Source organism: Pristis pectinata, chromosome 22 (genome assembly GCF_009764475.1).
Source record: "Pristis pectinata isolate sPriPec2 chromosome 22, sPriPec2.1.pri, whole genome shotgun sequence".
NCBI lineage: Eukaryota > Metazoa > Chordata > Chondrichthyes > Rhinopristiformes > Pristidae > Pristis > Pristis pectinata.
Genome location: NC_067426.1, coordinates 4,731,089 through 5,307,804, shown reverse-complemented (window position 1 = coordinate 5,307,804; position 576,716 = coordinate 4,731,089).

The following is a 576,716-nucleotide window of genomic DNA, read 5'->3' as shown; positions in this document are numbered from 1 at the left end:
TGGAAAGAAGTTTGTATATGACAAATTATTTCCTGGTGCTGCTCAGATCAGTGAGACGTTTGTGCGTTTGGTACAAGAAAATAGCTTGCAGCATTAGAACCCATGGTACAAAAGGTTCAAAGCTTAAAGAACCTCAGCACTCAAAAATAAAATGCCAAGCTAACAAACTAACCAGGGCAGGATATTGGCTGCAATCATCAACTCTGAAAAGAATTCTTATAAGGAAGAGACACTTGCAAACTTAAGGGCCAATTGACACGATAAAAGATTTACTGTACATGGGGGAAAAAGTACATTTTGCACAGAAGAAGGAACAGGAGTTTCAGTTACAGTGTGTTCAGTTATTTATTATATGTCTGCTAGGACTCTGTGTACTGTTTTGTCAGGTGTCAAGATAGCCTGTGTTAAACTGCTGGGAGCCTGTTCTGGGACTATACATAAACTTGAATGGAGGTGCCTTAAGGCTAAAAATCATTTTGTTCTGCCAATGATATCTGCACAAAAGCATAAATTTGAATTATTTAAACTGACTGAGGCAAAAGTGCTCAGCTTTTTAAAAGTATGGCATTTAAAAAAAAAATTCCCATATTTGGACAGTAAAATAAGCCCAGGCACTTCACTATCTGACAAATATTTGTCATTAAGGCACTTAAGAAGCACTTTAAAGAGGGGGGGGGGGGGGGCTGAGAGCAGAGGTGTGAAGAAGTTTGTGGGTGGAGTTTCAGAACTTGGGGGGGCCTTGGCAGCTGAAAGCTCAGCCATCAGTGGTGGGGTGATTAAACCCGATGGAACGAATGGAAATGAGGTTCGAAGGAGCATCTTAAAGGATGAAGGAGAGTCGGGGAGTTGAAGTGGCTGAGGGGGACGTTGGATTATCGGTCCTTTTCTCAGGGTAGGAGAGTCTAAATCCAGAGGACATGGGTGTAAAGTGAGAGAGGAAAGATTTTAAAAAGGGACCTGAGGCAAAACCTTTCAAACAGAGGGTGGTGAGTATATGGGAGGAGCTACCACAGGAAGCTGTAGAGGTGGGTACAATTACAACATTTAAAGGACATTTCGACAGTACATAGATAGAAAAGGTTTGGAGGGATATAGGCCAAACGCGGGTAAATGGGACTAGCTTGGATTGACATCTTGGTCGGCATGGATGTGTTGGGCTGAAGGGCCTGTTTCCATGCTGTATGACTCTTATGAATCTATGACGTGGCCAGACTAGAGAAACACTGTTATCTAAGAGGACTGTGGGAGATTACAATGATAGAGATGGGTAAGGAGGCAGACCTATCTGAAAACATAATTGCACAGAAGTGAAAATGTAATAGAACATGAGAAAATAATCTCCTCAGCCCTTGTTTTGGTCCTTGTACATTGAACTGTGTTGGTATTGGTTATTATTGTCACATACTGAGGTAGTGAAAAGCTTATGTTTGCATGCCTTTCAAACAGATCATGCCATACATAATTATACTGAGGTAGTAAAAAGCAAACAGAATGCAGAATATGGTGTTGCAGTTCCAGAGGGTGCAGTGCAGGTAGACAAAGTGCAAGGGCCACAACGAAGTAGATTGGGAGATCATGAGTTTATCCTTTAGTGTACGAGAGGTTCGTTCAAGAGTCTGATAACAGCAGGATAGACGCTGTCCTTGAGCCTGGTGGTGCGTGTTCTCAGGCTTTTGTATCTTCTGCCCGATGGGAGAGGGGAGAAGAGAGATTGACATTAATCAATGCCACCAGGAAGAGGTAAGGCCAGGAGAGGGGATTAGGAGTGGTGAAGTGGTGTTGCTATAGGTATTGGTTTATTATTGTTGCATTACAAAGGTACAGTGAAAAACTTTTGTAAGCAAAACGTCAACAATTTTCCTCTCCACCCCCCCTCCCCCAGCAGATGCTGCTCGACCTGCTGAGTTCCTCCAGCAGATTGTTTGTTGCTCCAGGTTCCAGCGTCTGCAGTCTCTCGTGTCTCCAAATCAGTTAGTGCCCCTGGCAGGAAAATGGAAAAATCAGCCTGAATTCTCACTCCTGATTATTTCCAGGAATGTTTCATTGGAAATGGTGTGTCTGGTGAGGTGGCAGGGGTCCAGGAATGTGATGGGATGTGGGCAGGTTTCAGGAAGTGGGCTTGGGAGTAGTGTTGTAGGACAGGGTGAGGGTGCAGTGGATTTAACCCCTCCCTGCTTCAATCTGAGGTTCCCACCTATTTTAAGAAGACCACTATCATCCTGGTACCTAAGAAAATCAAGGTAACATGCCTTAATGACTATCAACTGGTGGCTCTGACGTCCACCATCATGAAGTGCTTTGAGAGGCCGATCATGGCATGCATCAACTCCAGCCTCCCAGAAAACCTCAACCCACTGCAATTTACCTACTGCCGAAACAGGTCTACAGTAGGTACCATCTCCCTGGCCCTACACTCAGCTCTGGAGCATCTGGACAGTAAAGACACCTACGTTAGACTATTGTTTATTGACTACAGCTCTGCCTTCAATACTATAATTCCAAGCAAACCCATCACCAAACTCCAAGACCTGGAACTCAACATCTCCCTCTGCAACTGGATCCTTGACTTTCTGACCAACAGACCACAATCAGTGACCTCCAGCACAATTATTCTCAACATCATGCCCCAAAAGGCTGTGTCCTCAGCCCTCTACTCTACTCCCTATATACTCATGACTGCATGGCCAGATTCTGCTCTAACTCCAGCTACAAGTTTGGAGAGGATACCACTGTGGTAGGCTGTATCTAAAATAATGATGCCAGAACACAGGAAGAAGAGAGAGAGCTTCGTGACATGGTATCATGACAACAACCTTTCCCTTAATGTCAGCAAAACAAAAGAACTGGTCATTGACTTCAGGAAAGGAGGTGGTGTACATGGATCTGTCTACATCAATGGTGCTGAGGTTGAGAGCTTCAAATTCGAAGGAGTGAACATCACCAATAGTCTGTCCTGGTCCAACCACGCAGATGCCACTGCCAAGAAAGCTCACCAGTGTCTCTACTTGCTCAGGAGGCTCAAGAAATTTTGGTATGGCCCCTTTGTTACCAATTTTTATCAGTGCACCATAGAAAGCATCCTATCTGGATGCATCACGGCCTGGTATGGCAACTGCTCTACCTGGGACCGCAAGAAACTGCAGAGAGTTGTGGACACAGCCCAGCACATCATAGAAACCAGCCTCCCCTCCATGGACTCTGTCTATATCTCTCCTGCCTTGGTGAAGCAGCCAGCATAATCAAAGACCCCACCCACCCGGGTCATTCTCTCTTCTCCCCTCTCCCATCAGGCAGAAGATACAAGAGCCTGAGGGCACATACCACCAGGCTCAAGGACAGCTTCTATCCCACTGTTATAAGACTATTGAACTGTTTCCTTGTAAGATGAGATGGACTCTTGCCCTCACAATCTACCTTGTTATGACCTTGCACCTTATTGTCTACCTGCAATGCACTTCCTTGTAGCTGTGACACTTTACTCTGTATTCCGTTACTGTTTTTACCCTGTGCTACCTCAATGCACTGTGTAATGAATTGATCTGTACGAATGGTATGCAAGACAAGTTTTTCATTGTCCATCTGTACAAGTGACAATAATAAACTTATCCCAATACCATTGAAGGTATGGGGGGTGTATGATGGAGAGGAAGGGTGTAACTTTGAGTTCAGTTGAGACCATAGTGAGTGACAACAATTGGGGGCCTATTTTTGCATTCCTCCCCAGTTTCATTTCCATGGAAGTCTGTGGAAAGTCAAATGGAGGGAGTTTAATTGTGATTTGTCTCCTCTGGACTTGGCCACTCTAATGGAGTCAAAGCAGATTTTTCTCCATTCTATTCTCCATAAACCCTCAGTAATCAGAACATAAGTTATACATAAATTATACAAGACAGTGAAGAAAAAAAGTGTGCAAAGGAAGACATTTGTGTTGTTTTAAAAAAAAAGACACAATCAGAGACAAGACCATTGCAGTGCAAGAGGTGGTTAGTAGTGTTCCGTTGCTGAGGTAGGGTTAGGGTTGTGTAGGTCGGTTCAAGAACCTGATGGTTGTAGGAAAGTAGCTGTTCCTGAACCTGGTGGTGTGGGACTTCAGGCTTCTGTACCTCCTGCCTGATGGTAGCAGCGAGAAGAGGGCATGAACCACGATCGTGGCGATCCTTGATGGTAGACGCTACCTTGAGGCAGAACCTCCTGTAGATGCTGTCAGTGGTGGGAAGGGCTGTGCTCGTGATGGACAGGGCTGCAGCTAATACTCTCTGCCGCATATTGCGTTCCTGCGTGTTAGAATTGCTGTACCAGGCCATGATGCAACACCGTTCTCCATGACCCTCCAACTATTACAGTGCTGTAGTGTTCAGGTAACTCTCAAATCACTACCAAAAAATTTGAGATAAGGAATGTGAGGAAACAAAATAACTAAATAAACACAAAGTTAGAAAGAAGCAAGAAGTTTTCTCAACTTTTTGTCAAGGGTTGGCATTATGGAAAATCACAATACAGACGGTTTTCTTGGAATACAACCCCTTTCTAACATGGGTGTGGACTGTACTAATTCAGAGATGTAAACAGATTGAGTAACTCAAACCTGTATTCTCTGGAGTTTAGAAAATCTCATTGAAACTCTCAAAATTCTTATAGGGCTCAACAGGTTGGATGTAAGAAGGATGTTTCTCATGAGTGAAGGGAGGCTGCTTTGGACTGAGAAGAGGAGAAATTTCTTTGCTCAGAGAATGTTGAACCTTTGGAATTTGCTAGCCTGGAAGACTGTGATCACTCTGTCATTGAGTTCATTCAGAATCAGATTTATTATCACTGACTTATGATGTGAAATTTGTTGTTTTGTGGCAGCAGTACAGTGTAAAGACATAAAATGACTAAGTTACAAAAATAAATAAATAGTGTGGCGGGGAGAAAAAGGAACAATGAGATCTTGTTCATGGAGCGTTCAGAAATCTGATGGCTGAGGGGAAAGAAGTTGTTCCTAAACCATTGAGTGTGGGTCTTCAGGCTCCCTGTACCTCCTCCCCCACGGCAGTAATGAGAAGAGGGCATGTCCCGGATGGTGAGGGTCCTTAGTGATGGATGCTGCCTTCTTGAGGTACCGCCTCTTGAAGATGTCCTTGATGGTCGGTTCATTCAAAGCAAAGATCTACAGACTTCAGGATATCGAGGAAAATGGAAATCAGAAAATATTCCAGAAGCTGCAAATTTGGAACAAATAAAGAAAAATGTTTTTGTTTCTTTCTGTTGCGAGGGATATGGAGACAGCAGGAAGGTGGAGCTATGATCGGATGTCAGCCATGGTTTTGATGAATGGCTGATCTCAGAGTCTACACCTGTTCCTAATTCTTATGTCATGTCAAAAATTACCCCCTATTCGTAAAGGTATAAAGTGAAACATTTTTCACTTTAATGTCATCCCATCATGTTGGAATAACTGGCCTACACATCACTGTAAAGTCATTGTGCAGTTTACAGAAGCTCTCCACTGTGATCTATCTTTTTCTTTCCTCTTCAGTTTCCTCACTATAACAGTTGAAAGCATCACGTACTTATTGCAAAACAGAAGGATGCCATTTATCCCATCACATCCATGCCAGTTCCCAGAAGAGCAATCCCAGTCCTATCTCCTAATTTCCCCACATCCATTTTCTTTCAGATTTCCATCGACATTCCTTTACCATTTACCAACACTAAAGGGTAACTTATAGGAGGCAGATGTCTGATTATGTTTGACAGAAATTGATTAGAGGGAGTCACAGAGCACAGAAACGGGCCCTTTGGCCCAAATCTTCCATGTTGACCAAGGTGCCTCCCTGAGCTAGTCCCAATTGCCTGCATTACGCCTGTATCCCATCTTTCCTATCTATCTACCTGTCCAAATGTCTTTTAAATGTTGTAATTGTACCAGCCTTTATCCGTCCTCTGGCAGATTCGTTTCATATATCCACCAACTCTGTACGAAAAACTTGCCCCTCAGGTCCCCTTTAAATCTTTCCCCTCTCACCTTAAACCTACACCCTCTTTAGACTCCCCTATCCTGGGAAAAAGACCTATCTATGCCCCTCATGATTTTATAAACCTCTATAAGGTCACCCCTCAGCTCCTTTGCTCCAGGGAAAACAGAACCAGTCTCTCCTTGATTGGCCTGTCAATAATAACAATTAATAATTCACAAGCGCAATGTGACTGCACTCTTGTTTTACACCATTCGTATTCTGCTCTTTAACCCTCCTGGACTTCTCACTTTATAGGTTTCACTGAGACATTCATGCTATGAAATGCGGGGAGAGTAGATCATCCACTTTCTCTTGTCAAAGTCAAAGTCGAGTTTATTGTCATATGCACAAGTACGTGTGTGCACAGGTGCAATGAAAAACTTAATTGCAGCAGCATCACAGGCACCTAACATCAGAAGCTGCATTTACAAGAAAAACAAATTATACACAATTTTTACAAGAAAACACAATTAGAACAAAAAAATCCATTTTAGTGCAAAGTGGTCATAGTGTTGCTAAACTGTGGTGATTAGGGTTTTGCCGGTTGGTTCGAATGGTTGAAGGGAAGTAACTGTTCCTGAACCTGGTGGTGTGGGACTTGAGGCTTTTGTACCTCCTGGCCGATGGTAGCTGCAAGAAGATGGCATGGCCTGGATGGTGGGGATTTTTGATGATGGATGGTGCCTCCTGTAGATACTACTGATGGTGGGGAGGGATGTGCCCGTGATGTATTGGGCTGAGTCCACCACACTCTGCAGCTTCTTGCGTTCCTGCGCATTTGAATTGCTGTACCAGACCATGATGCAACCAGTCAGGATGTTTTCAACAGTGCACCTGTAGAAGTTTGTTAGAGGGTTCGATGATAAGATAAGATCTTTACTAGTCACATGTACATCAAAACACACAGTGAAATACATCTTCTGGCGCAGTGTTTTGGGGGCAGCCCACAAGTGACGCCACGTTTCCGAACCCACGCAGACACGGGGAGAACGTACAAACTACTTACAGACAGTGGCTGGATTTGAACCCGGGTCGCTGGCGCTGTAAAGTGTTCACAAGATCACAAGACAAGGGAGCAGAGGCAGGCCATTCGGCCCATCGAGTCTGCTCCAAGGAAAGGGAAATAGAAATGGGGAATGGGGGAAGAAGAGAAAAAACCTATTCTAATCCCAATTTCCAGCCTTATCTCCATATCCATTGATATATTTAGATATCTATCTGTCTCCTCCTTGAACGCCCCCACTGATCTGGCCTCCACTGCTGTACGTGGCAAGGAGTTCCACAAATTCACCACCCTCTGGCTAAAGAAATTTCTCCTCATCTCTGTTTTGAAACTGTACCCTCTAATTCTAAGATTATGCCCTCTGGTCCTGGACTCACCCACCAAGGGAAACAGCCTAGCCACATCTACTCTGTCCTTTCCTATCAATATTTTAAAAGTCGCTATGAAGTCCCCTCTCATTCTTCTGTACTCCAGTGAGTACAGTCCAAGAGCCGACAAACGCTCCTCATACGTAAGCCCGTTCATTCCTGGAATCATCCTCGTAAATCTCCTCTGAACCCTCTCCAACGTCAGCACATCCTTCCTAAGATGTGGGGCCCAAAACTGCGCACAATATTCCAAATGAGGCCTCACTAGTGCCCCGTAGAGCCTCATCAACACTTCCTTACTTTTATACACTATACCTCTCGAAATGAATGCCAACATAGCATTCGCTTTCTTTACCGCCGATCCAACCTGGTGGTTAACCTTTAAGGTATCTTGCACGAGTACCCCCAAGTCCCTTTGTACTTCCGTGCTTTGGATTTTCTCTCCTCCTAGATAATAATCTGCCCGCTTATTTCTGCTTCCAAAGTGTACAACTGCACATTTCTCAACATTGAATCTCATCTGCCATTTCCTTGCCCATTCTCCTAAACTGTCTAGGTCCCTCTGCAACCTTCCTATCTCTTCAATACTCCCTACTCCTCCCCCTATCTTGGTGTCATCCGCAAACTTAGCCACAAAACCATTTACTCCATCATCCAAATCGTTAATGCACAAGGTAAAAAAGAGCAGTCCCAACACCGACCCCTGCGGCACACCACTAGTAACCGGTAACCAACCAGAACGAGATCCTTTTATTTCCACTCTTTGCTTCCTGTCAACCAGCCAATGCTCCACCCATTCTGTTATCCTACCCGTAATTCCATCACCTCTCATCTTATTAATCAGTCTCTTGTGAGGCACCTTATCAAAGGCCTTTTGAAAGTCTAAATACACAACACAACATATGCTATCCGGTACACTACCATGCCTCCTTAAGTTCCTAAGAAAGTAAAGATGCAAACGTGCTTTTCTTATGATTGCATCTATGTGCTGGGCCAGGACAGGTCATCTGATATGTTAATGCCCAGGAATTTAAAGCTGCTGAGCAAGTTATGTTGATGATCTGTGACCCATTTGTATAACTGTATAAAGTGTGATATTAACAAATAATAAATCAATGGGGATATAGAGATTGGCATTATTTGACATCATTCAGACGTTGTTATGGGTAAGATGGTTAACTTACCGGACTAGGCCTGGGTTATTGATCCATTGATGTGAATTTGAATCCTACCATGGCTACTGTGGGATTCTAAATTGAGAAATTTAATCAAATCCAGTTAAAAAAAACTCTGACCGTGAAACTGCTGTATTTATGTAAAAGTACATCTGGTTCACTAACGTCCTTAAGCAAGAGAAATCTGTCATCCTCACTTGGTGTGGCTTATGTGTAACTCCAGAGCCACCAATGTGGTTGACTCTTAAATGGACTGTGAAATTGTCCATTGAGTTACTTTGTTCGGGAGCCAATTAGGGATGGACAATAAATGCCAGTGGTAATCACATCCTGTGAGTAAATCATTTTAAAATAAAAATCAGAACATCAGGTTTGAGCCTTTAACTTAAGGCTGTGGAAGTTAAATCTCATACAAAGAGAAGACTGAATAACTTTCAGCTGCCAGTCCTGATGCGGGATTTCAACCTGAAACATCGGCAATTCCTTTCCCCCCATGGTAGTGTAGCGGTTAGCGTAACGCTTTACAGCGCCAGCGAACCAGGTTCAATTCCAGCCACTGTCTATAAGGAGTTTGTACATTCTCCCCGTGTCTGCATGGGTTTCCTCCGGGTGCTCCGGTTTCCTCCCGTGTTCCAAAGACGTACGGGTTAGGAAGTTGTGGACATGCTATGTTGGCACCAGAAGTGTGGCGACACTTGCGGGCTGCCCCCAGAACACTCTACGCAAAAGGTGCATTTCACTGTGTGTTTCGATGTGCATGTGACTAATAAAGATCTTATCTTATCTTATCCACTGAGTTCCTCCAGCAGGTTGTGTGTTGCTCCAGATTCCAGCATCTGCAGTCTCTTGTGTCTGAATAACTTTCATCTTCATCCGTCGTGGACAGTCCTGGGTGTAACCTGGCACCAATGGGTAACCATGGGGGCAATCCTCAAACCCACTTGCCTCTAGTCAATGCAGCCGATCCTGAATGCTTGTAAACTTCATTGAAATTGATTGGGACACGAAGAGTCAGTGCCTATATCAAAGGCTGTGACCTACCTGTGACTAAAGCACTGGTTCACAGCGTAAGCCATAAAGTCATTGAGCACAGAAGTAGGTCCCTACAGCCCAAATAGTCCACACCGACCAAGATTCCCATCCAAGCTAGTCCCATTTCCCCACATTTGGCCCATATCCTTCTAAACCTTTCTTGTCCAAGTATCCTTTTAAATGTTGTTAATGTACCTGCCTCAACCACTTCCTCTGGCAGCTCATTCCATATACTGACCACCCTTTGTGTAAAAAAAAGAGTTGCCCCTCAAGTTCCCTCTCACCCTAAACCCTTGCCCTCTAGTTCTTGATTCCCAAACCCTGGGGAAAAAAGACTGAGTGCATTCACCTGATCTATACCCCTCATGATTTTATACACCTCAATCACCCCTCATTCTCCTACGCTCCAAGGAGAAAAGTCCTATCCTGTCCAACCTCTCCCTATAACTCAGTCCAGCGAATCCTGGCAACATCCTCATAATTTTTTTTTCTGCACTCTTTCCAGTTTAATAACTGGAAGTAAGGAGAAGCTTCACTTCACCAACAAGGTGAAACGAAGCTCAGTGTGTTCAACATGCACCAGGCATCATTTATTCCACCCATGAATTAGTCCATGAGCAAAGCTGAGAGCCACCACATCTGAGTTTTACAGACAAGCTACGAAACAGCCCTCCCCTTCCTTGTCCTGGTGAATGGACATTGATTCCCTGTAGGGATGGATACCTGTCATCCTCAGAGTGACCCTGTCTCTTCTGCCAGAGTCTGTCAACCTGTGAGACTTCTGTCACACACCCATCATCTGGCAAGACTCAGATATTGATTTCACTTCTACTGTGGTGTTGGTTACTCCCCAGCATTTGGTTCCTCTTCATGCACTGTAAAAATATGCTAAAAGAGTTAGATGTTATAGAGCACCCACTACTCTGAAGAGCTCATAGCAATGGAAAGGTTATAAATTTTCTGTAAAGCCACTTTTACAGCAGCAGATGTTAAGACCAGCTTCTAGTTGACTGTCATTCATGAAACAGCTTGTTGGCACTGACAATCCCAGACCTGCTCCTATTATCTGGAGGCCAAAGTTCCATGAAAAATTGTCCTATCATTCTGCCTGTCACTGGAACAAGGGAGCTAGATTTAGGAGTGCAAATTCTCAGAGACTCAGGAATCTGATCCGTATGAGAGGCAAAATGAAAGTGGTTCTCAACAGCATATAGCCCAAGTTAAAGCCACCAGCTTAGTTTAGCTTAATGCAAAACATGGACATGCAATATAACTTATTCTCATTCCAGGAATCTGGTTTGGCTAAAATTAACCTTGACTTCCTAAACCCAGTTTAATCGAGGATCCAGTGGAACAAAAGTACAAATGCAGCTGTGGAGCAGTTTTATGTATTAAACAATCACTGTGATTTTAACATTCTGTTTTGCCAGTCATCCTGTTGACGTACATTCACACTTATCCACAGTACGAGTCGGTATGTGCTGCAGAGAATGATCCATGTGATGTCAATGATATTTTTGTCATGAAATACTGATTATATTGTGCAATGATGGATGCTCTTTTCCTGCAGGTCAGTTGCTGATGTGTTGAGAATCCTCGGGGGGTCTTCAGACTGGTTTTCTTTTCTGTCACTTAAACCCCTTTGATCGACTGACTATTGAGCACTTGAGTAGGGAACTCAAAAAAGCCAGTGCTCTCTGGAGACCTGGATGAACTAGAGAGAGTGAATAGCAAGGCACGCCTGTCTGCCACATCCCATTGTGTGGGAGCTAAATAGACTGCTACCCAACAATGGCGCGAGTCATCAGCCAGTGGGACATATGCCAGTTTATTGCTCCACTAAAGGAAAGTGAAGAGAGACCTTTCTTTCTAATGTGATGACTTTGACATTTTGTTTTTATGATAGGAATGATTTTGTCATTGCCTCTTTGAAAAGGACTTACTTCAAGGATGAATTCCCCTTCAGTCCCTGTACGCACCTAAGCTAAAACAAAAAAATTATTGATGTACTTTTCTAACCTATATTATTTTTCCAGAACAAATGGAACTGCCAGCATTTTGAAATAATTAATCTAAATATTAGAGAACAGGTAAAACTACATGATTATAACTAAAGAGCGTAAAGCACTTACATCAAAATAATAATTTTTAAAAAATAATAGCTTTGGTTTTAGTATCGGCAGTTCGGAAGAGCAGATGTTGTGGGTTACAAGATCACAACATTGTGCTTCAGAAGGTTAAGAGGCGATTTCATGGAAACTAGTGTAATAAAGAGATACTATTTCTTTCTGCAAGATAAAAGCAGGAAATGCTGGAAATGGTGTCAATTGCTTTGTTTAATAGCACTCTTGTGAAGTGCCTTGTGATGTCTCTGCTATGCTAAATGCGGTACATAAATGAAACTTGCTGGAAATACTCAGCTGGTCAGACAGCAGCAGCAGAGAGAAGGACAGAGTTAATGTTTCAGGTTCATGATCAGAATGAAGTTTGTTGGTTGGGGAGTCTAGATCTAGGGAGCAAGATTACAGCCAAGATTTTCAGAGGTAAAATTAGGAAACACTTCTACATGCAGAGGATAGCAGAAATTTGGAGCTCCCTGCCAAAAATGGAAACTGATACCAATTTTACTTGTTAATTTTAAAACTGAAATTGATAAGCTTTTGTTAACGAAAGGTATTAAAGACTATAGGGTAAAGATGAGTATCTGGATCAGCCATGGCAGAACAGACTCAGTGGGCTGAATGGCCTTCCGTTCCTACATTCGTATTTTGGTCATTTGTTACAATTGGATCCAAAAGCAGTCAGCGTCTTAGAATACAATCCTGAATATCCCATTGCTGCACAATTATTGCTTGTGTTCCTTTGTTTAGCAACACCTCCTGAGACAAGGTTAGGAGGATGACAGCTCATCAGTTTTTTGACCAGGATGAGAGAGATTGTTCTGGAGTTGGAATAGTTTTCCTCAATCCTCAACTGGGAGGCAAAATCTGACAGATTCTACCTCAAAGCTGCTCAGTGCACGTTGTTGAAGTGACCATATAGAACATTACAGCACAGTACAGGCCCTTCGGCCCACAATGTTGTGCCGACATTTTATCCTGCTCTAAGATCTATCTAACCCATCCCTCCCACGTAGCCCCTCATTTCTCTATCATTCATGTGTCTATCTAAGAGTTTCTTAAATGTCCCTAATGTATCTGCCCCTACAACCTCTGCCAGCAGTGCATTGCATGCACCCACCACTCTCTATGTAAAAAAACTTACCCCTGACATCCCCCTTATATCTTCCTCGCATCACCTTAAAATTATGCCCCCTCATGTTAGCCATTGTCGCCCTGGGAAAAAGTCTCTGACTGTCCACTCGATCTATGCCTCTTATCATCTTGTATGTTGAAAGGAAGACTACAAATCAGTTGGAGGCTAAATGGTTTGGTAATTGGTTTATTATTGTCACATGTCATGAGATACAGTGAAGAGCTTTGTCTGCATGCCATCCAGACAGATCATTCCATACATAGGTACATCGAGACAGGAAAAATAATAACAGAATGCAGAATATAGTGTTACAGTTACAGAGAAAGTGCAGTGCAGGTAGTCAAATAAGGTGCAAGGGCCATGACGAGGTAGATTGAGAGATCAAGAATTCTTTATTGTACAAGAGGTCCATTCGAGAGTCTGATAACAGCAGGATAGAACGTGTCCTTGAGCCTGGTAGTAGGTGTTCTCGAGCATTTGTATCTTCTGCCTGATGGAAGGGGGGAGAAGAGGGAATGGTAACGTGATTGTATTGGATAAATCCTATGCACTTTGTTATGATTTTCGGCACCTGCTGTTACACAACAATCAGGAGCTTAAGCCATTCCATTTCTACTCATTTCCTTATCTAACTAATGTCATGAGCTGTTGTGCACCCAGCTAGTTGCCAGGAGATCTTAATTTACCATGAATCATGGTTCAAACCTGGAAACTTTCCAATTACTTGAAGCATGCAGCATTCTCACCCATCGAGCTGCGAGGCAGCTCCAAGATGTTATATTTAACAATGACCTTTTCTTTAGCTTTCTAATCTCCCAGGTGCTTACATGACATTCTGCTTCACATGAAGGTGCAAGACAACTGCTGCTAAACAGGATGAAAAGGAAATGTGCTGGTATTTAGATTTAGAATCAGTGTAGCGCAGATTCAGTAGAGTGATTCCGGGGTTTTCTTGTGAGGAGGATTGAAGGAAGTTCAGATTTCAGTTAAGACTTTAGAAATTTGTAACATTTACAAGGCATTTGGAAAGGTACTTGGATAGGAAAAGGTTAGGGGGATACAGGTAAATGTGGGCAGATGGGATTAACATCTGGTTGGCATGGACAATTTGGGCCTTTTTCTGTGCTGTATGACTTCATGACTCTAAACATGAAACACACGTTGGAAATGCTTCGCTCACTCAATGTTCCTCAATGTTTGCACAAAGTCCAGCTCTGTAAAATGGAGATGGTAAACAGGGATTAGCTATTAAGAAGACATAGCTTCTAAAGGCAGCACTGTGCCACAGCCATTAGACACGCTGCCTCGTAGCTCCAGCGACCTGGGTTCAATACTGATCTCGGGTGCTGTCTGTGTGGAATTGGTACACTCTCCCTGTGACTGTGTAGGTTTCCTCCGGGTGCTCTGGTTTCCTCCCACATCCCAAAGACGTGCGGGTTGGTAAGTTACTTAGCCGCTGTAAATTGCCCCTGGTATGTAGGGGGAAGCTGATGGGAATGTGGTGAAAATAAAATGGGATTTGTGTAGGATTAGTGTAAATGGGTGCTTGATGGTCAGGGACTGAGGGCTGCTTCTGTGTGTATCTCTCTGTGACTCCATAACAATTTTAATAGGTTGAAGGGTGTAGGACCAGGGGCAAATGCAAATGGAACATGTTGGAACTATTCAGCGGATTAGGCAGGATCTTTGGAGTTTTCCTTCCCTGCCTCGGGAAATAGAGACAAATTGTGATGGGCTGTGTGGCTTTGGCTCACGTCAATCAGCCCAGCTCCATTGCAATGGAAAGTCATTGACCTAAAACATTATTCCTGTCTCTCTCTTTCTCTTTCCACAAATGCTGCCTGACCTGTTGAGTGTTACCAGCATTTCTGCTGGAATGAAGATGGGAAATGTACCCCAAGAAAAGGGTGGTAAAAATTTGGATCTCTTCTTCCTCAAACAGCTGTTGATTGTCAGATAATTGTTTATCTTAAGTCTGATCTTTATACATTTCATTTCAGGGTTATGGGGAAGGTGTGAGTATAGGGAATTAGTTCAGTTAGGATTCATAACATTCAATAGGTAGCCCCTTTGGATCAAGGTTGATTTGCTTCCACTCCAGTTCTGATAAGATATCTTTATCAGTCACATGTACATCGAAACACACGGTGAAATACATCTTTTGCATAGAATGTTCTGAGGGCAGCCCGCAAGTTTCGCCATGTTTCCGGCGCCAACATAGCACACCCACAACTTCCTAACCCGTACGCCTTTGGAATGTGGGAGGAAACCGGAGCACCCGGAGGAAACTCACGCAGTTACGGGGAGAACATACAAACTCCTTACAGACGGCGACCGGAATTGAATCCGGTTCTCTGGCGCTGTAATAGCGTTACCCTAACCGCTACACTACCACGCTTGTCTGAATATTCTGCGGTGACTCTAAAAACCACATGGGCCCTGCACACTCTGCAACAGATTTGGGGGGGAGGGGGGTTGCGCAGAAGGTGCCTGATGGAGCAGGTGGGTGGATGGTTTGTAAGGTGATAAATTCTTTCTGCCATTTACATTAGGATTCTGCGTGCTCCCAGCGAAGAGACTGGAGACACGAGACTGCAGATGCTGGAATCTGGAGCAACACACAAAACGCTGGAGAAACTCAGTGGGTGGAGCAGCATCTGTGGGGGGGGGGGGACGGCGGGAGGGGAATTGTCGACATTTTGGGTCAAAACCTTGGATCAGGACTGAAAGTGGAGAGGGAAGAGACAGGAGGTTCTCAGCGCTACCTTGATGCTCATTTCCATTTTCAGCTGATGTGGGCCGGAGATCCCGAGGAGTCAGTAGGGCTATCATACTTTTTAAGGAGGATTTATGGCACGCTTGAATTTCTTCCTCTGGGACAGAGCTCTCAATCACCTCAGGCCTCTGTCTCACCGCTCCCGTCCTCCTCTTTATACCTGCCTATCTCTCCTCTCCACTCTCAGTGCTGATGCAGAGATTTGACTCGAAACGTTGAGAGTTCCTTTTCCCCTACAGATGCTGCTTGACCCGCTGAGTTCCTCCAGCAATTGTGCGTTGCTTGGAATAGAATGGCTGTTCTAAGAGTCTAGTGTTCCTATGTTCCTACTGGGTTACTAATAGTGATCAGGAGGGACATCATTGGCTGATTTCCTTTTCTCTGTCTTGGGTACTTAAGACAAATTGCAGTGGTCTATCAACCAGCTTAGTTCTGATGAAAGGTCATTAACCTGAACCTTTAAATCTAGGGCTTCCTCTCCCTTCAAATGCTGCCTGATCTGAGCATTTCTAGTAACAACCTCCACATAGAGAGAGCACTCGGCACAGCAGAAACATCGCAGGGCACTTCGCAGGAGTGTTATCAAACAGAATACTGAAAAATTGATTCCGTTTCCAGCACTTTGTGTTTTCATTTCAGCACAACTGAGAGTGGGAATCGAACCTGGGAAACCTAAATATATTTGGTTCTGTTACATCCAGACTTTGCTAAGTAAGCCTTTGGGAGAGTTCTACACACTGAAAAAATTCCCAGCAGTATTGTTAAAACAGGACATGCTTTATTTTAAGTGCTATAGTACTATTAAATACTTATAAATAAATAACAAACTCATTGCAAAGCAATCAATGTGTAATGGAATACTATTCTAGACATTGGCTAACAATATTGCTGTTTTATTATAATATTAAACTATACTTCTCTCTGGATCTATTTGCAATGTAATCAATCAATTATTCCCTTCCAGTACACTGTGAGGAATTGCAGCAAAATGTTACATTATAATAATGCCGTGCTATTGATTAATATGATAATCACCCTATAATTGTGTAGCCTCCTGATAATGCACGTATGGGACATATAATCTTTCTTCAATTAAAAGCCGAGTATTTCTTTATTACGCAAGTAACCTCGCAAACACCTTTCTTCAAATTTCCTTGCTTTTGTCTTCTCCTGAAGGCACACGTGTCTAAAGTCAGTGCCCAAAAGAGTTTCAGTTACTTTGGTACTTGGATGGGGAGGTTTGAGTCCTTGAGTCCTCCAATCAGGCACCCTGACATCCCCTATTGTTTGTGCCTAACTGATGTAAGAACATAAGTAATAGAAGCAGAAATTGGCTCCTTGCTCCACCGTTCCATAAAAGGGCTGACCTTTTATCTCAACACCACTGCCCTGCAACAACAAAGGATTCCTTTAATATCATTGACAAGAATGGTGCACATGAGCATTTCAGAGACTACAGATTTTGTGGGGTTTGGGGAGGAAATCTTGTTCCTTTCAACTACAAGAAGAGCATTATCTGTGAAATTGTGGGGAGTTTGGGGTTGTTTTGAGAACCACTGGTCAGGCTCCAGATATAGAACATAGAACAGTACAACACAGGAACAGGTCCTTCAGCCCATGACGTTGTGTTGAACTAATCAAGCTACTGACACCTCATCCCTTCTGCTTGCACATGGCTTATATCCTTCCATTCTCTGCACAGTCATGAGTCTATCTAAGAGCCTCTTAAACGCCTCTATCATATCTGCCTCCACCACCACCCCTGGCAGTGCATTCCAGGCATCCGGTGTAAGAAACTTGCCCAGCACATCTCCTTTGAATTTACCCCCTTTCACCTTAAATGCATGCCCTCTCGTATTAGACATTTCAACCCTGGGGTAAAGGTACTGGCTGCCTACTCTATCTATGCCTCTCATGATCTTATGAACGTCTATCAGGTCTCCCCCAGCCTGCGCTGCTCCAGAGAGAACAACCCTAGTTTGTCCAACCTCTCCTTGTAGCACATGCCCTCTAATCCAGGCAGCATCCTGGTGAACCTCTTCTGCAACTTCTCCAAAGTTCCTATATCCTTCTGGTAATTGGGCAACCAGAATTGAATGCAATACTCCAGATGCGGCCTAACCAAAGTGTTATAACTTCCGGACTCTTAAGCTCAATGCCTAGACTAATAAAGGCAAGCATGCTATACGCCTTCTTTATCACCATATCGACTTATGTGGCCACTTTCAGGGAGCAATGGACTAATTAGAATTGAACACAAAAGTATAAAAATCTGCCAGAAATTCAACAGCTGTTCAATAGAAAATGTGTGTACATTGAACTATACTTCTACAACTCGGTTTAGTTGATGCCAATGAAACCCAATTTCAGAAACAACTTTCTAAGTATGCATGTTACTACATCATGGGATTACAAGAGAAGATGCATCTCTAACAATGTGGCCTTGATGGCCAGATAAAAAGAAAGCTCACACACAATGGAATGAGTGCCAGAGGAGGTGGTAGAGGCAGGAACAGTAACGATATTTAAGGGGTTTCTTGATAAGTACTTGATTGTACAGGGTATAGAGGAATATGGAGTTAATGCAGGCGAATAGGATTAATAACAATAGGCAGGATGGTTGGCATAGATGCGGTGGTCTGAAGGGCCTGTTTCTGCACTGTACAACTCTACGACTCTTAAACAAGTTCCTGTGCAGGTCAAGTAAATGTCTCTTCTTTGCTAACTTGTTACCCTGGGGCTCATTTTGCACACTATAAGAAACGTGGCTGCTTGCACAGTAGTGCAGCGCCAGCGACCCGGGTTCAATTCTGGCCACTGTCTGTAAGGAGTTTGTACGTTCTCCCCGTGTCTGTGTGGGTTTCCTCCGGCTGCTCCGGTTTCCTCCCACATTCCAAAGACGTACGGGTTAGGACGTTGTGGGCATGCTATGTTGGCGCTGGAAGCGTGGCGACACTTGTGGGCTGCTCCCAGAACTGCAAAAGATGCATTTCACTGTGTGTTTTGATGTACATGTGACTAATAAAGATATCTCATTTTATCTTATCTCACATGTTGTGATTTTAGAAAAGTATTAGCTATATTGAGAAGTTAGATAAACTTGGATTTTTTTCTTTGGTGCGTTGGAGGTTGAGGTGCAACCTGATAGAAGTTTATAAAATTATGAGAGGAATGGATATGGTGAATAGTCTGTCTTTTTCCTAGGGTGGAACTGTCAAATAGCTTTAAGGTGAGAGGGGAAAAGTTTAAAGGAGATTTATGAGGCAAGTAGGTGCTTGGAACACGCTGCCAGGGAAAGTGGTGGTAGCAGATCTGATAGCAACATTAAGAGACATTGAGACGACCTGTGAACAGGCAGGGAATGGAGGGGTACAGACCATGTTGGGCATCATAGTTGGCACAGACATATTGGATTGAAGGACCTGTTCCTGTGCTGTACCATTCTATGTTCAATGTTCTATGTAACTTGTAGGGAGTTGCCAGTAATTCTGTTCCAAAGGGCTGGTGTTTACACTGTGCACAGATGTCGACAAGGTTTAGGGAATCATGTAAAAACAGGAAACTCCCAAACATGCTTGGTGAGTTCTGCCAATGAAATCCTGCTTTGATATTGACTAGTGACTGAGTAAGAAGTTTTTGAATTCCTAGCATTTACAGTGGGGAACCTGCTTGATTAACCTGTTCTAGAGTAGACCTGGTGCAGGAATTCTCAGTCAATTCAATGAAATGAATAGGAATGACTGTGAGGGTTCATGTTTTTTAATCAATTAACTTTCATTTTTCTTAAATAAATAGATGTTCATAATTTTACTTTTTAAAAATTGTTTTTAATTGCTTTTGATTTCTTGAAATTTTCAATACATTTGCTTAATTGATGTTTTGTAATGTCAAGGATTTTCATAAATATTCCAAGTCAAGACATCTTTGACAGTCAGCTAAGCCTGGGGATTTGTTTCTTTAAATTATTAATCACTTTACAACCATTTTGTGGGCAAGTCTTGTTCTGCCCTATACATATGAAGGTATTTTATTGCACAAAGCCCAGGAACTGTGCAGATCTTCACCATCTTGTGTCAGATTGATACTTCTCAGCAAGTCAACATCAGCAAATGTATGGAGCGCAGGTCTATACTTCTTCTCTGTCTCAGTGGCAATAGCAAACTTTCACCACTGGTCCATGATTTGTTCAATTTTTAATGGCTTTTTTATTTGGACTAAGTGCTTCATTTCACTCTGCCTGTGTGTTTCAGTCCAAACACACCTTGTGTTGGCAGATTCTAACATAAATAGTGGTGACAGTGCTATTCCTCCTCACATTGTTTATAGAAAAGGACAGGATATTTTCCATTGTTATTGGACATATTGGTCACGTTGCAACACTGGAAGCTATTTCAATTTGGTTTAGTTTGTAACATCCCTATTGTTGACCCAGAAGCAAGCACTTCTGAGTCAGAAGATTGTGACTTCAAATCCTATTCCAGAGACTTGAACACAAAAACCTAGTCAAAATTTCAGTGCAGTACTGAGGAAATGCTACACTGTCACAGGTGACAGCTTTGTCCAATTTGTCTTCTTTATCAAATGTTAACAAGGAAACATAAATTTTAAAACTCTTAGATTGGGGAATGGTTGGAGGGAGAGATTAGATCAATTGATGAAAATTCATTCAGTTAGAAGCTTACTTACATTTGTTCTAAATAAGGGTGATGGTTTTGATTGGGATCCTGCAATATGTCCCCCCTTACCTGGACTCACCTATCACCTGGACTCGTCTATCACCTGGACTCACCTATCCCCTGCCTGCATGTGCTTCTTCCTCTCTCCCCCCCCACCTTCTTAGTCTGGCTTCTGCCCTCTTCCTTTCCAGTCCTGATGAAGGGTCTCAGCCCGAAACGTCGACTTTTTATTTCCCTCCATGGATGCTGCCTGACCCGCTGAGTTCCTCCAGCATTTTATGTGTATGGCTCCAGATTCCAGCATCGGCAGTATTTCTTGCATCTCTGTCATATGTTACAGATGGCCTAATTAGGTGGCAGAATTTCACCTCAGAAGATAGTTTTCCCTTGAGATTTTGAAGTCACAGTGCGTCTGCACGGAAAATATCCACTGAACACGTTAATTTTGTTCGATCCCACACAATGATTGGAGCAAGCATTTCAGGCTAATTCTACAGTGGGCTGCATTCAGAGATGAGGAGAAACATGCTCCCCAGTTTCCTGTCCAAAACTCAATTCCCAGCCAAAAGAGGAAACACACTAAACACATGATCCCATTGCTGATTTGCCATGAAAAAGTTGGTTTCACTTTTCCTACATCCAACCAGTGACTGTAACACTTATAAACACTGCACTTCCAAAGCACTTTTGTGGCCGGAAAGTACTTGAGAATCTTGAGGTCACATTAGACACTATGGAAAGGTAAATCTTACTTTTTCTGGGGAAGTGCTGTATTATCGGAGATGGTACTCTTCGAGAATTATGTTAAACCTAGGATGTTTTACAGTCAAGAAGATCTTTTGTCAGGATCACATATATTACATATCTATATCATGAGTCGTTTATTCTCAATTAACCATCTTAACATAGAATAAAGAACAGTACAGAGCAGGAACAGACCCTTCGGCCCATGATTTCTGTGCCAAACATTATGCCAAATTAAACTATTCCCATCTACCTGCACATTGTCTATATCCCTCCATCCCCTGCTTGTGCTATAAACAAAAAGCAGGAGGAACTCAGTGGGTCAGGTAGCATCTAAGGGCAATGGATAGTTGACGTATCAGGTTGAGATCCTTCAGTCCAGATGAAGGGTTTCAACCTGAAACATTAACTGTCCCTTTTGCTCCATAGATGCTGCCTGACATGCTGAGTTCCTCCAGCTTTTTGTGTGTTGCTCCAGATTCCAGCATCTGCAGTCTCTGTCGTGTCTCCAGAAGATGAGGAGCTGTTCTTCAAACTTGTGTTGGGCCTCATTGTAACAGTGCAGGAGGCCACAGATCAATAGGACAGAGTGGGGGTGGGAGGAGATATTAAAGCAGATGACTAAAAGCTCGATCAACGAGCTAGGTTTTAAGGGGCGCCTTAAAGGAGGAGAGAGGCAGTGGGGATCAGGGAGGAAACTCCAGCGCTTAGGGCCTAGGTTACTGAAGGCACAGCTGCTGATTGTGGAACGATCTAATCAAGGATAAACAAGATGCCAGAATCAGAGTAGAATGTAGATCTCTGAGGTTTGCTGGGCTGGAGGAGATTATAGAGAAAGGGATGGAGATAATGTACTTCAATTATGTAGGAGTAAAGCTTTCTAAGATGTTTTGGGAGATGTAATGAGCTGCTGTATAAATGTGAACATTCTTTAGGTTTTTCAGATATTAACAGGCATGTCTGGTGGTACAGATTCCCCTGGGTTACTACTTGGCTGCCTTTCTTGGTTTTCGCTTCGCTAGTCAATTGGATCCTTCCCAGACATTAGTAATGGTTGGGAGCCAGAAAATTAATGTTGCAGTTGTGACTTTTTTTCAGCACTGTGCATGAAGAATTGTTTCATGTTGCTGGGCACTACTTTGCAGTTGGCATCACAAGTTAAAAATGAGGGACCAAGAGATTTACTATGGATAGCAATTCGACAATCAAAGTGAGTTATATAGTTCTGAATGAGTTACTGTTTTGCATTGAAAGAACTATCAAAATAACAATGAAGGCCTTGTATTTTCTGAGATACAAGCATTGCGAAACCTGTGATATTTTTGAGTTGTAAGTGTGTTTCCAATTGTAAATTACTTTACGCTATGCTGAGGTGGTTAATCAAGAAGAGTGCATAATTGTAACTTCCTCACTGGATGGGCAAGTTATGAGGTTTAAGATGAGCATTGTCAGTGTTGAAAAACCCTCCAGTGACTCCTTCCAATTCAATGAGCTGGACCTCTTAAAAGTCAGTGTTGTATTCTTTATTTTCCCAGCTCCCCGCTAATCTACTTGGCTCAATTGCCTTGCCAACATGACAACCGGCCCCTGGAGTAAAACAAAACACACCCCATGGTTTGATCCCGCACACACTGGGACCGGGTTAATGGTAACCAGGCAACAAACCACACGCTTGCTGCATTGGAGGCCGTGTGTTTCTTTTGTCGAGACTGTTGATTCAGACACAGGCCCTGTTATTTGAGGCCTGTGTCTTTGCTACACAAAGTAATGTGTTTCTTGCTGCTTGGGAATGCTTTGAACAAATAAAAGATGGATGGCGCAATGTATTCTGCTTCTGTTAGCTTGTGCTTACTAACTGAACCCTGGTATTGTTTTACAAGCCTATCGGATGAATTCAAGCATTTTTCTGCTGATGCATTTTACATTGTTAATTTTGTTTGATCTCTTCATGGGATTTAGGTATTGGAGGCAAGGCCAGCATTTAATGTGTATCCCTAACTGCCCTTTAGAAGGTGGTGAGCTGTCTGTTGGTGAAGATACACCCATTGTGCTGTTGGTCCCAGAGTTCCAGGATTTAGACCAAGTGACAGTGAAGGAATGGGGATAGATTGTGAAGTCAAGATTGTATGAGATTTGGAGAAAACCATGCAGGTGTTGGTGTAACTATGCATCTGCTGCCCTTGTCTTTCTTGATGGTAGAGGTACTTTGGGAAGTGCCATCAGTGAAGCCTACATGAGTAACCACACTGCATTTTGTAGATGATATACACTGCATCCACTGCACACCAGAGATGGACGGAGTGAATGTTTAGTGTGGTGGATGTAGAGTGAGCAGTTTTGTCGTGGATGGTTGAATGTTGTTGGAACTGCACTCATCCAGGCAAGCAGAGCGTGTTCCATCACACTCTTTTAGGAGGTGGATCCCTTACCACAGGCTATGTAGCCATTGATCCATTCTTGCAGGAACAGTATACCTGTGGCCAATCCTGTTGTCCGACATCGATGGTAACCCCTTGATGTTGATATACCGCTTAGTGTTAAAGACTTTCTGCTCAGTGGCAGTGTACTCTGTGCAGATAATGCAGAACTCTTCTACAGTCAAAGTCAAAGTTGAGTTTATTGTCATATGCACAAGTACATGTATGCACAGGTGCAATGAAAAACTTACAGCAGCATCACAGGCACATAGCATCACATAAGCAGCATTCACAAGAAAAACATAAGCTAAACATGAACAATACACAAGTTTTGTAAGAAAAAACACAATTAGAGGGAAAAAAAACAAAGTGATCAAAGTGGTCATAGTGTTGCTAAACTGTAGAGATTAGGGTTGTGCCGGTTGGTTCAAGAGCCAAATGGTTGAAGGGAAGTAGCTGCTCCTGAACCTGGTGGTGTGGGACTTCAGGCTTCTGTGCCTTCTGCCTGATGGTAGCTGCAAGAAGATGGCATGGCCCAGATGGTGGGGATCTTTGATGATGGACGTTGCCTTCATAAGGCAGCGCTTCTTGTAGATAGTACTGATGGTAGGGAGGGGTGTGCCTGTGATGTATTAGGCTGAGTCCACTACTCTCTGCAGCTTCTTACGTTCCTGTGCATTCGAATTGCCGTCCCAGAGCACGATGCAGCCAGTCAGGATACTTCCAACAGTGCATCTGTAGATGTTTGTTAGAGAGCTCACTGACGAGCTGAACCTTCTTAACCTCCCAAGAAAGTAAAGACGCTGGCACGCCTTCCTTATTATTGCATCTATGTGCTGGGCCCAGGACAGGTCATCTGATGCGTTAACACGCAGAAATTTAAAGCTGTCGACTCTCTCCACTGCCGATCCCCCAACGTGGACAGGGACATGTTCGCCTTCCTTCCCCTTCTTGAAGTCAACAATCAGTTCTTTAGTTTCACTGATGTTGAACAAGAGGTTGTTGTTGTGGCTCCACTCAACAAGGTGACCTAGCTTGCTCTGGTAAGCTGACTCAACACCACCTGTGATTCATCCAACAACAGTTAACATTTTAGTAATAGTGCATTTGTCCCTGCTGGCTAAGGTACTTAGCAACAGAAGCACTGTGATTCCTATTTGATAAGCGGACGCTGGCACACTCCAATTGTGCTAGCATTTCAAGTGCTTTAACTAACATCGGCGCCCCTGCCCGGAAACTCGACCACGTTAAGGAGTGGTAAATCATCTTGGGTTGTCACTGCTGGTCTGTGGTTGGAGATCCTTATTGGAGGTCTGTGTGCCATGCTTGGTGGTGCAGAATGGATTGTCTTTGTCTTCTATAGGCATTATGGGCAACTTTTACCGATGCACCATAGAAAGCATCCTATCAGGATGTACCACGGCTTGGTATGGCAACTGCTCTGCCCAAGACCGCAAGAAGCTGCAGAGAGTTGTGGACACAGCTCAGTGCATCACGGACACCAGCCTCCCCTCCTTGGACTCTGTCTTTACCTCTTGTTGTCTTGGTGTAGCAGCCAGCATAATCAAAGACCCCACCCACCCGGGACATTCTCTCTTCTCTACTCTTCCATCGGATAGAAGATACAGGAGCCTGAGACTTAAGGACAGCTTCTACCCCACAGTGATAAGACTATTGAATAGTTCCCTTATACAATGAGATGGACTATGACCTATGACCTCATGACCTTACGATCTACCTTGTTGTGTCCTTGCACCTTATTGCACTGCACTCTGTCTGTAGCTGTGACACTTTACTCTGTACTGTTATTGTTTTTTTACCTGTACTACATCAATGCACTCTGTACTAACTTGATGTAACTGCACTGTGTAATGAATTGACCTGTAAGATCAGTTTGTAAGACAAGTTTTTCACTGTACCTCAGTACAAGTGACAATAATAAACCAATACCAATACCAATATCAATATCATTAACTCTCTGCTGAACAAATGAAGGTTGGCCCTCGAGTGGGGACCCGAGAAAGCAGAAATGAAAACAGAACATGCTGGAGATACTCAGCTGGTCAGGCGACATCTATGGAAAGAGAATCAGAGTTACTTTCCAGATCAAAGGTCCTTCAACAGGTCAAAGGCGCCTTATTAGGTCGAAGATCCTGCGCTGTTTCTCTTCCCACAGATGCTGCCTGACCTGCTGAGTGTTTTCAGCACTTTGTTTCTGAATCAGATTTCTAGAATCTACAGTTTTTTGACTTTCAATTCCTGAGAGACCAAATCCTAGTGAAGAGCTCACGCCACCAAATATAGCACAGGCAGACAATTATCAGAATGAGTATAAACAAGACTTGCATTCCTTTAGCACCTTTCACATCCCTTTTACGATGTTCAAGTGTGCCTAACAGCCAATGATGTACATTCAAACTGTATTTCCTGCTGTAAGGTAGGGAACATAGCAGCCATGTGCACAGCAAGCTCCCACAAACGTGATGATTGATAGACCAGTTTCAGCTGATTGAGGAATGAATGGCAGCAGGACCTTAACAAAAATTCTCCTTGACTTTTTGAAAATAGTACTATGGTTCTTTTATGTCCACCAGACCACAACACCTGGGGCCTTGGTTAAGGGCGTATCAGGTAGTCGGATGATCCCTTAGCACTGCTTTGAAGCATCAGCCTGGATTGTGCGTTCAGGGCTCTGGAGTGGGACCAGAGTCCACAAGCTTCTGGAATGAGTTCATATAAATGGGCCACAGCAAGCACAAGGAGAATGCAGAAAAGTGTATCAATTCTGCTTTGAAATATTATGGAAAATCCATAAATTGTTGATGGCATGTAAAACTGCCTTGCTTACATATTGAAGTCAGTACATCTTGTTCTTAGGAGTGTAACAAAATGAAATTTTCCATTTTTTCTTAAAATAAACTGAAAGATAAAAGCCAATAGCAACAATACCAAATCTGTTTTTATAATTCAGAGAAGTCACACAGCGCTTTCAGTGCAGCATTGAATTAAAGTAAATGAAGATTACAGAGATCAAACCAGAAATAAGCATTGGCCTACAAAGTATATCAGGGCTCAGTGCTGCTCAAGTGGGGCAGAGTGTCTGTAATCATCTCACTGCAGGTATGTTTGAAGCCTGCTGCCAGTTTCTTGGGAGCCAATTGTAAGCTGTATAGCCATGGTACTACTGGAACCTCTAGGCAGACTAGAAACCTGTGAAGAGGGATTGATCCAAGCAAACAAAGTAATTTACCTCTGGAAGATTTTGAGCAGTGCTAAATAGTGTTCCCGTATGTGACAGAATAGGCATTGTGCTCAATATTTGGTTTACGGGATGCTTTTTATGAAGAATATACTTTGAGCATGTTAAGGAAGAAATAGCTCCATGAATTTTGGCTAGTTTGTCTCAGATCCGACCTAAGATATAGATGTGACCTAGTGTTAGTATTAGTTTATTATTGTCACATGTACCGAGATACAGTGAAAAGCTTTGGTTGCAGATCATTCCATACATAATGGGGGTGGAGGGGAACTGGTTGGGTCTGTTATGGAGAAAGAAACAGAGAGCCTTAAGGCCTTCCTGATAATGGGAGATGGAAGTGTACAGAGACTCGACGTCCATGGTGAAAATGATGCGGTCAGGGCCCGGGAACTGGAAGCTGTTGAAGTGATGGAGAGCATGCGAAGTGTCACGGTCATAGGTAGGAAGGCACTGAACCAAGGGGGACAAAATGGAGTCAAGATATGAGGACACAAGTTCAGTGGGGCAGGAGCAGGCAGAAACAATGGGTCTACCAGGGCAGTTGCATTTGTGAATCTTGGGCGGAATATGGTATCACAGTTACAGAGAAAGTGCAGTGCAGGTAGACAAATAAAGTGCAAGGGCCACGACGAAGTAGATTGGGAGATCAAGAGATCAACAGTTCACCCTCTAGCATATGAGAGGTCCGTTCAAGAGTCTGACAACAGTGGGATAGAAGCTGTCCTTGAGTCTGGTGGTTTGTCAAATATCAAAGTTGAGTTCATTGTCATATGCACAAGTACATGTACGCACTGATAAACTTACTTGCAGCAGCATCACAGGCACATAGCATCAGATAAGCAGCATTCACAAGAAAAACAAATTATACAAAATTTTTACAAGAAAGAACACAAATAGAACAAAAAAACAAAGCCCATTTTGGTGCAAAGTGATCAAAGTGGTCACAGTCTTGCTAAACTGTTGTGACTGGGGTTGTGCCGGTTGGTTCAGGAACCAAATGGTTGAAGGGAAGTAGCTGTTCCTGAACCTGGTGGTGTGGGACTTCAGGCTTCTGTACCTCCTGCCCGATGGTAGCTGTGAGAAGTTGGCATGGCCCAGATGGTGAGGATGGTGGGAATCCAAAGACATATGGGTTAGGAAGTTGTGGGCATGCTATGTTGGCGCCAGAAATGTGGCGACACTTGCGGGCTGCCCCCGGAACATTCTATGCAAAAGATGCATTTCACTGTGTGTTTTGATGTACATGTGACTAATAAAGATATCTTATCTTATCTGATTTTTCATGATGGATGCTGCCTATCATCTCTCAGGCATTTGTATCTTCTGGCTGTCTAAACTACTGCTTGTAAATGAGTCTTCACACTGAAAGTTCACAGGCCATTCTACCATAAGGGACATAATAAAGACATAAGCAAGAGCTGGAGAAGGCTATTCAGCCCCTCAATCCTGCTTCACCACTCAGTAAGATCTTGGCTGATCTGACTTTCACCTCAGCTCCACTTTCCTGCCTGTTCTCAGCATATCACGTGAATTGAACTGGTCGGAGGGAATTGCAGGAGGAAGCAGAGGTAGATCATTCACTCGCTACTTCTGGCTGAACGAGGTTCCAAATGCTTCAGCCTCTATAAGTACTGGAGTGCTTGGCCCTGCCATTGAAGAGGGCAGGTTTGTCCTTGGAGCCCCCTCTTCCCACGGCCATATAAAGATCCATCACCATTTATGACTTGTGCGGAGCTTTAGTCTGATCCATTGGTTGTGAAGTTGCACAGCTCTCTTTATTACATACTGTTTTCTTTCTGTTTACCACACAGTGTACAGGAGTCCTGTACTGCTGGCACCTCATCACTTCTAGGTTTGTCTGTGACTGCCTCTCTCATGTCCTTCTGGAGACCTCTTTGAACCAGGGATGATACAGTCTGTCATTATCACCTTCCTTACTTATAGAGTCACACAGCACGGAAACAGGCCCTTCGGCCCAACTGGTCCATCCTGACCAAGATACCCATCTAAGCTCGTCCCATTTGCCCATGCTTGGCCCATATCCCTCTAAATATTTCCTATCCACATACCTGTCCAAGTGTCTTTTAAATGTTGTTAATAAATATTAATATAAATAAACATATTCCAGCACTGGTAGCCTTTGTGTTTCCGCTGATCACCTTCCACTGTCATTCTCCCCTCCCCTCACGTGGCTTCATCTGCCCATCATCCTTTGCCCCTCATTGGTCCACCAATCACCTCTGCCCCCTGTCTCACCCTTCCCCCTCACGTCTTTACACCGGCCGTCTCCCCTCTCCGCTCTCAGTCCTGATGCAGGGTCTCGATCTGAAACATAACCAGTTCCTTTCCCCTCCCAGATGCTGCTCGACTCGTGGAGTTCCTCCAGCAGCTTGTTTTCTGCTCTAGTTTTCAGCAATCTGCAGTCTCTTGTGTCTCCATGATACATTTCTGCTGCTGCTAATAGTCCACAGGGCTTCATGAATGCCCAGTTTTTCAGCAGTCACCCGACCTGCGGAATTCCTCCAGCACTTTTTGTGAATTGCTCCAGGATACATCCAGCATCTGCAGAATTTCTTGTGTCTCTCTTTTGAGTAGTCAGATCTGCTTTTGGTCTATCCCATGTAGTTCCTCACAATATAATAGAGGGAGTCCGTGATGTGATGACGGGACGACTTCTATCAATGCCACCTGCCATGGCTATACTAATCAGGACAAAGTAAAATTGGTTTAACCCCCATGTTGATTCACATGCTACCTGATGCAAACCCTGTTGCTACTTTACGATTTGAACTCATGTCTCTGCATTGTTAGACCAGGTCTCTGGCTTACTATTCTGACTGTTTAACTGCTCTGCTACCAGTGTGCAGTTGCCAATGTGGTTACCACATTGCCTACTTTATAATTGTCACTTAACTTCAAGTATACCTGACTGGTTGGAAAGAGTCTTGTGGTTGAGAAAGGCACCAAAGAAGTGCAAATCTGGAGGCAAAGAAGATAGCCACCACAATCAGAATGAGAAAACACAATACAATTTGTCAGAGATTTAGACTACAGCAAGAGGTCAACTGGGATAAAGCAAAGAACTGTCCTCTACGTCTTAGGTACTGAACGTTAATGTAAAAACTTGTCCAATACATTTATACTTAATGATTAAGTTTTTTTGAAAAGAAAAGCAATTAAAGCAAAATTCCTACTAATTGCTGCTATAAAAAATTGGCATTTAAAATTTGGCTTGTTTAATAACTCATTGCATTCAGTGAAGTTCGTAGGAAGAGTCCAGGATAGGATGGGGTCAGTAGCTTTAAATTCCTGGGGTCTTTAACATATCGAATGATCTGTCCTGGGCCCAGCACATAGATGCAATCACAAGAAAGGCACACCAGTGTCTCTACTCTCTTAGAAGGCTAAGGAGGTTTGTCATGTCACCGAACACTAACAAACTTCTACAGTTGAAAGTAAAGGATAGTAACACTTTGCACTGCAATTAGCTCTGTTTATTTTGTGCTTTTAATTGTGTTCTTTCTTGCACAATTCTTGTATAATTTATGTATAACATATGTGTAATATATATTTTGCTTCTGAACGTTGTTCCTCTAATGCTATGTGCCTGTGTGATGTGATGTGCATACATGGCTCCTGTGCATACATGTACTTGTGCATCTGACAATAAACTCGACTCGAGTCAGTCCTTGGCTTCTGGTGGGGAGTTAGTCTCAGCTGGGTGGTTAGGGAGCTGTCTTGCCTGCATGTGGTGTGGTGGCATTAGATGAGGGCTGATTTTTTAAAAATATTATTCATTTATGGGATGTGGTAATGCTAACATTTATAGTCCACCTTAAGCTAAAGAGGCAGTTAAGGTTCCAGCATTTCAGTGAATCTGCAGTAGCAATTAAATAAAGATGACAGATTTTCTTCCCTTTAGTGAGGCGAGAGGGTTTATAAGATAACCATGGCTGCTGTAACAGACTATCTAAAAAAAATCTACACTTTATTTAATTATTTAAATACCATAGCTGGCACAGTTGATGTCATGTCTCTGTGTCAGTGATCCAGAACTCTGACTAATAGTCCATTAACCTAACCACTGCTTTCAGTGTTTGAGGAGCCCTAGGAATGGTGTTCACTGCAATATATCTCAGCTGGCTGAAACTGACAGGATTGGCTGGAACACTGATCTAACAGTTCCTGTCCAATGCTGCTCTCCACCAATTTAACCCTGACACAAACGTGGGTTATCCTAACGGTTCCCCTTCCCCTTGCATACATCCATCTGCACCAAGAGAACAGCCCAGACCCAAGCAAAAGAATCCAAGACTGAGTAAATCCAAAAGAAGCAATAAAACTATTATTTCTAGCCTCAACGTTCCTCATCTGGCCTATGTGTGACTCCAGACCTACCAGATTGATTCAACCTTAACTGGTCCAGCAAACCACTCATGACCTTCTCTTGGGACAAGTAGGTTGGTAATAAATTCTGGGTTTGCTCGTGATTCATGGACCCTGCAAAGAAATTAACAAAGTATCCAGCAGGCCATGCTTTGCCTTCCTTCAAAACAGAATAATGGGATCTTTTATTCTCACTTGTAAGGAAGACTACTTGATCTCGTGTCAAAGTCAAAACTGAGTTTATGCACAAGTCCGTGTGTGCACAGGTGCAATGAAAATCTTACTTGCAGCAACATCACAGGCACATAGCATCAGATAAGCAGCATTCACAAGAAGAACATAAATTAAACATAAATTATACACAACTTTTACAAGAAAAAAGCCACAATTAGAACAAAAAAATAACAAAGTCCATTCTAGTGCAAGGTGATCAGAGTGGTCATTGCTAAACTGTAGTGATTAGGGCTGTGCCGGTTGGTTCAAGAACCGAATGGTTGAAGGCGAATAGCTGTTCTTGAACCTGGTGGTGTGGGACTTCAGGCTTCTGTATCTCTTGCCCTACGGTAATTGTGAAAAGGTAGCATGGCCCGGATGGTGGGGAACTTTGATGATAGATGTTGCCTTCTCGAGGCAGTGCCTCCTGTAGATACACAATTCCATCACTGTGTACTCCCTCAGTACAGCACTTATGCACAACCTAAATTTTAATGCTAAAGCCCTGTAATTCTAGAATCATAGATCTGTTTTGACACAGAAGGAGGCCATTTGGCCCCATCAACTCTGTACTAGCTTCTAAAGGAGCAAAAACCCATTACACATGCTTTTCCTGTAGCCCTGTAAATTAGTCTCCAATTTTCATCCATCACTCTTACAGGCAGTGACTTTCAAATCATAGCCATTCTCTGCATAGAAATGGCCTTTCCTCACATACCTGCTTGTACCTTTTGTCTAAAGCTTTAAATCTGTATCCCCTGGTTATCGAACTCTCTGCTGATTGGAGCAACTTCCCTCTGACTTTGTCTAAATCAGTCAAGGTTTTGTCCACCTTGATCAAAACCCTCTCAAATCTTCTTGACTCCAAGAAGGACAATTCTTTAGTGTTCAATTCTTCAAATTCTGAGATTTGCAAACAACACTGCTCTTCTGTACTCCATCCTGAGATCTGTCATGGGAAAAGATTACCAGGTGAACAGAGGAAAAGATTCACTGATGTGCTCAAACTCTCCATGAAGGAATGCAACATTCCCATTAACTCCTGGGAACCTCTGGCCCAAGACTACTCGAAGTGGAGAAGGAGCATTTGGAATGGTTTAGAGAAACTCGAGCTCATGTGTTGGGAGCACAGGGGAGCCCCGTGTAAGCAGCAGAAGAAACACAGCACATTATCTGTGGAAAAATTTGCCGTTCTCACAATGGCTTCACCTGCCACCTCAGAATCCACAACACTGGAGCGGAAGCAAGTCATCCTCGATCCTGAGGGACTGCTTAAAAAGAAATCACCTGAACACCAGAGGTATTGGTATTGGTTTATTATTGTCACTTGTACCAAGGTACAGTGAAAAACTTCTCTTGCATACCGATCGTACAGGTCAATTCATTACACAGTGCAGTTACATTGAGTTAGTACAGAGTGCATTGAGGTAGTACAGGTAAAAACAAAAACAGTACAGGGTAAGGTGTCACAGCTACAGAGAAAGTGCAGTGCAATAAGGTGCAAGGTCACAACAAGATAGATCGTGAAGTCATAGTCCATCTCATTGTATAAAGGAACCGTTCAATGGTCTTATCACAGTGGGGTAGAAGCTGTCCTTAAGCCTAGTGGTACGTGCCCTCAGGCTCCTGTATCTTCTACCTGATGGAAGAGGAGAGAAGAGAGGGTCGGTCCAGTTGAAACCCTTGGAGCCTCAAAGTGACTTAAATACATTGAGTGAGTAAGCACAAGCATGACAAATGTAGTAAAATGTGGATAAATGTGAAGTAATCTACTTTGGTAGGCAAAAGTGAAAGGTGACATGTTATTTAAAAAACATTGGTAAATTCACTTACTACCGTCACAAGTACCAAGTTACAATGAAAATCTTTGTTTTGCATGCCATCCAGACAGATCGTTTCATCACATCAGTACATCGAGGTAGTACAGGGAAAAGCAATAACAGAATGCAGAATAAAGCGTTCCAGTTACAGAGAAAGTGCAGTGTAGGCAGACAATAAGGTGCAAGGCCATGATGACATAGATTGTGAGGTCAAGAGTCCATCTGATCATACAAGAAGTCTGTTCAATAGTCTTCTAATAGTGGGATAGAAGCAGTCATTGAGCCTGGTGGTACGTGCTTTCAGGCTTTTGTATCTTCTGCCTGATGGGGTTCAGTGGGGGGAGAAGAGAGAACGTCCGGGGTGGGTAAGATCTATGATTGTGCTGGCCGCTTTACCGAGGCAGCGAGAAGTATAGACAGAGTCCATAGAGGGGAGGCTGGTTTTCATGACGTGATGAGCTATGACCGCAAATCTGCAGTTTCTTGCAGTCTTGGGGAGAGCCATACTGCAACACATCCGGATAGGATGCTCTCTATTGTGCATTGTTGAGTGTCAATGGGGACAAAATAGTGTTAGTTTGGGAAGTGTCGGTGTCCAAGGTGACTTAAGCATTTTTGTACACCAATCACTGAATGCAAACTTGAGAGTGCAGCAAACAGATAAATCTTCATAGCAAGACGAACTGAGAACAGGAGCAAGGATGGCTTGCTATAGGTATTAAGATAATTGAAGTATTGTGCGCAGTTTTGCTCTCCTTACCTCAAGAATGATATACTTGCTGTGGGGAAATGCATTGTGAGGCTTCATTAGACTGACTCCTGGCATGGTGGGACTGCCACATAAGAAGAGATCGGGTTGACGAGGCCTTGTGTTCACTCGAGTATGGAAGAATGGGAGAGGTTTTAATTGAAAATTACAAAATTTTGCCAGGGCCAAGCAGACTGGATGTGGGGAGGATGGTTCCCCTGGTGCTGGGCTGTCTAGAACCATGGTTACAGTCTTAGATCACAGGCAAGACACTTAGAACTGAGATGAGGAGGACATTTCTTTGTGCAGAGGAATTCTCTACCAATGAGGACTGTAGAACCCAAGTAACTGAATATGGTTAAAATAAAGATGGATACATTTCTGGATGCACAAACCATCAAAAGGAGAGAGCAGAAATATAATATTCAGGTGGAGTACCTACCATGTTTGTGTTGAATGGTGAGGCAGTGCTGATTGGCATACTCTTGTACTTCTGTGCAAGGTTATTTGTTCTGTGCAACTTTTCTGCACACAGTGATTTTTAATCACTCCGTCTTTCCTGATAAAGTTTTCCCCAGCAGTTTACACAGAACATAATGCTCTTTACACATCTTTCCTCACTTGCCAATTGCCTTTTTGACTTTCACACATTCCAGCTAATGATCCAGTGGGCAGTTAACTGGCCCGCCATCCCCTACAGAATAATGAGTGGTGTGCATCTATTCCAGAAATACACTAAGGGGATACATTTATTACTGTTCATTAAACAGTATTGGAATATGAAAAGCATCAGTGGTTCTCTCACAGATAAAAATGTTATTTTGGCGTTTTGACTAAAATAGTATGAAGTGGATCAAATGAATGTGCAGATCCATCCCATAAACTCTGAGATGATAAAAGTTAAGAGGCATGAAGAGTGTTTCTGCCGGTTAGCTGCTAACTGTGGCAAAAAACGCTTTCAATTATTATGAGCCAACATTATCATAATTAAGTTTTTATAGAGCACACTTTTTCTTGGTTGTGTTAAGCAGCTGGAACCCGAGAGACTCCACCAGAGAGAACAAGGCTTACTCTGGTTTGCTTTATCTTTTTACAAATAAACTTTGGGCAGATTTGCATAATAATAGTGAGGAAGAACAGTTGGACGCCTAGCACATGTGGAAGGGCTTTGTGTGAAGTTAGTACTCTTCCCGTGTGGTCCCTGGTACCCCTGGACTGCCATTCTTGGAATGACAGAGTTGTTTGTATTCACTGACTAGCCATTGCTTCAACAAGCGCATAAGTGAAAGGGAGTTAAGCAGGAAATATAAATTCATTGTAATAATACAGAAATCATTGGAAACACACGACAAGTCAGTTAGTGTCTGTGGACGGAGAAACAGTTATTAGAACATAGAATACAAAACATAGAACATAGAAGAGTACCGCACAAGAATAGGCCCTTCAGCCCATGATGTCTGTACCAAGCATGATGCTAAATTAAACGAAATCCATATCCCTCCATTTCCTGCATAATCACATGCCTATCTAAAAGCCTCTTAAACACCACTACCCCTGGCAGCGCATTCCAGGCACCCACCGCTCTCTTAGTAAAAAAACTTGCCCCACACATTTCCTTTAAACTTTCCCCCTCTCACCTTAAATGTATGTCCTCTAGTATTTGACATTTCTACCCTGGGAAGGAGATTCTGACAGTCTACCCTATCTATGCCTCCCATAATCTTAGAAACTTCCATCAGGTCTCCCCTCGGCCTCCGACGCTCCAGAGAGAACAACCCAAGTCTGTCCAACCTCTCCTTACGGCTCATACTCCCTCATCCAGGCAGCATCCTGGTGAACCCTTTCTGCACCCTTTTCAAACCCTCTACATCCTTCCTGTCATGGGATGACCAGAACGGCACACAATACTCCAAGTGCAGCTGAACCAAAGTTCTACACAGCTGCAATCTGACCTCCTGACTGTTATACTCGATGTTGATGACCTTCACCAAAAAATTACAGTAAGTATTGACGGGCTGAATATTCTTCCATCAGACCTGATGTCAGGATATCCTGGAAATATTTTGGATTATTTCAAAAATAGATTACTTGTGCTGAGTGCAAGATTAGGTGGGTTTGGGGGAGGTGAGGGCGGGGGATGTGACTTGATGGTCACGGTAGTTGATCTAATGACACTAATACTCAACAATGACTTTATTATACGGTGGTCTGCTTCTACTTCAGCATGTGAAATCGATGGGACAACCGGCCTTTCATGGATCGAGCAGCAATAGTGATTCCTTCTGTTACATTGAAAGTGGATTAAAGAACCACTGAAGGAGGTCCATGTGGAATATGCCTCTTGTTAAAGCTTGAAAACACTCAAGAGCACTGGTTGCCCACAAAAAACAATCAAGGGGAATAAAACCTGGGTTTGATCTGGCCTCTTGAACATCTCTGAATTTACTCACTCCACCAACGGCAGCTGGGCCTTCAGGGGCCAAAGCATCCAGGCTTTGGAATCCCCTCACTAACTCTCTCTGCCTCTATTCCCTACTTTAAGATGCTCCTCGAGTTGTTGGTACCTGTTCTAACATCTCTATGTGTCTGAGGGATTATTTAGTCTGATAACTTTGCTCCATCTCAGCTCATATGAGACTCTAACCATAAATTTGTTGTCTCTATTCCTGATTGTTCTAATACATCCTTAGCCAGACTCCAAGATTTTGCTTTCTGTTATCTTGATGTGACCCAGAACTGTGCCTCCTGTGTCCTAATTCGCATTGTCCCATTTACCCATTCCCCCCTGTGTTCACTAGTTAAGTAACACCTCAGTTTTAAAACTGTCATCCTCCAAATTCCCCCTTCATGTTACTTAATGCCCCTCAACTTCTCAACCTTCTGTGATATCTGTGCAATGGGGAGGAGGGCTGAGATTTCCATGCCAAGATACCAGTAAGTTCTGTCCTATCAACGGATGCCGGAGTCTTTATTTCTTGCTGTTGGTGGGAGCTTGTTGTGTGCAAGCTGCTGCCCGTGTTTTGTGGTTTAAAACCTCTTCAATGACTATAAAGACATCCAGGGCGCCTTGTGAAGAGTGCAATAGAAATGCAAGTCAGTCTTTCTTCTTTTCTTTGCTTTTCTTTCCCTTTTCTTTCTTTCTTGTTAGCAGCTGCGGTACTTCAGAATGTAAGAGCTGCGCATTGACACCTCTGTCAGTAGGGAAATGCCTCAGGAAGTGAAGCCAGAGTTACAGTTGTCAGTTAGAACTTCTGAAACCCATTGTTAATGAATCAGCAAAGCTTGACAGAACAGTTTGGCTATTGATACGGAACCTTTAAACTGTTTGCACCTCTGCCCAAAGGAGCAAAGGGATATCAATGCTGTACAGTGTGCCTTGCCATTGATGCATGACTCTGCAAATCCAAGAACACAATGCCACTTATGCTTTTTTCATGTAATATCCCCTGACAACACTTTATTTTTTAAGCAGTCCAGAACTTATTTATTTTGAAACTTTCCTTTATTGATTCATGGTTGTGGGTATTGCTAGTCAGCATTTAATACCTATCCTTAATTGTACTTGAGAAGGTGTGGTGGCAAATCACTGTCATGAATGTATGCAGGTCCTCCTTGCAGACGGGGGAAGGAACACGGTATTTGGGGTTAGTGCAGGAAATGGTGCTGAGGTAAAAAGTCAGCCATAGTCTTATCTGATGGTAGAGCAAGTGTGAGGGCCCAAATGGCTTCTGCTTCTGTTCTGATGTTCTGATGAAGGTGCTCCCACAGTGCTGCTTGGAACGGAGTTCCAGGATTTAGACCCACTGATGACAAAGGATTGGTGATATACTTCCAAGTGTGATCGGAAGGGGAACTGGCAGGGGGTAGTGTTTCCATGTACCCTCTACCCTAGACATTAATAGACATCACAGGTTTGTGAGGTGCTATTGAAGTAGCCTCGATGAGTAGCCTCAGTGCATTCTGCAGATGGTATACACTGTGTGCTAGTGCTAGAGGGAATTAATGTTTAGCGTGGTGGATGGAGTGCCAAAAAACAAAATGCTTTGTTCTGGATGGTGTGGATCCTCTTGAGAGTTGTTGGTGGTGCACTCAACCAAATGAGTGGTGAGTATTCCATGCTGCAGACTTGCCTTGTAGCTGTGGGTAAGCTTTGGGGAATCTCAAGGAAAGTCACTGATTGGAGGATACCCAGCCTCTGACTTGTTCTTTTAATCACAGTATTTGGTTGGCTGTTCTAGTTGAGTTTCTGGCCAATGGTGGCCCACATGATGTCACTATTGTAGAGACTTGACAAAATCTCCATCAGTTTTTATTTCGTTCCTAACTTCCCCATTTGGAAGAAATCAGGGCAGGTTTTTGATATTATCTTTTCCATGGTGTGCGACATAAGCTGAAATAACTCAGTCTGGCTGCGATTTGTTAGATTTCCATTGAACTGAAGAAATAATAAAAATTCTTGGTTAATATTATATGGAAACTTTTTTCATCTCCAGTGGTTTAAACTTGAATCTTCCATCCTTGCCTGTGAGAAAATGGTATTTTATAACGCCGCTGCGCTGTTCCATAAAAGGAAGCAAGTTGGTGATAGTTGGTTGGGAAGACACAACAATATGAGAATTTTTACTCAAAACTTTGTGTCAAAAGTTAGATGGCACAATATTAGAGTAATTTACAAGATGTTCAACCTCATGGGGAAGACCCAATGTTAATTTAGAATGCTCTGTAGCATTGTGGTTCCAGAATGAAAAATCTGTTATAGTTTTAGTTTCAAAATGAATTCAAGTTTCAAGATCACCTCGTGAGAGACCCCGTAAACAGCAGTTTGTGATGCTGAACATCAAGTTTATCTTGGCTGTTTTTTCCTGTGGTTCCAAAGTTATCAGATGTGGCATGGAACTAGCGTTACTGCAATGATAGTTTACTTTGCATCTGCCTAATTCAACGGAATGTACACCTCTGAGTTGGAAGTTTGTGGATTCAAATCCTGTTGCCTTTTGAATGCACTTTTACTGAGGTGCTATCTGCTCTCTCAGGAGGTTGTAAAAATTAGTATATTGGTTTATTATTGTCACAGGTACCGAGGTACAGTGAAAAACTTTGTTTTGCATGCCATCCAGACAGATCATTTCACCACATCAGTACTTTGTGGTAGTACAAGGGAAAAGCAAAAACAGAATGCAGAATATAGTGTACAGTTACAGAGAAAGTGCAGTGCAAACTGACAATAACGTGCAAGGCCTTAACGAGGTAGATTGTGAGGTCAAGAATCAATCATCTCGTACTAATCGAACAGGGACATAACAGGATAGAAGCTGTCCTTGAGCCTGGTGGTACGTGCTTTCAGGCTTTTGTAACTTCTGCCTGATGGGAGAGGGGAGGAGAGAGAATGTCCGGGGTGGGTGGCATCTTTGATTATGTTGGCTGCTTTTACTGAGGCAGTGAGAAGTGCAGACAGAGTCCATTGAGGGGAGACTGGTTTCCGTGATCTGCTGGGCAACTCTCTGCAGTTTCTTGAAGTCCCACGAAAAAAAAAGAAAAACAAGTCCAATAGGTTGTTTTGGAAGGAGAACAGAGGAGTTGCTCTCACCATTATAGTCCACTATTTAAAAGAAGAGGGAGGGAGAAAACAGCTGCCAACCTGTTAGTCTAATGTAGGGAAAGTGCAGGAATCTATAATGAAGGATGTAGTGACAGAACACCGAGAAAAGAATAATAGGAATGAACAGAGTCAAAAGAGATTCATGTTTGACTTTGAGTTCTTTAAGAATGTGATGATGGGGAATGAGTGAATAGGATGCATTTGAATTTATTAAAGGCTTTCAATGCCCTGCACAAGAGGTTGACTAATAATGTTAGAGCACAAGGAATTGTGAGCGCCAGTGCCAGCGACCCGGGTTCAATTCCCACCGCTGTCTGTAAGGGGTTTGTACGTTCTCCCCGTGTGTCTGCGTGGGTTTCCTCTGGGTGCTCCGCTTTCCTCCCACATTCCAAAGACGTACGGGTTAGGAAATCGTGGGCATGCTATGTTGGCACCAGAAGAGTGGCGACGCTTGCGGGCTGCCCCCAGCACATTCTCAGTAACTCAAAAAGACGCATTTCACTGTGTGTTTTGATGTACATGTGACTAAGAAATAAATATCTTATCTTATCTTACTGATACATATTGAAAATAGTTTTTTGGATAGAAAGCAAGAAGTGGCAATCAACAAGTCATTCACAGGCTGGTAGGCTGTGACTGGTGGGATAACACAGGGATTAATGTTTAGGTTCCAGGTGTCCATGATCTATGTTGACAATCTGGGGACAAAATATCATATTTCCAAGTTTTCCAATGACATCAAACTAACTGGGATTGTGAGCACCATGAAGCATAGAAAGAGGTTTCAAGGGGATATGGACAAACTGAGTAAATGGGCAATAAAATGGAATCTAGAATATAATGTGGGAAAATGAGAGGCCATCTACTCTGTTGCATATAACAGAAGTGCAAAGCTTTTGTTAAGCGATGAGAAATTAGGTAGTGTTGATACTTAAAGGGACCTAGGTGTGCTCGTACACAAGCCACTCATAGAGGCAGCACAGGCTGGTTCCAAGGATGGTGGCTTTTCTGTAGGAGGAGAGATTGAATTAGACTGGGTCTGTATACTTTTGCGTTTTGAAGAATGAGAGAAGATCTCAACGAGACAGAAAATTCTTACAGGGCTCGGCAGGCTGGATGCAGTGAAGATGTTTCTTCTGACTGAGGAGTCAAAGACCGGAGGGTGTAGATGTAGCCAAGGACTCTCGCATGGCCCCTAGCTATGCTTGCCTTTCCATTGGCTATGTGGAGCAGTCTTTGTTCCAAACCTACTCTGGGACCACTCGATGACTACATTGGTGCTGCCTCTGCACCCACGCAGAACTCAGCAATTTCATCAACTTCGTTACTAACTTCCACCCTGCCCTCAAATTCAATAAAGCAGTCCAGATGAAGGGTCTTGACCCGAAATGTCGACTGTCCATTTCCCTTCACGGGTGCTGCCCGACCCAGTGCAAACTGGAGGAACAGCACCTCACTTTCCATCTTGGAACCTTGCAGCCTAATGGCATGAATATTGAACTCTCCCACTTTAGGTAATCCCCACCCCCCTTCCCCACAACACCCCCCCCCCCCCACCATGCTTCTCTTCTTCCCTCTCCTAGCATCTTTTTTCCACCTTTTTTCCTCTCTCTCCTTACCTTTGATCCATCCCCCGGTGGATCTGCTCTCCCCTCCTCCCCTGCGCCTGCCAATCACTACCTCTTACCTGCATCTACCTATCACCACCCTGTGCCCACCCCGCCTCCCCTCTTTTGTCCACCTACCACTGCTCTGTTTTCCCCCCTATATATCGGGCTTCCCCTTTTCCTATCTTCAGTACTGAAGAAGGGTCCTGACCCGAAACGTTGACTGCCTGCTTTTCTCCACGGACGCTGCCTGGCCTGCTGAGTTCCTCCAGCATCCTCGTGTTTTTCATCTGAGTTCATCCAGTGGTTTACTTTTTTGTACCAGGGGATATAATTTGGGAATAAGGTAGGCCATTTACAACTGAGGTGCAAAGAAAGTTCTTCACTTGGAGTGTGGTGAACCTTGAGGACTCAGTTGTTGTATTCATTCAAAATGGAGATCGATAGATTTCTGGGCATTGAGGGAATTGGAGGGATGTGGAGATAGTGCTGGAAAAAGATGCTGAGGCAGAAGGTCAGCCATAAGAAATGGGAGCAGGAGGAGGCCATCCGGCCCGTTGAGTCTGCTCCGCCATTCAATGAGATCATGGCTGATCTGGCCGTAGACTAAGCTTCACCTCCCTGCCTTTTCCCCATAAGCCTTAATCCCTTAATGATCTTGACAATTGGAGGAGCAGGCATGAAGGGACAGATGACCTATTCCTGCTCTTATTTCTTACGTTCTTATGTTTACTTTAATCCCTCAATCAACAGTGCTAAATGGTACAAATTTTCTGATCATCATTGCCTTGCTGTTTGTGGGAGCTTGCTGTGCGCACATCACAGCAGTGACTACGCTTCGAAATTCATCCGTTGACTATAAAGTGCTTTGGGACATCTTGGAAGGGATGTGACAGGTGCTATACTAATGTGTCTTTTTGTTTTTAATGTGTTTGTTCATCATGGAGTAAAAGCGTCATGATGAACAAGCACATTAACAGCATGGAAACAGGCCCTTCAGCCCATCGCTGGCCATCAAGCATCCACCTATACTGACCCTGTACTAATTCCCTTTTTAATTTCCCCACATTCCCATCAACTCCCCCCCAATTCTACCCCTGACCCTCACACTAGGGGCAACTTTCACTGGCCAATTAACCTACCAACCCACACATCTTGGAGACGTGGGAGGAAACCAGAGCACCAGGAGGAAACACAGGCAACCACAGACAGAATGTGCAACCTCCACACAGACAGCACCAGAGGTCTGTGGTCTGTGTGTGTGTGTGCGTGTGCGCGTGCGCGCGCGTCTGTATCAGTGTGTGTGTCTGTCTTTATGTGTGTGTGTGTGTGCACATGTGTGTGTGTGCGCATCTGTATCAATGTGTGTGTGTCTTTGTGTGTGTCTGTGTGCGTGCACATGCGAGCGTGTGTTGGCATGTGTGTGCGTCTGTGTCAGTGTGTGTGTGTCTTTATCTATGTCTGTGTTTGTGTGCATGTCTGCGTGTGTGTGTGTGCATGCATGCATGAGTGTGTGTCTGTGTGCGTGCATGCATGTCTGTGTGTGCATGTGTATTTGTGTGCATGCGCATGCGTGTCTGTGTGCGTGCGTGCATGTGTGTGTGCGTGTGTGCGTACGCATGTGTGTGTGTGCGCGCGTGTGTGTGCGTGTGTGTGCGTGTGTGCGTGCGTGCGTGTGCGTGTGCGTGTGTGTGTGCGGGAGACAGGCACCTTGTAGGTTTAGGGTTACTGAATGTGCTGAGCTTTAATGCTGGCCAAGTGAAGTCTCCTATTGTTGATGGGATGCTCCACCTCCATCGGCACAGAGCCTGCATGCTGGGACTCGGCAGCATCGGGTGGGCAGCTTACACTCCTTCCAAGGTTTCTGGGAGAGGTCTCAGGGCTTCAGGTTAGAGGCTGTGGACAGTGCTGTAGCCGGCACTGGGACATGGCGAGGGAATGACTGGTTATCAACGAGCTGCCCTGAAGAAACGAATGGTCGGAGGGCAGCTCACTCTGAGAGAGACCACACAGGAGACCTGGGGCATGATAGCTGGGGTGGGGATAGTGGGAGAACAAGGGAATGAGCAGCGAAAGAAACAGGGAAGGAAGCAAGTGTGAAAGGCAACTGTGTTTCTTCTTATTATTCCCAAGGTTTATAACAGCAGATTTTTGCGTCAGTCCTGGTTCAGGGGGAAACAGATGCACCTCTCAGTCAGAACATTGTATGTTGTGATAAGTAACGAGGTCGTCACTCCAATGCAGTACTGATGGAGTGCTGCACTGTTTGGTATTGGTGTTGGTTTATTATTGTCACCTGTACCGAGGTACAGTGAAAAACTTGTCTTGCATACCGATCGTACGGGTCAATTCATTACACAGTGCAGTTACATTGAGTTAGTACAGAGTGCATTGAGGTAGTACAGGTAAAGACAATAACAGTGAAGTGTCACAGCTACAGAGAAAGTGCAGTGCAATAAGGTGCAAGGTCACAACAAGGCAGATCGTGAGGTCAGAGTCCATCTCATTATACAAGGCAACTGTTCAATAGTTTTATCACAGTGGGGTAGAAGCTGTCCTTGAGCCTGGTGGTACGTGCCCTCAGGCTCCTGTATCTTCTACCTGACAGAGGAGGAGAGAGAATGACCTAGTTTGGTGTGATATTCAATTAAGGTCCATCGACCATCTCAGATGAATGTAAATGATTCCATGGCATTAATTTTAGCAAGTGGGATTTTCCTGGAGCTCTGACAAATATTTTTTCCATAATCAACATTTTCAAGATAAATTATCTACATTTTTTTTGCTCTTCCTGTTTGTCAGAGTTTGCTGTGTGCAAATTGGCAGCCACATAGAGCTGCTACTTCACAACTCCAGCCTCCTAGGTTCAATCCTGACCTCAGGCGCTGCCTGTGTAGAGTTTGCACGTTCTCCCTGTGATTGTGTGGGTTTCCTCCGGGTGCTCCATTTTTGTCCACATCCCAGAAACATGCGGATTATTGGGTTAATATGCCATTGTACATTGCTCATTGTGTGTAGGTGGGGGGTAGAGTCTGGGGGAGTTGATGGGATTTTAATAATTTTCATGCTAATTTTCATGGTGTTTATATCATGTGTGTATATATGCCTTTGACGATGAACTTGAACTTGAATTTGAATGTGGGTTGAATAAAAGGGGATCATTGTGGGATTACTGTAATTAGATAGTTAATGGTCAGCACAGACTTAGTGGGCCAAAAGGTCTGTTTCTATGTTGTATGACTCTATATGATTGTTGATTAAGATCAAGATCTTTATTAGTCACATGTACATTGAAACACACAGTGAAATGCATCTTTTACGTAGAGTGTTCTGGGGGTAGCCCACAAGTGTCGCCACGCTTCCGGCGCCAACATAGCATACCCACAACTTCCTAACTCATACGTCTTTGGAATGTGGGAGGAAACCGGAGCACCCGGAGGAAACCCACGCAGACACGGGGAGAATGTACAAACTCCTTACAGACAGTGGCCAGAATTGAATCCGGGTTGCTGGCACTGTGATAGCGTTACGCTAACAGCTACATTACCATGCCTGCCATTGGGTTGTCGTTGAATCTGCTGTCATTGGGTTGAAATGTTAAACCTGAGGCTCCATACACCTTCTCAAGTGAACTTAAAAGATGCCAAGGCATTGTTCTGAAGAAATTATTCCTCATGTCCTGATTTACGTTTAAAACTAAACCATCAGATTAATTATTCACGCATCACATTGTTCTTGGCAGGACATTTCTTTCCTCAGTGTTCTGTACTAATCTAATTCGTGGCGTTTACTATCTTCTGCATCTGAAAGACCTTACAATATCCAAAAGCACCTTTTCACCTGTGCATACCTTTGAGGTGTTATAGAGTTGTACAGCACTGAAACAGGCCCTTCGGCCCAACTTGTTCATGCCAACCAAAATGTCCCTCCAATCTAGTCCCATTTGCCAGCATTTGGTCCATATCCCTCCAAATGTTTTCTATCCTTGTACCTGTCTAAATGTCTTTTAACTGTATCCACCTCTATAGCTTCCTCTGGCAGCTCGTTCCATATACCCACCACCCTCTGTGTGAAAATGTTGCCCCTCAGCTCCCTTTTAAATCTTTCCCCCTCTCACCTTAAATCTATGCTTTCTAGTTTTAGACTCCCCTACCCTGAGGAAAAGACTGTGACCATTCATCTTATCTATACTCCTCATGATTTTATAATCATCTATAACGTCACCCCTCAGCCTCCTTCGCTCCAGGGTAAACAGTCCCAGCCTATCCAGTCTCTCCTTATAACTCAAGCCCTCCAGTCGTGGTATCATCCTCATGAACCTTCTCTGCACCCTTTCCAGATTAGTGCCATCTTCCCTATAGCTGGGCGGCCAGAACTGCACACGATACGCCAAGTGTCATGACAATCAGCCTGGATCAGCCTGTGAGCAGCACGTCTTTGGGGTGTGGGGTGAAACCAGAGTACCCAGGAGAAACTCACGCAGTCACAGGATGAACATGCAAGCTCCCCGCAGACAGGAGTGGAGGTCAGAATTAAACCCAGTACACTAGACGTGTGAGCCAGCAGTACTACCTGCACTACCAATCGACCACCCCATAAACTCACCGGCAAGTGATGCAAGTTATACTCTTGGAGTGTGGTAATCTCCAGTGCTCAGACAAGTTAACAATCTGGACTATGACAACTACTTTCTCTCCCTGGTAATAAAAAATGGACTGGTCTGCTTTTTAAGATTAATAGATGCAAAGAGTCCATAATAATGTTCTAAGATGGGTCTTCCACGCTATTACTTAAACTTGCATGTTTTTTTTTTATGAGGACATGTTATGTAATTTCTTGCAGCAACAGAGCAAATTATGCAAGCCAAACCATATTTCAATGGTCTGTGCTGCTGTGGTCAAGTAAGAATAACGGTTTCTTGCATAACATTATTATCTGCAAGGTTTTTAATCATATTTTTGCATCAGCGCTGTTAGAATTTATAGAGTACAGTGTAGACCTCCTGAAACACAAATCCTATTATGTTTTCTTATTATCCATATGAATCATAATTTAATTTGTGATCTCTGCCATGTGTAGGGAACAATTTTGATTTTGGATGACGCTCCAAAATGCACGATAATAAATCAGCTGTCCATTTTATCAATTTTTCAGTTGTTGATTATAGTTAATACAATGATCAAAGAACCTTTGGGCATATGGGAATTAAGGGACACAGGGATTCAACAAGAGAGTGGATATGAGATCAAGAATCAGCCACGGACAATCAAACTTGAGAGCATTTATGGCTTATTCCTACTTCTGTTTTGTTCCTAGGTTCATATCCTGTCACCCAGTTTGAAGTTAAAAGGAATTCAGGAGGGCAATTCAATAGGTCCCTAATTTGCCATCAGGCATTTTTAAGCAGGCCAGAATAATCTCTGTTTAAGTAATGCCTTGCCCCATCACTGCTAAAGGCACTGTGTCCTTACTGGAATAAACAACTGCGGACCATTCTCTGAATCTTTGTTTGAGCAAGCTGTAGTCCTGTGGCAGATTTTGTAGATTTTTGACTGCCTGGCACATCATTACAGAGCTTGGTCCAGCTCTCAGCCGATTACCACATGTGCATCCACCTGGAGCCTCTGGAAAAGCTGTTGGGAATTACAAACCGAGACTGTTCCTCCCTTTTTAAATTTTGGGATACTGAGCCAGCTAACTCAGTACACACTGCTGTATGGGTGATGGAAACCCTAACCCTAACACCTTCAAAAGAACGTAGGTTTATTGTGAGAGGGCAAAGATTTTGAAAGGGACCCGAGGGGCAACTTTTTCCATACAGAGGGTGGTGTGTATATGGAACAAGCTGCCAGAAAAAGTGGTTGAGGCAGGTACAATTACAACGTTTTAAAGACATTTGGGCAGCTATATGGATAGGAAACGTTTTGAAGGATACGGGCCAAATACAGGCAAATGGGACTAGATTGGATATGGTAACTTGGTTGGCATGGAGCAGTTGGGCTGAAGGGCCTGTATTCATTTTCTATGGCTCGATGATTCTGAGAATATAAGACAAAGAAGCAGGAATAAGATTTCAGCCTCTCACAGTAAAATAAGGTCCATCTCAGTACCACTTTCCTATGCTAACACAAATCCCTCAATTCCCTTCACACCTAAAGGTCTATTAATCTCTGTCTTGAATAATCTCAGCCACTGAACCTTCATGAGTCCCTTGAGTAGAGAATTTAAATGATTCATCACCCTCTGGATAACGAAGCTTCTCCTAATAAACTCATGGAGTCATAGACTTATACAGAACAGATACAGGCCCTTCGGCCCAACTTGTCCTTGCCAACCAAGATGCGTCTAAGCTCGTCCCATTTGCCTGCATTTGGCCAATATCAGCGACTGAAAAGCCTGGATAGAGTGGACGTGGAGAGGATGTTTCCATTAGTAGGACAGTCTAGGATCTGAGGGCACGGCCTCAGAATAAAGGGACGTCCCTTTAGAACAGAGGTGAAGAGGAATTTCTTCAGCCAGAGGGTGGTGAATCTGTGGAAATCGATGCCACAGAGGGCTGTGAAAGCCAAGTGATTGGGTTCATTTAAGGCAGAGATTGATAGGTTCTTGATTGGTAAGGGGGTTACGGGGACAAGGTGGGAGAATGGGGGTTAAAAATTCAGCCACGATTGAATGGCAGAGCAGACTCGATGGGCTGAATGGCCTCATTCTGCTCCTATATCTTATGGCCTTGTTAGGGCTATGTCAGCTCCAAACAGAGCAGTCCCATAAACCCATAACCCTTCTCCTTACTTCTCTGTAGCTGTACAGTTTTTTCTCTTCCACACATCCATCCATTCCTCTTTGATTTTGGTTTGCCCTTAACTCACACTAATGGTAAGTTACAGTAACCAATTAATCATCTAGCACATCTTTAGGATATGGGAGGAAACCAGAGCACCCGGAGGTAGCCCACACAGTCAAACTCCACACAGACAGCACCAGAGGTCAGGATCAAACCTACGTCCCCAGAGTTGTGAGGTAGCAGAGCTAACTACTGTGCCCCCAGTCCTAGACTTACTGGATGAGGGGGTACATGTTAAGGGGAGCCCTGCATGATGTATGGTAGTGTGTTTTAACAAAGATGTAAGAAACTAGCAACAAAATAATCACTGTTTATAGAAGAACACCTCTGCTTGCCAAACTCGTAACTGCCTTTAAATCCCTTAACATTCAATTAGCTGTGTTCAACATATTGAAGCAATCAGTATTCAATGTTTCTGATCCAGAAGAAAAGGATTTAATGCTCTTTTCCCTTAAATATTTGCTGTCCTTTTTTTTAATTGTAACTAAAAATGTTGTTAATTTTTCCAATCGGAAAGGACCGTTTGGAGTCCATAAAATTGCAGGGTTTACGACTGGCCTGATATTTAAAGCATATGTTTAAATTATTGAAAACTCCTTTAGCCTGAGAAGTTGTATCTCAAAGCGCTTTTCAATAGCCAGTCCTTGTCAATGATCCCCTTTTAAATATCGGACGCTTACAGCTGCCTGTGCAAACAGAACTGAGACAAGCTCTTTGTTTGCAAGAGTCTGGACACCATCCTCCATCACCCAATGCAGCCTCTCCAGAACAGATGGTAAACGTTTCAGGAGGACATGCCAGATACCTTGGATTCAAAGTCCTAGAAATGGGACTGATGGGGGGTTGGGTGCGGGTGAGGGCGGTGCTAACAATCAATGCTCATTGCTTCTTTGAATAGATCACTTGCAGATGAGCTTCTGTTTAAAATGTCTGCTGCTTTCATCTCACAGGCAATACCACAAAGTTCCAGAAACATATCCATTGTGCAGCCAGTGTAGATTGCCATTACTGTCTAGTCTTCCTTCTCTCTGTTCTCAAGATAAAGGCAGCAGGCAACAACAGCCTTGCCACCTGACTGTTTATCTTTCAGTGACCCAGCTGGGTAGAGCTGGCTGCAGTTGACAGTTTTATTTGGCAATACAGCAGTATTTTTCCTCTACTCACTGTTGCAATCTTCATTCAACAGACTTAGTAAAAGACTGGCCTCTGTATTGCCAAATTAAACTGTCAAATGGCAAGGATTTTACAAAGTACTAACTGGCTCAGTGAGAGCAGTAGACTGGCTGGTCTGAAGGAGCTGTTCTGTGATCAGTGGAAAGAGAATCAATGCTAATACCCTCACAGTGTTTCTGGTCTGTTGTCTGACTGAAGTGCTGATCTGCTCGCCATTCAAAGCTATGAATTTAAGAACAAGGGAAGAATAAGTTGTGCATTTCTTCCTTGTTGTTAAAATATTTGCTGTATATTTACAATATAAATGATGGTATTAGAATCTACGCTGTGTACGCCATCAGACACAGTTATTTAACTCCCTCATTGAATGACCAACACAACATCAAGTTACATCTGTTTCTTAGATTAGATGTTAGGGTGTGCCCTGGTCTGCTTCGTCGTGTGGAAATAAAAGATCCTGTAGTGCAGTTTTGAGGACAAGCCGGAAAATTATCCCTGGTGTCCTAGCGCCAGTATTTATCCCTCCACCAACACTGATGATCCAGGCTTTGTTACAATAGTTTTCTGGGAGCTAGTGGGGTGCAAATCTGTGGCTGCATTTCCTGCTACATAACACAACTTCGCTTCTGAAGGTACTACAGTAACTTGCTCTGGCTATTGGAATATGGGAGGTGATGCATAAATCCATCTTTGTTTTGTTACACAGACAAGGTGCGAGGAGTGATCCACAGGGGAAGACATTTGTCCAAAATTCAGTTCAATCGAGCAAAAAAAATCAACGGACAGTTGATGTTTCGGGTCGATATCTTTTATTGGGACTGAAGGGTCTCGCCCCAAAACCTTGACTATCCATTTCGCTCTACAGGTGCAGCCTGACCTGCTGAAATCCTCCAACAGTTTGTTTTTTTTTGCTCCAGATTCCAGCATCTGCAGTTTCTTTAAGTTGTTGAGTTTATTGTCATGTGCACAAGTTCGGTGAGGTACAGGTACAACAAAACCTTGCTTGCTGCAGCATCACAGGCATGCAGATTCAGACAATACACAGAACATAAATTATACAAGTGAGTGAAGAAAAAGGCTGTGCAAAACAAGACATTAGTGCAAAAAAACACAATTAGGAACAAGTCCACGGCAGTGCAAGAGGTGGTCCATAGTATTCTGTTGCTGAGGTAGGGTTAAGGTTGTGCAGATCAATTCAAGAAGCTGATGTTTGTAGGAAAGTAACTGTATTCGTGACTTTTTTTTAAATACCAGCTTATTTCCTGAATTTCTACAGTGGCTCTAGTGAACTCAGGATTACAAATCCAGAAACTCAAATGCTATGCCATGACTCTGCATTGTTATTCCACACTGAAGTGTGCTAAAGCAACTGTTCAATGAAACATGTCGACTAGCAATTTAGTTAAAGCCAATTTTATTTATTTATCCTCTGAGCTTTCCTCTCTTTAAAGCAACATCTCTGTTTGGGATCTTCCATTGGGGTTTGGAGCATCACTCCTTCGATAACCACTGAAATGGCCAGTGTCTGTGTGAAGGTTAGGGTGTGGATCTCAGAACAACTCAGCCTTGTCTCACCCACATCTAACACTCACTAGAGCAACTTCCAGCAGTGAACAGTGAGGTGTTTAGAATGGAGGATGAACATGAGTCTCTGGAGATGGATTTGTTCAATACAAGTAATGTTACACTTAATCTCGGTATGATGACAGCATTGGCAAGACTTGTTTGCTGGTTGTTCGAAGAACTCAGTGGTTGCCCTTCTCCATGAAAGGGTGTAAGAGTAATGGAAACAGAAGGAAATTGGATAGGCACCTGAGTAACAGGTAATAAGATTTCTTTATTAGTCACATGTACATCAAAACACACAGTGAAATACATCTTTTTGCGTAGAATGTTCTGGGGGCAGCCCGCAAGTGTTGCCACACTTTCGGCGCCAACATAGAATGCCCACAACTTCCTAACCCATACTTCTTTGGAATGTGGGAGGAAACCAGAGCACCCGGAGAAAACCCACGCAGACACGGGGAGAACGTACAAACTCCTTACGGACTCCTTAATTGGCAATTGGTTTATTATTGCCACGTGTACTGAGATACAGTGAAAATAATTTGTCTGCGTGCCATCCATACAGATCATTCCTTTCATAAGTACATCGAGGTAGTACAAAAGGGAAACAAAAACAGAATGCAGAATCAAGAAACCATCTGCTGGAGGAACTCAACGGGTCAAGCAACGGCTGTGGGAGGAAAGGATTTGTCGATGTTTCGGATTGAAACCCTGCGTCAGGACTGAATGCAGAATATAACGTTACCGAGAAAGTGCAATGCAGGCAGACAAATTAAGTGCAAGGGCCATGATGAGGTATTGGTTTATTATTGCCACTGGATTGGAGAGCGTGTCTTATGAGGATAGGTTGAGCAAGCTAGGGCTTTTCCCTAGGATGAGAGGTGACTTGATAGAGGTGTACAAGATGATAAGAGGCAAAGATCGAGTGGACAGTCATAGACTTTTTCCCAGGGCAACAACGGCTAACATGAGGGGATATAATTTTAAGGTGATTGGAGGAAGGTATAAGGGTGATGTCAGGGGTAAGTTTTTTACACAGAAAGTGGTGGGTGCGTGGAACACACTGCCCGCAGGGTTGTGGGGGCAGATACGTTAGGGACATTTAAGAGACTCCTAGTCACACATGAATGATAGAAAAATAAGGGGCTATGTGGGAGGGAAGTGTTAGATAGATCTTAGAGCAGGATAAAATGTTGGCACAACATTGTGGGCTGAAGGCCCTGTACTGTGCTGTAGTGTGCTATGTTCTATGTACCGTGGTATAGTGAAAAACTTGTCTTGCATGCGGTTTGTACAGATCAATTCATTACACAGTGCATCTAGTATAGAATATAGAGTAAAGTGTCAGGTAGATTATGAGATCGTGAGTTCACCCTTATCATGCAGGAGGTCCGTTCAAGAGTCTTATCACAGCGGGATATAAGCTGTACTTGAGCCCAGCGGTACGTGTTCTCAAGCTTTTGCATCATCTGCCTGGTGGAAGGGAGTAAAAATAATTTTTGGGGTTAGGAGGGAAGAGCAGGGAAATGGGACTGTTAGCATTGCTCTAGAAGTCTACAGCACAGAGCCAATGAATGGACCGAATGGCATCCTGTATGATTGGATGATTCTGTTTTAATTGCAACATTTCTTGTGGGGCTGGTATTGAGCAGTGGATTCCAGGACATTGACATGGGCAACAATGGAGCAGTGACCCTAACAGAGTAGCCTGTGACCAGCAGGTGAGCCACTGATTGTAGACCACTCACCTTCTGCCCCCCTGCAGTGGCCGTTGTATTGATTAGACTGGTCCAGCTACACCTCTGGTCATGGTAACTACTGAGTGGATATCATGAGATTTAATGATGGCACCATTGAGAAAGATGCCTGGGATTTCTCCGTACTGGCTGTTACGTGCCATGTGCCAGTACTAGCCATTAGCCACTGAACTAGTGGACAAGTTCAACTTCAGCACTTTCCCAGCAAAATTTTTAACACCAACAACTTCCAGTTTTAACTCTCACTGCCCTTCAGAGATAGGATCTGTTATGAGCTGTTCTCTGTCATTCCCAACAATTAGGAGCGGGACTAATGCTGATAAGCCATGTAGAGCAAATGATAACTTGGCTGGGTTGTTATCCGATGAGTCGGAAAGTGGTATTCCCAGTGATGTCATCGGCAGAATCTCATTATCCTTCTTTTCACCTTCACTCCAGCTATCTCTGTCATGTGTTGTTAGCTGGAATGATAACAGTGTAGGAAAGTGCAACAAATGGGAATATAATATAAAAAAAGAAAGGCATGCATTTAAAAATCTCATTTGATCGCCTTATGACATTCCAAAACATTTCAAGTCAATCTAATCTATAATGAAGTGTAATCACCGTTGTAATTTAATTCATCTGATTTTATTCCTTATCAGATTCAACTTCCTGATTTGGATTTGATCCCTTTGGAAGTTTAAAAGTTGGGACCAAGAGTAATCTTTCTTTGTTGCAAAAACTCACCTGACCAGATTAGAATTCAGCTATTCGTGGTCTCAACCTGTACACAACTTCCAAGGGACTTTGCAAATGATAGAGCCCGTGTGCACTGCTCACCTGACCAAAGGTTTGGTCCTGACCTCTCTGAAGCATGGCACGACATGACAGGGAATGATAGGGAAATGAAACACTGTAAATTCTGGAAATCGGAAACAAAATAGAAAGTGCTGGAAACACAGTGGATCAGGCAGCGTCTGAGGAAAGAGAAACAATGATAAATTTCGGGTTGAAGATCCTTCTTGGAATCTTGATGAAGGGTCTTTCACTTGAAGTGCCAGCTTTGATCATCAAGGTTCAATGTTCAAGTTACTTTATCGTCATTCACCCACATTCTATAAAAACACACGGAGGAACGAAATGTTGTTTCCCCCAGACTCACACAACGAAGGATATAAATAAAACAGAAGACATACAGTAAATGCAGACAAAAAAATCCTGCAAGTACAAATAGTGCAAAAAACAGTATATACAGAATACAGATTTAGTGCAGAGTTAGTGCAAAACTGAGTTGGACGAAGAAAATACAGAACTCATTGTGTTGCATATTGGAAGACTTGTGGATGGATGTAGCTGGTGTTACTATGGTGCATGCTTGACTTACCCGGGAATCTAGGCTGCGGGCGATAACATGCACCCTCATAAGGTTATCGCAGATGACAAATGTCCACGAAATCTGCCCGGATAAGCAGAATGAGTGTGCAGAAATGTCTTCATTCAGAGTGTTCTGAATCTTGGAATCTTCCATCTCAGATGAGTCAGGAGGCTCCACAGGTCAGGCAGCATCTGTGGAGAGAGAAACAGAGTTAAAGGTTCAGTTCAATGACTTCTCATCAGAACAATGAAAAGTTACAAGTGAAACCTGGTTTAAGTTGCACAGAAGAGGAGGGGTGTAAAGTGCAATAAGAATGCCTGTGATGGGGAGACTAAGAAAGACTGAAAGAGGGTGCTCAAAAATGTCAATATTTTCTTTTATTTATTCATAGGATGTGGACATCACTGGGAATGCCATTGTTTACCGTCCATCCCGAATTGCATTTGAACCATAGAGGCAGCTAAGAGTTAACCACATAGGCCAGACCAGGTGAGAATGGCATATTTCCTTCCTTGCAGATAGGCAAACCAGATCGGTGATTAGTACAATCCAGTAATTTCATGGTCACCATTACTGATACTAACTTTTTATTGTAGATTTACTTAATTGCTTGAATTTAAATTCCTCAGCTGCCGATGTAGGATTTTAACTTCTATCTCTGACTGAATGGTTCAATTAAGACCAATGTTCCTTGCCTTATGAATATAATGCCCTGGACTTGAGCCCAATGGCCATAATTGGAAAGTTTGTGATGAAAGAAAAATTTGGAAATATATTTAAGACTGAGGAGGGCAACAGCAGACTTTAGGACAGAGACAGACTGTCTCAATGGACGGGCACTTGGAGGTGGACATTTAATGCCATGAAGGTTAAGAGATGGTGAGAACCGATGTCAGCAAAATGGTGCAATTTTACCGAGGTACTGAAATAGACCGACCTGGAGGAACATGTACCCAATTCTCTGAAGGGGACAGGATGTTGATAAAGTTGTTAAAAAAAGAATATGTTTGCTTGGTTTTTTGAACCAGAGGGTGAGAATATGGAATCAAAGAATTTTTACTGAACATTTATACATCTGTGGATTACCCAGAGCTGGAGTATTGGGTAGTATTTTAGAAAGACTGTAGAAAAACTAGAGAAACAAAGGACTGCAGATGCTGGAATCTAGATGAAAGATCAATAAGATGCTGCAGGAACTCAGCAGGCCAGGCAGCATCTGCGGAGAAAAGCAGACCGTCATTGCTTCGCCTACCTCCATACCTCTGACCCATCCCCTGGTGGATCTGCTCTCCCTTCCTCCCCTGCACCTGCCAATCACTATCTCTTAACTGCACCCGCATCCAGGCACGGTGGTGTAGCAGTTAGTGTAACGCTATTAAAGTGCCAGAGACCCGGGTTAAATTCCGGCCACTATCTGTAGGGAGTTTATACGTTCTCCCTGTGTCTGTGTGGGTTTCCTCTGGGTGCTCCAGTTTCCTCCCACATTCCAAAGGTGTGTGGGTTAGGAAGTTGTGGGCATGCTATGTTGGCGCCGGAAGCGTGGCAACATTTGTGGGCTGCCCTCAGAACACACTACGCAAAAGATGCGTTTCAGTGTGTTTCGATGTACGTGACTAATAAAGGTCTTATTCACCTATCACCACCTTGTGCCCACCCCGCCTCCCCTCTTTTGTCCACCTATCACTGCTCTGCTTTTCTCTCCTATATACTGGGCTTCCCCGTTTCCTACCCTCAGTCCTGAAGATGGGTCCTTAGCTGGAACATTGACCGCCTGTTTTTCTCCACGGATGCTGCCTGGCCTGCTGACTGCCTCCTGCATCTTGTTCTAAAGGTTGTGGTGGTCTTAAAGAGGGCGCAGAGGAGATTGAACAAAATGGATGTGTATGATATTGTACATAGTTTCATGAATAAGTCAATGAGGATTGGAAAAGTTAAAAAAGGGAGAACACATTGGGAAGGAAATCAGTGCCATGCCTTTTTAACTTTTAAAAACAGCCTAGCTGCAAGGAAAATTGACAACAGAAAGAGCAACCTTGGAGGTTCAGACTCCTGACTGACGGCTTCGTGATTGCTCATTGTGCTCTGGTCACGTGCATCCGATTAGAGGGGAGGGGATTGCCGCAGGCAGGTGCTTTTCACTGTCCATCTGCAGCTCTCGGTCTTAAACTCGCTCCACTGATTTTCCAGGGGCAAAATATAAGCAAATTGTGGAACAAGCTGAGGGTAAAAGTCAAAGTCAGAGGTCAAAGTCGAGTTTATTGTCCTCTGCACAAGTACATGTGTGCACAGGTGCAAGGAAAAACTTACTTGCAGCAGCATCACAGGTACATAAAGCAGCATTCACAAGAAAAACATAAATTAAGCATAAATTATACACAATTTTTATAAGAAGGAACACGATTAGAACAAATAGAAACAAATCCATTTTAGTACAAAGTGATCAGAGTGGTCATAGTGTTGTTAATCTGTAGTGATTAGGATTGTGCCGGTTGGTTCAAGAACCGAATGGTTGAAGGGAAGTAGCTGTTCTTGAACCTGGTGGTGTGGGACTTCCTCCTGCCCGATGGTAGTCTGCATTTAGTCCATATCCCTCTGAACCTTCCCTATCCATTTACCTGTCCAAATGTCTTTTAAATGTTGTATTTGTACCGGCCTTTACTACTTCCTCTAGCAGTTCATTCCATATACCCACCACCCTCTGTGTGAAAAACCTGCCCCTCAGATCCCGTATAAATCTTTCCCCTCTCACCTTAAACCTATGCTCTCTTTAGACTCCCCCACCCTGGGAAAAAAAACTGTGACCGTCCACATTATCTGTGCCCCTCATGATTTTATAAACCTCTATAAGGTCACCCCTCAGCTCCTTCGCTCCAGGGAAAACAGAACCAGTCTCTCCTTGATTGGCCTGTCAATAATAACAATTAATAATTCACGAGTGCAATGTGACTGCACTCTTGTACCATTCATATTCTGCTCTTTAACCCTCATGGACTTCTCACTTTATAGGCTTCACTGGGACACTCATGCTATGAAATGCAGGGAGAATAGATCATCCACTTTCTCTTGTCAAAGTCGAGTTTATTTGTCTATGCACAAGTGCATGTATGCACAGGTGCAAGGAAAAACTTACTTGCAGCAGCATCACAGGCACATAGCATCAGATAAGCTGCATTCACAAGAAAAACATAAATTAAACATAAATTATACATGATTTTTGTGAGAAAACTACACAATTAGAATGAAGCAAACAACAAAATCCATTTTAGTACAAAGTGATCAGAGTGGTCATAGTGCTGCTAAACTGTACTGGTGATTAAAGTTTTGCCGGTTGGTTAAAGAACCGAATGGATGAAGGGAAGTGGTTATTCATGAACCTGGTGGTGTGGGACTTCAGGCTTCTGTACCTCCTGCCCAATGGTAGCTGCGAGAAGATGGCACGGCCCGGATGGTGAGGATCTTTGAAGATGGATGTTGCCTTCTTGAGGCGTTGCCTTCTTGAGGCAGCGCCTCCTGTAGATACTCCCGATGGTGGGGAGGGATGTGCCCGTGATGTATTGGGCTGAGTCCACTACTCTCTGCAGCTTCTTACGTTCCTGCCCATTCGAATTGCCGTCCCAGACCATGATGGAAACGGTCAGGATACTTTCAACAGTACATGAGTCCTGAGTGTCGATATCATTGCCCTCAAAGACCTATTGCAGTTTTGTAGAGCTTTTCAATAGTCAACTCAGAAGCATGTGTGATCTAAGAGACAAAACTATTAATTTGAAGCTTTTAGGCATGAAAAAAGACCTTATGTTTGATTTGGTATGTAGGATTGTGACTTCCATGGAGGTGGCAGCCAAGAATGCCTGCCATATATGTAGTGGTAGCCTGCAGTCAAATATCAGCTTTCATACCTTTGCTCCAGATACAAGAACAGCATCATATGACTGTAAGTGGCATTGGTTACTGAAATAGATGTAGCAGCAATCATTCCCCAGACAATCATGTCCAAGTGACACTCATGTGACAAGAAATGATGCATTACTATAGCTCGTAAAACAAAACACACAATGACAATCAGAAGTGTCGTGTCAAATGCAACATCAGCACAGAGAGAATGCCTTTCTCATAAGAAGTCACAGAAAGGGATTTTACACAATCTTTCAACCACTGGAGATAACATAGGATTTGCTTTGTAGAGCATCAATGCTTCAAGCAACTGCAGTGTGAGTAAACAAGGCTTTAATCTTGGACAGCATGGAAACAGGCCCTTCAGCTCACCTGACCCATGCTGACCAAGATGCCGCATTCAAGCTAATCCCATTTGCCAGCATTTAGCCCATAAGCTAAACCTTTCCAATCTATGTACCTATCCAACAGTCTTTTAGATGTTGTTATTGTACCTATCTCAACCACTTCCTCTGGCAGCTCATTCCACATACATACCACCCTTTGTGTAAAAAGGTTGCTCCTCAAATTCCAATTAAGTCTTTCTCCTCTCACCTTAAACCTGTGCCCTCTAGTTCTTGGTTCCTCGACCCTGGGAAAAGGACTTGAGTGCATTCACCCTGTCTACGCCCCTCATGATTTTATTTAGGGATGGAGATGAACGCAGCTGACAACTATTCCATTATGGCGAAGGATGCATGTGTCAAACGGTTTGGTCGTCAAAGTCAATGTCGAGTTTATTGTCATCTGCACAAGTACATGTATGCACAGGTGCAATGAAAAACTTACTTGCAGCAGCATCATGGGCACATAGCATCAGATACAACATTCACAAGAAAAACATAAATTATACATAAACTAAACACTATTTTTACAAGAAAGAACACAATTAGAACAAAAACAAAAGTCCAATTTAGTGCAAAGTGATCATTAATAAGGAACAAAGTTAATCTTAAGGCTTATTCAGGAAAGTTTTGAAAGTTCTGGCACAGATATAATGCATGGTACGTTATGATAGCCAGCATTGCCAGTTACACCATATAGGAGATACAGGAGCCTGAGGGCACATACCACCAGGCTCAAGGACAGTTTCTATCCCACTGTGATAAGACTATTGAATGGTTCCCTTATACGATGAGATGACTCTTGACCTTACAATCTATCTTGTTATGACCTTGCACCTTATTGTCTACCTGCACTGCACTTACTTGTAGCTGTGACTTTACTCTGTATTCTGTTATTGTTTTTACCCTGTACTACCTCAATGCACTGTGTAATGAATTGATCTGTACGAACGGCATGCAAGACAAGTTTTTCACTGTACCTCGGTACAAGTGACAATAATAAACCAATACCAATAACTGTAGCAGAACTCACTGGGTGACTGTGAAAATAGGTAAAGAATAGTTAATGAGACCAGAAAATGATAGCTCAGAAGTATTTAATTCCAACTGATGTTCAGATCACCACATGCATCATCTGATATTGGTAGTTAAAGTTCAATTTTCACACTGCAACTTGTAGATAAATGTTTCTCAGTAACAAGCAATGACATTGTTCAGGTGACTCAGCAAGATACGTTATCAGAGCAGGTTTACAAGCACACTTTGAGAGGATATACCCAAATGAAACCTTGCAGTCATTCTATATTCACAAATTTAATTCTCAACCAGTCATGGATGTTTAAAACAGAAATATTGAGAAGTCAGTTGAAGTGTGCTCAGAGCAAGGATTGTAAGTGCACAATATACTAAGCACAGTGGAATTTTCAACATGAAAGCCTTTACCAGGAGTTGTGAATATTGGTCAAATATTGATAAAAATTTGGAGGAAGTTGTATCCATGTGCAACGTTTGTCAGCAAGGCAGAGCCATATCACTTGAGACACCATTATAACTATTCCAATGAGACCAAAAGGGGAATGATAGTTTCCTTGTCCTCATCTACATTCACTCAAAATGGATTGAACTCAGGCAGGCAAGGATGTGTCCCGCAGCAGAATGCACTGTTGAACAGCTGAGATGGATCTTTGCGACACATGAATGCATGAGACAGTGGACAACAATTCACTTCAGAATCAGAATCAGGTTTATTATCACTGACTTATAGGTTGTGAAGCAGTACAGTACAAGACATAAAAATTATTATAAATTACAAAATAATTTAAATAGTTCAAAAAATAGAATAACGAGGTAGAGTTCATGGGTTCATGGACCATTCAGAAATCTGATGGCGGAGGGGAAGAAGCCGCTCCTAGATCATTGAGTGCGGGTCTTCAGGCTCCTGTACCTCCTTCCTGATGGTAGTAACGAGAAGAGGGCATGTCCCAGATGGTGAGGGTCCTTCGTGATGGATGTCACCTTCTTGAGGCACTGCCGCTTGAAGATGAGAGTTTTATGCAATGTGACAGCATCAAAGCATCCATTGCCTTTTCTGTAACATCCTGCTTACAATGGAGCAAGGGAGAGATCAGTGTGTGGATTAACAGAAGACCCAAAGAAGCAAGCATTCCAAGGTTTCGTAATGAATCAACTTGTTTAAGTATGACTCCACATGCTATGACTGGTTTTACTCTGACAGAACTGTTAATGCATCATCACCTATGCATGTGGTTGGGCTTGGGCCTTGCTTAGAGGGGAGAGCTGACAAGCAGCAGTTGAAATGGAAGGAAATGTTTTGAGCAAACAAAAAGCAACTTTGACTAAGTGAGAAAATTAGAGTCATCAGAACAGTGAGTCAGGATAAGACTCAGACTCAGTAATGGGACTTTTGAGAAGTAATCCAAGACTATAGTTCAACAAGTAATTGTTTGTATTAGAAAACATATCAGAAACAGGGTCATTGAGTTACGCAGCACAGAAAAAGACCCTTTCCATCTACACCAACTATCAAGCAGCCATTTACTCTTACGTTAAATGCTTTATCTTCTCCATATTCCCATCGACTCCCCTGGACCCACCTACACACTAGGGGCAATTTAGGCATTTTTTTGAGGCAAATTAATTTGCCAATCATTTTAGGATGTGGGAGGAAACTGGAGCACCTGGAGGACAGAGCATATGGTCCCAGGGAAAGTGTGCACACCGACAACACTTGAAGTCAGGCAGACAGCAGTTCTACTCGTTGTACCACTGTGCCACAACCTTTAAGACGGAAAGGTTCATGTAGATCAGGTGGTCACAAGAAGAGACGTACCTGTGGACACCGCAGTCATTAAGATTACAAATCTTTTCCTGGCTTTAATACAAGAGTCACAAAGCAGCAGTGAGTCAAGGTGTTGCAAATACCAGGAATGAGTACCATGTCAGGGAGGAGTACAATGAGGTTAACTGGAAACTTCAGACAATATGCTCTTTGTAGTGAATGTGTATCACCATGAAAAGTGTTTGCACACATTTTCTTCAAAGAAGGGAAAACTGTGATACATTTGAATATGGTTATGTAAATAAAACATGTGGTCTCAGAGCACAATGGATATCATCAGATGTATCTATGCAAGCACCACATGTAGTGATATTCCTGCTGTTTAGAGTAGATTTAACACCATTGTTGAAAGTTTTTGTGTCCAGTAACTGTTATTGTAAATAGAACTCAGCTGCACTCCAGTAGTATCCATTACAGGATACATTACAGGATACATTACAAGATGGACAATAATTGCAGATCATGTTAATGACATCCTCATCCCTGAACTGAATAAATAATTACGAAATAGTGCCAGGGAGGAGAGCTTCTGGTTATGTAGAGACACTGGAGAAAATGGGAAGTAAAAGACGTTGGAGATACTCAACAGATTGGACATGTACGATAAGCTGACCAGACTCCTCCTGTGTTGAATGATTCTATGATTTATTTGTGGCTTATGACCAAGTTCAAACTGGGAAATTTCCTTGCTTAACAACCACATGTTCCTGCTCAATGTCCAAAACTCATGTCTTCCTCAATGTTGAGTCAGTTTGCTCATAGATTCTATCTCTAAAGAACTTTGGTTTCTTTCTGCTGTTGTCTGATAAAGGAGTGGCAAACTTATCTGAGCTATGAATGGCTTCAAACACAAAATTACCAAATTACTTTGTCCTAATCAGTAGAATCCAGGAGTAGTTTTTCCTTGAGTCATGGCAGTTTGCATTGAGCATGTGCAATTGCCTTTATGTGTTGAATTAGAATAAAGCATGACATTTTATATGCACATGATACTTCTAATTGCTGACTTTGGAATGGAGAAATAAACTACATGTGTGCCAACGATAAGGTCTTCCAACTGAAAACATACAGCTCTTAAAGGATCTCCCTGGATACACAGCAAAAGCACTGCCAGGAAAATTTCAGGAAAGCTACAGAAAACGTCAGCTGAGAATGTTATCTTTGCTTATGTAAAGAATCTGAAGCTTTATTCCTCATTATCACCCCTTGTTATTGTAAACAATAAAGGATGTAGAGTAATATTCTCTTTAAAGTTAACCTTTTGAATATTGTTCATTCAAGTACTTCAGATTCAGAATCCAATAACTGTTCCTTTTGATACCAATTGCATAGCTGGTGGACCTTACACAAGGCATAGAAAGGTCATGGTGATTTTGTACTGGGACGCCAATATATCCCATAGTCTAAAATATACTTCAGCAGATTGGGAGCACCAAATGTTAACTCACTCTGTGTTTTGAAGGATGAGAGGTTTCGGTAACAATATCATTTGAGAAGTGGTGTTTGAAGCAATGCTGCTGGCACTCTTTGGGAAAGTTTTGGATCAATACAGATGTGTCCTTGCTTTAGTTATTAATGCACCAATGGTTGAAGAAAACAACTTGTTTTTCTTACATTAACCTTGAGGGGAGAATTTACTCCAGAGTGTTCAATACTCTGTCAGAGATGAGATGTTAAACTAAGGCACAATTTCCTATAAATCCATCTGAATAAGGACACAGATTTCTCCTGGTGATCCAGTCAACATGTTTCCCCATCATCAAAAACAGGCCAACAAGTCAATCACCCTATTTTTCTGTTTGTATAACTTGGCTGTGTGCCATTAGCTTGTGATGTTTACCTAAGTAACAGGCCATACTTTAAAAGGAATTCAAGTGCTGACTGCAAAGCACATCTGGATGGCCAAAGGTGTTAAAAGTGGGCATTATAACTGTGAGACTTTTTTTCATCTTTCAGTAACCTAGAGTTGTGAGTCAATGACAGTCTGCTTTGATGTGATGTCTTGTAGCACTATACATGAACCTCCTTGAAACAAGCTTGATTGACATTTCAGTTTCTGGATCTGGTGGATGTAATAACAATCTAAAAGCCAATCAAATGGATCAATTACTTGCTACCGAAGCAGAGGGACTGTAGCTAATGAATGGATGTAATCATGACAAACCCGGGAAAGGCATAAGCCCATTGTGCCAGCTTCCAAACATGTGACATCACTGAAGGGTCTGCGGTGGAAAGGGTGAGCAGCTTCAAGTTCCTGGGTGTCAACGTCTCGGAGGATCTATCCTTGGCCCAGCACATGCAGAAGGCACGCCAGTGAGTCTACTTTACTAGAAGTATAAAGAGATTCAGCATGTCATTGAAGACTCTGATAAACTTCTAAAGACATACAGTGGAAAGCATTCTGACTGGTTGCATCACAGCCTGGGATGGAAACTCCAATGCACAGGACTGTGAAATGCTGCAGAGAGCAGTGGGACTCAGCCAGTTCCATCAGGGGTACAGCTCTCCCCACCGTCGAGGACATCTACAAGAGGCGGAGTCTCAGGAAGGCGACATCCCTGATCAGGGACCCCCCCCCCCCCCCCCCCCCCACCATCAGGCCGTGCCCTCTTCTCGATGCTGCCATCAGGCAGGAGGTACAGGAGCCTGTCGACCCACAACTCAAGGTTCAACAACAGCTTCTTGCCCACTGCCGCCAGGTTCTTGAACCACCTGAAAAATCCTCAAACTACCTTGGATGATATTTTCTCCCTCTCTCTCAACTTGCCACTTGAGCTGTATGTTTATTCTGTTGTGTAAGTTATGTATAACTTATGTTAATCTAACTTTATGTTAACTTATGTTTGTGACATACTGCACTGCTGCTGCAAAAAGCTAATTTTCATGGCATTTATGCCCTGGATATGTATGGCCATGACCAAGTTTATGACCAACTTGAACTCTATGATGGCAAAAGTTAAAAGTGAGGTGCAAGTACTTAAACTTATTTTAGCTTTTATTAGCTTTAATGTTCTGCATTATACAAAATTAAGGCAAAGACTTTTGCTTGGCACCATTCTAAACTACAGCTATAGTAATTTAAGATGGATATGGCACATGGCTGGGAATAATAAACAGTAATTGCATAATTTATCAAAGAAAGATTCAATTGCAACATATCAGTTTGCACAATTTCCATCACAGAGCTAAACCGCAGTGGATATTTCAGTTCTGGTTTTAAGTGCTTGCTGCAGCATCACGGTTCACAAATTATTAGGTAAGTACATTTAAAATAAAGTAGACTAACTGCATAATAAAAACTTTGCATCACATATGTTCTGTTATTTCACATTGTCCTCCATGCAGTGAATCAATTTCTAAGCCTTCGAGTTTGTCGATATATGATTTCACATCCCATTAAGTGTGAGATGTTTGTCACAGGTGTACTCCGCACATTAACACGTGTCGATAATTTGGGGCCAGTTTTGCCACTGTTTTTGGCTGTAAATTGGGCGGTACGACGTTGAACTTCTCACTGAAAAACAAGCTCAGAACAGAGGTGTTTTGGTGGGACTTCCATATCTGTGGCTGGCGAAAAGAGGCTTCATTGTGAATCAACACACACAAAATGCTGGTGGAACTCAGCAGGTCAGGCAGCATCTATGGAGGGAAGTAATTTCTATGGAGAAAATTATTTCCCTCCTTAGATGCTGCCTGACCTGCTGAGTTCCTCCAGCATTTTGTGTGTGTTACTCCAGATCCCAGCATCTGCAGAATCTCTTGTGTCTTCATGGTGAATCAGGCTCTTGTAAAACCCAATCGAATCTGTTGAGAGGATATTTGCAACTAACATAGAAGGAAATAAACTGGAGAAGGCCTTTTAGCCTGATAGGCCTGTACAACCATTCAATCAAGTCACATCTGGTCTGTATCTTACTCCATCTTTCCAGCTTCATTCCATAACTCTTAATGTCTTTGTTTAGCAAAAAATTTTCATTTTTAGTTTTGATAGCCTTTTTAATGGGATGAGAAGTGGTTTGGAAGTGGCTGCTCTGTCTCTTCTGGACTGGTTCTAATTTTAAGGTTATGACCCTGGGAGGAAATATGGATTGTGTTAAACAACTAAAATAATAGTTGTGCATTCTAATCTGAAATTTTGTTCTGTTGAAGCATATCAAATCATGAGGGACAAAGAGAGGGTGAATGCACTCAGTCTTTTTCCCAGGGTTGGGGAATCAAGAGCTAGAGGGTAAAGGTTTAAGGTGAGAGATTTAATAGGAACTTGAGGGGCAACTTTTTTGCACAAAGGGTGGTATCCATGTGGAACGAGCTGCCAGAGGAAGTGGTTGAGGCAGGTACAGTAACTTTTAAAAGACAGTTGTACGGGTACACGGATAGGAAAGGTTTAGAAGGTTATGGGCCAAACACTGGCAAATGGGACTAGCTTGGATGGGGCATCTTGGTCAGCATGGATTTTGGGCTGAAGGGCCTGTTTCTGTGCTGTTTGACTCTATGAGTCTATAAGTCAACGGAACAAACTTTTGGAAGCAGAGTACCATGTGAAGGTACCTTTATGTAGCACATTTATCAATCTAAATGGGATGAATTTCTTGCTATTTGTTTCTCTCTATCTGCCCTCTGAACTGCGCTAATGTAACATTGATTAATACTCTTCAGTATTCAAGAGAACACAAGTAGTTTGACTGTTTTAGCCTAGGAGTTAACTATCAGGGTATTACTTCCTTTTGAAACCAGGTCCCTAGAAGGAACAGTCACTCTTTTTGTATGGCCAGTGACATTAACGGTTAGCTTCCCTCAAGCTCTGTGATAAAATGGTGGCCCTCTGTGTTTGCTGAACTTTTCCCACTGATATTGCTGCAAGGAACCTTGGCTAATAAAATGACTGCTGAAAATTGTGAGCACCTCTGGCCAATTTTGGGTTTGTGCTTTAATCTGGGATCTGAAATCTGAGGCCAATGTGACTATGGCAGTGCTATTGGAAAATGACCAGCAGCTCATGTTTCCTAGCCCAGCTCAGAAGCCTGGGAATTAATAGCAGCAGTCCATGTGCCTCACATGCAGGGAGTAGGAGTTGATTTTGGAACTTAACATTTGCATAGATTAGTGATATATTGTGCCATGTCTCTATTTGCTAGGCAATAAGTGGAGCCATTGTGTGCAGAAATTACCACAGAAGTAGAAATAGTCGAAAATTTCCTTAATTCCTAACTTTTCTGGAAGGATTGAACCTCTTTTGTTTTCTTGTGAGATCTGGGCATTGTTGTCAAGGACAGCATTGATTGTCCATCCCTAATTACCCTTGTTAAAGTGGTGTTCAGCCATCTCCTTGAATGCAGTCCTTCTGGTGAAGGTGCTCCCACACAACTGTGGACGGGGAGTACCTGGATTTAGACCTAATGGCAATAAAGGAAATGGCAACACATTTCCAAATCAGGGCGGGGGAGCCTCAGGTAATGGTGTTCCAATGGACCTATTCCTTCCTTACCCATCTTTCTGATAGAGGTCATGGGTAGATGCCCACAATTAGATGCTAAGTTTGGAAGCAGCGTTGGGGGAAATAGTTCTGCATTCAGAAAAGTTGTGTGTCTTACATATAGATCCTTCCTTGTGCTGCTGCTTTTGTGGGCGGAGTGGTGGGGCAGCTTCAAGTTCCTGGGTGTCAACGTCTCAGAGGATCTATCCCGGCCCCAACACATATACGGTGGAGAGCATTCTGACTAGTTGCTATACCGCCTGGTGTGGAGGCTCCAATGCACAGGATCACAAGAGGCTTCAGAGAGTTGTAGACTCAGCCAGCTCCATCACGGGCACAACCCTTCCCATCATCGAGACATCTTCAAGAGGTGGTGCCTCAAGAAGGCGGCATCCATCACTAAGGACCTTCACCATCCGGGACATGCCTTCTTCTCGTTACTGCCATCAGGGAGGAGGTACAGGAGCCTGAAGACCCACACTCAATGATTCAGGAACAGCTTCTTCCCCTCCGCCATCAGATTTCTGAATGGTCCATGAACCCATGAACACTACCTTGTTATTCCTTTTTTGTGGACTATTTAGTTGTTTTGTAATTCATAATAATTTTTGTCTTTGCACTGTACTGCTGCTGCAAAACAACAAGTTTCACTTCATATAAGTCAATGATAATAAATCTGATTCTGATTCTGTGCTTTTTGAAGGACTCAGAACAGTACTAGAGAGGAGGATGGACTTGGTGATGTTGGGGCTGGGGTGGGACTAGGGGTGGAGAAGGAGAAGATGCCAACGGGGTGGGCTTGACAAGATGAGCGGCCCTTTCTCATTTCAGACTTCCTTACCGTTGAACTGTTATATTTAAATTATGTTGTATAATGCCCATTGTGAATAAAGATTTATTTGACCTTTACTAATAATCAATACTTCTATTAATACAGCATATGACAGTGGCACCCCACTTATTCTTGATTGCCAGTGACGAACATGTGTGTGTCCATCGCTCACCAATTGTACTCATCTCCAGACATTCAGTCCTGTTAGCGTACAATAGACAACTGACACTCTCACATTTAGCACTGATAACAAGAGATGAGCTTCTTCCCCTACTCCTCAGCAAGCATCTGTTATACATTAGTTGCGTGGTTTGGTGTGTCTCAGTTAACCAGCACCTGGAATTTTATCCATATAATGCATGCATCATCAATAACATATGTTTTTTCCAAGGTTGGTCAGAAGGTAAACACACTTGCTGAAAAACGTTTGTGTTGGTTGGTATAATGGCAGGGAAATACCTTAATTGTTCTTACTTTAATTGGAGAAATCGAGTAGTTCGGTGCAAATTTGATTTATTTCTAATGCACCAAAGAACACAACAGAATAAACAACAGATTTACTTCTCACGTTTCCCGAGGGGATCCAGTGTGAGCAGGTTAGGGTGAATTGCAACCAGAAAGCAAGCCCAGTTCCTGGGTGTTTGTCACAATTGATATAAGGAAATAAAATGAAGTAAGTGGAAACACAATGGATCTCTTGTTGGAGGCAAATGCTCTGATGAATGTGTCATTACACTCTCTCACAATGCTATACTTTTGGCACCTGATCCTCAATAGCAATCCCCCAGCTAACCTCGGGGCTAGTCACAACTAGAGCACGATGGGGTTGTGGCTGGGCAAATCAGCAGCTGTAGGAATGCTGTGGCCAGAAGAGGGTTAAAGGTCAAACAGCTGAGTGAGGTGAAAGTGCACATGAGTGGAGTGAGATTGTTCTCTGGGACAGTTACCCATGTAGGGTTGGGCAGGGCAGGAGGAATGTGGGTCGACAGTGAGAGAAGTGATCAGAGATGGACCTACCAGTAACTGAGATTAGCAAGGTTACAGGCAACAGCAAGGTCACATGGTGACAATAACTATGAGCTGGCAAATTTACATGGAGGGAAAGGCAAAGGAAGGAAGGGAGAGTATTGAACTCGAGAGAGAGAGGGAGAGTGTGGGAGAGAGAGAGGGAGAGAGAGAGGAACTGAGAGAGAGAAGTGAAATGAGATGGGGAGGATCTTTATTAGATGTCACCCTCTCTCTGGGAACATTCTGTCTGAGAAATTGCAGACATCCTTTGCCCATTAAACTCTGGGTGTTACATGGAAAACCACCCACTTAATATTGGGGAAAACAAATTGATCTGGGTCCTGGTGCCCAGGTAAACCCACTGAACTCTCCAGGGCTGGTGGCTCCTTGGCAAATGTGCAGCCACTCACCGTCAGTAAAAGAGTCTGGTCATTAATGTAGGAAGTTGTGCAGAGCAAGCTCCCACAAATAACAATGTGATAACAGCAAGATAATCGGATATAATGAAGTTGGTTGGATAAAGATTTCCTTCAGCAATGACCAAAACTGGAAGTGCCGGAGACCGTTTGCCCAGAAAGTTATCCAAGGTCAGAGAAATGTGCGATGGTGACGACACTCTGGTATTGGGGGAGGAGGGCAGTCCTGGTGAGATATTATTATGGTACTTGGTGGATGGTTGGAAATGGAAGGAGTGGAACATGGTGAAATGTAGAAGGAGGAGGAAGTGCCAGGAAAAGTAAGTGGTCAGGTTGTGTGATTTGGTGATGAGGCTGCAGTCTCTCTGTCTGCAGTCCGGATATGGTAAGTAGTGGAGTGTCTAGCCCGGTGGAGAGGTTTCAGTTAGGCAGGATGTTTTCCAGTAAGGTTGTGATGCAATTGCAATCATTCTCAGTAAGCTTATGAATAGAAAGGGTCCTACCCACAACTGAGGTAAAATTCTGAAAGTGGGCGTATGGAAGGTCTTGCACCCGGGCTGATACTCTGGCAGAGTTGGACAGAGTAGCCCCAGTCCACACACTGGCAGGAGACTAGAATGGAGCAGCAACAAGCAAGGGGACCTTGAGCTTGATAGTGTGGTTGCTGAGGAGTCTTAGAGTCGTGGAGTAATAGAGCAATACAGCACGGAAACTTGTCCATGCCGACCAAGATTCCCATCTAGTCCCATTTGCCTGTGTTTGGCCCATATCCCTCTGAACCTTTCCTATCCATGTACCTGTCCAAGTGTCTTTTTAAATGTTGTTATTGTACCTGCCTCAACCACTTCCTCTGGCATCTCGTTCCATATATGCACCACCCTCTGGATGAAAAAGTTGTCCCTCAGGTCCCTTTTAAATCTTCCCCTTCTCACCTTAAACCTAAGTCACCCAAACTGAGGTGAAAATGTTTTACTCACATGGTTGAAAATCTTAGGAGTTCTCTACTCCAGGAGCTGTGACTGGTCAGTTCTTGCATGTATCCAAGGCTGGGGTGGATAGATTTTGGTATCTAAGAGATTAAGTAATCGAAGGTGAAAGAAGACTTGATCATCAGCCATGATCATCTGGGGTAATGAATCAGGTTCGAGGGGCTGAATGGCTTACTCTTTCTCCCACTTCCTATGCTCCTTCAAACATCCATGGTGAGGTTGGTTAATACTTAATGCAACAAGAGCCAATCTCACCTTCAGAAAGAACCAGAAACACACCCATTATCACTGGTGGGTGAGGACCCCTGTATTCAGCACTATAAACAGGAAGAACTTAATTGAAACAACACTTCATTAAAGCCATTCTACTTAAAATTAACTCCACAAGATCCCATTTCAGTCGGACAATTTAGTTGGGCATGGTGAATCCTAGGAAGAATTCCTGAATTGAGTTTTTGAAAATTCCAACAAATACATTCCCAGAAACCACTGAATAACCAGGAAAAGAATAAAAGGTCAATGCTTATACCTGTTTCAATGCCTTTAATTTCAAAAGCTCTCCAGACAGAAAATTTCCATATTCAACAACAGTCAGCTCTGTGAGCAGCTTATTATTTATTCTGTTGTGACACTTTTCCTTGTATCTTCTTGCTTCTTCACAGAAATAGAAAGCACAACAGGAAATCTGAAGGACAGAATTAGAAAACAGAACACAGACCATGAGATCAGACAAAGATAAAGCTGTTGAGGTTCTTTAACACTCAGTATGTATTTTTTTATCATTACATCAATTGAAGCCCCAAAGCATACGGTTTTCAGAAGTCATCTTTCTTTGGTTCAATCATCCAAATAAAAAAAAACAGGACATTTGTAAAGTGGGAGGTCCCAAAGAACGCCAGGGACATCAAAGTACTTTTGCAGTGCAGTCACTGTGGTGATGTAAGAAACTGGACAGCCAATTTCTGCACTGCAAAATCCCAACAGTAATATAGACAATTAGTCTGTTTTTTATTCAGCAATGCTGGGAGAAAGATTCAACATCTCAAACAATATTTATTTGTTCAGCATCCCTAAAAATAATTATCATCAACATTGCCTTTTGTGGGATCTTGCTGCGCTCAAGCTTGTAATTCCTACATCACAGTGATGGTCACACATCACAAATACTTAGAGTCATAGAGGAATGCAGCACAGAAACAGGCCCTACGGACCAAACTGTCCATGCCAACCAAGATGCCCATCTGAACTAACACAGCAAGACCAAGGAGTTGATTGTGGACTTCAGGAAGGGGAAGTTGGGAGAACACACACCAGTCCTCATTGAGGGGTCAGTGGTGGAAAGGGTGAGCAGCTTCAAGTTCCTGGGTGTCAACATCTCAGAAGATCTCTCTTGGGCCCAACACATTGATGCAATCATGAAGAAGGCACGCCAGCAGCTCTACTTCATTAGGAGGTTGAGGAGATTTGGTATGTCACCAAAGACTCTTGCAAATTTCTATAGATGTACGGTGGAGAGCATTCTGACTGGTTGCATCGCCACCTGGTATGGAGGCTCCAGTGTGCAGGATAGCAAGAGGCTGCAGAGGGTTGTAGACTCAGCCAGCTCCATCACGGGCACAACCCTCCCTGCCGTCGAGGACATCTTCAAGAGGTGGTACCTCAAGAAGGCAGCATCCATCATTAAGGATCTTCACCACCCAGGACATGCCCTCTTGTCATTACTACCGTCAGGAAGGAGGTACAGGAACCTGAAGACCCACACTCAACATTTTAGGAACAGCTTCTTCCCCTCTGCCATCAGATTTCTGAATGGTCCATGAACCCATGAACATTACCTCGTAATTCCTCTTTCACACTATTTATTTATTTTGTAATTTATAACAATTTTTATGTCTTGCACTGTACTGCTGCTGCAAAATAACAAATTTCATGACATATGTCAGTGATAATAAACCTGATTCTGATTCTCAACTAGTCTCATTTGCCCACATTTCACCCATATCCCTCCAAATCTTTCCTATCCATGTATCTGTCCAAGTGTAATTTAAATGTTATCATTGTACCTGCCTTAACAATGGGCCAAACATTGGCAGATGGGACTAACTTGCCGCAACACTGTCGGCATGAACAAGTTGGGCCCAATGGCCTGTTTCCATGCTGTATATCTCTATGACTCCATGACCCTACTCCCTCCGACAGCTCGTTCCATATATGCAATTTGAAGAGGTGTGAAGCTGTGTGAAGAAGTTGCCCCTCAGGTTCCTTTTAAATCTTTCCCCCCTCACCTTAAACCTATGCCCTCCAATTTTTGATTCCTTTTCCCTGAGAAAAAGACTTCTTTGGCTGGAAAACACTTCAGGGCTTCCTGAAGTTGCAAAAGGCACTATAGAAATGCAGGTCTTTTTTTCATTGCTTGGACCTATGTAATAGATGGAGGCTTTTTTAAGGTGATGTGAAATAATTCACACTGGCCTGTGCAATCCCCTTATCTTTGTATCTGCCTCAAAAATTCTTCCCAGATGTAATTGGAAGTAAGGTTAGTGTCAAAAAGAAATGAAAACCAATTCTAGCTGAAAAGCTGGGAATTTATTAGATGCAACCTTATTTCTGGGAATATTCTTTCTGGGACATTGCAGACAGCCCTTTTCCCATGAATCCCTGTGTGCTGCATAGAAAACCATCCACTCAGTGTTGGGAACAACAACGTTGACCTGAGTCTTGGTGACCAGGTAAACCCACTGAACTCTCCAGGGCTGGTGGTCCTTGGCAAATGCAAACGTTCAGTCACTCACCATTGATGGAAGTGTCTGGTTATTAATGTAGGAAGTTGTGCACAGCAAGCTGACACAAACAGCAATGTGATAATAGCAAGATAATCTGATTTAGTGAGGTTGGCCTGGTAAAGATTTCCTTCATCAATGACCAACCTTACATCAGAACTGGAAGGCTGCAGAGAATGTTTGCCCAGAAAGTTATCCAAGGTCAGAGAAATGCTCGATGGTCACCGCACTGTGTTGTATTTTGGTGCCTCCGAAATTCAGTTCCATTGACTTCAACAGCAGCAACATTCAGAGGCTGAGTTCAACATGTTGAGTGCCTTTGTAGTCCCAATACTATCTGGGGATAACGTTCTAGGCAGGACTGGTAATAAGTGCGGAGCCAGAGAAAAGTTTTGAGAAGAGGAGGAACCCCTATAGCAGAGATGCGTAAGTGCATGAAGGGCAGGTGCTATCAGAGGAACAAAGTGATGATGGTGCAAGACACAAGGATATGACAGACACACAAAGGAAGGAAGATCACCAGTACGAACACCAATGTCTGGAAGCTCCTTCCATTTCATAAATTATCTTGACTTTGATACAAAGATATAGGAGCCTGAGGGCACATACCACCAGGCTCAATGATAGCTTCTATCCCACTGTGATAAGACTATTGAACGGTTCCCTTATACGATGAGATGGACTCTTGACCTCACAATCTATCGTTTGACCTTGCACCTTGTTGTCTACCTGCAATGCACTTCCCTGTAGCTGTGATACTTTACTCCGTATTCTGTTGTTGTTTTTACCCTGTACTACCTCAACGCACTCTGCACTACCTCAATGCAGTGTGTAATGAATTGACCTGTACGAACGGTATGCAAGACAAGTTTTTCACTGTACCTCGGTACAAGTGACAATAATAAACCAATGCCAATACCAATTTCATCATTCCTTTATCATAGGTGGGTCCAAATCCTGGAAAACCCTCCCAACAGCACTGTGGATGTACTTTCACGCGAAGGACTGCTGAGGTTCAAAAAAGTTGCACACTATCCCCTTCTCAAAGGAAATTAAGGATGAGGAAGTAAATGCTAGCCTTGCCAGTGATAAATAAATGAATTAAAAAAAACTCAATGGAGACAGAAAATGCTTGGAATGCTTAGCACTGAATTGATGTTTCATTCCATTGATCTGCTTTTATTGAATCAGGGACAATGTTGAGGCATCTGCATCTTCTGGCTGGTTGCTTCCAATATAGAAGTTACATCTCATCCACAATATCGTTAGTTTTTTATGGAGAGAATTACAGATCCTTTTCTGCTGAACTTTTATCCTCACACTATAAAGGCAACCATGTTCTGAGACAGTTATATTAATATGTAGTCTATCCCCAAGCTGCCTTTTACAGTAATATTAAAGTAGGTTTAAAAAAACATAATGCAATAATTAGAATTTCTAAAATGGAAGTGTAAATCTATGCTGTGTTAATATATTTACTGTTTCAAGCCTTTCAGACATCTATGTAAGTTTTATGATCTAAATTATACATTGTGACATGAGTAAGTTCAACTGTCAATTAAATGCCATTGAGTACCATTATAATATGTACAGTTAGAAAATATTTAATAAGTTATAATCTATTTTACTGAACAGTATTCAATAAATAATGGATTATTGCAATAATCATTACCCCCTGAAGTATAAACCAAACTGATTTAACTGAGAGCTGTTAAATACATGATTAATCTCTGTCCAGATGCCCCGGTATTGAACAGTAGAGGATCACAGTGCTTAGTAAAAATCAATCCCAATTTAGATAGGTGCTAATTAATGTAAGTTTAATTTGTGTAAGTTTTGGTGTTTGAATAAAATTTATAATTAGGAGAGTATAATAAAAAGCCAGTGCTGTTACTAATAGCAGGATCATGGATTACTGCTCACTTATGCAAATTTTTAAACATGACGGATCCGTATACAACTTTCAGAGTCAGAGGTTCAAGTCCCACTTCAGGATTGTAAGCACTGAAACCAAGGCTCGTGCACTTTGCAGTGCTGAGGGATTTCTGCTTGGCCGGAGAGCTTCCTTTCAGCTGAGACCTTAAATTAAGGATCAGTCTGATCTCTCAGGTGAACATAAGATAATCCCATGACAATATTTTGAAGAAACGCAAGGGAGTTCTTTCCAATGTCTCGGCCAATATTTGCTCCTCAAGCAACGTAATTAAAAACAGATAATCTGTTGATAAACACGTTGCTGTTGGTGAGAGCTTGCAGCTGAATTTTCTACATCCCACATTGGCCTGTTCAGCCACCTCATATCCCTCAAGAAGACTTCCTCAGTAAGCCATCCTCAGTCTTGAAGGACCATCTGAGAAGAAGACAACAGTATTTCATTGGTTGTAGAATTCTTTTTGGAGGTTTGAAAGGAATATGGAGAAATGCAGGTTTGTTTCTTTTTATAGCCCAGCTTTCGAGTATCCAAGGAGTTCAGAGTGGTCTCTGTCACTTCAATAGGAGAAACCAGAGGACCAGATAAGGTCACAGAAGAAGTTTAGCCAAATTCTGTTCTCCAAATTCTTAAGTGAAGCAACAGAACTACTTGTACCGATCAAAGTCAAGATAATTGTCATATACACGAGTACACGTTATGTATGTACAGGTTATATACCTTGTCAATGCCTTTGGTATCTGGATCACCACTGGGCTTAACAGCAGCACATGTGTCAGGTTAGCCCACGAAAACCTACATCCATCCTCCAAACTACAGGGAAGGTCAGCCGGATTAGCTCCTCAGAGGAGAGGTTGGTTCATTGAGGAGATATTGAAAAGGATTAATCTGCAAATGAAAGCTGATATGATGAGATGATAACCTGACTTGATGAAAGGTGAGAACTATTCATTTTCTTACAGGGTCTGCCCAGGATTTGGAGGGACAATTTCGTTCGGGGGGGGGGGGGGGGGGAGAATCCGGAATTAGGGGGATGTGAATCTTTGGAACTCAAAATGGCTGTATAGATATTATTGAAGGCTAAGATCAATGGAATTTATACACTAAAGTTAGACATCTGGAGGGATAGATAGTCAAAGTCAAAGTCAGTTTATTGTCATACGCACAAATACATGTGTGCACAGGTGCAATGAAAAACTTACTTGCATCAGCATCACAGGCACACAGCATCAGATAAGCAGCATTCACAAGAAAAAACATAAATTAAACATAAACACAATTTTTACAAGAACGAACACAATTATAACAAAAAAATGTCCATTTTAGTGCAAAGTGATCAAAGCGGTCACCATGTTGCTGAACTGTAGTGATTGGGGTTGTGCCGGTTGGTTCAAGAACCGAATGGTTGAAGGGAAGTAGCTGTTCCTGAACCTGGTGGTGTGGGACTTCAGGCTTCTGTACCTCCTGCCCGATGGGAGCTGTGAGAAGATGGCACGGCCCGGATGGTGGGGATCTTTGATGATGGATGTCGTCTTCCTGAGGCAGCACCTCCTGTCGATGCTTCCGATGGTGGGGAGGGATGTGCACGTGATGTATTGGCCAGTCATGTATAGAGAGAAGCAGCGTGGAAGCAGGCCCTTCGGCCCATTGAGACCATACCAACCACCAACTATCCATTTTACACCTTGTCAATGCATGTCAATCTCATTTTTTATAATTCTCCCCACATTCTCTTCAACTTTCCCCAGATTCTACCACTAACCTACATACTACATTACACACCAGGGGCCTTACAGTGGCTAATTAACCTACCAACCTGCATGTCTTTGGATGTGGAAGGAAACTAGAAGGCTCAGAGGAATCCCACACAGTCACAGGGAGAACGTACAAACTCCACGCAGACAGCACCTCTGGTGAGGATTGAACCTGGTCTCTGGCGCTGTGTGGTAATTGCTCTACGAGCTGTGTCACTGTGTATATTGGGCTTGGGCATGAATCGGATCAGCCCCAATCTTAATGAACGGAGGAGCTAATTGACAGACATGGTCACTTCCTGTTCTCGTCAAAGTCAAAGTCGAGTTTATTATCACATGCACAAGCACATGTGTGCACAGGTGCAATGAAAAACTTACTTGCAGCAGCATCACAGGCACACAGCTTCAGATAAGCAGCATTCACAAGAAAAACATAAATTAAGCATGAATTATAAACAATATTTACAAGGAAGAACACAACTAGAACAAAGTCCATTTTAGTGCAAAGTGATTGTTAGTTATGTTGTTGTGTTCCTAAACCTTAGCAAAACCTTGAACAATTTTAAATAATATTAGCTAACTTTCCTTATTTTGTTTAATACCCCTACTATTCAAACTATTAGAGACAGTGGGAACCTATTATTGAGTATAAGTAGCAAAGCCATTCAGCTCAATCTGAAGCAGATTACTGGGGGCCGATGCTTTAGTTTACCAATTATCTCCAGCCACAGACTCCTCCGTCAGGAATTTGATGTCATATTTTTAATTTTGTTTTTAGGACTATGCTAATATTGTTATGGTTATGTTAATACTAAGAAGAAACATTTGCACAGTAATTGGCTGCTTGTATTTTGGGAAATGTTCCAAAAAAGCTTCTTCCTTAGCAGCCAGCACTTGATAATGAGTGGAAGAACAGAGGATATTTTAGCAAGTGTTTCTTGCTTTAATTCCTCAGAGAATGCACAATTACAAAGCAGCCACTTCAGACTGCATCTAAGAACATTAATGTAAGATTTCCCGAGCAGACACTTTGCAAACCAACATTAAAGTTGGCGAAAATAAACTTTATACTTTTGAATTATGGTTTGTTCAAGCAATTGTATGCCGAATCCATGGGTAACCTGTTCAGTCAAATATTTATTCTAAGTCACTAAAGTTTCAAGCAAATGAAAAGTACTGGTGAACATTCTTTTTTCATGAGTTTTCATGCACGGAACATGTTTACTTTGTATTTTTCATGTCCTCGCATCCTGAACTTTTGGCACTGAAGGGATGGTTAAGGGATTATGACCACTTCCTTGCTTCCTGCCAGCATTGTGCAGAGGTCACCAACTGATGAGGTTAGAAAGGACCTGAGTTACTACCCATGCAATATACAACCATTCAGCACTGTGTTGTATTGTTTATGGGAATAACCCAGATCATATTGGACTGAAGCTATCATTGTCACTGAGCTCCAGTTCATTGAAGCAATGCCCAGTGTGGTCACACACAGGAGATGTCCATAGCTTTGACCTTGGGTTTCAGTTTTCACACCAGTAGAGGTTCTAAAACAAACCCCTGTATCTCTGGAGGGCCAATGTTGAAATTGTCCCTGCTTGAGGCTGTTTCTGTGGGATCCTGAGGATGGGAACGTGCTGGATTCTGGTGTACCCATGTCTTTACTGTCCAGGTTCACACTGTGAGAAAGGATGTTATAGTCGGATAGTAGAAGGTCATAGGGTCATAGAGTAATACAGCATGGAAACAGGCCCTTCGGTCTACCTCGTCCATACTGACCAAAGTGTCAGACAAAGCACAGTAAGGAGAGGCATGGATTGAAAAACACGATGATGCTGGAGGAACTCAGCAGACCAGGCAGCATCCGTGGAGAAAAGCAGGCAGTCAACATTTCGGGTCGGTCCTGAAGAAAGGTCCTGACCCGAACCATTGACCACCTGCTTTTCTCCATGGATGATGCCTGGCCTGCTGACTTCCTCCAGCATCATCGTGTTTTTCATCTAGATTCCAGTGTCTGCAGTCCTTTGTTTCTCAAAGGCATGGATTTACCGGGAAACCTTCATGACTTCAGGATGTCCTAAAGCTAACCACAGACAAAGAAATACAGTGGGGAGAATAAAGTGTGTTAGCATGGGAATAATGTAAAAATGGCTGGTTGATGATCAGTACAAACTTGGTGGGCCAAATGGCCTGTTTCCAGGCTGCATCTCTCTCTGACTCTATGACTTTCTGAGGTGTAGACACTCTTATAATGTCAGAAAAGCAGCGGCCGATTTGTGCACAGCAAGCCTCCGCAAGCATAATTCCACTGAAGTGATAATAACCAGATTACATGTTTTTGTGAGGGATGCACATTGGCTAAGGTCTCCACTTCACCTCTTCAAAATCGTGCTATGGGATCATTTATGCCTGCTTGGGTAATTGACTCAAAGTCATGAGTTCAGATCTCTCCGATATTATTTCAGGAGTGAATCAGTTGTCTTCTGACAGTCTGTGGTCACATTTTGCATTCTTATTGACTTTTTTTCTCTTTTCAATAAAAACACCAAAGCAGAGTATCATAGTGATGTTTGTGGGAGCTTGCTGTGCACAAACTGGCCTCCTTTTTTCCTACACTTGATCCGTGACAGCACGTAAATAATCTGCTGGAGAAACTCAGCAGGCCAAGCAGAATCTGTGGGAGGAAAGGAATTGTCGAAGTTTCGGGTCGAAACCCTGCATCGGGACCTTCCCCTCACAGACGCTGCTTGACCCGCTGAGTTCCTCCCGCAGATTGATTGTTCCTCCAGATTCCAGCATCTGCAGTCTCCTGTGTCTCCAGTGACAGCTCGCCTCACTGGAAAGCACATCCTGAGGTTGTGAAAAACACTTTTGAAATGCAAGACTTTATTTTTCTTTCCGCTCTTCTGTCTCAGTTTGCTTCAGAAAGGGAGGGGTTAATAATCTGGCTGTCAGTAATTTTAATGTCCCCTGATGTGCTTGCTGCCTGATGCGGAATAACAATGCTGCTAGGCAGCTATAATGATGGTTTTTGTATTTCCTCACAGGGCTTTAACTATGCTGTAAAATTTTAACAGTGGCTCAACAACAGCAATTATTCCAGTGATCCGGAATAGCTCCAATATAAATATAGCCAGGCAGCGCTTCCCAACTTGTTTCGTATGGGTTCATCAGGGCTTTTTATTCAAACTTAGTTCAAGGTTTAATAAACCCAGGCAGAATTGGTGCCTATCACTGAGGTGCATCACCGATGTGTATTACTCCTGCACACCCATTCTGGAGTGGGAAGATCATATTTGATGTTACTTGAAGACACAATAGCACAGTGGTTTTCTACAGAATGAACAAACCACAGGCCTGCTTTAATGATCCAGAGATGTGAGTTCATAGATTATAGCTGCAGCTGGGGATCTTAAATTCAGTTTTTATGTTCTGTGTGTTGTCTGAATCTACGTGCCCATTATGCTGTTGCAAGTAAGTTTTTCATTGTACCTGTACCTCACCATACTTGTGCACATGACAATAAACTCGACTTGACTTGAAGTTAAATAAAGTTACTGTTGGTAAGAGAGACTGTGAAACCACTGGATTGTCAGAAGACAGGGTCGCTAGTGTCCTTTAAGGAAGGAAATCTGCCACCCTAATGCAACTTCAGTCTCACAGTAATGTGGTTGACTCTTAATTGTCCTTTGAAATGGCTCAGCAAGGCACTCAGTTCAAGGGCAATTAGACATGGGTAATAAATGCCAGCCTCAGCAGTGATGCTGGCTTCCTGTGACTGAATAATAAAAATAAAATAAGTTCACCCAGAGCAGACTTGCTTTGGATTTTGCTACTGTAGTGTATTATTCTGAACATTACTGACTTGGACACACGGACATGGCAGATATGGCACCTTCTTTAGAACTGCGCAGGAGCCACTGGAATAATAAAGTGTAGTCAAGAACTTCAGGAGAGGTAGAAAGGGCTCCACGTCCTCGAATGTATTCCAGTGCTGCCCTTGATAGTGAGCAGTCACTCAACTGGGAGGCTAAACCTAGGAAGGAAGAAAATAAAATACAAGAAGAGTAGATGTATTTACATCAGAAAGGAGAATGGTTTGGGAGTAAAAGCAGAAAATGCTGGAAAATACTCAGCATGTCAGGCAGCATCACTTTCAGCACCCATTGATTTTGTGGTCAGCTGGATGCTGGAAAAATAAACAAGGATTATATCTGACAATGTGCATTGTATCAAAAGGATGGGATCAGAACAGAAAGATTTATATGGAGGTTTATATGATTATGAGAGGCATTGACAGAGTAGACAGCCAGTATCTTTTCCCCAGGGTTGAAATGTCAAATACCAGAGGGCATGCATTTAAGGTGATAGGGAATAAGTTCAAAGGAGATGTGCAGGGCAAGTTTTTTACACAGTGAGTGGTGGGTGCCTGGAATGCACTGCCTGGGGTGGTGGTGGAGGCAGATACAATTAGGGTGCTCAAGGAGCTCTCAGATAGGCACATGAATGTGAGGGAAATGTTAGGATATTGACATTGTGTAGGCAGAAGGGATCAGTTTAGTTGGGCATTTTATTACTAATGTAGTTGGTTTGGCACAACATTGGGGGCCGAAGGGCCTGTTCCTGTGCTGTACAGTTCTATGTTGTATGTTCTATTTTCCCATGTCAGTTAAGGTTGTACTTTCCCATTCTGAAATGAAGTGCTAATCTCTCTCTCTATCTCTCTCTCTCTCTCTCTCTCTCTCCTCCCCCCCCCCCCCCCCCCCCCCCCCCCCCCCCCCCTTTCTCTTCACTGATATTGCCTGTTCTGCTGACTCTTCCCACCATTTTGATGTATCCATGGTGATTTGTTTTTGCAAGAACCTTGAAGTCAGTTGGGACCAATTGGCCAACACTCCTGTTCCTTCCAGCTTCCATTGGCTCAGCAGGAGTATGTGCGTTACTGGCTCCTTTTGCAAGTTTAGATACCGATATGTATTCACTAGATCTCATTTATAGGATATAGTTAACATGAATGTTTCTGTTAGAACCATTGGAAACCATAATAGCAGATAAAATGGTTTCACCCCCTACCAAAATAATAACTTCAAAGCACATGCACTTACTTCAGTCAGTGGACCATTTAGATTTTTAGATACTAAAGGAATCAAGGGATGTGAGTTTAGTGTAGGAAACTGCCTCTGATGTGATCTTATCAAATGGAACAGCACGGACAAGGATCAGAAGGCTTTTCTCGTTCTTCGGACATTAACGTCAAAGTGTCAAATTCGGTTGTGGGCTCTTTGCTGTTTGTCATCCATATCAATGAGTTGGATGAGAATGTACAAGGTTAGTAAGTTTGCAGATGACACTAAAATAGGTGGTGCCATTGACAATGAAGATGGTTTTCAGGATTTACAGAGGGATGTTGATCAGTTGGGTAAGTGGGCTGAGTTTAATTTGAATTTGCAAGGTGTTGCATTTTGTGAAGACAAATGAGGGTAGGACTTTTACAGTGAATGGTAGGGTAGGACTTTCATGGTAAAACTACCTCCAGCAGTTTGTTTGTGGCTCCAGATTCCAGCATCTGCTGTCTCTTGTGTCTACCTCACGCTTCATTAGTTGCAAAAGATATCTCAAAAGGTACCAGAGAGACACGAGCGGTTCTTTCCTTCCCAGAGAGCTGGGAAGGTTGGAAAGGTGAAGGAGAAAAGAAATCTAGTCCAATTCAATCTTCCACAAACATGAGAGTAAGTTTATGTGGTGATTTTCTGAAAAGCTCAACTTAAAAACATAAATTTGTAACGATAAACCTAGTACAATGTTGTTATGAAAACTGATTAACTTTAGTTCAGTATTAGTTTATTGATTTGATTTCTCAAAACAAAAAAGGGATTAAAATTATCATCATTGTTGATGTTGCTCATCAATTATGATTGCTCATCAGTGACGGATAATTAATTCTGAGTGAAGCAGTTCGTGGCATTAAAACTCCAAATGATGCTCGCACAAGGACTACAAATTAAATCACAGTCATAGGCTTCCTGATGGCTCAGAGTGTAAATGCAGAGTGTAATGCTTAGTAAGACTGATTGCAAGCTCTGGTCTCTATTGAATTGGCTGATGTCAGTATCTGCTTTGCAACAATTAGTTTCAGTGCCGTTAAATACAACAACAAGGAGAGCAATGAGTCAGACCTTCTGCTTCTGATAGAACAAAAGGTTTGCGGTTATATAACATGTCTCACAGTCACTGAAAAGTAAATTGCAGCCAAACAAGTATTTTGAAGTGTAGCCAACACTGAATGCAAGAAACATGGCAGGCAAGTTGTGCACAGCAAGCTCCCGCAAAAAAACAAAGTGATAATCTGATGCTTTAACAACCATTGAATCATAGAAAGATGGAAAATTGGAGGCCATTTGACCCTTTTGGGCTACTTATTGGTTTATTATTGTCACTTGTACCAAGGTACAGTAAAAAAGTTGTCTTGGATACTGTTCATACAGATCAATTCATTACACAGTGCATTGAGGTAGTACAGGGTAAAAACAATAACAGAATGCAGAATAAAGTGTAACAGCTACAGAGGAAGATTGCACAGGAGTGTGGCGACTCATTGCAAGGTGCTCTCTGCAGATCCACTCATTACTTCTTCCACCATCCAACACTTCAGTACCCTGTCCCTTCCTTCTCCCAATATCCCTTGATCTCTTTCATATTAAGAAATATATCTATCTTCTGGAAATAATTGACTTCCACTGCCTGCTGTGGTAGAGAATTCCAGAGATCCACACCCTCTGGATGAATAAGTTTCTCCTGATCGTCGCTCGAAATAGCATAACCCATATCCTGCCATGTCTGTCCCTGGACTCTCCAACCAACGGGAATGTCCTTCCAACCCAATCTCTCCTCGTATGTCAACCCTGCCATCTCAGAGATTGGTCAGGGAAACCTTCATTGCACTCTCTGCATGACAAGAACATCGAGATAAGGAGACGAAAACTACATACAAAACTCCAGGTGGACTTGAACCCTAGATCCCTCTGTATATCAATGCTCCCCAGGGTCCTGTCACTTACTGTATACTTTCCTCTTGCATTTGACCTCACAAACAGCAACACCTTACACTTGTCCAGATTAAACACCCTCTGCCATTTCTCTGCTCACATTTCCAACTGGTCTGTATCCCACTGATTCCTTTGACAACCTTTCGCACTCTCCACAACTTTACCAAGATTTGTGTTATCTGCAAACTTGCTAATCAGCTCGCCTACGTTTTCACCCAGATCACTTAAATATATCACAAACAACAGCGGCCACAGCACCGATCCCTGTGGAACGCCACTGGTCATAAACCTCCAGCCAGAATAACAGCCGTCCATCGCTACCCTCCATCTTTTACGGTCAAGCCAATATTGAATCCAATTTACCAACTCTCCATGGACCCCATGTGTCCTAATCTTCTGGATCAGCCACCATGAGGGACCTTGTCAAAAACTTTACTAATGTCAATGAATACAATAAACACTTTCCTCCCCTCATAAATCATCTTCATCACTTCCTCAAAATACTCAATTAAGTATATAACAACAACCTTTCCCTCAACATCAGCAAAACAAAAGAGCTGGTCATTGACTTCAGGAAGGGGGGTAGTGTACATTCTCCTGTTTACCTCAATGGTGCTGAGGTCAAGAGGGTTGAGAGCTTCAAGTTCCTAGGAGTGAACGTCACCAATAGCCTGTCCTGGCCCAACCACATAGGCACCACGGTCAAGAAAGCTCACCAGTGCCTCTACTTCCTCAGGAGGCTGAAGAAATTTGACACATCCCCTTTTGAACCTCAACAATTTTTATTGATGAACCCTAGAAGGCATCCTATCCGGATGCATCACAGCAACTGCTCTGCTCGTGACCGTAAGAAACTGTAGAGAGTTGTGGACACAGCTCAGCACATCATGGAAACCAGCCTCCTCTCCATGGACTCTATCTACACCTCGCTGCCTCGGTAAAGCAGCCAATATAATCAATAGCCTCACCCACCCCACATTCTCTCTTCTCCCCTCTCCCGTCGGGCAGAAGATACAAAAGCCAGAAAGCACGTACCAGCTTTCTGAATGGTCCCCAGTATGATAAAATGGACTCTTGACCTCATAATCTACCTCGTTATGACCTTGCACCTTATTGTCTGCCTGCACTGCACTTTCTGTGTGACTGTAACACTTTATTCTGCATTCTGTTATTGTTTTCCCTTGTACTGCCTCAATGCATTGTTGTAATGAAATGATCCGTATGGACAACATGCAAGACACATTTTTCACTGTACCTCAGTACATGCAACAATAATAAACCAGTTTACCAATTTACTGGATAAAAAATGACCTCCCACACACAAAACTATGCTGACTATTCCTGATAAGTCTATGCTTTTCTAAACACATGAAGATAGATAAGATTTCTTTATTAGTTGTATGTACATCCTCAAAGTGCTGCAAACTTTACTAAGCCAATGCCTTCAGGATGGGGGAATGTAACCTTTTTTAGGAGGGGAAATCCTTTGTTTAATTCCAATCCCATCATCTTGAAAACATGGGGAATATCAGGTAGAATTTTCACATTTGTTTTTCCAGTGCTGAGTCCCATGGAGGCTAGAATTTGCTTACAAAATTTTAAACTAATTCTTTATGCTTCAACTGAGAAATTCAAGCACAGTTTTGCATATATTTTGCCTAATCCCTTATGCCTTTCAAAAACCTGACTTACTTGGTGAAGAATTTGAAATGTCAGTCCAGTTAACACTAATAAGAAATCACAACACCCTGATCTTCCTGTCAAGTGCATGATCAATAAACTTTAAAAGGAAAACTAATTTCCTCCACATTCCTGCCAGGGCTGAAGTGTAGTAATTAACACTGCTCGTTATAATGTTCTATATGTGGCTTGAAGCTGCTAAATGAACTGATAGGGATTTTTTCCACCACATATGTTTGATGATAAATTCCTCAGGGAGCCAGAGACAGAGGAGGAACAAGAGAACCACTGATTTCTCTTTAGCAAAAGAGCTGCTTGCTGCAAAAGAATATTTGCTTTACTGAGAAGATTGATGCACCATGTTTACATTGGAATGACTGAAAACACTTGTGACTATGAAAGATGAGGATGGCATGGTGTTGCAGCTGGTAGAGCCGCTGCCTCACAGTGGCAGAGACCCAGGTTCAATCCTCACCATGGGCGCTGTCCGTGTGGAGCTTGCGCATGTTCAACCTGTGACTGAATGGGTTTCCTCAACCACATCCCAAAGATGTGCTTGTTGGCAGGTTAATTAGCTGCTGTAAATTCTTCCCAGTACAAAGGCAGGGGGTAGAATCTGGTGGGGGGGGGGGGAGAAGCCGATGAGAATGTGAGAAAAATAGAATGGGATAGGATTTGTAAATGGGTGGTTGATGGTTGGCATGGACTCAATGGGCTGAAGGGCCTGTTGTGACTCCATGATGAAACCTACCTCTGTCTGAGAACAGATCATTAGTCTGCTATGGATTGTGACGTGATTTGGATCTTTTTCAAATGGTGTGCTCAAAGATTTCTAAAATTAAATTCTTTTAAAATGAAACTCAGCATACTAAATCTAACTTAAGGAAAGAAGATTCTTTTATCCTTCTGCTTCAAGGCAGGTTCGGCTGATGAACTCAGAGATTGGACGAGCACATGGGATTGCGATACTTCAGCTATTATGGAGACATGGTTGAGGGATGGGCAGGACTGGCATCTCAATGTCCCAGGGTATTGATGCTTCCGGTGTGACGTGGGGGTAAGAGAGGTGGAGCAGTTGCATCATTGACTAGGGAGATCATCATGACAGTACCGAGCTCTCTGAAAGTGGCAACACAGGTAGACAGAGTGGTGAAGAAGGTATAGGGCATGTTTGCCCTCATTGGCCAAGGAACTGAGTACAAGAGTCGGGGTGTGATGTTACAGTGGTACAAAATGTTGGTTAGGCTGCACTTGGAGTATTGTGCACAGTTCTGGCCACTAGAAGACAGGAAAGATGTGACAAAACTGGAGGGGGTGCAGAAAAGATTCACAAGGATGTTGCCTGGATGGGAGGGCTGGAGTTATAAGGAGAGACTGGCGGGGTCTATTTTCCCTGGAGCAAAGGAAACTGAGAGGTGACATGACAGGGGTGTGTAAAATTATGAGAGGCATAGATAGGGTAGATATCTGTATCACATGGGTGGTGTCTAGAACTAGACGGTGTTAGTTTAAGGTGGGAGGGAGGAAGAGAGGAGGTTTAAAGGGCATCTGAGGGGTAAATTTTTCCACACAAAGTTGGTATCTGGAATCAGCTGTCAGAGGCAGTGGAACAGTCACAACATTTAAGAGGAGTCTGGACAGGTACTTGAATGAGCAGGGCAGAGAGGGATATGGAGTTAATGCAGGCAGGTGGGATGAGAATAGACGGGCATGCTGGCCAGCACAGACATGGTGGGCTGAAGGGCCTGTTTCTATGCTGTACAAATCGATGACTAAAGACGTGGAGCCATCGCAATAGTTAATTTCCATAATTGGCCAATCTGTTGTGGGGAAGAAGTGAAAAAGTGGAAATGTCTGAATCATTCTTTGAAAGACCCAGAGGAGACTCAAAGGGCCAAATATCTCTCCTCTCCTGTGTCCTTTAGTGACTTTCTACAGCAAGTCCATATACGGGCTCAGATCTTACCCTTCACTCTGCCTTTGTTACACCACCTGACCGGTTTCTGCCTTCAGTGTTTAGAATGGTAAGGTTTGTACAATGAATTCAGCATATTAACGTTATAGCCTAAAATGGTAAGAAGATATATACACAGTCAGGTGCAGACAGGTGTCCCTGATCCAAGTAAAGAGTTCTAATGCACCAAATCTCCATCTGTTCAGTCCTAATTTAGAATCGCTGATACAAGCAGGTGTTCCAGCCAATGTTTATCCCTCAATTAATATTTCCAAAAGAAAGGATTAACTGGTCATCAACACATTGCTGTGTCCAAACTAGTTTTTCTGTTTCCTGCCTCACAACAAATACCTTATAAAGTCCTATGGGTCGTACAGAGGTTGTGAAAGGTGATAGGGAAAGATTGTCTTTTTCGAAAATGTCCCTGAATTTCCTGGTCTTTTTGGAAGAGTTCAGTACACTGCAGCTAATTTTCCAAGAACAGTGACAGGGATACACTTAAGTTGCGTGTTTAACACGTTTTACTTAGGTTCTGCTGCCAAATGAGCAACCGAGTATCTTTTATATTGATTTTCAGACACTAGCTCCTGTATCATGGGTCTTCTGGCTCCTGTATCATGGGACACTAGCGCCTGTATCATGGGTAACTAGGTGAGGAAAAACTTGTGGCTTTTGTTAAATTATGGATCCAGAAAATCTTGTTTTTACTGGAACTAACTGTGAGGTGTTGATTGACATCAATATGATGGCAACACAAGAGACTGCATATTCTTTAATCTGGAGCAAAAAACAAATTACTGTAGGAACTCAACGGGTCAAGCAGCATCTGTGGGGGGAAAAGAATTGTCGATGTTTCAGGTCGAGACCCTGCATCAGGATCAATATGATGGTGTCATACACATTATAAGGTCATCTTTTGGCATGCAATGGACACCTTTTGCACCTGCTCTGTACACCTACACAACACATGTGGCTGTCTGTAAATGCGATGTGTAAATTCAGGACAGTAATGGCGTGGCTCATGGGAATGAAAAATGTGGAATTATATAATGTTTCTCCAATTGTCAGACTATCCCAACATTCCCTCCAACTATACAATGGGAAGAATGAAGCCTGATGTTTATTCCTGACACCATTCTACTCTTGGCAGCTCTCTCTGACTGACCCTGGTGCCATTGTTGACTTTGAGTTGAGGTCAAAAGAAAAGATTAACTGGTCATCATATCATTGCTACGTCCAAACTATTTCCTCAAAGGTAAATTGGTTTATTGGTAAACTGGTTTATTTTTGTCATGTGTACCAAGGTACAGTGAAAAACTTTGTTTTACATGCTATCCACACAGATCATTTGATCATATCAGCATATTGATGTAGTACAAGGGAAAAGCAATAACAGAATGCAGAATATAGTGTTAGAGTTACAAAGAAAGAGCTGTGCAGGCAGACAATAAGGTGCAAGGGCCATGATGAGGTAGACTGTGAGGTCAAGAGTCCATCCTAAGAGGTCCGTTCAATAGTCTTATAACAGTGGGATAGAAGCTGTCCTTGAACCTGGTGGTACGTGCTTTCAAGCTTTTGTATCTTCTGCCCGATGGGAAAGGGGAGAAGAGAGAACGTCTGGGGTGGGAAGGGTCTTTGGTTATGTTGGCTGCTTTACCAAGGCAGCGAGAATCCTACATCTATTTCCTACATCACAACGGTGACTACTCTTTAAAATACACACCACCACTAAGAGCACTTATTTCCACCTCTATAACCCCACCTGTCCACCAACACCTCAGCTGATGACACCTCTACCCATCCCTTTAGCTTTGACTATTCCAATGCTCTTTTGGGTAACCTCCATCATTCTTCTCTCTGTAAACTGAGGTCATCCAAAACCCTACATCCCAATCACTCATTATCTCTCATCCGGTTTTCAATTGCTCCCATGGTCTCACCCTTCCCTACCTCTGTAATCTCCTCCAGCTGTTCTATCCATTCTAAATTGTTACTTTACTAAGCATAGTATCGAATTAGTTTCTCCATCACTGCTGGCAGTGTCTTCAACTGTCAAGGTCCAAAGCTTTCGATTTCAACCCCCCAGCACCTCTCCCTGTCTTTCTACATTAACGAACTCCTTACAGTCTCACTCTTTGTACAAGCTTTAAGCTATTTAAGGTAAGATTAAGATATCTTTATTAGTCACGTGTACATTGAAACACACAATGAAATGCATCTTTTTGCGTAGAGTGTTCTGGGGGCAGCCCACAAGTGTCGCTACATTTCCAGTGCCAACATAGCATGCCCACAACTTCCTAACCCGTACATCTTTGGAATGTGGGAGGAAACCGGAGCACCTGGAGAAAACCCATGCAGACGCGGGGAGAACGTACAAACTCCTTACAGGCAGTGGCCGGATTTGAACCCGGGTCGCTGGCGCTGTAAAGCATTACGCTAACCGCTGCACTACCGTGCCTGCCCATTTGCTTTAATTTGCATATTTGCCTTAATATTCTCTTAAAGGCTTGGAACCAATTACCTTTTGTTTGTTAACTCTCCTGTGAAGCACTTTGAGATATTTATGATCAAGTAAAAGCATTATATGGATCAAAAATATTTGATGCTATTGTTTACCTATTGCAACCCCTAAAACCTGTAGAAGCTGACGTCATCACTGCTATTGTGTAGATTTGCACAGAGTATAATCCCTTAAAAAAGCTATGAATTACTCGACATATTGATCTCTATCAGTGATGCCAGAGATGAACCAACCCCTTAGTTCTTCTTTGAATAGTGCCAGAATATGCTTCCTATCCACTGGAACTCAGCTCGAGACTAAAATTTCCTCCAAAAGATGGTTTCCCTGACAATGCAGGAAATCCTCCATGCTATACTGATGTTATAACCCCTGATTAAGAAGTAATTGAGCGCTGGGTTAAACTTGGGCCAAGACAATCTCAATCCAACAATCCAAACTTGTGTTCTTTTACTGGAAAGCTTGACTGAGTTGAAGGTTTTTTAGAAAATGAGCTCAGGACTTGGCAGGGTTTGTAAATCAGATAAATACTGCTGTTAATCTTGCAGTTTGCTTTGGCATTGTTGTCCTTTTACTAGTAACTTGTTTGTCCCACTTGCTTGTATGATATCAGATTCTGCGATTATGTGATCCTAAGTTACCTGGTCAATGGAAGTGAGTCAACAACAAAAGCATCTGCATTTGTATAGCCCCTTTAGTTAGCAATACACCTCCAAGGTTTTTCCCACATGACCATTATCAAGCAGATTTTGACATGGTATCCTAAATGGAAATGTTAGGGCAGAGTACAAAAAGCTTGGTGAAAGAGGTAGATTTTAACGAAAGTCTTAATAGTAGAAAGTTGGAAAGACTGAGGTGGGAATTAGGACCCTGGCAGCTGCTGGCACAACTACTAATCGTGGTGCGATTAAATTCATTGATGATCAAGAGGTCAGAATTGGAAAGGCACAGGTACGTTGGGCTGGAAAAAGTGGTTAAGTTAAGATGGAGGGTGAGGGCATTAGGAATCTGAGGGGCAATGTTTTCCACACGGAGGGTGGTCAGTATATGGAACGAGCTGCCAGAGGAAGTGGTTGAGGCAGGTACATTAACAACGCTTAAAAGATACTTGGACAGGTACATAGATAGGAAAGGTTTAGAGGCAATATATGGGCAAATGGGATTAGCTTAGATGGGAAGCTAGTCCGATTTGGCATGGACCAGTTGAGCTGAAGGGCCTGTTTCCATGCTGTATGATTCTAATACTCAATTAAGGAGTTTGAAAACAATCATGGGAATAAAATGGAGGTGTAACTGAATGTGTTTGAACCTGCTTCTATATGAGCAGCCTATGGGGCTCATGGAGTTGCTAAAGTAGTTGGGAAATGGTGCTCAGATATATGTTGTGGGACAGAGAACACCACGGCATTTACCTGGTGCCTCCATTTGTTTTGGTGTCAGATACATCGAGGACCTGGGTGGAAAATTGTGAACTTAATCTGCCATGTAGTATACTTCAGTTGTCACTGTTTTTTCCAAAGCTGAATTTCCAGGCCAGTGTATCTCCCCCTTTAGAGTCCAACCATAATACCAGCTCAACCTCCGCCCACAATATTAGAATTTATTCAATTTCCCAAACTAACTGAAGTAACTTCGATACTATGGAAATGCATTTTGAGAATTATTCAATTAGGTTTAAGAAAAAAGTATAGAAAACATTTCCAAACACTTTCCTTCAAAATGCCTGGTTTTGATAAGTGAATAAATACAAATAGCAAACAGATTATTCATTGGGCTCGTGTAAAAATAGCCTCCAACTACAAGAATAGAAAAGAAAACAAAGATTTTTATGGAGTGTAGATATGCATTGGACAGATAACTGAAGCTATTTCTGGTGCAGTTTAAAGATAGCTCAGAATGTGCAATACAAGCTGTTTTCCTGTGTACTTCTTGCCTTATTGCAGGAGGCTGCAGGTTCTTCAGGGGCGTTATGTATCATCATTACATACACTTGTATTGAGGTCATAGTCTTGTTGTAGTGTGTGAACGCTACATGGTCCATCAAGCTGCCAAGAATGGGGGTGGTTACGGAGTGTTAGGTCTGGCATCACTGATTTATCTGACATGAGTGGTATGTTTTGCAGGTATGAACTGCAAAGACTTTCCACAGCTGTGCGACAAGACAACTGCCAGGTCTTTGTGGCATGTAACTTGTGACCGAATTTTGAAGAGTTTAACACCAAGATGTAAGCGGAGAACATGCAGAGTGCTTGGTTTCAGACCTCATGTAAGTGAGGAATATATTTACTTTCCACATACATCTAATGCACATTCTCACGCAGTGGGTTACAGCTGTTCAGCATTGCACTCATTACAGAGTCTGATCTCAGGCAGTGCCTCCCGTTACAGGCTTTGGGAGAATCACCTTTTAAGGTTTACTGTATCTATTTATTATTTTGAGTAGGTTTTACTCAAACTGCAGAAGAAAATTGCAAATTTTAATTTAATAAATAACAATTAAAGATCCAGAAACCATCTGTTTATTCCATTATGTTTATTAACGTCAATACAATGCTTTTATCTGCTTTGCCACGTAGGCTACACCGTGCATTCAGATTGGCTGCAATTTTTAGTTATACGTTTGAGCAAAATGACATGAAATTAAAAACAGTTTCAACATTGTTTGGGTTTTGCAAATGATCTCTGACAATTAAAGATATTTGCATAATAGCCTTGTACAACTCCCTGATTAAATCCCATTACTGCGTCTTTTCTGATGAAGTAAAATGTCACTTTAATTCTCCATCCCGCTCCCACTCCCAACCTCTCTGCCCTTGGCCTCTGACAACTGTTCCAACAAATAGCAATGTAAACAAAAGAAACAGCATCTCTTCATCTTCCAGCCTTCTAGGCATAATGCTAAGTTCAACAGTTTCAGGGAATGGTTCTGCTGTTGCAATTGCACTGCCCCTAGACCCAATCTTCCTTCCTTCTCCCATTAGGATCCCGATTTGCCTTGCGCTGTTGTTCCTTTCACCATTTAATCTTTCCTACCTTCCATCCTGTCACAAATCTTCTTTTTGTCTGTCCTCCCATCCTGCCTTTCCCTCCGTCTTTTCTCTAACTCTTCGATTTCTGTTGAAGTTTTATGAACCTGAGACATTCACTCTGTTTTTCTCTCTCCACAGATGCTGCCTGACCTGCTGAGTATTTCCTGCATTTAGCTGCTGTTATATATTTTTTATTATTGATGTTGATTGAACAACAAATATTGGCTAGTGCTGTGAATCTCCCATTCTTCTTTGGAACTTTTATGTACATCTGAGTGAGCAGACTGGGTGTTATCCTCGTTTGAAAGGTGGTGCTTAATTAGGGAGCCTAGGTGGTGATGAGTCAGTGTACAGGAGCGAGGTAGCACACCTGGTTGAGTGGAGCCACAACAACAACCCCTCGCACAGCATCAGTAAAAATAAAGAGCTGATTATTGACTTCATGAAGGGGAAGGAGGGTGAACATGTGCCAGTCTACATTGGGGGATCGGCGGTGGAGTGAGTCAGCAGCTTTAAATTCCTGGGCGTTAACACATCAGATGACCTGTCCTGGCCCCAGCACATTGATGCAATCACAAGGAAGGTATGCCTGCATCTTTACTTAGGAGGTTAAGGAGGTTTGACTTGTCACGGAACACTCTAACAAACTTCTACAGGTGGTCTATTGAAAGTATCCTGACTGCTTGACTCATGGTCTGGTATGGCAATTTGAATTTACAGGAACATAAAAAGCTGGAGAGAGTTGTGAACTCAGCCCAATACATCACAGGCACGTCCCTCCCCACCATTGGTGGTATCTACAGGAGGTGCTGCCTCAAGAAGGCACCATCCATCATCAAAGATCCCCACCATCTGGGCCATGCCATCTTCTCGCAGCTACCATTGGGCAGGAGGTCCAGAATCCTGAAGTCCCACACCACCAGGTTCAGGGACAGCTATTTCCCTTCAACCATTCGGTTCTTGAACCAACCTGCACAACCCTAATCACTACCTCAGTATAGCCACACTTTGTTGCTGACCTGAAACGTTGACCGCCTGCTTTTCTCCACGGATGCTGCCTGGCCTGCTGAGTTCCTCCAGCATCATCGTGTTTTTCATCTAGATTCCAGCATCTGCAGTCCTTTGTTTCTCTATTATGACCACTTTGATCACATTACACTAAAACAGACTTTTTTTTGTTGTAATTTTTCTTGTTAAAATTGTGTACGTTATCTTTAATTTATGTGTTTCTTGTGAATGCTGCTTAACTGATGCTCTGTGCCTGTGATGCTGCTGCAGGGAAGTTTTTCATTACACTTGTGCATACATGTACTTGTGCAGATGACAATAAACTCGATGTTGACTTGACTTCAGATCATGTGGTTAGGTATTGAGAAGATTTGAACCTGTGATTCAGGAGCATGTGTGCCATGCAATTAGCGGAGATTGTCTAATCCAGCATCCTTCAGGAAAGGCCTTCAGCACCTTCCTGGTAGGCGTGGTTCTTTATTGAATAAGCAATTAGGGACCAACAAAACATGTTAATGCATATTTTACATTGAACTCCTAATAAATTGAAAGTCCAATAAGTGAATTAAATGTTGTGGCTAGAGGTCTCTTTAAACAGAATTGATCTGAGTTGCTATTTCCAAAGGAACAACTCTACTGTATGAATGTTATTTTCACTAATGAATGAGAGTGTGAATTTTCGGTAAGTCATTGCAATGTACAACCCAATAATGCTCAACATATCTTCAAATTCTGTGTCACAAATCCAATTCCCTTTCTAGTCAAGATCAAAAAATCAATACATCCTCAGTTCAGTCACATCAGCACTGAACCCTAACAAGAATGAAACATTGACTATAAGAAGCAGATTTCAAAAGAATGCAGAATTGAGGTTACACTCAATAACTATTGCTGCTCATCCAGCTGGGGTTTAGATGGTGAATATAAATTGTTTTAGTGATGCTGTAATGGTTCCTGATGTTGTTCCTAGACCCCACACTGGATTGGATTATTGCTTTATAATTCACTGAAATCTGTTTGTAATATTTCCATTTTGCATAAATGATCTGAAAGCATTGGTGTGCTCTACAATTAAGAAATTATGATTGAAAATGTAAGACGTTCCTAATAGTTCAGTGGCTATTACCAGTTTCGCGCTGCAACTTGTTGTTCAAAGAAGTAGCGGGAGCAGAGATGTGGGACCTATCTTCTACCTGTAAACTACCCAGTTCTAGAACAGACGTGGAAGCTGTCATTCATCTGCCCAGTTCTGGAACAAATGTAGAAGCTACCATTTGCCCACTGAGCTCTAGAACAAATGTGAGAGTTGTCCACTTCCATCTGCCAAGTTCTAGAACAGGTTTGGAAGCTGCCCAGTTCTACCTGCCCAGATATAGAATAGGTGTTGGAGCTGTCCTCCACCTGCCCGGGTAAACTTGTATCACCTTAAGGATTTCCATCTGTTGTCCTTTCAGTCACCTGCCGATTAGTTCCAATGCCCTTTGGAATGGGATGTATTGGGATTGTAAGGGTCACAACAAGAAAGTTACTTTACAATTGTAAAAATATGACGTCTCCATTAAGCTTGTGGTATTGCCAAACAGTGATTTAACATGAGCATTAATTTGATCATAAACCTGTGTTCAAAAGTACCGGTGATAACTCCACCAAACTTATTTGGAACTATGTTCATACACCTGATTGTCGTAATGCACGCAGTGTAAAATTAAGCTACCTTCTACTGGCAGGGAAGGTTGAAAGAGAGTTTCTCCATAACCCTGGACTCCATTATAGTCCAAAGCTCTACCTATGTTAACCTTGCATTTAATCAGTGACTCAGCTGCTACAGGTCGCTAAATTAGATAATCTCAAAGATTTGCACTCTGTCAGAGGAAGGAGAAGATTGCACCCCCTAAGGAGGAAGAAATTCTTCCTTGTCTCCACTTTAACTGGGTGACCTCTTTGAAAATAAGCCTCCTAGTTCCAGGTTAGCCCCTGTGGGGCAGTACACTCTTAACATTACTTCTGTCAAGCTTGGAGAAGGAATATGTGTAGTCTGCTGGTACACTTGAGGCTTTCCATGACCAGTGGGTGCTAGAGCAGCAGGAATAATTAGTTGATACAGCTAACTGTTATTTATTTTAATGCCATAGAGTTTCCATTAGTCAAGTTGCTGTTTTTAGATTGCCAAACCTGAGGCAAGCCAACCTCTATTTACGAGTGGATTGAAGATGCACAATAAATAGTAGAATACAAACAGGTGTAAAGGAACAGGGGGATCTTGGAATGCATATACACAGTTCCCTGGAGTTAGTAAGGCGGATAGATAAGAAGGCTCATAGGATCATAGATATTTGTATCATAGAAAGAGGCCATTCAGCCCATTGTGTTCAAATTGGCTAAAATGGAATCAGAATCAGATTTACTATCACTGACTTATACGACGTGAAATTTGTTGTTTTGCAGCAGCAGTACAGTGCAAAGACATAAAATTACTACGAATTACAAAAAATCAATAGAGCAAATAAAAATGAATAATGAGGTAGTGTTCATGGACTGTTCAGAGATCTGATGGAGGAGGGGAAGAAGCTGCTTCTGAATCATTGAGTGTGGATCTTCAGGCTCCTGTACCTCCTCCCTGACGGTTGTAACAAGAAGAGGGCATGTCTTGGATGTTGAGGGTCCTTTGTGATGGATGCTGCCTTCTTGAGGCACCGCCTCTTGACAATACCTCGATGGCGGAGAGGGTTGTGCCCGTGATGGAGCTGGCTGAGCCTACAACCCTCTGCAGCCTCTTGCGATCGTGTGCATTGGAGCCTCCGTACCAGGCTGTGATGCAACCAGTTAAAAAGCTCTCCACTGTACATCTATGGAAATTTTGCGAGAATCTTTGGTGACATTCCAAATCTCCTCAAACTCCCAACAAAGTAGAGCCGCAGGTGTGCCTCATTTTATATTAAAACCATTTTCCGAGTCTTCACCCCATGAGTTATGGCACCTCAAGTTTTCATCAAGGTTCTTTTTAGATGTGGCGAAGAGTTTCTGTCTCCATGCACCTTTATTGGTTGAGCAGTAGAGTTCAAGTTCAGGGAGGTGCTAAAACACAAGTTAAGCCACAGCTGGCTACAGTGGTGGTCACTTTTTTACAGCAAGGATGTGGTAGCACTGGTGAGATGCATCAGAAATTTGAGGATGTTGCCAGGATTGGAGAATTATAGTTATGAGGAGAAACTGTCCAGGCTGGGGTTCTTTTCATTGGATCAAGGGAGACGGAGGGGATCTTTAGCAGAACTGTGTACAATTATGAGGAAAGACCCATCTCCCTTGCCAGATAGGTCAATAACTAGAGGGCATGGATTTAAGTTAATGGATAAAAGATCAGAGGGAGAGGGATCAGAAGTTGTAATTTTCACCCAAAGAGTGGCATAATGGGTGGTGGAGCAGAAAGATTCCTCGACTGGAAATTACGTAGATGAACACTTCAAGGCAAGCTACAGGACAACAGAGCGAGAGTTGGGAAATGCGATTAACTTAAATCACTCCATTTCGGGCTGGTTTGGACATGATGGGCCCAATGGCTTTTCCCCGAATCATAAATTTCCATGATCCTGTAAACTTTGCCCATTCTTTGTGAGTTCAGTCGCAAAGTGCACGCAAATCCCCTTAAACGTTGCTCCCGATCCACATCGGTTTCATTAACATGCCACTAAGGAATGCTCTTTGTTCCTGATGCTGGTAATACTGTGCTCAGTATCTGCATACGAGCCTTTGGAATTAACAATTTCAGCCAAATAAACAGCTCTTCCACATGCACCCAATTTATTAAATTGCTTTGAGACAAAAAACAAAGCCAGGTGCTATAGCTTGGCCACATTAACACAAGAATAGTCAATGGTTTGAGCCCAGGAAGTCACCACAGAGCATATGCAGAGCAGTATATCCTGTTAGCAATCTAGCCATGAGACAATGAAAAAGCTTGTGAATTATTTCATATATTTGACTATAAAGTGACAACTGTCACCGACCTTGAGGCAGGTAGGAACTGAATTCAACAAGGGGTGTGCAATAGCTGAATTTGCATTCACCGCTGTCTCTTTGATCAGGTGGTGTATAATGTATCAATAGCTTCTAAATATGTAATCTTCCAAAAGCTGCAACTTCTAGTTCATTGCATTTGTCAGTGTGCTGCAAAGTTAGATCCTTGATGCACCCTAGAAAGGAAGTTGGTCTGACTTTATAGTACAAGGAAATGTTGTTCTGAAACTGTCGACAGTTTTGTGGATGGAGAGGGTGCATTTCTGTGGACTTGTGGTTAGCACTCTCACCTCTGAGTCTGACAACCCAGAGTTCAAATCCTAGTTAGACACTCGAGCACAAACACTTAAAGCCAATACTTGATGGAGTGCGGCATTGTTAAGAGTGGGGCTTTCAGATAAGATGTTGACTGAAGCCTGACTATTCTCCCAGCTCCTTGTAAAAGGATCAGAATCAGATTATTATCACTGACTTAAATGACGTGAAATTTGTTGTTTTGCGGTAGCAATACGGTGCAAAGACATAAAGATTACTTTAAGTTATAAAAATAAATCAATAGTGCAGAAAGAAGGAATGATGAAGTAATGTTCATGGGTTCATGGACCGTTCAGAAATCTGATGGCGGAGGGGAAGAAGCTGTTCCTGAAACGTTGAGTGTGGGTCTTCAGGCTCCCGTACCTCCTCCCTGATGGTAGTAACACAAAGAGGGCATGTCTCAGATGGCAAGGGTCCTTTATGATGGATGCCAACAACCCTCTGAGGCCTCTTTCGATCCTGCACATTGGAGCCTCCATACCAGGCAGTGATACAACCAGTCAGAGTGCTCTCCACTGTATATCTATAGAAATTTGTAAGAGTCTTTGGTGATATACTGAATCTCCTCAAACTCCTAATGAAGTAGAGTTGCTGGCATGCCTTCCTCATGATTGTAACAACGTGTTGGGCCCAGGATAGATCCCCTGAGATGTTGATGCCCAGGAACTTGTAGCTGCTCACCCTTTCCACCGCTGACCCCTCAATGAGGACTGGTGTGTGTTCTCCTGACTTCCCCTTCCTGAAGTCCACAATCAATTACCCTAATTTCAAAGAAGGGCAGGGATGGTATTCCTGGTGACCTGATCAATAATTACACATCATGCATCATCACTGAAACAAGCTATTTGGCCACTACCACAATGTTGTTTGTGGAATCAGGGAATTGTTATGAAACAGAAGAAGGCCTTTCAGCCTATTGACCTAATACTGGCTCTTAAGTTGCATTAGTTCCATTCCCCCAGTAGTTCCCCCACTGTAAGAAAATTATTTCCCCTCAAATGACTATCTGGTCCTGACTGACTCTGAATTCACAACATTTGCATGCTGTGGGTTCCAGATTATAATTAGTTTCCACAAACACAAAAAAATGTTTTGTCTCACATCCCCAGAACTTTAAAGCTGTTTTAATAAGAACAGCTTCCGGGTATATACCCAGTCTTGTGCATCTTGATCAATTCTCCTCTCAATCCTTGCTCCAAGGTGGAAGAACCCCAACTCTGCTGCTCTGTATCTGAAATGGTGGGAGCTTTCTCTGCACAAGCTGCCCAGCAAGCTTCCTGCATTAAAGTAGCAAAAACACTTCAATGGTTTCAAAAGTGTTTTGGGATAAATGTGACAGAAGTGCAAGAAGCAAACTGCTGGAGAACTCAGCAGGTCAGGCAGCACTTGTGGAGCCAAAGGAATGGTCAACATTTCAGGTCAAGACCTTACATCAAGACTATAGAAATGCAAGTGTGTCTTTCACATCAACTGAGGTGACCCATTTTTCTGGACAATTGTGCTTTCTGCAGGAGTTATGTAATGCTGGCCTTTTGCTATTGTTATTTGTCATTGTTTTGTTCCAAGATGGTCTCTATAAATAGGTTAACCCTTCCCCATCCTGTCCAATTTGAAAAAGCCCTACTTGTAATGGGAACACCTAAGCTATTCACCCAGGGGTGATATTGATCTGAGTAAACTGATCGCAGTTGGAGCAGAGATCAGGATCCTCAGATGGATATAACCCATGACTGTTGACACTCCTGCTCCTTGTCAGTCATGTGGAAACCAGGCAAGCACAAAAATCCAACACTGATGAGAGAAGATAAAATATTTTTATTAGTCACATGTACATCGAAACACACAGTGAAATGCATCCTTTGCGCAGAGTGCTCTGGGGGCAGCCCTCAAGTGTCGCCACGCTTCCGGCACCAACATAGCATTCCCACAACTCCTAACCCGTATGTCTTTGGAATGTGGGAGGAAACCGGAGCACTCGGAGGAAACTCACGCAGACACGGGGAGAACGTACAAACTTCTTACAGACAGTTGCCGGAATTGAACCCGGGTTGCTGGTGCTGTAATAGCGTTACGCTAACCGCTACACTACCATGGTACCACCTGCAGGAGAAAAGCCCACTGATACTTCTCATGCCTAAGCATCATAATGACCAGAAGATAATGCTGATTATTATCTGGTGGTCTATAGTAGGATTCAGCAAGAACACTTCCATGAAAATTGGGACAATCTGCAAGAGCAAATCCCAAATGGAATATTCCTTATTAAGCAGAAGGCAAAGAGTGACTATGAAAAGCTGCTTCTGGTTTAGACCGTTCACAGATACCACTCCTAAATAACCCTCCTATTTGCTCATGGGTCAGATTACACAGGCCTGACACTGACAACAATAACCTTTGCCAAGTCCACACATTGGCCCATCACACAGCTGCTGATGTCTGCACCTGTGACGAACAATTATTTGCCTATTTAGTTTTATCCTCACTATGTGTACAGTGTTCTTTTACCTTACTTCACTCCCCTTAGCAGAAACCATCAGCTCCCTTGGCAAGCAGAGTGCCACATTGTTGAATCATGAAAGGCACCACGCTCGGCTTGATCCTGCCCTTGCCCTGTTGTTGTGCATGCCCACTATTTTCCCAATGCAAATTCATTGGGGGCATTTAAGAGGGGCTTAGATGGGCACATGAATGAGAGGAAAATAGAGGGAGATGTGCATTCTGTAGGTAGGAGGGATTAGCTATGTCGGCACAACATTGTGGGCCGAAGGGCCTGTTCTGTGCTGTACTGTTCTATGTTCTATGTTCTGTTTTAAACCATGTTTTGATACTTCGTTTGGTCAGCACTATTGTTATCGTGTCAATTCCCCCATCCCACCAGAGGCATTAAGTCCATGAGAAGTAAAACTTCCATTGCTGGTGGCACCTTGGACATTGCAGGCTAAATCATGGCAGGAAGAAAGGAAGCCTTTCCCTATCCAACATCAACAGCTGGAGACACTATTTATTCCTTTGCAGTTCATGTAATACATAATTAATTCCTTAATTCTCCTTGGACTGAGTGTCTGGTTGGGTCATTTCAGAAGACAGTTGAGATTCAAACACATTGTTATGGATCAGGAGTCACTAACAAGCTACACTGGATATGGAAGGCAAATTTCCTTCCCTGGTGGACGTGAGTAGAATTTAACAGCAGTCCAGTGGCCTCATGCCACCAATACTGATTCTATTTCTTCATTTGATTTTAACTTCTCTCGGTTGGTGGGATTGAACTCTGGACCATTAATCCAGGCTGGTAGATTACTAGTCTATAAATATTGCATATTTTCATATTTCCATATGATACAGGAGGCAATGTCAGACCATCGAGTCTATACAACAATTTTCCCTGCAAACTATTATCCCTACATTCCCATCAACTCCCACCAGATTACCTTCTAGGGACAAGTTACAGTGGCCAATTAATCTAATCATATTTTATTCTCCACACATTCTCAGCTCCCCCCAGATTCTACCACTCACCCACAAAGTGGCCAGTTAATCTACCAACCGCACAGCTTTTGGGGTGTGGGAGGAAACCAGAGCACCCCGAGGGGAAACCCACTTGTCACAGGGAGGACATGCAAACTCCACACAGGCAGCACCAGAGAGCAGGGCTGAATCTGGGTCACTGGAACTGTGTGGCAGAGGCTCCATTAGCTGTATCACTGTGCTGCTCTTATCCACTATGCCATCGTCTTCCTGTCATTGTGGCTACATACAGTCCCATCACAGCACTGCCTTCTCCTGGCTTTGCAGCCAAGCAAGTTGCTTAATATTACCAAGGCAAACTGCTGAAGGCGAAGCTTTCATTTCAGGTTTGCAGAGAAAGCAGACACCAGTTAGGCAACATCTTCACAGAGAGAGAAACAACACCTGAGGTCAATGATATTACATCAGCACTTTTCATCAGGTTTGAAGAAAGCTCATTGATCTACAAGTTTAACCTTTTATCCCTCTTCCCAGTTATTGACTGGCAGTCTCCATGTAACCTAGACCCAACCCTTGAAACAGGTGGGGATCTTCAGGAAACTGATTCAGTCTGCTCCCCAAACATCTGTTGGGAGAGAGTTGAATAGGTCAAGAGTGTTGGAATCCATCCTGTGGGGCTGCCTTGCTGCTCCAATTCTCAGTTACCTAAGCAAGCAGTTTATTACAACTACAATTTCCTCAAGCCATCGTATTTAGTAAAAGTAATAAATGAAGGGGAAAGGTTTTCCCTTCAGGACACCCCAAGGAGGTTCACAGCCAATGACATGCTCCTGAAGTGTACTCTCTGCTGTAATGTGAGAAAATCTGATTGCAGTGGAAGGAGATACAATAGTTTTGGGAGCAGATATGATTGTGGCATTTAAGAGGCTTTTAGACAGAATCAGAATCAGAACCAGATTTTTATTATCACTGATTTATATGATGTGAAATTTGTTGTTTTGTGGTAGCAAAAGATATAAAATTACTATAAATTACAAAAATAAATAGTGCAAGATAAGAAAGGAATAACAAGGGTTCATGGGCAGGGATGGAGGGATATGGATCACATGCAGGCAGAAGAGATTTAGTTTAATTTGCCATCATGTTCGGCACAGACATTGTGGGCCGAAGAGCCTGTTCCTGTGCTGTACTGTTCTATGTTAATGGCAGTTGAAGGAAATGTATCCACTCCAGGTTAATCTGTGCACAGTAAGATCCCACAAACTTTAAAAAGCTTACAATCAGTTAATCATTTTTTTTTGGTGTGTGTTATTAGGCAAAGGATTAATATGAGCCCCAGGAAATCCGCGATGAGTCATTAGGTCTTCCTTGAAATGTTGTCAAGGGATCTTTCCCATCACCTGACACAGGGCCCCAGGGCTCATCATTCAAAGGGCTTATGTCAGTCAGTTGCAGTCTGCCTCGGAAATGCATTCCATTGATTTTAACAGAGGTATCATACAATGCACTGGCACAAATATATAGTGTAAAAAACAAACTGCTGGAGGAACTCAGCGGGTCAAGCAGCATCTGTAGAGGCAAAGGGACCATCCCTCTCCCTCCACGGATGCTGCTCGACCCGTTGAGTTCCTCCAGCAGTTTGTTTTTTGCTCCAGATTCCAGCATTGTGTCTACAAATGTATTGCGCACTGATCCAGAATCCACTGAGTTTGAAACAAGAGTAATGCTACCAAACAAGCTATAGCTGACAGCAAATGCAGTGAGTGAATAAAAAGCAAGTGCTATTGAACGACAGGTTTTATTTGCTGTGAGAGCCACAACGATCTCCTAGAAAAATAATTGCAGCAGTGTTTTTGCTGGTTTTCTTTTCCTGTTAATCTGCTTTTATTTTGCTATTTATGAACAGATTTAATATACTTTCACTGAAGGTGAATCAAAAGCCTGCAAATACTGGGTATTCTTGCTAATTTGAATTACTTATTAATCCTGATTACATTTTGTTATTACTTTATAGTAGCTATTTTCTGTCACATGGAGCAGTGCTGTCCTGAAGGGGTTCCCTTTAATTGATTGATGTTCATCCTTTTAATCAATCTGCTTGTTATCTTGAATAATGTAGAAACAAATAACTAGCTAAAGAAGATGTTGTTAGTTTGTTTGATTAGTCTGGCTTGTAGAAATAGGAATTGGCAAAGATGCTAAACTTTTATTTCAGTGCCAACAATGGTTCTGTTGATACTGTTCTCCACTCTGAGGAAGAAAGCTGTGTGTTCAAATCTCACGTCAGGGATCTGAGGCCACAATCCAGGTAGGTGTTCCAGTGAAGCACAGAGAGAGAGCTACACTGCTGGTGGTGCTGTCTTTCTGATGAGAGGATAAACTGAGGCCCTGTTTGCATTGATGTAAAAGATTCCTAGATCCTAAGGGGATTTAGAGGGTTATGGATCAAATGTGGTCAGGTGGGACCAACTCGCTGAGCAACACAGTTAGCATGGACAAGATGGGCCGAAGGGCCTGTTTCCATGCTGTGTGACTCTATGACTCTATTATCCACAAAACAGTTGCTAAAAGTTAATTCCTGGTTTGTGGTGCTTTGTATATTCTGCCTCTGAATTTCATTCCATTGATGTGAACAGAAATGTTTAATCGTCAATCAAAATCATTACAAAAAGCTTGACTCAGTGTTCAATTGGATAAGGCTGTTTTCTTTCCAGCATTGTACAATTGAAAATATTCTTCCATGATGAAACAAGATAGTGACCTTTCCTGTATCATTTTACTCCAATTACAAAACTTGAAGAGGCACAGCTTTCTGTAAATAACCCATCACTGGGCACTCCATCTGTGGACAAGTACCATTGGGCACAACCCTCATTGGACATTCTCGACATTGGACACTTCAGTCATTGGACGCCCTTATCATCGGGCCCTCTTGTCATTGGACACTTCAGTCATTGGAAACCCTTATCATCGGGCCCTCTTGTCATTGGACACTTCAGTCATTGGAAACCCTTATCATCGGGCCCTCTTGTCATTGGACACTTCAGTCATTGGAAACCCTTATCATCGGGCCCTCTTGTCATTGGACACTTCAGTCACTGGACACCCTTATCATTGGGCCCATTTGTCACTGGACACTTCAGTCATTGGGCGCTCTTATCCCTGGGCCTTCTTGTCATTGGACACTCCAATCTGTTGACAATGTCATTTGGCAGTTTTGTTTTGGGTACCCTGGTCACCGAACACCGCTGTCATTAAATGGTCCTGTCACTGGGCCCAGTCATCAGTGGGCACACTCATCCTTGGGACACTCTTATCATTGGACACTTTTGTCATTGAACATCCCTCTCAGTGGGGACTCCCATCGTTGGGCATTTATATCATTGGGCACTCAAGTCATTGAGTTCACCCATCACATGTCACTCCTGTAAATGGGAGCATGTACTGTTGAACATTCCAGTCACTGGCACTCTCGACATTGGGCACACTTGTCATTGGTCATTTTTGTCATTGGCTGTTCATGTCATTGGACACACTCACCATTGGGTACACTTGTCACTGGGCACACTTGTCATTGGGCACTCTCATTTTTGGGCACACTCATCATTGGTCACTCCCTTCAGTAGGCACACCCACTACTTGACACTTCTGTTGTTGGTTACTCCCATAAGTAGGTGCTCTTATCACTGGAGATCCCTGTTATTGGGCACAATCATCACTGGACATTTCCATCACTGTGTTCCCATCACTGAGCACTGACCTGTGAGACTGACATATAAGTGAATTGCTTATCTGCATCCTGCTCCCCTCTCTTTACATTATCCCTCTATTAAACATCCCCAGTCACCAGAAAGACCTGTACCTCCTTTTTGCATTACCCTATCTCCCCAACGCCATGACTTTCCCTCAGCTAACCTCTTGCCCACCAATCCCTCCCACGCCCACCTGTGTGAGAGTAAGAGACTTCCCCCACTAGAGCTATTGGACCAACCAGGTCTGGAGTTGGTGGCAGTGGACTTTGGGCCTGGTTGTGCCTTTGCATCCCTTCTCAAGGCTGCCATTGCCACTCCTTGGAAACTCTGGGCAACCACTGGTCCATCATCATATTCTTTTTTTGGGAGCTTGCTGTGCATTTTGACTGCTGTGTTTCCTACATTACACCAGCGACTATGCTTCAGAAGGTTTTCATTATCTCTGAGGTGCTTTGGGATGATCTGAGGTTGTGAAGAGTGGAAATAAAATAAAACTCATTCTATTATCATAATCTTATAAATATTAAACGACTTTGTTTCAATAATATGCTGATTTTGTATTGAATCATCATGATGTTGGGAGGGAGTGCTGTTCCCTGACAATGGCGACTTCTGTGACTGAGTGAATTCATTTCTTTGAATGCTGACATATCCAAATAAAGGATTTAAGTAATTAATGACTGTGCAATATTTTGACGAGTCAAATTATATTACATAAACATTAAACAATCTGCCTGAATTTCCATTCTTTCAATGATTCACAATCCTGCTCCCATTCCTCTTATCAGTTCATTTTTCCAGACTCTTTAATTAAACTTCCCCATCACTGAGACATGGTTGAAAGGCAGACAAGGCTGGCCTAGGGTAGATTTCAGTAAGGCCTTTGACAAAGTCCCACATAGGAGATTGGTCCAAAAGGTTATGGCCCATGGGATCCAGGGAAGTTGGTAAATTGGATTCAAAATTGGCTTGGCAATCAGAGATTCTAGTGCAAAGCTATTTATGGGATTGGATGCCTGTGGCTAGCTGTGCTCCACAGGGATCAATGCTGGACCCTTGCTGATTTTAAAATATGTGAATGATTTGAATGTGGATGTAGGAGACATGATCAGTAAGTTCACAGAAGATACGACGATTGGTGGAGTTGTTGACAGTGTGGAGGGTGGTCTTAGGTTACTGGGTGATAGCGACGTGTTGGTGAAATGGGCTGGGAAATGGCAGAAGGAGTTTAATCCTGATAAATGTGTGGTGATATACTTTGGGAGTACTAATGAGACTAGGGCATACACCATGAATGGTGGGGACCTAGGGGTTATTGAAGAAGAGAGGGATCTTCAGCCCACAATGTTGTGCTGACATTTTATCCTGCTCTAATATCTACCTAAACCTTCCTTCCCATTTTTTAATCATTCATGTGTCTATCTAAGAGTCTCTTAAATGTCCCTAATGTATCTGCCCCCACAACCCTGCAGGCAGTGTGTTCAACACACCCACCACTCTGTGTAAAAAAAACCTACCCCTGACATTCCCTTATATCTTCCTCCAATCACCTCAAAATTATGCCCCCTCGTGTTAGCCATTTTCACCCTGGGAAAAAGTCTCTGACTCTCCACTTGATCTATGCCTCTTATTATCTTGTAGACCTCTATCAAGTCACCTCTCATCCTTCTTCTATGCAAAGAGAAAAGCCCGAGCTCACTTAACCTATCCTCATAAGACATGCTGTCGAATCCAGGCAGCATCCTGGAAAATCTCCTCTGCACCCTCTCTAAAGCTTCCACATCTTTCCTATAATGAGCGGACCAGAACTGAACACAATACTCCAAGTGTAGTAATACTGAAGTACAGTGAAAAACTTTGTTTTGCATGCCATCCATACAGGTCATTTCATTACAACAGTGCATTAGCGTAGTACAAGGGAAAACAATAACAGAATGCAGGATAAAGTGTTACAGCTACAGAGAAAGAGCAGAGCAGGCAGACAATAAAAGTGCAAGGCTATAACAAGGTAGATTGTGAGATCAAGAGTCCATCTTACCATACTAGGAGACCATTTAATAGTCTAATATCAGCGAGATAGAAGCTGTCCTTGAGCCTTTCAGAATTTTGTATCTTCTGTCCGATGGGAGGGGTGAGAAGAGAGAACTCCATGCACCCTGGACATAGATTTAGGGTAAGGGGGGGGGGGGGAAGAGATTTAGAGGGAATCTGAGGGGGACCTTTTTTCACCCAGAGAGTGGTAAGTAACTGGAATACACTGCCAGAGAGAGTGGTGGAAGCAGAGTCATTGACAGTATTTAAGAGGTGTCTAGATGATCATTTGAATTGCCCAGGCATTGAATGTTATGGGGCAAGTGTTGGAAGATGGGATTATTATGGATGGGTCCTCATTGGTTAGCTTGGACATGGTGGGCTGAATGGCCTGTTTCTATGTTGTATATCTCTCTGTCTCTATGACTGTGATTATCTCACTAATCTTGCATGTGGCCACAACTGCGATGCTTTGCCATCCTCTATGTTGCCTTGAACATTGTTCACCACAAAACCCAAATTTGAAGATTTCCTCTCAAGCTCCACATTTTCACTGGGGTCAAGGATGAAAGAAAATGCAGGTGTTGAAAAACTGAAATTAAAAAAAATAAGAAAATTCTGCAAACACTCAGCATGTCAGGCAGCATCTGTGGAGAAACAGAATTAATGTTTCAGGTCGATGATCTTTCATCAAAACCATTGACCTGAAATGTTGGCTCTGTTTCTCTCTCCACTGAAGTTGTCTGACCTAATGAGGATTTTATGCACTTATTGAGCATTTTGGTCAAGTGTCTCACATTCATCTTGTTAACATTAAATAAGCATTAGAATACACATTCAGGCCCATTATTTCAACAGAGCAACAGAATTGAGTGTACCAATGCTCAGGTTTGAGCATAAACAAGACTATAGAACCATAGAACCACAGAAAACTACAGCACAGAAAACAGGCCATTTGACCCTTCTAGTCTGTGCCGAAACATTATTCTGCTAGTCCCATTTACCTGCCCCCAGCCCATGCCCCTCCAGACCTCCCTCGCCCATGTATCTATCCAATTTACTCTTAAAAGTTAAGATTAAGCCTGCATTTACCACATCAGATGGCAGCCCATTCCACACTCCCACCTCTCTTTGAGTGAAGAAGTTCCCTCTAATGTTCCCCCTAAACCTTTCCCCTTTCACCCTAAGGCCATGTCCTCTCGTACTTATTCTTTCAAACTCTTCAAAGAAAGACAAACTCTTTCTTTCTAAATTGACATTAAAGCGTTAACTTCTGATGATTTGTCTGCCATGATCAATATACGACACTGTGAAAAATTCTGTCCAGGAATACTCCACTTGTTGGTCCACTTATTTGAGCCTTTGTTTTTTTAAATGTTCCTTGGCCCTATCCCAAGTTTGACCATTAGTAGGCCTTGATAGAATACTCCCTCAGATTTAGTACGGGAGGCTGGGTTTAAGCTTCAATTTCCTCTTAGATTGAAGAGAAGCAAGTAAAAGATACCTCAGATCTTCTTCCTGTTGAAGTTCAAGGGTCCTACAATCACTGATGGTATACTAGTCAGTTAAAAAGGACATATCAATGCACTATACAAAGCATCCTATCTGGATGCATCACGGCTTGGTATGGCAACTGCTTTGCCCAGGACCACAAGAAACTGCAGAGAGTTGTGGACACAGCCCAGCACATCACGGAAACCAGCTTCCCCTCCATGGACTCTGTCTATACCTTTCACTGCCTTAGTGAAGCAGCCAGCATCATCAAAGACCCCACCCACCCAGGACATTCTCTCTTCTCTCCTCTTCCATCAGGCAGAAGATACAGGAGCCTGAGGGCACGTACCACCAGGCTCAAGGATAGCTTCTATCCCATGGTGACAAGACTATTGAATGGTTCCCTTGTACAATGAGATGGAACCTTGACCTCACAATCTACCTTGTTTGACCTGGCACCTTATTGTCTACCTGCAATGCACTTTCCTGCAGCTGTGACACTTTACTCTGTATGCTGTTATTGTTTTTATCCTGTACTACCTCAATGCACTCTGGACTACTTCAATGCACTACATAATGAATTGATCTGTATGAATGGTATGCAAGACAAGTTTTTCACTGTACCTTTGTACAAGTGACAATAATAAACTAATACCAATACCAATACCAATACATAGTGATATTCAGATTGCAGGATTTCAGAGCTTGTTTTGGGCAGGTTGAACATGGACTAGAAACCACAGCGTCTTGTGTCTCATGTCCCATTATAAAGATCTTTCATAGCCCTCAGTAGCACAAAGTATTTGGCAGTCAATGAAGTAGTTCTGAAGAGTAGTCATTGCAGTAATGTTGGAAACAAGACAGCCAATCGGCATTCAGTAACAGCAACGCGATAAGGACCAGGTAATCTGTTTCAATGCTACTCAGGGAGGGAGAAGTACTAGCCTGAATATCATAGATAACTTCTCTCGCCTTGGGACAAAAAAATCACCCTGTGTTGTGTGCACTGAATTGAACTCTGCTTCTGAAATGCAAATCCATTGAAATAGATTGAAGTGAATTTCAGGGATAGAATCAGAATCAGAATCAAAATCAGATTATTATCACTGACATATGACGTGAACTTTGTTGTTTTGTGGCAGCAGTACAGTGCAAAGACATAATAATTACTATAAATTACAAAAATATACAAATAGTGCAAACAAAAGAAATAACGAGGTGGTGTTTATGGGTTCATGGACTGTTCAGGAATCTGATGTTGGAGTGGAAGAAGCTGTTCCTTAAACACTGAGTGTGGATCTTCAGGCTCCTGTACCTCCTCCCCGATAGCAGTAACAAGAAGAGGGCATGTCCCAGTTGGTGAGGGTCCTTAATGATGGATGCTGCCTTCTTGAGCCACCACCTCTTGACAATGTCCTCGACGGTGGGGAGGGTTGTGCCCGTTATGGAGCTGGCTGAGTCTACAACCCTCTGCAGCCTCTTGCGATCCTCTGCTTTGGAGCCTCCTTATCAGGCTGTGATGTAACCAGTCAGAATGCTCTCCACCGTACATTTGTAGAAATTTGTAAGTCTTTAGTGACATACCAAATCTCCTCAAACCTCCTGTGAAATAGGGCCGCTGCTGTGCCTTCTTCATGATTGCATCAGCGTGTTGGGCCCAGGATAGATCCTCTGAGATGTTGACGCCCAGGAACTTGAAACCCGAAGCTTGAAGCTTAGAAAGACCCACCTGTCTTCCTATGGTGTGCATTTAATGTACAATAAATAAAACAAATTTCTACTGGTGTTTCTTCTCTTTTCAAACACCTAATGCAAAATAACTTGCAGCTTTCTAACACAGAGTGTGGTTGTGATAATATGTGGAACAGTTTGCCAAGTTCTACTTTATCATGAGCTCTGTTGCTAAAATTATAAATGTTCTAAGAAACTATTTAGTGAACGATACAAAGATTCCTTTTAGTTTGCAGAAGTTTCACATTTGGTAAAGGAAACATCTGTAAATAGATGTTTAAACCTCTCAAGTATTACTTTGACTACCACTTTAGTCAGAATTAATTGATATTTGAACTGCTTGATTTTACTAATCATGTAAGTCCACAGAATAATTGCCCATGTGGGCGAGACTTTCAATTTCAATTAGATTCAGTCCAGAGATGAATGATATATCCCAACAGCCGAAACAAAACTGGACAGGACACCTATTGTCACTCAAGTGTTTGCTGAATATTTTCTGGGTCAACTCAACCTTCGCGTGTGTGAATGATTTGAGTTATAAATGATTTAAAGTTATTTGGATCCAGTGGTTCATATTTCCTTAACTTCCTTAACAAACTAAGGTTTGGCAACTGTCATCGCAACTGAAGTGTCTGACAACCAAGTATTTATTATCTCTTTGTCAGTTTTAAACTGAATTTGGGACTCAGAGCCTGAAACTGCAATGACTACAGTACTTGGCACCATGCATACTTCTTTTTATCTTCCATAGCTGTTAACTTAATAAGCCAATGCCTTATGATATTGAAACCATTATGAAGAGAGTTACTCCATGTTTCTTTGACAATTTTGACATTTTTACAATTTAATTTAACAACATTGGTGGCTTGAATGGTTTTCAAATCTGTCTCATTCAATAATAAACACATTTTGAATCTAAATCTAAGTCTTTTTTTGCCAAAATTTAGCAGGTAGATGTTTATTTTCATTAACCATGTCGAAAAGAGGTTAAACGATATTTTGTTCACTCACTGAAGTTATAATTTGGCTCAATCTGAGACAGAGATTTTACTGACTCCCATCAACTGGCTGATACCTGATGTCAGGGACAGATGGTTAAGTCATTCAGTGAAACTGCAAGTATTTAGGAAGATTTATGCCAATATAAGTTTGATGGTTCTTTTGGAATTTGGTCCCAGAGAGTTATTCTTTGAAGGAATTTATCAACCTGTTTTGTTTGATCTGAAATGTATCCCTGGTGTGTTGGAAAATAATCAGTCAGGCTAACTATCTTCCATAATGAGGCAAAGAATAGTTAAATTAGAATGTTTATTACACAATTGTTCAATTCAGCAACCACAAAATGTTATGACCCATTCCTTGAGGAACTGGCTATTTATTATAGAATTACATGTTATCTGCTGTTACTTCTTCCTACCACACCATAACTTGCCAACCAATATCACCGGAACTTGGAGTATTGTGTACACTTCTGGTTTCCCTGTTTCAGGAAGAACACCATTAAACTGGGAAGAGCGCAGAGAACATTTACGAGGTTGCTGCCATGATTCGAGGGCTTAATTTATAGGGAGAGGTTGGACAGGCTATGGACCTTATTCCTCAGAATGTAGGAGATTGAGGGGTGACCTTATGGAGGTAGATAAAATCATGAGGAGTACTAGGGGGCATATAGATAAGATAAGATATCTTTATTAGTCACATGCACATCGAAACACACAGTGAAATGCATCTTTTGCGTAGGGTGTTCTGGGGGCAGCCCGCAAGTATCGCCACGCTTCTGGTGCCAACATAGTATGCCCACAACTTCCTAACCCATACGTCTTTGGAATGTGGGAGGAAACCGGAGCACCCGGAGGAAACCCACGTAGCCGGAATTGAACCCGGGTCATTGGCGCTGTAAAGCGTTACGCTAACCGCTACACTACTACCCCTTTAAAGTGAGAGGTGAAAGATTTAAAAGGAATCTGAAGGGCAACTTTTTCACGTAGATGGTGGTGTGTATATGGAACACGCTGCCAAAGAAAATGGTTGAGGCAGGTACAATAGCAGCATTTAAAAGACATTTGGATAAGTACATGGATAGGAGGGGTTTAGAGGGATATGGGCAAAACACAGGCAAATGGGACTAGCTTGTTGGGAACCATTGTTAGCATGGATGAGTTGGGCCGAAGGGCCTGCTCCTCTGCTGTATTACTCTATGATTCTACGTCTAAAGGAGACTACCTGGTCAAATTATCATTGAGTTTTGTGGGACATTGGGATATTGCTTAAGGGGCATCCAAGCTTTCTCAATGACTATAATACTAAACAAACAGAAAGTGCTCGTAATATTTGGAATAAAGAACAAGGGGGAATTTTATTGAAAGAGAACAGATCCTAAGGGGGTTTGACAAGGTGGATGGTGAGAGGAGATTTCCCCTGATGTGTGGGAGCCAAGAATTAGGAGGCACAGTCTTAAGATAAAGATAAGATAAGATAAGGTAAGATAAGATATCTTAATTAGTCACATGTACATCAAAACACACAGTGAAATGCATCTTTTGCGTAGAGTGTTCTGGGGGCAGCCCACAAGTGTCACCATGCTTCCGGTGCCAACATAACATGCCCACAACTTCCTAACCCGTATGCCTTTGGAATGTGGGAGGAAACCGGAGCACCCGGAGGAAACCCACGCAGACACAGAGAGAATGTATAAATTCCTTACAGACAGTAGCCGGAATTAAACCTGGGAAGAGGAGGAATTTCTTCTTAGAGGATTATGAGTCTCAAAAATTCTTTATTCCAGAGAATGGTGGATATATATCCATGGCTGAGAGAGATGGATTTTACACTGTAGGGGAATCAAGGGTTGAGGGGATTTAGGCAGGAAAATAAGCTTGAGGTCAAAGATCAAGTCAAGTTTATTGTCATCTGCACAAGTACATGTGTGCACAGGTGCAATGAAAAACTTACTTGCAGCAGCATCACAGGCACAGAGCATCAGATAAGCTGCATTCATAAGAAAAACATAAACTAATAATTTTTACAAGAAAGAATACAATTAAAACAAAAAAAAGTCCATTTTAGTGCAAAGTGATCATAGTGTTGCTAAACTGAAATGATTAGGGCTTTGCTGGTGGATCAAATCACCATGATATTGACTTGTGGAACAGGCTGATACGGGCATTTGCTCTACTTTTGCTTCTGTTTCTTAAGTTCTTTTCTTCTTATGTCAGCGTATTTCCTGAGAAAAATGTTGACACAAGAAAATAAGAACTATGCAGTGAAAAATCTTCATTATCAGTAAAGGGCTTTGGGACATCCTGGCATTGCAAAAGTAAAGGGAGTTGTCCCTTTCCTTTCAAACCTTGTTTCAAAGTTCAAGATAAGCCAAACACTATTGTTCTTCCAGAGAGTGGGAAAGGTATAAACTAAAAGATGTCCTAGAAAATGGATTGATTAATGCCCCACTTTAAGGCAGTAATCAAAGAAAAGAATTATTTTACCCAGAGTAGAATATGTTAATGGTTATTTCCAGATGAAACTGCACCCAAACAAAAGCTTTTCACTGCATCTCAGTATAAGTGACAGCAATAAACCAATTACCCATCATGAAATTGGGACAACCAATTCCAGTCACAGTACACAGTTGTGTCTGACCTGAGGTGCTTTATGCAAATAGTGACATCACCATTTGCGCAACACCCATTTCCTTACATAGACTGAAGCTGCCACATGGGACTGTTCTGAATCTGTCACAGTAGAATTAGGATCACATTGTATTAGTTTGTTGTATTGATGTTCATTTAAAGACGTATATTGCTGACATTTGGAGAACTGACTGGGCAACATAGGAACTCATTGCAAGCTGATTAAACATAACTACAACAGTGATACAACTAATTGTGAGCACTTTTTTCTCCAGCATTTAGCTGATGAGATACTCATTGAATTAGGGTGCAGGAGTGGCATTGCTGGCAGGATTCCAGTACTGGAGGTGTTGCCCATCAGTGAAGAACTTACTCTCAGAGACCCTTCAGAAGTATCACATCCTACAGGTTGTAACCAACATGGCACGGTCCATCATGGGCACAGCCCTCCCCACCATTGACAGCATCTAAAGGAGGTGCTGCCTCAAGAAGGCAACATCTATCATCAAGAATCCCCCATATGCAGAAAAGATCTACAAGGATGTTGCCAGGACTAGAGAGCCTGAATTATAGGGAGAGGTTAATCAGGCCAGGTCTTTATTCCTTGGAATGTAGGAAAATGAGGGGCGACCTTATAGAAATGTTTAAAATTATGAGAGGCATAGATAAGGTGGATGATCACAGTCTTTTCCCCAGGGTAGGGGAGTACAAAGCTAGGGGGCATAAGTATAGGATGATAAGGGAAAGATTTAAAAGGGACCTGAGGGACAACGTTTTCACACAGAGGGTTGGTCAGGATATGGAACGAGCTGCCAGAGGAAGTGGGTGATGCAGGTACAATAGTGTCATTTAAAAGCACTTGGATAGGTACATGGAGGGGTGGGGCTTGGATGGATATGGGCTGAAAGCAGGAAATTGGGACTCACTGGGTGGACACTGTGGTTGGCCTGAACTGGTTGGGCTGAAGGTCCTGGATCTGTGCTGTAGTGTAGTGCAGCGGTTAGCGTAACGCTATTACGGTGCCAGTGACCCGGGTTCAATTCTGGCCACTGTCTGTAAGGAGTTTTTACGTTCTCCCCGTGTCCCTGCGTGGGTTTCCTCCGGGTGCTCCGGTTTCATCCCACATTCCATAGACGTACAGGTTAGGAAGTTGTGAGCATGCTATGTTGGTGCCGGAAGCGTGGCGACACTTGCGGGCTGCCCCCAGAACACTCTACGCAAAAGATGCATTTCACTGTGTGTTTCGATGTACATGACTAATAAAGAAATCTTATCTTATCTTATCTTATCTTATCTTATCTTATCTTATCTTATCTTATCTTATCTTATCTTATCTTATCTTATCTTATCTGTATTGCTCTATGACTATATCCGGGCCATGCCCTCTTCTCACAGCTACTGTCGGGCAGGAGGTACAGAAGCCTGAAGTGCCACACCACCAGGTTCAGGAACAGCTACTTTCCTACAACCAACAGGTTCTTGAACCGACCTACACAACCCTAACCCTACCTCAGCAATGAAACACTACAAGCCACCTCTTGCACTACCATGGACTTGTCTCTGATTGTGTGTTTTTGCACTAAGGTCTTGTTTTTGTAGCTTTTGTTCTCTCTCTCTTCACTGTCTTGTATAATTTATGTATAATTTATATCCTGTGTGTTGCCTGTACCTCCATACCTGTGATGCTGCTGCAAGCAAGATTTTAATTGTACTGTACCTCACCGTTCTTGTGCACATGACAATAAACTCAACTTGACTTGATCTCTGCTAAATCTCCACTTTGGATCAGAGAGGTCACTATATTCGCAGATAAATTATTTCAACTGCTTTTTTTTCAGTGAGGAACAAATAGTATCCAAGGACTAAGATCTGCCAGTGTTGCAGAACTTCCATGAGTACAGTCAGTCACTGGAGGTGTAGGTGTGCCCATGACAGAGAGCGAGTTGTGAATCCTAGAGCAGGAAGCACAGACAAAGCCATCAACATAGAATCTACTCTCAGAGGGTCAATGACTGCACCTAGGTATCCACAGGGGTTCCCATTGATAAGCCGGATCTTCTCATCAGCAGGAAAGTACCCTTTGTTTACCCTGCTCTAAACGCACCCAGGAATTATTCCGTGATCCAATAACAAACCCATTTCTATAGACTCTCTGCATTTCCGGATGAGTCACGTTGACTGCCTTTCAAAGTTTCTTCTCCAGATCAGCTGCACTTTGCAGTTACAAATCTTGTTCATGACCTTGACCTCTTTGCACTGCAGCTCAATATCAATGCTGGCTAATCAGCATTGCGGCCACAAAAGCCGAGGAGTATTACACTATGATATATTGATTAAATTGGCCTTCATTGTGCATGGAAACATATCTGAGGGATGAAGATTTCAAGTCAATGAAGTCCAAGTTATTCAAAAATGAGAAATGTTTCATGAAACTCTAACTGGGGTTCATTTTAAACTGTTGCATCATTTTTGAGGTAGACAGTGGGACACAACTAAAGAGGGGTCAGTGGAATGAGCACCATATTTTATTCAGCTTGTAACAATTGGATCTGTGATTGTGTCCCCATGTTGCCCTGTGCAAGCAATCACTTTCACTAACATTCTCTCGTCACTACTTTCTGGAGGGGGTTGGGGTTCCCAGAGGATAAGTAGGGTCGAGAGGACACCTCATCTCACTACGCGGCTTCCCTCATATCTCTCTGCTTCTGACAGGAGTGTCTGCCTCACAAGACGGCACAATAAGTATTGCAAGAGTGGAGCGAGTAGAGTTCCCATTCCCACTGACTTGTATATCCTTGGCCTCCTCCACCGCCAGGGTGAGGCCAAGTGCAAACTAGAACAGCACCTCATATCCCGATGGCGTGAACACTGAATTTTCCAATTTCACGTAACCTGTTCCTCCTCTGTCCAATTCTGTCCCTTTCTGATCTACCCAGGTCCTTCCCAGCCCTCCCCCTTTCCAAAAATCTTCCCTACCCCCCCCGTCCCCCTATAACCCACTTTCTTTCACCCTCCCACAACTAACCCATCTGTCCATCACCCACACACCCCTCCCATTGGGTCCCCTTTACCGTCCCCTCACTGTTCCTACCTGCCCACCTTCCCTCCCTTATTTGGTTCCACCCTTCATCTTCCTTTCTTATACGATTCCATGATCTGCAGCCTTTGTCGTTGCTGTTAACCACCATCCAGCCCCTGTCCATATCTTCATCCCTCTATCTGCCACCTTCTCCATGTGCCAATCAACCCTCCTCGCCTGGATCTACCTATCAATTTCCAGCTCTTGCTCCACCCCTTCCCCCCACCTCTTCATACCGGCTACCTCTCCTCTACTCTTTCAGTCTAGATGAAGCGTCTCAACTTGAAACGTCGACTGTCCATTTCCCTCCACAGATGCTGCCTGACCCGTTGAGTTCCTCCAGCTGTTTGTTTTTCGCAACAAGTGGAGTTAAGTCAGTGAGGCAGTAAACAACATTGAAGGTCACATACGATCATTGCAAGAGTAACGTGCCAGCTGTACAAGTTTATGGTCTGCCGCATTGAGGCTACTATTTTTAAGGGAAAACATCACTCAATGAAAAGCATCAACCAAGGTTTTGCTCAAGCACATGGTCTGGACATGCATGACATTGGAAACTTTTCCAGATGAGGTATGGCAATGTCAACAACAATGCCAGCAACTGCCACACCAGAGTCACTTACACTTGGTAAACTGGTAAATTAGTACATTGGTTTATTATTGTCACATCGTACTGAAGTACGGTGAAAAACTTGTCTTGCATACCGTTCATACAGATCAATTCATTACAACAGTGTATTGGGGAAGTACAGGGTAAAACAATAACAGAATATAGAATAAAGTGTTACAGCTACAGAGAAAATGCAGTGCAGGCAGACAATAAGGTGCAAGGTCAGGATGAGGTAGATTGTGAGGTCAAGAGTACTAGGGTAGCATTCAATAGTCTTATAACAGCGGGATATGAGCTGTCCTTAAGCCTGGTGGTAAGTGCTTTCAGGCTTTTGTATCTTCTGCCCACTTGGGGGGGGGGGTGGAAGAGAGAATGTCTGGGGTGCGTGGGCCCTTGATTATGCTGGCTGCTTTACCGAGGCAGTGAGAGGTACAGACAGAGTCCATGGAGGGGAGGCTGGTTTCCGTGATGTGCTGAGCTGTGTCCACAACACTCTGCAGTTTCTTCTGGTCACGAGCTGAGCAGTTGCCATTCCAAGCCGTGATGCATCTGGATAGGTGCATCGATAAAAATTAGTGAGGGCCAAAGGGGACATGGCAAATTTCTTTAGCCTCCTGCTGAATGAAAGATGTCACTTGCTCTAAATGAGGACAGATGTGAACACTGATAATGTCTTGAGAGGCGGCTATAACAAAGCAATGTCCTAATAATGCAAAAGTCGCCAAGTCACGTCTCTGTTGCTTTATACTGTGGTGCCTTCCCATGTGGCAATCCTATCCAATGGCAATGCCCTAGCACAGCATCACTTTGTCCCTGCAGTTGGCTGCCTTAAGGCTGCTCCCATTCCTTTTGAGTTTACATAGATGCTCTTGATGATCCACAAGAATTTCTTGAGCCAGACTGCCAAGGAGGTCCAGTTGAAAGGGGAGAACTGGTTTGGCTGCGGGTAGGGCATGGGTGAGCGTGGTGGGGAAGGTGTCTTAGTTCTGTCATGAAGGGGAGCATCATGTTGTGAACCTGGACACCAGGAACACCAGGGGATTGGAGACACAACAGTGCAATGATCTGCTGGCACCAGACTGGTCCACTGTTGTATCAAGCTGGAGCTGACCTGGTTGAAAGGTCCCAAATCACTGGTGGTTTCACTCTGATCCTCAGAGTCAGCTCTCTTTGCAACCTGTACCAGCCACTGCTCGCCACAGGCTGCAGATGTGAGAGGGGAGGGGTAATGGAGAGACTATTTCCTGCATGCCATATCTCAGCTCCTGCAGAAGAGCAATCTGTTGACGGACAGTGTCTCTCTGTTCGTGCAGAACAGCTGGCTATTGACACATTGCACCTCTTTGCTCCAGCAGAACCTCGAGCTGTTCATGGATCACATCCATTGAGTGCAACAATTTTCCCTTGGTGAGGACAACAGACTTTCTTCTGGTGCTGTGCTACTACTGATCCTTTAGAGCTTCAAGCTGCTCTTGTGTGGCGGCGACCAGGGGCTTTCTATGGGCTCTGTCTGTACCTCCTCAGGGTTTTGACCCGAAACATTGACAGTTCCTTTCCCCCCCACAGATGCTGCTCGACCCACTGAGTTCCTCCAGCAGATTGTTTGTTGCTCAGTATCTACCCTATCTCAGCATCTCAAACATGGCCCTCATGTGGGGTAGTATGGAAGTGTGGACCGCTCCTTCATCTGATGAGCCCCTGCATCAGACCCCTGCATCTGGTGTCAGGCTGCTGTCCATTTTTGTTCTGTGTGTCTCCTTGTGACCCACATCCTTGAACCTACTCTTTTATAGTTCCTGACTCTCAAATAGTACCGCGTGATGTCATTAGGACTGGACTGCATTCACAACTCTCTGCATTTTCTTGCGGATAGTTATGAACGCAGCCCAGTCCATCACGCAAACCAGCCTCCCCTCCATTGACTCTGTCTGCACTTCCCACTGCCTCGGGAAAGCAGCCAACATAATGAAGGACTCCTCCCACCCTAGCCATTCTCTCTTCTCCCCCCTCCAATCAGGCAGAAGATACAAAAGCTTGTAAGCATGTACTACAATCTCAAGGACAGCTTCTATCCCGCTGTTATCAGACTCTCAAACGGATCTCATACTCCAAAAGATGGACTCTTGATCTCCCAATTTACCTCATCGTGGCCCTTGCACTTTATTTGTCTACTTGCACTGCACTTTTTCTGTAACTGTAACACTATGTTCTGTATCTTGTTTTCCTTTTTACTACCTCGATGTACTTATGAATGACATGATCTGTCTGGAAGGCATGCAAAACAGAAGTCTTTCGCTGCATCTCGGTACATGTGAGAATAATAAACCAATTCCAATACCTCCTCCTCGTCCTTCTGTCATCCCTCCCGCTCCTCCTGTTCACTTTCCCTGTGTTCTGGTGATGAGGATACAGGCCATACAATACCATAATTCCAAGAAAACTCATCACCAAACTCCAAGACCTGGGACTCAACACTTCCCTCTGCAACTGGATCCTGACCAACAGACCCCAATCACTGAGGATTGGCAGCAACACCCCCGGCATGATTATTCTCAACATTGGTACACTACAGGCTATGTCCTCAGCCCTCTACTCCCTATACACTCATGACTGTGTGGCCAGATTCTGCTCTAACTCCATCTACAAGTTTGTAGATGATGCCACCATAGTGGGCTGCATCTCAAATAATGATGAGTTGGAGTACAGGAAAGCGATAGAGAGCTTAGTGACATTGTGTTATGATAACAACCTTTCCCTCAATCTCAACAAAACAAAAGAACTGGTCATTGACTTCAGGAAAGGGGGTGGTGTACATGCACCTATCTACATCAATAGTGCTGAGGTTGAGAGGGTTGAGTGCTTCAAGTTCCTAGGAGTGAATATCACCAATAGCCTGTCCTGGTCGAACCACGTAGATGCCACAGCCAAGAAAGCTCACCGGTGCCTCTACTTCCTCAGGTGGCTAAAGAAATTTGGCATGTCCTCTTTGACACTCACCAACTTTCATTGATGCACCATAGAAAGCATCCTATCTGGATGCATCATGGCTTGGTATGGCATTTGCTCTGCCCGGGACCGCAAGAAACTGCAGAGTGTTGTTGACACAGCCCAGCACATCATGGAAACCAGCCTCCCCTCCATGGACTCTGTTTATACGTCTTGCTACCTTGGTGAAGCAGCCAGCATAATCAAAGACCCCACCCACCAGGGTCATTCTCTCTTCTCTCCTCTCCCATCAGGTAGAAGATACAGGAGCCTGACAGCATGTACCACCAGTCTCAAGGACAGCTTCTATCCCACTGTGATAAGACTATTGAACGTTTCCCTTATACGATGAGATGGACTCTTGGCCTCACAATTTACCTTGTTGTGACCTTGCACCTTAATGCACTGCACTTCCTCTGTAGCTGTGACACTTTACTCTGTATTCTTTACCCTGTTTTTAACCTGTACTACTTCAATGCACTTTGTAATGAATTGATCTGTAGGAATGGTATACAAGACAAGTTTTTCTCTGTACCTCGGTACAAGTGACAGTAATAAACTAATACCAATACCAATACCTTTCCTCACACCCTACAAAGACAAAACAAAAGGTGGCTGCCCTTGTAAACTGTGACCAAAACATGGTTATGTTGGGCCATTGCACGAATGGTAATTGGATTCAAATCAAAGGAGCAGCATACTGCTGCCAGCGACGTGGGTTCGATCCTGACCTGTGGTGCTGCCTGTATAGACTTTGTACGTTCCCCCTGTGACCACGTGGGTTTACCTCGGACTCTCCAGTTTCCTCCCACATCCCAAAGGTGTGCAGGTCAGTAGGTTAGTTGGCCTTAGTAAATTGCCCCTAAAGTGGCTGGGTGGTAGAATCAATGGGAATGTGGGAGAATGGGTAAAATTAGTAGGGGAACAGAGACTGGATGGACCAAATGGCCTCCTTCTATGTTGGAAGGAAGTATGAAAATATGAATTTAGTAATGAGAATGAAACCTTACTGAGCTTACCTGGCCAATTCCATTTGGCCTCTGGCGGTGAGATGGTTGAAGTGACTTCTCTGTGTCTGAGAAGGAGGAGGGTCTTCTCCATCTTAGTGAGTAAAGTCCTCCTTTGTCGGGGCCTCAGCTCCCATTCCTTGCTGCCTTAGCCTAAATGGGGGAGATGAGATGCACTGGGTAAACGTTTGCTCATTTCACAGAGGCAAAAGCTGTTGATCCTTCGGAGACTTGAGATCTGGGTGGGGTGGAGACGGTTGTCCAAAAATGGTGAGGTAGTGTAGGGGAGAGGATGGATGTGTGAGCAGGGAGGGGGTCACAGACTGCATGAATGCACTATTTACAGCACTGTGCCACTCACCTTGACATGTGTTGTGAGACTGACATTCCTTCCAACAGTGTCACAAGGACTGGGGATTCTCACTCCAGCAGCAGTATATCAGGACCCTAGGAAGTGAGAAACGTTTCCCCTCAGCAAAGGCGTCCATAACGAAAATGCACAGAGATTTAATGGGAATTTGAGGAAGAACTTATTTTTACCCAGGGGGTTATAGGAATCTGGAACACACTGCCTGAAGGACTGTTAGAAGCAGGGACCCTCACAACATTTATTGGTATTGGTATTGGTTTATTATTGTCACTTGTACTGAGGTATAGTGAAAAACTTGTCTTGCGTACCGATTGTACAGGTCAATTCATTACACAGTGCAGTTACATTGAGTTAGTACAGAGTGCTTTGAGGTAGTACAGGTAAAAACAATAACAGGACAGAGTGAAGTGTCACAGCTACAGAGAAAGTGCAGTGCAATAAGGTGCAAGGTCACAACAAGGTAGATCGTAAGGTCAGAGTCCATCTCATCGTATAAGGGAACCATTCAATAGCCTTACCACAGTGGGATAGAAGCTGTCCTTAAGCCTGGTGGTACATGCCTTCAGGCTCCTGTATCTTCTACCCGATGGAAGAGGAGAGAAGAGAGAATGGCCTGGGTGGGTGGGTTCTTTGATCATGCTGGCTGTTTTGCAACGGCAGCGAGACGTAAAGACAGAGTCCATGGAGGGGAGGTTCGTTTCCGTGACACGCTGGGCTGTGTCCACAACTCTCTGCAGTTTCTTGTGGTTCTGGGCAGAGCAGTTGCCATACCAAGCCATGATGCATCCAGATAGGATGCTTCCAATGGTGCATCGATAAAAGTTGGTGAATGTCAAAGGAGACTTACCGAATTTCTTTAGCCTCCTGAGGAAGTAGAGGCGTTGGTGAGCTTTCTTGGTTGTGGCATCTATGTGATTTGACCAGGACAGGCTATTGGTGACGTTCACTCCTCTGAACTTGAAACTCTCAACCCTCTCGACCTCAGCATCATTGATGTAGACAGGTGCATGTACACTTCCCCCTTTCCTGAAGACAATGACCAGCTCTGTTGTTTTGTTGACATTGAGGGAAAGGTTGCTGTCATATGAGGTAGTTAGATGAGCAATTGATATGCCTTGGGCTAAGTGCTGGAAAATGGGTTCAGTATACATAGGAACTTGATAGCCAACAGAGAAATAATGGGCCAAAGAGTCTGTTTCCCTGCTTTATGACCTCAAGCTGCCAGTTTCTTCCAATGGTGGCCCTGATGGATCCCCGTCTTCACCCCCACATATCCCTTTGGCATTCAAGATCTTCCTTATGGAAAAATCTTTCATTAATCAGGATTTCTGAGCCCCTATCAGAATCAGAATCAGGTTTATTATCACTGACATATGGGGTGAAATTTGTTGTTTTGCGGCAGCGGTACAGTACAAAGACAGAAAAATCTATAAATTACAAAGATAAATAAATAGTGCAAAAAAAAGGAATAACCAGGTAGTGTACATAGGTTCATGGACCGTTCAGAAAACTGATGGCAGTGGGGAAGAAGCTTATCCTGAATCGTTGAGTGTGGATCTTCGGGCTCTTGTACCTCCTCCCCGATGGTAGTAATGAGAAGAGGGCATGTCCTGGAAATGTCAGTAATTGTGGGTGGTTGCTCTCTCTCCTCCAGTCTCTGTCTCCTAAACCACAGCCATATGGTGTGATACCACACACAAGCTCTCCAACTCTACCACTCACCAATTTTTACTGATGCACCATAGAAAGCATCCTATCTGGATGTATCACGGCTTGGTACGGCAACTGGTCTGCCCAAGACCACAAGAAGCTGCAGAGAGTTGTGGACACAGCCCAGCGCATCACGGACACCAGCATCCCCTCCTTGGATTCTGTCTTTACCTCTCGTTGTCTTGGTGTAGCAGCCAGAATAATCAAAGACCACACCCACCCAGGACATTCTCTCTTCTCTCCTCTTCCATCGGGTAGGAGATACAGGAGCCTGAGGGCACGTACCACCAGGCTCAAGGACAGCTTCTACCCCACTGTGATAAGACTATTGAACGGTTCCCTTATGCAATGAGATGGACTATGACCTCACAATCTACCTTGTTGTGACCTTGCACCTTATTGCACTGCACTTTCTCTGTAGCTGTGACACTTTACTCTGTACTGTTATTGTTTTTACCTGTACTACATCAATGCACTCTGTACTAACTCAATGTAACTGCACTGTGTAATGAATTGACCTATACGATCGGTTTGTAAGACAAGCTTTACATTGTACCTCGGTACAAGTGACTATAATAAACCAATACCAATACCAAAAAGTCAGAGGGACTCAGCAGTTCAGGCAGCTTCAATGGAGGGAAATGGATAGTCGACGTTTCGGGTCAAGACCCTTCAGCTGGGCTGAAAGATAGAGGGGAGACGGCCGGTATAAAAAGGTGAGGGGAAGGGGTGGAGCAAGAGCTGGCAGGCGATAGGTGGATCCAGGTGAGGAGGGGAGAGCGGAGATGGTGACAGAGGCTGGGTGGTGATAGGCAGAGGTAACAACGGGCTACAGATGGTGGAATCCGATAGGAGAGGAAGGAGCAGCATGGAACCAAGTGAGGGAGGTGGGGGAGGGCAGATGGGAACTGTGAGGGGAGGGGAATCAGTGGAAGGAGTATGTGAGTGATTGGCAGATGAAGTTGGTGGTAGAGGGGAAAGAAGCAGGTTAATGGGGGGCTGGAGTGGGCATAAGAAGAACCGGGTGGGTCAGGAGGAGAGAGGGGCAGAAGGGGGAACAGTTTACCAGAAGCTGGAGAATTCAGTGTTCATGCCGTGTGATGTTGTTGGCTGGGGGCCATGGGCAGTGTGCCTTTAAGGACTGACACCTTTCTGTGAGTGCTGAACAACAACGTCTTGGCAGCTGCACTGGAGCAGGTGTGGTCCTGTCAGGAATTGTGCAGCTCCCGTGTTAGGGCAACGATTCAAGTGTAAACCACCTGAACATCTTCTTGGCCAATTTTATTATTTCTTTGCGTGGGTTCTGCAATGGAATTAGGCCACCAAGAATAAGTGAAGCTTAATTTCTCGGCTGTCTTAGTGTTCATTATGGCAGAAGTCATTAAATTGCTGGATTATTGTCAAGAATCACGAACTATTGATCATAAGTTCAAGTTGGAATAGAGCAGATGGGGAATTTAAATTAATCTGGAATTGAAAAGTTAGTGACGGTGAGAATGAGAACACTGACTTCTTGTAAAAACCCCTCTGATTCACTAACATTGAGTATAAAAGTTGGGAGGTTACGATGAAATTGCATAGGGCGCTGGTGAGGCCGAACTTGGTGTATTGTGTTCAGTTTTGGTCACCCTGCTATAGGAAAAATGTTATTAAGTTGGAAAGCGTGCAGAAAGGATTTACGAGGATGTTGCCAGGACTTGAGGGACTGAGTTATAGGGAGAGGTTGGACAGGCTGGGACTTTATTCCTTGGCGTGTAGGAGACTGAGAGGTGATCTTATAGAGGTGGATAAAACCAAAAGGGGCATAGACAGGGTGAATGCACTCAGTCTTTTACCTAGAGTTGGAGTATCAAGGACTAGGGGGCATAGGTTTAAGGTGAGAGGCGAAAGATTTAAGAGAAACTTGAGGGGCAATTGTTTTATACACAAAGGGTGGTATCTATGTGGAATCAGCTGCCAGAAGAAGTGGTTGAGGCAGGTACAATAACAACTTTTAAAAGCCAGTTGGACATGTACATGGACAGGAAAGGTTTAGAAGGTTATGGGCCAAATGCTAGCAAATGGGACTAGCTTGGATGGGGCATCTTGGTTGGTATGGACCAGTTGGGCCGAAGAGCCTGTTTCTGTGCTGTATGACTCTATGACTCTATAACATCCTTTAAAGGAGGAAATCTCTTATCCTTATCCAGTCTGGACTATATGTGACACTAACTCAGGGTGATGTAGTTGATTCCTAATGAAATGACCAGCAAATCTGTCAGTTCGAGGCCATTTATGGTTAAGCAACAACACTGGTCTTGCCTGTGTTCAAACCTAAACAGCAAGGAGGAGTGCTGTGGTTTGTACTTAACCTGAAACAAGGATGCTGAAAATATCATGTTTCTTTTTTTAAGAACCCCCAGTGACATGACATCAGAACTTTTTCATCATTGAACGTTATTTGATTGATAAAATATTCATACAGCAATGAATAATCTTTGATTCCCAATGAACCTGGGCTTTCTCAGTTACAGACTGAATGTGTAAGAGAGAAGGCTAGGCTAGCATGGTGGACAAATACAGCCAGAAGGGGTTTTTGTGGGGCATAAACATCGGTATGGTCCGGCTGGGTAGAATGGTCTACTACTGTGTTGTTAAGTTCTACGTTAATTCCATATGAGTCTCATCAAGTTTGCAATGTGTGTTGAATGTGCTCAATAGCTTTCAGGATGACGCAAGCGAACCCATTGGCTGGGGCAAGCTATTGTCTCTTTTATCCACTGGAAAGAAAATAATTGGTAAATTGGTTTGTTATTGTCACATGTACCAAAGTACAGTGAATAAGTTTATTTGCATGATGTCCATACAGATCAATTCATTACATCAGTGCATTGAGGTAGTACAAGGGGAAACAATAACAGAATGCAGAATAAAGTGTTGCAGTTACAGAGAAAGTGCAGTGCAGGCAGATAATAAGGTGCAAGGTCATAACAAGGTAGATTGTGAGGTCAAGAGTCCATCTTATCGTACCAGGGAACTGTTCAATAGTCTTATAACAGCGGGATAGAAACTGTCCTTGAGCCTGGTGGTATGTGATTTCGGGCTTCTGTACCTTCTGCCTGTTGAGAGAGCAGAGAAAAGAGAATGTCCCAGGTGGGTGGGGTCTTTGATTATGTTGGCTGCTTTACCGAGGCAGCGAGAGGTATTATCAGAGTCCATGGAGGGAAGGCTGGTTTCTGTGATGCTGAACTGTGTCCACAACTCTTTGCAGTTTCTTGCTGTCATGGGAAGAGCAGTTGCCATACTAAGCCATGATGCTTTCAGATAGGATGCTTTCTGTGGTGCATCAATAAAAGTTGGTGAGTGTCAAAGGGGATATGCCAAATTTCTTTAGCCTCCTGAGGAAGTAGAGGCGCTGGTGAGCTTTCTTGGCCTTGGACCAGGACAGGCTACTGGGGTTATTGGTGATGTTCACTCCTAGGAACATGAAGCTCTCAACCCTCTCAACCTCAGCACCATTGATGTAGATGGGTGCATGCGTACCACTTCCCCCCAGCCTTCCTGAAGTCACTGACCAGCTCTTTTGTTTTGCTGACATTGAGGGGAAGGTTGTGTCATGATACCATGTCATTAAGCTTTCTATCTCCTTCCTGTGCTCCGACTCATCATTGTTTGAGATACGGCCCACTACAGTGGTATCATCTGCAAACTGGTAGATGGAGTTAGAGCAGAGTCTGGCCACACAGTCAAGAGTGTATAGGGAGTAGAGTAGGGGGTTGAGGACGCAGCCTTGTGGGGCACCAGTGTTGAGAATAATCGTGCTGGAGGTGTTGCTGCCTGTCCTCAGTGATTGCGGTCTGTTGGTCAGGAAGTCAAGTTGCAGAAGGAAGTGTTGAGTCCCAGGTCTTGGAGTTTGGTGATGATTTGCCTGGAATTATAGTATTGAACATGGAGCTGAAGTCAATAAACAATAGTCTTAACGTAGGTGTTTTTAATGTCCAGATGCTCCAGAGATGAGTGTAGGGTCAGGGAGATGGCGTCCACTGTAGACCTGTTTTGGTGGTAGGCGAATTGCAGTGGGTTGAGGTTGTCTGGGAGCCCGGAGTTAATGCGTGCCATGCCCAGTGTCTCGAAGCACTTCATGATGGTGGATGTCAGAGCCATCGGGCAGCAGTCATTAAGGCATGTTACTATGTTTTTCTTAGGTACTGAGATGATAGTGGTCTTCTTAAAGCAGGTGGGAACCTCAGATTGAAGCAGGGAGAGGTTAAAAATATTCTTAATACAGAAAATATATGAAATTAGCAGTGTAAAGGCTAGAATTTAGTAAGTTGTAGTTGACCTGGTCTCCAAATTCTGCACTGCACTCATATCAAGAAACGGAACTTTCACAACTGTGGTGTCTCACACTTTCCGAATTCAGTTATGTTTGGAGATTTATAAATATCACATTAAGAAGTAGAGAAAAAAAATTCTTTCTCTCTTAAGCCAACACTTTTTTCCCTCTCTTTGTCCCAGTTTCTGTGCCTGATTTGATTTGAATTCAGTAATCTAACAGGCACATTAATGATTTTTCTATCCCTAAAGCTTCAAATTGTCCCAAAACACTTAAACAAACACTTTAAAAGTGTTGTCACAGTTGAAGGCCAGAAAACGAGGCAATCACTTTAACTGGGGCCTAAAGTGTGATAATGACCAATTGATCTCCTTTTAGTAATGTAGAATAATAGATAAGTACTAGTTAGAACAGCAGCACAAGTTCCTAGTCACCTAATCGAACAAAGAGAGCCTCAGTTTAGCATCACAAGCAAAGAGGAACAGCAGTTACTGCTTTCAACTGTCCCCAGAGAGTGTTGTGGGGCTTGAACCCTAAACTGTCTGAGTGATCTAATTGTACTTTCCCACTGAGCAATAGTTTTACACTGGCCTTTTATGACAGTTATTTAGTTGCATTATTTAATACGGGCTATACCTGAGAAATTCCACAAACTCAAAAGATAAATCAAAATGTTGTGCAGAGTTTATTTAAAGATTTACTGAGCAACTTGGGACAAATACCACAGGTTGCTTTTGGAGCATTTATGTTGGATTTCTGTAGCATGTTTACAGGACATAGAAGTCAGTGGGAAAAACATTCTTTGTATAATGACCACTACAGTTTGATCATTAGGAACACTTTATGGGGACACCATGGTTGGATTAGGAATCCCATGCAACCTTGTAAATGATAAATAGCTTGGTACAATTTGAATTCTGTGCTTGAGTCAGGTAGACACTTTTTTGGACTTGATAACTCCAAGATGGCAAATTTTAGTACAATTTTTTGATCGGTATGTGGTCTGCATGTGAATGTTCTATAAAACAAAATTGCTGAAATCTATGATGTTCATCAAGATGTTGGATTGGCTCCCAACCTGGGCTTGGGTCCAGGCATTGTTGGCTAACAAACCAGAAACTCATAACAACATTGCATATTTGCCTTAGTGGAGCCATATGGTGTAATGTGGCCTGAACAAAGATTTTCTTTTCATTAAAAAGGGGTATTGCTTACTTGTTGAATTTTCCAGCCATGGGTTCTGTTGTGGCAGCAACTTTCGGAATACTGCTTTTCAAATTAGGATAAATAAATGTGTCTCCTGTGGTTTAGCTCATGGATTAAAAAAATTAACATAGATTAGTTTTCTCTTCACCCACTGCAGGTAAATAAATAATTGTGTGTCCTTCTGGTGTTGCAGTTGTGGGAGTGCTATTTACAAAGTGACAAAGGCCTTAATTTTATATTTTGCCTTCTCCCTGGGAACCCCAGAGAGTTTCCCATACTTTGCAATGTTTGACATGCAGACACTGTTGCTATAGGATCACTGTGGTAATTTAGTCCCTGACACCAGGTGGGTTTGGATCAAATGAGTTTATAATTTCAATCCCCTGGATATAACTTGCTCCAAACCTTGCCATTTCTGGTGGGAAAGGTGGTGGGGGGTTAGTGGGGAGGGGAGGGGTGACCAACCTGAACGAGAAACATAGGAACAGGAAGAGGCCAACCAGCCTTGTTCTACCATTGGCTGAATGGTAACTGAGTTCTGCATCCACCTTTTCCCCACATTGCCCAATGATTTAGAAGTTAATCCCACAGCTCGCTGAGGCTGGTTCAGTCAAAACCAGCTTTTAAGCAACTTGCTTGTTTTGATTTTTATAAACTGTTTGTTTTCCAGTAATGTTGCCTGAGCTCTGGATCTCAGCAGACGAATGTGTGAGGGGCCCAGTCCAATATGTACAGAACTGCCTGTTGGCCTGGACGTGCTCCCACTGCCTTACACCTGCCCCAGCTCTCCCACTTGCTTCTCTCTCTACCATTGATTGTATGGCACAGGTTTAAGGTGAGAGGGGAAAGATTTTAAACAGCCCTGAGGGGCAAATTCTTCACGCAGAGGGTGGTACGTGTATTGAACGAGCTGCCAGAGGAAGCAGTTGAGGCAAGTACAATAACAACATATAAAAGATACTTGGACAGGTAAATGGTTACGAAAGGTTTGGGGGGATATGGGCCAAACGCAGGCAAATGGGACTAGCTTGGATGGGCAACTTGGTCAGCATGGACCAGTTGGGCCAAAGGGCCTGTTTCCGTGCTGTATTCCTCTATAACTATGATCACTCACTCACTTTGTACCACCCAATTCTGGCCCCTGACCTCCGTCCAGATATCCAGTCCCATATTATCCACCATCCTTGCTTTGAATGCATAACCTGATACACGGTGGGGTCATAGAATCATGAGGCAGAATAGGAGAAGGCCATTCAGCCCTTCATACTTGAGCCAGCTTCTTGAAAAAAACTCGTTAATTTGTCTCGCTTACCTAATTTTTCCCTAAGTCCTGCAAACATTTCTCCATAAGAACAAAATGGAAAATGCTGGAACTACTCAGCAGGTCAGTTGGCATCTTCGACCTGAAACTTTAACTCTGTTTCTTATTCCACAGATGCTGCCTGACCTATTGAGTGTTTCCAGCATGTTCTGGTTTTGTTACAGATTTCTAGCATCTGTACTTTTTTAGATTTACAATTCTCCATAAAATTTGCTCTGTGGTAGCCAGTATAAACTTACATGTAATACACAGGCCAACTAGTCTAAATCACTTAAGCATCCTCCTACATTTCCTCCTGCATAATTCTTCTATTCCTTTCTCTCTCAAAACCTACAACAACGCCACTGCTGAGAGTTTTTAACTTTAGAATTTTCTTCTAAATTTTCTGTTTGGTTTTTCAGGAGACTATGGTATCTTCACACTTTGCTCTTCTACAGAAGCAGAAACATTCTCACTCTCTCTTTAGTTTTCTCTTTTTCTGTCTGTCTGTCTGTCTCTCTCTATCCACTCATTCAAAACCTGAGTCCTCAGCCTTCTTTGCACAGGAAATAAAAGACACCTTGCCCGTCAATAGGTGCAACCTCTCATTTCTAGGATCTTCCTTGTAAATTCTTTTTGCACATCTGTACAATAGTGCACAATTATAGAATGTGGATCAGCCATTGTTCAGACATATTTAGAAGCATTGTGCGATTTTCTATAAGTCTTAGAATTAAACATTAGAGCTTGGCTTGCTTATTTTTAATGGTGTTATTAGCCTGCATCACAACTTTTAGTTCAAAAGTGAAATACTACAGATGCTGGAAATCAGAAGTAAAAACAGAAAATGCTGAAACACTCAGCAGGTCAGGCAGCATCTGTGGAGAGAGAAACAGGGTTATCGCTCAACAGTGATGACCTTTCATCTGAACTGGAAGAGTTAAGGTCAAAAAGAGGTTTGATTTGCAGAGAAAGTCGGGAGCAGCAAAGTGAGTAACAGGAAAACTCTTTGATGGTTTGGAGAACAGGAGAGATTCAGTGTTGAGACTGATGGGGCTGCCATTTGATGAAGGTGGGGAAGGATCGTACAGGTAGATCAGAGTGCGATCTAACTTAAAATCTATGAATTTTACTCGTTCTGATGAAAGGCGATTAACCTGAAACGTCAACTCTGTTTCTCTCTCCACAGATACTGCCTGACCTGTTGAGTATTTCCACCACTTTCCTCCTGCAATATCTCCTCATTCCAAAATTCTGTTTAGACCCTTATTTTCCAAATTATTATTTCCTCACCATTAGCTTCATTAGGCCGGGTATCTGTCTGTTTAGTAATGTTGATAAACTGCATGCTTATTAATGTCTTCAGGAAATTTGTTGCAATTGTCCTCACTATTCACTGATAAAACTCATACCCTCAATATGCTGTTTTCTACAGATTTAAAGTCAAAGTTGAGTTTATTGTCATAAGCACAAGTACATGTGTGCACAGGTGCAATGAAAAACTTACTTGCATCAGCATCACAGGCACATAGCATTAGAGACACAACATTCGCAAGAAAAACATAAATTAAACATAAATTATACAAAATTATATAAGAAAGAACACAATTAGAACAAAAAAAAGTCCATGGTAGTGCAAAGCGGTCACAGTGTTGATGTACTGAGGTAGTGATTAGGGTTGTGCCGGTTGGTTCAAGAACCGAATGGTTGAAGGAAAGTAGCTGTTCCTGAACCTGGTGGTGTGGGACTTCAGGCTTCTGTACCTCCTGCCCGATGGTAGCTGTGAGAAGACAGCATGGCCCGGATGGTGGGGGTTTAGAAACTGTGATCTTGATAAATCTAAATCAATTATGCATTGTTCAGGAGTTATGGCCCTCTTGTTTCTGTCAAACTGAACTCCAGAAATCCTGATAAATCTCCCTTCAGATACAACCCATTTAACACAATCATTATTCAGCTGAGCATCTGATGTGACCCCTGATCTTATGCTATGAAATGGTTGGAAACAGCTGCCTGAAAATTACAGAAATAATAGAAGGGAGAGTAGGCCATTCAGCCCCTCACATATACTATGCCATTTGGTAGGAGCTTCACTTTCTAGCACTAAACCCACATCCCTTGATTCTACACTAGATCAAATAAACAAGGGTGGAAACAAATGAACTTTAATCAATTCAGTAGTTAACATATTTTAGTAATCCTTTGATTTTAATTTAGATCACAGCTTCTGGATAGGTCAAAGGTTATGAATACAATTCCTTTAATCTAGTTGATCCTTTGTATATTTTCTTCATTATGTATATTTCTGATTGCATATTGAAATCAGTTGGAGGAGAAGCCACGCGTACTTCGGAAAATTAATTACCTCTTTTTTACGATTTTTCAGGACTGGAGATGGAGGCTGAGTTTGACTCTTGATGTGAGGAACCTCAGTGGATGGAAGGGTGTGTACTTCTCATCAGATCCCTACATCACCCTCTGCCTTGACAGGCACGAGCGATAAAGCTCCCTCCATTCTCCGTCATCTCTTCAGAAAATCCCTTCTAATTCCATTCCACCATTGGCTGTAAAGTGCTCTGCGACATCCTGTGGTGCTATATAGATGCAAACTTTTCTTTCTTTTGCCGACAGTTGATGCTACTTTCAAATTTGGGTTGTCTTGCGCCGTTGAGTCAAACTTTCAGTGCACATTCAATTAGTAAGGTAGAAACTGTTTTGACAACAGATCCTGGTAGCAGGTCATTTTATCTGGGACATTGAAAACTGCTTAAAAAGTGAGAAGTACAGGATAACATTTAAGCTATAAACACTCCAGGCAAGAAGGATTTCCCACAGGGAGCATAGCGTAAGTCTATTATTTTTCCATCTGTCATTGGATGAAATAATCACAGCTGTGATTTCCTGACATCCGTTTCTGGAAACCAGGTGGTAAGTTACCCTAGCAATCCTTCAGCCAGAACATATTTGATCCCAGCATTTGGCTGTGAAAAGCTGATACCCACGAATTTACTCCTCAGCAGTTTCGAAATGTTGAGTATACTTTTTGATTACTCCCCTTTAAAATCGTAGTGAATTGTATCATGAACAGCACATTCCCATCACTCAGAACCACTGACTTATTTTTGATGTTTGGGCACAGCAAGGTCACTGAAGTAGCAAGAGGATAACTCAGCTGATCTGGGGCAACGATTGAGTGGGGAACCTTTGTCATCAAACTACGTGAAGTTAGGTCTCTTCTGCTCTTTACAGCCAGTGATTGGTTGGAAGACTTTATGTGGAGATTACGGAAAATGGAGGGAGCTTCATCATTCAAGACAGGGTGAGATGCAAGGATTTGGTGAAGAGTGTACAGCTTCCAATCACTGAGATTCCTCAAATGAAGATCAAACTCAGCCTCACCTCCAACCCTGAAAAGGTATTCAATTTTGACCACATTAAAGAGGGATAGTTAATGATGATCAATTTTCCAAATTCTGCCTGGGTTCCCTTCTAACTGATTTACAATGGTTGTTCATCTCCACTGGTTGTCTGACCTTTATGCCATGGATCAAGGTGGGGAAATGCCATTGGTTTTGGGGAAGGAGGTGGTGTGTCTGAAATCTCTCAACACAGGATGGACACTGGTGGAAAAGACACGTGTCCAAAGACAAACTGGTGCTTTTCTATCTAGCTGCCAGTGCCTTGTTGGAGAATAGTCTTGTTAAAACTTGCATGGTCATTCCAACAATGTATTGAAAGCAGGCGTCCACAGTGAAAACATAAGTCAGCAAGTACCAGGAAAAGAAGAGAAATAAATTCAAAATTACAGCAAGTAAGTAAAAACGGAACTGATGATTTATACGCCTGAGGGTTGCACTCGATCATGTATGTCTTGTGCATTCTTCTGTGTAGAAGATTTATCCCCTTACTGGTTTCAGAAATAAACCAGAAATAGGAAATTATGACAGATGTAAGTTTAGACAGTGATATATTTGCTTTTCATAGTTTCTGATATTGCTTCAACATAAGGGGAGGTTGGGCGGGGGAATGAAAACTTAACACCAGGGAAATTGTGCACTTGTTTTAGATTCAGATTTCAATAGAATTGAGATGGTTAGTCTTAAAATATACATATCATTACCGGGGTTCAGGTAGAGGTCAGGCAATCCATGCCGTTTCACTCCTAACAAGTCATGACTGAAATGTGCTGCCCTCTCCGAAAATGACCTGTTCTGAGCAAAAGCTGAAGGCCACATCGAGAAGGAAGGTTAGAATCCGATCCTGTTCTTTCATGGCTTGGGAAACTGTCAAACTGATTGAAAATGTTGTTTTAAAATTAATTTTCAAGCAGCAAACTTCAGGTAAATGCAATCTTAGTTGAAGGCAAGAAGCAACACTTGATTTTGAGCTTGCAAATAATTTTCTACATCACAATTGTCTCTAGACAGAAAATAGTTCATTAGCTGGAATATAAACATAATTTTATGCTTCTATGATGGTTACTTCTGTGGTACAGGAACTGCAGTACAACCTCCTATTCTGCATTCTGTTATTGCTGTTTGCAGCGTGGTCTGGTATGGCAATTTGAATGGGCAGGAATGTAAGAAGCTGCAGAGAGAAGTGGACTCAGCCCAATACATCACGGGCACATCTCTCCCCACTATTGGTAGTATACACAGGAGGCGCTGCCTCAAGAAGGCAGCATCCATCATCAAAGGTCCCCACCATCCGGGCTATGCCATCTTCTCACAGCTACCATCGGGCAGGAGGTACAGAAGCTTGAAGTCCCAGACAACCAGGTGCAAAACAGTTACTTCCCTTCAACCATTCAGTTCTTGAACCAACCGGCACAACCCTAATCACTACAGTTTTGCAACGCTAAGACCACTTTGATCATTTGCATTTTGTCTTTTTTTGTTCTGTGTTCCTTCTTGTAAAATTGTCATTAATCTATATTTAATTTATGTTTATCTTGTGAATCCTGCTTATCTGATGTTATGTGCCTGTGATGCTGCTGCAAGTAAGTTTTTCATTGCACCTGTGCACACATGTACTTGTGCATCTGACAATAAACTCGACTCTTGACTCTGACTTTTGGCTTTTCCCTTGTACTGCCTCGATGTACCGATGTGATGAAATGATCTCTGTGGATGGTATACAAAACAAAGTCTTTCACTGTACCTCAGTACATGTGACAATAATAAACCAACCAACCAATTTAACCATGAAGAATATGACAACAATGACCAGATCATTTTTTAGGGATAAAAACATAAAAGATTGGAAACACTCAGCAGGTCAGGTGGAGAGACAAACAGAATTATTTTTTCATGTTGATAATCTTTCAGCAGAACTGGGGAAAGTTAGGTTTTAAAAGGCAGGGAAGAGAACAAAAAAAAAAGATGTGAAAAATGAGCCAAGGGTTGATAGTGCAAGGTGAAAGCTGGTGGTAATAGACCAGAGAAGGAAAACAAGAGGTTGGTTCGTCTGGAGGAAGTGTGATTGGAAGAGGCAGAATCATTATCCAGAATGAAGAATTTATTGGCATCATTGCATTGGCCAATGAACTGGAGGTAGGGCAAGTAAGTGGACTCTGGAATAACAAATAACGTCAACTTACTCAAAGTTTATTTAAAGAGTGAAGTAAAGAAACTGCAGCAAGTCTTCCCAACAAAAGCATGGCCATCTCCCCACACAAACGCAGTGAGTGGGATGTAGGAACATGCAAATTATATGCATAAAATCAGCCATTTAGAGCAGAGCTGCCCATCTTAATTGAACAGGAAGTGGCTTAATCACCTTCACCGTGCCCGGCTATAGAATTGTCACTATCTGAAATTACCAGACAAAAGTACTGTGAATATTGGAAATCTGGAATAAAAATATGAAAAATGCTGATCATCTGCAAATTGTCAAACTCAGTGTTGCGATAATGAAAGGCAACTTATAAATGCAAGCAGTTCTTTTCTTCAGTGTGTTAGGATTGAACCCACCTCACTCAATAAGAGAATAATAGGACATTTTCCTTTCCGTTTCTATCTCTGCCATAAGTATAAAGAGCTGCTAGAGTAGGGCATTAAAAGAACTGGGAGCACTTGTCTCTCTTCCTATGGTTGTTACTCATGCAAGCTTGCTGGTGAATGCCTTTTGACCACACGCTCACTAGTTGCCCAGAACTCGGAATTATTATCAAGGCGTCAGGGAATGAGAGCTTTAGAGATTACTTACTTCTTCCCATTCCACCCATAGATGCCATTAAGCTGGAAAGAGCGTGGAGGAGATTTACGAGGATGTTGCCGGGACTCGAGGGACTGAGTTATGGAGAGAGGTTGAGCAGGTTGGGTCTTTTTTCACTGGAGTGTAGGAGAATGACGGGTGATCTTATAGAGGTGTATAAAATTATGAGGGGCATAGACAGGGTGAATGCACACAGTTGGGGAATCAAGAACTAGAGGGCACAGGTTTAAAATGAGAGGGAAGAAATTTAATAGGAACCTGAGGGGCAACTTTTTCACCCAAAGAGTGGTCAGTATGTGGAATGAGCTGCCAGAGGAAGTGGTTGAGGCAGGTACATTAACAATGTTTAAAAGGTACTTGGACAGGTACATGGATAGGAAGGGTTTAGAGGGAAAAGGGGCAAAAGTGGGTTAATGGGACTAGCTTAGATAGGAATCTTGGTTGGCATGGACCAGTTGGGCTGAAGGGCCTGTTTCCGAACTGTATGACTCTCTGACTCTATAGACCAGACCAGGTCAGAGTGTCTTTGAAGCTTTCTAGATTTTGTGCTTTAGGGGTAAACTGAACTCTTCCTTTCCCCATCAGGGCAACAGAGAAAGTGCTACACTCCTCTCCCAATCTCTTCCTCAAATTCGCTTTTCATATTCAAACCTTCCAATAGAAATTAATGCTCCCATCTGGATTTTGTTTCTGGTAAGAAGACGAAAAGGGTTTTGTGCCTTGAGAAAATTTGCATTTCCAGAATCCAAACTCAACATATGTTTATTTTTATATAAATCTGATCCATGAATGAGGGACAGCTTCCAAGGCATTTTCTAACCATAAGCTGACCATGTCCAACATACTCATTAAAGTGATCTTCAACTCTGGATTCATGAGATGTACATAGAACTGGATGCATTAGACTCCAGGGAATACAGTTCTCATGCATTTAGTAGATTGATGAGGAATTAAGATGTAGTTGACCCATCAGACACGCTGAGTGTTTTAAGATCTACATTTGGATAGCAAACACTCCCTAATTATTCTCTTGACAGCCCAACATGGAAGTTAACACTTAATGATAAACTTCTTGCCCTCCCTGCTTATACATTCCATCTACAGAGCAGAGTTCTGCAGAGCCTGCACCACATAGTAAAGCTTTTTCTCTAATTGTTGTTGCAGGCGTTGTTAGCAAGGCCGGCAGTTGTTGGCCATCCACAACTGAGAAAATGGCAGTGAGTTACTTTTTTGAATTGCTGCAGTCCTTCTGGTGAAGGTGATCCCACAGTGCCTTTTGGGCAGGGTGTTCCAGGACATAGGCAAAACAATGGTGAAGGAAGGGGGAGATATTTCCAAATCAGGATGGAATGTGATTTGGACAGAAACTTAAGAGGTGTCTAGACAGGTACTCAAATCACCTTGGCATTGAAGGCTACGCATCAAATGCTGGAAGATGGGATTAATAGGGATATGTGTCCACGGTCAGCATGGGAGAGTTGGGCCGAATGCCCTGTTTCCATGCTGTATGACTCTATGATTCTATGACACTATGAGAAACACACAAGTGGTGGTGTGCCTGTGCATTGGCTGCCCTTGACTTGGTAGAGGTCACCAGTCGGTGAGGTGCCTCTGGTGTTGCCTAAGTGAATAACAGCAAAGCAGTAATGCATTGGTACATAGAGGGTATGCATAGGTGATAGGGGGTCCAGCTCTTTGTCACTCCCCCACCCTCCCCTGAACGACCACCAGTCAAGACCACAATTTAATCCAAATCAGTTGTTTTTTTTGTTGTACTTGAGAATCAGATCTGGTGTGTCCCTGATGGTGTCCAATGTGTACAAAATCATATCAAAATTCACAATGAAAATGCCATAGGGGAGTTATTAACTAATCCAAAAAATGTTTTGCAGTGGAAGGGATAACGTACAATACCTTCTCCATCAGTGAGTGGGATTTTATAAATGTAGTGAATGATTAATGAATTGTATTAAGATTTTAATTTATGATCAGGATACTTGAGAATTGGAGCTCAAATCAGATCGTGTTTTGTTTATCTGAGGAGAGTGGAATAACCCAGTGCAGAAACTAAGTTCAATGTTTAATGTGGAAACATTAGGAATAATATTCTGTAAATCGGTGATCTGAGTCTCATTGGAGACACAAGAGACTACAGATGGTGGAATTTGGAGCAAAAACACAAGGTGCTGGAGGAACTCAATGGGTTAGGCAGCATCTGTAGAGGGAAATGGACAGCCGACCCTTCATCTGGTCTGAGTCTCAATGTGTTCCTGTCCAATTTGTTCATTCCTTTTTTGATTCTTTTTTTTCCCTCCTTCTTTCTCTTTTCTCTCATTTGTCTTTCTTCCCTGTTCATTTTCTCACTCTTCTATTTTTTCTTTCTTTCCCCTTTTGTCATGGTTCCGAATGCTGGTTCTCGATTCTGCCCCTTATCCCCATTGATGGGGCCTTGTTGTGCAGCACATGGCTTCCATGCACTGCTATTTGCCTAATGATACACACCTGAGTTCCATCAGGAGACTAGTATAAGAACCCTGGTTTCACAAACACTGGTTGCCAGATTATTGGTCTATCTCTGGTTATACTTTGTTTCCAGGCTGCTTAGAGCTGCTGACTCTAGAGCAGTCCTGGTTTCTCCTAGAAAACCCTATTTCTGTATTGGGACTCTGTCTCAGAATCCTGAGGCAAGATTCCTTCTGTTTGCTGTTCTGTGTTTGGTACTGAGAAAGCATCCCGACTCCAGTCTTTTTCTGGTGTTCTGCAATTTGGGCTCTCTGTGATCTTGCTCTTTGTGTGACATTGTGACATTCTTTCCTTCTGTCTCTATTTCTCCTTCTTCCCTCACTCATTTGCACTTTCAGGGCACCATAAACCTCAATGTTCACCTGTTGTTTACAGTGGTCATTCTGTGGCATTGCTGGACAACTTTCAGTGAGACCAGCCAAAGGATCAATAGTCACCAAACTGTGATAGAAAGTGAATGTGTAGGAAGGTGGAGAACCTCTTATGAGCTTTTCAACAGCTCCAGGTCACAGGTGCATAAAAACTTATTCTGCAGATACTTGACTAACCTGGAATTAGAACTGGAATTGGTTTATTATTGTCACATGTACTGTGATACAGTGAAAAGCTTTGTGTTTGTGTGCAATCCAGACAGATTGCTCTCTACATAACTACATTAAGGTAGTACAAAAGGAAAGCAATGCAGAATATAGTGTTACGGAGAAAGTGTAGTGCAGAAGACAAATAAATTGCAAGGGCTATGATATGGTAAATGGGAGGTCAAGAGTTTATCTTGTAGCGTATGAGAGGTCTGTTCAAGAGTCTGATAACAGGATTGAAGCTGTCCTTGAGCCTGGTGGTACGTACTCTCAAGCTTTTGTATCTTCTGCCTGATGGGAGAAGAGAGAATGTCTGGGGTGGGAGGGGTCCTTGTTTATGTTGCTGCTTTACTGAGGCAGCAGGAAGTGTAGACAGAGCTTAGACAGAAGTGACTTTTCAAATTGATTTTCAACTGTACCAACCTTGTGGAATGGATGAACTTCCCACATTTAGCTGTGATGTTTCTCATGATATAGAAAGACTCTTCTGCCTTTTGAGTTTATGCTGGCACTCAGGCCATTCCCTTCTCATCCTACACTTATTTCCCTGTAACCTATTCTCTCTTACATGCCCATCAATTTTCTCCCGTGTCTTACTGCCATGAGGGCTAATTTACAATGGCCAATTAACCTAGCAGCACATCTTTGGGATGTGGGAGGAAAGTGGAGCACTTGGAGGAAACCCACGCAGTCACAGGAAATGTGCAAGCTCCACACAGACACCACCTGAGGTCAGGATCGAACCCAGGCTGATGGTACTGTGCAGCTGCAACACCACATTGCACTGCCACAGTTCCATGTTTCGAAACACTAATACCTCACTTTCACATTTATTTTTCATAAGGTCCCAGCAAAAAATGAGCATAAAAGTTAACGTTGGGGCTTGCCTTCAAACTTGAAATCTCTGCAAAGCTCAGCTCATAAAAATTCTGAGACACAAGATCCTGTGGAATCTGGAACAACATACACAAAATGCTGGAGGAATTCAGCAGGTCAGGCAGCACCTACGGAGGGAAATAAACAGTCGACGTTTCAGGTCGAGACCCTTCATAAGGACCTCATAAAAATTCTCTTGCTCATCTCCTAACTTGCACCAAGTTCTATTTACTCCTGACCCTCCTGTGCCTTCAGAGCTCTGTTGGTTCTTGCTGTGACAATGCTTCAATTTTAAAATGTGGTCCTTGTTTTATAATCCCTCCATAGCTTTGCTTCTCGCTGTCTCTATAATCTTCTCCTGCCCTGTGAATATCCTCCACTCATTCAGTTCTGGCCCTGGTTATGTCCTCAGTTTTAATAACTTCACCACTGGCTACTGTGGCTTCTGGTCCCAAGGCCTTGACCTCTAGGATTCCTCACAGAAGCATCTCCATCTTCTACCCTGCACATCAGAATCAGGTTTATTATCACTGACTTATACAACATGAAATTTGCTGTTTTGGAGCAGCAGTACAGTGCAAAGACATAAAATTACCATACATTGCAAAGATAAATAAATAGTGCAAAAATAAAAGGCATAACGAGGTAGGGTTCATGGAATGTTCAGAAATCTTATGGCAGAGGGGAAGAAGCTGTTCCTGAATCGTTGAATGGGGGTCTTCAGGCTCCTGTACCTCCTCCCCGATGGTAGTAACGAGAAGAGGGCATATCCCAGGTGGTGAGGGTCCTTAGTGATGGATGACGCCTTCTTGAGGCACCGCCTCTTCAAGGTCTCCTGGATGGTGGGGAGGGTTGTGCCTGTGATGGAGCTGGCTGAGTCTACAACCCTCTGCAGCCTCTTGTGATCTTGTGCATTAGAGCCTCCGTACCAGACTGTGATGCAACCAGTCAGACTACTCTCCACTGTACATCTATAGAAATTTTCCAGAGTCTTTGGTGACAGACCAAATCTCCTCAAACTCCTAATGAAGTAGAGCCATTTTTTAACCTCGTAACCCCTCTATTTCTGCTTTCTGAAACACCTTGAAACTCTCTTCAACATTAAGGTAACTATCAAATACTTAAAGTTCAATATTTTAACACATGTTGCTATCAGTCAAATTAATTTAACAACAAAGCTTCCTGAGATAACAGTCTCTCAGTAGGCACTCATATTACCACAGAGACAGTCCAGGCCAAAACTTTATATACAGTGATGATGAGTGGCTGCAATTAGTTAAAACACTGAAACAAGCTGAAACGTTAATTCTATTTCTCTCTGCACAGATGCTGCCTGGTCTGCCAAGTATTTCCAGAGCCTTTTGGATTTTGTTTCGGATTTCCAGTACCTGCAGTCCTTTTTGCTTTCTGTGCCTGAAATTGTCGTAAAATGTTAAACCTTAAATATTTCCAACAGTACTGAGACGTTAAAAAGTTGTTGCAGTTCTCTCTTTCTCTCTTTTTCATCTCTCATTTTTTCATTGCGCTGGTCTTTTCCCAGGGTTGGGAAATCAAGAACTAGAGGACATAGGTTTAAGGTGAGAGGGGAGAGATTTAGTAGGAACCTGAGGGGCAACCTTTTCATCCAGAGAGTGGTCAGTGTATGGAATGAACTGCCAGAGATAGTATTTGAGGCAGGTACATTGATAACATTTCAAAGGTATTTGGACAGGTACATGGATAGGAAAAGTTGAGAGGGATTTGGGCCAAATGCAGGCAAATGGGATTGGTTTAGATGGGAATTTTGGTTCACATAGACCATTTGGGCTGAAGTGCCCACTTCTGTACTGGATCTCTCTCTGAATCTGTGACTCTGTGTTGTATCCTCATTTATTATCCTCAATATACACCACCTTCACACAGATCAGCTGTGATTAACAGGCCTTCGCCACCCTCTCCCAAAGAGCACCATCATCCCCTGTATCGTTCAGTCCCTCCTGGTCCTAGTACCACAGACAATCCCTTTGTCCCTCCAACCCTTCTCCTTCCTCAAACATGCTTGAGTTTTATCACAGTACTGTTGAAAGGCTATCATGCTGAAACATTGATTCTGTTTCTCTCTGCACAGATGCTGCTTGGTCTCTCAGTATTTCCAGCGCCTTTTAGATTTTGTTTCAGTTTTTCAGCATCTACAGCTATTCTGCTTTCCATTAAAAATTTGTTCTTGGAGATGGTTAACCACAGGCGCAGCCTGTGTTACCTAAAAAGTAGTCCTTCAGAAGGGCACAAAACCACGCAGTATGCGAAAGGTAGAAATAGTTTGGCAGAATCCTGGCTTGCCTCTTGGAAAAGGAGTTCATTACATCACAGTAATTTATAGTGCAGAACAAGGCTCCGGTCATTGGCCCATGTATGTACAGGTTACAGCACACTACTTGCACATCCAAGAACTTTCCATCACCCACTTAGGTAGTGAATTCCATCATCCTTCCACTCTCTGGATGAAGAAACTTCTCCTAACTCCCTTCTGACCTTCAACATTTTACTTTAAATCTCTGCTCCTATGTTGCTGACCTCTCTGATAATGGAAGCAGGTCCTTCAAAGGAACACCTGCTCCAGGCTCCCCATTAGTTTGCACACAATTAAACCTCCCATTCAGTTTCCCCTGTTCTACAACCTTTTTGACCTGGCATGTCGGAACCCAACTATAGTTGCATCTTGATCAGATGGCTTGTAGGTAAATGATGGAGAATTATGAGGGGTCCTGAGTTCTCTTTGTTTCTTCTTCTGCATTATTCAGGTTTGTTCAACATCATGTCAACAGGATGGACTTGGGAGGTTGCTGCGCAACCATGTTACACCCATCGTCAGGGACGCCCACCATCCAGGCCATGCCCTCTTCTCGATGCTGCCATTAGGCGGGAGCCTGAAGACCCAAACCTCAAGGTTCAACAACAGTTTCATCCCCACTGCCATTAGGTTCTTGAACGCACCTGAACAATCCTAACACTATCTCGGACAATGTTTCAGTTTCTCTCTCTCTCAACTTGCACTAATGTCATTATGTTTAGTTTGTCATGTAAATCAGGTATAACTTATGCTAATTTAAGTTTATGTTAGCATACATTTGTCATGTTTGTAATATACTGCGTTGCTGCTGCAAAATGCTAATTTTCATGGCATTTATGCCCTGGGTATGTATGCCTATGACAATAAACTGGAACTGGAACTTGAACTTGAACTTCCATCAGGAGACTCAGCTAAAAGATATTGAACACAACAGTGAAAATTTTGGGCTTTCTTTTGCTTTAGGGATATTGTAACTTGAACATAGTGGAAGCAAAGCATTATTTTTGAAACTATTATGTGGCACAGATTTTTACTTAGTATTTTCAGTGTTAAGTGAGATGGATGGACTGATCACTTACTTAAGTCATAAGAGAATTGTTGGCTCAAGAGTGACAGGGTCATAGAGAGACGCAGCATGGAAACAGACCCTTCAGCCCATGGAGTCTGCACTCACCACCGAGCACCCATGTTAACACTAATCCTACATTAACCCGTTCTATAGTCCTACCCCACCCACCCCCCTCAATCCCACCCCTCATCTACACAATAGAGACAATTTACAGTGGCCAATTAACCTACCACGCACACCATTATGGATATGGGAGGAAACTAGAGCACCCAGAAGAAGCCCACATGGTCATGGGAAGAACATGCAAACTCAATGGATTTGGAGTAATCTTGGTCAGCATGGGGCCCATTTCAGTGGTGTATGACTCTGTGACTCCATACAAACAGTGCCAGAGCTTCAGTTCAAAGCTCCGCTGCCTCTGTCCTGCCTCATGTCAAATCATTCATTCGCCATGACTTTGTTCCCTGACCTATATTGGTTCCTTGTTAAGCAATGGCTCAGTTTTAACATTCTCAGATTTGTCTTGAAATTGCTCTTTGACCCACCTCCCTAGCTCTGATTCCTTCTGACCCCGTCACCTTCCGAGATCTCCCCCCTCCCTCAATACCGGCTTCTAGATCATCCATGAATAGCTACGCCTTCAGCTGCCAATGCAATGCAAGTTCTGGAACTCCCACCCTAAAGCTCTCTACCTCTCTACCAAGCTCTTTCCTCTGTAAAGAATGCTTCTTAAAACCAACTCCTTTCAGAACGTCAATACCATTGAAAGCAAGAATAAATGTGTGTTGTTTTATAAGCAGCAATAAGGGATTATTGGCCTTTTTCTTTGAACGTCAAACACATCAGAATCCTGGTTGGATGTCCTCCATGGGCAAGCATCCCTGCTGAGATTTTCAGTTGATTTCATAGGTTTGCTCATATCAGATTTTGAAGTATGTTTGAAATCTGTGGCTGCATCTCACCGCCTCTCTGTAGCAGTCGTGAAGCATCAGCTGCCTGCAATCTGCTTGAACCTGGCACCATTCCAGTTTTTGCTCTCTTGTCAGATGCTTTCTGACTTACATTGGATGTTTTTGTTGCAATCTGGTGCAAGCTGTTTTGTGTTTCCTGGTAAATGAAGATGTGTTTGCTGCTTTGCCAAAGTGTATTTGCAAACATGGAGTGATTTTTGCAAAAAAATTGGTGACAGGTCATACAATGTCTTGGTCTGTCCTTGGCCTGGCTCCCACTGAGAAATGGCTATTGATTTGATAAATAATCACTTTGTATTAGTATCAGATCACATGGAAGGAAACCCACCTCTGCTGTTCTGTGCTATCTACTGAAATGCCTTATTTTTAACTTGAGGAGCAGAGGAAGCATTGAGTTTTAGGATAATACAGCGAGAGAAACAGGCCCTTTTGTCCAACTGGTCCATGCTGACCAAGATTCCCATCTAAGCTAGTCCTGTTTGCTCACGTTTGACCCATATCCCTCTAAACCTTTCTTATCCATGTACCTGTCCAAGTGTCTCTTAAATATTGTTATTGTACCTGCCTCAACCACTTCCTCTGGCAGCTTGTTCCATATACGTACCAACCTCCGCGTGAAGAAGTTGCCCCTCTGGTCCCTTTTAAACCTTTCCCCTTTCACCTTAAACGTATGCCCTCTGGTTTCTGACTCCTTTTCCCTGGGAAAAGCACAGTGTTGGATTCACCCTATCTAAGGCCCTCATGGTTTTCTGCACCTCTATAAGGTCACCTCTCAGTTTCCTACACTCCAAGGAATAAAGTCCTAGCCTGACCAACCTCCCCCTATAACTCAGGCCCTTGAGTCCTGGCAACACTCTCAGGAATCTTCTTTGAGCTCTTTCCAGCTAATGACATCATTGCATCAGATCGCAAAGTCTTCTGCCTGGAGAGAGGAGTTCCTGTTTCTGGTTCAAATCCTCCAGCACTCGTTGCAAATTACATTTGAGAAGATACGATAATGTTTGGCTTGCTGACATTTCTCCATTGGTTTAATTGCCTGTTAGTGGGAGCTTGTTGTTTGCAGTTCTGCATTATGGTAATGACTAGAGCGAGTTTTTAATTGCTGTAAAAAAACTTTGGGAAATCTAATAGGGATGTGAAAGGTGCTATAAAAATGTAAGACTTTCTTTTCCTTCCTCAGTTAATGTTGGCGAATAAGAATTTGTCTCCTGGATCTGTCATCTGAAACGTGATGACCAGGATCCCAGTTCCCATTAACCATCACACCTTGTGCATGGTTGATTTGCTTCAGCTCTGCAATCTTAATTGCCATAATTTTAAAGAATCTTACACTCATGACTAAACCATTCCTTCATCTCGCTGTTGCCTACCTCTAACCTGAATAAGCATGACATCTCTCTGAGATCAGAATCAGTCTTATTATCACTGACTTATATGTTGTGAAATTTGTTGCTTTGCAGCAGTAGTACAGCGCAAAGCAAAAATCACTATTAATTACAAAATAAATAAATAGTGCAAAAAAAAGGAATAACGAGGTAGTGTTCATGAACTGTTCAGAAATCTGATGGCGGAGGGGAAGAAGCTGTTCCTGAATCTTTGAGTGTGGGTCTTCAGGCTCCTGTACCTCCTCCCTAATGGTAGTAACGAGAAGAGGGCATGTCCCAGATGGTGAGGGTCCTTAGTGATGGATGCCGCCTTCTTGAGGCACCGCCTCTTGAAGGTGTCCTGGATGATGGGGAGGGTTGTGCCCGTGATGGAGCTGGCTGAGTCTACAACCGTTTGCAGCCTCTTGAGATCCTGTGCATTGGACCCTCCATACCAGGTGGTGATGCAACCAGTCAGAATGCTCTCCACCGTACATCTATAGAAACATAACGATCTTTGCATTGCTCTGATTTTGGACTTTATTATGCCCCGATTTCCCTCGTCCACACTTGGTAGATGTGCTTTCTGCTTAACTTTTGCAGTTCCCTCCCTAAACCTCTCTACCCCTTCTCTCTCTTCCATTCCAGACTCTCCTTGAGATAAAAATGAGAAAACAACAGAAATATTGGTAATAGTCAATGGGTCAGGCAGCATCCATAGAGAGAGAACTAAGCCAACTGATTATTGTAAATCAAAGATCTTTCATCAGAACTTCACAGAGCTTTATCTCTGTGACCAGCAGAGCAGTGATAGTTGGACAAAAGAGGGGAGGCGGGGTGGGCTCAAGGTGGTGATAGGTAGATGCAGGTAAGAGAGAGTGATAGGCCGGTGTGGGGGAGGAGGGGAGAGCAGATCCACTGGGCGATGGGTCGAAAGTAAGGAGGGAAAAAGGTAGGTAGAAAAAAGAGAGAGGCTAGGAAAAGGAAGAAAAGAAGAGTCATGGTTGGGGGTGGGTGGGTGGGGGGGATTATTTAAGTGGGAGAATTCAATGTTCATGCCGTTAGGCTGCAAGGTTCCAAGACGGAAAATGAGGTGCTGTTCCTCCAGTTTGCGTTTGAATTGTCCTGGCAGTGGAGGAGGCTGAGGGCTGATATATCTGTGAGGGAGGTGGTGGGGGGGGGGAGTTGAACGGGGAGTTGAAGTTCTCCCACTCCATCACACCCATTGCCAGTCACTTCATGTTCCCCTCCCCCCCTCTCCACCACAGATACGCCAGTCCTCGTCCTCCTCCACTGCCAGGAGAATTCCAAGCACAAACTGGAGGAACAGCACCTCATTTTCCGTCTTGGAACCTTGCAGCCTTACGGCATGAACATTGAATTCTATCACTGCTCTGCTTTTCCCTCCTGTATATCGGGCTTCCCCTTTTCCTATCTTAAGTCCTGAAGAAGGGTCCTGACCTGAAACGTTGACAGCCTGCTTTTCTCCACGGATGCTGCCTGGCCTGCTGAGTTCCTCTAGCATCATCGTGTTTTTCATCCTGCAAATGATGGAAATAGTTTCCTCTCTCTCCTCACTTTTATTAATTGTTCTTTCTTGTTAGTCTTACGTGCTTTTGATGCCGTTCATTACAATGCTGTGGAGGTATGGTTACCATATCGAGTGATTTTTGTGAATTTTCCAATGTAATCATCATACGGTCATCTGTAAATACTGAACCTGTTCATTACCCAGAGACAACTTTCAGTAATTTTCAAATATTTCAGAGATATTCAGAAACATTTAAAATTTAGATAGTTTCGACAGTCACCTCAAGCTGTGGTTTTACAGGCAACAGAGGCTGGGACGTGATGGGTGGAGGCAACAAAGGACTTCAGATGAGAGAGTCTGATAGGAAAGGGTGTTTTTTAGGATCAAGCTGGCTTTTTGATCAAAGGATCGGTTCATATTTACCACCTAGTTCAGAAGGGGGCAGATGTGGTTCACTATTGGCAAGAAATTTAGGGTGATTATTTAAAATGCAACAGATGGTGGGTATTATTGCCCTTGTTGGGTAATATCAGCTGAGAAGCAGCCTAGATGTAAAATGGGATTTGAGCTTGCAATATTGGTATAACTGATGGCTCAGTGGGAAGCGCTCTTGTCTCTGCAAAGGTTTCAGGAGTTTCAATGTTCAAGTTCCACCCCAGGGACTTTGCCAGAAAAGCTTTGGGTCACAGAGTACAGTTACTGTACAGTTGGGATGTGGTCTTGTGAATGAGAAGTTAAATAAAGTCACCATCTGTTCTGTCAGGTGGATGTAAACAATCCCACTACAATGCATCAGGGGAATTATATCTGGTGTCTTGGCAAATATTTATCTATCTCTTAATGTCATATTAAAGAATATTACTTGTCCATTTCGCATTCCTGTCCACGAAAGCTTCCTGAGTACAAATTATCTTCTGCACCTCCGACATAACAAGAAATAATACTGCAGAACAGATATATTTAATTGGCTGTGAAACAACTCGGGACATCCTGAAAAGAACAAGAAGGGTGTGTTAGAAAGGTAAGTTCTTCTTTCCTAACATTGGTAACCAATGGAAAGCAAACCTTACACATGGAAACTTGCTCCACTCCGACATTCGGTGCATTTGACTGTTGAGTGGCAGATGCACAAACAAAAACATCAGGTCCAAAAGGTCTCTTGTACAGAGTACATCACACAAATATGAAACAAGTCATGCTGGTAGGATTCATTACTTTGAACAACAGCAGAGAAAAGACAACTGACTCATCAAAACAGACTTGGGTTATTCTGGTGTACTTGAGAGATGTACATTTGATTGGAACAATATGACAAAAACAAACACATGAGACCAAATCTCCAATGGACCTGTTTACATCCTGAGCTATCCTGAGCTTCTCGTTGCATGTCATTTCAACTCCCCTTCCCATTCCAACACTCACCTGTCTGTCCTCAGCCTTGTCCACTGTTTTGGTGAGGCCAACTGCAAACTAGAAGAACAACACCTCATATTCCACTTGGGTAGTCTCGTCATTGTCGTGGCTATCCCTTGAGGTCGAGGATGATGGTCTTTGTTTCGTTGATCTACTTATGGGCTCTCAAGTGGCTTATGAGTCCAATCTTGGCTCTGAAAATTCAAAGCCCACAGAGCAAAGACGCCTGTACGTGTATTTGTTTAACGCGTACTTGATGTTGCACTACAAAAAGCACACGATACTTCACAAATCAACCAACTGATTCCAATGGCATGGAAACCATGACGATTGGAGCTGATGGATTTGTTGCAGCCTTCATCCGCCTTCACAGCCGTTGAGTTTGAAGTAACTTCGTCCGCCTGTTCCACTGTTGAGGTCTTGGTTGGATTGTTCTTTGTCAGGGACCTCACCATCGACCTTACCGCCATGGGTGACCCTACCAGGAGCATAGCTCCAGACGGCATCGTTCTCTGGATCTCAGGACCGCACAAGCTTCTCCATCACGACAAGGTGACAATCCACGGAGAAGTGGGTAGTCTACAGCCCAATGGTAATAGCATTGAACTTACCAATATCAGGTAACCCACTCCCCTGTGTCTTCCATTCCACCCAGATTCTTTCACCCTTCATTCACCTTTTCTGTCCCCTTTCCCCCTTGGTACCAAGACTCATCTCCCTTCCGTACCTGGTTCCATCTGCCTTTGACCGATGCACCTATCTACCTGGGTTTCTTCTCCCCGGTTCACCTTTCCTATCCCCTTCCTCCACCTGATTCCCTCTGTCCATCATAACTCCTTTACCTGATTCCACCTATCACCTACCTGTCTCTGTCTCTACTCCTCCCCCTCCTCCCCCACCTGACTTCATCTGCCTGAATTAATTTTTTATTTCCTTATGTTTCCACCTTTCACCTACCAGCCTCCATCTCCCTACTCCCCCCTTGCTTTTCTGCTGGCCATCCTCCTTCTGCGCCCTCAGTCCTGATGTAGGTTCTCGACCTGAAACATCAACAGATGCTGTTTGACCTGCTGAGTTCTTCCAGTTTATTTTCTGAGCCACTGATAATGTTGCATTGTCCTGACCAGCTTAAACTCGGTTGCAATATATGACAAAACTAGTTATCATTGATAATTAAAAAAAACAGAAAATACTGGAATTAGCACCTCATACAGCATCTGTGGAGTTTGGTTATTAGTCATTAGTTTGAAACCTCTGATTATATCCCCGCTGCTGCTGCCTTACCAGCTGAATATTTCCGATTTCAGATTTCCAGCATCTTCCGTTTTACTACTTTTTAATTATTGTCAACGTTTTGTCAAAAGGTTTTGTAGGAAAGAAAAGTTTGCATTTCTGTAGGAACTAATTCAAACCTCCAGTCGGTGTATAGTGAATGAAATATTCTTGAAACATAGTTGTGGCTGTAATGTCAGAAAAATGACAATCTAGTTGCACACAGCAAGCTCCCATAAACAGCAATGTGATAAGACAAAATAAGATATCTTTATTAGTCGCATGTACATCGAAACACACAGTGAAATCCATCTTTTGCGTAGTGTTCTGGGGGCAGCCCGCAAGTGTCACCGTATTTCTGGCGCCAACGTAGCGTGCCCACAGCTTCCTAACCCGTACGTCTTTGGAATGTGGGAGGAAACCGGAGCACCCGGAGGAAACCCACGCAGACACGGGGAGAACGTACAAACTCCTTACAGACAGAAGCTGGAATTGATCCCGGGTCGCTGGCGCTGTAACAGCGTTACGCTAACCGCTACACTGCCGTGCCTGCCCATAACTATCAGATAATCGGTCCCAATGACATGGAGTGGGGAATAAGTAACAGTAACGTCACCCTATTCTTCTATGATGTAATGCCATTAGATTATCTGCATCTCCCTAAGATGGCACATTGTGCTTCAGTTTAATGCCTCAACTGATAACAGACTCCACCAACATTGCACTCCAGGTAATCCGCTCCCCCTCTGTCCTTTTTTTCTCTGCCCCCCTCCCCGATCTACCTTGTTCCTCTTATACCCATCCCAGCCCCCATCACCCAGTTTCTTTCCCCTCCTCCAATGTCTCCATCTGCCCATCAGCCACACACTCCTTCCACTGGGTCCCCTCCTCCTACTGTTTCCAGTCCACCTCTCTTATTTGGTTCCATGCTTCACCTTCTTTTCCTTTCAGACTCCACTATCTGCAAACCTTCGCTGCCTCCACCTCTCACCTCCCAGCCTCTAATTTCCACCCTTCCCTCCTCAATCTGCCTCTCACCCCTCCTCACCTGGATCCACCTATCACCTGCCAGCTCTTGCTCCACCCCTTCCCCTCACCTCTTTATACCGGCTGACTCCCCTCTATCGTTCAGTCCAGATGAAGACTCTGGACCCAAAACGTCGTCTGTCAATTTCCCTCCACAGATGCCGCCTGACCTGCTGAGTTCCTCCATCATCTTAGGGAAACAAAGGACTGCAGATGCTGGAATCTAGATGAAAAACATTGTGATGCTGGAGGAACTCAGCGGGCCAGGCAGCATCCGTGGAGAAAGGCTGCAAGGTTCCAAGATGGAAAATGAGGTGCTGTTCCTCCAGTTTGCGCTTGGAATTCTCCTTCATCACCTTGTTTTTTGTTGCATTTTCCTCCCTCGTTATTGAACTGTGGCATAAACCCACACCACAGCAGTTTCCTGTTCTCAGATCGTCTTCCTCACACGTTCCTGGGTTTACGTACACTGCGAGTGAAGGAAAGTGCGGGCATTTTAGTGCGATAAGCAAACCTCTCTCACATCTATCTCGCCTTCTCCTCGATAAAGTGAGAAGACTTCCCAAAATTTCCCATGGTTTACTCTGACTGGAGCAAAAACCACTGCAAAATCATTCAAAGATACGGCGACGAGCTTTAATCAAAAGTCTAGCCTTCATTTCCTACGTTATTTGAGCGAGATGAGATTCCAAATAAGAATATCAAAAAGTTCGCACAGACCCTACTTCAATCTGACTTCCTGTTGAAATAAACATGGACCAGTGTATTAGACCCTGGAAAGGTCAACATTTCCTATTTCACAACAACTCATGAATAACATCTGCATTCGTTTTTCCACAGCCTTATTCCTGTGAAGACTTTTGCTGATTCTGCACCCAGTACCAACTTCCCTTAACTAGTTGTTTGAAATGCTTTATTCATTATTTAGTCATTATAATTGGTGGTAGACCAACACTGGGACAACCAATAATTATAGCTGTTTACGTTAACCTCTAGTGAAAAAGTACTAGTCACTATTCTAATCACAGGAAAGGATTTATGGTAATATAGCAGCTTCAAAATTCAGGATGTTCTAAGATGCGTTATGGGTGATGCTGATTATAGATTCCCTTTGAAATGCTGTGCTTGTCAATGGTATAAATGAATAATTTTTTTTTAAAAAAAGAAAATGAAAGAATAAAAGAAAATTTTAAAAATTAAAAAGATAAAAGAATAAAAGAAAATAAAAAGAATTTCTTTCTGAGTAAAGAAATTCCTCAAATCTCAGTCCAAAATGACTAATTCCTTATCCTGAAACTATGCCCCTGGCTTTAGAACTTAAGAAAAAGGAATAGGAGCACAGCATGTGGTTGGTTGTGTCAGATTTGGATTGTTTTCTCTGGAGCGTCGGAGGCTGAGGGGAGAACCGAAAGTAGTACACAAAGTTATGACAGGCATACGCAGGATGGATAGAGTCTTTTTCCCTTGGTGGGACTGTCAAATACTAGAGGGCATAGCTTTAAGACGAGAGGGGGAAAGTTTAATGGAGATGTGCAGGGCAAGTTTTTTTTCCACAGAGAGCGGTGGGTGCCTGGAACGGGCTGCCAGGGGAGGAGGTGGAAGCCAATACAACAGCAATGTTTAAGAGGCATCTAGACAGACACACGAACAGGCAGGGAATGGAGGGATACAGACCATGTGCAGGCAGATGGGATTATTTTATGGTCAGCACAGACATGGTGAGCCAAAGGAGCTGTTGCTCTGCTGTTCTATGTTCTATGATCTATGTTCTATGTTCTATTTGCCAGGTTCCCCAGCGTGAGAGCCTCTCAGCATCTAAAGCTCAAATGCAGACGCTGGAATTCTGAAATAGAAACAGAAAATGCTGCAAACACAACTTCAACATGAAATGTTAACTCTGATTCTTTTTCCACAGATGCTGCCTGACCTGCTGTGTGTTTACAGCATTTTCTATTTTTACGTTGTGTTTCTATGGTGGCTACTTCTGTAGCAACAGGGATTCCTGTAATCAAATTAGTGAGTTAAAGGGCCTTGTTCTGTGTTGTATGACTCCATCCTTTAATTAACCCCAGTATTCTGGCAGATATTTATCACAGAATCGCCATCCCATAATTGACAGCAACGCTTAGGAGGCATTTAGACAGATATGTAATAATCAAAGACCCCACCCACCTGGGTCATTCTCGCTTCTCTCTTCTTCCATCAGGTAGAAGATACAGGAGCCTGAGGGCACGTACCATCAGACTTAAGGACAGTTTCTACCCCACTGTGATAAGACTATTGAACAGTTCCCTTATACAAAGAGATGGACTATGACCTCACGACCTACCTTGTTGTGACCTTGCACCTTATTGCACTGCACTTTCTCGGTAGCTGTGACACTTTGTACTGTTATTGTTTTTACCTGTACTACATCAATGCACTCTGTACTAACTCAATGTAACTGCGCTGTGTAATGAATTGACCTGTATGATCGGTATGCAAGACAAGTTTTTCACTGTACCTTGGTACAAGTCACAGTAATAACCAATACCAATACCAATATGGCTGCAGAGCATCCTCCCGTAAAGAATTTTACACTAATGACCAGATCATTTCTTACAGGCATAAAAACAGAAAATACTGAAAACACTCAGGAGGTCAGGCAGCATCTGTGGAAAGAGAATAAGAATTAATGTTTCCATTCTGACAAAGAGTCTTTGAGCTGAAACATTAACTCTTTTTCTCTTTCCACAGATGCTGCCTGACCTGATGAGTGTTTCCAGCATTTTCTGTTCTTATTTCACATTTCCAGCGTCTGCGGGTCTTTGATTTTTCATTTATTTTGGAGATAGAACATAGAACAGTACAGCACAGGGACAGGCCCTTCAGCCCATTGTGTCTGTGCCAGCCACAATGCTAATCTAAATAATCCCAATTGCCTGCACATGGTCCGTATCCCTCTATTCCCTGCCTATTCACGTGTCTGTCTAAATGCCTCTTAAACATTGCTGTCAATTATGGGATGGTGATTCTGTGATAAATATCTGCCAGAATACTGGGGTTAATTAAAGGATGGAGTCATACAACACAGAACAAGGCCCTTTAACCCACTAATTTCATGTTGACCATCAAGTACCCACTTACACTAATCCTACTATGTTTTCCCTGCATTTCTGTCAACTGCCCCCTGATTCTACCACCCACCTTCACACTAAGGGCAATTTCCAGTGGCCAATTAAACTACTAACCCGCACGTCTTTGGGATGTGGGAGAATGGGCAGGTTGTCCATTAATTGGCCATGAGCTCACCGGGAAAATGTTGAAAGTGGACAATGTGGACAGCCTTGAGGTCAAGATTGAACTCAGGAGGCAGGAGCTGTGAGACAGCTTCTCCACCAGCTGTGTCACTGTGTCACCAACTTCCCTTCAAAACAGTACCATGGAAGATTTTACAGCCACCAGGGAGGGTTTATCATCCCATGGAAAGACAATAGTGTAGCACTCACTCAATGTGAGTTAAATAAAATGCGACTGAATTGATTGCCCCCCAAAGTCACGAACATTTCTGCCTAGTGGATTTTTAATCTCAATGCTTCTCTTTGGTGGCAGTACATGGTTTTACAGAACCTAATCTAGGACTAATTCTAGGCATTTTGCCTGTGTGAGGAAGGTGTGAGCTGATTGTCTGATTAGTGACCTTTGGTATCAAAGTGACCCACTGCCTACCCCTGATAATCGGGGTATGGCGGAAGTTGGCGTTGACGCCAAGCGCCAGTATGTCTTTTACATCACTAGTCTAGCAGGCTCGAAGTGCTTTATATCTTTGCCTGGCCATCGCCCACAGGAACAGTAAGCAGAAGATCAATAAAGGACAGCTGAAGCAGTGTGAACCATGGAAGCAATCATTGCAGGATGAAAGAATGAAGCAAGGCGTGAATGGTACTTGATGGTTTCACCTCAGATCCTCCCTCCATGTATCAGACAGGAACAAGAGAAGGTCATTCAGCTCCTCAAACCTGTTCTTCCATTTAATGAAATCACAGTTGACCTGTACCCTCACTCCACCATGGGACTAGCTCAGTATGGGCAGTATGGACAAGTTGGGCTGAAGGGCCTGTTTCCATACTGTGTAACTATGACTCTATGAGTCCATACTCTATGACTTTATGACACACCCACCTTCTCCTCATATCCCTTCAGTAAAGAAAGATCTTTCATTCTTGGATTTAAAATTAATGATCAATTGTCACTTGTGCAAGAAAATTCCCAATTTTCCCAGGGCGACAATAGCTAACACGAGGGGGCATAATTTTAAGGTGATTGGAGGAATGTATAAGGGGGATGTCAGGGGTAAGTTTTTTTACACAGAGTGGTGGGTGCGTGGAACGCACTGCCAGCAGAGGTTGTGAGGGCAGATACATTAGGGACATTTAAGAGACTCTTGGATAGACACATGAATGATAGAGAAATGGAGGGCTATGTGGGAGGGAAGGGTTAGATAGATCTTAGAGCAGGATAAAATGCCAGCACAACATTGTGGGTCAAAGGGCCTGTACAGTGCTGTAGTGTTCTATGTTCTATTTCTTCTAACTTTGTGTCTGGAAGTGTTTCACTTGTGAAAGGCCTGGCTCTAATTTTTGGCCTCCACCTCCTTCCAGTCCTAAATTCCCCACCAGTGGAAAAGCCAACTGCAATTCAAGAATCGTCAGCGTGGTCCATCAAAAGTTCAAAGGGAAAACCTTTGTGGATTTCTGCTTCCATACAGTCTCGCTCCCCCGCTTTTGTCCTTCATTTGATGAACACTTTCTGCTTTGTAATCACATTTAAGCTTCTGTTGTTTTAACTGCCGCATTTGTATGTTAAATGGGCGTTGGTTGAGATAATATTCAGAGGAATGCCTTACAAACCTGATTGTGTCCTAATAATACCAGACAGTCCCAGCCATGTTTATGCACACTTACATAATTTATTTCCAATACATCAGTCAGTCACACATGCTTTGGGCTCCCTCTAAACAGCCATTGTGCAGCAATCTCCACAGAAATTGCAACTGCAGTCTGCAAAACAAGATTGATTTATTTCAGAATCATTGAATTACAAAACGCCTCATTCTCGAGTACTTCCCTGAGGAAAATGATATGGTGTTGGAGTGACGCCCTTGCTGTTCACTTTACTGCTGATATTAACATTGGCAAGGCACCAGGAATCCACTGCAGGAAGGTGATACAAGTAATCACTTTGTGAAGAAGAAAAAAAAATTGCATTTATATAGCTCATTATCAGCTCTCAAAAACATCTCCAAATGCTTCACACACAATTCTATTTTGAATCATTGAATGTTGTTCTAGAGAATGAATGCAGAAGCCATTCTGCACCCAATGCTATTGGTTCCAGGGTTTGGAGATTGCAGGAGAGAATAATACTTAGTATTACATGAGATATATAATGCAGAAACAGGCCATTCGGCCCAGGCAGTCCATACTGGCATGTATCCTCCCAGTTTTGTCCCCTTTCCCACCAGCCTCCCATCACCCATCTTTGTCCCCCTCTCCTGGTTCCATCCATCCATTACACACATACTGTAGGTCATCCACAAGCTCCCCCTCACCCATCCTATCTGGTTCTGGCTCTGTCTGCCGTACACCTTTCCCCTAATGGTTCCCATTCTCACCTGCTTTACTTATCAGAATCCAGCAATGGGAGTCCTGCTTATCCCCCTCCAGCAGCTGTCTCCACCCTTCCCTGCCCAACTCTTTGTCTTTTTCTCTTTGTCTGCCCTTCCATCTACCACCCACCTGCCACCGTCTCCCAACTCCACCCTACCTCCCCTCCCCTCCCCTGCCTGGTGCAACCTGTCCAATCATCCTTCTTCTCTGTCCACCAATCACCTCGGGCCCCTATCTCACCATTCCCCCTCTGCTCTTTATACCGGCTGTCTCCCCTCTGCACCTCTGCGGGGTTTCAACGCGAAATGCCGAAAATTCTTTACCGCCGACGGATGCTGCTAGACCCGCTGAGTTCCTCCAGCAGATGATTTGTTGCTTCATACTGGCACTTATGCTCCATTCAAGCCTCCTCTTGTCTTTACTCATCTAAATCTATCACCATAATCCTCTGTTCCCTTCTCTCTCACAGGATTGACTAGTCTCCCTTGAAGTATTTTGATGTTATTTGCTTCATCTGCTCCCTGTGGGCACAAGTTGCACTTTCTCAGCACACTTTAGGGAAAGAAGTTCCTTTTGAATGTCTTATTGGATTTCTTGGTGACTGGTTTATATTGCTGACTTCTGGCTATACTTAAGTGGAAACATTCTCTCTGTACCTGCTCGATCTATCTTTCATCATTTGTAACAGGAGGATATCATTCAGCCTCTCGAGGAAAACTGGCCGCAAGATCTTGCAATCCGTCTTCTGACAGTTGTAGTAAAATGGAGACACAAGAGACTGCTGATGCTGAAATCTGGAGAAAAACTGAGCTGCTGGAGGAACTCAGCGGGTCAGGCAGCATCTGTGGAGGGAAATGGATTGTTGATGTTTCATGTTGAGACCCTTCACCTGGACTGGAGATTCTGACAGATATTGAGAGGTATCAATATTAGGGGGATCGCCATCATCCAAGAACTGTGATGTCACCATGTTGTCTGAACACCCAATCACATGTCCTCCAGTACTTTAATTATGAGCCCAAACTCTTTTTTGGTGCTTGAATCCTCAACTTTATGACCTAAGATTGAAAATCCTATCAAGCTGATAAGAGAGTATGAAATATTGAAAGGATGTGGTTGCTGAAAGCATCTAAAGATTGATATTGACACAAGGGACTGCAGATACTGGAATCTGGAGCAACACACAAGATGCTGGAGGGACTCAGTGGGTCAGGCAGTGTCTGGGGAGGGAAATGGACTGTTGCTGTTTCGGTCAACTCCAGAAACGTTGACTGTCCATTTCCCTCCACAGATGCTGCCTGACCCGCTGAGTTCCTCAAGCTCTTTGTTAAAGATTGATGTCTGATGGTGTTCAATACTTTCCCCCTTACAGATGCAAACTATCCGAAAGCAAATTATTTCAGATGATGGAAATTTGAAGTAAAACCCAGGCTCAGCAGACTAGATAGCATCTGAGGAGAGAAACTGAGTTAATGCTTTAGGTCAATGACAATTTTTCAGGGTATCACTAACTTTCTGATGGACTTGGAGAGTTGGCTTTATTTCTACACAGTTGCAGCTTGGCCTGCTGACTATTCCCAGCACTGTTTTTAGCACAGTTTCTGTTGTGTTAATGACCCAAAAGCATTTCTTTTTTCCCTTTAAGTGCACAGCCTTTGCCTTACATATGAATTGTGAGTCAGTCTCCTTGCTTGTCAGCTGGGTGTCATCATTGTGCCTCCCATAACAAATACTTAACATACCAACCCATGAGGTGCACATCATAATGTAATAAATCCAACCTAACGATTGCATCATGTAAACAGAATTAAGTTGTATATAACTCAAAACATGGAACTATTTATACAGCAGCTGGATCTGTCTGATAAGGACACTGAACAACTCACTGTGAACAGCAAGAATTTTGTTGCACTGTTTACAGCATTGGAACAGGCTGATTGGAAAAAGCAGTTACAAATTTGTTGGTTATTTGACTGTGAAAGTTTTACGTCTGAAACTGGCTACATCCACCTATTAGGCAGTTACTCGAAAATTTTGGTTCATGGAATCAAAGAACTGGAGGAACAGTCAGGGGCTGTATTGTTGCATTGAAAGATTCATCTTGATGTTGCAGCTTTGGTGAATTCTTTGTTCTGCTGGGTAGATTTGTGTATAACTTAAAGGATGGATGAATTATTCCATCATAAGTAGGGATACCTCCAGCAAGAAATTCAGCCATTTATCTTTGATTAAAAAGCAGTCTCAAGATTTACTAGTATGACGTATTTGAAAATACCAGGTCAAATATGATGCATTGTGTGTTATGGTATGCTATGGTGGCCTACACAGACCAATAAACTTTAGCAGGCAAGGATTGGCCAAGGTTAAAAACCAATTAAAAAGATATGTTTCGTGTCCATGCAGGTACTACAGGAACCGCATATGTGAAGAAATCTCTGAGGTTTCTTAATCTGGAATTATTGGCTATAAGGTACAGAAACACATTAAGCTTTATACCAAAACAATACACCCCCGTGTTACAGCGGTAATGCGTTCCGATAAAACGCCATTTTCTGCAATGTGAACCCTTGACAAAAATCGACAAAATGTGCTGTTTCTCTCTCATTTTATATTTATTTAGTTACTTTTTCTCATATAAATTCTATAAGAATAATTTTTTTAATTCCGTATCTCAAATCTTTTGATAGTGATTTGTAAATTCCGTTAGGGTGAATGTCCATTTCCCAAACTGCTGTAACGCAGGGCTACACTGTATGTTATAAATAAAACCAAGAAATGTTGGGAGCACTCAGCAATCAGACAGCATCAAATGAGAAATAGAGTCAAAGTTTCCAGTGAAGGGCTCTTCATCAGAACTAGAAAATGAGAAAACAGACATGACGTACAGTATAAGGAAGTGTGGGGTTGTGCACTTTGGTGGGAAGAATAACGGTGTAGACTATTTTCTAAATGGGGAGAAAATTCAGAAATCAGAGGTGCAAAGGGACCTGGGAGTCCTAGTTCAGGATTCCCTCAAGGTTAACTTGCAGGTTGAGTTGGTAGTAAAGAAGGCAAATGCAATGTTAGCATTCATTTTGAGAGGACTAGAATATGAAAGCAAGGATATACTGCTGAGGCTTTATAAGAATGATCCCGGAAATGAAAGGCTTAACATATGAGAAGCATTTGATGTCTCTGGGCCTGTACACAATGGAGTTCAGAAGGATGAGGGAGGATCTCATTGAAACCTACTGGATACTGAAAGGCCTGGATAGAGTGGATGAGGAGAGGATTTTTCCATCAGTAGGAGTTTCTAGGATCTGAGGGCACAGCTTCAGAATAAAGTGATGTCCCTTTAGAACTGAGATGAGGAGGAATTTCCTCAGCCAGCAGGTGGTGGATCTGTGGAATTCATTGCGTTAGAGGGCTGTGGAGGCCAAGTCACTGGGTGCACTTAAGGTAGAGATTGCTAGGTAAGGGGGTAAGGGTAAGGGTGGGTAAGATTGATTGGTAAGGGGGTAAAGGGTTACAGGGAGAAGGCAGGAGAATGGGGTTGAAAATAAAATCAGCCATGAGTGAATGGCGGAGCAGACTCGATGGGCCAAATGGCCTAATTCTGCTCCTATATCTTATGGTCTTATGGTTTTAAACCGCAGAATGAGAGGACTGGAGAGAACAGAAGTAATGTCTGTGGTACAGATAACAGTTGTCAACATAACAATTACCTTAAAAACAGGCAGTTCAGGACAGAAGAGGCAAAAAGTTGAAACAGAAATGTACAACCATGTCTGTGGAGACAGGAAAAAATGAAGGGCAAGGGTGGCTACTTGTTGTTGTTGAAGTCATTGTTCAGTTCTGGGGTGTGTCCGGATGAAAGGTGAGGTACTATGCCTTCAGCTCAGTTTTACTCCAGTGGATTATAAACTTTGACCTGTGGTACATTCATTGAAAAGTCAAGTAGAAGGAGAACTAGAAAAACTAGTAAAAGAATGGAACTCTTGCAAAAACAACTCAAAACAAATGGGCAACCCCCAATCATGGTGGCACCAAAGCTGATTATGGAATGATCGGGGATCGACGATGAAGAGTGCCCATAAACAACATAGAACCGAGAACAGTATAGCACAGGAACAGGCCCTTCGGCCCACAATGTCTGTGCCAACCATGCTGTCAATTAAACTAATCCCTTTTGCCTGAACATGATCCATATCCCTCCATCCCTGCATATTCATTGTGCCTGTCTAAATGCCTCTTAAATGCTGCTATCATATCTGCTTCCGCCACCACCCCTGGCAGAGCACTCCAGGCACCCAGCACTCTCTTGTGTAAAAAAACTAGCTCCACACATCTCCTTTTAACTTCCCCCCTCCCACCTGGAAGATATGTGCTCCAGTATTTGACATTTCTACCCTGGGAGAAAGATTCTGACTGCCTACCCTATCAATACCTCTCATAATTTCAAAAACTTCTATCAGGATTTTATATAATTCCAAAACATCCCAAGATCTTTATGCAGATTTCGTGGCAAACAGGTTTATCACAAAGTGAGAATTGTCATCAGTAAATTCAATCCAATGTAGAGGGCAGGCACAGTAGTGTAGCGGTTAACATAAGGCTATTACAGCACCGGTGACCCGGGTTCAATTCCGGCCACTGTCTGTAAGGAGTTTGTACGTTCTCCCCGTGTCTGCGTGGATTTCCTCCGGGTGCTCTGGTTTCCTCCCACGTTCCAAAGACCTATGGGTTAGGAAGTTGTGGGCATGCTATGTTGGTGCCGGAAGCGTGGCGACACTTGCGGGCTGCCCCCAGAACACTCTACGCAAAAAGATGTATTGCACTGTGTGTTTCAATGTACATGTGACTAATAAATAAAGAAGTCTCTCTCTCATGAACAGAGTCAATGTAACTTTTCCATAACACAAAGCTCAGACTGCTTTAGGAGATGACTCAATGTTACTCCAGATCATCCCTAAATTTAGCTACACCACTGTAGTTGCTGTTTAAATAAAATGGAAATTGGAGATGGGATGAGGACAAACAGAGAGCATATGACTTGTGCAAAGTTAATTTAAGCAGTGTGTCCTTATTGATAGAGAGGACGTTGAAGACTGTGGATTAGAGAAACAAAGGAGCAGTAATACTACAGAAACAAAGGCTGTGAATTGGCTACTATTATCAGTCACATAAGGGAGAAGGTGACAGTATCTGCCTCTCACACTTCAAATAAAAGTTAACAGAGTTTTGTGCAGATAGCTATCAGTTTTGGAGTGGGAAAGTTTAATCAGTTTCCATTAGGAAGATCCTTCATCTTGGTTAGATCATAAACTAATAGTCATTCTGGATCCAAATTGAACAATTACCACTTGGCAGTCTCTAGAATGCAAAAGTGTAATATTTTGGTGTCCCAAATCCACTGCACCATTGAGTAACGCACAAAGTCACTGGAGGAACTCAAAGGGACAGGCAGCATCTTTGGAGGGAAATGGACAGTTGACGTTTTGGGTTGAGACCCTTCATCTGGACTCTTCATCTGCACCATTGAGTATGGGTCCTCCCCACAAAACACAATGGCTGATGGTTCTTCCAGACTGCCACACGAAGTTCCTGATGAAAGCTGTGAAAGCCCCTTGCAATCTGTGGATGGTGACTTTCCAACCACAGCTGCAGAAAGATTCTCCTGAGAAACAAGTCTGTGAGAACATTCTGACAACACCTCCTCAGATACGGATAGGAAATCATTTTACAACAGATGATTTGTTCGCTGATCAAGGATGTCTGAAACTGGTTGCAGCGTTCCCAGACAAAAAATGTGCTGTTTTTCTTCGAGCCTACGCTGGACTTTGTAGTAATAGTGTAGGAGCCACAGATAGAGCGGTCAGAGTGGGAGTGATGTGAATTAAAATGGCAGGCAACTGAAAACTCAGGGTCACCCCTGCGGGTTGAGCTCTGCAAAATCCAAAATCTGTGGGGGGGAGAAGGAATTTTTGATGTTTCGTGTCAAAACCCTGCATCAGTGCCGACCTAATCCTGACACGGTTTTAACCCGAAATGTCAACAATTCCTTCCCCCCCCCCCCCCACAGATGCTGCTCGACCCGCTGAGTTCCTCCAACACATTGGTTGTTGCTCCAGATTCCAGCATCTGTCGTCTCTTGAGTATCCCTCTCTGCAAAGTGATGACCCAACCTGCATTTGATTTCTCCAGTGGAGAGAAAGCCACATTGTGAACACTGAACACAGGACATGAAACTGGAAGGTGTCTGAGTGAATTGCAATTTCACCTTGAAAGACTGTTTGGGTCCCGGGCTGGTGGGAACGGAAGAGGTGAAAGGGCAGGTATCGCACGTCCTGTGGTTCCATGGAGAAGTGGACTCTGCCCAATATGTCACGCGCACATCCCTCCCCACCATCGGGAGTATCTACAGGAGGCGCTGCCTCAAGAAGACAACATCCATCATCAAAGATCCCCATCATCCGAGCCATGCCATCTTCTCACAGCTACCATTGGGCAAGAGGTACAGAAGCGTGAAGTCCCACACCACCAGGTTCAGGAACAGCTACTTCCCTTCAACCATTCGGTTCTTGAACCAACCGGCACAACCCCAATCACTACAGTTTATCAACACTATGACAACTTTTGACCATTTTGCACTAAAATGGACTTTGTTTTTTTGTTTTCTTGTAAAACTTGTGTATAATTTAAGATTAATTTATGCTTTTCTTGTGAATGCTGCTTATCTGATGCTACGTGCCTGTAATGCTGCTGCAAGTAAGTTTATCATTGCACCTGTGCACACATGCACTTGTGTGTACATGCACTTGTGACTACGACAATAAACTCGACTTTGACTTTGACTTTACAGTGGGGAGTAGTAGGTGGGGATGGGAGAGAGGGCCACAGAGTGGCCAAGGGTGTGATTCCCTTGAAACGGTGCAAGGGGAGGGATAGGGAATTAGTGTCTGGTGGTGGAATCTTGTTGAAGTCGGCAGAAATTGCAAAAGGTGACCCGTTGAATGACTCCCCAGGTCTCCACTTTTTTCCCTCCTTCACCTCACTCAGTGAAGCCTGCTTCCTCGACCAACCTCGTCACCACCTGACCTGATATCTTGTAACATAGTTCAGTATCAGTTTCTGTTTAGCTCCTGTGAAACAGCCTGGGATATTTGGGTGTATTAAAGAGGCAGGATAAATGTAAGTCGGTGTTGTTGATGAAATTCTAGTCATCCGCTAGGCATCAAGCAGAATCTCCAAGTGCTTTAAGATGCACAGTCACGGCACTGTTACTGAAGGGCCTTCTGCTTTTATACTTTGACCAGGCCCCTCCTGTGTGTGTGGGGGGGTGTATATGTGTGTGTGTGTGTGTGTGTGTGTGTGTGTGTGTGTGTGTGTGTGTGTGTGTGTATGTGTGTGTATGTATGTGTGGGTGTGCGTGGGAGGGAGTATGTATGTATGTGTGTGTGTGTGTGTGTGTGTGTGGGTATGTGTATGTATGTGTGTGTATATATGTGTGTGTGTGTATGTGTGGGTATGTATGTGTGGGTGTGCGTGGGAGGGAGTATGTACGTATGTGTGTGTGTGTGTGGGTATGTGTGTGTGTATATATGTGTGTGTGGGTGTGCATGTCTGTGTGTGTATGTGTGTGGGTGTGTATGTGTGTGTGAGTGTGTGTATGTGTATGTGTGGAAGAGTATATGTGTGTGTATGTTGGGGTGTATATGTGTGTGTGGGTGTGTGTGTGGGGTGTGTGTGTATGTTGGAGTGTATGAGTGTGTGTGGGTGTGTGTGTGGGTGTGTGTGTGGGGGGTGCGCGTGTGTGTGTATGTTGGGGTGTATGAGTGTGTGTGTGTGTGTTGGAGTGTATGAGTGTGTGTGGGTGTGTGTGTGGGTGTGTGTGTGGGGTGTGTGGGTGTATTTTAATGCATCTCTCTCTCTCTCTCTCTCTGTCCTTCACTTATACACTGAAATCTGCAGAATGCACAACCTGTCAGGCTGATTTCTTTGTTCTGACTGTGCTGGCAACAGAATCCTGGAGCCGCACTTAGGTACCCTGGGCTTGCTGAGTGCAGCTGAGGGGGACCACCCTATTCACCACAGGGTCAACGGGCTGAATGGCCTCTTTCTGTGTCATATTGTTCTATGATCCAAGCCTTCAAACACAATCATTATTAAAGCAGTATGATTCATGGAAAATTGGATTAGACAAGGTTTCTGCTTACAGAACAAAGGAAACAGCTTTCTCAGCACATCAGATCTGTAGATAATTTACTGTTTCCAAAGGATTTACTCATGATAGGCGCATTCCATTCACTGAACAAAACTGGGTGTTTTGCCATTTGTGAGTGATCCTGCACGTCTGTAATTCCCACAGGCACTCTTCCTTAATGTTGTCACCAAAATCAGTGTGCTCTCTCTCCCTCTCTCTCTCCATCTCTCTCTCTCCCACTCTCTCTTCCTCCCACACTCTCCCCCTCCCTCCCTCTCTCTCTGTTTCTAACTTGTGCCAGTATCAAACAGACCAGCTATTGTTCTACACGTCCAATGTTTCACTTTTCAACTCTCGTTTTTAGAAGCAAACGAGTTTCCAGAGTGTGTGATTGGCACTGGGAAAATTTATTTTAATGCTTTCAGAAATCCCAAATCTTCAGAGTGTAAAATCACTCCCATATAGAGAAAAGACAGTGAAAATTTAGGTTATGCATTTACTATGTAAGGAAGTGCCTGAACATATAGGATCTCAAAGTCAATTATTGACCCTCAGGGGTTAAAGTGAACTTCTTTGCCTAATAAATATAATTGACCACTATGTAGCTTATGAATTTTCACAGCAAAAGGTGACAGAAAGCAGATTGTTCAGGGGACTTTATTTGGTGTTTTTTGGTGACTGATTGATGTGAGTGAATCTGAAGCCCTTCCCTCTAGCCAACAGGTATACAGAATTAGATGGGGCATAGATAGGTGGATACTGAAAACCTTTCTCCATTAGCGCAAGTGTCCGTAACCTGAAGGTATCGATTTAAGGTCAGGGGTAACCAAAGACACACAGGTTAGGAGCTGTGGGCATGCTATGTTGGCGCCGGAACGCTTGCCGGCTGCCCCCCAGCACATTCTTAGCAATGCAAAAAGACGTATTTCACTGTGTGTTTTGATGTACATGTGACAAATAAATAAATATCTTATCTTATGAGGAATAATTTTTCCACTCAGAGGGTGGGTTGGAATCTGGAATGCACTGGGAGATGGCAGAAGCTCTCACAGCATTAGAAGAAGTATCTAGATGAGCACTTGAAACACAATGGCTTAGGGTATGGGCTGAGTGCTGGAGAATGGGATTAGTATAGATAGGTGCTTGATGACTGACATGGATTTTATGGACTGAAACAACACACACAAAATGCTGGAGGAACTCAGCAGGCCAGGCAGTATCTATAGAGGGAAATAAACAGTCAACGTTATGGGTTGACACCCTTCATCAGGACCGATGAAGGATGAGGATTGTGGACTGAAGGGCCTGTTTCAATGTTGGATGACTCTGTGGATCTATAATGGGTTGATTGACTGGTAGGGCCTAGAATATTTTCCTGTTTCTCATTTGCAGTCCATACAAAGCAGACACAGTTTACCCCTGGGCTTTCTGTCATTTCTGTTTTCAAATTTTATGCAATAAAAACAGGCTGGAAGTGGGACATATGTGAACTCTTGTCACAGTTGCATACTTAAAGTTGATCGCTGTGTTAAGTCCACTCCTTTCACACATAAATCATCGCTTTATCACAAAGGAATTTGAATTGAAAAGATTATGTAGACTGTTAAACACGTTAGCGTAACGCTATTACAGCGCCAGCGGCCCAGGTTCAATTCCCGCCGCCGTCTATAAGGAGTTTGTACGTTCTCCCCGTGTCTGCGTGGGTTTCCTCCGGGTGCTCTGGTTTCCTCCCACATTCCAAAGACGTACAGGAGCTGTGGGCATGCTATGTTGGTGCCGAAAGAGTGGCGACACTTGTGGGTTGCCCCCAGCACATTCTCAGTAATGCAAAGAGACACATTTCACTGTGTGTTTCGATGTACATGTGACTAATAAGTAAATATCTAAATATCTAAATTAACCTTCTTAAACTATGCTAAGGAAATACTCAATGGAATGCAAAACATTGAGGGTGATAGGGCTATTGAAATGGATCCCAATGTGGAGGCATCCAAACAGGTTAAAGCTAAGCCAAATATTTTTGTAATGATGACCTTTTGATTATTCTGCTGCTGAAGGAAAATATACTCCGCTGAATGCTTTAATTACACAATTGTAAAAGAATGCCATAATTTGTTTTAAGTTTCAAAGTCGAATTCATTGACATATGCACAAGTACATGTATGCACAGGTGCAATGAAAAACTTACTTGCAGCAGCATCACAGGCACATAGCATCAGATAAGCACCTTTCAGAAGAAAAACATGAATTAAACATAAATTATACACAAGTTTTACAAGAAAGAACACAATTAGAACAAAAAGAAACAAAGACCATTTTACTGCAAAGTGATCAAAGTGGTCATAGTGTTGCTAAACTGTAGTGATTAGGGTTTTGGCAGTTGGTTCAAGAACTGAATGGTTGAAGGGAAGTAGCTCTTCTTGAACCTGGTGGTGTGGGACTTCAGGATTCTGTACCTCCTGCCCGATGGTAGATGCAAGAAGATGGCATGGCCCGGATGGTGGGAATCTTTGATGATGGATGTTGCTTCTTGAGGTAGTGCCTCCTGTAGATACTCCCGATGGTGGGGAGGGATGTGCCTGTGATGTATTGGGTTGAGTCCACTACTCTCTGCAGCTTCTTACGTTCCTGTGCATTTGAATACTGTACCAGACTGTGATGCAACCAGTCAGGATACTTTCAACAGTACGTCTGTAGAAGCTTGTTGGAGTGTTCGGCGACAAGCCAAACCACTTTAACCTCCTAAGAAAATAAAGACGCATAATGCTATCATATTCAAGAATATTCAAGTCATGAAATTAGCCAAACTATAGTGTTTACTATATATAAGGATAAGTGTACCTTTAAGACCTGACTGTACCACGTGGTCAGGCTTTTGATGAATTGTTGTAACAGACACCGCTGTTAATTGAAAGCTTACTGCCTTCAATAAAGATGTTTCTTTGGTATCTCTACCCCTGTTGTCTTTGTAAGCCACTACACTGAAGAGCCTGCTGACGTAAAGCAGTGCTTGTTATCAGATTCCTTTTTGTGGGAGCTTGGTGTTGTCGTACAGGGTGCTACATTCCCTACATAACAACAATGATTACAGTGGTCATTGTGCATGGCTGGACATCGGGTGCACGGTTGTGGAATCTGCCCTTTGCATTCAGGATCAGCAAAGGGTCTTTAAGGGCAATTTATACAGTACTTTTATCACAGTAAAACATTCAAAGGTCCTTCACAGGATGGTCAGCAAATAAAATTTGACACCGAGAAAATATCAGGCAGATGGCCAAAAGCTGAGTCAAAATGACTGGCTTTAAGGAGTGTATTAAAAGAAGGCAGAGAGGAGGAGAGGTTGAGGTCAGGCATTTCTCTGAATCAGGAGTGTGCAGTAGTCCAGACTCTTCATCAAAGGTTTCACTCCTGCAATGAACTGTTCCCGCAAAAGTTTTCCAAAGATTTCTCATTGGCTTCATTCTCTTTCATTTGCTTCCATTGGCAACATCATGGAACAAAGAACACAGACCAGTAGAGTACAGCAGAGGAACAGGACCTTTGGCCCACGATGTCTGCACCTAACACGATGCCAAATTAAACTAAATCTCTTCTGCCTGCACATGATCCATATCCCTCCATCCCCTGCATATTCATCTGTCTATCTAAAAGCATCTTAAATGCAACTATTGTATCTGCTTCCACCACTACCCAGCATCTGAAGATATCAGGCATAAGCAAGACCTGGGCAACATCCAGGTTTGACCTGGTAAGTGGCAAGTAACACGTGTCAGTCAGTGACCATCTCTTTCCTTTCCACCATTCACAGGTCAGGAGTGTGAGGAAGTATTTGCAACTTGCCCAGTGGAGTGCAGGTCCAACACTCAAGAAGCTCAACAACATTCAGGACAAAGAAACCCACTTGATTAACATCTTGTCCATCACTCACTTGGTCAACCACTGGGACACCATGGCTGGTGTGTGTATCATCTACAAGATGCTGTGCAGAAACTCTTCAAGGCTTTTTCAACAGACCTCTCAAACCTGGGACCTCTTCCACCTTGGTAGGAAAGGGTAGAAGTGCAGGGCAATGTTACCACCTTCAAGTGCCACTCCAAGTTGCACATCATTTGACTTGGAAACTTAATGCCAATTTTTCATGGTCACTGGGTCGAAATGCTGGAACTCATCTTGTACCTTCAACACACAGGCAGCTGTGATTTCAGAAGGTATTTCACCACAACCTTTTCCCACAAATAAATAAATAGAAGTTTAACATTCATTCATGAGTGCAGCTTGATTTTATTGGCTGCCTATTCAGGACATTACTTATATCCCAAATCTGTCCCCATTCCATGCCCACACATAAGCGCTTTCCAATGTAGGTTAGTGGATAGTCAATCAGTGGTGGCATTCTCTTCTGTTTCACTGTTGAAGGCTCAAGGTAAGTGGGTAAATTGAGGGAAATCCTCACTGCTTCCTTATTTGGCTATGGCCAGTAATATTCACAACCTTCAGTCTTCAGTATTTGTTTTACTGAGGGCACAGAAAATAGTGTGAAATAGTTGACTACAATACCAACCACAAGGACAATAATAAATGATAATTGGTTTATTATTATCATATGTACTGAGATACAGTGAAAAACTTTGTTTTGTGTGCCATCCAGACAGATCATTCTGAGCTTAAGTACATCAAGGTAGTACAAAGGGAAAAGCAATAACAGAATGCAGAATAGTGTTGCAGTTACAGAGAAAGTGCAGTGCAGGCAGACAATAAGGTGCAAAGGCCACGACAAGCTACTATCCTGCTGTTATAAGACTCATGAACGGACCTCTTGTACAATAAAGGTGAACTCTTGACTTCACAATCTACCTCATCATGGCCCTTGCACATTATTGTCTACCTGCACGACACTTTCTCTGTAACTGTAACACTACATTCTGCATTCTGTTATAACATAAGACAAGATATCTTTATTAGTCACATGTACATCGAAACACACAGCGAAATGCATCTTTTGTATTGAGTGTTCTGGGGGCAGCCCGCAAGTGTCACCACGCTTCTGGTGCCAACATAGCACACCCACAACTTTCTAACCCGTACGTCTTTGGAATGTGGGAGGAAACCAGAGCACCCGAAGGAAACCCACGCAGACACGGGGAGAACGTACAAACTCCTTACAGACAGTGGCCGGAAATGAACCCAGGTCGCTGGCGCTGTAATAGCGTTACGCTAACCACTACACTACCGCGCCTGCCCTTTGTACTACCTATAAATTGAACATGAAATGACCTCCAATTCTTATGAATCCCCACAGTAGGAGTCCTTCTAACTAAAGATTCTGGGAGTAATTTTCCAAATTCATTCAATGTTTGGGAATCTTGACTTCATGGTCTGTGGTTTGGGAAATCTGGGAGTGCAGATTTCAGAAAATAGAGCTCGACCTTTTTATTTACTTCCAAGAATGGGCAGGGAGGCGAGGATGTGTTTATAACACAATCAGTTGTTATGCATTTCCAAAAGAGAATCTGCTGCATTTCAAAAGTGAGTCATTTCCAAAAGTGACTTCCTCGACTGGTACCTGGAATGGGTGGGTTTTCTTGTGCGGGAAGGTTGGATAAGCTAGGCCTGTTCATGTCGGAGTTGGAAATGTGAGAGGCAACTTGATTGAAATGTATGACAGGGTGGATGTGGAGACGATGTTTGCTTTTGTGGGATAATTTAGAGCTAGGGGTCACATTTGAACATAAATGGTTGCTCATTTGAGACAGAGGCAGTGAATGATTTTTCTTTAGAGAGTCAAGAATCTTGGAACTCACTTCCTCAAAGGGCAGTGGAAGCAGTCTTTGAGTATGCTCAGGGTAGAGATCGATTGTTTCTGGATAAGCAAGGGGGTGAAGGGTTACTAGGGTGGGTGAGAATATGGACTTCAAGATCTTATTGACTGGTGGAGCAGACTCAAACGCTGTTTGCCGTCCTCTTGCTCCAGATTTGTATTTTCACAGGTAAAAATTTCGGCTCTGGGGAAGGAGTGCCCTATCAGAACCAGCAGATCAATCTTTCTAAGAGCTGAAACAGGCTCAATAAACTCACAGGCCTTCAAACAGAATCTATGAATACAAGTTGATTCCTTCCCTGGAAACGCTGACTTACGAGACACCCTGATGTTGTTTGCTCCCTAGCGCCTTCTCTGAGTTACTAATCTTGAGAATAAATGTTAGTCAACCGTGTGACTGAGTCTGCTCCCGTTCCCACCGATCTCCACCCTTAATGCACTCAATTATTTAACATCATTACCCAGAGTGGGAATCGGATCCACAATCACCTTGTTTGTCTGGCTCATATCTAGGCTGGATAAACCTGTTCAGGAGCAGGAACAAGAATTAGAACATGATCTTGCTGCTTGAAGCTACTTTTCAGTTGAATGTTATTCCACAAAATCCTGACGGTCCAAAAAACATCATTCCGTATGCCTGCTTTTGATAAGTCTGACGCTAAATAGGAAGTTGTGGGCATGCTATGTTGGCGCCGGAAACGTGGCGACGCTTGCAGGCTGCCCCCAGAACACTCTACGCAAAGATGCATTTCACTGTGTGCTTTGCTGTGTGACTAATAAAGATATCTTATCTAAATCCAGAGCAGAGCAAAACACAGACCCAATTTGGTCAGGATGACAAGCCCATTGTCAGATTGCTTTCCCAGATTTGGAATTGAAGAGTGGCTTTGGCAGGAAGGTATGAATGGCTTGTATTGCTGGTGGAATATTATAGGAGATGTTCTATTTCAGAATTTCAGTGTATTGATACATTACATAACCTCATCTCCTCATGGAAAAGATAGGATTAGAGTACAGTGTTTCCTAACTCAGCTTGTAGTGTTGAATGAGATTCTCCTCCAAATTTCAGTAGATTTCAGGAACACAGGAGGAAGAATCCAGGATCATGAATATCTGGGAGTCGGGCATTAGGGCTGAGATGCAGGGTAATGTCTTCACTTAGATGGTAATGAATCTTTGGAATTCTTTACCTTACGAGACAATAGATGTTAAGTCCTTGAGAATATTCACAACTAAGAATGGCAAATATTTGGACTCAATTTTGTAACTCAGGGAAAAGGGGATCAAGCAAGAAAGTGGATTTGAGAAGGAGGATCAGCTGCGATCTTACACGATGGTGGAGCAGGCTTGAGGGGCCGAATGGTCTACTCTCTTATTCCTCAGATTCTTTTGTTGTTGATGTTAACATCTGCTGATCAAACGGAACTGAATCAGGAAGCGTCTTGAGTGAGATGATTAAGGGGCGGGGAAAGGAGCAAACAACACCTGTGATAAATACATTAACTGTGGAAATAGTTGAACTCAGAGGGTAAACAGCACAAATGCACCACTTTTCAAACTCTGGAAGTGACACTCTGCCACAGTTAGAGGGATTTTCTTACTTTTTATAGTATGTTTTCTTTTGGCCTCTCTGATGCTATTGCTCTGTTTGTTGTTAAGGATTGTTTCTCCACTGCCGTACAAATGTTTGCCAAATGTCTCTGGTCTTTGTTGCTGCCAGTACAGGACTGGATGATTTGTGTGAAAGCAGCAAATCAAACTGTAAAGTGGCCAGTGTGTCACTCACATGTAGCATCGTCATGGAGACCATGTGCCTCAGTCCTTCTAGACAAACCAATCTCTTACTCAAGTGTTGATGTCATAGCAAGAGAGGTGCTGCCTTGTCAGGATTTCTTGCCTGGGTGTATGTATGCTGTTAACAACTCCAGACAACAGGCTATAACAAGTTTAGTTCACTTACCAAGGATTTATAATTACTGTCACAAATGTTGCTTCCCTGGAAATTGCAATCCACACCCAAGAAGAATCAAAATTGTTAAGGTACTCGGGTGCATATTTATGTGATGTGTTGTGCTGTGATCATCACAAACTCTTTGCAAGCTCCCACTCCCACGAGGCAGGCATGTTTTCTAGATTTTCCTTTCGGTAGATGGTGACATGTTCAGATTTGCTGCCTGGGCTGTGCTGACTCACCTGGTCTCACTGTGGCAGTCTTTCAAATGAGCTGTTGCTGGATCATAGGATGTTAAAAAACAAGCAAGCACTCTGGTCTAGGCACCAGGAGACAGGCGGTCTCTTTCTGTGCTGACACATTTAATGATTCAATAGTCAGCAGTACTAAACAAGTCTGTCATATATCTCAAGCTAAAGCAGTCTCCAAATTTACTAGCAGAAGAGAATTGGATATCGTGCAAACGCAAGCACAATGGCTGAACGATCTTGCTCTTTGCTGCATCTTTTTTGACACTGCAACTCATTGCCCTGATACACCCAGGAAACCAGGCTATTGAGTACATTCCAGAATGACGGTGCAACCATCCCTGGACACGGTACCCCGTTTGATAAAAGAATGATCACTGACAGCTCTCTATCTACTTTTTTGTTTGATACCTTGTATTTTAGTGAGAGTGTAGTTAACCGAAGGGCTATTGAAATATGAGGCATCCAAGACTAATGCCTGATCACTGCTGTTAATTTTACTGATTCCACAGACCCTGTCATCACCTGGATCCCGTATCAGTGCCTTTTGTGCAGTGCTAGCTGGATATTGATCGGGAGAAAAAATTCATTCAAAAGCACCAACTACTTTTTGTGCATGAACATTAATTGGTATTGGTTTATTATTGTCACATGTACCAGGATACAGCCATCCAGACAACTAATTTTCATGGCATTTATACCCTATGTATGTATGCCCATGACAATAAACTTGAACTAGACCGATTTTCAAGGGTTGGATTAACAGCTGGTGCATTGATGTGCAAGTTGATATCCCCGCAGACAGCCAGGTATCAATGATGAAGTGTACTATCACATTTAAAAGCTACTCTGTCAGGTTCTACTGATGTGAAGATAAATGGAGCAAGGCAATGAACAACAAGTACAACACCCAGCGTTGTAACAAATAATGAAAGCAGGTCAGCTTTGCAGGCAGTAAACTGAAGATGAATTTGGGCTTTGGTATATAGATATATGATAGAACATATAGTTCATGAAGCTGGATGATATGAAGTCACTTGGTATACTGTTTCATAGTTTGGGGCCTTTAAACCAGGGCATACTACATCTCATAGCTAAAGTTCAGTAAACTATAGAATATAGTAAACCCATAAAGCTGAATATTCAACCAGAAATACCTTACCCCAAAAGCCATTCTTCAATTCCAAATCTGGATGAAACAACTGAAGCTGAATTGAAAGAATATTTTCAGCACTGACAATTCAAAGATTGACATATTGTTTGGCAAGTATGATGATAACTAGCACGACAGGGCACAATACATATCGGTCAGGTCAGGTACACAGCTGGTCCTGCCTGATCTTAAAGAGTTAAGTTGAAATGGAACTGAATGGCCTAGAACTAAAGAAAACTGATCAGAGTGGGATACGTCAATAGTGGTTGAGTCCAAGGCAGTCAAACTATGGTGGATGTTTGGAGACTACAGTGCCACATTAAATCAAACCATGGATATCCATTATGAACTTTGCAAGGCCTTTAGCAGGACCATAGGTATGCATGGAATTAGACCTCTGCCTTCCCTATACACAATTGAATATTGACAGAGATAGTCAGTGGTATCTAACCATTAATGCATAAGGTTTCCTATGGAGTCAAATCTTCACCCAAGGACACAAGAAGACAGGAGCAGGAGTAGGCCACTCGGCCCCTCAAGCGTGCCCTCCCATTCAATATGATCATGGCTGATCAATGCTGGCCTCAACTCCTCTCTGTGCTAGTTCACCATAATCCTCAAACTCCTGATCTTTCAAATATTGATGAAGGGGTTAGCCTGTGAGGAGAGATTGAGTCGCCTGGGACTATACTCGCTGGAATTCAGAAGAATGAGAGGGGAACTTATAGAAACATATAAAATTATGAAAGGGATAGATAAGATAGAGGCAGGGAGGTTGTTTCCACTGGTAGGTGAGACTAGAACTAGGGGACATAGCCTCAAGATTCAGGGGAATGGATTTAGGATGGAGATGAGGAGAAACTGCTTTTCCCAGAGAATAGTGAATCTGTGGAATTCTCTGCCCAGGGAAGCAGTAGAGGCTACCTCATTGAATATATTTAAGACACAGTTAGATAGATTTTTGCATAGTAGAGGAATTAAGGGTTATGGGGAAAAGGCAGGTAGGTGGAGATGAGTCCACGGCCAGATTCACCATAATCTTATTGAATGGTGGAGCAGGCTCGACGGGCCAGACGGCCGACTCCTGCTCCTATTTCTTATGTCCTTATCCATCTACACCTTAAGCATATGTAATGATCTGTCCTCCACCACACTTGGGGGAAGAGAATCCCAGAGATTAACTCCGAGAGAAGAAACTCCTACATACCTCAGTTTTAAATGACTGGCCCCTTATTGATGGCTCTCCCGCTAGTGAAAAAAATCTTACCATCTGCCTCATCAATGCCCCTTAGGACCTTACATGTTTGAATAACGTCACCCCTCATTCTTGAAAAAGCTCCAAGGAATATAGAAACTCCAAGGACACAGCGAAAGAAGTCTTGAAAGGAGTGGATCACCGCTTGTGTAACAAAGATGATCCATTGATTGCCATGAATACAGAAGAAAAAAAATCTTCTGACTTTGGAGGAAATGTCAGGAGCTTACATGAGCAGAAAGTGAAGTGAAAAGCGAAGAAGTGCATGTTTTAGCAATGAGATGTAGCATGCCCTGGTTTAAAGGACCCAGACCATGAAACAGTATAGTATATGAATTCATATCATCCAGCTTCAAATGGAGCAGCCAAGAACTAGATCAAAATAGGTGAACAAGTTCTCAAGAAGCAAATGTTGCAGGGATTTTCAAAACCCAATACCAAACTTCACTTGGCCAATTTCTAACTGAGATACAGAACTGCTCCATACTCTGCCTTGGGGTACACAGCTGCAGAACTCCTAATGAAGAGAAGGTTGAGAGTAGGCTTCAGCTTAGTTCAAGCTTCTGGATTTTACAAAGCAGTTGAGATAAAAAACATTACTAATCAGAAGGAACACAGGAACACGGTTTCAAGCAGAACGAGGGTCCAGCAAACTGAATTCACATATGGAACGCAGGAACTACAGAACCTCATCATCAGCGACATGTCCTCTTCTCGTTACTACCATTGGGAGGAGATACAGGAGCCTGAAGACCCACACTCAATGATTCAGGAACAGCTTCTTCCCCTCCGCCCTCAGATTTCTGAACGGTCCATGAACCCACAAACACTACTTTGTTATTCCTTTTCTTTTGCACTATTTATTTATTTTTTAAATTTTTGTAATTTTATGTCCTTGCACTGTACTGCTGCCACAAAACAACAAATTTCAGGTCACATAAGTCAATGATACAGAGTCAACCAATGTCACTCTCAGGAACCAGTCCAATTAAGAAACAGAATGTTCTTTGAGTTCAGATCCAGAACCAGACAGTCTGAAACTTGATTCAACAGCAAAACTTTTATGGAAGTGAGAAAGCCTTGAGAAGCCAATTAGTTACTGTTTATTAAAGTCCTCATTGATAATCTAATTGTTTTTCGTTGTTGCTTTAACACAAAAAGGGGACAAGAGCTTAATGACTTAACACGAAAATAGTTTTAAGTATCCTAATGCGTTTGTGAAGGAATTGTAAATGTGAAATTAAAACCTGGTCTAGTCTGCAAACTCAGGTGGGCATCAAAGACCTCCAGGCACCATTCCAAAGAAGAGGAAAGGAATTCTATCCAGTTTTTGCCGCTCATTCAATGTCCTAATGCTGTTTTGGGGAGTTCACTAAGTGCAAACAGGCTGCTGCCTTTCCCACAGCAATGATTACAATTCAAAAGTACTTAATTGAGATCAAATTGCTTTGAGATGTCTTGAGGCAGTGAAGGCAAAAATCAATATACAGAGTTATTTTTACCTTTTCCATAAATTCAACTTGGATGGGGATAATGAACAAGACAAAAAAAAATCCAAGATTTCTTTTCCTGATTGTTATACCGGCCAATTATAGATGGGGAGCAAGTTCAGAATATTATTTTTCCTGCTTTCAGAAGGCTCCAGGCCAACTGTGAGAATTAGTAATTCTGTCTGAAGCTTGTGGGTGGGAGGTTGTTGGTTGTCCTGATATTTGGGATGGAGACTCATGAAGAGAATGTCATCGTCAATCACATCTTGTGCTAAACACTTCATCCGGAAGAGCAAACAAGAACATATCAACATGAGATAACACTCCCCAAAAAGGATTTGCAGATGACCTTTGGTATGTGGATGCTTGGCATAAGACCCATTATTTCATGTGATTCAAAGAACAAGTCAATGATGACCTGAAGCTTGGAAATGGAATTGGAATTGGTTTATTATTGTCACGTGTACCGAGGTACAGTGAAAAACTTAGTTTTGCATGCCATCCATACAGATCATTTCAAAACATAAGTACATCAGGGTAGTACAAGGGAAAAGCAATAATGCAGAATATAGTGGTACAGTTACAGTCACAGAGAAAGTGTAGGTAGACAACAAGGTGCAAGGGCCATGATGAGGTAAATTCTGAGGTCAACAGTTCATTTTTAATATACAAGAGGTCCTTTCAAGAGTCTATAACAGTGGGTTAGAAGCTGTCCTTGAGCCTGGTGGTGCATGATTTCAAGCTTTTGTATCTTTCTCCTGATGGAAGGGGGGGGGGGGGAGAAGAGAGAATGTCCAGGGTGGGAAGGGTCTTTGATTATACTTTGGGCAAGTGGACATGTATATAAGAGTTGTCTGTGTACTGCATTCATTCCAATGACTGGGATGGAGTGACCTTTGTTTTGGTGTGGAGGCTTTGTAGGTTGAACAAGTGCTCATACATCCTGGAGGAGAGCTCTATTGCTGCAGGAGATTTGTTGGCCATGAGGTGCTATGTTGCTGTGAGAAAGATTGAGTCTGCATTGGGACATAGTCCCTGGTGGAGCTGTTAGTTACTATTGCGGCTTGCACTCATTGGTTAAAACCCGACACCTTCTGCACAGCACAAACAAAGATCTATAATAAGGCTCTGGTAAATGTGGATCTCGTTCTATATCTTGGGAACCACTTCTCAGCAAAGGTTGATATTGACGCTGAACTTCACCATCGCCCCCATTGCACCAGTGCAGCCTTTCAATATCTGAGAAAAGAGTTTTCGATGATCAAAACTTCAAACCTGGCAACAAGCTTATAGTTTGCAGAAGTCATTCCTGACTTCTTGTATTCTTCGGTCATGGACGAACAGCAGTAGGCATCTCAAGGCACTGGAGAAGTCGTACCAACGCTGTCACTGCAAAACCCATCAAATCCATTGGCAGGGTATACAGACCAGTGTTAATGTCTTCTCCCAGGTCAATCCCAGTACTGGGGCTCTGATTCCACTCAGCCAGTTCTGATACACTGGGCTTGCTGCATGCACAACATCAGACTCCCCAAACAGGCGCTCTACTCAAGCTCTGTCACAGCAACAGATTACGAGGAGGACAGAGTTTCAAAGATATTACCATAGAGATACACAGCACAGAAACAAGCCCTTCAGCCCACCGGATCTGTGCTGACCATCAAGCATTCCAAGCCCATATTATTTTCCCTACGTTCCCATGAACTCCCCCCAGATTCCACCACTCACGCACACACTAGGGCCAATAAACCTACCAACTCGCATGTTTTTGGGATGTTGGGGGAAACCCGAGGATCCGGGGGAAACCCAGACGGTCACAGGGAGAACATACAAACTCCACACAGACCGAGGTCAGAATTGAACTCTGGTTGCTGGAGCTGTAAGACCGCAGCTTTACCAGCTGCGCCACTGAGCCTGCCCTCTTATCCTCGTTTGGTCTGTTGGAACTTAAGATCGGAAAATATTTGCAAAGTTTTTTATGTGAATGCATTGCCTGAGCTAAGGGCTATTTCTCATCAGAATGAGAGTCCTCAGAGGAAAACTAACAGCTTTAGACTAACTGTCATTTCCTTCTGAATCCATAGTAACCAGTCTGTGTTTTTCCTTAGTTGTCTGAGTTTACCCCTCTCAGTACAAGAATAAGGGGTAATTGCACTGAAACAGTTGAGGTCCTAACATTTAATAAGGTGTATGGCATTCTTGCCTTTATTAGATGAGGCACTGAGTTCAAGAGTCAGGAAGTTATGTTGCAGCTTTATAAAACTCTGGTTAGGCTGCATCAGGAGTACTTCATTCAATTCTGGTCACCCCATTATAGGAAGGATGTGGAGGTTTTGGAGAGGGTGCAGAAGAGGTTCACCAGGATGCTGCTTGGATTAGAGAGTACGTGCTGTAAGGAGAGGTTGGACAAACTTGGAAGGGCAGAGGCTGAGGGGAGACCTGATAGAAGTTTATACGATTATGAGAGGCATAGATAGAGTAGACAGCCAGTATCTTTTCCTCAGGGTCAAAATGTCTGATATTAAAGGGCATGCATTTAAGGTGAAAGGGGGTAAGTTCAAAGGAGATGTGAGGGGCAGGTTTTTTACACAGAGAGTGGTGGGTGCCTGGAATGCACTGCCAGGGGTGGTGGTGGAGGAGGCTATTCGATAGAGGGATTTAAGAGGCTCTTATATAAGCACATGAATGTGCAGAGAATGGAGGGATATGGACCTTGTGTAGGCAGAAGGGATTAGTTTATTAAAACGTTTAATTACTAGTAATTAGTTCAGCACAACATTATGGGCCGAAGGGCCTGTCCTGAGCTGTACTGTTACAAAATAAATTCTAAATCCTAAGTGGGGAATGACAGAATAGATGTTAAGACGTTGAATGAACCGGCACAACCCTAAACACTACGATTCAGCAACACTAAGACCACTTTTATCACTTTGCACTAAAACGGACTTTTTTTTGTTCTAATTGTGTTTTCTTGTAAAAATTGTGTATAATTTATGTTTACTTTATGTTTTTCTTGTGAATGCTGCTTACATGATACTATATGCCTGTGATGCTGCTGCAAGTAAGTTTTTCATTACACCTGTGCACACGTGTACTTGTGCAGATGACAATAAACTTGACTTTGACTTTGAGATGTTTACACTAATAGGATAATCTTGAATGAGGGTACATAGTTACAAGATTAGCGGGTGGTCATTTAAAACTGAGGTGGAAAGAAACTTCTTGTAGAAGGTCAACAAAACCTCTTTGATAAATGTAACATCCTCAGCAACTGATGGGTATCCCTGGCCCAACACCGATCAACATCGGGCATCAGGAAGGCCATGAACATACAAGTATCAAAGATCTGAAAGGTTGTGTCAGTGTTTGAACTGTATTTCATTTGAGCGTTTTGCAACCACAAAAGGGATTATAAATCAGGTCTATGATAAAACACAAGCTTCAAACGTGCGGCTGCTCATCTGTAATTGTCCCTGCATTATTCAAATCCTTTAGGCATGTAACGTGAAATTATCATTTGTGTTGCCAGCTGATGCATACCTTTAATGTGAGGATATGGTTTAGAGATCAGGCATGATCTTACTGAATAGAAGAGCAAGTTTATGTGGCTTGATGGTTTCTATTGATCGTGTTCTCAGGAACTGTGTTGTGGGTGGGCTGTGCTCCACAGCAGCAGCCCCCCAACTATCAGGGTCCTCACCAAGACCCTAGAAAATGGGGATCACTTTCCAGACATAGGAAGGTATCTCTCATCACAGGTAGATGACGAAATTCACAACACAACCTTCGATCAACTGAGGGTAAGAATGTTTGAGGATCAAGACCTCAATTCCAGCATACAGCTCATGAAGACATGGACTATCTATAGCAAAGCACTGGAAAAATACCACTGAGTTGTCTCTCTGCCAACATTGTCTCTACAACACCCTCCACATTCACTGGCAGCGTAAGCAAACCAGTGTCAGCATCCTCTGCCAGGCCAACATCCCCAGCATCAAGGCTCTGATCTTCAAACAGCCTTTTCCTCACATTGGGGGCAGTGGTGAATTTTATCACCAATGTCAATGGACTCTGTATTTTTTAAATCTAATTGTGTCTACAATGGATTTTGCTTTTTTTGTTCTAATTATGTTCTTTTGCATATACTTTTGTATAATTTATGATGTTAATTGATGTTTTGTTTTGTGAATGTTGTGTATCTGATGCTCTGTGCCTGTGATGCTACTGTAAGTAAATTTTTCATTGCACCTGTGCACACATGGACTTGTGCATATGTCAATAAACTCAACTTTGACTTTGACTTCCTTTGTTGAAAGGTGGTTCCTAAGATTTGGGAAGTGGTCCATGTTTCCTCGGATCTCACTGTGAACTTTTATTATGGATGGCAGTGTGGTGCAGTGGTTCAAGGACCTTTGTTTTGTGGATGTTGAGTATAAGGTCCTTCTCTGATCTGCTTAGTGATGGCTTGGAGCTTGGCCTCTGAGCTTGTGCTGTTTGCATACTGCAGCTCAACTATCGACACAGGGCTACTGAACTCCTCCAAGATGGCAACGCAGGTAGACAGGGTGGTGACAAAGCTGTATAGCATGCTACCCTTCATCAACAATGGCAATGAGTGTAAGTGTTGGGATGCCATGTTACAATTGTACAAGATGTTAGTTAAACCACATCGGGAACATTCTGTGCCGTTCTGGTTGCCATGCTATAGGAAGGCTGTGATTAAGCTAGGGATGGTGCAGAAAAGTTTCACAAGGATATTGCTGGGACTGGAGGGCTTGAGTTATAAGGAGAGACTGGACAGGCTTGGACTGTTTTCCCTGGAGCAAAGGAGGCTGCAGGGTCACCTTATCAAGGTTTATAAAATAATGAGGTGGAGGAATCTAAAACTAAAAGGCATAGGTTTAAGGTGAGAGGGGAAAATTTAATTGGGACCTGAGAGGCAAGTTTTTCACACAGAGGGTGGTGGGTTATGTGGAATGAGCTGCCAGAGCACGTGGTAGATGTGGGTACATTTAAAATGTTTAAAAGACATTTGGACAGGTACATGGAAGGAAAAAGTTGAGAGGGATGTGGGCCAAACGCAGGCAGATGAGATTAACTTAGACAGACATCTTGGTCGGTATGGATGAGTTGGACTGAAGGGCCTGTTTCCATGCTGTATAACTTTATGACTCTATTAATTCTGTTACAGAAAGATACTGCCAGCAGGAAATATAACATGCTTAAAGGATGTTCTCAAAGGTCTCTGGGAATCTCTGCCCGTGACCTCTCAATAGGGAAAAGAGATATTCAGGCTGGCACTGAACCAGTGTGAGTGTAATAGGAGCCTGTGGAGCACAAGTGCAATCAACAGAAGAAGGCAAGGCACCCTTCACTCTGCCCTTCACACCCTCCCACCCTTGTCGAGCTCCCACCTGCAGGTCTCGCATTGACCTCCTCAGCCACCCACAGAAAACAAGTCACCCTCAACCCCGAGAGGCTGCTGAAAGAGGGCCTCCAACAGGCCCCAGTCTAATGTGGTGTATGTAATTGCTGAGATTTTAATCTCAATTCAGATGTTTCATTTTAAAAGAATTTTAATGAAAGTACTGACATGGAAATTCGCCCAGTACTAAGGTAAAAAGTGACTCCGGAGTTCTTCAGGGATTCAGGACTAAAACAGGGGCGGACTAACACTTATCCACGTATACACCTTGCTCCGATAATATTCCAAACAATGAAACTTAAGTACTTTGTAACCACTGTCTCATTACATTCCAGACCTGAGATTTTAATTAAAGCTTAGGTAGCTGGTATATTGAAGGTAATTTCATAGCTGAAATAAAAAGGCCACTCAAATATCAAGAATAAGATAAGGTAAGATATTTATTTATTAGTCATGTGTATCGAAACACACAGTGAAGTGCGTCTTTTGGCGTTACTGAGAGTGTGCTGGGGGCAGCCCGCAAGTGTCGCCACGCTTCCGGCGCTAACATAGCCTGCCCGCAGCTCCTAACCTGTACATCTTTGGAATGTGGGAGGAAACCGGAGTTCCCAGAGGAAACCCACGCAGACACGGGGAGAACATACAAACTCCTTACAGACAGTGGCCAGAATTGAACCCGGGTCGTTGGCAGCAAGCTACATAATAGCGTTACGCTAACCACTACACTGTATGACCTTAGCCTTTTGAATGAAGTAATTTGTGTCTACTTTAAGGGGAGATGATGTCTCTTGGATAGCACCATTTGTGATGAATTTAATAAAATCCTGTGGCACCAGTCCAAGGAAGATCAGGGCAGTTCTCCCTTGACCTACTGGGCATGTCTTCCTGCTCTGCATTATGTACTCACTGCCTCGGTAAAGCAGCCAGCGTAATCAAAGACCCTACCCACCCCAGACATTTTCTCCTCCCCCCTCCCATTGGGCAGAAGATACAAAAGCCTGAAAGCACGTACCACCAGGAGAAAGGACAGCTTCTATCCCGCTGTTATAAGACTATTGAACGGTCCCCTAGTACGATAAGATGGACTCTTGATCTCACAGTCTACCTCATTATGACCTTGCACTTTATTGTCTGCCTGCACTGCACTTTCTCTGTAACTGTTACACTTTATTCTACATTCTGTATTGTTTTATCTTATACTACCTCAATGCGCTGTGTAATGAATTGATCTCTATGAATGGTTTGCAAGGCAAGTTTTTCACTATTCCTCGGTACATGTGACAATAATAAACCAATTCCAATTCCAATTCCTACATTCTTTTGTCTCTGTTCTCCCTCCCTAACTGCTCCCATTCAACCATTCACCAGATAACCATATTTATAGCTTATATCCCCATGGTCACCCTGGTTTTACCCTAGCAGTGACACCCCCTCTCTCCCACCCTCCCTGCAGCTTAATGAGCTTCCTTTGTCTCCGTCCCAATTCAGATGAAGGGTCTTCGACCTGAAACATTAACACTGTTCCTCTCCCCACAGATGTGTCCTGACCTGCTGAATATTTCCAGCATTTTCTGTTTTTACTTCAGTTCTCCTAGGAGACTTTCCCGATGTTTGTTGCTCAGTTAGCAATCATTAGGAACAGATAATCTGCTCATAATCAGGTTGTTGTTTATGGGATCTTGCTATGTGAGAATTGGTCGGGTTTCCTTCACCATAAGAGTGACGATACTTCAGGAGTATTTTATTGGCTCTAAAACCCTTTGAATTGTTCTGAGATTGTGGAAGGTGCTAAATATATTCAACTTTCTCCTTTGCTTTTGATGTTCAACTAGTTCAGTGGGGTGGTACTGCAGTGCTATTAGTAGACCTCACAACCCCAGCAATCGGAGTACAACTCTCCGGTGCTGTCTGTGTGGAGTTTGCATGTCTTCCCTGTGACAGCGTGGGGGTGCTCCAGTTTTCCCCCGACATCCCAAAGACATGCAGATTGGTAGTTTAATTTCCCCTAGTGTGTAGGTGAATAGCAGAATCCAGGGAAGTCATGGGAGCGAGGGGAGAATGGGTTTGGTGTAGGATTGATATAAAAGAGTGCTTGATGGTTGGTGCAGACTCGATGGGCTGAAGGGCCTGTTTCCCTGCTGCATGACTTTATGGCTCAGCATCTACAACCCACAGCTAGCATGAGTTCTGGTTCCTTGACGCTAATTCCGTCAACTCCTCTAATTGGTTATTGGTGATATGTACCAAGATACAATGGAAAGCTTTGTTTGCATGCCATACATACAGATCATTCCAAACATAAATACATCAAGGTATACAAAAGGAAAACAATAAAAGAATGCACAATATAGTGTTACAGAGAAAGTGTAGTGCAGGTAGACAAGTCAGGTAAGGTACAATCTCTGGTTAAACACATAATTTGCAATGTTGAAACCAAGCTGAACTTTCTGCTCTATAACCTCCCTGTCTCAAAGACTGTGCACTCCCTCTTCATCCCTCTGCTACTGACATGGATGGCATCGCCGGACTGGGCAACTCCCATCCTCCACACTCTCTGAACCTCAGCTCCTCTGAAACTCTGCTGCCCACTCTCACTGAAACCCTCTCCCTCACCAGTCACTCCTATTTCTGCTGACCATGCTGCTGCTGGCTTTGGTCTGCCCCATTTCTGACTGTTTGGATAGTCCTCGATATTTGCAACAGATGTCATTTAAGATATCACAATGAGGCACAGATACGACATTGACACATCCAATCAGCGGCAGAGGTCATTGAAATAAGACTGCTCCTGACTTTGGCTTGTAGTAATGGTAATTCGTAGAGATGATGCATGAAATTCAGTACGTGTGATTACATTAATGGTTGTGGAATTTATAGGTAACTATATTTTTTATGTTTCTTTGCACCTTTCAAGTGTGGCTGTCAGAGTGATCCTGATGCCAACACGGTGACTCCAATGAGTCGGGACACAAGAGACTGCAGATGCGGAACAAGTAATCTGCTGGAGGAACTCACCAGGTCAGGTAGCATCTGTGGAGGGAAATGGACAGTTCCCGGGGACACACACACAGACGGACATCAACTGCTGCTGAAGGTCATCAACTTGGTGAAAGACGCCCTTTGGGCTGCCAGAACCTTGTTGGTCTCCCAGCGCTGCGAGGTGTCCGTGAAGGAACACTGCCGACTGGCACATTCCAGGCTGCAGGAGCACGTGCTGAGGGACGCACTGAAGCTGGGCGCAGCCAACGCAAGGGTTCGGTGGGGAAGGACTACAGTTTAAGGTTCTTCTGCCACTGGAGAGGGAGGGGCGGGGTCAGGCGAGGAAGCCCCTTAAATATTGTAAATATGGGATTGGGGTAGCCCCCCAGGGATCCACACGAGTGGTATCGGTGCTGTGGTTTTTATATAAAAAGGTAACACAAATGATTGATCCGTACGTGAATGTAACGTTTTGCACCGTTTTATTGTTGTATATAGTTTGTCTTTTATGATGAATTTTGTTTATTTTGGAGTAAAAAGAAATGGACAGTTGATGTTTGGGGTCGAGACCCTTCATCTGTGATGTGTCCATCCATTGTTGATTATTGAGGAAGGAATAAGGTCAAAAATATGAAATATCAGTAATAGAGTCAACATATATTCCATCTGTTAATAGGATCAATGTACCTGATCACTTGGTAATATTTCCAAACAGTTTTTTTGTTCCAGAGCGAAATTCCACATATCAATAAATTCATTGGATGAGGTTATCAGAAGGTGGATTACCTTTGCCATAGTGAACCTACTGCTGTTTTAATGCAAAGGGTGAAATTTACATAAGGCTTCTTCCAACCCTTATCTCAGCCCTAGATCAACAACACCTCATTCTAAGAGGAAACAGGAAGGACTTCTAGTCTGCAATCTTACTTCAGGCCTCAGAACGGAGTTTGGTTTCCCTTGGTTTATTGTAATGTGTCATCCGAACTTCTCAGTGACATTATTGCTTCGTAATCACTCTTTGAATTCATTATCCTGTACTTAAAAGCATGTTCCATCAAGTTTAAATATGTTTGTTTTCTGATATTGCATAATAGGAATGCAATGCTTTGGATCAAAGGCTGTGTTTAGCAGATTGTCAGAAAATTATTCTATTGTATATATTCACATCCAATGCAGACTCTGTTGCAGAATGTCTATGCCAGTGTAAGCTTCTCTCTCACCTCACTGGCATGAAAAGTCACCCACCTGAGAAAGGATATGATTCAAAAATCAGCCAGCACAGAGTGGTGGAGAGGTGAGAAACTGCTCAGCCAGCTCCATCACGGGCACAACCCTCCCCACCATCGAGGACATCTTCAAGAGGTGGTGCCTTAAGAAGGCGGCATCCATCACTAAGGACCCTCACCATCACATACATGCCTTCTTCTCGTTACTACCATCAGGGAGGAGGTACAGAAGCCTGAAGACCCATACAATGATTTAGGAATGGCTTCTTCCCCTCCGCCATCAGATTTCTGAACGGTCCATGAACCCATGAACACTGCCTCGTTATTCCTTTTTTTGCATTATTTATATATTTTTTTAATTTATAGATTTTTATGTCTTGCACTGTACTGCTGCCGCAGAACAACAAATTTCACTACATATGTCAATGATAATAAATCTGATTCTGATTCTGGTTTTTGCCAAGTCAGTACAGCTGCAGGATATTCCAACGCCCAATTAGTGTTGATAATCAATGGTGAATTTCATCACCCCTCCCTCCCCGTCAGTGTCTTTCCAGGTCTCCCTTCCTACAGTCACTTCAAAAATATGTCATTAGCTATTAAAATGCTTCAGTATAGCCAGAGGATGTGAAAGATGCTTATGTCAATAGACATTCTGTTTACTGGAGGTGACATGCTTACAGGGAGTGCTACTTACTTCAGCGAAGGAGGCCATTCAGCCCATACAGTCCATGCCTGCTCTTGGAAAAGCAAGCCCATTCATCCCATTTCCCCTCTCCTTCTGCCCCTCTAGCCCTGCGGCTTCCTCTCACTCAACAAGCCCATCAATGCCTCTTTAATTTTTTTTTGCCACTTATCCACATAAGAAGTAACTTACAGTGGCTAACCAACCCACCAACATATCTTTGGGATGTGGAAGGAAACCAGAGTGCCTGGTGGAAACCCACACAGTCACAGGGAGAATGTGCAGTCTCCACACAGGCAGCACCGGAGGTCGGGATTGAACCCATATCGCTGGAGATGTGAGGCAGCAGTGCTTGGCATTGTGCCATCATGCAGCCAGAACAGCTGACTCAGTATCAAACAGCAACCCTACAATGGAGACACAGGAGCTGGAATCTGGAGAAGCAAACAAGATGCTGGAGGAACTCAATAGGTCAGGCAGCATCTGTGGAGGGAAACGGACAGTCGATGTTTCGGGTCTGGATGAAGGGCTGAGTTCAATCAGAATCGGAATCGGAATCAGAATCAGGTTTATTATCACTGACTTATACGACTTGAAAGTTGTTTTGTAGTACAGTGTAAAGGCATAAAATTACTATAAATTACAAAATAAATAAATAGTGCAAAAAAAAGGAATAACAAGGTAGTGTTCATGGGTTCATGGACCGTTCAGAAATCTGATGGGAAATCTGAGGGGAAGAAGCTGTTTCTTAATCATTGAGTGTGGGACTTCAGGCTCTTGTACCTCATCCCGATGGTAGTAACGAGAAGAGGACATGTCCCCGATGGTGGGAGTCCTTAGTGATGGATGCTACCTTTTTGAGTCACCTCTTCTTGAAGACATCCTCGATGGTGGGGAGCGTTGTGCTCGTGATGGAGCTGACTGAGTCTACAACCCTCTGCAGCCTCTTGCGATCCTGTGCATTGGAGCCTCCATACCCGGCAGTGATGCAACCAGTCAGAATGCTCTCCACCGTACTTCTATAGAAATTTGTAAGAGTCTTTGGTGAAATGCTGAATCTCCTCAAACTCCTAAAGAAGTAGAGCCGCTGACATGCCTTCCTCATGATTGTATCAATGTGTTGGGCCCAGGATAGATCCTCTGAGATGTTGACACCCAGGAACTTGTAGCGGCTCACCCTTTCCACCGCTGACCCCTCAATGAGGACTGGTGTGTGTTCTACCGACTTCCCCTTCCTGAAGTCCACAATCAATTCCTTGGTCTTGCTGACACTGAGTGTGAGGTGGTTGCTGTTGTTGTTGTTGTTGTCACTACTGCAAGATGAAGATCACAAACAGCAACCTGCTCTGTGTCCAAGCAACCAAAGACACAATCGTAGCTGCAGTAGATTTCCAATGCTTGTTTCAATAGCTGGAAAACAGGATTTTTGGCACCTTGAATGAGTCTGCACAGTTGTCAGCCTGGTCAAATATTCTGAGTAGTTTCACAGCATATTGGAATAGTATAAAGGAGTTCATGTTTTGCTGATTGGAACGTTATGTCTCTCTGGGCAATGCCTCACTCCACGGACTCAATTCTATTTAATGGGACTGGTGACAGAATTGCAGTGGCTGCAGATTTTCACAACACAATTAATTGTGTCTTGGTCTGCATTTATAGGAATAGCTACCTATACTTTTCCTGCAACCAATCCAATTTGTGCTCTAAAAGGAGAAAGGGAAGATTTCACTTCTATAGCTCCTTACACATCTCTTTTGTCACAGTGCAAAGCACTGTATAGCTGATGGAGTGTTTTGGAGTGCCATTACTGTTGTAATGCAGGGAAAAATTGTGGGGATGAGCCAAAAGCTGGAAGTGCCGGAAACTCAATAGGTCAGGCAGTGTCCGCGGAAGGAGGAACTCTCGACATTTTGGGTCTTCTGTTTTTGTTTCAGATTTTCAGCGTCTGCGGCTTCTCTCATTTTTCATTGTAAGGATGAGCCCAGAACCTGCAGCAACTTAACACAACACCCTTTTCCTTTGATTTTTAGGTGTGGCATACATTATCAACATATTGTAGAATACTTTGTGCGTCAAAATGTAAATTACAATAAATATATTTCTTTAAGTACGTGGGTGCTAAAGTTTACATTGTTGCCTGCACTGCTCTCCTCCTTTCCAATATTCCAGGCTGCTGTAGTTAGAGATCTCCAACTAACGTCTCCACCACCAATCACTGTCCAACTATGGAAACCCATTGGAGATACAAGAGACTGCAGATGCCTGAATCTGGAGCATCAGTCAAGATACAGGAGGAACTCAGCAGGTCAGGCAGCATCTGTGGAGGGAAACGGACAGTCGACATTTCGGGTCAAGACCCTTCATCTGGACTGAAATAGAGGGGAGGTAGCTGGTATAAAGAGAAGGGTGGAGCAAGGGCTGGCAGATGATAGGTGGATCCAGGTGAGGGGGGTGGGTGATAGGCAGGTGAGGGAGGGGGGAGGGTGGAAATAGTGACAGAGGCTTGGAGGTGACAGGTGGAGGCAACAAAGGGTTGACGATGATGGAATCTAATAGGAGAGCTTGGAATCAAGGGAGGGAGTTGGGGGGGGCGCAGATAGAAACAGTGGGGAGCGGGAACCTAGTGTGGGTGATGGGCAGATAGAGTGGGTGGAGGGGGGGAAAGAAACGGGGTGATGGGGGGCTGGGGTGGGTGTACGGAGAACTGGGGAGATCAGGAGGAGAGAGGAAAGGGACAAAGGGGGAGCAGCGTACCGGAAGTTGGAAAATTCGATGTCCATTCCGTCAGGTTGTAGGCGACCCAGGCGGGATATGAGGTGCTGTCCCTATAGTTTGTGTTTAGCCTCACCCTGGCAGTGGAGGAGGCCGAGGACAGGCAGGTCGGTGTGGGGATGGTGGGGGGGGATTTAAAATGGCTGGAAATTGGGAGCTCCAGATCACCGTGGCAGACGGAGCGCAGTGCTCGGCAAGGAGGTCGCCTAGTCTGCGCCTGGCCTCACCGATGTAGAGGAGGATGCATCAGGAGCAATAAATAAGGCTGAAGGATTTGCACGTGATGTCTGCCTCACCTGGACGGGCTGTTTACGGCCATGGATGGAGGTGAGGGAGGCGGTTTAGGGACAGGTGTTTATACCTTCTGCGGTCACAGAGGAAAGTACCTGGGGAGGGGGAGGGACGGGTGGGGAGGGATGAGCGGACCAGGGAGTCACAGAGAGAGCGATCCCTGTGGAAAGCAGAATGGGGTGGGGAGGGGAAACCCAATCACTGCCTGCTCCCCTCAGTCACCAAACACAGACCTCACAGGCTTCATCAGTGTTAGTTTGGCAGTGTGATCTGAATTTTTTGGGATCTCTGAGTAGTAGAATAATACTTACAAGAGGGGGCCATTCCTCCAGCCTAAGATATATCAAAAATATAGATTTAAACTCATATATGATTATTCGAGAGCAGCTAAAAAAGTAATAAGTTGGTGTGATGTAATATTCCATTTGTAACCCCTCAGATAATGAAGCAGCTACCCAGGCAGCAAGAGGTGGATAATATCTAGCTGTGGGCTGATATGTGGTATGAAACATTTAAGCCATTCAAAGACCAGGCAATTTCTATCTCCAAAAAGAGAGTCTAACCAGTTCCCCTTGACATTCAACTGTATTACCATCGCTGAACCCTCCAGCATCAGCCTGCGGAGGACCAGAAACTGAACCCAACTAGCTGTAGGAACACTGGGAATCCTACTGTGAATGGCTCACCTCGTCGAAGGACGGGAGTGTGATGGAATACCTCTCTGCCTGCCTGGATGGGTGCTACTCTCAGAACACTCAGGAGATCTAACACCATCCAGGGGAAATCAGCTCAGCTGATTGGTATCCCATCCAGTACCTGAAGTACTCACTCTCTCTTAAGCACCGTACAGTATGGCTGTAATACGTAACATCGACAAAATGCACTGATATGAGAACATAGAACATAGAACATAGAACAGTGCAGCACAGGAACAGGTCCTGTGGCGTACGATTTTGTGCTGAACTAATTAAACTAGTACTTAAACGCCTAACTAAACCAATCCCTTATGCCTACTTAATGTCCATATCCCTCTATTCTCTACAATATTCATGTGCCTAAGAGCCTCTTAAACACCTCTATTGTATTTGCCTCCATTACCAGCCCTGGCAGCGTATTCCAGGCACCCACCCCTCTCTGTGTAAAAAATTTGTCCCGCACATCTCCTTTGAACTGACCCCCTCTCACCTTAAATGCTTACCTTCTAGTGTTAGACATTTCCATCCTGGGAAATTACTCGCTTATTATAATATTCTAATATTACTTGCTCATTTTAACTTGTTTGCTTATAACTTGTAAACCTACTTGTTTATTGCTTGTTATTGACACCCTATATATGTCTACATGACCACAGATTAGTCCGCTAGTATCTTTGTGTTTATGATCTGTTGAATAGGTAGGCAGCAGTTCAATGAAGTTCAATGGTTCAATGAAGTACTGATGGTCCATTTAGTCCTGGGGCCACTGAGGAACCTGACAAATCTGTGTCTATCATTAGTGCACCAAGGGGCTAAAGGTGAAAGGAAAAAGATTTTAAAGGGATCTGAGAGGCAACCTTTTCACACAGAGGGTGGTAGGTGCAATGAACGAGCTGCCAGAGGAAGTGGTAGAGATAGGTACAATTATGTTTAAGGGATATTTAGACAGGTACATGGATAGGAAAGGTTCAGAGGGATGTGGGCCAAACGTGGGGAAATGGGACTCACTCAAGTAGACAACTTGGTCGACATGGATGAATTGGGCCAAAGGGCCTGTTTCAATGCTGTACAACTCTATGACTCTATAAGCAGTGACATACTGTCATCAACAATTAATTATGATTTACCAATAAAATTTTCAACTCATTGAGGTTAATTTATTTTAATGTTGGTGAATGATACAATTTCTTAGATATTGATATTTGGTATCACACAAAAGCAGAGTAAAGCTCTTTTTATTTCTTTTTCCCAGGATTGAAATGCCTAATACTTGAGGGCATATATTTAAAGTGAGAGGGGGAAAGTTCAAAGGAGATATGCAGGGAAGGTTTATTACACAGAGAGTGGTGGGTGCCTGGAACGTGCTGCTGGGGGTGGTGGTGTAGGCAGATATAATAGAGGCGTTTAAAAGACTGTTGGATAGGCACATGAATATGCAGAAGAAGGGAGGGATATGGTCAATGTGCAGGCAAAGAGGGATTAAATTAATTAGGAGTCATTGTGGGCAGAAGGGCCTGTCCTGTGCTGTTCTATGTTCTGTGTTCTATTCTGTCACAATTTTATCCTCTAGCTCGGAATTACAACCTCTGAATCAGCATCAATTTCCCATTCCTCTCACCAGCCAATCTTCTCATCTGTCTCTTTGAGATTGCCAATTAGTGATGACGTATGGACAGTTTGTGCCAGGGATGCATAATGCGTGGATGTTGACTAGCCACATTCATTTCATTTGGTCGCTTGTCATTTTAATTCACTGCCACTTTGACTTCTTTATCCTTCGTCTCTTTCATCTTCCAGTGAAGCTAAAAAGAAGTTTAAAGAACGACATCTCATTCTTGACAACCTTCCAGCCTCAACATTGAGTTCAACAGTTGTAGATCACAGCCTTTGTTGTTGTTATCTCAGCCAGTAGGTGAAGGCATGAGTTTCCTTGTTATCACTGATTGGTCCTTTAGGTATAACTTCAAATTCAAGTCTATTGTTGTCATAGGCACACATACACCGGATATAAATATCATGAAATTTAGCTTTTTGCAGCAGCAGCACAGTACATTACAAGACAAGGACAAACATAAGTTAACATAAACTTAAATTAACATCAATTATACATAACTTGCACAATGACAATGACATCAGTGCAAGAATGAGAGAGGGAGAGAAAAGTATAGTCTGCGGTAGTGTCAAGGTTTTTCAGGTCGACTCAAGACCTGTTAGCAGCAGGGGGGAAAAGCTGTCATTGAACCTTGAGGTGTGGGTCTTCAGGCTCCTGTACCTCCTGCTTAATGGCAGCAATGAGAAGAGGGCATGGCCCGAATGGTAGGGGTCCCTGCTGATGGATGTCACCTTCCTGGGACATCGCCTCTTGTAGATGTCCTCGATGGTGGGGAGAGCTGTACCCGTGACGGAACTGGCTGAGTTCCACTGCTCTCTGCAGCCTCTTGCGTTCCTGTGGATTGGAGTTTCCATACCAGGCCGTGTTGCAACCAGTAGGAATGTTTTCCACTCTACATCTGGAGAAGTTTATCGGTCTTCAATGACATGCCAAATCTCCTTAAACTTCTAAGTAGAGAAGCTGACGGGCCTTCTTCGTGGTTTAGTCATTCCTTCTGTTTTTTCTCCCATTCCAAGCACCGCTTGCCTTGTGCCACCATCCCCTTCTCACACTAATCCCTGCCATCCACAGGAGCACCAACTTTCCTCTCTGTCCTTTCCTTCCATTTACCTCCTTTTCCTGCTTGCTGTTCTGGTAACAGGCCGCGACTTGAAACGTTCATGCTGCTTCTCTCTCCGCAGATGCTGCCTGAATTGTTGAGCATTTGCATTATTTTCTGATCTTATTTCATTACATTTAGGCTTATTATGGATCTTTGGCTTAACACTTTGTGTTGGGTTCAAAGGCAGATCCAGATTAAAAGAAAAATCAGCTAGCCTGATGTGTTATTTAGCCCTCTGCCCAATAAAATTATTTACATTTGCGTAATAACCTATGGGAGTGAGTGTTGAATTCAAAGTGAATATCTTGTACTAATCTTGCTTGCCTAGATAGGTTTTGTTTGTTCTATAGAGTTTTATCATGGCAATTTGCCATGTCTAAATCTTATTGCCAAGGCTGACTTATTTTCAGGTCCTGTTTCTATGGTTTCAGAATTCTGATTAGGAGATTGCAATTTCCAAAGTTCAAACTTAGCCAGGCAATCATCAATGCAAATTCATCAAGGCCAAAGCATCTACAGTGTGCCAAAAGCCTCACATCAATAAACATTTACATTGTACCATATGTTAGGTTAGAGTTGCCTTTACCCACTTGACTGTTGATGGAAGCTACACTTGATAAATGACAATGGGACAATGGTGTTCTTGGGTGGGGATGATAGGCAGACATCCAAAACAAAACCACAGTCCTTTACATTGTGTCAGTTATGAGCTCAAACCAGAATTCGGTTTCCCAGTAACTAGAAAGAATATACTAAGATAAGAGATGCCAGTGAGTCAGATGGAACCTCCCTACTGCAAAACAACCCTTTCCCCTACTATATTGTGTTATCTGAATGAAAGGAAAACTAGTAACCCAGGAATAACTTTGGATTATGGATTTACTTCAGGATGTTGCTGATAGCTTTTGCCCATCCTTCCATATTGGTTATGCAATTCACATTTCACCATTCTGTCAAGTGAGATATAGGAGTTTTAAAATATACATTTTGGCTGTACAGATTTCGCACTTACAAAATATTGGTAATGCTTTCTGAATAGTCAGCAGGACCTGGAAGTGTTTGCAAGACTAAATTCTCTTTAAGAAATCGTTGTAATGATCATAGTAAGATTTACTGCCACAAAGCTCAGGTAGGTGCAGTAGAATGTCAAGCACTGCATTGCTTTCATGAACATAAACGGTAATGTCAATGTTTACTTTTCAGTGGGGAGTTAAATGACTGAGTTGGCAAGGCCTTTAAAACCAATAATGTACAACATCCTGCCCTGACTCCAAAGAATGTAATAATATGAGCAGCCAATGATGTCAGCAGATCAGCTGCAGTTTAAATGCTGTACAGATGGATAGGAATAGGAAACCCAACTGCCTGTGTGGTGTCAAGAGGCTGGGTTTTCCTGTTACCATGTTTAATTCATTCACAACCTGGACTCATGTATCCACAGGGTAGATAGTTTGATTCAGAAAGGTTGAAGGCCGTTCCAATATTTACTCTAGTTGTTACCTCCAAGATTAAAATCCTCTAGCTTTTTAGTGAAACTTAAAATTGGAAGCTAATAAACTTTTATGTGTTGAGAACATCCCAATGTACTTTACAGTCAGTTTTGAAATGCAGTCATTTCTGTCTTTAATATACACATAAATAGGCTGTGGAATTGGTTTGGTAATTTTGGTAATAAATGTTGACCATGACAATTCTACACTTCAGGTAATGAAAGCTTTCAAATCTACATGACCAAGCAGATAGCTTAATGTCTCATCAAAAGAAATGTATCCTTGACCGTGTGAGCTAAATTGGCATTGACTCTGTTTCCAAAATACAGTTTTGTTGATTTGCTACTATCTTATGAATTTAGGACCTGTAACCAAAGCCACATTTCTACTCTATCATCTCATACAATGACAAACTCCTCAGTCAGCACCTTCCAAACCCATGACCTCTACCAGCTAGAAGGACAAGGGCAGCCAAAGCATGGGGAACGTCACCTCCCAGAAGTTGCCCTCCAAGCCACACACCATCCTGACCTGGAACTATATCACCGTTCCTTCATCGTCACTGGGTCAAAATCCTGGTACTCTCTCCCTGACAGCACTGTGGGTGTCCCCACACCTCAAGGACTGCAGCGGTTCAAGAAGGCAGCTCACCACCACCTTCTCAAGGGCAGCTAGAGAAGGGCAATGGCCTGCAAAGCCCACATCCTATGAGTGAAGCTAAACAAAACTCCTTCAACATTGAATCAGTAGTAATTTTGGTGCTGGATTAGTCCTGGAGAGGATTTGAGCCCACCATCTTTACTCCACTGGAACAGAACCAAGCCAGTTCACCTCTGTACCCACTGTGTAGAAGTCAACCTGTGGTAGCACTTGAAGCTCCCTGACACTGGGAGACCATATTCCAGCACACCTGTGGTAGAACAGGAGGCTAATGAAAAAAATGAACTAAAACTGAAATCATATCTAAAGCCATGTTTATGTATTTACTTACTTTGATGTGACATAGAAATACTACCATTTTACCTCGAGTGAACAGCCTAAAGTCATCGATGGATATATTTTTACATGACACTTCAGTAACTCGCTCGACAGTGCTGCCTTTTTTGGCCTGAGCCCACACCAACTGATAGGCCACCATTTAAAAGAAGGGTTGCAATTAGAGTGCCTTGATATTAATAAAGGTTCCTTTCGATGGCTTGCAACAGAAATTTGCTGAGGACTCACCGTGAGGAAATTTGGAACCAAATGGGGCCCAATGCACGCTACACTATGAAACAGGCCTTACATGACAAAAGGCCTTTCCTACTGCACCTTTGCCAATGTGAGGCATACAATCAAGTCAAGGGAAGAGTCTGATACCAAGATTGTTGGGCACAGCCTCAAAATAAAGAGATGTCTCTTTAAAACTGAGATGAGGAGGAATTCCTTCAGCCAGAGGGTGGTGAATCTGTGGAATTCGTTGCCACAGAGGGCTGTGTGGCCAAGTCATTGGGTGTATTTAAGGCAGAGATTGATAGGTTCTTGATTGGTAAGGGGGTTAAGAGTTTGGGGTTGAGAGGAAAAAGTCAGCTGTGATTGAATGGCAGAGCAGACTCGATGGGCTGAATGGCCTAACTCTGCTCCTATATCTTATGGTCTTATGGTTGGAGAGGGAGATGAGAGACATAGTAGGGTTGGAGGGAGGTCAGTAGATTAGAGCATGTGCAGCTCACAAAAATTGTGTCACTTTCCAGTCAGCCACGGACAACATTAGGAACAGGTTAACATCATGAGCAAATCATAGACTTTCCTGCTGTGGTTTTCTGCAATTCCATCCCTGAGACTGTGGATTCCACTGGGAGTGAGGGATTACGAAATTAGCCACGTTATCGTACTAAGGACTCTGAGCCCCCATGTTTCTGGAATGAGTTTGGTGGATGGATTTTTCTGTAATGTTGTGTCGACATATGCAGTGCAATGAATTATTGCTTGTAATCTCACTACACTGAATGGTCACATCAGGAGGCAGTAATATGATCAGCAAAAACTCACAGAGCAAAATACAAGTCTTTCCAGTAGGAAGATGCTAATTATAAACCACTGGAATAAAACCAGCTGCAAAACTAAAGGTGGATGTTAGCAGATAGAAGGCAAGTACACGTCATTGCAGATTTGGAAGCCGTGATATTTTCCCTGATTAATGCACTATTTCAGAAATCTAGCTGTTACTTGCAATTACTGACTGACTTTCATTATGAACACAATGGGGAAATATTGCAACCAGCTGAGGTCTCAGGCTCTCAGAAGCAGAGACCAGCAATCAGCTTGATGTGACTCTGGGGTGATGTGGAGTCTCTTGATACGCTGAGCCTCACAGTTGTCAGAAGTTTTAACTTGTGAAGTTACTGCCTGCCAAAATCCTGGTGAAACCATGAAATAAAGCTATTTCCAGCTTCATTTGGGGTGGTAATCTTGGCCTTCACCATAATCTGTCTTGCAATTGCACATTAAAGGCAGAATCTTGAGATTAATAGTGGGTTACAAAACCAAACATTTCATAACCAATTAACTTTGATAGAAGCTATAACTCACCCTTTTAAAAAGTAGTATTTCACTTTATACGGTAACATTAATAGCATGCTTTGTGAATATTTTGTTAAGTATTTCTATCCTGATGTCAGAATCAGAATCAGATTTATTATCACTGACTTATATGACATGAAATTTGTTGTTCTGCGGCAGCAGTACAGTGCAAAGACATAAAATTACCATAAATTACAAAAATAAATAAGTAAGATATCTTAATTAGTCACATGTATATCAAAACACACAGTGAAATGCGTCCTTTGCGTAGAGTGTTCTGGGGGCAACCCGCAAGTGTCGCCACGCTTCCGGCGCCAACATAGCATGACCACAACCAAGTAAAACAAATAAAACAAAATAAAAATAGTGCAAAAAACTAAGGAATAACAAGATGGTGTTCATGGGTTCATGGACCATTCAGAAATCTGATGACGGTGGGGAAGAAGCTGTTTCTGAATCATTGAGTGTGGGTCTTCAGGCTCCTGTACCTCCTCCCTGATGGTAGTCACAAGAAGAGGGCATGTCCCAGATGGTGAGGCTTCCTCACCATCTATGTCATTCAGCTACCACTGTTAATCAACTACTATGTCATTCAGGGTATGATGACATAGTAGTTCAGTAGTAATTTCTTTAATGTATTCATTTCTTTTGGTTGTGACATAAAACCAGCCTTTATTGCCCATCCCTGGAGTAAGTCATGATGAGCTCCCTCCTTGAATCTCTGCAGTCTCTGTGGTTAAGGAACTTCCAGAATTCCTATTGCTTGGTATCCCCAAGGGTACTGAGCCATGCCTAATATGTCCTCATTCGACTAAGACAACTGGGAAAATAAAATAATTTTTTTTAAAAATTGCAGATGCTGGAAATCTGAGGGAAAAAATGTTCGAAACACTTAACAGGTCAGGAAGCATCGGTGGAAAGAGAAACTGGGTCATCTCTCTTTCCCAGTTTTGATGAAGGGTCTTCGACCAGAAATTTTAACTCTGTTTTTCTTTCCACAGATGCTGCCTGACCTGTTGGGTGTTTCCAGAATTTTCCAGTTTTACTAGAAAAGGAAAACGTAAATTGAAAAGATAGCATCATTAACAATGACAGCAATATCTAATCTTCCCATAGTATTCTACAGCATGTCACTGTGATATGTTCCAAATCACTGATAGTCTGAACTACCTGGGTGTTATTACTGACCAACAAGTATATTACCTTCACAAGAGCAGAGTAGAGGCTGGTTTTCCAGTGGTGAATCACCATCTAGCCCCATGCCAACTGTTCCCACCACCAAAGCTTTGCCGCCTTCCACCTATAGCAAGTCAGGAGGGAGACAGATTACCTTCAACTTGTCTGAACAAATGCAGCTCCAACAGTGCTCTCAGAAAGAAGGTGCACATCACCACTACAAGTTCCTCTTCAAGTTGTATATTGGCCTGACTTAGAAATATATTACAGTTGCTTGCTAGTCACGGAGTCAAGATTCTGAAACTCCCACTGTGAGTCAAAAAGGCAAATCACCAACTTTGCAAATTAAACTAGGGATAGGCAATATCTGCATAAACAAGACAATAATTACCCAAACAAAATGTACTGACAGAGGAGTTGGGGATGATGAACATTACCAATTACAGATGACTGGATTAAAAACTATTCTGAATTGGAAAATGTTCACGTTTGGTCAGGAGAGTATTTGTGATATTTTGTGATATGGGTTTATCCCCTTAAACCAACTTTCTTCCTGCACAAGAATGCTACAATTAGAGAAAGTTAGACATCAATATTTCCCTACCAATCTGCTTGGTGAATCAGAATCAGAATCAGAATCAGATTTATTATCACTGACTTAGATGACGAGAAATTTGTTGTTTTGTGGCAGCAGTACAGTGCAAAGACATAAAATTACTATAAATTACAAAAATAAATAAATAGTGCAGAAAAAGGAATAACAAGGTAGTGTTCATGGGTTCATGGGCCATTCAGAAATTGGATGCTGGGGGGGGGGGGATAGAAACTGTTCCTGAAACACTGAGCGTGGGTCTTCAGGCTCCTGTACCTCCTCCCCGATGGTAGTAATGAAAAAAAGGCAAGCTCTAAGCTCCCATTCAGCAAAACCCAATGCTTTCTCTCTTTATTTTAGAATTGTTTCACTTTTGTGATTTCAGGGACAAGAAAGCAGACAACCAAAGGGAGACTATGAATTAACATGGAGGTCTGATCCAACAAGTGTAAATTTAATGTAACTATTGGCTTGAATCTCAACTGAAGAGAAAATGCTCAAGATTTACACTACAGCTTGGGCATTATCTGAGGGAATTCCTGGATTCTAAGGATACCATTCATTTGACCATCATTGGCTTTATCTTGAGATCAGATAAATCAATATGCAACGAAAGACTGAAAAAGATTGCAATCGCTGGAAAGTTGAAATAAAACAGAAAGTGTTAGGGAGACTGAGCAGGTCAGGCAGCCTCTGTGGAGAAAGAAACAGATGACACTTCACTTCAACTGGAAATATGAGATAACTTGTGTGGTTTTGGTATTGGAATTGGTTTATTATTGTCACTTGTACTGAGGTACAGTGAAAAACTGGTCTTGCATACTGTTCATACAGATCAATTTATTACACAGTGCATTGAGGCAGTACAGGGTAAAAGCAATAACAGAATACAGAGTAAAATATCACAGCTACAGGGAAATGCAGTGTAGGTAGACAATAAGGTGCAAGGTCATAACAAGGTAGATTGTGACGTCAAGAGTCCATCTCATGGTATAAGGGAACCGTTCAATAGTCTTATCACAGTGTCCTTGAACCTGGTGGTATGTACCCTCAGGCTCCTGTATCTTCTGCCTGATGGGAGGGAGCAGAAGAGAGAATGACCCGGGCGGGTGGGGTCTTTGATTACACTGGCTGCTTCACCAAGGCAGCGAGACGTATAGACAGAGTCCGTGGAGGGGAGGCTGGTTTCAGTGATGTGCTTTTAAATTGCAGAGAGGGGATAAGGATGGTGAAAACAGAGGGAATGCCTGTGATAGGGCGGAGATCACAGTTGTCTGAGTAACACACTTGTTTTCGGTGCCATTGAGGAGAAGGAGCTGATCTGTCTGGACAAACATAAACTAAGGTAGAAGAATGAGGGGAGTGGAGAGAGAAAAAAGTCATGTTGCAACTGGAAATATGAGATAACTTGTGCGGTTTTGGTATTGGAATTGGTTTATTATTGTCACTTTGTACCGAGGTACAGTGAAAACTTGTCTTGCATGCTGATCGTACAGGTCAATTTATTACACAGTGCATTGAGGCAGTACAGGGTAAAAGCAATAACAGAATACAGAGTAAAATATCCCAGCTACAGGGAAATGCAGAGCAGTTGCTGGAAATCTGAAATAAAAGAGAATGCTGGATATACTTCAGGGAGACAAGAAGAGACTGCAGGTGCTGGAAAATCTGGAGCAACAAACAAGATGCTGGAGGAGCTCAGCGGGTCAGGCAGCATCTGCGGAAGGGGAGGGGGACAGTCGACGTTCCTCCTACACCCACCCCAGCTCCCCGTCACCCTGTTTCTTTCCCCTCCTTCACCCACTCCAACTGCCCATCACCCCCCACACTCCCACACTGCTTCCCTTACCCCTACTCTTCCCATCTGCCCAACCTACCTCCCTCATTTGATTTCATGCCCCTTCTTTTCCAATCAGACTCCAACAGCTGCTGCCCTTTGTCACCTCCACCCATCACCTCCCAGCTTCTGTCACTTTCCCCTCCTCCATCTGCCTCTCACCCCTCCTCACCTGGATCCACCCATCACCTGCCGGCTCTTGCTCCCCTCCGTCCCTCGCCTCTTTCTACTGGCTATCTCCCCTCCATCTCTCAGTCTAGGTGAAGGGTCTCGACCTGAAACGTCAACTGTCCATTTCCCTCCACGGATGGTGCTCAACCTGTTGAGTTCCTCCAGCATTTTGTTTGTTGCTTAGCTGATCAGGAAGCATCTGTGGAGAAAGAAGCAAAAACCTGAACTGATGTTACACCTGGGTGGCCTGATATCACAACCCAGTGGTTCTAACATAAACAGGAAAGGCTGGTTATCACAAATGATTGAATCCAGTATTGAGTCCCAAAGTAGTTGCCAATATTGGCATCTAGTGGATGTGTTTGTGTCCAAGAAATTGGATGTGTCTTCAGATCAGATAAATCAATAAACATTGAAACACAAACAACTGCAGAAGCTGGAATACTAACATAAAAATTTCTATATGGACTTTGTTTGTTCTAATTGTGTTTTATCTTGTAAAAATTGTGTATAATTTATGTTTAATTTATGTTTTTCTTGTGACTGCTGCTTATCTGATGCTATGTGCCTGTGATGCTGCTGCAAGTTTTTCATTGTACCTGTGCGCACATGGATGTGCAGATGACAATAAACTCGACTTTGACTTTGACCTTGGCTACCCAAGAAATTCTGGTGAGGGAAGTGTCAGGCTGAGCAGGAGATAGGGGACAGCATGTGAAATGGAGTGGGGTAGTGGAATCATAGCATTAATTAGCTTAAATGATTTTAATTCATAGAATTGGAAGCTTAGCACAGCACTAAACCCACAATTAATACTGGCCAATCGTAAGATTACATATTTTGTTGAGATGCAACTCCTGATCAAGTAACAAAAAGTTCCTTTCTCCTCGAGACTTTTCTTTAGCTCTTGACCATCCCCTTTGCAAATCTGTGAACTGCTAAGACTTTGCTTTTATTCCTGGAGGCTATTCCCTCAGGACAAGGCAATGTTGGGGTTGACGGTGACGCATATCATTCTGATAGATTTCTGGCAGAAGGGTATGCAGAGAAATATTAAAATGACCCGGCTTCAGGCAAAAACAGCTTCTAGATCTCTCCAATCAGGTCCTTGACCACATCCTCGATTTTAATCACTCATCATTGGCTTCTATCCTTTCAACTGCAGAGTCCCTAAAATCTGGAAATCTCTCCCTAACCTACCTATCTCTGCTTTTCTTCTATATTTTAACATGCTCTTGAGTCATCTATCCCAACATCCAGTTACTTGACTTGACATTGAATTTCTTTTATGTGAAGCGCCTCAGGATGTTCACTCTGTTAAAGATCGTATATAAATTCAACCACTGTTGTTTTTCCCCTGGCCTCAGTCCCAGCATAGAGTGCCTCACCAAATTTAAATAGGGGCTAATGTTTGTTTTTAGAATTATAATGGTGATTACTTTCATTACTGACAACCAATGTGTTATGGCTGTTTGGATTACAGAATTATGTCCTTACAGAATTCACAGATCACTACCCAAAATTTTGAGATCCAGAATAAAATTTGCTCTCAAAGAATTTATGGAAAAAAAATAAAGGTAAGATTAATTTTTTCCAACTCGCATTTCTGGTGCATGGCAGACGACATGTCTTCGCATTACGGGAAATCACAATATGAACCGTTTTCTAGGAACACAGCCCCCCCTGTAACATTGGGACACCTGTACGTTATCCATTGTGGTTCATTTCTATTAGCGGCTTAAGAAAACTTCTACCTTAAGGACAGTGGTTTGCTACCACCTTAAAAAATGATGTCATGTGGTTATTCCTTGCAACATCACTGTCTAATGCTTATGGTTCAGTTGGAAATTGCCTCTCACTATAAACTGTTGAGTTAACTCAATGTCCAGGTGAGTGGCTGTATGACAGTGATACTTTAGATCATCGTGGGAGAAGCCACAAAACACTATGGTCTTTGTTTCTCATTTTCCTACCTGTGTGGCTAATCTCCAACAGAAGAGGAGCTGCCCTTTGAGATTTCAATTCTCTGCAGTCTTGACTTCAAATTGCTGATATAAAGTGGCAAATATGTGGCAGAGCTATTGTGCTGGAGAACGGCCAAGCTTCACTGTTCAAGCCCAAGCTCATTCTTACTTCTGATTTAACAGCATCAAAGAGGTAATGCTGCTCCTATCTATCTGGGCTTCAGTTGGACTAACTTTCCATAACTCTGATGTTAGTTAGACAATGAATGAGAAGATGCATTTATAATCAGGTTTAGCACCCCACAGAACAATACTATTTAAGTGGGAAGGTTCAATACTGAAGTAACATACATCAACAATTTTAAAAGAGTTATTGAAAATTAAAAAGTTGCAGATGCTGGAAGTCTGAAATTAAAACAGAAAATGCCAGTCAGACCATTTCTATGGAAAGCAAAATGGAGTTAATATTTCAGGTAGAAGACCCTTCATCAGGACTAGAAAAATGAGAAAACAAGTTAGGTTTAAGTTGCAGAGAGTGTAGGGAATGATTAGCTGGGTCACAGAGAATATCTCTAACAGAGTGAGGTCAGGATTGCCCACATGATTCAAATGTTTAAGGAGCATTTCACTCCGAAGGTGGTACACGTACAGAATGAGCTGCCAGAGGAAGTGGTTGAGGCAGGTACATTAACAACATTTAAAAGATATTTGGACAGGTTCACGGATAGGAAAGGTTTAAGGGGATTTGGGTCAAATGCAGGCAAATGGGACTAGCTTAGATGGGCATTTTGGTTGGCATGGACCAGTTGGACCGAAAGGCCTGCTTGACTATCCAACTAATAAGGAGGTTAGAGAGAGAAAGAGAGAGAGAGAGAGAGAGAGAGAGAGACAAATAAACAAAGGGACAGATCAATACTGTGAAAAAACCCAAAACCAAGGGCAGACTGCCAGAGATGCCAAAAAGATCAGGCAGTGTCTTGGAGAGAGAAAAAACTGAGTTGGATAACCTATAGCAGAACTGGCCAGCGATGTTTGCCTAATATGCTAACCTGGTTTAACTAAGGTGATGAGATGGTAATAGAATTCATGATGCTTTAGAGAAGAATAGTGCACGGAAGGTCTTCTCCAGTCAATGAATGTACATTGGAGGCAGAGTACAATGCATGCTGCAGCTATACTATACACCACACTACGATGAATCTTGAGTTATTAACCTTCAAAGTATTCGCATTTCTGCAATGATAGGTCTCCCTGTCTCTCTCTCTCTCCTCATCTTTATCTGAATCTGAATCTTTATCTGTCTCTCTCACTCTCTCTCTCCCTTTCTCTTTTCCTCTCTCTCTTTCTCTTTCTTTCTCTCTCTCTTTTTCTCTCTCTCTCTTTATACCAATCGACTTTTGTACAAAAATGTGTTCTTAACAGCTGATAACCCTGATGGGCCACATTGAGTTGGTTCCACAGGGAAACCATTCTTCTTGTAGCTTGCATTGACTCCTTCCAAATAAAGAGTTCAGCCTAATAACAATTGCGTAACTTGAATTCTCTGTTGAGGCAGATATCCCTATTGACATTGAAACTTATAGCATATTTTTTTTATTTGTTCATGAATGTTGTTTGTCATGCCAGAGTTTATTATCCATCCCTAACTGCCCCTGAAATGGTGCAGATAACAATCAAACATTTCGGTGGGTGTGGAGTAACTTATAGCCAGGTATCAACAATAAAATTTTCCTACCTGAAAGTCATCAGTGAACTGGATAGTTTTTGTAACAATTGGTTATTTCATGGATACTATTACTGGTAATAGCTTATTTGAACTCATGTTCTCTGGATTCAGGCTCACTGGGTAACTGGACAGTATTTTGGCCACCAAGCCACTTGCCCTGATGAAGACCCATTGTCTTGCTCCACATTGCAAACAACATGCCCCAGACACACACATCTGACTGACTTGGAATATTGCCACAGCGCGCCCACTGTCGAATTCTTCTTCCCATCTCTCCTCCCATTTGTGGCACTGAGTTAGGTTACTGAGATAATTTATTGATATAAGGCCAGGCTGTCAATATTGGCAGGGTGCCCCTTGGATTCCTGACTCATACACTCTGCTCCCTACTTAAAATCAGTCCTTTTTGTGGTGAGACTATCCAGTCTCTGTACTGCTCTTGTGGCCACGTTATTGATCTAATTGATTCAGTTAATCCTCTGACTAGTGATGACCTCAGGATTGTGGTGAAGGGATGTGGTGATGATACATTTAAAGAGCAGAAGAGAGGGGTCAGGCTATTAAAGTAGTCTTCCTCTCGCTGGGCAAAAATAATTCTCAAAGTTCATTGTTTTATTTTTCTAATTTTAATTTTTATTTTTTTGCTGTGAAGGCTCTACACTTTGGAATTACCTCCATAAACCTCTCCATCCCTCAGCCAATCCCTTTCCTTGTCAAAACCCACCCTTTTATCCAAGATTTTGATTCAGCCCTCATGTGGACTGGTGTCAGATTTTGTTCGATGCCTCTCTGGAGCTTTTGCTATGTTAAAGTTCTTGTATAAATACAAGTTATTATTAATGAGCTGCACTCAATAGAATTATAGCTTCAATTTACTCCTGATTGCAAGTGGCGAAGGTAGCGACTACCTTGCATGTGCATGAGATTGTTTATCATGTATATTTATTTTACTAACATTGGCAGCTAGTATTGGTATTGGTTTGTTATTGTCACATGAACAAAGATGCAGAAAAAAGCTTTTGTTTGCATGCTATCCAGACAGATCATTCCCTACGTTATAAGATCAAGGTAGTAAAAGGAAAACAGAGTGCAGAAAGTGAACTTAGACTCAAGTATTTCAACAAACATGGATTGCTCAGTGTTTGTGACCATGAAACTCCTGGACTGCCAACAACACCATCTGGTGCACTCATATCCTTCATAGAATCATAGAGTCATAGATCAATACAGCACAGATACAGGCCCTTCGGCCCAACCAGTCCATGCCGACCCTGTGACCACCCAGCTAGTCCAAATTTCCTGCATTCAGCCCATATCCCTCCAAGCCCCGTCCCTCCATGTACCTATCCAAGTGCTTCTTAAATGATACTATTGTACCTGCCTCACCCACTTCCTTTGGCAGCTCGTTCCATATACTCACCACCCTCTGCGTGAAAATGTTGCCCCTCAGGTCCCTTTTAAATCTTTCCCCTCTCACCCTAAACCTATGCCCCCTGGTTTTGGACTCCCCTACCCTGGGGAAAAGACTGTTACCATCCACCTTATCTATGCCTCTCATAATTTTAAACATTTCTATAAGGTTGCCCCTCATTCTAGATAGATAGATATCTCTATTAGTCACATGTACATCGAAACACACTGTGAAATGCATCCTTTGCGTAGAGTGTTCTGGGGGCAGCCCACAAGTGTCGCCACGCTTCCGGCGCCAACATAGCATGCCCACAACTTCCTAACTCATGCATCTTTGGAATATGGGAGGAAACCGGAGCACCCAGAGGAAACCCACGCAGACACGGGGAGAACATACAAACTCCTAACAGACTGTGGCCGGGTCACTGGCACTGTAATAACGTTACACTAACTGCTACACTACCGTGCATTCTCCTACATTCCAAGGAATAAAGACCTAACCTGGCCAACCTCTCCCTTTAGCTCAGGCCCTCTGGTCCTGGCAACAAACTCATAAACCTTCTCTGCAACCTTTCCAATTTAACCACATCTTTCCTATAACCTTTGACCCATCCCCTGGTGAATCTGCTCTCCCCTCCTACACCGCACCTGCCTATCACGATCTCTTACCTGCATTTACCTATCGCCACCTTGAGCCCACCCTGCCTCCCCTCTATTGTCCACCTATCACTGCTCTGCTTTTCCCACCTATATATTGGGCTTCCCCTTTTCTTATCTTCAGTCCTGAAGAAGGGTCCTAACCTGAAACGTTGACCACCTGCTTTTCTCCATGGATGCTGCCTGGCCTGCTGAGTTCCTCCAGCATCATTGTGGTTTTCATTTAGATTCCAGCATCTGCAGTCCTTTGTTTCTCTGGTAATAATGCAGGATCAGCCTGTAGCAGCAAGCAAGGCAAGTAAAGAGAAGTAACAAAGAACTTGACCACACACTCTCCCTTTATACTGCAAACCTGTCTAAACTGGTTAGATAAGGAAGCCTGTGAACAGGTATTGTCTGAGTCACACTTCAGCTTTGCAGACAGAGAAACATGAGAAGTATAGAACCAAATATACTAAAGTTATTAAAAGTTTACGGACAAACAGGTAATTATACAAATATATAAGCAAGTGTAAAGAAAGCTAAAACTACAAGGTAAAACACACTAAAAACAACAACCTGGACCCTAATCCAACATAAAGTAGGAAATATGGCATCCATCCTGCATATGTCAGTGATAAACCCTGGTTAATTCTCTTAGCTGACTGAAGGATAAATATTGGCCAGAACACTGGGCATAACTACTGCTCATCTTTGGAATGGTGTCAAGGGATATTTAATAACATCCTGAAAAATGACACCTCCAACAGTGCAGCACTCCCATATGTCAACCTAGATTTTTGCTTTCCAATCTCTGAATTGGGACTTGAACCTATAATCATCTGAATCAGAGAAGATGGAGCAACACGAGGAGCTTGCTTATGTGTTTGGCATCAGGTTCATGTACCTCAATTAATATCACTAGTGATCCTTACAATTTATTGTCATCCTGTGGCTAGATTTAAGAGATACAATTCAGTGAGTTGAAATTTGTTCTAAGTATGCCATTTAAGCACAGAGGAGAATTAAATCAAACAACTTGGAGTATAGAAGCTAATAGAAGAAACTATTGATCGGAAAAGCATCAAGATCTAAGTATGCTGATCTGCAAAATGCCTGTAACTGTTCTCAGTCACTATCTCAGAGAGCCAAGTTCGCAGTGAATTTTTAACATGTATAAAGTGTGATGGTTTGTCTTTCTATCTCACAATGCCCTTGAACTGTAAAGCTTGTTCCTGCGTGAGTGCTTGAAGTGATGCTTATAGCAGAAAGAAGCCAAGCAATGATTTGTGACTGAAATAGCACTGCTTCATGCTTTGTCTTTAATCTTTGATCTCACTAATTGAATGAATTAATACTGCTTTACAATCTTGTATTAATCCTGGAGAGGTACTAAAGAAAGGCTTATATTTCTATGGCTCTGTTTGATGATATCCCAGACTCCGACACATGTTTGAGTTTATACATTGTTGTTATGTTGGAAATGTAGCAGCCAAATTTGTGCACAGCAAGCTCCCACAGGCAGCAATATGGTAATAACTAAATATTCTGTTTCATTGATTAGTGGATAATACCCCTGGTCTTCTTTGAAATATTGCCAAGAATTTTTTGAGTGCAGACAAATGCTTAGTTTAACATCTTGTCCCAAAGGTAAGAGGCATCAACAGGGTAGATGATCAGTGTCTTTTACTCAGGGTGGAAATATCAAGAGACCATAGGTTTAAGGTAAGAGGGGGGATGTTTAAAGGATGCAAGTTTTTTTTTACACAGAGAGTGGTAGGTGCCTGGAATGTGCTGCTGTGGGAATTGGGTGAAGTAGGTATGATGATAATGTTTAAGAGGCACATGAACAGGCAGGGGTTGGAGGAATAAAGAACATGAGTAGGCAGTGAGATTAATTTAAATTGGCATCATGGTTGGCACGGAACTCATGGGTCGGCCTTTTCTCGTGTTGTACTGTTCTGTGTTCTGTGTGACACCTCTATCAGTTCAGCAGTTCATCAGTGCTGCATTGGAACACCAGCCTGTTCCATTGTGCTAATGTCCCTGGAGCAACACACACAAAAAGTGCTGGAGGAACTCAGCAGGTCAGGCAACATCCATGGAGAGAAGTAGACTGTCGACGATTTGGGTCGAGAGCCTTCATCAGGACTGGAAAGGAAGAGGGCAGAAGCCAGCATCTGCAGAATCCCTTGTGTCTAAAGTCCCTGGAGTGTGGATTGAGTCCACAACTTCTGATTCGGAGGAATGAGGCATACCCATCAGCTGAACACAGCGAACATACAAACTGATTTCATTGTGAATTGAATGGAGATACTGCAATTCATTCATATAAAACAAACAAACAAAATTGATGAATAAAGGAGAAGCATTTGCAATTTTCAAGAATACTTTTCTGCTAAAGATATAATTGATGTGGCTTGGCACCAATGTATTTGTTTGATAATTGTTCTTGTGAAGTATCTTGGGACATTTTTGTTATGTTAATAATCCTCTATAAATGGAAAAAATATGTGAAAAAATTGAGGTTATCCACTTTGGTAGAAAAATTTTTAAAAAGGAATATTTTTTTAAATGGTGAAAGATTGAGAAGTGTCAGCATTTAGAGGGACCTGGGTGAGCTTGTGCCTGCTTCACTGGAAGATCACTTGCACGTACAGCAAGCAATGCAGAAGGCAACCTCGGTGTTGGCTTTTATTGAAAGAGGATTTGAGTCCATCTTGCTGCAATTATTTGGACCTTGGGGAGACCACATTTGGAATATTGTACACAAGTCTCATCTTGTCTTCCAACTTAAGGAAAGATATACTGGTGGGAGAGGGAAGGTTTCATAGAATCATAGAACAATACAGCACAATACAGGCCCTTTGGCACACAATGTTGTGCTGACCTTTAAACCTCATCTAAGACTAGCTAACCCCTTCCTCCCACATATCCCTCTATTTAGTAGAACTTTTCACGTCCCTCTCCAAGCATACTGCACAGCTTTACAGACTGGGAAGAACCGCTGCGGTGTGGCGGTGGTTGTTTCATTACAAAATGCAGTGGCAATGCTACACAGCAGGATCCCACCCATTGCACAGTGAAGGAATAACTCCTGCTTCTTCTCTGTTATAGGATCCTTACCAATCCCCATTGAAGAGATGCCAGGGTTTCAGTTTAACCTTCCTCTGGCAGTGCAGTGATTCCTGGGGTTGTAAAGCACTATTCTGACAGGGAATAATCCTGACTGGTTGCATCATGATCTGGTATGGTAATTCCAAGGCACAGGAACGTGAGAGGCACGGACACAGCCCAGTCCATCACGGGCACAGCCCTCCCCACCACCGACAGCATCTACAAGAGGCACTGCCTCAAGAAGGCAGCATCTATCAGCAAGGATCCCTCACCATCCAGGTCATGCTCTCTTCTCGCTGCTACCATTCATGGGATTGTTTCCTGGAGGCTGGATTTGCTGATAGATTAAGCAGACTTGAGGAGCATGAGAAGTGATCTCATTATACAGATTTCTTGAAGGCTGGGGTGGGGTGGGGTGTCCACTAATGTTCCCTGCACTTATATTCTGTGCTATGGCTAATGAATGTAAGCGCCCATATGCCATCTTCATCACCTTTTTTACTTGTGCTACCACCGACAGTGATCTATGGACTTGTACATCAATGTCCCCTGTTCCTCAGTACTCCCTTGGACCATATCGTTCCTTGTGCATTGCCTTATGCTTATTAGTCTGCACAAAGTACATCACCTCTCATCACCTCCCAACAGCCATTGCCCTGCTCATCTTACTAACTGCTCGATACCATCCTGTAGCCTATGACTATCTTCCTGACTAACAACAGCACTATTGATCTTTGCAAACTGACTAACCATACCTCCTATGTTCAAATCCAAATTGATAGTATATGTACAAGTAGTAAGGGTCCCGGCACTGATCCCTGTAGTACGCCCCTGGTCACAGGTTTCCAATTACAAAAACAATCCTTCACCTCTGTTTCCTATCACCAAGCCAATTTTGGATCCAATTTGCCAACTTGCCCCATATCCCACTGGCTCTATCCTTTTGGACCAGTCTCCCATTTGGGACCCAGTGGAAGGTCTCACTGAAGTCCACGTAAACTACATCAACTGCCCTCTTTAAATTCTCTACTCAAGAGGGCTGTGGAGGACGTTGCTGGGTAGAGTCATGACAGATATCAATAGGTTTTAGGGTATTAGTGGAATCAAGGGACGTGATTAGAGCAGGGATGACAGAACAGGCAGAGTGGACCGAGTGGTCCATGCCTGCTTTTACTTCTTACATTCTTATGAAAGAAGCTGTTTGTAGCTTAGGCGAACAGTTTGGAGCACATAATTTAACAGGGTTTTACATCTCTTGTATTTATTTTGTGGGTCTCACTTTTAAAAGGATAACCTTGGAGGACTTTAATAATGGATAGAATATGAGTGTTGATTGAGTAATGAGGCAAGCTGGATAGAGAAAAGAAACTGAAAGAAAAGTTTTAGACATGTTTTAAGGGAGCTTTTGGGAGCAAATGAGAGGGGAAAGGAAAAAGTGGAATGGTTTGGGAAGGAACTTGCAAAGGCATGGACATAATGGCTGCTGTTTGATCATCGGAAGGGAAGAGGAAGGAGTCAAGCAATATTCCACGTCAAGAAAATGAGGACATGAGAGCATCTGATGAAGGATGGTTCTATGCAGTGGCACTGGGGGGATTTGTTATTGAGGACAAGGTTCTTGAAGGTGATTTTCTGGACTGCATGTATCAGTAATGGTCAGAGATAAAGGACCTTGTGCAGCAGAGAGCTCAGAGTGTTCTTGATTAGCTGCAGTTTTTGAGGTAGCTGGAATGCCAGACAAAATCTGCCAAGATATATCACAGTCAGATCAAAATTTCTAAATTGCAAACCTTTGCAATGCACTCCGTTTAATTAAGTCATCAATCTAGACTACACAAAACAGCAGAGAAACGGAAGGGCGTAAATTTGTTCTCTAAAATGTCTTCAAGGCAAAGTTAGCAGCACATAAACTAAATGGGCCATGTTGATTAATAAAAAAAAGTAGCATAATTGGGAAATATATTTTGCTTGGATCAGGATTTTGTGTTAAAAGTTCTGGGGTCATATTTTCCCATCTGTGCTAATTTTTATGGAGAAATCAAATACTGGTAAAAAGCAGAAGTGGAGTCTTCAAAGAACTTTCCTACCCTCCCCCTCAAGTTTTTGTTTATTACGGAGAGCAATGTTCGATCTATGCTTCAAGCTTTACTTGCAACATATGGCTCGACTGACTCAATGTGTCCCATATGTTTTCAACTTCACCTGGAAATAGTTCTTTTGACTGGATTTGTACAGTTTGTGAGTTCTACTTATCTGGAACCCACCCAAAATAAGACAGAGCATTGGGATTAGAATGTTCATGCCATTTATATTCTTAGTGTACACACTAAATCCTTCAGTTTTCCTCTTTCTTTCATGACAAAGAGATCAGAGTTGACAAATCAGCTGGAGAAATATCACTTGTTGCGCTTTAGAGTGGGATTTTACACTTCAGCTACAGTGCTTCTGCTTTTTAATGACTTTGAAGTCTTGCTATGTGTGTTCTGGTCCTGATCTAATACAGGAGGAGATCAGAGGGAGAAGCAACATATGTAAGAGGCCAACGATTGTTTCAACTAGCCCCTGAAAAAAAGAATTGCACGATGTCTTTCAGACATCATTAGGGAATAGTCTTCAGGAGCTGAAGCTATTTTTGCCCATTTTCCAGCCAGTAAATAGGAGCAATTTCTCTTCCACAGCCTCATTCTTGCATGGGGAAGGGGCCTTGTAGTGCCTTTGGAACCAACACCCAGTATGGGTCAGTGCCATCCAGTGAGAGGGAGGGAATAAGTATGGATATGTGGTGCTGAAGATCTTCGACTAGTGCAGGCTTCATTCTGACAATGTCCCATCTGTTGCCTTCCAACAGTTACAACCCACTGTGCTCTTGGCTTTTCAGTTACCTGTTATGTTTTTGATTGTTTTTACGATGCGCTCAACAAGCCATGAATTGCACCATGCTTGTAACGTACTCAGTTAATTGAACAAGTTAAACAAATGTTAATTTTTAAGTCACTTATTAAGAATGCAAGATCGAATTGATGAAGGCAGTGACTTTAATTTCACCGCAAGATGTTGCCACAGCGGAAACTTTCATGCTGGCATTTCCATCCAGAAGATTCACCGCTATCCCTGAACAATTACATCCCTGATTTGTTCATCAGGATGCAGAGTGTGAAGTGGCTACAGCTGCCTCATTCATGTGGAGACACAAGAGACTGCAGGTCCTGGAATCTGGAGCAAGGAACAAACTGCTGGAGAAACTCAGCAGGTCGAGCAGCGTCTGTCGGGGGAAAGGGATGGTCGACGTTTTGGGTCGAGACCCTGCTTCAGGGTGGGGACTGTAGAAGGAAGAGAGCCAGTACAAAGAAGTGAGGGGAAAGATTCCTGTTCACCTTTCCCATTACCTTGATCTGTTACCCTCCCCCACCTGCTTCCACCCGCCCATCATCCCCTCCTCACCTGGTTCCACCTATCACCTCTCAGCCCCTGTCTCACCCCTCCCTCTCACCTCATTACACTGGCCATCTCCCCTCTCCACTCTCAGTCCTGAAGCAAGGTCTCGACCTGAAACCTTTGCCTCCACAGATGCTGCCTGCCGTAGATGAAGTGCAGACATTTACCAGCCTGATTCCCGTGATGGCGGGAATGTTGCGTGAGGAGAGATTGTGTCGATTAGGCCAGTATTCACCGGGGTTTAGAAGAATGAAAGGGAATCCTCATTGAAATGTGCAAAGTTCTGACAGATCTTGGCAGGCAGGAGGCAGGGTGGATGTCACCACAGGCTTGGTGGAATGAGGGTTGGGTTGTGAAGGGGTCTAGAACCAGGAGTCACAGTCTTAGTTATTTTAGATTAAGATGAGCGGAAGTTTCTTCACCCAGAGGTTGGTGAACCTGTGGAGTTCTCTACCACAGAGGGCTGTGGGGGGCCAAGTCACTGAGTATATAGAACATTGAACAGTACAGCACAGGAACAGGCCCTTCAGCCCACAATGTCTGTGCTGAACACGATGCCAAATTAAACTAAATCTCTTCTGCTTGCACATGATCCATATCCCTCCATCCCTGCATATTCATGTGTCTGACAGCTTCGTAAACACCACTATCATACCTGCTTCCACCACCACCCCTTATTTAAGAAGGAAACAGCTTTCTAGGCACACAAAGCATCAAGGGTATGGGGTCAACATGGGAATATGCGGTTGAGACAGAGCATCAACAACGGCCATGTTGAGTGACAGAGCAGGCCAAATGACCTGTCTTTCAATGTTTCCCTGTCAGTGGGAGGTTAAGGGAGAGAATTCCAGAGCTCAGTGTTTCAGCAGCCGAAGGCAGAGCTGTTACGTTCGGGAGTGGTCAAGAAGAAGGAATCTGGGAGGAGAGCAGAGATCTGGGAGCATTGTAGTGCAGGAATGGGTGAGGCCAAGGATGGATTTGAAGAAGTGTGCCCACTGTCCTCCATTCACATTCACAGAAGAGTATTCCACTGCAACACAGAGCCCGATGCAGACACAGGCACCCAGCAGTTGGGGCAATGGAAGATTCGCCTCGTTGATTCAGATCATTGACCTTTCATCAGGAACAGTTACTTTCCTACACCCAGCAGGTTCTTGAACCGACCTGCACAACCCTAACCCTACCTCAGCAACGGAACACTACAGACCACCTCTTGCACTGCCAACGATTTGTCTCTGTGATGTTTTTTGCATCAATATCTTGTTTTGCAGTCTTTTTATCTTCACTGTCTCGTGTAATCTATGTATAATTTATGTTCTGTGTGTTGTCTGAATCTATGTACCTGCTGCAAGCAAATTTTTCATTGTATCTGTACCTCGCTGTACATGACAATAAATTTGACTCGACTGAACTTGAAACGCTTGGTTACTAATGCCTAATTCTCTGTTACATTCTTACTTTGCCACCACTTCCTGAACCCACCCTGTCCCCATCCCTGCTCTACCGACTACATCCCCTCCCACAACTAATCTGGCCAAAAGAAACACTCAAAGAAGATCCAAACAAGTAAGATAGAAAGGCTGAATGTGAACCAAACTGGGCCAGCCCACAAAAGCAGCACAAGTATATTCCTCACTTTGTATGTGTGCATGCATCAGTGCCTGTATATGTGTGCGTGTGTATGTATGTGTGCATGTGAGTGTGTGTGTGTGTGAGTGCATATGTGTGTGTGTGTGTGTGTGTGTGTGTGTGTGTGTGGCAATGTGTGTGTGTGTGTGTGTGTGTGTGTGTTTAATTCCATGCCAAGACAAACAACCATCCAGCCACTTCATGTTAATCATTGATTGGAAGTGTAAACTCATTTTTACCAGTGTGTCGTGAGGTGGTTGGAAGATGGCAATTGGGATTTTGAACATAATGATAGCCTCGGCAAGGAAAATAACATCAAGTATATCTTGAAATTAAACAGCCCCCACTGAGGAAGTGATTGCATTGTTTCAGATTTGAATCAAAGAAATTTGTAATTTTTTAAAAGAGTATTATGGGATGGTTACAGCCTGGACAAAAGCCCTTCAGCCCATCATATATATACTGGCTTTATGTTAGAGCAATGCAGCTCATCACACTCCCCTGCCCCTAATATCACTGCAACTTATTTCCTTTCAGTTCTCTTTCAAAACCACGAGTGAATCTGCCTCCAATACTCCCCCAGCAATGCATTTCAAACCCCAATCATTTGCTGTGTAACTTTCTCCTCTTTACACTTCTGGTTGTTTTGCCAATCACTTTTATTCCATGTCCCCTAGTTCTTGATCCCTTCACCAACGGGAATATTTCTCACTACTTACTCTGTCTATACCCTTCATGGTTTTAGTAACTTCTGTCAGAACCTCTCACAACCTTCCCTACTCTAAGGAGAACAAACTCAGCTTCTCCACTTTGTCCACATAACTGAAATCTTCCATCCATGGAATCTTTTGAGTAATTCTCTCCTGTACCATCTCCAAAACCTTCACATCTTGTCTAAAGTGTGGCACCCGGTACTGGGCAGAATACTCCAGTTTTGGCCGAACCAGTGTTATATAAAGGTTTATTCATCATGACCTCTATGCCACTATTTACCCAGAATTTGGGATGCTTTTTTTAACCGTTTTCTCAACCTGCCACTTTGAATGAAGAAGCACCTACAGCACCAGATCTCTCTGTTCCTGTACCTCCTTTAGAATTGTGCCTCTAGTTTATGCTGCTCCTTCTCAAGTCCTCACCACAATGTAACACCTCATATTTTTCATCATTGAGTTTCACCTGCTACCTATCTGCTTATTCCACTGGGTCATCCGTATTTCTTGAGAACAAAAACATAGAACATAGAATAGTACAGCGCAGGAACAGGCCTCTTCAGCCTATAATGTCTGCATCGACCATAATGCCAATCTAACTCAATCCACCTGCCTGCACATGGTCTATATGCCTCCATTCCCTGCCTGTTCATATGTCTTTCTAAATACCTCTTAAGCGCTGCTGTTGCATCTGCTTCCACCACCTCCCCTGGCAGCGTGTTCCAGGCACCTACCACTCTCTGTGTAAAAAACACCTTGCAAATCTCCTTTAAACTTGCCCCCTTTCATCTTAAACCTACGCCCTCTAGTATTTGACATTTTCATGCCGGGAGAAAGAATCTGACTATCTACTCCGTCTATGCCTCTCATAGTTTTATAAACTTCCATCAGGTCTCCCAACATTCCAGAGAAAACAGTCCAAGTTTGTCCAACCTCTCATTACAGCTAATACACTCTAATCCAGGCTATCTCCAGGTGAACCTCTTTTGCACCCTCTCCAAAGCCTCCACATCTTTCCTAAGGTGTGGTGACCGGACTACACATAATACTCCAAATGTGGCCAAATCAAAGTTTTACACAGCTGCAACACGACCTTCCTAACTTTTATACTCAATGCCATGTCCGATGAAGGCAACTATGCCATATGCCTTCTTTACCACCCTATCCACTTGTGTTGCCACTTTCAGGGAGCTATGGACTTATACCCCAATATCCCTCTGTACATCAATGTTCCTAAGGGTCCTGCCATTTTCCATACACTTTCCCCTTGCATTTGACCTCCCAAAGTGCATCACCTCACACTTGACCAGATTAAACTCCATCTGTCATTTCTCCACCCAAATTTCCAACTGATCCTGCTACATCCTTCCTCGCTATCCACACCTCCACCAATTTTGATGTAATCTACAAATTTTCTAATCAGATGACCTACCTTTTCATCCAAATTATTAATATATATTAGGAACAGCAGAGGTCCCAGCACTGATCCTTGAGGAACACCACTGGTCACAGACCTTCAGTCAGAAAACACTCTCTCTACCACGACCTTGGTCTTCTATGGCCAAGTTGATTTTGGATCCAGTTTACCAACTCACTGTGGATCATATGTGATTTAATCTTCTGGACCAGTCTACCAAGAGGGACCTTGTTAAATGCATTACTAAAGCTCATGCAGACAATATCCACTGCCCAACCCTTATCAATCACCTTCATCACTTCCTCAAGAAACTCAGTCAAATTTGTGAGACAGGACCTCCCCCACACAAAGCCATGCTGACTATCCCTAATAAGTCCATGCTTTTCCAAATGTGAGTAAATCCTGTCCCTAAGAATTTTCTCCAATAATTTCCATACCACTTTTTTTTATCTTCCCATTTGAACTTTAACCTCAAAGAAAAGTAATAAAAAGGGAAGCATCAAAATGACAAAGTGAACCCAAACCCATTTATGCAACGCACATCCCACTGAGGTAACTCACACTGAATGCAGAAAGGTCCAAAGTCACATCTCATGGTGTACGCTTAATGAAAAGTCTTTACTGAAAAGTCAACAATCCTGTAAAATCATTGAAGATTTTTCAGTTTGTGTTGTGGAGTGAACTTTAATTCCAGGGCAAACTGATTGAGATATTCACAAATCTAAGATTAGGGGGCAAGACCGAAATATTAATGCCAGGCTATCGAGGAATGAAGTTAGGAAACCAGTTACTCTCAAAGTGTGGTAGAGGTTTGCAACGATTTATTAATGTTTGCAATGATTTATATATCCTTATGACGTAGAAAAGTGCCTCAAAGCCCATGGGATCTATGTGGCTCTCAGAGCAATCCTATCAGTCCCATTTGCCCACTTATTTTGCTGCAAACTATTCTCTCTTGCTGGTCCATCAACTCCCTGCCCACATGTACTATGGGTGCTTTGCAGCAGCCAATCAACCTCCCAACCAATCAGCACTTATTTTTAAATTTGGGACCCATAAATTCTTGTTACCCAAAGATATTAAGATCTGTGTACATGAATCCTTGGAAGTAGAAGGGCTTCCTGAGAGAGTGGTTAGGAAAACAAATGGGATCTAGGGATTTTTACATGGGGGTTAGACTATAAGGGCAGGAACGATATCTTGAACTTCCATAAGGCCCTTATGCATCCAACGCTGGTCATTACACTTTAGGAAAGATATGAAGGTCCAAGAGAGGGTGTGGAAAAGATCAACAGGAGGATCTGGGGTTGTTCCTCTTGGAGCAAAGAAAGTCCAGAGGAGATTTGATTTGCTCAGATAGGGGAGATACATGGGACCTGTTCCCATTAGAAGATGGTTTAAGGACTGGGGATTAAGATTCTGCAGAAAAAGATATGTCAGATGCGAGGAAAACCCATTTGTGCCTTTACGATCTGGAAGTCACAGTCTGCAGGGGTGGTGGAAGCTGAACCAGCCAGGGCTTTCAAATGGGAATTGGAAGGGCATTCGAGAGACAATAATTTGAATGGCATAGGAGAAAGAAAATGATTGGGGCTGGCTGGATTAATCTATTAGCAGCCAGTATAAACTCAATGGGCCAAATGTTCTCCTTGATTATTATTCTATAAATGTATATAGTTAATATTTTTATGTATATGTATTTATATCAAGAAGTGCGTGGAGATGAATAGAGCCATAGAGTAATACAGCATGGAAACAGGCCCTTCAGCCCAACTCGCCCATGCCGACCCTGGTGCCCAGCAAACTGGTCCCATTTACCCACGTTTGGCCCATATCCCTCTAAACCTTTCCTCTCTTTGTACCTGTCCAGATGTCTTTTAAATGTAATTATTGTATCTGCTTCACCCACTTTCTCTGGCAGCTCATTCCATATATGCACCACCCTCATCAAGCCTTGATCCAAACAGGGAGAAATAATTGAGTTATAGAGGTGGGTTCAGAGTGACTGCCCTTGACATCAAGGGAGCATTTGACCTTGTGAAGCATCAAAGTGCCCTGGTAACGCTGAAGTCAATGGACATCAAGGGATAAACTCAAATGTGCAGGAACGTAAGAAGCTGCAGAGTAGTGGACTCAGCCCAATACATCACAGGCACATCCCTCCCCACCATCGGTAGTATCTACAGGAGGTGCTGCCTCAAGAAGGGAACATCCATCATCAAATATCCACCACCACCCGGGCCATGCCATCTTCTCGCAGCTACCATCGGGCCTGGTACAGAAGCCTGAAGTCCTACACCACCAGGTTCAAGAACAGCTACTTTGTTCCGTCTGCGTGTACATGTACTTGCGCGTATGACAATAAACTCGACTTTGACTTTGACACCAAAGGTTGGAGATGTACCCCGTATGAAGGAAGATGGTTGAGGATGTTGTAGATCAATCATCTGGGGGCATCAGGTGGAATATGAGGTGCTGTTCTTCTAATTTGCATTGGGCCTCACCCTGGCAGTGGAGAAGGCTGAGGACAGACAGGTCGGTGTGGGAATGGGAAGGGGGGTTGAAGGGGAGCTCAAGATGGTCATTGTGGACAGAGCGCAGGTGCTCAGCAAAGAAGTCGCTTAGCCTACGCTTGGTCTTGCCGATGTAGAGGAGGCCACATCGTGAGCACTGAGTGCAGTAGACAAGGTTGGAAGAGGTTGGAACACTGTGGGAGCACCTTCAACAGGACTCCAGCAATGTCCAAATCCTGAAAAACAGTAAAGAAAAAATATTTCGAGGTCACCATTACAGCTCAGTGACCTTTTATGAGAACAGTCCTCAAAGTATACAGCCGCAGTGTTACGAACAGGATTTCCAGGATCAAGAGCGTTTGTCGGCTCTTGGACTGTACTCACTGGAGTACAGAAGAATGAGAAGGGACCTCATAGAAACATTTTGAATGTTGAAAGGACTGGACAGATAGAAACACCAAGGCTGTTTCCCTTGGTGGGTGAGTCCAGGACTAGAGGGCACAGTCTTAGAATTAAAGGGTACCAGTTTAAAACAAAAATGAGGAGAAAGTTTTTTAGCCAGAGGGAAGTGAAATTATGGAATTCTTTGCCACATACAGCTGTGGAGGCCCGATCACTGGGGGTATTTAAGGAGGAGATTGATAGGTATCTAATTAGTGAAGGTATCAAGGGATATGGGGATAAGGCCGGAAATTGGGGCTAGATAGGAATAGTTTTAGTCTAGCACATGGAGCAGACTCAGTGAGCCGAATGGCCTACTTCTGCTCCTTTGTCTTGTGATCTTGTGACTCAATGTCAATGGCAGACAGGCAATAATGGCCATAGGGACTAAATATGCTGAGCAAAAGGAAAGTTGATAGGTATCGAGAGCAAACAAGTATTGTCTCAGTGGCTCCATAGAAAAATACATTGCTAATTGTTCAAATGTCAACAAAACAAAAGAGCTGGTCATTGACTTCAGGAAAGGGGGTGGTGTACATGCACCTGTCTACATCAATGGTGCTGAGGTCGAGAGGGTTGAGAGCTTCAAGTTCCTGGGAGTGAATGTCACCAATAACCTGTCCTGGTCAAATAACGTTGATGCCATGGCCAAGAAAGCTCACCAGTCCCTCAGCTTCCTCAGGAGGCTAAAGAAATTTGGTTTGTCCCCTTTGACTCTCACCAACTTTTATCAATACACCATAGAAAACATCCTATCTGGGTGCATCACGGCTTGGTACGGCAACTGCTCTGCCCAGGACCACAAGAAACTGCAGAGAGTTGTGGACATAGCCCAGTGCATCACGGACACCAGCCTCCCCTCCTTGGACTCTTGTCTTTACCTTTCACTGTCTTGGTGAAGCAGCCAGCATAATCAAAGACCCCACCCACCCGGATCATTCTCTCTTCTCTCCTCTTCCATCAGGTAGAAGATACAGGAGCCTGAGGGCACGTACCACCAGACTTAAGGACAGCTTCTACCCCACTGTGATAAGAATATTGAATGGTTCCCTTATACAATGAGATGGACTCTGACCTCACGATCTACCTTGTTGTGACCTTGCACCTTATTGCACTGCACTTTCTCTGTAGCTGTGACACTTTACTCTGTACTGTTATTGTTTTTACCTGTACTACATCAATGCGCTCTGTGCTTCCTCAATGCACTCTGTACTACTCAGTGTAACTGCACTGTGTAATGAATTGACCTGTACAATTGGTATGCAAGACAAGTTATTCACTGTACCTTGGTACAAGTGACAATAATAAACCAATACCAATACCAATGGGTTGGTTGGCTAACGCCAGAATGTTTTGTCATCGAGTAACACAGCACGGAAACAGGCCCTTCGGCCCAACTGGTCCATGCCAACAAAGATTCCCATCTGAGCTCGTCGCATTTGCCCGCATTTGGCCCATATCCCTTGAAACCTTTCCTATCCATGTACCTGTGCAAGCACCTTTTAAATGTTGTTATTTAAGATTCCTCTGGCAGCTCATTCCATATACTGACCACTCTCTGGGTGAAAAAGTTACCCTTCAGATTCCTATTAAATCCCTCACTTCTCACGCTAAACCTATGTCTTCTAGTTTTTGATTCCCCAATGCTGGGAAAAAGATTGTATGCATTCACTCTATCTATGCCCCTCATGATTTTATATACCTCTAGAGGTTTGTAATAAAAAGCAATGAAAGAAGTGGAGAGATTATTGTGGGGTGTGGGACAAGCAGTGGATTCAAATAGTTCCAGGAATTCACCCAAAAGAACTAAGGTCCAGACAGTAATGGATATTGGTTTTAGAATGCTAATTGTGTCCTAACACCATAATCTTCTGTGGCGCTATATCTCTCCACATCAGCTCTCCTCTAATCCTGGCCTTTTACTTGTCATTGAAACTAATCACTGCACTATCAGCATGGTCTAAGCTCTGGGATTCATCCCCTACCTCTCCCCTTACATGAAACCTACTTCAGGGACATGTCTTCTTCTTGTTGCTACCATCGGGGAGGAGGTACAGGAGCCTGAAGACCCACACTCAATGATTCAGGAACAGCTTCTTCCCCTCCGCCATCAGATTTCTGAAAGGTCCATGAACCCACGAACACTGCCTTGTTATTCCTTTTTTGCACTATTTATTTATTTTTGTAATTTATAGTAATTTTATGTCTTTGCACTGTACTGCTGCCACAGAACCACAAATTTCATGTCATAAAGCAGTGATAATAAATCTGATTCTAATTCGAATTCTGATTCTGACCAAAGTCTGGCCATCTGCCCTAATATCTCCTTATGTGGCCGGGTGCGAAGATTTTTTTCCTGTGTTCATACCTCTGTGGAGCATTTTAGAATGCCTTTGCTACATTAACAATGCTACATAAATGGATGTTGATGTTCTACAATAAAAGAGGTCACATTGAAGTTTACTGCAGTTTAAAATGGACAGCATCGAGGTTAAAGCTGATGCCTGCTCGCATGACAACACATGGGAATGAATTTAGTGATTTAAAAACTAACGGTGGATGCATTTATTGTCCCCGACAGCAGTCAGTAAGGTGAAATACAATGCCCACTGCTCCTGCTTGTGTTTAGTTCATGAGTTTCTGCAGATGAAATCAATACAGTGACTAACTAGCTGTGAACCGGAGCCAGATCCACTCTACAATGTTTGCTTTCTCAGCTAGCTGACTAACCTTGAAAGCTCTCGGTGCCAATAACATATAACAATGCACATTTCAAATGATTCCTTGACAGAGTACAGTTTACTGTTTGTTCTGTGTGATACATTTTAGAAATATTCGATTATCAATCTCCTTCTTGACTTTTCTTGCAGTAGCAATTTCCTCTGGTCTTTTTGTTAATAATTTAATGTGTGTCAACTGAAGAGGTAAGGAGAAAAGCAGAGAACCTAATTGAACTTTAGCACCGAGATGTGTTCAGTTGGTAACCTGCTCACCACTGATGTATGTAGAAAGTACAAACTTACCTTTTTCAGACCCACCCTTGTTGACTTGCTGACAGAAACTGCCTCCATCCTAATTGGTGAGGACCTGCACAGTAACATGTCTTGCAAAAAGTTATGCCAATAGGCCCATGGAACAGTGGGGAAATCTATGACAGCTGGCTAATCCACATCCTCTGATTTGGCAGATTCTCACATCTGTTAAGGAGTTTGAATGCTTCCCCATATATTTTAAGAAAAGCAGATATATGAAATTAGGACACAACTCAGCCATTATCTCATAGACTGATGGAAAAATGTGAGTTCCTGAAATTCCCAGGAATTTACTTTGGGAAATCTGCCCATTCAACCAGCACCAGGTTAGACTTGATGCAGGAACAAAAGTGCATTCAGTTCAATGGAGAGGAATGGCTGTGAGAGAGAAGGGTAAATAATGGATAACTTACTGTTTTTGGATGAATTGAGTCTGTTTTTAAATCTTTTAATTTTCCAATTCCTAAAATACATTTCAGTTATTATAAAAGAATTCTTTTATTGATTTTTAACTGCTCCAGTACAACTTTAAATATGCTAATTTACAAAATTGGCTCACATTTATATAGAACTTTTAATATGGTAATCTGCAGCGAGGCACTTAATTCTGGTAAATGTAATAATTTTACAAGCACACAGCAGTAACTGTGGTTAAGTCATTAAAAAAAAAACAAAAATACTCAATGCAATCCAGTTCTGTGCATTTTATGTGAGGGTTACTACATGTATCATTGAACGTGAAGTCAGATTCTTTTCATAATGTATTTTTAATGCAACTGTTTTCAAAGAACAGCCGACCCATCTGACTTTTTAAAAAAATTTTATTTACAGCATGGTAACAGGCCCTTCTGGCCCAAGGAGTCTGCGTCACCCATTTTTTAAACCCAAATTAACCTACCTGTACGTCTTTGCAATGTGGCAGGAAATCGGAGCACCCGGAGGAAACCCACGCAGACACGGGAGGACATACAAACTTCTTACAGACAGCGACGGGAATCGAACCCCGATCGCTGGCGCTGTAATAGCGTTGCGCTAACCGCCACGCTACCGTGCCGCCCCAAGTGCCGACTTGATGAAGATTAAAGAAGACGTTAATACTTTCTAATGGTTTACTGTTCATATCTGTGCCTAAATCCACACACACTTTTATGGTGTACAGTTTTGGTCACCCTGCTATAGGAAAAATGTTATTAAATTGGAAAGAGTGCAGAAAAGATTTCCAAGGATGCTGCCAGGACTCGAGGGCTTGAGTTATAGGGAGAGGTTGGGTGGGCTAGGACTTTATTTCTCGGAGGGTAGGAGATGGAGGGGTGACCTTATTGAGGCGTATAAAATCATGAAGGGCATAGATTGGGTGAAGGCACACAGGGAAGGAGAACTAAAAACTGGAGGGCACAGGTTCAAGGTGAGAGGTGAAAGGGACTTGAGGGCATAAGTGTGCAGATTATCAATAAATTAGTGCCACTTGATAACTCTGTCAACAGTGCCTTTCATTACTTAGACCTAAAAAAAGACACAAAAAGATTGGGTGACCGCTTCGTCGAGCACCTTCGCTCCGTCTGCCGCAACAGCCAGGACCTCCTGGTGGCCACCCACTTCAATTCCCCATCCCACTCCCGCACTGACATGTCTATCCATGGCCTCCTCTACTGCCACGTTGAGGCCAGACGCAGGTTGGGGGAACAACACCTCATATTCCGCCTTGGGAGTCTCCAACCTGACGGCCTCAACATCGATTTCTCCAACTTCTGGTAACCCCTCCCCTTCTTTTTCTACCCCCCCCCCCCAACTCCTTTGTCTTCCCTTATTCCTGTGGCTCCCTTCCCCCACCTTGATGACCTGCCCATCTCCTCCCCTCCCCTCCCCTCCCCCATCCTTTATTCCATGGTCCACTGCTCTCTCCTACCAGATTCCTTCTCCTTTAGCCCTTTGCCTCCTCTACCTATCACCTCTCAGCTTATTACATCTTCCCCCCCCCACCCACCCACCATCCCCCCCCTCACCTGGACTCACCTATCACCTGAACTCACCTGTCCCCTGCCTGCGTGTGGTCCTCCCCCTCCCCCCACCTTCTTATTCTGGCTTCTGCCCTCTTCCTTTCCAGTCCTGATGAAGAGTCTCGGCCCCAAATGTCAACTGTTTATTTCCCTCCATGGATGCTGCCTGACCCACTGAGTTCCTCCAGCACTTTGTGTGTATTGATCCTTTCATTACTTTGCTGATGATTGAGAGCCCTGATTGGGTGGTAATTAACAGGATTGGATTTGTCCTGCTTTTTGTAAACAGGACATACCTGGACAGTTTTCTACACTGTTGGGCAGGTGCCAGTGTGTTGAAGCTCCTGGAGTTGCTTAGTCCAAGGCACGGCTAGTTCTACATTTTTTTTCTGGTGTTTGGACTTCCTGATCACTCTAATGCAGCTTGTGATCATAGCAATTTGATCAAGGACTTTATTGGGAATGTCGATGTTAGTGCTGGATTCTCCATTGATGGAGTCATAGAAAGATACAGCACAGAAACAGGCCCTTCGGCCCACCGAGTACCTGCCGGCAATCAACCGCCCATTTACACCAATCCTAGTTTTTCATTCTCCCCACATTCTCTTCAGCTCCCCCCTGATTCCATGACTCACCTGTACACTCGGGGCAAATTACAGTGGCCAACTAACCCACCAACCTGCTCGGATTTGAGATGTCCCTGAAGGAAGCCCATGCAGACACAGGGAGGATGCAGAAACTCCATGCGGACAGTGCCCAGGTTCAGGATTGAACCTGGGTCTCTGGCGCTGTGAGGCAATGGCTCTAACTGCTGCTCCAGGCTGCCCTGCAGAGGAACCACAGGTTCTCACAGTGCTCATCATGGAGCCAAAGAAGGTCAATCTCTGAAGCAAGGATTCAAAGGCACAAGTTGAGAAGGGGAAGGCAATAGACAATAGACAATAGGAGCAGAAGTAGACCATTCGGCCTTTCGAGTCTGCACCGCCATTTTGAGATCATGGCTGATCCTCAACAATCAATATCCTGTTCCTGCCTTGTCCCCATATCCCTTGATTCCCCTATCTATAAGAAACCTATCTAGCTTCTTCTTGAAAGTGTCCAGAGGATTGGCCTCCACTGCCTTCTGAGGCAGTGCATTCCACAAATTCACAACCCTCTGGGAGAAGAAGTTTTTCCTCACCTATGTCCTAAATGGCCTAGCCCTTATTCTTAAATCATGCCCCCTGGTCCTGGACTTCCCCAACATCTGGAACATATTTCCTGTCTCTATCTTGTCCAATCCCTTAATAATCCTATATGTTTCAATCAGATCCCCTCTCAATCTTCTCAATTCCAGCGCGTACAATCCCAGTCTCTCCAACCTCTCGGCATAAGACAGTCCAGACATCCCCGGAATTAACCTCGTAAACCTACGCTGCACGCCCTCTATAGCCAGGATATCCTTCCTTAATCCTGGAGACCAAAACTGTACACAATACTCCAGGAGTGGTCTCACCAGGGCCCTGTACAAATGCAAAAGAATCTCTTTGCTTTTGTACTCAATTCCCCTTGTAATACAGGCCAACATTCCATTAGCCTTCATCACTGCCTGCTGCACTTGCTCATTCACTTTCAGTGACTGATGAACAAGGAGTCCTAGATCCCTTTGTATTTCCCCCTTACCTAACTCCACACCATTCAGATAATAATCCGCCCTCCTGTTCCTGCTCCCAAAGTGGATAACCTCACACTTATCCACATTAAACTTCATCTGCCAAGTATCTGCCCACTTACCCAACCTATCCAAATCACCTTGAATTCTCCTAACTTCCTCTACACATGTCGCACTGCCACCCAACTTTGTATCATCAGCAAACTTGCTAATGTTATTCACAATGCCTTCATCTAAATCATCAACATAGATCGTAAACAGCTGCGGTTCCAGCACCGAGCCCTGTGGCACCCCACTAGTCACGGCCTGCCGTCCTGAGAAACATCCATTCACCCCTACCCTTTGTTTCCTATCTGCCAACCAGTTTTCTATCCATGTTAATACCCTCCCCCCAATTCCATGAGCCCTAATTTTACCCACCAATCTCCTGTGCGGCACTTTATCAAATGCCTTCTGAAAGTCGAGGTATACAACATCCACTGAATCTCCCTCGTCTATTTTCCTGGTTACATCCTCAAAAAAACTCCAGTAGATTAGTCAAGCATGATTTGCCCTTGGTAAATCCATGTTGACTCGACCCAATCCTATCATTGCTATCCAAATATGCCGCTATTTCATCCTTAATAATGGACTCTAGCATCTTCCCCACCACAGATGTTAGGCTAACTGGACGATAGTTCCCCGTTTTCTCCCTCCCTCCTTTCTTAAAAAGTGGGATAACATTCGCCATTCTCCAATCCTCAGGAACTGACCCCGAATCTAAGGAACATCGGAAAATGATCACCAATGCATCCACAATGGGTGGAACAAGAGGAATTTCTCTGATAGGGTGAAATAAGAGGGCAATTAAAGGTCAGTTAAGATCCTCTGTCTCTGTAATGTGGTGCTAATATTGTAAATGACAGTATAACATGCCCAGCAGATCATATTATACAAACGAAAGAAACGGCAAAGGGAGGATGACAGGTATAAACAGCCAGTCCTAATACAAACAGAAGAGTGAGTTATCTAAGAGTCTGGTTGAAGGGTCTCAACCTGAAACGTCCACTGTCCATTTCCCTCCACAGATGCTGCCTGACCTGTTGAGTTCCTCCAGCATTTTGTGCGTTGCTCCAGATTCCAGCATCTTCAGTCTTGTGTGTTCTCCAAGTTATCTAAAGGTGGGTAATTTGATATTGAGTCTTGCAGGCTGCAATGTGCCCAGAGTAAGGTTGAGGTGCTGTTTCTTGAGCTTGCATTGGGCCTCATTGTAACCATGCAGGAGGCCGCAGACAGGTAGGTCAGAGAGGGAGTGAGTTGGTGAGTTAAAGTGGCAGCAAACAGAAAGCTCAGGGTTGGAGGTTGGATGGTCTGCTCAGTATTACATCAAGGTGTTGGCAGTTTACCCCAGCGAAATGGAGACACAAGAGACTGCAGATGCTGGAATCTGAAGCAACACACAAAACGCTGGAGGAATTCAGCAGGTCAGGCAGCATCTATGGAAGGAAATGGACAGTCAATGCTTCAGGTCGAGATCCTTCCCCTGGACCTTCTGGACATCCAGATGAAGGGTCTCGACGTGAAGTATCGACTGTCCATTTCCCTCCATTGATGCTGCCTGGCCTGCTATTTCTCCAGCTTTTTGTGTGTTACCCCAAGCAATTGCCCACAGACCACTCTCCTTCCGTATGTACAGAGGCCACCAGGTAGGTGAGTCTGTTTGCAGTACTGACCAGATAATCTACTCCAACTGCAAGTTTGCTATGATCTTGTAGAGAAGTGATATTCACCTGAACGCCTTGCTAGGGTGGACCCTAGCATCTCTCCAGTCCTTTATCATGCATGTGTCTCAATAGAAAGTGTGCTCTCAACTCCCTACTCCTTTGCCCTTTGGACCCTGGTCAATCTTGTGCTTACACGTGTGGGCACTGAGGTTCACAGGATTACACCTGGTCAAGATGCAAATTACCCCACCCACCAATGTGCTTCACAAATCAAATGCATTCAGGGCTGCAAATGAAGAAGGATGAGTCATCCAAAATATTTTTGATGCTATGGCCTCTCCTCATGAAAAATGGGATCTTATTTTAACGATGGGTTACTTCAACTCAGGCACCTGTGAGTTGGTGCGTGAGTCATATCACTTACTGGCCTTTGTGCCATTTGGAGGGATGGATGGAAGGATTGTTAAGCTCTTCAGGAGGATACAAAGGTTTAGTAAATAAAAGAGAAACGCAAACAAGTGCTGTTTATTTGAGAGAAAGAACACAAAGGCAATGGTGCAGGGAGTTGGTTACATATCTTTGGTTTTACCTTCAGGAAATAACAATTTTACAGTTAAAACAGCATGAAGTAAATGGTTCATTTCCTTTTAAAGTGAAGTTTCCAGCAGTTTTAAAAAATAATTTGATTACCTTGCATAATCGGTGAGAAAGGTGCACTGATCCAACATCCTGGATACATATTTGATAGTAAAGTGTATCTTTTCAGAACTAATTTCTATTTAAAAAAACAGAAAGAAATATTAATAAAGACAAAAGTATAACAATCTGAAAAACTGTTGTGTGGAAGTAGGCCATTTCACAGCATTGAGAATAAATTATGTATCAGATCAGTTTGGAGAGATGGAGTAGAGTGTCATATTTTATTTAACTCACAAACGGGACGTGCAAGTAGCTGGCAAAACAATGTTTATTGCCCACCCCTAATCACCCTTGAGAAAATAGTGGAGCATCACTTCATTGGAGCTCTTCAGTCCTCCTGGTGAAGGGGCTCCCATAATTCAATTGGGTAGCGAGTTACTGGATCTAGTGTTGACGATGGACTGACGATATACTTTCAAGTCAGGATTGTGTGCGTCGTGGACGGGAATCTGCAGGTCTTGATTTCCCCATGGACTTGAAACTGTTGTCCTTCATGGTGGTAGAGTTCATGGGTTTGGGCGAGTAATTGGCAAACATCTGTAGACAGTATGCATTGGAACCAGGGGTTCCCAGTGATTGAGGGAGTGAACGTTTAGGGTGGAAAATTGAGTGTCATTTCTTCTGGGTGATGTGTTGGGGCTAAAATCATCCTTGGTGGAAGAGCTCTAGAATTATACGAGGCGAGTCATTCACCACAGGGTACCCTGCCTCTAATTTGCTCTTGCGACTGCAGTATTTATGTGGGCAGCTCATTTGAGTTTCTGGTCAATGGTGACCACAGGATCTAAATGATAGGTGACACAGCAACAATGCAATGGAAAGTCAAGGAAAAGTGGTTATAATCTTTATGTCTGCTTCATCTCTGTGTTTGTTTCTCTTCAGAACCCTGGCATTCCGGTAAAAGTTTATAAAGGCATAGATAGGGTAGACAGCTGGTATCATTTCCCAGGGTCGAAATGTCCAATACCAGAATGCATGCATTTAAGGTGGAGGGGGGAAAGTTCAAAGGAGACGTGCAAGGCAAGTTCTTTACATAGAGAGTGGTGGGTGCCTGGAATTGCTGCCAGGGTTGGTGATGGAGGTAGGAATGACAAGAGGCATTTAAGAGGCTCTTAGATAGGCACATGAATGTGCAGAGAATGGAGGGAAATGCACCTTGTGCAGGATGAAGGGATTAGGAGTCATTGGTTTAATTAGTTCGGCACAACACCGTGGGCCAAAGGGCTTGTTCCTGTGCTGTACAGTTCTGTGTTCTGTTCCACTTTACTCAGTTAATCACCAACATTATACCAGATCAACTCATTCAAAAGCACCAACGCCTCTTTCCCAGGGCACCAGTGCTCAATACAAGAGGGTATGGCTTTAAGGTAATGGGTGGGAAGTTCAAGGGAGATATCAGAGGAAGGTTTTTTACCCAGAGGGTGGTTGGGGAATGGAATGCACTGCCTGGGGCGTTGGTGGAGGCAGGTACATTGGTCATATTCAAGAGATCACTAGATAAGCATATGCAGGAATTTAAACTAGAGGGATATGTGGGAGGAAGGGGTTAGATAGTCTCAGGAGAGGTTTAAAGGTCGGCACAACATTGTGGGCCGAAAGGGCCTGTATTGTGCTGTACTGTTCTATGTTCTCTGTGTTCTATGTTCTCAAATGCTTTAAACTAAATATCAAGCCATATTCTGCATTCCTAGCGAGTTGTACAAAGGTGAGAATCACAGGGTTGGTCTGTGTTGCTCCAACAGGGGAGTTGTTAAGAGATACAGCAGTGAAACAGGCCCTTCCACCCACTGAATCCGTGTTGACAATCACCCACCCATTTACAGTAATTCTACACAAACTCCATCTTCCATTCCCCTCACATTCCCTTCAACTCTCACCAGATTCTACCACTCACCTGCACACGAGTGACAACTTACAGAAGCCAATGAACCGCCTTTGGGACCTGGGAGGTAAACAAAGCGCCCAGGGGAAACCCACGTGGTTGCTGGGAGAACGTGCAAGCACCAGAGGTTGGGACTGAACCTGAGTCACTGGTGCTGTGAGGCAGCTAGCTGCACCACTGTGCTGCCCACAAAACACACGCACTCCAGCATGACACATGAAAAATGGCCACAATGATGCCGTCAAAGAGAACAGAGAATGCTGTGAGAGCAAATGTCCTTGAAAACTCAACTGGTCAGAGAAGAATCTGTTATCCTTACACAGCCTAATCTAATTGTGACTTCAGAACCACTGCAATATTGTTGACTGAACATCAAACCACTCCGTTCAAGGGCAATTAAGGATGTCCACATTCCATGAATGAAAAGAAAGAACTGTATCTAATATTTTAAATGGTCCTTGAGAAATCTGAAGGTGTTGGGTGGGGGAAGGACTATTTCCATATTTTTGTATATTCTTACATTAGAAACTATTTCGTTCATCGAGTCAATGTCAGCTCTCAAAGCAATCCCATTCTTCACTAATTTTCCCTGTAACCTATCTTCCCCGTCGTGTTATCAAATCTCCCCAGATTCTACCATTCATCTACACACTGGGAGCAATTTACAGTAGCCAATTAACCTACCACGGTGGCAAGCACGGTGGCGTAGCAGTTAGTAGCACCAGCGACCCAGGTTCAATTCCGGCTGCTGTCTGTAAGGAGCTTGTACATTCTCTCCGTGTCTGCATGGATTTCCTCCGGGTGCTCTGGTTTGCTCCCACATTCCAAAGACGTACGGGTTAGGAGTTGTGGGCATGCTATGTTGGAGCCGGAAGCGTGGCAACACTTGCGGGCTGCCCCCTGAACACTCTAAGGAAAAGATGGATTTCACTGTGTGTTTCGATGTACATGTGACTAATAAAGATACCTTACCTTACCTGACCAACCCACACATCTTTGGGAGGTGGGAGGAAACTGGAGCACCCAGATGAAGCTCACACAGTCACAGGGGAAACTTGCAAACTCCATACAGACAGTACTGGAGATCAGGTTTGAACCTTGCCTACTAGTTGCATCTTTATATCATTCTGGAGGAGCAACTTCCCTCAAAGTTCTGTTTAATATTGAAGAACAGTAACCATTTAACCTTATAGAGATGGATAAAATCATGAGGGGCATAGACAGAGTGAATGCACACAGTCTTTTTCCAAGGGAAGGGGAATCAAAAACTAGAAGACACAGGTTTGAGGCGAGAGGGGAAAGATTTAAAAGGGACCTGAGGGGCAACCTCTTCACACAGAGCGTCGTCCGTATATGGAATGAGCTGCCAGAGGAAGTGGTTGAAGCAGGTAGAATAACAACATTTAAAAGACACTTGGCCAGGTACGTGGATAGGAAAGGTTTAGCAGAATATGGGCCAAATGCAGGCAAATGGGACTAGCTTAGATGGACATCTTGGTCAGCATGGACAAGTTGGGCCGAAGGGCCTGTTTCCATGCTGTATTACTCTGCTGAATGTAGGATCCACTGATAAGAGAAAAAAGCCTCTGTCAAACCTTTGGATTAGAAAGAGAAAAATTGGCTCAAGATCCCTAGACAGTGATGCCCTACAGGAAGAGGATCCGTATGCTCACGGGAGTGGAGGGATTGCTCTTAATGCTGCTATATTCTCCAGCTGGCTCGTGGCAGCCGAAATATTCTTAAAACAGGCCTGTATTGGTACTTCATGATTCCTTGATTATTAATGGACCCATTTGTACAGCTGACACAATAGCCTAGGCAGAACAAAGGTGAATCCTTAATGTGGAAAATTTGATTAAGAGTAAGGATTTTATTGAAATATTTCTACTCTGAGGAGGAAATGGTTATAATAAAACTCGGAAAGGTAACAAATTACTAACAGCAAGCCCAAAGTGTGATAAACAAATGCGGAGGGGCCATGCAATTTATATAGAATGTCCTTTTTATATTCTTGTTTGTGTGTGCGTGTAATAGAATGTTGATAACCTTCACAAAACAATTGTAAAACTGCTTCCCATGGAGACTGCTGACAAAGAGTAATGATCTGGAGTCTGCTACAGATTATGTGGTTTTAGCTCAAGGTTATGCCTGCAGCAGTAACCCATCGGAGCATCGAGCTGTATTCTGCAAGTAGTTCATGGCTAAAAATATTCCAAACACTTGATTTTTCCTTTGCCTATCATTGACCAGCTGTTGCCATGACTACATCATTTGCTCACTGACTGTCAGTGCAGAAGACAGCAATGTATGGATCTATTCTAGGGTTTGCTGAAATGTACCACATCATAATAGGTGACTCCATAATTACTGGATGTTACACTGGGCTGGAATGCACTGGTGATGAGCCAGTGGGTCTGCAGAGAATCACAGGCTGGTTGCAATGACCACGTCTTTTGAGCCCACACACTGCAACACGTAAATTGGGAATGCACTGGAGCTCAGATCGACGTGCATCTCTGTCTCACTCCCTGCCTTGATTCACCATTGAGTCTGGGGGCATTCCATAAGTTACCAAGCTGGGGAACTGGATGCACTTCGCATCTGGCCCTGCAGGTTTACACCGATCACAGTGAGGCACCTAGCCCCACCTCTTTCTATTGAAAGAGTTCCCTGACTAGCATTTTAAAAGTAAATTGAGGTAAGTTTTTTCCTTTCTTTAATTACAATATATTTTAATTTTTTTTGTGAATTAACAGCTGTTTTGTGTGTTTTTAAATAAAAGCATCTTAAAAAAATTTTAAAATCAATTTTAAATTTTATGTTTTTTTTTCAAATACTTCCAAATATGTCTGATCACAGAGGCCACAATCAGCAAAATTCACCCCATTATTGTAGTGGTAAAGAGGGATCTGTATCGTTAATGGTGCAAGTACACTACTTGTACTTAATGTCCTGGTTCGCTCACTATTCAATGCAGAAAGCCAAAATGGTGTCTCCTGGGAGAGCATGGCCTGTAGTCTGAAACTAAACAAAACTTAAGCCATAGATTTGACCTTTAAAGTGCAATTAAAAAAGAGAGCTCTGGGAATAAAAATTGTAGAAGCAATCTTTGTGTAATATTCCATTCCTTTTGAATGATGTGAATACTAAATTTGACTCAAAAAATAATCAGTACTGACCTGATTCACGGGGAGGAGCTCACTGTAGGAAGGGCTTTAGATCGTGGCAGAGCTCAGGAAGCCACATGCAGGCAGATGTAAACACTGCCACCATCCAACCTTCAGATCAGTCCTGGGAGAGGAAGAAGCATTGATGCAGTTAGAAACAAAAAAAAAAATGAAAAGCTGTCTGGATGAAGAATGTGCAGGCGTTGTGGACAATGTACAGACATCAAACAGCTCCTGAATTTGCATCAAACTGCAGATCAACCATTGGCGGCACGGTAGTGTAACACCATTACAGCGCCAGCGACCTGGGTTCACTTCCGTCCGCTGTTTGTAAGGAGTTTGTACGTTCTCCTCGTGTCTGCGTGGGTTTCCTCTGGGTGCTCCGGTTTCCTCCCACATTCCAAAGATGTACGGGTTAGGAAGTTGTGGGCATGCTAAGTTGGCGCCGGAAGCATGGCGACACTTGCGGGCTGCCCCCAGAACACTCTACGCAAAGGTACATTTCACTGTGTGTTTCAATGTACATATGACTAATAAAGATATCTTATAATCTTGGAAGAAGGTGTGCAAATGAGAATTGGGAATATTTAGAGGAAATGCAAGAAGATAAGTGAAAGGAAAAAATTGAAAAGTAACAAAATCAGAACATCCATACCATGGAAAATGACAGAGAGTTTGTGGATGTCATGGTCCCAAGTGCTGGTTCTCGGTTCTGCCCCTTCACCCCCTTGTTGTGCAGCACATGGTTTCCATGCACTGCTATTTGCCTAATGACACACATCTGAGTTCCATCAGGAGACTAGTATAAGAACCCTGGTTGCACAAACACTGGTTGCCAGGTTATTGGTCTATCTTTGTGTATACTCTGTCTGTAGGCTGCTTAGAGCTGTTAACTCTAAAGCAGTCCTGATTTCTCCTAGAAAACCCTGTTTCCATGTTGGTACTCTGTCCCAGAGTCCCAAGGCAAGATTCCTTTGGTTTGTTGTTCTGCGTTCAGTACTGAGGAAGCATCCTGACTCCAGTCTCGTTCTGGTGTTCTGTATTTGGGTTCTCTGTGATCTCGCTCTATGTGGTATTGTGACAGAATAATCTGGCTGAACATGAACCCAGTGTACACCGTCTGGTGGTTACTGGATGTGTGGGGTAGGGGTCTGCAATACTTGGTTGACTGGGAGGGATACAGTCTGGAGGAATGTTCCTGGGTTCCTCGCTCCTTCATTTTGGACTCTTCCCTCATTCAGGAATTCCATCTGGAAAAGCCTGGTGGGTTGCCTGGAGGATCTTGTTGTGGGGGTGGTGGTGGTGTACTGTCATGGTTCTGAGTGCTGGTTCTCAGTTCTGCCCTTTCACCCCATTGATGGTGCCTTGTGCAGCACATGGTTTCCATGCACTGCTATTTGCCTAATGATACACACCTGAGTTCCATCAGGAGATTAGTATAAGAACCCTGGTTTCACAAACACTGGCTGCCAGATTATTGGTCTATCTCTGGGTATACCTCATCTCCAGGCTGCTTAGAGCTGCTAGCTCTAAAGCAGTCCTGGTTTTATGGTTTCTCCCAGAAAACCCTGTTTCTGTGTCGAGTCCTGAGGCAAGATTCCTTTGGTATGTTGTTCTGCATTCAGTACTGAAGAAGCATCCTGACTCCAGACTTGTTCTAGTGTTCCACATTTGGGTTCTCTGTGATCTCGCTCTTCGTGTGACAGTGGACATGCCACGTATTGAAACCAGGCATCTGCAGGGAGTCACTGGATGTAGCAGTCCATAGAGAAACTAAATTTGCAACAGCTTTAAGATTTGAAAAAGTAAGAAATAAGCCCACTGCCATCATCCACAGCTAAAACTGGAATGGAAGTGCAAATTAACATTGTTCCAGAAAATTATTGTCACATCACAAGAATCAGTCTGCCCTCCATGGACTGTTTACACTTCTCGCTGCCTTGGGGAAAAGCAGCCAACACTATCAAGGACCCCACCCACCCTGGACATTCTCTCTCCTCCCCTTTCCCATTGGGCAGAAGATACAAAAGCCTGAAAGCACGTACCAACCAGCTCAAGGACAGCTTCTATCCTGCTGTTATAAGACTATTGAACTGTCCCCTAGTATTATAAAATGGCCTCTTGACCTCACAATCTACCTCGTTATTACTTTGCACCTTATTGTCTGCCTGCACTGCACTTACTCTGTAACTGTAACACTTTATTCTGCATTCTGTTATTGTTTTCCCTTATACTGCCTCAATGCACTGATGTGATGAAATAATCTATCTGGACGGCATGCAAATCAAAGTTTTTTTTTACACTGTACCTTGGTACATGTGAGAATATTAAACCAATTTACCAAATCTGTCCTGAAACTCTGAAAGAAGATGGTGATCTAAGGGAAAGGAACAATACAACATGCTGATTGTGTGGAAGAGGAGAAATTCCGTAACTTGGAACAACCCAAATTAGAGGGCTATAGAAAGTGAACAATGTTACCTACAAGTTTTATGTCGCAGAAATGGTAAAACACTAACCATCCAGGCAGAGGGATGTCATGAAGAACCACAGCTGATCAATAAACAAGATTCAAGATGTTTCTAACCCAAATGTACCCATGCTCAGAAGTACATTGAGGATTTTGAATATCACAGCAAGCTATCCAACTCCAACTTTCAAAGTCATTGGCAGGGGCCAATTTTTTAAGCAAACGTGCTGCCAGAAATGGGCAGAGAACTGGCTTGATGAGGAATCTTCATTGTTGACACCATTTGTATAGTACAGCTTCCAACATCTACCTTTTGGCTTTGGACTGAGCCAGCACAAAGCAGGCAACACTAACACAGGACACAAGGGAGCAGTAAGCATAGAAGAAGATATCTGGATCTATAGAATAGATGAAAAAGCACATAACTAGCACATCTGCAAGATGATGGAAGGAACCAGAAGTGCTGGGCCCCAACTAAATGCATGAAACGTAAGCCCAGAGTATTTCCCACCAATCACTCAGCTGGAACTGATAAAAGACAGTAACTGAGAAGCTGTCCAAGGCAAATCATTCACTCTAGGTCAGTACATCTAGCAAACTGAGAGAACTAATGGAAGAAGATGCTGAATGCCAGTGATCACAATCCCATGAGACAATTTTTAACAAACTTAAGGAGGTTGTGTGGTCCAAGACAATCCAGTCCTGTCACAATAGGAATAAAACCTGTCACTTTTCAGGTAAATGCTTCTACCAAAGGCTGAGAGAGTGGTGTCAGTAAAAGATGGCAAGCTGGTAGTGTTTGCATCTGAAGCACTGACATTGGCTGAAATAAGGTACATCAATTTAGAAACAGAGGTATTGGTATACTCGTGAAGATGTGAGACATTTCAGTTATCTTTATGGGGAAAAATTACAGTGGAAGGTGATCACTGACTCCCTGAACAGATCCACAAGAGGAATCTTGCAGAGCACCAGCAAGGCTGCATAGCTCACTCTTGAGGGTTACGAGTTGTGATTTCACTGAAATACAAACCAGAAGAAGAAACATTGCCGGAAGATGAACTTGATGCACTGTCACCACAGGAAAAAGCACAAGATGAGTGATCAGTCTGAGTGATACGCAGCCAGAAAAACTGGCAGCAACAAAGCTGAGTGAAATCAAAGAGACCTAAAAAGACAGCCAGTTACAGACCCTCTCCCGCAAGAATTCAGGTGGCCCAGGAAGATGAAATAAACTTAGCCAGCAGGAAAACCAGAGATGACATCTCGTGGGAAGAATATATTACACTGGCTAGATCCAGAGTCATCAAAGGTGCAAGGAGAATTACACAGAATTGGGATGGCACAGTGGCACAGCTGGTAGGGGTGCAGTCTCACAGCTCCAGCGACCAACGTTCGAACCAACGTCTGGTGCTGCCTGTGTGGAGTATGTGTGTTTTCTCCTCGTGACTGCATGGGTGCTCTGGTTTCCCTCTGCATCCCAGAGAGGTGCGGATCAGTAGGTTAATTGACCGCTGTAAATTTCCCCTTAGTGTGTAGGTGAGTGGTAGAATCTGGGGAGAATTGGTGAGATTGTGGGGAAAGTAAAACTGGGATTACTGTAGGATTACTTAAGCGGATTGTTTTCTCTGGAGAGGCAGAGGCTGAGGGGAGACCTGAGAGAAGTTTATAAGATTATGAGGGGCATAGATAGAGTCAACAGCCAGTATCTTTACCCCAGAGTCGAAATGTCTAATACTAGAGGACATGTATTTCAGGTGGGAGGGGGTAAGTTCAAAGGAGATCTGCCGGGCAAGTTTATTACATAGAGCATGGTGAGTGCCTGAAATGTGCTGCTAGGGGTGGTAGTGGAGGTATATATGATTGAGGCATTTAAGAGGCTGTTAGACAGGCACATGAATATGCAGAAAATGAAGAGATATGGACACTGTAGGCAAAAGGGACTAGTTTAGTTAGGCATTCAATTACTAGTTTAATTAGTTTAGCTCAACATTGTGGACTGAAGGGCCTGTTCCTGTTCTGTGTTCTATGTCAGTATGGACTTGTTGGGCCAAAGGGCCTGTTTCTATGACTATGACTGTGTGACATTACAAAGATATGGAGAGAAAGGTGTCAACATATAAAAGCAGAGAAATACAAAGCAAAAAGAGTTGATGATGGCTCCTGAGAACCGACCTGGGCCATGGCATTCTGTGGGAGCAGGTTTGTTCATACAGAACCAAGAAGAATGCCTCAATGTTACTACTCCAAATTCCCACCCATCAAAAGGATGAAAGTCTTGAGAGTCAAAACTACCAACTCTTGTTCCAATCCTGCTTGCAGACTAAGGGATTTCAGAGGAGCCGGTATGTGACAACAGAAGCCAATTCACCTCTGGAGAGAGTTAGCAAAGTGGTAATGGTTTCACCATAGTGACCTTATTACCACCCACTATACTTCCCACTGCCTCGGTAAAGCAGCCAACATAATCAAAGACCCCACACACCCCGGACATTCTCTCTTCTCCCCCCTCCCATCAGGCAGAAGATACAAAAGCCTGAAAGCACGTACCACCAGGCTCAAGGACAGCTTCTATCCCGCTGTTATAAGCCTATTGAACGGTCCCCTAGTAAAATAAGATGGACTCTTGACCTCACAATCTACTTCATTATGGCCTTGCACCATATTGTCCGCCTGCACTGCGCTTTCTAACTGTAATAGTTTATTCTGCATTCTGTTATTGTTTCACCTTGTACTACCTCAATGTACTGTTGTAATGAAATGTTCTGTATGGATGGCATACAAAACAAAGTTTTACACTGTACCTCAGTACATGTGACAATAATAATAAATCAATAAACCTTTATGAGAGGATATAGCTTCAAAGGAGACATGGAACAACACACAAAATGCTGGAGGAACATCAATGGGTCAGGCAGCATCTATAGAGGGAAATGGATAGCGAAGTTTTGGGTCGACGTCCATTTCCCTCCACAGATGCTGCCTGACCCACTGAGTTCCTCCAGCATCTTGTGTGTTGCTCCAGATTTCTGGCATCTACAGTCTCTTTTGTGTCTTCAAAGGAGGTACGTCCAGTTAAGAGGAGCTGTCAAAAACAGAGAAGGAAAGGAAGATTCAAATTCAAAGCTTGTCATTTATCATTCTGAGCTGCACTTTCTGCTGTCTCAACTATTGTAAGCTAGAAACCACATGACAGCTTTGCCAAGTGAAGTCCACAAGACAAAGAAAAGGTTGTAAGGAAGCAATGACTGATTGTAAGAAAGCCGACCACTACAACAATTGTGCCAGATCATTCCCCGATTTGTGGAGAGGACAAACAGTGCACGTACAGGATCCAGCTTTGAAATGTTGGGAATCAAGAGACTGCAGATGCTGGGAATCTGAAGTAAATCCAGACAATGCCGGAAACACTCAGCAGGTCAGGCAGCATCTGTGAAAGGAGAAACAAGGTTTAAGTTTTGGGTCAAAGATGCTTCATCCAGTTCTAATTGTAATGAACTTACTGCAAGCAAGTTTTTCGTTATACCTGCACCTTACATACTTGTACACATGACAATAAAGCTGACTTGACTTAATGAAGTCAGAGACATTTAAAAACTAATAAAATTGATGTAATTTTTTAAAATTGCAATGATTAAAAGTTTAATTAAAAATAAAAAGGAATGAAGTTCGTTAAAATACATAAAATACAGAAATTAATAAAAACCCAGAGTAAAATAATTATAAAAATCATTTATCTTTTCCTATATACTCATGCAAGGGATGTGGACTACGTGGGCTGAGCCAGCATTTAATTGCCCATCCCTAGATGCCCCTGAGAAGGTGGTGGTGAGCTGTCTTCTCGAACCACTGGAGTCCCTGAGATGTGGGGACACCCACAATGCTGTTCGGGAGGGAGTTCCAGGATTTTGACCCAGCGACGGTGAAGGAACGGGGAGATATTTCCAAGTCAGCTGTGTGGCTCAGAGGGCAACTTCCAGGGGGTGGCATTCGCTGTGTTTTTGCTCCCCTTGTCCTTCTCGCTGGTAGAGGTGGTGGGTTTGGAAGGTGCTGTCTAAGGTGTCTTGGAGAGATGTTGCAGTGCATCCTATATAATGAATTGACCTGTACGATCAGTTTGTAAGACAAGTTTTTCACTGTACCTCGGTACAAGTGACAATAATAAACCAATTCCAATACCAATGCTTCAATGGTACAAACTGCTGCTACTGTGCGTCAGTGGTGGAGCGAGTGACTGGTCGTGATTGCAGAATATCAAGTCAGCTGCTATGTCCTGTCTGATGTCAAGCTTATTGAGTGTTGTTGAAGCTGCAATCTTCAATCATTCCAGGCAATCTTCCCTATTCCGCTTGCTTGGAATTCCAATTCAATGAATGGGATATCCAGTCCTATTTCCAGTCTAAGTTGGCATTGGCTCTGAGTGGTGACTATCCAGTGTAAGGTTGGGGAATCTCAGCAGCACCAAGCTCTGCCATGGAGCTTCAGGAGGTCTCCAGTGGTGGAGTGTAACGGCATTTCCCCACTCGGTGAGTCCCGGACCTGCAGGGAATCCACATGCCAAAGTGTGACAGACTGAACACCAGAGGCCCTCTCCAGAGCCACAGGAACGATTCTGCTGATCTTCCACCATAGTCTCCCATTTGCCCCTGATGCATGGATCCCTTAGATGAACCAATAAGAGGTTGATATTCAGATAACCAGGGTCAGCTGAGTCCTTGGAGTAGCTGGGGTTTAGGAAGAAAAGTTACAACAACAATGACTTGCATTTGTGTAGTGCATTTCACATTCCAAAGTGCTTCAGAGGATGTTGTCAGGAAACATTTAATTCTGAGCCACATAATGAGATGTGGTCTGGATCTTGCTGTGCAGTGTTGGGAATTCAGTGCCCAGCCACCGGCCTTCCCAGAGGAAGTGCCAAAGTGTTTGGGATTTCTGCGCATTTGCTTGCAATCCCAGAACTCCTGAACTTGCTGACAACTATGTTCAGGCCAATGGACTCCCCGTGGACTTCTCATTGAAGTAGACCAGGAGGAGAGAGAAAAGAGACAGAGGAGGAGCAGGTTACCTGAAAATGGAGAATTCAGTATTGATACGATTGAGTAGTAAACTACCCAGGCGGAACATGAGGTGCGAGGGGTTATATTCTGTGCCAGTAACCAGACAGCAAGAAAATGGATTTGGTAACCTCTATACCTTGGAGTAGAAGTTCAAAACTACACCAACAATGCATGTATATGTGTGGGGCAAATCACCATGAACACCAGAGTGTCATTTTTAGATGCTCGTCTTGGAATTTAACCACTCTGAGTATCACACCGCAACTAGGTTAACACTGCTGATGAGCTATGAAATCAATGGTTTCATATAATCTCTTGGGCTTTGGGCCTTGAGGCCAAAAAGAAAGTTTTAAAGATGAGAAATGTATCATTGCATCTCAGATGCTTTGTTGGTGCCAAAGGTTTCTTTCAAGTTTATACAGAGGAATGTTTGTTCTGAACATTCTTGTGGAGTCCGACAGTAATAAAACACACTAAAATAGAGCTTGTTTTTTTTTCCAGTTCACCTGCAATATCATTGGCTTTCTATAGTTATGTGGGGTATGTTCTGAATGAGGGCTTTGAACCTGAGCCAAGTAGAGAAATGTAAAAAAACAAGCCGTGTCTGTGTGGAAAATCAGAATCCTTCAACTGTCCTTCTGCCTTTGCTCAAAGTAAATTACAGGTTGTTCAGGAGGGAGGTAACTCACTTGGAATGTCAAGTAATTGCTTGGGATCCTGTGTGCAATGAGAACTCAGCTTAATTAAATTACTATTTAAAATCAGAGTATGCATGAACATATTTTGCTTGTCAGCATTACAAGATCTTGACCAGAAACTTAACTGGGACAACCACATTAATACTGTGGTCACAAGAGTAGGTCAGAGGCTGGATATCCTGCAGAGAGTGACTTACCTCCTAACATCACCAAAGCCTCCTCATCATCTGCAGAGGATAAAACAGGAATATGATGGAGTATGTTCCACTGCTCTGGATGAGTGCTCCACAAAGCTTATAAAGCTCAGCGTCACCTTGGACAAACCAACTCAGGTTCTGGCTCTCACTTCTCCATCCTAAACATTCCCTTCATCGACCAAATATTGTGGCTACAGCATGTACCAGCCACTAGAGGCAATGAAGCAATTCATCAAGACTTCTTCGGTGCCTTGCAAACATAGGGCCACCATCAAATGGGAGGGGAGGGAAGAGGTGGATGGGGGACAAGACCCTCTGTGGGTCCCCCTTCCAGTTACACACCACCCTGACTTGGAAAATACATTGCCTGCCCTTCATCGTTGCTGGGTCCCAAATGCACTGTGGGAAAGCCTTACCATATTGGACTGCAGTGGTTCAAGAAGGTAGCTCACTGACCTGTTCTCAAGGGCATTTAGACATGCCATGAAAGAATAAAAAAATTGTTTGGCCTAGAAATTGATTGGTTCATTGACACTTTACTCTGTACTGTTATTGTTTTTACCTGTACTACCTCAATGAACTCTGTACTAACTCAATGTAACTGCACTGTGTGATGAATTGACCTGTACGATCGGTATGCAAGACAAGTTTTTCCACTATACTTCGGTACAAGTGACAATAATAGACCAATACCAATACCTAACCCCTAGTGAGATGTCAAGAAGCACATTTTCATAATGTGCTGAGACTCCTCTCCCTACTTCATTGGTTTAATACCAAATTAGGCAGGTACACGGATAGAAAAGGTCTAGAGGGATACAGGCCAAACGCAGACAAATGGAACTAGCTTGGATAGACACATTGGTCACCATGGATGAGTTGGGCTTTCAGGTCTGTTTCCGTACTGTATAACTCTATGACTCGATAACGATATCCAAGATAAAACCAGAAAATGCTGGAAATGCTCAGTAAGTCAGACTGCACCTGTGGGAAAAAAACAAAGTCAACATTTCCAATTAAGGAACCTTCATCAGAATAACCTGACCTGCTGATTATTTCAGGCATTTTCTGATTTTGTTCCAGATTTCCAGCATCAGTAGGTTTTTTTTTTGACTTTCAAAGGTATCCAAGGTTACAGGTCCTTTACATCTTCAAACAACTTATTGAAACCTCCTCTGTGAAACTGGTCAGTGGGCCAAATGCGCTCAGGAAAATCGGGTCTATGAGTGGCCTAACATGAACTTCTTAAAGGGCCCAGTGCATAGCAACTAATGAGGCTGGTGTTAGAAATGTAGTTACCCACTTGAGGAGCTGGGAAACTAGAAAAATGAAGGTAGAGGGGTGACGGGAGGAGGAGCTTTTGGCTAATCTGTTGGCTGACTATATTATCCAAGAGTGGGTCTCATATCAGTTCCTCAATCAATACAGAAGGTATATAGAATGGGGCTGATCCCATTGGTGGGCCGTTCAGGGAATAGGCAACACAGACTAAAATTTTGAGCAAAAGATACAAAAGGGAAGGGAGGAAAAATTCCTTCATGCAGAGAGAGATTCTGATTTGGAGCTCACTGCCTGCGGGAGCGGTCAGGGCCTTCATGGGGAAAGAGCAGGGGAATGGGAGAGGTGATTACAACCATGAAGAAACAGCACAGACTTGATAGGGTGAATGGTCTCTGTGCAACAATTCCAAGGCTCTACAGATTCTACCTGCTGGCTGTGGGCACTCATCTGGTGTCCTCTACAGCTCCACTTCACAAAAGTGACTCATGCATATCAGTGGGATTGCAATAACCTCCACTCCTTCCATCTTCGACTGTCAATGAACATTAAACAACTTTGCTGATTCCAGCCTCAACTATTTGTTTTTTTGCCATTTTCCCACTAACATATTGAAAGCCAGTATTTGCCTTGCTGTATCACAGGGGCAATATATCAAAGGTCCCCATGAGACCACTGAAAGACTCTGGTAGTCCTCTTCTGCAAGTTGTGAGATGCTTGGGTGGAGAATGAAAGTGTGTGGGGCCATCAGCAATGAAAAGAAAGCCTTAGCAAGCCTTTTCCACCACCACTGTCAGTGTCATTCAGTGGTTCTTGCTCTCTACCCTACCACAGATCTTTCCTTTGTTATCTCCACCTCTCCCTCTTCTCTACAACCTGGAACATGCCTGAATTCTAACTTTTCTTCATTTTGATGAAAAGTCAAGCTGAAACATTCTTTCTTTCTCTCCCCACGGTTGCTATCTGACCTGCTGAGTACTTCCAGCATTTTCAGCTTTTATTATGAATAAAAAAACATTGTATTTCTATCGTACGTCTCACAAACACAGTGAACCCCAAAGTACTTTACAGTCAAGGAAGTACTATTTGAAGTTTTGCACTGTTATGTATGAAACACAGCAACCAGCTTGCACACAACAAGTTCCCACAAACAGCAGTGTGGTAACAACCGGATAATTTCTTTAATGTTGTAAAGGGGTAAACTTTAGCTTTGGGATACCAGGAAGAACTCCAACTTTCTGCAAAGTAATGTCCTGGGTTCTTTTATATCTACCTGATCGGGTGGCCAAAATTTCAGAGCAGCTTCTCTGCTAAAGTATCACCCCTCTGATGGACTAGCACTCTTCATGTCCTGCACTAGAGTGTCAGCTGATATTTATGCACTCAAGTTGGACTTGAACCCATAACCTTCTGACTCTGAGGCATGAGAATTTCCAATTGAATCAAAGTTGACAGCACATTCTACTTACAACTCATTCTGCACTCCCAATTTTTGTCTCCAAATCCCTCCACATCTTAATCACAAGGTCTTCACCAGCCCAGTATTTTCCCTCTGAACTTTCTCCTCGGCAGCGACTGGTGTCAAATACTTCAGGTGGTTTCACCATATTTTTATGAGCTCACACTGAACCTGTTTTCTTTGTTGTGGAGGTCATTTAAAACAACCTCCACAGAAACTTTTGGCCAAGGGCCATCCTAATTCCTCCATTCTCAAATCATATTTCTCATATTTCCTAATGGTACAGAAGGAGGCAACTTCACACCGATGTGTTTCTGTGGCTCAACGGGCAATCCCATTCCCCACCAAGCTACTCTTCCCGCATTCCCATCGACTCTCCCCAGATTTGACTACTCACCTACACACTAGGTACAATTTACAATGACCCCTTAACCTACTGACCTTCACATCTTTGGAATGTGGCAGGAAACCTCAAAGGAAACCCACCTGGTCATGGGAAGATTGTCCAAACTTCACCTAGACAGCACCGCAGCTCAGGATCGAACCTAGGTCACTGGAAGTATGAGATGGTAGGGCTGTCAGCTAGACAATTGTGCCACCCTGTTCAGAATCTGTTCTCCCTGTTCCCAGGTGTGTAGTGTCTTGGGAGGTTTCATGAAGGGTGGTGTGCAGAATAAATCATCGGGCAAGATTTCCATCAATTCCCACTGCTTCTGTGAGATGGTGTAATCTTCCACATCAGCCTCCACTGTTGTTAAGCAGAAGGAGATAAAAGAAAACTTATGGGAAATCAGAAACATAGAAAAAACTACAGCACAATTTAGGCCCTTCGGCCCACAAAGCTGTGCCGAACATGTCCCTACCCTAGAAATTACTAGGCTTACCCATAGCCCTCTATTTTACTCAGCTCCATGTACCTATCTAACAGTCTTTTGAAAGACCCTATCGTATCCGCCTCCACCACCGTTGCCGGCAGCCCATTCCACACACTCACCACTCTCTGAGTAAAAAACTTACCCCTGACATCTCCTCTATATCTACTCCCCAGCACCTTAAACCTATGTCCTCTTGTGGCCACCAATTCAGCCCTGGGGAAAAGTCTCTGACTATCTACCCTATCAATACCTCTCGTCATCTTATACACCTCTATCAGGTCACCCCTCATCCTGCGTCCCACCTCAATTTTCACAATCAATTAAGTTCCAGGTGGATGTGGTTACAGTTATTGAACTAATTCTGTGGCTGCATTCCTGGCATATTTCTCCTGCAGATGAGAGGAAGCCTCACATTCTCTAGTCATGTTGTACCTATTGTGATGTGTTTAGTGTCAATATCAGATGTAAAATTCTTCCCTTCAGCTGTGCTTCAGCTTCATGAGCAAACAGGTAGCAATTGCAAGTCTCCAATATTCCCTTCCTGGTCTAACATCTGAACTGATAGACAGTCAGAACATAATTTCTGCAATGCAGAATGGGAAGGGTATAAAATATACCCTGTTGTGAAATACCCTTAATTCCTACATGACAGGAATTTTTCACTCTTGGAAGAGCCTTCAGAGATTTTAACTACATTCCCTCAATTAAAGTGCCTGCAACAAGACCAGGATAATGTGTAGGCTCAGGCCAGGATTGTAGGAAATAACATTCATCCCAAAGGTTACCATCTTATCCTGCATGATATTCAACCTACTTGCCATTCACAACATTCCCACAGCTGAATAAGCTACTATCAATACCAAGGGCATCACCATTGACCAGATACGCAACTACACCAGCAATTTCAGTACAATAAAAACAGAAAATGCTGGAAATACTCAGCAGGTCAGACAGCATCTGCGGGAAGGGAAATAGTGTTAGTATTGGTATTGGTTTATTATTGTCACTTGTACTGAGGTACAGTGAAAAACTTGTCTTGCATACCGTTCGTACAGATCAATTCATTACACAGTGCAGTTACATTGAGTTAGTACAGAGTGCATTGAGGTAGTACAGGTAAAAACAATAACAGTACAGAGGAAAGTATCACAGCTACAGAGAAAGTGCAGTGCAATAAGGTGCAAGGTCACAACAAGGTAGATCGTGAGGTGAGTCCATCTCATCGTTTAATGTCAACATCATTAACGTTTTAATGATGTTTTAAGAAACATCTTATGTTTTACCCGAAACATTATCAGAGACCCAGAGCAAAACCTCCCCCATCCTCTCTTCAGCTCAATTAACTTCTTTTGTCTCCTTCTCAGTTCTGACAGTGGGTCTTCAACCTGAAACACTAACTCTGTTTCTCTACCCACAGATGCCACCTGAACTGCTGAGTGTTTCCAGTATCTCCTGTTTTTACTTCAGATTTCCAGCCTCTGATATAAGTATTGTGGATACAAAAGCAGAACAAAGGTTAGGCTTTCTGTTTTCATTTTCCACCCTTGGTTCTCCATATCCTTCCACCATCCAAAAGGCGAAAGTCAGGAGTGTGGTGCAATACATTCCACTTGTTACGTTGAGTATGTCCCCAATAACATCAGGAAGCATCATGTGATCAGATAGTTAGGGTGGTGAAGAGGGCATATGGCATGTTTTCCTTCATGGGCTGAGGCACTTAGTACAAGAGTTGGGGTGTCATGTTACAGTTATACATAATGTTACATATATACATAATACATAATGGGCAGGCACAGTAGTGTAGCAGTTAGCGTAACGCTACTACAGCGCCGCGGTTCAATTCCCGCCGCTGTCTGTAAGGAGTTTGTACGTTCTCCCCGTGTCTGCGTGGGTTTCCTCCAGGTGCTCCGGCTTCCTCCCACATTCCAAAGACGTATGGGTTAGGAAGTTGCGGGCGTGCTATGTTGGCACCGGAAGCGTGGCGACACTTGCGGGCTGTCCCCAGAACACTCTACGCAAAAGACGGATTTCACTGTGTGTTTCGATGTACATGTGACTAATAAAGATACCTTGCCTTATCTTATGTTGGTTAGGCCACTCCTGGAGTACCACGTGCAGTTTGTGTCACCACACTACAGGAAGGATGTGACTTAAGAAGAGGGGGTGCAGAAAAGTTTCACAAGGATGTTGCCTGGATTGGAGGGCTTGAGTTATAAGGAGAGATTGGATAGGCTGAGTCTGTTTTCCCTGGTGACATGATAGAAATTATGAAAATTATAGGAGGCATAGATAGGGTAGATACATAGCCAGAGTCTGTTTCCCATGGTAGGGGTGTCTAAAACTAGAGGGCATAGGCTTAAGGTGAGAGGGAGGAGGTTTAAAGGGAATCTGAGGGGTAAATTTTTCACACAAAGAGTAGTTGGTACCTGGAATGAGCTGCCAGGGGAGGTGGTGGAGGCAGGAATAGGAACAACATTTAAGAGGCATCTGGACAGGTACTTCAATGACCAGGGCATAGAGAGATATGGAATTAATGCAGGCAAGTGGGGTTAGTATAGATGGTCGGCATAGACGTGGTAGGGTGAAGGGCCTGTTTCTGTGCTGTACAACTCTATGACTATGACCATCCAGGACGGGGAGCCAATCCTTTACCATTAAGGTTGCCGTCCTCCACTACGAATGTATCATGACTAGAATGTATGCAATTTATAAAACCCTTTCTAGCCTTCTTCAACAGCACCTCCTAAATCCACACTGTCTGCTAACTAGACAACAGTTGTATGGAACACTGCTATCAGCAGGCTTCCCTCTAAGTCACATCCCTGGCCTAGAAATATATCACCACCGTCTCAGTGCCATTGGGTCAAAATAAAGTCATAGAGCAACACAGCACAGATGCAGGCCCTTCGGCCCAACAAGTCCATGCTGTCCATGGTGACCACCCAACTTCCTGCATTCGGCCCATATCGCTCTAAGCCTCGCCCCTCCATGTACCTGTCCAAGTGTTTCTTAAATGACACTATTGAACCTGCCTCAACCACTTCATCTGGCAGCTTATTCCATATACTCGCCACCCTCTGCATGAAAAAGTTGCCCCTCAGGTCCCTTTTAAATCTTTCCCCTCTCACCCTATACCTATGCCCCTAGTTTTGGACTCCCTACCCTGGGGAAAAGATCTTATCTATGCCTCTCGTAATTTTAAACACTTCTGTAAGGTTGCCCCCTTATTCTCCTACGTTCCAAGGAATAAAAACCTAGCCTGGCCAATGTCTCCCTATACCTCAGGCCCTCTAGTCCCAGAGATCCCTCCCCAACAACACTGTGGGAGTATATTTATTAGCTGGACCTCAGCAGTTCAAAAAGGCCTATCAGCACCATCTTCCTAAGTGCTATAAAAGCTGTCCCTGCCACTGATGCCCACAAAAAATAAAGAAATATTCTCTTTATTAGTTCAGTCCAGTTTTGGTGTTACACAACTTTCCTTGCCGCTGTTTTTTATCGCAAAGATCAAAAGGAATAGAGCAAATCTGGCTACAATAAAGCTTATTATGTTCACTTGAAACTTTAAAAATAAAAAGTCTATTCAACCTGGCTAAGTTTAGATTCTAGCAATGAGTTCTACATTTATTTTGGCCTTGTATGGGCTTTAGATGCATACCACAGCAAACAATGGATGAATCATCAACTGGGGCTGTTTATGTGCACAGTCTGAGTAGAGTTCATGGGTGCTGTTTTGTTTCCTTGAACATTTTTCAGATTCTGTACATGCATTTCTCAGAGCTGCTGAGGCATAAGTAGATGCTGGAGATCTATCACAATACAATGTGCATGCCCTGCATTGTGTGAAGTGAGAGGACTATATTAAACTAGCACCTCCTGTTAAACAGATACCTCTGTCACATTTAAGTAAGTAGTACTTTACTTATCACAGAGGATGAAGTAGAATCTCATTATTCTGAGGGATGATATGAAATAATTGCTGCTGCCTATGGTTTTCATTCATACATTACTGAAAAACCAGGTCACTTTTCTCTGCTGATGATTTTGCTGGTGTCTGTAGTGCTGTCAGTCCCACTGCTTACAGTAGAAATTATAATTGGCTGTTAGATGGACAGGCTACGTATCAAGAAATCACTAAGAAATAAAATCCACTGGTGATTCTAATTGCGAGTGTCTCTTTATAACATTTCTCATTAATCAGTTTCTAGTTCCTCATCAAGCTCGGAGGCAGAAGCTCCAAAGTGTTCTCTGCAAGGTGGAGTTAATTGGCACTGGAATTTTGGTAGAGAGAATAATAAATCCAAGTTATTTTCACACTAAATAGGTAGCCCCAGGATACTGGCATCTTTGCTGAAGCTCTCCTTTACAAAGTAGGAAAGCCAGTTATTTATCATATTTTCAAACCTTGAAAATTATTTCTGGGGCATCAACTAAGCTTAAAAGTGCACCAACATACATTGGTCCTTGCCCACCGAGCTGTAATGGGCTCCGTAATGTAAATTCCCTCCTCCCTGAGGTCAATGACTGTCAGAGTCCATCCACTGGGAGCTCAGCTATTGAGCAGCAGTGACGTCATCAAACCGGCCCAGCAGCCAATCAGAGTGTGGCATTCTGACAGAGAGCAAACCAGGAAATAAAAAGCTCTAATATTTTTAACCTATTAAGCATTTTACAGGGAGTGAGATAATGTTTGAGACTTAGAGATGGATTTAAGAGTAAAATTTGAAATACTGTAAACAAATTTCTAAAAAAATATACTATTCTTGTTTTGAAAAGCATGTAGTCTTGAAATAATTATTCTGAGGGAATATATATCATATAACATATAAAATCAGCTTTTGAAGATCAGAGATGTTGCTCAGCCATTTGGACTCTCATTACTGGTTCAACAGTCAATAAGACAATGGGTGGTCTTTTATTACATACCCACTTTCCTGCATTGACCCCATATCTCCAGATTCCTTTAATATCTAGGAATCTATTGATCTCTCTTGATTGCACCCAATGATTGAGTTTCCACAGCCCTCTTGGGTAGTGAACTTCAAAGATTCACCACTGAAGAAATTACTTCTCGCCTCTGTCCTGAATGGCTGACTCCTTATGACCTCTGGTTTGTGACATTATAGCCAGGGGAGACATCTACTTAGCATTGATGCTGACAAGGGTGTGACGATGGTGTTAAGAACTCAATTACACTCACTCAACAGGAATTATGCTTTCAGTAGATATTACTATGTGAATAGTGCATAAAAAGTGAAGTTCATACCAATGCAATGATGTTACATCAGTCCACTTGGCAAAGCCTCCAACAACTCGCCCCATGGAGCCACAGGAAATCACTGACAGCAACTTATGGATTACTGCAGGCAGCTGAATTTGCTGTCGGTTTGACAGAGTGCTGACAGTTTTGCCATCATTGCAACCACAAATTCAGGGTTATAGCATGCTCACCACATGGGAATCAGTACATAAATCATTATGTAGAGATTATGTGCATGTGATGAGGACAATCACGTTTACCAAAAGATGAATGCTTTATGCAAGCTATTCTTGTAACAAACGTATGTGAGTGAGCAAATGATTGAGTGACTGAATAAAATGGAATTGTTCCTGCTTCCAAGGACTAAAAGCACTTTCAGGAAGGCTACCAGATTTGATGAAAAGTCCAGCTACCTGATGACAAAGTAAATTGGTAAACTGGTAAATTGGTTTATTATTGTCACATGTACAAAACTTGTCTTGCATGCCGTTCATACAGATCAATTCATTACAACAGTGCATTGAGTTGGAACAAAGTAAAACAATAACAGAATGCAGAATAAAGTGTTACAGTTACAGAGAAAGTGCCGTGCAGGCAGACAATAAGGTGCAAAGTAATAACGAGGTAGATTGTGAGGTCAAGAGTCCATTTTATCGTACTAGGAGACAGTTCAATAGTCTTATAACAGCAGGATAGAAGCTGTCCATGATCCAGGTGGTACGTGCTTTCAGGCTTTTGTATCTTCTGCCCAACAAAGTCCACAGAGGGGAGGCTGGTTTCTGTGATGCTCTGGGCTGTGTCCACAACTCTCTGCAGTTTCTCGCAGTCACAGGCAGAGCAGTTGCCGTACCAAGCTGTGATGCATCCGGATAAGATGCTTTCTACAGTGCATCGATAAAAATTGGTGAGGGTTGGATAATATAGGCTCTTAAAATGCAAAGGGCATGCGAGATGGCTTGATACTAATATCTTTCAAACATTTTTATAACAAACTATTAATAAATACTAGCCAAAATAATGGATGGATGCTGTGGTGCATTGCTTAGGTACAAGTGCTCTGAGCAAGCACGAATAAAGATGCAAGTCTGGAACCAATAAACAATTCCTTTATCCTGTAATCTGCGTCTCAAGGATCTTTTTCAATTGCAGAAGGAATGAAACATGATTATTTTTAGATCTTGTACAATAGCTCTGACCTATTGCAAACAAGCCATCTACGCAGAAGGTATATTAACAAAGACAAAGGCAATGGAATATCTTCTGTCGAGTTCATACAATTTCATAAGCTATATAGCACAATCGGTCTGCAGACTCTAAGTAAACATTTATTGAACATCTTTCCACCCTAAGGAATATGCTTGATAATGTACATTTTGTACTACAGATGTTGCAAATACAAAACAATTCCAGTGGGATTTTTCAGCCAGTTCCACTGGAATTCATCCACTTCAGTAGTAAAGAGATCCACAAGTTTATTTGAGAGTTATGTGAAGTTTTAGCTTGCACTAGCTCAGCTTCTTTAAGTTTTGTTTAGATGTGATGTGCGGTGACTCCTGCCTTTAACACAGGTTGGGATTCAGGTTTTAAGCCTGAGACTTGAACACAAAAACCCAGGATAACATCCAGTGTGCTTCTGAAAGGGATTTGCGCAGTTGGTAGTGCCATTTTCCAGATGAGAAGTAAATAATGGACAGAAGTGGTAGACAAGTAGGAAAATAAGGGGTTTTATCATGGTTTGTTTATTGAAAACACATAGAGAGTCAAAGAATGCTCTTCTATTTTGATTGATTACATGCCAGGGATTCCTGTGAGTCAGTGAGGATGTAATTGTAAGTGTGATTGTAATTGGTTTATTATTGTCACATGTGCTGAGATGCAGGGAAAAACTTTGTTTTGCATGTCATCCAGACAGATCATTCCACTGATGTAGTACAAAAGATAACACAATAACAGAATGCAGAATATAGTGTTACAGGTACAGAGAAAGTGCAGTGCAAGTAAAAAAATAAGGTCCAAGGGCCTTGAGAAGAAATTGAGAGATCGAGTTCTTTACTGTACAAGAGGTCCATTCAAGAGTCTTAGAACAGTGGGCTAAAAGCTGTCCTTGAGCCTGGTGGTACAAGTTCTCAAGCTTTTGTACCTTCTGCCTGAAGGAAGGATGGAGAAGAGAGAATGACGGGGGATGGGAGGGGTCTTTAATTATGTTGGCTGCTTTCCCAAGGCAGGGGGAAGTGTAAACAGAGTCAATGGAGGGGAGGCTGGTTTTTGTGATAGATTTTTCAAGGAGACCTTGAGAACATCCTTCAGGTGACCAAGCTCATGTCTACCAGGCAGCATTGCTCCCCACCCACTTTTATGGGTCTCAGGCCCATGACAATCTAGGGTTGACACTTGAAAGTGCTGGAGAAAGAGCAACAATATTGTTTTTGCAAAATCTGACAAATCTATTGGCAGGGTAAGTAAACATACCGCAGCACTGAAACTCTGGTTACATTCAACCAGTCCTGGTGGGCATGGAAGGAGGTCATCTGGACCATCGAGTCAATGTCACCTCTCAAACCAATCCCATTCTCCACTTATCTTCCTGTAATCCACTTTCTCACACATGCTTGTCATCTCCACCTTGATTTTCAAACCCTACGTCCACCAGGTGTAGTTTTACAGTAACTTATTAACCATGTTTGGAATGTGGAGGAAACTGGAGCACCCAGGAGAAACCCATACAGTCGCGGGGGAACATGTAAGCGCTACACAGACAGCACCAGAGGTCAGGATTTAACTGGGTCGCTGAGAGACAGCAACACTAATTGCTGTGTCACTGAGGGAGTATCCTCTTCAGATAATATTTTAAACTTAGCCCAAAAAATAGTCAGGATACTTCAAATGATCAAAATATTACTGGTTTACTTTGAGAGGTTGATCCAGGTCACTGTGGTTTACAATTACAGATATATTCTTGCATCAGACTATGAAATAAAACAGTTTCAGCAAAATTAAAAACAGGAAATACTGTAAACACGCAGCAAGTCAGGCAGCATCTGTGGAGTGAGGAACAAGGTCAATGTGTCAGGTCAAAGATCTGTTTGATGAAATAATCCTCTTCAATCTGAAATAATAACTTTACTTCTCTTTCAGTAGTTGCTGTCTGTCCTGCTGAGTGATTCCAGCATTTATTTTTTATTAACCCTCTAAAATCTCTTCATTCCACTTATGGTCTTTTGATTGTCCCTGATTTTAACCATTCTGTCACTGGCAGACAGGCCTAGAGCTGCCAAGGTCCTGAGCTCTGGAATTCATTTCCTAAACCTTTCCCCGTTTATCCACTTCCCAATCCTCTTTTAAGATTGTCCTTAAAACCAACCCCTTTAACTAAACACTTTGTCACCTTCCCTGATATTTCCTTATGTGGTACAATATCTCTATAGAACTCTGGTTAGGCCGCATTTAGAGTATTGTGTGCATTTCTGGTCACCTCACTATAGGAAGGATGTCGAGGCTTTAGAGAGGGTGCAGAGGAGGTTTACTAGGATGCTGCCTGGATTAGAGGGCATGTGCTATCAGGAGAAGCTGGACAAACTTGGCCTCTTTTCTCTAGAGCGGCGGAGGCTGAGGGGTGATCTGTTGGAAGTGTATAAAATTATGAGGGGCATAGATAGGGTGGACAAGCAATATCTTTTTCCCATTATTGAGCGATCCAATACCAGAGGGCATGCATTTAAGGTGAGAGGGGGTAGGATCAGAACAGATGTGAGGGGTACGTTTTTTACTCAAAGAGTGGTGGGTGCCGGGAATGTGTTGCCTGATAGGGTGGTGGAGGCAAATTCATTGGGGGCTTTTAAGAGAGGCTTTGATGGGCACATGAATGAGAGGAAAATGGAGGGATATGGGCCTTCTGTAGGGAGGAGGGAATAGCTATGTCGGCACAACATTGTGGGCCAAAGGGCCTGTTCTGTTCTATGTTCTATGTAATATTAAACATTGACAGTAAGCAAACAGGCCCTTCAGCCCAACTTGTCCATGCTGACCACGGTGTCCATCCAAGCTAGTCCCATTTGCCTGCATTTGGCTTATATTCCTCTAAACCTTTCCTATCCGTGTACCTCTCCAAGTGTCTTCTAAATGTTGTTATTGTACCTGCCTCAACCACTTCCTCTGGCAGCTCGTTCCATATACCCACCACCCTCTGCGTGAAAAAGTTGTCCCTCAGAACCCTTTTAAATCTTTCCCCTCTCACAAACCCATGCCCTCCATCTTTTCCTCCACATAATACAGAAAGGACAATGACAATTAATGGATGCTGAGGTATCATCAATAGCTGACTCTGTGCTCATGGGTAAGGCCATCTTTGGTTGGATCCCAATCCATAGAACCGCACAGAAAACAGGCCATTCGGCCCTTCTAGTCTGTGCCAAAATTTTATTCCGCTAGTCCCATTGACCTGCACCCAGTCCATAACCCTCCAGACCTCTCCCATCCATGTATCTATCCAATTTATTCTTAAAACTTAAGAGTGAGCCCGCATTCACCACGTCAGATGGCAGCTCGTTCCACACTCCCACCACTCTCTGAGTGAAGAAGTTCCCCCTAATGTTCCCCCTAAACCTTTCCCCTTTCACCCTAAAGCCATGTCCTCTCGTACTTATCTCTCCTAATCCAGGTGGAAAGAGCCTACTTGCATTAACTCTGTCTATACCCCTCATAATTTTGTAAACCTCTATCAAATCTCCCCTCATTCTTCTGCACTCCAAGGAATAAAGTCCTAACCTGTTCAATCTTTCCCTGTAACTCAACTCCTGAAGACCCGGCAACATTCTAGTAAATCTCCTCTGCACTTTCAATCTTACTGATATCCTTCCTATAGTTAAGTGACCAGAACTGTGCACAATACTCCAAATTTGGCCTCACCAATGTCTCATACAACCTTACCATAACATCCCAACTCTTATACTCAATGCTTTGATTTATGAATGCCAGGATGCCAAAAGCCTTCCTTACAACCCTATCTCCCTGTGATGCCACTTTCAGGCAATTATATATCTGAACTCCCAGATCCCTTTGTTCCTCCGCACTGCTCAGTGCCCTTTCACTCAACCTCACCTGAAAGTCCCTTCAGACTCTCCTTTCTCCATACCTCTGGAACTTGCTCCCTTAAAATGTTTCTGTTTGCACTGTCATTTTTCCAACCCTGTCCTTCTGCCAGTGGTGTCAAACGTTCTGTCTCAGATCTCCACTCTCTAAACCTTTTCCTTAACCCCGATCCCTACCATCTCTCGCCATGATGCTTTTGGCTCTGTCTTCAGCCACCCAATTCCTTCCAGTTCCTGGTCTCAGTGACACCATGCACTATGCTCTGCCTCACCCTCAAATGCTGTCCCAGAGAACAGTGGTTAAGGTCCTGTCAAAGTCAAAGTCCAGTTTATTGTCATCTGCACAAGTACGTGTGTGCACAGGTGCAATGAAAAACTTACTTGCAGCAGCATCACAGGCACAGAGCATCAGAGACACAACATTCACAAGAAAAAACATAAATTAAACACAAATTATACACACTTTTTACAAGAAAGGACACAATTAAAAAAAAGCACAAAGTTTTTTTTAGTGCAAAGTGATGAAAGTGGTCATAGTGCTGCTAAATGTAGTGATTAGGGTTGTGCCGGTTGGTTCAAGAACCAAATGGTTGAAGGGAAGTAGCTGTTCCTGAACCTGGTGGTGTGGGACTTCAGGCTTCTGTACCTCCTGCCTGATGGCAGCTGCGAGAAGATGGCATGGCCCAGATGGTGGGTTATTGAACTTGAGTTATGAGTTCAAATCCTAACACAGCAGCTGAAGTTTTAGCTTCAAATAATTGAGTAAATCTGATATTCAAACACTAGTGTCAGAAATGGGGAATAAGAAACTAGTGTGTTATTGTTCAGCACTTGAAAGGAAGATGCAGGGCCATGAGGAGAGCATGGGTCACTGGGATTAGCTGGATAAGATGAGATAAGATGTCTTTATTAGCCACACATACATCGAAACACACAGTGAAATACATCTTTTGCGTAGAGTGTTCTGGGGGCAGCCCACAAGTATCGCCACACTTCCGGCACCAACGTAGCATGCCCACAACTTCCTAACCTGTACATCTTTGGAATGTGAGAGGAAACCGGAGCACCCAGAGGAAACCCGTGCAGACACAGGGAGAACGTACAAACTCCTTACAGACAGCGGCCGGAATTGAACCCGGGTCGCTAGCGCTGCAATAGCATTACGCTAACCTTGTCAAAAGACTTCCTTCAATGTTGCATCCATTCAGTAGTGCATAGGATGTGGAACTCAGTGGCAAGACCAGCATTTACAGTCCTATTCCTTGAATGAAATGCCTTGAAGTGAGTAGCTATGATTCATTCAGTCGCATAGCACTACATATACTGGTATAGTACGCAGAGACCTGATCTTTGATCCAAGGACAAGAGTTCGGATCCCACACTAACAAATGGAAAACTTAAATTTGGTTAGTTACATAAATCTGGAACTAGAACAAAAAATTAACAACAGTCACGGTAACAATAACCATTGGATTGGTGTAAGAATTAATGTTCTTCAGAGATCATAATCTGCCATCTTTATGTGATGATGCATGACTTTGACACCCATCAATGTGCTTGCAATTAACAGCCTTCTAAATGGCTCTGCAAACCAATTGGTTCAGGGACCATTAGGGATGGTCAATAAATACTGGCTAAGTCAGTGATGTCCTCATCCTGTGAATGAATAAATGTTAAAACAGCATGTGGGCCATACTTGGCAATGAGAGTAGATTTATATCACTGAAGGATGTTAATAAACCAGATGGGTTTTTAACCACAATCAGATAGTTTCATGTTCACCTTTACTAAGAATGGATTTTAGTTCCAGATGTATATTTAGTTAATTAACTGAATTTAAATTCCCCCGGGGAATTTGAATTTATATCATTAGTCCAACTGTTGGGTTATTAGCCTTGCAATAACCACAACAATACCGTACCCTTGAGCCTTTCTGCTGTACTAAGGACACTGTACACATTGTTATAGAATATACAAACGAAGCTTTAAACTCATCTTCAGGAGGCATTCCAGAAATTAGGCATGTTTCAAACAAAAACTGGTTAGTTTATGTGAGGTGGCTCAACTTCAGAAAGGTGAGACCAATTTTTACAACAAACATTTCATTGCAAATTCTGCTCAGTGATTGTAGGACCCAGTACTCCAAGAAAAGGGGATATATTTTAGGGCCATCTGGTCGTTTACTTAAGAGAAACTGGATGCATAGACTTTTTCTGTAATAAGAAAATAAATCAGCAACTCGAGAATTCCTGATAGTGTCCGAGTTTGCAGATAATTCACATTGTTTAAAGGAAGAGCTGCTTTCGTTCAAAGGACTGTTAGCAGTCAGTTGCTCAGACTCTTAGGAATCTTGAGGAGACTTTCAGACATGTTTCATTAAGTCAGGAATTTGTGCAGAATTCTTGGTATCCATGTACCTCTGACAAACATTATGCAATTGATAAATTGAGTGCTGTAGTCAGAAAACATTCAGATGTAACCAGAAGATTTATTTGGGAACTCTGCAGAACATAAGAAAGGATTTCAACAAACCCACAGAAAGCTACCTTCTGATAGTTGTATTTACACATCACTTTAGGAATGGAAGTGAAAATGCCAATATATATTTATATACTGTGATGCCAAACATTTTTGTACTTTCTAATTGCAGGACTTCAGATCTTGCTCATCCATTCCTGGGTCAACTGTAGAGCTAGATTCAAGTTCCGAAGACCATTACAATTCATTCTCATCAGGGAAAATGAGCAAGTTATTCCTCATGTCTGTCTTGTTGATTTTCCAAGACATGTAATTAATAATGACAACAAGCCATTTCTTGAAGCATTCCTTTTAATTACTTTGCAAAGAACAGTGGTGGTGGAGAAGTTACAAATAACTTGAAACCTTCAACAGTCCACCATGACATATCAAGGAAGCAACTTTGGAATTGACTCAGTGGACGAATCTTCCTAGCCATGAAGGGAATCATTCATACTGAAGTAGGTTTCAGATTTATGCAGAACCTTAAGTCTGGGATGTACTGAGTGCAAGATACTACTCCCTTGTGTTGTTGGAGACAGTCGAATTAGATGAACTCTTGAACTCTTGATCTCCCAATCTCAGTGTGGCCCTTGCACTTTATTTGTCCACCTGCACTGCACTTTCTCTGAAACTGCAATACTATATACTGCATTCTGTTTTCTTTTTTACTGCCTTGATGTAATTACATATGGCATAATCTGTGTGGATGGCACGCAAAACAAAAGCTTTTCATAGTATTTCACATCCTGTGCCCTGTAAAATCAAGCTGAGGATCAGCAACCTTTTTGTATTCTCAGCCCTTGGAGGGGGGAAGATAAGTAATCTTTAAAAATTACTTTGTTTCAGTTTATTTTATGGGTATTTAGTGAACCTTATTATGTCCACTTTTAAATTTCATTTCAGTAAACTTAATTTTTTAATTAATTACATTGACATCAGTGGTTTTTAAATGACTAGAATGTCAAAACATTTAAAAGTCATTAAATGCTTTCACAGCTGACAAGAGCAAAGCCTTTTAGAAGTCAAGAGTGGTAGTGTTTCTGGTCTTTGGCCTCTTTATACTTTAGTCAAGTTTATTGTCACGTGCACAAGTACGGCGAGGTGCAGGTACAACGAAAAACGTGCTTGCAGCAGCATCATAGGCACGTAGATTCAGACAACTCACAGAACATAAATTCCTTCCAGAATCCAGAGGTCCAGTGAGGGTCTACCTACACGTCCAGAGAAAAGATCAAGTGCTTGGGTAGAGTGTGGGTGGTGACTCTTCCTGGTGCCATCTGTGCACCGACGTTTGACCTCACAGCCTCAAGGAAGGAATGTTGTGACAGAAACAAAGTCCCCATCATTCAACAGATCTCACTAAAAGCCCACTGGCTCAAACCTACCACAGAGGCTACCTTTGGATCTGAACTTACGAGAGGAGAAGTGACCACCTCCTCCACATCTGGAAAATCAAATCCATGCCCCCATGCGGCTGCAGGTTCGGAAACTGGAGGGTCACAGACTCATGAAATCACAGAGTGATACAGGCCCTTTGGCCCTTCGAGACCATGCCAACCATCGAGAACCCATTTACACTAATACTGCACCAGTTGTGTTTTACCATTGGACCATTTTGTTAATCACTCCTCCAGACAGAAGCTGGCCATTTCTTAAATATCCACCAGTAATCCCTGAATCCAAAATTTGCTTTAAAACCACTGTCTTCATGCAAATCTCATTCATTTACAACAGAAGGAAGTCACTGGGTTGGTTGCATGAACTATGTGTGAGTGGGATTAATTTCCATTGTGAATATGCTTGTAGAAATCTTTATGAAAGGTAAAAACATCAGCATCCAGAAGGAATAAACTTACAAAAGATACCAATATAAGACCTCACCCACCCTGGACATTCTCTCTTCTCCCCCCTCCCATCAGGAAGAAGATACAAAAGCCTGAAAGCACGTACCACCAGGCTCAAGGACAGCTTCTATCCCACTGTTATAAGACTACTGAACAGTCCCCTAGTACAATAAGATGGACTCTAGTTCGTCATGCCCTTGCACTTTATTGTCTGTCTGCACTGCACTTTCTCTGTAACTGTAACACTTTATTCTGCATTCTGTTATTGTTTTCCCTTGTACTACCTCAATGCATTGTTGTAATGAAATGTTCTGTATGGATGGCATGCAAAACAAAGTTTTTCACTGTACCTCAGTGAAAAACCAATTTACCAATATGGGTTAATGAAAGAGAGGTCTTACCAATCTCATTTTTGGTATCTTTTTAGTGTAAACTAAGAGCTTGGTGGGGATAAGTGGTGTGGTTAACTTGCAAAAGACCTCGTTTGGCTCCTCTGGAAAGACTGGCACTGAATATAAAGTATGAGCCAGTGGGAATATTTAATATAATATGGGTAATGTTTAGATCAGCGGGAACAAGTGTAGGGTGATATGAAGAAGTGACTTTATACTGCAGGTATGGTCTGAATATTGCTGGTAAATGTTGACTGTTATGTGAAAAGTTCAGGACTTTGGTGAAGGAACATTTGAACATGGAAATCTTAAATGTCCGGAGGAATTGCAACTGATGATTGTCCTTGCCATAACTTATTCCACCCCTTTAAACATCAGACATATAAGGTCATGCAAAGTTCTGATGTCCTCATCTTAATTCAGACCAAGTCCTGCTCACCCAACCCCACCACCCCTCACCCTCCCGACCCCCTGTTGTTTCTGTGTTCTCTGTTATGCAACACCTGACTTTTAAAAGACTCACGCTTCTTGTCAAATCCTTTCTATCCCTGTGAGTTTCTACATCTCTGCTACCTCTCCAAGATCTCTTGACCTCCTTTAATTCTTTTTCTTCATCACCTTCAGTTGAATTGCTCTTCCTCTAGTGCTTTGCCAGAATCCTCTCCCCAAACCTGCCTGCCTCTGTTATTCCGTCCTCTTCAAGATGCTCCTTAAAGCAAACCTTTTCCCTTCTTGAAGATAATTCTTAAAATGTCCAACTGCCTTGATATCTCTCTGCATTTCTTGCATTCCAACTTCAAAAGTAAAATACTTTGGGCCTTTCTAAAAGGGATGTAAAATAAAATCTAGAAATATGATATGGCTTGGTATACCACTTGTTGATGCTCCTGTGAAGCAGGCTGGGACACTTTACAGCAGATGCCATATAAAGACACATTGCTTTTCTTGGAACTGAAGCCACTTTCCTCAATGAAGATTAAAGACAAAGAATTTTTTGTTCAATGGGGCTATGTGGAGATAAAATGGTCCTTTTAATCTGTGGTATTTGCAAATTCCTTATTCAAAGTCAAAGTCAAGTTTATTGTCATTTATTGTCAAGCTTTTAGTTACTCCCTGGAGAGCAATGGATTACAATTTCTGCTGCATCATGTGCTGTAAGCTGACTCTGGCCTGGTCAGAACTTGGGTGGGAGACATCGAACGTACGACATACAACAGCACAGGAACAGGCCTTTTGGCCCATGATATCTCAAAGGCAAAGTCAAAGTCGAGTTTATTGTCATCTGCACAAGTACATCCATGCACAGGTGCAATGAAAAACTTACCTGCAGCAGCATCACAGGCACATAGCATCAGATAAGCACCTGTCACAAGAAAAACAGAAATTAAACATAAATTATACACAATTTTTACAAGAAAGAGCAGAATTAGAACACATTGTCTATCTGCAATTATAAAACTTATGAAATGGACCATCTTTAAGTTTGAGAAGTTAGCCTGTTTCAAAGCAAAGCGTTTTGAAGCAGGACAATGGGTTTTGAGAATATGTAGCAAGAGTGTATCATAATCATACAGTTCATGAGTGTCGTCTGAAGCACTATTGTGTTTTACACTGATAAGTCTTTTCTGCGTAATTTTCTTTCCAGTTTCTTCCACCAGTTTCCTGCCTCCCTCTGTCTCTGAGCTTTATCACACGTTGCAGGTTGTACTGACTGCTAATGAGACATGGTGCCAGAAGTTGAGTGTTACTGTGCTTGGCACACATCTGTAAGGTGACTTGAATACAAAACTCAAGTTATTATCACTAACCCAGAGTGGCTGGCTTAAGGTACTGTATAATTTCACGTACAGTATGAGTGTTACCTTTGGGACCATTTGAAGGTGGGATGAAGACTCTTCCAAAATCCAAGACAAGGTGAAAGAAAACCCCATTTTCGAGGCTAGAAATGGATTCTGTGTGCAAACCCTGCTGTAGAATCACACCTGCGTCCTGAATAACATTCCCGTCTAGAGCTACTTAATTTTAACTGCACGTATCCCAAAAACTTTGATCTGCCGGCCAGATTTTTCTTATCATTCATCACCATCATCAGCAAGTCCCTTCGTACGACCTGCTCTCAGTGCAAAGGCAAAGCACAGCAAGGAGCAATGAATAATTATTGCAATGAGCTGACCTTGCAAAATAGTCAGCAGTCACCTCATTGTGCCAGTTATTAGTTGTGTAGCAAGTTAGGAAGGAAGAATTGCCGGTCTTCATTTCTAACTTGCAATTCCAAATCAATATTTGTGACCACTGGACTCACTAACGCACTTTACAATGAAGTGCTATTGAAGTCTCGTTGCTGTAATGCAGGAAACACAGCGAGAAGCTTAGACTCAGCTTAGATTGCAAGATCAATCCTGTCAGTTCCTAGAAGTTTTGTCTTTCTGCTGCACATCTACAAATGGATCCTTCTTTCACAAACTTCTTCAATTTGTGAAGAAAATTACTTTCAAGTCCTCAAGGGTAATGTTTCCCATCAGTCTCAGCTGTGCCTCTGAGTTAAAAGTTTAAGATTCAAGTCCTACTCCAGAAAATTGAGTGAAATATCAAGGTTGAGAATGAGTTGTAGAGTCACGCGGCATGAAAACAGGCCTTTCGGCCCGCCAGGTCTATGCCGACACTGGGCACCTTTCCAAATGAATCCCATCTTCCAGTACTTGGCCCTTAGCCTTCTATGCTGAGGCAATTCAATTGTTCATCTAGACACTTCTTAAATGCTGTCAGTAACTCTGTTTCCAGTACTATCTTAGGTAGGGTACTGGGTAAGATAGTGTCAGATCTGGTTATTTTCGAATCCTCAGTTTCTTTCAGGAGTCCAGGAATGAGTTGAAAACAACTTGGTGCTTCTCAAAGTTTTATTGGAAAAGTTTAAAACAAAGAAACAGTCACAGAGCACATGGCACTAGCTTTACTACTGGGAGATGAGCCAAGACAAAAGGAACTAAAGATGAACTAGGGCTGAGGGTGGAGGAGAGCAAGAGAGAGGTTAACAAAACAACGACACCTTTTATACCTGGGATAAGAGAGACTCCTTAGCTAACAATAGTCCAATCAGGAAACCTATTAGATACCTGTGGCCAAACCAACCAATGAAAAAAAACACACATTCACCTGATGGACAAACCAATAAGCTAGTAAGCGGCCATTCCTTGTGCAGCCACTTGAGGTGATTTAAATACTATACATGTTAAAAAAACTAATTAAAACTGTGGAATCCAACAATAAATCCCACCTTCCAATATTGGCCCCTAGCCTTCTATGCTGAGGCAATTCAAGTGTTCATCTAGACACTTCTTAAGTGCTGTCAGTAGCTCTGTTTCTAGTACTATCTTAGGTGGGGTACTGGGTAAGATAGTACTGGAAAAAGGGATCTGAATGGGACCTTTTTCACCCACTCTTTGGGTGAAAAATGTCCCATTCAGATCCTCTCTAAAACTTTTACCCCTTACCCTAAATCTATGCCCCCCATAATTTATTTTTCCCTGATATGGGGAAAAGACTCCTGCAGCTTAATTCCCCTCTGAATTTTATATGCCTCGATCATGTCTCTTCCTAACTTCCTCCGCTCCAGGGAGAACAGACCCAGCCTTTCCAGTCTCTCCTCATAACACATGAAGAGGGCACGCAAGCGGCTCCACTTCATTAGGAGTTTGAGGAGATTTGGTATGTCACTAGAGACTTGCAAATTGCGACAGATGTACAGTGGAGAGCATTCTGACTGGTTGCATCACAGCCTGGTACGGAGGATCCAATGCACAGGATCACAAGAGGCTGCAGAGGGTTGTAGACACAGCCAGCTCTCACAACACACGTATATCAGTGATAATAAACCTGTTTCTGATGCTGATTCCATCCCAGACAACATCGTCTGCACCCTCTCCAGTGCTGTCACATTCTTAGTGCAGGGCTGAGGAAATGCCACATTGCCACTGATACTGTTTACTGACGCTATGTTAAACAGAGGTCCCCATTGCTTCACTTGGTGTTACTTTGAAGAAAAGCAGGAGAGTTCTCTCCAAAGTCCTGGTCAACATTTATCCCTTATGAAACATATTAAAGAGGGATACTAACTGTATCCATCGACTAACATACAAACTGTGGGAGCTTGCTGTGTGTAAATTACCTCTCAGGTTTCTGACTTTACAACAGTGCTTCAAACACCGCATTAGGCTGCATAGTGCCTTGGAATATTGCAAGGTTATAAAAGCTGCTAAAAATATGCAACCTCTTTACTTGGAGAACAAGTACAAGCTTTCACTCTGCTTAACTCTGGTCTGTTCCCTGCACATGATGCTCTCTGCAATTGTCCAGTTCCAATTCCCACAGGAATTTGGCGGAATTTTATCTGCAACTCTTAAGACAATTCCAACTAATTGCGAGCCGGTACCAATCTTTGCAGAAAGGTGGGTTTTGCCTGCAAATTGCATCACACAATGTTGTTTTCTTTCAGTACTTTGTGATTTAACCTGGAGTAAATTGCGTTAGCAATCATTTCCTAGTGAAATCGCACCAACTGCAAAATTAGACCAACTTCATCTGGCTGGTCAGAACTCTTCTATCATCAGATGTTCATCTCACTGAATTGACTGTCGTGCAACACACATTTCTTTGCCTCCTGATACAAAATGGAGCTTCAAGCTGCAGACAGTGACTGCTGTTTAACAGTAACTTTATTTTCTTCATTCAGGCACTACTTAATGGACATCAAGAGGTTTTACAAGATAGCTACAGAACTCACATGCGGACTGCTCAAATGATCCAGAATTTTCCAGGGTGTGCTCAAACCAGCAAGGAGTACTTGTTGCAACCTCTCCCCACGGACTCAGTCCATGCTTCCCACTGCCTCGGGAAAGTAGCCAAAATAATCATCGACCCCCTCCCATCCCGGACATTATCTCTTCTCCCCTCTCCCATAGGGCAGAAGATACAAGATCATGAGAGCACGTACCACCAGGCTCAAGGACAGCTTCTATCCCACTGTTATAAGACTCTTGAACAGACCTCTTATACACTAAAAGATGAATTGTTGGTCTTCCAATCTTCCTCATTGTGGTCCTTGCACTTTATTTGTCTACCTGCACTGCACTTTCTCTGTAACTGTAACACTATATTCTGCATTCGGTTTTCTTTTTACTACCTCAATGTACTTATGTATGGCATGATCTGCCTAGAGGGCACGCAAACAAAAGTTTTTCACTGTATTTTGGTACATGTGACAATAATAAACCAATATCAATTACTATATATTGGCTGCCTGATTAGCTATATCACTGGCAACACTCCATGCCTGGAATCCTGGATACCACAGGACATAAGAAAACAGAAATAGGACTAGGAATATGCCATTCAGCTTCTCAAGACTATCCCGCCATTCAACAAGATCATGGCTAACCTTTTTCCTGCTCTATACCCATCTCCCTTGAGACAAGCAAATGAGCTGAGCCAATACCACAGATGGCACAGATGGACAACTCATACAGACAGAGAAATCAAGTTACCTGAAGTCAGAGAATTCAATATTGACAAGGTCAATACTGAATTCACACGAAAGTGATGGGTGCCTAGAACATGCTGCCAGGGGAGGTGGTGGAAGCAGAATGTTTAACAGGCATTTAGACAGATCCATGAGCATCCAGCGAATGGAGGGATATAGACCATGTGCAGACAGATGTGTAGTCTAAATTGGCATCATTGTCGGCACAGACATTGTGGGTTAAAGGGCCTGTTCCTGTGCTGTAGTGTTCTTTGTTCTATGTTCTATAACACTGAGTCTACAAGGCTGCAACTTACAATATTCAAAACTCTAAATTGGTAAATTGGTTTAGTATTGTCACATGTACCAAGGTGTAGTGAAAAACTTTGTTTTGCATGCCATCCATACAGATCAGTTATTCATATCAGTACATTGAGGTAGTACAAGGGAAAACAATAACAGAATGCAGAATAAAGTGTTACAGTTGCAGAGAAAGTGCAGTGCAGGCAGACAGTAAGAAGCAAGGTCATGACAAGGTAGATTGTGAGGTCAAGAGTCTATCTTATTATACAAGAGGTCCATTCAATAGTCTTATAACAGTGGGATAGAACCTGTCCTTGAGCCTGGTGGTACGTGCTATCAGGCTTTTGAATCTTCTGCCCGATGGGAGGGGAGAGAAGAGACATTGTCCTGTAGGGTGGGTGGGGTCTTTGATTATGTTGGCTGCTTTACCAAATGTAGACAGAGTCTATGGAGGGGAGGCTGGTTCTATCAATCCCAGTTTTGAATGTAATCAATAACTTGGCATCCACAGCTTTCCCAGGTGGAGAATTCCAAAGGTACACCACTCTCTGGGTGAAGAAATTTCTCCCATCTGGGTCTTTTAAGGTCTTACTTTGAGTCTGTGACTCTTCAGACAGATAAGATAAGATAAGATTTCTTTATTAGTCACATGTACATCGAAACACACAGTGAAATGCATCTTTTGCGTAGAGTGTTCTGGGGGCAGCCCGCAAGTGTCGCCACACTTCCGGCGCCAACATAGCACACCCACAACTTCCAAACCTGCACGCCTTTGGAATGTGGGAGGAAACCGGAGCACCCAGAGGAAACCCACGCAGACACGGGGAGAACATGCAAACTCCTTACAGATATGGACTGGAATTGAACCCGGGTCGCTGGCGCTGTAATAGCGTTATGATAACCGCTACACTACTGTGGGGGAAACATCCTCCCCATATGTCCCCTGTCAAGCCCTTGGAAAGCAGGCACAGAAAGGCACAAATACACAGACTTCATGCACAGAGTTTTCAGAGACATTAGTCCCTACTTGGACCTCACCACTTACATTAGCTCAGGTCTTCGAAGATTGCCACTGCTGGGACATGTGACCTTCTCCGAGAAAACCTTTGGACACACTTGAGACTGGGCTGTTCTATGGTGAAAATCATAGACTCATATAATACGGAACCAAGACCTTCACCCCAGCAAGTCTGCACCGAACAACAAGCACCCATTGACAGTAAGCCTGGACAAATCCCATTTAATTCTGTATTTAATTCAAACAAGGTGTTGGCAGCTGTGTTGAATGTAGGGAAAAATCCAAATGCAGATTGGGTGACCGCGTGCAGAAAAACCACCCAAAAAACACTCAGGAACTGAGGGATTCCCACCGGGAATTGCATGAGAAGCACCTGTATGGCCACGCCCACGTGGTCACCTGCCCTGATCAAACCTCATGCCCGGAATGATTGATGAGGCAGGGATATAACAACGTGAGGCTTCAATGTGCATCAGCGATCGGGTAACCAAGTGACAAGGTCTCAGTTATCAGAGTCATAGAGTCATACAGCACACCGCATCCATCACATACCAATCTACGCTAATCTCATTTACCAGCAGTTTGACTGAGCCTTCTGTGCCTCAGCACTTAAATCCGAGGCCTGTAGATACTATAGGAAAGACATCTATGTCAGTGGAGAGACACTTTAATTATCATATCATTGCCGATCACAGTGTAATATGCTTCCAGATTTTCTGTGAGCATTCAGTGAAGTTTGTACATCGCAATTTATGTTGGTGAGTATAGAAATGTGCGGTATGCAGCTTGTGATGTCCTTGGGTGTGTGACAGACATCGAGAATACATCAGCTGTGTTAAATTGTCCATGGAAGTGGCCAGGCCAATTTCCTGATGACATGATGGTGAGCTCATTCTAACCTGGATCAAATCAATCCTGTGTGTGATAAGCACATAAAAAGTGGGCACTAAGGAGCCAAAAAACAAACTGCTGGACGAACCCAGCAGGACAGACAGCATCTGTAGAGGGAAATGGACAATTGACATTTCAAGTTGAGACCCTTCATGTGGACTGAAAGATCAGAAGGGGGATAGCCAAAATATCGACAGTCCACTTACCTCCACAGATGCTGCCTTACTTGCTGAGTTCCTCCAGCTGTTTGCTGTTTGCTCCAGATTCCAGCATCTGCAGTCCCTGTATCTCCTGGGCACAAATGGATTCAGCTCATATGCCTTGCGATCCTCTAGGCCTCCCATTCACAGCCGTAAAGAGGAAAGGCAGCAGGGGAAAGGGAGGGAAATAAACACAAAAGTCCTGAAGACACTCGGGTAGTCAAGAAGCAACTGGTAAGAGAGAAGCAGAATTAATGTTTCAGGTCACTGACCTTTCATTGGAACCTTACAATGCAAAGTTTTGACATTGTTGAACAATTTTGGCATGACAAAAATGAGTGGAAGTTTCCATTCCATCTCTGAGGTATTGTTTCAAATACAGAGCATAGTTCTTTCTCATTTGCACACACCCTGTCATTGTACCAAATCATGGGAGTATACTTCACTTGCAGGTGGAGGTAGATACAATAAGCAGAAGCTCTGGCATCAAGCCCAGAATACTTTCTTATCACTGCAAGGATTCTCAATGGAATCAGGAGCCACAGATACGGATGCTATTTTTAGTCTCCTCATCCTATCAGTTTTTCTTCTTCCAACAATGGACAGGCCACATGCTTTGTGCATTATGAATTCTCATGGACAAGCTTCTTAGGTCAGGTATAGCCTTAGTTGTAACAGTGTAAAACAACAACAGTTTCTGGGATTGATATATCAATCCCTTTCCATTTTGATAAGCTTGCAATTTGGCAAGTTCCTGTTGATCCTCACCAATTTTTATAGATGCACCATGGGAAACATCCTATCTGGACACATCACGGCTTGGTACGGCAACTGCTCTGCCCGAGACTGCAAGGAACTGCAGCGAGTTGTGGACACAGCTCAGCACATCGCGGAAACCAGCCTCCCCTCCGTGGACTCTGTCTACACTTCTTGCTGCCTCGGTAAAGCAGCCAACATAATCATCGACCCCTCCCACCCCGGACATTATTTCTTCTCCCCCCTCCCATAAGGGCAGAAGATACAAAAGCCTGAAAACATGTATCACCAGACTCAAGGACAGCTTTACCCTGCTGTTGTAAGACTATTGAATGGACCTCTTGAGCGATAAGATGGACTCTTGACCTCACAATCTACCTCATTGTGACCTTGCACCTTATTGTCTGCCTGCACTGCACTTTCTCTGTATCTGTAACACTTTATTCCACATTCTGTTACCGCTTTTACTTTTGTACTACCTTGATCTACTTACATATGGAATGATCTGTCTGGATGGCATGCAAAACAAAGTTTTTCACTGTTCCTCGGTACATGTGACAATAATAAACCAATTTACCAATGTCACTAAATCCACCTTCTTCCACAACCGGTGCCACCATTTGGCTCCATCTTGTCTCCTCCACACCATTGTTTGCTGAAGACTTGAATATTCCAAAGTACTCCTGGCGGGCCACCAACATTCCATCTTCCTTAAACATTTACTCATCAGTGCTGGCCATGTCCTAGGCCACGTCCTAACCCATGCATAGTCCCATGTACTTGTCATCCCAGTTCTCACTGACCTACATCGGCTCTTTGTTAAGCAACACGTGGATATTAACGTTCTCACCCTTGTTTTGAAATCCATCTATGATCTGACCTTTTCCTTATCTCTGTAACCTCCTCCAGCCCCATAATCCTTCAAGATTCAGCCAATACGGGCACTTTACTCGGAGCCAAGTGTAATCGCTCCATCAGTTGCAGCCATGTCTTCAGCTGTCAAGGTCTTTAAACCCGGGGATTCCTAACCTCAACTATCTGCCCATCTTTCCTCCTTTAAGATGTAGTGCAAGTCCATGGTTTAGGGTACAAGTCCATGGTCCCTGAGGGTGGCAATGCCAGTGAATAAGGTGATGGGGAGAGCATGTGTCATGCTTCCCTTCATTGGTGAGAGCATTGAGTGTCCAAGTTGGGAGGCCATGTTACAGCCGTATAAAACTTTGTAGTACTATGTGCTGTTTGGTTGTCGTATTACAGGAAGGGTGTGGAGGCTTTGGAAAGGGTGCTGAAGATGTTCACCAGGATGTTGCCTGGACTGGAGAGAATTAGCTATTTGGACAAACTTGGACTGATTTCTCTGGGGTGTTGGGGGCCAAGGGGCAACCTCACAGAGGTGTGTAAGATTGCGAGAGGCATGTGGATACGGTGGATGATCAGGGTCTTTTTCCCAGGGTGGGGATGTCAAGTACCAGAAGGCACAGGTTTGGGGTGGGAGGGGAAGGATTTGAAAGGGATTTACAAGGCAGGTTTTTTACACAGAGAGTGGTAGGTGCCCGGAACATGCTGCTAGAGGAGGTGATGGAAGCAGATATAATAGCAAAGTTGAAGAGGCATTTAGACAGACACGTGAATAGAGAATTGGGATTAGTTAGATTTGGCAACATGATCAGCACAGACCTCCTGTGCTGTACTCTTCAATGTTCAATGTTGTAAGATGTTCCTTTAAGACCCACCTCTTTGACCAAAGTTTTGATCATTTCTCCTCATGTCCCCATACACGGCTCAGTCAAACTTTACTTGATCCATGCCCTTGAGCAGAATCTTCGGAGCTGTAAATATTTCTGTTACTAATTAGCAGGATTCTGTAGCATTGTAGCCCTGCGATGTTTGTGAGAATATCTCCAGCTATTGTATGACAACAGTCAGCTGAGAACAGTTTGTAGCCCCTTCCATACTTCCAAGTGAGCAAGGAGAGGTGAAGACCTCTGTAAAGGTGTGACCAGGTATTGTGAAGGTTATGTATAAGAAGCCTAGTCTGCCATAGTATTTGGATGCATTTCCTTATCATAGACTCCTCCTCTGCATGAGTAAAGTGCTATGCTATGGAATTCCCCTGAAGGAATATCTGACCTCACTATTTTCCCTTGTGAAATGTTTATGCTTTCATGAAATATTGCAGGAAATTCTTGGTTATGTAAAACCCATTACTGGTGAGCACCTGTAAAAATCAAATAATTGGAGCAAAATACAATTTAAAACTTAACCAAAAAAGTTTTCTTTTGAAAAATTCATCTCGAGTCAGGATTGCTAAATGAGTTATTGAATTTCTAGGCCAGAGTCTTCTCTTCCTCAAGTCTGTATTCCCAAAGATGATTGCTAAACCCTAACCCTACCTCAGCAATGGAACACGACGAACCACCTCTTGCACTTCCATGGACTTGCCTCTGATTGTGTCTTCTTTTTTGCATTGTCTTGTTTCTGAAGAGTCTTTTTTCCCCCTCTCTTCACTGTCTTGCATAATTTATGTATAATTTATTTTTTGTCTGTGCTTCGTGCTCGCAAGCAAGTTTTCACTGTACCTGCACCTCACCATGCTTGTGAACGTGACAATAAACTCGACTTGACTTTCCAAGAGTGTCATTAAACAGGGGCAAGGTACATGCTGTGGGTGGAGCCTCAACTTCAGAAGTAAACACTTTAGCCCAGATTTTGCAGTTTTTAAGATTTCACTGAGACTAACACTAACTCTCTGAACTTCCGGACTCTGTATGTGTGCAGTTAAATGTGGAAATCCATAAACCGCTTTTGGTGGTTTCCTGCTCCTGTACCTTTTTGCTGCTGCAACCTGCTCCCAACTGTTCAGCACAGAAGCACAAACCTGACAAGAATTTCAATTTTTTCATGTGCAGTTCTTGCTCGGAAAGATAGTGAAAATGATATGCCTTGCTGAATCAACAGAGATGGAGTTCGTAACCAATGTATTAAGTCATAATTTCTACTCATCTACATCTCTGGTCTTGAAAACCTAATTTCGTTTCAATGGATTTGAGATGCGGGGAAATTTCTTTAGCCAGAGGTTGGTGAATCTGTGGAATTTGTTGCCACGGGCGGCTGTGGAGGCAAATTCATTGGGTGTATTTAAGGCAGAGATTGATAGGTATCTGAGTAGCCAGGGCATCAAAGGTTATGGTGAGAAGGTGGGGGAGTGGGGCTAAATGGGAGAATGGATCAGCTCATGATAGAATGGCAGAGCAGACTCGATGGGCCGAATGGCCAACTTCTGCTCCTTTGTCTTATGGTCTTATGGTCTATGATTCTAATTCCCACAGAAGAATTATTGCAAAATGTCTCAGTTTTGTGTGACATTTCAGCTTCTATCGAACCTTATGTACTTCATAATCTTTATTTTGTTCCCTGTAAAACGTTCAATAATTTAGTTTAAAAAATAGTGCTTCCTGATTTGCTGCTAGGAAAAATTCTTCAAATTGGCTTGGTTTGCAGCCAGCTTGATGCCACCTAAGTTTCTGAGTAATGTAACTTCTTGTAGACTTCTGTTCAACACCTCTCAGCCAAACAAAAACCTCTCAGCAGATTAAATAATTTTCAGTCTACTCTGTGTGATCTAAAGAGGGTTTTCCATTTTTCTTTGCAAGAGGTTTTGGAGAATTGCTTTGTGCAGATGGTAAGAGCCAAGTAGAGACTGTGCAGACATTAACACCAAGTCCCTGACAATGAGCTGAAATTAAATATAATGGCAGTGTTAAACTGTGTTTCCTTTGCAGTTCATTGCTTGGAAGTGAGTTCACTTTATCAGGCACAGTTTCTTCCAGTGGAAGGCAAAGTGAACTGACTTTTATTTGTACAGTTAATGGGGCAACAACTCTCTTGATTAATGCAAATTCCTTCCCTTAAAAATGAAAATGTTGTTTAAATAACAGAATCCTGAAGCAGGATGCCATAAATGTAAAGCAATCCGTTTGGCCAATTTTGTCTCTTCTCTGGGGAAATACAATATTAATCTTACTGTTCTGCTCTCTCCCAATCTTTCTCTGCTTCAGATATGCATTCAATTTCCATGTTAAGGATTCAATGACATCTACCTCAGTCATCTCATGCACAATAAATCCATGTTTTGGTGATCTTGTCTAAAACAAAACAACCTCTCCAGTGGTAATATTTTCAGTTAGTTAAAACTCTCCTCACAACCAGTTTCCAACTCTGAAACAGGAGTAAAAGATTTTAAAGATAACAAATGCCTTACAGGTATTGTATGATGTTTGCCAAATAATTAGCACTTTGATAACTGGAGGTTTGCTTTGAAAGGAAAGCAGCATTAAGGCATGAGAGCTCAATGCATCTTTCTGTATTTTTTAGGGAAGAATTATCTGGGCATTTGCCATGTCCATAGTTTGCAGTCCTTCCTTTTCCCCTCTCCTCTTCTCCCCTTTTCTCTACAGGATTTTTTCTTCCTTTTTACTCCTTGCTTTCTCTTTCCCCTCCTCTCCAGATTGGATGAACTCTTCCAGGAGGGAGCACCATCTGTATTAATATCATTCTTGGCCATGGCATCTATGTGATTTGACCAGGACAGGCTGTTGGTGATGTTCACTTCCAGGAACTTGAAGCTCTCAACTCTCTCAACCTCAGCACCATTGATGTAGACAGGTACATGTACACCGCCCCCATTCCTGAAGTCAATGACCAGCACTTTTGTTTTGTTGACATTGAGGGAAAGGTTGTTGTCAGGACACCATTCCACTAAGCTCTCTATCTCCTTCCTGTACTCCGACTCATCGCTGTTTGAGATACAGCCTACAATGGTGGTATCATCTGCAAACTTGTAGCTGGAGTTAGAGCAGAATCTGGCCACACAGTCGTGAGTGTATAGGGAGTAGAGTAGAGGGCTGAGGACGCAGCCTTGTGGGGCACCAGTGTTGAGAATAATCGTGCCGGAAGTATTGCTGCTTATCCTCACTGATTGTGGTCTGTTTGTTAGAAAGTCAAAGATCCAGTTACAGAGGGAGGTGTTGAGTCTTAGGTCTTGGAGTTTGGTGACAAGCTTGCTTGGGATTATTGTATTGAAGGCAGAGCTGTAGTCAATAAACAATAGTCTGACATAGGTGTCTTTACTGTCCAGATGCTAATATTTTCTTGGCAATAACCTCCTCCCAGTTACAAGCAATTGCCAACTCCAATAAGAGAAGTTAACCATCTTGCCCCGAATTTCAATGGAATTGTCATCATGTATCAACATCTTGGAGTTCATCGTTGATCAGACCAGCCACATAATTGTGGCTACAACAGCAGCTTGGAGGTTGCGCATCCTGTTGGGAATCCAGACTCCTCAAAGCTTATTCATGAGCTACATAAACCAAGTGTGTGATGGGACAATCACCATTTGCTGAGGTTAATGCAGTTCCCAAAAGCACTCAAGAAGTTCAACATCATTCAGGTCAAACCAGCTGCTTGATTGACACCCTATTGAATACTTTATATCTTCAGCTCCTCCACCATCCAATGCAGATGCAAACTATCCTGGAGAAGCACTGCAGCACCTGACTGAACCACCTTCATCAGCATCTCCCAAACCTGTGGCCTTCAGGAAATACATGGGCCAGATCATGCTGCTTGCCCGCTGACAATTGGACAGAGAACCCTCAGCTAGCTCCAGGTGTTGTGATTTACACCCATGCATTGCAAAGCCCAGGGATAGAATTCAAAGACCCTGAGATGAGAGTCGCATCCACTTTGTGTCCAGCCTCTACACTTCATGCTGGGGACGCTGGTACACCTAGTGTGGCTTCTTCCATTTGTATGGTGGTGGAGTGGGACGGGAAGGGGTCACTGCCCTTGATTGAGAAGATAAGTCCAGATAAGTGGTTGGTTTTCTCTCTTTTTTTTTACTTAATCTTAAAGCTTTTAGTTACTCCCTGGAGAGCAATGGATCAGAGTTCTGACTGCATCATGTATTGTAAGCAGACTCTGGCCTGGTCAGTACTTGCGTGGGCGTAGCGGTTAGCGCAACGCTATTACAGCGCCAGTGATCGGGGTTCGATTCCCTTCGCTGTCTATAAGGAGTTTGTACGTTCTCCCGTGTCTGCGTGAGTTTCCTCCGGGTGCTCCGGTTTCCTCCCACATTGCAAAGACATACGGGTAGGTTAATTTGGGTATAAAATGGGTGGCGTGGACTCGTTGGGCTGGAAGGGCCTGTTACCACGCTGTAAATAAAATCTAAAATTTAAAACATACAACATTGAACAGTGCAGCACAGCACAGGAACAGGCACTTTGGCCCATGATATCTCAAAGGCAAAGTCAAAATCATGTTTATTGTCATATGCACAGGTGCATTGAAAAACTTACTTGCAGCAACATCACAGGCACATAGCATCAGGGACACAACATTCATAAGAAAAACATAAATTAAACATGAATTATATAAAATTATACAAGAGAGAACACAATTAGAACAAAAGAAAACAAAGTCCATTTTAGTGCAATGTGGTCAAAGTGGTCACAGTGTTGCTGAACTGAGGTAGTGATTAGGGTTGTGCAGGTTGGTTCAAGAACCGAATATTTGAAAGGAAGTAGCTGTTCTTGAACCTGGTGGTGTGGGACTTCAGGCTTCTGTACCTCTTGCCCGATGGGAGCTGTGAGAAGATGGCATGGCCCGAGTGGTGGGAATCTTTGATGATAGATGTCTTCTTGAGGCAGCACCTCCTGTAGATACCACCAATGGTGGGGAGGGATGTGCCCATGAAGTATTGGGCAGAGTTCACTACTCTCTGCAGCTTCTTACATTCCTGCGCATTTGAATTTCCATACCAGACCGTAGTGTAGCAGTTAGCATAATGCTATTACAGAGCTAGAGACCCGGGTTCAATTCTGGCCACTGTCTGTAAGGAGGTTGTACGTTCTCCCTGTGTCTGCATGGGTTTCCTCCGGGTGCTCTGGTTTCCTCCCACATTCCAAAGACGTACGGGTTAGGAAGTTGTGGGCATGCTATGTTGGCGCCGGAAGCGTGGCGACACTTGCGGGCTGCCCCCAGAACACTCTACGCAAAAGGTGCATTTCACTGTGTGTTTCGATGTACATGTGATTAATAAAGAAATCTTATCTTACTTTATTACAACCAATCAGGATACTTTCAACAGTACATCTGTATAAGTTTGTTAGAGTGTTCGGTGACATGCCAAACTTCCTTAACCTTCTAAGAAAGTAAATACGCCAGCGCACCTTCCTTGTGGTTACATCTATGTGTTCCAACCATGATGCCAATCCAAATTAATCCCATCTGTTTACGCATGGTCTATATTCCTCCATTCCCTACTCTTCATGTGCCTGTCCAAATGCCTTTTAAACATTGCAGTCATACCTGCTTCTACCACTTCCCCTAGCAACACATTCCAGGCACCTACCGCTCTCTGTGTAAAAAAATTTGCCTTGTAAATCTCCTTTAAACTTTCCCCCTGAGGTCAGCCCTCAGCCTCCAATGGTCTCGAAAATTGCAAATGGGACTAGCTCAATTTGGTAACTTGATTGGCATGGATGAGCTGGGCCAAAGGGCCTGTTTTTCATGCTGTATAGCTCTATGACTCTAATCCAAGTTTCTCCAACCTCTCCTTACAGCTAATACTCTCTAATCTGGTCAATAACCTGGTTAAATTCTTCTGTACCCTCTCCACATCCTTCTTGTAATGTGGTGGCCAGAACTGCACACAGTGCTCCAAATGTGGCCTAATGAAAGTTTTATACAGCTGCAACGTGACTTCCCAACCTTTATACTCAGCATCTCAAACACTGAAGGCAAGTATGACATGCCCCTGATTTACCACCCTATCTACTTGTGTTGGCACTTTCAAGGAAGTATCCCAGGATGTCTAGAGTGCCTGGGAATACTGGGCACTGTTGGCTTGCTGCTTGACTTCACTAAGGTTTGCAGACAGATTCCATTGCTAAAAAAGGACTTCTATCACTCAAATGTGTTCTTAAGTAAATTTATTAATTTTAAGTCATTTTTATTGTTTTCAGTTTCTTAAATTGCTTTAAATAGTTTTTAAATATCTGATTATCTGCAGCATTTGAAGGTAGTTCAAAGGCCTGTGACAGCAGGGAGCTGTCAAAAGGCCATCAGGATGATCAAGGGGGCAGGGCCACATTTTCTGCACCCAAGGCCTTGTGGCTGCCTGCTGCTCACTGTCCCTTGTGGCACGGCTGTGTGAGTGAGTTTTTGAGTTCAGTTGGACCCTCAGGGCTGCAGCTGTAAAGGCAGCCAGGGGACTAGCACAGGCAATGTGTGTGGACAACAGACTGATTAAGAACAAATCATCACATTAAACCCCCTTTCTTCTCTGCTCCAGAAGTAACAGTTCCAATATCTTAATCCTATCCTGGTAACTATTAGGTTAGGAAGTTGTGGGGATGCTATGTTGGCATCGGAAGCGTGGCGACACTTGAGGGCTGCCCCAGAACATTCTACGCAAAGATGCATTTCACTGTGTGTTTCGATGTACATGTGACTAATAAAGATATCTTATCATTTCCAACCTGGAAACAGGAATAAAATCATTAGCATATAACTGTCTTCTGCATATTATATAGCACCTGTCTCATAAGTGGCTCTCTGTTAACTGGAGAACGCAGAACAGTACAGCACAGGAACAGGCCCTTCAGCCCACAATGTCTGTGCTGAACATGATGCCAAATTAAACTAAATATCTTCTGCCTGCACATGATCCACATCCCTCCATCCCTGTGTATTCATGTGTCTAACAGTCTCTTAAATGCCACTATCATACCTGCTTCTACCACCACCTCTGGCAGCCCATTTCAGACACCAACTACTCTGTGTGTAAAAAAAAACTTGCCCCTCTAATTTCCTTTAAACTTTCCCTCCCCTGATCCCCCCCCCCCCCCCACCACTCACCTTAAATGCATGTCCTCTAGTAATTGACATTTCTACCCTGGGAAAAAGAATCTGTCTACCCTATCTACTTCTCTTGTAATTTTACAACAACCTTTGAAGCTCCAGAGAAAACAACACAAGTTTGTCCAACCTCATCCAGGTAGCATCCTGGTAAACCTCCCGCGTACCTTTCCCAAATCCTCCACATCCTTCCTGTAATGGGGCGGCCAGAACTGTACACAATAGAATTGTCTTTAAAGAAAGCAATTGAGCCTTAATGCATCTAACGGTGTTTTGTGTTTTTGATCAAGGGAATGCCACTGTCTCCCAAGTTCGGGCAGGCACGGTAGCGTAGCGGTTAGCATAACACTATTACAGCTCCAGCAACATGGGTTCAATTCCGGCCACTGTCTGTAAGGAGTTTGTACATTCTTCCCGTGTCTGCATGGGTTTCCTCCGGGTGCTCCGGTTTCCTCCCACATTGCAAAGACATACGGGTTAGGAAGTTGTGGGCATGCTACGTTGGCGCTGGAAGCGTGGCGACACTAGTGGGCTGCCCCCAGAACACTCTACGCAAAGATGCATTTCACTGTGTGTTTCAATGTACACGTGACTAATAAAGATAGTCTTATAAAGTCACGTGGCATTGCGGCGTTCCCTGCCTGTGGGCCACTGCATTAACTCAATTATCCAGAGAAAGACTCTGAACAAAAATTGTGCAAGCAGCACAGTAGCACAGTGGGTAGAGCCACTGATCCAGGGTGCCAGCAACCAGGGTTCAATCCTGGCCTCGGGTGCTGCTTGTGTGGAGTTTGCAAGTCCTCCCTGTGGCCATGTGGGACCATCCTACAGGTGCTGTGGTTACCTCCCACAGCCCAAAGATTTGTGGGTTCGTACGTTCATTGGACGCTACAATTTACCCCCACTGTGTTGGCTGGGGCTGATTGAATGGGAATGTGGGGAGAACAAAATGGGATCAGTGTGAATGGATGCTTGAAAGCTAGTGTAGACCTGATGGGCTGAAGGGCCTGTTTCCATCCTATATGGCGACGATTTTCTTCTCCCCCAGTGAGCCTGGAGGAATTGTTGCACCTCAGCCAAGATCAGATCAAGTACAGACCCTGGAATATTTTGATTTGTAGTTTGGGGTTCCACCATAAAATAAGTTGGCTAGACCCAGCTTCAAGAAACTTCAGGTTAATTCAGTAATAACTCTTGGCCATGCAGTCTGTGAACTTTTGCAAATTGATTTTGTGTGGTATTACTGTAAGTTGCCATTAATTTTTCTTTGATTGGTAATTCTATTTCACTGCACTCTATTGCCTGTTTATATTTTGCATTACCTTTCAACACCAGCATTAAATATTGCCCCGACTGGTGAGCATTCATTTTCACATGGCAAAGATGTGTATAACTGGGATAATTAAGTAAGCTGCTCCATTTCCCAGTTCTGTGAAGGGTGGTTTGTGGTTGGCAGCAATGCAGGCTAAGCGCACCTGGCCTATAAAAGCCAGGATCATTTTTCCTTTGGAACCAGCAACAGTGGCTCCGAGCAACGAGAATCCAAATTTGCCTGGGTAGCTCTGAGTATTTCCGTTCTTTTTGACTTATGATTTCTTCTAGGTCACATCCCTTTGGGTCTGCTCTCCCTTTGACCTCAATGCCACTTTTCTTCCTGATCTCTGTAGTTTGAACGTAAAGTCAAAGTCAAAGTCGAATTTATTGTCATCTGCACAAGTATAGGTGCAATGAAAAACTTACTTGCAGCAGCATCACAGGCACATAGCATCAGATAAGCAGCATTCACAAGAAAAACGTAAATTAAACACAATTTTTACAAGAAAGAACACAATTAGAACAAAAAAATGAAGTCCATTTTAGTGCAAAGTGATCAAAGTGGTCATAATGTTGCTAAACTCGAGGGTTTAGGGTTGTGCAGGTTGGTTCAAGAACCGAATGGTTGAAGGGAAGTAGCTGCTCCTGAACCTGAGGGTGTGGGACTTCAGGCTTCTGTACCTTCTGCTCGATGGGAGCTGTGAGAAGGTGGCATGGCCCAGATGGTAAAATAAGATAAGATAGATTTATCAGTCCATGTACATCGAAACACACAGTGAAATGCAACATTTTTGCTTAGTATTCTGGGGGTAGCCTGCAAGTGTTGCCACGCTTCCAGCACCAACATAGCATGCCCACAACTTCCTAACCCGTACGTCTTTGGAATGTGGGGATCTTTGATAATGGATATTGCCTTTTGGAGGCAGCGCCTCCTGTAGATACTACCGATGGTGGGGAGGGATGTGCCCGTGATGAATTGGGCAGAGTCCACTACTCTCTGCAGCTTCTTAAGTTCCTGTGCTTTTGAATTGCCGTACCAGAGCAAGATGCAACCAGTCAAGACACTTTCAACAGTACATCTGTAAAAGTTTCTTGGGGTTTGTAATCTTTTTTGTTCAAAAGCTTGGCTGAGTTGATTAGCTCTTGCATTTTGGAGTTAGAAGATCAAAGATCTGAATCCCAAGCAACAAATCTAGGCTGAAGAATAGTGTGGTACAGAGGGAGTGATGTGCCATTGGAAATGCTGTCCTTTGCACTGTAACTTCACCTGCTCTCTCAGGTGGATATAAAGCACTGCCTGGCAAAAGAGCAGGGCAGGCCTCTGCTCTGAGGACCGTGTGATGTCTCTGGGCCTGTACTCGATGGAGTTCAGAAGGATGAGGGAGGATCTCATTGAAACCTCCTGAATACTGAAAGACCTGGATAGAGTGGATGTGGAGAGGATGTTTCCATCAGTGGGAGAGTCCAGGATTTGAGGGCACAGCCTCAGAATAGAAGGACATCTCTTTAGAACTGAGATGAGGAGGAATTCCTTCAGCCAGAGGGTGGTGAATCTGTGGAATTTGCTGCCACAGAGGGCTGTGGAGGCCAAGTCATTGGGTGTATTTAAGACAGAAATTGATAGGTTTGTAGCGGCTGCTACCGCAATGTGAAAACAAGACACTAATCGAAGGGTTTCAGAACAAGAACTGGTTTATTTTCCCACCTTGCACGGGCCTTTTAAGAGAGACTGTTCCCGCCCACTTCAAACGGCAATGACGTATATGCTACGTCATCAAACCTTTCCCGCGTGCGGGTTCTCCCTGTCGCTCGGGGAAGACGAAGGCCCAACGTCATCTTGGACCTCGCCGCTCCGATGAGGTGCGACCCGACCGTTGAGCCGGTTCGCTTGCTCGGAAGGTGAGTCGCTACAGGTTCTTGATTGGTAGGGGGGTTAAGGGTTACGCGGAGAAGGCAGGAGAATGGGGTTGAAAAAAATCAGCCATGATTGAGTGGCGGAGCAGACTCAATGGGTTGAATGGTCTAATTCTGCTCCTATGTCTTATGGTCTATGGCCTCCCTGGTGCCTTTGCCTCAACCGATACGTAAATCACATTTATTATCACCGTCTTGTATGATGTGCAATTTGCTGTTTTGTGGCTGCAGTACAGTGCAAAGATGTAAAAAACTATAAATTACAGAATAAATAAATAAAAGAACAATGAGGTAGTGTTCATGGACCATTCAGAAATATGATGGCGGAGGGGAAGAAGCTGTTTCTGAATCGTTGAGTGTGGGTCTTCAGGCTCCTGTACCTCCTCCCTGATGGTAGTAACGAGAAGAGGGCATGTCCCGGATGGTGAGAGTCCTTACTAATGGATGCTGCCATCTTGAGGCACCGCCTCCTGAAGATGTCCTCGATGTTGGGGAAGGTTGTGCCTGTGATGGAGTTGGCTGAATCTGAATCTGGGCTGTGAGGTCTTTGGGATATCCTGAATCTGTGAATGGTGCTACAGAAATGCAAGCTTCTTTTCCAGTCCCACCTTTCAGTTCCTGGGACTGGGGGAGAGTTGAATTCCAGAGCAACGAGTCATTGGCCTATACACTTCATAATATCAGCCTTGACATTAGCTCCCAGTCCTCTCAGATCAACAGAGCATCAGCAGAGTTGGATTCAGTCTAAAGCTGTCTGCTGTACATTATTGGAAAATCTGGCAAACGTTCCAGTTATTTGCACGAGGTGATAAAATAATAACATTATTTTTCTGCACCTTTTTTCTTCTCAAAGGCAAACTTTCACTGTCTCTCTATGTGACCAAATTTTACTCACTACTCTGTCCTGTTGACACTGGCTGTGTACTTACCTATGGGAGCCGTTACATCTTATCCCTTCCTCACTGAACATGCACACAGTCACTCCTTTCCTGCAGGAATCGCTAGGAAGTGACCAGGGACTGTGACCGTGACCGTGAGTCTCCACCACTCTTTGTTGAAGACAGCCAGATTATCATAAGTTCACCTGCAGTGTCCTGACCAATATTTTCCCTCGTCCAAATGCAATAAAACAGATGATCTGATCGTTAATGCGTTGCTATTTGTGGGAGCTTGCTGTGTGCAATTTGACTCCTGCTGCCTATTTTGCCAAAGTAACACTTAAAAGAAAAATCACTGGATGTAAAACATTTTATTATGTTCTGAGATCCTGAAGAATGATTGAACAATACAAGCTTTCTCTTTCTTTGAAGCTTTTAACTGGAACTAACACGACTATTTGACAGAGCTGTTAACCCATTTAATTAAAACAGATTTACTGCCTCCAACTAAAGCAGTGGAGAGGGAATTTTAGATGAACGTGTTAAATGATTGCCACCAGAATCCCACGGCAAGGCTGGAATGTTGGGGGATGCACGCCCCTTCATGTTTTTGCTCTGTGACTTCAGTGAATCTCAGCATTTTAGGGTCGTCATTGCTTGCAGCCGCATACTTGCTGCATGGAAGAAATTGGTAGCTCGTAGCAAAGTATGCAGCTCACACATGATGCCATTTATGGAAAAGCTGGTAAGGATTGAGCCTGGCTCTTAGAATAAAATGCTAAGATTGGTACCAGGTGCCTAATGGAACTGACATTTGGCATGATGTTTGGCAACTGCAACTGTTGACTGTTGAGAGAGTTATTAAAGTGGAACATGTGAGCAGCATGGTATATAAAACAACTTGCTTTGTGCAGGGGTCCAGAAAAAACTGTTTTTGCCTTAGTTCCTATGGTGAGAGCGCTGTTCATAAAGCAGTTAATCAGCCCAGGTATCACAATGAGGTCTCAACTCCCACTGAAATATTTATTTATTTATTTACCCCACGCATCTCTGACCAGCCTTCTTCTGTTGTTCAATTTTGTTTAAAAAAAAAGACTTTGGTTATAAATTGTGCTGGAATGCTTTAATGAATGCCTTGTTCACACAATAAAACCTTTTCAGTAAAACACATCATCGAATTTCCAACTCACTCCAGATGTTTGGGTGGTGTATAGCAAACATTAATAATGTTGCACTGCATCATTACAACATCTGGAACACCTGGTCCGTTGGAAGAAGCAACCTTTCTCGATCCTGTTTAAGCACCCATATCAAGTCTTTAATGGATTCTTAGATGGGGTCCAAAGTTGTTACGGATGACACAGCGATGCAGCTAATAGAGCTACTGCCTCACAGCTCCAGCGACCTGGGTTTGATCCTGACCTCCGGTGCTGTCTGTGTGGAGTTTGCACATTTTCCCTGTGACTTTGTGGGTTCCCTCCGGGTGCTCTGGTTTCATTAGTCGGGGCATTGAGTTCAAGAGCCGCGAGGTGGTGTTGCAGCTCTATAGAACTCTGGTTAGACCACACTTGGAGTAGTGTGTGCAGTTCTGGTCACCTCATTACAGGAAGGATGTGGAAGCTTTAGAGAGGGTGCAGAGGAGATTTACCAGGGCTGAAGCCCTCGGAATGATATTTTAGTCTGATCTAAATTCTATCTATGTGATTCTTCATGTGAAAGTGAAACACGGTTTGTGTATTCTTCCCCACGTGACAAAACTGAATACATTTCTGTGACATTGGCTCCCTAAGAAATCTATAGCCAGGGTTTTGAGATTAGCAGTGACTGAGCTCATTATTGACCATAAAAGAACTTATCCACTTACTCTGACAAACCCTCTTGCATTCAGGAAAAATGAAGTCATCAAATTAGCTGGGAAGATAATAATCCTGCAAACCAGGATGTAAAGACCTGTAATTATAGGTCAGAATTATAAGACTGTGGAATGTTGAAGATGTAGGGGGGGTGAGACAATGGAAAGGTTTGAAAACAAGGATGAGAATCTTGAAATCGAGGCTTCACAGAAGAGGTTGTCAGTGTGAGCCAACAAAGACAGGGCCAATGGATCTTGATGTGAGTTTCAACATAGGCAGTAAAGATTTTGATGATCTTAAATTTACAGAAAGGAGGACAGGTGATTTTGGGAAGGATGCACAGGATAATCAAGAGATAACTCTTGGTGAGCATCAAGATTATCTGTCAGAGATCTGTTTGAACGCCTCTAATTCCTTTGATTGTTTATTCCAACAGCATGTCACTGATTAAATAAAATACAATAAATATATATACTTAAAACAGATATGTTACCAATGTCATTAACAGTAGAATCTCACACAAACATGTGAAGGATGTCACGCAGCTCAGTTCCTCCAAGGTTTTGCGTGTACTGCTCAATATAACCCTACATGTTTTCAGTTCTTGTTCCTTAAAGCTTAAATTCTTTGACATGTGACCACCTTGTATGGTTTTGTTTCACTGCAGCATAAGCATGGAAGAAGACTTCTCAGCCCCAAGAGTAAAGCTTAAATAAAAACAGAAAATGCTGGAAACACTCTGCATATCGGGCAGCATCTGTGTGAAGAGAAACATGTTAATATTTCAGGTCAAAAGCCCTTTCTGAGAACAATATTCTGCAGGGATCTGTTCTGGGACCCCTGCTCTTTGTGATTTTTGTAAATGACTTGGATGAGGATGTGGAAGGGTGGGTTAGTAAGTTTGCTGATGATACAAAGGTTGGTGGTGTTGTGGATAGTGTAGAAAGTTGCTGTAGATTACAACAGGATATTGATAGAATGCAGAGCTGGGCTGAGAAGTGGCAGATGGAGTTCAACCCGGATAAGTGTGAAATGATACACTTTGGGAGATTGAATTCAAAGGCAGAATACAAGGTTAATGGCAGGACTCTTAGCAGTGTGGAAGAACAGAGGGATCTTGGAGCTCACGTCTATAGATCCCTCAAGGTTGCCGTGCAGGTCGATAGGGTTGTTAAGAAGGCATATGCAGTATTGGCCTTCATTAGTCGGAGTATTGAGTTCAAGAGCCACGAGGTGATGTTGCAGCTCTATAGAACTCTGGTTAGACCACACAGAGTATTGGGTTCAGTTCTGGTCACCTCGTAAAAGGAAGGATGCTGAAGCTTTAGAAAGGGTGCAGAGGAGATTAACCAGGATGTTGCCTGGATTGGAGAGCATGTCTTATGAGGATAGGTTGAGTGAGCTAGGGCTTTTCTGCTTGGAGAGGAGGATGAGAGGTGACTTGATAGAGGTGTACAAGATAAGAGGCATAGATCAAGTGGACAGTCAGAGACTTTTCCCCAGGGCGAAAATGGCTCACATGAGGGGATATAATTTTAAGGTGATTGGAGGAAGGTATAAGGGGGATATCAAGGGTAAGTTTTTTACACAGAGAGTGGTGGGTGCGTGGAACGCACTGCCGGCAGAGGTTGTGGAGGCAGATACATTAGGGACATTTAAGAAACTCTTAGATAGACATATGAATGATAGAGAAATGGGGGGGCTATGTGGGAGGGAAGGGTTAGATAGATCTTAGAGCAGGATAAAATGTCGACAAAACATTGTGGGCCGAAGGGCCTGTACTGTGCTGTAGTGTGCTATGTTCTATGTTCTAATGATTGATTGCCTGGTCAATTATTTGAGAATATTAGTTATGATCTGATAGTTCAGAAGTGTGTGATCTTGAATATAAAACAGAAGTATCGTCCCATTATTTACATTGCACAAGACGTTACTGTATAATTAGGGCTAATGAAAATCCGACAAACATATTAAAATAGAAAGAGCAGGAATTTCTTTGCCTCCCAGGTTGTAACTCGTGGACACCACAAGGATCAATGATTGGGCTTCAGTTACAGGTGACCCTGGTATTAGAGCGGGTTGCACTCCTAGAAAACAGCCTGTATCACAAATTTCCATAACGCAAAGCCGCATCATCCACATGTGCATCAAGAAATGTGAGCTGAAAAAATACCTTTTGTGTCTTTTTTTCACAGAATTTCTATGAGAGTGAATTTTATTCTATACCTCAAGTTTTTGGGTATGATTTGTGAGTTGCAAATTTCAGTAACACAAGTGGCTGTAACGTGGGGGTCGCCTGTATTCATAAATGTTTAAGTGTCTTTGACAACAGTTCAAAGAATAATGTATCCAAGGTTGCTGACAAAACAATGCTCAGTGTGTAAGTGAATTCTGAGATCACAAAGAGACATCAAAGGTATGTAGACAGGTTAAATCGGTGTGGAATATCATGCAGAAAAATGAAATTGTCCAGATTGTTAGAAAAGATAAAAAGAGAAATGTTTTTTATCAGGTGATAGTCTTGGTAGCGTTGATGATTGGAGGAATTTCAACATATAACAATGCAGTTACAGCAAGAATTAGGAAAACAAATGACATGTTGGTCTCTATTACAAAGGGACTGCTGAGAAGTCTCTGAATTTTATAAGACTTTTGTGAGACCACAATAGTATTGGTCTTTTTCCCTAATGAAGGATGTAATTGCTTTACAAGGATACAGGCAAGGTTCACACCAATTCCTGGAATTATTTTATGAGAAAGGATTGATTAGATATAGTCCATATGGCATGGAGTTTAGAAGATTGAGAGGTGAAATATACAAACATATAAAGTAATTAAGGGCTTGACAAACCAGAGGGTGTAAATTGGTAAATTGGTTTATTACTGTCACGTGTACCAAAGTACAATGAAAAACTTTGTTTTGCATGCCATCCGTACAGATCATTTCATCACATCAGTGCATTGAAGTAGTACAAGGGAAAAGCAATAACTGAATACAGAATATAGTGTTACAGTAAGAGAAAGTGCAGTGCAGGCAGACAAACAAGGTGCAAGGGCCATAATGAGGTAGATTGTGAGATTGCAAGAGTCCATCTTATCATACAAGAGGTCCATTCAATACACGTACAACTACGGGATAGAAGCTGTCCTTGAGCCTGGTGGTACGTGCTTTCAGGCTTTTGTATCTTTGTGTTTCCCTAGCTGGTGAGTCTAAGACCAGGTAACAGTCTCAGAGGAAGTAGTTGTCTATTTAAGACTGGGATTAGGAGAAATGTCTACTCAAAGGGTTATGAATCTCTGCCTCAGTAAAGTGCGGATGCTCAGTCAATAAGTATATTTAATGCAGAGATCAGTACATTTGTGAAATGATTGAATTAGTGGATAACTTGGAATGGAGTTGAACCAAGTCCTCATTGCACTGTAGAGCAGTTTTAGTGGTGTGAAGACCATTTGCTGTCCTTATTTTCTATGTTGTTATCTGTATTAATGCCTGTCCTGTTTAGATACTAAGATTTAGGCCACTATTGCAGTGCCATCTTATCCAGGATTCTGTAGATTATTCATAATCACTAAATCACTTGTTAAACTATGGAAATAATTAAGAATATAAGAATTATGAACAGGAGGAGACCATGCAACCCCTAAAGCCATTCTAAACTATCATGGTTCTTCTGATCACTGACCTTGACCTCAGTTTCCTGCCTGATCCTCACTACCTCTTATAGTACAAAAATCTATCGATCTCCACCCCAAGTATACTACTTGAACATACTGTCAAGCACCATTAGGATTGTACATGTTTCAATGAGGTCCATTCCGAATTATCCATTTGAGTCGAAGGGTCTCAACCTGAAACATAGACTGTCCATTTCCCTCTACAGATGCTGCCTGACCCGCTGAGTTCCTCCAGCAGTTTGTTCTTCGCTTCTAATTTTCCTTGTTTCTTTACAATTGAATGACCTACAAATCAGAAATACAGTATGTGAGCTTTTATCTCTTTACCTTACATTGCTTATTCCAAAGCGACAAGACTGATTAAATTTAACTCTCAAAAGTGGAGCAATGTTCTTAAATGGCCAATGAGAGAACCATTTAATATACCTTAGTTAAGAAAAACATTGGAATTGGAATTGGTTTATTATTGTCACATGTACCGAGGTACAGTGAAAAGCCTGTCTTGCATGCCGTTCATACAGATCAATTCATTACACAGTGCATTGAGGTAGTACAAGGTAAAGCAATAACAGAATGCAGAATAAAGTGTAACAGCTACAGAGAAAGTGTTGTGCAGGTAGACAATAAGGTATAAAGTCATAATGAGGTAGATTGTGAAGTCAAGTGTCCATTGATAAAGTAGATTAGTTATTGCACTAATAAATTACTACATAAATAAGTATGGCTCCTTATTATGCTTAATTATCCATTGTGCCTGGATAAAAGAACCCATGGTCTCTACCTTGTCCACGCTAACTGTGTCGACTCACATATAAAGTGCATTGTGGTGAAATCTGGACACTTGAAAAGTAGTCATGAAAGTTGAATTGTATTGAAACTCGTCGAAGTTATTAACAGCTTTGAGTCCCAGTCCAGAGAATAGGACGCAATTTCAATTTATTTATTTATTCATTTTCCTGCAACTGGGCGTTGCCAGCAAGGCTGGTATTCATTGACCTACCAGAACTAGCATTGAACGAACTGCAACTGACTGACTTGAATGGTCAACTATATGGGGTGTGTCGGGAGCCACATGTAAATCAGACCAGGTTAGGGAGGCAGATTTTCTCTTCTGAAGGACATCAGCGTTTTTACAACAATCCAACAGCCTTTTCTGGTCATCATTACGAAGACTAGTTGCTACTGTTATTTTTTCCAGATTTCAGATGATTAAATGTATTTAAATTCCACAAGTGCCATGTCTGGATTATTGATCTAACCCTCTAGTAATTTAACCACTATGCCCCTACCCCATACACTAATCCAGTGTTCGGCTGAGGGAGTGCTGCACTATTGGAGGAGCTGTCTTTGTACAGTCTTAGAGTCATAGAATTATCCAGCACGGAAACAGGCCCTTCATGCCAACCAGTCCATGCCAACCAAGATGCCCATCTAAGCTAGTCCTATTTGCCCATGTTTGACCCATATCCCTCCGAACCTTTCCTATCCATGTAATTGTCCAAGAGTCTTTTAAATGTTGTTATTGTACTTGCCTCAACCACTTCCTCTGGCAGCTTGTCCCACATACGCACCACCCTCTGCTTGAAGAATTTGCCCCTCAGATCCCCTTTAAATCTTTCCCCTCTCTCCTTAAACCTACACCCTTTAGTTTTTGATTCTCTTTTCCTGGCAAAAAGACAGTGTGCATTCACCCTATCTATGCCCCTCATGATTTTACACACCTCTATAAAGTCACCCCTCAGTCTCCTATGCCCCAAGGAGCAAAGTCCTAGCCTGTGCAACCTCTCCCACTAACTCAGGCACTCAAGCCCAAGCAGCAGCCTCATAAATCTTCTTTACAGTCTTTCCAGCTTAATGATGTAGTTCCTATAACAGGGTAACCAAAACTGAACACAATACTCCAGGTGTGGCCTCACCAACGTCTTGTAATATAACATACCAACATCTATACTCATTGTCCTGACTGATGAAGGCCAGTGTGCTAAACACTACCTTCACCACTCTGTCTACCTGTGATGCCACTTTCAGGGAACTTATGTACTTGAACTCCTAGGTCCCTCCGTTCTACAACATTCCCCAGGGTCCTACAGTTCGCTGTTGAAGTCCTACCATGGTTTGACTTTCCAAAGTGCAACACTTCACACCTTTCTGAGTCGAATGCCATTTGCCATTCCTCAGCACACTTACCCAGCTGATCAAGATCCCCGTGTAATTTTTGATAACCTCCTTCACTGTCTGGGATACCACCTGTTGCAGTGTCATCTGCAAACTTACTGCCTCGCATATTCTCATCCAAATCATTTATATATTTTGGAAAAGATGTAAACCAAAGTCCCTCCTGCTCTCTCAGATCAGTGGAAAAGATTTCGTGCGACTATTTTGAAGACAAGTGGGGAGTTTTCTGTGGGGTCCTGAAGCTACTGTTTATTCCCCATTCTGAAACACTAAAGCAGATTATCAGGTCATAATCATGTGGTTATGTGCAGGATTTTGCTGTGCACAGACTGTTTTTTGTGTTTCTTGCACTACAACAGTTTTGATACTTCAAAAGTACTGAAGTCATGCAAAGTTCTATCGAAATCCCAGTCAGTCTTACACCTAAACAACATGATTGACTTTAACTGTTCCAGTGACCTAGTAAAATCTGATTAATTATTGGCATCATCTTGCCTTGTCTATGCCTCCAACATTTTGAGACTAAATTCTAAAAAGAACCACAATGAATCAGGCCGAAGATGAGGATATTTCTGACTAATATAAACATGTGACTTCACACATTGGGACCCACCGATAATTAGACACTTGAGGTCATGGTTAACTCCGCAGTAGTGAGTGCTCTCCCTGGGAGGAATAACTGCACTCACTACACATGGAAGAATGCTTCTACTTAGTCAAGCGTGAGCTGATATTGGCCAAAATTGCAGAGAAATCTGGCATGTTGACTTTTCCACTCCTCAGCTGAATAAGCAAGTGCAGCAGTGGAGTTTTACAAAAGGGTAAGGCTGTAAACTTATGATCTCACTGGTAAAAAGTTAAGGCAAAAATACAAGCAACATTTTGAATAGATATTGCATTGTCCAACTCCAACCAGTTATACTGGGGATCTGCCAGTATTCTTACAGGAATCACAACCAGCTTTCAGAGCCTGGTAGGTAAAGCCATTCCTTGACATGCTCCCTCTCGATGGCGATGTGGATGGACATGTGCCTCTCCCCACCCCCTTCCACATTGGAAACTCCTTCCTCATCACACAGGCTGACATAACGTTTCCTCAACAACAGCTGCCCACCGTATAAATCCTATATGTGACAGATGTAAATCAAAAGCGGCTTCTTTGACACATATGTTTTGGTCCTGTCCTCTTTTGGAAAAATATTGGAAAGACATTTCTAACATTATTTCAAATGTATTGAAGATTGATTTACAACCTCACCCTATCACTGCAATTTTTGGATTACCAAGGATAGAGTCTGGCCATTTATCTGCTTCCGCTAACCGTACGATTGCCTTTGTTACATTGATGGCCAAACGATCCATTTTGCTAAAATGGAAGGATCCAATGCCCCCTACTACTTTTCAATGGTTCTCTCAAACTATATCATGTTTAAACTTGGAAAAAATTAGGAGTGGTACTGTTGATCCTTTGCTTAAATTTGAAGATATTTGGAGTCCATTTATTCAATATTTTCACATGATATAGATCCCCTTTCAGTAACTTTCCAACTTAGAGGAATGGAGTTGACGACATAATATTGCTCTGTTTCTACTGAGAAATTTTAGTCCAGTCTTTTTTTTTTGTTTGTTTTTTTTAATTTTTCTGTTTAGCTTAGTTCGGTTTGATATATTGTTTATAATTTTTCTTATTGATTTGGTTTTTTTTCTCTCTCTTTTTTATGTACATAATAAATCTTTTTCTTTCCTTTCTTTTATATTATATTCATTCACTAAGAGATCGTTGGATCTACAGATTTTTTTATATTTTATTGTTCTTTATGATTATCTATGTCATGATTGTTCTCCTGATCTCTTTGTATTACATGTACAAACATTGATGTTATATATTAATCTGTATTAATTTGAAAACTAATAAAAAATATTGAAAAAGAAAGAGCTGCCTTGCAGTATAGGAGAATGAGGGCCGACCTTATAGAAATGTTCAAAATTATGGGAGGCATAGACAAGGTGGGCGGTAACAGTCTTTTCCCCAGGGTGGGGGAGTCCAAAACTGGGGGGCATAGGTTTAGGGTGAGAGGGGAAAGGTTTAAAAGAGACCTTGAGGTGCAACTTCTTCACACAGAGGGTGGAGAGCATATGAAACGAGCTGCCAGAGGAAGTGGTTGAGAGAGATACTATAGTATCATTTAAGAAACACTTGGATAGGTACATGGATATGGGCTGAACGCAGGAAATTGGGACTAGCTGGGTGGGCACTGTGGTTGGCATGGACTGGTTGGGCCAAAGGGTCTGTATCCGTGCTGTATTGCTCTATGACTCTACGTAGATTTGGCATGCTATGATTTTGATAATGCATGTACAAGTCTCCACGCAGCAGCTGAACAGTTAATGCCGACTCCACAATTCCCTGTGAAGCAAACTGCAGGACCTATTCCATTGGCCCCCTGATTGGCTAAAAGAGGTATGATGCTGATCTAAATCCCTTGACACCTTTGATGCAGTTCAGTTGAACTGCCAACTCGATGGCTGGTACCCTGAATTAATTCCTATTCAGTTCTTTAGCACTTCTCTGGTGCATCCACCGAAATATAATGGAGTTCATTTGGGGACGATGGGGGACTGTGAAATAAAATCAGGATGCAGAGAAATATAAGAATGCAAACACTTCCTATGCTGCCAAAGGTATAGATAAGGTAGTTAAGAGGGCATATGCAACACTTGTTCATTAGCTGAGGCATTGAAGTTAAGAGCAGGGAGGTGATGTTGGAATTGTGAAAAGCAAACTAGGTCAAGACTAGAGTGTAGTTCTGGTCAACATATTACATGAAAGATAAGATAAAACCAGAGAGAGATTGATGAAGACATAGACAGGACTGATGAATCATAGGCACGAGGTGAAATAGAATCACCTTACTGAATCTTCAACCACTGGAAACATTTTCCCTTTGTTCAGTCTAAGAAAAACAACCCAGTATTCCTCTTTAAACAGTGTTCAAGTTCAAGGTTATTGTCTTGGACATACATACCCAGGGTATAAATGCCATGAAAGTTAGCTCTTTGCAGCAGCAGCGCAGTATGTTACAAACATTGCAAACATAAATTATATAAACTTAAGTTAACATAAGCATAAAATTAACATACATGAGAGTTCAGGATGAGGGAATTGGCAGAAGTGATTGTGAAAGTAGCACCAGAAAGTTTTATGAGCATGTTGTCAGGACTGGAGAATTAGAGTTTTGAGGAGAGACTGTCCAGGTTGGATTTCCTTTCATTGGAACGCGGGAACAACACACAAACTGCTGGAGGAACTCAGCGGGGTCAGGCAGCATCTATGGAGGGAAATGGACAGTCGACGTTTCAGGTCGAGACCCTTCATCTGGTCTGCGGGAAAGAGAGGACATGTGGGTGAGGGCACCTCCGTCATCGTCGTGGCTATCCCTCGAGGTCGAGGATGACGGTCTTCATTCCGTTGATCTATTTATGGGCTCTCAAGTGGCTTATGAGTCCAATCTTGGCTCTGAAAATTAAGCCCACAGAGCGAAGACGCCTGTGGGTGTATTTGTTTAACGTGTACTTGATGTTGCACTACAAAAAGCACACGATACTTCACAAATCAACCAACTGATTCCAATGGCATGGAAACCACGACGATTAGAGCTGATGGATTTGTTGCAGCCTTCATCCGCCTTCACAGCCGTTGAGTTCGAAATAACTTCGTCCGCCTGTTCCACCGTTGAGATCTTGGTTGGATTGTTCTTTGTCAGGGACCTCACCATCGACCTTACCGCCATGGGTGACCCTACCAGGAGCATAGCTCCAGACGACATCGCTCCCGGGATCTCAGGACCACACAAACTTCTCCACCACGACAAGGTGACAATCCACGGAGAAGAGGGCCCCCTCAATGGCAGTGGGGTGGGGGGGGGGCAGCCCCTGTTTTCTGAAAAAGGAAGACATCTCGGATGTCCTGGAGTGGAAGGCCTCATCACGAGAACAGATGCAGTGGGCATGGAGGAACTGAAGAAAGGGAATGGTGTCCTTGCAAGTGACAGGGTGGGAGGAAGTGTAGTCAAGGAAGCTGTGGGAGCTGCTCTGTTTGTAGTGGATGACGGTGAATAGACTGAGGGGAGATTTAATTGATGTGCATAAGATTATGAAATGCCGGGACAGAGTAAACAGAGAGGACATATTAGAGAAGTCCATAACAAAGGGGCAGAGATTTAATTGAACTGAAAAGGGAGAAGTGATGGAAACATTTTTCTTCCAGAGGGCAGTGAAACTCATCATCTAAAAAGATAATGGAGCAGAAATCTTGTCACATTTTATACAGGACTTGAAGTATTGTAATCTACAGCTGGAAAGTGGGGTTTAGCTGGATAGTGGAGACACAAGAGACGGCAGATGCTAGAATCTGGAGCAACAAACAATCTGCTGCAGGAACTCAATGGGTCAAAATGAGGGTAAAGGAATTAGAATGTATTGTAAATGTCAATGGTTAGTTTATCTCCTGAGATGGAGACAGAGAGATCCAGAAAAAGGAAAGAGGTATCAAAAATGACCCAAGTGAATTTGAGAGTGGGGGTGGAAGTTAGTAGCAAAGGTACTAACTTGACGAATTCCGCATGGGTGCAGGAAGCGGCACCAATGCAGTTGTCAATGTAACAGAGAAAGAGTTGGGGAGTGGTACTAGAGAAGGTTTTGGTCAAGGACTATTCCACGCAGGCAGGCAACATGAAACAGCCCTAATGCAGGGTTTCGCCCTGAAACATCGACAATTCTTTCCCCCCCCCCCCACAAATGGTGCTCAGCTTGTTGAATTCCTCCAGTAAATTGTTTGTGGTTTAACCTAGATAATTCTTCTTTGACCAGCTTGGGACACAGGGGGCAGAATCTGCTCCTTCTGAATCTGCCAGTTGGATGAAAACTTGGCACTACAGTGTAGTTGGAGGGAAATTGAGAGTCAACCACATTGCTTTGGGTGTGGAGTAGCACATGGACCAAAATAGGTGGGGACAGCATGAAGTCTTATGACAATTTTGTCCTTGCATGGTGACCTTTACAGAAATTAGCTTCCTTAAAATATTTTTAAAAATGAGTATTTATTTAATTACCTGGATTTAAATCCTCAGTTCTGTCGTGGGATTCAAATAATGTCTTGAGTACAATGATGCACCATGCCGGCTGTTAGTCTGAGAGGCCATGGCATGTTTAACACAAGCAGATGAGGTTTATTTCCTGATGGTCATAACTGTATTAAGCTCATGTCAAGGTAAAATGAAGAACATCTGCCTCCATTTTCCACGTATTTTGTCCTTGAAAGCAGGTAGGAAAATAATTGTCCGCCCCTGAACCAGTTACTTGTTGGTACACTCTGCAGTGGATTTGCCAACTGTTCTTGGTTGTGTTCCTGGAGCTTTCATCACAGGACCTCCTGCCTTCTCTAATCCCACCCCCCTCACTCACACCATTGGTGGATCAACCCAAAGCTCTGCCTTCCCTCAGCCAATAGAAAAGCAGACAGTGTCCTTGTTTTCTGGTTGGAAGGTGCTTGATTCTCAGGGTTTTTATGCTACTTCTGATATTTTTTTCCAACTGAAGCTTTCACAGGAAATTAAAAAAAATATTTTTAATGCCCCAATGATTTGTTTTGTTCTCCTGGGTCACTCACAGCTGATTCCTGAAGATTAATCTTTCATCTCTGCCAACTCCAGGACAATACTGGAGTATTGACAATCCCGCTGCAGCCTCCTGTGTGATTCCTGTATGTTCTGTTTCTGTTTCAGATTTCCCTCAGTCAAGATATTTAACTTTTTATAGGCAACAGAGAATTTTATTTGAAACTGGGAACGTCTCCTTTTTTTTGCACCAAATCGTGCTTCAGACACAGCAGAGAGTCATAGAGCAATTCAGCACGGAAACAGGCCCTTCGGCCCAACTTGTCCATGCTGGCCAATGTGGCCACCTAAGCTAGTCCTCTTTGCCTCCATTTGGCCCATAATCCCTCTAAATCATCTTCTCCATGTACTCATCCAGATGTCCTTTGAATGTTGTTATTGTACCTGCCTCAACCATTTCCTCTGGCAGTTCATTCAACATACACACCGCCCTCTTCATAAAGAAGCTGCCCCTCAGGTCCCTTTTAAATCTTTCACCATTCACCTTAAACTTATCCCCTCTAGTTTTTAGTTCCCCTTCCTTGGGAAAAAGACCACGTGCTTTCACCCTATCTCTCCCCCTCATAATTTTATACGCCACTATAAGGTCACCCCTCAGTCTCGTGCGCTCAGATGACTAAAATCCTAGCCTGCCCAACCTCTCCCTATTACTCAGGCCCTCGAGTCCTGGCAACATTCTCGTAAACCTTCTCTGTGCTCTTTTCAAATTAATGATGTCTTTCCTATAACAGGGCGACCAAAACCGTACACCATACTCCAAGTGTGGTCTTGCCAACGTCTTGCACAAGTGGAGATGAAGACAATCAAACCGAATCTGATACCCAACTTCCTCAAGCTCATGGAGATTTACTGTTAGGGGAGATGGTAATGACAACGTGGGAGAGAATAGCTCGGATGGAAATAAATGTGGAATTAGATTGATGGATAGCTCTGAGAGTTGGCATAGACTTGATGGGCTGAATGGGCTCCTTTTATGTCTAGGGACACATGAAATCTCTCATTGGAGACAACAGCCAATCTCTGGGGGAATCTATGGGGATATTAAAAGGAAAGTAAGGAACCGCATAGAAAATGTGCCCTAATTGGGTTGTCATTTTAGCAGTGAACTTTGGCATACTTGATTATGTTCTAAACAGCCTTAAAACAGGAAAAAAAGACTATCACATGATCCCAAAGTGTTTCGCAGTCAGTGAAGCATTATTGAGTCATTGTCACTGTCGTAATATAAGAAACAGTACAGCAAGCTTCCACGAACAGCAAAACCACCAGATATTTGCCTGGAAATTAGGCTGCACGGCACCATTTTTGGTGCACTATATAGTTCATGTTGTTGAGAAATAGGGGCCTTGCTACATGGATTGCAAATTCCATTATTTCCTCTTCCATCTCTCCATGTTTCTGCCCCACTGCTGCAGAGTTCTCTGGACTTACACAGTGAGTTCCTGCATCAGAAGGTCCACACCTGGATGCCACCTCTGCAATTTTCACATGTTTCTATGCTCCCAAGTCACCTTTAAATCTCCATTCCTGGGAGATTTATAGGTGACCTTCCTGAGCAGATCCCTGCCCAGCTCTGTACAAATGCCTCAGGTAGGTTTGCTTTCAGAAATTTTCTTCTCCGTCTCTCTGTTGGATTCCCCCTTACCACCACCCACCCATAATTCAATGGAAATGATCTGCATAGTTCCCCACCATTGCGACTCTCACCTGATTCCACTTGGGTATTGGTGCATTATTGTCACATGTACCGAGACACAGTTAAAAGCTTTTGTTTGCGTGCTATCTACACAGACCATTCCACACATAAATAGTTAAAAGGAAAACAGAGTGCCAAATATACTGTTGCAGCTACAGAGAAAGTGCAGTGCAGGTAGACAAATAAAGTGCAAGGTCCACGATGAGGTAGATTGAGAGATCAAGAGTTTATCTTTAGCATTTGAGAGATCTGTTCATGATCACAACAGGATAGAAGCTGTCCTTGAGTCTGGCGGTACGTGCTTTCAGGCTTTTGTATCTCCTGCCTGACGGGAGAGGGGAGAACAGAGTATGACTGAGGTGGGAGGGGTCTTTGGTTATGTTGACTGCTTTCCCAAGGCAGTGGGTAGTGTAAACAGAGTCACTCCACCCAACTTCCTTCATTTTGCAGACATTGAGGGAGAGGTTGTTCATTTCACCTACACAGCAATATGGTGCCTGATCTGAACCTTCAACAATCCTCACCTCACACCCGACAACCCCCCAACTGCAAAACTCTCATACCCAGTCCCCCTATTACACCAGCAAAGGGCAACCCCCACCCAAGTGCCCGTTGCACCCTACAAACTCAATGACCCTTCCTCCAACTGCCATTCCCCCCTCCCAGCAGACGCTAGCCATAAATCCACTACCACCTTACCACCTGATCTCTGACCACCCGCCACCTCCAAAGACCTGTGACACCCAAGTGTGGAACTCAACCTCAGAATTACCTGATTTCCAGTGTGGTATGCACAAATGAAAATCTTTACCTAATGTAAACACCGTTTGGTGACCCTAAGGCCTTAAGGCCTTGTAAGGTACTGACTTTCCTAACTTGAGAGCAGTCCATAGGGAGACAAGCCATTCAACAATGGAATGTCCCTTCTTCATGGTTTACTTACGCAGTGAATTTGACAGCAGATACAAATAGAGTCAAAGAGTTATACGGCACATAAGCAGGTCCTTTGGCCCAACTTGTCCATGCTGACCAAGATGTCTGTCTGAGCTTGTCTCATTTGCCTGCGTTTGGCCCATATCCCTCTAGGCCTTTTCTATCCTTGTGTCTGTCCAGATGGCTTTTAAACGTTGTAATTGTACCCGCCTTTACATGTTCTTCTGTTAGCACGTTCCATATGTGCACCGCCCTCTGTGTGAAAAAGTTTCCCCTGAGGTCTCTTTTAAATATTTCCCCTCTCACCTTAAATCTATGCCCTTTAGTTTTAGACTCCCCTACCTTGGGAAAAATGAAATAAGTGAGGTATACTTAAGACATCAATAATCCTTGAAAATTTGGCACATTTTGGAAAATAGTATATGGAATATCAAGTTCAATTGCAAGATAGTTTGATGTTTACAGTACAACCCATCATTATTCTGGACTAAATCTTTGAATGATTTTGGGAAAAATTAACTATGTTATTACTGAACCTGGTGTATTGTCAAATAATAGAGCAGCTTTTGTATGCAAATTTTCATCCATGTTATGCACAGCTGCTGAGCAGCAAATTGGTTGCACTAAGCCTAAGTTTAAATATAATACACTGTTTGCGTTACTCATTTAACAAATTCTAAGTAGTGCTACCATGGCAACCAACACTTAAAATCCCAATACTTCTTGCAGACAAATTGAAAGAAGATGTTTTCATATCTTGATTCAAACTGTAGCTGCTTTTGTCCACTGCAACCCTTCTTTTGAAATATAAATTTTTGCTAGCCTTTTCCTCATTCTCCTTTCTTTCAACTTACTCACATTGTTGCTAAATTGGTGGTTAAATATCTAATGATTTCAACTCCAAATCTAATTGGAGTCATAGAGTCCTACAGCACAGAAATAGGCCCTTCTGCCCAACTCATCCATGCTGACCGAGATGCCTGATGGACTCTTGACCTCACAATCTACCTCATTATGACCCTGCACTGCACTTTCTCTGTAGATCTGTGACACTTTACTCTGCATTCTGTATTTTTGGTATTGGAATTGGTTTATTATTGTCACTTGTACTGAGGTACAGTGAAAAACTTGTCTTGCATACCGTTCATACAGGTCAATTCATTACACAGTGCAGATACATTGAGTTAGTACAGAGTGCATTGATGTGGTACAGGGATTTGTTTCACCTTGTACTACCTCAATGCACTGTTGTAGTGAATTGATCTGTATGACCAGTATGCAAGACTAGTTTTTCACTGAACCTCGGTACAAGTGACAATAATATTCCAATTCCAATATCTACATTAATCCCATTTGTCTGCATTAGGCCTGTATCCATCTCCTCTTATCCTATCTAAGTATCTGTCCAAATGCCTCTTAAACATTGTAACTATACCCACTTCTACCATCTCTTCTTGCAACTCATTGCAGAGAACCTTCACCCCGTGTGAAAAACCTGCCCTTCTCTAATCTTTAATTTTCTCCCTTCTCACTTTAAGAGAGAGATGAGAGATATCTTTATTGGTCACGCGTACATCAAAACATGCATCTTTTGCGTAGAGTGTTCTGGGGGCAGCCCGCAAGTGTCGCCACACTTCCGGCACCAACATAGCGTGCCCACAACTTCCTAACCCGTACGTCTTTGGAATGTGGGAGGAAACCGGAGCACCCAGAGGAAACCCAAGCAGACACAGGGAGAATGTACAAACTCCTTACAGACAGCGGCTGGAATTGAACCCGGGTAGCTGGGGCTGTAATAGCGTTACGCTAACCGTTACACTACTGTGCCTGCCCACTGTCCTCTAGACTCCTCTACCCTAGGAAAAAGACTAAGATTATCTACCCTAGGAAAAAGACTAAGATTATCTACCCTATCTATGCCCCTATAATGTTATAATCCTCTATAAGGTCAAACCTCAGCTTTCTACGTTCCAGTAAGAACGAACCTAGTCTATCCAATCTCTGCTTATTAAGTAAAGCCCTCCACATCAGGCAAGATTTTGGCGAATCTCTTCTGCACTCTTTCTGATGCTGCCACATCCTTTATTCTGGAATTTAATCTTTGTTTGTGTAACGTGAACATATCATAAGTCTAAAGTCAGTGAAATGATTAAGAATGTTTTAATGCACTAGGTACACAGGTCTTCACTTTTCACAAGAGGCCCTTTTGTTTTCTTTGTTGCAATGAATACTCTTTTGGAATACAAGAGCCGAGTGGTTATGGTAGTAACCAGTAATCCCGAGGTCCAAACTAAATATCTGGAGACGTTAGCCTAAAAATCTCCATGGCAGCTAAAGGATTTTTTCAGTTGATGAAATGGTCTCAAATAAAAAAAGATAATAACAAGAAGAGGGGTCATGAAACTAATGAATTATCATAAAAAAACTCTGCCAGTTCACTCACATAAATCTGTCATCTTTGCTGATCTGGTTTATTTGTAACTGCAAAGTCACAGCATGTGGTGATCCTTAACCTGCCTCTGAAACTCTGAAGTGGTCTCCCTTAGGAACTCAGGTTAGTCACAGGGATAACCTGTAGATGTTGGCCTGGCCAGTGAAGTCCAGATCCAATGAATGGATGAATTGCAGATTCTGTCACTGAAGCCTTTTACGTTCTAACTTCTTGAGAAGGGGCGAGGGAGAGGAGAGGTGTATGAAATTCTCAAGCTCAGGAAATCTTTTCCAAAAACCTTTCTTCTTTAACATAAAACCAACCTCTTTGATCAAATTATTGGTCACTTATCCCGATAACCACCCCCCCACTGCACCTCGCTATCAAAGTTTGACCAGTTTTTGGTTGATAAAGCTCCTGAATGGTCTGGGGATATTTCTAATATGTTAGAGGTGCTAAATAAATGTAAATTGCTATTGTTATTGTTTATCACTGTGTGACACAATTATCCTCAGTGAAGGCCAACTTTTACTATTTTAAATCTTGTCTTCAAAAACAGGTTTTGTTGAGTGTATAAGTTTCAATGAAACAGTGCAAAAAATAGAAGAGAGAGTCTGCAACCTGGAGACTTCAAAGCCATGACTCATAATAGCATCTTCTAGCATTAAGCTGTTAAGCATTATTATCACAGCAAAATCTGCAATAAGAACCACATTTTGCTCTCTTCAACTTTACAAGATATTTTATTTATACTGCACAAAGCACAACAAACAGGATGTGATTCATCTGTATACTAACATTTTTGTGTAGTGTACTAAAATCAGCAAGATGAAATTCTTTAGGAAGTTCCAACTAACTTAATTAGTTTAAAAACTCCAGGACCTGATATTAGACTATGATACACACAAAAAAAGACAAAGGCTGCACTGTCTCAAACATCTGGACTCTTTAACGGGGACTTTCAAATCATTGTTTGTGATGCAGTGGAACTTTTTTTGGCATGCGACCAATTACAACAGCAAGAAAGATAAAAAAAAGACTCTTGATATGGATTTCTGTTTGTCAGAAAAAAACAGTTACACATATGGCAGTGAAATGGCCATATAAAAGAATCACAATGTGCGAAGACTTGTTTTCAATGATTCTGCTGAGTATTCAGTTTTATTGTTATTTGAGTTTCATTCGTTGCATGTTAAAAACTGTTTTCCATGTATGCCTGGGTAAGAATAAATTATTCCCTTTATCCATGGCTTAAGCCAGAATTCTATCTTTTCAAAGATAAAAGAGATGAGCTAATCCAATTGTGAACTGTTTTACTTTTCTCTATTCAAGATCTAAACTGATGAGCAGATTATGATGGATACACAGTATATTTTGCTCCAGTGAAAATCTTGCACAACTTCAAGTCATAGAGTCATACAGCACGGAAACAGGCCCTTCAGCCCAACTTGTCCATGTCGAGTAAGATGCCCATCTAAGCTAGTCCCATTTGCCTGTGTTTGGCCCATATCCCTCTAAACCATTCCTATCCATAGATCCAAGTCTCTTTTAGAGGTTGTTATTGTATCTGCCTCAACTACTTCCTCTGGCAGCTCGATCCATATACACATCACCCTCTGGGTTGAAAAGTTCCATTAAATCTCTTCCCTCTCACCTTAAACCTATGCCCCCTAGTTCTTGATTTTCACAACCCTAGGAAAATCCATTCATTGGGTGGCCAGACAGATTGCACTGGCAATATTAAATTTGGAGTTTCCTCTGAGGAGGTGGGGGAAGGGGGAGATCCAGGTGTGGGGGGGGGGGGGGTATGGTCCTCTCCTATTCCTGCTTTTTAAGTTCCTGTATGGAGCAGGGATGTGTTGCTTGGTTACCTTGACTCAGAGCCTCCCTTGTTAGAGTCGCAATGCATGTCGGCAAGGATCTGAGGGACCAGTTTACTTGAGGTGCCGCATTCTTTTGCAGGTTAACAAGTGAAGTATAATTCATTTTTAGCCTTACACCTGATCCAGGTTTCCCTCATACTGATTTTTAGCTGTTGAATTTTCCACATCCCTTCTCAACTCCACACCAATACATCATTCACAGAGTGGGGATCAGCCTCCTGAAACTTATTCCAGTTGGGCAGTGAGGCTCAGTAGGCCATTGCATGCATGCAAAAAGTTGTAGATCAACCTGTTCTGTCATCACTTCAGTTGTGAAACCCTGTATCGGGATGGATAGGGCAAAGGGGCCCGTATATTGGAGCCTGGGGTCCCATTATCATTGAGACAGTAAACTATGGCCAGATCCAATTATACACATTTGCCTATATCCATGATTACCATTGCTTAACAAAATCTATCGACCTTAGCTAACAATTGACCCAGTACTATTTGCCATTTGTGGAAGAGTTTCAAACTCCTCATGCCCTTTGTGTTGATAAGTGGTCCTGATTTCATTGCTGAATATCCTTTTCAGACTATGAACTCGAGACTTGGGTTAGTTCTCTGTCAGTCACAAGCACAAAATGTAGTAATACATGTCCATTTTTTGCTGCTTCCACATTCAGTTCTCATGAAGGAAGCTGAATCTCAGATTGGTGTACAATGTGGAAATGTTATTTTTTTTGGATTTAGCATGTATTGGTATTGGCAATTGGTTTATTATTGTCACATGTACCAAGATACAGTGAAAAACTTTTGTTTACGTGTCATCCAGACAGATCATGCCATACATCATTACACTGAGGTAAGATAAGATATTTATTTATGAGTCACATGTACATCGAAACACACAGTGAAATGTGTCTTTTTGCATTACTGAGAATGTGCTGGGGGCAGCCCACAAGTGGCGCCACTCTTCCGGCGCCAACATAGCATGCCCACAGCTCCTAACCTGTATGTCTTTTCGTAGTAAAAAGAAAAACAGAATGCAGAATATTGTGTCACAGTTACAGAGAGAGTGCAGTGCAGGTAGACAAATAAAGTGCAAGGAGATAGATTGAGAGATCAAGAGATCAAGAGTTCATCTCTTAGCGTATGGGAGGTCCGTGCAAGTGTCTGATAACAGCGAATTAGAAGCTGTCCTTGAGTCTGGACATACACGTTCTCAAGCTTTTGTATCTTCTGCCTGACGGGAGAGGGGAGAAGAGGGAATAACTGGGCCACAGGGGTCCTTGGTTACGTTGGCTGCTTTCCTCAGGCAATGGAAATCTCTCATTAGCAATCTCGGACACATTCCCACTCCCTTTAATCAATTCCTCAAGCTGTAGAATGGTTTCTCTCCATGTACATGAAAAGGGGTGGGTAGTGCAGATTGCGAAGTCCTGATATTGGGTTAGAATGGGGACAGTGGAGGCCAATGAGGGGAAGTTGAGGTCAAGCCCAAGATCATTTGAGGTGCGAGTGATAGTTGGCCGTGGTGGCAAAGGAAGCTCTGACTAAATACTAAATTACAATTGGAAAACTATAGTCAAGACTGTCACAGTATGGACTTGGACACCTCAGTACAGAAGAAATGAAGAGTGGCTCTGAAAGGGGATTTTGAAATCATGAAAAATTTGTACAGAGTGGATAGAAAAAAAACTGTTCCCATTGCCAGAAGGGTCAAGAATCAGAGGACATGGAATGATTGGCAAAAGGGTGAAGGAAACACAGGGAAAAGCTTTTTTACGCGAATGGTTGATGAGAAAATTTTGAGAAGATATTTGTTTATTAGTCACATGTACATCGAAACACAGTGAAATGAATCTTTTTGCGTTACTGAGAATGTTCTGGGGACAGCCCGCAAGTGTCGCCGCTCTTCCTGCGCCGACATAGCATGCCCACAACGCCTAACTTGTACGTCTTTGGAATGTGGGAGGAAACCCACGCAGACACGGGGAGAATGTACAAACTCCTTACAGACAGCGGCGGGAATTGAATCCAGGTCGCTGGCGCTGTAATAGCGTTACGCTAACTGCTACACTACTGTGCCACCTGGTCAAATGAACTGCCACGGTACTAGTGGAGGCAGATGTGATCATAGTGTTCAAAACAGAGCTGAATAATTATTTAAAAAGGAAAGAATTGCAGGGGTATGTCAAGGGACGGGCGAGTAGAATTAGCATGAATGCTCTTGCTATAGCTAGTACAGACTTAATGAACGGAATAGCCTTCCTCTGTGCTGTAATATTTCTGTGATTCTGGTGTAGAAACCCAGGGCTCCATCTCTTTCAGCTTGAACTGATTTTTTTGAGCTTAAAGGGGAAAAGTAAGTGGTTTCAAATCTAATTATAGTCCCTCTAACAGATCTTGGCCTGGGTCAGAAAACACAGTACTACACCCACATCCTTTTCCATTATCTCCTGCCGTATTTCAGTGTATCCTCAGTTCTTCCTGATAGTGATGTGGCGTTTCAGAAGAGCACAGCTTCCTGTCCGTGCAACACAATAGGACCCTTGAGTGATTGGCAACAATTCTGGAGCCTGCTGTTTCTGAAGTAGTTCAGACAAGATCTCAATCTTGTTTGGGCACTTTGGAGTTGACTCAGGGGGAAAGCAAAAGAGCAACAATAACATCCATTGACCTTTTCCAAAACAACAATAGTTTGAAGGCATCATCGAAAAATTGACACAAACCACACGAGGAGATATTGGTGCAGGTAAGCAAACACTGAGACAAAAAGGGAAGTTTTAAAGAGCTTCTTAAAGGTAAAGGGGTGGAAAGGTTTAGGGAAGGCTAGGACTTTCCTTGGAGTGTAGGAGACGGAGAGGTGATCTGATAGAGGTGTGCAAAACCATGAGGGACATAGATAGGGTGAATGCACTCAATCCTTTTCCCAGGGTTGGGGAATCAAGAACTAGAGGTGACAGGTCAAAGTTGAGTTTATTTTCATATTCACAAGTACATGTATGTACAGGTGCAACGAAAATGAAAACTGTGAATGGGGAAAGATTTAATAGGAACTGAGGGGCAACTTTTTTACACAGAGGGTGGTATGAGTGTGGAATGAGCTGCCAGAAGAAGTGATTGAGACAGGTACAATAAAAACTTTTAAAAGACAGTTGGACAGGTACATGGATTGGAAAGGTTTAGAAGGTTATGGGCTAAACACTGGCAAATGGGACTAGCTTGGATGGGCATCTTGGTCAGCACGGACTAGTTGGGCCAAAGGGCCTGTTTCCGTGCTGTATGACTCTAAGACGATGAGGAAATAACTGAGGTTGTGGCCCAGTCATATGAAGGCACAGCCACCTATGATGAAGAGGTTAAATGAAAGGAAGATGTAGAGGCCAGAATCGAAAGTGTGCAGATACCTCTGAGGGTTACAGGGCTGGAGGACGTGACTGAGGTTAGGAGGGATTTGAAAGAAAGAATGAGATATTGCTTGACCACAAGCCAGATCTTAACCACATCCATCATTAAGGACCCCCACCATCCGGGCCATGCCCTCTTCTCGATGCTGCCATCAGGCAGGAGGTACAGGAGCCTGAAGACCCACACCTCAAGGTTCAACAACAGCTTCTTCCCCACTGCCATCAGGTTCTTGAACTGACCCGAAAAACCTCAGACTATATTCCCCTCAAATTGCACTGATGTCATTATGTTTCGTTTCGTTTATTCTGTTGTGTAAGTTATGTATAATTTATGTTAATTTAAGTTTATGTAATTCAGGTTTGTCGTGTATGTAACGTACTGCGCTGCTGCTGCAAAAAGCTAATTTTCATGGCATTTATACCCTGGGTATGTGTGCCCATGACAATCAACTTGAAACTTGAACTTGAGTGGGTTAGTGAGCACAAGGGTTTGGATTTTTGATGACCAAGTTTTTGGAGTGTCTAACACTAAACAAAGCAATCCTTTGGACCAGGATGAAAGTAATTTAAATTTCTTACTGATATGGTTGTATTGGAAACATTGCATTGGCCTCTTTCTTAACGGTACACAGTACTGCCCTATAATGGCTTACTTTCACCTCTGGCTTGGATTGTGGAGTTGGACAGAAAAGATATTGCCTCTTTAAGCAGCAAGAGAGTTGGAAATAACTAAATTTGATCAGATACTCACTTCTGTGCATTTGCCATACGATATTAAGTCAGGGAAGCATTGCATTACGATACTCACTTCTGTGCATTTGCCATACAATATTAAATCAGGGAAGCATTGCATTACACTGAAGGGCTCAACAAGCTTCTGGCTTCCACTGTGATGCTTTAACAGGAGAGAGTTCCACTTGACTTCATTCATATTTTGGATAGGAAAACTGATACAGCAACATTAATAAATAAACAGTAGATCTGTTATTGAACTCAATTGACTTTCAAGCACACGCTTCTCTGGATTCTTTTAAGCTGCAACGCAAAATCCACCTACATTATTTATTAACTGGGCTTTCACATGTCATTTTATTTATGTTACCTTTAGGACCTCTTACAAACACTCCGGCAAGAGGAGAGAAATGGAGGTATTTTCATTGCTTGTCCAGTATTCCAGTGACCCTGTACGGACAATGGCCTTGTTACAAATTTTAACCCTTTTGTAAAAGATTGGTGAAATAATTGGATTGCTTACAGTGAATTTAAATTAGGAACAGGAATCATCCATGCAGCTCCTCAAAGCTGCTGTTCCATTCACTTAGAACAAGGCTGATATGGTCTAGGCCTCAGCCCCACTTCCCTGCCTGTTCCCCATGACCCTCGATTCTCCTAAATCTTTCTATCTCGGCCTTTTATATGTTCAATAACTTCACAGTTCCCTGCAGTAGAGAATTCCAACAAATTCATAACCCTTTGGGAGAAGCAATTCCTTCTATTCTCCGTTTTAAATGGATGACTCCTTATTCTGAAACTGTGGCTCCTAGTTCTAGATTCCACCACGAGGGCTCCTGTGTCTGTGCAGTGTCCCTGTGACACTTGTAGTTCACTTATGCAGTTTGCTAGCAGGAACTGAACAGAAACTTGAAGTCCCACATCAACAGGTTCAAGAACGGCTACTTCCCTTCAACCAATCAGTTCTTGAACCAATCAGCACGACCCTAATCACTACTTCAGTATAGCAACACCATGGCCACTTTGACCACTTTGCACTATAATAGACTTGTGTATTTTTTGTTCTAATTGTGTTCTTTCTTGAATAATTTCGTTTAATATATGGTTTCCTTGTGAACGTTGTGTCTCTAATGCTACATACATGTGATGCTGCTGAAAATAAGTTTTCATTGCACCTGTGCATACGTGTGTCATTTATTGCATCTGGTACTCCCAGCGCGGCCTCCTATACATCGGTGAGACCCGACGCAGATTGGGTGACCGCTCTGTCGAGCACCTTCGCTCCGTCCGCCGCAACAGCCAGGACCTCCCAATGGCCGCCCACTTCAATTCCACATCCCACTCCCACACTGACATGTCTGTCCACGGCCTCCTCTACTGCCACGTTGAGGCCAGATGCAGGTTGGAGGAACAACACTCCATATTCCGCTTTGGGAGTCTCCAACCTGACGGCCTCAACATCGATTTCTCGAACTTCTGGTAACCCCTCCCCTCTTCTTCCCCCTTTTTTTTCCTCTCCCTCCTCCCCACCCCTTTTGTCTTCCCTCATTCCTGTGCCCCCTCCCCCTTCTCTTCCCCCTTCCCCCTTCACCCGCCCTCATGACCTGCCCATCTATTCCCCACCTCCTTCCCTTTATTCCATGGTCCACTGCCCTCTCCCACTGGATTCCTTCTTATTCAGCCCTTTTCCTCTTCTACCGATCACCTCTCAGCTTCTTACATCTCCCTCCTCCCCCACCCACCTACCTTCCCCCCTCTCACCTGGACTCACCTATCACCTGAACTCACTTTTCACCTGACAGCCTGCTCTCCTTCCCCTCCCCTGACCTTCTTATCCTGGCTTCTGCCCTCTTCCTTTCCAGTCCTGATGAAGGATCTTGACCCAAAACATCGACTGTTCATTTCCCTCCGTAGATGCTGCCTGACCTGCTGAGTTCCTCCAGCATTTCGTGTGCGTTGTGCATACGTGTACTTGTGCAAATGACAATAAATTCGACTTGACCAACAGTGTACCATTTTGTACCAATAATAATGAGCTCTAGGAAGAATAGGTTGCAGTTCATTTGGCTCATCAATGAACTGTGAGGCTCAATTTTCCAAGGTTTTGCTGGAGAGGTGAAGCGTCAAGGAAAGACAGGCAGAAGACTGAAAATTAGGCCCGTGTCCTTACATTCCCAGATTACAGAGCATTTAAATTTCTAATGTGTATTTTGAGGCAAAGTAGGGGACTGTGCTAAAAGCTCTGAATGAACTTCATCAAGAACAGGGAAAAGACCAGGATTTCTACTGTGTTTTTCAGACAGCACCAACCACTTTATCAGTAATAATGTAGCTTCTGAGAGCCAGTCAAGTCTGTAATCTAGTAATATTATTCTCGTGGATACACAAGAGATCACACAAGATCACAAGACAAGGGAAACAGAAGTAGGCCATTCGGCCCATTGAGTCTGCTCCAAAGCAAAGAAAGGGAAAAAGAAAAAAAAAGAAATGAGAAATGGGGGAAAAAGTCTGCTCCCTGAGCTAAAGGCAAAAAAAAAGACTGCAGATGCTGGAATCTGGAGCAACAAACAATCTGCTGGAAGAACTCAGTGGGTCGAGCAGCATCTGTGGGAGGAAAGGAATTGTCAACGTTTCGGGTTGAAAAGTTGCATCAGGACTTATTCTTGTAGTTTCTTACCACATAAAAGGAGGCCATTTGGCTCATTGAGTCTATGCAGACTCTCAGAACAATCCCATCAGTCCCAATCCCCCAACTATTCATCCGTAACCCCTTCTCTCTCCCATGTCCTTCAGCCTGGTTCTGTGCTGTATGACTTTACGATTTTACACTGAGGAATTAACCAAGCAACCATATGGCAGTCAAAATTCTAGCAACTGCAATGTATTGATGACCAGGTCCTCTGTTACAAAGAAATCAGTTAAAGGATAACAATTGTCCCCAAAATACTGGAAATAACTTCTGTGTTCTTTTTTTCAAATGGTGTGATTCTGGTGTCAGTTGTGGTTCTGTAGAGAATACTCTCACCTCTCACCTTGGGACTCCACTGTCAAGCCTCACCAGAGGGCTCCAGTATCAAACCTCACTCAAGGCACAAACATCGAGGTTGGCAAACGCATGGTCACTATCTGAGCTATTGCCTTTCACTTGAGATGTTAACCCAACTGTCTCTTGGGTGGATGTAAAAAATCTTGCAACACTATTTGAAAGAATATATTGGATTTGACTGTTTTAAGTAGTTTTTTTTAACATGTATAGTGTTTAATGCACCTCAAGTGGCTGCACAAGGAATGGCTGCTTCCGAGCTTATTGGTTCGTCCATCAGGTGAGTACGTGTTTTCTCATTGGTTGGCTTTGCCACAGGTGTCCAATAGGTTTTCTGATTGGACTATTGTTAGCTAAGGAGTACCTCTTATCTCAGGTATAAAAGGTGCCGTTATTTGTTAATCTCTCTCTTGCTCTCTTCCCCCCCCACCCGCACCCCCCCACCCCCAGCCCTAGCTCATCTTTAGTTCCTTTTGTCTCAGCTCATCTCCCAGTAGTAAAGCCAGTGCCGTGTGCTCTGTGACTGTTTCTTTGTTTTAAACTTTTCCAATAAAACTTTGTGAAGCACCAAGTTGTTTTCAACTCATTCCTGGACTCCTGAAAGAACCTGTGGATTCGAAAATAACCAGATCCGACAAATAGTAAGGAGCCATCTGGTCATTATCCCGTTTTTGCTTGTGAATTCTTGTTGCGGGTAACTTGGCTGCTGCATTTTTTTGGAATATGTGAAAGGGGCACAATGGGAATTACATAAAAGAAAGTTTGTCTTTAGAAATGTCACAGATTTGGTCCCTGAAGTTACCTTGCTCCTCTCAAATGGATGCGGTCAAGATGGATCTGGGAATCTGTGGGTGCTTTTCTACTGCATGGCTGTAGTTTATGGAATCAGAGAGGATATTTGCTGTATGGAAGGAGACTGTTTGGCCCATGGAGTCCCTGCTAGCCTATCTAAAGTAATCCTGTATGTCCCACCTCCTTGCCCAATAGCCTCCCAATTTCTTTCCACTCAGGTACTTATCCCTTACTAAAACTACATTTGAATCCACCTCCACTGCTTCCCCAGCTGTGACCTCCTGACTCCAACCACTTGCTGCGCAAAAGAATTTTCCTCATGTCACTTCTGATCCTATGCCGCTGATATTTGCTTAATGGGAACAATTTCCCTCTCTCTCCTCCATCTACCCTCTTCATGACTCCAAGTACCTCCACCAGATTCCCTTGCTATTTCTCTTCTTGCAAGGAGAACAACCCCAGCTTCTCCAATCTACCATAAAGTCCCTCATGTTTGGAATCATTTAGGTAAATCACTTCAACACCTTCTCCAAAGCCTTCACATTAGTCCACCTTCGCAGTGCGTTGCACCAGAAAGGCTCACAGTATCGTCAAGGATCCTTCTACCCCGGCCATTCTCTTTTCTCTCTTCTACCTTCTAGGAGGAGGTTGAACGCCTGGATGACCAGACTCAAGAACAGCTTCTTCCCCACTGCTGTCAGACTTCTGAACCAATCACCTCTGTCACATCCCCTTCCCAGTGGTGCCGCCATATTCTCAAACCCTACCTCTTCCGTTATTGTCACTCTGGTATTTATTGCTAAAGTCTGCCTGTGTTGCACTTTCTCTGTAACTGTAACACTTTATTCCGCATTGGTATTGCTTTTCCCTTGTATTACCTCGATGGTACAGGTGTTGGTTTATTATTGTCACTCTTACCGAGGTACAGTGAAAAACTTGTCTTGCGTACCGATCGTACAGGTCAATTCATTACACACTGCAGTTACATTGGGTTAGTACAGAGTGCATTGAGGTAGTACAGGTAAAAACAATAACAGTACAGAGTAAAGTGTCACAGCTACAGAGGAAGTGAAGTGCAATAAGGTGCAAGGTCACAACAAGGTAGATCAGGAGGTCAGAGTCCATCTCATCGTATAAGGGAACCGTTCAATTTCTTATCACAGTGGGATAGAAGCTGTCCTTGAGCCTGGTGGTACGTCCCCTCAGGCTCCTGCATCTTCTGCCTGATGGAAGAGGAGAGAAGAGAGGATGTGATAAAATGATCTGTATAGATGGCATGCAGATCAAAGTTCTTCACTGTGCCTGGTACATGTGACAATAATAAATTAATTTACCAATTTCTTATTGCAATAACTCAGTTTGCACTACGATACTTTGCACCATTCTGTTGTTTTTCCCTCATTGCTGTATTTACTGTTGTATCCATTATTACCATGCACACTGTGAGCTTCGCGTGAGCAAGAAATTTCATTGCACCCTGCTGCATCTGACAATAAGCTACACTAACTAACTAAACATGACCCCTAGATCTCTTTGTTCATATCATTTTAGAATTGTGCTCTCTTTTTTATATTGCCTCATCTTATTCTTCCTGCTAAAATTTATCACTTCACATTTCTCAGCATTAAATTTAATTTGCCACCTATTTATTCAATCTACCAGCCTGTCTATATTCATTTAAAGTCAGATGCTCTCCCCCTAACAGTTGACTGTGCCTTCCTTCCTGCTGAAACACCACGAGATAAAAATTTATCAATGGTTGCATATGCAAAATGTGTGGCATCGCAGTGGCTGTGTGTTGTACTCTGCTTTCAGAATTCAGTTCCATTCAGACCGATGTAGCTGAACTTCAGAAGGTCCTTGTACCCCGCACTCACTGTGAAAATACACAATGAGTACATGCAATGGAGAATGAATTTCCAACACTGAACATTCTGAAGTCCAGTTTCATTTTTAAGCAGTGAGCTTTTATCTAGTGAGCATCTTGCTTGTGCTTTCCCTCTCTGTATGAGTTGGCGTTTTCTGAAAAGCTGCTTTCAAGCTTGCTGTGCTTTTGTGGTATCCTTCTGCATTTTAAACTTCCCCCAACAAAGGTGAGAGGATGGTATTTCCATTGGTTGTTCCCTGAGAGCTGCCTGACTGGAAACACAGGATTTACATTGACTGAGAAACAGTCAATTTCCTGAGAATTTTTTCTTAAAAGAACAGAACAGTACGTCATAAGAACAGACCCTTCGGCCCACAATGTTGTGCTGAACTAATTAAGCCAATGACACCTAATCTCTTCTGCTTGCACATAGTCCATATCCCTCCATTTTCTGCACATTCATGCGTTTGAGCCTCTTAAACACCTCTATCATATCTGCCTTCACCACTATCCCTGTAATGCATTCCAGGCACCCACCACTCCAAACAAAATACCTGCCCCGCACATCTCCTTTGAACTTTTCCCCTTTTACCTTAAATGCATGTCCTCTAGTATTAGCCATTTCAACCCTGGGAAAAAGATACCGGCTGTCTACTCTACCTGTGCCTCCCATAATTTTATAAACCTCTATCAGGTCTCCCCTCAGCCTCTGCTGCTCCAGAGAGAACAACCCAAGTTTGTCCAACCTCTCCTCATAGCACGTGCCCTCTAATCCAGGCAGTATCCTGCTAAACCTCTTTTGCACCCTCTACAAAACCTCCACATCCTTCTTATAATGGGGGCGACCAGAGTTGAATGCAATACTCCAGATGCGGCCTCACCAGGGTTTGATAAAGCTGCAACATAACTTCCTGACTCTTGAACTCAGTGCCTCGACTATTAGTGGCATGCATACCATATGTCTGATTTACCACCCTATTGACTTGTGTGGCCACTTTCAGGGAGCGATTAGCTTGGACCCCAAGATCCCAGTATCAACACTGTTAAGGGTCCTGCCGTTAACTGTGTACTTAATGTGAAAATAAATGCAACAGTGCAAGACCTAACAATCATAAACCTGACTGCCCAAGACCTCAAAAAATTACAGAGTTGTGGCCACAGCCCAGTCTATCACAAAATCCAGCTCCTCCTCCATTGACCCTGTTTACACTTCCTGTTGTCTTGGGAGAGCAGCCAACGTAATCAAAGACCCCATCCACCCCAGACATTCTCACTTCTCCCCCCTCCTATTGGGCAGAGGATACAAAAGCTTTAGAGTACGTACCACCAGGCTCAAGGACAGCTACTATTAAACTGTTATCAGACTCTTGAATGGACTCTTATGCATTAAAGATGAACTCTTGATCTCTCAATCTACTTCGTCATGGCCCTTGCACTTTATTTGTCTGTCTGCACTGCACTTTCTCTGTAACTGTAACACTATATTCTGCATTCTGTTTTTTCACCTTTTGTACTACCTCAATGTACTTATGTTTGGAGTGATTTGTTTGGATGGCATCCAAACAAAGTCTTTTCACTGTATCTCAGCACATTAATTTTTTTTAAAATTTTATTTACAGCGTGGTAACAGGCCCTTCTGGCCCAACGAGTCCGCGCCGCCCATTTTAAACCCAAATTAACCTACCCGTACATCTTTGGAATGTGGGAATGTACGTTCTCCCCGTGTCTGTATGGGTTTCGTCAGGGTGCTTCGGTTTCCTCCCACATTCCAAAGATGTACGGGTAGGTTAATTTGGGTTTAAAATGGGCGGCGCGGACTCGTTGGGCCAGAAGGGTGAAAGCAAGGTGACTATTGTGGAGGAGAGCAGTTATCTGACCTGATATTGTCACAGTTATTTCCAAGCAAGCATATGGTGGTAATGTTACTGAACTAGTTCTGGTCCTTTGACCCAGAGACATGAGTTTGAAACCCATCACATGGGTGGGAAAATTAAAGTGAAGTACTTAACTTATTCTCTGGCACCGAGGAGAAGACAAGGACCGTGCAGACTGCAAGGAAGGGCAGGGCAGGATTGAGGAACTGAATGGCTTACTCCTGCTCCTATTTTCATACGGTCTTACGTTTTGCAACACATAAAAACATCCATTATCAGTAGTCCTTCCCTTAAAACTTCTGGATTGTCATAAAATCCCATCGGGTTCACTAATATTCTTCACAGAAAGAAATCTGCTGTTCTGAGCCATTCTGGTCTATACATAACTCCAGTCCCATAAAGATAGTTTACTGTTAATTAGCCTTTGTAAATGCCCATCAAACCATTGAGCTCAAGGGCCAACTAGGGATGAGCAATAAACACCAGCCTAGCCATCAACATCACATTCCATGAAAGTATAAAATAAGTTATCATGAGTAATGCAGCAACTGCTGGCAACTAATAACTTTGCCTGAATTTTGTTGCACTCAGCTCACTGAAAACACTTCCATGGATATAAAGGAGCAAAACATTGGAAGAGCTGTTTCCTGTTGAAACTGACAGAGACTTGAGATGAGTTGTTCGCATTGTGCCATAATGATGCACCAGCATACTGTGGCCCCATACTGGGTAACATGGCTCACTGTTGGAGCTATCAGCACAGCCTCGCTGATTGTTCTCCAGTTTTTAGAAATGATGCTGCTTTGTGATTCTAATGAGCATGAACAGCAATTTAGTTGAATGCGTGTCAATCAAAGCATTCTTCTTTTCCTTTGGTAATTTCCCAGCTCTTTGTTTTTGTAATGTATTGAAACATCAAAGTTACAAAGTGCTTAGATTGCTTTCTTTACAGTGTATGACTCGCTGATTGAAGTGTAGTACCAATTGATTACTAGCAGAAGGGAAGTTAACATTTTTTAGACTGTTTGAGTATGTTACAAAGATTTGCATGAGGTCTAGAAACGTTTGTGTTAAATGAACTTACAGTGTGCAGGCACCTCACAGAACCAACACTGCCTGAGCAAAATCCTCCAAATTCATCAGGAGGATAAGCAAAACAATGCCAGTGTCCTTTCCTAGAACAACACCCCTGGCATCAAAGTTCTAAACATAATTTAGAGGAACGGCACATCATATTCTGCCTGGGTAGTCTACAACCTGATTGAACATTGAATAACGCGCAAAGGTGCTGGAGGAACTCAGCAGGTCAGGCAGCATCTGTGGAAGGAACTGGACAGTCGATGCTTCAGGTCGAGACCCTTCATCTGGAGGGGACATAGCCAGTGTAAAGAGGCGGAGGGAAGGGGTGGAGCCAGAGCTGGCAGTGGCTAGGTGGATCCAGGTGAGGAGGAGTGATAGGCAGATAGAGGGGAGAGTAAGCTGGGAGGTGATTGGTGGAGGTGACAAAGGGATGAAGATGATGGAGTCTGATGGGAGACGGAGGTGGAACATGGAATCAAGGGAGGGAGGCGGGGGGGGGGCAGATGGGAACAGTGGGGGAGGGGACCCAGTGGGAGGGGTGTGTGGGTGACGGGCAGATGGAGAGGATGGGGGAGGGGAAAGAGACCGGGTGGAGGGGGCTGGGGTGGGTGTAGGAAGTGGGTAGATCAGGAGGAGTGGGAAAGCGTACAGAGGGGGTGCAGTTTACCGGAAGCTGGAGAATTCGATGTTCATGCTGCCAGGTTGTAGACTACCCAGGGGGAATATAAGGTGCTGTTCCTCTAGCTTGTGTTTAGCTTCTTCCTGGAGGAGGCTGAGGACAGACCTGTTGGTGTGGGAATGAGTCTCTTGTGTCGGTATGAAGGTTGAATTCTCCAACTTCGGGTAAACTCTCCCTTTCTCTCCTCCTGATCTATCCAGTCCTTCCTCTCAGGACCAGAGGGCACAATCTTAGAATTAGAGGGTACAGTTTCAAAACAGAGATGAGGAAAAATTTCTTTAGCCAGAGGGTGGTGAATTTGTGGAACTCCTTGCCACGTACAGCAGTGGAGGCCAGATTAGTGGGGGCGTTCAAGGAGGAGATAGATAGATATCTAAATAGTCAGGATATCAAGGGATATGGGGATAAGGCCAGTAATTGGGATTAGAATAGTTTTTTTTTCTTCTTCTTCCCCCATTCCCCATTTCTCATTTCTATTTCCCTTTCCTTGGAGCAGACTCGATGGGCCGAATGGCCTGCTTCTGCTCCCTTGTCTTGTGATCTTGCGATCTTGTGATCATCCCTGCCCTGTCACCCTGTTTCTTTCCTCTCCTTCAAGGAGGGCTATCAAGCAGGCTGCTATGTCCTGGATAACGTCAAACTGCACTCACCCAGGCAAGTGGAGAGTGTTCCATCACACCCCTGACTTCAGCCTTGTAGATGGTGGACAGGCTTTGGGGAGTTAGCAGGTGAGTCACTCACCACAGGGTTCCCAGCCTCTGACCTGCTCTTGTAGCCACTCTGTGTACACGTTCACTGCATTTCAGTTTCTGGTCAATGGTAGTCCCAGGATATTGATCGTGGGGGTTACCATTGACTAGATGGTTATGCTACTGAATGTCAGGGAGTGATAACTGGATTTTCCCTTGTTGGATAAGATAAGATAAGATTTCTTTATTAGTCACATGTACATCGAAACACACAGTGAAATGCATCTTTTGCGTAGAGTGTTCTGGGGGCAGCCCGCAAGTGTCACCACTTCCTAACCCGTACGTCTTTGGAATGTGGGAGGAAACCGGAGCACCCGGAGGAAACCCACGCAGACATGGGGAGAACATACAAACTCCTTACAGACAGCAGCCGGAATTGAACCCAGGTCGCTGGCACTGTAATAGCGTTACGCTAACCACTACACTAGAATGTTACTTGTCACCTATCAGCCCAGACCTGGATATTGTCCAATGCCTGAAAGAACACTTTAAGTGTGACGAAAACCTCTTAAGGCAGTTCATGGGAGTGTTAGCAAAAGGATTTGATGTTGAGCTCTATAAGGAGATTTGATGGCAGAGAGCCAAAATCATGGTCACAGAGACAGGCTACAAGATGTGAGTTGCAGAGAGATGGAGAGACATGGGAAGCAAACTTGGGAAGTCATGAATGTCAATGGTGGAGCAATGAGCAAAGGGTCAGAAATAGAGGACCCTGGATGCCTTTGGGGATGTTCAGGATGATGCAGTGTTGGTGGAGATTACAGGTACAGGGAGCAAGACCAGAGAGGGATTTGAAAACAAGGATGGTAGTTTAAAATCAAAGCATAGCTGTTCTGGGAATCAATGTCAGTCAGTAGCTTCAGGGTAAATAGGACTTCATGAAAATTAGTTGAAGGCTGCAGAATTTTTATGACAAATTCACAGAGGATATATCCAAGGAGGTTTGATAGCTCCAGCAAGCCTTTGGTTTTCACAGCTAGTTTTATAGGAGTGGCCAAGGCTCAAATCAATAAGGTCATGTTGAGAGTTCCAGGAACAGTTAAACTGAAGCAGGGTGTAAAACATACACCACTGGCTGGGAACACATACGTTATAGGGAGAAATAGCACATTCACTAATCCTGATTTCTTTCAGGAACATTTTGTTGTTGCCAAAGGAAAACTTCTTCATGACATTTCTTCAAACCAACATCTGGCACACAAGAAAAATGACACTTAAGCTGCTTTAAAGTGGAGGATTCTAACCCAGCATGACTCCATTCTAAATATTATGGCTGAATCATTCGATAACACACAGTTAGATATCTAAGCAAGATGCTTTAGGGTTAGGGTTAGGGTTTTGCCATCATGGGCAGAATATTGGAGCTGGAAAATGTTCTTGCTTATAATGGCCACATGCCAGTGTCTGATTCCAATCTCATTTCGACAGATGTCTAATCCTTCACCCAAATTGCCATTCTTCATGCATTGGCTCAGACACAGGGTCTTGGACTTCATTCATTTCTCATGTGCGAGGGAATGAAAGAACATTCATTTATATTGCAACCTCAAGACTGTCCAAGAGCACTTTATGGCCTGTAAGGAGCTCTCATTAAACTTATTTACACGACTTCTTGTGGTTCAGACTCGAGTGTGTGGTCTAAATGTCAGTTTATTCCTGAGACACCAACGGTATATTGCATTTATACAATAGACTCATGCAACTTGGGTCAAAGTGATCAAGCTTGGTTTCCAGAGGTATTGGATTTCTGATTGTCTAAACCTTCTTATCTCACATGATATTCAGAATGTGTAATGAAATGAGATTCCTCCTGTCCAAATCTCATGGTTTGATATGATGCCTCTACACATTTCAAACCCTGGTACATCTCAGTCAATGTGTTTACTGGCTCAACTATTCGACAGTTTTCTGTCCCACTGTTGTCAACTTCTGATAGTCATGACTCTTTTTATCAAATGACATCCTAAGATGTGAATAACCTAATTGGTAAATTTGCCACAATGCTTTGAAAATGCATTTTCCTTGGACTCCTTGGACTCTGTCTTTACCTCTCATTGTCTTGGTGAAGCAGCCAACATAATCAAAGACCCCACCCACCCAGGTCATTCTCTCTTCTCTCCTCTCCCATCGGGTAGAAGATACAGGTGCCTGAGGGCACGTACCACCAGACTTGAGGACAGCTTCTACCCCACTGTGATAAGACTATTGAACGGTTCCCTTATACAATAAGATGGACTATGACCTCATGATCTACCTTGTTGTGACCTTGCACCTTATTGCACTGCACTTTCTCTGTAGCTGTGACACTTTACTTTGTACTGTTACTATTTTTACCTGTATTACATCAATGCACTCTGTACTAACCCAATGTAACTGCACTGTGTAATGAATTGACCTGTACGATCAGTTTGTAAGACAAGCTTTTCACTGTACCTCAGTGCAAGTGACAATAATAAACCAATACCAATACCACTACCAATACCAAAATGTTTTTTTTTCAGAATGCAGGATCAAATGATCATCAGCAGCCCCTTAGATCAAAAATTATTGCCTGAAATTTCTTGACGCTGCAAGGACAAAGCCCAAAATCTCACCGGTGTGTCCAACTTGACACAGAGCTGTTCTGACACTGTCAATGAGGTTTTTGTGCTCTGGATACTGTTGTAATGAATGAATGAAGCATAGAAGCTAATTTTACACACAGTACATCCCTACAAACAGCAGTGGGATGATAACTTGATAATCTAATAATGTTGACTGAGGGAAACATATTGACTAAGGTCAAAGAAGGAGAGAGTTCCCTGTCTTAGTTTAGCTCAGGTATACCGACAGAGATATCCAGCAGCTTTATTGGATGAGAAGGAATCTAACTCGTGGATATAAGTCTGATTTTTCTTCATTTCCAAGGGCAGATATATAGCTTGTTTGACCTCAAACTGATCCTGAAACTGAATCTTCCGTGTGAATTTACAGAGGTAGTGCACCCCAAGGTTAGCAATCCACTATTATCCCATCTGGGGTTGCACAGAGAGCTGACCATCCCCACACAATGCCTGATGGGCAGAAAATTGCCACTCAAAGCAACCATATGGCTCCAATTAAACTGGTAATTCAATGTAATGCAGGATGTAAATTTATACAGAAGCAAGATAAATTAACAACACAGCACTCAACATTTATCAATACTTTAAGCCATTTTCCAAAAGAAAAATAACATTAATATTTAAATTGTTAAGTGGCAATTTTCCAACTTCACGGTTTCAATATGATATTTTATGGTCCAAATATTGAAATTAATATATGAAAAATTGAGCAATTCACATAATTGAAAGTTATGCTCTTTGAGTGGGTGAAGATTACTGTCAAGAGTGCAATGTCAGAAAATAACTTAATTAGGTGTCCAGATACATCTGAAAGAAGAGAGTCAGAGGACACAGATGTAAATGGTTGGTTCCAAAAACTGAGCATTTAGCCAAAACCGAAGGAAAATCCTACAAGTGGGTGGGAAGTTCACAGATAACACCAGGGAACCAGCACACAATAAACACTGTGTACACTTCACGTCACCACATAACAAGATTACATGGGAAAGGGCGCAGAGGAGACTAACAAGAATATTGCCAAGCTGGAAAAGTTTTAGCTTGGAAGAAAGATTGGAGAGGTTGTGGAGCAGAGGGAACTGAGGGGAAATCTTAACTGCTGCACAAAAGGTTATCAGGGGCCTAAATAGAGTAAATAGGAACGATTCATTTCCCTTATTAGTGGGGTCAAAAATCAAAGGGACAAGTAAGGAAATATATTTTAATCAGAGGGTGGTGAGAATCTGGAATTCAACACCTGAGGGAGAGGTGAAGTGTCAAACAGAAACAGCACAGAAACAGACCCTTCAGCCCATCAAGTCCATTCTGCCCATCAAACGCTCATTCACACTAATCCTACATTAATCCCATTTTTTTATTCTCCCCCCATTCTCATCAATTACCCCCAGATTCCACCACTCACTTACATTAGGGACAATTTACAGCCTCTAAGAGATGTGAGAAACCAGAGCACCCAAAGAAAACTCACACGGCCACAGGGAGAAAGTGCAAACCCCACGCAGACAGCACCTGAGGTTAGGATTGACCCTGGGTCTCTTGCGTTGTGAGGCGATGGCTCTACTAGCTGTGACACTGGCAGAAGCCTTCCCCAAATTTGAAATATGCCTGAATATGTCGTTGAAGAGCGATGACATGATGGACTATGGATCAATCAGATCTTTGCAACTGGCACAGCATAATGAGCTGAATAATCTCAGAATCAGAATCAGATTTATTATCCCTGACATACGTTGTGAAATTTGTTGTTTAGAGGCAGCAGTACAGTGCAAGACATAAAATTACTATAAGTTACAAAAATAAATAAATATTGCAAAACAGGAATAATGAGGTAATGTTCATGGGTTCATGGACCGTTCCAAAGTCTGATGGCAGAGGGGAAGAAGCTGTTCCTAAAATTTTGAGTGTGGGTCTCCAGGCTCCTGTACCTCCTTCCTGAAGGTAGTAATGTGAAGAGGGCATGTCCCGGATGGTGAGGGTCCTTAATGAGGGATGCCGCCTTCTTGAGGTACCACCTCTTGAAGATGTCCTCAATGGCAGGGAGGGTTGCGTCCGTGATGAAGCTGGCTGAGTCTACAACCATCTGCAGCCTCTTTCAATCCTGTTCATTGGCACCTCCATACCAAGCGGTGATGCAACCAGTCAGAATGCTCTCCACCGTACATCTGTGGAAATCTGCAAGAGCCTTTGGTGACATACCAAACCTCCTCAAACTCCTAATGAAGTAGAGTCACTGGCATGCCTTTCTCATGATTGCATCACTGTGTTGGGCCCAAGATAGATCCTCTGAGATGTTGATGCCCAGGAACTTGAAGCTGCTCACCCTTTCCACCGCTGACCCCTCAATGGATACTGGTGTGTGTTCTCCCGACTTCCCCTTCCTGAATTCCACAGTCAATTCCTTGGTCTTACTGACGTTGAGTGTGAGGTTTTGTTGCAACACCACTCAACCACCTGACCTACCTCACTCCGATACGCCTCCTCATTGCCATCTGAATTCTGCCAACAATAGTGGTGTCATCAGTGAATTTATAGATGACGTTTGGGCTGTGCCTAGACACACAGTGATGAGTGTAGAGAGAGTAGAGCAGTGAGCTAAGCACACATCCTTGATGTGCGCCTGTGTTGACTGTCAGTGAGGAGGAGATGTCACTGCCCATCCGCACTGACTGTGGTCTCCCAATAAGGAAGTTGAGGATCCAGTTGCAGAGGGAGGTACAGAGGGCCAGGTTTTGAAATCTGTTGATTAGTACTGAGGGGATGATGGTGTTGAACACCGAGCTGTAATCGATAAACAACAGCGTGATCTCCATCTGCTTTGTACATTTTCCATGATTCTGGAACCTCCTTGAATGCCTCTGGCCACCTACTGGGACCATAAGAATCCATGGATGCTATGGATGATTGGGAATCTTCCATGAAAAATATTGATTGGAAATAATTCCAACTTGACTCAAAAATCCTGACCATGAAATTTTTGAGACACATAATGTGTGAATGCATAAGATTTATTAATAGTTCAGTCCTGAATTCATCATGTCAATGACCACGAGGCAAATGTCTTTCAGTGCCTTTCCTTTGTGAAAGGGACAGGGATTTCAGGAATTCCATACGGAGCCGGCTTAAACTAAAAATCTGGGTGGAGAACTGCAGGGATCTGTTCTGGACCCCAGTTGCTCACAATCTATATCAATGATTTGAATGAGGAGATTCTGTTTGTTGGGATAAAAGGCTGGACAGCAGTGTGGGCTGTTATGGTGCAGAGGGGCTTCAGGGAGATATAGACACATTTGGCAGATGAATCGTCATTGGACAAATGTGAAATACAACCACTTTGATGGAAAAAAGTAGAAACACTGCGTGTGTTTTGAATGGCGAGAGATTAAAAGATGTTTGTGTTTTCAGAGAGGATCTCAGTGAGGCAGCAGAAAGCCTCATAGATCCAGTTCAGTCCTGACCGGTGCTGCCTGTGTGGAGTTTGCATGTTCTCCCTGTGACTGCATGGAATTCCTTTGGCATAGACTCATTGGATTGAAAGTCTGCCTTCTATATCATAAGAAAACCTGGTTGTCTATGTAAGCCCCTCTGAACATCAGCACCTCTCAGCAGCAATACCAACAGGTAAGCAATTAACACACAAGCAATGAAGAAGGCAACAGACCTTTGTTCCATGAGGATATGTGATACAGTAGAGATGTCTTGTTCCAATTTTATAGGGTGCTGGTGAGACCGTGTCAGGAATATTGTGTTCACATCTGGTCTCCCCACTGAAGGAAGGATATTTACTACAGAGGGATAAATCAAATGGATTCCTTGATAGCAGGATCATGGTATGAGGGGAGATTATGCAGAATGAGCCTATATTCTCCTGAATTTAGATGAATGAACCATGATCTCATTGAAATGTACAGAAGTCTTTCAGGGAGATGCAGATTTCATTCTTATCCTGGCCAGGGATCACAGTCTTGAAGCAATGAGTTAGACATTCACTCTGGAGATGAAGAGAACTTTATTCACGGAGAGGGTAATGAATCTCTGGAATTCTCTAACCAGAGGGCTCTGGAGGCACGGTTGTTCAGTACATTCAATAAATTTTGAATATTATGGGATTCCAGATATACAGAGTTATTGCAAGAAAGTGGTGCTGAGGTAAAAGGTCCCCTATCTTCTCAAGTTCAAGTTTATTGTCATGGGCATACATACCCAGGGTATAAATGCCATGAAAATATTTGCAGCAGCAGCAGAGTACTTTACAAATGTAAATTAACATAAACTTAAGTTAACATAAGTTATATATAACTTACATGACAAAATAAACAAAAGTAAACATAATGACGTTAGTGCAAGTTGAAGGAGAAAATAAAGAAATATAGGTAGTGTTTTTCAAGTGGGTTCAAGAACCTGACGGCAGTGGGGAAGAAGCTGTTGTTGAACCTTGAGGTGTGGGTCTTCAGGCTCCTGTACCTCCTGCCTGATGGCAGCATCAAGAAGAGGGCATGGCCCGGACGGTGGGGGTCCCTGATGATGGATGTCACCTTCTTGAGTCATCAGCTCTTGTAGATGTCCTCGGTGGTGGGGAGAGCTGTACCCGTGATGGAACTGGCTGAGTCCACCACTCTCTGTAGCTTCTTGCGTTCCTGTGCATTAGAGTTCCCATATCAGGCCGTGATGCAACCAGTCGGAATGCTTTCCACTGTACATCTGTAAAAGGTTGTCAGAGTCTTCGATGATATGCTGAATCTCCTTAAACTTCTAAGAAGGTAGAGATGCTAGCGTGCCTTCTTCATGGGTGCATCTATTTGCTGGGCCCAGAATAGATCCTCCGAGATGTTGACACCCAGGAACTTAAAGCTTCTCACGCTTTCCACTGCAGACCCTTCGATGAGGACTGGTGCCTGTTCGTTTGACTTCCCCTTCCTAATCTTATTCAACAGTGGAGCAGGAAGAAAGGCTGAATGTCCTACTGCTCATTCTATGTCCTAAGCTCTTATGTTCTCATCATCAAGAAGAGGGTGGAGTCTCAAGGTATGGGATTGTCCATTTAAGTTGGAGATGAGGAGAAGTTCCTTCTCTCATGAGGTTGTTGAAGCTGTGGAACTCTGTACCCCAGAGAGCTGGGGTGGCAAGGTCACTGGACCAGATCAGACTGATTTTTAGCGAGTAGTTCAGAAGAAAATGTTTGACCAACTGCAGTGTGAATGCCATTATGTTCCAACCTTTCCCATCTGTGCACCACAGCACAGAAGTATAGCACAACACATTGCCAACACATCTTGGAGTCAGCTTCACATTAGTCCAGAGGCAATCCCTGATTGTACTGCATTGGGTATCCAACCCCTCAGTTTTCTTCAGCTCTGGCACAACCCCTGTAAATCTGAATTTCATTAGAAGGGTCGCAGATGCTGGAATCTGGAGCAAAAAGCAATCTGCTGGAGGAATTCAACGAGTCGAGCAGCATCTGTGGAGGGGGGGGGGGAAGGAATTGTCGACGTTTCAGATCGAGACCCTGCGTCAGTGTGTCTTTGTTCCAGGTTCCAGCATCTGCAGTCTGTTGTGTCCAAACAGACAGTTACTTGAAACTGGAGAATTCAACATTGATTCCAAGAATGGTGGTTCTACATAAGGAGAAATTAAGATGGAAAATTAAGAGCAGCAAACTTTCTTCCGGAGGAACTCAGTGGGTTCAGCAGCATCTGTGGGTGAAAGGTATTGTCGACGTTTTGGGTCGAAACGGTGGAAGCAGACAAGGGAAAAAGTAGGAAAGAAAGTGGATGAGGGAGGGGGCTGATGGAGGCAGGTGGGTTGGAGTGGAGGGAGATAAAGCGATGACTGCAGCCACAAAGGCTTCAGGTGCTGGAATCTGATAGTTAAGGAGGGTGATAATGATTCAGGGGGAGGTGAAGGCCAGATGGGGGAGGGTTCTGGTGAGTGAAGTGTGTGGGTGGTAGGTGGGATGGAACCAGATGGGGGAGGAGGACAAAAATGGCTGATGGGGGGGGGGGGGCTGGAGGAGAAGGGTGTGGGGAAGGGAACAAGAATGGGAGGACGAGGGGTGGTTCAGAAGTTATGGGGGGGGGAGTGAGAGAGAGAGGGGAAGAGAGAGAGAGAGAGAGAGGGAGGGAGGAACACAGGAGGTGAGGGTTTACTTAAGTTATTGGTATTTTCATCCTTTTCTAATTTATATTAATTTGAATTAATTGGCATGAGGTAAAATTGCCTTTAAATATATTACTTTTTAAAAACTTGATTAGTTTAATTGAATGTTGGTAGTTTCCAAATGTCTCCAACAGACCAGACAGATTTAGAAACCATGGAAGAGCCTTTGACAGCAGGTGCACCTCACCACGCACAGACCTGCCACCCCTGGGAGACCGTGGCACCTCAACCATGGGAGAGGTACCTCCAGGATACTGGGAGCCACAGGACCAGGAAAGGTCTTGTGGAACTGTGGGAGGCAAAGCTGAGGTATGGACCATTCACGATCCAGCCCAATATATATTTAGACTTCAGGGTATCGAGCGTTGTGGGGAACAAGCAGGAAAGAGGAGTTGAGGCCAAGATCAGATCGGACATCATCTTGTTGAATGGTGGAGCAGGTTCAGGGCTCACATGGGTGGTTCCTAATACTTATTTTTTACGTCCTTATATTTTCTGTTGATTCAGGGTGATATGAATGGATATTTTATAACAAGAAGCAAAATGGAGCTTGTGTCTATCAGGATAATTCTACCCCTATGAGGTTAACTAAACTGAACATAGAGCACTTGTCGTGTGTCATTCAGCGCTCTATCTTGTTTTGATATTTTTCCAGAAGGCTATAATTTTTGAGTGCATTATTTTTGATCAGGAGCCCCATTTATGAATTGCGTCACTGCACAGAGCAGGTTTCAAAATGATGAAAGTTATTACCATGAAGTGAAATGCAAACATTTTAAAATTACAGATCCAACATGAGATTCCTTAGTGCAATACCAAGAAGAGAGGAAATGTTAGTAATTAATCTGATTCCAGGAAGTTCCCAACACAATAAAAGCATTTAAAATATGGAAATGACTAATGATAATAGAGCAAAATATTTACACACACACACACCCACACACTACACATACACACACACACACACACACACACACACACATGCATACACACAAACACACACATACACACACACTCACACAGACTCAAGCTATCTACACCCATTGACACCAGCCACCGACACACACAGTAACTACTTCTCTCCTCATACACATGCACACATACCAGCTACTGTCACACTGACACACACACCAACCACTCCCTCCACCTCAGCTACACACACACACACACACAGACAAAAGCCGTTAGAAACAGTAAGAAGGTTATCCAAAGGCCATCAGGGCAAGGCTGAGAGCTCAGGAAACACCTTTAAGGCTGACCTCTACCTAACAACCAAGGCAAGGCATACAGATTATTGGGAGACATTCAGGGGGCAAACATGAGGCCTAAGCCAGAAGAAGCAACCCATTGATCCGGAATCAGGGTGGTCTCATTAAGGGCACATTTGTTCTCTTTAAGGTGCAGAAGAGCTCCCATTGGAACTGAAGAATGATGGGGTTGATCGTGTTTCACAGAGCTCCAGTTGTACCAAAAAGACCCTGAGACATGAGTAACACAAGAATAACTCGATACTTATTCACTCACGGTGGCCAAACAGTCAGCAATGTTGCTGTTCTACAGGAGTAGCTTTAACGGACAACAATGCAAATGCCAACAGCCAAGACAACTTGTCCTGGTCCAGCCACATGGACACTGTGGCCGAGAAAGCACACTAGCAGCTCTACTTCCTTAGAAGGCTAAGAAAATTCAACAAGATCTTGATGGGTCTCACCAATTTTTACAGGTGTACCATAGAGAGCACCTTGATGGATGCATCACAGTTTGGTATGGAAACTGCTCTGCCCAAGACCACAGAGAATTGTGAACGCAGCCCAGTCCATCATGAAAACCAGCCTCCCCTCCACTGATTCTGTCTACGCTTCCCGCTGCCTTGGGAAAGAGGTCAACATAATCAAAGACCCTTCCCACCCCAGCTATTCTCCCTTCTCCTCCCTCCCATCAGGCAGAAGATATAAAAGCTTGAGAACACGTACCACCAGGCCATGGACAGCTTCTATCCTGCTACTATAAGACAATTGAATAGACCTCTTATACAATAACGATGAACTCTTGATCTCTCAATTTACTTCATTGTAGCTCTTGCACCTTATCTGTCTACCTGCACTGTACTTTCTCTGTAACTGTGACACTATATTCTGCATTCTGTTATTGTTTTCCTTTTGTACTGCCTCACCATACCTATACTTGGAATGATCTGTCTGGATGGCACGCAAGCAAAAGCTTTACTTCCGTACATGTAGCAATAATAAACCAATTACCAATTAGCAATTCTTGCCAGCAAGATGTTCTTTGGTCATTTCTTTGGTCATTTCATGCTGCAGAGGGAAGTTTGCCTTGTTGATATTACATTACTGCCAGGATGGCTACCAGAAGTCAGCTCCAGTGTGTGAGTCTGGCACCCATTCACATCCAGGATCGATGCCAAGGTACGTCAGGAGATAAAGAAAGGACATAAAAGGTGTTGAATTTAACAGAGCGCAACTTCAACAGAGATAACTAAGTACTTTGGAAGTGTTGGAATAATAAAATATGAATCAGCTCTCAGTATTTTACAAAGCTCTAATCCAGCTGTCGGGTTCAAAGAAATAAAAATTGCACCATATCAGTCAATGAATCTTAAGGAATGCTTCTGAAATTCAGTGAATTTTGTTACGTGGGCAATGCTGAAATGGAGGACATAAGTTTAAGGTGAGAGGGGAGGGATTTAATAGAAACCTGAAGGGCAACTTTTTTACCCAGAGGGTGGTTCGTATATGGAATGATGTAGCACAGATGAAATGGTTGAGGCAGGTGCATACTTGAACAGGTACACAGATAGGAAAGGTTTAGAGGGATATGGGCCAAATGCAGGCAAATGGGACTAGCTTAGATTGGCATCATGGTCAGCATGGACCAGTTGGGTCAAAGGGCCTGTTTCCGTGCTGTATGACTCTATGTCTCTATCACAAGACACCACACTTTATCTCTTGAAAAGTGATCCCACACTATGAAATAACAGCTAGGTACTTATCTTACGTGAGGGTCAATCAACATTTGCTTCTATTCAATACCAACAACCATATTTTACTGTTAGCAGCCGCATTGTTCCAGTGTTCCAGTGCAATAGCAAGACCACAGGCTAAATGAGGTTCGGTTAATGTAGTGGTTCAGTTACTGAACTAAATCTAAGGGCCAATGGCTCGAATATTTGAGTTTGAATCCCACCACATCAGATGAGCAAGTTAAATACAAGTAATTAAATAAATCGAGAATTTTACAAAACTATTTTCAGTAATGGTGACTATGAATGTGCTGGATTGTTATAAAAATGGATTGGGGCACTACTAGATAGTTTTATACTAGCAAGTATTAATGTGGGTTCCGAACAGACTGAGGCAGAAGAAATTGTACTGAGAAATAAGGAAATGGCAGCTAAATTAATCCAATACTCTGTACTTCTCTTCACAGAAGAAGACCCAAATAAAGTCACGGAAACGGTGGGCAACCAGTTCCACTATCTGTGGCCCTTTGTTGCCTCCACCTGTCACCTGCCGGTCTCATCCCAGTTTCCATTTTCCCCTCCTACGTCTGCCCTTCACCGCTCCTCACCTGGATCCACCTTTTGCTTGCCAGCTCTTGCCTCATCCCTTCCCCTCACCTCTTTCTACTGGCTATCTCCCCTCCACTCTCCCAGTTGAGAGAAGGGTCTCGACTTGAAACGTCGATTGTCCATTTCCCTCCACGGATGCTGCCTGACCTGCTGAGTTCCTCCAGCAGTTTGTTTTTTGCCTCCAGATTCCAGTGTCTGCAGTCACTTGTGCATCCAAACATTCTATGGGGCTTGGCAGGGTGAATGTAGAGCTGATGTTTCACCTGGCTAGGGTATCTAGAACCCGGAGTCATCGGATCAAAATAAAGGGTCAGCTGTTCAGGACAGAGATGAGAAGAAATCTCTTTGGTATTGGTATTGGTTTATTATTATCACATGTACTGAGATACAGTGAAAATCTTTTGTCTGTGTGCCATCCAGACAGATCATGCCATTCATCAGTATATCGAGATGGTAAAAAGAAAACAGAATGCTAGATATAGTGTTGCGGTTACAGAGAAAGTGCAGTGCAGGTGGACAAATAAAGTGGAAGGGCCACGATGAGGTAGATTGTGAGATCAAGAGTTCATTTTTACTTTAGGTAAAGGGGAGTGAATCTTTGGACTTCTCTACTCAAGGGACTCTGAGTATATTCAAGACAGAGATTCATGGATGTTTGGCCCCTTTTCTTAATTCTTACATTCTTAAGATCTAAAACTTACCTAAGAGATTTCATCAACATGATTATAAAAAATTTCACTGAGACCTCTGGCAAAAATGTCAGTCAGAATATTTATGATACCCACTTTGAATGTTTTAAAATGGTCTCAATAATTTCAAGTGAAAAGCAAAGCCATGATGATCAGTCAAAGAATTGCAGTGGCCACATTGAGTCTGAAGGTTATAAAAGCAGTCACTTAACCGAGTGAATTCAGTGGGAAAAAAAATCATTGAAACCAGGTAAAATTAGCACACTAGATAAGCAATATTCAGGTTTTTGTGCAAAATAAATTAATTCATTGAAATGAATAGGGATAAAATAGGTTTGCAGATTTATTTTCTTGTCAGGAAAAGAAAGCCTTTGGCTACACCAGCCTTGAGATGTCTCATTAATTAGCTGATGTTATCAATGGCATGAATTGTCCGAGATGTAAAACCATCTGGATTAGTAGATAATGATTTCAGCATGAATGGTTGACTACAGCAGTGCTTGACAGTAGCCATGCATCCATCTGCCAGCCAGGGAGACAATCTTCACCACATCTCCCCAGCAAGTTTCTGTTTAATTTCATTTTCTTCTTTCAATATTTTTTTACCTGTTCTCTACCAGTCCTCCCCTCAGCATTCCATAGTCTAGCCAGAATTTTTAGTTGGTTTAACATTGATGTCAACTGTAGATGCATACAGTCCTAGAGAGATACACCATGGAAACAACCCCTTCAGCACACCAAGTCTGTGCTGACCATCAATCACCCATTTACATGAATCCTACATTAATCCCACTTTGTTTGTATTCTCCATATCCCCATCAACTCTACCAGTAACCTGCACACGAGAGGCAATTTACAGCGGCCAATTAACCCACCGACCTGCAGCTCTTTGGCATGTGAGAGAAAATTAAAGTAACTGGAGGAATACCACGCGGTCACAGGGAGAATGTACAAACTCCACACAGACAGCACAGGAGGTCAGGGTTGAACCCTGGCCTCTGACACTGTGAACCATTATGCCACTCAACATCTAATCCTATTTCTCTTGGTAAAGGACATTGAATGACATCAGCACTCTCTCCTCAGCCAGGCCACTGAAGACAGTCGTGTAATCTCAACTGGAATGTTGGCATGATCTAAGTAGCAGGTTGGAATTTAAGCTTAAATAGTCTGTACTGCTTAATACTACTTGGGAAATGTCATATAGCACGGGCACAGTCTCTTTGGCCATTTGTGCTGACCCATTTTTATTCTCCCCACGTTCCCATCAGCTTCCCCAGACTCTACTGGCTCACCTACGCAAAGGGTAATTAATGCCAGTCGATTCACCTACCAACCCGCATGTCTTTGGAATGAGGGGTGAAACCAAACCAGCTGGAGAAACCCATGTGGTCACAGGGAGGACATACAAACTCCACACAGACAGCGCCTGAGGTCAGGATTGAACCCAGGTCGCTGGACCCGTGTGGTGGCTGCTCTACCAACTGAGCCACTGTGCAGCCCAATGTCAGTGTCCATTGGATCCTCAAGAAAATTGCTCCTCATTTTTAGTTCTGCATACAATAGCCTGGAAATTCAGTCACATAGCAATGATTTATTCAGCACAGTGCATCTGAAAATCACTTATATCTGGAAGAAAATGTACTGGTGATCATTTTCAGATCAAATCCTCCCACTTCAGAAATTTGATTGGGCACCTTTGTAACTTCCACAGTTGTCACGATGGGATGATATCATTCCCTGTACTAGAGCTTAGGTCATAGTGTCCAGAACACTTAGAATATTGTGTTCAGTTTTGGTCATCCTGCTACAGGAAAGATTCCATTCAGCTGAAAAGAGTGCAGAAATGATTTATGAGAATGTTGCCAGTGCTTGAGGGACTGGGTTATAGGGAGAGGTTGGGCAGGCTGGGATTTTAGTCCTTGGAGCGTAGAAGACTTGAGGGCTGATCTTACAGAACTGTATAAAATCATGAGGGGCATAGATAGGGCAAATGCACACAGTCTTTTTCCTAGGGTTGGGAAATCAAGAACTAGAGAACACAGGTTTAAAGTGAGCGGGGAGAGATTTGATTGGAACCTGAGGGGCAACTTTTTCACACAGAAGGTGGTCCGTATATGGAACGAGCTGCCAGAAGAACTGGTTGATGCGGGTACAATAACAACAGTTAAAAGACATTTGGACAGGTACATGGATAGGAAAGGTTTAGAGGGATATGGGTCAAACACAGGCAAATGGGACTAACTCAGGCGGGCACTTGGGTCAGCATGGATGAGTTGGGCTGAAGGGCCTGTTTCCATGCTGTATGACTCTCTGACTCTATCTTCCTTCACACACCCTGCTACTGAAGTTTACTACTGAGGGCCCACATATAAAACAGTCAGTGTTCTGTGCAGACTCTCTGTAACTGTAACACTATATTCTGTATTCTTTTATTGCTTTTCCCTTTTCATTACCTCGATGTACTTGTGTTTGGAATGATCTGTCTGGATAGCATGCAAAACAAAGTTTTTCACAGTATCTCGGTACATGTGACAATAATTCCAACTCCAATAGGTTTTAGCTGTGCAGGTGAGTTTCCAGATCTTTACATTTTCAGTTTGCATGCCTTTTAAAATTCACGATTTTGATATCCTTTGGCAATCTGTCATGCGGATACTTCGACGAATCTTTGCCTTGGAGTATAATTCTCCACCTGCAATCAGGAGGAAGATATATTTTATCTGGTTACACATCACAGTTACAGAATGGACACAGAAGGCCGCCCTTATTAATAACCATCACTTTGTGTATTCTGTTACTAATTCAAATCAAAATCTGTCCAATTGATCTTAAAATAGCAGGTTCTCATTTGGCCCTGCCACTACATGACAGATAATGCATTGCATTCCCACTGGAGAAGTTAATTTAGTACTTTCATGGCACATTGCAACTGTCTTTCTATTTATTTTCCTTTTGTGTGATATTTCTATTGATCTGCTGAAATAAGCTGACGTGTGTTAAACTAAAACCAGGGACCTTAACAATGAAGCATTGAGCCCTCTCCTTCAGTTAGCTTTTTCTGCTTTTCTCTTGCAGGCAACCTTCAATCACAATCCAGTGAAGAGAGTCTGAATTTCAAAGCTGCAGATGTTTTTTGACTGCCCAAGACTCTCTTCCATGGCAGCTGACAGGAGGCACAGGAAGGTTTTGTGCTTAAAATGTCAATGGAATTCATCAGCAATCGTATGTTGACTATAGCCTCAGGCAAAGCTTCTTCCTGCTACCTTTAGATTGGAGATTGAGATTTGACTGAAATACTGCTCTAAATAGCACGGCTATCCAGCCCACTTCCAGTGGCATAAACAGAACAATCTTACTGTTCCTCCATCAGATCCGATGAAATGTTTAGTTTTGTGCCTGACAAGCTAGCAATGGCCTGTTTCTCACTGCAGACAAACACCACAAGCTAATTTTAAATAACAACATAACAACTCACCCAGTTTCATAGATTTACAAGCTGCCAAATGGGAGTTTAAAGCTTGGTTGGATTGAAGGACCACCCACGGTGGAACTAATGCTTTGTTGAATACTTTCATTCACTTGCTCTCTCTCTCTCTCTCTCCCTCTTTCTCTCTCTGCAACACATTCTATTACCTTCCTTAAGGTTATATTTATTCATGTGAAAATTCACGACATACATCTTCATTTCTTCATATGTTTGTTTAGAAACATACAGGTCGGTCCTTGAGAGATAAAATTAATGAGAGATTTTTTTGATCACAATATAGCATGGAAGCCATTAATTAATAAGTTCATTCCAAATTATGAAAAGAACTAATGAATATATGTTGTAAAATGGATCACCAAATCAATTGAAATCAAACCCTTAGCCTAATTGTTTTCATGGGAGTCCACCACATCCACAATCATTATTGGAGTGTTTATGAAACATTGTGTCACTCAGCAAGTTAAAAGCAGGGAAGGAAGTATATCTGAGTTTGCAGTAAGCAGCAAGCAAGGTCAACTTATTCAGAAAACAGAATCTATGTAAAGGACAGTGAGGCAGAATTTTTGACCAAAACAACAACAATTTCTCCTGATAAAAGCAGGTTATGATGCAGTTGTATAAGTCATTGGTGAGGTTGCACTTGGAGTGCTGTGTACAATTTTGGTCATCCTGTAAGAGGAAAAAAGTGGTTAAACCAGAAAGAGTGCAGAAACTATTTACAGGGATGTTACCAGGACTAGAGTTCCTGAGTTATAGGGAGAGGTTGGCCAGGCTAGGTCTTTATTCCTTGGAACGTAGGAGACTGAGGGGCGATCTTATAGAAATGTTTAAAATTATGATAGGCAAAGGTAAGGTGGACGGTAACAGTCTTTTCCCCAGGGTAGGGGAGTCCAAAACCAGGGGGCATAGGTTTAGGGTGAGAGGGGAAAGATTGAAAAGGGTCCTGAGGGGCAACTTTTTCATGCAGAGGGTGGTGAGTATATGGAACGAGCTGCCAGAGGAAGTGATTGAGGCAGGTACAATAGTGTCATTTAAGGAGCACTTGGACAGGTACATGGAGGGGCGGGGCTTGGAGGGATATGGGCCAAATGCAGGAAATTGGGACTAGCTGGGTGGTCACTGTGGTCAGCATGGACTGGTTGGGCTGAAGGGCCTGTATCCATGCTGTATTTTTCTATGACCCTATGACTCTAATTTCTGCAGAAAGATGCAGTTACTGAGGATAGTTACATGTAAATTTTGTGCATAGAATCACTCAGTCATTAACAATAGATTGGTCACCAGGGCTGATTGTTTTATCTATTTGTTCACTGGTAATGCCAGCAGTTATTGCATATCCTTATCTGTCCCTGCACTGAAGAAACAGTTAAGAGTCAACCACGTTGATGTGTTTGGAACTACAGATAAACAAGACCAAGTGAATATGGTAGATCTCCTCCCCTGAAGCACATTAGTGAACCAGACAGGCTTTTACAGGTAGTTACATGTTCACTATTAATGAGATCAGAATCAGGTCAGAATCAGATTTATTATCACTGACGTATGTCGCGAAATTTGTTGTTTTGTGGCAGCAGTACAGTGCAAGACATAAACATTGCTATAAATTACAGAAATAAATAAATAGTGCAAATAAAAAGGAATAATGAGGTAATGTTCATGGGTTCATTGACCTTTCAGAAATCTGATGGCGGAGGGGAAGAATCTGTTCCCGAATCATTGAGTGTGGGTCTTCAGGCTCCTGTACCTCCTCCCCAATGGTAGTAACGAGAAGAGGGCATGTCCCGGATGGTGAGGGTCCTTTGTGATGGATGCCGCCTTCTTGAGGCACCACCTCTTGAAGATGTCCTCGATGGTGGGGAGGGTTGTGTCCATGATGGAGCTGGCTGAGTCTACAACCCTCTACAGCCTCTTGCGATCCTGTGCATTGGAGCCTCCATACCAGGCTGAGAGTGGCATTTCATTCAAAGACCAAATTTGCTTAATTAGCTGAATTTAACTTCATAGTTGCCACAGCAAGTCATGCCCTATAATCAATAACCTAACAACCACTATACTACCATACCAGTGAGTTATGTGAAATTAACCAATCATCTCCACCAGCAGCGGCTACTAGTGCATTGACACTGCATCATCATGTGGACAAGCTTCTTTTTTACAGGGAAGACGTTCTTGTTTAATCTAAAGTGAGGGATCTGGGATTCGTAGGAGAAGGTAGGGTGGGTTTGATGGTTGTGGAACTGTTAAGTTTCAAGTCAGTTCGAGTTTATTGTCATGTGCCCAAGGACAGTGAGGTACAGTACATTGAAAAACTTGCTTGCAGCAGCATCATAGGCACGTAGGTACAGACAGCACACAGAATTTAAATTATACATAAATTATCCAAGACAGCAAGGAGAGGAAAAAAAAATGTACAAAAATAAGACAATAGTGCAGAAAGAAGACACAGAGACAAATCTATGGCAGTGCAAGAGGTGGTCCGTAGTGTTCCGTTGCTGAGGTGGGGTTAGGGTTGTGCAGGTCGGTTCAAGAACCTGATGGCTGTAGGAAAGTAGCTGTTCCTGAACCTGGTGGTGTGGGACTTCAGGCTTCTGTACCTCCTGCCCGATGGTAGAAGCGAGAAGAGGGCATGGCCCAGATGGTGGGGATCCTTGATGATAGATGCCGCCTTCTTGAGGCAGCACTTCCTGTAGATGCTGTCAATGGTGGGGAGGGCTGTGCCCGTGATGGACCAGGCTGTGTCTGCTACTATCTGCAGCATCTTGTGTTCCTGTGCATTGGAATTGCCATATCAGGCCACAAAGCAACCAGTCAGATGCACTTTCAGCAGTGCATCAATAGAAATCTTTTCGAATGTTCAGTGACATGCTGAACCTCCTTAACCCTCTAAGAAAGTAAAGGCACTGGCACGCCTTCCTTGTGATTGCATCTATGTGTTCCAACACAGTATTTGGTGATATCCTAAATCTCCTTAAGCTTCTAAGAAAATAGAGGAGCTCGCATCTCGATGCTGGGCCCTGGAGAGGTCACCCGAGATGTTAACAACATTCCTCACCAATTATAAAGTGGGATTACACTGAAGAAGCCTGTACCCTTACACTGGACACTGCTTCCCTGATGTGACTTCTTCATTTATTGGAAATGGAATAACTTCCTGGAAAGATGGTGAAGGCAAAGACTATCATTGAAATTAATAGGCTACGGATAGAGACCTGGGAAGTGTTTTTTTTGTTCGTATTTCTCTCGCTCAGTTGACGTTGACATGATGGGCTGTGCAGGAGGTTTGGGTGACTCAATGAATCTGGAACTGTATTATTTCAATGGCACCAGACACAAGTACAAATAGCACAGCCTCACTGGGCAATGATCAGAAAAGGGATGAGGTCACACAGAAATAAGATACAGCAAATGCTGGAAATGGGAAATAAGAACAAAATCCTCCTGAAAATACTTGGCAGGACAGAGTTCATCCTTGGAGGGAGAAACAGGGTTAACGTTTCAGGTGGGATTGCAGCTGGAATGTTACCTACAGGTCTGGTTTCCCAAGCTAAGGAAGGATGGAGGGAGGGCAACAAATTTATGGAATTAAGACAGAAAATGCTGGGAACTATCAACAGATCAAGCAGCACTTTGAGTCACAGATTCATGGAATTATAGAGCAGGGCCTTCGGCCCAACTCGTCAATGCCAATCAAGATGCTATCTAGATAGTCCGAGGCCCTTTGTCACAATTGGGAAAGAGAGGTAAAAGTGGTTGTTTTACATTGTGAAAAGGTAGGGTGAAGGAAATATCTGTAACAGTGTGAGACCAGGTTGAGTGGGTTCATGCAGCAGCTAGAAACAGATCACGTTACTTTGTCTGTCTCATGTGTTGTTCATACCAAGGCTGTGGGACGTGCCCAGCAGGCCAGACTATACTAATAGAGAAAGAAAAACTGAGTCAAAATCACAGATGGATGATTGGCAGAAATGGCCAATCCTGAAGCAAAAAAAAAAACAGCTGGAGGAACTCAATGGGTCGAGCAGCATCTGTGGGGGGGGGGAAGGAATTGTCTACGTTTCGGATTGAGACCTTGCATTGGTGTTTTTTTTTGTTCCAGATTCCAGCACCTGCGTACAGACAGAGAGGAAGTTTGAGTTACTTGAAATTGGAGAATTCAATATTGATTCCTGGAATGAGGAGGCATGAGGAGAAATTGAGAAGGCAAAGTCTGTTCTTAGAGTTCAGAAGAATGAGAGGTGACTTCAACAGAACACACATTCTTCTGCAGCGTGACAAGGTAATGGGTGTCTAGAATGCAGGGTCACTCTTAAAATAAGCAGATGGTCAGTGAGGACAGAGAGAATAAAGAAAGTTCTGTACTCTACATGTAGTGAATCTTTGGAATTCTCTACCCAAGAGGTCTGTGGAGGCTGCGTATATTCAAGGTAGGTTGATAGATTTTTAGATATCAAAGGAATTGGAGAAAACAAATACAGATTGCTTGATCAGTTTGCAGGACACTTTCGTTCAATAGTAAGGGTGAATTAGAGTTTGCAGTTGTCCATCCCCCTGCCACTCTGACAAGCCTGTCTTTGACCTCCTTCACCATTCTGGGAAAGAGCAAGTCTAGTCTGTCTAGACGTGTTACACCCTTGGGACTTAATATTAAATTCAACAATTTCAGGTAACCAGCTCTTCCTTTCTCTCAACAGATTTGTTTTTCTGTGTTTTTTTCCTGTCACTAACTGCTGTAATTTAAAACAATTGTACCTTGAATAAACCAATACCAATAACCTTGGTCTGCAGCATAGTGTTCTCATTATCCTTCTCCCTTTCTGTAACACAGAACATGCTTATTTTCTCAATGCTCCAGTTCTAATGAAGCATCATTGACCTAAAAGTGAAAAGAGAAACCAAGTAAACATTTCAGGTCGAAGACCCTTCATCAGATATTCTCCCTGCTTTTTCCAAACCCCACCTATTGTAATTTACATTTGTTACCTTACTTTACCAGTTCTTACAAAGGGTCTTTGACCTGAAACATTAACTGTTTCTCTCTCCACAGACACTGCCTGACCTGCTGAGTGTTACCAACACTTATTATTTTATGTAAGATTTCCAGTATCTGTAGGTTTTTTTATTTACATCAGCTACCTTTACAGGGGCCTTGTTTACCTTGGCTTGAAGGAATCAAGCATCAGTAGATCACTTTACATTGTTGATGGGTCAGAAGGAGGCCATGCAGATCTTCCACTTAATAAAATCTAAACTGATCTGTAACCTAACTCCAAGTCTTTGTCCCATATCCAATTACTTTTGGTTAACAAACATCTTTTAATCCCAGTTTTAAAATTAACTCTTAATCTAGCTTCAATTTCCATTTCCAAGGTGAAGTTCAAAGATTTCCCATTTTCTCTGTAGAGAGACATTTCCTGATGCTAATTGGGAAAGGTTTGGCTGTAAATTTTAGAATGTGTTCCCTGCCGTTAGATTCCCCATCCAGCAGAAATAATTTCTTTTCTAATTTAGCTGTCTTCTCCCTTTCATCACAAAATATTTTTTGTTGAAGTAGTATCCAAATACAAAAAAATAAGCTGATTTAGGGGACTGTCCATCAAAAGTTACTTGGCAGTAATGGTTTAAAAATATCAGTGAAATCACAAACTGTATTGTGTATAGTTTTGGTCACCCTGTTATAGGAAAGATGTTACTAAACTAGAAAGAGTTCAGGAAAGATTTACCAAGATGTTGCCTGGACTTGGGGGCCTGAGTTACAAGGAGAGGTTGTGTACACTAGGACTTTATTCCCTGGAATGTAGAAGGTTGAGGGGTGACCCGATAGTATATAAGATAGGGAGGGGTGCTATAAACAAGAGGGCATAGGTTTAAGATCAGAGGCGAGAGGTTTAAAAGGGACATCAGGAACAGCTTTTTCTCTCATAGTGTGGTGCGTATTTGGAATGAGTGCCATAAATAGTGGTTGAGGCGGGCACATTAGTAACATTTAAAAGCCATCTAGATAAGTACATGGATAGGAGAGGTTTAGAGGGCTATGGGCCAAATGCGGGCAGATGGGACTAGCTCACTGGGCAACACAGTCGGCATGGATGAGTTGGGCTGAAGGGTCTGTTTCCATGTATGTCTCTATGACCTTATATCGATTAATAATTTAAGACACATGGGTGTCTTGGTATCTCATGGGCAGTTCCAGTTTACCAAGGGGTTTACCCTGTTTATTTCCAATAGCAGTGGGATTAATTTTCCAGATAGATTCAGAAAACACTCTATAAAGTTGAGGCTGGTTGTCAGGCATAATGCTCACTGTCACTGAAAGTGGAAGATCCAAAACTTCTTTGAAAACAATTCCAGCCACTACATTTGGAAAATCTCTAAGAGTTGTTACTTTTAAAGTATAAAACAGGTGTTTAGGTGTAAATCTGTTAAAAAAAAGTTCCAAATGCTAACACTGGCAACTCAGACTGTTTTCTTGCCTGCAGAGATGGAAGTGTCAGAATGTACATCTGACGACAGTGATGTTTCCCAACTGAGGTGTTTTACCACAGTTAGAACTTTTTTTGTGAGCATAACATTTTAAGTTAGTCATTCCTAAACTTGTTAGCATTGTACCATATAGTCATTGAGTCATGGAGCACAGAAACAGGCCCTTCAGCCCACCTCGTCCATGCTAACCATGTTAATCCCATTTACCAGCACTTGATTCATTGTTGACCCTACCTTGGCAATTCCAGATCCCTCTTAAATGTTAGGAGAGTCCTCGTCTTCAACATCTTCTCAGATCATTCCAGAATCACTCCAGAATCCAGTCATCCTCTGGGTGAAAAAAATTCTTCTTTAGATCCCCCTAAGCCCCTGACTCCTTGTACCCCAAGTTTTCTCTGTTCTACAACATTCCCCACAGCCCTGTTTTTCACCTTCATGTCCTGCCCTGGTTTAACTTCTCAAAATGCATCACTTCACACTTAAATTCCTTGGCCCACTTTCACATTTGATCTAGATCCTGTTGTAACCTTAGACAATCTTCTTCACCATCCACCACACCACCAATTTAGATGTCATCTGCAAATTTACTATCATACCATCTATATTCTCACGTAAATCGATAATATATATAAAACGAATGGCAGGGGACCCAGCACCGATCCCTGTGACACACCGCTGGTCATAGGCCTCCAATCTGATAAACAACCCTCCACTGCCGTCCTCTGATTCCTTCCACCAAGCCAACTTTGTATCCATTTGGCTAGCTCGCCCAGTATCCCATGTCATCTAACCTTCCGGACCAATCTACCATGTGGCGCCTTGTCAAAAGTCTTGCTAAAATCCATGTAGACAACATCTACTGCTCTGCCCTTATTAGTCTTCTTGCCAGCTCTTCAAAAAACTCAAGTTAATGAGGCGCAATTTCCCACACACCAAGCCATGCCCACTATCCTTAATCAGCCTTTGCCTTTCCAAATGAAGATAGATCCTGTCTGTCAGAATCCCCTCCAGTAACCTTCTCACCACTGATGTTAGGCTCTCCAGCCCGGAGTTCCCTGGCTTGTCCTTAAATAAAGGCACAACATTAGCCACCCTCCAGTCTTCTGGTACCTCACCTGTGGCTAAGGAAAAGTGAAAAATCTCTGCCAGGGCCTCAGCAATTTCTTCCCTTGCTTCCCATAATGTCCTACAATACACTTGGTCAGGCCCCAGGGACTTATCTAGTCTCAAGACTGTCAACACCTCCTCTTTCGTAATGTTCATATGTTTTAGGACATCACTGTTCTCTTGCCTGAATTCCCTAACTTCGATGACCTTCTCCACAGTAAATATAGATGGTAAATAGAAGTCGATGTGTACAGTCCGAGATGACGTTCCCCGTGTAGATGGAGTTCAATCCGGAGAAGTGTGAGGTGGTACACTTTGGAGGGACAAACTCCAAGGCGGAGTACAAGGTTTAATGGCAGGATTCTGGGTAGTGTGGAGGAGCAGAGGGATCTGAGGGTTCATATCCACATATCACTGAAAGTTGCCTCACAGGTGGATAGGGTAGTTAAGAAAGCTTATAGGATGTTAGCTTTCATAAGTCATGGGATCGAGTTTAAGAGCCGCGAGGTAATGATGCAGCTCTACAAAACTCTGGTTAGACCACACTTAGAGTACCGTGTCCAGTTCTGGTTACCTCATTATAGGAAGGATGTGGAGGCGTTGGAGAGGGTGCAGAGGAGATTAACCAGGATGCTGCCTAGATTGGAGAGTATGGATTATGATGAGAGACTAAGGGAGCTAGGGCTTTACTCTTTGGGGAGAAGGAGGATGAGGGGAGACATGATAGAGGTATACAAAATATTAAGAGGAATAGATAGAGTAGACAGTCAACGCCTCTTTCCCAGGGCACCAATGCTCAATACAAGAGGGCATGGCTTTAAAGTAATGAGTGGGAAGTGCAACGGAGATATCAGAGGGAGGTTTTTTACCCAGATAGTGGTTGGTGAATGGAATGCGCTGCCTGGGGTAGTGGTGGAGGCAGATACGTTGGTCAAGTTTAAGAGATTGTTAGATAAGAATATGGAGGAATTTAAAATAGGGGGATATGTGGGAGGAAGGGGTTAGACAGTCTTAGGCTTGGTTTAAAGGTCGGCACAACATGGTGGGCCCAAGGGCCTGTATTGTGCTGTATTGTTCTATGGTTCTATGGTTCTATGTAGTAAGGAATCACTACATGTCTGTCCTTTGGGTGAGATGTCGGGTTCGGTCTGAATGTATACTAACAATTTCATGAAGATGTTAAAGATGAGATGAATGTTTAGCCAAGGGATAGCAAAGAGCTGCTTCTCACACCACAGATAGTGACTGGCCAATTAAGTATTTTGAGCATTTTCATAGAGATAGAGCAACACAGCATGGATACAGACCCTTCGGCCCATCCAGTCCATACCGACCACGGTGCACATCCAGCTAGCCCCAATTTCCTGCATTTGGCGCATTTCCCTCTAAGCCCCACACCTCACATACCTATCCAAGTACTTCTTAAATGATGCTATTGTACCTGCCTCAACTACTTCCTCTGGCAGCCTGTTCCATGTACTCACCACCCTCTGCTTGAAAAACTTGCCCCTCAGGTCCCTTATAAATCTTTCCCCTCTCACCCTATTGTGATTGCGGCAACCCATCTCCTGATCTTGTTAAAGGAATCACCATATGGGAATTAAACCTGCCCAGGCTCAGCTTCCTGAGGTTTATTGCTTCAAGGTTTTGGCTTTTACCAACAAGATTAACAGAATCCTTGTAAATTTATTGAGTTATAAGTCAAAATTGACTACTAGAAAATAAGTCAGGATGCATAAAGAATTCCTGTTTATTAATATTCTAATATAACAAATAATTAACTACAGATATTTTTGGCACACCCTATTTTCATAGTGTGATGTTATTGATTTCAAGTAGCAAACATTAATGAAAATAGTTCAAATGGTTCGTTGCCACCAGCTTGTTGAAATAGATATCAATTCAGATTAAGGCTACAATACAACAACAGTGGTCACTGATATAGTGACCTGCACACTGGAAAACCTCCTGAGTCGTGGGCAGAAATTGGCAATGAACCAAAGAGCCAATGATTTAGTTATAAATATTTTAACATTTAATAGATTTCCTTTCAAGGATCACAACACTCTATCTGACACTAACAGTGAAGTGTTGGCATTTGGGACTGGAGTACTTGAGTAACTTAATACTGCAGTGTGACAATTATTTGATGTTTCTCTTGCTTACAGCAATAACCCTAAATGAGAACCTTGTGCAGACTGGAACAGTGATAAAAATCTTAAACACAGTTCTGAATGTAACAGTAGAAGATAGTTTTAAGTGACCTCTTTCTCCCAACAGCCAATTTGTCGTTTGAAGGTGTTACTTCAAGTCTGATTTGAGCCCACCGAACTCGCCTTGAAGCATTCCTTGGGTTTGAGCCCAGACGGTCAGTTAGCAGGCTGTGTGAATGTTGGAAGCATCTGTTTTCGTCTCAAGTCGCACTATGGCTATATTCCGGGAGGGATAGCATCAGGACCAGAGCTTTGGATAGGGGATTGTCCAGGAATTTAAATTTTGAGGGGCAAATTAAGCACAAACATGTATGCATGTTCAGGCTAAAGCACGTGGTGATTGATGATGGAGCCACGTTCCTACCTTTCCTCTTGCTGTGCACAGACATGACTCAATCTGACTGTTCCTGTAACTAGCCTTGGGATTCTGACACTAACACCGGCATTCCCTTCACGTGCAGCTTCCGGAGATGGAGGCTGACGGGTGGGAAATCTGGACTTTGACCCCTTCCTGCCCTTTGACCTTATCTCCTTCTATGCCTTTAAGTGAATGAAATCTGTTCTTCTGTACTTTTCCTTGTTCTGCCACAGTGATTAATGGATATAATGGTCGATTGTTGGTGGTCTAATTAGAAGCAACTCAAACTGATGCACTTACACAATGTTATACGGAGAGTTTCATATACAGGGGACTTGCTGTGAATATTTTGATACTAGTTTCTATGACCAAAGCTGTCTGTAAAAGATTATGGCAAACTAAGTTATTACATCAGTAAGGAGCAGGTAAATGCCATTCATGAAGAACAAAATGATGCTGCTTAGCTGTATTATCAGGTTTATTAAACAATTATCAAAGAATAGTAAAAATATCACCACATGAAAGGAGGCCATTTGGTCCATCATTTCCCTGCCAGTGGGAAAAGAGCTCTCAAACTTAATCCAGCACTGGGTCCGTAACCCTGCAGGTCACGGCTCTTTGAGTGCACATCAAGTACTGTTTAATTGTTATGAGGGTTCCTGCCTCAGCCATACTTTCGGGTAATGAGATCCAGATCTCCCATGCCCTCTGGGTGAAAAGAAATTTCCTCATCTCCCTCTAATCCCTCTGCGAATTGCTTCAAATCTGTGCTCCTTTGTTTTTTAACTCCTCTGCTAAGGGAAATTGGACCTTCCTATTAACTCTGTCTAGGTGCCTCACAGATTTATACACCTCAATTAAATTTCCTCTCAGGCTCCTCCTCACCGAAAAAAAAGCAAGCCCAGAACGTCCAATTTTTTTTTGTCATTGCTACAACTTTCCGGTCCCGGTAACGATCTCATAAATGTCCTCTTTACCTTGTCTGATGGGATTGCATCTTTCCTGCAGTTTGGTGACCAGAACTGTATGCAGCAATCAAGCTATGGCCAGACTAGTGCCATGTATGAAGACACAGGAGACTGCAGATGCTGGAGTCTGGAGCAACACACAAGATGCTGGAGGAACTCAGTGGGTCAGGCAGCATTTGTGGAGGGAAATGGACAGTCGATGTTTCGGGTCGAGACCCTTCACCTGGACCGAAAGATAGAGGGGAGATAGGCAGTAGAATAGTGTTGAAGAGAAGGGATGGAGCAAGAGCTGGCAGGTGATAGGTGGATCAAGGTGAGGATGGGGTTGGTAGGTTGATGGAGGAGATGGAGAGGGTGACAGAGGCTGGGAGGTGATCGGTGGAGGTGACGAAGGGCTGAAGATCGGAGAGGGAGGTGGAACATGGAATCAAGCGAGGGATGTGGGTAGGGCAGATGGGAACAGTGGGGGAGGGCACCCAGTGGGAGGAGTCCGTGCGTGATGGACAGATGGAGTGGGTGGAGGAGGGGCAAGAACATAGAACATAGAACAGTACAGCACAGTATAGGCCCTTCGGCCCACAATGTTGTGCTGACATTTTATCCTGCTCTAAGATCTATCTAGCCCTTCCCTCCCACAAAGCCCCCCATTTCTCTATCATTCATGTGCCTATCTAAGAGTTTCTTAAATGTCCCTAATGTATCTGCCCCCACAACCTCTGCCGGCAGTGCGTCCCACGCACCCACCACTCCCTGTGTAAAAAACTTACCCCTGACATCCCCCTTATACCTTCCTCCAGTCACCTTAAAATTATGGCCCCTCATGTTAGCCATTGTCACCCTGGGAAAAAGTCCACTCGATCTATGCCTCTTGTCACCTCGTACACCTCTATAGAATAGTTTTAGTTAGTAGAATTAGCAGAGTTGTAAACCAAGAAGAAAATTCCCTGAATATCATGAAAATTGCCCAATTTTCTAACAAAAAACAAAATATCACAGATGCTGGAAATGTGAAATAGAACCAGAAAGCTAACTTTTCAAGTCACCAGCGTTGATGAAAGCTCATCAACGTTAACTCAGTTTCCCTCTCCACAGATGCTGTTGGACCTGCTGAGTACTTCCAGCATCTCCTTATTTCATTTATGAAAGTGCTGGGACTGGAAGCTGGTTGCATGTATTGTGATGCAATACATGATGGGCAATGAATTGCTGGCCTTGTCAGTAAAAAATAAAATTGAAAAGGATTAAATAAGGGAGGTGGTTTTGCTATTTTGAACAATCAGAAAACAATTGGCAACGTTCTGAAATATTTCGGTTGCACAGAAGAAATGAAAATCTAAAGACCTCGTGTATAGAAATTCATCCTCTGTTTCATGCATTGAATTTCCCTTATTTCCTAATGACTATTCAGCCCTTCAATTCTATGCTGTCTGAGAGCAATCCCATCAATCCCATTCCCCCACTTATTTCCATGTAGCCTATCCTCTCTCACATGCCTAGCAGCTCCCCACAATCCACCTGTACCACAGCAGCTAATTAATCTACCAGAAGGAAACTGGAGCACCCAGGGAAACTCATGTAGTTTCAGGGAGGACATGCAAACTCCACACAAGGTCGCTGGACCTGTGCAGCAGCAGCACTAACTGTTGTGTCACTAGCCATCCTATGCATGATGTGACAACGATGTATATAGAACATAGAACAGTACAGAACAGGAACAGGCCCTTCAGCCCATGATGTTATGCCAAGCTAATTAAACTGGTAATTAAACACCTAACTAAACTAATCCCTTCTGCCTACACAATGTCCATCTCCCTCCATTCTCTGCGCATTCATGTGCCTATCTAAGAGCCTCTTAAATGCCTTTGTCGTATCTGCCTCCACCACCACCACCCCTGGCAGTGCATTCCAGGCAGCAACCAGTCTCTGTGTAAAAAACTTGCCCCGCACATCTCCTTTGAACTTACCCCTTCTCACCGTAAATGCATGCCCTCTGGTATTAGACATTTCGACTCTGGGAAAAAGTTCCAGATTGTCTACTCTAACTATGCCTCTCATCACCTTATAAACCTCTCCCTTCAGCCTCCACTGCTCCAGAGAAAACAACCCAAGTTTATCCAACCTCACCTTATAGGCACATGCCCTCTAATCCAGGCAGCATCCTGGTAAACCTTTTCTGCACCCTCTCCAAAGCCTCCACATCCTTCCTATAATGGGGTGACCAGAATTGAACGCAATACTCCAGATGCGGCCTAAACAGAGTTTTATAAAGCTGCAACATATCTTCCTGACTCTTGAACTCAATGCCTCAATTAATAAAGTATGTGAATACAGAGTAGTACATGAATGAGACCACAGCTAGAGGACCACATCGAGTTTTGTCTCCTTATCCAAGGAGGAATACACTTGTATTGGAGGCAATGTAGAGAAGGTCCACTAGATTGATTCCTGTGATGAAGGGATTATGTTATGAGGACAGATTGACCAAGTTGGAGCTGCTGGAGTTTAGAAGAGGTATCTCTCATTGAAACATATAAAATCCTGAGGAGGCTTGACAGTGCGATGCTGAGAGAACCTTTCCCCGTGAGAAGGAATCTCAAACTAGGTGCTTTTTTTTCAGAAGGAGAAGTTGCCTGCTCAATGAAGAGATGAGGAGAAACTTCCTCCCATTAAGTCACAGAGTCACACAGCATGGAAACAGGTCCTTCAGCCCAACTGGTCCGTGCCGACCAAGATTCCCGTCTAAACTAGTCCCATTTGCCCACATTTGGCCCGTATCCCTCTAAACCTTTCCTATCCATGTACCTGTCCAAGTGCCTTTTAAATGTTGTGACCACTTGCACTTACCACTGTACAAGCGCAGCAGGCAATTAAATATCTCCTCAATAAAATCTCTAACTGATTATTAGAAAATTCTGTCTAGGAGATCACTCGATTGACTTACGGGTAAGTTTATGGTGATACCACAGTGGTTATGTCACTGTACAAATAATCTGTAGGTCTGGACTAATGATCTGAAGACGCGAGCTCAAATCCACCTCTGTTGCAACTGGGGAGTTTAAATTCAGATAGTTAAATAAATCTGGCTTGTAAAGTTGGTGTCAGTAATGGTGACAGTTATAGGCCTCATTTTGTTCACTGATGTCACTAAACTCTTTGCCTTTTATATGTGACTCCAGGCCCACACCAATGTGAAATGGCCCCACAAGCCACTAACTTCAAGCATTCAGGACTGGTTAACAAATGCTGGACCTTTTCATGAGGTTCTGTGAATGAATAAATGTTTCGAATCATTTCCAAAACTTTGTGCCTTTCTTCCTCCTCCACTCCCTTTAAAAAGGAGCTTCAAGAAGGCGGCATCCATCATTAAGGACCCTCACCACCCGGGACATACCCTCTTCACATTCCTACCAGCGGGGAGGAGGTACTCTAGTCTGAAGACCCATACTCAATGGTTCCGAAATAGCTTCTTCCTCTCCGCCATCAGATTTCTGAACGGTCCATGAAACTCATGAACTCTGCCTCGTTGTTCCTCTTATTGCACTAGCGGTTAGCGTAACGCTATTACAGCGCCAGCGACCCAGGTTCAATTCCGGCCGCTGTCTGCAAGGAATTTGTACGTTCTCCCCGTGTCTGCATGGGTTTCCTCCTGGTGCTCCGGTTCCCTCCCACATTCCAAAGACGTAGGGGTTAGGAAGTTGTGGGCATGCTATGTTGGTGCCGGAAGCGTGGTGACACTTGCGGGCTGCCCCCCAGAACACTCTACGCAAAAGATGCATTTCACTGTGTGTTTCATTGTACATGTGACTAATAAAGATATCTTATCTATTTTTGTAACTTTTATGTCTTTGTATCTTGTACTCTACTGTTGCCGCAAAATAACAAATTTCCCGACATTTGTCAATGATAGTAAACTTGATTCTGTAATTCTGATTCTGATTTCAAATGCATGTTTTAATATCCATGGCTGTCTTTCAGGTCAGGGTTTTACTTTTCATTGTCAGGCATACACTCGTTCGGACACCCAACCCCACTCTAGTGAGTACAACAAGGCAGTGTGTTGAAACTGTTGAATGCCCCCCTCATGTTTATATTGACAGGTCTGGTGCATGCCAGACAGTAAGGGCTTATTGTCACCCTCTCAGCCATCTGGACACTTGTGTGCCTTTTACAACAGGCCAGACTGCTTCCACCAGTGATAGCATCACCAGAACATCACAAGCACAGTTGTACATTGGACGTGGAAGCTGACAATTGCTCCTAACGTCACTCTGCCAACTTAAGTCACTTTTTATCTCTCTCTGGAATCACATTCTTTTTGCAGAAGGTAACCAGTCTGCGGAGGCTTAAAATGGTCACAAAACAGGTCAAGTCTCTAAGTTGCTCAGCACACTCCCTATGTGTGTAATCCTCCCTGTGTCTCACTCTCCGGACTGGGGACGTCGTTTGTAAACAGATCAGCCAGAAGCTTTCAATTGCACAAAGGTCTTAAAAATGAGAAGATCTGCACAAAACATTTATTGCGTTGGAGCTAATTACTAGGCAGCCAGTGTGCTAAGGTGTTAGTATGACCTCATGGGACCAGGCAGCATCATATCCACTAAAATCCCTGTGGATTCTAATCCGGATTTATTCAGACCAGTGTTAATATTGGTCGGCAGCCCAGCGGGGACCGGGAAGGGAGTAGGAGGTTGTGATCATGAAAAGTCTTTCCTTGCTGAAACAACTTGATTAGCTCTTCACCAATGGCATACCCTGTCGAAGCAGTGCAGAGAGCTCCACCACTTCCACAACACCAGACTTCACACACTGCACACCCAGTGATGTCATCCTCCTGTATGGTAACTCCTGCTGGGTGGAAAATGAGGAGCAGATGGGTTTGTTGTTGGTGCTTGCTGCAAACACCACAGCCTTCCAAAGGGCTTTTCAATGGCATGAATTGTCTCCTTGTGTGGAATGCGCGACTGACGGAGGTTAAACGGCAAACCTGATCTTTCCAACCCAATTATTGTTATTTGTTTTGCTTGGTATTACAGCAGGACACAATTTTTGTGAAGTATAGTGTTGTTTATAGAGTACAACTGCAGGAGTTTGTATTTATTTAAGATTGCAAATATGTCCCAAGGTGCTTCCTGAGAGTTTAATCAAGCAAAATTTGACCCAGGAGACATATAACAAAAGTAGAGCAATGGATGAAAAAAACTCAATGAGGGAGGTTCTAAGCTGCAACTTCCATTTTACATGAAGACTTTAATCTAGAAAAATTCTCCCAAGGTTCTTCTTCTATGGTTATTGAACATATCTTGACACTAGACCACATAAAACAGAGTCATAGAATCATAGAGTTATACAGCACGGAAACAGGCCCTTCGGCCCAACTTGTCCATGCCAACCAGATTGCCTTCCTGAGCTAGTCCCATTTGTCTGTGTTTGGCCCATATCTCACTAAACCTTTCCTATCCATGAACCTGCCTAAACATCTTTTAAACATTGTAATTGTACCCGCCTCCACCACTTCCTCTGGCAGCTCATTCCATATACCCACCACCCTCTGCATGAAAATGTTGCCCCTCAGGTCCCCTTTAAATTTTTCCCCTCTCACCTCAAAGCTATGCCCTGTAGTTTTTGACTCCACTACCCTGGGAAAAAGACGGTGACCATTCACTGTATCTACACACCTCATGATTTTATAAACCTCTATAAGATCACCCCTCAGCTTCCTATAGTCCAGGGAAAACAGTCCCAGCCTGTCCAGACTCTCCTCATAACTCAAGCCCTCCAGTCCTGGTAACCTCCTTGTGAATCGTTTCTGCACCATCTCCAGCTCAATGACACACTTCCTATAGCTAGGCAACCAGAACTGCCACAGTACTCCAAGTGTAGACTCACCAACATCTTGTACAGCTGTAATGTGATATCCCAACTCTTGTACTCAATGCCCAGACCAATTGGTATTGGTATTGGTTTATTATTGTCACTTGTACCAAGGTACAGTGAAAAACTTGTCTTGCATACCGATTGTACAGGTCAATTCATTACACAGTGCAGTTACATTGAGTCAGTACAGAGTGCATTGAGGTAGTACAGGTAAAAGCAATAACAGTACAGAGTAAAGTGTCACAGCTACAGAGAAAGTGCAGTGCAATAAGGTACAAGGTCACAACAAGGTAGATCGTGAGGTCAGAGTCCATCTCATTGTATAAGGGTCAATAGTCTTATCACAGTGGGGTAGAAGCTGTCCTTAAGCCTGGTGGTACGTGCCCTCAGGCTCCTGTATCTTCTACCTGATGGGAAAGGAGAGAAGAGAGAATGACCCAGGTGAGAGGGGTCCAAGTGCCTTCTTCACCACCCTGTCTATCCGTGTCGCTTCTTTCAGGGAACTATGTACTTGTACAGGTCTCTCTGCTCTATAGCACTCTCCAGGACCCTGCCATTTACTGTGCAAGTCCTGCCCTGGTTAACCCTACCAAAATGCGACACTTTAGACTTGTCTGAGTTAAATTCCATCTACCATTCCTTAGTTCACTTTCCCAGTTGATCTAGATCCTGTTATAATCTTAGATAACCTTCTTCATTGTCCACTTTGACAGAGCTTAGTCAAAGAGTTGTGTTTTAATATGCATCTTATTGGGGGAAAGAGATGAAAAAAGATGTAGTGAGGAATCCGTAGCTTAGGACAGCCATGGAAAGTATGGCTGCCAAGGTGGAGTGATTACGTTTGGGCAGGATCCTGAGACCAGACCTGGAGGAGTGATACACTGGCAGGATGTGTTGAGGAACTAGACGACAGAAATAGCGAGAGGTGATGTCTTGACTGAAAATGAAAACAAGGATGAGGATTTTAAAATTGAAGTGTTGAATAACTGAGAATTAGATAGGATATAAGATACTGTATCTTTATTAGTCACATGTACATTGAAACACACAGTGAAATGCATCTTTTGCGTAGAGCACTCTGGGGGCAGCCCGCAAGTGTCGCCACGCTGCTGGCGCCAACGTAGCATGCCCATGACTTCCTAACCCGTACGTCTTTGGAATGTGGGAGGAAACCAGAGCGCCAGGAGGAAACCCACGCAGACACGGGGAGATGGTACAAACTCCTTACAGACAGTGGCTGGAATTGAACCTGGGTCGCTGGCACTGTAATGGTGTTACACTAACCGCTACACTACCGTACCTGCCTTGTGAATCAGTGTAGCTCTATGAGTACAGGAGTGAATGGTGAGAGGGACTTAGTTCATTAGGACCTGATCAGCAGAGTTTTAATGACCTTATGGGGTGTAGAACAAAGGGAGGCTGTCCAGGATAGGGTGGGATTGGTCGACTCTGCAGGTAACAAAGGAATTGCCAAGGGTTTCCCCAGAAGAAGAGCAGACTGAGGGTGGAGTTGGAAGTTGTCATTAAGGTGGAAATACAAGTTGAGAAGTGGAACTGTGTTGAGGCAAGACCCCACCACTTCCGTACTCACTCATCTTCACCTTCCCCTGGACAAGCTACTCTAGCGTTTGTAGTGATCACTGGGACACTGTCGAACCCTGCCATCTCCTCCTCCTGCAGACAGGAGTCAGGTGATCCTCTGCCTCTTCCTGCTGGACTAAGCTCCATTCTCCTTCAAGGTGCTTTGAAACACTGTGCTGAAGATCAGTGGGGAATAACTGGCCAGTTCCGGGAGATGATATTTCCTGTGTAAGTGCTTGTGTGCTTGAACTCCTTGACCTTTCCATGGTTGAAGACATTACCACTAATGCCTGCAACATTGTGCCCTTCCTGCTCGAAATAGATTCCTCCACTGCCTCTGCATAGTGTGATGGATCTCCTGCCAGTGCACTGCCAGTTGCTTCAGAGGTGCCCAGTTCATAGAAGATGCTCCATTTGTCTCATTAGACTCACTGGACCAAATAACCTGCTGTGCTGTAATGGAGTCAAGCTTGGACTATATTGGTATTGGTTTATTATTCTCACTTGTACTGAGGTACAGTGAACAACTTGTCTTGCATACCAATCGTACAGATCAATTCATTACAGAGTGCCTTGAGGTAGTACAGGGTAAAAACAGTAAAAGAATACAGAGTAAAGTGTCACAGCTACAGGGAAGTGCATTGTAGGTAGACAATAAGGTGCAAGGTCACAACAAGGAAGATTGTGAGGTCAAGAGTCCATCTCATCGTATTAAGGGAACTTTTCAATAGTCTTATCACAGTGGGGTAGAAGTTGTCCTTGAGCCTGGTGGTACATGCCCTCAGGTTCCTGTATCTTCTGCCTGATGGGAAAGGAGAGAAGAGAGAATGACCCGGGTGGGTGGGGTCTTTGATTATGCTGGCTGCTTCACCAAGGCGGCGAGAGGTATAGACAGAGTCCATGGAGGGGAGGCTGGTTTCTATGATGTGCTGGGCTGTGTCCACAACTCTCTGCAGTTATAATTACGAGTATAGACTCCCCACTCCTGTCCCCTGTCTCCTGCTGTTAGCTCTTGCTTACTTGTTCCATCCAAGACACGAGGTGAAAGCTGAACTCACTAACTTATTGATCTGAGCAAGTATCTGGGTTAATGTGTTGCTCACACAAGTTCTTTGACAGTGAACTTCAGAGGGTGAAATCTCCCCCGAAGAGTCATCACCATTTTCTAGCAACACCTTTTGCAGGTTGTTTGAACACCCTGTAGGAGATTAAAGATACCAGTTGGAACTGACGAGGATATTTTAAATCATCAGATGCACACGTTTCTCTCACTGCTAACACTGTCAACACGAGTGAGTGTTGGACACCATGTGGGTTCTTGCAGATAGCCGAGACGACCAAGCACACTGGGACACTGTTGAACCTGGACACCTCCTCCTCCTGCAGACAGGAGTCAGATGATGCTCTGCCTCTTCCTGCTGGACCAAGCTCCACCATCCTTCAAGGTGCTTTGGAACATCGTGAGGGTGGTGTGCTGAACTGTACACCCAGAAGGTAGGTAAATGTGCAGTATGGCCACCAGTCCTGCTCTGCCCAGGAGACTAATCCACTCTCAGCTTTGATCCCACAGGCGTGGCACCACTTTCCTACTGCTGACTTTATGAACAACTCCAGCCACCTGGGTAATGCAAGCAACCATTTTCCCTTTTGGTCTTCCTAATCCCGTCCTGGAGCCCTTTCCTGCTATCTCTATCTTCCTTAAGGACCCTGTCTGATTTTACTTTCCTAAACCTTACATATGCTTCATTTTTCTACCAGCTTGGAATGCTTGCCTTCATTGGTAGGGGTTTTGAGTACAAGAGTAAGGAAGTCATGCTGCAGCTATATAAAATGTTAGTCAGACCGCACTTGGAGTATTGTGTGCATTTCTGGTTGCCCCATTATAGGAAGGACATGGAGACTGTGGAGAGGGTGCAGAAGAGGTTTACCAGGACACTGCCTGGATTAGAGGGTATGAGCTATAAGGAAAGGTTGGACAAACTCGGGTTGTTCTCCCTAGAGCATTGGAGGCTGAGGGGAGACCTGATAGAAGTTTTTAAAATTATGAGAGGCACAGATAGAGAAGGCAGTCAGAATCTTTTCCCCAGAGTAGAAATGTCAAACACCAGAGGACATGCTTTTAAGGTTAGAGGGGGGAAGTTTAAAGGCGACATGAGGGGCAAGTTTTTTACACAGAGAGTGGTAGGTGCCTGGAATGGGTTACCAGGGGTAATAGTGGAAGCAGGCAGTTTGGTGAAGTTTAAGAGGCTTTTAGATAGACACATGAATATGAAGGGAATGGAGGGATGTGGATGATACACAGGAGGAGGACATTTAGTATAAATTGGCATCAAGATCAGCAGAACATCATGGGCCGAATGGCCTGTCCAGTGCTATACTGTTCCGTACTCTATGTTCTTTATGATTAAATTTATAACCTCTCTTATCATCCAATATTCCCTTAACTTGCCATCTTTGTCCTTCCTCCTTCATGGAACATGTCACTCCTGAACTCTGATCAGCTGGTCTTTAAACAACTCCCACATGTCAGATATGAATTTGCCCAATAACAGCTGCTCCCAACTAACACCACCCCCCCCCCCCCCCCCCATGCTCATGTCTAATAACGTCGTCATTTTCACTTCCACAATTTAGGGCTTTCCTGCAAGGTCCAGACTTATCCTTATTCATAACTATTCATAACCAAAATGCTCTCCCTCTGAGGGGCCAATCACCTGGCCAGACTCATTTCCCAAAACAAGGTCCAGTATGGTCCCTCCTCCATTTGGACTATCCACATACAGTTTCAAGAAACCCTTTTGGTTGCACCGAAAAAATTCTGCCCCATCTAAGCCTGTTGCTCTGAGGAAGTCCCAATCAATATTGCAGAAGTTAAAGTCGCCCACGCTGACAGCCCTGTTGCTTTAACATCTTTCCATTATCTGCCTACATATCTGTTCCTCTATCTCCCAATGGCTATTGGGATGCCTACAATATAACCCCGTCAGATTGATTGCTCCTTGATTATTTGTGAGCACTCCCCATATTGCCTCAATGGATGAACCCTCTAGTTTGTCCTCTCTGAATGCAACTCTCCCACCTCTTTTACCTCCCTCCCATCTAAAACATCGAAACCCTGGAACACTGAGCTGCCAGCCATCCTTTTCACATCCAAGTCTCTGTAATGGCCACAACATCGTAGTTCCATGTACTGACCCGGGCTCTAAGTACATCAGCCTTGCCCATAAATACTCCTTGCATTAAAGTAAACACACTTCAGCCATCAGGCCCACCGCGTTCATTAACCTGGTCCTGCCTGTCCTTCCTTTCAGACTTACTGGTCGTAATATCTACCTTCCCCTCAACTCCTCCACTTGCTCACCTACTGCTGTGGTTCCTACCCCAGTTTAAACCCTCCTGAGTAGAACTAACAATCCTCCCTCAATAGAAGGGCAGCGTTTCTATCGCAACTCCCGATGCCACATCCGGGAAGATGGAACTGTAACGAGGTGCTACTTTTTCCTGTCTTGACTCCATCGCAGCGAATCTTTGCCTGCCTATGGCAATTCCAACTGCTTGTTGGTCTGGCATATCCCCTTAAATATTAGACAGAGTCAATTCTTCATGCCTGGTTGTGGTAGTGAATTCAGAAACAAAATGCAAGTGCTTGTGCTGGTTTCAAAAGCTATTGATGGAGGCATTACATCCCAGATACACCCCATTACTGGGCCCATTTTCACACATTGTCATTTGAGATGGAATTGGGCCATCAGGTAATTGGATCGGGCACATCTGGGCACAATGCCTCACAGCTCAGTTGATTATTTATCCCCCCCCACCCCGGCATCAGTCTCGTAGCTGGTGACATCATGGGTGGTGTGGTCCACCTGCCCTTCACAGCCAGCAGAAACCGTAGAACTTTGGGGCACAACCCTCCCCACCATCGAGGTCATCTTCAAGGGGTGGTGCCTCAAGAAGGTGGCGTCCATCACTAAGGACCCTCACCATCCGGGATGTGCCCTCTTCACATTACCACCATTGGGGAGGAGGTACAGGAGCCTGAAGACCCACACTCAATGATTCAGAAACATCTTCTTCCCCTCTGCCATCAGATTTCTGAATCGTCCATGAACGCATGAACATTACCTCATTATTTCATTTTTTGCACTATTTATTTATTTTGTAATTTTTATAGTAAGTTTTATGTCTTTGCAGAGTACTGCAACACAACAAATTTCATGTCATCTAAGTCAGTGATAATAAACCTGAGTCTGATTCTGATCCTGAATCTGAGTCTGATTCTGAATCTGATTCTGTTTCTGAGTCTGATTCTGTCTGATTCTGAGACTGATTCTGAGTCTGATTCTGAGTCTGACCTCCGTCGTTCACTCCCAGGAAAACCAGGAGCACATTGGCAGGGTTTGGGAATGAGACCACAATTAAAGGGCCGCACTGTCACATCAGTGTCCTGAGCACATCATCCAGCCTCATATTACGTAAGTGGAAACACAAGAGTCTGTAGATGTTGAAGCAACAATTAATCTGCTGCAGCTATTCCCACCCTTCCCTTCTGCACCTGACTCCATCTACCAATCACCCCTCCTCATCTGGATCCACCTACCAGCTCTTGCCGCATCCCTCCCCCTCACCTCTTCATGCTGGCTCAGTCCAGGTGAAGGGTCTCAACACAAAATGACTGTCCAACTTCCTCCACAGATGCTGCCTGACCCGCTGAGTTCCTCCAGCAGATTGTTTGTTGCTCCATGATATTAGATACTTTACTGGGACCCCCATTGCTGATTAGAACCTTTTGTCCACATCTCTTCTGGACTGTGTGCTGTGATCACTGGGCCCTTAACACACAACCGTATGAATGAGAACCAGGCCACTCTGCCCGTCAATCCTGTTCCGCCATTCCCTAGGTTCATGGCTGATCTGAGTATGACTCAAGTCCACATTCCTTCCTTCCCCAGTAAAGTTTCTCCCCCTTGGGATCTGTCCATCTGCCTCATCGCTGCTTAAAGACAACCGTTTTTTTTTAAAACAGTGACCCCTGGTTTTTAATTCTCCCACAAGAGGAAACATCCGCTTCACATCCAAGACCCCTCAGGATTAATATGTTTCTATCAAGTTTCCTCTCCACCTTCATCAGCCCTGTCTTGCAGTGATCTGGGACCACATGGGAATCACTGGGCCAATTCAGTGCCTGGGAGATGCGCAAACACACTGGAGAGACCTGTGTTCCCCTGCCCCTCCCCTGCATTTCCCCTCCCTTCCATTGCAGCCTTTGCTCCTACACCATGGCTGCCATTGGGAGACTTTAAGCTATGTGTTCTGTATACATAGAACATAGAACAAAGAACAGTACAGCACAGGAACAGACCCTTTGGCCCACAATGTTGTGCCAAACTAGTTAAACTAATGACGCCGAATTAAACTAATCCCTTCTGCCTGCACATGGTCCATATCTCTCCATTCTCTGCATATTGTACAAGATGATAAGAGGCATAGATCGAGTGGACAGCCAGAGACTTTGTCCCAGGGCGAAAATGGCGAACATGAGGGGGCATAATTTTAAGGTGATTGGAGGAAGGTATAAGGGGGATGTCAAGGGCAAGTTTTTTTTACACAGAGTGGTGGGTGCGTGGAACGCACTGCCGGCAGAGGTTGTGGAGACAGATACATTAGGGACATTTAAAAGACTCTTAGATAGACACATGAATGATAGAGAAATGAAGGACTATGTGGGATGGGAGGGTTAGATCGATCTTAGAGCAGGATAAAATGTCGGCACAACATTGTGGGCTGAAGGGCCTGTACTATGCTGTAATGTTCTATGTTCTATATTTGTGTGCCTATCTAAGAGCCTCTTAAATGGGTCTGTCGTATCTGGCTCCACTACTATCCCTGGCAGCGCATTCCAGGCACCCACCACTCTCTGTATAGAAAAGCTTGCCCCGCACATCTCCTCTCACCTTAAATGCATGCCCTCTAGTATTAGAAATTTCGACCCTAGGAAAAAGATACTGGCTGTCTCCTCTATCTATGCCTCTCATTATTTTATAAACTTCTATCAGGTCTCCCCTCAGCCTCCGACGCTCCAGAGAAAACAACCCAAGTTTGTCCAACCTCTCCTTACAGCACATGCCCTCTAATCCAGGCAGCATCCTGGTAAACTTTTTCTGCATCGGCCACTGAGATCTGCACAGGCCCCATTTTAGTTCACGATTCTGTGTGCGAAACACACAACTCTGCTATTAAGATATCTTTATTAGTCACATATACATCGAAGCACACAGTGAAATGCATCTTTTTTGCGTTGAGTGTCTGGGAGCAGCCCGCAAGTGTCGCCACACTTCCAGCGCCAACATAGCATAGCATAGCAACATAGCATGTACTTTTACCCAATTTCATATATTTTTTGCGAGAGACCTGTATGGGTGTCTGTGCTGTACATTACACATGTTTAGTGCCCCAGAAGAGGATGAAACTCTCATATTAACCATAAAACAACAAGATAGAGAAGCGGAATTAGGCCATTCGGCCCATCAAGTCTGCTCCACCATTCAATCATGGCTGATTTCTTCTTTCAACCTCATCCTCCCGCCTTCTCCCTGTAACCCTTAACCCCCTTACCAGTCAAGCACCTATCAATCTCTGCCTTAAATACATTCAATGACTTGCCCTCCACAGCCGTCTGTGGCAACGAATTCCACAGATTCACCACCCTCTGGCTGAAGAAATTCCTCCTCATCTCAGTTTTAAAGGGACGTCCCTTCATTCGGAGGCTGCGGTCTAGGACGCTAGACTCTCCCACTTATGGAAACATTCTCCCCTTGTCCAGTCTATCCAGACCTTTCAGTATTCGGTACATTTCAATGAACTCCAACCTCATCCTTTCACTGAGTATAGGCCCAGAGTCATCAAACGCTCTACATACATTAAGCAATGTTAATATTGACTTTTGGGGTTCTAGGACACCACTCTTGATTGCCTCCTCCACAGTCACACCAACTCCAAAGGTGCCTGCGAATTATAATCCAACCGCAGAGATCTGGACTCGAATGCCATGTTTACGTGTCAGCTTTAAATTTAGGTTTGCACAGAGCCAGCAGCTGTTCTGAATTAGCAGGAACCATCCAAACAATGCAAAATACCTGCTGTGACTGTGATTCAGAGCAGGAAGGTCCAACCTCCAGGGTCTGGCTCCAAATTTGCTGCACAGTGCTGAGCTTTGTAAACAACATGTGGTATTGCTCCCAGTATAATGCATGGGCTAGGTTTTCTGTTCTCTACATTTAATTTTCTTCATGTAGCCACGAGCAATATACTTAGCAAACGTGTACTTTGCTTTAGTCCTGCTTCCTGTTTTGAATTTCTCAGTGTGCCATCCTGAAACGTGGTTTAACAAAAATCAATAATTCTTCACAGCTCTCTCGATTACCTACTCATGATAAAGGAATGGGGGCAGACATTCCTTGACAATTAGCATCACAACTTCACTGGATATCTGTACACGTGCATATTTCTATATTTCCTTACAACGTAGGAGGCCATTCGGACCAATGAGTGTATACTAGCTCACAGTGCAATCCTATTTCCCCACTAATTTTCCATGTAATCAAGCCCCCCCACCTTTCTCATCAGCTCCCGCCAGATTCTATCACTCACCTACACACTTGGGACAATTTACAGCAGCCAATTAACCTACTGACCCACTGGGATGTGGCAGGAAACTAGAGCACCTGGGGAAAGCCACATGGAACATGTAACCCCCAAACAATAAACAATGGTGGTCAGGATTAAGTCACAGAGTCAAAGGGACATACGGCAGAGAAGTAAGCTCTTCAGCCCACCTTGTCCTATCTACACTAACATCTTTTACCAGCTCATGGTCCTTCTATTTGGCAATTCAAGTGCTAATCCAGATACTTATCAAATGTTGAGAGAGTGCCCACTCCACCTCCTCCTCAGGTAGTGTGTTCCAGATTCCAATCACCCTCTGGGCGTAAAAAATTCCTCCTCAGTTCCCTTCTAAACCTTTCACCCCTTACCCTAAACCTACGCCCTCCGTATTAGACAACTCTGCTCTGGGGAAAGTTTCCGACGGTCTACCCTCTCTGTGTCTTTCATAATTTCGTACACCTCTATCCAGTGCCCCCTCAGCCCTCACTGCTTCAAGGAAAACAACCCCAGCCTATCCAATCTCTCATAACTGAAAGATTCCCTCCTTGGCAACATTGTGGTAAACCTCCTCTGCACCCTCTCCAATGCAGCCCCATAGTGTGGTGGCCAGAACTGCACTCAGTGCTCCAACTGTGGCTTCACCAAAGTTTTATAAAGTTGCCCCATGACTTCCATGCTCTTCTATTCTCTGCCCTGGCTAATGAAGGCAAGTATCCAGTATTCTGTCTTCATCACCTTATCTACCTGTGCTTCCCCCTTCAGGGATCTAGTAGATGGAGGTCCCTCTGTTCCTTAATACTCCCTAGAGCCCTACTATTTGTGGTGGATGTCCTACCTTTACTCAACCTCCCAAAGTGTATCACCTCACACTTATGGGGATTAAATTCCATCTTCCATGGCTCTGCTCAATTTATCAATTGATCGATATCTTCCTGTCATTTAAGACCATCCTCTTCACTATCAACAGCACCACCAACTTTCTTGTCACCTGCAGTCTAATCATACCTCCTACATGCATATCCAAATCGTTAATGTATATGACAAACAGTAAGGTTCCCGGCATCGATCCCTGTGGTACATCACTGGTCACAGTTTCCAATCACAAAACAAACCTCCACCATCACTCTCTGTCTTCCATCACCAAGCTAATTCTGGATGAATTCACCAACTTGGGCTCTAATCTCCCCTACTGGACCACGGCAAAGGCCTTACTGAAGTCCAACAACGGCACCTCCCTCATCTACTCATTTTGTTACCTCTAAAATATTCAATTAAATTGGTCAGACAAAATCTCCCACCAACAAACCCATGCTGACTATCCCTGATCAACCCCTGCTTTTCCAAGTGTAGATTAATCCTGTTCCTCAGGAATTTCCCTATCACTTCCCTATCACTGACATTAGACACACAGGCCTGTAGTTGTTAGGCTTACCTCTTAGTAAAGTAATTAAAATCACCTTAAAATACCACCAAACATAAGGCTCTTGAACTGACTTCTTGTACGATAAAGATGAACTCTTAATCTCACAATCTACCTCATTGTGGCCCTTGCACCTTATTGTCTACCTGCACTGCACTTTCACTGTAACTGTAAGAACTATTTTCTGCATTTTGTTATTGCCTTTTGCTTGTACTACCTCGATGTACATGTCTTGAAATGTTCTGTATGGATGGCATGCAAAACAAGGTTTTTTTTTAACTATATCTCAGTACATGTGACAATAATAAACCAATTACCAAATGATTAAAGAACATTCAAATAAAATAGCCAACTCGTTGACAGCATTTGCATTTTTCTACAGTGTTGCTGATCCCATTCAAATTAATGGAATGATGTTTTTAAATGGATTGGGTTGACATTTCCCCCACCAGTCTGTTCTGGCATGAAGCTGGGCATCAGATAGCACCATACCCTTGGACCCACTCTCCAACACATCAATGAAAAGTCCCGCAGTAGAGCAGGAGATCAAGGTAACTGGGATCTGACCTCCAACTCACCTCAAATTTACTTGTTTCCATGCGGGAAGTCTGAGTTGATCTGAGGCACGGTGATGTCTGAGGATCCTCACAGCTATCACTCGGCTGGGTTTAGCAAACTTGTGAGCTTGTCAAGTAGAACCAAGGTGGCCATTTTTATAGATCGTATTGTTGACAGGCAAAGGATGCTGGGAAGCTCTCAGCTCGAAAATTTTTGTTTCAAAGACAGGGTAACGGCAGACCACAAAATGTAGGAAACGCTTCAAAGATCTGTCAAGGATCAAAATTAACTGGTGTTTCAGTTCCCATAGGAAATAAATCAAATATCTTCAGTCCTCAATGACAACTTCAAAGATGTCCAAATCTGCCAATCCAAACAAATCTTCTGTTTTTTCTTTATTTATAATGTGGATACACTATTGAAAATCTGCAACTAAAGTTACAACTAACTCAAGCCACTGCATTCTCACTGTAGCCACTTACTTTAGACAAATTATAGGTAAAATTACAGGTCCTACACAGCTTACAAACAGCCGACTTACGTACAGCCCGTACATACGATCGAACGTTTGGGAGGCCAATGGGGCTGCAGGCATCTTCTGCCGAAAGGGAACTCGGTTCTTGGCTGCATTTCCGACTTGCGAACTGTTCGGGTTACAAACTGTTCTCAGGAATAGGACCCTGCCATAACCTGGGGAGGACTTGTATTGCTTTGGGGTTTCACAGAAAAGAAAAAGTATCTAAGGAACACGGTCTCCAAGATGTTGGTGAAAATCCTCAAATCCTCAAATCAAAGGGGAATTTCACATTTTTTGAAATGTATTCAAAAAACGTTGATGCTGCTGGCAAGGATAACATATGTTGTCCATTCCTAATTTCCCTTGAATTGAGCAGCTTGCTGGGCTAATTTCTAAGGCAATTGCCACACTATTACATGTCTTGAGTCACAGGGTAAGGACGGCAGATTTCCTTCCTTCAAGGGCATTGCTGAACCAATTGAATTTTTACAACAAACTTGTTATTTCATGGTCACAATTATTGAGGCTAGTGGTTTATTCCAAATTTATTCAATTAACTAGCTGCTTTACACAGCTTTGCTTAGGTTGCTGTGTTGGCAGGCACGATGTTTACATTAATTTCCATGCAATTGGGTTTTATAACAGTCCATATACATCTAACTTATGTATATAATTATTCCATGAATAATACAATTATAGGGTTAAAATTATGTAGCTTATCTAAAGTTACCAATAAAACATACACGCTAAGCGTAAATATGTATACAAAAATTTCATTTAATAGTTCTCTAAGTAGGTATGCACAATGTATAAATTTACTTGATTTCTATGTTGAAATGCTTCAGAATACATTATATTTCTTTTGTTGAGTCAAGTGTAAAAATTTATAAGATATCTTTATTAGTCACATGTACATTGGAACACACAGTGAAATGTATCTTTTGCGTAGAGTGTGCTGGGGGCAGCCCGCAAGTGTCGCCACGCTTCCGGCGCCAACATAGCACGCCCACAACTTCCTAACCCGTACGTCTTTGGAAAGTGGGAGGAAACCGGAGCACCCGGAGGAAACCCACGCAGACACGGAGAGAACGTACAAACTCCTTACAGACAGCGGCCGGAATTGAACCAGGGTCACTAGCGCTGTAATAGCGTTACGTTAACCGCTACACTACTGCGCATGGATTACTTTGATCTCCAGTTCTGGAGCAACCAACATATATGACAGTGGGATTAAGGCCAGCAATTTATAATGATTATCCTTGCTCCTTGTTAATGCTCACAGAAAAACTAAGTTGAGCAGGGAACTGAAGCTGCTTGGTTTGAAAAGGTAGATCAGATGGGATAATTGGTATCCGACTGATGAAGACATTTTCCCCAACAACATTACCAGTCATTATTGCAGGCCAATTACATGTGGTGGTAATTTTTGAACTGATAATCTCATGCCATTGCATGGTATTGGTGGATCCTAATTCCTGAGTAGCATTATTGGAGGTTCTTCTCATAGTTCAAGATTATGTGACGGCATACCAAGTAGTGACAGGGTGTTTAAAAATTCAAAAGGAAAATATACAGCCTCATCAATGTCTGTCATGTTGTCAATGGATTTATATTGTACAGGTTTTCCGGGAATCTTTGAAAGAAAGTCTTTATTCATGTCCTGCACTGCATCACTTTTTTAGTGCTAAAATTGCTCTTTCTCGCAACCATTGGTAATTCAAATAGTGTTGAGTGACATTTGGGAAAACAGCTTGCACCAGATCACGAAGTGATGTTACAAATTGTCCCAAGAGTTTCATCGAAATTATTCCTGTTGAGCCTCAGTGTTTAATGTCCCTATTTCCTAATTTGAGTAAATTCGAAACAAGCTATCTTGCGGATGGATTGCCTGTCAAATGCACTCGCATATTGGTTTTCAAGTGTAATCGTTTAATAGTTCCGAAATATATGATGCTTTAATACAGGATTTCAATCCCTCTACTTCAGTACCTCATGGAATTACTGGAAAATCTCCAACTAACACTAGTGCAATACGTCGTATTGACTTATTATAATAGATACAATAGGGGCATAGATAGGGTGAATGCACTCTGTCTTTTTCCCAGAATTGGGGTATCAAGAACTAGAGGGCACATGTTTAAGGTGAGAGGGGAGAGATTTAAGAGGAACATGAGGGGCAACTTTTTTACACAAGTGGTGGTATCCATGTGGAACGAGCTGCCAGAGGATGTGGTTGAGGCAGGTACAATAACAACTTTTAAAAGACAGTTGGACAGGTACATGGATAGGAAAGGTTTAGGAGGTTATGGGTCAAATGTTGGCAAATGTGGCTAGCATGGATGGAGCATCTTGGTCAGCATGGACCAGTTGGGCCGAAGGGCTGTTTCTGTGTTGTATGACTCTATGATTCCATTATTGAGTCTAAGATTTTGCAGCTTTCAGTCTATTGTTTCAATGGCTGCTTTGTGAGCCATTGTACATTGACCCCAGACAATAAGCTTATAATCTTTCTGAATTTTTTCCTTTGCAGTTCCCCGACCAACATTACAAGCTGGAAACTCCTCATTTTTCAAACTTAAAGGGAGTTTAAAAGCCAATTGTGCGGCTTTCTCCCTGTCGAAAGTGTTGAAGTATTGCCAGATGATGCCACAGCCAGGACCATCATGTTTTGTCTCCAAACTTTAATCAAAAGTAGATTAATAAGGAAAGTTTTTCCTGTTCTGCCAGAGCCATCCAAAACAAATAATTCCTGAGTCATTGTAAACTGCCTCTGTAGTTGTATCTAAGGCATTTCTTCTGGACTTCGCTGAACTTGGTTCTTTCTCCTGGATATATTCACCTAACTGGTTTAAATCATAGCCTGGTTTCCTGCAGAAAATTGGTGCACACATTTTCAGTTTTTTTGTGTGGTTCACGAATACCAAAGGTACTTGGGTCAGGTCCACCCAAATATTCAATACCTCAAAAATAGAGCTGCAAAAAGTCTCATCAAATCAAAATTGGGAAAATTAAAATCAGGGACCTTTTGGGCTGTGGAATGTCTCCTATGTGGGTTTTAGAAAACAAAGAGTTTAATGCACATCCTTAAGCTAAACCTAACTTGCATGCAAAATTTCAAATTTCTGAATTGTTTTCTTACTAATCTGTGCACGGAACAAATGGACATTCTATTTTATTATATATTTAGATTAACTGAACTAAATGCCATGATGGGAATTGAACACAAGAACAATCATTATCCTATTTACCAGCCCATAATAAAACCATTACGCTTCCGTTACTCCAGTAATATTGACCATCATCAGTGAATGGGTTTTGTTCCATTTATGACTTTTTCAACACTTTCTTTAAAGCTTTTCAAGTAATGTTGCCTATGGAGGTACATAATCTTAAAACTTGGATGATATTGCTGAACCCATTTACAATCTGTGTCTTCTAATGTCTGAAACATTCTGTTCAGTGCCTTAACCTGAAGGAGGCATTCTGCTAATTTTCAGTATAAAAGGTGGTGTAAACTCTGTTGCTAATGAAGGTCCATTTGGACTCTTAATCCTGTCCCGGCATTCGATAAGATCATGGCTGGTCTGATTATAACCTCATCTCTGCATACGCAGTAACCTCTCGTCCTCTTATCAACTATTTATCTACCTTTGTTTCCAAAAATAGTCAAAGATTCTGCGTCCATCACCTTTGAAGGAGAGAGAAACAAAAATCCCCTCATTGTTGTCTTAAATGAGCAACACCTTATATTCAAAAAGTGACTGCTGGTCCTAGATTCTCCCACAAGAGGAAACATCCTCTCCAATTCCAATCTGTTAAGTCCCGTCAGGATTTTATATGTTTCATTCAGGTCCCTTCTCACTCTACTAAATTCCAGCAGATGCAATGTAGCCTGTATAACCTTTCCTCATAAGACAACCTATGCATTCCAGGTAGTAATCTGGTAAACCATCTCTGTAATGGCAGGCATGGTAGTGTAGTGGTTAACGTAACGCTATTACAGCGCCAGCGACCCGGGTTCAATTCTGGTCGCTGTCTGTAAGGAATTTGTACGTTCTCCCCGTTCTGCTTGGGTTTCCTCCCACATTCCAAAGACGTACAGGTTAGGAAGTTGTGGGCATGCTATGTTGGCGCCGGAAGCGTGGCGACACTTGCGGGCTGCCCCCAGAACACTCTACGTAAAAGATGCATTTCACTGTGTGTTTCGATGTACATGTGACTAATAAAGATAACAATCCAGTAACATCCTTCCTTAAATAAGGAAACCAATACTGCACACAGTACTCCAGGTGTGGTTTCAGTGATGTCCCAGTTATCTGAAGCATAACCTCCCCACGTTTACATTCAATTACTTGTACCTGCATACTCGTCTTTTGTGTATCATGTACCAGGGCATTTCATTCAAGTCAATATGCCTCAGACTGCCGCAAGGACAGGAGCGACGCTGTATTGATTTGACTTATTTTTTTATTGATTGGTTTTACCTCTCTTCTACTGTGTTCTTGTCCTCTTGTCTGGTTTATTCTTCGACGTGGAAGCAATGTAATCTCACCCATTGTCAGATGAAAAGCTTATAGAGTTATTTTTCATCAGGTCAAAGCTAATCTTGGACTGGTTCCTCTAGATGGATTTTTCTTTGATTCATTGCATTGATCATAGTTGGTAAAGAGTGATCCAGAATGTTTTTCTGAATGAGACGTTATAACTGGGTATTACAATTACAGGATGATTTATTACAAAAATAAAGGCCAGAAAACCAAATGATCGAGGCTGGTGTTAATGATCCCCCATGTACCTTTCATCCCTTCTTCTGAACCCCAACAGCATCTGCTTTTATTGCTTCTCCCTCATATATCAATTAGGTCTCTCCTTAAATTCGTCTATACAATCTACCTCAGTCCACCCTCAGTTCCACATTCTCACCACCCCGGGCAAATAGCTTTCCCCTGTGTTGACAACTATTTAATATTTATGGTCCTTTCTCAAATGAAAACATTTTCTCAACCCTTACCCTACCAAAGCTTTTCCTAATCTTAAAGACCTTGATCAGGTCATCCCCAGTATTTTCTTGTGCAGGAAACTCAGCTGGTCAATTGTTCCTGATTTATGGAATTATACAGGTTAGTGCAAGACCGTGTGAACAGTATTGCTTCCTGTAAGGTAATTAGAGCATGAAAAAAATCAGTCATGGACCCCAGGCACAGTAAAATCAAATTCTTTTTCATTCGGCAGACAGCCTCAGCCTTGGGTCAATTACATCAGGGCTATTAGTCACTCCAGATCATGGGTGATTTGTACAACTCCATTATCCATCTTCACTTCAAATTCCTTATCTAAAAAAAAATTATTCTCGCACTTGAAGATTTCAATTGATCCTTCTAGGAGAGAGAGAGGAAAGCACCTTGTATGTTTTCTGATCTTGCTCTTAAATCAACCAATTCTATCCAATGTTCTTCAATGAAACTGACACAGGAAGGTGCAATATCATTCTGGGATGTTGCTCCGGAAGCAACAGCAATTGTCTTTTGCTTTACAATAGTGGCCATTCTTGGGAGTGCGATGTCCAGCCCTTCATCCTGTCTAGCAACCTGATTTTAGAGAGCTCATGTTCAAGTCTGATTGTGTCCTTATCTGACATCCATGCAGGCACACTTTACAGCAGTGGTCACTGGAGGACCAAAAGATTTTGAAACTTGGACTTTGTCTGCACCTAATTAGCCCACCAGGCATTCAAATTTCACTGCACTGGTTCTAGCAGCTGTTAGCAAATTAATGAGCTACTTAATTGGTTAGTTTTTTTGCAACTAACTGTCAGCATAGCACAAACTTTATATGTGACTATGAATAGAGCCTAGTAAAAGAAAGCATATTTTGCAGTAAACTTCCATCTTCCTGTCATACGAGAAGATCACACATTTCACTTTCCAGTAAAGCTCCTTGGTCTAAGGTCACCAGCCACCATTTCTCCAGCTCATTCCTTGACATGTGGCACCAAGTTCCAGTAGTTAACGATGTTAAGAAAACCTTTGCAGCAATAAATAGCTAAACTCAATTGTGCAAACTCAAATGAAGGAAACTGAAAGACAGTTACTTTCTGCAGTAAACTCACAGCGGGGGGGGGGGGGGGGGTGGTGTTAGTGTGGAGGGAGCATTTGATGTGAAAAATGTGTCCTGGTTTTCCATTAATAATGACATTGTCTGAACTAGTAAAGAATGCTCCAGCTCTGCGTCAAATTATATTGTGGTCTATATGTTTCTGTTCAAGACCTACAATCCAGATAAAGCAGATAACCTTAGGAATTCCAATTTGTAGCATGAGTATGTGAGCATCTGAAACAGTATTATGGGCTTACCTCTAACTGACGTTAAAGTGTTTATTTCAGCAATATCTGTGAAAAACAAAGGAATTGTTAATCAGACACATTCACCTACTAATACTGGCAAAAGTAGTTTCTGTATTTTATGTAATCGCTGCTAAAGTGGCCCCAGAGACACTTGGAGTCTGCAAGAGGAGACTGACTTTGTCTTTTCTTTTCACTGTATGGTATAATTTTATGTATAATTTATATTCTGTGTGTTGTCTGAACCTACGTGCCGGTGATTTTGCTGCAAGCAAGCTTTTCATTGTATCTGTACCCCACTGGGGTTGTGCACATGGCAATAAACTCAATTTGACTTGACTTAGTCACTTCCACCTATCACCTCCCAGCTTCTGGGATCATTCCTGCCCTCATCTGCCTATCATCTGCCTCACCTGGATCCCACCTGCCAGCTCTTGCTCCACCCCTTCCCTCCACCGTTTTATACTGGCCGTCTCCCCTTTTCTTTCCAGTTCAAATGAACGGTCTCGACCCAAAACGTTGACTGTCCATTTCTCTCCATAGATACTGCCTGACCTGCTGAGTTCCTCCACTGCCTTTTGTCTTGCTCTAGATTCCAGCATCTGCAGTCGCTTGTGTCTTGACTTTGGTTCACTTGTCCTTCCAGTGAACTTGAAGGGTTTGTGGAGCATTGGTGGTATGTTTCCTGTGCTATGATGCGGCTGCTGTAGGTAGTCCACGTCTCAGAAGTACTTAGGAGGGCAGGGCTGTCTGCTGCCTGGGAGACTATGGGTTCTGAGGTCTTGATCTTCAAATACCCCTTTTCTGAATCAACTAAAGGCTGTGGCGGAGCATTGAAGGTGCTGTCAAATTTACTATCAATGTCTGCCTTCACTGAGAAGTGAAAGTAGTCCATATTTTCCAAGGACTCGCCCTGAACATTTTTTGTTGGAGGGCAGTGTGGTGTAGTGGGACAAGTTTGGTCGAGGACCTTTGTCCAGCAGGTGTTGAGTGTAAGGCCCATGCTCTCAAATACTTCAGTGAAAGAGTTGAAAATGGATTGGAATTTGGCCTCTGAGCATATACAAACACATGTCTATTGCCTACTGCAGCTTAACTACTGAGGCTTGAGTGACGTTGGCTCTGGAGTGTAGTCGCAGTAGGTTGACAATTTCTCAGTAGCTTTGAGGACTTGGCTCCATTCCCGTAGGAGGTTTGTTGGATGTGAGGAGTACCATTGCATTGAAAAAGATTGAGTGGGGCAATGATGTAGCCATGTTTGATGCTGAGGGTGGTTCTGTGGTGACCCATTGGTAAGATCATGGCTTACGTGCTGTCATGTCAAGGTGGAGACCAATTTCTGTTGGCTGCTGAATTTGAGGAGGCCGTTCCACAGTTCCAACCAATTGATGGAGTCAAAGGCTTTAGTGAGGTCAAAGAAGGTCACGTACCATGGCTGGTGCTGCTCGCTGCATCTTTCATGGCCTTTTTGCATGGTTAAGTCACATTATTTTAAAAAAGTGTCTCGATGAGAACTTGAATTGCTTTGGCATGGAAGGCTTTGGACTGAGTGCTGGAATATGGGATTAATATGGGTGGGTGCCCACTAGTTGGCATGGATGTGATGGGCCAACTGTCCTGTTTCCATGCTAAATGACTATATTTTTGATGTCATATTTATTACTCTCTGTGTCCACTTGGCCTCTTATCTTACTTGGACATAGAATTATAAGGGACATCCCATTGGCACTCTGCATCCTGGAGTCCTGCGATGTGGTCTCACCAACCTAGAGTCTCACCGATGTGATCCTCAGACATCACAGTGGGGACGCCACCCCTCACTACCACACCAGCCCTCCCATTCTCCTGGCAACCGACGTAACTCGGAACAGAGCTCTGCCACCTGTCAAAACTGTAATAAACTATGAATATCTCTAGCACTCGGAGGCATTTAAGGTAATCATTAAAATTGAAACAAATAATTAAAATAATATTACATTGATAAAAATATTTTAAAAATATGACATCAAAAATAATTTAAGATATTAAAGCAGAGTGAAGAATTAAAATAAAGTAACTTATTCTAATCCATTGTCATACAATTTCCATTGTTGTCAATGGGGTCTTGGATCTGGCTGTCAGATAGACCAAGCTCAGGATGCCGGAGAACCTGGTAAACTGAAAATAAAACAACAAGACTGGTGTCTTTTGTTGGACTCCAGAGGGTTCCCAGCGATGGAGCAAGCTGACAGATTCAGCACTCCAGAGGAGACAACAGAAAGAGGACATTTGGCTCATTGTGTCCATTTTAGCGGATGAAGAGCTTCCCAGCCTAATCCCACCTTCCTGCACTTGGTTCATTGTCCTGCAGCCCACAGATCTTCAAGTGTTGTTTAAATGCAGTGAAGGTTTCTACCTCTCCCACCTTCTCACACAATGAGTTTCAGATGCCCACCAGCCTGTGGGTGAGAACACATTTCCTCATTTAGTTCCTCCACCAATTATTTTAAATCTACCCACTCCCCTGCTTTTTGGCTCCTCTGTCCTATCTAATTACTCCCTCGATGCCTCATAGTTTTATCCACCTCAATCAAGTCTCCCCCCAGCCTCCTCTGTACCCCAGCCTAGCTAAAATTTCCAGCCCAAGTAATTCTCCCTGGCACCCTCTCCTGTGTGACCTCACCTTTCCCTGTAGTGTGGTGACCAGAACTGTACTCAGTGCTCAAGCTGTGGCCAAACCAGTGCTGTATACAGTTCTAGTGTAATCTCCCTGCTTGTCCAACAAGGAGAATGTGCAAACTCCACACAAACAGCAGCCGATTGAACCCAGCTCAACAAGCTGTACCACTGTCCCACTCCCTGCCTTGAACGTCATGGGCACTCACTCTAACCTCAACTATGGAATTCACCTTCTTTTGCCTAATTTATGATGTGGTCGGGAACTAAGTGGTCATAGCAAAACCCAAACTGGATGTTAATGAGCAGGTTATTGGTGAATATGTACCGCTCGATGACAAGGTTGATGAGACCATCCATCACTTTACTGATGATTGAGAGTAGACTAAATGAACAATACTTAGTTAGATTGCATTTGTCCTGCCTCGTTGGGACATACCTGGGCAATCTTGCACCCATTCAGGTGGATGTCACTGTTGTAAACATACTGGTGCAGCCCAGCTAATTCTGAGTGTGGGCCTTCGATACTGGAGCTGGATGTTGCCCTAAGCCCTAAACTGTGCTTTATCAAATACTGTCACAATGAGTTGAATTGGCTGGAGGCTGACTTCTGTGATACTGTGGACCTCAGGAGGATAGGAGATGGACATGGCTGCAAACGCTTCTGCCTTTTCTTTAGTGCTGAGCCAACTGCTCTTGAGGATGGACATGTTAGCTGTGGCTCACTGGGTAGCATATATTTTTGATTATTCCAAAATAAGTTTTATTCATTATAAAAAACAAACTATATACAACAACAAAACAGTGCAAACCTTTGCATTCGTGTACAGATCAATCATTAGTGTTACCTTTTTCTAAAAAAACCACAGCACCGATGCCACTCATGTGGGTAGCACATATGCCTCTAAGTCAGGAGGTTGCGGGTTCAAGTCCCATCTCAGTGTTTGGGGCAGGCACGGTAGTGTAGCGGTTAGCATAACGCTATTACAGCACCAGCGACCCAAGTTCAATTCCAGCCACTGTCTGTAAGGAGTTTGTACATTCTCCTTGTGTCTGTGTGGGTTTCCTCTGGGTGCTCCGGTTTCTTCCCACATTCCAAAGACGTACGGGTTAGGAAGTTGTGGGCGTGCTATGTTGGCGCCGGAAGCGTGGCGACACTTGCGGGCTGCCCCCAGAACACTCCACGCAAAAGATACATTTCACTGTGTGTTTCGATGTACATGTGACTAATAAAGCTATCTTATATTTTGGAACCCCCCCCCCCCCCCCGCCCCCATTGGCCGTTTACTTGCGCACCACCATTCTAAGCGGATGTGGCAGGACTACAGAGCTTCCATCTGAATTGTTGACTGTGTGGGATCATTTATCTCTGTCTACTCCATGCTGTTTCACCCACATGTAGTCCTCTGATGCAGCTTCATCGGGTTGTCACTTTATTTTTACCTAACGCTCAGGACATACAGGTGTTCTTATTGGGATTATGATGGAGGAGCTGACCCACTGAATCTACGGACAACTGTATCAGGTTGTTGATTGACTAGTCTATGGGACAGCTGTCCCAATTTAGAAACCAGCCCCCAGACATTTGTGAGTAAAATTTCACAAGGTCGACTAGATTGAACATGATTTTGCTTTGTCTGAATTCCATGCGTCTGGATTTATTCTTTCTCTGCTTTAACCTGCAGATTACGTTGCAACTGACCTTTCAAGAGCCAGTCACATTAGTGGTTCTGGAATACCTACTGTATAGGGAAGGTAAGGATGTATAATTTACTCCCCCCAAGGGTACAGGAGGTGGATTTTGTGGTCATCATCACTAATGGCAAGTTATTTGCTTCTTTTTAAAACAATTCCAGATTATTAACTGAATTTAAGTTCTAAAGCTACCATGGTGGGACTTGAACTTGGGTCTCTGGATTGTTAGACAAGGCTTGTGGATTCCCAGCCAGGCCACCAACATCAAGGTCAAAGTCAAAGTTGAGTTTATTGTCGTATGCACAAGTACATGTGTGCACAGGTGCAATGAAAAACGTACTTGCAGCAGCATCACAGGCACATAGCATCAGATAAGCAGCATTCACAAGAAAAGCAGGGGAGACCTGATAGAAGTTTATAAAATTGTGAAAGGCATAGATAGGGTAGGGAGAATCCCTTACCCAGGGTGGAAATGTCAATACTACAGGGCACAGCTTTAAGGTGAGAGGGGGAAAGTTTAAAGGAGATTTACGAAACAAGTTTTTTACACAGAGAGTGGTAGGTGTCTGGAACACATGGTCAGGGGAGGTGGTGGAGGCAGATACGATAGCAACGTTTAACAGGCATTTAGACAGACACATGAACAGGTAAGAAATAGAGGGATATAGAGCATGTGCAGACAGATGGAACTAGATTATATTGGCATCATGGTTGGCACAGACATGGTGGGCTGAAGGGCCTGTTCTGGTGCTGTACTGTTCTATATCCTATGCTCTATAAAGCTCGTGGTCTACTGGATAGCAGTAGCTCCATAGCCTCCTCTAGGCTTCTAAGACACAGATATCCTGCATCAGAAGCCTCAAATCATTGGAGACCAACAAAGATATCTCCACAAAATCCTCCAAATCTACTGCAAATAATATCAGTGTCCTCTCTCAGGCCAACATTGAGGCCCAAGTTACCGCTCAATCATTGGCTGTGGGCCAGCCATGTTGTTCTCATGACCGACATCAGAGTCCCAAAACAGTCACTTAGTTCCAAGCTTCGTTAAGAGGTTACCAGTTGGACAGAGGATATTCTTAAAGCATTCTTGTAAAAAAGTTCTCACTGACATGGGAATCCCTGGCCGTTGGCCACTCAAAATGGGGAAGTAGCATTCAGTATAGAATGGGAACTTTCGTCATTTATATAAAGCTCAGTGTAAACAGCAGAAGGAGCAGCCACCTCCCAAACCACTCATCCATCCATCTGGTCAATCACGCCTCACCCCACCTGTTGCAGAGTCTGCGGTTCCTACATTGGCCTCATCAGCCGAATCAACAGAACTGGAGAAGAACCAAGTCATCCTCGGTGCTGAGGGACTGCCTGAGAAGGAGAGAGAAGATTCTGAAGTGGACGTCAGCTCAGGTGTAATGCTAAAATCTGCCCAATCTGAACCCGACCCAAGCTCGAGGACTTTTAATTTTTTTCTCAATCCAAACCAAAGACACATCCAGAATATGGCACCCGGAGACAGGCAGACAGAATGTCATAGTCAACACCCACTAGTTGCATCAGACTGACCTGGATAAAGTATGGAGCTCGGCTGGCACTCTCTGTCCAACCCAACCCAAACCCAAATGTTTCTGCAGACCATGCACCCCATTGGAACCAAAGCTGACACAGATATTTGGGTGCAGTAGGGCTTGGCTTGAGGAACCACCTCTGTTTTTTTCATCGGAAACCCAGCAGCAATTTTGTGTACAGAAGAGTTCCAAATAATCGGTTTATTGATGATGTATAAGGGAAAGTTAGAAGAACTGGAGGTGATCTTCTCAGGTAAGTTGTATGATTGTGAAGGGGCTCCACAGGGCGGACGCAGAGAGGATGATTCCCCTGGTGGGACTTTGTTCCAGAATAAGCAGTATCCACTTAAAATGGGGACGAGGAGCATCTTGGAATTCCTTTCTCAGAGGGTCTTTGGAATTCTCTACCCCAGAGTTCTCACCGCAGAGTGGCACAGCCAGCAGAGCTGAAGTCTCACAGCTCCAGTGATCCGGGTTCAATTCTGACCCCCGGTGCTATCTGTGTGCAGTCTGAATGATGGACTTGTACAGCACAGAAACAGGGCCTTCAACCCATTACTTCCATGCAGACCTCTTTGCCCATCTACACTAATCTCGTTTGCCCACATTAGGTCCATGTCCTCCAGTGCTTTGCCTATTTAAGTGTCTGTCTAAATGTCTCTTAAATGCAGAGATTGTATCTGATTCCACTACCTCCTCTGGCAGCAAATTCCAGATCTACCACTCTTGGTGTAAAAAACCTACCCCTCTGAACCCTTTAAAACTCTTTCCTCTCACTTTAAACTCATGCTCTCTTATTTATAATACCCCTGCCATGACATCCACCCTATCTATGCCTCTTATAATTTTATAGATCACCCCTCAGCCTCCTTCACTCCAGGAAAACAAGCCCAGCCTCTCCAATCTCTCGCCATAACTAAAGTCCTCCAATTCAAGCAACATCCTGGTGAACCTCCTCTGCACCCTCTCCAATAAAACTAAATCCTTCCTGCAGTGCAGCAGTCAGAACTGCACACATTGCTCCAATTCCGGTCTAACCAGTGTTTTGTAAAGTTGCAACATCGTGTCCCAACCTTTATATTCTATGCCCCAACCTATGGTAAGCATGCCGTATGTTTTTCCCACCACCCTATTGATCTGTGTTGCCACTTTCAGGGAACTATGGACTTCAACCTCAAGGTTGTCAACATTCCTTTGTGCCCTACCATTAGCAGTGTTTGTTCTACGCCTATTTATGTTCTCAAAATGACTCACCACACTCTTGTTGGGATTCAATTCCATCTGCAAATGCTCCGCCCAACTTTCTATCTAATATATACAGTGGCATGCAAAAGTTTGGGCACCCCTGGTCAAAATTTCTGTTACTGTGAATAGCTAAGCGAGTAAAAGATGATCTGATTTCCAAAAGGTATAAAGTTAAAGATGACACATTTCTTTAATATTTTAAGCAAGATTACTTTTTTTATTTCCATCTTTTACAGTTTCAAAATAACAAAAAAGGAAAAGGGCCCAAAGCAAAAGTTTGGGCACCCTGCATAGTCAGTACTTAGTAACACCCCCTTTGGCAATTATCACAGCTTGTAAACACTTTCTGTAGCCAGCTAAGAGTCTTTCAATTCTAGTTTGGGGGATTTTCACTCATTCTTCCTTGCAAAAGTCTTCTAGTTCTGTAAGATTCTTGAGCCGTCTTGCATGCACTGCTCTTTTGAGGTCTATCCACAGATTTTCAATGATGTTTAGGTCAGGGGACTGTGAGGGCCATGACAAAACCTTCAGCTTTTGCCTCTTGAGGTAGTCTATTGTGGATTTTGAGGTGTGTTTAGGATCGTTATCCTGTTGTAGAAGCCATCCTCTTTTCATCTTCAGCTTTTTTACAGACAGTGTGATGTTTGCTTCCAGAACTTGCTGGTATTTAATTGAATTCATTCTTCCCTCTACCAGTGAAATGTTCCCCATGCCACTGGCTGCAACACAAGCCCAAAGCACGATCAATCCAGCCCTGTGCTTAACAGTTGGGAAGGTGTTCTTTTCATGAAATTCTGCACCCTTTTCTCTCCCAACATACCTTTTGCTCATTGTGGCCAAAAAGATCTATGTTAACTTCATCAGTCCACAGGACTTGTTTCCAAAATGCATCAGGCTTGTTTAGATGCTCCTTTGCAAACTTCTGACGCTGAATTTTGTGGTGAGGATACAGGAAAGTTTGGAGAAAAATGGGTGCAGAATTTCCCAACTGCCTGTATCTGCCATATGTTTCCTTCATCATCCTTTGCACATTCTCTCCGAGACTGCTCCAGTTTCCTCCCACATCCCAAAGATGTGTGGGTTAGTAGGTTAATTGGCCACTGTGAATTACCCCTGATGGTAGAATCTGGGGAAGCTGACGGGAAAGTAAGGAGAATTAAAAAAATGAGATGAGTGTAAATGGGTGCTTGACGGTTAGCACGGACTCAGTGGGCTGAAGGGTCTGTCCCCGTGCTGTGTGACTGTACAAGAGCAGTGGAGGCAGAGCCAGTGAATATATCCAGGGCTGATTTGGGCAGATTTTTGGGCTGTAGGGGCATCAGGAAAGTGGAGCTGAGTCCAGGTCATTGATCAGCAGAGCAGGCTCGAGGGACCCAGTCAGCTACACCTGCCTCTACTTCTTGTGTTACACTGTTAACTACAAGACAACCTTGCACTGTTTTCCCCTTCACCATCACCCTGATGGCCCTTCAAGTTCTGCTCCCTTCCCCTCAGCTCCAGACCTTTCTTTGCGTTCTCTCCTTTCCTCGTATCGTTAAATCTCCACGGAAAGTCATCAACACAGAACGCTGGCTGTTTATCTCTCTCTGACTCTGTGCTGCTGATTGCTTCCAGTGTCTTCGGCTTTTATTTCCAAGCAGTAGGTACATTTGACAAATTCAATCATGCAATGAATCTTTCAATTATATTCATATTCCACTCCTAGAATTTGTAACAGCTTCGTGCAAACTATTTATTTAGTTTCCCATTCAAGGGGAAGTTTTATTTAAAACCTTTTGAAGTTGCAGCTGAAGAAGGCAGTACTTCATTGGGTTTCCATCTAATGAAGCTGTAGTGTATTAAATATAAACAATCGTTCATTCCTCTGAGCAACTGCAGGGCTCTGTCAGGCTGAGTCTATTATCCTAGTTTGTATTCGAGAGATTGAACCCATCTGTAGGGCATGCAAAGCATTTGTTTAGCAAATGAAATCCTGATGACTGAGCTAATCAACTGGATCAATATATCCCTTGGGAGACCATTTGGCCTATATCTGTGGAACAATGGAGTGTGTGAGACTTGATTCCTCAAACCCTGCACTGCATTGAACACAGCCTGTAAGTACCTTTGTTCTAATCAGACCCTGCCCTTGTATATTCACAGAATAGAGCTTTATTCCAAGGACACCACTAAGAGCTAACAAGATGCTGTTGTTGCTTTGTGTGGCAACAATTTTCCCATTTCACTAGAACAACCACGGAAAGGGAAGCAGTGGATATAGGCAAAGAAGCTGTGACAATTCTGAGCAGATGTTCCAGACAAGAACATTAATCTCTGTTCCTTGTTATACTGCTCTGAATTGGTGTGTAATTAATCACTTTATGCTCATCCCAGGTTTGGGAACAATGGACTATCTGATGTACTAAATCAACAAAAATGTGCTAAAAACAAATTTAGATAGAAGTTACACTGGGAGCAGCAAAGATTCACCTCCCCACCATTAATCTGAAAGACACAATTTTAAACCTACTTCCAAATCTCTCTGTGCCCCCTCCACTCCTCGTTTTTATAATCTATAATCCTTTGAGATCTCAGTGCTCCTCTAATTCTGGCCCCTTGATCATCCCCAATATTAAATCACACCACCATTGGTGGTAGATTCTCCAGCTAGCAAGTCCCCAAGCTCCAGAATTTCCTCTTTAGACCTTCACACACTTCATACCTCTTTAAGATCCTCTTAAAACCGACTACATACCCAAGCTTTAGCTCATCTGCCATTATGCTTCCTTATTTGGTTTGGCGTTGCTTGAACCAGCTTAGGGTGTTTTTCTAAACTAAAGATGCAGCCAATTTGTGCACAACAAGGTCCCACAAACTGCAAATGTAATTCCATTCTTTAAGAAAGGAAGGAGAGAGAAAACAAGGAACTACAGACCTGTTAGCCTGAGATATAGGAGTAGAATTAGGCCATTCAGCCCATCAAGTCTGCTCCGTTGATTTTTTTTCTCGACTCCATTCTCCTACCTTCTCCCAATAATCATTAACCCCCTTACCAATCAAAAACCTGTCAATTTCTGTCTTAAATACACCCAATGACTTGGCCTCCACAGCCCTCTGTGGCAACAAATTCCACAGATTCACCACCCTCTGGCTGAAGAAATTCCTCCTCACCTCAGTTATAAAGGGACGTCCCTTTATTCCCCTTCTCCCTAATAAGTTTATGTTTTAGTGTAGTGGTTAGTGTAACGCTTTACAGTGCCAGCGACCTAGGTTCAATTCCGGCCACTGTCTGTAAGGAGCTTGTACGTTCTCCCCGTGTCTGCGTGGGTTTCCTCCGGGAGCTCCGGTTTCCTCCCACATTCCAAAGACATATGGGTTAGGAATTTGTGGGCATGTTATGTTGGCGCCGGTAGTGTGGCGACACTTACGGGCTGCCCCAGAACACCCAACGTAAATGATGCATTTCACTGTGTGTTTTGATGTACATGTGACTATTAAAGATACCTTATCTTACATTCTATTCCTAAGAACCTTCTCCAATAATTTCCCTGTCACTGATGTAACGCTTATTGGCCTATAGTTTCCTGGTTTGTCCCTCTTGCCTTTCTTAACAAAGGAACAACATTGGTTATTCTACAGTTTTCTTGCACCTTGCCTGTGGCTAAAGAGGATACATAGATCTCTGTCAAGGTCTCAGCAATCTCCTCCCTTTCCTCCCTCAGTATCCTGGGATAGATCCCATCAGGGCCTGGGGACTTATCCACCTTAATATTTTTCAAGACCCCCAACACCTTCTCCTTCCTAATATTGACACGTCCGAGAATATCAACATACCCCTCCCTCATCTCCCCATCAACCATATCCTGCACCTTGGTGAAAAACCAATGCAAAGTATACATTAAGGAACTCACCCATTTTCTCTGGCTTCACACATTAATTCCCTTCTTTGTCTTTGAATAGACCTACCCTTTACCTAGTTACCACTAGTTACCTAGTGTAGCAGTTAGCGTAACGCTTTACAGCGCCATCGACCCAGGTTCAAATCCAGCCGCTACCTCTAAGGAGTTTGTACGTTCTCCCCGTGTCTGCGTGGGTTTCCTCCGGGAGCTCCGGTTTCCTCCCACATTCCAAAGGCATATGGGTTAGGAAGTTGTGGGCATGCTATGTTGGCGCCAGATGTGTGGTGACACTTGTGGGCTGCCCCTAGATCACTCTACACAAAAGATGTATTTCACTGTGTGTTTCAATGTACGTGACTAATAAAGATATCTTATCTTATCCATCGGGTAGAAGATACAGGAGCCTGAGGGCATTTACCACCAGACTTAAGGACAGCTTCTACCCCACTGTGATAAGACTATTGGATGGTTCCCTTATAAAATGAGATGGACTCCGACCTCACGATCTACCTTGTTGTGACGTTGCACCTTATTGCACTGCATTTTCTCTGTAGCTTTGACACTTTACTCTGTACTGTTAATGTTTTCACCTGTACTACATCAATGCACTTTGTACTACCTCAATGTAACTGCACTGTGTAATGAATTGATCTGTACGAACGGTATGCAAGACAAGTTTTTCACTGTACCTCGGTACAAATGACAATAATAAACCAACACCAATACCACTGTGTATCAAATTCCTTCTCCTTAATCCAACTGGCCAAGAACATTTCATGGTTATTTTTAACCCTTCTAATTTCTTGTTTATGTTCTTTCCTGCTTCCTTTTATATTCTTCAAGGGACTGGTCTGATTTCAATAGGCTGGGCTTGTTTTCCCTGGAGCAGTGGAGGATGATGGGGAAATTATGAAGGGGAACAGTAAAGAAGATGGTAAGAATCTTTTTCCCATAGTAGGGCGTCTAAGCCAAGGGGACATAGGTACAAGGTAGGAGGTTTGCTGGGGATCCAGGAGGGAACATTTCACACACAAGGTCATTGGAATATCGAATGCTCTGCCTAAGGAGAAGGTGGAGACAGCTACTCTCATAACACTTAAGAAGCATCTGGACATACACTTGACTCACCAATCATAGAAGACGATGGATCTAATGCCTGTAAGTGAGATTTGTATGGAAGGGTGCAACTGTGGGCACAGACATGGTGGGCCGAAGGGCCTGTTTCTGTGCTCTGTGTCTCTATGACAATGAATAATCCAAAATTAAGCACGATTGTGCAGAAATTTAAGCTTGATTCACGCTTAAGGAAACCTAATGAAACAGCGGATGAGCTTGTAGTGGGGGAGTTTTTGGAGGTTGTACCACTGACAACACACCCTTTTGGAACGTAAAGGAACTGGTCAGTGTGCGGAATTAATGATGACTGGATTCAGATGCAGTTTTTATCAGAACGCACTGAAAGTTGTCCGAGCAATGGAATTGGCAAGTAAAAATATGCAGGACTAGCGGGTGAGACCGTCCGTTCTGTTCCCTCTGTCGGGAGGAACATATGCTGTCCGAATGATGTCTCAAGCTAGGGAAGTGACACATACATGGTTTAAAAAGGCCACATTGTCAGACCCTCTAGAAATAATATAAAATTGAGCAAAGAAAATGAAAGTCAGAAATTAAAGAAAGACCCTCAAAATTTCCAAAGTAATCACCATTCTCAGCAGGTCAGAGAAACAAGTGCAGACTGTAATTGAGAGAAAGTATTCACAATGTTTAATGAAAATAGAACTGGGTCAACAAAAGTGGAACTACTGATTGTTGTCATAAAAGTGAATGACAGATGTCCTTCTTAAACAAAGGAACAACATTGGTTATTCTCCAGTCTTCTGGCACCTTGCCTGTGGCTAAAGAGGATACATATATCTCTGTAAAGGTCCCAGCAATCTCCCCAGGGTAGGGGAGTCCAAAACTAGGGGGCATAGGTTTAAGGTGAGAGGGGAAAGGGACCCGAGGAGCAACTTTTTCATGCAGAAGGTAGTGAGTATATGGAACGAGCTGCCAGAGGAAGTGGTTGAGGCAGGTACAATGGTATCATTTAAGAAGCATTTGGATAGGTACATGGAGGGGCAGGGCTTAGAGGGATATGGGCAGAACACAGGAAATTTGGACGAGCTGGGTAGGCACGGTGGTTGACGTGAACTGGTTGGGCCAAAGGGCCTACATCCGTGCTTATTGCTCTTTGACACTATGTGGCATTTGAGCTTCACAGTTTTGGTCCCCTTATTTAAGAAGTTATATTCAGGCATTGGAGCCAGTTCAAAGACAGTCACTGGACCAAATCCTGGGATGAGAGTGTTGTCCTGTGACAAGTAGCTAAAGAAGTTGGGATCTGTATTGTTCAGAGTTTAAAAGGATGAGGGCCATTCTTATTGAAACATCTAAGATCCTTAGGGATTTATGACAGGGTAGACGTTGAAAGTCACAAAGGAAGGGACATGGGTCCAAGACAAGGGGGTGTCATTTAAAACTGAGGTACATGAGAGTTTCTTATCACAGGGGGAGAGGAATGGCTGGAATTCTCTATCCTGAGGCTTGTGAGGACTAGGTCATCCTGGGTATTTATTGTGAAGACTGCATCATCGCCGGATGGGGAACCGGCCCTGAAGAGGAGTTGAGCCCTGGGGCAGATCAGCCATGGTGATATAGAATGGCTGGGCAGGCTTGAGGGGCCGAGTGGCCAACTCCTGCTCCTGTTTTCTTGTGTTCTTAACACTGGATGTGGTGTTACATTGATGAACAATACTGAATATGTAGCTGGTGCCCAGGAAACACTCCACCTTAATATAAAAATCTGAGTTTTCATGAAATTAATAACCCATTTAAAAATTGTATTTAAATATTTAAAACATTTTTATTAATGAGTTATAAGTTGTGGAAAAATAACTCGACTTTTATTTAATGATAATTGTATTTCAATCCAAGTGTTTATTTTCTAAGAAAAATCCAGGCTGGCCTTAATTTATTTCTGAGCCAAAAGTTAAGTCAATCTCTACCACAAACAGTCCACATTACCTAAGGCACAGAAACATCCAAAAACTGCAAACTATAGGATATATTAATCCTGGTTGTCAACACCCAGAATAGACTAGAGCAAAATAGGAATGGTGTATTTTGGCGATTGAACAAGCCTAACACATACTGATACCAAAAATTATTCCAGTTACTTCACTCTCATCTGTTAAGAATGTACATTCCTTCACCATTTAGATTTCCCCTTTTCCTCATGCGCACAACATTGTCTAATCTAGCTTGTTGAGATGGTTGTATTTACATGGGAGCCTAAATGAGAAGCTAATAGGGAGGTGGTTGGGGAAGAGGTGTGGTATGGTTGTGAGGATTGGGATGAGTTTTATAATGAAACTGAGTCCTATTTCAGCGACTGTCCATGCATGACCTCTCATAGGATAAAAGGTGAACCTGTGATCTCCCAATCTACCTCGTCATGGCCCTTGCACTTTATTTGTCTACCTGCACTGCACTTTCTCTGTAACTGTAACACTATATTCTGTGTTCTACCTCAGTCTTCACGTATGGCATGATCTGTCTGGATGACATGCAAACAAAAGCTTTTCACTGTATTTCGTCACATGTGACAATAATAAACCAATAAATAAATACGTTTCACCGCTAATGATCAGGAGCAAGAACCCAGCCTGATTTTTATCTCTTCCCAGTGAAGTAGCCCTGCAGTCATTTGGAATGCTCAAATCAGAGGGTCCACGAAGAATCCACTGGGATTGTGAGCAGGGCTTCAGCCATGGCTCAAGTGGAACGCTCAACTGAGCGATGAAGTTGTGGGCTCAGAACCCACCTGGGGATCTGAGCATGAACAATGGGGCTGACGCGCCATATGTCCAACATTATCAGATGTGCTGGCAGCTCTTTTGGGTGCACTTCATTTGTTATACTTGTTATATTTTAACATGCAAAAGAAACTGGAGCCTGATTTTCATCCTTTAGGAAGTTAATTTATTTTCTTCAAGCCCACTGAGTGTACCTGTCTGCAAACACAGCCTTTGCACAGAAGTCAACCAAAATGATGGTTGCCAAAGATCCAAACAGTGGCACAACATAAGCCCCCATAAGCACCTTGAACCCTGTTGGTTTGGAAGAGCGCAATGACCAACAAATGCATTCCATAATAGGCACATAAATTATATACATCATTCTATTCCATTCCTCTATCCTACTCCAGCCCCTGAAGGTCCTTGAACATAACTTAACAAAATCTTTCAAATATACTGACCACCTCCATGTACACCATTGTGTACAGTTGTGGTTACCCTTTTATAGGAAAGAAGTCAGTAAGCTGGAAAGAGCGCAAAGAAGATTTATGAGAATGTTGCCAGGACTCAAGGGCCTGAGTCATAGGGAGATGTTGGGCAGGCTGGGACTTTATTCCCTGGAATGTAGGAGACTGAAGGATGACCTTATAGGGGTGTGTAAAATCATGAGGGGCATTGATAGGGTGAATGCACACAGTGTTTTTTCCCCAGGGAAAGGGAACCCAAAACAAGAGGGCATAGGTTTAAGGTGAGGGGGGAAAGATTTAATAGGGATCTGAGGAGCAACTTTTTCACCCAGAGAGTGGTCAGTACATGGAACGAGCTGCCAGAGGCAGGTGCAATAACAACATACAAAAGACATTTGGACAGGTACATGGATAGGAAAGGTTTAGAGGGATATGAACCAAACGTGGGCAAATGGGACTAGCTTAGATAGGCATCTTGGTTGGCATGGACGAGTTGGTCTGAAGGCCTGTATCCATGCTGTGTTACTCTATGACTCTATTTCCTCTCCTGGTAAAGTGTCTGACCTCCACTTGAGGCAATGTAAGATCTTTCACTGTCTACTGCCTGATTTGGCCCACATTCACATGTCAGTACTTGGCCCTGTGTTTCTTCATCAGTGGTCATCTCTGGCACTAGAAGATGACCAGGATCCTTATGTTCTTTGTTCTTCCTGGCTTTGAAAACAACGGAATATTTATGAGCTTTCAAGGTCAAACCCCATTCTTGAACTCATGGGAAAACCATTTGAGGTACTGCCTTCATTTCATTGAAAAGGGAAATCAGGGTTTTTGATTTGTGTAAATGGTGAAGGACATCCATAAATATACTTATGGAACCACTGCAAACTAAACATGAGGCCTCAATCTTCTTCCTCCAGCAGACTGCACTTGTTCTTTGATGGAAAAATGATCAGTGTTCTGGACATAAACACCTTGTCAGCTTCTAGAAAGAACCTTCTTCCATCCAATGGGACCACACAGCACCAACAATGTATCAATGCATCACCAGACGAGACAAACTCTTGGTCAGTTGAGTAGTGGACCAGCACATCAGCAAACTGGGACAATTCTCATCCTCTTCCTGAACTTCAGTCCATCTCCACTTCACATCCTGTCACAGTAATTGGTGCTTATGGACCTACAACATTACTAGATATGTCAAGAATTTGTTATAATAATTCAACACTCCAAGATCCTTCAGCAAAGTTCTACTAATTGGGGAAGGACCATTGAGCATTGGTTATGGCCTTTACCGTCTCTTGAACTGAGTCTAGAGCCCACATGGAGCATCAAGTACTGTACTTCATTTGGCAAGAAAGTACATATTTCTCCTTAGACATAGACCTGATTTTTCAAGTCTGCTCAAATCTTCTTCCAGATTTCACGGGTGTTCATCTCTCAAGACTCCCATAACCAGCATACTATCGAGGTGACTCTGGGCTCTGCTGCAACTCAGCCATGGTCTTCTGAAAGACAGCAGGTACAGCTGAAACACCAAAGGGTAGTCCGTTATATGTGAGCAAACCATTGTGTGTGTTGACAGTTAAAAACCTCTTAGATTGATCCCGTAACACTATCTGTTGTTACGCGTGACTCATATCCAACTCAGTGAACCACTGCCCTACAGACAAACTGCAAATACATCTCCTAGCCTGGGTTGTTCCAGCGATGAGATCGGATTGATAGCTTGTAATTTCCATAAATCTCGAATGGATTCATCATCCTTCCACACTAGTACAATGGGTGCTGTCCATTCAGAGTACTTAATAAATTCAACATTTTTGTCTATTTCTCCAATTTTGGGTTCATTGCATAAGGTAATGACCTTGGCTTGAAGAATCACGGTGGGGCGTTGGGACCAATATGAAGTTTGATTTGGGTGCCCATCGACATGACCAGCTTATCTTTGTAATCACGTCATGTAAAGTTCCAGCCTTGCCCATCTCAGCAACTTTTTCATGCAGAGGGTGGTAAGTGCATGGAACGAGCTGCTAGAGGAAGTGGTTGAGGCAGGTACAATAGTATTATCTAAGAAGCACTTGGAGGGGCAGGGCTTGGAGGGATATGGGCTAAATGCAGAAAATTCAGACTAGGTGGGTGGCCAGTATAGTCGGCATGGACTGGTTGGGCCGAAGGGCCTGTATCCGTGCTGTATTGCACTATGACTCTATGACTAAGATCTGGCAGGTGATAGGTGGATCCAGGTGTGGTGGGGTGAGTGATCACCCCTCTCACCTGGCCTGACCCACTGAGTTCCTCCAGCTTTTTGTGTGTTGCTCCAGATTCCAGAAGCTGCAGTCTCTTGTGTCCTTATGTATTGGACACATAGACCTGCCTGAAAAAGACCAATCCCTGATATTTGCCACTTGCGATCTGGCCAACCAGTACCTGGTTATGTTGACAGCCTGTTCCATCTAGTGAAAAGCTGGAATCTCATCCCTGCCCTTGTGAAAATCAGTAGTTGGCAGATTTCTCCAAGCCGTATTTTGGAAGGAAATGTGCTTGTCCCATTGCCAGCTGCCCAGATCAATATCACATTTTTAACACTGGCTTTGTGATTTGAAATATTTGGATTCCTCACTATAACATATTGCTTTGAACTAACACTTAGACTCTGTTGGATATACTTTATCATACATGAACATTTAATGGTCATCTTCAACTGCCCTTGAGAGGTGATGGTGACGTTCACGTCATAAAAAGAGGTAACCTTATCAAATGTTCTCCCCCTCCAAAATCTCCAGAGGTTCATTTGGTCCTCCCAGCTGCCACCCCAAGTGAGATTTGATGACTCAAGATGGACAGTATCTTGGATATTTCCAAATCAGGTAGGAGAAATTCATGGGACTGGAAGCCAATTAATGCCTGGGCTCTGGTGACCTTCATTCCAAGGTTTCAAAGGAGATGGCTTTGGAGATAATGGACACTCTGATTGAATTCTTCCAAAATTACAGATTCCAGAAAAGTTCTCACTGATTGGAAGTTAGCAGATTGGGAACTATGGACCAGTTAGCCTAATGTCAGCACTGAACCACCTCTTGCACTAACTACAGGTCTCTGATTGTGTTTTTGTTTGCATTAATAGCTCATTTTTGCATAGATTTCTTTTTCTCATTGCTGTCTTGCATAATTTACAGTATGTATAATTTATGTTTCTGTGTTGTCTGTACCAAGGTGCTGCTGCAAGCAAGGTTTTCGTTGTACCTGTACACCGTACTTGAGCACATGACAATGCACTCCGTCCATAACCGCGATCTGCATCTCCCCGTTGCCAGTCACTTCAACTCCCCCTCCCACTCCATCACTGATATGTCAGTCCTCGGCCTCCTGCACTGCCAGGAGAATTCCAAGCGCAAACTGGAGGAACAGCACCTCATTTTCCGCCTGGGAACCTTGCAGCCTAACGGTATGAACATTGAATTCTCCCACTTTACGTAATACCCACACCTACCTCAAACATGCCTCTTCTTCTCTTCCCTTTCCTAGTCTATCTGCCTTTCTTCTACCCTGGTTTTTTCCTCCTTACCTGTGACCCATCCCCTGGTGGATCTGCTCTCCCCTCCTCCCCCAGTCCTGCCTATCACTACCTCTTACCTGCATCTACCTATCACCACCTTGTGCCCACCCCGCCTCCCCTCTTTTGTCCACCTATCACTGCTCTGCTTTTCCCTCCTATATATTGGGCTTCCCCTTTTCCTATCTTCAGTCCTGAGGGAGGGTCCTGACCCGAAACGTTGACCACCTGCTTTTCTCCACAGATGCTGCCTGACCTGCTGAGTTCCTCCAGCATCATCATGTTTTTCATCTAGATTCCAGCATCTGCAGTCCTTTGTTTTGCTTATACGTAACTTATACGTCAGTGAAGACTGTGCAAAACAAGATATTAGTGCAAAAATACACAATCCGAGACAAGTCCATGTTAGTGTACAAGGTGGTCCGTAGTGTTCTGTTGCTGAGGTAGGGTTAGGGTTGTGCAGGTCCGTTCAAGAACCTGATGGCTGTAGGAAAGTACAGACAGCATGCAGGATTTTAATTACTTTAACTTCCCACCTGCTGTGGACTTCACACGCACATCACCTAATCAAAGGCCGAGGACCCTGGCACCTTACCCGAGAGCTGAGTGTAATTTATTTAACTTCTGGTACAACGAACAGGAGAATGTGATTTCTGGTGTGTTTTCCAATCATCTGCCTACCAGGATTTGTGCTTAAGTATTGGGTCTGGGCACTGCCAATCCACTTCAATCAGAGAATAAAAAAGGAGGACATCACTCCAAAGGAAAACCAGGTTGGGGAATTTTTAACTCAGTCACACAATAGAAAGTGGAAGGGAGGGGACTTAATTTCACCTACCCACCTAATCAAAGTCAAAGTCAAATGTCAAAGTTGAGTTTATTGTCATACATGTGTGCACAGGGGCATTGAAAACTTACTTGCAGCAGCATCACAGGCACATAGCATCAGATAAGCAGCATTCACAAGAAAAACATAAATTAAATATAAATTTTTCACAATTTTTACAAAAAAGAACACAACTAGAACAAAAAAAAGTCCATTTTAGTGCAAAGTGGTCAAAGTGGTTGTAGTGTTGCTAAACTGTAGTGATTAAGGTTGTGCTGATTGGTTCAAGAACCAAATGGCTGAAGGGAAGTAGCTGTTCCTGATTCTGGTGTTGTTGGACTTCCCAATGGTAGCTGTGAGAAGATGGCATGGTCCGGATGGTGGGGACCTTTGATGATGGATGTTGCCTTCTTGAGGCAGCGCCTCCTGTAGATACTACCGATGGTGGGGAGGGATGTGCCCGTGATGTATTGGGCTGAGTCCACTACTCTCTGTGGCTTCTTACACTCCTGTGCATTTGCTGTACCGGACCGTGATGCAACCAGTCAGGATACTTTCAACCATACATCTATAGAAGTTTGTTAGAGTGTTCGCTGACAAGTCGAACCTCCTTAACCTCCTGAGAAAGTAAATATGCTGGCACGCCTTCCTTGTGATTGTGTCTATGTGCTGGGCCCAGGACAGGTCATATGATATGTTAATGCTTAGGAATTTAAAGCTGCTGACCCTCTCCACTGCCGATCTCCCAATGTAAGCTGGTGCATGTTCGCCCTCCTTCCCCTTGCTGAAGTCAACAGTCAGCTCTTTAGTTTCACTGATGTTGAGCGAGAGGTTACTTTTGTGGCACCACTTAACCAGGTGTGCTATCTCGCTTCTGTTTACAGGAGGACACGCCAATTATTGCAGAAATCTACCAGTTCTAATCGAGCTCTCTAAGTTGCTTTGAGCCATCATGGGCAGCAGCGGTAGTGGCAGCTGGGAGAGCTTCTGCTTCACAGGCTCCAGTGATCCGGGCTCAACCCCGAGCTTGGATGTTGTCTTTGTTGAGTTTGCATGGTCTCCCTGTGAGCACATGGGTTTCCCCTGGGTGCTCCAACTTCCTCTAACATCCCAAAGGTGTGCTGGATGGCAGGTTAATCGGCTGCTGTAAATTGCCCCAAGTGTGCAGCTGAGTGGTTGTGGTAGAATCCGGGGAGATAGTCGGAATGTGGGGAGAACAAAATGGGATTAGTATCAATGGGTGCTTGATGGTTGATGCAGACTTAGTGGGCATTAGGGTTTATTTCTGACTCTCTTCTGAAGCTGTGAAAAGCGCTGAGGAATTGCAAGCTTTTCTTGCTAATGAGAAGATCAAACGTATCAAGAGACAGTAAGAATGAGTGGTAGACCTGTCTTCCTCTTTCCCTTGATACGGTGAAGGGCCACTTTACACAAGCCTGCCCTCTGTCCAACACCACCCCTAGATCTGTTGGGTAATTGACGTAAGGTTCATCGTAATGAGGCTAGAGGTGAAAAATACCGTGAGGTCTCACCTGACCTTTTGACTTCGATCATTAAGCCTTTGCCACTTTCTGGAGGAGACTGTTCAACTAAATCAGCGTTCTGCACAAAGTTCGGAAGGTGCAGACAAACAGTGGCATTTGAGTCCTGCACACAAATTGATTCTGTTGCCGCCCAGATTTTGCATATTCATGGCACCAGCAGGAACATAATCATGTGCGACTCTTCCCCCAGCAACACTCTCTCCCTTTGTTAGAACTGTTGGCAACACTCTTGTGAACTTTTACCAATGAGGAAGGTGCTACATATAAGTGAGTTTTCATTGGTTGCTGCCTCATTGATGCAGTGTTGAAAAACTTCCCAATTCACATGAAAAATTCAAGTCAGTACTTCTCCCCTTGTTTGAAGTACAGGAGACTGGTCGTCTACATTTCTCATTAGTGAGTGCTGTACGAAAGTTGTTGGCACCACTAGGCAATGTGGGTTCGTGGTTTTCTGTGTGAACAGATTACACTGCACTGCAGAGCTGTCAATGCTTGTAAGGAATGTCTTTGATTTGCAGACTTGACATAATTGCAATGGTCTAATATTTCACCAGCAGCAACATATTTTGATGTTATCTTAAAATAAGAAACTGCAGATGGTGGAAATCTGAAATAAAAACTGAAGGTGTTTTGAGACACTCGATGGGTCAGACAGGATCTATGGAGAGGAAAACAAAGAGTTAACATTTCAGTTTGAAGAACTTTCATCAAATGTTATTTTCCAGTTTAATCTGAATATATAAAGGAGCAAATCAAACCGAGCTCAGCTTCTAGAACTTAATGCTTTTCTGTATTTAAACAGCAGGTTACTATTTTATGAGATTGGAATTACTTAGTGTTGTTTTAATGTTTGGGTATCTGAATAACAAGATGTCCAATGTCCCACCCCATCTCCCTCACTTGATTCCATGCTTCCTCTCCTATCAGATTCCATCATCTACAGCCCGTTGTCACCTCCACCCGTCACCTCCTGGCCTCCGTCACCCTTCCCACTCTCCCCTCCTCTATCTGCCGATCACCCCTCCTCACCTGGATCCACCTACCACTTGTCAGCTCTTGCTCCACCCCTTCCCCTCACCATCCTGGCCATCTCCCCTCTGTCTTTCAGTCCAGATGAAGGGCCTCAACCTGAAAATTCGACTGTCCGTTTCTATCTGCCTGACCCGCTGAGTTCTTCCAGCATCTTGCGTATGCTCCAGATTCCAGCATCTGCAGTCTTTTGTGTCTCCATACTGACATCACCATGCTTTTTATCTCAGAGAGAACAGGAGAGGGACTGACCACTTAACTGAATGGAAAAAAAATGCTGGAAATACCCAGCAGGTCAAGCATCATCTCTGTACAGAGATGGCTACTAATCTGATCACTATTTAGACATTTTTCCTATTATTTTTAATATTCCTTCTGGTTTTAATTTTGATAGATACCAACCAATTTACTGCAACTTCAAAACGACTGAATTGTGATAAAAAGTATTACTGTCAGTGCACAAAAGCCCACCAGCACTGCTTACGGCATTTTGGCCTTTATTATGAGGGGTTGGCATTTAACAGTAGGGAGGTTTTACAGGGTGTTGCTGAGGCCACACCTGAAATACGGCGCACAGGTTCGGACCCCTTACCTAAAATAAGGATAAAGTAGCATTGGAAGCAGTCCAAGGTAGTTTGAACAGGCTGGATCCTGAGATGAGAGGGTTGTCCTATCAAGAGAGACTGGGCAGTTTGGGTCTGTATTCCTTGGAGTTTAGAAGAATGAGGGGTGACTATATATGAGATCCTAAGGTAGATTGACAGGGTAGGTGTTGAGATGCTTCCATGATGAACAAAGAGACATAGCGACAAAATAAGGTGTGTAGAAAATTCATAGGGCAGTAAACTCTGGAATTCTCTGTCCCTGAGGGGGGTGGAGGCCGGATCACTGGATATATTTCATCTGGAGATGGATAAATATTTGAAAGATCGAGTAATTGAGGCTTGTGGGGAACTGACAGAGGAGGGGAGTTAACACCAGCATAGACCAGCCATGATTCTATTGAATGGTGGGGCGGGCCTGAGGGGCAAGTGGCCTACCTCTGCTCCTGTCTCCTTGTGCTCTTGTTTACCTTCCGCAACGGGATAAACAAGTGGTCTTATCCTGCCCTGAGCTAACCTGTCATTTGTGTCTAGATGAGCAAAATCCTGAAAGAGAGAGAGAGAGAGAGAGAAACAACCCCAAAAGCAGAGTGGATTCAGACAGCACCGGCGATCAGTTAGATAATTGATGAAGCGGCAGCTGCTGAAAATTCCTTTCCCTCACAATGTGCATACTTTTCATCCTTGGCCTCTCATTGAACCATCCTGCAATCCAAACACCCTCCAACTTTTCCAACTCCTCATATTGCACTGGCAAACTATGTGCTACATCTGAGACACATGAATGGGCTCACAGCAAAATCCAGTATTTCCAGATTCTCTTTTGCACCATGTTGTTGCTTAACTTTGGTCAGTACTGATAAGCTTCAAACTAGTACTAAATTCATACCATTCTAATGATGGAATTCTTGGAATGAAGCAGTTAGCCCCGAAGTAAGCATGAACAAGCAATAAATATATACCCTGGGCACACAGCCAGAATGAATTTAAGAGTGAATCATTTTCACTTGTTATCAGGCTACCAACTTACGTTTAGAACAGTATCAAGTTGGCGCAGAATTCAGGTGATCTCCTAAAATGCAACAAAATCTGAGTTTATCTCAGCAACCTTACCTCGAATCAGAAAGCTGTAAATTCAAGGATTTGAGCTCTCACCCAAGCTGCCAGTAGTCAGGGAGTGCTGTACAATACTTGGGATGATGACAATTGGTTAAGGTATTAAACTGAGTTTACCAGTTCAGTAGGGCATAAGAGATCCCGAGGTCATAATTAGACAGTTCTTCAGTGAACTAGGCCAACATTTATCCTTCAGGCAACTTCTTGTCTCTGATCGTGTCTTTGTTTTTTGCACTAAGATCTTATTTTTGCACAGTCTTTTTTTCTCTCTCTCTTCACTGTCCTGGATAATTTATGTATAATTTATATTCTGTGTGTTGTCTGTACCTCCACGCCTGGGATGCTGCTGCAAGCAAGTTTTTCATTGTACCTGTACCTCACTGTACCTGTGCACGTGACAATAAACTCCACTTGACACAGCAAAGTGGATTCAAAAGCAAAAATCACAGATACCGGACCTCTGTAAGGAAAATGCTGGAACACTCAACAGGTCAGGGTGTGTACGTGGAGGGAGAAACAGTTAACATATCAGATCAATGAGCTTTCATCTGATATGGAAATAGTTAGAGGTAAAGCAAATTTGAGAACATAGAGGTAGGCAGAAGGGGGAGGAGACAACACATAGGAAGGTTTGTGATAGGATGGAAACTGCGGCAATATTACAAGGTGAAAGGAGGTGGTAAAAGGTTAGTCAGAGAAGTAAATTACCTGAAATTACCAGAGGAAAGTGATTGAATGCTGGACGCTTACAAAAAATGCCAGAATTCTGATTACGTGTAGTTGGTTAGATCTATGGGCTGTAAGTACTTGTTTGGAAGATGGGGTGCTGTTCCTTAAGATCACCGTGAGTTTCTTTGAAAAAGTGGAAGAGGCCAGATACAGAGGTGTCAGGGTGAGAATGACACAGAGAGTGGTCACTGATCTGAAATGTTAACTCTGGTTCTCTCTCCATAGATGTTGCCTGACCTGCTGAGTGTCTCCATCATTTTCTGTTTTTACCCTAAATCTGACCTAACCTAAATAAGATAGGATAGGATAAGACAAGATATCTTTATTCGTCACATGTACATCTAACCACACAGTGAAATGCATCTTAGTGTAGAGTGTTCAGGGGTCAGCCCGCAAGTGTTGTCACGCTTCCGGCGCCAACATAGTATGCCCACAACTTCCTGACCCGTACGTCTTTGGAATGTGGGAGGAAACCGGAGCAACTGGAGGAAACCCACGCAGACACGGGGAGAACGTACAAACTCCTTACAGGCAGTGGCCGGAATTGAACCTGGGTCGCCTGCGCTGTAATAGCGTTACGCTAACTGCTACGCTACCATGCCTGCTCCTACACTCACGGGATATTCCTGCACATGAGCTGGTTGTATTTTCTACATTGTGGCATTAATTGATTTCAAAGCTAATTCATTGGCTATTTGAAGGATCTGAAAGGTGCTACATGGACACATCTTCCTTTCTCATCAATTCAGCCAGAATTCACGTAATCTCTTAATTGGCACCAAAGTGCTAGTTTATCTCTTTGGCAGACATCTTCCATCCAAATCAAAAAATCATGCTAGAGACCATGAGCTCTCTCCTAGGCAGACTTCTTTGCAGTATTGAGGGACTGCAACACTGCCTGCGATGCCATCTTTCAGAACACAGAACAGTAAAGCACAGGATCACGCCCTTTGACCCATGATGTCTGTGCCGATCATGATGCCAAATTAAATGAAACTTATCTGCCTGCACATGATCCATATCCCTTCAATCCCTTCGTGTCCATGTGCCTGTCTAAATGCCTCTTAAATGCCACTGTTGTGTCTACTCCCACCACCACCCCTGGCAGCGTATTCCAGGCAACTACAACTCTCTGTGTAAAAAACTTATCCTGCACACCTCCTTTAAATTTCCCCCCTCTCACATTTTGGATGAGACTTCAAACACCAGGTCAGCCAGACATAAAAGGTCCCATAGTAATCAAGCAAATAAGATGGAGTAGAACTCTATCTATCCTTCAAGCAAGAACACCAAGGCTGCATATTTGTTGTTGAATAACTGGTTACACATCTCAAGGGACATTCCTGTGTTGGTTATTGCATTTTTCACATTGCAATGCTAATTATGAATAAAACCTACTTTCTTGGTTATGACATGAATTAAGATATTTCACGAATATGAAGGTTGTTGTAATCATCGATCCATTCTAGCCAGGTTCTAATCTCTTCCTGTCTTCCAAGGGTGAAAGAAATCGACTGGTGGGCATAAAAATCTCAACATGAAGAAATTGGGCAAAATGGCCTGTTTGGTTCTGTACATTCAATGCAATGTGTTTTTGGTTTGTAAAATACTTACTTCTTGGATGCAAGGCGTATCCAAGTAAACAATGTACACTAAGTAAACAATGAGGCACCAACAAATAGTATGATGCACAATCATCTTTAGCTTTGGCTAAACATATTATATGCAGCACCTGTGTCACATATCTCAGGAATGTCCCACAGTTCTGCACACACAGACAATTGTTTAAAGTCCAAATATTGAGGCTTCAAGGGAGAGTATGGCTGCCATTTGCACATAAGATAAATGATTTTTCTTATTTCAAAAATGATTGGTGAATTAAAAATTGGTAAATTGGTTTATTATCTACTGAGGTACAGTGAAAAAAACTTTGTTTTGCCTGTCATCCACACAGATCATTTCATTACTTCAGTGCATTGAGGTAATACAAGGGAAAACAATACAGAATGCAGAATAAGGTGTTACAGTTACAGAGAAAGTGCAGTGCAGGCAGACAATAAGGTGCAAGGTCATAACAAGGTAGATTGTGAGGTCAAGGGTCCATTTGATCGTACTAGGGGACCATTCAACAGTCTTGTAACAGCAGGATAGATAATAAAATATATACACAAAAGAATAAACTACAAAGTGCTTTACATTCTTAGTGTTATTTGGTTAATACCTTCAGTAGTGTTGGAACAGTTTTGTACACTGCTCATGTGGCTCCCTGGGGTGATACATCCTTTTGTTACTTGAGGGGCTTCCCTGGCCAATGCAGTCCCTCAATGTCCAGTAGCGGAAGGAGCCCAGACTGTGGTCATTCCCCAAAGACCCTTTGAATTGGCTGCACTGTGCTTCAGTGTGTCCCTCAGAATGTACTCCTTGTTGATTTGTTGTTCAAAGGGGCAAGAATTTAGCCAGTGGGCCTTCCCCTGCTCCACAAGTACTGCCATGGGACTTTCAGCATTTGCATTCACACAGTCCATTTCACACCAGCAGGGCACCACACACTTCATCAAAGTGAGGGAATTATTTTTGAAGTGTAGTTCTAAGTGTTTGTTGGCAGCAATTTCACACAGTGTTTTCACCAACATCAATGACTCCCACTATCACACTAAACAACTGTACCCAATCACATACCCACACACTGAATTGTGGTGATCTCATTGACAGGGTGAACACTGAAAGCACACTTTCCCCAGGAGGAATCTAGAACTTGGGGGCATAATCACAGGATAAAGGGGGTCACTCATTCAGAACTGAGATAAGGAGGAATTCCTCTTCTCAGGGGTTGTAAACCTTTGGAATTCTCTGTCTGATAGAGCTGTGAAGTCTGAGTCATTCAGTGCGTTTATGACTGAGATATCTCAATCAAAGAGGGAATCAAGGGTTAGGAGGATTCAGGCCAGACAATTGCATCATCAAAACCAGCTTCCTCTCCATGGCCTCCGTCTACACTTCCCACTGCCTCGTGAAAGCAGCCAACATAATCAAGGACACCCTCCTACCCCAGTCATTCTCTCTTCTCCCCCCTCCCATCGAGCAGAAGATACAAAAGCCTGAAAACCCGTACCACCAGGCTCAAGGACAGCTTCTATCCCGCTGTTATCAGACACTTGAATGGATCTCTCACAAACTAAAAGATGAACTCTCAATCTACCTCGTCATGGCCCTTGCACTTTATTTGTCTACCTACACTGGACATTCTCTGTAACTGTAACACTATATTCTGCATTCTGTTATTTTTCCTTTTGTACTACCTCGATGTACTTATGTATGGAATGATTTATCTGAATGGCATGCAAACAAAAGCTTTTCACTGTATCTCAGTACATGTGACAATAATAAACCCATTACCAATTACCAGGCAGGAAAAGAGTTAAAGCTAACAATCAGTTCAGTCAGAGCAGGACTGAGGGGCTGAATGGCCAAGTTATGCCCCTATTTCTGTTGTTTCTGAGCTCGGTCTCGACCATGGTCTCGAGCCCCCGCTCCCTCGTGCCCAGGCTCTCTCCAGTTTCAGTTATCATACCCCACACCTACCTACACTCACACCTGTGTTTTCGCACCCGAAACAGCAAAACTCCAATGCAACCTCCCTCTGCCTTGTCTCACATCTGGTTCTGTCAGGAAAGTATTTATTTTATACAAATCTGACAGTTCACACACAAAAAAAACCCACAAGAATGTGAGCAGAATATTGAAATCAAGGAAGAAGCAGAAGGATTTCTTGCTGAGTCCTATGTTGACTGAACTGCCCACTATCCCCAACTACAGCAGAGTCTGATGATTGATTCATACTCTGCAAGGTTACATTTTGCCAACAGCTAAGCAAGCAAAGTCCAATAATTGTATTTTTCCCTCCCACAGAGCTAACCTCAGCCTTAAACCCCAAGTATGTTCCAATAACCTAGAATTTGGTCACACCTTAGCATTTTATCAGTACTAAGCCTTATTGGTAATCTTTGATCTCCAATAAAATGTACCTGTCATAATGATAGCCATTGTCTGCTTGAAATACTTCATATGGGAATTAGTAGTATGTTACTAATCAGATCAGACAAAATTCTACTGGATGGTGCATTTAAAACTTCATTTATACAGCAGGGTAACAGGCCCTTCTGGCCCAACGAGCCCGCACTGCCCAATTACACCCATGTTAACCTACTAACCCGTACGTCTCTCGAATGTGGGAGGAAACCGGAGCACCCGGAGGAAACCCACACAGACGCGGGGAGAATGTACAAACTCCTTACAGACAGCGGTGGGAATTGAACCCTGATCGCTGGCGCTGTAATAGCGTCACATTAACCGCTACGCTACCGTGCCACCCCTTGTTTTATTCATTTCACAAATGTATGAACAAAGTGTTTTCAAAAGCCTCTTCTCCACTGAGAAGTCTTACTCCTCACTATATCGCCCCAAGTGTGTAGGTGAGTGGTAGAATCCGAGAGGAGTTGATGAAAATGTTGAGAGAACTCTAAAAATGCGATTAATGTAGGAATATTATAAATGAGTTGTTGATGAATGGTGTGAATGGTGGCTCGAAGGGCCTGTTATATGACTCTATGACATAGAATATAGAATAGTACAGCACAGGAACAGGCCCTTCGGCCCACAATGTTGTGCCAAACCAAACTAGTAATTAAAAACCTAACTAAATTAATCCTTTCTGCCTGCACAAATCCATATCCCTTCCTTCTCTGCATATTCATGTGCCAATCTAAGACCCTCTTAAACGCCTCTATTGTATCTGCCTCCACCACCACCCCTTGGCAGCGCGTTCCAGGTACCCACCACTCTCTGTGTAAAAAACCTGCCCCACATATCTCCTTTGAACTTTCCCCTCTCACCTTTAGTGCATGCTCTCTAGTATTAGATATTTCGACCCTGTGAGAGAGATACCGGCTGTCTACTCTATCTCTGCCTCTCATAATCTTATAAACCTCTATTAGATCTCCCCTCATCCTCCGTCGCTCCAGAGAAAATAACCCAAGTTTGTCCAACCTCTCCTCATAGTATACGCCCTCTAATCCCGGCAGCATCCTGGTAAATCTCTTCTGCACCCTCTCCAAAGCCTCCACGTTCTTTGGGTGACCAGAATTGAATGCAATACTCCAGATGCGGCCTAACTTGAGTTTTATAAAGCTGCAACTTAACTTCCCAACACTCTTTTATGAAATGTATTTTTTGGTACTTAAGATATCCCCAGATATTTCAACCAGGTTTCAATATTCAGGTGTCACCTACAGAAAACACAAAAACCTAAACTTTATCTTGTTCTCACCAGAGGTTGGATTGGCCATGTCTTGTTAAATGGCAAAACAGGCTCAAGTGACTGGATGGCCTTGTGCTATTCCTTTCTCTCAAACCCCGATGCTCTGGAGTTTCCCCTGTAAACCTCTCTCGACTTATCTCTCCCTTAGGACGCTTTTAAGGCTGTGCTCCTTCAGCCAAACTTCTTGTCACCTCTCCTAATATTGACCTTATCTCGTTCAGGGTCAATTTTTTGTTTACTTAACACTCCTGTGAAGGACACTAGGATGTTATAAAGTTAAAAGCACAGAATTTTTTGTTATGTTACATCTGCTGACCCAAACATCCAGCAAGGCACTTGAAGGCAGAATACAAGGTTAATGGCAGGACTCTTTGCAGTGTGGAGAAACAGAGGGATCTTGGGGTCCACATCCATAGATCCCACAAGGTTGCCACGCAGGTTGATAGGGTTGTTAAGAAGGCGTATGGAGCATTGGGCTTCATTAGTCGGGGTACTGAGTTCAAGAGCCGTGAGGTGACGTTGCTGCTTAATAGAACCTTGGTTCTGGTTGCCCCATTCTGGGAATGATGTGGAAGCTTTAGAAAGGGTGCAGAGGAGATTTACCAGGATGCTGCCTCGATTGGAGAGCATGTCTTATGAGGATAGGTTGAGTGAGCTAGGGCTTTTCTCTTTGGAGAGAAGGAGGATGAGAGGTGATTTGATAGAGGTGTACAAAATGATAAGAGGTATAAATTGAGTGGACAGTCAGAGACTCTTTCCCAGGGCGAAAATGGCTAACACGAGGGGGCATAATTTTAAGGTGATTGGAGGAAGGTATTGGGGGATGTCAGGGGTAAGTTTTTTTACACAGAGAGTGGTGGGTGCGTGGAACGCACTGCCGGCAAATGTTGTGGGGGCAGATACATTAGGGACATTTAAGAGACTCTTAGATAGCCACACGAATGATAGAGAAATGGGAGGGAAGGGTTAACATTTGGGAGGGAAGGGTTAGATAGATATTAGAGCAGGATAAAATGTTGGCACAACATTGTGGGCCGAAGGGCCTGTACTGTGCTGTAGTATTCTACGTTTCTATGTTCTATGTCCTAAGTTTTGTTGTGTTGAAGTTAGAAATAAAAATCTTTGTTTCTTTAATCCAAGGAATATTAATGTCAAGTGCAGAATGCAACGGAAGACCAATCGAAATCTGCAAATTCATCATGAAGGATGAATCAAATCTACCTGGGCATTCTTCTCACTTCTGAATCACAATGTTCTGGGTTCAAGAACCACTCCCAGAGATCTGAACACAAAACTTTGGGCCGGGAGAGCAGTGCAGTCCTGAGAGAGTATTGGAGATGCTGCCTTCTGGTCAGATGTCAAACCACAGTCCCACACGAGGTCCTTGGCACAATTACAGGTAGTTTTCCACGGCACCTCGGCTGGTATTCATCGCTCAGTCACGTTACCTGCTTGGTATCACATTGCCGAATGTGGGAGCTTGCTGTGCACAAATATATTGCTATGTTTCCTGCATTACACGAGTAACTACACTTGAAATGTCACTCATGCACTGTAAAAGGCTCTGGGGCACGTCTAATAGTCTGATTGTCTTCAGAGTACTGCAACAGTCTAGACACCATATTATAACAAGGTGACAGAGATACTGGAGAGGGTGCAGAGACTATGGCAGCAGAAGTGGGATCATACAATTTTAGGAAAGGATGAACAGATCGGCAGTGGGGAAGAAACGGTCACCAATTTCTTCGCGGACTGTGGATTTGCTAAAAGGGTGTGGAGACGGATGCGAGGGTCCGTGTCCCGGTTCATCCCCAGCAGCTGCGTAACAGAGGACTCTCTGATCTATGGGCAATTCCCGGGGACACACACCAAGACAGACATCAAGTGCTGCTGGAGGGTCTTCGACTCCGTGAAGGATGCCCTTTGGTCTGCCCGAAACTTGTTGGTCTCCCAGCACAGTGAGAAGTCCATAAGGGAATGCTGGCACAGTCCAGTGCTGAGGGACACACTGAAGCTTGGTGCAGCCAATGCTAAGGCTCTGTGGGGAAGGACCTCAGTCTGGGCTCCTTCCACTACCACACGTGGAGGGGCTGAGTCTGGTAGGGAAGCCCCTCAAACATTGAAATGGTGTATCACCCCAGGGGGCCACGTGAGGGGCAATGCTGCTGTTTGTTTGTGTTTTTTTTAAAGTTTACAGTACTGAACATAATGACAACAAATGTAAAGGCTATTTGCACTGTGTATATATTTTTTATTATGAATAAAGGCTATTTTTGAAATAAAAGAGACCCTCTTTTATCTTGAGGGGTGAGGAGTGACCTAAATGAGGCCTTTCCAATGGTGAAAGGATTTGATACAGTGAGCAGAGAGAGAATGTTTCCACTGGAAGGGGAAGAACACCACCAGGGGACATCCATGAGATCGTCACCAAGAAATCCAATGGAGAATTCTTACTCAAAGAATGGTGGGAATGTGGAAAGTGTCGCCACAGAGGGTAGTTGAGGCAAACAGTGTAGATGTGTCTAAGGGGAGTCTGGAGAAGAAGATGAAAGCGGGCGGAATAGTAGGTCACGCTGATTGGTTTAGATGAGGAAAGACATGAGGCAATGCAGTATAAATGCTGCCCTGGCGTGGTCGGGCTGTTTCTGTCCTGTATATCTGTGTAATGGAAACACAAGAGATATATGTGTAAAAATACCCGGGCATATGTATAAAATTGTGGGGGCCATAAATAGAGTGAATGTACGCAGTTTATTTCCCAGGGTTGGGGAATCAAGAATGAGAGGACATAGGTTTAAGGTGAGAGGGGAGAGATTTAACAGGAACCTGAGGGGCAACTTTTTCACCCAGAGGTGACCAGTATATGGAACAAGCTGCCAGAGGAAGTGGTTGAGGCAGGAACATTAACAACGTTTAAAAGGCACTTGGATAGGTACATGGATAGGAAAGGTTTAGAGGGATATGGGCCAAACGCACGCAAATGGCACTAGATGGGAATCTTGGTCGGTATGGTCCAGTTAGACTGAAGGGCCTGTTTCCATGCTGTATGATTCTATGACTCTAAGAGACTACAGATGCTGGAATCTGGAGAAAAAACAAGCCGCTGGAGGAACTTGGTGGGTCAGGCAGCATCTGTGGTTGGACATGGACAGTCGAGAGTTTTGGTGTGATCCTATGAAAAGAACAGAGGAGATTGAGAAAGGGAGTTGTGCACAGCCTTTATGCTGGAGTTGTGATGAGTGAAGCAAAGAGGCAAGATAAGATACTTATTTATTAATCACGTAGAAACACAGAGTGAATGTCTTTTTGTGTTACTGAGAATGTGCTGGGGGCAGCCCGCAAGTGTCGCCACGCTTCCGGCGCCAACATAGCCTGCCCACAGCTCCTAACCCGTACATCTTTGGAATGTGGGAGGAGACTGGAGCACCCGGAGGAAACCCACGCAGACACGGGGAGAACGTACAAGCTCTTTACGAACAGCGGCCGGAATTGAACCCGGGTCGCTGACGCTGTAATAGCGTTACGCTAACCACTACACTACTGTGCCTGCCCTTGTTCACATCGAAAGCAGAAAAGGGTGAAAGAAAGATGCCCTGTTAATGATCTAACAATCTACCAACAGGAATCGTACCCAGTGACCACAGCTTTCGCCTTTCTGCACACTTCCCAATCTCCAGAACAAAAAAGGATTTGCCACTCAGATTGAATGTACGTACATTCAAGGGCAAAATTTTCTATATTGCACTGAGCCAGATGGAAAGTTACTTGCAATGTGTGCTTGTGCTCCATGAACATTCAGAATGGGACCCCTACTTAAAGCAGTCATTGCTTCAGAATCAGGTCAGAATGAAAAACTATTGCTACAGGGTGATAGAAGATGATAAATGATCCACTTAGCACATTTACTTTCAAAAGGGACGTAAAGTATTTGGGTGACAGAATCAGCCTTGGGTCATTCAAAATAAAATAAACTTGTGTCAGACAGACCCACCAAAGTCCTTATTTACTCTGATATAGAAACAACTTGGTGAAAGGGTATTTGTCAAGGAACAAATTGCATCATTTTTTTTTTACCTCTTTTGTTATCTTCACAAATGTTGCTGTAGTTATTGTCTTCAATGACAGGAACCCCCATGGACTCAGCAATCTTAGATCAGTGAGACAGGAAATATATTTTGCCCTTGAACTGCACAAAGCTGAGCTAGAAGCTAACAAGCTCATCGGGATCTAAATTTAACACTGTGCCCTTGATTTCTGAGGAGGTGCTGCCTCAAGAAGGCAACATCCATCATCAAAGATCCCCACCATCCAGGCCATGCCATCTTCTCGCAGCTACCATTGGGCAGGAGGTACAGGAGCCTGGAGTACCACACCACCAGGTTCAAGCACAGCTACTTCACTTCAACAATGTGGAAGCGTTGGAAAGGGTTCAGAGGAGATTTACCAGGATGCTGCCTGGTTTAGAGAGTATGCATTATGAGGAGAGACTAAGGGAGTTAGGGCTTTACTCTTTGGAGAGAAGGAGGATCAGAGGAGACATGATAGAGGTGTACAAAATATTAAGAGGAATAGAGAAAGTGGACAGCCAGCGCCTCTTTCCCAGGGCACCAATGCTCAATACAAGAGGGCATGGCTTTAAAGTAATGGGTGGGAAGTTCAAGGGAGATATCAGAGGAAGGTTTTTTACCCAGAGAGTGGTTGGGGCATAGAATGCACTGCCTGGGGTGGTGGTGGAGGCAGGTACGTTGGTCAAATTCAAGAGATTACTAGATAAGCATATGGAGGAATTTGAAATAGAGGGATATGGGGGAGGAAGGGATTAGATAGTCTTAGGCGAGGTTTAAAGGTCGGCACAACATTGTGGGCCGAAAGGTCTTATTGTGCTGTACTGTTCTATGTTCTATGTTCTAATTCAGTTCTCAAACCAACCAGCACAACCCTAATCACTACAGTTTCACAACACTATGACCACTTTGATCACTTTGCACTAAAATGGACTTTATTTTTGTTCTAATTGTGTTCTTGTAATTATGTTTTTTCTTATAAAAATTGCAAATAATTTATGTTTAGTTTATGTTTTTCTTGTGAATGCAGCTTATATGATGCTCTGTGCCTGTGATGCTGCTGCAAGTAAGTTTTTCATTGCCCCTGTGCATGTATGAACCTGTGCATATGACAATAATCTCGATTTTGACTTTGACTTTGAAAATAGGCACAAAATTGGCCAATAAGTGTGCAATCTGCATGGGAGCTCAAGCCTTTGCTAAATTACTTTTACTTAGGTGGTCCCAGGGATTGCCCAAAATAAAATCACATTGCTTCTGAATACTAAAGAAAAGTTCTTACCCTCATTCCAGACTCCTGTGTTTGTTTGCTCTGATCTGAGTGGTGATGCTCCATCTATCTGTCATCCTGCCCCACCCTCCTCCCATGCCCAAACTGGTAACACTGGTTGAAATTCCAAGGTGCTGACAGAAGAACCACACCACAAAGTCTGCCAACTCAGAGACAAATTCTCTTCAGAGCTGGTGCTCCTCTGACGCAGTGTGTTCACTTGCTATGTAAATCAAGCTTGGCTCAGGGCGTAGAATGATTAAGCCTCATTGAGTCAAAATTGAATTTAAACTCAGATAATTTCCACCATCCTAACCCCTGTCCCCTGTTACTCCCTGGCATAACTTAAAGCCTTTCTCAGTTGCAAATGTTTCTTCTGCCTTTGGGGGAAACAGTTGGTTTGAACTTGGCTGTCTGAATATGTCAAGTTCAGGCAAGTTCAGTTTGTAGGTTGGTTCACCTACATTGTCTACACAACAGGCAGCTCGTACGAAGCTGCACCAAACTAAGACTGGGTCTCTGCTCTCTTAAATTCGTTGATTGTTGTGCCTCTTGGAAATCAAGGGCAAAATTTTCCCACAGGATGTGGATGTCAGTGGTGATGCCAGCATTTATTGACCACCGCTGATTGCCCATCAACTGAAGAAGCAGTTAACCATGTCAGTGGGTCCAGAGTCACACATAGACCAGGCTGAGTAAGGATGGTAGATTTCTTCTACTGTGTGAACCAAGTGAACCAGCTGGATGTTTACAATGATCCAAGATCTACAGAGCCAAGATTTTTAAAATTTCAGATTTGTTTAATTACTTGAATTTAAATTCCCCATTCGCCATAGTGGATTCCAAACTCAAGTCATCGGTCTGGAATTCTGACTGTCAGTTCAGTAGCTCAAACCCTCCACTACTGTACCCTAGAATTGAATCACATCACCTGGTCAATAGACCCAAGAAAGTTAACAGATGTCCAAATTCCTGTGAAGATTGGGCCTAGACCTTCACAAGCCAACATTATCGGTGTCTAAATAAAATGTTAGTGCATTCATTTATGAGCCTAATGTGGGTGCAGACGTCCTTGTGGAGGTCTAAAACATTGGCCATGTTTGACCAGCTGAGCCGCCATCATAGGTCAACTAGCAAATGAGTAGTAACTCAGAATGAGGGGGAATCATAAAAGTAAATTTCTACAGATGTACGGTGGAGAGCATTCTGACTGGTTGCATCACCACCTCCAATGTGCAGGAGTAAAAGAGGCTGCAGAGGGTTGTAGACTCAGCCAGCTCCATCACGGGCACATCCTGATTCTGATTCTGAAATTGGTATTGGTTTATCATTGATATTGGTTTATTATTGTCACATGTACCGAGATAAGTGAAAAGCTTTGTTGGTGCCATCCAGACAGATCGTGCCATGCAAAAGTACATCAAGGTAGTACAAAATGAAAAAAAAATGCAGAGTGTAGTGTCACAGCCACAGAGAGTGTGCAGTGAAGGTAGACAAATAAAGTGCAAGGGCCACCCATAAGGTAATCTAACATTTGAGTTAAAGGATCACAAAGTTCTGGGATTCAATAGATCTGTAATCGCTCTTTCTAATATAGGCAGACAAGTTGAAAAGAACAACTCAACCAATGCAATTCACTTTGAAATTGGTCATTAGCTTTGTCTATTGCATATGAAGGTTTGAGAATGTTTTTGGATCCATTTGGCAAATGCAACAACTAATGTGCCCATAGCCACTTTAAAGTGCATTGGTTAGTAAATAGTATGAGGATCAATACTTGAACAAACTGCTGACTTCTGCAGTTCTGCAAATAAAAAGGCCTACGTCAGTTTATGTTTATTATGATAATCAGGATGGAACAGAAGTAACTATGAATATATTGATGTTATGATTAGTGCAGCAAATGATTCTATTTTCAAGTGGTTACAACGTAATAAAATTTGGCCTAATAATCAGAAGTAGGGTCTCTCTACCAGGGCAGGCACAGTAGTGTAGCAGTTAGCCTAACACTATTACAGCGCCAGCGACACGGGTTCAATTCCAGCTGTAAGGAGTTTGTACGTTCTCCCTGTGTCTGCGTGGGTTTCTTCCAGGTGCTCCGGTTTCCTCCCACATTCCAAAGACATACAGGTTAGGAAGTTGTGGGCACGCTATGTTGGCGCCGGAAGCGTGGCGACACTTGCGGGCTGCCCCCAGAACACTCTACGCAAAGATGCATTTCCCTGTTTGTTTCAATGTACATGTGACTAATAAAGATATATTATCTGCTAGGTTTCTCTATGCACTATTATACATGTTTTCTTCAGCAATTGCAAGAAACCCCTGCTAAGTATCAGAGTGCCTCTGATGGTGGGAGTAGTACATGTCTTATGAAAAAAAGTCTCTTTTTCAATGTAATAGTTCCAGGGGCCTTAAATACTGAACTGAGTTTTGTCTAAATAGCAAATTAGCTAGCTACCGTTGGTTATTAATGGTGAAAAAAAACAAACGTAGTGTTCACTAATAGAACAGTGACGTGGACCTCTTCAATGTGAAGATCTAGCAATGTGAGCAAATTCTGCCAGCCAAAGAAGGCAATGATGAGTGAAAGTGCTGGCTATCCCCAGAGTAACATTTCCAGCAAAGCCCAGAAATTCATCAGGTGAATTTATGATTTTCTTTCAGCTTTCACACAACAAATTTCTTGAATGCCATTATGCATGCCATCAAGGAAGTGCTTAGGGGATCACCCAATGAGGATGTCTGGGCAGAACTTAGAAACAAGAAGGGGATGAATACTTTGATGGGACTGTATTATAGGCCCCTCAATAGTTAGCAGGAATTAGTGAAGCAGATGTGTAGAGAGATTGCAGTTAGCTGTAAGAATAATAGGGTCTTATTAGAAAGAGATTTTAATTTCCTTAATATTAACTGGGTCACCAATAGTGTTAATGTAGAAGTTTACACCTTTCCTGAACTTGGGAGATCCCAAGGCATTTAGAGTCAATGAAGTTCTTTGGAGGCTTCGGAAACAGAACAACCAATTTATGCACAGGAAACTCCCGTAAACAGTAATGACTTTATGAAATCTGTTTGCCTAAAAATTGTCGTTTCTCTTTTGGCACATTGAACAGGTCCTGTGTATAGTATTGGCATCCAGCTGGATGAAGCACAAGATGTTACAAAATGAGCACAGGTCCTCCGCAGCTTACAAATACCCAACTTTCGTACTGTCCGTACATACGAGTGAGTGTTTGGGAGACCAGTGGGATAGATTCGCGGCCACATTTCCGACTTGCAAACTGTCAGGGTTATGCACAGTTCACAGGAACAGAACCCTGCCATAACCCAGGGAGGACCTGTGGATGACCTGGTTGAAAAATCAAACGGGGTGGTTTTCACACCTTGCTCACTGGCTAAAATGCTGCCGGCACGAATTCTGGTGACAGAGGCCAGTCGAGTTTGTGGCTGCCATGTCACCCCTGAGCTGACAGCTGGGAAGTAAGTCAGATCCTCAAGGAACACTCCACATGGCAGCCACAGTACAAAGCTGGAGGTAAGAAGGGATAAGCCAGGCTTCAGTTTGCAGAGATGTTGCGATCTTTGTTGGTGATATCTGTGGGCAGAAGTGCATCTCATAAAAATATTGCAGCAGTGTCTGTGGTCAAAGCATTAATTTTTTATCGATGCACCACAGAAAGCATCCTATCTGGACGCGTTGTGGCTTGGTATGGCAACTGCTCTTCCCAGGACCGCAAGAAGCTGCAGAGAGTTGTGGACACAGCCCAGAACATCACGGAAACCAGCATCCCCTCCATGGACTCTGTCTATAGCTCTCGCCGCCTTGGTGAAGCAGCCAACATAATCAAAGACCCCACCCACCCAGGTCATTCTTCTCTCCCATCAGGCAGAAGATACAGGAGCCTGAGGGCACGTACCACTAGGGTCAAGGACAGCTTCTATCCCACTGTGATAAGACTATTGAACGGTTCCCTTCTACAATGAGATGGACTCTTGACCTCACAATCTTCCTTGTTGTGACCTTGCACCTTATTGTCTACCTGCAATGCACTTCCCTGTAGCCGTGACACTTTACTCTGTATTCTGTTTGTTGTTTTCACTCTGTACTACCTCAGTGCACTCTGTACTACCTCAATGCACTGCGTAATGAGTTGACCTGTATGAACTGTATGCAAGACAAGTTTTTCACATTACCTCAGTACAAGTGACAATAATAAACCAATACCAATGTCTTAGCATGAACCCTGAATTTGCATATGGGCAGTGGCTTTCTACAGAACTTACTCCCTGTTTTGCTGTAAGTTAAAAGTGAAGGTTGTAGTTTGTACACTGGGATTCCAGTTTTAATCAATAAGGCAAAGCTGAACATTGCATAAACTGATGATCTCATTACACTCACGGATGATGTGGGGAAGTCGGGGGCCGAGGATAAACAGTTTCTCAACACCCTGTCCGACTTCCCAGAGTGTGACTTGGCTCAGAAAAATGGGTGCTAATGAGACCAATTGTTATGTTTTTAATTTTTTATTTTTACTTTGAATTCTACTTTTATAATTGGAATTTTCAGTTACAGTTAAAATGGAAAATTAATTTTTTTGTCTAGTTTTTTTTGTATGATTTGATTGGCTCACTTTTTAACCATTATTGAGAAAGGGGATGCTTGGATAGACTTTTTCCATTCTGTCATTTTGACAAAAGGATTTTCCAATAGATAAGCATAGTATAAGAAATAAATATGAACCATTTATCATTATTAATAATATAAAGGTGTACGACAGTTTCACTTTAATTTTAATGTCAGGTAAGACTATTGAGTACTATTTGGCATACTTGATGTACTGACTTTCTTATGAAGATTGTAAAATGTTGCTGGGACGGAGGAGTTGGAATATATTGAATATATTTGCTTTTTGCTTTGACTGTCAGTGGGGAAGATATTATTTTAATGGAAATGAGAGTGGATTCTTGTTGAAAAGCTGCCTTTCATCCCTTGATTTTTTTGGCATGCATATAATTTACTACAGGTAACAGATATTATGCATTCCCCCCTTAATAAATAAAGGTTCCATTTTGCACTGCATGGCTAAAATCAGTCTAACGTTGTTTTGTTTTGAAAAGTGCAAACATTTGCATTTCATTTCGGAAGGTTGCTAAAGCTTTATTGTTTAGCTTTAGCCTGGTACGCCCTATTTAGTAATCCTTCTCTTGCAGTAAAGTCTCATTAATCAAATAATTGATGCTGTCTACATTTATCTCATTATATACATATTTAGACCAACAGTACAATAGGGTCTTGTTGGAAAGCTGATTAACTATTAATTTTTTAAAACCACCTATAATTACAGTGGTGACTTAATTAGATTGTGGCAGATTTATCTTGTGTTTTTATGTTATTTTGTATTACATATTCATAGATTTAATCTGGGCAAGTGTGAGGTGTTGCACTTTGGGAAATCCGATGTTAAAGGAAAGTACACAGTTACTGGCAGGAACCTTAACAGTGTTGGTGTACAGAGGGACCTCAGGGTCCAAGTCCATAGCTCCCTGATAGTGGCCGCACAAGTCGATCGGGTGGTAAAGAAGGCATAGGGCATTCTTGCCTTTATTAGTTGAGGCAATGAGTTCAAGAGTCAGGAAGTTATGTTGCTGCTTTATAAAACTCTGGTTAGGCTGCACCTGGAGTGTTGCATTCAATTCTGGTCGCCCCAATACAGGAAGGAAGTGGAGGCTAAGGAGAGGGTGCAGAAGAGGTTTACCAGGATGCTGCCTGGATTAGAGGATATGGGCTAGAAGGAGAAGTTGGACACATTAGCGTTGTTTTCTCTGGAGAATCAGAGGCTGAAGGGAGACCTGATAGAAGCTTATAAGATTATGAGAGGCATAGATAGAGTAGACAGCCAGTAACCTTTTCCAGAGTTGAAATATCTAATTCTAAAGGGCATGAATTTAAGGTGAGAGGGGCAAAGTTCAAAGGAGACGTGGGGCAAGTTTTTCACACAGAGAGTGGTGGGTGCCTGGAACGCGCTGCCAGGGGTGGGGGTGGAGGCAGATACGATAGAGGCGTTTAAAAGGATCTTAGATAGGCACATGAATATGCAGAGAATGGAGGGATATGGACTGTGTGCAGGCAGAAGGGATGAGGTGTCATTGGCGTAATTAGTTCAGCACAACATCATGGGCCAAAGGGCCTGTTCTATGTTCTATTTAAGGACGTAGATTTAACATAATGATGGAAGGATTGGAGAGGAGGTGAGGAAATTTTGCAGAGGAAGTGTGATTTGGGGGTCTGGTGCAGAAGAGGTGGTGGAGGCAGAAATCATAAGAACATGAGGAGCAAGAGCAGGAATAAGTCAACTGGGCCCTTGAGTTAGCTCCAACGTTCAGTTGGATTATAGCTGATATAAATACCTCACCTTTCACCTTAAACCTATGACTTCTGTTTCTGGTCTCACCCAACCTGTAGGGAAAAAGGAGAAACAAAGGACCCCAGATGCTGGAATCTAGATGAGAAACACTGTGATTCTGGAGGAACTCAACCAACCAGGCATCATCCGTGGAGAAAAGCAGGCGGTCAACGTTTTGGATCAGTACCCTTCTTCAGGACCCTTCTTTATCTAGAGTCCTGAAGAAGGGTCCTGACCCGAAACGTTGACCGCCTGCTTTTCTCCACAGATATCGCCTGGCCTGCTGAGTTCCTCCAACATCATCGTGTTTTTCATCTGAGGGAAAAAAGCCTGAGACGCAAGAGATTCTTCAGATGCTGGAGTCCTGATGAAGGGTCTCGACCTGAAACGTCGACTGTTTATTTCCCTCCATAGATGCTGCCTGACCTGCTGAGTTCCTCCAGCATTTTGTGAGGGGAAAAAGCCTGCATGCATTCACCCTGTCTATACTCCTCATAATTTTGTCTACCTCTGTAAGATCTCCCTTCATTCTCCTGCACGCCAGGGAATTAAGTCCTAACCTATTCAACCTTTCCCTATAACTCAGGTCCTCAAGTCCCAGCAACATCCTTGTAAATTTTCTCTGCACTCTTTCAAGCTTATTGATATCTTTCCTGTAGGTTGGTGACTGGAACTGCACGCAATACTCTAAATTTGGCCTCACCAATGTCTTATACAACTTTAACATAACATCCCAACTCCTGTACTCAGTGCCCTGATTTATGAAGGCCAATGTGCCAAAAGCTCTCTTTACGACCCTATTTACCTCTGATGCCACTTTCAAGGAATTATGGACCTGTATTCCCAGGTCCCTTTGTTCTACCGCACACCTCAGAGCCCTACCATTCAATGAAATAATGAGAACCTGGCAGGTTACACACTGAGAGTTGGGAATTGGAAATAAGCTGAAATGCTTCTTTACTGGTTCACAGAGATGATGGTCCGAATGGCCCCCTTCTGTGCCGTAAAGGTTTATTATCCTATGACAGAGCCTTTTACGTTTTCATGTCACTATTTTCCTGGAATTTTCACAGGAATGTGGTTAGCATCATTAAAATGAGGTGCTAATCAAAGGAATGGGATATGCAGAGATGTTTAAAAAGTATGTTTAAACTTGGAAATGTCCGGAGCCAGAAAAGTACAAAGAAAACAAGAAGAAAGAGAAATATCAGTGGAAATAGAATTTCAGAGCAAGTGACAGCAGTGAACCAGGATGCCAGGTGTGCTGGGAATACTTACCAGCAATGCCAAGCTCTAATGTCTCAGCATTGCCAAACGTCAAAACACATGGGAGACAAGCAGCACACTGGCACAACGAGTGGAGCTAATGCTTCACAGCGCCAGAGACCCAGGTTCGATCCTGACCGCAGCTGCTGCCTGTGTGGAGTTTGCACATTCTCCTGTGACCACCTGGGTGCTCTGTATGACACTGAGTGTATTGCTGTTCTGGCCAGGTGGGTTGTCAAGGGCTTCAGAGTATTCAGTAAACGTACATTTAATGATAAATATGCAGAAATCGGTAAGAAGTGATGGCTGTTTATTAATGCTGCCAATTCAGAACTATGCAGATGAAAATAAAAACAAATATTGCAGATGCTGGAAATCTGAAACAAAAACAGAAATGCAGAAACACTCAGCAGGTCAGGCAGCATCTGTGGGAGAGAAACAGAGTTAACATTTCAAATAGAAGAGTCTGATAAAGGGGCTTTGACCTGAAACATTGACCCTGTTTCTCTTTCCATAGATGCTGCCTGACCAGCTGAGTGTTTCGGCATTTTCTGTTTTTGTTTCAGGGGAATGGTCGCATAGTGCTTTTGTTAATTGGATAGTTATCCAGAGGGCAGTGGTCCAGAGAAATATTACAATTTTGCCACAGCAGCTGGAGTATTCAGATTTAATTAATTACATTTATTAATAGATAACTCTGAAATTAAAAATGCTGATGTCAGTAATGGTAACAATATAACTACCAATTGCCATTAAAAAAATCAACCAACAGCAACATTGAAGATGCTGGAAGTCAGAATGAAACCTGCAGAGATCAACAAAGGGAGCCAGGAATGATCCTGAGCTCATCATGGATCAGACATTCACGGGAAAAGCAGTCAGGTTACACGTGATAGGTTGCATTTGAGGTCACAGATCTCAGTGAAGCCAAAGAATGCAGTTTGAGTGTTGGGCCTTTAAGTAGCATGGTTTCAGGGGAGAAGGGGTTTGTAAAAACTGGTTGTTCTTGGAGTAAGTAAAAGTATCATTTCTCAGACAAGTAAGGCAAAGAAAATCTCACTGCATTCTCTCCTCTCCTTCTCCCATCGGGCAAAAGGTACAAAAGCCTGAAAGCATGTACCACCATGCTCAAGGACAGCTTCTATCCCACTGTTATAAGACTATTGAACAGTCCCCCAGTACAATAAGATGGACTCTTGACCTCACAGTCTACCTTAGTCGTGGCCTTGCACCTTATTGTCTGCCTACACTGCATTTTCTCTGTAACTGTAACATTTTATTCTGCATTCTGTTATTGTTTACCCTTGTGCTACCTCAGTGCACTGTGGTAATGAAATGTTCTGTATGGACGGCATGCAAACAAGTTTTTCAATGTACCTCGTTACATGTGACAATAATAAACCAATTTACCAGATATGTTTAGTATGCTGCACAACTGTTGATATCATTTTGTTGACCACCCAGAAATGTGTGTAAAATAACCGCAAAGCCAATTTTCAACAGTATTGGACTGTTTTTTTATATGTTGTCTGAAAGAATTTCTGAGTTTGTTGGTTGAACTTTGTTTGATGTGACTGCCAAATAATCATGTGTCTCCATATGTAATTGTTCTCTGAAGATCTGATGCCAATGTAACCTGCTAAAAAAGCTGCCCATGAGAACACAAACATATTTAGCCATTGTGTTTTTGATAAAATTCTATGATCTCGCAAACAAATACTTTGTTCTATTTTTAGGTCAATCTCCTTTCAATGTCCTTTCTTCTAATTGGAAGATATCAACTAAGCAAACTCACTGTGACCCAATCTCTGCTTCCTGGTTTACATCCTCTTGTATTTTATTGTGTTCAATGTTTACAAATCAAGGAATATTTAAGGAATCTGTAAATATTTTTGGACCACAGGGGAATCAAGGGTCATGGGGATTAGGGAGGAAAGGGGTTCTGAAGCCGGCAGTCAGATTGGCTGTGATCTTGAATGACAAGTACACCCAAGGGACAGAATGGTTACAGCATGGAAGGAGGCCATTCAGCCTGTTGACTCCATACTGGCTCTACGTCAGAGAAATCCAGTTAGTCCCACTCCTCTACCCTCTTCCTATAGCCTTGCAGATTCTTTCTTTTCAGATTCTTATCCAGCTCCCTCTTGAACGCTACAAAACAAAGCTGCCTCCATTATATTCAAAGTCAAAGTCAAAGTCGAGTTTATTGTCAATATGCACAGATGCAATGCATCAGCATCACGGGCACATAGCATCAGATAAGCAGCATTCACAAGAAAAACACAAATTAAACATAAATTATGCACAATTTTTACAAAAAAAGAACACCAGAACAAAGAAAGCAAAGTCCATTTTAGTGCAAAGTGAGCAAAGTGGTCATAGTGTTGCTAAACTGCAGTGAATTGGGTTTTGCCGGTTGGTTTAAGAACCGAATGGTTGAAGGGAAGTAGCTGTTCCTGAACCTGGTGGTGTGGGACTTCAGGCTTCTGTACCTCCTGCCCGATGGTAGCTGTGAGAAGATGGCATGGCCCGGATGGTGGGGATCTTTGATTCCAGAGCCTGACCACTCACTACGTATTCCTTTCCTCATAGTACTTTTGGGTTTTTTTTATCACTCACCTTCCTTCTACATCCCCCAGCTCTTGATCTTTCTGCCAATGGAAAACATTTCTCTCCATCTACTTTGCGGAGATTCTGCAGGCATAGGTTTAAGGTGAGAGGGGAGAGATTTAACAGGAACCTGAGGAGAAACTTTTCTCACCCAGCAGGTCACCTGTATGTCGAATGAGCTGCCAGAGGAAATTGTTGATGGAGGTACGATAACAACATTTATAAGGTACTGGGGCAGGTTCATGGATAGGAAAGGTTTAGAGGGATATGGGCCAAATGCAGGAAAATGGAACTAATTTAGATGGGCATCTTGGTTGGCATGGATCAATTGGACCGAAGGGCCTGTTTCCGTGCTGTATGACTCTATGACTCGACATGATTTTAAATACCCCTATCCACTCCCCCACACGCTCCTCTGTTCCAAGGAGAACAAGACCGGCTCCTTCAGGCAATCTCTGCCCCAGACTCACTTTTGTGTATTTAGTCTGCACCCTCTCTGAAATCTTTACATCTTTCCTAATGCATCACGCACAGAAATGGACACAATACTCCACTTATGGTCAAGCCAGTATGTTATAACGATTCATCACAAATTTGTTGTTCTTGTGCTCTGTGCCTCCATTTATAAATGCCAGGATCTCCGATGTGTTTTACTCCCTTGTTCTATCTTGTATGCCTCTTTCAATGAAAAGTCCACTCCTGCCCCTTCACCCAGGTTGATTGAGTAGATGATCAATGAATCAAATAAAAAAAAATGCTAGACTGCAAAACATGAGTTAAACTGGCAAGTTACTTCACAATGGTTCTAGGGCAAAAGCATTACAGGGACTTAATCACTTCTGCTCATTTATTTCCACTGGGCTTTGGAGACTATTTTGAGAATCTTTTGCCCTGAATGCTAATTATAAACCCATCACATCTCACTCATTTGAAGTGAAGTGCATTTGCTTTGATCTAAGGAGTAACCTATTTTCAAATGTCAGACTTCAAATAAACACAGCTCATGCATTTCAAGGGGAAAGTGATCCATTTCACTCATTTGATCATAAATCACTTTTTTAACAATATACTAATGTTGGTGGCACTGTACTTGTGCATTGAATCTCCAGATTAAGGATGCCTTAGATATATTAATCAACAGCTTATGACCAACAACTTGAACATAAGTATCTAATCAATTGAATGGAACTGTAAAATGAAATTCTTGATTCTCTGTGGTGACTTCCACAGTCTCAGACAGTCTAAAAGCACTTTCTTTCCTTCTTCTTAGAAAGTCCCTCAAGATTGAGGATGACTTGCACTCCTGCTTTGTGGGTTCTTAGGTGACGGATAAGGTCATTGTGGGAACTATGGACTCTCCACTGATGGAGCAGGAGGTCCTTGTGTTATTGTGATGTTGTGGGCTTGTTCCCCTGTTTACACAGGACATTTGTGTGCCCTCAATGCATGGTGTCAAGGTTCTCAACACCATCCTCAATGCTCTTTCTCCTTTTTGACCGGTCATGGACCACAGACTAACAAAGATACAAGGATGCCGGGACTCGAGGGATACTGGTGAGGCTGCACTTGGAGTATTGTGTTCAATAGTGGTCACTCTGCTATGGGAAAGATGTTATTAAACTGGAAAAAGTGCAGAAAAGATTTACAAGGATGCTGCAAGGACTTGAGGGACTGAGTTATAGGGAGAGGTTGAGCAGGCTGGGACTTTATTCATTGGAGCGTAGGAGAATGAGGGGCGATCATATAGAGGTGTATAAAATCTTGAGGGGCATAGATAGGGTAAATGCACACAGTCTTTTTCCCAGGGTTGGTGAATTAAGGACTCAAGAGCACAGGTTTAAGATAAGAGGGGAGAGATTTAATAATAACCTAAGGGGCAACTTCTTCACACAGAGGATGGTCCATATATGGAATGAGCTGCCAGAGGAAGTGGTAGAGGCAGGTGCATTAACAGCATTTAACAGGCACATGGACAGGTAGATAGATAGGAAGGGTTTAGAGGGGATATGGGCCAAATGTGGGCAAGTAGGACCAGCTTAGACGGGAATCTTGGTCGGCATGGACCCGTTGGGCTGAAGGGCCTGTTTCCATGCTGTATAAGTCTATGACTCTATTCAGTGGGAAGCTATGAGCTATGAATACTTGTTTGAATTTTTTTTCCGCTCTCCACCTGGTAATCTCTTCCCATAACAGAGCCCAGAAAAGAGGTGCATTTCAGGAGTCTGGTGTTGGGCAAAAGCCATGGCTTACCCAATGGAACTAACTGAGTATAACTAGGGCATCGGTGCTGATGATATTGACCTGGAGAGGACACTGAGTTTGGTTCAGTTGTGTTTGCAATGACTTTGTAGGACTTTGCAGAGAGAGAATGGGCGGTATTCTTCAGGTGCCTTGCCAATGCCTACTCTGGAAGGACATAGGCAGGCTGCCTACCAGTGGGCTAATGGACCACCACACTGGGAACTAATAATGTTTAAGTTAGGGCACTGGTAGCTGGATACTGGACCACTGAACTGGTTTTATGAGTTCAGATCCCACCACAGCAGCTGGAGATTTAAATTTATGTAATTAAATAAATCTGAAGTGAAAAGAAAACTAATGATAACCATGAAACTATTGAATTGTGGTTAAAAATCCATCTGGTTCTGTGAATATCCTTCAGGAAGCAAATTTGCCATCCTCCTCTGGACTGACCTCTATGTGACTGGTGACAAACAATTGAAAACCCCATCGATTGCAAACTTAATGCAAAATTCTCTCTTATCATAGTCACTCTTCCCCAGGACCTCTTTACATGTTATAATGAAGTATGGAAAATAGCCTGTTCTCTAATCAGCTCCTCAACTGCTGACCATTGAAATCCATCTCGTATTCCAGGAATTCACCCTCTATGTTGTTGGTACTAATTTACCCAGTTTATATGTGAAGTCCCCATGATTACTGTGTTACTCTTTTACATGCCCCTCAAAGTCCCTCATTCATACCATGCCTTCCATTCCTACAATAAGCATTAGGCCTTGTATGTACTGTTGTCTCAGTTCCTGCCCATGCTTTCTCTCCCTTGCTGTTTCTTAGTTCCACCCAAACTGACTCTAACTCCATACCACAATCTGCCAAGCCAAGATCCTTCGAACTACCGTGTTGATGTCATCCTTCATTAACAGTGCGAGCCCACCTCCTTTTCCTCTTTGCCCTTCCTTCCAAAGTCTGGAATAATCACAATCACAAAAATGTCACGATCTACCTTGTTGTGACCTTGCATTTTACTGCCTACCTGCACTGCACTTTCTCTGTACTGTAACACTTTATTCTGCATTCTGTTATTGTTTTGCCTTGTACCACCTCAATTCACTGCTGTAATGAATTGTGGTGCACACACTAAGAGTACTGTGTCCAGTTCTGGTCGCCTCATTATAGGAAGGATGTGGAGGCGTTGGAAAGGGTGCAGAGGAGATTTACCAGGATGCTGCCTGGATTAGAGAGTATGGATTATGAGGAGAGACTAAAGGAGCTAGGGCTTTACTCATTGGAGAGAAGGAGGATGAGGGGACATATGATAGAGGTATACAAGACATTGAGAGGAATTGATAGAATGGACAGTCAGCGCCTCTTTCCCAGGGCACTAATGCTCAACACAAAAGGGCGTGGCTTTAAGGTAATGGGTGGGAAGTTCAAGGGAGACGTCGGAGGGAGGTTTTTCACCCAGAGAGTGGTTGGTGCATGGAATGCACTGCCTGTGGCGGTGGTGGAGGCTGATACGTTGGTCAAGTTCAAGAGATTGTTAGATAAGCATACGGAGGAATTTAAGATAGAGGGATATGTGGGAGGAAGTGGTTAGATAGTCTTAGGTGAGGTTTGAAGGTCGGCACAACATGGTGGGCCGAAGGGCCTGTATTGTGCTGTATTGTTCTATGGTTCTATGGTATGCAAGACAAGTTTTTCACTGTACCTCGATACATGTGACAATAATAAACCAATTTACTAATTTACCAATTTATATTTAGTTCCCAGCATTACAGTAATGTTTTTGTCACAGCAAATAACTTATGACATTAGAAATAAGAGTGGTATGATTGAGCAACACCAGGTGTATAGGAAGGAAGGGAGCAGCACTTGGAGGAACATGCCCACCAGAGAATATTCCATGAGGTCAGGTTTAATGATGAGTCTTTTGCCCTTTCAGGTGGATATAAAATGATTCAGTAGCCAGAACTGGAAAAAATGCAGAGGGATCTCCCAGCCCCCCATCCACACCCAATCCATAATATCACTAAACAGATGATATGAACACAATCTCATCACTGTCTTTGGGATCTTACTGTGCACACAGTAACTGCTGCGTTTCCAACATTTTGATTCCAGTGTGGTTAGTACATTATTGTCTGTGAAGCACTTTGAACATCCCAAGATTGTGGAAATGGAAGTCTTTCCTTCACAGAGAAGAATCTCCTGCATTGGGTCCTGAGTTGGATGGTCTCAGTCAGGAAGGCAGAGATGGCGTAGAGAGCCTTTGTGTTGAGGAGGTTGTGCATGGGGGATGGTGTTTATTATGGAACGTGGGTGTGGTTGCAAGTGAGGATTAGGGGTGAGTGGTGGGAAAGTTTCAATTTATTCTAGGGCTGTGGAAAGAGGAATCAACTTGGGTTCCTTATCAAACCCCTCTGGAACAGTCCTGCATGTGGGCAGAAGGTGGGATTGGAATCAGACCTTGTGGCATCACTTACTGTGCCCAGATGACAGCTAACCTGTACCAAACACATAACTTGTTATCAGATGTGTCTTGCACTCTGCTCCTTAATTTGTTCCAATAGCATTCAATTCACAGTCACTGCCATATCACAGGCTTTGTGCACATAACCCACGGTGATTTTGATCCCTGACTGTTTGAGATTCCTTTGGTCCTGGTAATATTTCACTGTCATTGTCTGGGTGGGTGGGGAATAGACTAGTTAGTGTTGCTCTGGTCTCTACTGCTTCATTGCACTCTAGCTGTCCACTGAAGGTAGTCTTCGGTGCCTCACACATAGAGTTACAGAGTCACACAGTGATAGAGCTACACAATATGGAAACAGGCCCTTCGGCCCAACTGGTCCATGCTGACAAGATGCACATCTAAGCTAGTTCCAATTGCTCATGTTTGGCCCATATCCTTCTAAACCTTTCCTATCCAAGTACCCGTCCAAGTTTTTTTTTAAATATTGTTAATGTACCTACCTCAACCACTTCCTGGCTGCTCATTCCATTTACGGACCACCCTCTAGGTGAAAAAGTTTAAACTTTAAACCTTAAACTATACTTATACAGCACTGTAACAGGCCCTTTTGACCCAATGAGCCCGCGCCACCCAATTACAGGCATGTTAACCTACTAACCCGTATGTCTTTGGAATATGGGAGGAAACCGGAGCACCCGGAGGAAACCTACACAGTCGCGGAGAGAATGTACAAACTCCTTGCAGACAGTGGCCAGAATTGAACCCTGATCGCTGGTGCTGTAATAGCGTTACACTAACCGCTACGCTACCCTGCCGCCCCTCACTTGCCTCTCAGGTTCCTATTAAATCTCTCCCCTCTCACCATAAACTTATGCCCTCTAGTTCTTGATTCCCCAACCCTGGGAAAAAGACTGAGTGCATTCACCCTTATAATTTTATATAATACATGAAGCTGACAGAATAATGTCCCAGGATTTGGTGGGAAAAAACAAACCATTATTTCCCTCTGTTAATTAATGTTGGGGCAATTAACATCCACTGTCAGTGTGAAGGTCAAATATATATTTTGGATCTTTGGCTCCTGTCAGAACTTGTACAAAGGCAGTGCTCTTGAACCCTTGGGATTGGGTGCAGAGTTTGAGGGCAATCAAAGGACAGAAGTCCCAACTTCAAAATGATTGTTCTCCGATAGGGGTTTCTCGTCACCTGGTGCCTGAACTCTGAATAGCTGCTTCCGAGAGCACCTGAAGGCTACAGAAGCTCCAGAAAAACAATGATTCAGCAAAAGCCAACTCCTTCAAGGCAGAACAGATATAATACACGGAATGTACAAACATGATATTCATTTCATAGTCCATTGTGTTGCAGCTGTTGTCACGGATGTTCCTATCCAGCCATCCTGTCAAACCCTTCCTGAAGGTTGTCCATTAATCCAAAGCCTGCTCACTGTTTTTCCGATACAGCATTTTATTTCCGGCTGCTGACTTGCATTGTACTGGTTTTGAATAGAATAAAGGTCATTAACTGAGTCACAGCAGTACGTACAAGGCATAATACTTACTGTTGGAAAATCAATTTGAAACATTAGCATGACCATGCCCTAGTCAATATATTTTCTACAGCTTGCTCTTTCCTAATGTATTGTCTTAATTGATTTGTACAGTTAAACTTTTCAGAGAATAATGTTGACTCACTGTGAATCGATTGTTAACCTATTTACACATGAGTATTTTCACCGTGGAAACATCACAGCACATTTGCACCATCAAAATGACACTACCCTGAGGATTAAGTTCCAGAACAAATCCTTGTGGTGTAAGTGTCTCCTTCCTGGAGCCACACAAGCTAACTTCATTGCGGTGGATTGCATCCTAGCTATAGCCCAGGAGCACCATCAAAGCCTAGTGTTGACAGTAGTTACCGCAGGCCTTTGGAACTTCAAGTACAATAATACCAATTCCAATTCCAATAAAACCCTCATTATTTTCTGCACTCATTGGGTCAAGGAAAAGAAGCAGATTGTCGTTAGGACTGCACTGAAGTGTAAATTGGTTTATTCTTCTCACATATACCGAGGTACAGTGGAAAACTTGTCTTGCATACCTTCCATACAGATCATTTCATTACAACAGTGCATTGAGGTAGTACAAGGTAAAACAATAACAGAATGCAGAATAAAGTGTTACAGGTACAGAAAAGGTGCAGTGCAGGCAGACAATAAGCTGCAATGAGGTAGATTGTGAGGTCAAGAGTCCACCTTCTCATACTAAAGGACCATTCAATGGTCTTATAACAACGGGATAGAAGCTGTCCTTGAGCCTGGTGGTACGTGCTTTCAGTCTTTTGTATCTTCTGCCCAATAGGAGGGGGGAGAACAGAAAATGTCCGGGGTGGACATCTAGGCAAGTGTCAGCATAGATTTTGTGATCAGGTGCCTCTGTGGGATTTAAGTCACCAGCTGACACCAAACTCAATGTTGGAGATACAGTGTTAAATTTGGCAAGATCCCAGGTGGCCAGATAGAGTCAAAGAGTCATGGAGTAATACAACATGGAAACAGGCCCTTTGGCCCAACTTGTCCATGCTGACCAAGATGCCCATCTAAGCTCATCCCAATTCGCCGCGCGTGATCTATATCCCTCTAAACCTTTCCTCTCCGTGTACTTATCCAAACATCTTTTAAATATTGTTATTGTACCTGCCTCAACCACTTTCTCCAGAAGCTCATTCCATATGTGCACCACCCTCTGTGTGAAGAAGTTGCCCCTCAGGTCCCTTTTAAATCCTTCCCCTCTCACCTTAAACCTACGGTCTCTAGTTTTTAGATCTCCTTTCTCGGGAAAAGGACAGTGTGCGTTCATCGTCTATACCTCTCATGATTTCATACATCTCTGTAATGTCACCCCTCAATCTTCTACGTTCCAAGGATTAAAGTCCTAGCCTGCCCAACCTCTCCCTATAACACATGCCCTCGAGTCCTGGCAGAATCCTCATCAATCTTCTCTGAACACTTTCCATTTTAATGATGTCTTTCCTATAAAAAGATGACCAAGTCTGTACACAGTACTTCAAGTGTGGTCTTACTAACGTCTTGTACAACTGCAACACAACGTCCCAACTTGTATACTCATTGCCCTGACTGATGAAGGCCAGTGTGCCAAAAGCCTTTTCGCCACCTATCTACCTGTGACGCCACCTTCAGCGAACTATGTCCTTGTATATGAATGGTGATGGATGGTAGATGAATGGTGAAAGTGGCTTATATTTCTGATGGGTACAGTGGTGCTATTAAACAGCCTATTTTACCCATTTGTACTGAAAAAAAAAGCCACTATCTTACTGCTGCAATTACTTTCATCTTTGCCCAGATGTCTCATTGCCTTTGCAACAACATCATCCATTCACACTTTCAGGAAGCTGAGTGTCCAAAAACTTCTTGCAGAGAGTGGTGAATCTCCGGAATTCTGTACCCCAGCAGGTTTTGGAAGCTGGATTGCTGGGAGTATTTAAAGAAGAGGTAGATAAGTTTTTGAAAGATTCAGGAATTGAGGGCTCTGGGGAACTGGTAAAGAGGGGTGATGAGGCCTGGGGCAGATCAACAATGCTCGTCAAACTGAATGGTGGGGTAAACTCGAGGGGCCGAGTGGCCTTCTGCTCCTTATGTTCTTATGAGAAAACCTAATGACGCAGCTGGGGAGATGTTTTGTTCCAACGAGCCCAACTCTACAACTTCACCAGGGAGAGCCCTTGCTGATGTGCCTAGCTGTATTTTCCAAGGATGTGATTGACAGACAACAACACACCTTCCTTCCCTTGGTGCCAATATTGCCTGCACTGGGGTTCTTCTCCCATCACCAGCTTGGTAACTGACTGTGCCCCACGGCCATACTTGGAGGGTGAAAATCAGTAAAGTACTTTACAGAGGGCATCACGGTCAAACAACGCCTTCTCCTTACCCAAGAGCCAAATCAGCTTGTTTCCGGCAGGCTTCCTTGCATTGTAATCAGGAGCAGAAGCCGTGAATCATTATTTTGCTTTCTCTGTAATCCAGGATAGCAATTGTACCATCCCTGGAACCACCCTGGCTGCGATCGCTTCAATCAGTCAGAGAGGAAACTGTACTTGGGAGCATCCTGTTCTGTTCGACTCTCACAGAGCCATTGTAGAGGCTCATAAAGATGTTTTCTCAAGGCCGTTTGTATGGGTGGGCCATTTGTCAGTGGAGCTCATCGGGGCTTGGATGCAATTACTGACATCAAAGATGGTGAGAGACGGAAAATTGCCATAACGTTACAACACACAGTTTGACATGACAACCTTGCTTCTCGACAGAATTTATCACACGACTACCATTTGTCAAAGGTATTTGTCAAGATGTACTCAAGCACTGATTAATCACCACAGTAGACCCAGGGAGGAATTTTCCTATATTTTTCCAATGGTTTAGCAAATCCTAAAAATGATCTAATTCTTGTAGAGTGTAGAGAGCACTGCTTGATGCCAGGATCAATATCTTTTCCCCCAGCCTTAAGGTTATCTTATTGGATTTTGAGCAAGGTGCAGATGCATTCTTACAGTTTTAGTCTGGGTAGTGATATTGCAGCAATGATTAAGTCAATGGAGAACTCATTCAGCTGATAGTGAATAAAAGTTAATGTTATCGATCTTTAATGTTAACTCACGAGATCTGGACATCACTGTCAAGGCCAGCATTAATGGCAACCCCAATTATAGAGTCATACAGCACAGAAACAGGCCCTTCAGCCCGACCTGTCCATGCTGATCAAGAGTTCCATCTAAACTAGTCCCACTTGCTTGCGTTTGCTCACACCCTTCTTAACCTTTCCTATCCATGTACCTGTCCAAGTGTCTTTTAAATGTTGTTATTGAACCTCCCAACCACTTCCTCTGGCAGCTTGTTCCATTTAAGGACCACTCTCTGGGTAAGAAATTTGCCCTTCAGGTTCCTATTAAATCTCTCCCCTCCCACCTTAAACCTATACCCTCTAGTTCTTGATTCTCCAACCCTGGGAAAAAGTCTGTGCAAATTGACCCTATCTATGCCCCTCATGATGTTATACACCTCTATAAGATCATCCCTCATCCTCCTATGTTCCAATGACTAAAGTCCCAGCCTGCTCATCTTCTCTTCATAACTCATAATTGCCCTTGAACTAAGTGCCATTTCAGAATCACCCACACTGATATGGGTCTGGAGTCACATATAGGTCTGAGAATTTACGATTCAGCAAACTAAATGGACTTTAACAACAACTTGGTTGCTAATGGTAACAGCTTTGCATCGTTAATCAGTTGAATTTAAATTCCTCAGGTACCTAAATAATCTCCTAGTTTGGCAACCCAGAATAGTTAAACACTTTGCAACCATGCCCCATTCTGCCACTCCAGATTAGGGGCTGGGGTCCTTGATTCAATATTTCCCCATAGTCTAAAACTTGATTTGGTCACCTAATACTGGCAACACAATCAAATGAAGGAAGCCTGGTGACTAAGGACATTATCAAGTTTAGCAACAAACCCACAATAAGAACAAGATTGGATTCACAGTGCATGTTAAATTAGTTTTACTTGGTCATGACAACAATTGAAAGTGATAGCTAGTTTTAGACTCCAGAACAGAGGTGAAAATACTTGCACTTCCAGAGAGCACTTCATAGCCTCAGGGCATTCCAAGGTCACCGTTGCAACATGGGAAACACAGCGGTGCACAGGAAGCTTCCACAAACTGTAATGTTACAATAACCAAGTAATTCATTTTTCTGATATTGCTCGGTCCTGCATGGCAACATCAGAGTAGATTTTTGTCCTCATGTCGCTGGAGTTGCCCACAAACTCCTGACACAGCTGAGAATGCTAAACAATGTACAGGGAGAAATCAGCCAGAGCTCCTGTTAGCATCAGGCAATGAGTGGCTCAAGGTGGAATGTATGTGCGTGCACATCTGTTGGAGATAGATTTGGGCTTCTCTGCCATTGTCCTCTGGGTCAAATGGCCTGCTGCCATCAAAGTCAAGGTCAAAGTTGAGTTTATTGTCATATGCACAAGTACGTGTATGCACAGGTACATTGAAAAACTTGCAGAGACATCTTAGGCACATAGCATCAGGTAAGCAGCATTCACAAGAAAAACATAAACTAAACATAAATCATGCATAGTTTTTACAAGAAAGAACAGAAAATAGAACAAAAAGACAAAGGCAGTGTAGTGCAAAATGATCACAGTGGTCATAGTGTTGCTAAGCTGTAGTGATTAGGGTTGTGTCGATTGGTTCAAGAACCGAATGGTTGAAGGGAAGTAGCTGTTGCTGAACCTGGTGGTGTGGGACTTCAGGCTTCTGTACCTCCTGCCCATTGGTCACTGTGAGAAGATGACATGGCCCGGATCGTGGGGATCTTCGATGATGGATGTTGCCTTCTTGAGGCAACACCTCTGGTAGATGCTACTGATGGTAGGGAGGGATGTTTCCATGATCTATTGGGTTGATTAGCTCCATGATAAATGTCACTTGGGAGATTCCACCACCTGTGGAAGTAAAGCAACACTAAGAGTCAGGAGTGGAGCAGAGAGAAGTGGAGTGGAGAAGGAGTAGAAATCAGCACCCTTCTGGCTAGCAAAGTCAGCAGTCAGATTTCTTGACCTTGAAGTCTGAGGTGAATAAACGAATGGAGCACAAGTGATGAGCCAGCACTTCCATGAATACATTAAAACTTTCATTAGCCTAAAAATATTAAGACCCAGTTAACAAAACTTGTGATCTGGAACAGTCCAATCACTTACAGCTTCCACTTCTTAAATGGACAAAGGGAGCATCAGCATAAATAAGCTGCTGTGAGCAGATGTTTTTGCATGTGAAAAGAAAGGTCAAGGATTTTATTGGGAATGTAGTCATATGGATTTAAGTGTGAGGGATAGTAGCTAGCACCATACAATGTGCACACTGCCGGCTATGCCTGGTTAGAGTAACCTTGTGCAGTGATCTTAGCTGTCGAGCCTCGGAGCTGTGAAATTATGACAAGGTGGATTCATGGCTCTGCTGAAGGTTTGTCCCTGGAATTCATTTGCATGCTGCATAATCCATTTACCCACAAATTGCTCAAAGGGACTGTGTGTTTGTTCAGTCCTCCAGTCTTAAATTGACAGGACTGAAGCAGAATAATTATTTAATGATTCACCCTCTTCATCGTTGCTAATAGCAGGAACTTTATTAATTCTGGCAGGCCCACTGCTTGCTACCCTTTCATGTGCTTTACATGGATAAACAACAACACAAAGGCCATTCTCCTGAACTTAAAATGTTCATGTGTTTTCTCAAGCTTTCCACAGCCTTGATCATTGACATTAACCCTGTTTCTCTCTCCATGGATACTTCCTGAATTGTCGAGTATTATGGAGAGACAAGAGACTGCAGATAAATTTAATTGAATTGGTTTATTTTTGTCGCATGTACTGAGGAAAAACTTGTCTTGCCTACCGTTCATACAGATCAATTCATTACAACAGTGTATTGAGGTAGTACATGGTAAAACAATAACAGAATGCAGAATATAGTGTTACAGTTACAGCGAAAATGCAGTGTAGGGAGACAATAAGATGGAAGGCCATAGGAGGTAGATTGTGAGGTCAAGAATCCATCTTATCGTACTGGGGAACCATTCAATAGTCTTATAACAGCAGGGTAGAAGCTGTCCTTAAACCTGGTGGTACGTGCTTTCAGGCTTTTGTATCTTCTGCTCGATGGGAGAGGGGAGAAGAGAGAATGCCCAAGGTGGGTGGGGTCATTGATTATGCTGGCTGCTTTACTGAGACAGCGAGAAGTGTAGACAGAGTCCATGGAGGGGAGGCTTTCCATGATGTGCTGAGTCGTGTCAACAACTCTGCAGTTTTTTGCGGTCACGGGCAGAGCAGTTGCTGTACCAAGCCGTGATGCATCTGGATAGGATGCTTTCTATGGTGCATTGATAAAAATTGGTGAGGGTCGATGGGGATGTGCCAAATTTCTTTAGCCTCCTGAGGAAGTAGAGCCGCTGGTGAGCTTTCTTTTATGTGATATCTACGTGGTTGGATCAGGACAGGCTATTGGCAATGTTCACTCTGAGAACTAGGTGCTGGAATCTGGAGCAACAAACAATCTGCTGGAGGAACTCAGTGGGTCGAGCAGCATCTCTGGGGGGGAAAGGAGACTCCCCTCTCTCCCCCTCTCCTCTTTATACTGGCCATCTCCCCTCTCAGACCTGATGCAGTGTTTCGACCCAAAAAGTTGACAATGCCTTTCCCCCCCACAGATGCTGCTCGACCAGCTGAGTTCCTCCAGCAGATTGTTTGTTGCTGAGTATTACCATTCATTTCCATTTCTATTTTAGCTTTCCAGCACCTGCTGTATTTTCTTTCAATTATTTATAGAGTCATACATACAGCTGGGAAAGAGCCCTTCGGCCCATCAAGTCCATGCTAACCATCAAGCTCCCATTTATACTAATCCTACACTAATCCCCACATTTATTCTAACCAACTCCCTCCAGATTCTACCACTCACATGCACACACTAGGAGCAGTATACAGTGGCCAATTCCAACCTGCACATCTTTAGTGCAAACTCCACACACGCAGCACTGGAGATCAGGATTGAACCTGCGTCTCTGAAGTAACAACCACAGCCAGGTAATGATGCAGCTCTACAAAACTCTGGTTAGACCACACTTGGAGTACTGTGTCCAGTTCTGGTCGCGGAAGGATGTGGAAGCGTTGGAAAGGGTGCAGAGGAGATTTACCAGGATGCTGCCTGGTTTGGAGAGTATGCATTATGAGGAGAGACTAAGGGAGCTAGGGCTTTACTCTTTGGAGAGGAGGGTGAGAGGAGACATGATAGAGGTGTACAAAATATTAAGAGGAATAGATAGAGTGGACAGCCAGCACCTCTTTCCCAGGGCACCAATGCTCAATACAAGAGGGCATGGTTTTAAAGTAATTGGTGGGAAGTTCAAGGGACATATCAGAGGGAGGTTTTTTACCCAGAGAGTGGTTGGGGCGTAGAATGCACTGCCTGGGGTGGTGGTGGAGGCAGGTGCATTGGTCAAATTCAAGAGATTGCTAGATAAGCATATGGAGGAATTTAAAATAGAGGGATATGGGGGAGGTAGAGGTTAGATAGTTTTAGGCGAGGTTTAAAGGTCGGCACAACATTGTGGGCCGAAGGGCCTGTATTGGGCTGTACTTTTCCATGATTCTATCTCCACCAGTTGTCCCGCCACGTCACCCATCCTTAACCTTGTCCTCTGCAACTTAAAAAACAGCCACCAATTTACATGCAGCAAACTACCAAAAGAAAAGTAACATGGTAATGAGCAGATAACTGTTTTGTTTTAGGAACTTTGATTGAAGGTTAAATTTTAGCTCAGGACACTGGGGATTTCTTTGAAATCACACCAAGGGAAATTTTATATCCACCTGAGGAAGCCTTTGGTTCATTTGAGAAGTTGCCAGAGGAAGTGACAGAGGCAGGCAAAATTATAATATTTAAAAGACATTTAGACAGGTACATAGATAGAAGGTTGTGAGCCAAACATAGAGAAATGGGACCAGCTCAAATAGACAACTTAGTTGGCATGGTAAATTGGTTTAATATTGTCACATGTACCAAAGTACAGTGGAAAAACTTTGTTTTGCGTGCCTTCCTTGTAGATTATTTCATCACATCAGTACATTGAGGTAGTACGAGGGAAAACCAATAACAGAATGCAGAATAAAGTGTTACAGTTACAGAAAAAGTGCAGTGTAGGCAGACAATAATGTCATAACGAGGTAGATTGTGAGGTCAAGAGACTAGGGAACCATTCAATAGTCTTATAACAGCAGGGTAGAAGCTGCCCTTGAGCCTGGTGCTACGTGCTTTCAGGCTTTTGTATCTTCAGCCCGATGGGAGGGGGGAAGAAGAGAGAATGTCCGGGGTGGGTGGGGTCTTTCATTATGTTGGCTGCTTTACCGAGGCAGCGAGAAGTGCAGGCAGAGTGTACAGAGGGGAGATTGGTTTCTGTGATGTGCTGAGCCGTGTCTGCAACTCTCTGCAGTTTCTTGCTGTCTCAGGCAGAGCAGTTGCTCTACCCATGACCCAGGATACAAATGATTCTATGACTTGTAGCATCTCCAACATTCTACTCAATTGTTAGATCATCCATCTTAAAAGTTTTAAGAAAATGAACAACCTTTCAAAAGATAAAGCAACATTATGTTACTGCAAGAATGACAATAGCACAAGTATGCTATTTGCATTTATTTTACCACATCACTAACTAGTATACCACATTCACTATAGAGAGTACGTGTAGTATATCTGGGCAACACATAGATTGTAGTGTGAAGATAAACATAAAATTAGATTTTAATCTGAAAGTGTAATTAAGCAAGAGAACTCTGAGAACAATAAATGTAACACGGATTAGAAAAATAATGTTGCATCCTATCAAATGTAAAAGGTTAAGGGATAAAATGATTCAAGATATAAAGGGAAAAAATTGGGTAGATTAAGAAAGACTTTATGTTGGAGTCCAGGTCTAAGAGGCATATTCTAAGGATTAGGGCCAGGTCATTCAGGTACTGATGTTACCCTTCCACATACAAAGGTGGCGAAACTTGGAACTGTCTTCGAAAAATTGAAATTGATGTTTGGTCAATTAATAAGGTTCATAATTTTTTGTCACTAAGGGTATTAAGTGATATGGAGAAAAAGCAGAACATGGAGTTAAATCACAGATCAGCCATGATCTCATGAAATGGCAAGAGAGGAAAGGGAGGTTGATTGGTGTCCTCTCATTCCTTTGAATTCATTTATGGAGGTGGGCCACTCACCATTCTTAATTGGCCTTGAGGTGTTGGTGATCCTCCTCCTTGAACCACTGAAGTCGTTGTGGTGAAGGTGCCCACTAAGTGCTAATGGAAGGGAAATCTGATGCAGAAATGATGAAAAAATGGCAATATATTTTGAAGTCAGGAAAGTGTGTGACTTAAAGAGGAACTCGAGGTTGTGGTGTTCCTCTGTGACAGCTGCCCTGTCCTTTTAGTGTTGGTGGCTACAAGTTTGGGAGATGCTGTGGATGTAGTCTAGGCAGCAAACTGCAGTCTATTTTATAGATAGTACTCATGGTAAACTCAGGTATTGGTGGTGAAGGGAATGAACATTCAGGGACCCAATCAAGTGGGCTGCTTCATCATTTGTGGTCTTAAGCTTCTTCATGCCATTGGCCCTACACTCATTAAAACAAGTGCAAAATATTCTTCTACATAGATTTGGCAAATGAAGGCCATGACTGCAGCTTCACCCAGCAGGAGTGTGGAACAGAGAAATATTTCTCAGTTCACCTCATGGTTTGATATCTACAATAGTGTTCAATGGACTAAATTCAATCTTCTGGTCTGCACTCCATGTCCATGTGGAAAGGAACATCGCCTGTTAAATTACCCTTATATATATCATTAAACTAGTGCCCTATCCTTTAGAGAGCAGTTTGTTCCAGGCCAGCCGAGATGTCAAGCTCTCTGAACATCCCAAGTGACAAGAAATTTGCTCCAAAGGACTTAGGTTTCTTTCTTTGCATTCTTATTAAAACACCACAATTTAAATGATAAACAAATATCATTCAGTCTTTGAAAAGATCTTTGTGTGAAACACTATGAAAAAACTGATTGAAAATAGAACTACTCACCGTTTGAAAGAAAGCAGACAAAGAGACCAGTGGATTTAGATTAAATCAATGGTCATTGAATCAAGTCCTGACTGCTCTTCCACACTCTGTTGCTGACAGAAAGGATGTCAAGAGTCTGCTACATTTTCATTGCAATGTCATTAATTTCTTCGATCACGCTGATCAGATACTGGTGAAATATTCAATTATATACAGTGCCTTGGGTTGAGGAAGCTTAAACCTTGATGCTTATAATTCTGTAATACCTCGACTGTTCGTTTGCAATTTACTTGGTGCTAGTGCTAATATTCAGTTCAGGATGGTATTTCTTGTACAAGAAGTTGAAAAGTTTTTGAGATTTATGAATGGTTTACCCCAGTTTTCAAGTCTGAAATATGCAGAAAGATTTATTTTTTGGCAGTGACGTCATAATCTCAGGGTCTTCCAGAGCACTTCACTGCCAGTGGAGCACTTTAGAAGTGGTGAATTTGAAAACTGCAGCCAATTCCCACACAGCAAGCTCCTACAAGCAGCAATATGATAAACAACCAGATAACTTGCATTAATGAAATCAGTTAAGTGGTGAATATTGGCCCAGACACCAAGGAGAACTCTCTTGCTCTTGTTCATGGGATGTTCACCTGAGGAGTGCTATGCTAACCACTACACTACCGTGCCTACTTGTTTGGATCACTGTTCTCTACAATTTACAAGATCCTACTTCACTGAGCATCCTGAAGTCCCCAAATGCAGACAGCGTACATGAAAACATCACAATGCGATCTGCTCCTGCAAATGTCACATAATTTGTAATTGGTTTATTATTGTCACATACCGAGATACAGTGAAAATCTTTGTTTTGCATACAGTTCATACAGATCAATTCATTATAACAGTGAATTGAGGTAGTACAAGGGAAAAGCAATAACAGAATGCAGAATATATTTCCTCCCACATTCTAAAAGACACACCATTTAGGAAGTTGTGGACATGCTATGTTGGCGCCAGAAGTGTAGCAACACTTGCGGGCTACCCTAGAACACTCTACACAAAAGATGTATATAACACTGTGTGTTTCGATGTACATGTGACTAACAAAGAAATCTTAATCTCTTATCATATGAGAAAATATTGAGCACACTCCTTAGACTTTAAAAATATTGAGAAGTGATCTTTCTAAATCATTTGAGATTCTGAGGGGATCTTGACGGGTTTGTTCCCCTGGTGAAGAGATCGAGAACCAGGGGGATCACAGGTCAACATATTAAGATTAAGATGAGGAGGATTTCGATCTCTCAGAGGGTTGTGAACCTGAGAGATGTGGACACTTGAATTGTAGAAGCGATCCTAACAATTAAGACATTGAAGGTCATTTCGCTCATCAGATTCATGCCAGCCAAAGACAGAATTAATTCAGCTTCCTTGCTGTCAGTGCATTGTATTATAGGTTACTGCTCTTATTATGTACATGAAGTATACCCAAGACAAGAGAGATAGACTTTTGGGACAATGCAGGAATCTAAGATTCAAGTCAAGTCGAGTTCCATTGCACAGGAACGGTGAGGTACAGGTACAATAAAAAAAACTTGCTTGCAGCAGCATCACAGGCACACAGATTCAGACAACACAGAGAATATATATTATACATAAAATGGACAAGACAGAGAAGAAAAAAGAAAAAAAAGTGTGCAAAACAAGACAGTCAAAAAAACACCACATTCAGATACAAGTCCATGATAGAGCAAGAGGTGGTCTGTAGTGTTCTGTTGCTGAGATAGGGTTAAGGTTATGCAGGTTGGTTCAAGAACCTGATGGTTGTAGGAAAGTAGCTGTTCCTGAACCTGGTGGTGTGGGACTTCAGGCTTCTGTACCTCCTGCCTGATGGCAGCAGCAAGATCCTTCTGGGGATCAGAAGGGAAATTAGCATTGAGGCCAATTATCAGAGAAGCCATGATCTTATTGAATGGCAGAACAGGCTCAAAGGACCAGAAGGCCTACTCCTAACATATTTTTGTGTTGTGCATATGACCTGCCTTCTATACAACCCTCTTCAGGAGCCAAATGGGCTAACTTTCTGTAAATAAGTTCTTTGTCCCTGAATGTACAAATGGAGCAATACAAGTACACACATTGCATCCAAACAGAAACCAAGAATCTTTAATCTTTAGACAACTTACACAGACTTCATTACCTGAACCAAACTAAAGGTCATTTGGTTAACTGGTTAGTAGTTGTCCGAGGCTACTCTCCATTGCCCTGGCTCATGACACTGCTCAAATATCAAAGAGGACGAAACCTTGAAAGACTTTTGTGCTGGGTGTCCACTGTGACTCAATTGGCAACACTTCTGATTTGGGGAAGAAAGTTGCAAGTTCAGATCCAATTGCTAGGAAGTAGACACAGATATTTTGGCTGAAAATTCAGGACTGTGCAGAGCTAGTGACATACTGTCAGCAGTACCACCTTTCAATGATTTGTTGAACTGGAGTTCTGGTGACTCCTTTTGTAGAGGTGATCTTGCCAATATTTAACCCAAACTCAAAATCAGGTGATCTGGTCAATGTGTTTGTATGAGCTTTCTCTGCATAAATTAATTGTTCCATTACAACAGTGGTTACCTTTTCATTGTGTGTAAAATGCTGTGTGATGGTCTAATGCAATAAGAAAAACTTATCAGAATACAAATCAATCCCTCTTCTAGTCAAAAACAGAAAATGTTAGAAGTAGTTAGCGGGTGAGGTGGGTGGGGAGAGGAACAATTAACGTTTCAGGTCCAGCACTGTTCTAAGGATCCCAGACCTGAAACAGTAATTGTTTTGTCTTCCACAGATGCTGCCTGACCTGCTGAGTTTTGCCAGCATTTTGTGTGTTTTGCTCCAGATTCCAGCATCTGCAGAATCTCTGGTGTCTCCTGCATTTTCTAATTTTGTTTCAGATTTACAGCATCTGCAGTTTTTCTTTCTTTCTTCCTCTCCCCCCATGCCCAGCACCACCAACACCCCTCCTCTCCAACACCCCCACATCCAACAAGTCTCAGGTGACTGAAGCCAACTGGGTGGTCACAATGGTATATCAAGAGTTAATCAATTTTGCACCTTAAAGGCTCTGCCTTCAATTTGCATGAACAGGGGAAATTTACTAAACTGTATTATCTTCCCTTACAAACCCCCATGGGCTTTTCTATAGCAATTGCTGCTCTATTATGCAGTTTACAGTATAAACACACAGGTCCATTCACTAGCTGTGCTGCCAGTTGCCTGCATGGGCTCTCAGTGAAAACAGCAGTTAAGTGAAGCCAGCTGTATAAACCCAGCCTTTGTAAACGAAATGCTAATGTCTCAGGGACCTCTGTGCATTCTGAATACAACACCTTGGTGTGAGCATTGTAGAGACTGATAACTCATCCTTGCCATTTGCTTTCAACACTCTGCCAGGTCTGCCCTTACTGATTATTCAGTTCTATGTTGATTATCCCAGTGACAAATGCTGCGATTTAATATTAATGCAGTATCTGATTGGAATGAAACATCTGAAGTGGCCCATTCTCATTTGCCTATCCAGACAGGGAACATTTCATGCCTTTTTTTAAACAGCAATAGTTAAACAGCATTTTGTTTCTAAGAATATTTTCAGCAAAGAGAAGCTTTCAAAAGATATGTATTGAGAGAACTGGAGCCTGCCTTTCTGAATAGCTTAGTGCAGAAAATATATAAATCTACTTAAGGTTGCTTTAAACAATGAAATATCTATCTTTGACATATTTAATTACAATAAGGAGAGTGGGTTTTGAATTCTAGAATTTGGAGTTTTTGTTGGCTGTTGATTCATGCCTGCAGAGATGCTGTTATTTTTCTTTTCTGACCTCCTCAGTGAACAGAAACAGGATATGGTTTTCATTTGGCTCAAAGCCCTCCTTTAATTTTAGAAGTTGCTGTTCTGTTGCACAGGGCTGCAGAGGCTTGTGTTGAGATCAAACTGGGGACTGCGGTCATTGGGAGGTCAGCTGGTTTCAAAACAGTTGGATCATAACTCTCTGCTGCTATCCCAGTAACCTTCTGAGCAGACCCTGTTAGCCCCTGCACATTTTAATGAAAAGGAATGTGATAACTGTGTAGAAACAAAGAGAGAGCCAATAGCTCACATTGTGTGCGCTTTGGCATCCAAAGAGTTTATGTTGTGTCAAAATAGGAAAGTTCTTTGTTAATATAATTTTCTCTACAGCTATTTGGAATATGCTTCCAAAATTACATTTCTTAAGCATTTAATGAAGCCCACATTCTGGAGAATCGAAGCAGTTGTTAATCAGACAAAGGAGTGATTTCATGCAATTGTTTAAAGTCAAGTATGGGAGAGGGTAGGTAGGAGCAAATTGTTTCCACTATTTGAGAGGTCAAAGAGCAGGGAACATACAATAAATGTCAAATGTGAGAGAATTTAGGCAGAAGACATCAGAAACATGTCTACAAAGAGGGTTGCAAGGCTGTTGGATGTACTACCAGAGTTACTGGTTGAAGCAGTCTGCGTCAAAGTGTAGCATTGGTTAGATAGCTGCTCAGAGGAAAGGAAGTGAAAGGGGTGCACATATATGGCAAGGACATGGGACCAATACAGGAGCTTCTCTAAAGAATCATGAACACAGATAAAATCATTTTAAAAAAAAGCTGATTCCTTTCCTGGTGTAGTGATGGCTCAGTGAGATATTGGGGGTGCCAGCATTGCTTCTGTGCTTCTTGTGGTGAGCTGATGGAACAAGCACAAACTGGTGCAGGCGTTTGTGGTGAACAGTGAGAATGTGCAGTGATTGGTTGTGAAAATACACCAGAGAATCCCAGCAAGAAATACGGTATTGTGAGGCATCTGGGAGGCAAATCCATGATGTTCAAGGATTCAACCTTGTCCTGTTTTATCTCTGCAGTCAACAACTGGCCTCTGGTAAAGGTCCAAGTTGCTAATTCTAAGTCCAGACAACAGATGGAGTCTAATCAGTTTTGTCAGCAACCCCACATTCACACACGTGTCTGTTCCAGCAGAGGCTGATCAGCAATGAGAAGGGTTAGCTGGCTGTAGTTGTTGGAGGTCAATCATCCCAACCCCCTGGACATTACTGCAGGAATTCCTCAGGGCAGGTCCAACATTTTCAACTGCTTCACCAAAGGCCATCCTTAAGGTCAGAAGTGGGAATGTTTACTGATCGCACAATGTCGTGCCTTGTAGATGACAGAAAGGCCAGGGGGTGTCGGGGGTGAGTCATGCCACAGGTTAGCCAGCCTTTGTCTTGTTGTCACTGTATTTTTGAGGTTTCTGCAGTTAAGATTCTGGTCAATTGGTGACCCCAGGTTATTGATATACCCATTAGTATTCAGAAGTTTAATTTCCTTGTCCAAGTAGGTGGATTTGAATGCAAATGCCATGACCAGGACATTGGATCACAAGCAGACACATCGTTTCATCCTGTTCTAGCCCCATCACACTTAGTTCTTAATACTTAGGCTCTATCATTCACCCCACTCCAGTCCCTTCCCACTTACATCCACGATGCCTCTGATGCCCCCCGCCACTTCTACAGATTCCAATTCCCCGCTTCCAACCAGCCCACCTTTATCGTGGGTGTACAGTCCCTCTACACCTCCATCCTGTACCAGGATGGTCTGAGAGTCCTCCACTTTTTCCTTGAACAGAGGCCTAATGGATTCCCCACCACGTTCATCCCCTTAGCTGTCTTTGATCTTACACTTAACGACGTCACCTTCAACTCCACTACCTTTCTGCAGATGAAAGCTGCCACTATAGGAACTTATGTAGAACACTACAGCACAGTACAGGCCCTTTGGCCCACAATGTTGTGCCCACATTTTATCCTGCTCTAATATCTATCCAACCCTTCCCTCCCACATAGCCCTCTATTTTTCTATCATTCATGTGTCTATCTAAGAATCTCTTAAATGTCCCTAATGTATCTGCCCCCACAACCTCTGCCGGCAGTGCGTTCCACGCACCCACCACTCTCTGTGTAAAAAAACTTCCCTCTGACATCCCCCTTATACCTTCCTCCAATCACCTTAAAATTATGTCCCCTCGTGTTAGCCATTATCGCATTGGAAAAAAGTCTCTGACTGTCCACTTGATCTCTGCCTCTTATCATCTTGTGCACCTCTATCAAGTCACCTCTCATCCTCCTTCTCTCCAAAGAGAAAAGCCCGAGCTCACTCAACCTATCCTCATACGACATACTCTCCAATCCAGGCAACATCCTGGTAAATCTCCTCTGCTAACGCTTCCACATCCTTACTATAATGAGGTGACCAGAACTGGACACAATACTTCAAGCGTGGTCTGACCAGCGTTCTATAGAGCTGCAACATAACCTCACGGCTCTTGAGCTCAATACCCCAACTAATGAAGGCCAACACTCCGTACGCCTTCTTAACAACCCTATCGACCTGCATGACAGCCTTGAGATATCTATGGACATGGACCCCAAGATCCCTCTGTTCCTCCATGCTACATCTACATGCTACATGGGCCCAAGCTACACCTTTCTCTCTGTGGGGTACATGGAACAGTCCTCGTTTTAGTGCCTCATTGAACCCATCCTTCAACTCTCTCCGGTACATTGATGACTGCATTTGTCCTCCTTTCTGCATTCGTACAGAATTACAACGTTTCTTATGTTTGGTGCCAATTTCCACCCAGATCTCATCATCTCATCTTTCATCTCTGACTCTTCCCTTGCTTTTCTGGATCTCTTCATCTCCATTTCAGGGAATAGGTAAGTGACAAACATCCAACGCAAGCCTCCAGATTCCTACCCCGACTGCACTTCTTCCCATCCTGTCTCTTGTAAGGACTCCAGTCCATCCTCCCAGTTCCTCCATCTCTGCAACGTTTTCTCCAATGGTGAAACTTCCCACGCAGATGTCCCTGAGATATTTTCCATCTTCCTCTACCATACTGGGAAAAACTTTGACCACACCTCATCTATTTTCCACACCTCTGTTCTCGTCCTCTCTATTCCTGGACAGAGCAACGGTGAGTTCTGCCGATCCTCACGCTCCACATACAGTGTCTCATCCTTCAGCTCCACCAGTTCCAACCAGATTCCATCACATTGCCTTTTAGCATTTCAAAGGGACCTTTCCCATCGCAACTCCCTTGACTTTCCTTTCCTCCCCACCAACCGCTCCCCGTCTTCCAGAACTTACCACACAATCACAGCAGATGTCGAACGTGTACTTTTAACTTCTTCCTTTCCTTCCATCCAAAGTCCTTCCAAGTGAAGCAACCGGTTCACTTGAACTTCTTCCAATGTAGAGTACTTAATTCCATGTTCACAATGTGATCTCCTCTAAATTTGAGAAAGTAAGCTAAGATTAGATTAGATAAGATATCTTGATTAGTCACATGTACATCGAAACACACAGTGAAATGCATCTTTTGCGTAGAGTGTTCTGGGGGGCAGCCCGCAAGTGTCGCCACGCTTCCGCCGCCAACATAGCATGCCCGCAACTTCCTAACCCGTACGTCTTTGGAATGTGGGAGGAAACCGGAGCACCCGGAGGGAACCCACGCAGACGCGGGGAGAACGTACAAACTCCTTACAGACAGTGGCCGGAATTGAACCCGGGTCGTTGGCGCTGTAATAGCGTTACGCTGACCGCTACACTGCCGTGATTACATGACTGCTTTATGGATCACTTGCATTCAGTCTACGTGGGCAATTAAAAACTTCCTGTTACCAGCCACTTTAATTCTCTATCCCACTCCTACTCTGACCTATCAGTCTGAGGCCTCCTGCACTGTTACAATGAGGCCTAACACAAGCTTGAGGCACAACATCTTATCTTCTGTCTGGGTACACTGCATTTCCAGGCTAATATCAAATTCTACAACTTCAGGTAACCGATTTTCTCTGTCTGCATTAGAGTTGCTCATTTCTGCTGTAACTCATTCACCTGTGATATTGCTTCAGGTTGTACCTCTCCAGTAGCGCACACTGACCTGTGGAATATTTTCTACAGTTTCACAGCTCGTGTTACTTTGTGTTCTCACTCTCTAACTGCCCTCATTTCATTGCTTTTGTTCATTTTCCTCTCTCCCTCTTTGCCCCCTTTAACCCATCAACCGATTGACCTCTACAACTTATCCCCGCAACAACCCTGGCCTCACCCTGTAGGAGATGGTCCCTTTGTCCTATCCATTGCTACCAACCTTTCTGCAACTTAACACTAACTTGTTTTCTTCCTTTCCCAGTTATGATGAAGGGTCTTCAACCTGCAAATATTCCTCCTGTTTCTCTTTCTGGCCTGAACTACTGAGTGCTTCCAACATGTTCAGCTTTTACTTTGAATCATTATGATTCCTGAATGTGACCAATGACTGTATTTGATCAGAATCCTAATACTTATATTTTCTTACGACATAGATGTGTGGCCATTCAGTCCGTGTCCATACTATCTCTCAGTGCAATCCCATCATTCTCCATCCACGTGTTTTTCCCACTGTAATCTATTCTCTGTCACATGCTCATCAATTCCAGTCACCTTGCATGTGGGATAATTTACAGCGGTCAATTAACCTACCAACCCCAAGGCTGAGCGAGCTAGGGCTTATAAGGAAAGGTTGAGCGAGCTAGGGTGAGAGGTAACTTGATAGAGGTGTATAAGATTATGAGGGACGTAGATAGAGTGGACAGCCAGCACCTCTTCCCTAGGGCGGCAATAGCCAATACAGGAGGACATCAGTTTAAGGTCAGAGGAGGAAAGTTTAGGGTAGGTTCTTTACACAAAGAGTGTTGGGTGCCTGGAACGCACTGCCAGGGGTGGTGGTAGAGGCTGATACAACAGGGACATTTAAAAGACTCTTAGATAGGCACATGGCTGTAAGAAAAATGGAGGGTTATGGGCAGTGTAGGAGGGAAGGGTTAGATTGATCAGGGAGTAGGTGTTTATATAGGTCAGCACAACATTGTGGGCCAAAGGGCCTGTACTGTGCTGTTCTATGTTCTATGTTAGGATGTGGGAGGAAACCGGAATAAACTCACACAGTCACGGGGAAAACGTGCAAACTCCACACAGGCAACACCAGGGGTCAGGATTGAACCCAGGTCACCAGAACTGAGAGACAGCAACATTACTTCCCACTCTACTGTGCTATTCCAAGTCAGCCACATCTTCACATATTCCCCAGTAGTTTTTCTCATTGCTTCTCTTTAGTTGTAGTGCACACAGACACAACTACAGTGGCTAAAAGCTAAGCATTCTGATAAATGGTCTTCAGCTTGAAATTTTAGCTTTTTTTTTCTTGCCCCACAGATGCTACCTGACCTGCTGAGCACTTCCAGCATTTTGTGTTTCTATTTCATATTTCCATCCTCAGCAATGTTTTGATTTTCATGATCTAAACATTTCCCATTAAGGACACACATGTGAAGACTTGTTTTGAGAGCATGCTGAATGATAGAATTCTGAAAATTAGTTCTTAATTGGGGAAGTTATAAACGAATGTAAGCTCTCCCCATCGCCCTTCAAAAATGTAGAAGGAGAATTATCACTGCTGGTTATATTGTGCAAACTCATTTTAAAACCTTTTAAATATCTTGCAAACCATATGATAGCACCATAATAAAATGAACAGTCCATGCACCTGAAATTAAAACAGCGGGAAATACACAGCAGGCCAGGCAACATCTGTGGAGAGAGAAGCAGAGTTGATGTTTCAGGTCGATGGACTTTCTACGAAACTGAGAAAAATCAGAACTAAGAAACATTGCAGAGAAAGGTGAGAAGGCACGAGAGAGCAAAAGAAAATGTCTGAGGTACAATGAAGAATCAGGAGATTTAGTTACGCAAGTGTTGGTGTTGCTTGCTGAGACAGAGTGGTGAAGGCCAGTGAATCGCAAGTGGCTTGGGACATATAGAGTCATACAGCACAGAAACAGGCCTTTGTCCCCACCACGTCCATGCGCACCATCCAGGACCCATCTGCAATGATCCCATTTACCAGCATTTGGTCCATTGTCTGCAATGCCTCAGAGATTCAAGTTCTCATCCAGGTGCTTATTATAAACAGGATTTGAATGTATAATCAGTGGAAATGAATGATATCTGAAATTAGCAGGAGAGGAGAGAGAAGAGCCTGAATATTGGAAATGAAACACAAAGCTGGGATGACTGATCGCCTGAAATTGTTGTGAAGACAAAGTCAAAGTCGAGTTTATTGTCACATGCACAAGTACATGTGTACACAGATGCAATGAAAAACTTAATTGCAGCAGCATCACAGGTACACAGCACCAGATATGCAGCATTCACAAGAAAAACATAAAAACCGTAAATTATTCACAATTTTTACGAGGGAGAACACAATTAGAACAAAACAACGTCCATTTTAGTGCAAAGTGATCAGAGTGTTGCTAAGTTGTAGTGATTAGGTTTGTGCCGGTTGGTTCAAGAACCGAATGGTTGAAGGGAAATAGCTGTCCTTGAAACTGGTGGTGTGGGACTTCAGGCTTCTGTACCTCCTGCCCGATGGTAGCCGTGAGAAGTGTTGAGACTGGAGGGCTGCACTGTGCTGAAGAAGAGGTGCCGCTCCTCAACCCTACATTAGAGCTGCGTTAGGACAGTGTAGGAGTCAACTGGAAGCTCAGGATCACCCTTGCAAACTGAAAGTAAGTATTCTGCAAAGTGGTCTCTCCCAGTCAATGTTTGTCCCCATCTGCAGGAGACCACATTGCAAACACTGAACACAGCGCACCAAATTAGAAAAAACGGACTGCTGCATCTGAAGGGACCTTTGTGCCCCAGATGATGGGAAGGGAAGAGGTAAAAGGGCAGATATTTTATCTCTTGTTGTTGCATGGGGAAGTGAGTTGAGACAAATGGGCCAGTTTCTATGAGGGAATAGTTCATTCAAAGTACTGAAAAGGGAAAGGAGGGAATATGCTTCTGACGATGTCTTCATGTTAGAGGTGTTGGAAATTGGAGGACAAACCATTGAATGTGGAAGCTGATGGAGCGGGGGGTGGAGGACAGAGGCAACATGATATTCCAGTTCACCATTTCAATGAATGTCCAAACAGTTGGGATAGAATGTCACACATCCAAGTCAGCTGATGACAAAAGGACAGGTGGCATTCTAAACAGTGTGGGTAAAGACATTAAATTTTAAAGAGATATTAATAGAATGAGCAAATGGGTAAAGAACAGCAAATGGATTACAATGTAGGCAAATCTAAGATCATGGATCTAAAAGGAAAACAAAAATCTATCAGCTGCAGATTTATAAACAATTTATAAACAGAAACTTTATAAATGGAGCACTTGATAAATTGAGAAAAGCCAGTCGATCTACAGACTTGGGCAGAGTTGAGGGGGCAGAGGGTGAGTAGAAGGTGGGATCTCACACAAAGATCCTTAAAATATCATGGACAGGGTATAGAAAGTAACTAAAAATGGCCAATAGAATGCTGGTCCTCATCTAGAGGACTGGAACTCTTTTTATTTCAAAAATATACTTTTTTCAGACAGATTAAATAAAATGTGTACTTATCTTTCTCCGTTGATTCTACCATCAAGTCAATACATTCTCTTAAAATGTATCAACACCACTCCAGTTTCCTCTTTGAATAATACACCCATGAAGGGTTTGAGAGGCGGCTACACAGGACCCAGGCCCTCAGTGGTAGCAGGAGCCTAGATTGTGGTCCTTCCCCGCAAAGACTTTGCAGCGGACCGGATTGCAAGGGGGTGGATGTTATGCTAGAACTAAGCAAAGTCCTGGTCAGGTTACATCTGGAGCACTGTAAGAGTTCTGGGCTCCACACCTTAGCTACACTCACCCAAGTTAAAATGCAATGTAGATTCACCAGAATGATACTTTGTGGATTAAGTTTTGACTAAGGTTATGCAAACAGTCAATACAGTCCTTGAAATTTAGAGATGAATCGATTAAAAGATCAAAACTTTCAAGATATTATGGGGAGCTGAGAGGTGGAGAAATGGGAATTGTTTCCATTGGTCGGGAATCCAGGACTAAGGAGGCAGCATCGAAAAATCAGGTGTTAAATTGGAAGACACTTCTACACACAGATGAATTGCTTTTTCACAAATGAACATTGATTATAGATCAGCTGTTTATGAATCTAGGACTGTTGATCAGAAGTATTTGAAATAAGGGACCAAGTAATGGAATTATGTCACAAATGATCCATAATCTGATGAATAGCCTCTCCTGTTTCCATTTTACTGTGCACCAATGATAAACAATACACAATGCGAAAATATGTTGGCGATGCCATTAATGGGATTTTGAGGACTTTGATGAAGAACCCATTTAATGGAATAAGTATGGCTTAGCCTAAATGCAAATAAAATCACAAGAATCCAAAACAATTCCACATTCCCAGAATAGAAATAATCCACGATCTTGGCAGTAGTGTCACTGCCCTTTCTAAATCTTCCCTGAAATTAAAAGTTCACAGATAAGTCGGTGTCTGTTGCCTTTGGACATGATAGTCACTGAACCCCTACCTGCATTGTAGGATGAACTTCAAAATAACATTCTAGGCTTCAGTTTCAACATTATTGCAATGTAAGTAGGGCAGTGGTTGTCACTAATTTAGTTTCATAGTTGGTATTGTTACATACCAGCCTATCGACATACCAGTCCTCATCATTTCCAGGAAACATTGCAACAGCTTCCAGAAAGCTGACACAATTCTGACTGTAAACTGAGGGCATGTGAACACAGGTTGCTATATCTAGTGTGTTGGAATTTCCAGCATTTCAATTTATTGGAATAAAACAGTGATGATCCAAAATGGGAACGAAGATGCTAAAAATGGAAATCGTACATTTCAGAGGGTGGCTATAGATAGGAGTTATGCATTAGAATGGCGCATTTGACCCATTTTATGAATGTTTCCATTTTAATGGTTTACCTTGAAAAAGGGAAACAAAAATTATTTTTTAATAGGTCAATATTTTCTATAAAGTTACCTAAGGAGTTTCTTTCTCACCTCTAAATCTTCCACCCACCTACAGTTGATAGAGCTGTTGTGTCATTTTGAACCCAGTTTATGAAGGCACTGTATACTAACCAGCTTTGCAACAGTGTGTGAAGAATCTGTCTCCCCCTCACATTCCCCAGATTCATATTCATATGTAGAGACACAAGAGGTTCTGCAGATGCTGGAATCTGGAGCAACACACACAAAGTGCTGGAGGGACTCAGCAGGTCAGGCAGCAACTATGGAGGGAAATCAACATTGATGTTTCGGGTCAAGACCCTTCATTTGGACCTCCATAGATGCTGCCTGACCCATTGAGTTCCTCCAACACCTTGTTGCACATTCTCATATGTTTCTCTCCCCTCTATTTTATCCCTAATAATCTTCTCCCTCTCAAAGCAATGGTGACCATGAAACTAACACATTATAAGATCTGCTTTGTTTATTAACGTCCTTCATGTTAGGAAATTTGCCTGTCTCCAGAGCCACCACAGTGGTTGACTTCAAACAACTCTCTGAAATAGCTAAACAGTTCAGGGGCCAGTTACAAATGGGCAATAAATGCTGGTCCTGCCAATGACATCCAAGAAAACATTATCCTAAAAGAAAAATTCAAGAGATCGGGCAGCTTCTGTGGAAAGAGAAACAGTTAAAGTTCATCAGAACTGAACCCGAATTACCCTGCCGTGCTCCTTGAGGGGCTGGGATTCTACTCTGTCCTGGGACCGCAATCTTTTGGAAGAATATTTCCATTTAAGTGGTTAGGCTGAGGTCCTGTCTTTTCTGCAGGGGTGCTGCAGGGCAGCCAGTTACAATTCATCTCGAGGACCATGGCTTTACAGAAGGTTCCTGACACAATCACAAACAAGTTTGATTCTGCAGAGGAGAATAACAGAAGACATTCTAAAATGTGGAACACTTGCTTCACCACAGCTTCCACACTAGTCGAGGTAATAGAAGAAGAACCATTTTGTACGCAATAACCATATTTCTCAGCATGAACATGGTGGGCCGAAGGGCCTGTTTCTGTGCTGTATGACCCCAGGGCTCTTTGACGCTTCCAATATTTATACTTACAAATGATGACTGTACTCCCAAAATGTTGGAGGAACTCAGCAGGTCAGGCAGCATCTATGGAGGGAAATAAACGGTCGAGACCCTTCACCAGGACTGGAAAAGAAGAGGGTAGAAACCAGAATAAAAAGGTAGGGGGAGAGGGAGGAGCACAAGCCACCAGGTGATAGGTGAGCCCAGGTGAGAGGGGGAAGGTAGGTGGGCCGGACAGGGGGGAATGAAAGGGAGTGATGTGAGAAGCTGTCGACTGTTTTATTTGCCACCATAGATGCTGCCTGACCTGCTGAGTTCCTCCAGCATCTTGCGTGTGTTGCTCCAGATTCCAGCATCTGCAGAATCCGTTACAACTATACTCCAGCTCTTTTTGGTAACAGGATACCAGAAAACTCAGCTGACATTTTCTCTCACCCAACAGTTGACTTATTTTGGCAGGGACATGCATAAAAATTTTACTTTGATGGTCTTTGCAGGGGGGACACACTCTTGATTTCAGTGCCAATGTTTTCCATGTATGGCCACAAGCTCTCATTGTTATTGATGTATATTGGAAAAGCCCTTATCCCTGCAAATACCCCTGGACCCTAATGCCGGCAGGAACCCAATCCTTCGATCAAGTGCTCACCCTCAGGAGTACCTCCGTACTGGGGCACCATCACCACATTTCTGTTCTCATCCTGCATCTAGATACAAGAATGTTACAGCGGCCACCGTCACCAGTGCACAAATAGTGAGGTGCAAACACTTCCTTTTCAATGTGCTTTTGAGCGGTATTTTGCAATAACTCCAATGATGGCAGAGAAAAGTGAAATAAAGGCAGTGGAAAATTGACAATGGGCTGAGATTGTACGTGGGAAGTTTCACACTGAGTCAGATTCAAACCACTAAGCCCGCATGCTTTTCTTTTATTTCAAAAATAAACTTTATTCATCATAAAATATATATACAGGAAGACTAAACAGTGCAAAACTCTTCACGTTCTTAGTGTCAATTGGTCAATACATTCAGTAGTGTTAACACATATTTCTATTTGTGTAGCGCCATTGCCTCTCATGTAGCCCCCCCCCCCCCCCCCCGGGGTGATATATCCTTCCATTGTTTGAGGGGCTTCCTCATCAGACTCAGCCCCTCAGTGTCCAGTATCAGAAGGAGCTCAGACTGTGGGCCTTCCCTACAGAGGCTTTGCATCGGCTGCACCGAGTTTCAGCGCGTCCCTCAGCATGGACTCCTGCAGCCTGGACTGTGCCAGTCGACAGCATTCCCCTACCGACATCTCGCTTTGCTGGAAAACTGACAAGTTTCGGGCAGACCAAAGAGTCTTTCAATGAGTTGATGATCTTCCAGCAGCACTTGATGTCTATCTGTGTGTGTGTCCCTGGGAATGGCCCCATAGATCAGAGAGTGCTCTGTTACACAGCTGCTCAGGATGAACCGTGACGAGGACCCTTGCATCCTTCTCCACACCCGCATGCTTACCATTAATGGAGTATATGCTGGTTTAACAGCAGATTGCAAGTGTCAGTGGCTGCAATGGGGCAGCTGTCCAACACACTTCACTGTCATGATTGCTGAATGCAATAAATAAAACTGAGAATATTTGTCCCAGGGCAAGAGATTAATGTGGGATCATCCCCTAGTTTAACTTGCCTTGCCTCAACACAGCAGGTGCTACCTAGCACTGCAATTCAGCTTTTCCATTCAAAGTGTAATGACACAGGCAGAGCATTCCACAAGCCATGGGAAAGGAGCTGCTGCAGATTTAGACTGAGCAGGAACGCGGAGGTGAGGCTGGGTCAGATCTGGAGATCCTAGGAGGAAACTTGAAGATCTGTTTTTGCAGCTCTTATGTGCTGCTTATTGAAACCTGACCACAATGCTGTGACACTTAACTTCAGGGATTCTTACTTGTTCACCACCTAACACATTATAAGCACCATGGGTTTCAAGATGGAATTTCTAGCCTGTGTAGAGCAAGTTATTTTTAGCCTGGGCGTTATTAGTGATGCTTCATCCTAACTCAATTTGACCGAGTTAAAAGGGTAAAAATCAGGCAGTCATAAAGTGCGGCAGCTTGCATGTGGGTTATTTTATTTTTATTTAGCATTTGAATATTTTCCAAGCAACAGCATCCTGATTGGCAAAGCAGAGCTCTTGGAGCCCACTGTTGAATTTACCCAGTAGGCACCTTGATAATGCTTATAATGGGTGGGTTTTACACCTGGAATGGGATGTCTTATGAGTTGAACAAAGGTTAGTTTCGGTTGGTGAAAACCTTCCCAAGCAACTTGACAGATGCAATCGCCCTCCAAATGTGATGGGAGCAGTGACGCTCAAAGCTGGGAGTCAGAGAGGAGGAGTGGGTTGAAGGGTTGAAGAGTTGAAGAGTTCCACAGCTGACACACATTGTAGAGATGAGCTGCATTGCCACACTTAGTGTGCACTGACCAACTCCACCATTAGAGTCATAGCCTGCACAAAGGAAGATGACTGTGGTCATTGAATTTCAATCACCCAAGTCCCAGGACATCACTGCAGGAGTTCCTCAGGTCAGTGTCCTGGGCCCAACCTTCTTCAGTTGTTTCACCAATCACCTTCCTTCCATCAGAAGGTCAGAAGTGGGGATGTTTACTGATGATTGCACAACGTTCAATTCTATTCACAGCTCCTCATGAAATGAAGCAGTTTAGCCCACGTGCAAGTCCTGGACAATATTCAGGTACCAGCTGATATGCCGCAAGTAACGTCACATCACAGAAGTACCAGGCAATAACCATCTCCAACAAAAGGGAGTCTAACTACCTACCCTTGACATTACCGTCTTGGCACACCCCACCATCAACATTCAGGGGGATCACCATTGATCAAATACACAGCAGGTCCAGGCACATAAATACCTTGGCTAATAGAGCAGGTCAGCTGGGTATCCAGCCAGAATTAACTCACCTCCTGATACTTCAAGGTTGTTCCACCATCTACAAGGCACAAGTGATGGAATAGTCCACACTTCCGTGGATAAGAACAGCTACAACGACTTTCAAGAAGCCCAACACCATCCAGGACAAAGCAGCCCACTTGATTTGCCTCCCACCAACCACCCCCAACATTATTCCTTCCTGTAGTGCACGATGGATTCAATCTGTACAATGTATGATCCAAAACGAAGACCATCCCTCTGCCTCCACAGATGCTGCCTGACCCAATGAGTTCCTCCAGCAGTTTATTTTCTACTCCAGAGCAACCTCCCTAACCCACAGCCTCTGCTACCAAGAAGAACAAGGGCAGCACGTACAGGGGAACACCACCACCAGTAGGTTCCCCTCCAAATCGTCCACTATTCTGATTCAAAATATATCGCCAATCCTTCATCGTCACTGGTTCTGAATCCTAAAGCTTCCTACCCAACAGCACTGTGGGACCACCTTGACCTGAAGCACTGGAGTAGTTCAAGAAGGCAGCTCACCATCACTTTCTCAGGGGCAATTAGGGATGGGCAATAAATGGTGGCATGGTCAGTGATGTCTTGATCCTGAAAACTGTACCTAGAAAGGAGACTTGAGTTAGGTCACTTCGATGTGTGGCCATTGGTGGAGTGGGCTGAACCGAAAGTTAACAACTTATTAAAAAATAATTGGGAGAATTATTAAAATTAGATGCACGACTGCTTCTCCTGAGTTGGACCATTGGGGTGAAAACTCTTTCCCCTGTCACACAGAACCACAATTACAGCTGCTAAATTTAATGTGAACATGGCAAGCAACTAATATTCTGAAACAGATACTGCAATAACTGCAAATGCACGTTAGGTGGAATTCTCAATGGCACACTCTGATTGATGCAACATTCATGTAGAGCTCACTGATTAGTGGAAGGGTTATACAAATAGCCATGGAAATGTCAGTGGCTTGTTGGATATGTTTATCTAGTGAGCAAACCTAACAAAGGAAACAAGATCATCTCAACATGGGTCTGTACTTTGGAAGAATATTGTATCCAATTATGGTTTCTTTTGATATCCTGCTTAAGCAATAAGTTTGAATATTACAGCAAATATCGCAATATTTTAATAAATGGATAATATTGGCAGATGAGTGGAAAGCAAATGTTATTAGTGAGCGTATGATTTTCTGTGTGGTTTAACACATTGAGAGATTGGGTTAAAGTCCTTTCATAAGGTTGCTCTGTCAGCATATTGTGGTCATGCGCGGTGATGTTTTAACCTTGGGATATCTAATCCAGTTATGTTTGAAAGGTCCCTCAGGACTTTGGTCCTAACAAAAATAGGTGTGCGTTCACAGTCTGCAATATGCAACCCACAGCATAAAACAGGCACACCGTAAAGAGCTCATATTAAGCATTTAATCTTTACTCCTGCAAACGTCATTCTAAGATCATTAGGCCTCAGGAGCTGAGGGAGCCCATCCTTTGATGAAAGGATCAAATGCTGAGTGGGAAAAGTACAATGCCACTCTGACTATGCATTAAATATTACAATGTGATGATATTTTCTATTCTGGTTATTTATATTGCTGTTGTAACACTGAAAGATATGGGGGGAGGGTGTGCAGGGGGTAATTCCTCATGTTTGCCCCACCCCACTCCCATTCCCCACTTCTGGAAAGGTTCGTTTGTCCTTGTTGGATGAAGGGTCTCTGACCTTTCAACCTGAAACATTAACCTGACCTGAAACATCCAACCTGAAACATTGCCTCTGTTTCTCTTCCCATGGATTCTGCCTGACCTGCTGAGTTTTTCCCACATTTTAAATTCTTATTTCAGATTTCCAGCATCTGCAGTTTTTTGATTTCCATCAGTGCCCATTTCTACTAAAACAAAACATACAAATCCCAAAAGGATCCATCCACTAACCAAGAAATAGCACAGTACTTCCATTTATTGAAGTACACTGTTCAATCTGGTTAATGAAACTTCAGTCATAGATCTTGACAGTGCAGTGATGAATGCCCAAGTCAAAGTCTTTATTAATGAATTAGTTACTTTCAGATAATTGGCTGGGGATCCAGAAAGGATGGTTTTATTTCAGCCCATCAGTAGTGTGTAACTTTAATCAAGAAAAGAATCAACACAGAAATATTTTAAAAGGAACTGTTGTGACCCTTTTGACACTGCTTCTGTCCTGCAGTGTACGGATCACTTCCTCCGTAGCACCAAAGTTGCTTTGGTGCTGCAGAGAACAACCACATGAACTGATGAACCCAGACCCGGAGATAACTCACACTACAAAGGCATTCCCATTTTGCCTTCTGCCTCTTCAAATCTTCACAACAAACTTGTGCTTTCCCCTCTTTCCCCTCCACCTTGCAAGCATAAAATAAATGGTCCTTAACTGGAATGCATCAACGTACATTTCCTTCTTGCACACACTTATGCGCTAAGGTGGTGCTCCCTCTGCGATTGATTGATGTTTTCTGATACTTATACTGATGGCTGCCAGACCCCACGTCGTCAGTGATCCCACTTACTGACTGAACTTATGCAGAGACAAAGCAGACCAGATTGATTTATACATTTTCAACTAGTTCAGAATGGAAACCAAATTATCCTGCATGCAACATCAACCCTCAGGGCATTGTTTGCAGTTCTAAATGTTAAAAGTTGCTTATGAACACGTTCAAATATCAAACCTACCAAGTACTTGGGTTCAGAACCAATCATACAGTCTTGTAATGAATGTTAATTTCTTAACATGGCTTATTAAAAATCAAACAAAATCTAGACAGGTTGCTTCCTAAAATACATAATTTATAATGTTCTGAGTAATTGTTTTTTATTTGATGGCTTAGTTCAAAGTGATGTATTGTAAAGGGGTAGCGGTTAGCATAACGCTATTACAGCACCAGCGACCCGGGTTCAATTCCCGCCACTGTCGGTAAGGAGTTTGTACGTTCTCTCCGCGTCCGCGTGGGTTTCCTCCGGGTGCTCCGGTTTCCTCCCACGTTCCAAAGACGTACAGGTTAGGAAGTTGTGGGCATGCTACGTTGGTGCCGGAAGCGTGGCAACACTTGCGGGCTGACCCCCAGAACACTTTATGCAGAAGATGCATTTCACTATGTGTTTCGATGTACATGTGACTAACAAAGATATCATATCAAATCACTTATAGATTGGATCATACTGAAGTTAGCCCATTCACCAACATTTTATTAAATTCCTGTTCTTGTTAACCTTAAGTTATCTATGTACTGAATGTAAGAACATAAAACTATAAGAAATAGAATCAAGAATCGGCCGTTCAACCTCTCACATCTATCCACCATTTGCAGTTGATCTTTCACCTTGGTATCATTTTCCTGTACCGGTTCCATATCCTTTGATTCTGTTAATATCAGAAAATCTTTGGATACCTGTATTGAATATACTCAGCAAATCCAACTCTACAGCTCAGTTGGGTAAAGAATTCCAAAGACTTACAAGCCTCTGGGTGAAAAAAATTCTCGTTTCAATTTTGAGTGGCCGGAATCTTCACTTTGAGAACATGGGGCCTCTGGTTCCAGACACCCCAGGTCAGGCAAAACATCATCAACCCTTTAAAATCCCCAAAATTTAATAATTTCAACAGGATAACCGCTCCTTATTCTAATTCCACTCCAGATACTTCTGTATAGACACTTAGGATGACGCCCCAGTGCCGTACTGAGGGAGTGCCCCACTCTCTTCCAGACAAGGATCTGAACTGATGTCCTGTCTCCTCTGCAGATGGATATTAAGGATCCCACACAAAATGTTGGAGGAACTCACCAGGACAGGCAGCATCTACAGAGTGAAATGGACAGTCGGGTCGAGACGCCGAAACATCGACTGTGCATTTCCCTCCACAGATGCTGCCTGACCCGCTGAGTTCCTCCAGCATTTTGTGTGTTGCTCCAGATTCCAGAATATGTGTCTCCATTAAGGACTCGCGATACTTTTTCAATCTCTGATGTCCTGAGCACTATTAATGCCACAATGAACTTCAACTAGTTTGAAATAACAACATAAAACATTGGGGATACCCAGCAGTTTGGTCAGGTTCTGTGGAGAAAGAAACAGAATTAATGATTCGCGTCAATAATGCTTGATCAGAACTAGAAATGTTGGGGTAAAAAGTATTCTTTTAAGTTTTAGCGAGGGGGACGGGTGGAGAGATCATAGGGGATGTCAGTGATGGAGTGGAGATCAAGGTTGTTCTAGGGACACATTTGCTTTCACTTCCAAGAGATGGGAATGAGTGCTAGTTAATCATAGATGATCTGCCTGGAGGGGCGTAAATAGAGGAAGAAGAACAAAAGGGTCAGAGAGAGGAAAAACAACTTGGCTGAACTGTGAGAGGCAGAACACGACAGTTGCTGAAATAAAAGAGGATTCTGGTAACACTCAGCAGACCTGTCTGCTTCTGTGAAGTGAGAAAAGTTGAATTAATGTGGCATAACTCCCAGTTCTAACAAACAGGAAAGGCTGGTTATCTGAAGTTGTGGAATTCAATAATGGGTCCTGGTGTTTTCTGCTTTATTTCAGATTTCCAGCATCTGGATTTTTTTTTATTTTTTCAGTCAATTGATCTACTTACTACAACACAGAAAGAGGACATTCAGCCCATTGGGTCCATTCTGGCTTCGAGCAGTGAAATCTGATTGCCCCTCATCTCATTTCCCTCTACTCACACACCCATCAACATACCCATTCTGATTCTTTCGCCATTTGCCCACATAAAGCGATAATTTATGGTAGTTAATTAACCTAATAACCAGCACATCCTTGGGATGTGGGAAGGAACTTTATCACCCAGAGGAAACTCATGCAGTCACAGGGAGAACAGACAAAGTCCACACAGACAGCACCAGAGGTCAGGGTGGAGCTCAGGTCCCTGGAGCTGGGAGGTACTAATTGCAATGCTACTGAGCCTATGGATCAGATCAAGAGCTTATTGGGCATAAACTAATGGTTTCAGCACTAACTACACAAGGACAAAACAGTGTCATTGACTGCTGTGTCACTTGGGATTTCCCTAGGCACAGGCATTTTAGTCTTATACCATGTTTCATTAGTGGTATAAAGTGAATTAACTGTACAATGACGAGAGGGGGGAGAGAGGGGGGAGAGAGAGGCAGACAGACAGACAGAGAATGAGACAGAGACACAGGGAGGGGAGATGACCAAGAGAAGGTTAAAAACAAACTGCTGGAGGACTCAGTGGGCATCGAGTCGAAACTTTGCATCAAGACCGAGAGTGTAGAGGGGAGATAGGCTGTATAGAGGGGTGAGGCAGAGTAGAAAATATAGAGGGACAGCAGTGAGAGAGAATCACAGAATTCCCATCAGAGAAAGAAGGAAAGCTTCTTCAAAGTGGGCATACCTCTAAGAGACCACAGTGGAGTAGTAAAATGTAGACACAAGGGACGGCAGATGCTAGAATCTGGAGCAACAAACAATCTGCAGGTGCTCCACAGAGTGATAACCCAATCTGTGTTTGGTTTCCCCAGGCCACCTTATAAACACAGAACACAATACACTAGACTGGAAGAGTAGGACACCTGCTCTTCCAGGGGGCTGATGAAATAATTTAAGACGTACCCTTAAAGAAAGAAGAAAGGAAGACTTGAATTCACATAGCATCTTTCACAGCCTCAGGATGCTTCAGAGCTCTTCACAGCCAATGAAATACTTCTGCAGTATAGTCGTACTGTAGGAAAGGTGACAGCCAATTTACAAACAGCAGTTCTCAAAGAAAGCAAAGTGATAATGACCAGATAAACTGTTTTCATGATGCTGACTAAGGGGTAATTACTGGCCAGGACTCCAGAGGTAGCGACACATGTCCACCTGAGAAACCAGACAAAGCTCTGGTTTATAAGCCAATGACTATTTTGTGTCGGTCTTCACAGTGGAGGACACGCCTAACGTGCCAAGAGAGATGTTATGGATGCGAGGACCTCGATACAATCGCTCTTAACCTGTATGTCTTTGGAATGTGGGAGGAAACCGGAGCACCCGGAGGAAACCCACAAAGGCACGGGGAGAACGTACAAACTCCTTACAGACAGCGGGCGGAATTGATCCCAGGTGGCTGGCGCCGTAATAGCATTACGCTAACCGCTACACTACCATGCCTACCTAGAGGGTGTACTGATAAAATTAGGTGAAATTTTGCTTCAGGAAACCGTTGGACGTAGGTCCAGTTCTAATCCAGCTAGGGTGGAAACTTCAGGATTTGGTAAAAAAATAAAAAAGAATTCAATTTATATAGCACCTTTCACATCCCCTGCAATGTCTCCCAAAGTACTTTACAGCCAATTATGTATCTCTGCAATCACTGTTATAATGCAGGAAACACAACAAGTAAATTGTACACAGCAAACTCCTACAAACAGAAATGTAGCAGTGACCAAATATTCAACTTTAATGATAATGAGCAAACGACAAATACTGATCAGGACACCAGGGAGAGTATCTCCACTCTTCTTAATTCACCTGAGAGAGAGTAAGTGAACCTCACTCAGGGCACGGACGATAAGGTTCTCTTCCTATTTTTCCCAGTTTAGTCTCTATGAAAGTGGATGGTTGATTCTGATTAAGGGCATTTCAAATTGCCATCTTCTGTATCCATACCTAAACAGCAACTCATTGTAATCAGAAGACAGAAGAGACTGCGGATGCTTTCAGGTTGAAACCCTGCATCAGGACTGAGAGTGGAGAGGAGGAATGGCTGATATAAAGAGGAGAGGGGGAGAGGTGATTCAGGAGCCCAAGGCGATTAGTGGACTGGTGGGGGGCGGGGGGTGGGGGGCCGGTGAAAGATGATGGACAGGTTGCGCCAGGTCTGGGAGGGGAGGGGATGTTGGAGTTGGGAGAGAGAGACAAGTGGATGATAGATGGAGGCAGACAAAGACGTAAAAAATAAGAGGCAGGTTGAGTGAGGTGGGAGGAGGGGAGGCTGAAGGTTGGAGCCGGCTGCTGGAGGGAGATAAGCAGGAACACATGTGGCTACCAGTACTGGAATCTGATAAGTAAAGAAGACTCCCCTCTCTCCTCTTTATACCGGCGATCTCCCCTCTCAGTCCTGATGCAGAGTTTTGACCCAAAACATCAACAATCCCTTCCCCCCTCGCAGGTGCTGCTCGACCTGCTGAGTTCCTCCAGCAGATTGATTGTAATCCATGGATACTCTGGTTATTATGACACCAATAGTCACTAACTAGCACAAATATGGGGAAATCAAATCTTAGGCCTGGTTGCTGTTTATTCCTCCAGCTCAGAAGGAACTGTAAATTCATCCAACATGCACTTCAATAAATCCCTAATTGACATTAAAGAGGTAATCTTCATAGATTTAATGTTGATGCTGAAAGCAGTGACTAAAGCAATAGGTCAAAGGTCAAAGCTGTGACAATTAACCTTATAAAGGCTCGTGGGCATTATTGATTGGCGAATGACCAAGGTTGAAGTAACCAAGGTAATATAGATCTTTATAGATCAGGGAACATTGGAGAATTTCAATGCCAATTTTTGATTAATACACAAAACTTTACAAAGTCCTTTGAAGGATGCAAAATAGTATGTCACTTAGATGTTCTCTTTTGGGTAACAAATCATTAATGTATATCAATAAAGTTCATAGTATTTCTTTATCTCATTAAGTAAGTCACATTAATCTTCCATATTCAGCCTCTAGCTATTTCTTAGGTGGATCGAAATTCACACATCAGCCTGTCAACTCCAATTGACTTCTCCTGATCCAATGCATGGAACATTTTAGGTGCATGATTCGAATAGGATGACTTCTTTCCTGACATTTTTATTGTTGACCAGCCAGGTTTGGCCCTTACCAAAGGATTTATTGGAAATCTTTTTTGCATCTTGTCCTGCTGTTATCTGTTTTGGGAGTATTGGAACTGAGACAGATGGAGTTGCCCAGTTTGCAAAGCACATACACAAACAGCAAATAAATTCAACTTCCCTTTCAACAGACACTGGCTCTGTAATGTAGAAACCTAACTTATGAGTGGAATTCTCCAGGATGTCTTCATGTTCTCAATGCCACAAAGAGGAAATGTGATTTCTGAGCTCTCCTGGTTTCACACAATTATGCAAAAGATTTTAATATCTCTCATGTTGTCACTAATCTACTACTAACATGTTCAGGATACTGTTCCAGTTGACTTTCACAGTTAAACATTGTATTTCATTTAACTGCATCCATTTGGTTTGCATTTTGTATTTCTCTTTAGTGGCCAGCAGCTCTACTTCGTTAGGGGTTTGAGGAGATTCAGAATATTACCAAAGACTCGTGCAAATTTCTATTGATGTACGGTGGAGAGCATTCTGACTGGTTGCATCACCGCCTGGTATGGAGGCTCTAATGCACAGGATCGCAAGAGGCTGCAGAGGGCTGTAGACTCAGCCAGATCCATCACGGGCACAACCCTCCCCACCATTGAGGGCATCTTCAAGAGGCGGTGCCTCAGGAAGGCGGCATCCATCACTAAGGACCCTCAGCATCTGGGACATGCCCTTTTCACATTACTACCATCAGAGAGGAGGTACAGGAGCCTGAAGACCCACAATGATTCAGAAACAGCTTCTTCCCCTCTGCCATCAGATTTCTGAACGGTCTATGAACCCATGAACACTGCCTCGTTATTCTTTTTTTTGCACTACTTATTTATTTTGTAACTTATAGAAATTTTATGTCTTTGCACTGTACTGCTGCTGCAAAACCACAAATTTCACATCATATGTCAGTGATAATAAATCTGATTCTGATTCTGACTTTATGATTGCAGTCAATAAGTGTCCCATGAGCCATCAGTAATCTAATGGCTGCCACTGTTCACACCTTCATTTGTCAAAGAATGAGGTAGTGTTGGAGCTTCTGAAAAACATTAAGATAGATAAGTCCCTGGGGCCAGACGGGATTTCCCCCAGGTTACTACGGAAAGCAAGGAAGGAGATTGCTGGGGCGTTGACGATGATCTTTGTGTCTCCTCTCACTATAGGGGTGGTACTAGAGAACTGGAGGATGGCAAATGTTGCTCCCTTGTTCAAGAAAGGTAATAGGGATAATCCTGGGAATTATAGACCAGTGAGTCTTACGTCAGTGGTGGGCAAGCTATTGGAGAGGATTCTTAGGGATAGGATTTACGAGCATTTGGGGAAGCATAGTCTTATTAGGGACAGTCAGATGGCTTTATGAAGGGCAGATCGTGCCTCATGAGGTTAATTGAGTTTTCGGAGGAGGTGACAAAACAAATAGATGAAGGTAGAGCAGTGGATGTGGTGTATATGGACTTCAGTAAGGTGTTTGACAAGGTTCCCCGTGGTAGGCTCATCCAGAAAGTCATGAAGCATGGGATCCATTGAAACTTGGCTGCATGGATTCGGAATTAGCTATCTCACAGAAGGCAGAGGGTGGTAGATGGAGCATATTCTGCCTGGAGGTCAGTGACCAGTGGTGTTCCGCAGGGATCTGTTCTAGGATCCCTGCTCTTGGTGATTTTTATAAATAACTTGGATGAGGAAGTGGAGGGATGGGTAGGTAAGTATGCAGATGACACGAAGATTGGAGGTGGTGTGAATAATGTAGAAAGTTGTCGTGGGTTACAACGGGATACAGAAGTGGCAGATAGAGTTCAATCTGGAGAAGTGTGAAATGATGCACTCTGGAAGATCGAACTTGAAGGCAGACTACAAGGTCAATGGCAGGATTCTTAGCGGTGTGGAGGAACAGAGGGATCTTGGGGTCCAAGTCCATAGATCCCTTAAAGTTGCCATGCAAGTTGATAATGTTGTTAAGAAGGAGTATGGTGTGCTGGCCTTCATTAGTCGGGGGATTGAGTTCAAGAGCTGAGAAGTAAGGTTGCAGCTCTATAAAACTCTGGTTAGAGTACTGTGTTTAGTTCTGGTTGCCTCATTATAGGAAGGATATGGAAGCTTTAGAGAGGGTGCAGAGGAGATTTACCAGAATGCTGCCTGGAATAAAGAACATGTCTTTTGAGGAAAGGTTGAGCGAGTTAGGGCTTTTGTCTTTGGAGTATAGAAGGATGAGAGGCGACTTGATAGAGGTGTGTAAGATTATGAAAGGAATAGATAGAGTGGACAGCCAGCACCTTTTCCCCAGGACGGCAGTGGCCAATACCAGAGAACATCCCTTTGAGGTGAGTGGAGGAAAGTTTAGGGGAGGTGTCAGAGGTAGGTTTTTTTTTACACAGAGAGTGGTGGGTGCCTGGAACACACTGCCAGGGGTGGTGGTAGAGGCTGATATAATAGGGACATTTAAGAGACTCAGATAGGCACATGGATGTAAGAAAAATGGAGGGTTATGGGCTGTGTAGAGGGGAGGGTTTGATCATGGAGTAGGTTTACATAGGTCAGCACAACATCGTGGGCTGAAGGGCCTGTACTGTGCTGTTCTGTTCTATGTTCTAAAGCTTCTCTTTTTTTTGCCGCAAAATTTAATCCATGAATAAAAAAAGATGGTAAAACCAAACGAAAAAGATGCAAAAGTAAGCAAATAAGAATATATTAAAACAAAATTATTTGTTTTCTGTGTTTCACAACCTGTCCCCAGGAATATGAAGGTCCTGGATGAGTCAGACTGGATCAGAGGAATGGACAATGGATACTCTTCTTGCCAACGTGATGGCAAAATATAAAGGAAAAGCAAACCATTTTGGATCACAATGAAAAATGGGCAGCTGTTGAGGTGCAGCGATTACCAGCAGCATGCTCAGGTGGTGTGAGGAGAGATACATCATTCGTAAGTGTACCACGGTGTAAGTCACTTTTATGCTGATCTTAGGAAGTGCAGAGAGAAATTTCAGGATAAGGAAAGAAACAGCATGGGTCACCTGGTTTAAAATCCAAGCTCTGCAAAACTGCTCATAGTTTAAATTCACAATGAACGTGGTTTGAATTTTCAGCTTCCTACATAGAAATATGTCCTTTGAAATATAATGAACACAGCAAAGAATCACATATCCTAATGACTCTAATATATAAGTCAAGATGAAAGGTCAGATATGCCCACTTATGGACTCACACACAAATTGGCTGTCACATTTCCTACATTATAATAGTGACTGCATTTCGAAAGTACTTAATTGGGTCTAAAGCGTTTGAGACATTCCAAGGTCAGGAAAGGTGGCATATAATCCAAGTCCTTTTATTCACCATCTCCAATAGGAAAGGACATCAAAAAAAATTCTAGCTCACAATATGATACGCAGTGACATCTGTTTGGGTGGATAATTGCTTCAAGCAGATACATGGAGCGCAGGCGGGCAATATTCCATTTGTCCTTCTTCCTCTTGTGGCTTTCTGGTGAATTTTGAGCTGCTCAGTGACATGGGTCTCAACTTCAAGATTCCAAATCCACTTTGAGCACTGGCCACACTCAGAATAAAGCTTCTTTTCTCCCTTCTGCACCAATAAAGTGGCCGAACCCCTCACCACATGACATTTTGTGCCCTGTGGTGCCTCTGGGTGAACGTGTCAACTTCAGTGCCAATTAGTGATGGAATGAAATGCAGAATGTGGGACGGGCAGATTTTGTAAACTCACTTTACTCAGAGCCTTTTCAGCCAGCAGTCAGTTTGGCTTGTACTCAAACCTCAGCTCAGCCGATTACGTTGCATTTGTACATTGCTTGCACCTGGCTTTGATGGTGGAACCACAGGAATTCGAAGTGACTCCAGTGGGATCAAAGTTCAGGTGACGAGCTCAGTGTTATTACATCATTACATGGCACATCCAGCACGCATTATAGAGGCCTAATCTCTACCACAATAGCTCTTAAATCCAGGCTTGGAATGACTTCCTCAAGGATTTCTGATTTAATATTTTCTTTAGTCTTTTTCACCTTGTCGTACTTCCTGATCAGACTTCAACTATCATACGAGTCTCTTAGTAAAGAGTAACGTTGGGGCACATTGATAGGTTACAGTTAAAAACAGAAGTATATTGGGGAAGATCCCTCATTGCTTAGAAATCACTGACTGCCTGGCTTTGTGTCTCGTCATGGCCCTGGTACTTTCCCTCACAGGATGCCCACCCCCAGCACTTTGACACAGCCCACTGCAGTACAGGGGCTACATCAGCGCAAGCAGCTGGCTGCTCTCACTCAATGGCTCTGACAGCCGGTGAGGCCCTCCTACCAGTGTCACATGCTGTCAAAGTCATTAGTGTAGTCAGGGCCATTGAATGCCCAATGTCAATGAACATTCAGTGACTCAGAAAACCCAGAAAAATAAAAATGCTGTTAAAAAATGCAAACAAGTTATTTTTACTTTTATAAAGCACTTCTACATACTAAAGACCAATTAAAATAATTCAAAACAAAAACAGAACCCGTTTCCTTCCTTTGGAGCCATTGTTTGTTACTTCAGTGAACAAGGTGGCAGTGTTTCTCCAGGTTTAACCAGGCACAGGCTTGGGGGCAGGTTCACATCCAGAGACTGTCTTCACGGTACATTGCGTCAGGAAGGCTAACAGTATCGTCAAGGATGCCTGCCGCCCCGGCCATTCCCTATTCTCTCTTCTACCTTCTGGAAGAAGATACAGGAGCTTGACAGTCTGTCCATCCACACTTTAAAACAGCTTCTTCCCCACTGCTATCAGACTTCTGAACCAATCACCTCTTTCACATCCACTTCCCAGTAGTGCAAGGCCAAGGAATTGACTGCAGACTTCAGGAAGGGGAAGTCGGGAGAGCACCCACCAGTCCTCATTAAGGGGTCAGCGGTGGAAAGGGTGAGCAGCTTCAAGTTCCTGGGTGTCAATATCACGGAGGATCTATCCTGGGCCCAGCACATTGATGCAATCACGAAGAAGGCACGCCAGCAGCTCTACTTCGTTAGGTGTTTGAGGATATTTGGTACGTCACCAAAGACTCTTGCAAATTTCTATAGATGTACGGTGGAAAGCGTTCTGACTGGTTGCATCACAGCCTGGTATGGAGGCTACAATGCACAGGATCGCAAGAAGCTGCAGAGAAGTACAGACTCAGCCAGCTTCATCACGGGCACAACCCTCCCCACCATCGAGGACATCTTCAAGAGGCTTTGTCTTAAGAAGGCAGCATCCATCATTAAGGACCCTCACCATCTGGGACGTGCCCTCTTCATGTTACTGCCATCGAGGAGGTGGTACAGGAGCCTGAAGACCCACACTCAACGATTTAGTAACAGCTTCTTCTCCGCCACCATCAGATTGCTGAATGGTCCATGAACCCATGAACACTACTCTGTTATTCCTTTTTTTTGCACTATTTATTTTGTAATTTATAGTAATTTTATGTCTTTGCACTGTACTGCTGCTGCAAAACAACAAATTTCACATCATATAAGACAGTGATAATAAATCTGACTCTGATTCTCGGACTCTTAATTCTACCTCTCTAGGTTGTTGTCACCTTAACATTTTTTTGCACTACTTCAGATTGCACCATAATCTTTGCATCATTCTGTTGTTCTGCACTTGTTGCTGTATTTATTATTACCATGTATACTATTTACTCTGTGAGCTTCATGCAAACAAGGCAATAAACTAATCTGAATCTGAATCAGAGCCTGTGGAAGATCCTGCTTCCCTGTTGGACACCGCAAGGGTCCACCAGAGCAGCACAGGGGCAGCCTGTGGTGTAGAAGACACCTCCATCAGCTTGGACTCTAGCCACAACTTCTCCAGGGATACTTGGGGAAGTCTAACACACGTGCTGGACCTCGGGTGAACGGGGTGGGGTGCAGGTGGTGAAACTCAAACCCATTGAGTCTTTCACAATCACATGACAGCATAACGAACCTGGCATGCAAGGAAGTGCGTTTAAATCGCAGTCACTGTTGTAATGCAGCTGCCAATCTGTGTACAGCAAGCTCCTACAAACAACAACCCAATAATAATCAGAAAATCTGAATGTTAATAGAGGGATAAATATTGGCCCCAGGTACATCAAGGAAAACTGCTCTTCAAAAAAGTGACCTGGGATTGGAATGAGTCTGGGAGGACGTACAAGATTGATTAATATCTGTCCAAAGGCCTGCACTTCTAACCCTGCAGCATTCCCTCAGTACTGCAGTTTTGAAGGCAGAAGTCTCTTGAGTGGGACTTATCGCCATCAAAACATTTGACCCTTCAGAGCTCTCCTCTGAGCCGCAGCTTACCCTTGACAAAGAATATGTTGGCCTTCATTAGTCAGAACATTAAGTATAGAAGTACACACTCGAAGCGGGGATACGTGCTGTGCATCTCCACAGATCTACAAGAGGCCTACAGATGCTTCTTGATAGAGGCAGATGACACCAAAACAGGTGGTGTTGTAGACAGTGGAGAAGGTTATCAAAAATTACAGAGGGATCTTGATCAGCTGAGACAGTGAGCTGAGGAATGGCAGATGGAGTTTAGTTCAGATAAGTGTGAGGTGTTGCATTTTGGAAAGTCAAATCAAGGTAGGACTTTCACAGTGAACGGTTGAGCCCATGGTAGAACAGAGGGACCTGGGAGTACAAGTACATAGTTCTCGTAAAGTAGCATCACTGGTAGACAGGGTGGTGAAGAAGGTATTTGGCATGCTGGCCTTCAAGAGTCAGGGCATTGATTATAGGAGCTGGACATTATGCTGAAGTTGTACAAGACAAGGGTGAGGCAGCACCTAGAATATTGTGTATAGTTTTGGTTACCCTATTATAGGCAAGATGCCATTGAGCTGGAAAGAGGGCGGAGGAGATTTATGAGGCTGTTGCTGGGACTCAGAGGACTGAGTTACAGAGAGAGGTTGAGCAGGTTGGGACTATAGGAGAATGAGGGGTGATCTTATAGATCTGTATGAAATCATGAGGGGCATAGATAGGGTCAATGCGCACAGTCTCTTTCCCAGGGTTGGGGACTCAAGAACTAGAGAGCACAGGTTTAAGGAGAGCGGGGAGAGATTTAATAGGAGCCTGAGTGGCGACTTTTTCACCCAGAGAGTGGTCCGTATATGAATGAACTGCCAGAGTAAGTGGTTGAAGCGGGTACATTAACAACATTTAAAAGGTACTTGGCCAGGTACATGGATAAGAAAGGTTTAGAAGGATATGGGCCAAATGCACGCAAATGGGACGAGCTTAGATGGGCATCTTGGTCGGCATGGACGAGTTGGGCCAAAGGGCCTATTTCTGTGCTGTATGACTCTAATACACATGTTAAACATAAACTTAACTTTTTTTCTCTTTACTGAAATTGGTTGGAGTGCTCTGTATTCCCAGTGTATCCTGTTTTCTTTTCAGATTTCCAGCATTTTCATCATCGTTTCCCAAATTTGTTTAGTCTGCAGCAGCGTCACAGACTGCCTCGGGACAACCAGCCCAAAAGCGACGACTTATGGCATCATCGATTGGCTAGTCAGGCAACTGGAAACATGTTGCTTGTTAGGAAATGGCCCTTTCAGGAAGGTAGTTATGCTGCAATTAATTAAGTGATGCTTGAATAGGTTTGTTATGGGTGAACGGTATAAAGGCAAAAAATGTTGCTTTATATGCACATCTTGTCTGACATGCTTAAAGGGAGAATTAAATGATGATAGGAAGCTTACAGTGTTTGAATTCTTTTGAACTGTAGCTTGTTGTTTTATCTGATATATTCACAATTCCAGATGCAACAAATTCAGAAAAATGATACGCAAAATTCCAAGCATATATTTTGTGCTATTTATACACAGGCATAATTTCAACAAAACAACTTTTTTCATTAACTGTTATCAGATATAAAAATAATCAGATCTGAAACTGGAATGAATTTTGGGCTAATTCTCATATTTTCCACAGTTTAACTTTGAGTTTAGGTCTCCTTAAAAGACCTCCGCAGCTAAACGGTGAACTCCCATCTGAAGTCAAATCCTGCCAAATCCTGCACTCATTCCATTAAACCCTGCCACACGAGTAGCAACTGATACTCTGAAATTGAGGCTGCCTCTGGGCTACTGGCTTTATTGAATATCAGTCCTCGCACAGTGGGAAGGGAATCGGCTGAATGTATCTGCCTGGGCGTGAATGATGTTGCTTCTGTTCTTTGGACAGGTGGCGCACCAAGGCTCATCAAGTTGAATTTGCAAGGAGATGCAGCCAGGGAACTACGTCACTAACTCCTATCCTGGATTCATGTCGCAGAGGGAGTAAAACAATCCACTCAGCTGCTCCCTAAGTCATCAACTTGGTTGTCAAACTCTTCACATACAACTTTAATTAACATTGAAACATCAACAGTCCGTTTCCTTCCAGATGCTGCCTGACCCGCCGAGATTGTTTGTTGGTCCAGACTGCAGCATCTGCAGTCTCTTGTGTCTCCAGCTTTAATTGGCCTTTAATTTTGCCATTTCTTGTCCTTACAAAAGATGTTAGGCAAAGCTGTCCTAATCCTGGTCTGACTTGGGCCGAGGTGCAATTTCCTGCATTTCCTGCAACGTCTGTTCGTTGGGGCCGTGGTTTCTTTTCCCATGGGAACTTAAGGGGAATTTAAACAGACCTTCGGTTCCTCACAGCTCATGTGCGAGCCAAGACAATGTGTGCTGATGGACTATTTGACTCTGGTAAGCATCATGGTTAAACTTGTCCCTGTCTTCATCCCAGATCCATATATCCAGAAATGGCCCCTGGAGAGTGTTTCAGAAAAGGAATTAAATGAGACTGTTGAAGGCAGTGTCGCCAAGGTGCCATTTTTCAGATGAGATGTTAAATCAGTGTCCTGCCTGTCCTTCCTACGTTCTGGTCAACATTTCACCCTCAATCAACAGACTTCCTGCTTATTTCATTGCTGTTTTGGAAGCTTGATATAAGCAAGTTGGCTTCTCCCTTTCCTAAGTTACAACCATTACTACGCTCCAAAGGTATTTCATTAGCTGTTAAGTACTTTAAGACATCCTGAGGTTATGAAAGGTGCTCTATAAGGTAAAGGACACTGAGATCATTTGCAACGCCTTTGGTGTTGACTCAGCTGAGATCAGTTGGCTGTAGGTTGGAACAATTCTGGTCTGTTCAGTGAATGTCACACTGGAGGATGCACTTCAGCCAGGGAACCCACAAGGAACATTGACTGTTCCTTCATGTGCAAATATCTCTGTGTAAATAATGAGAAAAATGCTGCCGCTGTCTGTAACAGCTCGGCAAGGAGGAAACCTGTTCTGCTGGCACTACTTGCTTTCCTGTGAGGGCTGTTCTTATGAGCAGGATCAGTGCTGGTTTGTGAAGTGGCTAAGGTGTGAGGAAAGCATGCCGCCTTTAAATTCCCATGGAAAAAGAAACCACAACCCCAATGAACAGAAGTTGCAGGAAATGCTCAGCAGGTCAAGCAGGAAACATGGAGAGATTTTCCACCTCAGCTGGTGGAAATCATTCAAGTCCTGAGGTGTAACTTTCACCAATAATTTGACCTTGTCCAGCCACATGGACACTATGGCCAAGAAAGCACACCAGTGCCTCTACTTCCTCAGAAGGCTAAGGAAATTTGGCATGTCCCTGATGACCCTCACCAATTTTTACAGATGTACAATAAAAAGCATCCTATCTGGATGCATTACAGCTTGGCAACTGCTTTGCCCAGGACCATAAGAAATTGCAGAGAGTTATGAACGCAGCCCAGTCCATCACACAAACCAGCCTCCCCTCCATTGACTCTAACTGCACTTCCTGCTGCCTCGGGAAAGCAGCCAACATAATCAAGGACCCCCTCCCATCCCAGACATTGTCTCTTCTCCCCCCCTACCACCAAGCAGAAGATACAAAAACCAAAAACACATACCCGGAGGCTCAAGGACAGCTTACATAGAAACATAGAAAACCTACAACACAATTCAGGCCCTTCAGCCCACAAAGCTGTGCCGAACATGTCCCTACCTTTGAACTTACTAGGCTTACCCAGAGCCCTCTATTTTTCTAAGCTTCATTTACCTATCCAAAAGTCTCTTAAAAGACCCTATCGTATCCACCTCCTATCGTATCCACCTCCTATCGTATCCGCCTCCACCACCGTTGCTGGCAGCCCATTCCACACACTCACCACTCTGAGTAAAAAACCTACCCCTGACATCTCCTCTGTACCTAATCCCCAGCACCTTAAACCTGTGTCCTCTTGTGGCCACCATTTCAGCCCTGGGAAAAAGCCTCTGACTATCCACACGATCAATGCCTCTCATCAAAATATACACCGTCTTATACAGCTTCTACCCCACTGTTATCAAACTCTTGAATGGACATCCAAAGATGAACTCTTGATCTCTTGAACCTGGAGCAACAAAGGGGAACCACCAGCTCCTAGGAAAGGGATGGTTATTTTTGTTCTGTTTATTCCAGTTAGTTTCAATGTCTTTAATTGATTTTAGAGTGCATATGCTTTTAGGTATTTTAAATGCAACAAAAAATTAATGTTAACAATTTTGTTTTAGATTTTAATAGACCTTAAATGTTACTGATTGAAATGTTCACAGACATTCAATGGCCCAATCATACAGACAGCCTGTGTCTCTGGGGGGCGTGGGGGGAAGCGCGGTGTATCACTGGCTGTCAGAACCGTCATGTGAGAACAGCCAGCTGCCTACCCAGCACTGGGTCACACTGAAGAACCAAGGCTTGGGCTCCCCGTAGGAGACTGACCCGGGGGCCACACTGGGTTACACGGGCAACAGAAGGTCCGTCCATTGATTCTTTCATCTGGGCTGGGAATAGTTGGAGATATCTTTTCCTAGTTCTGATGAAGGATCATCAACCTGAAATATGGATGTTGTTTCCCTCCCCACAGATGCTGCCTGGCCTGCTGTTTCCAACAGTCTCTATTCATACTTCGCTGTTTTTCTTTAGTCTCTCTAATAAACATCTGGAACAGACTGTTTTGGAATGAAGACAAATTTTAAATAAACTTAATGCTAAATCTCTTCAATGTAAGAAATTCTTAGATATGCAATCACTCCCAGACGACCCAATCATTGTTTGCTGCTCTTCAGGCTAATGGGTCCAGGCATTTTCCATCTCCCGAGGTGGCTGAGGGAGCAGGGAGGGCTCTGGGATGTTTGGAGCTAGCAAAGTTTACCATAATTTGTACGGAGAAAAAGCTCTCTGAAACAGCCGGATTCAGGCATTTTGGTGGCTGCACAGTTTTTCTGATCTCTGGATTTATTATGTGACAGAAAGCAAAAAAAAAGATCTGTGGAAGTTGTAAATCTGTAAAAAAAACACATCCAGAGGTTGCTGAATATACTCATTAAAGCTTGGCTCTCTCTTGAGAGAATGGATAAGGTTTTCCTCTGAAATATGCCATGACATACACATACACACACACACACACACACACACACACACACACACACACACACACACACACACACACACAAACACAGACACACACACACAAGCATGCACACACACAGACACGCACAAACATACACACACGCAATCACACTCACAGACACACACACACAAACATACACACACACACACTCACGCATGCACACACACACGTCTTTTGCTGTCTACAAGCATCCACACATAGTGATTCGAGATTCTCAGTGCTGCTCAGAAGAATCCATTTCACATGACACACACACCCATTTTTTTCTGTCTCTTACAGATGCACAATTACTCGTTGTTGGGTGGGATTGTAAGTGGGACTATTGCTGATAAAGAAATTTCAATGAATTTCGTGACTCTGCACTGTGGTTACTCTGAACTGTAAAACAAAATAAATGCATCACCAAGTTTACCAAAGGATCAGAAACAAGAAAAAGCCTTCAGCCCCTTGGTCTTGTTCAACCATTCAGTGGGATTGTGGCCGATCTGTGACCTAACTACATATTCTAAATATATTTTAGTTAACTAAAATCCAACAATCCAAGACTTTAAACTAACACTGGAGCAACACACAAAAAGCTGGAGGAACTCAACAGGTCAGGCAGCATCTATGGAGGGAAATGGACAATTGACATTTCAGGTCGCGACCCTTCATCTGGACATTTCCAAACATAGATGCTGTCTGACCCATTGAGTTCTTCCAGCTTTTTGTGTGTGGCTCCATATTTCCAACATCTGCAAGTCTCTTGTGTCTCTAAAGTAACACTGGACCCAGAATCAATTGCTATTTATGGAAGAGGCCACGAAACTCCTCGCACACTCCGTATGTGAGAGTGTTTCCTAAATTCACTCTCAAAGATTTGTCTCTATTTAGAAATAAAAACCCCAGTCATTCTCTCTTCTCCCCTCTCCTGTCAGGCAGAAGATATAAAAGCTTGAGAACATATACCACCAGACTCAAGGACAACTTCTGTCCCGCTGTTATCAGACTCTTGAACAGACCTCTCATATGTTAAATACTGTAAACTCTTGATCGAGACACAGGAGATTGCAGATGCTGGAATCTGGAGCAACACACAAAGTGCTGGAGGAACTCAGCGGGTCAGGCAGCACCTATGGAGGGAAATGGACATTTGATGTTTTGGATCGAGACCCTTCACCCGGACAGATGAAGGGTCTCGATCCAAAACGTCAACTTGTCCATTTCCCTCCATCGATGCTGCCTGACCTGCTGAGTTCCTCCAGCATTTTGCAATGAACTCGATCTCCCAATCTACCTCGTCATCACCCTTGCTCTTTATTTGTCTACCTGCACTGTACTTTCTCTGTGGTTACAGCACTATATTCTGCACTGTGCTTTTCTTTTTATTACCTTGATGTACTTATATATGGCATGATCTGTCTGGATGGCAGGCAAACAAAGCCTTTTCACTGTATCTCGGTACACTTGATAATAGTAAACCAACAGTGACCAATAAAACAATAAATCCTTAGTCCTACACATTCCAGCACTCTAGAAAAATAGAAATACCTTCTTTCTCTTTAACCTGTCATTCCTTTACCAGACAGCAAGTAACAGTTAAAGAGAATAGTAACCTATGAATATTAAAAATATTAAGATTTGTTTTGCACCCTCATAGTTTACACGGGAGAATGGGCATTAGGACAATATTTCTGAATAGCTGCCAAATATTGGGGTGGTTCATGATGAAGGGGGAGGAGAAGCTGAGATGCTGGGTTGGGGTGAGAGGGTATAAGAGAGAGCTGCAAGAAAGTTGGGGTCAGGGTTGAGGGTGTTGCTTCTAGGAGATCGGAAAAAATAGAAGCAAAAGGAGGCCCCTTTTGCCTGCATCACCTTTCAATGAAATCACAGCTGACCTGTTACCTCAGCACCACTTTCCAGCACAAACTCCATATCCCTTGATTCCATTATTTCTTCTAAATGTTGAGAATGGTTACCAGATATTGTGCATAGATTTGGAGCTAGTAATATAACCCAAATAATCTTTGGCAAAGAGGAGCAAGTTCCCTTCTCTAGAGTCTCACATAGTCATACAGCACGGAAACAGGCCCTTCGGCCCAACTCGTCCATGCCAACTAAGATGCCAAACTAAGCTAGTCCCATTTTCCTGCATTTAGCCCATATCCCTCTAAAGTTTTGCTATCCATGCGACTATCCAAATATCTTTTAAATGCTGTTATTGTACCCATCTCCTCTGGCAGCTCATTCCACATACCCGCCATCCTCTGTGTGAAAAATTTGCCCCTCAGATACCTTTTAAATCTTTCTCCTCTCACCTTAAACCTATGAGCTCTAGTTTTAGACTCCCCTATTCTGGGAAAAAGACTATCTACTCTATCTATGCCTCTCATAATTTTATAAACCTCTATGAGATTACCCCTCAGCCTCCTAAACTCCAGGGAAAACAGTCTCAACCTGTCTAGACTCTCCTTGTAACTCAAGCCCTCCAGTCCTGGCAACATTTCTGTGAATCTTTCCTCTATAACCAATTGATTTTACAAACTGCGAATTCAGGAGCAAGTGACTCAAAGTTCAGTGCTGGTCAGTAGCACCAACACACATTGTGCTAGGGTGTTCCATTCTGTTTCTGAAATGTGTTTCACTGACTTTAGTGGAATGAATTTCAGAAGTGAAGTACATGCACTGGAGTCACTTTATGTTTGGTGTTGCTGTTAATGGACTAATTTCTAAGCAATGGGTTTCTCTCGAGAGTGGTCCAGAGCTTCTGAATGTAGGTACTACCCCACATTCATGTGTAGGTTGGGAACTCAGCTCTTGCCTATTACAGAGTCTATTATGACACCACAAAAGAAACAGATGAGAGAAAATGTTGAAGGAAAAGTATGGGTAAAGATTAAAACTAATTAGATAGTTCTTTCAAAGATCCTGTACAGATACAAGTCAAGTCGAGTTTACTGTCATGTGCACAAGTATGGTAAGGTACAGGTACAATGAAAAACTTGCTTGGAGTAGTATCACAGGCACATAGGTACAGACAACACACAGAACATAAATTATACAAGACAGTAAAGATAAAGGCTGTGCAAAACAAGACATTAGTGCAAAAAACGCAATTTGAAACAAGTCGATGGTAGTGCAAGAGGTGGTCCGCAGTGTTCCGTTGCTGAGGCAGGGTTAGGGTTGTGCAGGTTGGTTCAAGAACCTGATAATTGTAGGAAAGTAGCTGCTCCTGAACCCGGTGGTGTGGGACTTCAGGCTTCTGTACCTCCTGCCTGATGGTAGCAGCAAGAAGAAGGCACGGCCCGGATGGTGGAGATTCTTGATGATAGATGCCGCCTTCTTGAAGCAGCGCCTCCTGTAGATGCTGCCGATGGTGGGGAGGGCTGTGCTTGTGATGGACAGCATGGTCTGCTTTAAATGCTGAAATGGGAGAGCAGCATTATGAGCTTCTGTCAACCCAAAAATCCTCATATAATGGGTGTGTCGAACATCTAATCCTAGTCCTGGCACAAGCTGTTGCCTAATTTGTTTGTGTTCACATTGTACAGCACACTGAATATCATTAGTAGTTACCAAGCCTCCTTTGCAATAGAAACAACTTTTTTTTAATAAAGATAAGTTTTGACATTAATTATTTTGATAAACTGTGCCAAACAAATAACATAAAATTAATAAACATATTATTATAGGCAATCTGCACAATCCCGTTCCAAGTGGTAAATGATCTACTCATAACAGATATAACTTGGCAAGGGTTTAATGTGTTTATAAGGATAAGAATTGAAGATGTATATTAGTCTATTTCCACAGTGATCATCTTGACTGGCTAGGAATATGATATTTCAGAAACTGGGGTGTCACAATGACTGTGAAAATCACAAACTTACGTTTCCAAAAGTGTTGAGAGGTGATAAGATGTATTTTACTGCAGTGGTTCAACACTTTGAGTAACTTCCTTCAGATCTCAAGGTTTTTCAGTTTGGGAGCTTTCTATGTGCTGAATAAAAATCAATTTCATTTATAATAGAGAAGTTCTCAAAACCACTGGGGAAATATATTAAAGAAATCATATGTGCTGGCCAATCTCCACAGCAACAAGACCACACATATATTTCAGTCAGAGGACAAAGATAATTGGACGTGGGTGCCCAATTTAAATGTCCATTTCAAAGTCATGCTGTTTCCTTTTTTAGATTTCCATGGACTCAATTGGTTGAATGACCTCCTTCGACATTGCGGCAAACCATGGTTTTAAGGTTATGAATTTCTGTGTCCACTTATGCCATTGTAAACCTGCCCCACACTGATTACACCTACAGCGTCTCTGGCCAGTGGGAGGACTCAACTGCAGCTCGACAGATCTTCTTAGCCTATTATCCACTCAAAATGGAGGCAAAATGGAGGCAAACTTTTTAATTGACTTTCTTTTTAAAAATAAAGCCATTGTTGAGCTTAACCTTTTTTATTTTAAGGAGGGGAAATTGCTGTACTAATTTCACAAAAACATTTTTTTAATTGGTGTGCCTGGATAGAATCTGTTCTGCAAAAATTTATTGGACAGTTGTGCGCTGGTCCAGTTAGGTATCTTTGTTTCCTGTCTGTTAACGGAATAGATTCAGAAACTTGTTTAACCTCAGTTGATCATCTCCATTTCCCTGCAATAGCAAGCTACTTTGATCATTATCTTTCATGTTGAGACCAGCATATAAAGACCTAAATACCTCAGACTTTTATTCTAATGAATGACTTGCTTGTTAAGGCAAATGCTTGAAAAGGTTAAAATATTAATCCCCATTTTGTATGCTTTTAATTGGATAGAGTTCCAAGGCATTGCACTCTGATTGTAGATTAGAGAGCCAAGTGATACCATAGCTAGTGTGACATGTAGGCTACATATCTTATACATGAGGTGACCAATTTATCCAAATTACATTAATCTATTTATTTTAATTACCAGTTTTCCAACATTATCTGACTCTTTAGTACTTGCACCACAGATTATAAATCAGAGGTGAAAGCAAGTCAATATGGGCTGGTAAGTGTACTATAAGAAAGTGATCAACACCACAACTACAGGTGGGTTAAAGCAGCAATAGGACTGTACAGGTATGAAATTTGAGTTACTTTCATTCCTGGGTGAAGTATTTGCTAAAAGGGAATATTGTTTCTTCATCCATCAGGAGCACCAGACATCCTCTATTGTAAACAAATCCTCACAGACCTCACCCCCCACCACCCCGCAACCACTCCAATTCTCCTACCAATTACACTAAATCCATATCCCTTTGCTTAATGACCTCTGCACTTAGGAAAATCATGAGGAATAAGTGGTCCTGACTATTGTCAAGGTCAGAGCTAACTTCATTCAAGCCTAACTTGACTTGCACAGTCCTCACCAAAGGTCACTTGGTGGCAAGATCAGGAATAGGGAATTATAACCTTTTTTTGAATTCTGGGTCTACTGTCACTCCAGATATTCAGCAGATTTTCTGAGGAAAACTCACAGTGCAATATTTTGCAAAAAGCTAAAATATTAAGCTGGATTTCATACATTTTTAACTTAGAGCTCTAACATCACAGATAGGGATGCCACACAGACTGTTGCCTGTGTGACATCTGCACACTGGCTCTGTCTAGCTTTCACTTCAACCACACTTTGTGTTTTAATGAATATTAATAAAACAATTATGAGGTGTCTGTACCAAAATGCACAAGGAAACTGCTGATATTCGGTAGGTAGGCAGGAATTTATCAACCATGGACTAACAATTGATTGATTAAAATTTCATAATGATTTGTAATTAAGTTTGTTATCCATAATCATTACCCTTAGTCACTCCATTTGTCTCTATAACTGCAAGATTACTATCCACCTTTATTCATTTTTATTGCAGAATCTTGGTTTCATGTGACGCTAATGTTAATTAGCCTGAAAGCTTCTTGTACAATGAAATATGCATGTGCCAATGTTTTTCTAAAGCAATTTCTTAAAACACCATAAGGTGTTAAGGAATGGATGAAGAACTTAATCAGCACAATGTTTTAACACAGGGCTAAACCAGATGGTGTATTTACACTTTCAATCAGCCTTGGATGCAAATAAAATCATACAATTAATCAGCTTTAAAATCTGCTGTTTATCCCTCAAGAGTGCAAATGCGGAAACTGGGTGTTAATTAAGCACTTTCAAATAAAGTCGACAGTAATTAGGGAAGCATTCGTTTCAGGAAGAATAAGACTAGAGTTGCACAAAGGTTAAAAAATGTAATTTAATCTTTGTGAATAAACATCTGCACGATCCTTCAAACACTGAGCAAGCTGGAAATATTAGTTTTAAGAACTTTGGAGGCCATGTCATTTGTTCAGCCAAATTAGAGAGAAGCAGAATTAACCAACAACTCTTGGGGATAGAGGCGGTTAGTATTTGAGTCTGTGTTAGACTAGTGCACCAGGGCCCACAGTACAAACCCATTCCTAACAGTCTCGGTCCAAAAGGTCTTGGTTTGGCTGATGTGTGGTCAGGCTACACCACTGATATCGACTCCTGAAGCTGTATGTCAAACATTATAGACCAGAGTAGGAAAGACACTTCTATTAATTTATTCATTGTTCATGATCTGTGTCTTGCTGACAATGAACTAAATTGATTCTTTATTATCACATGTACTGAGGTACAGTGAAAAACTGTTTTGCATGCCATCCATACAGATCAATTCATTACAACAGTGCACTGAGGTAGTACAAGGGAAAACAATAACAGAATGCAGAATAAAGTGTTACAGTTACAGAGAAAGTACAGTGCATGCAGACAATAAGGTGCAAGGACTTAACAAGGTAGATTGTGAGGTGAAGAGTCCATCTGATTGTACCAGGGCTCCATTCAATAGTCTTATAACAGTGGGATAGAAGCTGTCCTTGAACCTGGTGGTACGTGCTTTCAGGCTTTTGTATCTTCTGCCCGATGGGAGGGGGAAGAAGAGAGAATGTCCAGGGTGGGTTAGGTCTATGATTATCTTGGTTGCTTTACCGAGGCAGCGAGAAGTATAGACAGAGTCCATGGAGGGGACACTGGTTTCTGTGATGTGCTGAGCTGTGTGCACAACTCTCTGCAGTTTCTTGTGGTCACGGGCAGAGCAGTTGCCGTACCAAGCTGTGATGCATCTGGATAGGATGTTTACTGTGGTGCGTTAATAAAATTGGTGAAGATCGATGGGGATATGCCAAATAGCTTCCTGAAGAAGTTAGAGGTACTGGTAAGCTTTGTCTGTGGCGTCTATGTGGTTGGACCAGGACAGGCTATTGGTGATGTTCACTCCTAGAAGCTTTCAACCCTCTTGACCTCAGCACCATTGATGTAGACAGGTGCATGTACACCACCCCCCCCCTTCCTGAAGTCAATGACCAGCTCTTTTGTTTTGCTGACATTGAGGGAAATGTTATTGTCATGACCAGCAATGGTTATCCATCACTAATTGCCCTTGGGAAGATGGGGTGATCCTCCCTCTTTACCCACGGTCGTCCTTCTCGCGAAGGTGCTTCCAACATGCTGTTGGGGAAGGAGTTCTACGATTCAGACCCAACAGCAATGAAGGACTGGTGGTATATTTACTGAGAGAATAGAGGGGAGAAACACAACTATAGTTCTGTATGAATAAATTCGGAGCAAATAAAAGCTGCTGGAGGAACTCAGGGGGTCAGACAGCACGCGTGGAGGGAAATGGACAGTCAACATTTCCCGTTGAGACCCTTCATCTGGACTGAAGGACAAAGAGGAGACAGCCAGCATAAAACGGTGAAGGAGAGGGGTGAAGCAAGAGCTTTCAGCTTAGACAATCCAATCATTACGTCCAAATGATCCAAATTTACATTCCAATCCAATCCAACCGTTGGTTTTAAACCTGGCCCAATTCATTGACAAATTCCAATTCGTTGTCATGTGTTTGGGCTAGTGAGAAGAAACAATGGGTTTTATTTGTTAGCCCTCAGTTCTGATGTGATGCCACATACAATGATATTGAGTGTCTGAAATAGGCCAATATCCCATTCCCTACATTGCATGCTTTGACAAGCATGTAAAATCTCTCTTAATTCTACTTCAGCATCTCACCATCAAGGTCACATCACCTTTCCTGAGTGAAGTGTGATGTGACCTAGCACACAGCTCAGGAAGATCTGGTTGTGTCAGTGCAGCGATTCATTTAACTTGACAATAGCCAAGGGTAGCAGCCTGATGCCGTGATGCTATCACATTGCCGTCAACCCCTGTGTCTTTCTCCCATGAATTTCAGAAGCTACAATTGGCAGACTTTTCAGATTTTTTTGGAACTTATCACAAGAGCACTCAGAGCCTGCTGACTCTTTCTTCTCACTTGGCATACTGATTTGCAGATCATGCTATGATTAAAAGCAGTTTAGTCGTTCAAATTCTCAAACCTTTTGAATGTTTGTTCATTAAATATTGCTAAATGGTTAATAGTGTCTTATTAACTGATGGAACTTGTGGCCGAACTTTCACAATTTCCTGAACCTCACAGTCCAGGTTGTATTGAATTTCAGTCAGGATGTGTTGATCACCAAAAGTTATACAGTGAATGCATCCAGCTGTATTAAGCTATCTCCCTAATGCAGTTTTCTGGTAACGGTGGAAATTACACTCCCACCCACCTGCCCCATTAGCTTCCTGGTCCTGAAGAAGCCAAGCTTGCACACAGGTTCTCATAAAGCTGGGCATCCCCTGACCCTTCTCTATCCTTTCTTCCTTGGCAACTTAGCCGAGTCCCCCATATCGTGGTGTCCCTGAAGGATCCACCCTTGATCCCTTTTGTTTCTCATCTACGTTCTGCCCCTTATCAACATCATGCAGAATCTTGCTGTTTGTTTGCACGTGGACACTGGTGACACCCCATCACCCTTCACACTCCACCCACGCCACACCCTCCACAACTCTAATTTATCAAGCTGTGTGTCCGACATCCAGGATTGAATGAGCAGCGATGCAGGAAGACCAAAGCCATCATCTATTGCTTCTGATGCATGCTCAGTTTGACAGTCACCGACTCCAGCCCTCTCCCTGCTATCTCTATGAAGCTGAACCAAGCTGCTTGGAATCCTCACATCATATTTGGCTCCAAGATGGACTTGGTAACACAAAATCAAGGCATTAGCAAGCCCATCCATTTCCTTCTCCACTACATCACCTGACTCCCTCCCTGTCTCAGCTCAGCCACTGAGGGGACCCTGTTTCATGCCAGACTTGTCCATTCCATTGCTGAGGGGGTCTATAAAATCTGTGAGGAGCTTAGAGAGAGTAGATAGTAGAAAATGTTTCCCGTATCCAAAACTAGAGGGCATAGGCTTAGGGTAAGGGGTAAGAGATTTAGTTGGGATCTGAGGCAGAATTATTTCACCCAGAGAGTGTTTGGAATCTGGAACACACTGCCTGAGGCAGTGGTGGAGGCAGAGACTCTCACAACATTGAAGAAGTATCTGGATGAGCACTTGAATCACCAACGCAAAGAAAACTACAGGCCAAGTGCTGGCAGGTGAGATTAGTATAGATGGTACTCGATGGTCAGCACAGACATGGTGGGCCGAAGGGCCTGTTTCTGTGCTGTATGACTCTACAGCATTCCTGGTCAGCCTTCCACGTTCTGTTCTGTGACCTTCAGGTCATTGAAAACTCATTCATTAAATAATAAGTGAAATAATATCCATCTCAAAGCCACTGTCCTACTTGTCCCGTACCTTGTTCACCCACCACTCTCCTACACCGATGTCTCAGTTTTAAAGTTCTCACCACATGTTTTCAAATCTTTCCATGGTCTTGGTAGTCATCAGGGCCAAGAGTCTGATATAGGTGACTCCCCTTCATGTTTTGCACTAAGAACCAAGGAACCTTAATTGTTAAGATTAGTGCAGTCCAAGGCATGTCAGGGAGCCTACCTACATGACTTAGTGCCGCAGCAGCCGATAACTTCAGCTTTGATAACGCCCCTTTAGGATAGAAATGAGGAGGAATTTCTTTAGCCAGAGGATGGTGAGTCTGCGGAATTCATTGCCACAGACGGCTGTGGAGGCCAAGTCATTGGGTTTATTTAAGGCAGAGATTGATAGGCTCTTGATTGGTAAGGGCATCAAAGGTTATGGGGAGAAGGCAAGATAATGGGGTGGAGAAGGGAAAATAAATCAGCCATGATTGAGTGGTGGAGCGGACTTGATGGTCTGAATGGCCTAATTCTGCTCATATGTCTTATGGTCTGACCAAAGCTCTGTACCTGTTATCCAAAACGACACTGGCAAATCAATTCCAGGTTGCCATCAATTATCTGATGGACCCATTGATTCCTGCAGGAGAGTAAACGCACCTCACCAAAGTCAGATGGATAAGACTTCAATGAGGACATATTCAACAAAGTACTAGCAAAAAGGAAAACAGTTCACCAAAGTACCTTAGATTATATTACGTTTCAATTACAATTCCTGCATTACATCAGTGACTACTTTCAAAAAGGACTTTGTTTTGGCACATTTTGAAAGGGAAGTGAGATTTACTATGTAAATGTAAATGTTTCATTCCTTTAATTATGCTGTAACTTGTAAATTACTTCTTGTTCATTTTTCTCAATTTTTTGTTCTTTTTTTCTCAATTACGATTAAGATATCTTTATTCGTCACATGTACATTGAAACACACAGTGAAATGCATCTTTTGTGCAGAGTGTTCTGGGAGCAGCCCACAAGCGTTGCCACGCTTCCGGTGCCAACACAGCATGCCCACAACTTCCTAACCCGTACGTCTTTGGAATGTGGGAGGAAATCAGTGCACCCGGAGGAAACCCATGCAGACACGGGGAGAACGTACAAGCTCCTTACAGACAGTGGCTGGATTTGAACCAGGGTCGCTGGCGCTGTAAAGTGTTACACTAACCGCTATACTACCGTGCCTGCCCACAAAATCATGTTCCTGCCCCTATCTGGTGTTTTAAAAAATTTCTGGAATGTCACAACTTTGGGTATCTGGTTTCACCAGAAAAACTGTCCTGATGAAGGTTAGTTGTTTTGGTTTGATTCCCCACTGAGCCATGTTCTTCTACCCGAGCTAGGAGAGAAACCTGCCAGCTCTCCACCAACACAGCCATGGATCAGTGACAGAGCTGAGACTGGTGAAGCCATGCATGAGAGTTTGCAAGTCCAAACCCATATCCCAGCTGGAGTATTGTGTCCAGTTTTGGTCACCCTGCTCTGGGAAAGATGCCATTAAGCTGGAAAGAGTGCAGAAAAGAACTACAAGGATGTTGCCAGGACTCAAGGAACGTGGTTACAGGGAGAGGTTGGACAGGCTAGGATTTTATTCCCTGGAGCAGAGGAGACTGAGGGGTGATCTTATAGAGGTTTATAAAATCACGAGGGGCACAGATAAGGTGAATGCACTCAATCTTTTTCCCCAGGGTTGGGGAATCATGAACTAGAGGACATAGGTTTAAGCTGAGAGGGGAAAGATTTAACAGGAACTTAAGAGGTAACTTCTTCTCACAGAGGGTGGTGCGTATATATAAAATGAGCTGCCAAAGGAAGTGGTTGAGGACATTTGGACAGGTACATGGATTGGAAAAATTTAAAGGGATATGGGCCAAACGTGGGCAAATGGGACAAACTCAGATGGGCATCTTGGTCATCATGGACGAGTTGAGTTGAGGGGCCTGTTTCCGTGCTGTATTATTCTATGACTCTCAAGATCCAACTGCTCCCTGGTACAATCCAATTATGTATGAAATATTCCCCTCAATAACCCTGTAATAAATAAAGTGTGGATTCATTTGCTCCCAAATGAGCAGCAGTGTCTTCGGCAGCCGATGCCTAATCTCTGGAATTCCTCCTGAAACTTCTCTTTATCTCGCCTTTCACCTTTAAGGTGGTTCTTAACGCCATTCTAACTCACCAAGCTTTAGGTCATCCGCTCCATATTTACATGCGTCTCAGGTTCAATTTCCTGTTTGATATCATCCTTTGAAGTGATTTGGCACACTGAAGGTGCTATATAAATGGAGGTGGTCATTGTAAGTACTCATCAGTGCTCACATCAAAAATCTCTGCATTCTCGACAAAAATGTTGACAAATCTTGACAAATAGCACAAAGGTGCTATTTTTGGAATGCTGTTACCTGTACTAATCCATAGCTGGAACATCAGACCAACAGCCAAGATGTGAATGAGTTAATGGAACATTAGTTGGTATTGATTGTTAGTCAGGATATTGCAAAAGCCTCATATGCACCCCCACATTATTCCTCAGGATATTTAACATCCAGCTGATCTGTACAACTCACAGATAGGATCACGATGTAACATCTGATGCAAAGGATAGCAGCTCAAAACAATGAATCACTTGCTCAGTTTGCCTTGGAAGGTTGGTCTAAACTAATTGCATTAATCGCTTGTATGGAGGCCAGGCTAGTGAATGTCTGACCCAGAACCAAAAGTGTTGCTACCAAGAGTAGCTCTGACTCACATTGCTCAGTGTGAGCTGAACCTTGCACTGAAGTTTACTTTCTGTATTTTACTGACTGCAGCATCTTGAATTAGTGTCAAGACTGTGCACTTCACTTACTTTCTTTCCCCCCTCCTTGGAAAGATTGGCTGGCTGAAATCTAACCATTCCATCTGACATCTTTTGAGGTCCCTAAAGATCAAAGTCAAATTCAAACTGAACCCTTTCATGTGAATATTGGGGAATGAGCTGCCAGAGTAAGTGGTTGAGGCAGGTACAGTGACATCATCTGGACAGGTACATGGATAGGAAAGGTTTAGAGGGATATGGGCCAAACGTGGGCAAATGGGACTAGCTCGGATGGGCATCTTGGTCGGCATGGGCAAGTTGGGCCGAAGGTCTGTTAGTGTAATGCTTTACAGCGCCAGCGACTGGGGTTCAAATCTGGCTGCTGCCTGTAAGGAGTTTGTACACTCTCCCCTGGTCAGCAAAGCAAAGACAGACCCTGGTGTACAGCGGCACAGGCGGGCGGCTGACCGGCTGGACAGACGCTGGCGGGCACAGGCGGCTGCTGACCGGCTGGACACCATGCTTGTTATTAATCTGTGTGGCGTCGGGTGCCTCATCAGCCTTGCCGTCTACTGCCTCGCCAGTCGGTATTTTATTATTACAACATCATGGGAAGTGCACCATTTGGTATTGGTTTTTATGTTAAATTTTTTACACATTTTATTTACAGTGTGGTAACACACCCTTCTGGCCCAACGAGTCCGCGCTGCCCATTTTAAACTCAAATTGAACCTACCCCGTACGTCTTTGGGGTGTGGGGGGAAGCCGGAGTGCCCGGAGGAAACCCACGCAGACACGGGGAGAGCGTGCAAGCTCCTTGCAGACGGCGGCGGGAGTCGGACCCCGATCGCCGGTGCTGTAATAGCGTTACGCTGGCCGCTACGCTGCCGTGTTTATTATTGTCACTTGTACTTTTGGTGCAGTGAAAAACGTGCCTTGCATACCATTCGTACAGATCCATTCATTATAGGGTGCATTGAGGTAGTACAGGGTATTTGGGAGGTTCAGGGGAGATGGTGGGAGGTTCAGGGGAGATGTCAGGGGGAGGTTTGTCACCCAGAGAGTGGTTGGTGCATGGAATGCACTGCCTGGGGTGGTGGTGGAGGCTGATACATTGGACAGGTTCAATAGGCACATGGAGGGACGTGAGATAGAGGGATATGCGGGAGGAAAGGGTTAGACAGTGTGAGGGTGGTTTGATGGACGGCTCAACATGGTGGGCCGAAGGGCCTGTTTTGTGCTGTACGGCTCTAAGGTTCTATTGTCCACATGTCTGCTTGGGTTTCCTCCGGGTGCTCCGGTTTGCTGATTCCCTATAACTTGCCTTGATTTGGCTTCTGCTTCCATCTTCTTATCTAACAAATTTTTTTCCCCTTTTCAGTGTCTACAATGTTTACCGAAATAATGTAAACAAACAACATCAACCCATGAACTGTTCTCAGAAGATTTTTGAACCTCATGTGACTGCTAATTGAACTTGACTGACTGACTTGAGGGAGGTTCTGATTCCCATGGTTGACTTGAGAAATCACTTCAGATGAAAGCACAAACATGTTGGCAATGGGTAAGAAAGAATTTGGACACAGCACCAGGGAATAACACTGCAGAAAGTGTTGCTTTTGTCCTGCCTGTCTTGAAAAATCCCACTTAAATCAAAGTACAAGACAGATGTGAGGGTGTGACTGTCAACAACTAAAGACTGTGTCCCATAATAACATCTCGCATTGTTACATTAACATTAACTCATTCACCATCCCCAACATTTTAGATACATGCCCCAGAGCAACACTGGGCTCTGAACAAAGGATTCCTATTTAGACAGCTACATATAAATCAGAAGAAAAAAATTACATTTTATTTTGCCTTTCAAAACTTTTTACAGCCAATCAAGTACTTTTTGAGCCCTCTTGCAACGTAAGAAACCCAGCAGACAGTTTGTGTATAACAAACAGGATTGCTGATGCAGGGTTTTGACCCAAAACGTCGACAATTCCTTTCCTCCCACAGATCAAAGGCACTTTGCCTCTCTAAACTGGAGGATGACAATGAGAAAGAATGCTCAGAGCTATGAAGAACATTCATGGTAGTTAGAGGACAATCTCGGGCTCAGCTGTGATGACCTCCACAGTTAGTTACTTACATACAATGTCCATGTGGATCTATCTGAATGTTCAATTGGATGACATGCAGAGATTTTGGTAATTGGTTTATTATTGTCACATGTAAGACAAGATATCTTTATTAGTCACATGTACATCGAAACACATAGTGAAATGCATCTTTGCGTAGAGTGCTCTGGGGGCAGCCCGCAAGTGTCGCCACACTTCCGGCGTCAATGTAGCATGCCCACAACTTCCTAACCCGTACGTTTTTTTTGGAGCGTGGGAGGAAACTGGAGCACCCAGAGGAAACCCAGGAGAATGTACAAACTCTTTACAGACAGCGGCTGGAATTGAACCAGGGTCGCTGGCGCTGTAATAGCATTATGCTAACCACTACACTACCGTGCCTGTGCCAAGATACAGTGAAAAGCTTTTGTTTGCATGCCATCCAGACAGATCATTCCATCAAAGTAGTACAAAACAAAAAAAAACAGAATGGAGAATATAGTGTTACAGTTACAGAGAAAGTGCAGTGCAGGTAGACAAATAAAGCGCAAGGGCCATGACGAGGTAGATTGAGAGATCAATAGTTCATCTTTATTGTAGAAGAGATCTGTTCAAGAGTCTTAATAACAGCAGGATAGAAGCTGTCCTTGAGCCTGGTGGTATGAGTTCTCAAGTTTTTGTATCTTCTGCCTGATGGGAGAGGGAGAAGAGAGAATGTCCAGGGTGGGAAGGGTCATTGATTACGTTGGCTGCTTTCTCAAGGCAGCAGGAAGTGTAGACAGAGTCAATGGAGGGGAGACTGGTTTGTGTGATGAACACTCATCTCTGAAACTGTCAGTCAATGCCTTTAGAAGGGAAAAGAACATAGAACATCGAACATTACAGCACAGTACAGACCCTTCGGCCCACGATGTTGTGCTGACATTTTATCCTGCTCTAAGATCTATCTAACCCTTCCCTCCCACATAGCCCCCCATTTCTCTATCATTCATATGTCGATCTAAGAGTTTCTTAAATGTCCCTTATGTATCTGCCAGCACAGCGTCTGCCAGCAGTGCGTTCCACGCACCCACCACTCTCTCTGTGTAAAAACTTACCTCTGACATCCCCCTTATACCTTCCTCCAATCAGCTTAAAATTGTGTCCCCCCGTGTTAGCCATTGTTGCCCTGGGAAAAAGTCTCTGACTGTCCACTCGATCTATGCCTCTTATCATCTTGTACACCTCTATCAAGTCACCTCTCATCCCTCTTCTCTCCAAAGAGAAAAGCCCTAGCTCACTCAACCTATCCTCACAAGACAAGCTGTACATTCCAGGCAGCATCCTGGTAAAAAAACAGCAGATTGTTGGCTGGGAAATCCACTAATACTGCAAATTGTGAAGCTTGATTTTGTATCGTGGGGAATATGAGAAGAAAATTGTGGTGAGAAAGCAGGATTATTCCTGATACCTATCAGCCTTGGTGTTCTCCTCTCTGGATCGGTATCCAAGGTTAATGAAAGGTCTGAGCAAAGGTCATGGACCTAAAGTGTTAAATCTGTTTCTCTTCCCATAGGTGTGGCCTGACCTGATGAATATTTCCAGCATTTTCTGGTTTTATACCAGATTGCATGTGAATATCAGCCTGCCCAGTAGTACAGGGGATACTCAGACTGCACTGTGGCGTTCATCTAGGCTATCGTGCTTAGATTCCTGGAGCAAACTTGAATCCACAACCTTCCTTTCTGAGGCAAGATTACAACACACTGAAGCATTTCAGCCAATGTCCAGAAAGATTCGATCTAGTTGACACAGCCTTAATATCCATTATTTTGTTTGATCCATTCATCTCATTAGCATCTTTCCCCTTGATAATCCAATATTCATTGTACGTTGCCCAGAACCATGTAAAGTTATCTGAATTAATCAGAGGGAGATAGAAGTTGGGAAGTATACTTGATACTTGAATCATGAAATCTCCTGAGCTTCTCAGCAATACCTCCACATGGCACAAAAAATTCACTTGGATCCAAAGTAGGGTTTGGCAGGTATAAAGAATATGTGTCAGCACATGCACTGCATTCCCAAATCTTGGATCGAACACTGGTGTCAGCAACCCTTTCTAAGGCATTTTGATCTGGTGTGTATACCTAGTTTCCAAAAAGAAAAAAGATGGCATTGTCTCACTGCCCCAGATGCTGATGAAATACCATTAAACTGTGACTGTTGGTGTAATGTGGGAAATAGGGCAGTCAAACTGAGCACAGCAAGCTCCCACAATCAGCAACATGTAAATGAATAGATGTTTTGTTTCATTTGTGCTGGTTGAGGGAAACTCCTCTACACTTCTACAGACTAATACCACACAACCACTAGAGAAAGCAAATAGTCTTTAAACAATGGCAGTTTTGACCACGTCGCACTCCCTCAGTCGGACTTGAAATCATCGGACTAGTACAGGCACTTAAACTTGGATCAATGGAGGGCAAAATATCAGAGTGGGTAGAGGCTATAATTAGCATTCCTCAGATTATGTTATCAACCAGAAGCAAACGTTGTACAAGGTATTTGGAACAAGGTATGAATGTTGAAATCTTCACACTTCATTAATTGAAAATGTTGAGTTAGAGGAACCTACAAAGGTTGTAAATAAGAGGAAATATTATCTGCTCCAGATTAAACTCACGCCCCAAGGAAATTTCTTCCCCAAGGTTGTATTTATCGACAGGATTTCATTCTTGGGTAACAGCAGAATCCTTTTGGAAAATGTATTATATAAGAAATTACTCTGTTGGAATAATGTTGGATATTTTGAACTAGATAATGTAATGATTTTATTTCTAATAAGACTATAATGAATGATTTGACATCCAAGACTGGAGTAGAGAACTGAGAGCTGATTAAAGTGCAGTGTGACAGATGAATGAATACTTTAATTAGCTCAGGGGCTTAGAGTTCTCCTTCACTGAAGGTTACTGAAAACATCATGGAATTAGCAGAAAAAGAATGTGACCTGGGACAACATTTACTGAATGTATTCACAAAGAGATTTATTGTACAAAATGGAAATTTTATCCCATCCAGTGGTATCTTTAAAATTACCGAAGGTTCTGCTAGTAAACAGCAGGGATATGGCAGTCAAACAATGGTAATTCAACACGTGAGATAAGGTTCCGTATTAGAACAACAACCATTTGTATTTATACAGTCAGTACCTGTCCCAAGGTGCTTTCTAGGAGTGTCATGAAACAAAAAGGTTAGCACTGCAGTGTATACATAAATATTTTGTACAGTTCCTTTAAGAACTTGTTTGCATCACACTTGAGATACATCGTTGTACCCTCACAGTGCAAGGTAACTGGAGTCACTGCTTTCAGTGAAGGATGTTCTCTATACGGCTCCAAACTTATTCATTTGCTTACTCAAGCAGCAACACAAAAGAACCAACAGATACTACACTGGAGCTGGGGTTTGGGGTGTTGCTGCTTGAGATTGCTATAGGATAGTGACCTAGTGTGAAGCAAATTGAGAACAGTCACAATGACAGACTGGAGATAGCAGGTATGACAGGGAGCAAACCGTATGAGCAGGACATAGAGGGATATGGAATTAATGCAGGTAAGTGAGATAGGTATAGATAGACATGATGGTCAGCATCATAGGGCGGATCATAGGACCTGTTTCTATGCTGTATGACTCTTTGACTTTCTATTGGTGTTACTCTTGATAAAGGCATGGAATAGAGAAATATGGAGAAAACAGGCAGTACTGTTACTCATGGTAGGACCAGAGCTATTTGAGATGTTAGTCGGTCTACCACTACCAGGAACTGTAGATGAAGTCTCATATGAGGCAATGGTGATAAACCTGAAGGAACATTTTAATCTGATACCATAGTGAGATACAAGTTTGGCATACACAACCAGGAAATGAAGGAAATTTTATAGTGTACACACAGATAACTAAAAGAACTCGGGCTACGAAGGAACTGGCACTTAAATTTGTGAGATAGTTTTGCTTAGGGCATGATCCCAAAGTGCAGGGAAGGATCAATCCCACAGTGAAGGTACTGGAGATGTAGCCTTCTGCACACCCAAGCCACGTTTCGCTACGAGTGAGTTCAACAGGCAAAAGGTAGGCCAAGTGTGCACAAAAGCTGACCTCCCTGATCCTGTATCTATATTGCAGCAGGTAAACGAAAATATCCCATATGCCTTTTCAGCCACAACAACACACACAAAGGCACTGGAGGAACTCAGTGGGTCAGGCAGCATCTATGGAGGGAAATGGACAGTCAACGCTGAGGGTCGAGACCCTTCATTTGGGCTGGTAAGAAAGAGGGGAGACGGCCAGTATAAAAAGGTGGAGGGAAGGGGCGGAGCAAGAGCTGGCAGGTGACAGGTGGATCCAGGTGAGGAGGATGATAGGCAGGTGAGAGACGGAATGATGCCTGAAGCTGCCTTTTTAGCCAGCTTGTATACCTATCCTATTACCTTCAAGGGTTTCTGGACATACTCTCTGAACCAAACATTGACTTGGTATGGCAACTGCTCTGCCCAGGACCGCAAGAAACTGCAGAGAGTTGTGGACACAGCCCAACACATCATGGGAACCAACCTCCCCTCCACAGACTCTGTCTATACCTCTCACTGCCTTGGTGAAGGAGCCAGCGGAATCAAAGACCCCACTGACCCAGGTCATTCTCTCTTCTCTCCTCTCCCATCAGGCAGAAGATACAGGAGGCTGAGGGCACGTACCACCAGGCTCAAGGACAGCTTCTATCCCACAGTGATAAGACTATTGAACAGTTCCCTTGATCTCACAATCTACCTTGTCTGACCTTGCACCTTATTGTCTACCTGCAATGCACTTCCCTGTAGCTGTGATGCTTTACTCTGTACTCTGTTATTGTTCTTACCCTATACTACCTCAATGAACTGTGTAATGGATTGACCTGTACGATCGGTATGCAAGACCAGTTTTTCACTGTACCTCAGTACAAGTGACAATAATAAACCAATACCAAAATACCCTTTTTACATGTGAACATGTGAATTAGGAGCAGGGGAGGCCACTCAGCTTCTCGAGCCTGTTCCACCATTTAATAAGATCATAAGTGATCTGACTGTAAGTTCAGCTGTACATTCCCACCTTCCTCCAGTAACCTTTCACCCACATGCTCATCAGGTATCTGTTTAACTTTGCCTTAAGAATATTCCGACACTGCTCCCACAGCCCTTTGAGGAAGAGAGTTCCTTGGACTTACAATCCTCCGAGAAAAAGGTGTGCTGACAGAACCCGTTTCTCTAATGATTCTATCCTCCGTCTAACCACTCTCTCAAGATATCTTTATTAGTCAAATGTACGTCGAAGCACACAGTGAAATGCATCTTTTGCGTAGAGTGTTCTGGGGGCAGCCCGCAAGTGTCGCCACGCTTCTGGCGCCAACATAACATGCCCACAACTTCCTAACCCGTACGTCGTTGGAATGTGGGAGGAAACCGGAGCACCCGGAGGAAACCCACACAGACACGGGGAGAACGTACAAACTCCTTACAGACAGTGGTCGGAATTGAACCTGGGTCGCTGGCACTGTAATAGCGTTACCAGACATCAGCATGCTTCAATCAAGCCACCTCTCACTCTGTACTCAAGTGGGTACAAGCCTAACCTGTCCAGATGACCACCTTCGTCTGTGGCTGCATCAGGCTGTGCGTGGAACCCAAGTACGTGGGCACCAAGTGTCACTACGTACCAAGGTTCTACTTGTCCCTGCTGTTGCGAAGGATGGGCCTGGCCCCATGGCCACACAACGTCCCAGTCAGCTGGACGTTGGCGCACAACCTATCCTTCGTGGAAAAGTTCTTCCAGACCAACACCTTTGACCACAAGTCCATCAGGCAGTGGTCAGCACGGAACATCCTGCAGAAACTGCAGGAGAAGGACTCGATGGATACTGTGGGGTGGTTCCCTGAGCCGACTGTCCAGACCATGTGGCGGAATACCTCATCGTCAGAACTCACCAACAAGCACCAAGACCTCGCTTGGCTGGCGGTGAGAGGGGCCCTCCCAGTCAGATCCTTCCCGCATAGTCGGAACATCAGTCCCAGCGCGTGCTGCCCCCGGGAGGACTGCGCTGGGAACGAGACAGTTGCCCTCCTCTTTGCGGGCTGTAGGTTTGCGAGGAGGGTGTGGCGAAAGATGCAAGGGTCCTTGTCACGGTTCATCCCCAGCGGCTGCATCACAGAGGATTCTCTGATCTACGGGCTGCTCCCAGGGACACACACACAGACAGACATCTGCTGGAAGGTCATTTGGTGAAAGATGCCCTTTGGGCTGCCCGAAACCTGTTGGTCTTCCAGCACTGCGAGATGTCCGTAGAGGAATGCTACCGACTGGCACATTCCAGGCTGCAGGAGTACGTGCTGAGGGACGCACAGAAGCTGGGCGCAGCCAATGCAAGGGCTCGGTGGGGAAGGACAACAGTTTAGGGTTCTTCTGCCACAGGAGAGGGAGGAGCGGGGTCAGGCGAGGAAGCCCCTTAAAGATTGTAAATATGGGATTGGGCCATCACCCCAGAGAGCTACACGAGTGGCATCGGTGCTGTGGTTTGTGTAAAAAGTAACACTAATAATTGATCTGTACATGAATGTAAAGGTTTGCACTGTTTTATTATTGTATATAGTTTGTCTTTTATTATGAATAAAGTTTATTTTGGATAAAAACAATGTAATACTTTTTCTGCAATTTTTTTTCTTCTGCACAATTCACTCATAATTTTTTTAAGTTAATTCCACAATTTACATATGACTTGCCATAATTAGCTGTAAAGAATTTGATCCCTTTTATTGCAATGACCTCTATAACTTCTAATGGAGCTAATTTTAGAAATGGATATGGGAATGTGAATATTGAATTCGATTGGATTCTGGTCCCCACCTGGGTCTTGGCAGCTGAAGACATAGAATCAGAATCAGGTTTATTATCACTGATTTAGATGACATGAAATATGTTGTTTTACAGCAGCAGTACAGTGCAATGACATAAAATTACTATAAGTTACAAAATGAATAAATAATGTAAAAAAAAGGAATAACAAAGTTGAGTTCATGGACCATTCAGAAACCTGATGGCGAAGGGGAAGAAGCTGTTCCTAAATCACTGAGTTTGGGTCTTCAGGGTCCTGTAACCTCCTCCACAGTTGTAGTAACGAGAAGAGGGCACACCCCAGATGGTGAAGGTCCTTAGTGATGAAGACCACCTTCATGAGGCACTGCTTCTTGAAGATGTCGTCGATGCTGGGGAGGGTTATGCCCGTGATGGATCTGGCTGAGTCCACAACCCTCTGCTGCCTCTTGCGATCCTTTGCATTCCGACCAGTCAGAATGCTCTCCATGTTCATCTATAGACATTTGCAAGAGTCTTTGGTGACATACCGAATCTCCTCAAACTCCTAATGAAGTAGAGAAAGAAGGTGTCCCTTCTTCGTGATTGCATCAATGTGTTGGGCCCGTATTGCCAGCATTACAACTGGGATGCACAATAGTGTCACCTGAACAGTAAGTGAAGGTCTTTGAGTAAACTTAAACATGGTCAATACACATACACAAACATGTTAAGTGTGTGCAGCAGAACTTGGTCTCCAACCTTCTAGGATTGCCTTGTCACAGGACCAAGACCTCACTCTGTCAAGCCCATGAAGTAGCTACTTGCAACAGCAAGATAATTCATGCATCTTCTACTCCTGAAAACTAGAGGGAAAGCAAGTCATCCTCATCCCTGAAGCCTGAAGTCTCACACCACCAGGTTCAGAAACAGCTACTTTCCTAAATCTATCAAGTTCTTGAACTGACCTACACAACCCTAATCCTACCTCAGCAATGGAACACTTCAGACCACCTCCTGCACAGCCATGGATTTGTTTCTAATTATGTTTCTTGCACTAATGTCTTATTCTATGCAATCTTCACTGTCTTGTATAATTTATGTTCTTTGTGTTGTCTGCACCTAGGTGCCTGTGATGCTGCTGCAAGCAAGTTTTTCGTTGTACCTGTACCTACCGTACCTGTGCACATGACAATAAACTTGACTTGAAGGACGGCCCAGGAATGGCGTATGCTGAACTAAATCCCTTGTCCTCTCCTCCTTTCCAAAGTTCAAGCTGTGATCTACAATTGCATGGGCAGAGGGGTGACGTGAAATGGAACACCAACAGTTTGGAATTAGTTCTCAGCGATTCGTCACCTATTTGTAGAAGCACCCAATGGCTTTATCTTTTAACGAGCTTCCGCTGTTTTCATTTTGCTACAATGGCAGGTAATTTGGAAGCCAAATAGCCTCATTTGACACTCACAAAATGTTAAGAGAAGAAATATATCAGCTCTTGGTTGGGCCAATCAATGGGAGTGGAGGTGGGGAGGAAGATACACTGATGAATCTGCCAAGTAGGTGTTCACATAAAATCAACTAACCATAAAACAGGGGAGATTTTCTTTGAAATAGATCTAAAGAGCAAATACATTTGACATATTATTATAGAAAGCATCACAGAGGGTTCTTTGTTAGGTTCAGGAATTACACTATTATTTACGTAACTGAAACATCTGTGTTAAATCTCCCGCATTATCCTTAAGACCCCAGATAAATGGTGATATTGCAGTTTCCGCAATATTAAGTCTCTACAGCATTGAGTCTGGTTGTTGACCAGCTCCCACTGCAGGGGTCTCCAGGCTCCCTCTTAACCATTCCTGGTTTTGTCATCATCCCACTCAATCCCAGGGTCACATTTTCCTGCAGCAAACACAATGAAACAAACCATTCACAGCCCCCACAGAGTTACGAGGGATGTCTATTAAAAAAAGAATGATAGTACCTGAGGTAAACACTCCACAGATATGAGTCAGTGACATGATTTAAATGTCTTTAAAATATACAAAAGTTGTTTCTGTTTCCCCCCCACCCCACCCCTCCCAAGAATCAGCTATTAAAGCGCCAGCGACCTGCGTTCAATTCTAGCCACTGTCTGTAAGGAGTTTGTACATTCTCCCCGTGTCTGCGTGGGTTTCCTCTGGGTGCTCTGGTTTCTTCCCACATTCCAAACACGTACGGGTTAGGAAGTTGTGGGCATGCTATGTTGGCCCCTGAAGCGTGGCGACACTTGCAGTCTGCCCCCAGAACACTCTACACAAAAGGTATATTTCACTGTGTGTCTCGATGTAAGTGTGACTAATAAAGGTATCTTATATTCGCAAATTCCAGTTCTTAATGGAAGTAACTACAACTTTTCCACATGTCACCTGCAATTCTTTTCAATTCATCCTCAAAAGTTTCTCGGGCCTTGATCATTCTGCATGTAGAAAAATCAGCAACAACATCTTAAGTCAACGTAAATATTACCAAACTTGCCACATCGCACAGTCCAACATTGATGGCTGTTCCTTCAAATACTTCGATGGCAATGTGCATTTATATAGCACCTGTAACATTATACAACATCCAGAATGATATCTCAGGAAAGTTACCAATTAAACTCTGAGCTGCAATGATTGGTGACCACAAATACATTGGTTTTAAGAATGTCCTGAAAGGCACAAAAGAGTTGAAGAGGTTTAGACAGAATGTACAAAACTGGGCCACCAATAAATTCCTTACCCAGTCTGGTCTCCCAGTGATTTCAGACTCACTCCATGTAACTGACTCTTGAACAGCCTATCAAACAACTCAATTGAGGGTGGCTCACTGCCAATTTCTCAAGGACAATTTTGGGAATGGGCATAAAAGCTGGCCTTGTCAGTGATACTCAGATCCTGAAAAATTAATAATTAAATATAAGTCATAATATGGCAGCAGTTGTCTCTCATCTCATCCTGGACGCTAGCTGGGCTACCCAAGTTCAGGGTGTGACTACCTGTGAGCAACTGGATGCCAATGGCTCCTGTCCTGTCTCCAGCTACAGCAGCTCAAAATGCTCATTGCCTTTTACAGATGGGCAGGGAGTTACTAGCACACTCTTATTTAATGAGATAGAAAACTGCACTTTTGTAAATCTATGTTCATTTATTTATCATACTGACTTCTGCAGAAGTAAATATAAACTAAATGTTAAGATTCATCAAAACAACAATCTTCAAAATGCAACACCCAGTTTTTTGCGGGAATGAAGTGGAAGAATGCCAAGTTCCTTTGGGAAATGTAGAACAGACAAATAGTCTGCTACAGGGAGCACTGAAAAGGAATTAGACTGCAAGCTTGTTTCAAAATAAGCTTTTGGAAAATGATGGTGTTCAAGAAAATCCCCAGACGTGTAGATCCTCAGAACAAATATTGAGCTGCAATGTTTAAACAAAATCATCCTTTAGTTCGGTGGGAAGTACTATAAGCAAAAAAAAACAGAACTTACAGTTCCCTCCTAATCTCCAGTTTGGAATAGCACAGTGGCTCCAATGACCCAGGTACAGTCCTGACTTCCGATGTGTGTGGAATTTGCACGTTCTCCCTGTGACTGTATGGGTTTCCCTTGGGTACTCCAGTTTCCTACCACATCCCAAAGACGTGCAAGTTGAAAGTATCCTAACTGGTTGCATCATGGTCTGGTACGGCAATTCAAATGTGCAGCAACATAAGAAGCTGCAGAGAGCAGTGGACTCAGCACAGTACATCATGGGCACATCCCTCCCCACCATCAGTAGTATCTACAGGAGGTGCTGCCTCAGGAAGGCAACATCCATCATCAAAGATCCCCACCATCCAGGCCATGCCATCTTTTCACTGCTACCATCAGGCAGGAGGCACAGAAGCCTGAAGTCCCACACCACCAGGCTCAAGAACAGCCATTTCCTTTCAACCATTTGGTTCTTTGAAAATTGGCTGCTGTAAATTGTCCCTAATGTTTAAGTAAATGGTAGAATGGAAATGCAGGGAGAACAGGCTACAAGGGAAATTAGTGGGGAATGGGCTCGCTAAGTGGTCCGATAGACTTGATGGGCCAAATAACCTCCTTCGTTGTTGCAAGGAAAGATGATGCATGGTACGGTAATCCAACGGTATGGATGGGTGTTCCAACTCTGGGATTGGAATTTAAGCTCCTGTCCATGATGTGTCCCTGTTTAAAAAGAAGGGGTCATCCACTTACGACAGAGCTGAGGCAAATTTTTTTCTCTGAGAAGATCATGAGTCTTTGGAACTCTCCTATTCAAAGGAAAATGGAAGCAAAGCTGTTAAGGCAGAGATAGATTGATTCTAGATCAGCAAGCGGGTGAAAGACTACCGGGAGAAGACGGGAATGTGAAGCTGAGGTAACAATCAGATCATCTGATCTTATTGAATAGGAGCAGGATCAAAGGGCTCAGTGGCATACTCCTTCCCCTAATTCATATATCCTGATCTCAGCAAGGCTGTGTCATTATTCAGGGCACCGCCAGCTTAAAGACAAAGTGAGACATTGTCTCTTTCCTAAGCCTGAGGTTTTTGTTACATTCATTTTTGGGATCTGGGCATTGCTGCCGAGTCCCTCATTTACTGCCCATCCCTAGTTGCCCTGAGAGGGTTAGGGTGAGCCACCTGCATGAACTGTCGTGGTGAAGAGAGGTTTAGGCATTGTGCCCCTTGTGTTTAAGTTTCAGGGAGATGAATCTGTCTATACCTCTCACTGCCTTGGTGAAGCAGCCAGCATATTCAAAGACCCCACCCACCCGGGACATTCTCTCTTCTCCCCTCTCTCATCAGGCAGAAGATACAGGAGCCTGAGGGCACGTACCATCAGGCTCAAGGACAGCTTCTATCCCACTGTGATAACACTATTGAATGGTTCCCTTATACGATGAGATGGACTCTTAACCTCACAATCTACCTTGTTATGACCTTGCACCTTATTGTCTACCTGCAATGCACTTCCCTGCAGCTGTGACACTTTACTCTGTATTCTGTTATTGTTTTTACCCTGTACTACATCAATGCACTGTGTAATGAATTGACCTGTACGATCGGTTTGCAAGACAAGTTTTTCACTGTACCTCAGTACAAGTGACAATAATAAACCAACACGAATCTTTAGAATCCTCAACCCAAGAGAGCTGTGGAGACTCAGTCACTGAGTATATTCAGGACAGAATAACACTATGACCACTTTGATCACTTTGTACTAAACTAGACTTTGGTTTTTTTGTTCTAATTGTGTCCTTTCTTGTAAAAATTGTGTTTAGGTTTAACTTATGGTTTTTCTTGTGAACGCTGCTCATAAAATGCAATGTGCCTGTGATGCTGCTGCAAGTAAGTTTTTCATTGCACCTGTGCATATGACAATAAATCTGATTTTGACTTTGTCTTTAGATATTTGGATACTAAGGGAATCAGGGGAAATGGCGTCTGTGCAGAAAATTGGATCTGAGGTCAACAATCAGCCACGATCGTATTGTATGGTCCAGCAGGCATGAGGGCTGAATGGCCTACTACTGCTTGTATCCCATATGTTTTTGCAGCTACTTACATTCTTATGAATCACACAGTAAAATAGTCTGACCACACTCGCCGTCAAATGTTGCCTGCATATAATAGAGTAGGGTAGCACAGAGGTTAAGGTACAGGACTGGCACCCAGCATCTTGGGCTATTGATCCAATAATGAGAGTTCAAATCCCACCACAGCAGCTGGGGAATTTAAGTTCAAGTAATTAAATGAATCTGGATTGTCATTAAAAGCCAATTTGGTTCACTAATGGCCTTCAGAAGAAGGAAGTTTTCTGTCTTTATTCAGTCTCGCTTATCCACGGCAATGTCCCAGTCCTCTGAAATGTCCCAGCAAAACCAGGAGGGATCCCCACTCAACAATGGCCTGAGCAGTGAAATTTGTCCTGCAAATGAATAAAAAATAGTTGCCTTTTGGACAAATAACTGCAGGATTCTTGGTCAACAGCATGAAAAATGTACCAAGTATGTAAGATCTTCTGGAAATAGTGATTGATAGATCAACTAGTAATTGATTGTTAGTATTTCACAACAAGACAAAAGCACCATCAGGATATCACACCTCTAAGTGTAAGCCTCAAAGTACCATCACTTATGATTGTTCCGGAGGATCAACAGGAACCTGTCAGTTGTTTCTTTTGTTTCCTTCCTTGGGACTTTCTCATTGTCAATCGTATAAGATTCAGTACTCAGTGGCAAGCATAGTTCCCAAATGTTGTTCTTTTCTCCCCAAGGTTAAACTTCCAACAGGATGATATTGTAGGAAAAGATTCTTCCGATAAGCATCAATCAGACTGAAAACAAACTTTCACCGCCTCTGCTTTGCTGGGCATTGTGCACTGGGATAATCACTCTCTGTGAAGTTGACATTATTCCAATTCTTCTAATCTTTCAGCCAAAAGAAGGGTCGATTTTCTGGCAGGTGGTAGCAACAAGACAGATTCAAAAAAATCATTGAACAGAGCTTAGCCAAGCTTTTGCAGTGATTACTTCTGATGATTTTTCTTTTGGCTGTTTCTGCCATTACAACAGAAGTTATTTCAAAACAAAATTACTTCATTGACTGCAGACTGCTTTAGGTCGGTGGAACATTTAGATACAGTGACACTGGCCTTGGAGAACACAGGCTGCGGAACTGAGGCCTTGCAGTTTCTAGGAATTGTACAGCCACACAACATGAGAATGTAGAAAAGCAGAGTATATGTTAAATGGTGAGAGCCTGTAAGGTGTTGATGTTCAGAGGGACGTGGGTATCCCTGTACACGAATCAATAAAAGTCAACATGCAGATACAACAAGCAATTAGGAAGGCAATTCGTACCTTGGCCTTAACTGTAAGAGGATATAAGTACAGGAGTAGAGATATCTTGCTCCAGTTCTACAGGGCTATGGTAAGGCCACACCGAGAACATTGTGTACAGGATCTGGTCTTCCTACCTAAGGTTGGATATACTTGTGCTAGAGGGAGTGCAATAACGGTTCACCAGATCAGCTTGGAGGAGGTTGTTCTATGTGGAGAGAATAAGCAGACTAGGTCTGTACTCTCTAGACTTTAAAGGAAAGAAAAGTGCATTGAAACACAAAATTCTTGAGGGACTTGGGATAATGCATGGGGTTTCTAGAAGCAGGGGTCACAGTGTCAGAATAAAGGTCTGATGGTCAGGGATAAGAAGAAATGTCTTCCCCTAGAAGGTCAAGGGTCATCAGAACTCTCTCCCCAAGAGGGCCGTGGAACCTCGGTCACCAAGTATATTGAAGGCAGAAATCAATAGATCCTTGAATACTGAGGGATCCAGGGTGAGAGCAGGAAAATGGACCTAAGGTAGAAGATCATCCATGACCTTGCTGAATGATGGAGCAGGCACAGGTCTGTTTCTGTTTCTCTGTGTGTGAGTGCAGAGCTAATGCTGGATGCTTAGGGGTCTGATTTAGCACAATCTGGCCCATTAAGGAATCAAAGATCAAAACATTATGCAAGGTACAGAACAGGAGCTGCAGAAGTAAGTCCCACACCACCAGGTTCAAGAATAGCTTCTTCCCTTCAACCATTCAGTTCTTGAACCAACCGGCACAACCCTAATCACTACAGTTTGGCAGCACTATGACTGCTTTACACTAAAATACTTTTATTTGTTCTAATTGTGTTCTTTCTTGTAAAAATTGTGATTAATTTATGTTTTTCTTGTGAATGCTGCTGCAAGTAAGTTTTTCCTTGCACCTGTGCACACATCTGCATATGACAATAAACTTGACTTTGACAGTCCTATTTCTGACTCTTCTTCAGTGAAACTGCACAGTATCCTTTAGTTATAAAATCGTCCAATGTGGAAGCATTTGTGTTTGGTCCATTGTACCTATTCTGACTCTTCGAAAGAATTTGTAATTGGTAAATTGGTTTATTGTCACATGTACTGAGGTACAGTGAAAAGCTTTGTCCTGCATGCCATCCAGACAGATCATTTCAAAACATAAGTTCATCAAGGAAGTACAACGAGAAGAACAATAACAGAATGCAGAATATAGTGTTACAGAGGAAGTCCAGTGCAGGTAGACAACAAGATTCAAGAGCCCTGACGAGGTAGCTGATTAGCGCCACACCTCTCCCCTGCCTTTGCATTGATTTTTTCCTCTGTTTTTATATAGCACCCTTAGGGAAATTACTCCTAAAGCTTGCTCCTCTGACCTTTCAGGCAGCACAGACCAGAATGTTGAAAGGTAAATCTCTCATCTAGCTGTTTTGCCAATTATTTTAAATTACCCATAACTGGACAAATCATTGCAACATAATCTGCTGGCATACCATGTGGAACATTTACAAATGAGACAGAGTTATCAATGGTAAGCTGCTCCCTGTCACCACACAAGATGCAGTAAAAGATTAGTAAGACTGTTGAAGTAGGAACAGCTGAAGAAGAATATTTTGTGGTTTACCATCTTGGATCACCTGCCCAATACAAGTTACTGGTGGGTGGTATAAATATTCTTAAAGTGTTTGCAGAGATGCTGATTGAAGCATGCAAGCATATGGCACAAACCAGGCCATTCAGCCCATTATGTCCTGCCAGTTAAATACTATTTAAATTAATCCCAGCTCTTGGTCTACAACACTGCTGGTTATGGTGTCACAATGTTGAGCGAAGAGCAAGATCGTGGAGAACCCAAATGCAGCACACCAGTACGAGACTGGAGTCAGGATGCTTCTTCCTCAGAACCAAACCCAGGCAGCGACCAGAAGGAATCTTGCCTCAAGGTTCTGAGGCAGAGTCCTGACACAGAAACAGGATATCCTAAGAGAAACAGCAAAACCAGGACTGCTCTAGAGTTGCTAGCTCTAAGCAGCCAGGAGACAAAGTATACCCAAAAGTTGACCAATACTCTGGCAATTAGTACTAGTGAAACCAGGGTTCTTATGCCAGTCTCTTGATGGGACTCAGGTGTGTGTTGTTATGCAATTAGTGGTGCATGGAAACCATGTGCTGCACAACAAAGCACCATCAATGGAGCCGAATCGAGGTCCAGCACTCAGAACCATGACATATGGTCCTTCCACAGACAGTCCAATTACCTTTAATAAGTGTTGAGGGTTCCTCCGTCCACCATCCTTTCAGGAAGTCAAATGCTAGATGAATGAATTATCTTTTTTCACAACTTAACATAGAACAGTACAGCACAGGAACAGGCCCTTTGGCCCGCCATCTCTGTGCCGACCATGTCAATCTAACTAATCCCATCTGCCTGCACATGGTCTATATTCCTCCATTCCCTGCCTGTTCATGTGTCTGTCTAAATGCCTCATAAGCTGTCGTATCTGCTTCCACCACCTCACCTGGCAGCACATTCCAAGCACCTACCATTCTCTGTGTAAAAAATACTTGCTTCAAAAAATCTCCTTTAAACTTTCCCCCTCTCACCTTAAAGCTATGCCCTCTAATATTTGACATTTCTACTCTGGGAAAAAGACTCTAACTATCAACCCTATTTACACTTCTCATAATTTTATATACTTCTATCGGGTTGCCCCCTCAGCGTCCAACACTCCAGATAAAACAATCCAAGTTCGTCTAACCTCTCCTTATAGCTAATACTCTCTAATCCAGGCAGCATCTTGGTGAACCTCTTCTGCACCCTCTCCAAAGCCTCCACATCCTTCCTGTAATGAAGGCCACAGAATTGTACAAAAATATTCCAAATGTAGCCAAACCAAAGTTTTACACAGCTGCAACATAACTTGGCAACATTAATACACAATCTTTCTTCAAATCTAATTGCTAATTAATTAAAATTCAACCTATTAGTTATTGTCTTCTATGCCAAAGGAAATAGAAATTTTAATTCTGTCCAGATCTGATAATGTTGTACACCACAATTCAACCTCCACTCAGTCTCACTTGTTCGAAACAAACACAAATTAGATAGTCTCTCCTCACGACTTCTTCAGCTCTAGCAACCTCCTGGTAAATTCCCTCTGCATCCATACACCTGAATTTTCATTATTTGTTATTTCATAATTAATTTTTAGCTTGATGAGCCTCACTTCTGATTCAAAATTTCGGCCGCTGTCTGTAAGGAATTTGTAGTTTTACCTGTACTACCTCAATGCACTCTGTACTAACTCAATGTAACTGCACTGTGTAATGAATTGACCTGTACGATCGGTATGCAAGACAAGTTTTTCACTGTACCTCGGTACAAGTGACAATAATAAACCAACACCAATACCGTGACTGCGTGGGTTTCCTCCGGGTGCTCCGGTTTCCTCCCACGTTCCAAAGACGTACAGGTTAGGAAGTTGTGGGCGTGCTATGTTGGCGCCGGAAGCGTGGCGACACTTGCGGGCTGCCCCCAGAACACTCTACGCAAAAGATGTATTTTACTGTGTGTTTCGATGTACATGTGACTAATAAATATATCATTTCATCTTATCTTAAAATGAGGTTCACTTAATCCATAAACATGTATGTTTAAATATGTATATTTAAGAGCCATTTCAAGTTTGGGGCTCTCATTTGTATCCTGCATTTGTTTGAAAATTGACTTAATGTGCAATCAATAAATTAGATTATCTGCATGTCCTCTAATGGATCCACCAAATTGATGAGCTCTCCCTCCTCAATCCCTGATTTTCATTTTAAATTCTCTTTGGCGCTCTTCATTGAAAATAATCGGCACTGATGGGGTACTGCTCTGCAGGCAGCAGCTCTCTAGTGAGCCTAATCAGTCATTCATTAGGAACAGGAGCCTTGGGCAATTTATTTGCGCTGATTAGCCCTGGAGTATGTGATGGAAAACAAATAAAACTGCAGATGCTGGAATCTGAAGCAAAAACAGAAATGCTGGAGGAATTCAGCCAGTCAAGCAGCATCTGTGGAAAGAGAAACCAGTCAATGTTTTGGGTCAGGGAGCGTCTCTCAGAACTGGGGGAGAAGTTTAGGTGTCAGTTATCAAAGCAGAGCTGGGGAGAGGAGAGAAGTGTAAGACAAAAGATACATGGAAGTAGGTTAAGACAGATCAGGATCACGAGTGCTGATCGTTAGGGAGGCGTTTTAAAGAAATGGGTTGATAATGGGAAATAATGAGTGAGCAGCTTATTCCAGAGGGCTGCAAAGTGCTGGAACGCAGATTAGAAATTGTTCATCTAGTTTATGTTGGGCCTCCTGTTGGCAGAGGAGTAGGCCACAGACAGACGGGTCAGAATAGGGGAGACACAAGAGACTACAGGTGCTGGAATCTGGAGCAACAATCTACTGGAGGAATTCAGTGGGTCGAGCAGCATCTGCACTGATGCAGGATATTGACCCGAAATGTTGACAATTCCTTTTACCCCCACAGATGCTGCCCACCCCTCTGAGTTCCTCCTGCAGATTGTTTATTGCTTCAGGTCAGAATAAGAATGGGATTGAAAATTAAAGTGCTATTAGTTAGGCCAATAGACAAGTAACGTTCATAAGTACAGTGGGCCCCTGGGTTATGTAAGGGTTCTCTTCCTAAGTGTCTGTAAACCGAATTTTCCGTAGCATAGAAAGGAACAGTTTCCCCCAAGATCATCATGTGAAACCTTTAGCCTCCATAACCGTTAGGGATGAATTTTCGAAGAATAGACTGGGGAGGGTCAGTGTAGGTGGTAGGAGTTGTTACCAGCAAGTGAACTGTGAAAAATCTCTGCCTAAATGCAGCTCAGGTGAAGTGTGATGAGGGGAACGGATCTGCTATTCAGAAAATTATCAGTAGTTTAATTACAGAAAGTGTGCATTAACTAGAGTGGATCGTGGTTCATAATGTTTGATTTCACCTGAAGAAGAGTTTGGAGAAGGCATTGGCTTTTCCTATGGGTAATCAATGCTCCGAAGGGTCCTGCCATTCACTGTATACTTTACCCTTACATTTGATTCCCAAAGTGCAACACCACATTGTCCAGATTAAACTACAGCTGCCATTTCTCTGCCCATATCTGCAACTGATCTATATCCTGCTGTATCCTTTGACAACCTTCCTCGCTATCCACAGCTCCACCAGTTTTTGTGTCATCTGCAAATTTGATAATCAGCCCACCTACATTTTTGTCCAAATCATTTATATATATCACAAACAGAGGTCCCAGCACTGATCCTTGCAGAACACCATGGGTCACTAACCTCCAGGCAGAGAAACACCCCTCCACAACTACCCTCTGTCTTAGAGTCATAGAGTCATACAGCATGGAAGCAGGCCCTTTGGCCCAACTGGTCCATGCTGACCAAGATGCCCCATCCAAGCTGGTCCCATTTGCCAGTGTCTGGCCCCATAACCTTTGAAACCTTTCCAATCCGCGTACCTGTCCAACTGTCTTTTAAAAGTTGTTATAATATCTGCCTCAACCTCTTTTTCTGGCAGCTCATTCCACATAGATACCACCCTTTGTGTAAAAAAGTTGCTCCTCAAGTTCCTCTTAAATCTTTCCCCTCTCACCTTAAACCTATGCCCTCTAGTTCTTGATATCCCAGCTCTGGGAAAAAGACTGAGTGCATTCACCCTATCTATGCCCCTCATGATCTTATATACCTCTATAAGATCACCTCTCAGTCTTCTACGCTCTAAGGGATAAAGTCGTAGCTGCCCAACCTCTCCCTATAACTCAGTCCCTTAAATCCTGGCAACATCCTTGTAAATATTTTCTGTACTCTTTCCAGTTTAATGACATCTTTCCTATAGCAGGGCAACGAAAACTGAATGTGATACTCCAACTGCGGCCTCACCAACATCCTGTACAACCTCACCGTGACCTCCCAACTTTTATACTCAGTGCCCTGACTTATGAAGGCCAGCGTGCCAAAAGCCTTCTTGATTACCCTGTCTACCTATGACTCCACTCACAGTGAACCATGTACTTATATTCCAAGGTCCCTCTGTTCTACAGTATTCCTCAGCGCCCTGGCGTTCACTGTGAAAGTCCTACCTGGATTTGACTTTCCAAGCTGCAACACCTCGCACTTATCAGAATTAAACTCCATTTGCCATTCCTTAGCCCACTTACTCAGCTGATCAAGATCCCCCTTCTATGGCCAAGCCATTTTTGAAACTATTTAGTTTTGAGCTGGATGAAGAATTGGAGAACTGCCTATCCAGGTTTTCAGTAAAGTAGGCAAATGGGGCCAGGAAGCTGCATAGAAAAGTAGATAAAGTGAGTGGGCAAAACTACGGCAAATGTTATTGGACATGGGGAAGTATGAGACTTGGGCGCAAGAAAAATAAATGGGAGTACTTTCTAATTGGTGGGAAACAATGCCGTGTGGAGAAACTCAGCGACTGAACTCTCCATATGATCAAAAGCCAGAAGATTATTGAAATATTTCAAAGTGGATTGTCACACAGAGGAAAGTATTAAGTCAGTTTTACAGAGCCTTGGTGAGCTTTCATCTGGGGTACAGCTTCCAGTTTTGAACATATCACAGAGGTGGTATGTTGGTTTTCAAAGCCTATATACCAAAATTATATGGCATTTTGAGGACTAAGTTATGAAAATAAGTTGCATAAACTTGGTTTGTGATCCTTTGAGTTTAAAAAAAATGAGGATTAATCCCAAACATTCGAAGGAGTTAACAGGGCCAATACAATGAAGCTATTTTCTCTGATGAAGGAATTGAGAACAAAGGGGCTTAAACTTGAAGACACAAGGGACCTTAGATGCTGTAATCCGAGGCAGGGTCTCGACCAAAAGTGTAGACCATCCCTCTGCCTCCACAGACGCTAACTAACCAGCTGAGCACCCTCAGCAGTGGGATATTTGCTAAAACTTGAAGTTAGGGTTGAGTCGAAGAGAAAACACTTTTTCACTCAAGGGCTGGGAGTAGAATTTATGGAGCACTTGCCCTTCCAAAAGCTACAGGAGCTGGGGAACAACTACAGCTTTGGATAAGGAAACAGACAGATTTAGGTTGGGTAAGGATTATTGAGGGATACAGAACAAAGGTGGCAAGTTGAAGTGGAGGTCTATATCTGCCGTTATCTAAAGAAGAGTCCAAAGGGTGAATTGGTGCCTCCCTTTCTGAATCTTCCTGCACTTCTGTCTCCAGTGAATCAATCTAATATAACGTTGGTGAAAAGATACTTCTAGTGTGTGGGAGTGGGAAGCAGGGATCCATACTATGGTCTGACAGACAACCAGAAATAATGGAACTATCATTCTCATTCTGTCTGAAGCAGCTTATTATGGGTGGTTGTTTAAAACCTTCAAATAAACTAACACCCTTCGCAATCAATTACATCTCCACAAAAAGGATGGTTCTATTGTCTCTGCAATATAGTTAGCAGCTCAGTGTGTCTCTGTTTCTTTTGGCACTATATATTACAGCAAACAAAAAGCTTCTGATGCTGGTTATTTACTAAATGATAATAGCTCACTGTTCTCCGAGACGTTATTCTGTTCAAAAAGAAATAAGCTGGGAATTAATCCATCCCATTGATCCACATAATGCTTAGTTTATGATTTCTGAAAGTGCTTCCAGAAGAATAATCCTCACAGTCAAATATTCCTTGTTAAAAATGATTGGGTAAATTAGGAAAATGTCATTTCAGATGTCAGAGAAGTTTATGGGCCAATTTAACCCGAAAGGATTGAAATATTCTTAAGGCGTTGTTGCTTTATGTGTGCAGAACAGATGTCTTGAGAAATGAAACATGACAGCACTTAATGACATTTAAAGTGCATTGAATCATCAGATGGGTAACCTTCCGTCTGATGAATCTCTTGCTATTATGTTTGGATTTTGCAATGACAGATATTTAACCTGCGGTCATGAAGGTTTTGCTTTACTCCTTGACCACAGAATGTGAGTTGCAGCCTTCATTGAGCTGCTGTTTTAATAATTGCACAGTAATGATAACATTTGAGATTTTTATTCGGAAGTCAGGGGCCGATGATTTTTATTCTTCTAATTTTCTGCTAATATTTTCCCCTTCCCCAAGGCACTGAGACGGCATTCCATATGAATTGGCCTAAGAACCTTTCACAAGCCACAAGGCACAGAGTTGGGAATGATGGCTAGCTGTTCAATTCTCCAGGCCAATAATTCTAAAGCAAATTAACTTGATACTCAGATGCAGAACTGACTGTGAGGCAGTGTGTTTTGTGGAGTTCCCTCCTGTCTTCTTCTTGCTCCTGACCTCTGATCCACAACATAACATTCTTAACATCTCCATCGCGCGCTCTTTTCTTACTGTCTCACTTCCCCAACCCTACCCCTCCCCACTGTCCTTCTACCCACATCCTCTGATCAGAACCATGCTTTTTGCTTCCCACCTCTCCCCAGCCTCACCCTCCCTCTCCTATCCTCCTCCCTCCTCTTCCCTCCACCTCAGCAACAAAACAAAGTGAAAAAAGCTGGCTCAGCTCATCGACTGCTGAAGCCCTCATCCATGCCTCAAGCCTCAATTATCCCAATGATTCTCAAACCAACCATTCAAATTACAACTTCTCTACAACTGAGCTCATCTGAGACTCTGTTACCTGTACCACAAGCTGCAACCCCTAGTCAGTCCTGTGCTTGTTAACGTCCAATGGCTACTTCTCTGACAATACCAAATCCTTGTTTGCAGATTGCTCCAGTGCTTCATCCCGGGCTTTCTCTGCCACATCTTCCAGCACCAAAATCCTTAGCGATCTCTTGAGCTCCTCCAATTCTGGGCTTTATACATCTCCCATCGACCATGCCTTCACTTGTCAAATTCCTAACCTCTAGAATTTCCTCCCTCAACCTCTCTGACTCTTTCCCTCTCTCTCCCCCCCAAAGATGCTCACCAAAACCTTTGTCTTCCACCAAACTTTTGCTCACCTGCCCCAATATCTCCTTTTTTGTCTCAGAGCCAAATTTTATTTGAAAATACTGGGACATTTCAGTACATTAAAGGTTTGGAAGTTATTAAGTGCAATGACACCAATCCGAAAGATTTTTACTTTTTTCATTCACGAGATGTGAGTGTCGTCGGCAAGGCTGCCACTTATTGTCCATCCGTGATTCCCCTTTGCTGAGGAGAAAATTAGGAGTCAACTAGACAGGCTGGACTGGAGTCATACAGTATGTATGCCAGACAGGGTAAGGATAGCAGATCTCCTTTCCTGAGGAATATTGACGTAGATTCAGGGGTGGACCTTAAGTTTTCCTTGGGATTCCACTCCAGTCAGTTAATTTCCCTTCAGGCAAAGTCATAAGGAAGCCACACTGATTTTAATCATCAGGATAATTCTTGGAGAAGAACTGCAGAGTGAAAGCCCAGCAGGAGTAGCAAAGGGGTGCGCAGCAGTTTCCAGGAGACAGTCTTGTGGGAGGGAAGAAGTGGGTGATCCAGGGCAGGGCTTTTTCTGTGGACCCCAGAGACGCACATCCATCACACTCGCCTCCACCAGAGGGGCTTCTTCTATTTGCAAATTATCTTCTGCCGAGTCAGGTCTCCAGAGGGCTCCCGCTCAAGCCCTGGTTAAAACGTAACCATTGTCCTAATGGCTTATATTAGGGAGGTTTTAATCAACTATATGGCCAAACTGTTTTCAAAATAATAATTCTCCTGGTTCACCTTTTCATTGACTTTTGCTACTGGCTATCTGTTCTTCAAGATCATTCTTGAGGTGGAGTTCATTCCTCTGTGTGCTTACTGGTTGATATACCACTCATCTGTTCATTTACAATTTATCACATTTTTAAGGCAGAATTTGTTTCAATCAGGTGCAAGAAGTTTGCATGTACAAAGGTGTGATTGCTGAGGTGTGAATCTCAAATGTGTGATACATTACATAGGATTTGGCAGTGAATATTCATGCAATCGTGCTGCTGCTGTAAACTTCTGTAGTGGGATACCAATATTTATTCCCATAGCCAGAGTCAGCTTCAATACTCCTTAATCTTATTTCCATGATCTACAATTTTCCATCAGGAAAAGAAACCTTGAGTATAAATGGAGTGAGTAAAGTGCAGCCCCTTTCCCAGGATGGGCGTATCACTGGCATTTAATGCCCAACCCCATCTCTCCTTGAAAAGGCAGAGGTGAGCTGCCAACTTGAACCACTGATTGGTGAAGGTGCTCTCACAATGCTATTGGAGAGGGAGTTAGACACAGAGATGATGGAGGAACCTGCTCACACACCTACTGTACTTCTTCTGGATCACAACAGGGGTTTAGGCTGTACTATTTGCATTCTTGGTACAGCAACTGCTCTGCCTGAGACCTCAAGAAACTGAAGAGAGTTGTGGACACAGCTCAGCACATCACGGAAACCAGCCTCCCCTCCATGGACCCTGTCTACACTTCCCGCTGCCTTGGAAAAGCAGCCAACATAATCAAAGAATCAGATTTACTATCAGTGACATATGAAGTGAAATTTTTTGTTTTGTGGCAGCAGTACAGTGCAAAGACCCCTCTCCACACCGGACATTCTCTCTTCTCCCACCTCCCAACGAGCAAAAGATATAAAAGCCTGAAAGCACGTACCACTAGGCTCAAGAACAGCTTCTATCCCACTGTTATAAAACTATTGAACGGACCTCTTGTATAATAAGATAGACTCTTGACGTCACCATCTACCTCGTCATGGCCTTACACCTTATTGTCTGCCTGCACTGTACTTTGGGTCAAAGGGCCTGTTCCTGTATTGTACTGTTCTACGTTCTATGTCTTCTGTAACTGTAACACTTTATTCTGCATTCTGTTATTGCTTTTCCTTTGTACTACCTCAATGTACTGATGTGATGAAATGATCTGCATGGATGGCATGCAAAACAAAGTTTTTCACTGCACCTCAGTACATGTGACAATAATAAACCAATTACCAATTATGATACCAAATGAAGCCATTCAGTCTATCAGGATCGTGTGCACTCCCATCAGAGCAATCCCATCAGTTTCACTTCCCTTCCTATTTCCCTGAAATTCCTGCAACTGTCCCTCTCTCTCCCATGCCCAGAAACTCCCTTTTTGTCTCCACCTCCCTACACTAAGGGATGATTTATAGTAGTCAAGCCAAGTTGAGTTTATTGTCATGTGCACAAGTACGGTGAGGTACAGGTACAATGAAAAACTTGCTTGCAATAGCATCACAGGCATGTAGGTACAGGCAGCACACAGGATATAAATTATACAAGACAGTGAAGAGGGAATAAAGACTGCAAAACAAGACATTAGTGCAAAATAACTCCACAATCAGAGACAGATCCATGGTGGTGCAAGAGGTGGTCCGTAGTGTTGTGATGCTGAGGTAGCCCACCTGGCACAACCTGCCTGTTATCTTACACCCCTCCTCAGTCCACCAATCACCTCGTACTCCTTCCTCACCTCTCCCCCTCTCCTCTTTATACTGGCCATCTCCCCTCTCCACTCTCGGTGTCAATGCAGGGTTTCGACCCGAAACGTTGACGTCTTTCCTCCCCAGACGCTGCTCGACCCGCTGAGTTCTTCCAGCAGGTTGTGTGTTGCTCCAGATTCCAGCATCTGTAGTCACTTGTGTAGCCAAATCGTCCATCAGCATGACTTTAGGATGTGGGAAGAAACTGGAGCACCCAGCAATCACAGGGAGAATGTAGAGGCTACAGACATGCCATGTGTCCTGTTGGTTCCACAGCTGCCCACATCAGGCCGGGACCCCATAGTTCTGAGATCACTGTCTCAGACTCAGCTAAACAGAACACATCCACTCCATTCTTAATTCACTCACCTTTGTGGCCAGCAATGTTGTATGACCCTTAACTCCTGGCATCCACTCATTCAGCTTCCTAATTTCAGTCAAGTTTGACAGTAAACTGGTGTTTGTGTAAAACTGACCTTCTTTCCCATTGTGTTATGCGGAGGTTTATCTGTTAGCAACAGATTAAAAGCGTTTAGAGACAGACACATGAACAGGCAGGGAATAGAGGCACACAAAGATGGGATTAGTTTAAAGACACGGGAGACTGCAGATGCTGGAAGGTGGAGCGAAAAGCAAACTGCTGGAGGAACTCAGTGGGTCAGGCAGCATCTGTGGAGGGAAAGGGATGGTTGATGTTTTGGGTTGAGATCTGCATCCTGAAGCTGACTATCCCTTCGCCTCCACAGATGCTGCTTGACCTGCTAAATTCCTCCAGCAGTGGGATTAGTTTAAGTTGGCATCATGGTCAGTGCAGATATGGTGAGCCAAAGGGCCTGTTCCTGTGCTGTCCTGTTGTATGTTCTAGCCACATAAGACAAGATAATAAGATAAGATATCTTTATTAGTCACACGTCCATCGAAACTCACAGTGAAATGCATCTTTTTGCAGAGAGTGTTCGGGGGGCAGCCCACAAGTGTCGCCATGCTTCCAGTGCCAACATAGCATGCCCACAACTTCCTAACCTGTACGTCTTTGGAATGTGGGAGGAAACCGGAGCACCCGGAGGAAACCCATGCAGACACGGGGAGAACGTACAAACTCCTTACAGACAGCGGCCGGATTTGAACCCGGGTCGCTGGCGCTGTAAAACGTTACGCTAACCGCTACACTACCGTGCCTGCCCATCTGGCCATCTGTTACACAGTAATCCTACATCTGACTTTATGATTAAGTGAGTATCTGAACTTACCTGCTGACAATATAAACCCTGACCTCTAACAGGAAATTCATAAACAGTACCACCACCAGTAGATGGATTTATTTCAGAAAATAACATTTTTAGAAGAAGCATATGAATAATTTGGGATGTGATCATAGATCCATGAAGCATTGTTTGAGTAGATACAGGTAACCTTTCACCAATGGTTCACAAACTCTCTGGGCATCTCTTTGTAACTTAGAGTAATTTTTATGTCTTTATGTCCTGCACTGTATTGCTGCCGCAAAACAACAAATCTCACGACATATGTCATGTAGCGGTTAGTGCAATGCTCTTACAGTACCAGTGACTAGGGTTCAATTCCGGCCGCCATCTGTAAGGAGTTTGTACGTTCTCCCCGTGTTTGCGTGGGTTTCCTCCGGGTGCTCCGGTTTCCTCCCACATTCCAAAGACGTATGGGTTAGGAAGTTGTGGGCATGCTATGTTGGCGCCGGAAGCGTGGCGACACTTGCGGGCTGACCCCCAGAACACTCTACGCAAAAGATGCATTTCACGGTGTGTTTCGATGTACATGTGACTAATAAAGATATCTTATCCTTTGCCCCCTAAAATTCCTGCAGCCTATAACGTGGATGATTATGCACATGGATCCAGTAGCACTGGAAGTCTGAAATGAAATTAAAATCTTTCGGAAACACTCCACAGGTCAGGCAACGTGCAATATAAATCCAGTTCAACAACAGTTTCCTGCACCTTAACACTACCTCGGACTATAGTTCTTCTTCCCTCTCTTGACCTGCACTAATGTCATTATGTTCATTTTGTTGTTTATTTTTGTGCACGTGTGTTTTATATATAATTTATGTTAATTTAAGTCTACGTTAAGTTATGTTTGTCATGTTTGTAACGTACTGTGCTGCTGCTACATAAAACTAATTCTCATGTCACTTATACCTGGGGTATGTACGTCTGTGACAACAAAGGCAGGTGACTCCTGTTCAAATCAGCAGGGAGATCATTTTAATTTATGCCAGCTTTCAATGCATCTTTAATCCCATCCTTTCTCACCCACCACCAAAACCTGGCCTCCGGGAATTTCTTTCTTGCTCCTGCCATGTGAAGTTCCATGAAACAGCCCGTAATGAAATGCCAGAGAAACAAAGGACTGCAGATGCTGGAATATCTAGATGAAAAACACGATGATGCTGTAGGAACTCAGCGGGCCAGGCAGCATCCGTGGAGAAAAGCAAGCGGTCAACGTTTCCGGTCAGGATCCTTCTTCAGGACTGTAGATAGGAAAAGGGGAAGCCCAATATATAGGAGGGAAAAGCAGAGCAGTGATAGGTGGACAAAAGAGGGGAGGCGGGGTGGGCACAGGGTGGTGATAGGTAGATGCAGGTAAGAGGTAGTGATTGGCAGGGCTGGGGGAGGAGGAGAGAGCAGATCCACCAGGGGATGGGTCAAAGGTAAGGAGGCAGGCACCCCATGGGGGGAGGGGAGGATAGGGAGAAAAAAAGAAAAAAAGGCAAGGAGATAAAGCGAGATCGGCTACAAAAGGGAAGAAGAGAAGAGGCATGGTGGGGGTGTGGTGTTTGATTGACTTAAAGTGGGAGAATTCGATGTTGATCCCATTAGGCTGTAAGGTCCCAAGATGGAAAATGAGGCAGTGTTCCTCAAGCAAAAAAAAAGGAAAGAAATGGCCTCCTCTACATTGGCGAGACCAAACGCAGACTGGGTTACCATTTTGTAGAACACCTGCGCTCCGTCCGTAACTGCGATCTGCATCTCCCTGTTGCCAGTCACTTCAACTCCCCCTCCCACCCCACTGTTATGTCAGTCCTCAGCCTCCTCCACTGCCAGAAGTCCAAAAAAAAGAAACTCCACACTCATACAATCCTTCATGCTTGCTCTGCTATTTCAATAGGATTATAGTTGATCTGATCATTGTTAACATTCCAGTGTGATTCCTACAGTCTATGACCCATCCCCCAATTGTCTAAAAGTCTATCTTTCTGTGTCCACAGCTCTCTGAGCTAACGAATCACAAAAATTCATAACCTCTAAATTCCTCGGTCTTAAAATGGGTGTCCCTTTATCCTAAGAAAATACCCCCCTTGTTCTAGATTTTCTCACAAGGGGAAACATCTTCTCGGCATTTACCCTGTCAAGTCCCCTCAGAATCTTGTGTTTCAATAAAATCACCATTCATTCTTCTAAACTCAACAATCTTGCCTCACAAAACAACCACCTCCACTATTGTTCTGTCTTCTTTCCAACACCATGAGAACAATAATAAGGCTGATTGAAAATGTGGCTTTGCCCAATTAGACTGAAATTATTAACAGGCTCAAGGATTCTAAACCGCACTTTTCATCAGACCAACTTTAAATTTGAAGAAACAAACATCATTTATGTCATATTTTGGCTCAGATTTCATTTGCCAAAGGTCACATACTATGATAGCCTAGAATCTTGATTGATTACCTAAATCTTATTTGCTTATAATATGCAAATCACTTTTTGCTTCCTTGGGGGAATAGAGCCAAATGAGCAACATTAATTGGATCAATAGCTGAATAATTAACCATAAACTTCTATGTAAACACTAAAGCCTATCTCAGAAGGTAATTAGTACTGTAAAACTGATGTTACTGTTTCCAAATAATTCTGACCCATCCCATCTCTGATTTTTCTAATTACATGCTTTGTTACCTACAGATGTAAATTCATGCAGTGGTTCTTTTTTAAAGGAGAACAATGGATATCTACATATATGCAGATATTAGGTGTGCTGAATTTGAGGATTTGGTTAATGTAAAAGAATAAGGACCTCTTACTGTAATTATGCAGGGTCCTGGTGAGACAGCATTGTGTATAGGTTTGGACTCCCTCCCTGAGGACAGATATACTTAAGATAATTGGAGTACAACAAAGATATCTTTCTTAGTACTGAAACACACAGTGAAATGCATCTTAGAGTAGAGTGTTCTGGGGGCAGCCCGCAAGTGTCACCACGCTTCCAGTGCCAACATAGCATGCCCACAACTTCCTAACCTGTACGTCTTTGGAAAGTGGGAGGAAACCGGTGCACCCAGAGGAAACTCACGCAGACACGGGGAGAACGTACAAACTCTTTACAGACAGCGGCCAGAAATGAACCCGGGTCACTGGCTCTGTAATAGCATTACTCTAACTGCTACACTACTGTGCCTGCCCCAAAGGTTCCCCAGATTGATTCTGGGCAATGAGGATTATTGTTCTGTAAGGAGAGCTTTTGCCAGCTGGGTCTAAATTCTCCAGAGTTAGAGCTGTGGGAAGTCATTTCAATGTAAGATACAAAATTCTCATGGGACTTTGAGGCTTTGGAGAGGGTGCAGCTCTCTGGTTTAGATGGTATGTGCTATAAGGAAAGGTTGGACAAACCTGGGTTGTTTTCTCTGGAGCAGTGGAGGCTGAGGGGAGAGGCATAGATAGACAGTTGGTGTATTTTTCCCATGCTTGAAATGTTTAATATTAGGGAGCATTAAGGTGAGAGGGGTTAAGTTCAAAGGAGATGTGCGGAGCAAGTTTTTTTACACAGAGAGTGGTGGGTGCCTGGAATGCACTGCCAGGTGTGGCAGTGGAGGCAGATACAATAGAGGTGTTTAAGAGGCTCTTAGATAGGCACATGAATATGCAGAGAATGGAGGGATATGGACATTGTGTTTGGAGAAGTGATTTGTTTAGTTTGGAATTTAATTACTAGTTTAATTGGTTCAGCACAGCATTGTGGGCCGAAGGGCCTGTTCCTGTGCTGTACTATGTTCTATTGTTCTAAGACTTCACAAGGTAAAGCAGGAATGTTTTCCCCTGATTTGATCACAAGAGTCTCATCTTCAAAATAAAGGGTTGGCCATTCAGTACAGAATCAGAATCAGGTTTATTATCACTGACTGATATGTCGTGAAATTTGTTGTTTTGCGGCAGCAGTACAGTGCAAAGACATAAAATTACTATAAATTACAAAATAAATAAATAGTGCAAAATTAAAGGAATAATGAGGCAGTGTTCATGGGTTTATGGACCATTCAGAAATCTGATGGCGGAGGGGAAGAAGCTGCTCCTGAATCGTTGAGTGTGGGCCTTCAGGCTCCTGTAGAGAAATGTCTTTACCTGGAAGGTGTTGAAACTTTGAACTGGCGACCCAAGAGGGTTGTGGAGGATCAGTTACTGAGTACATTTAAGACAGAAATTGGAAGATTTTTAGATATTCAGGGAAGGGATACAGGGATAGTGGAGGAAGGTAGCAAAAACCACAGGAAATATTGAGTACAGAATCGGTGTGAAGGTCTGAATGTCCTCCTGCTGCCTCTATTTTTTATGCTTTTATGTTCTTATTTTCTTTCAGCAATCCTAACAGACAACAGTAAGACCGTAAGACCATAAGACAAAGGAGCAGAAGTTGGCCATTCGGCCCATTGAGTCTGCTTGGCCATTCTATCATGAGCTGATCCATTCTCCCATTTAGCCCCACTCCCCTGCCTTCTCACCATAACCTTTGATGCCCTGGCTCCTCAGATACCTATCAATCTCTGCCTTAAATACACCCAATGAATTTGCCTCCACAGCCACCCATGGCAACAAATTCCACAGATTCAGATTTCACAGATTTTCTATAGAAATTTCTCCGCATCTCTGTTCTGAATGGGTGCCCTTCAATCCTGAAGTCGTGCCCTCTTGTACTAGACTCCCCTACCATGGGAAATAACTTTGCCACATCTACTCTGTCCAGGCCTTTTAACATTCGAAATGTTTCTATGAGGTCCCCCATCATTCTTCTGAACTCCAAGGAGTACAGCCCAAGAGCCGTCAAATGTTCCTCATATGTTAACCCTCTCATTCCTGGAATAATTCCAGTGAATCTTCTCTGAACCCCCTCCAACATCAGCACATCCTTTCTTCAATAAGGAGCCCAGTACTGGCAATTCAGAAACATTCCACCCACCAAAACCCTGCAGATGTATTTGATTTTTATCCCCCATTTGTTTTGCCCCAAATATGTTTCCACCTTCACCTTACCGATGCCTCCACTGTTCACGTCACTTAGGCAGTGCCCAGTTCCACTTTACAGAGTAATAAACAATCTGCTGGAGGAACTCAGCACGTCAAGCAGCATCTGTGAGGGTGAAGGAACCGTCGACGTTTCGGCTCAACCCACTGAGTTCCTCCAGCAGCTTGTTTGTTACTCCAGATTCCAGCATCTGCAGTCTCCTATGTCTCCATTTTACATAGTATTTATTACAAAAGTTGTACTACACAGGGGCAGCATAGCGAGCAGCTACTAGAGGTCCTACCCCACAGCTCCAGAGACCTGGGGTTCATTGTCTAACCTCCAGTGAAGTTTGTACATTCTCTCTGTGACTGTCTGAGTTTCCCCTGGGTGCTCCAGTTTCCTCCCACATCCCAAAGACATGCAGATTGGTACTTAACTGCTGTAATTTGCCTCTAGCAGAGAGTTGTGGACACAGCTCAGCACATCACGGAAACCAGCCTCCCCGCCATGGACTCTGTCTACACTTCCCACTGCCTCGGTAAAGCAGCTGACATACTCAATGACCCCACCCACCCCGGACATTCTGTCTTCTCCCCCCTCCTGTTGGGCAGAAGATACAAAAGCCTGAAAGCATGTACCACCAGGTTCAAGGACAGCTTCTATCCCGCTGTTATAAGACTATTGAACGGTTCCCTAGTATGATAAAATGGACTCTTGACTTCACAATCTACCTTGTTGTGACCTTGCACCTTATTGTCTGCCTGCACTGCACTTTCTCTGTAGCTGTGACACTTTATTCTGCACTGTTATTGTTTTACTTTGTACTATCTCAATGCACTGTTGTAATGAATTGATCTGTATGAATGAATGTGCAAGACAAGTTTTTCACTGTACCTCGGTACAAGTGACAATAATAAACCAATTCCAATTCCAATTCTAACGTGTAAATTGGTGGGAGAATCTGCAGGAGTTGATGGAACACTTGGTTACAGGGAAGTTTAGTGGGGGGGATGGGATTGCTTTGTGAGCTAGTACATACCTAATGGGCTGAGACTGCCTCCATTGATGCCATGAGAAAATATGGGAAACATAGAGAAAAGACGTACTGCAAGAAGTTCATGCTACTATTTGTGCTCCACAGAAACATCCTCCCATTTCTCCTCACTCGGTGCTATCAACATATCTCTCTTTCCTTTTCAATCAGGTGTGCTTAACATTCCCTTTCACAGTGGTCACCTCAACTGCCACCTTTAGGAATGAGTTTCACATTCTAACTGATCTTGGGGTAAAATATTTTTCCTCAGTTCTTTATTAGATTATGAGTGGTCACCTCAAATTTAGTGCCCTAGGTTCAGCTTTCCAAAGGATAAAAGAGAAAGACTAGTGACCTTTGCATTACCTCCATGATGTCCCAAAAGCACTTAACAGCCAATAAAGTCTTCTGACGTAGTCACTGTCTAATGTCAAAAATGTGGTAGTGATGTTACACAGCAAGCTCCCACAAGCAACAACATGAGAACAACCAAATGATATTCTTTTCAATAATGTTGATTGGGGAATTAATAATATAGCCAGAACACCTGGAATAGTTCCCTTGTCTTCCTTTGTTTGAAATCTTTTACCCAAGGCAACAGGTAAGGTCTTGGTTTGAACCTCTGACAGTGGCGCATCCTTTCAGTACTGCAATGAAGCACCTGCCAAGATCTTTGAATCAGAAAGTTGTTTCAAGTCCCACTTCAGGGAATGGACACGGAGTATTATCAACCAAAGCATTGCCAGAAAACCTCAATGAACAGCTCCGTTTTCAAAGAGCCGAACAAATTTTATATCCTACAAATATGTCGATTAAAAGGGACCTGATGGCCAACTTCTCCTCACAGGAAGTTGTGAGTATATGGAACAATCTGCCAGAAGAAGTGGTTGAGGCAGGTTCAATTGCAACTTTTAAAAGACAGTTGGACAGGTACATGGATAGGAAAGGTTTAGAGGGATACGGGCCAAATGTGGGCAGATGGGACTAGCCTAGTCAGCATGGATGGACTGGGCCGACTGTTTCAGTGCTATATTATTCTATGACTTTATGCTGGCGCCCAGTCTTACATGTGTAAAGTGAAAACGCAATTTTATAATCCAGTAAAGCAAGTTTTTGAACCTTGGATGACAAGCAGGAAGGGATTTGAAATTCTACGCACTCCAATGAAATAATGCCCTTGTTTGTACACAATCCCTCTGCTCTACCCAAACCACAACAACCGCATGCCCGTATCCTCTCCCCACCTAGTCGATAAAAGACTGATTATCTGGATCTTCCCTTCATTGGTGCAGGTGTGTTGAAGAAGGTGTCACATGTGCACCAGGGTGTTGTTGGTTTGGGCTGTGATGGGCAGGTGCTGTCTTACAATGAGAAGAGATTCCATGGAAACTACATTGGCAAACTGCTCAGTAACCTTCTTATGACATTGTCATAAAGGCTGCTCAACTGGTGTGCTTCAGAAAGGGGGCAGGAAAGAAGAGGCCAGGTAATTTCTCAGGGAATGGAAAAGGAGAGATTCGGGCATTGATTGGACCCCACATGCTTGTAAATCCAGAATCCGGGCCACTGACTGTGGGGAGGGGCAGTTCAGGAGGTTTCTATTGCTGGAACTGGCATCCCTTGGCATTACCGCTTGCAATTGGGAGGCATGCTCAGGGCTGTGTGAATGGACCGTGGTTCAAATCTGAAGAGGGGCCTTATGAACTGGGTGGAAGCTTGCAATCGGGATGGTTTCAAGGATTTTAGGTGCTTTTGCAATTTACATGAAATGAACCAAATCTGGGTTCTTTTTAAAATGCCTTTTAAGCTGCTTTTGAATTGTCAGGTGACTTTGGTTGGTTAATAAAGTACTAGAATCAGCAAATTCAGGCCTGCAAAGATTGGAGGGAATTTTTATTGTTTAGCTGTAGTCACAACCCTAAACACAATGTCTACATCCTAGGTCCAATTTATTAACAATAAATTACTAAAGAACCATTAGATAGTTCTGTATCCTGTGCTGTACTGTTCTATGTTCTGTGGAGGGGAATGGACAGTCAACATTACGTGTTGAGACCCTTCATCTGGAGTCAAAGGTTTAAGGAAGATAGCTAGTATAAAGAAGTGAGGGGAAGGGATGGATCAAGAGTTGGGGTCTCGTCCCAAAACATCACTGTCCATTTTCCTTCACGGATGCTGCCTGACCTTCTGAGTTCCTCCAGCATCTTGTTTGTTGCTCCAAATTCCAGCATCTGCAACCTCTTGTGCCTCCATGGACTGACCTCAGACGCCTTTCTATTGAAGTCTGTGCCTTCTCCCCATAACCACGTGGTTTTTGGTAAGTGCTCCAGTTTCCCCCATAGACTACAGTCATGCTGCCACTGTAAGTTACTTCTCAGTGTAGATAAGTGGCAATATAATCAAAGAGTTGTTGATGGACATGTGTGGGAGAGATACGATGCAGAGACACAGGGAAGTATGGAGAGTGGGAATGGAACTGATAGGATTGCTGTTTGAAGCCAGCATGGACCCAAAGTGACCAAATAGCCTCCCTCTGTTTGGTAATAAGGCAGATGAGGTGACGATGGAAGATTATCTTTCCTGAAGGACATTAGTAACCTAGATGGATATTAACACGAAAAACCAGCAGCTTTAAGGTCACCATCACAGATACTTGCTAGTTAAGTTCCAGATTTATTTAATTAATTGTATTTAAAGTTCCCGGCTGTCGTGGTGGGATTTGGTTTAGTGACAGTTGAATTATTAGCCTTCTAGATTACTAAACCAATAAAAGAACCACTCTTTTACCACAATTTTTCTCTCTTCTCTCCCTTACTTACATCAGAATATTTGAACTTCTTCTCAAAAATAGTGAACTTCCTACAATGTAAACAATGGACTCCAGTTCCTGCAGTGAAGGCTGCCTGTTTTTATAAGTCATGTTGCATGTATTAGAGTATTGGGACTCTCTCTGGGAGGGATTGAATGTATCAGCAAATGCAAGGAGCTGCAATTCAGACACAAGGGAACTAGATACAGATTAAGTGGCGGTGACTGGCCACCATGCTATGAGGTTCAATCTACAATTACTGACAAGTAGGTGTCAGATCAAATTGAAATGAAAGCAAACCTTTTGTTTTCATATATCAGGATTTGGTTGAAGATATTTGGAGTCCATTTATTCAATATTTTCACATGATATTGATCCCCTTTCAATAACTTTCCAACTTAGAGGAACGGAGTTGACGACATAATATTGCTCTGTTTCTACTGAGAAATTTTAGTCCAGTCTTTTTTTTTTGTTTGTTTGTTTTTTGAAATTTTTCTGTTTAGCTTAGTTTGGTTTGATATATTGTTAATAATTTTTCTTATTGATTTAGGTATTTTTTCTCTTTTTTTATTTATATAATAAATCTTTTTCTTTCCTTTCTTTTATGTTATATTCATTTACTAAGAGATCGTTGGATCTACAGATATTTTTTATATTTTATTGTTCTTTATGATTATCCATGCCATGATTATTCTCCTGATCTCTTTGTATTACATGTACAAACATTGATGTTATATATTAATCTGTATTAATTTGAAAACTAATACAAAGATTGAAAAAGAAAGAAAGGATTTGGGAAGTGCTGGCATGGTCATCATTTATTGTCCATCCCCTAACTGTCCTTGAACTGACTGGATTACTTGGAGATTTCATTGGGCATTTAAGAGTCAACCACATTACTGGGTCTGGAGTCACATATGAGGCAGAATAAGCAAGATCAGAAGATTGGAGATACAAGAGGCTGCAGATGCTGGAATCTGGAGCTAAAGATAAGATACTGGAGGAACTCAGTGGGTCAGGCAGCATCTATGGAGGGAAATGGACAGTCGACGTTTCGGGTTGAGACCCTTCATCTGCACTGATTCCATTGTCTTCAGCCCTTTGTCACCTCCACCTGTCACCTCCCAGCTTCTGTTGCTATTTCCACCCTCCCCTCCTCCATCTGCCCATCAACCCTCCTCACCTGCCAGCTCTTGCTCCACCCCTTCCATTTATACTGGTGATCTCCCCTCTATCTTTCAGTCCAGATGAAGGGTCTCGACCAGAAACATCAACTGTCCAAGATCAGAAGATTTCCTGCTCTGAAGGACATTAGCGAACCCAATAGGTTGAACCCAATACCCCAATTTGGTACTTTTACAGTCACCATTACAGATGACTAGTTATTAAAAATTTTCCAGATAATTGACTGAATTTAATTTCCACAACTGCCGTGTTGGGATTTGAGCACAGGATGGTTAATCCTGCCTCCATATTACCAGAACAAAAGGAGAAAACCCTGGAAGTATACAGCAGGTCAGGCAGCATCTGTAGAGAGACGAATACTTAACTTTTCAGGCGATGAAAGATCATCAACTTGAAATGTAAACTCTTTTTCTCTCTCCACAGATGCTGCCTAACTTGCTGAGGATTTCCAATACATTCTGCTTTTATTTCAGTTTTCCATCTGCAGTTTTCTGATTTTTGATTGCCTCAGACTTGCTAGTCCAGTATTTGCTGTGGGAAAGACTTGCATACAGTGCTGAACCCCCACCATCCCTGTGCTCCCCAACTTACCTTCCTACCTGGTTAAGGAGCGCCTCAATTTTGAAATTATTTTCCTTGTTTTCAGATCTGTCGATGGGATTGCACTGCCCTGTCTCCCCAAGGCCCTCAAGCCTACAACCTTTCAACGGCTCTGCTCTCTTTTTCCAATTTTGGCCTCATGTCATCCCCGCCTTTGATCACTCCACAACTGGCAGGCGTGCCTCAAGCTGCTGTTGCAGGTATCCACCCTCAACCACAACGATTGGTTAGGCACAAAGAGAATCTGTATTAACTGACAATTACCTTTATTGGCTCAGTTAAAAGCAAAGATCTAAGTCATACAAAACTAATTATCTGTGCGCACACCCACTGGGTTTCTCTGACCCTCCCCTGAACAGTCAAAGAAGAGAAAAGGTAATACCCGGGAACAGGAATTCACATTGGCCAGGCGTTCCTCTTGACCCCGATGTAATCTCCACATCTCCGACGTGGGGTCATCCACTTCTGCACTGGTTTTCACTGCTTCTACACATGAAACCCTCCATTCTTATCTTCTTTCTTATTAGGTCGAACTGTTGTGTTTCAGATTCATTGGCTCTGGCTCATCTGGCTAGCCTGTGTCAGGTTCTCATTGGATCTGGCCCCAGGCTACAAGCAGCTTTACTTTATTGCTCTTCCACCAGGCTTGTGCCTCATGTCACTTTCTTTGTTCTTTCTGAATCAGGTCAGTTCAAACCAGTTCAGCCAGTTCAGCCAAACTCTGTACTCAGGTTACTTCGGGTCACAGGCTGTTCCTTCCATAAGCCTGCCATTTCTACCTAACCAAATAAACAGTTCATAAACAGCTCCTTATTTGGAAATGATCTCTGCTTTAGCAGATTATCAGTGGGGACCTCATTGTGTCCACCTTCAGTTGCTCTGATCCAGCCATCCCAGATAAGAACCGGTTCACAAGACAGTTCACAAAATGGTGACCACAAGAACAGTCTCACAAAATGGCAGACTCCATTCCTTCCACCACATGGCAAGAACGAAGACATTTGCTTTGTCTATTCCCACTGGCTCATTCCAGTTAACTGTTTTGCAGATTTTAGTTCCTTTATGGCCCCTTCCCAAACCACTCTGTCTCTCCACCTCTCTACCTCTCTTTCTTTCTTTAAATCCGGCAATTTTGATTCAACAGAGGGGTGAAGGGAAATGGTGCCAGGATGTGAAATCAATGCGAGGTTTAGACGTTGTTGCCAAAATTGCAAATACATTAGCTTACAGCCCTTTCATCTGTATTGCCTTTTAAATACAAGTGGGTGGACCAACGTTACATCCATATCACTTCCAGTAAAAATTCTCATGTGGGATGCAGTCTGTGGAAAATTCCTGCCCCTTTGCACAGATTATCTATCTGATGCACCATTGGTTTAATTCAAGCATCGATGTTCCAGCATCCCAGGGGATTAGAATAGATGAGTTGAATCTCAGGTTTCATTTCACATTTGAAATCAAAGCTTTAAATGTGTTGCAATATGCTCAAAATATTAAAATAACAATTTTACGTTGTGCTTCCTGGAACACGTGGGAAATTTGAGTGCAAATAATGGCTTAATTTCCAACCGAATGAACAATCATAAGTAATAACCAAACCAATCCCTCAATTTCCTGTACTAGCTTTCTCAAATTCCAGAGTGTGTTGCCATATCATTTCATTGCTCCTGCCGTCCTTTGCCAGACTGCCTAATGTCCGGATATGAATGGTCTGCAAGCTATTCAATCATGAAAAGCTTCACTGCCAAGACGAGTTTTGACTTCACCCGTTCTCACGTACATCCATGCACTGTGGAACTATTAGGACAAGAACGCAGATTAATTATCTTTCCTTCTGTGCTTTTGTCATTGCAGGCCCTTCCTTGTTTAGATATCCCAGTCACCACCTCCACATGAGACAGACAGAAAGTAACTCCTTCTGTTGGATGGGGAGCCTGGGACTGGAGTCAACGAATGAGATGGACATTCAAAGTTCAAATAAAGGATGATACCTAAAATACGAAGGCTAGATAATGAGGAGAGATTGTTCAGACTAGGGTTTACCAGGAATTCCCTGGAGTTTAGGAGGTTAGGGGATGATTTCATTGAAGTTCTCTTGAGACAGTGATTAGAATGAGAAACTATTCCAACAGCTGATTGGTGACTGTAGGACCTGGAGACAGAATCTAAAACTTAGAAACAGGTGTTTCAAAAGTAAAGTTAGGAAACATGTAAAAGGTGGTTAAAGTTTCAGCAAATGGCAAGCTGGATTAATAGTTAATTTTATATCTGATTTTAATATACTTCTGTTAACTAACGGCAATGAGGTATATTGGTCACATGACTTTGTTGAATCCCAAGGGGGCGAGTGGCCTCCTCTTGCTCCTGTTTTTCTATTGGATGCTTCAACATCATCCAGCAATCAAATTTTGTCATGGTTCCGAGTGCTGGCCCTCTATTCGGCTTCATTGATGGTGCCTCGTTGTGCAGCACGTGGCTTCCATGTACTACTAATCGCATAACAACACACACCTGAGCCCCATCAGGAGACTAGCATAAAAGCCCTGGTTTCACTAGCACTAGTTGCCAGAGTACTGGTCAACTTTTGGGTATATTTTGTCTCCTGGCTGCTTAGAGCTGGCAACTCTAGAGCAGTCCCGGTTTCACTGTTCCTGTTAGGATATCCAGTTTTTGTGTTGGGACCCCACCTCAGAGCCCCGAGGCAAGATTCCTTCCGGTTGCCGCCTGCGTTTGGTTCTGAGGAAGCATCCCGACTCCAGTCTCGTACCAGTGCGCCGCTTTTGGGTTTTCCACAAGCTCGCACTTTGCTTGACGTTGTGACAAACTTGGGACTCAGCAGTTCCTCCTGGCTCCACACAACACCATGTGGTGCATTCAGCCAGTGGGAATTTTAGTCATAGGATCACGGGGTAACAGGCAGAATTTATCCAGCTGCATAAACCTATACTCAGAACTTTCCATTCCTTGTTAAGTGAGCCTTGGACACATCATCCTTATGTTTTCTGACCCAGCTCGGTAACTGTTATGTCATGCCTCAATTTTAAAATTATCCAGCCAGTAGAAACTGTTGAGTTCCACAATGTTCAAAAGCCTGTGCCTACAACGTGTCTTTGGTTCTGTCATTCTGGAACTGATGCAACTAAAATATAACAGAATATATTTTCAATTGATGTGATTTAGGTTTTAACGCCTGTAAGTTATTGAAGCTCATTCAATTTGCCTATTGATTACTCTGAAGATTCACGAGGGCATTCAATGAAGGCATGAATCACTGTCAATTTCATTCAGCTGAAGCAACATCCAGCAGAGAGGAAAAGATATTCGACCACATAGGGTAATACTGCATTCCCATTTGCCCGCATTTGGCCCAGATCCCTCTAAACCCCTCCATCCATGTACTTACCCAAATACCTTTTAAATGTTGTTAATGTACCTGCCTTAACCACTTTCTCTGGCAGCTCGTTGCATATAAACACCACCCTCTGCATGAAGAAGTTGCCCCTCAGGTCCCTTAGAAATCTTTCACCTCTCACCTTAAACCTATGCCCTCTAGTTTTTAGTTCCCCTTCCCTGGGTAAAAGACTCTGTGGATTCACCCTGTCTATATCCCTCATGATTTTATACACCTCTATACAGTCACCCCTCAGTCTCTTGCATTCCAAGGAATAAAGTCCTAGCCTGCCCAAAGTCTCCCAATTCTCAGTCCCTCGAGTCCTGGCAGCATCCTCGTAAAGTTTCTCCACACTCTTTCCAGTTAAATGATATCTTTTCCATAAGAGGGTGACCAAAACTGTGCACCATACTTCAAACCTCCACACACTTGTACGAAGCTCATCCTCCGGTCACCATACATCCAAGTCCATTAACAATGGCCAAGCCAGAGTTAACAGACTTTCAGGCTACACTGAAACAGGGTGAGCCCAGAATTTATTAAATAAGGATGACTGCAGAGTAAAGCAGTTCAGAACGTGGGGGTAAAGTAACCAAAACTTACATTTGTGTGTGCTGTACAGAGAGAGCACAATCACTTCTGAATCGGAAGGTTGTTTGTCTGATTCCCATTTCAGAGATGTGAGCACAGCAGTCTAGAGTCTGCTCCAGCGTAGAACTGAGAGCCTTGTGAATTAGTTGTTAAACTAGCTCTTTCTGGTGATGTAAGGTTCAGTTTGGAGCTGAAGATTTAATCCATTTGTCCTGGCCAAAACTCATCCTTCAATCAACATCACAAGAAATGTCTTATTTCAAGTCAAGTCTAGTATCGAGTCAAGTCATGTACAAGTACGGTGAGGTACAATGCAATGAAAAAATTGCTTGCTGCAGTATCACAAGCACATAGGTACAGACAACACACAGAATATAAATTATACATGAATTATGCATAAAATTATACCACACAGTGAGACAAAAAGACTGTGCAGAAGAAAGACCTTAGTGCAAAAAAACAAAGACACGATCAAAGGGGAGTGCATGGCAGTGCAAGAGGTGGTCCGTAGTGTTCCGTTGCTGAGGTAGGATTAGGGTTGTGCAGGGCGGTTCAAGAACCTGATGGTTGTAGGAAAGTAGCTGTTCCTGAACCTGGTGGTGTGAGACTTCAGGCTCATATCTCACTGCCATCGGGATTGGTTCTTGTGCTTCAGCTATTCACAATATATCAATAATTTGGTTAAGGAGAACAAATGTCATGTTTCCGAGTTTGCTGATGATTGGAAAACTAGTTTAAGATAAGATATCTTTATTAGTCACATGTACATCAAAGCACACAGTGAAATGCATCTTTTTGCGCAGTGTTCTGGGGGCAGCCCACAAGTGTCGCCACACTTCCAGCGCCAACATAGCATGCCCACAACTTCCTAACCCGTACGTCTTTGGAATGTGGGAGGAAACCGGAGCACCCGGAGGAAATCCACGCAGACATGGGGAGAACGTACAAACTCCTTACAGACAGTGGCTGGATTTGAACCAGGGTCACTGGCACTGTAAAGCGTTACACTAACCGCTACACTACCGTGCCTTCCACAGTAGTGGCATTTGGATTATAAGGAGGGAGGAGGATGTAAACAGGCTTTAAGGGGTTATAGATAAGCTCAGTGAGTGCACAGGAACATGGAATATAACATGGAAAATTGTGAGATCATCCACCTCAGAACTCAAAAAAGAAAGGCGGAATATTTTTTAAATGGTGAGTGATTGGGAAACCTTGCTGTCCGAAGGAACCTAGTTGACTGTGTACACAATTCACTGACTGCCAACAAACTGGTGCAGCAAGTAATTAGGAAGGAAATTGTATGTTGGCCTTTATTATGAGAAAATATGAGTACAGAGATGTTTCCTGCAATTACATAAGGCCTCGGGAAGACTGTACCCAGAGTATCGTGTGTAGTTTTGATCACCTTACCTGAAAAAAATGATATGATATTTAGGAATGCAGTGAAGATTTGGCATCCAGGTACCTGGGATGGTGGATATGCCACACGAGAGACTAGGTAGAGTACAGCTGTATTCTCTGGAGTTCAGAAGAATGAGAGATCAATCTCATTTACACTTACAAATTTTTACAGGGCTCAATGGGCTGGATGCAGGGAGGGTCTTTCCCTTGCTAAGGGTTCCAAATCCAGGGATCATGGTCACAGAATATTAGGGTGGCCACATGAGACTAAGCTGAGGAGAAATTTCTTCACCCAGTGGGTGGTGAGTCTTTGGTAATTGATTTATTATTGTCACATGTACCAAGATACAGTGAAAAGCTTTTGTTGGCATTTCATTCAGACAGATCATTCCATATATAAGTTCATTGAGGTAGTAGAAAAGGAAAACAATACAGAATGCAAAATCTTGGTATTGGTATTGGTTTATTATTGTCACTTGTACCGAGGTACAGTGAAAAACTTGTCTTGCATACCGATTGTACAGGTCAATTCATTACACAGTGCAGTTACATTAAGTTAGTACAGAGTGCATTGAGGTAGTATAAGTAAAAACAATAACAGTACTGAGTAAAGTGTCACAGCTACAGAGAAAGTACAGTGCAACAAGGCAGATCGTGAGGTCAGAGTCCAGAGAAAGTGCAGTGCATGTCGATAAGTAAGATGCAAGGGCCATGACGCGGCAGACAGAATTGGCTGGTTGGCAGGAAGCAAAGGGTGGAAATAAAAGGATCTCGTTCTGGTTGGTTACCGGTTACTAGTGGTGTGCCACAGGGGTCGGTGTTGGGGCCTCTCCTTTTTACCTTGTACATCAATGATTTGGATGATGGAATAAATGGTTGTGTGGCTAAGTTTGCGGATGACACCAAGATAAGTGGAGGAGTAGGGAGCATAGAGGAAATAGAAAGAATGCAGAGGGACCTAGACAGTTTAGGAGAATGGGCAAGGAAATGGCAGATGAGATTCAATGTTGAGAAATGTGCAGTTGTACACTTTGGAAGTAGAAATAAGCGGGTAGATTATTATCTAGAAGGAGAGAAGATTGATAGTGCGGTAGTACAAAGGGACTTGGGGGTACTCATACAAGATACCTTAAAAGTTAACCACCAGGTTGGATCGGTGGTTAAGAAAGCGAATGCTATGTTGGCATTCATCTCGAGAGGTATAGTGTATAAAAGTAAGGAAGTGTTGATGAGGCTCTACGGGGCGCTAGTGAGGCCTCATTTGGAATACTGTGCGCAGTTTTGGGCCCCACATCTTAGGAAGGATGTGCTGACGTTGGAGAGGGTTCAGAGGAGATTTACGAGAATGATTCCAGGAATGAAAGGGCTTAAGTATGATGAGCGTTTGTCGGCTCTTGGACTGTACTCGCTGGAGTACAGAAGGATGAGAGGGGACCTCGTAGCGACATTTAAAATGTTGACAGGTAAGGATAGAGTAGATGTGGCTAGGCTGTTTCCCTTGGTGGGCGTGTCCAGGACCAGAGGGCACAATCTTAGAATTAGAGGGTACAGTTTCAAGACAGAGATGAGGAGAAGTTTCTTTACCCAGAGGGTGGTGAAATTGTGGAACTCCTTGCCACGCACAGCAGTGGAGGCCAGATCAGTGGGGGTATTCAAGGAGGAGATAGACAGATATCTAAATAGTCAGGGTATCAAGGGATATGGGGATAAGGCTGGCAAATGGGATTAGAATAGTTTTTTTTTCTTCTTTTTTTCCCACCCCATTTCTTTTTCCCTTTTCCTTGGAGCAGACTCGATGGGCCGAATGGCCTGCTTCTGCTCCCTTATCTTGTGATCTTGTGATGAAGAGTTCATCTTTATTGTTCAACAGTCTTATAACAGTGGGATGGAAGCTGTCCATTGAATTCTCTCCTCCAGAAGGCTGTGGAGCCTCAGTCATTGAGTTCATCAAGATAGAGATCTATAAATTTCTGGATGTTGAAGAAATGAAGAGAGTGCAGACGAGTGGCACTGAGTTAGAAGATCAGCCAGGATCGAGGAGTTGGTTGTCCTGCTCCTGATCCTAATTCTTATGTTTTTATGAAACAAATTAACCCAGTACATGTGATGAGAGAAAGTGTTGATGACCTTTCATCGGAACATTTTGTTGGGACATTTAGTCTGCAATTCTCACCATAGGTGCTGCCTGGCCCATTTAGTTTCTCCAGAATTTTCTGCTATATTTCAAATTTTACAATATGTTGTTTCTGCTTTATACACAAAGGTGATGGTTTCTCCCAAAAGCAATGTCTTTAACTTAATATTTTACTGCAAAGCTCTTGTTCTGCTCAGGGAGATGAACGCGAAGATTTTCTCATGATGCATCCATAAGATTCCATCAATGCAAGTGGCCCCCAACTTATAACCCTCTTTGGTTTCCTTCTCAGGGCACCGTTCCATACAAGCACAGGAGACACAACACCTGTCCTTTTATCTTTTCTCGTCCCACCATCCAGAGACCCAAACACTCTGTCCAGGGTAAGGAGCCACTCATTTTCACTCCCTCCAATCTACTGTACTGCATTCAGTGCTTCAAAGTGGTTTCCCCTTCACAGAAGAAACCAAATGCAAATGGGTGATCACTTTACAAAACACCTCCATTCACTTTGCAAGAGTAACCATGAGCTTCCAGTTATTTATCACTTTAATTCACCCTCTCATTCCCACACTGACCTCTCTGCCTTTGGCCTCCTGCAATACATCTCACCTTCTGACTCAGCTCATTACAGCCCTCAGAACTCAATAATTTCAGATAACCAGCCTTTCCAGTTTGTGTCCAGTAGAAATTAACCAGTAGAAAATAAACATTATCATGGATACCTGCAAGACAGAGAAAAATATATTAAGTGTGAAAGAGAAAAAACCGAGTGTATCTCAGCTGATGCTCATCTAATGACTTCTTTCTTCAAAGTTGAATTGTTTAAGGTAAATCAAGGATCGTTAAATGAAAGAAGAGAAAACGTGAAAAGGGGAAAATTGAGAATATTTGACTGAGTGGATATCTAGCCTCTCATATAAAAGGTGGAGGAGACCACGGATGTAACGGTTAGCGTAACGCTTTACAGCGCCAGAGACCTGGGTTCAATTCCAACCACCGCCTGTAAGGAGTTTGTATGTTCTCCCCGTGTCTGCATGGGTTTCCTCCTGGTGCTCCGGTTTCCTCCCACATTCTAAAGACGTACGGGTTAGGAAGTTGTGGGCATGCTATGTTGGCACCGGAAGCGTGGCGACACTTGCGGGCTGTCCCCAGAACACTCTACGCAAAAGATGCATTTCACTGTGTGTTTCGATATACATGTGACTAATAAAGATATCTTATAACCTGTTTCAGTGATGTTGGTGTAAATGTCAGCCAGAACATTTGCAAAATAATCTGAAAATGAAAAGCAAGATCTATCATTATCTGGAGGCCAGAGTCTTGCAGTTACTCTCTGAGTGAACTTTGAATATCCCAATCAGTTGCATTTATCTGTATTTGGCTATTTTGCCATTTCCCACATTAGGACTGGAGCAGAGGTCTTATGTTGGCAGAGCCCAGCTCAGTGTGGTTCAGTTGCTAACACCCTCACTATGTTCCACTCTAAGAGCTTGAGCACAAAATTCCAGTGGAATATGAAGAGAGAGCTGCCTTTCAGATGAGAGCTTGAACCCAGGCCCCTGCTGTTCTCTCAGCTCAATGCACTATTTTGAAAATCAGGAGAGTTTTCAGTGTGATCTGGGGCAGTTTTAATCCCTTTGACTCTCACCGACTTCTATCGATGCACAATAGAAAGCATCCTATCTGGATGCATCACGGCTCGTTATGGCAACTGCTCTGTCCAGGACCACAAGAAACTGCAGAGAGTTGTGGACACAGCCCAGCGCATCATGGACACCAGCCTCCCCTCCTTGGACTCTGTCTTTACCTCTTGTTGTCTTGGTGTAGCAGCCAGCATAATCAAAGACCCCACCCACCCGGGTCATTCTCTCTTCTCTCCTCTTCCATCCCCTTTTCACGCTTTCTTTTCTTTTATTACGTTGAGTATCGCATTTCCTACATTCCTCCACTGACTCCACCTCAGAAATAATTCTTTGGCCATAGGCCCTTGGGACGTCCTGGAAGAATTGCCTTGTTTTGCCTATTTTGCCCTTCAAGAATAGGCACAGGAATTTGTAATTTAGCAACCCCTGTCCCTGCCGTGGGTTGTGACATTGCTTTGGCCGGTAGACTGAGAGTGAGGCTCCAATGTTTCACTACAGGGATGTAGGAAATGCAATAATCAACGTGCTCTCTACAAACCCTACGGACAGCAATGGGATAGTGCCCGGATAATCAGGTTCCCAGTCCTGAAGACCCACACTAAGCGATTCCGGAACAGGTCCTTCCCCTCAGCCATCAGATTTCTGAATGGTCCATGAACCCATGAACACTCCTTATTCCCTTCGTTTTTCACTATTCATTTATTTTTGTAATTTATTCTAATTTTATGTCTTTGCGCTGTACTGCTGTGGCAAAACAACCAAGTCAGTGATAATAAATGTGCTAAGCTAACTTACAATCATAGACAATTGTCTATGATTGTAAGTTAGCTTAGCACATTCCCCAACCCTTGAAAAAGACTGTGCGCATTCATCCTATCTATTCCCTCATGATTTTATGCACCTCTATAAAATCACCCTCATTCTCTTACGCTCCAATAAAAAAGGTTCCAACCTGCTCAACCTCTCTCCATAACTGTCCCTCAAAACCCAGCAACATTCTCATAAATATCCTCTGCATTCTTTCCAGCTAATGGCATCTTTAATGGCATCAGGGTGACCAAAAACCGAATACAATATTCCAAATGTGTCCTCATCAGTGCCGTGTACAACTGCAACATAAAGACCTCTCAAGAGGACAAAGAAAACAACACAGATTCTGTTTTAACCAACTTCTGGATTCTGACTATATGATCTACTTTTGCTTTGATTTCAGTGCTGTGAGCTAGAAACAATATATCTGAAGCTGTGATTTATTGTCTGGTGAATGCAGTCTCAGAGCATTGGACATTGATCTGCTTCACGGGTCAATTATGCCTGCCACTAGATTTAATCTAAGTCTATGGATCATCCACATCTCACTGCAAGGTGACAGAGTATTGAAAGCTCAGTGCACACAATGACCTTAATCATGTATTCAAACGGTTCTTACACAAATTCCATTTTACAGCTACTTATCAGTTAGTTTTGGTCATGACCTTTTGTTTACCGGCGGAAAATATTGTCTCGGTGTAAAAAGGGATTTTCAGGTGTGCTATCTATTTGATCCCATTGCCTCTCATTGTACTTGAAGAAAAGTCTGCCCACATACATAGTAGCTTTCACATCTTAGTCAGAACATCCTGAAGCACTTTACAGCCAATGATATTATTCTGAAGTTTAGTCACAGTTGTAATCACATGGGGGATGTTTAAAAGAGATTTGTGGGGAAAGTCCTTTTACACAGAGAGATGTAGATGCCTGGAATGTGGTGCCAGGGGAAGCAGTGGAAGCAGATACATAGAACATGGAACATAGAGCAGTACAGCACAGGGACAGGCCCTTCGTCCCATGATGCTGTGCCGAACCAATTAAGCTAATGATACCTAATCCCTTCTGCCTGCACATGGTCCATATCCTTCTGTTCTCTGCATATTCATGGGCCTAAAAGCCTATTAAACATCTCTATCATATCTGGCTCCACCACCAGCCCTGGCAGCACATTCCAGGCACCCACCACTCCCTGTGTAAATAAAACTTGCCCCACACATCTCCTTTGAAGTTTCCACCCTCACGTTAAATCCTCTTAGTATTAAACTCTACAATAGCAACATTTAAGAGGTACTTAGACAGACACATGAACAGGTAGCAGATGGAGGGACGTAGACCATGTGCAGGCAGTTTTAGTTTAACTTGGCATCAGGGTCAGCAGAGATATGGTGGGCCAAAGGGCCTGTTCCTATGCTGTGCTGTTTGATGTTCTATTTAATGTAGGAAATGCAGTAGCCAGTTTGAACAGAGCAAGGACCCTCATAAACTTAATGACAACCAGATACTCTGCATTAGGGATAATAAAAACAGAAAATGCTGGTAACATGCAGCAGGTCAGGCTGCATCTGTGGGAGCAGAAAGAGTTAATGTTCCAGGTCTGAGACTCAGACCATAAGACATAGGAGCAGAATTAGGCCATTCAGCCCATCAAGTCTGCTCCACCATTCAATCATGGCTGATTTATTTTTCCCCTCTCAACCCCATTCTCCTGCCTTCTCCCCGTAACCTTTGACACCCTTACTAATCAAGAACCTATCAACCTCCGCTTTATACATACCCAATGACGTGTCCTCCACAGCCGTCTGTGGCAATGAATTCCACAGATTCCTCTGGCTAAAGAAATTCCTCCTCATCTCTGTTCCAAAGGGACACCCATCTATTCTGAGGCTGTGCCCTCTGGTCCTAGACTCTCCCACTACTGGAAACATCCTCTTCACGTCCACTCTATCCAGGCCTTTCAATGTTTATCTTCATCAGAACACACTCCTCATTAGGGATAATAGAAACAGAAAATGTTTAAAGAGGACTGGGAAGGAGAGAAAAGCTCGTTAAACAGGGAAGTGGTGGAGGCAGGTACAGTGGTATAATTTAAGAAGCACGTATAGGTACATGGAGGGTAGGGTCCTGGAGGGATATGTGCTGAATGCAGGAAATTGGGTCTAGCTAGGTGGACAATGTGGTCAGAATGGTGGGCCAAAGGTCCTGTATCTGTGCTGTATTGCTCCATGACTCTAGTAGCAGTTCCAAAGTCCTAGAGTTGGAAATCCCAGCAACGTTTGGGGCAGCAGCAGCGAGGAACTTGTTGTGCTGGTCACCACTAGTTGAGGGTTGGTTAATGTAAAATACAAGCATCTCTCTGAGAGTTATAAGCAGTCTACTGTCAGCTGTGGCTCAGTGGGATGCCCTCCGGCTTTTGAATGGGAATGATCTGGGTTCATATCCCACTCCTGAGAGTTAACCACAAAACTCTGCCCTCACCCTCCAGTGCAATATTGAGGGAATGCTGTATTAACTTAAGAAGTAGGAACAAGAGAAGACCATTTGACCCCACAAGCCTGCTTCACCTTTCAAAATGATCATGGCTGATCTCTGACCTCAAACACCATTCTTCCTGCACTATTCCCAAATTTCTTCATTCCCTTAATATCCAGAAATCTGTCAATCTCAGTTTCGAGTGCAGTCAATGATTGAGCTTCCACAGCCCTCTGGGAAGATAACTCCAAAAGTCACCACTCTCTGAGGAAAGAAACTTCTCCACCTCTCGGCCCAAAATGGCCTATCTGTTACTTTGAGACAGTAACCCCTAGTTCTAGACTCCTTAGCAAGAGGAAATGTTCTCCGTGCATTTACCCTATCAAGCCCTCCAAGAATTTTCATACGTTTCAATGACGTTATCTCTCAATCTTCTAAACTCTAGAGAACAGAAGTCCAGCCTTCTGCCCCTCTGCTCAAATCATGGCCCTGTCATCCCTGGACCCAGCAGATTGTTTGTTGCTCCAGATTCCAGCATCTGCAGTCTCTTGTGTCTTCCCTGGAACCAATGTGGTGAATCTCCACTGTACTCTCTCTACAGCAAGTAGATCCTTTCTTCAGGCAAATCTCCTATCCTTTACCTTAAACCCAAGCCCTGTGGTTACAGACGCCTCTACTTTGGGGAAAATGTCTCACTATCTAGCGTATCTATGCCTTCATAATTTTGAAGACCTTTATCACGACCCTCTCAGCCTTTTCCACTCCAAGGAAAACTAACTCAGCCTATCCAGTCTGAAACATTCTATTCCAGACAACATCCTGATGAATCCCCTCTGCATCCTTTCAATTGCAAAGACATCCTTCTTGTGGCAACCAGAACTGTGGCCTAATTAATATTTTATGTACCTCCTCACTCTTATATCTATACCCAAGCCTACAAAGGCCAGTAACTGTTCTTCAGTTTTTCCGAGGGTCCGACCACCCATTCTGTGTATCCAAACCTTATTAGTTCTTCCAAAACGTATTATCTCACAGTTTTCAGGATTCAATTCCATCTTGCCCATCTTACCAACTCATAATTTTCTGGTGCCTCAACAGTAGCCACCAAAGGTGTAAAAGTCTTCAGCAGAGCTGCAGCAATCTCCCTCCTCACCTCCTACAGCAGCCAGGGATATAATTCATCTCAGGAGCTGTCTCTCAATTTGCAAGCAAAACCCCATGAATGTGCTGGACGGTCACTGGACTGGACTGACCATTCTGTCCAGAGCAACTTGGAACATCCTGAGCTGAGGGGACAAGATATACTTTACCTCTGACCACTCAGTTTTATGCCAATTGTGGCTGGTATATCTCGTGTTTAAATAGGACCACTGACCTTCATTAAAAATGCAAGGGTCTTAATCCAAAATGTCAACCATCCCTTTCCCTCCACAGATGCTGCTCGACCCACTGAGTTCCTCCAGCAGTTTGTTTGTTGCTCCAGATTCCGGCATCTGCAGTCTCTTATGTCTCAACTGTTGACGGACTGTTGACTCCAATTACAACAGATGCACCATAGAAAGCATCCTATCCTGATGTATCACAGCTTGGTACTGCAACTGCTCTGCTCAAGACCACAAGAAATTGCAGAGAGTTGTGGACACAGCCCAAACCAGCCTCCCCTCCATGGACTCCGTCTTCACTTCCCACTCTCAACGTAATCGAGGACCCCTCCCACCCCGGTCATTCTCTCATCTCAAGATACAAAAGCCTGAGGACACGACTCACCAGTCTCGAGGAGCCACGGTAGTGTAGCGGTTAGCGTAACGCTTTACAGCGCCAGTGACCCAGGTTCAATTCCAGCCGCTGTCTGTAAGGAGTTTGTACGTTGTCCCCGTGTCTGCATGGGTTTCCTCTGGGTGCTCTGGTTTCCTCCCACATTCCAAAGACGTACGGGTTAGGAAGTTGTGGGCATGCTATGTTGGTGCCGGAAGCGTGGCAACACTTGTGGGCTGCCCCCAGAACACTCTACGCAAAAGATGTATTTCACTGTGTGTTTCGATGTACGTGACTAATAAAGATATAAGATAAGATAAGAAGAAAAGGTGATGAATTTTTATTTTATGTGGGTTTTCATTAATTTAAAGCAGGTTATGTATTTAACGACTTTATAAATTATTTTATTTATGTTAAACATTTCCGAACAATTTTCATCATGAGAGACATTTAGAAGCAGTTAAAAGGCCTTTGACAATGCAAGTTTTCAGAAGGCTAAAGAAGGGGTTGAAGATCAGGCTTCAGGTTCCACCATCTGGGACCTAGTTGGTGCTCATGGACCATTCTGCTTTGCTGGATCGCTGTGGCAGTGAGCCCTCCGAGAAGCTGGGAGCCACATGGCCAACAGAGTTAAACACCACCAGATGCCTAAAATGGGAACGTATCTGAGGGACACAAAGTCCAATGCAGGGCATTCATTTGAGTGGCTGTTTGCTCTCTCAGGTGAATACAATATATTCCAGAGCACCATTTTAAGATAAGTCCTGGCTAGCACTCATTGCGCAACCAATGTCACAAAAACAGTTCATTTGGAAATTGTGGCATTGCTGCATTGGGAACTAGATGTGCATTAATTGGCCATTGTGTTTCCAACATTATGGTGTCTAAGCTTTGCTGTAAGTTGCTTTGGCCTTTCCAGAAATGAAATCAAGGTCACTACTGAAATCCAAGTCTTTCTTTCAGTATCTGTTACTCTAGAGCACTTCCAGATGAAAACAAAAATTGGTGCTTAATGTTGAGAGCAGATTCAGTAGGCCGAAGAGCCTATTATGGTGCTGTATTTCTCAATAACTTCATGTCATCCCTGACATCTTTATCATGCCATCATTCACACTCGTCACATTCACAGCCCAGCTTAACATGAAATAGTAGGTTGCTACTTTCATTCGGAATTCCTCCCATGTGTGACAAAGATTCAGTCTTCCTGCTTCAACAGAATCCTGTGGAAGCCTTGGAACATTGGGCTTGCTGGACAAGATAGTCTGTCAGTATGTGTTGAGCTCTCATTTGCAATGAAGCAGAATAGATCCAAAAATCTGTGCTGAACTAATAAAACTTTTAGCAATTTGTCTTGACTTTGCAAGACCATAACTAGATCACATTGTGTATCATTACTGTGGTATGGGAGCTTCAAAGACCTATATATTAAAGACCGCACTTCAAAGTGATTGCCTGTAAAGCAATTTGGGACATCCTGAAAGAGATATGCAAACATATACACAAACAAACAGAGAATTAGAAGCAAGAGTTGGCCATTCCATTCTTTGAGCCTGTTCCAGTGTTTAATAATGTCATGGTTGATCTGATTGTAATCTTAGTTCTGCATTTCGATCTACCCACAGTAATCCTTCTTCGTTTATCATGGATCTATCTTTGCTTTAGTATTACTCAAAGGCTGTTGCCACTACTTTTGTGGAAGAGAGTTCCAAAGACCCATGACCTAAAGACCATAAGATATAAGAGAAGAATTAGGCCATTTGGCCCATCAAGTCTGTTCTGCCATTCAATCATGGCTGATTTTTTTTTCAACCCCATTCTCCCATCTTCTCCCAGTAACCCTCAACCCCTTTACCATTCAAGAACCTATCAATCTCTGCCTTAAATACACCCAGTGACTTGGCCTCCACAGCCCTCTGTAGCAACGAATTCCACAGATTCGCTGCCCTCCGGCTGAAGAAATTCCTCCTCATCTCAGTTCTAAAAGGACGTTCCTTTATTCTGAGGCTGTGCCCTCGGATCCTAGACTCTCTTACTAATGGAAATATCTCTCCACGTCCACTCTATCCAGGCCTTTCAGTTTCCAGTAGGTTTCAATGAGATTCCCCCTCACAGGGATGGTGCTCTGAGAGATAAAAAATCTTGCCTCATCTGTCTTAAATGGGCAACCCCTTAATTTTAAACAGTATCTCCTCATTCCATATTCTCCCACAAAAGGAAGTATCCTCTCCACATTCAGCTTACCAAGACCCCTCAATTAAATCCTTTCTCACTCTTCTGAACTCCAGCGGAGACAAGCCTACCCTGTTCAACCCTCCTTTACAACTCAATCTACTCATTCCAGTGATCAATCTTTTCTAACCTGCCTCCAACACATTAACATTCTTCCTTAAAGAAGGAGACCACAGTATTCTAGAGTATTCATCTATTCCAGAAGAGTTGGGCTGAATGGGCTGTTTCCATGCTGTATAACTCTATAACTCTATGACTCTATGTGGTCTCATGAGAGCCCGATATAACTAAAGCAACACACAAAACGCTGGAGGAACTCAGAGGGTCAGGCATCATCTATGGAGGGAAATGGACAGTCGGTGTTTTGGGTCTAGACCCTTCATCTGGACTCTAGATGAAGTAATTCCTGTAACTCCTTTATTTAAAAAGAGGAGACAAAAAGCAAGAAACTACAGGCCAGTCAGTTTCACATCTGTCACAGGGAAAGTGATAGAAGAAGGGCACTTAGAAAAATTCAAAGAAATCAGACAATCTCGACATGAAACGTTGACTGTCCATTCCTGACCTGCTAAGTTCCTTCAGTGCTTTGTGTGTTGCTCCAGATTCCAGCATCTGCAGTCCCTTGTATCTCTAACTAAAGCGTAATCTCTCTACTTTTATATTCAATTCCTCTTGCCATAAACAATAACATTCCATGAGCTTTCTCAATTACTTGTTCCCTTCTACATACAAGTCTTTTACAAATCATGAACTTGGACACCCAGACCCCTCTGCATCTCGTCATTTTGATAATATAGTTCTTTTTTTATTGCTCTTGCCAAAATGGACCATTTCACGTTTTCCCACATTGTATTCTACATGCCCATTCACCTAACCTATTTATACCCCTTTGTAGCCACCTTATGCCCTACTTACAAGTTGCTTTCCTACCTACCTTTGTGCCTTCAGCAGATTTAGAACTATTCACAAAACCTTGTTGACCCTGGTGCTTATCCTGGCTTCTGCCCTCTTCCTTTCCATTCCTGATGAAGGGTGTGTTATGTTTGTTCTTCATCAAGAGACAAACTTCGCGAGGGTTTAACATCTGAACATTTTTATTAACCAACACCAGGCTGGCTTGCTTTCCCTCTCTTTTTACAGCCTCTTCCTGTTCCCCATGTGACCCCTTGCATTGCCCACTGGGAACTGTAGTTCTTTATTATAACTACATAATAACACAGGGTCTCAGCCCGAAATGTCGACTATTTATTTCCCTCCATGGATGCTGACTGACCTGCTGAGTTCCTCCAGCACTTTTTGTGTATTGCTCCAGATTCCAGCATCTGCAGGATTTCTTGTGTGACCCTGTTGGTTTTGTCTGATTTCATTGAATTGTTATGTGCCCTGCTTTTAATCTTTCCCTGTGACAGATGTGAAGCTGACTGCCCTGTAGTTTCCTGATTTTTTTGTCTCCCTCCCTTTTTCAATAAAAGAGTTACAGAAATATAAGTACTTCTTTCCAGAAACTGGGGCAGCTACAAAATCTAAATAAATGATGTGATAATTTGATATAATAAATGATAATCTGATAAGTGTGAAGTGATATACTTCGGGAGATCGAATTCGAAGGCAGAATACAAGGTTAATGGCAGGACTCTCAGCAGTGTGGAGGAGCAGAGAGATCTTGGGGTCCACGTCCATAGATCCCTCAAGGTTGCCACGCAGGTCGATAGGGTTGTTAAGAAGGCGTATGGAGCGTTGACCTTCTTTAGTCAGGGTATTGAGTTCAAGAGCCGCGAGGTGATGTTGCAGCTCTATAGAACTCTGGTTAGACCACACTTGGAGTATTGTGTTCCGTTCTGGTATTTATATTGAGTTCAAGAGCCGCGAGGTGATGTTGCAGCTCTATAGAACTCTGGTTAGACCACGCTTGGAGTATTGTGTTCCGTTCTGGTCACCTCATTATAGAAAGGATGTGGAAGCTTTAGAGAGGGTGCAGAGGAGATTTACCAGGATGTTGCCTGGATTGGAGATCATGTCTTTTGAGGATAGGTTGAGTGAGCTCGGGCTTTTCTCTTTGGAGAGAAGGAGGATGAGAGGTGACTTGATAGAGGTGTACAAGATGATAAGAGGCATAGATCGAGTGGACAGTCAGAGACTTTTTCCCAGGGTGACAATGGCGAACAGGAGGGGACATAATTTTAAGGTGATTGGAGGAAGGTATAAGGGGGATTTCAGGGGTAAGTTTTTTACACAGAGAGTAGTGGGTGTGTGGAACGCACTGCCGGCAGAGGTTGTGGGGGCAGATACATTAGGGACATTTAAAAGATTCTTAGATAGACACATGAATGATAGAAAAATAGGGGGCCATGTGGGACGGAAGGGTTAGATAGATATTAGAGCAGGATAAAATGTCGAAACAACATTGTGGGCCGGAGGGTCAGTATTGTGCTGAAGTCTTCTATGCTCTATGTTCTATGTTTTATGTTCAATGTTCTAAATCCAGACATAATGCCAATATCTGTTGTGTAGTGCATTACACTGGATTATAAGGATCTTTGGCTTATCCTGCTTCTTGCGACAGAGCTGCCCAACAACTGAAGACAAGTATCGTGTTTAAGACTGCTTATTGCCACTCTTGATATCATTTCATTACACATCCTAGGGCAAGAAGTTTATCTTTGGTCACCAACATAAAACACACAGGAGAGTTTCAGCTGCCAAATAGGCTCATTATCCCATTGAATACAAAGGAAGTGAATGCTGGGAGATGGGCGCAACCCAACTGCTATACTCTCAAAGACATTTTGTGCCAGCAAACAAGGGTTAATTTCTCCCCCATCGTAATTAAATGGGTCTAAAATGGCTGCGTCCTCAGCCGTACCACCAGGCTCAAGGACAGCTTCTATCCCACTGTATTAAGACAATTGAACTGTCCCCTTGTAATATAAGATGGACTCTTGAGCTCACAATCTACCTCGTTATGACCTTGCACCTTATTGTCTGCCTGCACTTTCTCTGTAGCTGTGACACTTTATTCTGCATTCTGTTATCATTTTCCTTTGTACTACCTCAATGCAATGTTGTAATGAAATTATCTGTATGGATGGCAGGCAAAACAAGTTTTTCACTTTACCTCAGTGTACGTGACAATAATAAACCAATTTACCAAATTTAAATTTACACATTTTTTTCTACCAATCTATTTCTACAGATGTACGGTGGAGAGCATTCTGACTGGTTGCAACACCACCTGGTACGGAGGCTCCAATGCATAGGATCGCAAGAGGCTGCAGAGGGTTGTAGACTCAGCCAGCTCCATCACGGGCACAACCCTCCCCACCATCGAGGACATCTTCAAGAGGCGGTGCCTCAAGAAGGTGACATCCATCACTAAGGACCCTCACCATCCAGTACATGCCCTCTTCTCATTACTACCATCGGGGAGGAGGTACAGGAGCCTGAAGACCCACACTCAATGATTTAGGAACAGCTTCTTCCCCTCCGCCATCAGATTTCTGAACAGTCCATGAACCTATGAGCATAGAACATAGAACACTACAGCATGGTACAGGCCCTTCAGCCCACAATGTTGTGCTGACATTTTATCCTGCTCTAAAATCAATCTAACCCTTCCCTCCCACACAGCCGTCCATTTCTCTATCATTCATGTGTTTATCTAAGAATCCCTAATGTCCCTAATGTATCTGCCCCCACAACCTCTGCCGGCAGTGCGTTCCATGCACCCACCACTCTCTGTGTAAAAAACTTACCCCTGAGATCCCCCTTATACCTTCCTCCAATCACCTTAAAATTATGTCCCCTTGTGTTAGCCATTGTTGCACTGGGAAAAAGTCTCTGACTGTCCACGCTAATCGCCACACTACTGTGCCCAAACATGATTCTGATTCTGATTCTGACATCTGTGCTCCTGTCTGAAAGTATTCTCTCTGCAACTGGTAGTTTGAAGCTCCAGTTCCTGAACTTCGTAAACTACATTCCATTTTGGATTTCTTTTTGATAAACTGTCCCAGCACATTTCTTGGAGACACTGACTAAGACTTAGTTTGCTGTAGAGATGTGGTGCTGCTGGATGGATCTGGGGAACTGACACCAAACACGTTAAACGTCTCCGGTGGTGCCTTCAGGCACTCACTGAGAAAAATACCTGGAAGTTCCAAAAACAGGTAGTTTTGGAGAGACCTCAGTCACTGAACCTCCACCTTGTTTTTGTAGCCTTTGAACTCAGGGAACGAGACGTCTTGAGGGCTTGCAGAACTCAGTGCAGACCATTATGTTTCAGGAAAGACCAAGTCAGTTTGTCTGCTGACGTATATTTTCTCAGTATTTGCATTGTGTTGAGAGTAGTATGATGACATTTATATTGCGTGAATAAATTAACTGCTGCTATTACTCACTGGTTTAAGCTTTCGCCAGTCTACAGCTGAAATGGGATACTGTGGAAGTATTTATTTAGGTTAATTTCCAAACACCTGGATCATGTTCACTCTTCAAGTTGTAGACACACATGCCTGGACTAGATGCTACTATTACAAACTCCCTGAAGGTATTTCACACACTTCCTCACTCAAATATTTACCCAATTTTCTTCTGAATTTGTCAGTAGTATCGACCTCCGCATTGCTGACTGAATGTTAATCACTTTGGATTAAGTCTTACTATATTCCTTCTTCTAAGCTGAAGAAAGAAACGTCTGCATTTCCATGGCACATTTCATAATCTTGGGATATCCCAAAGTCCATTACTGTAAAAGAACCACTTTTTGAAGTATAGTCACTTTTGCAAAGTAGGAAAAATATCAGCCAATTTGAGTACAGCAAGATCCAACAAACAGGGATATGCCAATAAGCCATACAGCATGCTTACCTTCGTTGGCTGGGACATTAAGTATAAAAGTCGGGATGTCATGTTGCAGCTATATAAAACTTTAGTTAGGCCATATTTGGAGTATCCTGTGCAGTTCTGGTCGGCACACTGTAGGAAGCATGTGGAGACTCTGGAGAGGGTGCAGTAGAGGTTCACCAGGGTGTTGCCTGGAATAGAGAGTATTACCTACAAGGAGAAGATGAACAAACTTAAATTGTTTCCTCTGGAACATCAGAGGCTAAGGGGAAACCTTACAGAGTATATAAAATTATGAGAAGCATAGATAGGGTAGACAGTCAGAATCCTTTCCCCAGGATAGAAATGTCAAATACTAGAGGACATGTGTTTAAGAAGAGGGGGGGAAAGCTTAAAGGAGATGTGTGGGTCATGTTTTTTTACGCAGAGTGGTAGGTGCCTGGAACTGGCTGTCAGGGGTAGTGGTGGAAGCAGATACGATAGTTACGTTTAAGAGGCTTTTAGACAGGCACATGAATATAGAACATAAAACATAGAACACTACAACACAGTACAGGCCCTTCAGCTCACGATGTTGTGCCGACATTTTATCCTGCTCTAAGATCTATTTAACCCTTCCCTCCCACACAGCCCTCCATTTCTCTATCATTCATGTGCCTATCTAAGAGTCTCTGAAATGTCCCTAATGTATCTGCCCCAAAAACCTCTGCTGGCAGTGTGTTCCACGCACCCACCACTCTCTGTGTAAAAAAAACTTACCCCTGACATCCCCCTTATACCTTCCTCCAATCACCTTAAAATTATGTCCCCTCGTGTGAGCCATTGTCGCACTGGGAAAAAGTCTCTGACTGTCCACTCGATCTATGCCTCTTATCATCTTGTACACCTCTATCAAATCACCTCTCATCCTCCTCCTCTCCGAAGGGAAAAGCCCTAGCTCGCTCAATCTGTCCTCATAAGACCTGCTCTCCAATCCAGGCAGCATCCTGGTAAATCTCCTCTGCACCCTCTCTAAAGCTTCCACATCCTTCCTATAATGAGGCGACCAGAACTGAACGCAATACTCCAAGTGTGGTCTAACCAGAGTTCTATAGAGCTGGAACATCACCTCGCGGCTCTTGAACTCAATACCCCAACTAATGAAGACCAACACTCCATACGCCTTCTTAACAACCCTATCGACCTGCGTGGCAAAATGGAGGGATATAGATCATATGCAAGCAGAAGGAATTTAGTTTAATTTGGCATCATTTTCGGTGCAGACATCATGGGTTGAGGGGCCTGTTCCTGTACTGTACCGTTCTCTGTTTGATGAAAGGAGACAGAATGCAGGAAACTACAGACCAGTTAGCTTAATATCTGTCAAAGGGAACATATTAGTAGTTAAAGATATTATCAGCAAGGAAGTTGAAGAAGTTCAACATCATCAGGAAAAGTCAACATGGTTTTGTGAAAGGGAAATCGTGTTTGCCCAATTTATTGGAGTTATTTGAAGAAGTAACAAGATTTGTGGATACGGGGGAATCGGTGGGTGCGCTAAGATTTCCAGAAAGCATTTGATCAGTTGTTGCTTCAGTGCTTATTGCAGAGAAAGATTATTGCAGAAAATAAAATCTCATGCTGTAACAGGAAACATTTTGGAGTGGATAGAAGATCAGCTGACGAACAGAAAACAGAGAGAAGGCATATGTGGGTCTCTTTCTTGGATAGCAAGATGTAGAGTGAAGTGTGCCACAGAGATTGGTGCTGGGGCCTCAATTCTTCACACTGGATATAAATGATTTAGGTGAAGACACGAAAGGAAAGGTTGCTAAATTTGCTGAAGACACAAAGAAAGGTAGGGAAATAAGTTGTGAAGAGGACATAATGAAACTACAGAGGTTTATAGATAGGTTATGTGACTGGGAAAATATCTGGCAAATGGAATATTATATGGGAAAATGTGGAACTATCCATTTTGACATTAAGACATTAAATAAAGAAGCATGTTTACTAAATGGTGCGGAACTGCAGAACTCTGAGATGAAGGTGGATCTAGGTGTCCTGGTGTAAGAGCAGCAGAAAGGTAGCGAGCAGGTAGAGCAAGTAGCTGGGAAAAGTAACAGAACATTATCATTTATTGCTAAAGGAATTGCTGAGACTGCACATGAAGCATAGCTTACAGTACTGGTCTCCTAATTTTAGGAAGGATATTAGTGCATTGGAAACAGTCCAGAGAAGGTTTACTAGACTGATACCTGGAGTGGACAGGTTGTCTTCTGAATTAAGGATGAATGCGTTAGGCTTCTATCCATTGGAGATTAGAAGAATGCAAGGGAAATTAATTGAAATGTGTAAGATGTGTAAGATAGGCATGGTAGTGTAGCGGTTAGTGTAACGCTATTACAGCGCCAGAGACCCGGGTTCAATTCCGGCCGCTGTCTGTAAGGAGTTTGTACGTTCTCACTGTGTCTGTGTGGGTTTCCTCCGGGTCCTCCAGTTTCCTCCCACATTCCAAAGACGTACAGGTTAGGAAGTTGTGGTCATGCTGTGTTGACGCCGGAAGCGTGGTGACACTTGCAGGCTACCCCCAGAACACTCTACGCAAAAGATGCATTTCACTGTGTGTTTCTGTGTACATGTGACTAATAAAGAAATCTTATCTTGAGATCCTGAAGAGACTTGACGGTGTAGATGTGGAGATGATGTCTCTTCTTGTGGGAAACACTGTTTAGAATAAGGGGTCACACTTTTAAGACAGAGATATGGTGATTTTTTTTACTCAGAGGGTCATGAGTCTTTGGAACTCTCTTCCTCAAAGGGCAGTGGATGCAGAGTCTTTGAATATCTTTAAGACAGAATAGATATATTCTTAATACTTAAGTAGCTGAAAAGTTACCAGGAGTAGGCCGGGACTGTGGAGATGAAGTTACAAACAGATCACCAATTATTTTATTAAATGGTAGGGCAGGCTTGAATACAGACTCTAATTTATATGTTCATGTTCATAAAAAAATAATCAAAAGGATTCATGGAATATTGCCCTTAACTCACAAGGATTGGAGTACAAAAGTGAAAAGGCTCCTTGCATGTGATTTTGAGAATCTTTAAGAGCTGTTGTGGTCTGACTGCTGAACTCCCTGCAGCAATTGGATGATGATACAAAAATATAAATGGCTTTGTGGAGAGAAGGAATATGTTAAAGTGGCTGAGCTGTGTGTTCTTATCTCATTAAACAGGGCTGTTATGATAGAAGTTGCGTAGAAATTTGGTCCGGTGGCCTGGTGGTTAAGTTGCTAAATACTATCCTGGATTATTAACCCGGAGATGCAAGTTTGAGGAATTTAAATTCAAATAATTTTTATAAGGTAGTGTCAGTGTCCCAGTCTGGTTGGCTGTTTGCCTGACCTGAGCTGAATAGCTTCTTCTGTAGTATCCAACCAATATGCAGAAAAGACTTTCAATGGATTCTTGCAAAAACCCAACCTGATTCATAATGTCCTACAGAAAAGGAAATGTGACATCCTCCTTGGCCTGGTCTATAACTGCAATGATCTGGTTCACACTTAACTGCCCTCTAAGAAGGTTTAGCAAGCCACTCGGTACAGGAGCAATTGGAGATTGACAATAAATGTTGACCAGCATTGCCAGTGACGTATGTACCCTGCGAACAAATGAGAGGGCAGATCCTGGAAAGGTAAGTCCCATCACCGACATGTGGGCCCACCTATTCCACAGGCTCACTCCACACTGACCACACCTCCATCCCCCCCCTGTCCCTGATCCCATGATCACCTGGCTCCCGAATCATCCCTGGGGAACATAACATCTGAACTCCCCCAAGCCTCCTGCTCACCAACTCCTCGATTGAGCCCCCTTCTTCTACCATCTCCTATCCCTCTTGCAGGTCCCAATACCCCACCCTGGCCACTAACAGCCCTCCAGCAGCCATGTATTTTTGTCCATTCCACAGCAAGCAAAGAAAGTCGTGTCGTGACTGTTCAGTGTTGCCTGCGGCCTTGGGCCAGAGAATTACCAATGTCTGAAGTGATAGGTTCGTGGCTGAAACAGGCGATGCCTCGCCCAATCACCACATCCAACAATTACCACACACCCACCTGCCAATAGTACCGATTCGCTGCCCATTATACAAGGTGTCCTGTCTCCTGGCCACCATATGGACAACAGGTCTAACATCATCCATTTTACACTGAATCAAAACAAAGAATTATGTGTTCCTTCCCTCTGTACCTGAAGAGTGGACGTACCATTATCTGGTATGATACAGAACTATTTTTAATAGTTTTCATCATCCACTCTTATGGGTGATTTGATGTCAAATTTAGTTTGAAAATGCATTTGGTCATTTTATTTTGTTAAAGGCATTGCAGAAGTTGAACTTGTTGCTGTTGTTGCCTTGAATCATAGAGCTATACAGATCAAAAACAGGCCAACTCATCCTTGCCGACCAAGTTGCCTATTTGTGCTAGTCCCATTTATTTGTGTTTGGCTTGTCCTAAACCTTTCTTATCCATGTTTCTGTCCAAATATCTCTTAAATGTCGTAATTGTACCCATCTCTACCACTTCCTCTGGCAGCTTGTTCCACGTACCCACCACCCTCTGTGTGAAAAACTTACCCCTCAGGTCCCCTTTTAACTCTTCCCCCTCTCACCTTAAACCTATGCCATCTAGTTCTGGACTCCCCTACCCTGAGGAAAAGACTGTGGCTATTCACCTTATCTATGCCTCTCATGATTTCAACATGGTGAGTAGCAGTGTTGATATAATGAAATTCTTTCTTCCTGTGTTGGGAAGTTGAAAGTTCATTGTATGGACTCAAAGCCTCAGTGAAATATATCCAACTTCCCCACTGATTTCTGGGAATCCTTGGCCCATAACCGCTTAAAGTGGAGAAGGTACATTCTCTTAACCTCTCTCTTCAATTCTCTCTTCTCTCCTCTTCCATTGGGTGGAAGATACAGGAGCCTGAGGGCACGTACCACCAGACTTAAGGACAGCTTCTACCCCACTGTGATAAGACCATTGAACGGTTCCCTTATACGATGAGATGGACTCTGACCTCACGATCTACCTTGTTGTGATTTTGCACCTTATTGCACTGCACTTTCTCTGTAGCTGTGACACTCTACTCTGTACTGTTATTGTTTTTACCTGTACTACATCAATGCACTCTGTACTAACCCAATGTAACTGCATATGTAATGAATTGATCTGTACGATCGGTCTGCAAGACAAGTTTTTCACTGTACCTCGGTACAAGTGACAATAATAAGCCAATACCAATACCTCAAGTCCAAGCATCAAGAGCTCGTAGAGGCCATACGTAAATGGTGGAAGTGCACCACTTCACAGACGACCTCCCCAATCACCCCATCTGCTCCCCCTACCTCATCAGTGAAAGAATCCAGGGTTTCTTCATTGACCTCATCAGTCACTTCAGAGCCCATAGATCTGGAGAGAGAACAAGTCATCCTTATTCAGAAGTGAAAGTGATAACCTGGTCAGGATCAGACCATCACCTCCCACACAAATTTACCAATTGTTCTGCTGAGTTTTCATTGGCTCTTAACTAGCACACGAAATAGGGCATCGTATGACACAACAGAGTACTGCACTACAGGAAGGAGAAATAAAAGACAATTTAGATTTCTGTTAGTCTGACCAGGCAATGTCATACAAGAAAAGGCTCTGCTTCAATACTTTCCCAAATACTTAGCTTCAGTGTGAAATGTTCATCTCTCATTTCCTTACTCAATGCCCTTCACTGCAGGATAGATGTGACTGATTTATCTTTTCAGATCTATTTATAGTCAAATGTTCAAGCCAACTTGACTGAAATCCGGATTCAGTGTCAAGTATTACATGTTTTTAGCGTAGAACCTGAAGCATATGATTTGCTTTTCATATTGCTTTTCTTAAGTGTATATATAAAAAAATAATGAATATCTCAGAAGAGAAAAGGGGTGAGAGGTCACTAAAATTCCTCAGAGAACAGAAGGATCACTGCTGTTTTGCTTAATCCTCCCTGAGGCGGCAACACACAAGGCGTCTGTCCTCGTAAAGTAATCAGAGATCAGAGGGAAACAGGATCTCATTTAACCAAACCTGAAAAAAAATTACACTTTACAGTTTTCATCAAAACCATATTTTCTGATAAGTTTGTTTTGGGATTTGAAATGCAGGGACTAAAAATTATGAGAATGCACGTTGCTGTAAAGCACTCTGTCACATTTGTCAATCTTCACTAAAAATGTGCATCGGGAGGTTGTCTGGGTAGAAGTTAGTTATGACCCATTTTCAGGCACATAACCATGCATGGGAATCCTTGAGTTGGCCGCAATTTATGAGCCATTGGGGTTCAAGGTTTATTTCCAGGTCAATGTAGGCGGAAAACGCATTGGGGACAGGCGCTACCTCAAGGAGGCAACATCCATCATCAAAGATTCCCACCATCCGGGCCGTGCCATCTTCTCGCAGCTACCATCGGGCAGGAGGTACAGAAGCCTGAAGTCCCACAACACCAGGTTTAAGAACAGTTACTTCCCTTCAACCATTTGGTTCTTGAACCAACCGGCACAACCCTAATCGCTACAGTTTAGCAACACTATGACCACTGTGATCACTTTCCACTAAAATGACAGGCACGGTAGTGTAGCAGTTAGCGTAATGCTTTACAGGGCCAGCGGCCCGGGTTCAATTCCGGCTGCTGTCTGTAAGGAGTTTGTACGTTCTCCCCATGTCTGTGTGGGTTTCCTCTGGGTGCTCCGGTTTCCTCCCACATTCCAAAGACGTACAGGTTAGGAAGTTGTGGGCATGCTATGTTGGCGCCAGAAGCTTGGCGACACTTGCGGGCTGCCCCCAGAACACTCTACGCAAAAGATGCATTTCACTGTGTGTTTCGATGTACATGTGACTAATAAAGAAATCTTATCTTTTTTTGTTCTAATTGTGTTCTTTCTTGTAAAAGTTGTGTATAATAAATATTTGATTTATGTTTTTCTTATGAATGCTGCTTATCTGATGCTATGTGTCTGTGATGCTGCTGCAAGCAAGTTTTTCATTGCACCCCTGCATACATGTACTTGTGCATTTGACAATAAACTCAGCTTTGACTTTGGCTTTTAATACTGTTCTCCTGTGCAGAGCAAAGACCAATTCTCAGAAATTACCGATCTCCTGGTGGGCTGTTGTTTGAATCAAACTCGTATGACCTTCCGTCTGGGGAGAGTTATGGACAATCCCTGCCAGCCCTCACCCCAGAGATGAACATGCAGACATAATGTTGCATCTGACTGGAGTTTCTGACTGAGAGGATTTTCACGTTATCTAAATGGAAAGGCTTCCTGCAGTGAATAGAACCAACGATATGCAGCCACCGTGTGCCCAATCCTGAGAGATGTGAGGGTGAACCTAACGTTGAATCTCACGCCCAGTGGCAATTTAGGTGATCTGCTAACAATTGGCTTTCTTCAGCAACTTGGCCAATGCAGATTCAACAATTTGTAAGATAAACTGAGGCTCTGCCTACTCCTAGAGCTGGAAGTAGCAGAGTTCATGGCCCTATTTCAAAGCAGATCAATATAAGAATGATTACGCCGCAGGCAAAGGTAGAAAATGGTGGAAGTGGGGAAGAGGTAAGGAGGTGGAAATGGACAGACCAAGCTAATAGTGAGTGGGTCAACTTTCCAATATAAATCCAGAAGAATAATTAGTCATATGTATATCGAAACACACAGTGAAATGCATCTTTTTTGCGTAGTGTTCTGGGGGGCAGCCCGCAAGTGTCACCATGCTTCCAACGCCAACATAGCACGCCCACAACTTCCTAACCCGTCCGTCTTTGCAATGTGGGAGGAAACCGGAGCACCCGGAAGAAACCCACGCAGACACGGGGACAACGTACAAACTCTTTACAGACAGTAGCCGGAATTGAACACGGGTTGCTGGCGCTGTAAAGCGTTACACTAACCTCTACGGTACTATGCCTGCCCACTTCCCTCCAGCTCTCTTTCAAGCACCTTAACCTATTGCGGGCAGCTATTAGTTAGGCCAAATCTGTGCCAAGGGAAGTCAAATCGACTAGACCCATTGGACTATAAGTAGAGAATAATGTCTATTTTTAGGCGATCTCTTCATAGGTCAATGTAGCCTGGAATGTCTTAAGAGATCCCTGGGGCATAGGTTACAACCTGCAACGTTGGCCATTTTTGACACTGTTAACAAAGCAGAAAACTAATTTCTATCCAAATGTTTTTTTTAACAAGCTATTTTGGACTAAGATGAGGAGAAATTTTATCACTCAGAAGGCTGTGAATCTTTGGAATTCCCTGTCCCAGAGAAGGGTTGGATGCTGAGTCCCAGAATATATTCAAGATTCCAGTTGATTAGGAGTCAAAGGGAAACAAGGATATAGGATAACACAGGAAAGTGGACGACGACAAGAGGTAACCATGCTCTTATTGTAAAGCAGAGCTGGCTCAGTGGGTCGTATGAACAGCTTCCCCTCCAATTTCCAATGTAATGAGTATTCTGACTGGTTGCATCACAGCCCGGAATGGAGGCTCCAATGCACAGGATCACAAGACCTGCAGAGGGTTGTAGACTCAGCCATAAAAGGAGGTAAAAGATAAGGGCAGTCAAATGGAAATTAGAAAGAAGAAGGAAAAAGATTGTCAAAGCAGAAAGTTTTGTTTTTGTTTTCCTTCACATGGTCCTATTTAGCCAGCCTATTTTTGCATATCAGATCAATGATGTCTATTTTGAAAATAAGCTTTTGCAATCTCCAGGTACTTTGGGTGGTTTTAGACATTTGAATATTAATGAGATGCTGAGATAAAATGTAATGAAATAATTACGGAAATTTAATGTAGGTTTTAGAAAATGGCCCATGTAACCCCAAGGCTCTTTAACTGTTCTAAATATCAGCTAAATCTGCAAGAACTGATGACTTGCTTGTCTCTATCGGGTCATTTTCATGAATCCAAAATTTGATTAAATAGCACTTTAGAGACCGTGAAAGAGAGATACGGACAAAAACAGTTAAGGAGTAAACGTTCAGGTCAAATTTGGAAATGGATAATAATAAATATGTTTTATAAATGAAGATAAGTATAAATCCTTGATCACTTTCTTGAGTAGCAGTGGACAATGTTACTGACTGGACATCAGACTGAATCAGGCAAATTGGGAAAAATAGGTCCTGATTAGCTGCAGCTGGATTGACTGGAATTAGGAAATGTCTTTGCTTTTGATCCCAGGTGAGTGCCTGGAACGCACTGCCAGGGATGGTAGTGGAGGGAAATACGATAGAGGCATCTGAGAGGCTCTTAGATAGGCATCTGCATGTTTTGAGAATGGAGGGATACGGATATTGTGTAAGCAGAAGGGATTAGTTTGGTTAGGCATTTAATTACTAGTTCAATTAGTTCAGCAAAACATAGTGTGCTGAAGGGCCTGTTCCTGTACTGTACTATTCTATGTTCTATGAAATAATTCCTGGCCTAGAACCTATGTTCCTAAATGTCCTCTTATTGAACAGCATTGCACTTTCTTCTTCCTGAAACACTTTCCTTTGTCAAGGCCTCGTGGTTGGAAAGTGTTTCAGGCCCAGCACCTGGCCTGAAATACGTAAATGCCACACTCTGACCTGGAGACCCAAGGCTTGTTCAATATTGGGTTGGAGCTCAATACCCACAGAGGTTATTTCAATAAGGTGGATACACACAAGATGAGGATCCATGTCGTTCGGGTGGTATGACACTATGGAGTGAGCACTGGTTAGCAAAGACACAACAGAGAATAAATAAAGAGTAAATGAAAATCAAAACCTGCAGATGCTGGAAATCTGAAATAAGAACAGAAACACTCAGCATGTCAGGCAGCATCTGTGGAAAGAGGAATGCAGTTAATGGTTCAGACTGAAGACCTTTTATCAGGTGAAAGATGAGATGAAATGTTAACTGTTTCTCGGCTGCCTGACCTGCTGAGTGTTTCCAAAATTTCCTCCTTTATTTCAGGAATGAACAGGTTATTTTCAGGATGGTGTGGTGTAACTAAAGGAGTGGTGTTAAGGATCAGTGCTAGGACTTTAGTTCTCTACAACTACATCAACGGCTAAGACAAAAAGACAAAGTGCAGCATATCCAAGATTGCAGATGGTGCAAGGCTTGGTGCAAAAGTGTGCAGAAATCCCAAGGAGACTGAAGGGGATATAAATCAGCTACAGGAATGGGCGGAAAGATAGTTAATGGAGCATAGTTTGACTGGAGGTTGCATCACTGTTCCTTAACCATCATTGATTCAAATTCCAGCAACCTCTCACCCAACTGCAAAGTTCCTTCACCAAGCACACTGCAGTAGCGTGAGAAGACATGATGGTACAAGAAGACCCCACTTGGGGTGTGCTCAGTTCTGGTCACCTCACTACAGGAAGGATGTGGAAGCCATAGAAAGGGTGCAGAGGAGATTTACAAGGATGTTGCCCGGATTGGGGAACATGCCTTATGAAAACAGGCTGAGTGAACGCGGCCTTTTCTCCTTGGAGAGGCGGAGGATGAGAGGTGACCTGATGGAGGTGTATAAGATGATGAGAGGTATTGATCGTGTGGATAGCCAGAGGCTTTTCCCCAGGGCTAACATTGTTGCCACAAGAGGACACAGGTTTAAGGTGCTGGGGAGTAGGTACAGAGGAGATGTCAGGGGTAAGTTTTTTACTCAGAGAGTGGTGAGAGCATGGAATGGGCTGCCGGCAACGGTGGTGGAGGCGGATACGATAGGGTCCCTTAAGAGACTTTTGGATAGGTACATGGAGTTTAGAAAAATAGAGGGCTATGGGTAAGCCTAGTAATTTCTAAGGTAGGGACATGTTCGGCACAGTTTTGTGGGCCAAAAGGCCTGAATTGTGCTGTAGGTTTTCTATGTTTCTATGTTTCTAAGAAAAACATGATTGTACTAAAGAGGGTGCAGAGGAGATTTTTGCGGATGTAGTGGGGACTGAAGAGCTTTAGCAATGAGGAAAGGTTAGATTGTTTTCTTTGAAACAGAATAATTTGAAGAGAGACTTAATTGAAGTATAAAAAATCATGAGAGAAAGGATCCACTTCCCTTTACAAAGGAACCAAAAGCCGGGGTGCGTGGATTTAAATTAAATAGCAGAAGGATTAGATGGGAGATGAGGAAACAGTTTTCACCACATGGTGATGGGGATCTGGAACTCCCTGTTTGAAAAGGGAGAGGGGCCATCACATTTATAAGTTAAAATATCTTTATTAGTCACATGTACATTGAAACACACAGTGAAACACATCTTTGCGTGGAGTGTTCTGGGAGCAGCCCGCAAGTGTTGCCACGCTTCCGGCACCAACATAGCATGCCCACAACTTCCTAACCCGTACGTCTTTGGAATATGGGAGGAAACCCACGCAGACACAGGGAGAACGTACAAACTCCTCACAGGCAGCGGCGGGAATTGAACCTGGGTCGCTGGCGCTGTGATAGCATTAGGCGAAATGCTACACTACCATGAGTTGAAGACCTGTTGGGAGATAGTACCAGTACTGGAAGGTGAGATTCAGCTGTGGAGCTCTTTCTCAGTCTGCACAATGGTGCAGTGGTTAGCATAACGTTATTACAGCTCCAGTGACCTGGGTTCAATTCCTGCCGCTGTCTGTAAGGAGAATCTACATTCTCCCCATGACTGCATGGTTTTCCTCCGGGTGCTCCCACATTCCAATTACAAAAATAAATAAGTAGTGCAAAAAAAAGGAATAAGGAGGTAGCATTCATGGATTCATGGACCATTCATGGGTGAGGTTTCAGAGGATACATATGCCCATAACACCACTGGGAGACAATGGGATAAAAAACACAAACTACAAAGCAGCAAGAAACTGAAGGAAACTGAGAGAAGGAATATTTGGTCAAACCGCTAACCCTACCACAAAGACGGGTGGACATTCTGCAGTTAGTCCCTTGCCATTGAAACTGCAGTTTATCAGTCAGCTGCTGAACAGAATTTATTGTCTTTTTCATTCCTGCACTGATCAAAGACCATAGCAAAATCCCCAAACGAAAAAGGAAGCCCCTAAGATTTAAAGCATAGTAAAGGAAAAAAAAACAGACCACAGCTGCATGGAATATGGGCTATTAATGCATCTCTGACTCACTCTTACTTTCCAACTGACTCATTTCACTCCTTTGGATTTCCCAAAAATAATTCTGAATTACATGTAAAAGTTCATCCAAGATTGTGTCACGTCTTACCCTTTAAAATTTATTTACATCATTATAAGTATCATCACACTCAGCGAATAGATCAAACTTTGAGAGCTTGTGACCACGATCCACTAAAGCACGACGATTTAATGTCAGCAGAAAATTGCAATGTTTTGTCTTAAGACTACTCTTCTTATCTGTCACAGTAACAAGGTACAATGGGAACAGGAAGAGGTGGTTCATGCCTGCTAACCATTGCAGTTGCACTTTGCACAATCTGTGGCCCAAATCCTTTTGCATACCTGTGCTCCTTAATGTTCCTAGCCAGCGGAAGTCTCTCCCTGCCATAAGTAACAGAAACGGGAGTGTCCCATTCAATCCCTCAAGCCTGCTTTGCCATTCAGTAAGATCAGAATTGATGTTTCACCTCTATGTCACTCCCTTGCACACATATCACTCAATGCACTGATGAGATGAAATGATCTGTGTGGATGGCATGAAATGATCTGTATGATGGCACCAATGTACCTCAGTACATGGGACAATAATAAACCAATTTCCCAATTTACTAATTTTATCCCTTGATTTCCTTCATTTGCAAATATCTATAACCCACTGATCTGAATGTACTCAGCAACTGAGCCCCCACAGCCTTCTTAGGTGGAAACTTCTAAAGATTCACCGCACCTGGAGTATTGTGTACAGTTTTAGTCAAGACAAGATTCAGCTTGAAAGACTGCAAAGAAGATTTACAAGAACGTTGCCAGGACTCAAGGGCTGAGTTATCAGGAGAGGTTAGGCAGACCAGGACCTTATTTCTTGGAGCGTATGAGACTGAGGGGTGATCTTATGGAGGTGTATAAAATCATGAGGGGCATAGACAGGGTGAATGCACTCAGTCTTTTTCCCAGGGAAAGGGAGTCAAAAACTAGAGGGCATAAGTTTAAGGTAAGAGGCGAAATATTTAAGAGGGACCCAAGAGGCAACCTCTTCACACAGAGGGTGGTCCGTATATAGAACGAGCTGCCAGAGGAAGTGGTTGAGGCAGGTACAATAACAACATTTAAAAGACGCTTGGACAGGTACATGGATAGGAAAGGTTTAGAGGGATATGAGCCAAATGTGGGCAAATGGGCCTTGGTTGGCATGGACCAGTTGGGCTGAAGGGCCTGCTTCTGTGCTGTATTACTCTAAGAAAGAAATTCTTTCTCTTCTCTGTCCTGAATAACCAAACCCTCATTTTGACCCCTGGTTTCCAGACATCCTAACCAAAGAATCCTTCAGCTCCGTATCTATCCTTTTAAACCCTGTAAGAACTTTGCATGTTCCAATAAGTCCACAAGTTGTTCTACTGTCCACCACCTTTAGTTTGTGTGGAAAATTATTCCGAGTTCACTCCCAAACAAATCACTTTAATTTAAATGGTGACAGTCTTGACCCGAAATGTCAACTGTTCATTTCCCTCCACAGATGCTTCCTGACCCACTGAGTTCCTCCGGCAGTTTGTTTTTTTGCTCAGTCAAACTTAAGATTGTTTAGATTCGCTTCTGGCCATATTTTCTGCACACAAGTTTTTGTCAATGGCTCATTGAGAATCTTTAAATTATACCTGAGCTGTCAAATGTCCTTTTGGGATTCTGGGCACTGACAGCATTTGGTGGGTGGACTGAGAGGATTAACCACCAACTAATTTTGGTCTCTATTGAAGTTTGATGTAAAATCTACCAGACCACACCACCTATAACATCAGCCTCCACATCCAAGTGATCATCACTATTTCCAGCAGAGTTTTCCCTGAACTTGATTATTCCTGGCCAGGCTCCATTCTCAACTCTGTACAATTAAAATCATCCAAAAGTCCTACCTACCTACCTTGCCCCTCTCACCTGGATAAAGATCTTAACCCTCCCCCACTCTCACAACCTACCCACCTCCTTCCATGGTCCACTGTCCTCTCCTATCAGATTCCTTCTTCTTTAGCCCTTTGTCACTTCCACCCATCACCTCCCAGCTTCTCACATCCCTCCCTTTTACCCCCCTCCCCCACCTATCTTCTGCCTCTCACCTGGGAAAAAAATATTCTGGCTTCTGCCCTCTTCCTTTCCAGTCCTGATGAAGGGTCTCGGCATGAAATGTCGACTGTTTATTTCCCTCCATAGATGCTGCCTGACCTGCTGAGTTCCTCCAGAATTTTCTGTGTGTTGCTCCAGATTTCCAGGATGTGCAGTCTCTCTTGGGTCACCCAGAAGTCTGCTGCCTGACACAAATCCCATTCACCCATCAACCATTCATTGTTGATAAAGTACTGTTGAAAGTAGCCTGACTGATTGCATCATGGCCTGGTATGGCCATTCAAACGCACAGGAACACAAGAGGCTGCAGAGAGTAGTGCACATAGCCCAGTCCATCACGAGCACAGCCCTGCCCACCATTGACAGCATCTATAGGAGACACTGCCTCAAGAAGGTGGCACCTATCGCCAAGGATCCCTCACCATCCGGGCCATGCCCTCTTCTCACTGCTACCATCAGGCAGGAGGTTACAGAAGCCTGAAGTCCCACACCACCAGATTCAGGAACAGCTACTTGTTCCATGTTCCCTGTTCCTGTGCACTCACTTAGCTTGTCTAAATCCCCTTGAAGCTTCTTTATATCCTCCTCCCTCCTGATAATCCAACCTAGCTTTCCAATCATCAGCAAACTCGGAAACGTCTCTTGTTCTCCATAACCAAATTGTTGATATATTGTGAATAGCTGAAGGCCAAGAACCAACCCCTACGGCAGAGAGATATGACACTGAAGTCCCACACCACCAGGCCCACGAACAGCTACTTTTCTACAACCATCAGGTTCTTGAACCAACCTGCACAACCCTAACCCTACCTCAGCAACGGAACACTACGGACCACCTCTTGCACTGCATGGACTCCTCTTCAAGTGTGTCTTTGTTTTTATTGCATTAAGGTCTTGTTTTTGCACAGTCTTTTTTTCACTATATGGTATGATTTCATGTATAATTAATGGATAATTCATATTCTATTGTCTGTACCTCTGTGATGCTGCTGCAAGCAAGTTTTTCACTGTACTTGAGCACATGCCAACAAACTCAATTTGACGACTTGACTCCATGTGGTTCTCACCGCACCACAGACGTTGGTCTGACCTACCAGTCACTTACGGTACCTTCTCAGTCTCCCAGCATCTGTAGGTGATTTTTCAATGGAAGTGGTAGAAGTTGGAGATCAAATTAATTTTAAAGTTGCAAACAAAAAAGGACTGGGGTGGAAAGAACAAAAGGGAAGGTCAGTGGGAGGCAGGTGGCAGCAAATGATAAACAGGATGCCAGTGCAAGGTAAAAGAGGGAGTAGCGGCACAGACAAAGAAACCATGTCTGGGGGAGGTCTGAAACTGCTGAAGTTGGAAGGTTGAACAGTGCCCCAATAAAAGATGGGTGGGAGGTCCTCATATTAACCTCCTCTGAGACAGTATAAGAGTTCAAAACCAACAATGAGGTTGGTAGTGGGATGGAGAATTAAAGTGACAGGTGACTGGGGTTGCGTTGCTTTCCAAGCAGAGATATCATTGTGGTATTTTTTTGAGCAGTGTTTGGTTGCAAAAATGATCTTGAAATCTCAAATTTCTTCTACTTTTTGGGGCACTTAGTTCTTGATTTTTATACTTAGGAAGTGACTCATTTATTCAGCATCCACCCACCATCTAAGATGAACAAAATTTAAGACTCTGAAACTGATATTCTCTGACTACAACCAATGAAACAGAATGTGCATGGTAACTTAATCAAGCCATCTTGACTTGCCCTTTCATGCTTCAAAATTCATTACTACTGTCTCATTGTTGTTTATCTGCACAATGAATACTGGGTTAAGTAGCTCACGTCTTTCCACAGTGCAAGCAGGTAACAAAGGCGTGTTTTGTTTCATGGGAACCCAAGAAAATGAAGGTTTTAGACACGAAAAGATTTTCTAGAATAAAAAAACAAGATGCTGGAGCATCTGGATGCTAGTTCCAGCATCTGCAGTCCTTTGTTTCTCAAGATTTTCTAGAATGGTTCCAAGACTGATAGAGAAATAAAGTTAATATTTCAGTTGTTGTAAGGTTAGTGACATTAAACATTAACTCTGCTTGGCTCATCACGGATGCTGCCTGGCCTGCTGAGTATTTCCAGTATATTCTGTTTTTTATGTGAGGGATTACATTTGGAGCATAACTCCCATTATCTGGCACACTTGGGACTGTAGTGATGTTGGACAGGCAGAATTTCCAGACTATTGGATATTACTCCTATTAATACCACAACACATTTTAATTCACTTTTTTTTGGGCGTTACGCAGTAGCATTATAAATTTTCCAGTGACCCAGATGAGTTTAAAGTGGGTACAGAAAAACAGAGCCTTGGTGAGTTTGCCAGACAGTTTAAAGAGAATGTGGGAAACAGAACCAAGGAGTTTCATGTGAGTGTAGGAACAGCACCCCAGTGAATTTAAAAGTCAAAGTTGAGTTTATTGTCACATGCGCAAGTACAAGTATGCACAGGTGCAATGAAAAACTTACTTGCAGCAGCATCACAGGCACATAGCATCAGATAAGCAGCATTCACAAGAAAAACATAAACTAAATTATACACAATTTTTACAATTAAAATCAAAAAACAAAGGCCATTTTAGTGCAAAGTGATCAAAGTGGTCATACTGTTGCTAAATTCTACTGATTAGGGTTGTGCCGGTTGGTTCAAGAACTGAATGGTTGAAGGGAAGTAGCTGTTCTTGAACCTGGGGGTGTGGGACTTCAGGCGTCTGTACCTCCTGCCCAATGGTAGCTGTGAGAAGATGACATGGCCCAGATGTTGGAGATCCTTGATGATGGATGTTGCCTTCTGGAGGCAGTGCCTCCTGTAGATACTACCGATGGTGGGGAGGGATGTGTCCATGATTATTGGGCAGCGTCTACTTCTCCCTGCAGCTTCTTACGTTCCTGTGTATTCGAATTGCCGTCCCAGACCATGATACAATCAGCCAGGATACTTTCACAGTACATCTGTAGAAGTTGCTCAAGTGTTTGGTGACAAGCCAAATCTCCTTAACCTACTAAGAAAGTAAAGACACTGGCACGCCTTCCTTGTGATTACATCCATGTGCTGGGCCCAGGACAGGTCATCTGATATGCTAAAACTGGTAAGAAGTGTGAGAATGGGGCACCAGTGAGTTTAAAAGAAGAGTAGGATTGGAGAGCTAGTGTGGGAAGGGAACCCTATAAAGTTTAGAGGGAGTGTGGTAAACAAACCAGGGGAAGCAAGTGCTGAAGTATTGGGTTTTCTGAAATATCAGATTGTGGAAAACCTGAGTCATAAGAACATAAGAAATATGAGCAGGAGTCGGCCATCTGTCCCGTCGAGCCTGCTCCGCCATTCAATAAGATCATGGCTGATCTGGCTGTGGACTCAGCTCCACCTACGTGCTTCTTCCCCATAACCCTTAATTCCCCTACTATGTAAAAATCTATCTAACTGTGTCTTAAATATATTTAATGAGGTAGCCTCTACTGCTTCCCTGGGCAGAGAATTCCACAGATTCACTACTCTCTGGGAAAAGCAGTTCCTCCTCATCTCCATCCTAAATCTATTCCCCTGAATCTTGAGGCTATGTCCCCCGGTTCTGATCTCACCAACCAGTGGAAACAACCTTCCTGCCTCCATCTATCTATCTTTTCATAATTTTATATGTTTCTATAAGATCCCCTCTCATTCTTCTGAATTCCAGCGAGTATAGTCCCAGGTGACTCAATCTCTCTTCATAGGCTAACCCCTCATCCCCAAAATCAACCTGGTGAACCTCCTCTGCACCAGAGTCAAGCTGGGGAGGAGCAGAAAAGATTGAGATGAAAATTGTTGGAAGTGTTTAAAATCATGAACGGTTTAGACGGAATAAACAGGACAAATTATTTAAGATGGATGAGGGTCAGAAAACCCACAATGTTGTGCCAAATTAAGCACCTAATCTCTTCTGCCTGCACATGGTCCACATCCCTCCGTTCTCTGCATATTCATGTGCCTATCTAAGAGCATCTTAAATGCCTCCATTGTATCTGCCTCCGCCACTACCACTGGCAGAGCATTCCAGGCATCCATCACTCTCTGTGTAAAAAAATTTGCCCCGCACATCTCCTTTGAACGTACACTCTCTCACCTTAAATGCATGTCCTCCAGTATTAGACATTTCAACCCTGGGAAAAAGATACCGGCTCAATACCCTATCTATGCCCCTCATAATTTTATAAGTTTCTGTCGGGTCTCCCCTGACCCTCCACTGCTCCAGTGAGAACCCTAGTTTATCCAAAATAGCTGGGAAAAGAACTTGAGGCTGACATAAGGAAAAGCCTTTCACCCAACGAACAGTCAAAGTTTGGATTGCATTGACCATTAAGGTGATGGATTAAGTGTCAGCAGTGATCATAAAATGGAATTGGAGAAAAACTGCAGTGACATAGAACATAGAACATAGAACAGTACAGCACAGAACAGGCCCTTCAGCCCACAATGTTGTGCTGACATAGCTAATCCCTCCTACCTAAAGAATACCCATATCCCTCCATTTTCCTCTCATTCATGTGCCCATACAAGCCCCTCTTAAAAGCCCCTAATGAATTTGCCTCCACCACCCTATCAGGCAACGCATTACAGGCATCCACCACTCTCTGAGTAAAAAACTTACCCCTCATACCTCTTCTGAACCTACCCCCTCTCACCTTGAATGCATGCCCTCTGGTATTGGATCGTTCAATAATGGGAAAAAGATATTGCTTGTCCACCATATCTTTGCTCCTCATAATTTTATACACCTCCAACAGATCACCCCTCAGCCTACGCCGCTCCAGAGAAAAGAGCCCAAGTTTGTCCAGCCTCTCCTGATAGCACATGCCCTCTAATCCAGGCAGCATCCTGGTAAACCTCCTCTGCACCCTCTCTAAAGCCTCGACATCCTTCCTGTCGTGAGGTGACCAGAATTGCACGCAATACTCTAAATGCAGCCTAACCAGAGTTCTATAGAGATGCATCATACCTTCTTGACTCCTGTACTCAATACCTCGATTAATGAAAGCAAGCATTCCATAAGCCTTCTTAACCACCCTATCTACCTGTGTAGCCACTCTCAGTGAGCCATGGACTTGCACCCCAAGGTCTCTCTGCTCTTCAACATGGGGAAATCTGGACAAAAGGCCTTGACCCAAAATGTTGACTATCCATTTCCCTCCATAGATGCTGCCTGACTGGCTGAGTTCCTCCAGTGCTTTGTGTTTTGTTGGAGGGATTCAGTGGGTTGAACAGTATCTGTGGGAGGAAAGGAATTGTTAACATTTGGGGTCAAAACCCTGCTTCAGGACCTGCCTGACCCACTGAGTTCCTCCAGCAGATCATTTGTTGCTCCAGATTCTAGCATCTGCTGTCTCGTGTCTCCAGTGATTTCATGAGGCGAACTATCCTTCAAAGAATACTCCATTGGCTATGAAGTGTTTTGGAATGTTCTAAGAGGGATGTGAAAGGGACTATAGAAATTCAAGTCTTACCTTGAATTAAAATTGACAAACCATGATCTTGATATACAAGGTGCATCCATGGCATTTTAACTGCTGGGCTTCCTTTGTACAATGGTCGATGTATTTTTCACTTTACCAGTTGACTAGAGGTTAAAACTGTTCAAATAAATATAAGCTGGGTGGCTGTTGAATTAACAGATGCTGGAGTGAAAATAAGTGAGAAATTGATGTGCTTTAATGTAGCGGTAAATGTTAATGGAAAACAGCTCGTGTCATGCACTGGTGCTTGGAAGGGAACTCCTTGACTTGTTGACCTCACATGGCCAAGAGAATGAGAGGAGAAGCAAATCTATTACCAATGCTTGGAGTGTTTCACAATCCTTTCAATTAATGGTTCTTATACTGGGTACAAACTGATGCAGCAATCCTTTGTAAAGTAAAACTCTATTAAATGAGCATTACACGCTCTGAGAGACTTCAATTAATTTGGTTTGTGCAACGATGGAATATAACTGTTTTGGCTTATCGCTAAATAATGCACAAATCATCAGAGTGTGTCCATGTATTGGGGCATTATGATCTAAGGAGAAAATAATTTGGATAGTGTACATGGTTGTATTTTTAACATTTTAATATTGCAGTCTCCATGAGAATATAATGAACCATATGAATATAAATCCATTTATGCTTATGATGATAATTTCCTAAAGATTTCTGTGGAGAGATCTGTTTTGCTTTGGGGTCTCAAGTTAATTATTCAAAGTGATTCTCAATGCAGCAGAGACTAGCAGAATTATCTTTAGAAAGATTCAAAATGCAGTAGAGAGGCCCAGCAAAAAATACCAGGTTTTAACTTTTGATCAGATTGAATCAGTCATTATAAAACACTAAAGCACCAAGACCTCCAGCTGTTACCAGGTTATTCTGTTGGTCAGCCAGATGGATCACAAGAACACCTTTCATGGTCTCATGGTACTGTACATGGTCTCTCTTGAGCAGTAGGGCTCACTGTATGAGCACATCTATCAGAAACATCCTTGCTGGTTTAGATGCATTCTCACAGGGCATAAGGTTGAGACGGTCAATGCCTTATTGAATGACATTTACTGAAAAGAAGAAAAATATGGCCAAGTATATTCTTTCCCTTCAGTCCTGGTGAATGGACTTAATGAGTTTACAGATGCATAGAGTGGCATAGTTGATGAGGGGAGATTTTGGAGTTGATTTGGGAACTCAAAAAATCCATTGAAGATAAAATCACAACTGTATTGCTGATACATATTTAGCCTCACAACTTCTATAAAGGAGAGATTGCGTAAAAAGATGCCTTTCACAGCTTCAAGATTTTCCAATGCACCTTAAAAGCCACTAAGTTGCTTTCAGACTCTTGAACAGGCCTCTTATATGCTAAAGCTAAACTCTTGATCTCCCAATCTACCTTGTCATGGCCCTTGCACTTTATTTACCTGCACTGCACTTTCTCAGTGACTGTAAGACTATATTCTGCACTCTGTTTTCCTTTCGTCCTGCCTCGATTTATTTATGTATGGAATCATCTGTCTGGATGGCGTGCAAACAAAAGCTTTTCACTGTATCGTGGTACACGTAACAATAATAAACCAATTATCAATTGACAATTTCTGTGGTATAATTCGTAAGTATGGCAGCCATTTAGCTCATGTAGAATAATGGGACTGAAGTGAGCTTCATCGTGGTGGGGACTCCCATGGGGAACTGCTGGCCACCCCACCTTCACTATTGCATGCATCTTTGATTCCGGCTCCTGTGCTTTGCACCACTGCAGCACAGAGGTTGCTGGAGGTCATATTCCAGCACACTTGTTTCCCTGTTCTAACACTGAGCACAGCATTCAACCCATTCACTTCAACAGGGTCACCACCTTCATTAAAGAGGTGAGCTTCGCAGAGGACTTATCCCTGGAGTCCTGGACAATGGTTCTGCCTGACTCAGAGTTAATAGAAGATATCATCTAGACAACATTACATTGCTGTTTGTAACTGCAAATATTCTGCCGCACTCCCTACATTACATCAAATGTTCCTATCTTTCCTACTCTCATTTTTTGCATTCTTAGATCTACAAAACAGATTTGGAAAGACGATATTGTATTCAATAAATAAAATAAAGCTCTAATTAAAATCAAATTACATACGAATGTCTATGAACATGCTAATAGCAACTCAAAGTATTTCCTACTTGGCGATGGACTATGGCAAATGGATTTCAATACAGATACATGTGAGGTGATGCATTTTGGAAAGTCAAACCACGATAGGACTTATACTATGAATGGTAGGGCACTAGGGAGAGTAATGGAACAAAGGGACCTGGAGGTACAAATGCATAGTTTGTTGAAAGCAACGTCACAGGTAGACAGGGTGGTGCAAAAAGGCATTTAGCGCGCTGGCCTTCATCAGTCAGGGCATTAAGTATAGGAGTTGGGACATTATGTTGCAGTTGTATAAGTCGTTGGTGAGGCCAGACTTGGAGTACTGTGTACAGTTTTGGTCACCCTGTTATAGGAAGGACGTGATTAAACTGGAAAGAGTGCAGAGAAGATTTACAAGGATGTTGCCAGGACTAGAGGGACTGAGTTATAGGGAGAGGTTGGCCACACTGGGTCTTTATTCCTTGGAACGTAGGAGAATGAGGGATGACCTTATATAAATATTTAAAATTATGAGAGGTGGAAAGTAAAAGTCTTTTCCCCAGGGTAAGGGAGTCCAAAACTTGGGGGCATAGGTTTAGGGTGAGAGGGGAACGATTTAAAAGAGACCTGAGGGGCAACTTTTTCATGCAGTATATGGAACGAGCTGCCAGAGGAAGTGGGTGAGGCAGGTACAATAGTATCATTTCAGAAGCACTTGGATAGGTACATGGAGGGGTGGGACTTAGAGGGATATGGGCCGAGCGCAGGACATTGGAACTAGCTGGGTGGGCACCGTGGTCGGCATGGACTGGTTGGGCTGAAGGGCCTGTATCCGTACTTTATTGCTCTATGACTCTATGACTCTATGATTCAGCCATCTATAAATTCAGACATTATTGCCTTTTGTCAATAATTATTTTTGCCCTTTGGCTAAATAGATCAATTGGCCACTGTAAATTGCCCCCAGTGTGTAGGTGAGGGGGTAGAATGCGAGGGAAGTTGATGGGAATGTGGGGAGAATAAAATGGGATCTATGTATCATCGGTCTAACTGGGTGCTTGAAGGACCTGTTTCTGTGCTGTATGATTCTAATTTGCGAGATTTAATTATGTTGTGGAATTGGAGAGAATATACTTCATATAGATTGAAGCTGTAAATTAGTTTTAGCTACAAGTGATTTATTTCAGATGTATATTATACTGATAAAGCCCTCAATGGCACAAGCTATTTAGAATTGGATGTAACTTCATGATCAATAATTAAAAAGTTACCCTGTAATCTTAGATCTTAATAAACTGGTTAAACGTTTTGCTTGATAACCTTGCTGCTTTCAGTCAAGGCTTTTCATCTGAGCTGGGTAGCAGACTGCCTGAAATCTGTCTCTAGTTTTATCAGTGTGTGGTCATGAAACATTTGTCAATTATGGACGATTTTACCCCTGGAAATGACATTAATCCTCTTACTTTGCTGAGAGGATCTTCCTTGTTGCTTTCTGATGGAGTGGTATTGTTAGCAGCCACCAGAAGAGGTGCGACAAACATCAGATGAAGCAGATCCCTGGAAGGCCCCAGAACTGCAAAAAAAAGTGCAAATAACCAACGCTTATTGGAAGCAAAAGGTGGGAGGGGGTGGGGGGGGGGAAGTGACAGATAAAGTGAGAGTCGGGGGTATGTTTGACACATAGTGAGAGGCAACCCCAGCAAACCTGTCTTTAATGATAACTCGTCAACAATAGAGAGGGAAAATAATACAATGACTGTCATGAAGAAAGACACTCTTTTCATTAATGCCTTAAGCATTCCATTACTTTTGACCTTCAAAGGGAAGTCTGACTTCCTGTGAACAGAACAACAGATCAATCAAATTCCTCTTGGAACTGGTCCACTTGAAAGATGGGTCAGAAGGAAGTTTGAAAACTAATTTTAACTACTTGTGTCACTGGTGTGAAGAAAGAACAAGGAAGCTGGCTTTGATATTGCCCTCATCCTAAACTTATGTCACAAACATAAGTGTTATTTTCCACTCATCAAGTAGTAACTTGTTTGCTCTAAATGAGTGTATTGATTCGGGAAAGAACCTGCATATTGCAGCTCCAATCAATAGTTATCCATTGCATTAATCACAAGGATTGAACAACAAACTCATGACCTGTTTAACAACAACAACTCATGTTAATGTAGCACATTTAACATACAAAACCTCCCAGAAATGTTATCAAAGTTTGACACATTCAGAGGCATTAGGACAAGAGGTCAAAGCAATACGCTTTAAGGAACATCTTAAAGGAGGAGTTGGGGTCTTAGGGGGAGAATTCCAGAGTTCAAGTGAGGAAATGGCAGCTGAAAATGGGGCCCTTACTGTTGAAGACAACAAGGAAATCAGAATCGGATAAGCACAGAGTCCTTGGAGAGCTGGAGGAGAGAGTTGGGGTTAAGTTTGGAAGAGTGAGGTTAAGACCATAAAGGAATTTGAATCAAGGTGTTGCCTGATATTCCAGCTCAGTCCTGCCTCCCTGAGTCCCAAATGTAATTAAGATGTTCAGCTTCTTTGAGCTATCATCTCCGTAAACTACATTTAAGTAATTAGTTTAATTTGTTCCTCACTATCTCTGCCCTAGATCAGTAACTTTCTCATGTTGAATTAAGTTTGGTTGATTCATAATGTTATAGTTCTCTGCCGGTAATCTCCTTAATGACTCCATGTCACTGATGTATCATATTCTTTCTGTAGTGCTAATCGTGGATGCTTACGGTGACCTTCAGTAGATTTTACAGCTATCGTGAAGAGTGCAGCCACAGATGCTGGATACAATTGTAGCTAATGTCTAGCAATTCTCTAAGTCATCAAAGTAATTTCCTTTGATATACAATGCACCAATCTCTCACCCAACCTCCCCAACCACACTACTTTTTCATCCCCATCTCAATACTGCTTAACTCACACTTCTGTAATGTTTAGTGGGCAGTAGTCTGTCTGAGGCAGCTGACACAATCCCACATAATTACACCATCTCATAAAGGCAATATCGGTCCCTTGACATCCGCGGAGTTAAATTAGAGTCAATATAAAGAGCCAAGTTGACATGCAATCGAGATAAATCTATTAGTGTTGACAACATTAAAGCTGGGGACTGGAAAACCCTTTGTTACTTAAGGGTAGTGTGGTTATGCTTAATGAAAAATGCTTCCCTCCTCCTGGTGTGAATGTGAAACAGGGAATCATTTTTATTATTACTCATACATTCTGTTTTATGTTGCCATTTGGGTCAGAGAGCATCATTGCCAAAGTCCTGAACTAAAATTTACTGTATCTCACACACACATGCTTGTGTGTTAGTGATTTAATTGTTAAACCTAGTTTCTTAGAAGAATATTGAAAGAATTTTTAAAATCTTGCAATCCTATAGCACCTTTGAGCACCCACCATTGATGGCATCTACAGGAGGTGCTGCCTCGAGAAAGCACCTTCTAGCCAATGGAGTACTTTTGAGGTTAAATCACCATTGTCATGCAGGGAACATCCTAGCAAACAACAACGTGATAATGATGAGATAATTTATTTTTGGTAACGTTGAGCAAAGAACAAACCTTGGCAGGTGCACAAAGGATTAGCAGTTAGCGTAACGTTATTACAGCATCAGTGACCTGGGTTCAATTCTGGTTCAATTAAGGAGTTTGTACGTTCTCCCCGTGTCTGCGTGGGTTTCCTCCAAGTGCTCCGGTTTTTTCTCTCACATTCCAAAGACGTACGAGTTAGGAAGTTGTGGGCATACTATGTTGGTCGGTGTACATGTGACTAATAAAGATATCTCATCTTCTCTAATCTTATCAGTAGATCACTCTTATTCCTCTAAGAAGCACACAGATACAATCACAAGGAAGGCGTGCTAGTCTTTACTTTCTTAGGAAGTTAAGGAGGTTCAGCTTGTCACTGAACACGCTAACAAACTTCTACTGATGTACTGTTGAAAGTACTGGTACTGGTTGCATCATGGTCTGGTATGGCAATTCAAATACACAGGAACAAAAGAAGCTGCAGAAGGTAGTGGTTTCTGCCCAATACATCACGGGCACATCTCTCCCCACCATCGGTGGTATCTACAGGAGGCGCTGCCTCAAGAAGGCAACATCCATCATCAAGGGTCCCCATTATCCATCTTCTCGGAGCTACCATTGGGCAGGAGGTACAGAAGCCTGAAATCCCACGCCACCAGGCTCAGGAACAGCTACTTCCCTTCAACCATACAGTTCTGGAATGAACCTGCACAACCCTAATCACTACCTCAGTGTAGCAACACAATAACCACTTCAACACCCTGCATGACAATTAACTTTTTTTTGCTCTAGTTGTGTTTTCTTGTAAAAATTGTATATAATTTATGTCTAATTTATGTTTTTCTTGTGATTGTTCTATATCTGATGCTATCTGCCTTTGATGCTGCTGCAAATAATTTTTTCATTGCACCTGTGCATCCATGTACTTGTGCATATGACAATAAACTCAACTTTGACTTTGACTTTGAAAAGCCTAAAGAAATCTTGTTTTAATTTCACAAGGAGTAAACCAGCCATCTCTAAGTGCTTGTCCAGATTGTCAACCTAGACCTTTGCCCTCAATTCTCTGTTATAGAATTTTGTTCTGATAACTGGCTGAGACAGAGATGAGGACTTCATCCACCAAGCCACATCTATCTGAGGTAAGTTAATAATTTGGTAAATTTGGAATAAACAACCTAAACTATGATTGCATGACTCAAGGGTGGTATAGTGGCGAGCACTGTTGTCCCACAGTTCCAGGGCCCCAGGTTCAATCCTGACCTCCAATGTTGTCCATGTGGAGTTTATACATTTTCTCAGAGACCACTTAGGTCCCCTCCCGTGCGCCCACCCCCAGTGCACCGGTTTCCTCTCATATTCCAAAGATGTGCTGGTAGGCTAATTGGGCTGTTACAAATGATCCCTGTCACAAAGTAATCAAAGGAGAGTTTACAGACATGTGAGAGAGAATACTTGCAGGGAGTGAATGGGATTGTTCTGTTGGGAGCTGACATGCTTCCAGTGGGCCGAATGGCCTTGTCCTGGCATGTGAAAGACTATAACTATAGAATTCACGAACCTTGAGCAAGACTGGAGATTAGATATAACTTTTATCCGGTGGACAATTCAAAGAAAGGTTCTCCCAGAAGTTAACCAATTTGGATTTAATTGAGACCTTTGAAAGGGAACTTTATCAATCCGCCTTCAGTAATGGCACTGGTGTTCCAGAGATATAAATAGTGCTGTTTGATGTGATTTTTTTTCAGGGAAGGTAATGTAGAGGATAATTTTAACTTCCTATATCACTTTCCCAGGTCTGAGTCAGGTGAGAAATTAAAATATTCAAACCAGGTGCAGAGACAGTGAGATAAAGACAGAAAATGCTGGACAAAGTTCAACAAGTCAGGCAGCATCTCAGATACCTGACCTATTGAGCATTTCCAGCATTTCAAGGTTTTATTTCAGATTTCCAACATCTGCAGTGTTTGTAATTTTCACTTAGTAGAGGATGGGGTGTGCCCTCAAAACCATTCTTTAGAAGATGATGTATTCCTCTTGGAGTTGAGTGGGTTTCACAGGTTTTCAGCTGCCTGAGCCTGAAGCTCTGGAGTTTCCTTATTAACCCTTTCTATCTCCCAGCTCCTTCCAGATGCTCCTTAATTCTACTTTGATCAAATTTTTGGCCGCTTGATACAGGATCAAACTTTTCTTTGGTAACACATCTGTGAAGTACCTTCAGACATTTCTCTACATTAAAGGTATTAAGTAAGATATTTCTCAGTGCTGTTGGATGCTAATGCTAAATGTTGAAATAATATTAACCCCTTGATGTAGCCTCTTTTGCTATAAGGGAATCAAATGTTGGGAGGCTCGTCTAAAACTTACTACTTGTGGGGGAAGTGGAAACAAGGGCCTTTGGAAGGGGATGGGATTGAAAGGAAATATTTTCCGGGGCTGTAGGGAAAGAGCAGGTGGATGGAACTGACTGAATTACTCTGCAAGGAACCAGCATACAATCAATGTCCTGTACATCCTCCTCCTCTGTCACTCATTCTACATTGCTCCAATGAAATTCAGAGATTCACATACAATCTATCTTGTTTGGTTCAACACAGTAAAAGCTGGAGGAACTCAGTGGGTCAGGCAGCATCTGTGGAGGGAAATGGACAGTCGACATTTTGGGTTGAGACCCTTCAACAGGACTGGAAAGAAAGAGGGGAGATGGCAGGTATTAAAGGGTGGGGGGGAAGAGATGGATCAAGCTGGCGGGTGATAGGTGGATCCATCTGAGGGGGGTGGTAGGCAGGTGAGGGAGGGGGGAGAGTGGGAGTGATGTAAGAAGCTGGGAGGTAATAGGTGGAAGTGACAAAGGGCTGAAGAAGATGGAATCTGATAGGAGAGGACAGGAGACCATGGAATAAAGGGAGGGAGGTGGGGAGGGGAACCGGAGGGAGGAGTGTGTGGGTGGTGGGCCGATGGAGGGAGCAGGGGAAGGGAGAGGGATGGTGTGATGGGGTGGTGGGATAAGGGAAAAAATGGGGACAGAAGGGAGTGGTCACTGGAAGTTAGAGAAATCGATGTTCATTTTTTTTCTCAAGTATGATGAACGTTTAATGCACTGAGAAACCAGAGATGGAAGAAGTATTCATGTGTTGTAGGCATTGCTGTTATGGTCAATATTCATTTACGCATCAAATTGAGCACATTGATTGGCCATTATAGAGGCAATTAAAGATCCAATTGCATTGATAGGTATGGGTTCACATACAGGCTTAACAAGGTAAGAATGGAAGATATCCCTCCTTAAAGGACATTTCTTAACCGCGAACATAGCAGATCCACCTATCACCCACCAGCTCTCGCTCCACCCCTTCCCCCCACCTTTTTATGCTGGCTACCTCCCCTCTTTCTTTCCAGTCCTGTTGAAGGGTCTCGACATGAAATGTCGAATATTTCCCTCCATAGTAATCACCATTATACCTTTTTGTTTGATGCAATTTGAACACATATTTCCAGATTATTAGGTTAGCCTTCTAGGTTGCCTTCATCTTCTTTGACAGTTGCTTGGGATGGAGGAAGACTTCCCTTGTAGGTTCTGAGGTGGCTGATGAGGCCAATGAAAGAGCTACAGACTCACCCACAGATGGGGCAGGAGGTAGCTGGTGGTTGCGGGTAGTCTGTGAGGTGCCCTGCTCCTTCCTCTGCTTGCACAGGACTTCAGTGTGCTCCCAATGCACGACTTTGAGATTCTCAATGCCATCCCAACTGCTTCTTCTCCACTTGAAGTGCTCATGGCCCAGAGGTTCCCAGGAGTCAGTGAGATGTTGCACTTCTTCAGGGAGGCTTTGAACACATCTGTGAATCTTTTTCTCTATCCATCCAGTAATCTCCTGACATAGCTCAAAATAAACTGTTTCAGGAGTTTGTTGTTGTTCATGCAAGCAACATAACCTGAATGAAAAACACGATGGTGCTGGAGGAACTCAGCAAGCCAGGCAGCATCCATGGAGAAAAGCAAGCGGTCAAGATTTCACGTTAGGACCCTTCTTCAACACTAGAGAAGGGTCCTGACCTGTAATGTTGACCGCCTACTTTTCTCCACGGATGCTGCCTGGCCTGCTGAGTTCCTCCAATATCATCGTGATTTTCATCTAGATTCCAGCATCTGCAGTCCTTTGTTTCTCAAGCAACGTGACCTGTCCAAAATAGCTGAGAAAGGAGGTAACTAGTACCTCAGTGCTGGGGATTCAGCCTGGAAGACAACACTGATGTTGGAGGACACAAGAGACTGCAGATGCTGGAATCTGGATCAACAAACAATCTGCGGGAGGAACTCAGTGGTTCGAGCAGCATCTGTGGAGGGGTGTGGAGGGGAAGGAATTTTCAATGTTTCAAGTCAAAACCGTGCATCAGGACTGAGAGTGGAGAGGGGAGATGACCAGTATAAAGAGGAGAGGGGGAGTGGTGAGACAGGTGTCCAAGGTGATTGGTAGACTGAGGAAAGGTGTAAGCTGACAGGCGGGTTGTGCCAGGTAGGGGAGGTGGGCTGGAGTTGGGAGACAGTGGTAGGTGGGTGAGACGTGAAGGCAGACAAAAAATTGAGAGGCAGATGGAGTGAGGTAGGGGGGAGGGGAGGGTGAAGTTTGGGGACAGCTGCTGGAGGAAAATAAGCCGGAACACAAAGGGGTCCCAGTGCTGGACTCTGATAAGTAAAGGAGATGAGACTGGAAACCATTAGGCAAGAGGCATATGGCAGATGGAACCAGGACTAGATTAAGGGGATGGAACCTGTGAGTGAGCTGTGTGTGCACGGAGTGGATGGAGCCATGAGCGGGAGGAGGACTGAGGTGGGTGATGAGAGACCGGCATGGATCGGGAGTTTGAGAGAAAGGGGACAAAATGGGAGGAAAAGAGGGCTGGACGAAGATCAGAAGGAGTTGGAGTATGGGGGGAGGTGGCGGAAAGGGGGAAAGAACCCACCAGAGGGAAGGGTTACCTACATTTGGAAAACTCAAGGTTCAGGCCATTGGGTTGCAGAGTGTGATTGAATTGGTTGGGCAGGACGCTGACGTTGGTTCGTTTCTCATCCAGGTGAATTTAGAGGATTTTGTGGACTTAGCATTGGTAGTATTTTTATCAGTGCCTTGTAACATAATTACTATGCCATGGTACACTATAAATGAAGAAAAATTGGTAATAGTACTGTGGAAAATTCATAAAAATGTCAGTAAATCTGCATAAACAATTTTAAGTGTGCTGCAACCAGTTACTACTTCAAACAGTGGCTATTGTATAACAACAGTCAGAGGGCTTTGTGCAAGGCATCCTTTAAAGTGAGACTTAGGTCTCACTAACTCAAAGGTCAATCAATGTCAGTCTTCAGAAGAAAAGCCCTCCCTAGCCCAAAGGTACAAAGCCGCTCGTACTGCCTCTATTATTTCTGCAAGTGAGATTAGCAAACTCAGCAGAGAGCAGGACGGTCACCTATTGTTCTATGTTCTGTGCTCTGAAGTGTTTCAGGTAGCCAGCAGAGAACGTCTTCTGGCACAGTATTGTGTTTCCCACTAGATTTGTTCATATTGCCATCTGAAAAGAATTTCATAATGTTCCAGAACATGGGCTTTATGTGTCACCTCTGCTTCTGAATTGCAATTAAGTACAACAACTTGTATTTATGTAGCATCTTTAACATAGCAGAACATCCCCAAAGATGACACAGGAGATTACGCAAACAAAGTTTGCCACCAAGCCATACTTTGAGATTTTAGGACAGATGACAAAGTCAAAGTCGAGTTTATTGTCATCTGCAGAAGTATGTGTGTGCACAGGTGCAATGAAAAACTTACTTGCAGCAGCATCACAGGCACATAGCATCAGATAAGCAGCATTCACAAGAAATACATAAATTAAACATAAAATATACACACTTTTAATGATAATGTGCCACAATTAGAACGAAGCAAACCACAAAGTCCATTTTAATGCAAAGTGATCACAGTGGTCATAATGTTGCCAAACTGTAGTGGTGATTAAGGTTGTGCCATTTGGTAGCTGTTCCTGAACCTGGTGGTGTGGGACTTCAGACTTCTGTACCTCCTGCCCGAAGGTAGCTGCGAGAAGATGGTATGGCCCGGATGATGGTGGATCTTTGGTGATGGATGTTGCATTCTTGAGGAAGCACCTCCTGTAGGTACAATTGAAAGGCCAAGATGGGAATGTTTCAGGAGCATCTTGACAGAGGAAAGAGGGGTAATGAGGTAAAGTTTATGGAGGGAATCTAGAGCTTGGGACCTTGGTAGTTGAATGTATGGCTGTCAAAGGTGAAATGATTGTCAGAGATGTGCAAGAGGTCAGAATTGGAGCAGCTCAACAATCTCAGAGGTTTGTAAGACAGAGGAAGAAACAGAAAAATGGAAGAGTGAGACAAAGGAAGGATTTGTAAATAAGGATGAGATTTCTTTTCAAATTGTCATGTTGTTTAGCTGGCAAACAATGTAGATCCAAGTTGCAGATAATAATTACCTACTTAAAAGAATAAAATGTACCACTAATTGGTAACAAGGATGCTGTAGTCAGAAGCCTGCAGCAAGAGTTGATAACTCATCGTGAACCAAAAGTTGACCAAGATATTGTCTGAAATTCCTATCCCAAGGTGCTGCGGGGCCTCAGTGTCAGAGCCGAACCTTTCAAATGGAAAGTTTGAAACGAAATCCTGAATAATGTGATTAAATACAAACTTTTCAGGTGGACCCATGCTTTGTCACCAAAGTAACGAGCCATTGCATAAATAACAAGGTGAGTGTGGAATGTCTAAAATGGAGGCACAAGGGTCTGCAGATGCTGGAGCATTCCTGATGCAGGAAATGTCGACAATTCCTTCCCCCACCTCACCCACAGATGCTGCTCGACCCATTGAGTTCATTCAGTAGTTTGTTTTTTGCGTTGTGGTATGTCTAACTCCACCTTCAGTGGGCGTTTGCAGGTGTGAATATTGGTGGAAACATTTATTGACAAGTTTTAGATTGCTGATAAACTCAACAAAAAGCTTTTCTCCCTCAAAGCATCTTTGTTGTGTTAATGGTTAGACATCAAACTTTCCTACATGGAATATACAGGATAGAAATGGTGTGATTAAAAATGAAGTCATTAGTAATTGGTAATTGGTTTATTATTGTCACATACGTGAAAAGTTTTCTTTTGCATGCCATCCATACAGATCATTTCACAACATAAATTCATCGAGGTAGTACAAAGGAAAGGCAATAACAGAATACAGAATAAAGTGTTACAGTTACAAAGAAAGTGCAGTGCAGGCAGACAATGAGGTGCAAGGTCATAACGAGGTAGATTGTGAGGTCAAGAGTCCATTTTATTGTAAAAGAAGTCCAATCAATAGTCTTATAACAGCAGGATAGAAGCCATCCTTGAGCCTGGTGGTACAGCATGTGTTTTCAAACTTTTGTATCTTCTGCCCGATGGAAGATGGGAGAAGAGAGAATGGCCAGGATGGGAGGGGTCTTCGATTACGTTGGCTGCTTTCCCAAGGCAGTGAGAGGTGTAGACAGAGTCAATGGAGGGGAGGCTGGTTTTCGTGAGCTGCTGAGCTATGTCCACAATTCTCTGCAATTTCTTGGCAGTCTTGGGCAGAGCAGTTGTCATACCAAGGTGATGCATCCAAGTAGGATGCTTTCAGTGGTGCATATCTATAAAAATCAGTGAGAGTCAATGGGAACATGTTGTACTTCCTTAGCCTTCTGAGGAAGTAGAGGTGCTGGTGCACTTTCTTTGTCATCGTGCCTACGTGATTGGACCAGGACAGGTTATTAGTGATGTTTACACTAGGAACTTTAAGTTCTCAACCATCTCCACCTCAGAACCATTGATACAGACAGGGGTGTGTGCTCCACCCCACTTCCTGAAGTCAATGACCAACTACTTTGTTTTGTTGACATTGAGGGAAAGGTTGTTGTCATGACACCATACCGCTATGCTCGCTATCTCCTTCCTGTACTCGTTCTCATTGTTATTTGAGATCTAGCCCACTACAGTGGTGTCATCTGTGTTGTATTAATCAAATTATCACAAGTGTGATTTTTGGATTATCAGTAGAGTCCTCAGAGAGAGAGAGAAGAAGCTGCAGTTAAGGGTTAAAGTGTGTAAGGGGCAGCATACAGAGGTACCTCGAGAGTGCAATAGCTTGAAATCCATTACTGCAGATGGGGAATATATACCGTATGTTCGGTAATTTCATGTAACATCATTGTTTGTAGTGCTCATATTTCTATTATTTTATTTGTGGCATTTGGTCGGGTTATAATAAACGATTTAAAAGTTGCAGTTCTGTGAGGATTATCCGATTTTCCCCATCCAATGGGTTCACACTGATCTCAAAAAAAATAACTGTAGGAGAAACTACATGTACAATGTCAATGGCACAGAAAATAAATTAGAATATTTAGAATTAAAGGACCTAATTACCCATCCTCTTTATCCTTCCGTAGGTATCAGTAATACAAAAATCAAAGATTTCCAATTATCTTTGAGCTTGAATTATAGTTCAATAAAAATAGAAACATTTTGGAACTTCAAACATTTTTGGTTTCTTTATATAGTCAAGATGGCATTTAACTCTGTCTTTAAGTACCCTTCTTTAATTATTTTTTAATTCCTTTCCATTTCTTAAAACGTGGTTCATTTCCACAGTAATGGAACTGAAAAGACGAAAAGGATGAAATTCGCAGCTTCAGTTGCTATTCGCACTCCCCCCCCCCACCCCCATCTACCTATCACCCTCCCCCTCACCTGGTTTCTCAGTGCATTAAACATCCATCATATTTTAGAGGAAAAAAATGAACATCGATTTCTCTAACTTCCAGTAACCACTCCTCTCTGTCCCCCTTTTTTCCCTTATCCCACCACCCCATCACACCATCCCTCTCCCTTCCCCTGCTCCCTCCATCGGCCCACCACCCACACACTCCTCCCTCCGGTTCCCCTCCCCACCTCCCTCCCTTTATTCCATGGTCTCCTGTCCTCTCCTATCAGATTCCATCTTCTTCAGCCCTTTGTCACTTCCACCCATCACCACCCAGCTTCTTACATCACTCCCACTCTCCCCCTCCTTCACCTGCCTACCACCCCCCTCAGATGGATCCACCTATCACCCGCCAGCTTGCTCCACCCCTTCCCCCCCACCCTTTAATACCTGCCATCTCCCCTCTTTCTTTCCAGTCCTGTTGAAGGGTCTCGACCCGAAACGTCGACTGTCCATTTCCCTCCACAGATGCTGCCTGACCTGCTGAGTTCCTCCAGCTTTTTCTGTGTTGAACCAAACAAGATAGATTGTATGTGAATCTCTGAATTTCATTGGAGCAATGTAGAATGAGTGACAGAGGAGGAGGATGTACAGGACATTGATTGTATGCTGGTTCCTTGCAGAGTAATTCAGTCAGTTCCATCCACCTGCTCTTTCCTTACAGCCCCGGAAAATATTTCCTTTCAATCCCATCCCCTTTCAAAGGCCTTAGTGGACTCTGTTTCCACTTCCCCCACAAGTAGTAAGTTCCAGACGAGCCTCCCAACATTTGGTTCCCTTATAGCAAGGGAGGCTACATCAAGGGGTTAATATTATATCAACATTTAGCATTAACATGAGCATCCTTCACCTGGATCCAACTATCGCCTGACAGCTCTTGTTTCACCCCTTCCCTCCACCTCTTTATACTGGTTACCTCCCCTCTTTCTTTCAGTCCAGA